Source organism: Ylistrum balloti, unplaced genomic scaffold, assembly GCF_031769215.1.
Source record: "Ylistrum balloti isolate Yb309-2 unplaced genomic scaffold, AGI_CSIRO_Ybal_v1 Utg370010, whole genome shotgun sequence".
Lineage (NCBI taxonomy): Eukaryota > Metazoa > Mollusca > Bivalvia > Pectinida > Pectinidae > Ylistrum > Ylistrum balloti.
The window spans coordinates 484,106-1,037,782 of record NW_026782083.1 but is presented as its reverse complement, the minus strand read 5'-3'; the positions used below and the strand labels follow the sequence as shown (position 1 = coordinate 1,037,782).

General features: G+C 35.3%; 21 protein-coding genes across 23 annotated transcripts; 10 read left to right on the top strand and 11 right to left on the bottom strand.

The window, feature by feature from the left end:
- Positions 1–17,354: 17,354 nt before the first annotated feature.
- On the bottom strand, positions 17,355–26,641 carry LOC132548455 (sulfotransferase 1B1-like). Its single transcript, XM_060212322.1, has 5 exons — positions 26,488–26,641; positions 20,924–21,274; positions 19,754–19,857; positions 17,890–18,073; positions 17,355–17,464 (listed from the first exon to the last, which is right to left on the bottom strand). The coding sequence occupies exons 1-5, from the start codon at positions 26,639–26,641 to the stop codon at positions 17,355–17,357; spliced, it is 903 nt and encodes a 300-aa protein (XP_060068305.1).
- Positions 26,642–28,785: 2,144 nt separating this feature from the next.
- Positions 28,786–36,160, bottom strand: LOC132548440 (sulfotransferase 1B1-like). The gene is made up of 6 exons (XM_060212305.1): positions 36,090–36,160; positions 33,057–33,219; positions 31,347–31,697; positions 30,657–30,760; positions 30,245–30,428; positions 28,786–29,661 (listed from the first exon to the last, which is right to left on the bottom strand). The coding sequence occupies exons 2-6, from the start codon at positions 33,208–33,210 to the stop codon at positions 29,537–29,539; spliced, it is 918 nt and encodes a 305-aa protein (XP_060068288.1). The 5' UTR covers positions 33,211–33,219; positions 36,090–36,160; the 3' UTR covers positions 28,786–29,536.
- Positions 36,161–43,336: 7,176 nt separating this feature from the next.
- Positions 43,337–48,816, bottom strand: LOC132548464 (sulfotransferase 1B1-like). Its single transcript, XM_060212336.1, has 5 exons — positions 48,663–48,816; positions 47,070–47,423; positions 45,219–45,322; positions 43,878–44,055; positions 43,337–43,446 (listed from the first exon to the last, which is right to left on the bottom strand). Exons 1-5 carry the CDS (start codon positions 48,814–48,816, stop codon positions 43,337–43,339), a joined length of 900 nt encoding a protein of 299 aa, XP_060068319.1.
- Positions 48,817–57,864: 9,048 nt separating this feature from the next.
- LOC132548430 (lysozyme-like) lies at positions 57,865–60,819 on the top strand. The gene is made up of 6 exons (XM_060212294.1): positions 57,865–57,988; positions 58,262–58,383; positions 58,613–58,715; positions 59,250–59,287; positions 60,008–60,119; positions 60,614–60,819. The coding sequence occupies exons 1-6, from the start codon at positions 57,865–57,867 to the stop codon at positions 60,817–60,819; spliced, it is 705 nt and encodes a 234-aa protein (XP_060068277.1).
- Positions 60,820–61,781: 962 nt separating this feature from the next.
- On the top strand, positions 61,782–65,688 carry LOC132548431 (lysozyme-like). Its single transcript, XM_060212295.1, has 6 exons — positions 61,782–61,896; positions 62,207–62,328; positions 62,812–62,908; positions 63,402–63,439; positions 63,913–64,024; positions 65,483–65,688. The coding sequence occupies exons 1-6, from the start codon at positions 61,782–61,784 to the stop codon at positions 65,686–65,688; spliced, it is 690 nt and encodes a 229-aa protein (XP_060068278.1).
- A 6,409-nt stretch (positions 65,689–72,097) lies between these two features.
- LOC132548411 (lysozyme-like) lies at positions 72,098–82,268 on the top strand. Its single transcript, XM_060212275.1, has 6 exons — positions 72,098–72,224; positions 75,406–75,527; positions 78,385–78,499; positions 80,180–80,217; positions 81,634–81,745; positions 82,063–82,268. The coding sequence occupies exons 1-6, from the start codon at positions 72,098–72,100 to the stop codon at positions 82,266–82,268; spliced, it is 720 nt and encodes a 239-aa protein (XP_060068258.1).
- A 27,092-nt stretch (positions 82,269–109,360) lies between these two features.
- On the bottom strand, positions 109,361–110,494 carry LOC132548409 (probable G-protein coupled receptor 19). The gene has a single exon (XM_060212274.1). The coding sequence runs from the start codon at positions 110,492–110,494 to the stop codon at positions 109,361–109,363; it is 1,134 nt and encodes a 377-aa protein (XP_060068257.1).
- Positions 110,495–155,281: 44,787 nt separating this feature from the next.
- On the top strand, positions 155,282–171,785 carry LOC132548408 (uncharacterized). The gene is made up of 16 exons (XM_060212273.1): positions 155,282–155,544; positions 158,107–158,174; positions 159,363–159,458; positions 159,785–159,922; positions 160,674–160,736; positions 161,036–161,183; positions 162,043–162,184; positions 163,533–163,716; positions 167,374–167,536; positions 168,292–168,359; positions 168,661–168,753; positions 169,026–169,148; positions 169,505–169,567; positions 169,676–169,826; positions 170,247–170,388; positions 170,954–171,785. The coding sequence occupies exons 1-16, from the start codon at positions 155,364–155,366 to the stop codon at positions 171,150–171,152; spliced, it is 2,022 nt and encodes a 673-aa protein (XP_060068256.1). The 5' UTR covers positions 155,282–155,363; the 3' UTR covers positions 171,153–171,785.
- Positions 171,786–172,577: 792 nt separating this feature from the next.
- On the top strand, positions 172,578–174,575 carry LOC132548435 (uncharacterized). The gene has a single exon (XM_060212301.1). The coding sequence runs from the start codon at positions 172,584–172,586 to the stop codon at positions 173,481–173,483; it is 900 nt and encodes a 299-aa protein (XP_060068284.1). The 5' UTR covers positions 172,578–172,583; the 3' UTR covers positions 173,484–174,575.
- A 76,711-nt stretch (positions 174,576–251,286) lies between these two features.
- On the top strand, positions 251,287–259,977 carry LOC132548450 (nucleolar protein dao-5-like). The gene is made up of 2 exons (XM_060212315.1): positions 251,287–255,158; positions 259,897–259,977. The coding sequence occupies exons 1-2, from the start codon at positions 251,287–251,289 to the stop codon at positions 259,931–259,933; spliced, it is 3,909 nt and encodes a 1,302-aa protein (XP_060068298.1). The 3' UTR covers positions 259,934–259,977.
- Positions 259,978–266,611: 6,634 nt separating this feature from the next.
- On the bottom strand, positions 266,612–277,487 carry LOC132548383 (nucleoporin NUP35-like). The gene is made up of 11 exons (XM_060212248.1): positions 277,445–277,487; positions 275,884–276,023; positions 275,465–275,562; positions 274,834–274,954; positions 274,319–274,379; positions 273,962–274,064; positions 272,912–272,965; positions 272,448–272,517; positions 271,123–271,251; positions 269,383–269,541; positions 266,612–269,152 (listed from the first exon to the last, which is right to left on the bottom strand). The coding sequence occupies exons 1-11, from the start codon at positions 277,470–277,472 to the stop codon at positions 269,075–269,077; spliced, it is 1,041 nt and encodes a 346-aa protein (XP_060068231.1). The 5' UTR covers positions 277,473–277,487; the 3' UTR covers positions 266,612–269,074.
- A 7,680-nt stretch (positions 277,488–285,167) lies between these two features.
- On the bottom strand, positions 285,168–286,964 carry LOC132548407 (mucin-2-like). The gene has a single exon (XM_060212272.1). The coding sequence runs from the start codon at positions 286,962–286,964 to the stop codon at positions 285,168–285,170; it is 1,797 nt and encodes a 598-aa protein (XP_060068255.1).
- A 2,155-nt stretch (positions 286,965–289,119) lies between these two features.
- Positions 289,120–384,839, top strand: LOC132548392 (rho family-interacting cell polarization regulator 2-like). 3 transcript variants are annotated; one of them, XM_060212254.1, is made up of 24 exons: positions 289,120–289,978; positions 290,521–290,929; positions 319,602–319,664; positions 354,894–355,260; positions 363,438–363,513; positions 367,060–367,083; positions 371,799–371,852; positions 372,856–372,904; positions 374,912–375,006; positions 375,234–375,297; positions 375,624–375,793; positions 376,095–376,240; positions 376,600–376,708; positions 376,992–377,534; positions 377,781–377,899; positions 378,044–378,254; positions 378,535–378,664; positions 379,154–379,312; positions 379,506–379,655; positions 379,932–380,081; positions 380,266–380,312; positions 380,639–380,722; positions 381,228–381,321; positions 381,445–384,839. In XM_060212254.1, exons 2-24 carry the CDS (start codon positions 290,833–290,835, stop codon positions 381,519–381,521), a joined length of 3,078 nt encoding a protein of 1,025 aa, XP_060068237.1. In that variant the 5' UTR covers positions 289,120–289,978; positions 290,521–290,832; the 3' UTR covers positions 381,522–384,839. The 3 variants fall into 3 exon arrangements, with proteins under 3 accessions (XP_060068237.1, XP_060068238.1, XP_060068240.1); XM_060212255.1 differs by lacking the exons at positions 289,120–289,978; positions 290,521–290,929; positions 319,602–319,664 and adding an exon at positions 337,707–337,957; XM_060212257.1 differs by lacking the exons at positions 289,120–289,978; positions 290,521–290,929; positions 319,602–319,664 and adding an exon at positions 350,939–351,019.
- A 5,860-nt stretch (positions 384,840–390,699) lies between these two features.
- On the bottom strand, positions 390,700–410,374 carry LOC132548406 (excitatory amino acid transporter-like). The gene is made up of 12 exons (XM_060212271.1): positions 410,280–410,374; positions 398,148–398,347; positions 397,731–397,805; positions 397,327–397,449; positions 396,949–397,039; positions 396,333–396,375; positions 396,022–396,133; positions 395,240–395,366; positions 394,746–394,979; positions 393,600–393,794; positions 392,381–392,515; positions 390,700–390,874 (listed from the first exon to the last, which is right to left on the bottom strand). Exons 1-12 carry the CDS (start codon positions 410,372–410,374, stop codon positions 390,787–390,789), a joined length of 1,518 nt encoding a protein of 505 aa, XP_060068254.1. The 3' UTR covers positions 390,700–390,786.
- A 3,475-nt stretch (positions 410,375–413,849) lies between these two features.
- Positions 413,850–433,595, bottom strand: LOC132548405 (excitatory amino acid transporter-like). The gene is made up of 12 exons (XM_060212270.1): positions 433,534–433,595; positions 430,387–430,586; positions 425,460–425,534; positions 425,101–425,223; positions 424,559–424,649; positions 424,340–424,382; positions 423,789–423,900; positions 422,426–422,552; positions 421,555–421,788; positions 420,794–420,988; positions 420,710–420,748; positions 413,850–413,985 (listed from the first exon to the last, which is right to left on the bottom strand). The coding sequence occupies exons 1-12, from the start codon at positions 433,593–433,595 to the stop codon at positions 413,850–413,852; spliced, it is 1,437 nt and encodes a 478-aa protein (XP_060068253.1).
- Positions 433,596–436,229: 2,634 nt separating this feature from the next.
- LOC132548362 (CCR4-NOT transcription complex subunit 11-like) lies at positions 436,230–451,769 on the bottom strand. The gene is made up of 12 exons (XM_060212222.1): positions 451,708–451,769; positions 450,822–450,927; positions 449,862–449,996; positions 449,260–449,376; positions 447,309–447,362; positions 445,814–445,929; positions 443,999–444,152; positions 442,379–442,585; positions 441,754–441,833; positions 441,041–441,110; positions 440,096–440,251; positions 436,230–438,563 (listed from the first exon to the last, which is right to left on the bottom strand). Exons 1-12 carry the CDS (start codon positions 451,743–451,745, stop codon positions 438,432–438,434), a joined length of 1,365 nt encoding a protein of 454 aa, XP_060068205.1. The 5' UTR covers positions 451,746–451,769; the 3' UTR covers positions 436,230–438,431.
- A 215-nt stretch (positions 451,770–451,984) lies between these two features.
- LOC132548387 (resistance to inhibitors of cholinesterase protein 3-like) lies at positions 451,985–456,962 on the top strand. Its single transcript, XM_060212251.1, has 6 exons — positions 451,985–452,157; positions 453,558–453,634; positions 453,944–454,087; positions 454,514–454,742; positions 454,945–455,093; positions 455,438–456,962. Exons 1-6 carry the CDS (start codon positions 451,992–451,994, stop codon positions 455,747–455,749), a joined length of 1,077 nt encoding a protein of 358 aa, XP_060068234.1. The 5' UTR covers positions 451,985–451,991; the 3' UTR covers positions 455,750–456,962.
- Positions 456,963–462,941: 5,979 nt separating this feature from the next.
- Positions 462,942–484,200, bottom strand: LOC132548377 (mucin-2-like). Its single transcript, XM_060212239.1, has 16 exons — positions 483,804–484,200; positions 483,157–483,325; positions 482,703–482,773; positions 482,365–482,576; positions 481,839–481,999; positions 481,030–481,138; positions 480,703–480,748; positions 479,713–479,804; positions 478,845–479,042; positions 478,120–478,251; positions 475,494–476,750; positions 475,119–475,235; positions 474,732–474,902; positions 473,774–473,948; positions 473,029–473,643; positions 462,942–471,670 (listed from the first exon to the last, which is right to left on the bottom strand). The coding sequence occupies exons 1-16, from the start codon at positions 484,198–484,200 to the stop codon at positions 466,797–466,799; spliced, it is 8,796 nt and encodes a 2,931-aa protein (XP_060068222.1). The 3' UTR covers positions 462,942–466,796.
- Positions 484,201–484,968: 768 nt separating this feature from the next.
- LOC132548347 (transmembrane emp24 domain-containing protein 1-like) lies at positions 484,969–495,046 on the top strand. The gene is made up of 4 exons (XM_060212202.1): positions 484,969–485,124; positions 486,777–486,874; positions 488,113–488,302; positions 489,304–495,046. The coding sequence occupies exons 1-4, from the start codon at positions 484,969–484,971 to the stop codon at positions 489,538–489,540; spliced, it is 681 nt and encodes a 226-aa protein (XP_060068185.1). The 3' UTR covers positions 489,541–495,046.
- Positions 495,047–497,966: 2,920 nt separating this feature from the next.
- On the top strand, positions 497,967–520,448 carry LOC132548404 (ATP-binding cassette sub-family C member 5-like). Its single transcript, XM_060212269.1, has 26 exons — positions 497,967–498,052; positions 500,073–500,237; positions 501,813–501,918; positions 503,221–503,394; positions 504,280–504,342; positions 505,143–505,227; positions 505,743–505,891; positions 506,107–506,214; positions 506,976–507,135; positions 508,463–508,530; positions 509,135–509,206; positions 509,599–509,723; positions 509,859–509,931; positions 510,952–511,155; positions 511,728–511,869; positions 512,258–512,388; positions 513,564–513,779; positions 514,147–514,276; positions 514,690–514,972; positions 515,262–515,448; positions 515,685–515,771; positions 516,777–516,960; positions 517,240–517,399; positions 518,800–518,878; positions 519,029–519,142; positions 520,185–520,448. Exons 1-26 carry the CDS (start codon positions 497,967–497,969, stop codon positions 520,446–520,448), a joined length of 3,615 nt encoding a protein of 1,204 aa, XP_060068252.1.
- Positions 520,449–527,988: 7,540 nt separating this feature from the next.
- Positions 527,989–547,262, bottom strand: LOC132548453 (uncharacterized). Its single transcript, XM_060212320.1, has 4 exons — positions 547,084–547,262; positions 537,913–538,029; positions 531,532–531,658; positions 527,989–528,278 (listed from the first exon to the last, which is right to left on the bottom strand). Exons 1-3 carry the CDS (start codon positions 547,176–547,178, stop codon positions 531,541–531,543), a joined length of 330 nt encoding a protein of 109 aa, XP_060068303.1. The 5' UTR covers positions 547,179–547,262; the 3' UTR covers positions 527,989–528,278; positions 531,532–531,540.
- Between the last annotated feature and the right edge of the window lie 6,415 nt (positions 547,263–553,677).

The window sequence follows — 553,677 nt, the reverse complement described above, 5'->3', positions numbered from 1 at the left end:
GTCAGTATATCCTTGCTACACACATTGATATCCTTGTAGAGATTCCTTGGATGGTGTTAAACCTTTGACAGACCTAGACTTTTGGTCATCTGCAAAGTTATACACTTTACGTCATAAATCACATCGACATCAGATATGAAGTCACTACTAAGAAACATAAAGGACTGAGTGAGTGTCCCGTATTTAAATACACGGCCAACTGTGCGCTGATAACATGTCACCGTTCACACTACCACTGTAATGTGTGACGGGACGTTGCTTTTTTATCGGGTAGGCAGGTCTCCACTCAATGACCTCTGGTCAAAATGTGACAGTAAATGTGTACGTGCCTCACACATAATTCCACACACGCGTTCCTCGTCCAGAAGGTTGTTAACACTTGTACAGAATAAACAGGGCACAAACACTAGGCCACACACGTGTTATACCAACAACTCCTTATCAGCGAATATGTATGCGATTACGTCATATTCAGGGTATAACACTCGTCCTAACACAGGGATTTGAAGGGCTGAAGGGACTCCCGAAAGTTTTTGTAACCTAAATAATGTTTTGTGCGTGTGTGTTTGTGTGTAAAAATGTCAGTGTGCGTTGTAAATAACCTCTATTGTATCATCTGCTGTAAAAAACATATGGTTACAATCAATAGACAGTTAACCAAACTTTCCTGGCCTTTAAACATAAAGTAAGCACTATTAGGAAACCTTTATCGTGTCACTGACATTTTGTTTGTCTTTGTAAATACACTACTATGTCGGTTTGTTTTAAACTATCTTCTTCATGGTGGACTTATAATACCTTTAAGAATTCTTATATATGTTGATTTGTCTCTGCTTTGTTACCGTCTTCTAACCTTGAAAACAATAAACAGTTTTTAATTTCCTATTGCAGATATCACTAACGCCGACTTTTAAAAAATAGTTTCATTGATAACTGTACACATCAGTCTGTTTCGATACCCTAATAACACAACTGCACGAACGCCGTTTTAATGCATTGAATTAATTTTTCATGTTATGAAAACAACTACAATTTCAAATGACCTCCTAAATCAGTTACGACAACATTTGACGATTTATAGACCTGTCAGTGATATCTGGACGATTTCACATTTCCTTTATGTGGGATCCCATTCCTAAACCATTTGGTAAGCTCATCAAATTCTCAGTAACTATTAAAATTTGTTTCTCTCACTGGAATCTAAAAAGATAATATTGAGTGATAAACATCTTAAATATATCAAGAGAGATTCAATAAAATACTGTTAACAGTGTAATTCAAACGCAAATCCGATGACGCTAGATGTACAAGACCAGGTGTTCTGGAAGGTCTTCTAATTCATCGAAGACATTAGTAATACACTTTGTTATACTTAGTTATATTTTGTTATACATAGTTATATTTTGTTATACATGGTTCTTTTTTGTTTTACTTAGTTAAACTTAGTTATATTTTGTTATACTTAGTTATACTTAGTTATAATTTGTTATACTTAGTTATATTTTGTTATACTTAGTTATACTTAGTTATAATTTGTTATACTTAGTTATATTTTGTTATACATAGTTATATTTTGTTATACATGGTTCTTTTTTGTTTTACTTAGTTAAACTTAGTTATATTTTGTTATACTTAGTTATACTTAGTTATAATTTGTTATACTTAGTTATATTTTGTTATACTTAGTTATACTTAGTTATAATTTGTTATACTTAGTTATATTTTGTTATACATGGTTATATTTTGTTATACTTAGTTATATTTTGTTATACTTAGTTATAATTTGTTAAACTTAGTTATGTTTTGTTATACTTAGTTATAATTTGTTAAACTTAGTTATATTTTGTTATACTTAGTTATAATTTGTTAAACTTAGTTATGTTTTGTTATACTTAGTTATACTTAGTTATAATTTGTTAAACTTAGTTATATTTTGTTACACTTAGTTATATTTTGTTATACTTAGTTATACTTAGTTATATTTTGTTATACTTACTTATACTTAGTAATATTTTGTTTTACTTACTTATATTTTGTTATACTTAGTTATACTTAGTTATAATTTGTTAAACTTAGTTATAATTTGTTATTAGTTATATTTTGTTATAATTAGTTATATTTTGTTATACTTAGTTATACTTAGTTATATTTTGTTATAATTAGTTATATTTTGTTATACTTAGTTATACTTAGTTATATTTTGTTATAATTAGTTATATTTTGTTATACTTACTTATACTTAGTAATATTTTGTTTTATACTTATATTTTGTTATATTTTGTTATGATTTGTTAAACTTATTATAATTTGTTAAACTTAGTTATATTTTGTTATAATTAGTTATATTTTGTTATACTTAGTTATACTTAGTTATATTTTGTTATACTTAGTTATATTTTGTTATACTTAGTTATACTTAGTTATATTTTGTTATACTTAGTTCTATTTTGTTATAATTAGTTATATTTTGTTATACTTAGTTATATTTTGTTATAATTAGTTATATTTTGTTATACTTAGTTATACTTAGTTATATTTTGTTATACTTAGTTATACTTAGTTATACTTAGTTATATTTTGTTATACTTAGTTATATTTTGTTTTAATTCATATGTATGATTATGTTGAAATCCATTTCCAGTTGATGGACGCGATTTTACAATACCTAGAACCTTCATGAAAAGCTCCCACAGTTTAAAATTCTGGTTATGCTTAAATCGCGAGTTTCTATGGGCTATAGTTTTAAGTTATAAGTAGGAATAGGACTAGAGCCAGCTGGCGGTGGGGTAGATTTAGGCTGTCTACACGAGTTGGTGCAGCGTTTGTTTGTAGTTAAACAGTTTGGATGTCATGGACTTGAGGTAACGTTAGGAAATAACAGGGATATTTCTAGTGGGATGTTAGACTGAAAAAACTTGTGGTGTAAAACATTGTTGATGTTAGAAACATTCACTCACTTACTTGCAGACTCAACTTTCATAAATTTGTCAGTTGATGGAGGATAGTGAACATATTACGGACATGTTTGAAAAGCGTAATTTATGCCGCATTAATCAATATATGACTAAAGTTCCCGAGCCACTTTTTAAAGGTCACGAGAAGCAGTATTAACTGAATCCACTTGAAGTTTCCGCTGCAAGGAAAGAGGAAGTTAATGATAATACAAGCCACCTCCAACCAGTTTCATATGTTACCATGTTAACTGGTAATATAATCAGGCAAACAGTACTTACATTTACAGATAATCCCTGTATTAAAACCGAGACATATTTCGTCGAATTGTGCTGATAAGCGAAGGGAGGAAGGGAGTGATTTAGTCTCCCAAAATAAAACCAAATATCCTTTTCTCAGTTTTTGTGGAAATGCATGTGGTTATCATTGCATAAAATGATGTCAAGTTTTCAAAGTTTCAGCAACACCTGCCAATGGTAGCCACAGAAAATTCCCATCAGAATATTTAAGTTTTCTTTGACAGTCTGATGACCAAAAGATGAAGATTTACACGGGCACTACTGAAGTAGTACAAGGAGAATACGACCAATTTTTCTGGGAGCGTCTTTTGCCCATCATTGACGACAATCCCTATGTAAATTTTGGTCAGTCCAAGTTATCATTGTACGAAATGTTGGACCATATATATATATATATATATAGATTGTGGTGAATAATCCGTGCCCAGCAAATATAGAAAAATATTAAAGGACTGGAAAACACTTAGGTATAGGTAAATCATCTGAAGTCGAAATGAAAGCACTTAAGTTTTTAAACTTGTCGTGTTTTCCAGTCTTTTAACTTATATAAGTTTTTCACCCACTGTTTTTGAGACGCCGGCTATCGGTGACCACAGAAAATTCATATATATATAATATAGTTGACTGTTTCAATTAAACAACTATATCTAAAACATCCTCACGGTGACTGTTTGGGTAATTACAAGTATAATATAATCATCCTTACATATAAGGGTCTCTGTATTCCAAATTAATGTTAGCTGGTAACACGAGTAGGAAAGCGACACTTAGATAGATGGAATTTTGTGTGATGATCCCTGTATCATAATCTGATTAAAATACATATCTTAGTTTACCACTCCAATACTTTTCCTGAATGAACGGAAAGCGTTGGAGTTGTAGATAAAGACTTATATTTTAATGAGATTGCCTGTATCACAACTGCGACACATTTCGTCGAATTCCGCTGATATGAAAGGAGAGGAATTTTCCTGGGAAATTCCCTGTTTAATCAGCCAAACAGTAAAAAGTTCTTATTTTTTTTTATCTCAATATACATGTTTATCATGGACTGAAATGGTGGAGATTGTTACTTTTCTGTCAGAATTCACAACCGACAGACATATCAGACTGGCTCCGGAATTTCTAATCTCTCTTTTTTTCTTTTGTTAATCTGGTATATCAAGTTTTATAAGAGACATACTAATTACATAAATTCCTTTTAACAGTAGGAGAAATAAAACCAACCTCTCGTACCATATAACTCCATATCAAATCATAGTAATGTTCTGAACAATACACCAGTGGTAGATATATCATTTAAAACAATAGGTGGGAAGTCTGACATATATTCTTTTTCAGACTCGAAATTAAAATATCCAGCACATTCCACGTGATTCTTTTGCCTTGTCCTGACTGGTCAGAGCCTGTATTCCCTTGGCAATGCCATGTTCCCGAACGGGTATGCTATTGAGCATCAAACACGCCAAGCTTCTTGTCGCACAAAGAAATGAAATGTTTCGCTATGAAATCATTATGGTGACTGTAAAACTTGATCATGTGTCAATTACCGACATCTTGCACGAAAACCGTCATATCGGAAACAAGTAATTGAATATCGATACAAATGCGACATGTAAAATATATCTTAAAGTGAAATTGAAGAACGTCGCAAGGTGTTTTGATATGTTTTAATAATTTCTTCGATAAATTCAGCTCGTATGAAAACAAATAAAAGTCAGCACAGATAGAGGCACAATGTGTTATACAGGTATGCCGATAGTCTGTTGGAAGATATTGTCAGCAAATTCGACGGAGATAGGGTCGTTCAGAAATCAATATACTTTTTTTTTTTTAAAATTTAACGTATTTTACATGGTGTATGCCCAAGTATAGTGTACATTTGTACTATCTTATAACCAGAGAATGAAGGTATTCCTATAGTTGGAAATCGATAAAGTGTAATTTTAAGCATGTGAACGAGTTTGACCCTATTGTAGTAAGAAGAAAATTTCGAATGTATGTTGGTGATAGTGAAGAGAACAGATTAACATCAGGCGAACCAGAGTCAAAGAAAAAGGAGATTCAAGATATTTTTTGCTAGGTGTGGAGATAGAAGATAAACTACTTGTTAGTAAAACTAATAACCTTAGGTTATGGTATTTTCTTGTTGTGAGCAATATTATGGCTTTTCCGGACGAACAAGAAGAGATGAGATTAGTTATGTATAAAGATGTAGTAAGAATAATTCAAGATCAGGTCATTTTGCTGGACCACCGTGGATTAACCCCGATTTACATGGGGAGTATCTTCGACAAACTCAGATACGCTAACTCTTCCGGAACACCTATTTTTATTCTCCTTGTATTTTCATTTGCTCATTCTTTTGTTTATGTTTTGCTTTATTTTATTGTAATAGTGTTTGGACTGTGAGTTTGATGACATGTTGGTCTTTTCTGTGTTGATTTATGTTAAATACTGCAATGAGCGAAATCAATCGAAATGCCGCAAAATTAACAAAGACACTGCAATTTTGTTAATCCTAATTACATTTCACACAATCTTATCTCGGAACTGACAACTTTTATGGAGAATGAATAGTGTTATGCGAGTAGCCTCCCTTCAACCAGCGTATGTATCAACTGTTGGATTAAGTGCAGAAGCAGCAGTAACATAATTTACAGCGCGCGTGATTAACGACACCTTTATAAATTTCAGTTTCGGAAGTTGTATCATTTTAACTGACCCTGTAGGACATTGTGTCACCTTGTATCATTTTAACTGACCCTGTAGGAACTGACCCTGTAGGACATCGTGTCACCTTGTATCATTTTAACTGACCCTGTAGGACATCGTGTCACCTTGTATCATTTTAACTGACCCTGTAGGACATCGTGTCACCTTGTATCATTTTAACTGACCCTGTAGGACATTGTGTCACATTGTATCATTTTTACTGACCCTGTAGGACATTGTGTCACCTTGTATCATTTTTACTGACCCTGTAGGACATTGTGTCACCTTGTATCATTTTTACTGACACTGTAGGACATTGTGACACCTTGTATCATTTTAACTGACCCTGTAGGACATTGTGTCCCCTTGTATCATTTTAACTAACCCTGTAGGACATTGTGTCACCTTGTATCATTTTTACTGACCCTGTAGGACATTGTGTCACCTTGTATCATTTTAACTGACCCTGTAGGACATTGTGTCACCTTGTATCATTTTAACTGACCCTGTAGGACATTGTGTCACCTTGTATCATTTTAACTGACCCTGTAGGACATTGTGTCACCTTGTATCATTTTAACTGACCCTGTAGGACATTGTGTCACCTTGTATCATTTTTACTGACCCTGTAGGACATTGTGTCACCTTGTATCATTTTTACTGACCCTGTAGGACATTGTGTCACCTTGTATCATTTTTACTGACACTGTAGGACATTGCGACACATTGTATCATTTTTAACTGACCCTGTAGGACATTGTGTCACCTTGTATCATTTTAAATGACCCTGTAGGACATTGTGTCACCTTGTATCATTTTAACTGACCCTGTAGGACATTGTGTCACCTTGTATCATTTTAACTGACCCTGTAGGACATTGTGACACCTTGTATCATTTTAACTGACCCTGTAGGACAATGTGTCACCTTGTATCACTTCAGCTGACCCTGTAGGACAATGTGTCACCTTGTATCACTTCAGCTGACCCTGTAGGACATTGTGCCACCATATAACATTGTTGAAGCTGTTGTTTGTATGCACACCTTCCAGCTACCTTCATCGTCACTAAACAACAACAAATGTAGTTTCTAAAACTCGATTTGCCGTCTACTGACTTCATCCGGATATAGCGTGATTGAATTTTGTTTCTTTTTATCAAGGCGAAGCTAATCGGTAATTTAACCACATCCGAATAATAACCGTCAAATGTAGATTTTTTTGTTATATTCATTTGGGAAATAAACGTGAAGGGTTCGTCGAATACAGATTAACATAACAATTATCCGTTCTGCGTTTAAGATTTTTAATCTCGGAATGTGAGATCAATGTGAATGTGCAACAGAATGAGTACATTTTAACCATTAGACAAGGAACCTACGTGACAGAACACAATATTTAGATGCGTGGAGTATTAAAATGATTGATACTGTTTAGCAGTATGAAGCTCGGGTTGTCATGACTGTCAGTTTCACCAAAGTTGAGGAGAGTAAATACTCCAGCTGGCTTAGATTACCAGAAACATTTATCGGGTCAGTATTGCTTTCATTCATATCTGATTCGTTACAGAAATTATCTCCTTGAAATCGATAAATATCTTATTAGTAGTAGCAGCTATCTACTTAGTTTTAGAAATGATCTCCTTGGTTATAGTAAAAGTGGCCTTAGTAGTAGACTCTATCTACTTAGTTTTAGAAATGATCTCCTTGGTGATAGTAAAAGTGGCATCAGATGTAGCCGCTATCTACTTAGTTTTAGAAATGATCTCCTTGGTGATAGTAAAAGTGGCCTTAGTTGTAGACTCTATCTACTTAGTTTTAGAAATGATCTCCTTGGTGATAGTAAAAGTGGCATCAATTGTAGACTCTATCTACTTAGTTACAAAAAGTGGCTCCTTTGTAACAGCAAATGTATCTTTCTCCTTAGTTACAGAAATGATCTCCTTAGTGACAGCAAATGTGTCCTTAGTTATAGTAGCTATCTCCTAAGTTACAAGGGTTAGCTTCTTTGTAGCAGATGGCTCTTGAGTTACAGTAACAATCTTCTTAGTGACAGCAGATGTGTTCCTAGTTGTAGAAACTTACTTCTTAGTTACAGAAATTATCTCCTTGGTGATACTAAATGTGTACTTAGTTGTAGTAGCTATCTCCCAAGTTACAAAAATTATATCCTTATTAACACTAGGTGTCTTTGATATCAGTAAATATGATCTGAGTTACAGGAATTATCTCTGTACTTTCTTGGTTACAATCATCGTTCTAACCACGGACAATGCCATCGGTTTTGTTTGTATATTTGAGTAAAAGTGAACTAGACAAGTTTATCCGACAACTTGAGCCAACAACTTGAGTAAAGAGCAACTTGTTGTTTCGTTGTTAAAATTTTCTGAAATATTTGTTCATTAGAATCCTTTAATGCCTGCATTAATTAAGTTTAAATTCATTTCAGCAAATTAATTATATCTGGCTTTTATTCGGTAATATATACAAGGTATTATGGCTACTCTGGCAAAAGTAGAAAAAAATAACAAACAAAAAAACAAAAAGAAAAAAAAGAAAAAAAGGAATAATAATAATAAAAAAAAAACAAAAACAAAAACACAAGGGTGTGCAATTGTTGAACTTGATCATGTAGCGTTTCTAACTTATAAATTGAGTCACTACATCATCACATCAAATGAACATTATACCGCATGCTCCCATGGGAAGCTCTCAAATAGTGTGTTGCTTACATCTATAGAAAAGCAGGGAATAAGCAGTGTTACACCATTTGATAATCTGGAAGCAGTGCCACAATGGAGAAACAGAAAGTAAGGTTTGAACAAAGACGAAATATATAGTATTGACAGATTTTTAATTTTCAGTTATGTTTATATTCAGGAAAAAACATGAAATGAAAATTTAAAAAACCTGAACTGTCTTTTATTCTGGTGAGGGGGAGCGATGATACGAATATCTCCATTAAACAAGCGTCCAATGAACTGTGCTTGTGTCGATTGTATTTGATCACATGTTGATTAACACGAGTAATGATAATAGACAAATTCCCTTTCAAAGAGCAGGTGAGTGCAGAACATGGACGTTATCCCCAATAATCAATACAATCAATTAATGGACATTGACGTTTGTTATTTAAATGTATAAAGGTCCGTATTATCTGCAATAATCAGGGTTTGACATTGAGCCTACACAGTGGGTACGTAATCTGATGGGGGCGTACTTGCTGTGTAATATCGGATCTGTTAGGGATATTGCGCAGATATTCCATGTTTAGCTTATTTTCAAGAAAGGAGATTCTGTTGATGTCTGGTGTGTTGCAACCTAAAGAAAATAGATAAAAATAAATAAATAAATCAAAATTTGACGTGGAGTTTCATTTGTCAGGTTGATGACCTCTTGCAGACATTAGTTGAAGTAAAATATCAGCGCTATTGATTCCATTAAAACATGATGATTTACCGAACCACGCGGAGAATCTCCTGTCTGGGTTCTCCCAATAAAAATTAAACCAATCGATTCTAATAAAGGAGAATCTCCGGGCAAGACAGACTACAGAATTTTATAAATCACAAAACAAAATCCATACATTAAGTGTCATAAAATCTGTAATTAGTGCAGAATGTTTCTGGTTCTGAAGCACAGACACAAGACAGGAAAAGTGGCATAATTCCCTAACCACACTGAATACGCCCATGTAAAAGGCACGGAGAATTCGACTCTCTTATAATCAATTCACTTTGTTTCTTCTGAATATAGTTTTGTGGTAAAAGAATATTGCATTTGTGTCCAATAATTTTGAAACGGTCAAGTTCGTCCAATATTTTGATATAACTGTCGCTGATGAGCGATATGACATTTTACTTAAATACATAACTTACAGTCTTCATACTCCGGTTTCACGAACGGTGAACCTTAAGGAGCACCTAAAACCGGAATTTTCCTTAATTTTAAAGAAATTTCTCTTCACTTAGAATATGAGTTTTACAATTCACAAATTCTTTTCAAAAAAATTAAGAAATCGCTTTATATTTAAGGCCATTTCATCAGTAAATGATGTATATTTTTCTAAATTCATAGGATAAACATGTCAGTTATAATGTATATTTCAGGTGGCAGAAAATATAACATTGAGTGGGAGTTTATCTTTAAGAGCAGCTCTTTGATGACTGGAAGATACTTTGAGGATGAGTGTACCACAATATTGCACAAAGAAGACTATTGTATCTCAATGAATTTGGCATGTAATTTATTTCTGAATCCAAAACAGGGGATCTTACAAGTGTCGGTGTACTTTAGAATTAATTAAACAAGTTTGATTATTGTATATGCCATAAGCCTTTATATTAGTGACATTATCCATATTACATGTATACAAGTGTAACATTCTGTTTATCATAAAACCTATGTTTCTGAAACAATCAACGAAAACTTAACTTAATTTTCAAAAGAATAATAAAGACATGTCTTTTTACAGCCGAGACAATCATGTGACGTCATAACGATGGTATTAAGTTGTGATGTCCTTATAAGTTCATTAAACAGGTGCCTTGTATGACGCATAATTCGGAACATTCTTTTCAGGTTGGTGATATCAAATAGAACACATTAGAGAAAAAAGTACGCAAGCTGGTAACAATGTACTGTAGTCAATTCGGTTACGCTTTGTCTAATACTTGATCAATTGTGTAGTTTTAGTCTCCATAATCTTTTTACCATCTCGTCACACTACCTTTGCGTACATAGAATTAAAGTACATTGTACATCCGAAAAAAGTTGGTCGATTCCTTACCATCTCGTACATACGTCAATGCTAGTACACTCCACACTGATCATTTGACCGATGAAGGTAACCATAAAGTCATCTGAACATCACACTCAAATTTCCTACTGGTTGTGTTATAAAAACACGCCTGTATTCTGTTGACATTGTCGATGACACAACAGGGCAGATTTGTAATGAAATTTATCATGACGTCCTCCATTCCCGGATAAAGTTAGAACGACCGGATTGACATGTGATATAACTGTTTATAATGGTGGCTGATTAGTGCCATTTTCGCTTTTACGCTTATTTCTTACAGCACGAAAAAGCGAAAAAACGAAAAAGTGCGGACGAAAATGTGAAAAAGCGACATCGCTAAAACTTTGCTTTTTCGCGTTACATTTCGGCGCTTTTTCGCTTTTTGCGTGGTGCTTTTTCGCTTTTTCGCCTTCCGTTTTGACGCACATGGATGACGCCATTATGTAACTTATCAGCTATTAACCAAAGCAGACTAGTGAGGGTCAGGTAAGACAGGCAACGAAACTTTCCTGGTTTTTCCCACAGACTTCTTATCGGATCTTGTTTTTCCCTCTAAACCTCCCCCCACCCCATGGTTGTTGAACGGGGGAACCTAAGGGGTGAGATTTCTGTGTATATTTTAGAATTGACAAGACAGTGATAATTTATTATAACTACGTAACCCTAATTTATTGTGTAACCGCCAAAGTCAGGTCGGGTATGCTTCGTAAAGCCTAATTTCTTCAATCAACACAGGTGTCTTTAAATTAATAGTTGGATTTGCGATGATTGTTAATTATGTCCTGTTCGGATGATGGAATTGATCTTCAACATAACAGTATTGGACGTTATTTTGGTTTTATAACGTTCACCGTTTTCTGTTGACCTTTATTCTCGTCACAGACGAAGTGATAAAGTGATTACCTTACTACAAATGTTGACTGATACCTGATAACCACCTATTTATGCCATAGACTGGCTCGAGAACCGTATTGTAATCATCACACTATAGAAAGTAACGCTGTGAGTGCACATGTACTGAGAATGGCGTTAATCATACAATATCGATTGATCTTTATGTTGATAGTTTGTGGTTGATACATGTTCTCTAGCCTGAATCAGATGTCAATACCTCAGTGAACTGATACCACAGTAAATCATTATTGCATGTCCAACATTTCTAGGATAATTAGAGAAATATACAAAATCACTATTAAACAGCTTCTTTAACGACCTCCGATTGCTTTGTAAGTTGACGACATTGTTTCTCGTTAATGTGAGAACGAGATGAATATGTATTTAACAAAATAGCGAAGAAGACACTAAGCGACTTGTTGAAAATACACTTGGCACTCAAATTCTAGATGTAGGTTGATGAAAAGCATGGGCAAGACTTAAGCGTGCCATCATGGTCTAATGATGGAAGATTCTGTTTCTCTTTGCGGTATGCAGGTAGATGCTTTTATGTTCATCAATATAGTAGGTCTGTAGTAGGCCTATTTTTATCTTGTTTTCTTGTTACATTATCGATTTATCATTGACCAAGTCTCACATGACAGTGGACGGTGTCGGCGATAAACCTGAAGACACTTACCCTTTCGGGGTCTGACTTTCATGTTATTTTTCAAGGGTTTCCATCTGAATATGTCTTTCTGTCATATTTTACCTCCGTTTCATCGAAATTTTGATAAAATATCGGTATTTTCTTTTAGATTGTTTTACGCTGAACGTTTTGATATTTACTTAAATTTGAATTTATTTTTTGACAGTTGAAATTTTCACTGGTTAACCAAATTTTGACTAAAAATGATGGACAACAATGTGGTACACAAACTAGAATTTTACAACTGGTACATTATGCAGTCTAGAAGCAGTACCACAGTGTTTCCATAGTTACAATGTGATGGGGTTACCAAGGATACTTAACATGGCATTATATCAATAAAGCCATCACATCAGGTTAACAATACTTTACAGTCAAATTGAACCATTTTAGTAGTAAATTGGAATTTGTACTCTATCCAAACATAAAAAATATATATATACAAAGATGACAATAGAAAAGATCATGTTGACAATTTGTATATTTCTTTAAAAACAATTACCACTGAAATTTACGTGGATAAATGTATAATGAAGGTAACGGAAGATATGTAAACTACTTCCATTGTAAACTAGGAGAAGTAACTTCATACGAAAAATGTTACACCTGTACCGAATCAATCAGTAATGTCTTCAGTCCGTGAACATAGGCAAAATATAGATGTATCGACGACAGTACTACTGTCTTACACAGCCTTCTTTATCACTATGACGTCATCAAGTGACGTCATTTATGACGATGTAAGAATATATATATATACATATACAAAAACATCACCAGATAATGAAAACGTTTATGTTTTATACTTTTTTTTTATCTATTTATCAACAAAATCGCGGTCAAAGAAAAACTGTCAATTTAACAAGATGATTCGCACTCTGCCAAGACAACACATCAGTCCTGGCCTTTTTGTTCATTCTGAAGATAGTTAACATTGAAATATCAATTGTGGAGCGCTTTTAATTTAACTTACCAATATTTCACAAATAAAAGCATTGTGATTGGAACAATCTTCTTCATAGAAATTTCTGTTTCTTTTCACTGTTAAACAATTCTTAGATGTCCCCCCTTTAGGGGAATGTTTAAACATCGACATTTTAACCATGGATCCGTCGCTATGTTTCCAAACCCCTTCATTTATGACATCACTTCCGTCAATGAAATAAGCAATGTCTCTATCTTTGTTGTTTCCTTTTCGACGATTTAAAAACTTAATCTTGTCCTTCGACCTGATGATCATTAGTCCAGCTCCATCAACGACGCATCGAGCTTTTGCCTCGTCATACGTTTTAGTGATGTCTTCATACACCTTATAACATACTGATGACTCAGCTGTGTACGTACCTTTACATCCGGGAGTTTTAGTTGCTGATAGCTCCAAAGCGGAACGTGAAACTCGGTCCTCTGACGTAGACAAATTTGAATCCTCGTCTGTCGTTTCACGTGAACTGGACTGTCGGTCAGGAGGTGCTGGCGTGGTAGTTTCTTCCTGTTTTGTTGCTTTCTCTTCTTCCTCACCTGTTGAAGCGCCCTCTGTTTTATCAGAATATTCTCTGGGTTCTGATTCCGTGTCTGTACTTGATTCTGATGTTATTTGTGATGTCGTTACGTCTGTGAGTTTAGCAGCAGAATGACATGAAAAAGATATAGACGTCCATGTTCCGTCTGGTTTACAGGTTATATTGGAGTTTCCAGTTCCGACGAAACCATCATCGCATACATACGAAAACCGGGAATTAACCACTGTTGACGTGGTTGGTGTCTTAGCTGACGTAATTCTAGGCGGATCTTGACATTCTGATGTCATACAAATTGACAAGCCATTCGACCGTCGGACACATTTCTTTCCATTTGGACACGTGTGCAGATCACATGTTCCCATAAGTCTACCTAACGTTGAAGGACTCCATGTTTCCGGTTGGCTTACTAAATCCTCCTTGTTTGTCGACGAAATTTTTGCAGTCTTATTTTCACCCAGGTGACATTTCCGAGAGCTCCATCCCATTATTTTGCATTTCGTTCTTAATTTACATTCTCGCATGCATTGTAGAACACCAAATGGCTCGAAAGTATAAAACACGTCCGTGACTAGGATGAATCCCCTTGTAAAAGATAAATCGTTCATGTTCAGGAAAACGCTTTGCGACAATGAAGACGCAGACATACCGAAAACGGCGCAAAAAGTCATAATCTGTACGGTAAAATTTGCCATATTAGCTTAGGTTAATATAGTCAACCCTACACCATGACTTCTAGACTTTATGCGTCTCAAACACAAATGAGCAGACGTATTTTCATATACTTTCACGGAACGGTAGTCGCATCATGTCTTGAATGGTAACAAGGAATATTTCATTCCATTTTGAGTTCTCAGGCGATAACGAATGTATCAATAACACAATTTTACGAAGTGTTAAACATCTCTGCCAACCATACAAATGACATTCAGGTAACGGCATATTCTAAAATGTGATCAATATCACGTGATCTGTAATTAATTACATTCTGTAGTACCGGAAAGAAATGCAACGGAATACACACCCCCTCCACACGCAACTGGTATTAACAAATTTTAATTCATTATCTGCCTTTGTATATCTAATTCTTAATTTGTATTGAAAAATGTGTGTCCTTTGTAAATTTACCTTAATCTTTCGACTGCGTCAGTTACAAGCTGGTGGTCTTAAATGATAAACGAATTAAAATTCAATTTTATAAAAATAACGGTATCGATTTTATTAGAATGAAAAGCAGAATCTTAATAGAACACAACTGTTTTTTGGTACAAAACTCACAAGTAAAAAACGCTATTACGTACAAACTCATTAGTATTAGATACAGTATATATCAAAGGTCATCCAACAGCTGTTAGTGACGTCAGAGGTGTAAGATACGGAACCGAGCGAGGACTGTCAGAATCGGCCATGGCTTTCGGTTTAGAGGTGCATTAATATCAGTTTTGCTTTCCTTCAATACTGAATTATTTTCAAAGAACTTTCAGTACGTGATCTATTCTAAACACTGTCACTATCCAGATGTTTGATTATGTGCCATGCAGGTTACCACAAAACATGATTTGATCAAAATCGGCTTAGTAGTTACTGACTATTACCGATTTTCAGGAAGCTGATGGACGGCAGACGCCAAGTTATGCCGTAAACCGACCTGTCCTTTTGACCAAGTGAGCTAATATAAAAACATTAGAATATATAGATTTCTACTTTAGGTAAACACGCGTGTTTTGTTGTGCCTGTTCTTATAGGTAAGTTGGTAGAGAATGGTGCACACTTATTGCTATAGTCTTGTGACTTTAGAGGGCTGGTTAGCAAGAAAGTATTCGACCTTTGTCGAAGTGGTGTGCATTTTTATATCGATGGCCTCAATTGGGGGGAAAAGCAAAAAAAAACAAAACAAAACAAAACAAAACAAAAACAAAAACAAAAATCAAAAGATTAGCTAACATAATTTTCCAATTTCCGTTTGTAGTTAAGATTTGACATTGAGGATATGTTTTGTCAAATATCTGATGTTGTTCTTTTTAAAAGTTTGAGTTGATAGGAAAATAATCATTCTAAACTCGATATTAAGAAAACGATACTTTATAAATGCTGAGCAAAATTTTAACATCTCTTGTTAGTGTTGTGTTTTATCTGTCTTTCTCTTTGCTTGTTAAAATCGAATGTTAAACTCAATTACCATTTTTCATGTATCGTTTTCACCAGTCTTTTGTACATTTTCAGTCTTTAAATGATAACAAAACTTTCTATGATATTTTCCGCAAAAAAAAAAAAAAAAAAACAAAACAACAACAACAAAATACAAATAACAATTTTTGAGAAACGAAAACATAATCCAAAATACTGGAGTAGATGACAGAACCAATCATCGACATTTCTGCATAGTTACTCCTACCAAATGTACAACGCACCGACTGGAATATCGAGTGCCTTTACATTCATTCAAATAACGCAGTTTTTTAGGACCTTTGTGATATAGAAAACATGAAAGAATAAACGATTACTAAAATGTACACCAGAATGTCATTAGAGATATAAACAGACACAGAATGATCAAGTTTTATAAAACAGAAATCCCTCCGTCGATCAGTACACTTTTATTGCTAATCAATAGAATTTTATCAGGTTAAAATATATACACTTCGAAAATATAAGGTAAATGCAGGTACACACAAATCTGATGGATCTTAATTATTCAACTGTGTTAGGCCAAGAACAAAGGACATATACATGTGCTTTGGACACACCTTACAGAACATATTCGAACAGCTTGCCTGACTGGAGCAATTAAATACTTTAATCATAATAAAGTGCATTAACACTGTTCAAACCCCAATTAGAATCAACTTGTGAGATATCTAACAGACACCGAGTCACTTTTGTGTTTCGGTTGAATGTGTAATTCTTACTTTTTACTAGACAATAAAGTGACGGTGAAAATACGATAGTTTTATTTGCTTTTCTCCTGCTCATGTCACGTGAATATTTGCATATCCATAGACATAGAGATGTACATCCATAGACTTGTATATTTATTAATATACATTAACCTCACTTATAAATTTATATGCTAAACTCCTTTCAGACAACATGATCATGTATCACCGGATGGGAGCTCGGGAGGGAGAAAGGGGATGGGGAGAGGGGGTGGGTGGGGCCGGGTTGGGGGAGGAGGGCGGGGGGGGGGGGGCGGGGGCTATTGTAGAAGGAAACAGGAGTACCTAGGGAAAAATCTACATGGTCATGACAGTGATCCTCATGTCCTTCACGTCAGGGAATCGAACCTCGGACGTCGGTGAAAAGTAAATGTGTTACTACTACCACTGCCCCACCCAACCACACAGAAACATTAACATATTAGATAATAACAACAACACACGGTCTCGTTTTACTGAATTTTATTAAAATGTTTTCATATTTTATTCTCCTTGATTGCTGAGGGATGATAATGATAATTTAAAAATCAATGTCCTTTACTGAAAGATCTTCAAGTCACTGATAGGTAAATTTTAATTTCGAGTCTTTCATTTCTGTCTCAATAAGCAAGTCAAAAGCTTCATTCTGTGCCACCGTAAACCAGTTTTTCCAGTCTCCTATTTGTCCTGAAATAACAACATATGATCAGAAATTATTAAAAGGAGAAATAAAAGTTTTATGTTAACCTATTTTTAGGATTGAACCAGCCTATTTTGGTACAATACAATATACTGTGTATACCACAAGGAGATAAAGATAATCAAGTCTAGATTAGTCGAACTGCCGCACTTTCATTTGACAAGATATAAATAGTTTATTCGCGATAGTTTCCAATAAAATACACGGATGATATGTTACCATACGATATATTTCTGTTGTATGTGTCACAATCACACATCTGATGACTACCATCTTTAGTCCGTGACCGCCATTGATCGATCATACTTAAATTTAATGTTATAACACACGTGATTGTCCTTACGTTTATGTTATAGATAAGAACAATCTAAGATTGATGACGGAAGAATTTAATGAAATTGTTTACACACACCTTTGCGATATATGAAGTTTTTTCCTGTGACCGACATTTTTTTAACAGCAGCATTATCTCGGTTTGCTTCACCAACTGTTGACATCTTATCAAACGAACATTTGTCATTGATATCCTCCAGTAGTTCATCTGATGCCTCCACGCAAAGGAACGCCGCCAGGGATTTCAGGATGGGCAAGGGTTCCTAAATACAGGAATACAGGTACAACAAAGGGATTACAATCATAAAAAAAAACTGACACGTATCCTGATAAAATACCTTAGATAATAAACACGTCTGCAGAGAGTATGTTAATGTTAATAGCATATAGCTATATATTGGTGTGTCAAAGATTTCGAGATTTTCATTTAAAACGAGAATATATAAGAGAATGTCTGATTTTGCAGCCAGGTGTAACACAACTGCCTTTCTTCTGGACATCCAGATATTTGATTTCCTTAACAGACTTGAACAAATATGGCGTCACCTGCCCCGACGTCCTGGGTTCCCCTGGCACTACTGTTTCTTTCCGCAGTGACACCCCTCATGTTAAGTAAAGACCAGCTGACGTTATTTTTTTCACAATTAATGTAAATGTAAGCAGTATGTGTTTAAAGTACATCCTTACTTCAACAATTAAATGTCACTTACCAATCCTTGAATTTACCTACCCAAATGTTGTGCTGATAATGACACCCCTACTGTGAAATATCTCACAGTCATCTTCAAGCTCTTCCATAAACATACACGTCTGTGTTTCTATATTAAATCAATACACTCCTGTTTGAGTCGTGACAAGTCTCACGTTTCCACAAACCTATTCATTTACAATTATTCTACTTCAGAAATATAAGATGTCATCCGCCCCCATACTCATACCTATACATAGAGTCCTAGTCACCTATTTCATTCCCCCTCCCCCATACTCATACATTGAGTTGAAGTCACCTATTTCATCCCCCATACTCATACATTGAGTTGAAGTCACCTATTTCATCCCCCATACTCATACATTGAGTTGAAGTTACCTATTTCATCCCCCATACTCATACATTGAGTTGAAGTCACCTATTTCATCCCATCATACTCATACATTGAGTTGAAGTCATCTATTTCATCCATCATACTCATACATTGAGTTGAAGTCACCTATTTCATCCCCCATACTCATACATTGAGTTGAAGTCACCTATTTCATCCCCCATACTCATACATTGAGTTGAAGTCACCTATTTCATCCCCCATACTCATACATTGAGTTGAAGTCACCTATTTCATCCCCCATACTCATACATTGAGTTGAAGTCACCTATTTCATCCCCCATACTCATACATTGAGTTGAAGTTACCTATTTCATCCCCCATACTCATACATTGAGTTGAAGTCACCTATTTCATCCCCCATACTCATACATTGAGTTGAAGTCACCTATTTCATCCCCCATACTCATACATTGAGTTGAAGTCACCTATTTCATCCCCCATACTCATACATTGAGTTGAAGTCACCTATTTCATCCCCCATACTCATACATTGAGTTGAAGTTACCTATTTCATCCCCCATACTCATACATTGTGTTGAAGTCATCTATTTCATCCCCCATACTCATACATTGAGTTGAAGTCACCTATTTCATCCCCCATACTCATACATTGAGTTGAAGTTATCTATTTCATCCCATCATACTCATACATTGAGTCTAAGTCATCTATTTCATCCCCCATACTCATACATTGAGTTGAAGTCACCTATTTCATCCCCCATACTCATACATTGAGTTGAAGTCATCTATTTCATCCCATCATACTCATACATTGAGTCTAAGTCATCTATTTCATCCCCCATACTCATACATTGAGTCTAAGTTTCAAGCGTTACTTACCCGTTTCAGTTGTTCATAATGCAGGGTAAATACATCAGATAACTCGCCGTTCTCCTTGGCCTTTTCGAAGGTCTTTTCATACTTGAACCAACCTCCGTAGAGTTCTGAAACAGGAAGCGTTCTAATTTACGAGGACTGATCGATAAATTGTGAGCCATGTTTGGAAGAAGTTAAGCAGGGATGTCCTTTTTCAGCTCTACTATTCCCTGACTATTTAAGGCTGTGTACCTGAAGACTGATGTCATTTGGTCAGTTTATGTCGTAGAATTAGCACTCTGGAGTAAACAAGGAAAGTGATTTTTGCAAAACAGGAAAATTTGGTGAGAGAGCAGTGATTCGATATTAGCAAAAGAAATGTTTAGAACCTAAGGATATTGATACTGATATGGTAGCAACACTAGGGAATGATGCCCCTTCATATGCTACAGTAAAAAGGTGGGTGGCGGAATTTAAGCGTGGCATGCAGAGACTAGGGGATGACGCCCGTCTTGGAAGGTCTGTCACTGTTACAACCCCAGAAATGACCAATAAAGGTCATGATATTGTAATGGCTGACGGGCGAGTTGCACAGAGATTTATAGCCAGTGCAGTTGGGATTTCACAAGAAAGGGTGCATTCCATTCTTGCAATGAGAAAGTTCTCAGCCCATTGGGTACCAAAACTTCAGACAGTTGACCATAATCACACCGGGCGGATTTTGGTGCGTGCGAAACTGAACATTTCAGAGGCAGATCCTGCACGCACCCTGGAACCCCCCTCCCCGACCATCAGCTAGAAAGGTTAAGGCAAAGACAGTTCCATCAGCTGGGAATGTTATGCCCTCGTTTTTTCTGAGGTGCTGATGGTATTCTGATGGTGGATTATCTGCAAAAGGGGCCATCAATCATTGACACATATCATGCATCACTTCTTATGCAGTTAAAAGAAAATATTAAACTCAAGCGCCGTGAAGATATGTTATACAATATGTTCACAAGTTCATATTTTGCTATTTTTCATCGAATTAGAGTTTGAACTAGGAGTCTGTTGACATTTCCATATGTGTTTGGAAACATTGTCTTTTCATAGTCTTTATGAACACATATAGATACAAGCGTTAGTATACAAGTAGGTGGTAATTAATGAATGGAATGGAACAGGATTAGTACTATAACTATGTAGACTACTGACCTTCTCCCCGACAGTAGTGTTGTACAAACAGGTTCCAGCTGATGGGGTAGTCGGTAGGTAGCTCCAACGTCTCTCCGTTCTTCACATTACACAAATGGTTATAAAACGACACGGTTACATCTTTAGGGTTTCGAATGACGTGTACAATCTTGTATCCATTTTTAATATGTTTCTCCGGTAGATCTGCCAAGGGAAGATGCGAGTTGATGATCCGGGTAGATTTTTCCGGGGCGTTGTCAAGGCCTTCAAAGCTACCAATTCCTTCCAACATTACTGTATTTTTGGAAACGTTACCATACTCAGCACTACCTTTGATAAGCATGTTGACAACTTCATTAACCCAGTGTGTTCCTACGGATATATTACAAGAAATAATGTATACATGTAGCTATTGTAACGTGTCTTTACCAGCGCAAATAACGCTACATAATGGTTTGTATTTCATTTGCTATCATCTCATTTCAGAATATCTTATTGTCAAGATCTCGCTGACAAAAGGATTTGGGCAATAGGCAATCTATGGAAGCCCTCTACTTAGCTCTGTATTATGTTTCATATACATATGTAAATCCCTTAAACAGTGTGTGTATGACTTTGCCTCATTAATTCAAGGTCGTGTGTGTAGCGTTATGATAACTCAAGCCTTTTTTTTCTGAAGGCATATTGCATTCTTAACGAAAACCTTTCTCGTGTTGTAACAAAGCATAAGAAACAATTAATTTGCTGATATAGATCTTATCAACAAAGAAAGTATTTTTCCATACCGGAATTCTTTTCTTGTCCTTTTTTTCTCTCCATGCACAATCAGTTTATTTTACATCAAAATTAAAAGTACAATGTATTTGTTTTTAATTTCGGACAGAAAAAAATTAGATATCGAAAAACAAATCTTATTCATTATAATTTTACCCCTTTCACTTAAAAAGAATGCGTGTGTAGCCTGTGTCTGATTCTGTCGCCCCCTCGTCCCTATTAAGCCCTGGCCCTCTGCGGCGTATCCAAATCGCTTCCTTAACATCATCTGAAAATGTTTTTGGAATTTTCTCAGTCAATGATATGATTTTGCTGTTTGGAATGATCTGTGAGTGTAGATTTATTGATCTGTGACTGTGAATGACTTCGCTTTGATCTTGACATTGTTTTGTTTAGATTTGAAGTAGAAAGGGTTACCTTTCAGTCCATAGGATCGTCGTAATATACATCGCATTACGATGAGTATTCCGTTTTATCTAATCGACTAAGCATTGCTGTGTAAGATTAGAACAACTGTCAAGTGACTGATATTACATTTTTTTGTCGTGAAATCATGTATATCTAGGAATACATAAGGTAAGATAAGATATTAGTTATCATTTCAGTGTTAATTCTATATACGGTTATACCATTGTACTGGCTTCTTATCCCGTGTTTATTTCACCACACAGACAACATCACAGTTATATATATGTCATATCTCGTGTTTATTTCACCACATAGACAACATCACAGTTATATATATGTCATATCTCGTGTTTATTTCACCACATAGACAACATCACAGTTATATATGTGTCATATCTCGTGTTTATTTCACCACATAGACAACATCACAGTTATATATATGTGTCATTTCTCGTGTTCATTTCACCACATAGATAACAGATCATAGACACTGAATATATTTCTACAACATTTCAGATTAGATATTCGCAAGAACATTTTTCCTTACGCCGAATGTAAACACATTTAAAAAATAGACTGGATAATTATTAGCAAAATCAGGAACTCTTTTATAATTATAGATCAGATACATTGACAAGCAACGTCGCATTCACTTTCATTAGTTATATAGGTACACGGTTATATAGGTACACGGTAATATAGGTACCCGGTTATATAGGTACACAGTTATATAAGTACACGGTTATATAGGTACACGGTTATATAGGTACACAGTTATATAGGTACACGGTTATATAGGTACACGGTTATATAGGTACACGGCTATATAGGTACACGGCTATATAGGTACACGGTTATATAGGTACACGGTTATATAGGTACACGGCTATATAGGTACACGGTTATATAGGTACACGGCTATATAGGTACACGGCTATATAGGTACACGGTTATATAGGTACACGGCTATATAGGTACACGGTTATATAGGTACACAGTTATATAGGTACACGGTTATATAGGTATAAGGTTATGTACACTGTTAAATAGGTACACAGTTATATAAGTACACGGTTATATAAGTACACGGTTATATATGTACACGGTTATATAGGTACACGGTTATATAGGTATAAGGTTATGTACACTGTTATATAGGTACACAGTTATATAAGTACACGGTTATATAAGTACACGGTTATATCAGTACACGGTTATATAGGTATACGGTTATATAGGTATAAGGTTATGTACACAGTTATATAAGTACACGGTTATATAAGTACACGGTTATATCAGTACACGGTTATATAGGTATACGGTTATATAGGTTATATAAGTACACTGTTATATAGGTACACAGTTATATAGGTACACGGTTATATAGGTATAAGGTTATGTACACGGTTATATAGGTACACAGTTATATAGGTACACTGTTATATAAGTACACAGTTATATCAGTACACGGTTATATAGGTATACGGTTATATAGGTTATATAAGTACACTGTTATATAGGTACACGGTTATATAGGTACACGGTTATATAGGTACACGGTTATATATGTACACGGTTATATCAGTACACGGTTATATATGTACACGGTTATATAGGTACACGGTTATATAGGTATAAGGTTATGTACACAGTTATATAAGTACACGGTTATATAAGTACACGGTTATATCAGTACACGGTTATATAGGTATACGGTTATATAGGTTATATAAGTACACTGTTATATAAGTACACAGTTATATAGTACACGGTTACATAAGTACACGGTTATATAGGTTATATAGGTTCACGGTTATATAGGTACACGGTTATATAGGTACACGGTTTTATAAGTACACGGTTATATAAGTAAACGGTTATATAAGTACACGGTTATATAAGTACACGGTTATATAGGTACACGGTTATATAGGTACACGGTTATATCAGTACACGGGTATATCAGTACACGGTTATAGAGGTACACGGTTATATAGGTACACGGTTATATAAGTACACGGTTATATAAGTACACGGTTATATAAGTACACGGTTATATCAGCACACGGTTATATCAGTACACGGTTATAGAGGTACACGGTTATATAAGTACAAGTTATATCAGTACACGGTTATATCAGTACACGGTTATATAAGTACACGGTTATATAGGTACACGGTTATATCAGTACAAGTTATATCAGTACACGGTTATATCAGTACACGGTTATATAAGTACACGGTTATATAGGTACACGGTTATATAGGTACACGGTTATATAGGTACACGGTTATATAAGTACACGGTTATATAAGTACACGGTTATATCAGTACACGGTTATATAAGTACACGGGTATATAAGTACACGGTTATATAAGTACACGGTTATATCAGTACACGGTTATATCAGTACACGATTATATAAGTACACGGTTATATCAGTACACGGTTATATCAGTACACGGTTATATCAGTACACGTTTATATCAGTACACGGTTATATCAGTACACGGTTATATAAGTACACGGTTGTATAGGTACATAATTATATAGGTACACTGTTATATAGGTACACAGTTATATAGGTTATACAGGTATACGGTTATATAGGTACACGGTTATATCAGTACACGGTTATATCAGTACACGGTTATATCAGTACACGGTTATATAGGTACACGGTTATATAGGTACACAGTTATATAGGTTATATAGGTATACGGTTATATAAGTACACGGTTATATAGGTACACGGTTATATCAGTACACGGTTTTATAGGTACACAGTTATATCAGTACACGGTTATATAGGTACACGGTTATATCAGTACACGGTTATATCAGTACACGGTTATATAAGTACACGGTTATATCAGTACACGGTTATATAAGTACACTGTTATATAGGTACACGGTTATATCAGTACACGGTTATATCAGTACACGGTTATAGAGGTACACGGTTATATAAGTACACGATTATATAAGTACACGATTATATAAGTACACGGTTATATCAGTACACGGTTATATAGGTTATATAGGTACACGGTTATATAGGTACACGGTTATATCAGTACACGGTTATATCAGTACACGGTTATATAGGTACACGGTTATATCAGTACACGGTTATATCAGTACACGGTTATATAAGTACACGTTTATATCAGTACACGATTATATAAGTACACGGTTATATCAGTACACGGTTATATCAGTACACGGGTATATCAGTACACGGTTATATCAGTACACGGTTATATAAGTACACGGTTATATCAGTACACGGTTATATCAGTACACGGGTATATCAGTACACAGTTATATCAGTACACGGTTATATAAGTACACGGTTATATAAGTACACAGTTATATAGGTACACGGTACACAGTTATATCAGTACACAGTTATATAAGTACACGGTTATATAGGTACACGGTTATAGAGGTACACGGTACACAGTAACAGAATGTCCAGTATCACTCTGATAATAATAACAACAGCATGGTTTCCAAAATGATCATCTTATTATATTTAATAAAGATAAGTCGAGGCCAACAAAATAGAGTTTTAGAAATTGTATGTTAAAGATATATCCTTTCTGAATAGTTCAAATTATTACCATTTAACTGTGTTTGTTTACTTAGATATAGATGAACTGGAGTTATCTCCCTTCTATTACGTCAAATTTAAAATTTACTGATCAAAATAAACACATTTTTAACAAGACCCATCCACCCCTTCCCTCTTTTCCCCGAAGCAAGATACTGTCCCTGTTTCCTTGTTTTATTTATAACGCCAGTTCCTGTCAATCCCTTAAAAGGAAGAGACGATCTATAAAACGATTTTAACTAGGAGACATGTTGTTCAGCAATGTTACTGAGTGCGGATTATGACCTCAGCTGATTCCATGGTAACGCGGTGGCGACAAGCGGCATCATAACCACTTAGGTATTTTACTATTGTTTCCAGGGTAATTCACATTACTTATTTGGTGACTTTCAATTATTTACTATATATATATCAACTATTAGATTTGACCTTGAAAATTGATGTTGATGCTGTTTGTGTTGATTTCGAGCGTGTTACGCAGTATAGAGATTGATTGATGTATCAGCCATGAAGCAGCGACACACAATTACACTGTAAAGTAAAATATTTAACGGCGTCTGTCGTGACCACAAAAATGGCCCACAATTAATGGAATTGGAAATCTAATACATTGTATTTCGTCATATGTTCTATGATAAATGTTGCATGTATACTCATCGTAAGTATATTGTTGTCAGTTGATGTCGTATGAAGAAATGTTTGATACAAATTGCTATTTCTTTCATTAAGAGAGATGTTTTATCGAATTGTAATATTAAGTCAATGTTTGATAAAACTGACTTTACCTGATTTTGGGAACGTGCAAATGAGTATATCCGATTCCCGCGATTCGAAGTTTTTGATTTTGTCAAGCTGTTCCGATAGACCACATGTCAGGGAAGGAAATGGCGGGAGAACATAGTCCTTGTAACGAGGGAATCGTTCTGGTATGTAGGGCATCTCTAACGTCTGTAGCAAAAAACATTTTCTTTTAATCCATAGTTGATACAAGGGGAAATGAGTTGAAAGACGCCAGCAAACTGCATCCAGTAACTTATGAACAAACTAAAAATTGTTTTGTTTCAAATTTACGGTTCAAGGATCTTGTAATTTCGACATTTCTCAACTTTCTCTGAAATGTTGTAGAACAAAATAATTGAAACGGATAATACATGAATACTTATTCAATTGTAACCGGGTCATTATTTAGAACATAGAATCGCATGCGGTGACGCTAGTGATCAACCAAAGACAAATAAATCAAATATGGCTGAAACTGTCAAGGAGTCATTTTTATATTTATTTTCCTTGTCAGATATTTTGCAAGACTGTTTTACTGTGTAGGTAATGATAGATGGGTAATTTTTCAGTGATATCTTAACTTGCATAAAATAAGGGCATTAACTTGAAAACTCACTTTCAATATAGAAGCATATTAAATGCCGATGAAAAGCACGTGTATATTCTGAATAATAAAAGTATTCACAGGAATTAGACGCGTGACATGCTGCAGGGTTACGAATAAAGATTCATGAAATAAAACATTAGTCTTACCTTTATCTGGTAAAGTTCGGATCAGCATTATGATAAGTTGTTTTATGATGACAGTTATATAACGACTAGAAGTGTGATAAATTAGGACGGTGTGTTAACACTGTCCTACAATGTAACCGCAGATGTACTACGGAGACACCAGCACGTCGTAGCTAAAATGACGTAATTCTTGTACGTTTTATTGCGCTAACCTATTCACAAGTCAATCATTCGGGTAACAGAGGAATGATTGACATTTTCGTAGTGTTAATTCTTACTTTAATCACAGGCCCCCTAAAAACATGTAAAATGCAAATGATGTAATGTGTATCGATATAAGTGTGTGCATCGGTCAACTTTCTCACCATGTTGAGAAATAAAAGTCAAGCGTTTTGACGTACTATAAGGGGCACAACACCCAATATAAATAAATTACATCGTTTATGTGAGGACGAGAGTCTCTCCCACAAGTAGCACTCCTTACTGTTGTAATACTAAGCCTGATTACTTTGTAAGCACTTGGTAGATATGCTACATTTGCCGTTTTCTCTTGCTAAACTAAGCGACAGCGTCTAGTCGTATGGAACCACTGGCGTTTAACAAACCGTCGGTATGTTCGTGTAGTGTTGTAGTAAAACATTGAATTGGTATGATCGGGTTATTTAGAAATATTTGATTTCTGCATTATCAGCTTAACTTCATCTTTAAGTTAAACAATACCTTCCCAAAGAAAGTTAGCAATGGGTCTCATCCTCTACTTTTGACGTGAAATCCTCCATTTCCTTCCCACAATTTTTGAGCCGAAGAGAAGTTGATTTTTGTGTTGAATGATTTTATCATCGTTGTCGTAGCGCTAGGTGGTCCTAGATTTTATTCGCGTAAGCTTGCAGTCTTAGGCGATCCCCAAAACATACACACATAAACAAAAAGAGGGATACAGATTAATTGAGAATGTGAGAACTTTTAATGGTCGTCATTATGATGTTTTTGTCAACTTTTTTCGTGTCCGATAAGAAAGTCATCAACAACGAAACCGTCACGCGCATAGAAAACTTCATGCCACACAATACATATTCACAATTAGATCATTATGACACGACCATTAAACTTCTCCATAATCTTCATCATCCTGCATCTCTCAATTTGTCAGTTGTCGTCACTTTTGCAAGAAAAGCTTATATTGGGAACAAACCCTTGCGTATCCAATCAACTACAGCATGTAAATGTCTTTTGTTGTGAAAGCAGGAATATTGCTATTTAGAAATTCCTGCTAGGGAACGACATCTTCAAGTCTTTCATACAATTCGGTGTAAAAGTGTTCCTATTTGTTTCTTCGAAAGAAAGGACCACGGTATGCAACTGATGTAGCGGACTCCAAGCTTCCTTCATTTCTGGTTCTGTTGAGTTTACCACCGGGTTGGTATTTGGTGCAGGGTGTGCTAATTAACAACATGGACAAATGAATATTCCTATAAAAGACTGGATTCGAAAGAGAGGATATTCAAGTTTGGCCAAAAACTCTTTTGAGTTCATCAAAATCAACACACAAGTAATGCCATTTGTGGAGAAAATTTAATGTAATGTCCAGTTCACACACTATTCTGACTAATGGAGAATGACTTAATGATATGCCTTTTGTCTATGAGGAGATTCAGGTAACGTGTCCTCACGTCATTTTAATGATATTATTATATTCTGGCTAATGGAGAATGACTTAATGATATACCTCTTAGCTATGAATAGACTCAGGAAAACGTGTCCACACGCCATTTTAATATGATTATATTCTGACTACTAGAAAATGAGTTAGTTATATGCCTTTTATCTATGAATAGACTCGGAAAACGTCATTTTAATAATATTATTCACCATCTGATTATTTAACACGAACATGATTAATGTTGTATGTTTAAATAATCATTTTCATATGTTTGAAAAATGTTTCGATTACATTTGATTTTCCCCAATTGCCTCCCGTATTTCCCCGCTTAGGCCCTTAGAATTACTGAACAATCACTGTCCGCAAGAAAGAAAAAGCTGAATGATGCAGTTTTGATATTTTTCGCGATATTGTATGTTATGCTGTATGGAAAAGCGACGCTAGCCTATTCTATTTGTCTTTTTTTAATGTTTTTAAACAATATTTCATCTTCTTGATGAAGATTTTCCCCCTGTCTTTGAAGGTTACTACATTTTACTAATGAAGACTGATAATTAAAAAATAATAAAAAAAAAAATCCGGAAAGAACTCTCAAAGGTATTCCACCAATGGATTGGTACTACGAACTTATTGGAACAGCTATCTGTCTAAATCATATTTTATCAGTCTTTCACGATATATTCGTATCTAAATTTCAATTTTGAGTCTTTCATATTAGTTTCTATAAGCCTGTCAAAAGCTTCATTCTGTGCCACTGTAAACCAGTTTTTCCAATCTCCTACTTGTCCTGAAAAGACATAAATAAATAAATAAATAAATAAATAAATAAAAATAAATAATTTTTTTTTAAAAAATCAATAAAATGACAAAATAGAGGAAAATGACAGTTTGAGTTAATTTAACTAAAATTTCACGTAGTCTCAGACAACGTATATATTTCCACACAAATGCATCGTCAACCACTGGCGATTACCAATTAACACCTTCTGGTTTGATATCGTATGACTAGTCACACCACATTGTATTCCGAAAGCTGAAGTACGTTTGTGTTTGAACAACACTCCCGAATCCTGTATGTAGAATGTCGGATGACGAGTGATTCTGTATCTTGTTATGCTGTATGTTGCACAGATAGTTTTGGAATGTCAGGTGTTAATTCTACTTGTTAAACAAGGATATGACAACTTAGATATGTCTCTATAAACTAACATTAAACAATAACATTGATGTTAGCGTCTGAACCTTCTAATGTCGTAACCATATTATCATCTCTTGCTATGTATATATTTAACTTTTAATAATAGATGCGTTTTAAGCAAAGCAGAGACAAAAGTCCAGAGCATTTACAAATTGAATATGATTTCTCAAACCTTTCCGGAAGATGAAATTTTTTCCTGTAACCGACATCGCTTTGATAACAGAATCGTCTTTCTCTGAAGCACCGACTGTTGACATTTTATCAAACGAGCATCGTTCGTTGATGTCCTCCAGCAGTTCATCTGTGGCCTTCACACCAAGGAAATTGGCCAGGGCTCTTAGTACGGGTAATGGATCCTACAAATTATATTAAGTCATCTTTATGAAGTAGTTATACTATAAAGGAGTGCATAGGGTTAGATTAAATGTAATCAAATTTACATTACAAGAGACCCACAGTATAAATCACATTCTAAAATAACGTTTATGTCACATGTCTTTATTGAATTAACGTCACGCTCTAATCATCGCCTGAGCTGTGACGAACGACACATTCGATTCCGTAGTTATGATAAAAAATCTTACCTGTTTCAGTTGTTCATAATGGGCTGTGAATACATTAGATAATTCACCGGTTTCCTTTGCTTTCTCGAAACCTTTTTCATAGTTGAACCAACCCCCGTAAAATTCTAAAAAAGACAAGGATAAAGCCAGTGGCTATTTGGCCTACTTCTATTATTACTACTCTGCTATTTGTCTTTTGTTCCAAGCATCTAGTGATTGTAGATGACATTATTGCAAAAAATCAATGAAACAGATCTTTTGATTAAATAGAAATGTGATTTTCGTTGTCTGTGTCATACACCATCCCTCTCCTCTGACCACTTCCAGTGTATAAGACTATTATGTAACAAGTGTCCTAGTTTTATTGAATTGGAGTCCGAGAGAGAACTTCTAACCCAGTAGCTTTTTAAGCATGGAATCATCCTGAACCTTGACTTTCCTTTCACAGAAGATAAATGTTATCTTAAAGGGTTGTACAAAAAGACACTAGAGTGAAAAACACCATTCAATACATTTAGATATAGTATACTTAAATTGAAACTGCATCATACAGCGGTTTCGTCCTTATAGAATTTGTTGGTGATGCCAAGGATTTAAAGTGTTGAAACTTTCCAGGGGATTGTGGGAAATAAAGCTTGGTCAATATAAATGTCTATCAATCATCAAAACACAAAAGAGGACAAAACTTGATTAAATACACAGGTTCCTCACCTTCTCCTCGGCAGTAATGTTCTATATATAGAGGCCAACTGGCTGGGTAGTCTTTCGGTGCTTGCATTGTCGTGAAGTCCTTTATATTAGTCAGGTGGTTGTAAAACGACACAGCAACATCTTTAGGATTACGAAGAAAATGGACAACTTTGTATCCATTCTGTATATGCTTCGATGGGAGGTCCGCAAACGGCAAATGAGAGTTTATGATTCGTGTAGTACTTTCTGGAACATCATGGAGAGCTCCAAAACTAGGAAGGGCTTCCAACATAGCGGTATTTTTATACACTTCGCTATATTCTGACCGACCTTTACTGATCATACTGACGATTTCATTGATCCAGTTTGTCCCTAAAAAGAAACATAAAAACATTTTGGAGAGATTAATGAATAATAAGAAGCTATATTTTTATCATATATAGCAACGTTGTGAGTCTGTCACATTCTCACATTACATTCCTATAAGTTCAATGCGGTCGTCGTGGTAAACTGTGTATCATTCCATTGTGTTCTATAGCCGATCAATGACAATACATCTTCGGTGAAAAATATTTCTGGATAAAATTATGTCATGAACTGTTATAAAAGTGCTTCTAAATTCGAAGTGTTCACATTTTAAAGATAAATCATTTGTCAATATTTCACTTGAGATAATTATGGATGACGGATGCATGTATATTTTAGATGCCTGCAAATGCAAGAGGTCGGCGATAGCTGGCAGACAAACCACTGAGTGACCACTAGAACAACCAAAGTGACCTCTAGAGACCAGTATTGTGACCACCTGAGATGACTGTACTGATCAAAAGAGATCTCTCTATTGACCTATAGATTCACCACAAGATGACAAATAAACTGACCTCATATTAAGCACTAGACCGATAAAGAAATACCTCTATATTGATCAATAGAGTTCTCTGTGTTAACCTCTAGGTTCAGCGCTAGATAACCGCTATATTGACCCCAATATTAGCCACTAGAACTATATCTAGATACCACTAAATTAACCCCAATATTAACCACTAGAATGATATCTAGATACCACTAAATTAACCCCAATATTGACCACTAGAACGATATCTAGATACCACTGTATTGACTCCAATATTAACCACTAGAACGATATCTAGATACCACTAAATTAACCCCAATATTAACCACTAGAACGATATCTAGATACCACTATATTGACCTAAATATTAACCACTAGAACGATATCTAGATACCACTAAATTAACTCCAATATTAACCACTAGAACGATATCTAGATACCACTAAATTAACCCCAATATTAACCACTAGAACTATATCTAGATACCACTATATTGACCCCAATATTAACCACTAGAACGATATCTAGATATCACTATATTGACCTAAATATTGACCACTAGAACGATATCTAGATACCACTATTTTGACCCCAATATTAACCACTAGAACGATATCTAGATACCACTATATTGACCTAAATATTAACCACAAGTAAATTACCACAATATTGACCACTTTATTGACCAGTGTATTGATCACTGGAAGACAATCAAATAATCAAAATTAACGAGTTTATTATTGATATAAATGAACTTGTAACGATTTATTAATACGTTTATTTTACTTTAGAAGTTAACATTTCATGAATTAGTAAAGATGACCCACATAAGGTGGGCGATTCATCGTAAGATAAGGAATAGCAAACAATGTGAGTACCTGACTTTGGAAAAGTACAGATGAAAATATCTGAATCTCGCGATTCGAAGTCCTTAATTTTGTCTAAATGTCCAGAAATGTTGCCTTTCAGTGGTGGAAATGGTGGGAGAGCATAATCCTTGTATCTTGGGAATCTTTCCGGGATGTACGACATTTTAAACGCCTAGAAGAAAAAAGACATTGTTAAACTGCCGTGGTAATATGAACTTTTTTTGTTACACCTCTGCAGATGCAAGTAGATGGACTAATTTCCACGTATTATTTTTTCCATTTCAATTCAGGTATATTGATTAGATCTTGTCCTTAAACATGGACGTGTAATGATATAGATACGTCTCTGCTTTAGATAATAATAAGTTGACTATGTCTTTCGTATATACTCACCATGATTGGGAACCAGGGACACAACAAACTCGTTTTTATTAGCCGCATACCTTATTCATTTCTTACAACGAAACCAACAGGGACATTTTCCACCAAGTATGATAATTCCGATTTCCTTTTGTAAATTTTCCATTTATATGTAGAAACATCCCTTCTTCATTAACCTATGTTTTTAACATATCAGTCTTGATTCGGTACTGAAGTGACTGTTCCTAATATAACTACTTCCGTGACAGTTAATAGATACACTCACATCATAAATTTCTAAGCCATAACTATACTACCTTAAAATAAAAATTAAAATGTTTCCCGTCCCTTTGTACTAACACATTGTGTTATAAAAATGTTTCCCGTCCCTTTGTACTAACACAGTGTGTAATATAAAAAATGTTTCCCGTCCCTTTGTACTAACACATTGTGTTATAAAAAATGTTTCCCGTCCCTTTGTACTAACACAGTGTGTAATATAAAAAATGTTTCGTACTAACACAGGGTGTAATATAAAAAATGTTTCCCTTTGTACTAACACATGTGTGTTATAACACAAAATGTTTCTTGTCCCTTTGTAAGAACACAGTACGTAATATAAAAAATGTTTCCCGTCCCTTTGTACTAACACATTGTGTTATAAAAAATGTTTCTTGTCCCTTTGTACTAACACAGTACGTAATATATAAAATGTTTCCCGTCCCTTTGTACTAACACAGGGTGTAATATAAAAAATGTTTCCCGTCCCTTTGTACTAACACAGGGTGTAATATAAAAAATGTTTCCCGTCCCTTTGTACTAACACATTGTGTTATAAAAAAATGTTTCTTGTCCCTTTGTACTAACACAGTACGTAATATAAAAAATGTTTCCCGTCCCTTTGTACTAACACATTGTGTTATAAAAAATGTTTCCTGTCCCTTTGTACTAACACAGTACGTAATATATAAAATGTTTCCCGTCCCTTTGTAAGAACACAGGGTGTAATATAAAAAAATGTTTCCCGTCCCTTTGTACTAACACAGTACGTAATATATAAAATGTTTCCCGTCCCTTTGTACTAACACATTGTGTTATAAAAAATGTTTCTTGTCCCTTTGTACTAACACAGTACGTAATATATAAAATGTTTCCCGTCCCTTTGTACGAACACATTGTGTTATAAAAAATGTTTCTTGTCCCTTTGTACTAACACAGTACGTAATATATAAAATGTTTCCCGTCCCTTTGTAAGAACACAGGGTGTAATATAAAAAAATGTTTCCCGTCCCTTTGTACTAACACAGTACGTAATATATAAAATGTTTCCCGTCTCTCTGTACGAACACAGGGTGTAATATAAAAAAATGTTTCCCGTCCCTTTGTACTAACACAGTACGTAATATATAAAATGTTTCCCGTCCCTTTGTACGAACACAGGGTGTAATATAAAAAAATGTTTCCCGTCCCTTTGTACTAACACAGTACGTAATATATAAAATGTTTCCCGTCCCTTTGTACGAACACAGGGTGTAATATAAAAAAATGTTTCCCGTCCCTTTGTACTAACACAGTGTGTCATATAAAAATGTTTCCCGTCCCTTTGTACTAACACAGTACGTAATATATAAAATGTTTCCCGTCCCTTTGTACTAACACAGTACGTAATATATAAAATGTTTCCCGTCCCTTTGTACTAACACAGGGTGTAATATAAAAAATGTTTCCCGTCCCTTTGTACTAACAGTGTGTAATATAAAATGTTTCCCGTCCCTTTGTACTAACACAGGGTGTAATATAAAAAATGTTTCCCGTCCCTTTGTACTAACAGTTTGTAATATATAAAATGTTTCCCGTCCCTTTGTACTAACACAGTGTGTTATATAAAATGTTTCCCGTCCCTTTGTACTAACAGTGTGTAATATATAAAATGTTTCCCGTCCCTTTGTACTAACACAGTGTGTTATATAAAATGTTTCCCGTCCCTTTGTACTAACACAGGGTGTAATATATAAAATGTTTCCCGTCCCTTTGTACTAACACATTATGTGATAGATATCTCCAGTTCCACGCGTAAAAGTACTACAAACACGGACAAGCGTACATTGTATGTTGCGGGATAAATATAACGAAGTGAAACAGTAAGGATTTAACTTCACAATTTATTGTTATAAATAAATATTTAAAATACGGTGACAAATTAAAACATTTAAGATGTGAAAGCACATGAACGACATACATATAAACATTACAGGCACAACTACGTTGGATCGCTGATGATAAATATGAACCGATCTTAGTTAAACGAAATGAAAGTAGGAAATGTACATGTTCCATGTGTTCTTCTAGCGGACGTTACCATGGTTCTGGCCACTTCCATGAGCCATCTTCAAAAATAATCATTGTACAAAGATATTCATGCAAGTGGCGGCATAACCCTGAAAAGGTAAGGCTATGCAATAAACACTAAGCTGACAGAGATTGAAACTCAATCGCACTGTTCAGCTTGGTGAGAAAGAATTCACATGGGCAGCTACTACTACTATCTACACGGGGGCCGAGATTCATTTACAACCTGAAAGACGATGAAGGCATAGTTGACCTGTAAAAACGACACTCAATTCACTTACCGGCGTTGGTATGCAATGGGTTAGATCTCTTAACGAGTAAGAATATACTCACGTCTGTTATTACGCCAGGATCATATACGGTGTGAATTGTGAAATCAATACACGTAGTGATTGACCAAGTAAATGTGAGTTTGAGATACAGTTACAGGCGATGTGCTGGCAGCCCGTGAAGATCGTCTACCGCGGTAACTTTGCAGTGTATGGGCCTGATGGATTATGTGCTACGTCACCTTGTGCGTTACCAATCGGGAACCCCCGGCACTTTCCGCAAGCGAGAAAGTATTGTGTGTGGTACTCGATATTCATCGTTAGGCATTGTAGCTTTATGTATGGTGCCACGCTTAAACAGAATGTGTTACATACGTCTCTGGTTTTATCCCGGACGTTTATCAAGTAACAAAAAAAAAAAAAAAATTTAGATAGTTTTTATGAGCAAGTTACAGACGATGTTTTATATCTAAAGAATTCATGGAAATTTTTTTATCTAAAATGTTGTGTCGTATTGGTATTATGATAAATGGAAACATGATCTCTCTTCTAAAGTCGAATAAAAATGGTACCACTGGGTCCTAATCCAACCCTGAGCCTGTGTGCTAAAATATCTCAATATACCTAGAAATTAGCAGGTCTTATGTTATTATCAGTGATAAATTAAGTTGAACAGGTCACATTTAGACTTCGTGAGAAAACTGCAATTGATATTGTTCGCATCATGCGATGTTTTTCGTGATAAGGTGGTAAATCATGTAAATGTCAGAGACTAAACTTTTGATTTCTTGAGGATATCCACCAAACGGATTTTCTGTTGGGAAGTCGTGCGGGCGTCAAGGTGGCTGATGACGAGAGGGAGAGTTTGATGCTGGTTGTTGCAGAGGGAGTTGATTTGCTGTTCTCTGACATGAACTCAAGGCTTTGAATTGAAGGTGACCAGACATAATTTGACTGTTCTGATCGATTTTCAAGTTGGACCTTGTAAATTTCGTGTCTATTGTTTAGTGTTATTTTGAAATCCCTATACAGAGGAAGTAAAGAGTCTGTCTGTCTGTCTGTCTGTCTGTCTGTCTGTCTGTCTGTCTTATGCAGTACAAATGTCTTATGTCTGACGAATCTCATAGCATGAATTGCGTCAAAACATACCTCTTGTTCTGTATAATTTAAGTTCTCTGATTACGTGTTCAACATTTACTGTGAACATACTAAGTAATCTGTTGAATTTCCTTGAAGATTGCTGAAGGTGAACTGGTTTCCGGTTTATGTCTGGTCTAATATATGGTGTTAAAAGAGGATAATGATATGAACAAATCTTATCTCCATGTATTACACATTCGTCTTGAATCGGAAGCTGTTCTCCTGGACCAATATTTGGAATAAAATAAAATATTTGGGCAAGATTTGGACGAGCGGACCATGGACAAAAGGCGTCATTTCATGATGATGGGCTAAGAATACCGTAATATTACGTCATCGAAAGATTTTTTGTGATGATGTTTTTTGTGATGACTCTATGGTGTTTCCGTACTTAGCTTGGGTCAACTCGCGCACCTGTATATTATTGAATATGGAGAAAAGTATGTACTTTGTATATCATATTACACTGATGTACCTGTCTGTTCATTATATGTAGTATTTATAACATACAGATATACGTAGAAAAGCCATGCTATACTATAATTAATAGATATCGATTAATTCGTGATTTCCAATAGCAGATGTGTGTAGACCGCTTGCTTTCAATTTCACACGTATGAACGTACGAGGGATAATCACGTGATATTATGATTCACTTAGATGAATAAGTCATCTATATCCGAACACGTACTGTTTTATATAGCATACATGTACCCGGTATTTTTATTGTTCAAAGTCATTCAAACATGAGAAGCGTAAGACAACCCAAACAAAAAGGAAAAAAAATCCTGAAATATCGCCGCTGTTATCTCTCGTCAGGGAGAACCAGGAAAAACACAACAGGTTCATCACTCAAAAAATCCTAAATCTGTTCACAGCATCAGGCGTTGCTAGGAGTAGTAGCGACAGTGATTAAAATATTCAATAGATAAAACGCTGTGTTCTTATCTTATACAAAGGTGAATGGAAGTGGCTTAACCCGGTCACAATTAACTTTTAATTTTCATATAGTGAAAATGCAACTAAATGTAGACGATTTTCTGAAGATTTCAGCCTTTCGATTGATCGCTTTCTTTTTGGCAAAATTATTATGTCTACGAAAAAAATTAAGTCTATAAAGTATTTTTAGTGGAAAATAATTGAAAATAAAACAATTATAATAATATAAAAAAAAGAAATCAATTTTTGCTTTTAGAATTAAAAAAAAAGACGAGAAAAATATTCATACAATATGATTATATTTTTATCTAACGGAAAGATTTCAGCATAAGCTTTCTTGTATTCTCACTTAACATATAGTCATTTACAACAAAAATAAAAATTTCAGACAAAACTTCAGAGAAATACCTTTCATCTACGTTTTAAAGTCTACACATGAAACTGTTCCGGAGTTTATATCGTCATCCACAAATGAGTCAATTCTTGTTTATTACTATATGTCGTAGATGTAGCAAGTTTAACATGACACATATGCTAAGCCATGTATGTATACAGGTAATATCAGCTGTTTAAGAGCCAGCACGAGCTATACACTCCTGTGTCAAATGCCCGAAACACGAGGCGGAAGTGACATAATAACAAAACAGGAACTAAAACTTGTGTATTACGAAGGGTCGAATGTCCTTATATGGAAATGTGTAGATTAGCATCTGAACAAAAGCATTAATCGATTAACGAAAACTTTGAAGAACACATTTGCCCAACAAGACTTTTTACAAGGTCAGAATTTAGATGATCGATCGACAAAGTTGAAGAGATGCAGATATGTAAGATGTTATATCTGTCTTTTTCCTGATACCACCCCAGTAAAGTGTATAGTACACGTTCGTGTTCGTGTACGTAGTACATCTACGAGTAGAACTGGAGATGTCTGTTGTGCTCGGATCGACTCGCTGCTATCATTTTCCATAGAAATGTAACGAATATATAAAATACTTGCTTTCCCTTGAATAGCGTACACATATATTGTAGTCGTAGGAAACTATACCCTTAGTTAGCACGTGAACGTAATAAATGGTATTTATTTTCATCCATACCCGCAAAACATGTGTGATATGAATCGGGGAACCGTTAGATATCATTTATGTGTACGAAATCCCCTATTGATCGGCTTTAATCTAGATAGAAAGGTGAAGATTTAGGTCAGTAAAGAAAGTAAACACACGTGTACGATTCCCTATGTCATGTCTTACCTTACCTTCTAGTTCAAAATAATTTACCGTTTAAAATGGCGGTGACTTGAATTTCAGATACAATAAGATATTTTAATTAATTAAAAACTGAATGTACAATAAATGGTTTTGTGTTGGTTAACGATAACGATGAAGTACACAACTCTTATCACAGTGTGAGGTCAGTATATAGGATGTAGGGCGGCTATACCGAAAACTTCCAGTATTTAGACTTACGGATAAGACTATTCAGGGCTTGGTAATGGAGAGTGCTTCATATTTTTTTATTTTACAAATGATCATCCTAAACTCATTTGAATTCGTTATTAAGGTTTCAATTTCATAATTTTACCACACTCTATTAAACAATTCGATAACTTAACGAAAAGCTAATTCCGGTTACTCGATCGTTGTGGCTTTTTGTGTTTACGATGCAAATAGAAATAAAAAGTTCTGATCGTTAACAGCCTTGGAAATTATTTAGTATAAAAATTAGACATTAATTTTACCTTGCACGGAAAAGACGTCCTCACCGCGGTACAGATGGCCGTTACGTCACACCAGAGTGCCGATGATCACACCGGTTTAATATCGAGAACGCGAGCACCGAGTACCTTTAACTTGTCGTACAGACAAATTGATTACCTTACAGGCATGCCTCCTTGCATCATACCTACGCTTAGAAGGAGAGGTATAGGGCATTTATTCGAAGCGATTAAACATGACTCAACAGGAACAAAGCGCGGAGTTTTAATCTCATGATATGGTAATCGGTTAAAAATGAAATTAAGTGATAATTTCGAGCCTGTTTCAAACAGATTTAGTAAAAATGATTGATGTGTTGATACGTATGTTAACAATAACCCGTCAAAAAATATAGAAGATTGTACAAAAGACCCAGAATTTAATAACACCTTTTATTACACACTTTAAAGTTAGATACGGTAGAGCCAAACGCTGAACTGAACTTCATCATTCAGCTGTTTCGTCTCTCTAGGACTAGTCAGGGATGCTAAGGGCCCGTGACACTATTCGAATGAATTAAAATGCGGCATGTAGGTCTGTGCAAACTCCCCAAGGACTAAAAGTCCACCAGCAGTGTCTACCATCTGTTTTCTCGAAGATTGTACTAAAGACACACAATGGACGAACAATTGACCAATCAGAACAAAAGCACATCTGATTTTCTGTGTATAATCTCTTCGTCCGTCTTCTGGGTTAAGGACATCGTTCGGCATTCTGATTGGTTAGAATACGTCATGATATACAAAAACAGTCGTTTAAAATATGTCCAAATAGATAAAACACACCATCTCTTATTTGTATGAACAACGTTAGGACTTGGAAACGATACCGATACACTCCTTTAAATTTTGTGTCTACGTGCTAGTCGCAGTGTTATCGCCCCGAATTTGGCCCTCGACTTTAAAGGTACTGATCACAATTTAGTTCGTACACATTCAGCAATCTATTTCATAACAATCTCCCACAAGATCAACGTGCACCACTGTCGTCTTATTGCGCACTAATTTAATACAATCTTTCTCTTCTTTTCCCCAAATCATTAAAATCAATAAAATAAGATAAATGATGATGTAAAAGGAACTCTCATTTTTATTAACATTCTTCTAACTCCTTCATTTATCCCTTAAGTCTTATCATCACTGACGAGTTCTAAAGCTGTATGATACAGTTTAAAAACTGACTGCTGAATCTTATTCCGAATTGCATCAGGAGGTGCTAATTACGGGTGTGTCTTTTTTCACAGTCTTACTTCCTTTTGGATTGGGCCTGTGTTGATTAGTGAAGGAAACTTGATATATGTAAACAGACATATTTGTTGTATACCAATAAGCTCTTTTCATTGATGAAACGTCTTAATTGATAAGATACTGCTATCGACCGTGTCACATGCCTTTCTTGCCGTTTTCATGCCGTATTCCCTAGTTGCACATGTTCTTGAAAAATATCAACCTTGAAAAAGAAACCTTCGTTAAAATCGATTAAACTAGGACAAATACAAAGAATAAATATAAACGACACGTTTACATACATTATGTTATTTTAATTCAATGTGAAATCAATGAAACTAGGACAAAGTAAGAACAAAAGAATGGATTAGCAAGTACAGGTGTTCCAGAAGGGTAAGTGCTTTCTGCTTTATCGACGATACCTACCAATATAAATATTGACCAATCAAAGTAAGTAATTATAATATCACATTCAAATGAGAACGGAGTAAACAACAACGGAACCAAATGGCAAGCTAACGACATCAAACACTTCCAGTTTCATCTTAAGATGGACATGTTTGATAATTATGGTATTGATTCCAGCAGGCTTTGCTGCCAGTTGCAGAAGAAAGGTAGATTGGAACTCTTTCCTCCTTGTGTGTTAGGACGTTCGTCTTTGCCAGTGATATCTGTTTGTTGCAGATGCACCAGACGGCCGAACACCTTTCTAACACCCAGACGTTCAAAAAAGAAAAGTGCAAACTAGATTACCCTGATTCACGATCACGCTCCCAGTACAACCTATGAAAGTCCTGTAGCTGTGATAACCTTTATAACGTGTTAGCTTTCTCCCTCGACAGAAACGTTGGTGTCCTTGCTGTTGTTTTGAACTTCTTAGTGAATACATATTTTACTTCGTTATATACAGTTTTTGATGAATTTCTTTTCTCTTTTGCTCTCATCTCGAATGTTTTTTTTGTTATCTAAAACGGAACACGGCACAATATACAACAGGCACACAAGAGAATAGCATCCTTCTATATTCATTTAGAAGTACGCAATTTTGAAAGCCATAAATATATTGAATTTGAAAATGCGGCTTGGGTTCGTGACTATCCCTTCTGATATTTGACACTTCTTTCGACAGATTTTGAATTCATTGGTCGCTTGCAAGGTTTCAGCAATTAAGGCCCTGATCACCACTGACGAGTCCAAGGGGGACGAAAGCTATTTGATTCATTATATGGCTGTATGCTGAAACTGTTTCCAAATCTGTATTGATAACCATTAAATAAGAAATGGTCATTTTGGAACGTTAATACCTAGATGGGGAGGAACACAAGCCACCAACATTACGTAACACCGGCAATCTCAATGGATTGTACACATGACAAACAAGAGAAAAGATGCTCAAAATAAGGAATCGATCTCAATCAGTCTGTGGTATATCGCAGTGATAATAGTAGTATTTTGTTTACTTTTATTTGATTTAACTTGGTGTTTGTTGTCGGTTGTGATTATATTTTGTCTAAATTTCAGTGGTGCTGTGTCAGACAGTAGACATTATACATTACACTTATGACGATTTCAATATACACGCATTATGGCGATGTGGTGAACAGGTTTGTACAAAAGATATTTTCATATGTCTGCTGAAAAAGATGTTTCTAACGGTTTTACTGTTGCATGATTATCTCTTTTCTCCTTGATCCTACCTCCTCTACATCACGGACGATGCATTTTTGTCTGTCGTTCAATTTTACAGAAAATTCTTTATCGTCGATGAAAGTATAAATGCTTACTCGCCCAGTACACGAAGTCTTATAATCTATGTTCTGTTCTAATGTCGTTGTGTATGTCCACCTTTTGTTCTTATCTTAACCTCCCAGCTGCTTGTGGTATAGTTCTCACATATAACAACATAGATAACGAACTCAAGGTTGTGCTATTTCTGGATAAAACATCTTATCGTGTTCGTATCTACAACACATAAATCGTTTTTTAACAGAATCAGTGTTTGTCTCCGAGTGATCAGCAACGTTTCTGCCTTAGTGCATAACGAAACAGTAAAGGAAATCTTTATACAAACATTTCGATTAGGAAAGATAAAATATGCGTGGTATGGCCACTGTTAGTTTTGGCGATGTTGATCAAAACAGCAACGTGGTTTGCATTTTGGGAAAAGATTTCATCGTGTCATGTACATTTCCTTTCTTCATACCCTTTCTACTTCTACTGCAAGTCTTATTTTAACAATTTTCCACTTTTCATTCAAATGTGAATTTTAATTTTGAGTCTTTCATATTTGTTTCTATAAGACTGTCAAAAGCTTCATTCTGTGCAACTGTAAACCAGTTTTTCCAGTCACCTATTTGACCTGAAATATAAATAATCTTATGAATACAAAAAAGGTCATTCTTAAATTTGAATATTAGTTTTGTGGTATTAATAAGAGGTACAATCTGACATACACACATGGCTGTTTACTGAAAATGACTCTGTTTCGTTTTTCTGTACGATGATGAGATTAAAACACTGTTTAGGAGAGGACTTATATTGTAGGTATGTTGACCATTCATTACCGTGTTTGTGACAATAAAAACTTTTAAAAAGATGACTAATTAGAAATTGAAGCGAGAACGATTCTCGTCATACATTCATCATTCACCTTGAACCAGTATCATCAAAATTAAGAATGTTATTCAGTTGTAATTCATTCCCGGTATTACCTGCCAACATCTGTCATGTCGCAGAGAAACTTTTTAAAAATCCATTAAATGAAAAGAAACCATATATGTTAGCACAAACCTTTCCGAAACATGATGTTTCTCCCTGTGGCCGACTTTAAAGAATCATTTCCACGTCCTATGTCGCCAACTGTTGACATTTGCTCAAACGAACATTTATGATTAATATCATTCAGCAGTTCGTCTGAGGCCTCCACGCCGAGGAACTCGGCCAAGGCTTTTAGGACGGGGAAGGGATCCTATAGAATAGGAAAAAATATATATAGGGAAAATAGGATTCTTGTTTTCAAATATAAGAGAACATATCAGTGTATGAATATCATAACAGGCTCTGTAAAACAAAAGATCATGCAACAATACAGAGACGTGTATACTGCAGTTATGGGATGTTCTACTTGTATTTTATCATAGTTTATCTTACATGGTATTGCTGGTTACTCTGCAAACAGGACAGAAAAAATTAAAGTCCTATAGTGTCTCTAATCATCACACTTATCTCAGAGTTTATGTTTGATAAATCTCACACTTCGACCCATAAGTTATATCTAGTAGATATGTCACTTCTATCCATAATTCGTCTCTGATTAATATAACTCCATCATCCAAAGTTTATCTCAGATAAAAAAATCACAATCTTACCCATAGGTTACATCTGGTAAATATCACACTGACATCCATAGCTTATAACTGATACATATCACACTGCCATCCATAGCCTACAACTGATGAATATCACACTGCCATCCATAGCCTACAACTGATGAATATCACACTGCCATCCATAGCCTACAACTGATGAATATCACACTGCCATCCATAGCCTACAACTGATGAATATCACACTGCCATCCATAGCCTACAACTAATGAATATCACACTGCCATCCATCCATAGCCTACAACTGATGAATATCACACTGCCATCCATCCATAGCCTACAACTGATGAATATCACAATGCCATCCATAGCCTACAACTGATGAATATCACACTGCCATCCATAGCCTACAACTGATGAATATCACACTGCCATCCATAGCCTACAACTGATGAATATCACACTGCCATCCATAGCCTACAACTGATGAATATCACACTGCCATCCATAGCCTACAACTGATGAATATCACACTGCCATCCATAGCCTACAACTGATGAATATCACACTGCCATCCATAGCCTACAACTGATGAATATCACACTGCCATCCATAGCCTACAACTGATGAATATCACACTGCCATCCATAGCCTACAACTGATGAATATCACACTGCCATCCATAGCCTATAACTGATGAATATCACACTGCCATCCATAGCCTACAACTGATAAATATCACACTCCCTTTCCGCTCTTATTCCCGTGCTATTCTGTTTTTGCTCTTGTTTTCAATATAACATACCCTTTTCAGTTGCTCATAATGAGTAGTAAAGATATTTGTTACTTCACCGGTCTCTTTTGCCCTTTCCAATGCTGTTTCGTAGTTGAACCAACCATTGTAGAGTTCTGAAACGGGAAGTACTTTGTTGACTTCAACCATACGAATGGTTTCTTTTTGCTTATTTCTTAATTAATCTTCAAAATCAAGAAAGAAAATACCAACTTGTCAACAAAATTATAATCTAAACTCGAATTCAATAGGGCAAAATATGAACAAAATATATCTATACACGGAGAATCCCGAAAAAAGTACAAGGAAAATAAGACCAGATGTTCCGGAATAGAAAGCGTCGTACGCTTTGTCGATGACACCTTCTATCCAAATCAGAAATGTCAAATGTATAACTGAGAATTTTCATCAACTGCATCTTCTGAAACCCTGTGTTATGAGTTTATCTGCGCTGCTGACATCTTCCACAAAAGATATTATATTGCAACTGCAACATGACAACAACATAGATTGGAATGCAGGGATATTGCATTTATGATAGGGAAATTGAAATCCTCACGCTAATCATACTGATTGGTAACAAGCTATCCCTACAGAAAGCGGCTGACAGAGTAGAGTCCAGGTCAGGTAGGTATAAATGCTGAACGTACAAGGGTATTAGAATCGTTGAACGAGTTCTGGATTTATCTCTGTAAACCTCTCCAAAGGTTACATGGAAAGTTCGTTATAGATTTCATAATTCTTTTCTGTAATTGTTTGAAAGATTATGTTTATAACATAACCTTAATAGCCAGTAAAATATCACGTCACAATCATCGGGACCTTCATCAGGTAATCTGTGAAGCCTATCTCCGCTAGATACACGTGTGGTCCGAATAAAATGGGTGTTACAGTTGTTGCTGCAGTGAAACAGGGGTAGGTACGTGACATTATGCCATTTAGGAATATATTTCCATTAAAGTTTCATTCATATTCTAACTGGTAACAACATGATTGTACAACTGACATGTGGTACATGTACTTACTATTATTAATGCCTTGGAAGTTTTAACCCAGCATCAGTGATACATTTAAATCTAAAATTGATTAAAATTTACCCCTGTAAGCGGACATGTGTTACTGACTTAGGATCATTATCACAAGTCTACATGGAGATATGATAGTTACAAACAACTTACAAGTACCAGTTATAACTATTTCTTTATTCCTGTATGCATTTTCACCGCAATGGAAACTTAACTAATATTTCACTAGCAAAAATAACACCTTTGAAGAATTCCACCAATAAAAACAGAGAATAAATAACATCTTGTAAAATCGACCAATCAAAAAAGCAAATTTACAAAAAAAAAAAAAAAAAAAAAAAAATGAAACGTAACACACTGAATAGCATTTTCAGCATATTAATAATTGTGCTGCGTGCTCGTGCAATATACTACCATATTAACCGCTCTCGTACCACATACTAATTATTACTTGTCCTTTACATATGCTTCATAACCGACCAATCATTAGCAAAGCATTCATTTGAACTAAAATCAAATGTACGACAAACTATGGGCTTAGGAAAGACTGACGAAAGGAAAAAGGTCACTAAAAACAGATAAATCGGATTTTCAGGAAGTTAAATCTTGTTCAGTTGCCATGGAAACTACGGTCGAATAAGTACATGCATTTTGTCCTTAAAAGTGAAAACGAACCAACAGGAGTAATTAAAAAGTCGTTCTCTATAGCTGGATAAGCTATATAAAACATAACTCGCCATTCCAACATGTGTTAATACATGCATCGAACAATACTGAATAATAGATCATTAATTTAAATAAGCAGCAGTACTCGACGTTAGCCGTTGTTGGTACTAACCTTCATCACTCCGGCAGAAGTGTTCTATAAACATGGACCAACTCCCCGGGTATACCAATGCTTCCTCGTCTGATATTCTACGCGAAATTTGAAACAAATGATTGTAATAAGAAACAGCAACATCCTTTGGGTTACGAATCACATGAACAATCTTGTAACCATTTTTTATATGTTTCGATGGCAGTTCCTTCAAGGAAAGATGAGAGTTCAGGATTCGGACCGAACTTTCTGGGACATTTTGAAGGACTTCAAAATTAGGAATGGCTTCCAGCATTGCAGCTATTTTGTGCACATTGGCGTACTCGGCGCGACCCTTTACCATCATACTGATAATTTCATTGATCCAATGTGTTCCTGTAAGTACATCCAAGAATATAAGACACCATATATGGTGTTAATCTGTATTATCATTGTTAACAGTAATTCCAAATATAATGCTTCTTTTCGATAAATGCGATCGTATGCATTATATAAATCCATTTCATCTCAGAAAATTAAAAACAGACTTATAAATTGGTTTGGTATTCTTGATGTTTTGAAAACATCAAATAAATTGTTGTAAATTCATTGAGCGACCGTCAGTTTGTACTAATTTCAATAAAACAAAACATCCGTCACCGTTCGACAGGTGCAGATTTGCTGAGGCAGGTCAGATGACATGTTCTGAGTGCTAGTTTGTCTGTAAAACTGTTTGTCTTTTACAGTGCAACAATCTAACTTGTTCATACCGCTGGTCATCTCTGATTAAGCTATAAGCAATTGGGATTAGAGCGACAATACATAGGATGAGACAATTAGTTACTTGCTAAATATAAACTTATAAACCATTTTTTTCTGACATGTATTTAATCTGATGATACACAATTACATGTTCGATGAGGCAAATACTTAGCACTGAATAAAAAATGATTGATCAGCTGTGTCTCTCGTACAATCATTATGGTTTCCCTGGTGATGAACTTTACACGCGGACATAAATACTTGAGCTACGCGTTCTGACATTAAAATCCTTAAATGATTTTCATCCGACTATGGGTTGAGTACACCTACTGATCTACATTTAAAAAATATCTTTGACTTATTCAAATATCCCTGACTAACCTTTCAGATCATCACTGTTTCCGCACCTCTCATCAGATTCTCGATACTCCAGGGGTTACAATCATTTTCGCTCTCTGTACCCTGGGAACATGTCATGGCAAAATTGAAGTTTCCATGTGCGACACCGTTGTGGACAAGACGAAATGACTAGTTTGGTTCTTTGATGTACATTTAACGAATCTCGAGGTTGCAAAGCTGCAATGGCTTTGAAGATGGCTGTCGCTCCTTGTAATCTTCAAAAGAAGCTTATCAGCCGTGATTTGTCAGTTTTTTTTACCTTGAGCCAATCAAATAACTTCGCTTGTGGCGTCAATTTTGCCAATGTTCCAGGGATGCAAAGAGAGAAAGTGACAGTAATCCCTGGAATATCGAGGATGCTCTCATCACTGACCTCAATACGTTTAGCCCCAGGAATCACTAACGAGTTGTCATCTTATAAAGAAATTTGTATTATATATGTATATCAAGAAAATTTGGAAGACTTGACCTTACCCGATTTTGGATAAGTACAGATCAAAATATCGGAATCTCGTGATTCCAAAGTTCTGATGTTCTCGAGTTGTCCTGATAAGTCATTCCTTAGAGTGGCGAATGCTGACAGAACATAACCGTTGTATCGTGGAAAACGTGCTGGTATAAACGGCATCTTCAAAGTCTGTAACAACTATATCAAGAACTGCAATGAAGTATTAAAAAATCCGCACTTTTTTATGTACTTATATTGAGGTATGTAGTTTCCTGTAGTAAATATACATCAATGCACATTTGAAAACCCCAGAACGGGGTGCCTCTCGTGTGCTTTCGACAATGCCATGACAACAAAATAATTTCAAGAACAAAATATAATTTCACACCACATCTTCATGTCTTAACATCTTACATTGAGATCACGTAAATATAAACACTAAAGATATAAACAAAGTCACGTACACGGTGATTATTGTTGCAGGGTCATTTTTTAGGACACGTACACGGTGACCATTGTTGCAGGGTCATTTTTTAGGACACGTACACGGTGACCATTGTTGCAGGGTCATTTTTTAGGATCGATATGTACAATGCTATTATATACTCCAACATACTAACAATAAAGAAAGAACCGATTATAATAGACATTTTTAATATCTTTCATATGATGCTACTAATTTTTGTGTAAGGAAATGATACGTGACACATTGTGTGGACATTAACTTTTTACTTTCATAAATTCTTGGGAGAAAATAAACGCAAACCTTTACACTTATCATGCTGCAAAACATTATTCTTACCGTACACATTATATCTGGTCTGGGATGTGTCGATTGTTTTACTCCAGAGTTACGAAAGGTAACAGTGTAGTGTCTAGTCCGTCCTAATTCACGGTTTGTGTAGACATAATTATTACGATAATACCTCGTGAGATATTATTACTACGATAATTTGTTATCATTACATAATCATATGAACTTTAATACGTAACTCCGTTATCATTATCATTGCCTCAACAAAATCCTATTCACTCCTGCATTCGTGAATTATTTACTCTTAGCAAGGTATTAGATCTTAAGATTTCGACTGAGGGTATCCCGGTAACTCGGCCTAAATTAAAGAGAATTCTTACTAATGTTACATAAAGACTGACACACCACAACCAGGTGAACATTATCATAGACGCGAATCATCTGACTGCTTTTGGCCTTCTTTGATTTAAACATGCTGCAAATAATTATTCGCAAAGTAACCGAACAGTTTTCGAAAAAAAGTGTGCTTAGAAGAAATCACACTCGTCAGACAACCAACGTTATTTGGTTCGTTCCATTTTGTTGGGAATATTTTAGTTCCCTATGAATGAAGGGCATAAGACATCATTTCAGCATGTTAGACAAGACATCATTTCAGCATGTTAGACAAGACATCATTTCAGCATGTAAGACAAGACATCATTTCAGCATGTTTAAGACAAGAAATCATTTCAACATGATTAAGACAAGAAATCATTTCAGCATGTAAGACAAGACAACATTTCAGCATGTTAGACAAGACATCATTTCAGTGTTTAAGACAAGACATCATGTTTAAGACAAGAAATCATTTGAGTATGTTTAAGACAAGACATCATTTCAGCATGTTTAAGACAAGAAATCATTTCAGCATGTTTAAGACAAGACATCATTTCAACATGATTAAGACAAGACATCATTTCAGCATGTTAGAAAAGACAACATTTCAGCATGTAAGACAAGAAATCATTTCAGTGTTTAAGACAAGACATCATGTTTAAGACAAGAAATCATTTGAGTATGTTTAAGACAAGACATCATTTCAGCATGTTTAAGACAAGAAATCATTTGAGTATGTTTAAGACAAGACATCATTTCAGCATGTTTAAGACAAGAAATCATTTCAGCATGTTTAAGAGAAGACATCATTTCAACATGTTTAAGACAAGACATCATTTCAACATGATTAAGACAAGACATTATTTCAGCATGTTAGACAAGACAACATTTCAGCATGTTAGACAAGACAACATTTCAGCATGTAAGACAAGAAATCATTTCAGTGTTTAAGACAAGACATCATGTTTAAGACAAGAAATCATTTGAGTATGTTTAAGACAAGACATCATTTCAGCATGTTTAAGACAAGACATCATTTCAGCATGTTTAAGACAAGAAATCATTTGAGTATGTTTAAGACAAGACATCATTTCAGCATGTTTAAGACAAGAAATCATTTCAGCATGTTTAAGACAAGACATCATTTCAACATGTTTAAGACAAGACATCATTTCAACATGATTAAGACAAGACATTATTTCAGCATGTTTAACAAGACAACATTTCAGCATGTTAGACAAGACAACATTTCAGCATGTAAGACAAGAAATCATTTCAGTGTTTAAGACAAGACATCATGTTTAAGACAAGAAATCCTTTGAGTATGTTTAAGACAAGACATCATTTCAGCATGTTTAAGACAAGACATCATTTCAGCATGTTTAAGACAAGACATCATTTCAGTGTTTAAGACAAGACATCATTTCAACATGATTAAGACAAGACATTATTTCAGCATGTTAGACAAGACAACATTTCAGCATGTAAGACAAGAAATCATTTCAGTGTTTAAGACAAGACATCATGTTTAAGACAAGAAATCATTTGAGTATGTTTAAGACAAGACATCATTTCAGCATGTTTAAGACAAGACATCATTTCAGCATGTTTAAGACAAGAAATCATTTCAGCATGTTTAAGACAAGACATCATTTCAACATGTTTAAGACAAGACATCATTTCAGTGTTTAAGACAAGACATCATTTCAACATGATTAAGACAAGACATTATTTCAGCATGTTAGACAAGACAACATTTCAGCATGTTAGACAAGACATCATTTCAGTGTTTAAGACAAGACATCATTTCAGCATGTTTAAGACAAGAAATCATTTCAGCATTTTTAAGACTCATTTCAGCATGTTTAAGACAAGAAATCATTTCAGCATGTTGAAGACAAGACATAATTTCAACATGTTTAAGACAAGACATCATTTAAGTGTTTAAGACAAGACATTATTACAACATGATTAAGACAAGACATTATTTCAGCATGTTAGACAAGACAACATTTCAGCATGTTAGACAAGACATCATTTCAGTGTTTAAGACAAGACATCATTTCAGTGTTTAAGACGAGACATCATTTCAGTGTTTAAGACAAGACATCATTTCAGTGTTTAAGACAAGACATCATTTCAGTGTTTAAGACAAGACATCATTTCAGTGTTTAAGACAAGACATCATTTCAGTGTTTAAGACGAGACATCATTTCAGTGTTTAAGACGAGACATCATTTCAGTGTTTAAGACAAGACATCATTTCAGTGTTTAAGACAAGACATCATTTCAGTGTTTAAGACAAGACATCATTTCAGTGTTTAAGACAAGACATCATTTCAGCATGTTTAAGACAAGACATCATTTCAGTGTTTAAGACAAGACATCATTTCAACATGTTTAAGACAAGACATCATTTCAGTGTTTAAGACAAGACATCATTTCAGTGTTTAAGACAAGACATCATTTCAGTGTTTAAGACAAGACAACATTTCAGCATGTTTAAGACATCATTTTAGTGCGTTATACAAGACATTATTTTCGTATGTTAAACAGAACATCATTTAAGCGTGTCAGACAAAACATTATTTGAGATACAAAAATTCGTGTGTTAGACAAGGCATCATTCAGAGCATCAGACAGGACATCATATTAGTGATTTAGACAAGATATCGTTTCAGTGTGTCAGACAAGAAATCATTTCAATGTGCTAGATAACTCTTCATTTCTGTGTATTAGAAAGGACGTCATTTCAGTTCATTTAATAAGATATCATTTTTGTTTGTTAGGCAAGAAACCATTTCAGTATGTTAGACAAGACATCATTTCCGAGTATCAGACAAACATCAATTCCGTGTGTAAGACAGAGCATCATTTCTGTTTATTAGACAAACATCATTTTCGTGTATAAGACAAGATGTCATTTCGGTCTGTAAGGCAAGACATCATATTTGTGTGTCATACAAAGCATTGTTTCAGAGTATCAGACAAGACACCATTTCAGTATGTTAGACAAAACATTTTTGTTAGTTAGGCAAGACATCAATTCAATCTGTTAGACAAGACATCAAGGCAATAAAGTCCTAAACATATTGACCCCAGATTTTCAGACGTACCAGTGATTTTGAGATATTTGTTATTCCTAAATCCCATTCTCTACCTGATTTAAATCGCAAGAATGGGCCATATCACCTAGGAGAATCTTTCAAGTTAAATTTTTAATAGCCATACATTTTGGCCACATGTATCACTATTTCAATTTTACTTTTTTTCTTCTAAATATTACGATTTCAGTGTAAGATATTGACAACTGACCTCATTATAAAGGGATTTCAAGAGATAAAGGGATACAGAGGTGAAGGTTTGTTTGTCTCCTATAACCCATTCGGGGATATGGTGATATGAATAGTCTAATAGTATACTGGATGGTTCCGTTGTTTTTACCCTGTTCACCTTTTGACCAGAATTGATATCGTTGATAAAACAGCAATATCTGACCCTTTAGGACCACGTGGTCTTTTTCTCCTTTTTTCAATAGTCTCCCGTAAACATACCCTCATTTGGTCGATTTTTGACTTGAATGAAAATTTTGTAAACACCTCAGTATTTTTTTCTTGTTTTTAGTCTAAAAATAAGGATATAGCGAAGACATTGTAGTTTGAAATGACGGTAAAAATAATCACAAGCTGTGTGGATTTTTTAAAGGACCATTACATATTTACCGATCACTTTCAAATAACCAAGAGACCCTGAATTTGATTTTTTACCTACAAAATGTATAAAGAAACGAAAGGATTGGGCAATTTTGATTAACATATCAAAACTGCTTACAGGGATGCGGATACTTTTGTTTTCTTGTTTCACCTTTTTCTTGCTCATATTTTACGATATAAGTTGTGAGCTTGAGTGAGTTAAGCAGAGATGTCATTTTTTACCTCTACTATTCCCTACCTATTTAAGGTGTACCCGAAGACTGGTGTCATTTGGTCAGTTTATGTCGAAAAGGTAGCACTCTAAATTAAACAAGGCAAGTGACATTTGCAAAATGGACAAAATCGCTGAAAGAGCTGTGATTCAATATTTGCATAAGAAAGGGTAACACCTGATAATAACCATACTAATATTGTAGCGACACAAAGGAATATTGTCCCTTCATATACTAGCGTGAAAATATGGGTGGCGAAATTCAAGCTTGGCAGGCAGAGCCTTGGGGATGACGCCCGTCCTGGAAGGCCGGTCACTGTCGCAACCCCAGAAATGGTCAATAAAGTCCATGATATTGTTTTGGAAATTTCGTAGGAAGAGTACATTCCATTCTTACGGAAGATCTTGCAATGAGAAACCTCTCAGTCCGTTGGGTACCAAGACCTCTGACAGTTGATCAGAAGCACACCCAGCGGACTTTGTGACATGCTAATATGAACCTTTCAGAGGCAGACCTTGCTGACTTTCTGGAGGGGTTTGTGGATGCACCACTTCTTAGGCAGTTAAAAAAATACCAAACTCAAGCGCCGCTGAAATTTCAGTAAATGTGTGTTGTTTCAATAATGATGGTGGCTTTAATTAAATGAACATCCGCCTTATTCGTCTGATCTCGCTCCATCAGATTTTATCTATTTTCGAAATTGAAAAAAATAGGATTTTCTGAATGTTCAAGAAAACTCCGTCGTTATAAGCGGCATTGAGGCCTTTAAACATCGCTGGCAAAAGTGTATAGACACCGAAGAGGATTATGTCGGAAAATAATGCAAATGGTCCACCATAGTACAGTGCTTTATTGATGCTGGTTGATGAAGATTATGGTGAAGTGCTTATTGTTCCCTGATATACTATTTCCCCTTTTGGGAACGTGACATTACTTCCTTGGATTGACTAGGATTTACATAGCGGGTGTCGTCGATGATACAGACGACGTGTACATTTCCGTTGCTCTTGGTCTTATTCTTGTACTTTTTCACGAGTCTTCGTATACATTTTTCTTTTGTGCATATTGTGACCTAGTTTAGCCAAATCTGTCTTCTTTGTCACTTCCGTCCATCAAATATCAAAACATTTAAACGACAATGATTTTCGTTTGAAAGGATATGGAATATTTTTAAAAGAAGGGAGTCAGTCATTTTGAGATAGGATTGACAGCATTTGACGTGAAAGGACCTTACATTATATATGGAGTGTTAAAACGGAGAATCACGAATCAAAATCAAATGTTTGGAAGAAAGGGATTCAAAATACGTTATTTGAAATTTCTAAAATATATTCATTGATAGTGGTTACTTGGCTAGGGAAACCATCCAGAGCTTTAGTCTAGTAAGCTAAGAATCTTCATATGTGACATTTGTGAGATTTAACTTGACACATATTCTACCTTCGTTTTTATCACCCCTTTATCAATCCTTCATATTTTGTCAAATTGTCCTCTCTTTAAATTAGTAATATAGAAGAAAAAAAGATACAACGTATCGGTTTGAAACCCTACCAGTACATAATAAATAGTTGTGACAAATTATAGTTATATTAGCTTTAGTTCCTCATGCTCCAGAAATAAAGTTTGAATAACATGCCGGAAGGATAAAATGACAACACTAGCATGTTCCTACATACCATATAGCTCAGTGTTAAGTATCTCTTGTACATCCTTGTAAATGTTTGATTAGTGTACTGAACAAAGCTGCTAAAAATAAACAAAAAGTATTTTCCGGTTTTAAAACTAGTATATATGTTACATTGCAGTAAACTTGTCTTGGAATCTTGTAGATAGTTGTTCTTTTATATTTAGGACGTTACCTTATGGTGCTAACGTGGCAGCTAGTCAGAGTTTGGGACGATACCAACTACACACAGATAAATGTATCAGGAAACCAGGATAATTGTTTGGACTAAAATTAAAGTTGTTTAGTCAAGTAGATCCCAAAGTCAAAAGTGTGCCTTTTTTGATTATGTTAAGAGAAAATTGAGCAAATTATCAGGAAATTATGCTATCACATCTAGAACTATCTTTCTTTGAAAAGAGGAAATACCATACAGTCTGTTGGTGAAATGAAAAAAGGATACAGTGAAGAAAAAGAATTTTCTAAAGAGAAGTTTGATTGGCATTCATTAAACAATGAAATGATTATTCTAAATTTAACACAAATTTTGTTATTCTCATATTAAAATGAAAAAAAAAATGTTAAAAATGAAGTAAAATAATGACATTAACTGCATCATGCAACTGTTTCGGGAAATATTTTCATTACATGCTCTAGGATATTTAGTTGAGGTTTGGAAAAAAGCGCATTCAGAGGAAATTGATCAATAAAGGAAAAAGTAATATGAAATGTTAAAACATGGTTGTGACGTCATCCATTGCTATTTATGTTCTTAAACCGAGCATGTTTCATGTAACTGTCCTGTATGTTATCTTCACCTGACCAACTTATTGGACAGTCAAGACAGCTTAAGTGAAGACTGATCGTCCCTCTATTGTTCTAATCTGGATACAGAAAGTACAATATAAGGCAGGTATACTAATAGACAGTTATGTTTCAAAATAGTAATTTTATTTAAAACTTGACGTGGTTAAAACGAAAACATATTTAATGAATAAAATATATCTATTTCAAGGATAGAAAAGTGCGTAATGTCCCTGTCAGATGATACAATTACACCAGGCAAATATTATATGTCTATGAAGAAATTTACATCATTTAAAAGCTGACAGTTGCCATAATTGGTCTTGCTGGACAATGAAGGAATTCCCACCTATACATGATGCAATCTTTCCAGAGAAGAAATATTGTCTTATCATGCTTCGATATTACAATCATTTAGATCGCCTTTAATGATCAGGAAGCTACATTAACAACAAGCTGGCTCGTCTAATTGTTAAACCAAGCCTTGATCTTAACTAATTACAACCATTCTAAGTACTATCAAATCAGGGTTACAGTCTTCTTGTGATATTGTTTACTAAAGAAGTGGAATTAATAGTATGTGGATTTTGAATAGCTCTAAATGTTTGTCAAAAGTATTAACTACCATTCCTAGCACTATCAAATCTAACTGTTCCCCTCCGTTGGCTGAATTGTGTTTTGTTTTTATACTAGGCTGAATTTATCAAAGATGTCAAAAAAAGGTCGGAGGGACCTTGCAAAATCGTTTAATTTCATTTTCAATGATGTCTTGTCTTTGATGAGATATTTAAGGGCCTGCCTATCATCACAATTTTCGTGCAAGTAGTGAACTAACGAACACAGGCGTCTCTCTTCCTTCTGCAAACGTATTTCTTCCCTCTTCACAGCATAACATCTTCTCCCCTATATACAAGATCCGTCTACACATTAAAACGTCTATCTTTCCTCTACACAGTATAAAGTCTTCATTCTCTCTACACAGTATAATGTACTTTCCCTATTTACAGTATTACGTCTTTCGTCCGTCTACACAGTATAACGTCCATCTTTCTTTCAACACTTTAACGTCTTTCTTCCTTATTTACAGTATAACGACTCTTTTCTCTACACAGTAACTCATTTATATTCAAGCTGATAGTTTGTCCTTTTCTTCTTAAATAACATTTTAGTTCCTAATACATAAAATCCCTTACGGGGTAGGATTAAAATGGCAAACTGTAATGCTCCATTAGAAACCTTTTTTTAAAATTCGCCACTTAGCGGTGTAAGCAAGTTTCGAATTGAGTTTGCTTATGTTGTCCTATGCTCCCTTAAAGGCACACTGGTCCCAAATAGGTGTGTAAGTTAAGGAAGAAGGACTTAAATCACGAATCCTGTCCATATGATGTATAAGTATTGTTTCATTCAACATTGCTAGTCAATTAGTAAATTTATACTGGAAATCATAAAACTTATTGTGGACCATTTTTCTATTCATTCTTTGTCAGCTTCTAAGGTAGGTAACATCAGGACAACCCTCTATTGTATGAATGTTCGCTTGATAAAAACTGATAAAAATCTGTGTAATTCATGACATCCGTCACGATATTTCCGGCATATCTTAAAGATAGGGAATGTCAGAATAACATCTGCCTTATCTCGAGGCAAAGTCTCCTTGCACAATTGTATAGAACACCTTATTTCAGGAATCATTCAGAAACAAAAATGTGGTCGACCTTGCTCTGTTGTTTGATTCTGGCTGGGGCTGCCGCAGCAAGTATATCTGGCCACATTGACTCAGGAACCTGTGTTTGTCTCACAACGAGTGGTGTAAATGCTAGATCGGGAGGTGATTTTCTCGTTTCTTTACTTCCTTTATTAACGTACATCCATTCGGGTTTTGTTTTTCTATGTATCAAAACATTTTGCTGAAAATACATATAAGTATCCCTTATCATCAAAAAAATCTTCAATTGAATAATGTCCATTTACATGCAACCTGGATTTTACTTTTCGATTCAACCCCCCCCCCCAACCCACTCCCTCCATCCTCTCAATTTATCAGTTACTAATAGATAACTTCCTGACTTATAAATCGTTTTTTTTTTATTATTCCACACAGCTGGCCTTAGTCACTCAGTAGTTGCCTCTTTGAACTCTGGCGAGTGTTACAAGTTCAATGGTGGAATCCTGACACATGATGGGTATCATTGGTACGAACTCCAGAACGTGCACGGTCATCATGTAAGTACGAAAGACAAGGTCTCAGTATCTATCTATATATATGTTTTTTCTTGATTTGAATATGGGACCCGGGTTTCATCATTTTAACTTTATCATAATGGAAACAGCTTGAAAACAGACTGTCAGCCAAAAAATCATTATCTTAACTTCAAATAGTTCTTAAGCTGCATTATCTTCGATGGTTATCCCAATCGATGTGTGTTTACACATAATACATTCTTTCCAACAGAGGGCATGGGTTGCAGGGAATTTTCTAAGAACTTCATCGTCTTCACACTGTAGTGGTAGTTCTGGTAGCACTGGAGGATCATCGCATGGTACCTTCTCTTCAGGTCAGGTTTTGAGTACTTCATATCTGTCATAGAAAAACCTTAAAATGGGGAAGGTTTATGGTCACCATAGTGAACTCATTAAGAAAAATTATATGTTTGATATAAAGCTGGTTGTGTTTGATGCTCTTTATTTTGCCTGTTGGTTATGTTGTTGTATTCTTTGTTCTCAGTAGAGAACGTGACATTATTTCATTGCAATGACCAAGGTTTACATGGCAGGTGTCGATGAAGCAGGCGATGCTTACACTTCCGGAACACCTGGTCGTCCTCGTACTTTTTCAGGAGTATCCGTATAATATTTCATATTTTGTTCTAGTTTTATGGAATTTGAATTTTGATTATGGTATTGATGATGAAATGTCGGTATTTTCTTGATTTTTGCTTTTGAGTGACACAATGCATTGTAAAAGTATGATCATCACGGATACAACATATTGGCTATCAGAAATGATGCTAAATAGCAAATATTCAATAAGAACGTACCATACCGCGTATTGGTGATGATAATGAAATGCTATAATTTGGTATTTGCAGGAGTTGTATCACAGCATTGTCTTAACTGCATCTGTAAGGTAAGTAGTTATTAACCAATCATTCATTTAACAGATAACCAAGACATTAAAAATACCATAAAGGTTGGGAGATTCATTACAAGTACGAGGTTCAAAAGCATTGGTCACATGGCCTTAAGCTGTAATGTGTAGATCATTCCTTTAATGTGTAAATCTGTGTGGTATGGTAAAATTCTTTCATTGTCTAAATCTGTGTGGTATGGTAACATTCCTTCATTGTCTAAATATGTGTGATATGATCACATTCCTTTGCGGTCTAGTTCCATGTGACATTGTTACCTACCTTCAATGTTTATCTCTGTGTGACATAGAAACATACCTTTAATGTCTAGTTCTGTGCGTTCCGAAAAACAAAAAACAAAACAAAAACAAAAAGAAAAAATCAAGTTGTATTCATCCTTTTTCTGATATGAGCATCTCCTTTTTCAGTCTAGGATGGAGGCGAGGGTTCCCTTTTAACAGTGGATTTTCACAAAAACAACTAATGAAGTTACGTTTAAAATTCAATGTCGTCATGTTAAGAATGTCACAAATATTAAACATTTGAAGGTAATATCATGATGCTGCATTGATGTAACATGTAGCAGGGTAGGGATGGAAAAATCACTCACCTTCAGGTGTTTAATGGTCTTAAATCTTTTTCACCATGAGTAAAGAATTAACATTGTCACATTAACCGATATTGATAACTGAGTATAGCAATATCAATAAACGTTTTAGCACGAGTCTGGATGCAGACCTTTAGGATGTGCTTGGGATGTCAACTCTAACTCATGTGGATATTTCCAACTGAAGGATATATACTGGCAGGACTGTGGACGGCCCGGAGGCTGTAGGTTTTTTTTTTTTTTTTTTTTAAATAATTGAGTTTAATACTTGGCACTTAAATGTGTCAGCTTAATAACGTCATCAGACGAATTAATTTATGTCCGAATACAGCAGCATTCATGAGATTCTTGCTTGAATTGTTCTTGCTGATTTAGTAATGATTTCATTAACCTGATCTGACATAATTTACCTCTTTCGTAAAAATTCGCACCTTTTCAAAAATGTATATGACTTCTTCTCCTTTTAAAGTTTCTTGGTTATTAATTTGAATACTGTATTTCTGAATCTACGAACACAAATTACATTTATCAGACTATAAACACTAAAATGTTAACGTATCAATGTGTTTGTCCATTGCATCATACTTCACTATTTCATTTTTGCTCAAGCCATATTTCGGATGATCAATGTAGAATACTTCTGACACGTTTGCGTTTGATCAAATTGTGTTGTGTATCTGTGAATTGTAAAAAATATTTGAACCATTTTAATTTGTAGCTCTTGCTGCCTGCGCCGCTGATTTGCAATGCTCCTCAGAGTGTGTCCAGAATTATATGTCCCGGTATATAAGTCATTCCGGATGTGCTCATAACTGTGAAAGCTATGCACGGATCCACAATGGCGGACCTACTGGATGTAAACATAGCTACACTCTTGGCTATTGGAGAGCTATTGAAGCCCTGGGATGTTCAGCAAATAGCTAATTATTTCTGGACTGTCAAAAGTTCACAATAAAGTCTGAAGTTTAACTCAGCCTCTGTTTGATATTTGTTCGTATAAACGGGGAAATATCAAAGATGCAATGCTTCCTGATATAGAGACTTAACATGGAATGGTAAAACATCAAAATATCGTGTATTTCGTCAACATGAATACGCCTGCAGTATTGCAAAATGACACCATACAATATACACACATAATACAATATAAATTGGCCCGTGCATACTTTTAAACATACTTATGGAAACGAATAATGCAAATGCAAAACATGTTCAAACTTTATTGATATTCCTTTAATGTTTATATCTCGTGGTTTCAGAAGAACAAATGAATAGCATCAAGGGTGTAGAGACTTGCAATATTTGCGATGATTCACGATTATGAAGTCAATTACATCTACCCTATCGCTGGAACAAGGAACAAATCAAAGGAATCATCGTGATGAAAGTTATACCAAATATCGCGTTCAGTGTCTACTTTCTTCTCAAATACAGAGGGTATACATGTTGTATGGTCATTTTCAAATAACAAAAATACTTGTGATAATGATAATGTTTTATACTCATCACATTGACTAGACCACTATATATGTTTAGATTTGTTATATACACATCAGATCGACAAGACTATCATCTCCATTCCGTGTCAAATTAACTTGTTTTTTCACAGTTTCGAACTTTGTTTTGCAAGTATCAACGATTGCCTTTAGGTTGTATTTACATTTAAGTATCGGCATTATTTCTCTTATTGTCACAATCACTCAAATGCCTTTATCCCATATATGATCGATAAAATATGTAAACTTTTTAACAGGTCATGGTTACATGCACAATCATATCTACAAGATAATATATTAACGTGCCTTATCATACAGTAAAGTCATTCTGTTCTATATAAGCGCAACTCAAATTTCAGATAAACTTGGTCAAACGGATAAGAAATAGAAATGTGGTTAACCTTACTAAGTTGTTTGACCCTTGCTGGGGTGGCCTCATCAAGTATTTCTGGCCATATTGACTGTGTTTGTCTTAAAGCCAACGATGTCCACGCAAGAACAGGAGGTAACAGTATAAAATTGTAAATTGTATTCCCTTTCCCATATAAGATTGTTCATTGTGTTTCCTACAGAAGCATACTACCATTGCAGTGGACAAACAAATCAGCACACGCTGTACATTAAATAACGATAGACTCGTTTCTGATTCTTCATTATTTTCTCATCAGATTTCCTTCTAGATTTATATGTTTGACACCAAAGTATGTTTTCCTAAGCAAACATTTTCAGTGTTGTGGTTACTCTTTACATTACCTCATATAAACTATCGTTTCTCAGAATTGCGCGTGTAGGCTAAAATCTGCTCTGCTTCACAGCTGGCCTTAGTCACTCCATTGTGGCTACTTTGAACTCTGACGAATGCTACAACTTCAATGGTAAAATCCTGACAAAGGATGGGTACCACTGGTACGAACTCGATAACGTGCACGGCCATTACGTGAGTATGCATTTGAGAGTATTCTATGTTAACGATACCCAGCTGAACAACACAGCTCAGTTCCAATCTAACAATAAGATACAACAAAGCCAAACAATGGTACTATACCACTGTTTTATCCTTATTGGATCCGTCATTAACGCTTGGGATGAAAAATATTGAGAGCTGAGAAGTTACTTATGGAAATCCAATGAGTTGAAATAAATATAAAATATATATATAGACAGGTGCACTTTCCCATACTTCAATAATATGTCTGCAGATACATTGAATTTGGTTTGGACATCAGTTGAGAGTAATACTAATGTCTTTACGGTGAGGTCTTAAATTTACTATATATTTTCTTACAATTATCAAGCTTTCTGAAGCTACTATTTGATACTTCGAATTATTTTGTCATTCATAGTGTCTAATGATTACTGTACTTATCATGCAGTTATCTATCTTCTTTGTGATGAACAATATCACTTTTGGTTTCCACAGAATGTTTGGGTTGCTGGGACCTACCTCAGGGTATTTCCCTCGTCCTACTGTAGCGGTAATAGTACTGGAAGAACTACACGAGAAACGTACGCTACAGGTCAGGTTTGAGTGAAGTATATTTTGAATCAACACTTTTATTTCGTTAATGTTCCAAAAGAGACGTGTTTAAGAACCATTTCAAGATTTCGATGTTTTCCGAAACAACTGTCCAATTTGATGGCTTTATTCATTCAAAAGTTACCCTACATATAAAGCGCCCTATGTATTCAATAATTACCCAACACCTATAGCGCCTGGTGCAGTCAATGTTTACCCTACACCTATAGCGCCTTATGTATTCAATAGTTACCCTACACCTTTATCGCCTTATGTATTCAATTATTACCCTACCCTATAGCGCCTTATGTATTCAATAATTACCCTATACCTATAGCGCCCTATGTATTCAATAATTATCCTACACCTATAGCGCCCTATGTATCTAATAATTGCCCTACACCTATAGCGCCTTATGTATTCAATAGTTACCCTACAAATACATGTATAACGCCTTCTATAGCTACCCTATGATGCTTTTCTTCTATTTTTAGGCCTAGTATCACAACATTGTCTGGATTGTATTTGTCAGGTAAGAAGATATTTGATATGTATTTAAAGGGATATTGGTGTTGGCATTAAAATATCTCTCCTGTGGTCAGTTTGGACAGACAAATTTGGTGGGAATACTCCCATCTAAGCCATGTAAATGTAGCGCATCGGGAAGTAGGTAGGTTGTTTTCTAACGGTCCTACTGGGGTTATTTTTTATTTTATTTTCTGAAAAATTTTACATCAAGATGGATAAAACACAAAAGTCATACTCACTCACTCAGACCTTTCAGTTAAGCAGTGTAACGACTGTATTGTTCCACCAGGACTCATGTGTCTTGCTAGAATCCAGCGAAGTTGAAATCGTGAAGGTGACATAGACGAAATTATATGGTTAAAAATTGAAAATTGAATTACAGATCTTGAATTTACTTTGGTTTAACTTAAGCACGAGTCTATAATTTACCGATATTGTTTGTGTAACTGTATATAAGCGTTTTAGTAAATGTTACAGCACGAGTCTGGGTGCAGACCTCTAGGATGTGCTTGGGATGAGAACTCGGACTCATGCGGCTATTTCCAGCTCAAGGACGTCTACTGGCAGGACTGTGGGAAACCAGGGGGATGTAAGTTATACGATAGATTCCAGAGAAGTACCTGCCATGAAATAAGTTATTTATATAACAAAGTCATTTACTGACGATTTTTTTCTACCGCAACTTTATTTTTTTAACACAAAATAAATTCTTAAAGTTTACGTACTGTTTTTGAAGAGATTAATATATGTAAATATAAAACATATATATACATATAGTTTTACTCCGACAAACAACTGCAGTTGCGTATTTATCAAAAGGGATTTAACGAAAGATCATTATCAATCATACAGGTTAAAAGATACATTGCGTCTTACAGCCCACATCAGTACATGTATAGTTTCTTTATATATATCTGTCGCTTGCAGCCGACTTGTATTATATAATTAGTTTAGTCCTTGTGGCAAGTGTGTCAATACAAAACATGCAATGCAATACAAGTGAAATTACACTAATGTGACAGTGACGTAGAGGTTACAAATTGGACACATGTGGACAAGACAATACGTCTTACACATCCGCACGAATACATGTTAAGTGTAATTGGTTTTCAATAAACTTTCAATAAAATTTTCTAAAATAATACAAATAACGAATCATTTGTTTGTAAAACAAAAAGTACATGTTGTCAGCATACACAATGATGCATATATATTGGTCAATAAAACGATATCAGTGTGGAAAGCTTATATCAAATGATATTGATTATCGATTACATCAAAACGACATAGAAATGGACTGGTCAAGGATTGCGTAAAATACGTAAAACGATATAGGTGTTGACTGGTGAGTGAAACGTAAACCAATACATGTGTGACATTCAGTTGTATGCAGTACAGACTGTCGTCTTTAGTTTGCTCGAGTCGAATGACTTCAACAAAAGAGGCACGATTCTGATGTAGGTTACAACTCACAATAGTTTCATGTGTTAGCATGCGTCTTATCATAAACTAACTTAGCATAACCTTGACATGCCATAAATTACATTTTCATTCATTTTCGTATGGGGCTACATTTTCGTGTGAGTGTGGTTTTTTTTTTACCTATTTCATAGAAACCTGATTCCGTGGATCGATATCACTGGATATATCAATTTATTCTAATAGCAGCATGGTTAAGAATGTACCTGCAATTGTTCTAAAATTATGAAAAGAAATTTATGAAAATTACGAAATTCATTGCAGTTTAGAGCTAGCGAACCTTCCCATCTACATTATGATTTTTCTTGTATCACTGACGACACCTAGAAAGATGAAACAGCTGTATGATACAGTTTAATCCATTGTTTGGTTGCAAACTCTTAATCTATAATAAAAGGTGTTATTGTGTCTTCTGTACAATCTTCAACAGTTTGTTGACATATGACTACAAGAAAAATCAACAGCCAAAATAATTCATTATGCATCTGTTCTACACATATATTCACTAGTAAAACGTGGACATGAAGACCTGTTTGAATGATATCTATCAATTCCTCTCTACTTGTAGCTCTTGCTGGCTGCGCTGCTGACCTGAACTGTTCATCAACGTGTGTCCAGAAGTACATGACACGATATATAAGATATTCCGGATGTGCCCATAACTGTGAGAGTTATGCTCGGATCCATAATGGCGGACCACGAGGATGTAAACATAGCAACACTCTTCGCTACTGGAGTGATGTGGAAAAGTTGGGATGTTCTGCCGATAGCTAAATACATCTTAATATTTCTGAAGTCCAAAAAACTCTTTCTTTATCCTTATCTAATTCCCATTAATTCTTAAATTACGGAAATAATTTACTTAAACAACCGAAATAACTATTACATATTAAAATACAATCTATAATATGCTTCAGAGTTAAGCTTTAAGTTGTTTAATTGTTTAAAGCTAATCTATCAGGCAATGTTTATTTCATTTACATACATGAGTATGTGTGTGGTTTAAATATTTCTTAAATTTAACTGAGTGTGTTAATAGGATATATACAGAAAGAAACAACATGAGGCGGAAATAGAAAAGTATTAAAATAAAACATTATGCTGTAAAACGAATATTGCACCCGTCATCTTAGAATAGTAAGATATTAATGACATGTACTTGATAATAAAAGCAATAACAAATGAGCATCGTTCATATTCTGTTAAAGATATATGTCCCTCTAATGTAGATAATACATAATTTATTAAAATGTCTTCGAGCAAGGAATCACAGGCATAGAATTAAGTGGGTCGTCATCTCATGGAAAAAAAATGAAGGGCTGGGAAAGTTGTGCCCTGCTTGTGGCAAAAAATGGGACAAACCCCAGTCTAGTGTCCATTCTTTTTTGAAGGTGGGTTCCTATATTAGAATTAACTGAATATATTTTTTAGTAGTTTATGTATACCACTTTTGCAGCCAATCAATTTTGACAACAACAAAAATGGTCGGTTTAAGATCAGTATATGACAGCTTAACTCCTGTCCCAGTAACCCAGAGAACTTTATTCGGCTTTGTCTGGAAGTGTCTGATTGCGGATACATTTTAAAGTCATGTTAGAGTAAAATCTTTTTGGAGACAGACTAGCACAATGTTGCATTTAGGACACGATTCTTCAATATTTTAGCAATCAGTGGGACGACAAATGCAGGAAATAAAGTTTTCTATCACATCCCGCCATGTTGGATAGAGTTTGTAAATGTGAGATGGCTATGTAATTCTAATCTTGCATAGGTTTCCACGTGCGCGGATTAATCTGCGTTCATGGGAGACAACTCTTACAGTAACGTCGACTTTGTTTACATTGATTTGTGTCAACAGTCATTTGCTATCGTCACGTCAACAAAATCAGAACATTCAGGCAAGGTAAAAACCTACCCAAAATCTCCAGAGAGATATCTCGTGGCTGTACCGCCACTATGAAGACTTTTGTAACATGAACGAAACAGTGTATTTGGCGTTAGCTGCAAGCTTAACTGTTAAGTATGTGCCCCTGTGGGAAAATGTAAGTCCGATAATATAATGAAAACGATGGCGTAAAAGGCAAACCTACGAACGATTGACCAATAAATGGCTCTTAGAATGACAGACCCTCGTGTATTTGATCAAAAACCATGCACTAAACAACGTAAGGACACTAAATAAAAGTGTGTAATGTCAAATATAGTGTGAAACAAAAAAAAAACAAACAAAACAAAAAAAAACCCACTTATTTGGTGAAATATTCCTGTCCTACATAAACGAATTTGAAATAGCCCTCTTCTGGTGTAGTAGTTAGAAGCGGGACAGTGGTACAGCGTAGAAATTTTGTTAGACACTATGTTTAAAAAAATAAATATCTAGATGTTATGATGACATTGTCACTCACATGTTAAATATCAAGTGTGTTTTTCGGTGAAAATATCGTATAATATGTACTATAAAACTGTTCGATAAATGTGCCATCCTTCGGTCTGCTACCTTGTCTGTGTGGAAAAGGACTCATAAGAAGTTCAATGCCTTGAGGGAGTTATCCTTAAGAATGACAGTTATGAATAAACACATTCTACTTGTTATATCAGTAACCACACATAATGAGATTGGGGTCATCTTGTTTTTAATCTCTTGCAAAAGAACATGTACACAATTGGTTTTGAGAACTTGAAAACGTAAGACTTCATGAAACTTGATATAGTAGCGTTTTCGAGGCAAATCATTTTATTCCTCGTTTAAATGCGTAATGGCACCAAATTTGCGTTTAGACAGATGTTGGTACTCATCACAATGTTCAGGTTCAGTATCTGTAATGGAATTTATAGGACCCTATCATATTCGACTAGTCCTGCTAAATCTATGGTTCAAACATTTTCTACCGCGTAGAAATACTCCAACACGAACACTACGAACGGATTTGGTTTATTCAGAACCGTTAATGTCAGCTGAAAACAGTATGTTGTATAAGTATGCTCTATCAACGTCAGGTTTTAAGAATTAACTTGAAAATACTTCTAAAACATAAGGAAATATGCTAACTACTTTTCCATTCACTAGCCATTTTCGCATCTGATTACCTGAAAATTACCTTAAACTTCTCCACAGCAAAGGAATCATAAATAATTGGCGAAGACGACCGCATAGAGGGTCTTGTCAGGAGATTCACCATGGGATCAGAGGGTGCATTTCTAATTTTAAATTGCCTTTTTCTCTAAGTGAAAGGCCATTATTTTTATTATTATCAAATGTGATAAACATATTCTCAGGTGAGAGTAGACAAGAAGATGTACTGCATGACACATAAGAGGTAAAATAACATCTTTCAAAACAAAAGGATGCTACAATGACACAGCAGTGAATGACGCATCCCAAATCAAAAAGACGGTTTAAAGTCACACCAGTAAATGACACATCCTAAAGAAAAAAGACGGTATTAAGTCACACCAGTAATTGACACATCCCAAATGAAAAAAGACGGTATAAATTCACACCAGTAAATGACACATCCAAAATTAAAAAGACGGTATAAAGTCACACCAGTAAATGACACATCCAAAATTAAAAAGACGGTATAAAGTCACACCAGTAAATGACACATCCAAAATTAAAAAGACGGTATAAAGTCACACCAGTAAATGACACATCCAAAATTAAAAAGACGGTATAAAGTCACACCAGTAAATGACACATCCCAAATAAAAAAGACGGTATAAAGTCACACCAGTAAATGACACATCCTGAATCAAAAAGACGGTATAAAGTCACACCAGTAAATGACACATCCCAAATCAAAAAGACGGTATAAATTCCCACCAGTAAATGACACATCCCGAATAAAAAAGACGGTAAAAGTCACACCAGTAAATGACACATCCAAAATTAAAAAGACGGTATAAAGTCACACCAGTAAATGACACATCCAAAATTAAAAAGACGGTATAAAGTCACACCAGTAAATGACACATCCCAAATCAAAAAGACGGTATAAAGTCACACCAGTAAATGACACATTCAAAATTAAAAAGACGGTATAAAGTCACACCAGTAAATGACACATCCCAAATGAAAAAAGACGGTATAAATTCACACCAGTAAATGACACATCCCTAATCAAAAAGACGGTATAAAGTCACACCAGTAAATGACACATCCCAAATAAAAAAGACGGTATTAAGTCACACCAGTAAATGACACATCCCAAATCAAAAATACGGTATTAAGTCACACCAGTAAATGACACATCCCGAATCAAAAAGACGGTATTAAGTCACACCAGTAATTGACACATCCCATATAAAATAGACGGTCTAAATTCACACCAGTAAATGACACATCCCAAATAAAAAAGACGGTATAAAGTCACACCAGTAAATGACACATCCCAAATCAAAAAGACGGTATAAACATCCCATATAAAATAGACGGTCACACCAGTAAATGACACATCCCGGTATTAAGTCACACCAGTATCAAAAAGACGGTATAAAGTCACACCAGTAAATGACACATCCCAAATCAAAAAGACGGTATAAATTCACACCAGTAAATGACACATCCCAAATCAAAAAGACGGTCTAAACGATGAACTAGTGGATTATATCTTACAGAGAATATTACAAATGTTTGTATATATTTCTATACGACATGATGGCACAGAAGACGCAATTGTGAAATACACCTCTAATATTATTTTAGTTTATGTAACCAAATAGTGAATTAATCATATAGCTTTATCGTCCTTCGATGATTCTACAGTCATGCTAGAAGCCTAATTCTACTTCATACAATTGTTCTTTTAGTATTTCACTGGTCAGTTACAACAGGAATTAAAATGTAAAATGATGAATTAAACTACGTCATGTAGCTTTGCCTTCTTCGTCAGTGATGCAAAGAACTTAACAGTGTAATTTTGTATCGTTAGAAAACAATTCAAAGCAAATTTTAAAATATAACATATTGGGAAGTTTTGAAACATAAAATACTTACATGTCAATAATCACAATTCACTCTCAAATCCATAAAACTAGGACAAACATGAAGAAAAGAAAGATTACCAGACTCTAGAAAAAGTACAAGGAGAAGAAGAGTAACCTTCTACTTCATCGATGACACCCACCATGATTCAATCCATGTAAATAATGTCACGTTCTCAAATAAGAACAAAGTAAACAACAACAGAACCAACAGGCAAACAACTAATGGAATGAGATAACTATAGCTACCATAAAACTTCTCTTCACTTTTCATCAACCTGCATGTTTTGAAACCATGTGTTCATGACTTCTTGCACGGAAATCGTGATAATGGAATCAGACACTTGAATATCGAATCAACTGTGACATGTAAACACCATAGGTTGGTTTCGATGTAGGAAAAGATCGAGATAAGCAGATGATGTAGAAGAGTTTGTTGTGTCTATGACTTCCAATTCTGGTGGATATATACTAAACAAAAAAAGAAAGGTAACACTACTTTATACTGTGATTAATTAATTAACCCCTTCATATCTCCTTACCAATCATGTACGAATAAAGTAATTGATCAATTCTGATAAAACTGCAGTCATGGTTCATTATAAAACTTTGCGTTCAGTTGATTTTATTCGACTGAAAAGGACTTTGGGGTCAATTTCAAAGGTAACACCATTAGTAACGGGTATGGCCACCGTTTGCGAAGTAAACAGCATTGCAGCGTCGTCGCATGGAACTCGTAAACCGGCGAATAATTCGAGGAGAGATGTTGTTCCATTCAGCGATCAAGGCTTGGGCCAGCTCCTGCAAGTTTGACGGCTGATTTTGACGTTCTCTCACGCGTCGCCCAAGAACGTCCCAGACATGTTCAATTGGTAACAAATCAGGTGATTTAGATGGCCAATCTAACACCTGTACGTTATTCTGCTGCCAGAAAGTTCTGCTGACGCGACTGGTGTGCGCTGGTGCGTTATCCTGTTGAATAAAGGCGCCAACGCCCTGGCGTCTTAAGAATGGCAGAACCACTGGTCTTAAAATTTCGTCCCGATATCGAATGCCGGTTAAATTGCCATTTAACACAACAAGCCTGGTACGAGTCCCCCACAAATACCACCCCAAACCATTACACTTCCGCCGTCAAAGCGGTCCCGTTCTGCGACGCAGCGGTTCGCAAAACGCTCCCCTCGTCGTCTCCACACTCTGCGCCTTCCGTCACCGTGTTGCAGACAAAACCTGGACTCATCTGAAAACAGAACATTGTTCCATTGTCGTAAGGCCCAACGACGGTGAATACGGGTCCAGTTACGCCTATTATTACGGTGACGTCGCAACAAATTGGGTCCAGTGTAGGGACGCCACGCTTTCAATTGGTAGGCCCTCAACCTGTTGCGGACTGTTTGGGGAGACACACGACGCCCAAACAATGTCCTGTGGTTACGAATCGATTGCGCAAGTGTATCAATCGTATACAACGGTCATCCCTGGCGGTCGTTTACGGGGTCGGCCGCTTCGGGGACGATCGGATGTTGACCCAGTTTGGTTTAAACGACTTACCAACTGGCAAATGCCGTGCAACTCGACGGCGAGACTCCCCAGCCTGGATCATGCCTACAGCCCTTTCTCTCTGTACTTGTGACAGCCGGGGCATAATGATAAAGTTGATAGATAGCAAGATTCGGTGATTTCTAAGTCCTAAGGATCTAAAGAACAGTTGTCAGTTTGAATGTTTATGAAATTCAAGCGAAGATACAAGTTAGTCGCAGAAAACATCGTGCAGCTCTTTCGCTAATACAGGCTTTCACGCTTGAATGATTTTGGTAACCCCGTTGGATTTTGTAATGTAAAACATTACCATTTTCTAATATTGCACAAACGTCATTTTGTTATCACTCATTTACAGGTATTCGCCAAGGAAACATGTTAACCTTTCTTTTTTTGTTGAGTTATATACGATGGACGGGGCCAATAAGTTGCAATTAAAAACCTAAAAAGAAAATAACATTCAGCCATGAACCATTCACAACTTGACAATCTCATTGGGCATTGAGACAAAATTTTTAAAATCAGAATTTTGAAAAGTTAGCTGGTGACTATATATTTGGTAAGATTACAAAGGCATTCGACTGTCAGATAAGGCAGTGACTCTATTTTCGGCTGTGGTGTCACTATTTGTGCTGTCATATCGCCGGCGTACAAGATCATTATGGACCTTGTAGCAATTGTTTTATGGACGATAATTTGTTTGATTACTCCGCAAGGGTCTTTTTCAGCAAGTGTATCAGGCTCATGTCTTTGTCTCAATTACGACGGTGTACACGCCAGAACCGGAGGTAAAGCTTTTTATATAAAATCATTCCATATTACGAAAGAAATCATTTATAGGAAGAATTATCACTTCAATGAAGTAAATTTTCCTGTTGCTAGACTTTTAATGCAATGTCGGATCAAACGACTCATAAGTGAATAGCATCCTTCTATATTCATTAAAATATGGAGAAAAGCCCACACCTATACAATATGTGTAAACGATAACAGATTGGTATCCATTAGCACCGATATCTGTTCCTGTCCACACATATTGTACAGATTGAGACTTGTTGATAAAGAACACCTTTGCTTTTATATATAAATTAGTCATGTAGCTTTTGGTTATAACAATAGGCTTTCCTTTTTAAAATCATACGGCAGCTCTACTTGTATGCATTCAATCAATTCTATGCTATTCATTTACACATAGATACATGCAACCTCGTGCTAGGTATGACACTTGATTTGTACCACCGTGCTGTTACCTTTTGCTGTGCTGTATTTATAAAGATAGTACTCCCTTTGTTGGTCCCAAGGGTACAGGACATTTCACTGGAATACTTAGTATTTCGGATTGTCCTCAGAGACGCTACTGACTTCACAATACGTGCTGATAGTATTTTGAACTAAAAAGATTAGGACTCTCAGTTACAATTATAGCTATGCAAAATTATTTAGGCAATCAAACACTCCGAAATGCAATGGAAATTATTGAAAAACAATATTCTAATTACTGAAAAGGAATATAATACAGGGGCTTTCAGAGCCTAAATTGTAAAAACTACAAACGAGTTTACAGTACTGAATGTGATTTCAGTTCATTTTAGAATACATTTTGTATTTTATTGTCTCGAAGTTGGTGACAAATGGAATTGGGCAACAGGCAGAGCCTATGAAAGCCCTCTCCATACAACTTAAACAAGTACACAGACACATCAATCAAAATTTAAGATATTAAATAATAATGATAGCATTCCAGGAATAAGAATTTTGGATATAGATTCAGATGAATAATTATCTAACAGAAATGTTAGGCAAGCATTACCATCATTTAAATTATAGTGTTAAAGAATAGTAGGATTAGATAGGTAACATAATTATATATAACAAGATGGAGTCAAAATTTGTCAATTGATCACACAGCACAGGCTGCAGGTTCAAACAGTCCATATACCCACAATCCTGAACCGAGTCCGTAAAAATTTACAGGCGGACCAATCTTAAGATAACAGATTCAAATTAAAAATAGAAAAAAAAATGTATATATAAGTATACTAAGGCTAAAACAGGCGACCGGTATCAGTTATGAATCTCTGAACCAAATCAAGAATAGATTTATTTATATTTGCATCAAGTGTATGAGATCCTTTAAGAAATGTATCAGTGGTAAGAGGTATAGAATCACTAAGAGTAGAAAGAGAATTAAGGAGGAGTTGTGTTTGGATAGTAAAGAACGGACAATGGATTAAAGAAGTGAGTAGGATCTTCAACTGGGTGGCCACAAGTACAGGCAGGGTTGTCTTTAAGGTGGGGATTACTTGCAGAGTTTCTTAGTTGATTATGTTTGCCTTTCTGTTACCGTAATATTTAAAAGTATCAGTGCATTGTAAAAGAGGATTGATAACAGGCTGTGATAAAAATGTTTTTTTTTTATTGCATAAATGGATGTCAATGAGGGAAACAGACAGGATGGGTCATTCCATTCAGTCATGAGTTTTGGAAAGAAACTAGTGCTATATTGACAAGTTCTTGCAAGGGGCACATCAAACAACCTATTGTGTCGAAGAGGATAATGAACAGTGTTATTGTTGATAAAAGGCTGGATAGAATCAGTTACATGAGGAGGGCATCTGTTATTTAAAATATCTAAAAAAATATGGATATTTTGATGTAGGTGTCTTCGTTTAGCTAATGGTATTAATCTAGACTCATTATAAAGGATAGCAGGATTAAGGTAATTACCTGGTTTCGAATAGTTTTAAATTTAATCCAGGAGGCTTGGGAATTCTGTTGTTTAGCTTTAGAATGCTGACGGTTTCTCTGTCTTAGTTTCAGTCTAATTTCATTAGTCATCCATATTTTGTCATTAGGTTATATAGTTACAGTCTTGTTTGGTACAAATTGGTCAATAGCAGCTAAAATTTTGTTACATAGAATATAATTCATTTCATCAATATCACCTACTAATTGAAGATTCCAGTCAATAGAACTAAGAAATTCATTTGCTCCGTCAAAATTAGTATTTTGGAAATATAAAAGGGTTTTTTTATAAGCAAGTTTCTTAAAAGACTCGAAGTTTAAGTCAGCAGTAATTGGGGAGTGATCACTACATGATGGGGGTAGCACAGATGTATTAGTAACAAAATTAACATTATTAGTAATATATATATTTGGTGTATACAAATATGTATATCACAAAGGCAGGTGAATGACGAATAGGCGAACAAAGGAAAATGGCCGGAGTTGTGGTCAGTGAGCACAATGGACAATATTCAAACGTCAAATAAAGTCACATCGGCATACAATTTTGACTTATTATTCCGTTTAATGTTTCACATGCTACTAATCTTGACAAGAACAGTCAGTTCACATCCTAGTTGATGGAAAATCCATATTAACACAGAAAATTTTGACCGACGGTCAGCTTGCTTGTTTAGTCCATACGAATGACGTCCAACTGAATATGATTTGCGTGGTCCAAAGTAAGTGGACAGTTGAGATGACGTATGGATGGCCATCATTCAGCAGTGGACCGTGGAGAGATGCAATGTTTGTGTCAACATTTCAACCTCCTGATCATTCTAAACTGTCGATTAGTGTCCGTATTTTGGAGAAAAATATACCACTCTACAAATGAAGCGGATATACAGTCACGTTTAAAAAAAAGTCGCAAAGACCTTGCAAATCGTTAACTGACCACTTCCATCGTATATAAGAATTGAAAATCAACTTATCTCGATTTTTTCCATCAACGAAATTAACAGACAACTTTCCACACCAGACTGTATGATAAGCAAGAATATTTTGATTTCCCTATTGTGAATTCATCAATTCTGTATAACAATTTTCCTGCATCCCAAATTCATGGTGTTTAATTGTCACAACAGATTCGATATTCAACATATTCATGTACCATTTCTATGTCATAAATCCCAATCGTTTATCATATGTTTTCATAAAAAAGTGTTTCTGTTCATTCAATAGCTGGACTGTCTCATTCCATTGTGGCTACGTTGAACCATGGTGAGTGTTATGTGCCCTCTGGTGATGTTCTAACACATGACGGGTATCACTGGCATGAGCTCAAGGACGTGCATGGTCATCATGTAAGTAATCAATTGTTATTACTCCAGTGTAAAAGAACACACAAAAAGGTACATTCTGATGTAAAAGGTATATATCGCGGGTACTACAACAAACGACTGGTAAACTGACATTACAAGGCACTATCGTAACTTAAGTACTTGATGTGATACAGAAACGTTTACAGAAAAACATTCATACATACACATGCATATACACGACTAAATTGCTCTCAGGACAAAAATGATAAAAGCCCCAAAATACGTTTTAAAAATAGAATAAAATATCCAATGTAATATAATTTAATAAAAAGAGAGAGAAAAATAAAGAATATGGTTGGAATACTTGGATTGATTTCTTTTATTTTTGAATATTTTATCAAAGTATACTGAGAGGAAAAAGAAACGCAATTAGCAGAAAATTAATATTGTAAATAAAATCCTTGACGTACACCCTTGAAACTTGACAGTGTGTGCATTTGAGTTAGGTCCCTATGGTACCGCATTAAAATCGCTGATGCATAACTAAACCGCGCACGCCGCTCGTACAAAAGAATAATGACAAAAGCACGATATCTCGAACCCAGTATAAAGGATTGGTTCAAAATCTGAGTGTGTGAATCTTCAGACATATCCGTCTTAATTTCCCACATTTTAAGCATAAACAGTTCACCGTAATGCCACGACTGTCTGAAATTGACAGGGGTCGTGCGATTGCACTTCTTATGCAAGGTACCCCGCAAAATCAGGTCGCTAATCAATTTGGAGTCCATCCATCGAACATTTGCCATCTCATCCAAAGGCTACATGCCACCGGAAGGGTTGCAGATCTTCCCCGAAGCGGTCGCCCTCGTGTAACAAAGTGTCGGCAGGGAAGGGCAATGCGACTTTCGCACCTACGCAATCGCTTTCAGATGGCCACGGAAACAGCAAGGAACACAATTGGGCGTCATCGTGTTCCAATTGATCGAAAGACAGTGCGTACTCGACTGCGTGCCTTCGGTCTAAGACCGCGGCGGCCATATGTTGGACCACAGCTTAATGCACGGTGACGTGCCAGACGAATGCAATGGCTGAACGCACATTCCGCAAGACGCTTCCCAATGCAACGCTGGAGAAGGGTCCTAATCTCAAATGAGTCCAGGTTTTCGCTTTACCGGGCAGACAGCCGACGTCGTGCCTATAGACTTACCCACGAGCGCTATGCAGATGCTTGCGTGATAGAGAATGACTGCTTTGGAGGAGGATCGGTCATGGCATGGGGAGGGATTGCGCATGGTATCAAGACTCCTCTGGTCGTTATTCAGGGAAATCTCACGGCCGTCCGCTATAGAGATCAAGTCTTAGCGCCGCATGTTGTTCCTCTAGTACAGCAGCGTCAATTGACGTTTGAGCAGGACAAAGCCCGGCCGCATGTAGCGAGGGTTTGCCGTGGTTATCTCGCAGCAAACAATGTCCCCACCCTAGACTGGCCCCCATACAGCCCTGACCTCTCCCCAATAGAACATTTATGGGGCGAGTGGAACAGAAGGATAAGACGTAGGCCGAATCCTCCAATCAACGTCGCTCAGTTGGCGTTGGCGCTGGATGAGGAATGGAATCATATACCAATGAGGAGGGTTAATACCGCGATCAATTCAATGCACAAAAGAGTTCATGCAGTTACTGTAGCTCGCGGGGGGCACACACGATATTGATGGGTCCAGAACGCACTTCAATTTGAGTAGGGTACTCTTGAATCAACGTCAAATTTGAAAGGTTTACTTAACGTACACGAATAAAATTCTCGTAGATGACAGAGTGGTCAACTATCTGCCAGTTACACCATAATTACATTCTAAAACCCTTTTCTATTTCCCGTAGTTGACCTGGAAATTCCTAATTGCGTTTCTTTTTCCTCTCAGTATAGCTATAATGTAATAACGAGATTTTACTATTCATGGTAACATCTTTGATTTGTTGCTTTAAAATGCATACTTATCACAACATTCATTTTTATTCAATAAGTTTCAGAATAGTTAAAAGTGCTTTAACGCTCTTTTAAAAAATCCAAACTTTGAATATTATGGGATTGATTCTTGGGTTTAGTACACCTCCCCATCTAGACTTTGACATTTATTTCAATCAATTTAGATTATCCTCTTTGGTTTCAACACTTACACCTGAGTACCGCTGAAAGTTTAAAATGCATTGCATTTTAATTCATTATCTGGCTATACTTATCTAACTCAAGTTTTATTCTGGTTGTATAGAAAAAAATTGTTAATTAGTTTTTGAAATCAAAATCTTACAAACGAATAAACACGTATACGATATTTATTGAAGCTTAAATTAGAAATAACACAGCTAAGACAAACTTAAACACGTTCCCTAGTAAATACGATTGCCACACCTTTGTACCACACCAACTAGTTATCACTTTCCCTTATATAGAAAAGCAAACGGAAACGGTTGGCAAAACAACACCAGAGGTAATTTACTTACCCCATAAAATTTGCAGCTAACTCTCTGTAAACCAAATATTATGTTTGTCAAACAAACAAGAACCAACAACATATAAGTGATGTCATATATTCGGAAAGTTAAGTACTAGAAATTAATGAGAGTCGATTTTATATAACGTGTCGAAAATAGAAAAAGAAAAACTCATACAATCAAAATTAAACAAAAACAATAAACAACAATGTAGCTAGAGAGAAAATATCTACCTGTTATTTTGAAGACGTTTCAAAAAGACAGAATCCTTCTGAAAATCACCAATGACACAAAAAATGGCGAGAAACGAAGCCGGAATCACTATTGCAACGCTTTTGTTCTATGACCGTTACATTGCTATCCGTCACTTTTGCTCTCTTGCTCTAGATACATTTGATATTAACAGAGAGTTTGGGTAGCCGGGGACTTTCTACAGTCATCGTCGGCATCACACTGTATCAGCAGTGCAGGGTCACACTTTAATTCCAGTAGTAGTGGGACACACCATACCTACACTACAGGTAAGGATTCAATTAACGACAGCTTTTCTTATACATAAAGGGAAGTAACTTCGTGCTTTAATGAATATATCTGAGTTATTTCCATATGACGTATCATTTGTGGATTTATTATTTTTCTGTGTCTTTAGTAATTAGTTAGAGGTCTTTGGTGGTAGATATTGCTTGTTAACATTAAGTCCTCCAAGTTTTCCTTAACCAGCTCTCTATGCTACAACACCTTCGAATGGTAGCACAATTCAGAATAAACGCACGTGTTTGAAGATCAAATGAAATAATATTGAAATTGACAATTATGGAATTAATTGAAGTTTCTTGTTCGTGTACCTCTAAATCTAATTCATGTATTTATTCACTATTATTTATAAATAGGGTTTTCCTCGCTACTTGATAATTAAGACATTTAGCATCACCATCGAGTTCGTAAAAGACACAACAGCTGTATAGTGCGTCTTTTCACAATATTATAACAGGCATAGGATTGGAAAACAAAAGATGAAATACTTACCTGATACATCTGATGAAAACTGAAGAATGTAGATGAGAATTACATATAAAATCTTCTAACAGTCTATAGGCTTACCTATATGAACTAACTGCGCCCCTCTGTTGGCTGACTTCTTTCTTTTCATACGAGGTTGAATTTATTGAAGAGCTTATCAAAACAGGTCACAAAGACCTTGCAATGTCGTTTGATTTCAGCTTCAGATATACTAATGAGACTTTGTCTTTAAATAACAATACATTTATGGACTACTTCCATTGTATATATCAACTAGAACTGGAAATCAAAGATACGACAGATTCTTCTAGATCAGCTGCTTATCACGATCTTTTCCTACAACGAAACCAACATGGACAGCTTTCCACTAACCTGTATAATAAGAGTGATGATTTCAACCCGCCTATTGTGAATTTTCCATCTGTGGATAGCATTATCCATACGTCTCCAACCTATTGTATTTCCATGTCACATTTGATTCGTTATTCAAGGACCTTTCCCCGTTATCAATTATTATCATAATTATCAATTTTCGTGCAAGAAGTCGTAAATTCACGGACAAACTCGTAACACGGAGGTTCAAAAGATGCAGTTTGATGGAAATTATGGGGAAGTTTTATGGTCGGCATAGCGATCGCATTAAACAGTTTCTTTGTGTGATATGAAGCTGGCGTATTTAAAGCTCGTCATATTGCCTGTTGGTTGAATTCCTTGTTCTCATTTGAGAACGTGACATTACTTACTTGTATTGACCAAGGTTTACTTGGCATGTGTCGTCGTTGAAGCAGAAGACGCTTACACTTCCGAAACACCAGGTCTTATTCTCCTTGTACTTTTTCAGCAGAAGAATTGAAGATAGAGTAAAAGCTCTTTAGAGTTCTTTAAAATCCTCATACTACTTATTTCACTTCTTGAGTTAAGAGTATCACAGTATTATGAAGGCAAACGACTGTCAGATAAGACAGTGACTCTATTCTCGGCTATGGTGTCTTCACTATATGTGCAGGTATATCGACGGCGAACAGGATCATTATTATTCATATTATGAAATTTTAAATATAGTATTGTTTTTTCTGATATTTGTACGCTGCTCATATAACTGTACTCTTAGTTTGATGAATTGTTTCTGAATTATGAATGCTTTGTGTGATTTATTATGATGGATTTTTACTTTTATCCAGGCATTGTATCACAACACTGCCTAGACTGCATTTGTCACGTAAGTCAGAGTAATCTTGGACTAATACTGTTATTAGTTTAAAATTGTTACTTGGTCACAATGTTGAGGGCGTTTAATTCAATTAAAATGTACTTATCTCAATATCTGTAATTCAATGTCTGATAATTCATCCATTACATTTAATATGACGATCATGTAATCTATATATACTGTATCAATATTTCAAAATGGGTGTGGTTAGAGGCCTGTATATATATGATACATCAATGTTCCATCACGTGTCTGCTTAGAGGCCTGTATATATCTGACACATCAATGTTCCATCGCGTGTCTGGTTAGAGGCCTGTATATATCTGACACATCAATGTTCCATCGCGTGTCTGGTTAGAGGCCTGTATATATCTGACACATCAATGTTCCATCGCGTGTCTGGTTAGAGGCCTGTATATATCTGACACATCAATGTTCCATCGCGTGTCTGGTTAGAGGCCTGTATATATCTGACACATCAATGTTCCATCACGTGTCTGGTTAGAGGCCTGTATATATCTGACACATCAATGTTCCATCACGTATATATCTGTCTGGTTAGAGGCCTGTATATATCTGACACATCAATGTTCCATCACGTGTCTGGTTAGAGGCCTGTATATATCTGACACATCAATGTTCCATCACGTGTCTGGTTAGAGGCCTGTATATATCTGACACATCAATGTTCCATCACGTGTCTGGTTAGAGGCCTGTATATATCTGACACATCAATGTTCCATCACGTGTCTGGTTAGAGGCCTGTATATATCATCAATGTTCATCAATGTTCCATCACGTGTCTGGTTAGAGGCCTGTATATATCTGACACATCAATGTTCCATCACGTGTCTGGTTAGAGGCCTGTATATATCTGACACATCAATGTTCCATCACGTGTCTAGTTAGAGGCCTGTATATATCTGACACATCAATGTTCCATCACGTGTCTGGTTAGAGGCCTCTACATATCTGATTCATCAATGTTCCATCACGTATCTGGTTAGGGGCCTGTACATATCTTATACATCAATGTTCCATCACGCGTCTGGTTAGAGGTCTCTACATATCTGATACATCAATGTTCCATCACGTGTCTGGTTAGAGGCCTCTACATATCTGATACATCAATGTTCCTTCACGTGTCTGGTTAGAGGCCTGTATATATCTGATACATCAATGTTCCATCACGTGTCTGGTTAGAGGTCTCTAAATATCTGATACATCAATGTTCCATCATGGGTCTGGTTAGAGATCTCTAAATATCTGATACAGCAATGTTCCATCATGGGTCTCGTTAGAGGTCTCTAAATATCTGATACATCAATGTTCCATCATGGGTCTGGTTAGAGGTCTCTAAATTTCTGATGCAGCAATGTTCCATCATGGTTCTGGTTAAAGGCCTGATATTTCATATATTTCTAGCAATCATCTGGATGCAAACCTGCTCGCTGCGAGTGGGAGGTTTTCGCCCCGGCATGTGGATATTTCCAGCTGATGGAAGGATACTGGAGGGACTGTGGGATGCCTGGAGGGTGTAAGTCGATCAGCAATATTTAAGTATATAATGTTCTAGGCTTCTCTAAACCAATTTACTGGCATTAGTCAGCAGACAATTCTACAGGTAGTTAATGTTTCAGGCTGATATGTTTATCTAGACTTCCTTAATTCTCATTTTCAGTAATACTGGCGAATGGTCCTTAAACTTGGGTAATTACAGATATCTTAGTGAGTACATGTATTTCGTAGGTATAAGAAAGTACATCACCGAGACTATCAATGATTCCTCACAACTGCGGCCTGTATTCTGTTAAAGGTTTTATGTAATACGATGTATATTTGAACCATTTCCAGCCCTGGATGCGTGTGCTTTCGACCTGAAATGTTCATCCAAATGTGTCCAGCAGTACATGTCTCGCTACATTTCACATAATGGCTGTCCTCACAATTGTGAGAGCTACGCCCGGATTCACGCCGGTGGTCCTGCCGGATGTACACACAGCTCTACGCTTCACTACTGGAGAGAAATTGAACAGTTGGGATGTTCGGCTTACAGCTGAATAACAATGTGAGATAACACCTTTGTCAATATCACGTGAGCTGCCATCCAAAAGAAAACTGACCAATAAAAATATATTATCGAGGAAAACAAGATCATTGATTATGTGGTTGGAATTAAACATGTCATCCGATCTCGATCGCATTTTTTTTCGTCGCAATTCTCCGTGTATTGAATACAGCAATCCGTACTGTTAAATCTGATCTAATCCAATTATAATCACCTGAAACTGATTTTCGATGTATTTCTATCAATCATGCAGTGAACGACAGTACTGAGTATTGATTTACAGAACAGTTGTAACAGATAACAGAGAGAATTATAACATTAGGCGTATTAAGTGTTTGTACACACTGGATCCGTTATATACAGGATCGTACATGATTTTATACCAGATGTATGGGACAAGTCATAGAATGTCTCTGGTAAGGAAAACTAAAAATTCATAACGTGTTTCAGAACATTGGTATGGAATACAGCTATATTAAAAAAAAATCTTTTCATCAAAAAACTAAGCTGAAAATTTAACATTTGTGAAAAATCTGACTGATCAGAATTAAAATTGGCGATACTCTTTCTCTATAGTTCATTTTGGTAACGTCACAATACACATTACGCCATAACGAAAACAAAAAGAATCTTAACCAATCACACCTCCGATTCACTAGTTCTTATAACGCGTCATCACAAAAATATCCGTATCTGGTGTTATAACTGGGTAGTTAATGGGGGTGTTCCCTGAACGCAAACATGTCCATGACAATAGGTAGAAACATCAAAGGGATGGTAATTATAGTCTGTTTCATATAGGTACTGCATTTACCTGAGATATTTTACCTGTGGATCTACCTGTAATTTTTTATTTTCGATTGCAAAGTTACATGAAGGATATCAGTTACAAATATTAAAAAATTAACATTAATAATAACTTCAAAGAAGAAACTTATTTACAGCACTAAAAGTTCAATTTAACGCTACACACAGCAGCATCTACATAATGTATACTGATATGCACTAAAGTCCATCATTTCATATAACTTCAAAGAAGAAACTTGTGGGTGGTTGTGTGGATGTCGTCCGACTCCTACTATGATGTTGTTGCGGGTATTTACAGTAGCAAGGCAGGTGCTGATAGTACATCTCCAGTAAGTTCTGAAAGGAATACAAACAGATTTCAATATTGATGACACAGGCGGGTTTACATATTCACAGATGTATGGCTTTAAAATGATATTACAGATGTATCATTATAAATCAACAATTAATTATTGATATTTTGTCTCTTAATACTTCAGTATTGCAGACAGAAAGTACATGTATACATACTCATGTCCTTCTAAAAATTGAATCAACTTCTTACTCTGTTAAATTGATAGATAATAAATCTATGCATAATCATTTACATAATCATCATTTACATAATCATTTACCTTTCTCCGCGAGAAGTCCTAATCCTGTATAAATGACCGTTATATGCTAAGTTGTAACCCCCTGTTCTATTCTGGATGAACTTAAAATCGAACTTAGCATTAGCCATGTTGGGGGGGGGGGGGGGGGTTTTTATTACATTATGTCTGTAATTACTCTGTTTTATTTCCTTTTTTGACTGAGTTAATGTGATATATAGAGGATAATCAATTTCTGTTTGTTTTAGTACATCTTTAATTGGGAAAAACCAGGACAAGATCTATTTAGCATAAGATAAAACTATGTTCAGAGAAGTTCGGGAAATAACGTTTTATGTGACATAATGACGTTCCACTTGACAGCAAAACGATGGCCTTTAAACCTGACCGTTGTACGCAATATTCAAATAAGAAGAAAGAATTTAATACAAAACTATTTAAAGATAATAAAACAGACAAATCTCAAAATGCACACGGAATTAAACCTTCACTGTTTATACGCCCGAAAGCTGACGAATACTAAATACAGTGAGTTTACGCCCGAAATCTGACGAATATCAATACAGTGAGTTTTACGCCCGAAAGTTGACGAATGTCAATACAGTGAGTTTACGCCCGAAAGTTGACGAATTTCAATACAGTGAGTTTACGCCCGAAAGTTGACGAATATCAAGACAATGAGTTTACGACCGAAAGTTGAAGAATATCAAGACAGTGAGTTTACGCCCGAAAGTTGACGAATATCAAGACAGTGAGTTTACGCCCGAAAGTTGACGAATATCAAGACAGTAAGTTTACGCCCGAAATCTGACGAATATCAAGACAGTGAGTTTACGCCCGAAATCTGACGAATATCAAGACAGTGAGTTTTACGCCCGAAAGTTGACGAATATCAATACAGTGAGTTTACGCCCGAAAGTTGACGGATATTAAATACAGTGAGTTTACGCCTGAAAGTTGACGGATATTAATACAGTGAGTTTACGCCCGAAAGTTGACGGATATTAAATACAGTGAGTTTACGCATGAAAGTTGACGGATATTAAATACAGTGAGTTTACGCCCGAAAGTTGACGAATATCAATACAGTGAGTTTACGCCCGAAAGTTGACGAATATCAATACAGTGAGTTTACGCCCGAAAGTTGACGGATATTAAATACAGTGAGTTTACGCCTGAAAGTTGACGGATATTAAATACAGTGAGTTTACGCCCGAAAGTTGACGAATATCAATACAGTGAGTTTACGCCCGAAAGTTGACGAATATTAATACAGTGAGTTTACGCCCGAAAGTTGGCGGATATTAAATACAGTGAGTTTACGCCTGAAAGTTGACGGATATTAAATACAGTGAGTTTACGCCCGAAAGTTGACGAATATCAATACAGTGAGTTTACGCCCGAAAGTTGACGAATATCAATACCGTGAGATATGATCAACTGAAAAGTTATTTCATCACCACTGATGTAACTAAGATTTCCTACAGGTTGTTTTGATTAAACCGACTCAGTATATAGAGGATATGGAATTTTTTATGCTTAAAGTAAAACAAAATTTCTTGTTATCAGTTTTTAAAAAGAAAAACAGATGGGAAAAAATATCACCCAAACACTGGATAAAGCAGCGATTAAAAATGTTTTGATATGTAAAATTAGAGAACACCAGGTTTGTGACCCGTTAGTATTTGACAGAAAACCAATTTTTCCAGTCTTGGCAACATTTGCACCCTAATATAACGAGATAGGGGGATATCAATGCAGTGACATGAAAGAACCAATGTGATTGGTCACATCATGAAAGTTATATCGTCACAGAGGAGTTATATAATAATTTCAACACTAGTGATTTCACTTATTAGCACTTCAATGTTGACGTGTTTTTTTTTCATCAATTTATCACAATCATTATTTCCTAATTTCAATTATATAATCATATATGTAATAGATACACTGTATGCTTGTAATGTTATTGGTTTCCATGTCAAGTTTTGTATAGTTCCTGGACTTCGCTTAAGATAAAAATGTTATAACTAATCTTTCATTGCACCTCCATCTGACCATTACAACATTTAACCCCGCTTATAAAACATGTACAAACGTGTATATTATCAAACAAACAAATCATTTACATGGAATTTAATTTGTGTAACATAAAAAAGGCAAAAAACAAATGTAACACATGCCTTATGAATTATTCAAATACATAAGTCTGTATCAAAATTACTTGCTATGTGTGTGTGTGTCATTTACACGGCACATCTGTCCCGAGAGCTGTTTCGTGCCTTATATAACGACAGTAGACTGTGCGGCAGGGCCGCGCTGGTATCAGGATGAGGAGTTCCTTCGCTGCAGTATTAGGCGTGGCATGTTTTATTTTCTCTATCAATGGTGAGTGTATCTATGGAAAACTTTTCTTTATCTCCCACTGTTAGAATTATATTGCAATATTTCAAAATTAGCGGATAGTTTAGAGATAGCTGACGTGTTGAGGGAAGCTATGTTTGAAAGCGAAAATGTGTAGTGGACATTTTATCGTAAGATTAAGAAAGAGTTCCATTATCAATTTTAAATGAAAGTATAGCTAGAGTGCAGTCACTCTTGTTAGAAGACCAAACCAACCGGATTAATCAAATGATTGAAAAGGTGATAAGTCTGGACATATGTTTATATTGTCAGTATTAGCCATTGTTGGATTCACAGTATGTTACAAGGCCAATATTTAAGGAACATACCGCAAATCACAAAGTATGTTACATTTGAAGCATCAGTACAGCACATTATGAGGGAAGTGTTAGGAACATCATAACTTACATCAACCAGCTTACCACAGTGAAATGATAATGTAGAGTTGGTCACTGCATTCTGATATGGTAACGTAACAGCAGTGGATTGATATTATAAACATTCCTGCCCGGTAAAGTCATATGGGACCTTCGTTGTATAATCATAGCGGAGTTATTAATTCATGTTATGAAATAAACATAAAGAACGGATTATTCTATTTGTATCGCCATGATTCTACCTTGTAACATAAAAGGCCTAGAGCATCCTGTCATCTTATATACAGCATATATCTTATTGTGTTATATAAAATACACTTAAAATTATCCTGTCCACTCCAACAGTCACGCAAGTGCAATTCATTCAAAATCTCATTTGCAATTATCATAATACAGCATTTGCATAATCCTGATTTCCTGAATGTAAACACAATATCCAGCGGCCGACATACATGTGAGTATGGTTAGTTTTTACTCTGATACTTGTCCAACTCGAATATTATCATTACCAGGATCAATGTTTGTATCGGATTGTATTTTCTGTTTACTTTTAAGATTTATGTTTTCCAAATTAAAAAAAAGTCACATGGACAAACATGGACGTGGAAAAAGACAACTTATTAACGTCTACCGCAAAAGCTTCGGACACCAACATCAGGAGTACCAACGGTGGCATGGAACTGATAAAATGTTATACCATACAACCCACTGAGATAAGATATCAACAAAATTAACATAAGCGGGACCAATGTAGGCATAGGAATCTACATCAGCCAATGTTGGCGTGGAATCACCACGTGAACCCATCCATGCAAACATCAAGGAGACTGAGATCGATGACGTCTTGGAAATGCAGCTTGTGTTAGTATAACTGTCTTAATCAGCATTCACACTGTAATAAATGGTTCAGCGATTGAAGAGAATCGACTTTTAAGAAGTATATCCGTTGGTGCCAATTGAAGGATAAGTTGCTGATTATTGACTAGACCGCCAGTACAGAACACAAGCACGTGAATAGCTTTTTATTCAATTTGCTTGTCTGTGATGTTTGCGACATAAAGTGTTGGATAAGTTATGAATCCGAAATCAACAAAACAGATTCCTTTCCATGTCGTTAGCCAACAATGTGACAGGAATAAGAAACGAAAACAAACTGGTTCTCCATGAATATATCATAACTTAAGATCCTAATGAGATTACAACAACGAAACGCCATGCATACTCACGAATACGTCAAAATCCTCACCCTCATTATACAGCCTAGTGGAGAGTTTTCCCTGTCAGCCATGTTGTAGATGCCGAAGAGTATGTTGTTTCCGTGAATTTATTGAGAACACAAGATAGACATTGTCAATAAATTTCCTGTTGACTGAAGACATCATCAGCATCTCGGAATGTGAAATTGAAGGACTGTTTCGAATAGAATATGAAACACAGGGTTTCGAAAGATTTAGATTGATGAAGGACATAAAGCTTTTTTAATTGTCGCCATCATGATCACATTGGGAAATATTCTTTTATCTTGTACGATATGAAATTGGATGTGTTTGATAGTATGTTGTAGACCAAGTGGTATCCTAAACCTGGTTCGCATATGAGAACGTGTCAATGTTTACTTGGATTTATTAAGATTTTTCACGGCATTGATAAAGCAGAAGCGCTTACCCTTTCGGAACATCTTGTCTGCTCCTTATTCTCTTTCAAGTGTTGTCACGTGAATCATTCTTTTGTTTATATATGACCTTCGTTTCACTGTTATACATAGTAAGTCCTGTTTCAGTACAATGTTTCATTACTTGAATCAACTTTATTTATTTATTCAGGATTCAAATATACCTTTAACAAAGGTAAAGGCAAACTAAAAAAGGGAAAATATTTAGATTTTAATCTTTTGGAATTGCCTCTTAGTTCCATATTTGTTACATTTAATATGATATGTATGTCCATGTTTGTATCATTGTGTATGTTACTGTTCTAGGACTTATATAGACGTTGCCTTTTTACAATCCTGTTGAAAAATGTAGAATAACAATTTTAATTGATGCAGGGTTTCATACATTTGTAATAACATATCTTGCATAAGTAATAGTCGTCTTGTCCTAAATGTTTTAAGCCATTGTATAATGATATCAAGTCCGTTCATCTGTCATGTTCACCTTAAATAATGATACTGAACAGGAGAATATAACTTTTATATGGAACATGGGTAGATTATTCTCTCTATGATTAAAAGGTAGTTTTACCTTGAATATAATCAATAAAAACGGGTTTCTTGAGTTTCAACCCAGAACATGTGACGTGGTTACACGTATTCTCGGTATACGTTGAAATTGTTTTCTGTTGCTTTATTCATATTTATGTTTATAACGAATAAATAAATATTATGTTTACAACAGGTAACCACTTGAAAAACCCTAATCGGTCACTCGTACTGACCAAGTCTTACCTCAACAGGGGATGCCCTGTATTGTCATGTGACAAGGCCACCTGGCGGATTCCCTCCCGATGTCGTGTTCCAAAGATATACAGATTCCGGGGCCGGCTGTGTCGGGGGTGCTATGTAAATTTATGCATAGGTTACATTTACAGAAAGTTCAAAAGGGGAAGGATAGCTGCTGGGTAGGTACTAAGCATGGCGTAAAGTTTGGTTAAGGACATATATAAAATATTAGTCTGAAGTTTTTTATCATTAATTTTAATTATATAATAAATCTGATAAAATAACACGCACACTGTAGTAATTTTGCGCTTCCCTGTCCTTTGTCTTTCACAAAATGAACATGGAAATGGGAAAATTAAGAGAAAACGCTTGATTTCAGTATCAATGAATATCATGTTGGTTTGTATAAAAAGTAGTGGTAGATTTCGTGACCAATGTATCTTCATAATTTGATAATCAATTCACAATCTCCGGTTGTGTTCATTGTGAGAGAGCGCAGTTCGTCATTAATCGCTTGTTTTGAGTCTAGTTGCCATAATTTCATGCCATATTTGTAGCTTCTGAAGCTCTGTTTATCATTATTATTATTTCTAGATTGTTGAACTGATAATAATATATAAAAATGCATCGATAAAGGTAGGTAATTGGTATCTATTTTGTGTTGTTTCAGATAAAAGAAATAAAGTAGAAGAGTTCTGGTGACCTAAGTTGTCAGCGTCATAGGGATGTTTGTCACAGCTATCTTTATCCAGTTTAGATACGCGATGAGCAAACGTACCTCATTCAGATTTATAACCATTGAGTTGTTTGGCTTCTACGAGAAAACTTATAAATGACATATATTTGTTTTTGTGATTGATTTCATTGTTCAGAAAGAGATATACTCATTCATTTTTCTTTTATTATAGTAATGAAAAACCATTTCCTACAAGAAATCATTCCGCTTAAATTTTGTAGAAAACAATAGTAAATAAACACATTTCATAGAATGAGTTCGTCATCTAAAGACTGAACAAGTCCACTTAAACGTCTCACTTTTAACAAAGGTGTTATGGTCTCTAGTATGATAGGCCAGCTTTACGTAAAGATGTAAATCTAGCTAGTTTGCAGGACAAATGAGGAAAATGGAATCACTCTCTGCATCACGTGCATTGACAATTAACAATTATATGGGTTAGATTTAATCAGTAATAAATAAAAACGGCCTTTTATTATTAAATTCATACAAAAATTAAGAAACCTTTTTGATCAAGGTTAACCGTACCTCCATTTCTGTGGTCAGTAAGCCACTCACTTGCTCTTAGTACATAGAGTTCAGCAAATAGTTAACAAATGATTATCTCCATTAACACTGATAAATTAATAAATGATATATAAGCAGAAGTGGTCTTGAAAAATTACCAACTCTGTAAAATTTTGGGACTCAACTTAGGTAAATCTATTCATAATAAGTGTCTATAAAGTATGTAATGATATATGTATAGCATTTGTATTGGATTTACTTCGATCTATTTGTCGTATTGTTAGTAGAGACACACCTTTCAGAGCAGAGGTGTATTATGTATTAAACTTAAGTGTTGTGTACGTTCATTTGAGCGCTTTATTGTGCATTATAGCTGATTTTAATTATGTGATACATCACTCAAAACAAATTACTAAATCTCGGGGCAATTTATGTTCATCTATCAGTCTTAGATAGACACAATCCAGTAAAAATGTGTGATGTAAAGGCGATGAAGGCAAAAAAAACTTAATGGAAATGCGAATAATTTATCTCTTGTACAATTTATTTCGTGAGTGCTTTTTAAGACGTTATTATTACCTCAAATGTCTACATGAGAACAGACTGTTAACTGAAATAGATTTAGTTTGTACCGACAGCAATATCATAGTGTTGGGCCTTCGGACAAATTTCTACATATAATATAATTGTAACAATTAACGTATTACTTCTGAATATTCACTCAGATTTTGTGATGTTTGTAGCCTCGCACGTCTTCTGAGTTCATTAAAAGCTGTCATATTTGATATATCATAGCACGTTTATTCTTTGGGTTTGAGAGTAAACTGGCAAGTGGTTGTGAGATTGCGGCCACAGAGGTCGTTGTCAGTGGATGGGGTTGTTATCTTTCTGTCAGTAAAAACCGTTTATCTGTAAATTATCACCATTATATGTGAAATATCTAGTTGAAGACCTCCTGGTGTATGATTGGAGTAAATACGATTTCCTTATTTGGTCATCTTTATATCATTAACTTTTTACTGTTATGTAAACTTTTTTTGACGTTATAACCATTTCAAGTTATTATGCATGACTTTTCCTAACAGCATATACGGCAATTCACATAACAAAGCTTAACATTAGTGAATTCAACTGTTATATTAAATATGTTTTGAAATGCTGATTGTGTTGACATTTTAGAGAATATATATATATACGCACATACAAAATCAATTTGATCGTAACTTACGAAGCCTGTTTTAACATGTGTGATATGAAGGGCAGTATTTGTACTGCGATGTGTCTGTGGTACATTGTATTAAATATGCCGTTGGCAATACATACATTTTGTAGTGTAATTTTCTATGTAAGTCTTCAATAATTAAGATGACTTTGAGATTATTACCTATCAGTGTCTAAATCTACGTGAAAATACACGTGATATATTTATATCGTTTTCGATTCATGTTTACTATCCGTGAAAAATTAACGCCATGGTTTAAACTGTTGTGAAAATCGATCACTTAAAGTGAAATTTACATTTTTTCAAGCTTGAAAGTAACACACCTGACAGGAATGGGATGGAGTAGGAGGGGTAGTAGGAGGTAGGTAGATGAAGAAGGTTGGGTAGGTGGTAGTAGGTGGGGTATATTGGGTGTGGGTAGAAGGGGTAGGTAGGTGTATTAGGAAGGGTATGTGGAGAAAGTAGGTGAGGTAGGTAGGTTGGGGCAGATGGAGTAGGTATTGCGGTAGGAAAGTGGGGGTACGTGAAGTAGGCAGAATAGGGGTATGTGAAGTAGGTATGTGAGGTAGGTAGGTTAGGGGTATGTGAAGTAGGTATGTGAGGTTGGTAGGTTGGGAGTATGTGAGGTAGGTATGTGAAGTAAGTATGTGAGGTAGGTAGGTTAGGAGTATGTGAAGTAGGTATGTGAGGTAGGTAGGTTGGGGGTATGTGAAGTAGGTATGTGAGGTAGGTAGGTTAGGAGTATGTGAAGTAGGTATGTGAGGTTGGTAGGTTGGGAGTATGTGAGGTAGGTATGTGAAGTAAGTATGTGAGGTAGGTAGGTTAGGAGTATGTGAAGTAGGTATGTGAGGTAGGTAGGTTGGGGGTATGTGAAGTAGGTATGTGAGGTAGGTAGGTTGGGAGTATGTGAAGTAGGTAGTATGTGAGGTAGGTAGGTTAGGTTAGAAGTATGTGGTAGGTGAAGTTGGTATGTGAGGTAGGTAGGTTGGGGGTATGTGAAGTAGGTATGTGAGGTAGGTAGGTTGGAGGTAGGTGAAGTAGGTATGTGAGGTAGGTAGGTTGGGGGTATGTGAAGTAGGTATGTGAGGTAGGTAGGTTGGGGGTAGGTGAAGTAGGTTTGTGAGGTAGGTAAGTTGGGGGTAAGTGAAGTAGGTATGTGAGGTAGGTAGGTTAGGAGTATGTGAAGTAGGTATGTGAGGTAGGTAGGTTGGGAGTATGTGAAGTAGGTATGTGAGGTAGGTAGGTTGGGAGTATGTGAAGTAGGTATGTGAGGTAGGTAGGTTGGAGGTAGGTGAAGTAGGTTTGTGAGGTAGGTAGGTTGGGGGTATGTGAAGTAGGTATGTGAGGTAGGTAGGTTGGGAGTATGTGAAGTATGGTATGTGAGGTATGGTAGGTAGGTTGGGGTTGGGAGTATGTGAAGTAAGTAGGTAGGTTGGGGGTATGTGAGGTAAGTAGGTATGTGGTAGGTAGGTAGGTGAAGTAGGTATGTGAGGTAGGTAGGTTGGGAGTATGTGAAGTAGGTATGTGAGGTAGGTAGGTTGGGAGTATGTGAAGTTGGTATGTGAGGTAGGTAGGTTGGGTTGGTATGTGAGGTAGGTAGGTTGGGAGTATGTGAAGTTGGTATGTGAGGTAGGTAGGTTGGGAGTATGTGAAGTAGGTATGTGAGGTAGGTAGGTTGGAGGTAGGTGAAGTAGGTTTTTGAGGTAGGTAGGTTGGGGGTAGGTGAAGTAGGTTTGTGAGGTAGGTAAGTTGGGGGTATGTGAAGTAGGTATGTGAGGTAGGTAGGTTGGGAGTATGTGAAGTAGGTATGTGAGGTAGGTAGGTTGGGAGTATGTGAAGTAGGTATGTGAGGTAGGTAGGTTGGGAGTATGTGAAGTAGGTATGTGAGGTAGGTAGGTTGGGGGTATGTGAAGTAGGTATGTGAGGTAGGTAGGTTGGGAGTATGTGAAGTAGGTATGTGAGGTAGGTAGGTTGGGAGTATGTGAAGTAGGTATGTGAGGTAGGTAGGTTGGGAGTATGTGAAGTAGGTATGTGAGGTAGGTAGGTTGGGGGTATGTGAAGTAGGTATGTGAGGTAGGTAGGTTGGGAGTATGTGAAGTAGGTATGTGAGGTAGGTAGGTTAGGGGTATGTAAAGTAGGTATGTGAGATAGGTAGGTTGGGACTATGTGAAGTAGGTATGTGAGGTAGGTAGGTTGGGACTATGTAAAGTAGGTATGTGAGGTAGGTAGGTTGGGGGTATGTGAAGTAGGTATGTGAAGTAGGTATGTGAGGTAGGTAGGTTGGGAGTATGTGAAGTAGGTATGTGAGGTAGGTAGGTTGGGGGTATGTGAAGTAGGTATGTGAGGTAGGTAGGTTGGGGGTATGTGAAGTAGGTATGTGAGGTAGGTAGGTTGGGAGTATGTGAAGTAGGTATGTGAGGTAGGTAGGTTGGGGGTATGTGAAGTAGGTATGTGAGGTAGGTTGGGGGTATGGAAGTAGGTATGTGAGGTAGGTAGGTATATGTGAAGTAGGTATGTGAGGTAGGTTGGTTGGTGTTATTTGATTTATGTATGTGAGGTAGGTAGGTTGGGAGTATGTGAAGTAGGTATGTGAGGTAGGTAGGTTGGGGGTATGTGATGTAGGTATGTAAGGTAGGTAGGTTGAGGGTATGTGAAGTAGGTATGTGAGAAAGGTAGGTTAGGGGTATGTGTAGGTATTGGAGAAGCAAGGAGATGCTGATGCTTTAAAAAATCTTGTTTCAAACACTTAGGCGATGGAACGCAAAATATGAAAGAAAGGAATGTATGCATACAGACTCTTGTACGAGTGAAATACGACCAAGCTTTCTTGCGTTTTCTACTTAATCAACAAAACTTCACGTTAGTGAAATCGGGCTCTCCCTGGTTGTTGCGGTGTAGTTTAAGATCGTGGTAATCTTAGTCCGTCTTATTTTCATTTCTTCCTATTCACGCTCGTTTCAAAGGTTCTGTTGGCTTGTCGACATTTTCATTATTATAATTTTTATTTGGTAGTACTGACTGAGAAAATCATGTTTAAAATATTTCAAAGGTTTGGATGTACAACATGACAAACAAGAAATACAACCTGATACGCATTTTTTGTAGTTTAGGAATGTGTTATTCATTTTTATATTTTTTTTATGAATTGTGAAGGACCTTAATACGTTTAATATACTGTGAAAAATAAAACAACGAAACATGTTCTTGTTTCATCTACTCTCATGCATAGTTTTCCACGAAGTGCAGGAGTGTCACGAAATTAAAAGTTTTTTTGTTGGTACATACTTTGGAGCATTTTCTTCAGGTTGGTAATACCAAGAAAACGTAACCTGTAGAATAGTTAAGCGTGACGTTTCGATGACTGTACCGTCACCGTTATCGAACTAATAGCCAGTGTGAAGCGTACTAGGACTGTGTGTATGTAGTGTACGAGATGGTATAGAATCGAGTCTTCTAGTAAATTGTCTTTTTAGTGAGTTCAATTGTGTGGACATTATATGAGGTCAGTTTTTGACATTCTGTACAGTTTCCTGTCCCGAATTTGAAAAATGAAGAAAATTCCTAATAATTTGATCGTTAGTGAATTATGTTTTTTCTGACAGCACAAAGTTTCTTCACGTCACGTAAGAAAACTTACTAGCTCGTATTTCACTGACTTAGTCCCTTAAAGCTTTGGAGGAACATGTCTGTCGATTTAAATATAATTAGGATAACCCTCGTGAAACATCAGACCAGGGGAAGACCAATCTCTTTACTCACTAGAGTAAATTACATCGTACAAAACATGTTTTTGAAACTTGAATCAAATCTTACTCATATAACTTGCTGTTATTTCCTTTCAATTATCACATATGTTGTACAAAACATGTTTTTGAAACTTGAATCAAATCTTACTCATATAACTTGCCGTTATTTCCTTTCAATTATCACATTCGTTGTACAAAACATGTTTTTGAAACTTGAATCAAATCTTACTCATATAACTTGCCGTTATTTCCTTTCAATTATCATATTCGTTGTCCAGAAGTTAGACTATACTTTCATATCCAAATGTGGCGAAGTATGATTAGAACGTTTCTTTGTTTAGCCGTTTCTGTTAAATATCACAGGAAAGCGTCATGGTATGTGAAAAATATCGACTGATAAACGCAACTTCTTTATTTGGTCATGGTTGTGTTTGTATCATTTCGCTTACCTTATTCTGTTGACATTTTATTGTTTTAAGTTCATGATTTTCCAAACATGGTTTTACCACACTACAAGGTCTATGCAGTTCTTTTTCCTTCCTTATGCAATATAAAATGTCTATCGGCAGTGTAGAACAAATGTAAATTAAGGCCTTTTGAAACAACGAAATTTCATTTTATCTTCAAGAACTCAAAAACTACAAATAAATTATGGTATACTTTGAAGGACTTTCTTCGACCTTCACCTTTATTATATATCCGATGAACTCCGCATGGACGAAGAAGTTACAAACGTTTTAATTGATACTAACACACTATTTATTCTCTGTCTCATTCCGTGTCCTTTTTGTACTTAAATGTTGCCATACCATAAATTGAAGGAACGCCTTTGTTCTCTGGTTAGGAGATCTTTCTTACACAGAAAGGTAAACGTCGGTACAAACATAGGTTGTAAACTGTACTTAAGTGTATTTTATTAAATAAACGTCCAAATAGTATGTAGATATATACATTATATATAGCAGAAGAAATTGTTAAAGTGATCGAATTTGGCAAGATCTCGGTCGAGTAAGATCTTCAGACAGGTGAGTGAAATATCTATCGAAACAAACCCGTCATTTCGCTGACTTGTTTTTACTTTAATAAAAGGCTGAATTTATCGATAATCTTATGAAAACTAGTCACTGAGATCTGTCGAGGTCCTTCAATATCAACTAAGGATTGAATCTTACTTATGTCGATTTCATGGAATGGTCCTTCAATATCAACTAAGGATTGAATCTTACTTATGTCGATTTCATGGGATGATGGATTGAGTTGGTCTTGAGACAAATCTAATGAACTGTCGAGGTCCTTCAATATCTGTTTCATATGAATTGTTGATGTTTCATCTTTCATTAATATGGAATTTACGATCATCGTTTATACTCTTCTGTTAACTAACATCATGGACACGACAGACTATTCTCCCTATTATAAATTTACGTTTCTGGAAAGCAACATCCAAACCCTACCATGTTTCCATTCGGTATATGTGTTTGTTCTCAATATCACGATTTTCAAGCAAAATGTCGGCAACTGACAGCTCACATCACTCAAACACAGGTTTGTAGAGATGTAGGTAAATGGCGACGTTTTACTGTCGTCCTAATGATTTCAGTGGAATATATTCCTTTCCCTTTTGCGATATGAAATTGAACGTGTTTAATGCTTGTTTGTATACCTAGTGTTTCCCTTGTTTATTGTGGTCTCATTTGGAGAACGTGACTTTGCGTACAAAGATTGACCAAGGTTTACATCGATCAACATATCTAACACCAGATCGGGTTTGAAGTCTTTGAATAACTGAAATAATGTGAATATACTAGAATTCCATAGACAGCTACGCTTAAACAAACTAATTCAGGCAAATGTCTATTTACTTGTCTGTCTTTTGTACATTCTTCGAATTTGCAGGTGGTAGACATCGCCGCTGGAATTTTAGTCCCCGAGGGCTACCGTAACCTCCACACCACGTTTTAAATCGGTCGAAAAGGGACACGGTTGAGAATACAAATAATTACTAGACGTTCTTTTGGAATTATTTAATAAATGAAAATTACGAAATTTATTAAGTTATGAGGCTGGTGCACCTCCCCAACCAATTTTTTTTAAAATCTTTTTATGATGCAGTTAATTTTTTTTTTTCACTACTGTACCTAACTTTATATCTTTTTTTTATTCTTATCGATGTAAATAATGTATATCCAATATCTTTCTAATATGACAATTATCCACGGGATTGACTGGCAATAAAGTAAGAAAACAATTCCACACAATGTTGAGAACTTTAGATGTACGTAAATGCTTGCACAGAAGATGAATTCTGCAGGTGAGTTAATTAAATAAACTTATTTTTTCATTAATAAATTGCAACAAAACGGTCCATCCTCTCTGTCGTCCCTATTCCACACATATGTCCATGTATAAAATAGTTTACAAGTAATATCGAAGACAACTTGATGACTTTTCTCTGTATAAGTTTATAGACGTATTTGTACAATGTGACTCAACAGGCAACATAATTAATGTCACGCGTGATATTGTAACACAAATTCAATAAAACTAGGGAAAGATTTATACGGAGACTCCTGAAAATGTACAAGGAGAATACGACCAGGTGTTCCGGAACCCGTCATGTAATCCTTGGTCAATCCCAGTAAGAAATGTCACGTTTTCAAAAGAAAAACAACAACGGAGACAACAGGCAAACTATCGAGCATCAAGCCTGTCCAGCTTCATATCTCTCAAAGAAATAAAATATTTCTGAATGAGAACCCAATGAAGACCGTAAAACCTCCCCATTATTTTCACCAATTTCATCAATTTTCATCCTTTGAATCCTTGTATTATATTTGTCCGTCAGTTATAAAATATTTATATTTCAGTATTATGTTATATGAATAACCATATAATTTTTTGTCGACCATCAGATTGTAGTTGTCCTCTGTAGCAGGCAATTGACTTAGAAAACAAAATTCTGTCAACGTATCAGTCTCCAATCTCGAAACACTTGTCTGAATACATACATATGTCAAAACCATATGATATCGTCTCGTGATAGGCACATAAGTTCGGTAAATAACAAATCAGCACATATATAGCGCGGACGAACAACGGCATGCATGTTAATGATGCGCTGTAGATTTATGTACCTGATATATTATTTATATATACTTCTTGAACACCAGAATTATCGTCATACGTGATCTCTAAAACTCTTTAGATTAATTTTGCATACCAAATAAGGACCTACATTAATGTATATAATATTTTTTGGTGTATGAGATAGGTAAACTCGTCACGAAGCTTTCATTTCATGAAACGTTTTTGCCGGTTTTTTGATAAATATGTAGACAGAATTTCATTTAGTACAACCAGTCAAAAGGTATATATAACGTATCGGTCGTAAGTGGTTCTCTCTTGATCTCGGTTTTTACGGCGTCGTAAAAGCTGTCGTCACACAAGAAAGATGACCACTGATGACGATCACTTAATCGTCATTTTAGTGTGCCACTGAAATATGAATTAGACATAGTAATACGAAACCCAACCCACATAGTAACTGAACGTAGACAATAGGCCAAACAGGTCTGGCCTTTATCATACTAAAATTAACACTCAGTACTGAACAGCAGATACCAGATTTCGTATTGTCTTAATGAGTCGGCAGAATGCATATCAGTTGTCGTCGATGAAGCAGAAGACGCTTACCCTTCAGGAACATCTTTCTTATTCCCTTGCACTTTTTCATGACTATCAGACCTTCACTTGATCTTAATTTGCCAAAGTTTCATCGAATTTGCATTTGAATTCATTTTAATATTATTTTTTCTGTACAAGTGTATTAAAAAACAAGAAAATATCAACATGTCAACATAATCAAAGACAATAAAACTAGGGCATGACACCTGTCATGTAAACCTTGGCCACGCTTTGACGGAAGTTAAATCTTCTAGTCATACCTTTATAAGTGTAACCGGTAATCGTACTATCTATTTCATTGTCATATATTTTTCTTTTACACTCCGATTATATGCTTTTTCGTTAGTTTCCTGATAAAAAAAACACCAAAATATAAACTGTTTTTCTATGGGACCCTACTGCTATCTTGTCTAATTTCAACTAGTTTTAAAAATCGTCGTTGTATATTTTATCAAAAGGAAACTAATTATATACATACGGTCCGCTTTAATCATCAAGTTGAGAACCATGCTATGACCAATACATCTTATTCGCAATAATAACAATAATAAACACAAATGTTGAACGATGTCGCTAATCAGCTGCAGTTTTTTGTTTAGATACTTGAAAATCTCGTTTTCACGAAACATCTTGCAGTAAGGTAAATTGCTTCAAGAGTGGACTGAGGTTGGAAACATATTGAATTTTTATAGACAAAAATTAGAATAATCCTTACTCAAAATATTACCACCTGTGTTTTCTTTATCCTGTTAAGTAGTTTTCATTTTCTATCACCTGTATTAATTTACCTCTTGTTTTGACCTTAGAACTAGACGTTCGTGAGGAGGTTGATGGGCTCTATACTTTGGTTCACACAATTGTTTATACAATGTTGACATTGACATGCAGCTTCGTCACACAGCGGTAGTGAGTCGGTTTGTTTGACTTAATTTTTGTTGTCCTGTCTAGACTCACATTTCACTGAGATGATTTCCGTGGACAGTGTGAAGGAGTGAAAGTGGCTTTGGTTAGGACGTGAAATCAAATTATTAAATAAATAGTAGAATCAAAGTTTAATATGATCGTAAAGTCGTTTTATCGCCTTGAAGAATTCGTTTAGATGACATGAAACCATTGTAGACATAATTAGCTATTTTTGTTGCCTAAGTAGCTATCCTTAATGAATAACCATAATATAATGGATGAGAAGCTGACCTTGGCTTAGATTGCAGGAATATACTTCATCATGGAAAGCTATCAACCATAGACCTTATCCACAACCCATCCGTCCGTCCGTCCGTCCGTTCATCCATTAATGACATCACCTATTACTTTAAATACCGGAAAGCTTAACGTTGAGAGATAATGTAACTTGCGTTTAATTGAACCGTGGCTTGTCAGGTAAAGAGCATCTTGCGAATATGATGTGACTCCAAAAAGGAATCTTTAATAGAATAGAAGAACTAAAATCGATTGACATGTAGACCGGTTTCTGCGTCGGTAAAGGTTTGTAAAGAAAGAAGTGATGTGTGTGTCGTTTGATGTACATCATCAACATGGAGAGTATTGATTTCATTCTGCCAGGAAATCTCCTCCGTTTTAAAAACTGTTCTCGCCATTCGATAATCAACAATGTCACTTTGAGAATATATGATATGCAAACGTTTTATACCTATACGGACGGAAGTAATTCTTTTTTGATAAACCATATAAACGAGATACTATACTGAACAGATTTTAATCAAGTGTAACGAGATACTGACAATGATAATGTACACGATATAGGTATGGACTGTTCAGGAACCAACCCCAGTCATCACGATTGTTGTAGATAAAAAACGATTTGAATGATATCTGCTCTGAATTTATACGATTTTCATCACTGATTTTAAAAAATCCTTGTAAGATTGTTTAAATATCTATAATTTAGATCTTCTTCGAAATACGTTTTTTTTTTTTTTTTTGTGTGTGTGTTTTTTTTTAGATAAGAATCAAGACACAATACACATCAAAACGATGAAGTGACTATTAATGAGTGGATAAATTACATAACAGTATAAGAAGTTTAAACTATGAAATTCGAAATACATTGATAAAACATTTTGTGTAAACCTGACGATCACCATGACTACAGTTTATCTAACGTTATAACAATGATGTAGGATATACTATCTCTGTTACAAAACCTGCAGGCAAAATAACTTTCTTTGGCATTCTATATCATCAATGGAAGTACAAACAGAATCTTAAATCGACTCAAATTCAACGAACATGTGCAAAATATCGGCAAAAGAAAGATATGCAGGGAGACCCTTGAAAGTGTGGACTGAGAATAAGACCAGGTGTTTCGGAAGAAGCGTCTTGATCGATAACCCATGACATGTGCATCATAGTCGACCAAATATATGTCAAGTAATGTCATGTTCCTTAATTAATAAACAACAACGGATCCATAAGATATTTACCTGTAAATAACGCTTCATTTCCAATCCATACTCATCTTGTGTATGCACCAGTGTATCCATGTACGACCTGTAGTTTATATATACACCAGTGTATCCATGTACGACTGTAGTTTCTATATACACCAGTGTATCCATGTACGACCTGTAGTTTATATATACACCGGTGTATCCATGTACGACCTGTAGTTTATATATACAACAATACACCAGTGTGTCCATGTACGACCTGTAGTTTATATATACACCAGTGTATCCATGTACGACCTGTAGTTTATATATACACAAGTGTATCCATGTACGACCTGTAGTTTATATATACAACAATACACCAGTGTATCCATGTACGACCTGTAGTTTATATATACACCAGTGTATCCATGTACGACCTGTAGTTTATATATACACCAGTGTATCTATGTACGACCTGTAGTTTATATATACAACAATACACCAGTGTATCCATGTACGACCTGTAGTTTATATATACACCAGTGTATCCATGTACGACCTGTAGTTTATATATACACCAGTGTATCCATGTACGACCTGTAGTTTATATATACACCAGTGTATCCATGTACTACCTGTAGTTTATATATACACCAGTGTATCTATGTACGACCTGTAGTTTATATATACACCAGTGTATCCATGTACGACCTGTAGTTTATATATACACCAGTGTGTCCATGTACGACCTGTAGTTTATATATACACCAGTGTATCCATGTACGACCTGTAGTTTATATATACAACAATACACCAGTGTATCCATGTACGACCTGTAGTTTATATATACACCAGTGTATCCATGTACGACCTGCAGTTTATATATACACCAGTGTATCCATGTACTACCTGTAGTTTATATATACACCAGTGTATCCATGTACGACCTGTAGTTTATATATACACCAGTGTATCCATGTACGACCTGTAGTTTATATATACAACAATGTATCCTTGTAAGACCTGTAGTTTATATATACACCAGTGTATCCATGTACGACCTGTAGTTTATATATACAACAATACACCAGTGTATCCATGTACGACCTGTAGTTTATATATACACCAGTGTATCCATGTACGACCTGTAGTTTATATATACACCAGTGTATCCATGTACGACCACCAGTGTATCCATGTACGACCTGTAGTATATATACACCAGTGTATCCATGTACGACCTGTAGTTTATATATACACCAGTGTATCCATGTACGACCTGTAGTTTATATATACACCAGTGTATCCATGTACGACCTGTAGTTTATATATACACCAGTGTATCCATGTACGACCTGTAGTTTATATATACACCAGTGTATCCATGTACGACCTGTAGTTTATATATACACCAGTGTATCCATGTACGACCTGTAGTTTATATATACAACAATACACCAGTGTATCCATGTACGACCTGTAGTTTATATATACACCGGTGTATCCATGTACGACCTGTAGTTTATATATACACCAGTGTATCCATGTACGACCTGTAGTTTATATATACACCAGTGTATCCATGTACGACCTGTAGTTTATATATACAACAATACACCAGTGTATCCATGTACGACCTGTAGTTTATATATACACCGGTGTATCCATGTACGACCTGTAGTTTATATATACACCAGTGTATCCATGTACGACCTGTAGTTTATATATACACCAGTGTATCCATGTACGACCTGTAGTTTATATATACAACAATACACCAGTGTATCCATGTACGACCTGTAGTTTATATATACACCAGTGTATCCATGTACGACTGTAGTTTATATATACACCAGTGTATCCATGTACGACCTGTAGTTTATATATACACCGGTGTATCCATGTACGACCTGTAGTTTATATATACACCAATGTATCCTTGTACGACCTGTAGTTTTTATATACAACAATACACCAGTGTATCCATGTACGACCTGTAGTTTATATATACACCGGTGTATCCATGTACGACCTGTAGTTTATATATACACCAGTGTATCCATGTACGACTGTAGTTTATATATACACCAGTGTATCCATGTACGACTGTAGTTTATATATACACCAGTACACCAGTGTATCCATGTACGACCTGTAGTTTATATATACAACAATACACCAGTGTATCCATGTACGACCTGTAGTTTATATATACACCAGTGTATCCATGTACGACCTGTAGTTTATATATACACCAGTGTATCCATGTACGACTGTAGTTTCTATATACACCAGTGTATCCATGTACGACCTGTAGTTTATATATACACCAGTGTATCCATGTACGACCTGTAGTTTATATATACACCAGTGTATCCATGTACGACCTGTAGTTTATATATACACCAGTGTATCCATGTACGACCTGTAGTTTATATATACAACAATACACCAGTGTATCCATGTACGACCTGTAGTTTATATATACACCAGTGTATCCATGTACGACCTGTAGTTTATATATACACCAGTGTATCCATGTACTAACTGTAGTTTATATATACAACAATACACCAGTGTATCTATGTACGACCTGTAGTTTATATATACACCAGTGTATCCATGTACGACCTGTAGTTTATATATACACCAATGTATCTATGTACGACCTGTAGTTTATATATACACCAGTGTATCCATGTACTACCTGTTGTTTATATATACACCAGTGTATCCATGTACGACCTGTAGTTTATATATACAACAATACACCAGTGTATCCATGTACGACCTGTTGTTTATATATACACCAGTGTATCCATGTACGACCTGTAGTTTATATATACAACAATACACCAGTGTATCCATGTACGACCTGTAGTTTATATATACAACAATACACCAGTGTATCCATGTACGACCTGTAGTTTATATATACAACAATACACCAGTGTGTCCATGTACGACCTGTAGTTTATATATACACCAGTGTATCCATGTACGACCTGTAGTTTATATATATAACAATACACCATTGTATCTATGTACGACCTGTAGTTTATATATACAACAATACACCAGTGTATACATGTTATACGTATTTTTTATCATTTTTTACTATCATACCATGTAATGATTTAAAACATCATATTAACATACCAAACATAACTGAGCATTTCAGATGGTGAGAAACTTATTGTTTGTTAAAGGAGCATATCAAAAACAACAACAAAAACAAAAAAACAAAAAAACATAAATTCTAAAAACGCATCAACACCAAAATGAGTAAAGCAGGAAAACATTATCATATTACTTTTAAGATATTAATTCATTGCAGAGAAACTGATGAAGAATTGCTAAATTCTGATTTGTTTTTATTAATTATGATATTGTACATGTAAAAATGTTGATTGATTTTATGACACGTGTTGAATTTCCGACGAGGAAAAAGACAACAGGCATTTGTTTAATATTTCTCCTTCAATACATGGAAAGTTGATTTTGTCACCATGCCTGTATTTTTGTGTTACTCTTGCCTATATTATCTGTTAATTACATACTACTTCAATAATCTGGTTGTGATATTAAGAATGTAAACTCTGCATCACGCTGGCGTGGGGATGTAGAAAGGCGTACCATATTGACAGAAAATTAATGCTACGTTCTATTGAGGCCTGCTGTATATAGACAGTTGTTCCATAAATGTCTGTCGTATGCCCGGCAGGTGGTACTCAACCTGAACGTATACCTATATTTACTCTCATAAGTTGAGGTCTTTATATAAACAGGAAACTGGACACTATAGAAAATACGTCGGAAGTATCGGGGATACAACAGTTTGTGAATGTTATAACGTAAAATTTGAAAAAATGGACGGAAATGCACACTTTAATATGACAGTGTCTTAACCAACACTTAGAAATGACAGTGTGTGAACCAACACTTTAATATGACAGTGTGTGAACCAACACTTCAATATGACAGTGTCTTAACCAACACTTCGATATGACAGTGTGTGTGAACCAACACTTAGAAATGACAGTGTGTGAACCAACACTTCAATATGACAGTGTGTGAACCAACACTTCAATATGACAGTGTGTGAACCAACACTTTAATATGAAAGTGTGTAAACCAACACTTCGATATGAAGGTATTTTAACCAACACTTTAATATGACAGTGTGTGAACCAACACTTCGATATGACAGTGTGTGAACCAACACTTTAATATGAAAGTATGTGAACCAATACTTCGATATGAACCAACACTTTAATATGACAGTGTGTGAACCAACACTTTAATATGACAGTGTGTGAACCAACACTTCGATATGAAAGTATGTGAACCAATACTTCGATATGACAGTGTGTGAACCAACACTTTAATATGACAGTGTGTGTGAACCAACACTTCGATATGAAAGTATGTGAACCAACACTTAGAAATGACAGTGTGTGAACCAACACTTCAATATGACAGTGTGTGAACCAACACTTTAATATGAAAGTATGTGAACCAATACTTCGATATGACAGTGTGTGAACCAACACTTTAATATGACAGTGTGTGAACCAACACTTCGATATGAAGGTATTTTAACCAACACTTTAATATGACAGTGTGTGAACCAACACTTTAATATGACAGTGTGTGAACCAACACTTCGATATGAAGGTATTTTAACCAACACTTTAATATGACAGTGTGTGAACCAACACTTCAATATGACAGTGTGTGTAAACACTTCAACACACTTCGATATGACAGTGTATTAAATATGTGTGTGAACCAACACTTTAATATGACAGTGTGTGAACCAACACTTTAATATGACAGTGTGTGAACCAACACTTCGATATGAAGGTATTTTAACCAACACTTTAATATGACAGTGTGTGAACCAACACTTTAATATGACAGTGTGTGTAAACCAACACTTCGATATGAAGGTATTTTAACCAACACTTTAATATGACAGTGTGTGAACCAACACTTTAATATGACAGTGTGTGTGAACTAACACTTCGATATGAAAGTATTTGAACCAACACTTTAATATGACAGTGTGTGTGAACTAACACTTCGATATGAAAGTATGTGAACCAATACTTCGTTATGACAGTGTGTGAACCAACACTTCAATATGACAGTGTGTGAACCAACACTTCAATATGACAGTATGTGAATGAACACTTCGATATGACAATGTGTGAACCAACACTTAAATATGACAGTGTGTGAACCAACACTTCAATATGACAGTGTGTGAACCAACACTTTAATATGACAGTGAGAGATATATCACACGGAGAGGCAATGTTCGAAATATCATAGCGAGGGCAGCGAGCGCTTTTTGGTATTGTGTGTGTGGTTATTCAATTCCAACAAACTGCCCATACGATCAACTTTAAACGGAAGTGTGGCTGGAACTTTATGACCCACAATACACTTACCGCAGCACGCAATGAAAACTGCCGACCCGTGGGATGGATAAACATGATTTTATATCGTTTTAAGCTCTCATGTGGAAATGAAATCATATTTAAAGTATTAAATAATTCAAATGGATTTAACAAAAATATACTTCAATGGTTTTAAACAAACGCATATAACGAATATCTCGTTGAAAAATTACAATTTTAACCATTCACGATATGAGCACGATTGTGCACCGATGTACATGATTTCCGGTTTAATCTTCGGGAACCTTTCCATAAGACATGGTTTCTAACACGGACGCAGCCGAAAGGTCCCGATTTGACGAAAAACCTGTCCTGTCTCCTAATTATATTAAGTATACAAGATGTGGATATTCTTTCGATAACTGTTTGAAATTAATTATTATCAAGTATTTGAATGTTTAGAAATTTTCCAGCAGACACTTAAAATGCACGATGATAAGATAACTATTTGTGGTGAGTGTTTTTTTTCCAGAAAAATGCATTTTATGTAATATATTGTGACTTTTGGATTTCATTTAAACATATATATTTATATTGATTTTCTGAATTACCATGTATAACAGAATAGTAGTAACAGTGTTTATAACTTTGCCCTCTTTCTGCTATCAAACACAAGTCAACATTGCTTAAAAAAACTGAGGTGTATAAAGCATTTTATGATTTGTTAATTAACAGAACGAAAAATTCAATAGCAAAGAGAAAAGAAAACGATGGTAGAGAACATTCTGATGTTAATAATGCAGACTTGTTAAACATATAACCACCGCCTTTACAAATCCGACTAAAACTATGTTGCCTTTCACCATATTTTGATTGCAAAAGTTTTTATAGCAAAGACGAATGATAGTCCTCTCAACAATATATGTGTCTCTGAAAGGGAAACTCTTGTACATTTATTTTTAAGACTTTTTTAAACAATGTTTATAGTCAAGATATGTTGTCAAAAACTTTATTAATACATTTACTGTTACCATTGAAACCGATGACCCTCATCACAAATTTCAGTTTTTCTGGGCCGACCCTCTGAAACCATTCAAGATAATTGCTCACAACTTTTTACACTTACTAGGCTATTAGTATCTTCTGCTATGGTGGAAGTTCACCATTTAAATACTTTTTCTGTTAACACGAAAACAGATTGGCCAAATTACAAACTCCAGGTAATTACCCATTACTCAAAACTTTGTATAGACATCAAACTAGTGCTCTAGCAGAAGTTCTTAATTTCAATACTTTGTATGGAATAATTTGAAATAACAAACAGAAATTAAACTTGTTGTAATATGAACATATATATGTGATTGTCTTTCTTTTAAACAGCTGGGCGCAGGGAAAACGCAGGGTCATTGGATGCGCCAGTCATTAGTCTTATGTGATGTCATGATATGGAAAATGGCTTTATGAATTTTTACTTTAGAATGGTCAAAACATACTTACTGGACTCATGTGATAAAAGTATCTCAAAGTTTGCATGTCATGTAAAATCTTATGAAACTCGTTTCAAACTTTCAATTTTTGACTCGTCGCATTTATAAAGTCTCTTATGAAATGAAAAATCATTTAAGCTCGTATGCTTACATCGGGATTTAACTGTCGAACCCGAAGTTATCCAAATACGTGTCATTCAATACGGAAATATAGATATCAACAATCGTCCAATAGTACTTATACAATAACAAAGAATATAACTCTAACATGTTGTGAACAGAGGAATTATCCCGATCTCTGTGGTAACCTTTACATATACAGAGATGGGTAACATTGGAAAAAAAAAAAACAAGATAAAACCACCATTATTAACATATCATAATCCAAATTCAAATTCACTTCAACTACGGCGAATTGTTAACAAAATAACGATTTGTACGGAGACTCTTGAAAAAGTGAGGAGAATAAGACCAGATGTTCCGGAAGAGTAAGCAGTCATCCGCTTCATCGACGAAATCCGCCATGTAAATCTTGGTAAATCATGAGAACGAGGTGTACAACAGCGGAATCAACAGACAAACTAACGAGCATCAAACACGTCCAGCTTCATATCGCATAAAGTAATATACTGTTTCTTAATTGTATTACCATGACGACCGTAATACTTTTTTAAGATTTTCATCAACCTGCATCTTTTGAAACCCTATATTTCAAGTTATTCCGTCAGTTGACGACTTCTCACACGAAAATAGTGATAATGGGAACATGCCCTTGAATATTGAATCAACTATGACATGTAAACATCATAGGTTAGTTATGCAGGGGAGTTGCTATTCATAAATGGAAATTCAAGTTAGGTAAAATGTAAACATCTGATGCCTTCAACAACATGTCTGTTTATATTGTTTTAAATTGTGTTGTATATAAGAAGTCGTCATAGAACAGTACAGCCACTCATTTAAACTAACAAACAGGTAACCGTTTACCATCCGGGGCAGTATTAGAAAAACAATTACAAAGGGAACGTGTTTGTGATCGATGTTATCTTTATATATATGTGTGTATCTTTTGAGGTAAGTTAATGAAATGCAATAAAGAGTACAAATTTTATCCAAATCATCATTTATGGCAAAAACGGCTTAGACAGGATTTGTACGTAAAAAGTACCAGAATGAACATGTATCAAAACATTAATACTTTTTATTTCACCTATGTTAATAAAGGACACAATTCAGTAGTGTCGCATCCTAACAGTTAAAAAATAAATGATAATAAGAAAAGTTAGATCAGAGATAGGTCGTAGGCATGCCGCTATGAATAGGCCAAATATTCTTGTCTTCCTGGATAGATCTGTCAAAGGCTTTAGTCGGAGAATTTCTGTCAGAACTACCTTTCATAACTCCTACATGATTTTTCTTACTTAATGCTGAGGCTGTCGTGATTACGTATGTGCTGCTACGATAACAACGAGAACTGGACATACAAAACACTTCCTTACAGCCACGCCGGAAGTTAGAGTTGTAGCACGTGTATATCAAAGGTTTGGCAACTGTTGCAAAGAGAAGTAAAATTAGACACACTATAAAAATAGTCGGATTCATTATTTCCGGTGAACGCATGGCAACCCATAACGTAAAGATAAAAGAAGGAAGAAATAGCACCATGGTAACGATTGTCATAAATATCAACATTTTCAGCATCTTCACTTTCGTTCTAGGCACGCTGTTCGTTGTTCTTTTGAACCGTAAGCAATATTCACCAGACCTCCATATAAATCGTACTAACCGCGAGTAAATGAATCCAATCATCATTACAGGAATCACATATTGTAGTATCACAAAACTTATACTGAACCCCGCGCCTACAGCATACTGCGGATTTACGTACGTCGGACAGACACTCTTTGACGTATTGGCGTTACTCATTATCACTACCTCATGATAGAAATAGAAGCTAAAGCTGGACAATAGACATGCCACTAGACAGGATATGATAATCATTCTCTTGGCGATTTCTCTGGTCACTTTAAAACTAAGAGGATAGATAATTGTATAGTATCGATCTATAGCGATAGACGCGAGAATATACAGGGTGACACTGGGGAAAACAGACTGTACAAACCGCACACATCTACACAAAAAGTCTCCGAAAAGCCATTCATTCATTATGATTCTTCCGCAAATCAACGGTATAACAACACATACGAAAACTAGGTCGGCGCATGCGCAAGTAATCACAAAGTAATTAGTGGTAGACTGCACACGCCGACTTCTGTAAATCACAATGCAGACTAGCAGATTCCCGATGATACTAAGGCACCATATTGTTCCTAAAATCATTATTTCTGGTACAATCTGGATAATAGGTCGGTCCTCTCCCAACCCAGCAGGCCTCAGAAATGACTGATTCGAAGCTGGCATATTTTCGATGATGGGCAGATGAGATCGTCTGTCACTTGTCACGTAGATATGCAGCTGTAAAACATTTGGAAAAGATTGATTAATTTGAAGTAAGAAAATACTGTTACCTTCATAAATGTTGCATGTAATGATGTTTTCGTAGTTACATCCGGGACATATTTGTTTACTTACGAAAATCAGTATTTCAAATAAGATATGTAAACATATAAATAAAGGACACACAGCGATTGGTTGAGGTATTTCGTATTTCTTTAACTCGAATGAAATTATTATTTTCAAAAGTTACGAAACATAACACAGGTTTTAATGTGTGACCTGTTTCTACAACATTAAAGAAGCGATTTTGAAGTTGAATTGACCTGTTCTGTACCCACTTCTGTTTTGCCTATGTCAACAATTGGAGCGTAATAATGTGAAATATGGCTATTTAAAAATTCAATAAGAAATAAATATATTATAACTCATCACAATCACTACAAGTTTATTTTGATATAATTTAATTTGTTATCTTCAAAGCAATTTTTAATTTTAAAAAAAGTAAAAAAAAAAAAAAAAATGAAAGAAAGAAAGGATAAAAATTCAATAAGAAAGAAAACAATCATCAATCGCTGATTGGGTATTCCATTTTCCAGGAGTTTGTCAAAGTTCATTCAGTCTTTAAGCCAATCAAAACACGCTAAAGTGACATGTTTACACAATTATAGAAATGATTCATCGATGCCCCGTGGAGTTGAATAACCCCACCTCTTGTGATAGAAGTGGATATGAAAACATTGAAACCATTTAAAACATTTGGTATTTTTTCAATCATTCAATGTTGACAGAAATAATGCGAAACCAGCAAAGTAAGTTTACAGTAAAGTTTTGCTAGATTTGCCCTTGTTTTTAGAAATCAACGAAAAACAAAAACAAACATGTGTTGGCGTTAAGTCCCGCTTAGGGCTATATTTTGTGTAAAGTCATAACTATACTGATATGAATCCCTCTGTTTAATCAAATTAATCTACCTTTTTATGTTTATGTTTACTTGCCTGAACGTATGACATTAGTCAGACGGTTTAATTTGATTGAACTCCGTGACTTCTTTTGTTTAAATATAGTACAGAAAAACTAGCTGGTCTATGTACCATTTCACCATCAGTATATACCACCGATTAGATGACTTTAAAGATGGCATTGAGTTATATGTCATACCTTTAGATAAGAATTAAATATTCCCGAAATTTCGTCATAATTTATCGGTCCATTATTTCTGTTTTCTATCAAAACATATTTATAAAGTTGCAAGGTTTTCCCTATTCACTTCCTTAAAATCAAAATTAACAAATTCGCGAGACTTCTTTCCTCTTTTTTTTTTCAATACAGTAAACATTATTTTACTCAAAGAATAATTGATACTTGAAATAGTCTTCCTCAATGGGCAATTTCATCACTTAACGTTCATGATTTTGAAAAACACCTAGACGATTTCTGGAAAGATCTTGAACTGAAGTACGATCATACAGCGTCTTCTATCTAGTCTAATTTTATGTTTATATTAATAATATATTGTATTGATGTGAATACAGAGGCAGAAATGCCTGCGTTCACTATTATCCTATTTAAAAAAAATGAAAACATTGTGATAAATAAAACATTCACAGGACTTCCGACATGATAACAAAGCTGTCATTCAGATTTATAATCGATGGAACAAGCTAAAATATGTACAATAGAACAATAAGGTAAGATTAGACCAATTGTTCCGGAAAGGGAAATCTGTGTAACATGGTAAAATAAGATCAAGTGTTCCGGAAAGGGGAATCTGTGTAACATGGTAAAATTAGACTGGTAAAATTAAGAGTTCAAAGAAATCTGTGTAACATGGTAAAATTAGACCAAGAGTTCCGGAAAGATAAATCTGTGTAACATGGTAAAATAAGATCAAGCGTTCCGGAAAGGTAAACCTGTATAACATGGTAAAATTAGACCAATAGTTCCGGAAAGGTAAATCTGTGTAACATGGTAAAATTAGACCAAGAGTTCTGGAAAGGTAAACCTGTGTAACATAGTAAAATTAGATCAAGTGTTCCGGGAAGGGAAATCTGTGTAACATGGTAAAATTAGATCAAGTGTTCCGGGAAGAGAAATCTGTGTAACATGGAAAATTAGACCAAGAGTTCCGGAAAGGGAAATCTGTGTAACATGGTAAAATTAGAACAAGTGTTCCGGAAAGGTAAATATGTGTAACATGGTAAAATTAGAACAAGTGTTCCGGAAAGGTAAATCTGTGTAACATGGTAAAATTAGATCAAGTGTTCAAGGTAGTGTAACTTGGAAAATTAGGGAAACCTGTGTAACATGGTAAAATTAGAACAAGTGTTCCGGAAAGGTAAATCTGTGTAACATGGTAAAATTAGATCAAGTGTTCCGGAAAGGTAAATCTGTATAACATGGTAAAATTAGACCAATAGTTCCGGAAAGGTAAATCTGTTTAAAATTGTAAAATTTCATCTTTGATAAAGATACAAATATGGAGTTTTTTAATCACACATACTTCAGAGATAGAATGTTTAGTCCTTAGTAAGCTATACTGTTGGTACCTATTTAACGTTTTCATTCCGTAAGAACATTGCCTACAAAATTTATTAGAAATTCCATTCATTTAATAAGGTCAACTACCTAGAATCACTATAAAAATTTTCAACCGAAGGAAGCTATCATTGGTCCAAAAATAGTATATTTAGATAAATAAAGATACATTGATTTTTTTCTCCACAAACTGATCAATTTATCGATCTCAATAAACTATTAATCAATAATATTGATATCATTTCGAATGATTGAAATAAATGAAACATTTGAAATTTCTCTTAACAGATTAAAACGTGCAGCCTGCTTCTGCAATAAATACGTCTAATACAGAATAAGCAGCCTACAGATAACGAAACTGTTAATGGCATATCTCTCTAGGAGGCTGCTCAAGCATGTTGTTAGTTATGCTGGGTATAAAAAAACACTGTCGTTACTAATTAGCATCCACCCCACAGACATCATTACCCATACAGACGAAGTTTGACCAATTAACGGGTCGTAACAAGGTCAAATATGGAACAGCTCAACGGTGTGTGAAAGGATGGGTTCAATCCGGTTTAATCTGCTGCCAGTTAATGATAAGATTGTTTTTGCAGGAAGGTATTCTTAGACCAACTGGGTGTTTATTGTTACTTGTTATAATGACGTCAATTTGATGTTAAATGGAGGTGTTCTTTTTAAATGTAGTTACAAATACACAACTGAAGTATTTTGTTTTCCATTTTCTACTTAATGATAATCCACTTAATGAAGAATCGGAATTGTAATTCCGAGATATACACTCACGACTTTAAAGTTAAGGGACAGGCATGCTGTAATTCCAGTACTTCATTAATAAAAAATGAATAGGTAATACATGGAATTGTTAATTATCGCTTATAGATATTCTTTTGTTTCATTTTGAAAACAAAACAAAAAACAAACAAAAAAACAAAACAACCCCCCCCCCAAAAAAACCGGAAAGACAAAAATAACACCCCCCCCCCACCAAACAAAAGATACCAGCATGAAAACCTATTTCTGTAAACATGTATCCATGATTTAAACACGTATCAATAGCACGTGGGTGGTTATAAAGCACACCGTAACATCAAGGATGGACCACTCACACCAGCAAACAAATGGGTTGTCAATGACAATTCAGTTCATTGAAATTGAAACGATGAATATCCTTACAGAACCCGTTATCGGTAGAACTGATTCGGGATAGTTTCCAACAGTGAAGAAGTCTTCACAAACTAACGTTTCCCATGTGGAGAGAACTGAGATTAATGTCCGGTATATTAACCATCATACGATCAATACATCAACGCCAGCTTTAACAAATGTAAAATTCAACCTATCTAACTTCACACTGGTAACTATCTGTTACATGGATACTTTCGTTGTGGTACGGGTGGGGTTGTTTTCGTCCATTATTATACAAATACACAACGCTTACGTGATTGCCTCGACGAAATTCCATTTTTGTTTCTGTTGAAAATATCAGACGCCATCTTAGAATAATTTTTCATTAGAAATAAAAAAAAATAGATATTAGTTGTTCAAAGTGTTTGAATTAGCAGAGTTGCATTTTTCACCCAGCCATGAATATATATATATAAACTCGTTTAGACCGTTGTTTAACTGAAAAAATAACCAAGCATTATCTGTGACGTAATGCCCAAAGCTTGATTACTTAGAACTAAAAATAATCTGATTTATTATAGAAATATCGATAGATATAATCTCTACCACAAACAGACCACACATGGGCTTCTACCACAAACAGACCACACATGGGCTTCTACCACAAACAGACCACACATGGGCTTCTACCACAAACAGACCACGCATGGGCTTCTACCACAAACAGACCACACATGGGCTTCTACCACAAACAGACCACACATGGGTTTCTACCACAAACAGACCACACACGGGCTTCTACCACCAACTACGCCACACATGGGCTTCTACCACAAACTACGCCACACATGGGCTTCTACCACAAACTACGCCACACATGGGCTTCTACCACAAACATACAACACATGGGCTTCTACCACAAACTACGCCACACATGGGCTTCTACCACAAACTACGCCACACATGGGCTTCTACCACAAACAGACCACACATGGGCTTCTACCAGAAACTACGCCACACATGGGCTTCTACCACAAACAGACCACACATGGGCTTCTACCACAAACAGACCACACATGGGCTTCTACCACAAACAGACCACACATGGGCTTCTACTACAAACAGACCACACATGGGCTTCTACCACAAACAGACCACACATGGGCTTCTACCACAAACAGACCACACACGGGCTTCTACCACAAACAGACCACACATGGGCTTCTACCACAAACAGACCACACACGGGCTTCTACCACAAACAGACCACACACGGGCTTCTACCACAAACAGACCACACATGGGCTTCTACCACAAACAGACCACACATGGGCTTCTACCACAAACAGACCACACATGGGCTTCTACCACAAACAGACCACACATGGGCTTCTACCACAAACAGACCACACATGGGCTTCTACCACAAACAGACCACACATGGGCTTCTACCACAAACAGACCACACATGGGCTTCTACCACAAACAGACCACACATGGGCTTCTACCACAAACAGACCACACATGGGCTTCTACCACAAACAGACCACACATGGGCTTCTACCACAAACAGACCACACATGGGCTTCTACCACAAACAGACCACACATGGGCTTCTACCACAAACAGACCACACACGGGCTTCTACCACAAACAGACCACACACGGGCTTCTACCACAAACAGACCACACACGGGCTTCTACCACAAACAGACCACACACGGGCTTCTACCACAAACAGACCACACACGGGCTTCTACCACAAACAGACCACACACGGGCTTCTACCACAAACAGACCACACATGGGCTTCTACCACAAACAGACCACACACGGGCTTCTACCACAAACAGATTACACATGGGCTTCTACCACAAACAGACCACACATGGGCTTCTACCACAAACAGACCACACATGGGCTTCTACCACAAACAGACCACATAGGGCTTCTACGACAAACAGACCACACATGGGCTTCTACCACAAACAGACCACACATGGGCTTCTACCACAAACAGACCACACATGGACTTCTACCACGAACAGACCACACATGAGCTTCTACCACAAACAGACCACACATGGGCTTCTGCCACAAACAGACCACACATGGGCTTCTACCACAAACAGACCACACACGGGCGTCTACCACAAACAGACCACACATGGGCTTCTACCACAAACAGACCACACATGGGCTTCTACCACAAACAGACCACACACGGGCTTCTACCACAAACAGACCACACATGGGCTTCTACCACAAACAGACCACACACGGGCTTCTACCACAAACAGACCACACATGGGCTTCTACCAGAAACTACGCCACACATGGGCTTCTACCACAAACAGACCACACATGGGCTTCTACCACAAACTACGCCACACATGGGCTTCTACCACAAACTACGCCACACATGGGCTTCTACCACAAACATACAACACATGGGCTTCTACCACAAACTACGCCACACATGGGCTTCTACCACAAACTACGCCACACATGGGCTTCTACCACAAACAGACCACACATGGGCTTCTACCACAAACTACGCCACACATGGGCTTCTACCACAAACTACGCCACACATGGGCTTCTACCACAAACTACGCCACACATGGGTTTCTACCACAAACTACGCCACACATGAGCTTCTACCACAAACTACACAACACATGGGCTTCTACCACAAACAGACCACACATGGGCTTCTACCACAAACTACGCCACACATGGGCTTCTACCACAAACTACGCCACACATGGGCTTCTACCACAAACTACGCCACACATGGGTTTCTACCACAAACTACGCCACACATGGGCTTCTACCACAAACTACACAACACACGGGCTTCTACCACAAACAGACCACACATGGGCTTGACCACAAACTACGCCACACGTGGGTTTCTTGCACGAAATAGACCACACATGGGCTTCTTGCACGAAATAGACCATATATGAGCTACTAGCATGAACTAGACTACACATGTCCTACTATCACGAACTAGACTACACATGGACTACTAGCCCAAACTAGACCACACATGGGTTACTATCACGAATTAGACCACACATTGGCTACTATCACGAACTAGACCACACATGGGCTACTATCACGAACTAGACTACACATGGGCCTTTACCACAAACTACACCACACATGGGCTTCTACCACAAACTACACCACACATGAGCTCCTTGCACGAAATAGACTACACATGGGTTACTAGCATGAACTAGACCACATATGGGTTACTATCGCGAACTAAACCACACATGGGCTACTATCGCGAACTAGACTACACATGGGTTACTATCACGAACTAGACCACACATGGACTACTAGCACGAACTAGACCACACATAAGCTACTAGCACGAACTAGACCACACATGGGTTACTAGCATGAACTAGACCACACATGGACTACTAGCACGAACTAGACTACACATGTGCTACTAGCATGAACTAGACCACATATGGACTACTAGCACGAACTAGACCACATATGGACTACTAGCACGAACTAGACCACACATAAGCTACTAGCACGAATTAGACCACACATGTGCTACTAGCACGAACTAGACCACACATGGGCTACTAGCACAAACTAGACCACACATGTGCTACTAGCACGAACTAGACCACACATGGGCTACTATCACGAACTAGACTACACATGGGCTACTATCACGAACTAGACTACACATGGGCTTCTACCACAAACTACACCACACATGAGCTCCTTGCACGAAATAGACCACACATGGGCTTCTTGCACGAAATAGACCATATATGAGCTACTAGCACGAATTAGACCACACATGGGTTACTAGCACGAACTAGACCACACATGGGTTACTAGCATGAACTAGACTACACATGTGCTACTAGCACGAAATAGACCACACATAAGCTACTAGCACGAATTAGACCACACATGGGTTACTAGCACGAACTAGACCACACATGGGTTACTGAGACTAGATTACTGCACGAACTAGACCACACATGGGCTACTATCACGAACTAGACCACACATGTGCTACTAGCACGAACTAGACCACACATGTGCTACTAGCACGAACTAGACCACACATGGGCTACTAGCACGAACTAGACCACACATGGGCTACTAGCACGAACTAGACCACACATGTGCTACTAGCACGAACTAGGCTACTAGCACGAACTAGACCACACATGGGCTAGACCACACATGGGTTACTATCAAACTAGACCACACATGTGCTACTAGCACAACTAGACCACACATAAGCTACTAGCACGAATTAGACCACACATGGGTTACTAGCACGAACTAGACCACACATGGGCTACTATCACGAACTAGACCACACATAAGCTACTAGCACGAACTAGACTACACATGTGCTACTAGCACGAACTAGACCATACATAAGCTACTAGCACGAACTAGACCACACATGGGTTACTAGCATGAACTAGACCACACATGGACTACTAGCACGAACTAGACCACACATGGGTTACTAGCACGAACTAGACCACACATGGACTACTAGCACGAACTAGACCACACATGGGCTACTATCACGAACTAGACCACACATGTGCTACTATCACGAACTAGACCACACATGGGCTACTATCACGAACTAGACTACACATGGGTTACTATCACGAACTAGACCACACATGGACTACTAGCACGAACTAGACCACACATAAGCTACTATCACGAAATAGACCACACATAAGCTACTATCACGAACTAGACCACACATGTGCTACTAGCACGAATTAGAATACACATGGACTACTATCACGAACTAGACCACACATGGGTTACTAGCACGAACTAGACCACACATGGGTTACTAGCACGAACTAGACCACACATAAGCTACTAGCACGAACTAGACCACACATAAGCTACTAGCACGAACTAGACCACACATGGGCTACTAGCACGAACTAGACCACACATGGGCTACTAGCACGAACTAGACCACACATGGGCTACTAGCACGAACTAGACCACACATGGGTTACTAGCACGAACTAGACCACACATGGACTACTAGCACGAACTAGACCACACATGGGCTACTAGCACGAACTAGACCACACATGGGCTACTAGCACGAACTAGACCACACATGGGCTACTAGCACGAACTAGACCACACATGGGCTACTATCACGAACTAGACCACACATGGGCTACTAGCACGAACTAGACCACACATGGGCTACTAGCACGAACTAGACCACACATGGGCTACTAGCACGAACTAGACCACACATGGGCTACTAGCACGAACTAGACCACACATGGACTACTAGCACGAACTAGACCACACATGGGCTACTAGCACGAACTAGACCACACATGGGCTACTATCACGAACTAGACCACACATGGACTACTAGCACGAACTAGACCACACATGGACTACTAGCACGAACTAGACCACACATGGACTACTAGCACGAACTAGACCACACATGGGCTACTAGCACGAACTAGACCACACATGGGATTTCACAACCTGCAAGTAGAATATAATAACAAGTATTTCTGTTATAAATCCCATAACAGCTAGCTGAAGTCATTCAGTAGAGTCCTTATTAGATCCACTGTGAAAAACATAATGAAACACAATAAAAACTCTGTAGCAACACAAGTCTAACTTAAAGTACCCATTCACGTCTCTCGCATGACGTTAAGTGAAGCATTAAATAATATTTGATCAAACTATAAAGACATTTTTTAAATTCAGCTGAAACACCTTGTGGCTTCAAAAGAAAATATAAACCTGGTTCACCAGAGGAGAGAGTCTGTGACCGACTTTGGAAGGAAAGATAAACCTTGTTTACTAGAGGGGAGACGCTATGAATGACTTTGAAAGAACATAAATATCTGGTTCACTCGGGGAGAGACTGTAATTTCCAAATGAAAAAATAAAGTGATTCACACGAGGAGAGACTCTATGAATTTGAAAGGAAAAAAAATAATCTTGTTCATCCGAGGATTGAATTTGTAAGGTAGAAAGAAAAAACCTGGTTCAACCCAGGAGAGACTGTGACTTCAGAATTTGGGGCTTGTGGACTTTAAGTCCCCGAGGTTTGCCGTAACCTGCTTGCCACGTTTTAATTCACTCGAATAGTGGCACGGGTCAGAAAATAAACACGTTCCTGACGCTTCTAAAATTATCTGGTGTATGAAAATTACGAAATTCAATTATAGGGCTGTTGCACCTCCCCGTCTAGGTTTTGACTTTTCTTTTGATCACTTTAAATTTACCTTAGTCCGCTCCTAAGCTTCAAACTTTTAGCATCACTGACGAGTACTGGAAGGATGAAACAGCTATATGATGCAGTTTAATTTCTTGTTTGGCTATATTGTATCTCACTCTATATAAACTGCTGACAGAGGACATTTGACACGATAGTATTACGCTCATCATCAAACATATATTTCTTAACAAAAAATATACTTATATCTATATCTTTATATACATTTTTCTTCAGATATATCGTAGCAACCTAATAAATTACCTCAGATTTTTTCTCTTCTGATTGATTGATTTTTTAAAATTAAAATCGATCTTCTGCAATATGTTTACAAACACGGTATGAACAGTAACATATTTAACCAAATACTTTGTACAAATCGTTAATCAAACTAGATAATCTAGTATCTTTACATTTTCTCTAAAGATTATATCTCTGTTTGGCTGACATTAATTTTTAAAAAATTAAATTCTCTGCCATTTCACTTGGGATTACAAATGACACAACCTTCATTACGTCTCATTTCAAAAAGCTTTTAACGCTGCCAAAAAGGAAATGACTCTGATCCCATGGTTTATTGCAATTAATTTCCTGTCTACAGGATTTTCAAAAAATATCAAAACAGGAAATTGTTCAAATCTTTCTGTGTATCCATCTATATACCTTTGAGTTGTCTAACAACCGAAAAACGCTTGATCAATTACACATGCTTACAAATTATACAAGAAAAAGAATGTTTATAAATTTCTTGATAGTTCAACAGAATGGGTACTGAATGAATGGATATTATTGAGCGAGATCGAAAATTGATAAATATTGACAAACAACTTTACAGTCATATAACTATTCACCACTTATATGTTTCATTATATAGAAACAAATTATTACGGTCGAAAGAAATAAGAACATTCACAAGAGATGAGTTTTCTTATTGTCGGGTAACGATTGTGTGTTTTTATTATTATTTTTTTAAAATATATCTACATTTACATGTTCTTAGTTCAAAGAAACTTTCAATAAGACCGTCACGATGCTAAATAAGTTTCTAAATACCAAGCTGTGATACAAAGGAAACACAATTTTTGGTGTTTAGATTGATACAATAATGAATCGATGTCAGTATCGTAGTCACACGTAGTACACACATGCTGTCAAATCAATGAAATATGAATCAAATATCGAGTATTCAGATCAAAAATAGATACAGTATATCGGTCATAATCTCTCATCTATTATGAACCAGGAGCGATCAGCTGTCCCACTGTCCACTGTAGGAAGCTTTGTAAATATATAATGATGATACGTACTATATAATAACACAGTACCGATTTACCGCTTCCAGGTATTGCGTTCTATAACAATATTTGATATAAATTACAAAAACAAGGAGCAATCTTAAACTTTGGTATGGTAATTTTTTTCCGTGGATTAGAATCTAATGTAAATGGACGAAATAAATCTGACAGTTAACAACAACAGGTGGGTTTATTTACACCACTTATAACGGCTCGCGAGTATACTTCGACTCGTTCATAGATATCCATTTATCATACCTGGTTAATTCCAGCCTCGTGTGTTCCCAATCGATTGCGGATCTCTGTCATTGGCCTGTTGAATCACTTACGATTGTACACTAATGACTGGTCGACTCTTGTCATGATTTTGTATCACATTTCTCCAAAACTTATTTTCTCATGTGGCAGCATAAGGACCTCATCATCTCCGACATATGCTTTAGATGTGAGCTTACGTAGTTCCAATGAACTACTGTACGGTATTGTATAGAACGGTTTTTACTTATCCATCAAGCGTCGACATCACGTGACAATTCACAACAGGATTTCAGACACACCGATTCTAGTGACGTCAAAGGTCTTGATGAAGGAAATCGATGTGTGTTAACAGCAAGTCCTGACAATATCGAGATGTGAACAATATTTATCTGTACTTTGTTAGTCTCAGGTCAATGACAAATGAGCAGCGACATCTTTTCTTCTGAGCTTGACAACGTTGTCAGTAATCAGCTTTGACTCTTTTGCAAATATTTTTTTATGAAGGTTATGTCAACTTGATACTGTAAAACGCGAAATTTATTCTTTCGAAGGAAGTTTATAAAACAGGCTTAGCAAAGTTGTGTTTTTAATATGCAAATGCAAACGAAAATACATTTCGGAAAATTTTGACAAACCTGAGAAAAAGTGTTCTTAAACAAGAAACCTATTCGACACGGCATTGATGTTAACATTGTATTACCGGTTGTATCAGTGTGGGCCTTTTTTTTCATTTCTTCTCGTTTAGAAATTTGACCGAAGCAGTTTTGATTCTGTCTCGCGTTAGAACGAACTAAGATTCATGATCTAATGTTCAGTCGATGCATGAACACCAACCAACTATCCTCTAAACGTAATTTTTGCAGTGTTATCCACAGGACTTTTGAATGTGCTATGTTAAATGTTTACTCCAAATCGGACTCAGCGCGGCGTTTGACACTTAGATAAGATATTTGTAATAGAATATCCTTATATTTTTGTAATACAATCATTCAGACGTAGTTGAATTGATATGTGGTTGAGTTGATTGAATATCAAAATAAGTTTAAGATACATTCTTTCTGTGCTTATATTACGATATTTCAATATGAAAATTAAATTTTTTCGTTGAAAAGGAGATTTTCGTGTCCTGCCACGGAAAATGTGATCAACAACGATCGAAAAACATTTTTTGGAATCGAAATGCACATTTTCTTCCTTCACTGTAATTTTTGGATAGTTAAAGGCGTGGTAAGGTCATCGCCCTGTCATCCTCAAATGTCGGCTTTATACGACAATGCCATAAAACAAATTGATATTAAGATTTCCGTATAGAGATAAGCATTGTAGGGGGATTTACATGTATTTTCTGTCCCTCTGTTGGAAGTTAAATAATGAGTTTCTCATATTACAACCAAAAAATTGAGTAATTTTTCGATGACAACACTGTCACCTTAATCAGACAAATGATGTGTAGCGTATTTCCGTTGATGTATTGATCATACGAGATGATTACAAATCCACACTTTTCGGCTGTAATAATCTCACGTGCATTAAGGTAGAAAATTAATAATATGACGAGATGGCGATAAGTTTATATTGGAACGGGTTTCATTGAGTGATATTCCGTGTGTGTATTAGGTGTTAACAATGTATCTTCTCCAGGAAAGTCGATTCGGCTAATTTCTAATAGATGAAAAACAACCAAGTTCATTATCCCTATTCTACAATCATTTAAGTCTTAATGATAGAAATCGCAATATCAAGATAATTTCCATTCATGCTGAAAAAATCACAAGAATTTTGTTTCTTACATTTAAACATATTTATTACACTTACAAAACACAAAATTAACCAATGAAACAACTTCAGAATTAAAACACACATAAAAAAATTTGGGTTAAAGGGCAAACTCAGTTCTCTTTGTTTAATAAAAAACATTATTTCTGTTCCTCTGTGGTAACCTTTTGTTAACTATTACACGGATATGTATCGAGTATGTGAATGTATATAAGGAAACTGGATACTTTATATATACTGTAAAATATATGTACTGTAGAGTAACAAAGATCATGTAGCTGTATGGAAATATAACTGAGAATCTCTACTTGGTGTAGGCAAGCAGATCTATACTCTCTATATGTACAGGTAACACACGCGTAGAATGTGTCAGGCATGACTACAAGAACTAGAAGAGATTTCTCAAGAATCTATTTTACCCTCAGGTCGATATAGTCTAGATGTAAACTACAAGAGTCGGAAGAGATTTGGCTGCATGTGTAGCCACAAGAGCCGGAAGAGAGGTAGCTGCATGTGTAGCCACAAGAGCTGGAAGAGAGGTAGCTGCATGTGTAGCCACAGGAGCCGGAAGAGAGGTAGCTGCATGTGTAGCCACAGGAGCTGGAAGAGAGGTAGCTGCATGTGTAGCCACAGGAGCCGGAAGAGAGGTAGCTGCATGTGTAGCCACAGGAGCCGGAAGAGAGGTAGCTGCATGTGTAGCCACAGGAGCCGGAAGAGAGGTAGCTGCATGTGTAGCCACAAGAGCTGGAAGAGAGGTGGCTGCATGTGTAGCCACAAGAGCTGGAAGAGAGGTGGCTGCATGTGTAGCCACAGAAGCCGGAAAAGAGGTAGCTGCATGTGTAGCCACAGGAGCCGGAAGAGAGGTAGCTGCATGTGTAGCCACAGGAGCCGGAAGAGAGGTAGTTGCATGTGTAGCCACAAGAGCTGGAAGAGAGGTGGCTGCATGTGTAGCCACAATAGCCGGAAGAGAGGTAGCTGCATGTGTAGCCACAAGAGCCGGAAGAGAGGTGGCTGCATGTGTAGCCACAAAAGCCGGAAGAGAGGTAGCTGCATGTGTAGCCACAGGAGCAGCAAGAGAGGTAGCTGCATGTGTAGCCACATGAGCCGGAAGAGAGGTGGCTGCATGTGTAGCCACAGGAGCAGGAAGAGAGTTAGCTGCATGTGTAGCCACAGGAGCAGGAAGAGAGGTAGCTGCATGTGTAGCCACAGGAGCAGGAAGAGAGGTAGCTGCATGTGTAGCCACAGGAGCAGGAAGAGAGGTAGCTGCATGTGTAGCCACAGGAGCCGGAAGAGAGGTAGCTGCATGTGTAGCCACAGGAGCAGGAAGAGAGGTGGCTGCATGTGTAGCCACAGGAGCAGGAAGAGAGGTAGCTGCATGTGTAGCCACAGGAGCCGGAAGAGAGTTAGCTGCGTGTGTAGCCACAGGAGCCGGAAGAGAAGGAATCACTTGGATGATAACAGTTAGTTCAAAATCATGTAATAAATTTTGGGGAATTACTTCTTTAGGTTGTTTGGTTCTGATTGAAGGTTTTTGTACTCTTAATTTCTGATTGCGTTGTTCATATCAGGATGTCAAACCCCTCTAACAATTCGTCACATAAGAATTTGTGTTACCTGGCTTGTTGGATATGTGTGCAGACTGTCCATTATTGTTGATTTTAAAGTTATCTGCTCCATGTCCGTTACCTTTACATAAGGAGCAAGCATGTGTAGAACAGTTAAGAGAGCTGCATGTGTAGCCACATGAGCAAGAGAGGTAGCACATCGTCATCTTAAGATATAGCAAATGCATGTATAGCCACAGGAGCCCGGGTAAGATTTTCCTGATGTGTAGCCACAGGAAGTTTAAATTGTAGCATCATGCCCCTTCCTTACCAGTTAACTTTCTGTCTCCCATATTTGTACATATCCATAGCACATCGTCATCTTAAATATAGCAAATGCTGTTATAAAGTCACTTATACTAAGAGACTTCTGAAGCCTAGAGAGGTCTGCATGTGTAGAGGTTAGAGGTTCTTCATGTGTTTCCAGTTTTAGCTGCATGTGTAGCGGAATGAAGAGATGTGCTAATGTTATCATGTAAGTGTGCATGTAATTTTATGTTAGTGTTGTAATTTTATGTAAGTGTTGTAATTTTATGTAAAAGTTGTAATTTTATGTTAGTGTTGTAATTTTATGTAAGTGTTGTAATTTTATGTTAGTGTTGTAATTTTATGTTAGTGTTGTAATTTTAGTGTAGTGTTGTAATTTTATGAGAGTGTTGTAATTTTATGTGTGTTGTAATTTTATGTTTAGTAAGTTTGTAATTTTATGTTAGTGTAATTTTATGTTGTAATTTTATGTTAGTGTTGTAATTTTATGTTAGTGTTGTAATTTTATGTAGTGTTGTAATTTTATGTTAGTGTTGTAATTGTTAGTTAGTTGTAATTTTATGTTAGTAGTTGTAATTTTATGTTAGTGTTGTAATTTTATGTAAGTGTTGTAATTTTATGTTAGTGTTGTAATTTTATGTAGTGTTGTGTTAGTGTTGTAATTTTATGTAAGTGTTGTAATTTTATGTTAGTGTTGTAATTTTATGTTAGTTTGTACTGTTGTAATTTTATGTTAGTTTGTACTGTTGTAATGTTATGTTAGTTTGTAATTTTATGTTGTTGTAATTTTATGTTAGTGTTGTAATTTTATGTTAGTGTTGTAATATGTAAGTTTTGTAATTTTATGTAGTGTTGTAATTTTATGTAAGTTTGTAATTTTATGTAAGTGTTGTAATTTTAGTGTTGTAATTTTATGTAGTGTTGTAATTTTATGTTAGTGTTGTAATTTTGTATGTAATTTTATGTGTTGTAATTTTATGTTAGTGTTGTAATTTTATGTGTTGTAATTTTATGTAAGTGTTGTAATTTTAATTTTATGTTGTTGTAATTTTATGTAAGTGTTGTAATTTTATGTAAGTGTTGTAATTTTATGTTAATTTTATGTTAGTGTTGTAATGTTATGTTAGTTTGTACTATTTTATGTAAGTGTTGTAATTTTATGTGTTGTAATTTTATGTTAGTGTTGTAATGTTATGTCAGTGTAAACTGTTGGAATGTTGTGTTAGTTTGTACTGTTATAATTTTATGTTAGTGTTATAATTTTATGTCAGTGTAAACTGTTGTAATGTTATGTTAGTTTGTACTGTTGTAATTTTATGTAAGTGTTGTAATTTTAATTTTATGTTGTAATTTTATGTTGTAATTTTATGTAGCCACAGGGAGCCAAAAGAGTTAGCGTGTGTAGCCACAGGAGCCAAAGAGAAGGAATAACTTGGATGATAACAGTTAGTGTTGTAATTTTATGTAAGTGTTGTAATTTTATGTTAGTGTTGTAATTTTATGTTACTGTTGTAATGTTATGTAAGTTTGTACTGTTGTAATTTTATGTAAGTGTTGTAGTGTTGTAATTTTATGTAAGTGTTGTAATTTTATGTAATTTTATGTGTTTGTAATTTTATGTTAGTGTTGTAATTTTATGTTAGTGTTGTAATTTTATGTAATTTTATGTTAGTGTTGTAATTTTATGTAAGTGTAATTTTATGTTAGTGTTGTAATTTTATGTAAGTGTTGTAATTTTATGTTAGTGTTGTAATTTTATGTTAGTTTGTTGTAATTTTATGTTAGTGTTGTAATTTTATGTTAGTGTTGTAATTTTGTTAGTGTTGTAATTTTATGTTAGTGTTGTAATTTTATGTTAGTGTGTACTGTTGTAATTTTATGTAAGTGTTGTAATTTTATGTTGTTGTAATTTTATGTTAGTGTTGTAATTTTATGTAAGTGTTGTAATTTTATGTTATTTTATGTGTGTTGTAATTTTATGTTAGTGTTGTAATTTTATGTTAGTGTTGTAATTTTATGTTAGTGTTGTAATTTTATGTAAATTTTATGTAAGTGTTGTAATTTTATGTTAGTGTTGTAATTTTATGTAAGTGTTGTAATTTTATGTTGTAATTTTATGTGTTGTAATTTTATGTAAGTGTTGTAATTTTATGTTAGTGTAATTTTATGTAAGTAATTTTATGTTAGTGTTGTAATTTTATGTGTAATTTTATGTTAGTGTTGTAATTTTATGTAGTGTTGTAATTTTATGTAGTGTTGTAATTTTATGTAAGTGTTGTAATTTTATGTGTGTTGTAATTTTATGTTAGTGTTGTAATTTTATGTTAGTTGTAATTTTATGTAAGTGTTGTAATTTTATGTGTTTGTAATTTTATGTTAGTGTTGTAATTTTATGTAAGTGTTGTAATTTTATGTTAGTGTTGGAATTTTATGTTAGTGTTGTAATGTTTTGTTAGTGTTGTAATTTTATGTAAGTGTTGTAATTTTATGTTAAGTGTTGTAATTTTATGTAAGTGTAATTTTGTAATTTTATGTTAGTGTTGTAATTTTATGTTAGTGTTGTAATTTTATGTAAGTGTTGTAATTTTATGTAAGTGTTGTAATTTTATGTCAGTGTTGGAATTTTATGTAAGTGTTGTAATTTTATGTTAGTGTTGTAATTTTATGTAAGTGTTGTAATTTTATGTTAGTGTTGTAATTTTATGTTAGTGTTGTAATTTTATGTAAGTGTTGTAATTTTATGTTAAATTTTATGTGTTTGTAATTTTATGTAGTGTTGTAATTTTATGTTAGTGTTGTAATTTTATGTTAGTGTTGTAATTTTATGTAAGTGTTGTAATTTTATGTTAGTTTGTACTGTTGTAATTTTATGTAGTGTTGTAATTTTATGTAAGTTATAATTTTATGTTACTGTTGTAATTTTATATTAGTGTTGTAATGTTATGTAAGTTTGTAGTGTTGTAATTTTATGTAAGTGTTGTAATTTTATGTTAGTGTTGTAATGTTATGTTAGTTTGTACTGTTGTAAGTGTTGTAATTTTATGTAAGTGTTGTAATTTTATGTTAGTGTTGTAATTTTATGTAAGTGTTGTAATTTTATGTTAGTGTTGTAATTTTATGTAAGTGTTGTAATTTTATGTTAGTGTTGTAATTTTATGTTAGTGTTGTAATTTTATGTGTTGTAATTTTATGTTAGTGTTGTAATTTTATGTTAGTGTGTACTGTTGTAATTTTATGTAAGTGTTGTAATTTTATATTAGTGTTGTAATTTTATGTTAGTGTTGTAATTTTATGTTAGTGTTGTAATTTTATGTAAGTGTTGTACTGTTAGTGTTGTAATTTTATGTTAGTGTTGTAATTTTATGTTAGTGTTGTAATTTTATGTAAGTGTTGTAATTTTATGTCAGTGTAAACTGTTGTAATGTTATGTTAGTTTGTACTGTTGTAATTTTATGTTAGTGTTGTAATTTTATGTAATTGTTGTAATTTTATGTAATTTTATGTGTTGTAATTTTATGTAAGTTATGTTGTAATTTTATGTTAATTTTATGTGTTGTAATTTTATGTGTTGTAATTTTATGTTAGTGTTGTAATTTTATGTTAGTGTTGTAATTTTATGTTAGTGTTGTAATTTTATGTTAGTGTAATTTGTTGTAATTTTATGTTAGTGTTGTAATTTTATGTAAGTGTACTGTAATTTTATGTAAGTGTTGTAATTTTATGTTAGTGTTGTAATTTTATGTTAGTGTTGTAATTTTATGTTAGTGTTGTAATTTTATGTTAGTGTACTGTTGTAATTTTATGTAAGTGTTGTAATTTTATGTTAGTGTTGTAATTTTATGTGTGTAATTTTATGTTAGTGTTGTAATTTTATGTAAGTGTTGTAATTTTATGTTAGTGTTGTTAGTGTTGTAATTTTATGTTAGTGTTGTAATTTTATGTTAGTGTTGTAAATTTTATGTTAGTGTTGTAATTTTATGTTAGTGTTGTAATTTTATGTTACTGTTGTAATGTTATGTAAGTTTGTACTGTTGTAATTTTATGTAAGTGTTGTAATTTTATGTTAGTGTTGTAATTTTATGTTACTGTTGTAATTTTATGTAAGTGTTGTAATTTTATGTTAGTGTTGTAATTTTTGTATGTTTGTAGTGTGTTGTAATTTTATGTGTTTGTAATGTTGTAATTTTATGTATGTAAGTGTTGTAATTTTATGTTAGTGTTGTAATTTTATGTAAGTGTTGTAATTTTATGTAAGTGTTGTAATTTTATGTAAGTTTGTAGTGTTGTAATTTTATGTTAGTGTTGTAATTTTATGTAAGTGTTGTAATTTTATGTTAGTGTTGTAATGTTATGTTAGTTTGTACTGTTGTAATTTTATGTAAGTGTTGTAATTTTATGTTAGTGTTGTAATTTTATGTTAGTGTTGTAATTTTATGTTAGTGTTGTAATTTTATGTTAGTGTTGTAATGGTATGTTAGTGTTGTAATTTTATGTAATTTTATGTTAGTTTGTAATTTTATGTTTATGTAGTGTTGTAATTTTATGTTAGTGTTGTAATTTTATGTTAGTGTTGTAATTTTATGTAAGTGTTGTAATTTTATGTAAGTGTTGTAATTTTATGTAAGTGTTGTAATTTTTGTTAGTGTAAGTGTTGTAATTTTATGTTAGTGTTGTAATTTTATGTAAGTGTTGTAATTTTATGTTAGTGTTGTAATGTTATGTAAGTTTGTACTGTTGTAATTTTATGTTAGTGTTGTAATTTTATGTAAGTGTTGTAATTTTATGTTAGTGTTGTAATTTTATGTTAGTGTTGTAATTTTATGTTACTGTTGTAATGTTATGTAAGTTTGTACTGTTGTAATTTTATGTAAGTGTTGTAATTTTATGTTAGTGTTGTAATGTTATGTTAGTTTGTACTGTTGTAATTTTATGTTAGTTTGTACTGTTGTAATTTTATGTAAGTGTTGTAATTTTATGTTAGTGTTGTAATTTTATGTAAGTGTTGTAATTTTATGTTAGTGTTGTAATGTTATGTAAGTTTGTAATTTTATGTAAGTGTTGTAATTTTATGTTAAGTGTTGTAATTTTATGTGTAGTGTTGTAATTTTATGTTAGTGTAAGTGTTGTAATGTTAGTGTAAGTGTTGTAATTTTATGTTAGTTTGTACTGTTGTAATTTTATGTTAGTGTTGTAATTTTATGTTAGTGTTGGAATTTTATGTTAGTGTTGGAATTTTATGTTAGTTTGTACTGTTGTAATTTTATGTAAGTGTTGTAATTTTATGTTATGTAAGTTAGTGTTGTAATTTTATGTAAGTTTGTACTGTTGTAATTTTATGTAAGTGTTGTAATTTTATGTTAGTGTTGTAATTTTATGTTAGTTTGTACTGTTGTAATTTTATGTAAGTGTTGTAATTTTATGTAAGTGTTGTAATTTTATGTAGTTTGTACTTGTTTTATGTAAGTAAATTTTATGTTAGTGTTGTAATTTTATGTTAGTGTTGTAATTTTATGTTAGTGTTGTAATTTTATGTTAGTGTTGTAATTTTATGTTTATGTAAGTGTAATTTTATGTTAATTTTATGTTAGTGTTGTAATTTTATGTTAGTGTTGTAATTTTATGTTAGTGTTGTAATTTTATGTTAGTGTTGTAATTTTATGTTAGTGTTGTAATTTTATGTAATTTTATGTTAGTGTTGTAATTTTATGTTAGTGTTGTAATTTTATGTTAGTGTTGTAATTTTATGTTAGTGTTGTAATTTTATGTTAGTGTTGTAATTTTATGTAGTGTTGTAATTTTATGTTAGTGTTGTAATTTTATGTTAGTGTTGTAATTTTATGTAGTGTTGTAATTTTATGTTAGTGTTGTAATTTTATGTTGTTGTAATTTTATGTAATTTTATGTAGTGTTGTAATTTTATGTTAGTGTTGTAATTTTATGTTAGTAAATTTTATGTTAGTGTTGTAATTTTATGTAAGTGTTGTAATTTTATGTTAGTGTTGTAATTTTATGTTATTGTTGTAATGTAATGTTAGTGTGTACTGTTGTAATTTTATGTTAGTGTTGTAATTTTATGTAATTTTAATGTTATTTATGTTATGTTGTAATTTTATGTTAGTGTTGTTGTAATTTTATGTAGTGTTGTAATTTTATGTTAGTGTTGTAATTTTATGTATGTTGTAATTTTATGTAAGTGTTGTAATTTATGTTAGTGTTGTAATTTTATGTTAGTTTGTAATTTTATGTTACAGTGTTGTTTTAATTTGTAATGTTATGTTAGTGTTGTAATATTATGTTAGTTTGTACTGTTGTAATGTTATGTTAGTGTTGTAATTTTATTTTAGTGTTGTAATTTTATGTAATAGTGTTGTAATTTTATGTTAGTGTTGTAATTTTATGTTAGTGTTGTAATTTTATGTAATGTTAGTTTGTACTGTTGTAATGTTATGTTGTAATTTTATGTTAGTGTAATTTTATGTTAGTGTTGTAATTTTATGTTAGTGTTGTAATTTTATGTTAGTTTGTACTGTTGTAATTTTATGTTAGTGTTGTTAGTGTTGTAATTTTATGTTGTACTGTTGTAATTTTATGTGTTTGTATTTGCGGGGACCAACATTACAATTTTCTTGTAAAAGAAACATGTATTGTTCTCCTCAACTCGAAATCAGAATTGAAATAGACATTTGTAGGAGCATTAGTAGGCCGCCATATGTTGACCAGGGTCAGTATGGTCAGATAAATTGCCATGTCATCATATTGACGATTCCTGATCATATACAGGGTGGGGTGTGTTATATCACTATTGTGAATGGTATGTTATTTTTGCATGCTAAACCGTGTGGTAATCCATAATAGTTCTAATCATATTGGTTTTCCATGCCGAAATAGACATTGTAGGAGCATTGCGGTAATTTCATTGACTAAGACAGAACTGTAGGGTAAGGTCATACACAGACTGAAATAGACATTGTAGGAGCATTGCGGGGACCGAGACTGAAACTGTAGGGTAAATCACGGGACTGAAATAGACATTGTAGGAGCATTGCGGGGACCGAGACTGAAACTGTAGGGTAAATCACGGGACTGAAATAGACATTGTAGGAGCATTACGGGGACTGAGACAGACGTTGTAGGATCATCTCAGGGACAATTTTAATAAACCGTTATGACGTTATGACGTCACAATGCTACAGAGGGCAGTTGTTGTATTTCGTGTTATTGCAGTGTAAGCTGATTATGCTGAAATAGCATTGGTGGTAGTAGTTGTTGTGTCTGTAATTAGTGTACCCTTGTTCTTGTGTACAAGTGTTACCTAACATTTACTATGCTCTTCTTTATACTTGACCTTTCTATGATCAAAGTTTTACCTAGTGTGATATCTTCCTGTTGGATGCTTCTCTCTTTCTGTACCATAGATTCGTATTGTTGACTTAAGTGTATAAGTTTATGTGCTTAGAGCTTATTTATATTTCCAATGTCACTGTTACTATTAATAGAAAATCATTGCCAGCGTTCAAGTGGTTTCATTCCTTGAGGGATTAACATCAAACTTCACACGATTAATGTGCATAAGTAACAACTGGACGAGTGAGACTTTCAGAAAATTGCTGTCTGTTCTTTAACGGCTTCATTCCATGAGGGTTCTCAAACTCCACTTTAAAAACACTAAAATATCTTTTGAAAGTTCGAGTTTCAGGGATAATAGGCGGAGCACAATGTCGCCATAAGTGATTATAGAAAATCGTGATAAGGGATCTTGAGGCTTCATCCTTTACAGGATGTTGGCAAAACCTCAAACACTTACAAATACCCATAACTCATTATTACATATCGGTTGTAAAATGGATTGCCAGATTGTTACACCTTACAAATCATTTATAGCTTCTTGGGACCGATAGGGAATCTGTATTACTTATGCAATAATCGGTAGGCTTGTTTTTTTTCTTGAATTTTTTTGAAATACAATAGGCATATTATCCAAAGTATAAATATCTATGTTTATGTATAATAAAAGTTGTTAGAACTTATAGTATTTGCTTTCTCTTTGAAGAGATGACATGCAGTATCCATCGACCTGGGTTAACTGTCCTCAGGATACAATGATACTTTTAAATGACCTTTTAAGTGACTTTCGGCAAAGTCATGACGTCAAACTAAAGTCAGAATTACAAGTCAGCTGCGGCAAAGTTAGGACGCCACTATACATTAACACATATACCAAGTAAGTGACCTCGGCACCTTACGTCACACGAAGAGTGTTTAGTCCAAACTAAGATGACAGCTTTACTTGACCTTGGGTAACATCTGCATCGAAACTGTTTCATAATTACCAGTACATTTGAACGTTATAACGCCATCACGAGAACATAACATTCTTTATGGAAGATGATATGGAGTTCAGAAAAGTAATGTTATATCAGCAAGGGTTTACCAAAAATGCGACAATCGGAAATGTGAGTACCTTGTAATGAGACCACTGTCAAATGATATCGATTGCGTCACATTTAGTCTGATAATCTCGTGAAGGAGGCGGTGTTTATAATGGGAGATTAGCTATAGAAATACTGAAGGTGTCGACAAGAGTACAAGATAGCTGTCAACTTCTTCGTTGTCTTATCGTTATTCTGACGCAAAATCGGAAACATTATGAACAAGGGAACTTGTTACAAACAGACCGTAGAAAACGTACAAAGGTAATTCGACAACGTGATCTGAAAAGATAAGTGTCGCCTGCTTCTAAAAAATCATGTAATATTTATTAGTCATATTAATATCATTCGTCATATTAGTCATCAAAAGTCATATGACAGGTGTGTGGTCTTGACCCGGCGTATAATTCATTACTTAACATAGAGGAAGACATGACCTTTAAATTTCTAATCCAGTGACATCAAATACGTGAATATCAGCTGTTTGTATTCAAATGCTTGATGCGCTTTAAAGTTACATAGCCTTGACCTAGTATATGTGTCCTTCACATGGTAGACATAACCCTTGGCTATATCATGCAAACGAGAAAAGGGTATTTCTAAATATAATGACATTATTGTGACAATCAGAGCATTGTTAAATAGAAGAAAAACACTGATTCAATAGATAAATCCTACGATAAAACTAACAAACCAAACATTTTTGCTTCGTGATCTTTTGTCTCTTAAAAGTAATATTCTTTGTATTATGGTTGTATTCAAGACACACAAGTCATCAGCATCCTTCCGTAGAAATCTAGAATACAACATCATACAGCTCTTTCGTCCCTTTCGAACTCGTCAGTATTTTTAAAAAATTAATTGAACTACATGATACAACTGTTTCTCCCCTCTAGAATTCGGCAGTGATGGTAGCGATATATTGTGCTGAAATCTAGAACACTCTGGAATTGTAACTAGACCGAAATCAATGTCGAGTAGTATAATATAGATTAGGAGAGCTATAACTCATCAAAGCTCCTAATTTTCAACACTGTACACGAGGAAACGCTTGTCAAGTGTTTGTCCTTAGATACATTCATGCATACATTTCACCTAAATACCAAACAATGGCTCTCGATATATATCTTCAGCTTCCTTGTTTACCGGGCGACAGTGAAGTTACAACGTTTACCGTGTATTTGTTAACAGGGGATTAAACTGTATATGACCTTCATGAATTTTCACTTAAATTATGCATTTTAGCGACAGCAGATATTGCTTCGAACTGACTGCGTGAAAGGACACTGACCCAACACGTATCTTTCTAAAGGTTTTCTCCATAGCTAACATTGTATATAAAGTAAGGGTTAGATTGGTATGATATATCTGTATTACGGAGAGAATTACAACCAAGGTCGCAATCGATCTAAGTATAGTTGTGTGCATGTTTGCTTTAACATTAAGACAAACTAATATAAATTATTGAGATGTGTCTACAATTACTTTGGCTCACTTAATGTACACATGATGCTAAGTTTTAAATCATTCCAATAAAGGCAAGGTTCACAATATACCCATGTACTTATGTAATAGATAAAAACGGAAAAATATGGAATGGTCTGGCTAGTGCACCTCTCCATCCAGATTTTGACTGTTCTTTAATTATTGATGAGTCCTAAATACACAAAACAAATGTATGATGTAGCATCATTGACGAGTCCTAAAAGACGAAACAGCTGTATGTTGTAGCATCACCGACTAGTCCTAGATGGACGAAACAGCTGTAGATGTAGCATCACTGACTAATCCTAGAAGGATGAAACAGCTGTATGATATAGCATCACCGACTAGTCCTAGAAGGATGAAACAGCTGTATGATGTAGCATCACTGACGAGTCCTAGAAAGATGAAACAGCTGTATGATGTAACTTCACTGACGAGTCCAAGAAGAACGAAACAGCTGTATGTTGTAACATCACTGACGAGTCCTAGAAAGACTAAACAGCTGAATGATGCAGCATCATTGACGTGTCCAAGAAGGACGAAATAGCTGTATGATGAACTTTCATTCATTGTTTGGCTGTACTGTACTCTGATATTCATTAAAAGGTGCTATTTACTTGCGTGTCTTCTGTACAATCTCCAAGGATACGGGTCCATTATCGTAGAATTTGTTTTTCTTTTTCTTTTAATTTTGTGATCACATAAGCTTATAAGCTGATAGTCATTACTTTGTTATTGGGAAATGGTCTTCGTTTAGATTAATTAAATATGAGGAAATGAATGAAATATGAAATGTAAATACCTGTTGATTTTAATCAAACTTTATCTTGTTAAATTCCCCTGATTACGAGTTCTGATATCTAATTGTACACAATGTTTCCGATATGCTAAGTATTGATATAGATTCCTTGTACTAAATTGTATTTGTGATGGACTCCAATCTCCATCCCGTTTCTCTGGTTTTATCTGTTTATTTATGTCCACCCTATTTGTTTACCTAATCAACGTCTTGGATTTCAGAATCTAATCTCTTCAAAAAGACGGAAGACATCCGGTTCATCCGGGTCAGATTTCGATCTTTAAGATTAATTATAGAGGCCAAGATAATTTCGCTGCGAACTTCTTCCTCTGTAATGTACCTATGTATCAGGTTGCCTTTTGTTTAATGAGTTTTATAAAGTATTTTGTCCTGTTGTGTTGACGTTTTAAAATTTAATTAAAACACTTTGTTTATCTACTTATTTACATTGTACCCATTGTTCGTTGATTAAAAGATGGTGACGAACAGTCGAGAAATGTTTTAAATAAGAACACAAGGAAAACAATATGTACATTTGATTCACGTTTTCTTAATTTCTAAGTTAACCGACATTACCAATAACACTACAGCATGTTGGTCTGAGACAAGACCTCTTTGATTTTGTTTGTCCGGTAGTAATCGGAAGATTTAAGGTAAATATATGATTTAGACCTCGTTTCTATTACTTGTCACAATCGAGACATATCTTTTATTCTCAGAATGAAATTTGGCTTTAGAAATTTCAGACAATATTCCTTTCTAAAACAACCCGAGTTGATCTTAACAATAATTATTTCTTCATCGACTTCTTATTTGTTATCTATCCAATATAATATCTAAGAACAAAACTATGTGTGTTTTTACTGAAATGTACACATTACATGTGAAATGAAAATAGACACAAGTAAAATCAAACCGGAGCTCACACACTTATCGTAATACTACCACAGATCTCGACACACATATGACATACTCGGAAGATCATTGAAGCATGGTATTTATTTAATGAATATTTAACAAAAAACAAATGTAAAGCGCGACTTATAACAAGACAAGATAAACTAGATTATACTGGATAATGATAACTATGTACTATAAATGTTTTATTAGGGGGATCTGTTTTTATTTGTATTTTTAACAAAAACGACAAAAGTAACATATTTTAAGATGAATAGAAATAAAATGGCATTTAACGCTGCTTTGAAAAGATACATCCCTGTTATTCTATGCTGTTGTTGTACCATGGCAACAACGTTTACAGTACAGAAGAAAATAATGATCAATTAGGTAAATCATAATAGATTAACAAGCTACAATAAATAATCTATTTAGCATTGGTAATATAGAGAGATGATATCCTAACAAGACTGTATTATTGTGTACGTGTAACAATACTGCTCTGATTAATTAGCGATTATATGTAACTAATCAAACATGTAGAACTAAACCTGGCCACTAGTAATGACAATGATTGTCAGCAGTATGATCATATAACTACTAAACTGACAATTATTTATTGTCAATGCAGCATCACCATTTAACAGATATACCAGTCATTGTTACGTGTTGTGCTGGATCGACACCGTTAGGTTCCGCCGACGTTACCAGTCACCACTAGTAAGCTATTTAACTTTCTTATCCATCAAATTACAATAATATCTCTTTCTGGTAGAAAGAGAAAACATTCTCGACTGTTTGATCTAACGTATTAGTCATATTTAAGGTTGAACTGTTGTAAATTTGAATTTTTTAATTGTGGTTATATTTTGGCATATATAAATATTATGTATTGTATATATTCGTATATATACACACAAATATATTGTTTATCAAACATGAAACATGTCCTACAAAAAAGCTTAAACAAATGATATTAGCTTAGTTTGAAAAAACTCGTTGGACTATACGAACGATATTATTTAGTATTACGCTTTCATCGATGTAACACAGATGATAATATGTATGTAAAATTCTAACGTCAAGCAGATGTTTTATGAAAGAATACACTTTTTAACTTAGTAACATTTGTGAATAATATATGACAAAATCATAAACAACAACAGTTTGTGGAATGTACTTCTTGTGTTACCTCCTACCTAATGCAGAAGTTGTACCAAAAGCATTGTGATATATCTCGTCATATTCCTCCTTCGATTGTTGTTTTCTGTTCATCGTTTGTATCTTCCGTCACTTCCGGTTTTCCATTTGTTTCATGCTTATTCCTCACCGAGTTTGATTTACACAATGTCTTCAGCATCGTGACTATATAGATCGATGCTGCCAGAGACTTACATCCCAGGGAAGCGGCGCACACATACAAAGACCAACTTGGTGTAAACACAATATTTATACTGGACTGGAAGGTGGCAAGGGAGACGCTGGACGAAACCACTGTTGAAAAATACAGAAACGTGTAGAAATATTTTTCATCGAATGGGACGAAGCCTATTTTCGTTTTAAGATGTGTTAGTTCAATATAAACTTTATCTTTATAGATAATGACACCTGTTATATGACAGAAATACATTTCCATTATCTCATATTTTACAATCGATGTTAAGTCTACTAGCTGTAAGAAAACTGTTATGAAAGCTTACAATGTTAACTACAGAGTTTTGATGATGTCATGTACAAGTCAATTAGAAACTTAAGTGATGAACATCATGGTAAATATTTGTTATACTCATCACTGCCATACTTAAGATAAATACGATTTCGACAAGAGTGCAATTGTCCAAAACTTAATGTATATTATTCTTATATCCAAATACTACATCTGTAACTTTTAAAAATTAATTGATACCTCCTAATACACGCGTATTTCAGGAGATTTAAGGATTTAAGGTATAACATATATATTATATATACTGCATTGCATAAAAATCACTATAGGTTCTTAGATTTGACTTATGAAACTTACATTCTATTTTTTTTTCAGTTATCATAGTCGTATAAATATTACCATCGTAACTCAAGCCAAAAGACTTGTCAACTGTGATGAATCAATTGGTGTTAAAACATATATGATCCTTGGTACCTGTTGGTCAAAAATTGATCTGCAACAACAGCACTTTATCATAGCTTAAGGAAAATTACTGTGAACGTTTATGTTTTTCGGATCGAAAAATAAAATAAACCAACATCGAATTTAGACATTGGTGTTCATCACACTCAATTCCATAAACAATCATTGGGTTAAAGTCAGTGAAAAAATAAAAGATATGATTTCAGTTGTTTTAATTTTGACCTTACCTGACAAAATTGAAAGGATGGTTGCGACCACAAGTATGAGAGTTTTGCTGGGGAACATTAGCAGATATAGACCCCCGGTCACAACTGCGAATGAAGTAAAGGCAGTGGACACAATCACGAACCCTTGGCTCACACCCAGCTGACCTGTAAACAATAGCATACTTGTATAAATTAGATTATTATCTTAATGGCCATTCAAAAAGGTTACACAGGGCAATTTAACCCATTCGTAATTGGGGACATTGAATTAAAGGTATCATATTTACATTTGTTAATGCTATATATAATCTCCACGATAATATATTGATATGTATAACGATGAGTAAATTACTTACACTGATGGCAAAAATTGTGTCAAATATAACTGTAGAATTTGTGACTCTTTACACATTCAGAAATTAACAAGAAGTTGTAACTATTTCACAGGACGACCTTTCTCGAAAACAAACCTTTATAATTTTTTACCATTTCCATTTGAAATAGAAAGGGAGGCGTCAAATTATCAAAACAGTTACCTGGTCAAATATAGTTACATATCGCAAAATATCCATATTATGATATTGACGTGTCAGCCCGGCTTTGGATGTATTGATATGGAATGTCAAACCTCCACTTTTTCTATTTTTATGATTTCATTTTTGTTGTTTTATTTTATCTTTGTATGCTGTTATTTAAGATTTTATAGCAAGTGGTGATTATGTTGGGGGAAAAACCCACACAAACTGATATCAAAATAAAAACAAGACAATATACACATGTCCATAAATCGGATTACATTTAACATACGTATCACAAGACATTGAAAAGAAGAAATTTTGCTCAAATAAAAATACAGAATAATATATAATCTAAAACGTCGCATTAGAAAAAAACCCCTATAATGATCCTAAATGGAATTTGTATTTCTTGTAAACACCAACAAGATAACTAGGCCTAGTGTATGGTAATTGTGCACCTCTCCATCTAGATTTTGACATATGTTCGATCATCTCTTCATCAGTCGCCTCTTAGGCTTCCAAATTTAGTCCATTAGCATCACTGCTGATCAATAGAAGTACGAAACAGCTGTATGGCGCAGTTTAAGATATAATTCAACACAACTGTATCTTATTCTAAATTTGTTTTTAAATATGTTATTAATATGTGTCCTTTGTACAATTTTTCAGGAAATCTTTATGATATTCACTCTACTAAAAGTTTATATCATTGACGTGATATATAGAATGATATTTCCATTATCTATAAAATCATTTTCTGTAATTGTGGAATTAAAAATAAGAATGCATGTTTATTTTGTAAAACAAACGACCTATTTGGGAATGAAAATTTTCATATTGGTAAATACATTTAATGTCTTCATATTTAAAGAATAACCTATTTTACATCAATAAGTGGTGAATTGGCTTACCTGCAGATACATGATCTCCTTCCTTAGTTGGATAACAACTATACGTATAGACCTCCTCCCGTACAAATCCGGACACACGAGAAGTGCACGTTGTCCACAGCCCAATAACAGTTGACGTTTTCCATGGAACACGAAGGATCTCCCCTGATCGGTCAATAGTAGCCCAGTGGTCAGTAATGTCTGCTATAGTAACGTTGACCAGAGACACCCCCGACAAAGCCACCGCCAGCAACACTACAAAGTTTAACTTCTTCATACTAACTCTTTTCAGCGCAACGCACACCAAAAGGTCTGTTCATTTTGAATTTATACTCCGTCGGAAACAAGCAGGTTATTAATTGGACAAAGTCTCTGTCAACATTTTGTAATTAGATAAATCTTGTAAATGTGAATTTACAATTTCAAACAAAAAATGATCACAATGAATTCCATGTATAGGATATGATCTGACCCCCGGTCTAATTAAAGTGGAGTGATTATTTTATCATGAGAAATGTCACGTTGATGATAGTCGTTTCCGACATGACAGAAGTTCTCAATCATATGACAATGATATTAATACTACCGTAAACGATATAGCAGCCCGAATGTCAGATAAGTGTCTCTGATACTGTTGTCGACTCGCCCTAGTCAGATCAGACATGTTAATAGGATTAGAACTTCCTATAACTATTTAAAATAATTCACATTGGGTAGAACTGGTCTATATCCCATTGTAGTAACCAATCTGTCCGTAAATCTCTCCAGCAGGATATACGTGTCCTCAACGCTCTATTAGGTCGTAATTACTTTAGCAACACCCTTGTAAACGTTAAGCGCACCCTGGACGCCATTAATCAACCTCTATATTGATACTGATTACTTATGTCCTTATATGTAACAGGAATGGAGAGTGATCTCACGGTCACCCGAGCAAATCGTGTAATAGGTCCGATCACAAAGTCCGTCCCTCTAGCATTGATGAATGACCATCGAACACGCACACAAGTCGAAAGTAGGAGGGGTCTAGTTTCTTATTCGTCCAGATGGAAGTTGTATATTGTAATTATGAAATAATTATCACGATTTTTACTGGGTTTGTTTCGAGTGCAAATTTAAGCAGTTAGCAGGTAACACAGAATGCTTACCAAACCAATTTTATCTAGAGGGTGTAAGTAGTGATGTGATTATTCAGTTGATGATAACGTGTTTGTTTTGAGTAACCCAACACAATCTATGTAAAATTCATAGCGTATCATATAATTCTTTTTGGGACGTATATAACTGAAGATTTGGAATACTACTTTACATAAATAATTACCAATAGATTAAGTAAGGACGTGACATCGATAGGGAACCAATGCTAATCTTCCAGAACTCTTCAGAAATCTTGATTTTATCTGCTCATACATTTCAGTGGTCTCCATGGGGATATGTTTTTCGTTTTCTTTTCTATAATCATCAATCTGAGGTGGAATTAGGGCTTAAATGGGTATATTATTGTAGGTTTTGAATAGAAAATGGATCAAAGACATTTTTTTGAAATAAGGAAGATAACCTTCGAAGTTAAAAATATCCCTTATATCTCTTATTGTTCCCCAAGAATATGATATGTATATACTGTTTGTTAGCTGATATTTCACACACTAGAATAATCTCGTCGGTGTCACAACTATATAGATTATTGGCTTCTTTTAGCGTGTTCCCATATGTAATGAGCTCTTCGTGTGGCTGAGATGAACTCTGTAAAGAGTATTGTTTCAGTAATTAGTAATATATTAATTCGTTTATTTATACATCTTGTAGGACATACACACTGACTCTAGCTACTCGGAAGAATAATGTAAACAAGCAATCTTACAAATACAAACAACAACAACAAAAAAAAGAACATTGCTTCCAAACGCAGCGGGCTTGTTTTTCATGATTTTACTGAAGTAGTATTTCGTAGTTGCAGTATCTTTTTACAGTTTATTTCAAATCCTGTAGTTTCGTAATTACCACTATTTATCAATTTCTATATTCATCCCTATTCCCAGACAACAAGATAAAGGTGTCCTATCTAGCCCTGGATATTGTCATAATTTCGCAATGTTTGTTCGGTCTTGCATTCTCATGTTTTGGTATTCAATTACTTTTGACTCCCTGATAGCTTTTTTAATCCTTTGCTTCTGTCTTCTCTGATAGCTTTGTTAATCCTTTACTTCTGTCTTTCCTGATATCTTTGTTAATCCTTTGCTTCTGTCTTCCCTGATAGTTTTGTTAATCCTTTACTTCTGTCTTTCCTGATATCTTTGTTAATCCTTTAACTTTGACTTCCCTGATATCTTTGTTATTCCTTTACATCAGTCCACCATGATAGTTTTGTTAATCCTTTACTTTTGACTTCCCTGATAATTTTGTTAATCCTTTAACTTTGACTTCCCTGATAGTTTTGTTAATCCTTTACTTCTGTCTTCCCTGATAGTTTTGTTAACCTTTACTTCTGTCTTTCCTGATATCTTTGTTAATCCTTTGCTTCTGTCTTCCCTGATAGTTTTGTCAATCCTTTACTTCCCTCTTTCCTGATATCTTTGTTAATCCTTTAACTTTGACTTCCCTGATATCTTTGTTAATCCTTTACTTTTGACTTCCCTGATATTTTGTTAATCCTTTAACTTTAAATTCCCTGATAGCTTTGTTAATCCTTTGCTTCTGTCTTCCCTGATAGTTTTGTTAATCCTTTAACTTTGACTTCCCTGATATCTTTGTTAATCCTTTGCTTCTGTCTTCCCTGATAGTTTTGTTAATCCTTTACTTTTGGCTTCCCTGATAGTTTTGTTAATCCTTTACTTTTGGCTTCCCTGATAGTTTTGTTAATCCTTTACTTTTGACTTCCCTGATAGTTTTGCTAATCCTTTACTTTTGGCTTCCCTGATAGTTTTGTTAATCCTTTACTTTTGACTTCGCTGATAGTTTTGCTAATCCTTTACTTTTGGCTTCCCTGATAGTTTTGTTAATCCTTTACTTTTGACTTCCCTGATAGTTTTGTTAATCCTTTACTTTTGGCTTCCCTGATAGTTTTGTTAATCCTTTACTTTTGACTTCCCTGATAGTTTTGTTAATCCTTTACTTTTGGCTTCCCTGATAGTTTTGTTAATCCTTTACTTTTGACTTCCCTGATAGTTTTGCTAATCCTTTACTTTTGGCTTCCCTGATAGTTTTGTTAATCCTTTACTTTTGACTTCCCTGATAGTTTTGCTAATCCTTTACTTTTGGCTTCCCTGATAGTTTTGTTAATCCTTTACTTTTGACTTCCCTGATAGTTTTGTTAATCCTTTACTTTTGGCTTCCCTGATAGTTTTGTTAATCCTTTACTTTTGACTTCCCTGATAGTTTTGTTAATCCTTTACTTTTGCTTACCGACACAAGCACCAAGGGAAAATAAATGAAAATGAGATACATTTCGTTTCAATTGAAAGAATAGTTACTGAATTATAGCCTTTAAATTCTGATTGAAATGCTTCAGAATATCAATGTATAGAGAAAATATTAGGGCAGTTGTTTGGAAAAACTTTTTTGGGGCGAAAAATTCTTGTCAACTAAATTATTTAAACTGAATTAATATCAATGGCCAAAGAATAAGTAATAATATAACAATAAAATCATTAATCAAAATGGAATTCGATCAACTGATCTTTTTCTTTTTTAATAAATGTTTGCATGTTAAATGTAATATATAGAGTGAATTTGATATTTGTATTAACTATGTATCATTCTATTCATTGTAGATGGATTCGATTGTAAAGAAACTTTGTAGCAATACATGTGTCAATACTGGTATCAAATATCTGGGTAGATTTATACCAGGTGTAAAGAGAAGGGAACTCTCATTATATAAGGAAGCCTTTAATCAGGGGTCGCGTGTCTCGACCCTACAACAAATGGATCGGCACACGCGAGTTATCCAAGAGGAACACTATGACTGTAAGCAACGAAGTTTAAAATCTAAATATCACCCCATCAGGCTAGGTCACCTTGTTGTGACACAGAATCTCGGCCATAGTAGCTACAGCAGATAACATACAGTAGATAAGAAATGATAGGTCCGATATAACCGCGATAAATGTAATAGATTTGAAAATAATAAAAAATTAATGTTTGTACTGTTCACCATCGTCCGAATACAGATATCGGCGTATAGTGTTACCTAAATATCAACACGTCATTGTTAGTTTCTACTATCAGAGACAATGTTGCCATTTGAAGCAGTCATGTTTAACTTGAACACACTTCGTCACAGAGAACCATTGTTGTTGTTCTTGGGAAACATTGCCGTCTTAAAAACACATTAATCTAAAATTTGGTTTATGAAACATTCATTTTACTTGTTTACATAGCAGAAAATAGTCCCTTCCTATGTTTCCACCTATCAGTTGTATCAAAAAGATTATCATTTACCTTACAGATAGAAATTGTAAACAAATGAATGAACTTAAATATACATTAACAGAGGGTATTGCGTACAATATGTCGGTGTTAAGATGATGATTCTATTACATAAAAATAAAAGTAATGTACTTTAAACAGAGAAAAAAAAACATTTTTCCTGGATTTACACCAAATATTATGCTGGAAGTTCATTTCAAAATACGGCATATTGATTTCGATAACTGATCTATGAAAGCATTAAATATTACCAACAATCTGATACAATGTTTTGTCATAAGTTATTATTTTATTATAAATTTTGGCACAGTTCTATAAGTTGAATACAGTAATGAGCAAATAAAAATTGATTGACAATAATTGACACATCAGATGAAATAATTGATTTTAAACGATGAACTTTTAGTAAATATTAAAGTTAATGGCGGAATTTTGAACATTGTTAACGTTTCGCCTTAAATTATTGCTTGTCTGTACAGTTTATATTTAGACACGGTTTAGAATATGTAATTGTTGTAAATAGTTACACTATTCAATATAAGTATTTTGAATATTGACACGGTTCAGTGCGTGCAATTCGTATAAATATTGACAGAGTTCGGGATATGCAATTCATATCAATAGCGACATGGGCCAGTGTATGTAATGTCAATTGTGGCACAATTCAATATATATTTTAAATAACTAGTTACATGGGTCAGTGTATTTAATTTGAATAGTGGGACAATTCAATATATATTATTTAAATAAATAGTGGCATGGGTCAGTGTATTTAATTTATATAGTGGCACATATCAATATATATTATTTAAAGAAATAGTTACATGGGTCAGTGAATTTAATTTGGATAGTGACACAATTCAATATATATTATTTAAAAAAAATAGTGACATGGGTCAGTGTATTTGTTTTGAATAGTGGCACAATTCAATATATTTTATTTTTAAAAATATTGACATTGGTCAGTGTATCTAATTTGAATAGTGACACAATTCAATATATGTTATTAAAAAATAGTGACTTGGTTCAGTATATGAAATTACATAAACAGAGACACTCTTAAATTAATGTATTTCATATAAATAGTGACGCAGTGCAGCAAATGAAATTAAGATAAACAGTGACACATTACTGTATATGTATAAATAGTGACACGGGTTAGTTTATGTGTATGCATTGAAAGCTCTCTTAATTTAGTAAATGAATGTATCTTCCCACCGATATTTTGTTTTTTTTTGTAAATCAAATCTGATTTTTTGTAATTACTTTCTTGGTTTCAAATCGTTCACATCACTGTATGATGCTGTTTATTTCATAATACAGATGGATCTACGTTATCTAACTCTGCAATTGCTTTGAAAAGTATTTATTACATAGGTGTCTTAAGATAATCTGTTCTTACCCTGCTCATCACTTCTTTTAATAAGATACACTATTTTCATCTCATGTGTGACATTCTTAACAGACTCATGAGTAAAACAAACAAAAAAGTGTAAACAGATGCATCATGTGTTGTATCGGAGATTTTATATTTGGGCATAAAAGGACACAAGTATTATAAATACAAAACCTCGCCTTAATAAATATTAATATTGGACATTCAGAAAAAGCAAGAATATACCAACAAGTCAACATAATCATAATCCAAACTCAAATTCAATAACGATAGAAGAAAAAATGCACAAAAGAAAGATTGACAAGGACACATAGATAAAAGGACAAGGAAAATAAGACTAAGTTTTCCGGTAGTGTAATCGTTTTCCGCTTCGTCGGCGACTACCGCAATGTTAATTTTGGTTGATCCAAATAAGAAATGTCACATATTCAAATAAGAACAAGGTATATAACAACGGAAACAACAGGCAAAACAACGAGTGTCAAGAGTCATATTCCACAAAAACAAAAAACAAAACAAAAACAAAAACAAACAAAAAACAAAAATAGAATGTATCTCAATTTGACCACTTTGACGACTTTTGAAATACATTGTTACGAGCTCGTCCGTCAGTTGACAACTTTTTGCACCAAAATCATGATATTTAAACAAGTCGAATTAACTACGACACGTTAACACCATAGGTTGGGGACACAAGTTTGTTGCCATCCAGAAATGGAATCTACAATAGGGAAAAATGAAATCATTACACTTATCATACAGCTTGGTGTAAAACTGTTTACAGTTTGCTGGAATTTTACCCTTGTTGGTTTCGGTGTAGAAAAGGACCAAGATAATTCCGTTATGTAGAAGAGAATTTCTAGTTATTTAAAACAAGAAATCAATATATCTGAAAGACATTAATCATATTTGATTAACAGACTTGTCTTAATATACAGTGATATAAGACTATATGATATTTGTAATATTTAGATACAGAATCTCGTCTTAATAAACAGAGACATTAGGTATTAGTGATGCATACGTCTACAGAAATAATTGATTGTATATAGCAGGTCACAGGTGGCCTACTAAGCGACAGTGTATGGTGGAAGTACGCATGGAGCGACGGTTGACATTTCTTTTGATTGATTTTAAATATCTTCAGTTGCCTCCTGGGCACTCAGATATACGTCCTTATCATCACTGAGGGATCCTAGAAAGACGCAACAGCTGTATGGTGACGTTTATTTCATTAATAGGCTCTTACGTGTTTTGTAACGTGTGTGTTGCTTATATAAATCTTTGAGATTGCAGGTGGTAGTCTGCTTCTTAATGTTAACACGATTTATATAGCAAGGTTAACGATCGTGCCTTTGGATTAAGGCATCCAATATTTTGGTCCTTGTCTGCAGATATTATCACATTTCCTGTAGACAAAAACTAAACATAACTGAGGGAACTTGACCTACATATTACCCAATCTTTCCAAAAGGGAAAAAAAGTGTGTGGATTTTTAAGGAACTTCACATGTCTTTCCCCCAATCTTCAACAGTCTCTTTTAGAAAGCATTTCTTCTTAAAGGGCAATTAATTTTTCCACAACCATACCTCGTTCTAGACTGAGGGAGGGAAAATTGAACAGCGGTTCGAATAGAAAGATGTGAATTATACTGAAGCGTATTTCGTGAACGTTAATTCCAATTCTAAGAAGAAATACATAGAGGGTATTCGCATACCTATGGGAACTAACTGTGCCCCTCTGTTGGCTGACTTGTTCCTTTTCATACGAGGCCAGATTTATCTATGTACCTAACAAAACAGCTCATTAGAACTTCCGAGGTCTATCAATGTCAGTTCCATATATGGTGCTGAAATTTTCTTTTTGAATAACAAGAGATTTATTGGCCATGTTCATCGTATATACGAACCAGGATTAGAAATGAGGGCCACGGCAGACTCTTCTTTACCTCAATCTTTTTCTACAACAACATCAATAGGGACAGATTTCTACTAAGCATGATAATTTCAGTTTGTCTATCATGATTTTTCAATTTCTGGATAGCAAAAGTCCTGCATTTCAACATTGATGTTAACATGTCGCAATTGATTCGATATTATATGGCTTGTTCCCAATATCACGATTTTCATGCTAGTTTTTTTATGATAATGTCACTTACTGGAAACATTGATATGTTTCACGAGTGTACAGCAGGTGTGGGCAGCACGTGCGTGCAGCATGTGTGGGAAGCACGTGCGTGCCGCATGTGTGAGAAGCACGTGTGGCCAGCATTAGTGAAATATATTAAGAGTTCCACTCACGAATTTGTTTTGGACACTTTTAATTAATAATGCCAGTTTGAACATTTCTAATCAAAGTCTTGATTAGGATTATTGAACTGAAGTACACCTACCATGATCTGTTCTGATACAAAGAAGAAATAATACTGTGTGACGTTTCGATGACTGTACTGTCGTATTCAGAAAAAAAGATCAGCACAAAAATTTTAGTTTACAAGATGATAATGAATCTTCCACACCTACTTAGGTGGTCGCAATGTATTATCTAAGCGGAATTTCATCGTAGATCATAGGTAAAAATCGCATCACAAATATGATATATGATAGAAGTACATACTAATGCAGCTGTACTTTATACCGTTAGATACTGTTTCAATATAGAGGGTATTAAGTATATTTGTTATGTCTTCAAAAGCATATAAATCGTCAGTATACTAATAAATTATCAAACTATGGCAATATATATATAAAGATTTGCACGGATATTCACCAAAAAGTTCTTAAATATTAAGACCAAGTATTCCTGAAGGGTAAGCGTCTTATACTTCATCGACGATGTCTTGGCCAATCCAAGTACATATAATAACGTTTCTTTAAATGATAACAAGGTATACAAAAACGGAACCAACAGACAAACTAACGAGCATCAAACACGTCCAGCTTTATTTCGCACAAAGAAATGAATTATTTCTCAATGAGATCACGATGACGACCGTAAAATTTTCCCATGTTTTTCATAAATTTGAATCATTTGAAACCCGGTGTTATTTATGAGTTGACGACGATTTGCATGAAAATCGTAATATTTGAACAGGTCCTTGAATATCGAATCATCTGCGACATGTAAACAACACAGCTTGTGGCTGCAGCGGTGTTGTTTATCTCGTTTTTCATTAAGGTGATGGACTTTTTATGCCTTCGCGAAAGTATTTCCAAAGCAATAGAATGTATGCGTCCCATCTTCACTGTTACAATCAAACGGGTGTACATTGCTCAATACAAACAGGAAGGTTCCCATTGTTCGTTACTATTGGTGTCTCCAAAATGGAAAGACTACAACCATTAATATGTACAGAGTAAACGTAGAAGTTCATTGTTCTATGATTAAATAACAGTTGTTGTTGTTGTGACTTATATTGATTTATCAAAATGTGTAATTTTGCTCAGTACTTTTTTCATATATAGATAAATATATCAGCAGGAATAACACAAGGGGTATACTCTGAAAAAATTAAACATGGACGAACTGTCAGAAGTTCTATAAGCTTCTATTTCCTCTGTGGCATTAACAGCTGATGTCAATTTAACGTTTAGGCTTGACGTACCCTGCTTCGGATAAATGTGAGCCCTTTACCACACTGACGAGTTCTAGTTCTGTATGATGCAGATTCATTCATTATTTGGCTAAGCTGTAAATTGTCATGTATTAACAGATGTTATTCTTTTATGTGCTTTTTTACCATTATCTTTATTCCCCCGATGACAGAGCAATATTTGGGATATTTTTGCAGCTAAATCCTTACTCAAACATTTCATATCTCAAAGCTTAAGTCTGTTTTGTATAGAATTTGAAGAAGAAAATTATATTTTTTGTCCAGAGAGTTTTTAGTATTAACAGAGACATGACCGCTTACCATCACTTTGATTCTCTTCAAAATAAATCTGTTATAGAGTCGTTTTATTGACATACCATGTGTCTAGGTTGTCTCCAAGAACCTGAATACATAATAACGAATGCTTTCAGATCTGATGTTATTTCCTCTCCTCCCTCGGCTAAACAATATTTTACGATGAAAGGACCGATACAGCATTGCACAGTTAGCATTGCATAACGATATTTCCAATTGTTGAGTTTCGCTACAAATCACATTGCACATGGTGAGGTTTTCACTCGTTATGCATGTATGTTGAATATGGGACTAACCACAGATGAGTGATTGTTTAAACTGTTCAATATTTATTACTTGTAATTTCAAAACATATTTGTAAAAATTCTATTCATTTTTAATTTTCATGTTCCTTGTCCACGACAGATGGCCAGACAAATAAGAACCCACCCTTGCTTGTTCATTGATGCTGCTTTTGTGTTGGTCATGGGAAAGGGCACTTTGGGAAGATGGAAATGAGATTGAACAAGGAACCTGTCATAAACAATATCAAAAACACACGAAACATACGAATCAATCGTTCCTTGACACAATGTATAAGGCCCAAAACATGTCTGTGAAACCAAGTTTTCTTCTCTTTTTTATTGAAATCTTACTTGCACCATAATGGACATTGTGACTTTCTATTACATTTTCTTCATAAATCTTCATAAAAATTCACTAATTGAATATTTCAAATGATTGTCCTTTCGTTTACGTGTGAGATTGACTGTTTTGAGGCGCCACCAAGTGGTAATTGTTGTAAACAGTGGTAATTCTGAACTGCAATAAGCCAATAAACAGGTCAAACGGCCTCTACACTTGTTTCATAAACTGAACTGTTGTTGACACCAATGTTGTATGTGTGACAAATAAGAGGATTAACGATGATCGCATATAATGTTTTTGCAAGGTATGTAGTCGTTTCTAATAATGATAAAAAAGGATGAACGACCTATTGGCATACAAAACTTCATTTAAGCTTTTCGCTTTTTTGTATGCAATCGCTTAAAACTTTAACTTTTTGGAAAAATATATTCATTCCTCAATAAAACTTTGATATGTCAGCTGTATAGGCTACAAGCTCAAAAATCTAAAATAAAAAATCAATTCAATTCATATTCTGTTTCAATTAAAAGCAAAGAATACTATAATAAATATCATATTTCAAGAAGTACTGTTATCTGTATTTTTTACTCTAGTTTTTCAGTTTTTGGGCATCCTTCTATCCATTCGTCGTAAATATCTCAAAGAGTGTGTACAAAATGTCTAATAAACTCAAACACCGATTTAGATTTGTGTACCTTCATTTTATCATAAGACATGCTAACCCTACCGAGTCGATGATCATACATAAATTATCAATGATTTACCAAGGATATTAACATAGCTGTGTATGTGGGATGTATGTAGTAATGTAGAAGAAATAGTATCGACTTTTCATGTACTCACATGTGAAAAACAGCAAGGAAATATCGACATATCTAAGGAATCTTTGTTAAAAGTCGATTATCGATTAGACAAGACAAAATACGATCACAAGAAAAGTTTACAAGGACCTTTGAGGAAAATGTAGAATCCCGAGCATTGAACACATCTAATTCAATTTCAATCAATATAAAATAGTTCCCATAATGACGTGAAAATAACGTGGCAACGAGCATCTAACCCACGTCTCGATACCTTGTGATGTTATTTCATCTGTCAATCCTCGACATTTGCCAAGTCGTCATGATGTTTGTAACAGATCAAATCGAATCAATTGCGATATGCATGTTCTTTCAAGAAATCAAAGGTTAACAATAGAGCAAGCAAAGTCATCACGACTATTAAACAGTTTGGAGGAAAGCTGGCCTTGTTGATTTCATTATGAGAAAAGATCATGGTAAGAGGCTGGTTTCTGACTCTGATTTGTATATCCGGTGAATATGGTCAATAGTTTTACTAGTTTTTAAAGGCAAGATATCATCAAGATATCAAAAACGGAAATTTCAATACATGTACTTAGTTAAGTGTTTGTTATATGATTTGACAAACTCTTCAATAAAGTCAGTCTTACATGAAAACACGAGCCATCCTAGAGAAAGGCACAGTCTGCCAACAAGTGTAGGTCAATGACTGGTGAAGAGCTTACCACTAACACCCAACCGCAATCAAGATGTTGGCCTTAGCAACCCCAACCAAAGGCCTCCCAGTAAGCCATTATCGTCATTGAAGTGTGTAACGTTATCATTTTGTTTGCTTATCAACACATGACTATAAGACGCCATCGTTATTTTTTACTTACCGTATTTTTGGCTATGGTAAATTATGTATTTCGACTAACGGTCTTTTATAACGTTATTGAGTTTTCAGCCAAACCCTAGAGTGAATATATCTTTTTTACAGCGTTATATGACTTGTTTGGCGTGTGTGGCGTCTTTTGCGTGTATTATTGGTATTTTGTACGTTTTTTTACCACAAAATATTACTTTTTTTGCTTACAAAAAGCATAAAGTTACATTTTTCACGTATAAATATGCAATGATGACAAAAAATAAAACTTTAGCTGCTGTTTGATGGTGTTGTTTGCTGCTGTTTTGCTGTCGCTTGCTGTTGTTTGTTGCTTTGTGCTGCTTGTTGCTGTTGTTTCCTGTTGTTTTAGTGCTGTTTGATGAAGTTTTGCAATTGTTGTTTGCTGTTGTTTGGTGCTGTTTTTATCGTGTTGTTTGCTGTTGTTTGCTGCTGTTTTGATGCTGTTTTTTTGCTGCTGTTTGCTGTTCGTTGCTGTTTGCTGTTGTTTACCGCTGGTATTTGCATGCAAAAACTGAATTTTTGGTGTTTCTAATGTCAAAATTTTAGCATTGTATAATTTTACTTACAAAATATTACTGTTTCACATTTTATACTGACAAAAACATATTTTTTTTTAAAATGTACACAGAAAAATATATACATCTTACATATCTTATTTGCAATCTTTACGTTAAAAAACATCTGTGGACTCAAAATGTTTAAATGTTTAATTTTAAACTTTTCTAGTATTCAGTGATATTTTAATGATGGGTACGGCTCCCACGATTTGTTTACAATTATTGGGAATATTAAGGAAAGAAAAGAAATAAATTAGCATTAGTTCAGTAGTTAGGCAGGCCAAAGAAGTTCGATTCCAGGATAGATGCCAACGATGTATCCCCGAAAAACAATATCCTTTCGAAATCAGCGAAATAAGAGACTTTCCAACATACATATGTTTCCACTTCTCTAGGTGCATTTTCACCTATACGTCCGGAATTCCATTTCCCGAACAGACATAAAAAGATATGATTTGGCTAGTCTAGATCACCTACCCGACCACGTGGGTTTACTGTTGCGTCTTCTGCTCCTCTCATAGTAAGACAACCCCGCCTCCCTGTGCACTTTAATATAGGCCAACACAAGTTATAATTATAAACTAGTAGCTTGTTTCACATTTGTTGTAAAATACGCAGAGTTGATAATTTAGAGGAGGTTTTTTTTTTGTTCTTTACTAACCAAAATTTACATACAATGTTTATATATCTATTTCCTACGATATAAAATGATCGGAATAGTACAGTACATATTATTTTCAGTGCAATATAACCATGGAATAGATACTACTTTAACATTAGCATTTGATAATATATCTAGACCAATGATGATTTGATCAAAGGCGTAGATGTTATACAATAGAAATAGTGTACATTTCAAAGGAAGCTGGTCTCGCTATATCTGCACCCCTGGAACATTTTATAGCAAAATTGAAGGCAGAAACGAAGTTATTTGATTGGTCAAGATTAATGTTCATGAAAAACAACTGACCATTCACAGACCGATACGTCCTTTTGATGATTACAAAAGAGCGACACATACACAACTACAAAGCCAGTGCAGCGTACGTTTAAGAGACCTCGAGATTCGTTTGATATACATCAAAGAATCAAACTTTTCGTTTTATCCACAAAATGGTGCACATAGAACCTTCAGTTTTACTATGAAATGCAGAGAGTAACCGTAACCCCTGGAGCATAGAAGATGCCAGTCCATGAGATACGTCAAGAGAACCTTTTTTTTTCTAAATTAATTCATGGCTTTAGTTCATGGCTCACTGAACTTGTATAATCTATATCGAGGATGGTTTCGACAAAATGACTTAATTCCTCACTCTAACAATTCTCAAACAGCAAGAAAAGAACGGGTATAAACGGAAATAGGTCAGAGTCAAGTTCACCCGCGAAAAAATAAGACTTTTCGTTTTTGTATACAGTGTTCCTTAATATGAGTGGTAAATTAAGTTATTATTTGCTTTGATTTCATTTTGCAGTTTCAATCTCTTTTCCCCACAGCAAAAGCCTCCGTTGATTGTGCTATGTGTACCCACGAAATCCGTGACATACTAAAATTAATTATATACTTACTTTCGCTTTCACTTTCAGAATCTATTTCCGGTTGCACATTTACGCAACTGCGGTAAGGGTGACGGGTGATTATTCGGATTTGCATGCGGTACAGTCTGCAGTTTGTGTATTTTGTTGTCAAAACATTTAAAACCATAGAAAGTGGACAGTGTGATGCCTATTGGAGCTATTTCAAAGTCAACCAGATTGATATTTGAACAGGGCAAACGATTGCTCCTGCCGAGTAGTCTCCCTTCGTGTTCCCGTTCAAGCATGGCCAGCTGCAATCCTGTCACGGAGTTGTCAGCAAGACAGATCCTAAATGATGTTGATAATTTCGTCTTTGACTGCGATGGTAAGACACTTATTCATCCATCCGTTATTTTAATATCCATTGTGAAAAAGATGCCGTTGAATTCGTTAAACGGGCGTTTTAGTGAGTCAAATATCTCATTGATAACGTGAAGATCCGGGATCCTCCCACAGATTATTCTCTACTATATGCTGCATTTCGTAAATGCCCGATAACAAACGTTAAAATTCACGATATGACCCTTCGAAGGCATACATGGCATGACAATTCGGGATCCAACAGTCTGCAGGCACATCTTTGTCCAGGGGCAAGGATATATTGTTTGTCCCAAAACTGCAGTCACTCCATTATAATTCTTGTTTCAGTTGAATAAGGCTTAGCACATTTGTTTGTTTGCTTGTTTCACTGATATATAGTATTTATAAATTCATTGTTTTGGCTAGAATGTAATGTATAATAACTTCTACACATTGAAGCTTTTAGGATCCAACGGTGTACTTATCCACATACATCATTGAATATTACATAAATCTGTATGTACTTAAATGTATGCTTAAAGAGTGAGTTTCTGGTACAGGTCCTAGTGGTCTTCTGTCAGATTGAAGGTTCATTCTCAAATTTCTTTTGTTCACATCACTTCTTAATGGGGGCTTTGAGATTGTACAATACATCTTAGATTTCCTGGTACCTATCTAGTCTAATCATAAATGTGTTTTTTGTTTGTGCATTGACAACACTCCCTCATAAGTTATACAAGCAAATGTATCAGTAATAAACATCAGCTAATTTTGCACACCAAGTAAATTTTAAAGTATTTGAAGCTATAAAAATCAAAATATACTTAGTTTAGGCCTTTTTATAACTTTAGCCATTACCGATCGTCAACCTATTTATGCTGTGTAACGGTTATTGCCAAGGATTACAAAGAACATTTACACATTATATGTAACATACATTTTCCAAGGCATAGGCAAGAATTGGAAGTTGTCTAGAACAGATCACTGACCAATAATCTATTATCAGTTTTTGTGATTGGTTTTTTCTTCCAAATTCCCACTAAAAGTAAATTGATTCTTAGTTATTGGGACTATGAACTATGAATTGATAATTTACGTACATGTATATATTAAGGAATGATTTCAAATATACTTTGTTTGCTTCACTCAATAAGCAATAAATATCTCTTTCTGAAGTTATAAAGTACAGGGACGTAGCTACCAGGGATGTATAATTAGATGACATTTTTTCACTGGCGTGAAATAAGGAATCGTTTCAGTGTAGACTTTGAGCAACCAAATTTACAATAAAATTTTTCTACTTCTGAGATAAAAGGCTTAAGTATTTAGTGTTGTATATACCTACGGTATTTTACAAAATCCTAACAATATTTTTAAGCTTTTAATTCTGGTCAGGATACACGAATTGTGTAAAGGGAGGTAACTCCTACTCATATTGTGTCCATATTGTCATTGCAGGTGCATATGTAATATAGCCTTGTAATGACAGTCCACGCTGGCTGTATTGTGACTTAATTTCTCAATAAAAAATAAGTCAGAAAGATTAACATTCAGTTTACATCACCCACATTGAAGACATGTACAGAACATTTGCCATAAACATTTAAAGAATTATACATTTTTGGAATTGTACGTATATATATGTACATGTATATGTGTATGTTGCTCAGACCAGAGACCAATTTTCAGTTCCTGTCAGTCTCCACCTGCTTTGGACATTTTGACCCATTCTGTCCAGAAATTAAATACAGATTTACAAATTAACCTGACTTCCAAATATTGGTTGACTTTTGTCAAAACTTGGTATCTCCACAGCCTAATGACCTGGCATGATCATACTTGGTCCCTTAAGTTATTTGGGAACTGGATTTTAATAAAGTGTTTCAAAAAGTCATTTATCCGTGACTTAAATTCAACTCAGTCTAAGAAGTATAAGTAATTAATGGATTTAACAAAATCTTATTTGGAAGACACATTGATTTATATATTAAATGATTGGATGTTCTTTCCTCTAATATGTATTTATTTTCATTCTGGGTTTCCCAAGGGTTTGGTCCTTGGACCATTTTTTCTGTTTCAATGCTACAGTTATGAACATTTTTTAAAGGTTTCTTGAAAATCTTTTCGAATGGAATGCCCTCCCATCCTAATCTGGCCTTTAGTACTACCTTTTCTTCTTCTAAATATTTCCTGAGTCCCTACCCCTATACATTTACTTTTTCTTTCTCAGCATACATGTATGCAACAATCTCCAAACCTATCAATATATTTTCATTGTTCTTTTCAAGTTGGCAAATATTTAGAACTGTTTAAATATTGTATCAAACATATTACACAATACTGTCAGTTGTTTCAGAGGGGATGATAATTTGCTATTTTTTGTACAAGTACATTAAAATTACAACGAAATTTTAATATGTTACATAATGAGATATGCGTATGAAATATTCTTTGCACCCATGTTACCAAATTTAGATTTGATAAGTATATCAATCACAACAGTCTCAAAAGTAACTAGATTTGTTACACATATATTTTGATTGTGTAAAACTAAACTGTATATAGTGTGCAATTTGATACTTTTCAGGTGTCCTATGGGATGGTTTAACTGCTATTGACGGCAGCTCAGAAACATTAAAACGTCTGAAGAATCTGGTAAGAAGTATATTATAATGCAGTGCATGAGATGACTGTCATTGGAAATAAAAATGTACAGTGTACATATGTATATTGAGCATAGTACTGGTAGTGTAACCCAGGAAAATACTAGCTGCAATATACCTCTCGGCTAGAGAGAACTTCTCTTCAGCTCGATCAGTTGAGTGTCAGTCTAGTACACCGGAGGTCCCAGGTTTGAATCCTAGTGGAGACATTCAAATAAATAATGACCTCTGTTACATTGGTGCCCATGTAGGAATTCGAGGAGAATACTTATCGTTACTTTTGCAAGAATCGCTGTAACCCCCAGAAACTTGAGGAAAAGTTATTTCTTGGAGAGAGGAGTATGTAACCCTGGTAAATACTAGCCACAATACACCACTCAGCTAGAGAAAACTTCTCTTGAGTTCAGATTAGTAAGCTAGAGGTCCTAGGTTCAAATCCTATCGGAGGCATTGAAATAAACAATGACTTCTTTTACACTAGGATTGCATAGTTTTTGTACACATTGATTATAAAATTATCTTTTACCTGTATGGATATGATATTTCTACATCAGTCTGATCATCAACACATTTTAAGCTGATCTTAACAAATTTAATACACTGTAAAAGAACATCTAGCTCCGCAAATGTCTTTTTTTTCTGTCATTGCTTGGAATCAAACTAAAAGAGGATCTAATCTGATCTAGGCTCTTTCTCCACCAACATACATATACAAGCACGGTAATACCCAGTACTAATGTCAATTGTGGCTAATAAATCGGTTGATTCAATTGTCTAATTAATTTAAATTCTTCATTGGTCACTCTAGAATAAAGATGCACAAAGATTAATATTTCATTGCAAGGACTTATCTGTGCATGGCATTTACAATAAAAAATGTCTACTTATTTCCTTGATCAGTAATTTGTCTTCGGGTTCAGATGTTTTAGTCATTCTAATTGACATTTTGTCATAGTGATTGTACATCTGAAAGTTCAGCCTTTTCACTGCCTGTGGTGTACAATTTAGAAAGTTTCTTTCATTCTATCAATTAGATTCTATGTAAGAATTAAATAATCTGTTCTTGGTTTTTACTAATAGAATACACGTACATAAAAATATGATTAACCTCATATAAAATATTAACACCTTTTTCTTTTACAGAAAATACCAAAATGTTGTCATAATTTTCTGTTCCCAGGGTAAAAAAGTCTACTACATTACCAACAACAGTACTAATACCAGGAAGAAATACAAGGAGAAGTGTGAGAAATTGATGGGTATCCCTGTTACAGAGGTAGGTGTGTCTGTTAGGGGAAATTTATACAGTGCTTAACTTTCTCATTTCTTGAATCTGTTTCATTTATTGATAGTACTCCCAGTGATCAGCCAGCATTTATTGATCTGGTACAGTAGATTTACTTATTTTGTTTTAGGATGTGTCGCTCACAACAACATTATTAAAAAAGTTACTGGCGTAATGTAGGGAATTTTCTTCAGTTTCTGAAGGAGTATGTTATACCTGTCAAATGTGAAAATCTATCTAGGAACAAATAAATAAATGATATAGTATAAACAATATAGTATAAACAATATAGTATAAACAATAAAATTGATTTACAGGATGAAGTTCTGTGTACAGCTTATGCTGCAGCTCTGTATCTCCATAACAAGAAACACAAAGGCAAGGTGTATGTGGTGGGAAATAGGGCCATGGGGGAAGAACTTGACCAGGTCGGCATCAACCACACAGGAATAGGCGTAAGTAGTGGTCAGCATCAACCACACAGGAATAGGAGTAAGTAGTGGTCAGTGTCTACCACACAGAAATAGGCGTAAGTAGTGGTCAGTGTCTACCACACAGGAATAGGATCTGTCCAGTTGTCTACCTGATAATCAGTCTGCCATTCCTGCATCTGTCCATTTGTCCAACTGATTATCAGTCTGCCATTCCTGCATCTGTCCATTTGTCCAACTGATAATCAGTCTGCCATTCCTGCATCTGTCCATTTGTCCAACTGATAATCAGTCTGCCATTCCTGCATCTGTCCATTTGTCCAACTGATAATTAGTCTGCCATTCCTGCATCTGTCCATTTGTCCAACTGATAATTAGTCTGCCATTCCTGCATCTGTCCATTTGTCCAACTGATTGTCATTCTGCCATCCTTGCATTACATCTGTCCATTTGTTCATGTGATAAATATTAAGACTTTTATATGAAACCTTTCTTTATAATACTGAGATCAATATTATAATACTGAGATCAATGTTATAATACTGAAATCAATGTTATAATACTGAAAACATTGTTATAATACTGATATAAATGTTATAATACTGATAACAATGTTATAATACTGTGAACATTGCTATAATTTTCTGTAACTCTACAAAAATACATTTTCAGAGTTCAGAGATGCAGTTTTTAGTTGGGGACAGGAAAATACCATCCTTAGGTTTACAAATATATACCGTATGTATTATACTTACCAGAATGTGTTTTTGTTTAGCCGGATGTTGTAGGAGATAAGTCCATGTTAACAGATTTCGCAAAGACAGAACTTGACCCTGAGGTATGTAAATTGTATGCCTATCTTCAAAAAATCATGCCTGATATCCATTACAATACTGTTAATGAATTAAAATGGATTACCGCAGGTATATTGTTAAAAGAAACATGTAAATTTTATATAAACAATACTTGTTTGCTATTTGTAGTAACAATATTGCTTAGCAATTTTTAGTAACAATATTTATAAGCTTTTTGTGACAATATTCTTCATATCATATCTAAGAAAATTAAGCTTTACTTAGATAATAAGGAGGGAGTGTGTCATGTAAAATTTTTTATCAATTTTGATCTTTGTTCCAGGTAAATTGTGTACTGGTTGGATTTGACCCTGACCTCAGTCTCAACAAAATGGTCAAAGGAGCATCATATGCCAGGCAGGAAGGCTCACTGTTCCTAGCCACTAACGAGGACTCACATCTACCCCTCAGGTCTAATGTGACTATCCCAGGTAACCAGCTCTTCACAATAATAGTTTGGTTAAGGGATTGTTTGTAACAAACCAACCAGAAACATGAATTTCCCATGGAAGTGGAAGTGAACTGTAGTTTTGTCTCTAAGACAAAAGCCTGTGCAAATACCCTCAATTACTTATTAGGTCACATAACATATTGTTTGTTACTGGTTCTTATTCTCATTCTAATGATTTTGTGTCTGGGCAATAACTTTTGAACATTGAAAAGACTTCTTAAATAAAGTTGCTGTACACATTTATCACCTACAACTGATGTACTGTGCACTGCCATTAGGTCATTATGAACTTGACCTAAAGATCAGAGCTCGAGGCCATAATATTTATTCAAACCATGACCCAACTTGAGATAAATCAAAACTTATGTTCATCAAAATGTACAAATAGTGATGAATATACGATATTTTGCTTGGTCTTAGTAATGTTTTTTAAAAACCTTTAACCGAATCTGATGGAGAACCAGACTGTAATCATATGTGCAATAACTATAATATTTAGTAAATATACTTGTCTATACCATACCTACCAAAACTTACCAACATTGTTAACAGTAACACAGTGACAAATGAAATTCATGATGAAGAACAGTATATATTTGTTCGAAAAGGGAAACTGATGTTTTTGTTCACTGAATCAAATGCCTAGTTTTCAATAGTTTTTAGATTTTCTAATTGTAGTTAAGAGTTTTCAGAGTAATGCTCATTTTTTCCGTAGATCTTATTATAAAAAAAGTGACTTTGTGTCATAAATTGTATATGTTGTGTGATGTATTGTCAGTTTCCAGATGAAGTACATGCACCTTATCACATCTTTTATTGTACATTTATCTCCTAAAAAGGTACAGGAAGTATAGTTGCTGCGGTGAAGGTGCCAGCCCGCAGAGAACCTATTGTTATAGGCAAGCCCAACCCCACAATATTTAATGTACTGAAAGAAGCTCACGGTCTCGACCCTAGTAGAACCATGATGGTGGGAGACAGGTAGGTTTGCAGAAACTGCGATGAATGTCTTTAATATCCATATTTTATAATTCATTCCATTAATGTATATGTCTATACCATAGGTGATTTCTTGTTTAAGATGACTGTTACTGCAATGTTATTTTTTAATATTATTTAACTTTATTCAAAACAAAAGGATAGATGCTGAATTGAAATATTTAAAGATAAGCAACTCAAAATATTTAAGATTTTGTAGAGATATCTGAGTGTTGTTTTATTTCAACTTTCAGTCACTTTTTCCATGTCAGTGCTTGTTTTGTTTCCTCATGTCTATATACAACACAGACATTGTCCTAGCTAAGAATGTGAACTCATGTCATCTCCCCTTGTCTATATACAGGTGTAACACAGGCATTGCCCTAGCTAAGAATGTGAACTCATGTCATCTCCCCTTGTCTATATACAGGTGTAACACAGGCATTGCCCTAGCTAAGAATTGTGGACTCCATGCATCTCCCATTGTCTATATACAGGTGCACTGTGAACTCATGTCATCTCCCTTTGTCTATATACAGGTGTAACACAGGCATTGCCCTAGCTAAGAACTGTGGACTCCATGCATCTCCCCTTGTCTATATACAGGTGTACTCAGGCTGTCCAGCATTGCTAAAATTTCTAAAAAGTCCTAATTTTTTTCAGTTTTGCTAAAATTCCTAAAAAACTGAAAAATTCAAAGGGAATTCCTAAAAAAAGCCCTAATTTTTCACTTCAGTTCCTACTATTTTTTATATTTCTTACAATTTACTGAAAATGTTTTCATTAAATTCATACTTAAAATGTATTTTAATGTAGTCTGTAGTTCTAATTCAGGGTAGACAATGAAAGGCAGTTGACCAGTGGATCTATGTACCCAGATTGTTATTGGTTGTGACTGAGTGACAGAGGTGTGATTCTTAAGGTCACAGCCAACAGCAGCTGGGACACTGAAACCCTGGAAAACACCTTTCCTGCAATTAAGGCATTGTATGTTAGTTTCTATTTTGTCAAATTTGCAAAGGTAAGTCAGTTTAATGCTTTCATACTCCCTATTCTTGTTACAAAATTCCTAATTTTAGCCCTAAATTTGCCCTAAAATTTTGTAATTTAAGCCCTAAATTTAGCCCTAATTTTTTGTCAAGAAGTGCTGGACAGCCTGTGTACTGTGAACTCCATGCATCTCCCCTTGTCTATATACAGGTGTAACACTGACATTGTCCTAGCTAAGAATTGTGGACACCATGCTTCTCCCCTTGTCTATATACAGGTGTACTGTGAACTCCATTCATCTCCCCTTGTCTATATACAGGTGTTCTGTGAACTCCATGCATCTCCCCTTGTCTATATACAGGTGTAACACAGACATTGCCCTAGCTAAGAATTGTGGACTCCATTCTTTGCTGGTCCTGTCAGGGGTTATGAAACAGGAAGACGTGGACAGAGATAAAATATCTGCTGACCCAGAGATCACACGGAATCTTCCAGACCATGTCGCAAATTGTCTTGGGGACTTTGGAAAACACATTCCAGAATCACTTTGATGTTCGTAGAGAATTAGAAATCCTTTTATTTATTTAGTATGTTAGATATAATCATAATGATGAGTTTCCTGTACCTTTCTGTGGTAATATTTGTTCCTTCCTGGATGCAATATGTTCAACAGTCTGTACATGGACAACCACATGTCATTGTTTTTATTTTGTGAAAATATATTAGGAAAATAAAACATGGGAAAAACCACATTACTATTATGCAAATTTTCGTCACTTTTATATTCTAAGTATCTGGTGTTGACAAATTTAAAAGATAAAAAAAAGAAAAAAAAACATACACCCTTTCCAGGGCATAACATATACACCAGTCCAACGACAGAACAGTATACAAACAACCAGAGACAGAACAGTATACACACGTCCAAGGACAGAACAGTATACACACGTCCAGAGACAGAACAGTATATGTCCAGGGACAAAACAGTATACACACGTCCAGGGACAGAACAGTATACACACGTCCAGGGACAGAACATTATACACACGTCCAGAGACAGAACAGTATATGTCCAGGGACAAAACAGTATACACACGTCCAGGGACAGAACAGTATACACACGTCCAGAGACAGAACAGTATACATACGTCCAGGGACAGAACAGTATACACACGTCCAGGGACATAACATATACACACGTCCAGGGACAGAACAGTATACACACGTCCAGGGACAGAACATTATACACACGTCCAGAGACAGAACAGTGTACACACGTCCAGGTACAGAACAGTATACACACGTCCAGGGACAGAACAGTATACACACGTCCAGGGACATAACATATACACCCTTTCTAGAAACAGAACATTACTCCTGTCAAGGGAACAGAAAATTACACACCTGTCCCGGGAACAGAACATTACACACTTGGCCAGAAACAGAACATTACACACCTGTCCCAGGAACTGAACATTACACACCTGTCCCAGAAACAGAACATTACACACTTGGCCCAGAAACAGAACATTACACACCTGTCCCAGGAACTGAACATTACACACCTGTCCCAGGAACAGAATATTACACACCTGTCCTAGGAACAGAACATTACACACCTGTCCCAGGATAAGAACATTATACATATGTCTCAGGAACAGAACATTACACACCTGTCTCAGGAACACAACATTACATACCTGTTCCGGGAACAGAATATTACACACTTGTCCCAGGAACAGAACATTACACACCTGTCCCGGGAACAGAACATTACACACCTGTCCCGGGAACAGAACATTACACACCTGTCCCAGGATAAGAACATTATACACCTGTCCCAGGAACAGAACATTACACACCTGTCCCAAGAAGAGAACAATATACTGACGGTCCGGTACAGAGCAATATGTGCCCAACCAATGCCAAAAATAATTCATTATTGTATCAAAGATATGCAGATATTGAAATTAACGAATGCCTGTCTAAATGGCACATGATGATAAAGTCTACCATGTTAAAAGAAATCGAGAGAAAACAATGAGATGATTTTATGTCGAGCTGAAGATTCCGGAGAGAACACAGGGCAATACCTTCAGTATCTTTTGAAAACTTCATCGAATCAAAATTTTGCAAAAGAAGACATTTATTATGATGATGCAATCGGAATTCAGTCAACTTCGAAATACTGTAGAGAGCCAAATAATGGATAAAGCGGCATCATACCGCAGTTTTGTCTTCATAGTACTCTCAGTGATGGTGAGGGCCTGAAGTTTGAAACCGAATGGGAGACTCAGAAAAATTAAAACTGTTCGAAAGAAATATCGAAATCTAGATCTAGAGGTGCACTAGCCTCATAATTAAATACATTTCGTAATTTGTATGTATTGATAATTTCAGAAGAACGTCAGTTATACAGTTTAAATGATATTAACACCTTATATGCAGATGCACCAGCAGTGTATAGCAGGTTTTAGAACCAAGCTGTATGAAGATAATCAACACGAGGAATATAACAGGTGTAACCCGGGTAAAATAGTAGCCGCAATATACCACTCGGTTAGAGAGAACTTCTCTTTAGATCGATTGGCCAGAGGTCCCGGGTTCGATTCCTAACGGAGGCATTGAAATAAATAATGACCTCTGTTACATTTGCCATGTAGGGACCAAGGAATATTACTTAGCCATGCCCCACCAGCATCACTATAACTCCTAGAAACTCGAGGACAAGTTATTTCCTAGAGGGGGAGTATGTAATCCTGGTAAAATACTAGCCGCAATATACCACTCGGCTAGAGAGAACTTCTCTGGAGTTCGATTGGTTGAGGGTCAGCCGTGTAAGCCAGGGGTCCCGGGTTCGATTTCTAGTGGAGGCATTGCAATAAATAATGACCTCTGTTACACAGGGACCGTAATTCTTTTTTTAAAAAAGGTTGAATATGACTTCCATACAAGAAAAGCAAAACTTAACATTATCATTGCAAACCATATCACGTTTTCAAGAAAACTGGTTAACTGAGGGGCGAGATCTCGGGACAAGATTAAAATCCAGAAAAAGGCAATATCTCTTTCAAAAATTATTGAATCAAGCTGATGTTCATGTCATGGTAATACAACTTACCAAGTTTCAACTTATATCATTTGCAAATGTTGGAATTCTCTGTAAAACCGTTCAGATAAATGTAATTTCTATTGAAATAAGAGTATAGATGGTTTGTATGATGAAATGTATCACAGACAAACCACGAGGACTGGCAACTTTGGTCCCTAGCATCAATAACGAGTCATAGAGCGGCGGAACAGCTGTATGATGAAATGTATTACAGACAAATCACGAGAAGGACTGACAACTTTGGTCGCTAACATCAATAACGAGACCTAGAAGGGTGGAACAGCTGTATGATATATTTTAATTCATCACTGGTATCTAGTCCATACTGTGACGAGTCATTGAAGATTGTGCGAAAGGCACACAAGTGAATAGCGCCTTTAAATACTTATTTAGAATTAAACACAGTAGAGCCAAACAATTTAATATTCCTTCTAGGACTCGTCGATGATAAGGGCCTACGTTTTAAAACCTGGGCGGCGACTGAGAGGAGAACCCAAAATGATAAGGGGAACATATGAAAAAAATCTAGATCGGGATATACACATTTCCCATATTTCTACTAATTTCGTATTTTTCATATACGTAACAGATGTATGATTCAATTTTCATATGCATCAATTGGTTTATACGATATGTATTGCTACATTGTGCGCCTTTTCTACAATTTGAAATGTGTTATAAAGATAAAGTGATGAGAACTCAAATATATTTCTGCTTGTTGCACTACACAAAACATGTGACAAGTTTATCAAAGTTAACTTTGGTTAGAGTCAAACTTTATGGTACAATTATACAACGTGTTTATGATCGACATGTCAACAAGGATTTGTAGCTTTCAGTATTGCTTAAAACAGAAACATGGTATCTTACTCAAATAAACTAGAATTTACATACAACATTATTGACAGATGATAAACTTTTATTGTAGTGCATGGTGAGGTGAATTATTCCAATTTTCTCGTTCACTGGTAGGTTTAATAGTGATGCACACTACCATCATGGGCATCCAAATCGTCACTGATGTAAGTTTATATATAGCACGCTACATGTATAGTGCCGTGAACAGTAACACCACAATTGTACGATACAGAGTCTGCCCCGTGAGAGTTTTTGCATGCTAAGGTCGTACCACAACAAATCCAGCGCAGTAAGAACAGACGACATTCTTGAAAGTATGGCGTGTACAAAAATGGATGTAAAAGTCGCCGAAGAAATCATGGAATCAACGGACAACTTCGTATTTGACTGTTTTGGTGAGTTAAACATGTAATGTAAACAAACAGATCACTCAAACGAATATTCCAAAACAATGGTACCCGGCTCCAATAGCTATCGCGATCATTCACACTGTGGAACATAGATCGCTAAATACGACTGTCTGCAAAACGACATTATCTTGTTCGCACATATCATAGTCTATATGTTTAAGTCCATGCGGGTACATTTTCAACCATTGATAAATAATTTCGTGATGACAGACTTGCACATCTTTAATTTTCACGTATACATGTACATGCATAATCGGAATGAACTTACATAGTTTGATGGCTTGAAGCACATATACTCTTTATAATTTACGTGCCCCTTGTGGTGAGGCCGCAATCTATTCATTCCCACGTTCGCGTTGATACACTCGCACTCTCGCGTATACCGGCCACGTTTTGTTTTATCTTAACTCGAAATTTCGAGTTAGTTATCCGAAATTTCGAGTTAGTAATCCGAAATTTTGAGTTAGTAAGTCGAAATTTCTGATTACTAACTCGAAATTTCGAGTTGCTATCTCTATATTTCGAGCTGCTATCTCAAAATTTTGCGTTGCTATCTCGAAATTTTGCGTTGCTATCTCGAAATTTCGTGTCAATATCTCAAAATTTCGGATTACTAACTCGAAATTTCGAGATAAAATAAAACACAACGTTGCCGGAATACGCTTCCGTAGTAATTCATCTTATTGTGTCATTCCTAAGTGTATCGATTATTTGAATACGAGAATTTGGTTTCTGTACAGGTGTGTTGTGGAAAGGAGAAGCGGCGGTCCCGGGTAGCGTGGAGACTATAGCTCTGCTGAAATCACGGGTTTGTCACTGTATATTATAACAAAAGTCAAACCAACACACATCACTCGCCCATACCTTCACATATGTTTATTTTATTCATTTAAATAGATGTTACATAATCTTTTAGTGTGTTATGCGTATTGTACGACTGACTTAATAAAGCCCTGTATAGTATGTATCCAGTTCGACTAACGTGCAATGTGACGGTTGTACACATTACATAATACATGGATTTATTGTGATGTTTGTTGATATTCAATGGTTTGATATTAATGTTAGCATTTACCGCTTCTGTTGATTCTATTGATCATGATTTACAGGGAAAGAAAGTTTTCTACCTAACAAACAACAGTAACGATACAAGACAGTATTACGTCAACACGTGTCATCGCTACGGATTTAATGCTAATGAGGTAGGTCGGTGAAAATTGACGTCATCAACACGTGTCATTGCTACAGATTTAACACTATTGATATAAGTCGGTGAAAATGACGTTATATAACCAGTCATATAGATAATTAGCATACGATATGCCGCCGTCAAGCCACTCGGTACCTTAATATTTCTTTCTGTGCTGAATTTCCACTCTTTGTGTCTATTCTGGCACCCTGGCTGTTGCGAGGACGTTTAACTTCATAGAATGGCAATGTAACATTCGACAGATGAGTTTGTTTGTATACATAGGACGAGGTCTTGTGCACAGCTTACCTACACAGTCGGAAGTTTACAGACAAAGTATACGTCATTGGAAATCCAGGTATGGCGGAGGAGCTAGACAGGTTTGGAATACGACATACCGGTCTTGGGGTAAGTGATTTATCTTCAAAGTGGAATCGTTGACTGTCGGTTTTCTTAGTATCCAAATTGAGCCTTTTTTCTATAGCTAGAATTTTATCACAGAATAACATTTTTTTATTACACACATGTAATATGACTTAGCGGACATCTGATTGGTTGAGAGTTCCCATAGGTTCCACTGTGACGTCAAAGCTTCATGTCGTCATTCGTGGCAAAACTGACATTTAACCAAAAGTATTTAGTTTATAACCTATATCACGTGCACATGTCCTATCACTACTAATGAAATATCATTTAGAGACCGAAACAAAATTTGAAGTTTGATTTCAATTTTACACTCAGTAATTTATCTTTCACTGTTACAGCCCGATATTGTAGGAGACCAACGGAGGCTAGAAGACTTCATTCCTACAGAACTGGATCCAGAGGTGAGCGAAGAATGATATGTGAAAGTTATTCGTAAGATACTGAATATATAGGAAAGAATAAAAATATCTTTGTGAGGTAGATAAAATACAATGAGTTGTAATGTTTAGATTGGGTGTGTACTTGTGGGATTCGATCCAAACATCAGTTTCACAAAGATGGTGAAGGGAGCGTCTTATGCCAGACGCCCAGACGTCCTGTTCCTTGCCACAAACGAAGACACACACCTACCACTGGACACTGAGGACGTCGTTGTACCAGGTACGTCATACTAACCTCTCTAATGTTTCTACCTTGATGACGTCATTGTGCCATCATAAGTCAAATAAGGTACGTTACAGACACAAACGACCGTAAATTTATATTTTTTAAAATTTTGTTACGAGAAGACAGTTCAGAACGATTTCATATTTTAGTGTGATTCTAGATTTGTTGTTTACACGTGGTAATGAAAGGATTGAAGATCAAAGCGAACACCCGGTATCTTTACCCTTTGAATTTCTGCTGATGACAGATGCCTCATAACGACACAGTATGAATTCGATTAAAAGTTCGATCCGATTAGACTTCAGTTCATAAGTTCACTCTGAGCTAAAACAATGTAAAAATAATCGATTTGAGAATATAAATCCTGTGTAAAATAGCTTTCTTTGACTTGTGTTGTGTATCTTTTATTGCCAGGAACTGGATGTATTGTAGCGTCTATCAAAGTTCCCGCCAGGAGAGACCCTATTGTCATTGGAAAACCGGAAGCCGCTATCTTCAATGTCCTTAAGGAAGCTCACAACTTAGACCCAGCCAGAACCATGATGGTTGGAGATACGTACGTGTGCATTCGCACTCGATTTAAATTTTAATTTAATCCCAAAAAGTGTTCAACTGGTAGATAGTGATGTGCCTCATTTTCGGAATAGGAAGCATTGTCTACAATACGTCCCATTCAGTATGTTCATATTCATTTTTGTTGCTTGATACAGATTTGAATAGAAGTCCGTAATAGAAGCCTCGTTTTCTATTTTTATTAGCGAATTTGCTTGTATTTGATGTAACTTAATGCCATCAAGGTGGAGATTCGGTGAGGGCGGGGGTGAGGGTGAGGGTTGGAGTGAGGGTGAGGGTGAATATGGGAGCCACTATTCTCAAACAGTTGACTGAATTACTTACATGTTTTTCTTTGTTGCTTTCCCACTTTTATGTCGCTAAAATATTCCACTTTGTATGGTCCAGGACGATTCCTGAAATACATTTAGTGTATTTTTCAGAAGTGTTTATCAGTTGTTTTTAAGGTTTGATAGAATTGTTGGCTTACAGTGTTATATTTTTATTTAAATCCATATTTGAACAAACTTAATTAATACCCTGTGATATGGCTGTTCTATCTTTTCCAGCCCCAGTACTGACATCTTGTTGGCAAAGAACTCGGGCTTGAAGTCCTTGCTGGTTCTCTCAGGGATCACCACACAAACAGACATGGAGGCCCTGGTGACGTCATCCGATCCCGTGACGAGGAGGCTTATTCCGGACTTCTACGCTGAGAACCTTGGTGCACTGGGGCAATGTATACAACAGCTGGGAGAGGAAAACTAACTATCTGGCATGACATACAAATATTATGACGTCAGAATAAATTACAGTCCTCCTGGCCTATGTGTGCTGGACTAAGGTTTGAAGGACACTACCAATGAAATCTTTATGAATAAATGATCTCAGATTTACACGACTACCACAAACTAAATGTTATATAATGTTGAACACTTACAATATTATTGGCTAGACAATGTTCAACTCTAGATTGCAGGTGGAAGACATTGTGGATGGACTTTTTATCCCTTGGGATTGCCAACCTGCTTGCCACGTTTTGGTTCATACTCATGTACTTACATTGTTTTGAAACTATCATAGGAAATAACCAGTTTTTATTGATAGGCTTGATGCACGCGCCCATCTAGATTTTCACATTTCTTTCATCACTTTAGATTTTCCTTAGTCGCCTCCTAGGTTTGAAACCAGGTCCGGAGCATCGCAAGGACAAAACAGATGTATGATGCAGTTTAATTCATCTTTTGGCTCTCCTGTATCTAACTCAATGGTGCTTTTCACTTGTGTGTCTTTTGTATAGTATTTCGCTGGTGAACGTCCTGAATGTGACTGTAACAACAAAGGACGTCTTGTGTAAAGCGTTGCAATTGCCTACAAAGAAATACAATGTTGATACAGTTAGCTATGTTGTTTGTTTTTGTTTTACTTTTTGTGGCATGACAATGTCCTCACAACAGCTTGCTATGAAGAGAGTTGGCCAGGAAGACGCCATGGACGGCAAATTGTTTAAGGAACGAATGTTCAGAGTATAGCAGTAGGAGGGATTTGCCCAAAATACTTTGTTCTGTACGAGTCCACACGAGTCGCCTCTGAAGGGGACGCATTATATCAGGTCCTGTTATCTGTTGATGGTACAAAACGTTGCAAAAGTGTGATGAGATTTGGGAAGTGACCGGTCAAGGTTAAAGATTGCAATATTATGGACGTTTTGAAACATAGAATTTATATAACAGATACCTCTCGAACCTTTCAATATATTTAGTTCATATTCAGCTATCATCATTGTTTATAGGCAAGAAATCATACTGTTGTTGTCCTAAGACCCCTCTTTCAGATAAATCTACCACAAACGTTTTAGATCGTATTCGTCCTTCAGACTAATTATTGTTTGACAGAACCTATTTGTAAATACTAACATTTTCATGAATTACGAAAATGAATGGGATGTTTATTAGGATATGTTCATGTACACACAGTTTACTGGTAGTGTACTGTCCAGTTCATATGAAGTCATCCTTTAGTGATCATTTCCGGTCGTCTCCATCTCTATATATAAACTGAAGCTCGCGTACGTCCTGTATCGGTACAACATCGGAAGCACCACTCTGTGACCTTCATTGTATGTACCACGTGACTCATTAATACACACTGATGTTTTCTTAATATTAATATGAAAACGTGAGGGGAGAGTTTTTCGAAATGTCGGAGTTAGAATTAGGTGAGAAGGGCGTCGAGAGTGTATCAGAGGCCGATGTAGAGAGAGCGTTAGAACAGTTAACAGTGACCCAGACAGATGGCTCTCAAAAGGTGGACGTATGGACAGGTGTGTTGTCAGTAATTAAGTCAGTCCAGAGGAGTTCTCTAGGATCAGGGAAGACATATCTATCAGCCGGAGTGTTCACGGACGACCAATTGTTACTCCTTACTGATCACAACAACCGGAGGCTTGTCTTGGTCGACGAAACCTACACCTTTGTGGAAGAATTCAAATTGGACGGAAAACCTACCGACATCACTCGTGGAAACGAACCTGGCCAGTTTTTTGTGGCTTTGCGAGATGACGGAATACTCAGGTGTACATTTAATAATGGTCAGATTACTATGTTAAGTCGAATGACCAGTCCAACAGGAGCATGGGGCATTGCTTTCCTTGACAGCACACGTGTAGTAGGTACTGAGAAGTGTATTTGTGTACTTGGTGCAGATGGCCAGGACATCCGTTCAATGAGCAAGAGCGGTAGCGACACGTATGTTGCTTTGTCGAAAAAGGAGAATTCTCTTTACCATAAAGATGGGAATACCATTATTGGCCGACACATGAACGGGGTTGAAACCTTCCGATACGCGGACTCCACTTTAGTATATCCAATTGGCCTCGATCTGGATCAGGATGGAAACGTGTATGTGTGTGGACGTAATTCGAAAAACATCCACCTGGTGTCCAAGGACGGGTTCAGGGACAGAGTACTCTTGGCCAAACTTGTCAGTATCACCAATCCTTACGCCATTGTGGTCAATTCTACCAGACAAGAGATCGTGGTCACATCTAGCCAGGAAGACACGGCTTTCGAAGTGTACAGGTTTTGTGACAATAAATGATTCAGCAACAGCTTAAGTCGCTTTTGTTCCACCATTATCATCAACTCAGGTTTCTATTAACGATTTTAACATGCACATACAATTTACCCTAACTGTGCATGTCTGTTCCATATTTGTAATTATTGACTCTTGGTCATTCATATATCTATATCTGTCGGTGGTCAGGATGACAGTACGCTGTGTCTCGTCGTTAACTTAGGTAAATGCCAAGTTCTTTATTGACTGCAGCGTTTTAATGCTAAGAAGCAGCTTTATTTTGGGATGCCAGCGAGCGGTAAACATCTGAATGCATCGCTTGTTTCAACGCCATCTTTTGGAAACAGTTAAGCCGTTACTAACGAACGAGGTAACTTTAGAAACGGTTATATAAATTTACAAAGAGGGAGAACTACGGCATAGATCACAGAACCAGTATTGTCTTATGTATAATGGATTTTTTCTCCGTCTATCGAATAGTATTTTGGTATCGCAAAATGAAACCATTTAAGGTTCATAAGGATTTCCTTTCTTAATATTTTTTCCAAGATTCTTTTTCAATACAACCATAATATAAATATCGTCACATGAAAACGATACATATGACAAGGCACAATAATATACATGTATGTGGTTATGAGAAAAACACAAAATAAGTAATCATAATATTCTTATGTAGTTTTACTGGTAACCTGCCAAGATAAGACGCCATTATATCGCTTAGTTCAAATTTGAAGATACAAATCACATTTGTACGATACAAAGCCCAACAGTGTCGTTTTCTTTAAATATGTGTCTTCTGCTTTAAACTTGTAAATTTATTTTGAAATTTGAATTTAAACTGAAGACTGACCCTTGTTGATAGTTCTTTGTCAGTGAACCACTTCTGTATGTTCCGATTCTGTAGCCATCACAACGACAGATAGTACTTTCTCGCTGATGGGAAGGCTAAGGCATTTTTCTCGCTCGCTTTAATTATAACCAATAAAATATCACTTGGTAATTTCTCGTGCTCTGATTATCGATATTATAGTTAGTAAATAGTTGCCAAAATAAGTAAACTTTGAAGTCAGCCTGACAGTAATATTTAATCAAAATAAAGTAATATTTGTGTCATTTGATACCAAATTTCTAAAGTATTATATTATATTATTAGAATGATTAAAAACATGTAAACATCTTTTCTGTGTTGCTGTCATGTTTAAATATTAATGTCTTGTTAAAATGCGAATTATGCAAATTCATCAATGTTCTAAATTTATACAAATGCAGTAAACACTTAAAAATATCACTGTTCCCGAGAAGTGAGGAGAATAGTCCTGTATTGTGTAAACAATGTTGTTTCAGAGTGACTATAAATTAATCCCGAATCATATAAGTCAATTAATATTAATATCTTGTGGTGATTTATCGATATATAATATTTTATTCCAAACACTTTTCCAAAATACAGACACAGATACATAAAATTCGCTGATGTATTTGGTCCATACTACAATGTAACTTTACTCCATGAGGATTTGAGCTAAACACAAAACGTTTTCAGATCAGCTTCTCAACATCCGTTGAGTTACTGAACCTTAAAATTTAGAGGACCAAGCTCATTTATGTATAGACTTTTGAACCAGACACTTACATCAGTATCTACATAAATCTTTGAACCAGAGACGTACACTTGTATCAGAATAAATCTTCGAACCAGAGAAGTATCTTAATATCTCAAAACTCAGTGTTATTGAGTTTTAGTCACTATCTTAATATCTCCATACTCTGTGTTATTGAGTTTTAGTCGCCATCGTAATATCTCAAAACTCTGTGTTATTGAGTTTAAGCCATCTTTTAATATCTCAAAACTCTGTGTTATTGAGTTTTAGTCATTATCTTAATATCTTCATACTCTGTGTTATTGAGTTTAAGCCATCTTTTCATATCTCAAAACTCTGAGTTATTGAGTTTAAGCCATCTTTTAATATCTCAAAACTCTGTGTTATTGAGTTTTAGTCACTATCTTAATATCTCCATACTCTGTGTTATTGAGTTTAAGCCATCTTTTCATATCTCAAAACTCTGAGTTATTGAGTTTAAGCCATCTTTTAATATCTCAAAACTCTGTGTTATTGAGTTTTAGTCACTATCTTAATATCTCCATACTCTGTGTTATTGAGTTTTAGTCATCATCTTAATATATCAAAACTCAGTGTTATTGAGTTTTAGTCACTATCTTAATATCTCCATACTCTGTGTTATTGAGTTTAAGCCATCTTTTCATATCTCAAAACTCTGAGTTATTGAGTTTAAGCCATCTTTTAATATCTCAAAACTCTGTGTTATTGAGTTTTAGTCACTATCTTAATATCTCCATACTCTGTGTTATTGAGTTTAAGCCATCTTTTCATATCTCAAAACTCTGAGTTATTGAGTTTAAGCCATCTTTTAATATCTCAAAACTCTGTGTTATTGAGTTTTAGTCACTATCTTAATATCTCCATACTCTGTGTTATTGAATTTAAGTCATCATCTTGATACATCAAAACTCAGTGTTATTGAGTTTTAGTCACTATCTTAATATCTCCATACTCTGTGTTATTGAGTTTTAGTCGCCATCGTAATATCTCAAAAATCTTGTGTTATTGAGTTTAAGCCATCTTTTAATATCTCAAAACTCTGTGTTATTGAGTTTAAGCCATCTTTTAATATCTCAAAACTCTGTGTTATTGAGTTTAAGCCATCTTTTAATATCTCAAAACTGTGTTATTGAGTTTAAGCCATCTTTTAATATCTCAAAACTCTGTGTTATTGAGTTTAAGCCATCTTTTAATATCTCAAAACTCTGTGTTATTGAGTTTAAGCCATCTTTTAATATCTCAAAACTCTGTGTTATTGAGTTTAAGCCATCTTTTAATATCTCAAAACTCTGTGTTATTGAGTTTAAGCCATCTTTTAATATCTCAAAACTCTGTGTTATTGACTGTTTTACTCGTCATATTATTATCTCAAAACTCTGTGTTATTGAGTTTTAGTCGCCGTCTTATCATTTCAAACCCCTATGACATTGTTGAGTTTCCACGTCAGTGGTTGACTATTTTTGTTATATGGAAAGAGAGCAATGGCAACACTGTTGTTGATAGCACTCATGGATGTTGTATATACATCAAATAAAGAGATTAAGGGGATCGATCTTTGACGAACAAGCGAAATTTAAATCGTGTTTGTCATCTCAAACATCAGATATTAGTAGCTTTATGTAGAAGTTGACAAGAAAAATTGAATTAATTTTCAATATATTTTCGTGATAATTACAAGGTGAAAGTTTATATATTTAGTATCCCAAAGCTGAACCAGAATGATAAACTCTACAACAGCAGCTCGTTACGGGATCACGAGTTAGCTCCCTTGAACCACTCCGAGCAGTGCCATGCTCTTTTAATTTATGTGGACAACCCGATTCGTCCGCACTTTGGAAAGAAACATTTCTTGCATAAATAGGAACGGACTTGCAAATATTAATGCAGGGCTCGAAAAAGTCTGGCTCGTCAGACGAAATAAAAAAAAAATCCGTAAGTCCGCTTTTATTTCATAACTGAACTACCCTGGACTAGGGGCCTCCCTTCCTGGAAAAACGTACTGCTCAAACCGATAAATGACTAACATTCAACGACTTGTCTCTGGCACGTGCTTTCAGACAGAAACTCCACTGCACAAATTTATAAGTAAGAAACGGTAGGTAGTATAGCAACCTCAAATTGTAATGATTGTTGATGCTACATGTTATTATCAAAACTGCACGAAGTTCATGCATTCAAGTCGCTTGTATGGTTACAAACTAGTGAAGAATTAGGGACAAATGGGGGGAAAACGGAGAAAAAAAAAGAGAAAAAAAAAGAGAAAAGAAACATCAAAGAAACCGATTCAGAAGTTGTGAATGTCGCTGATTTTCATACTGAAACTGTCACAGGTATTTGTTCGAGATAACAAAATTATCAATTGGTCCCGAATTTGACGTTCATTACCGCCAGACGATATGAAAATCGACGGAACGTCATAATGATTCTGACACTATATATCAAGGTGACATATTTCCCCTGTTCCTTTGCAATACTGTCGATAGTTTTATCATCAAGGTCACTGTCAAAAGTCGCAACGTAATTGTCCACGTTACTCTCTGGTGAATATCTTGTTGTCGACAAGGTTTGACATGGGAACATCGGGGGATGATGACAAGGAAGGGTGAAGAGAGGGAGACATTTTTATGTCTGTACAATGTATTAAGGGAAGAGGAGGGGAGGAAATATAAAGGTGTTCATACTCAGGGGAATAATGAAAAAGAGGGTCAAACATGTCAAAAAATAGAGTTTTGTATGGACGTGGGATTGGCTTGGAAAAGTAATGGACATGTGGGATTGTGGCTTAGAAAAATAATGGACATGTGGGATTGTGGCTTGGAAAAGTAATGGACATGTGGGATTGTGGCTTGGAAAGTAATAAACATGTGGGATTGTGGCAGGACATGTGGGATTGTGGCTTGGAAAAGTAATGGACATGTGGGATTGTGGCTTGGAAAAGTAATGGACATGTGGGATTGTGGCTTGGAAAAGTAATGGACATGTGGGATTGTGGCTTGGAAAAGTAATGGACATGTGAGATTGTGGCTTGGAAAAGTAATGGACATGTGGGATGGTGGCTTGGAAAAGTAATGGACATGTGGGATTGTGGCTCAGAAAAGTAATGGACATGTGGCATTGTGGCAAGGAAAAAGTAAGGAGAAAGGTGGCATGGAGATTAAACATTGATGGTGGCATAGAAGTGTGAAAAGAGAGGTGGCATTAAAAAATGCATTAAAGGGTAGGGGCTTGGAAGTGTGAGAGGAAAGGTAGCATGAACATGTTAAGGGACGCTGGGATAGGAGGAAAGGAAGATTATTGGATTTACAAGGATAAAGTGTCTGGGAAAGGAAAGTATGGAAAAAGAACATGGAGGGCATATCAATGTTATATGGAAGGTGGCATGGAAATTTAAGGAGATGGTGGCATTTATAATAATTGGACATGGAAATGTAAACTGGGGATAGCATGGACTTGTAATGTGGAAACAGATTTGTATGGATATGTACAATGTAAGGAGTGGGGGAAGGGTGGGGGGAGATAATCAAGTGTAGCCATGTAAAGAGATAAGGTGGCATGGGCATGTTAGAAAGACATGACAAGGAAATACAAGATGGTGGCATGGATATGCTAGGAAGGAAGAAGAAGCAAGGAATGGAAAGGGAGGATGATATGGGCATTTCAGAGGAAGGATGGTGGCATGGATAAATTTAATGTGAGGACATCCATATAATGGGAAAACGAATGGGTCACAGATTGACAAATCTTAAATGATGGAATTTTTATATAAAATGATACCAATGTTCACATCTTCATAAATTTTACTTTCTGTTCAGAACTTAAGAAACTTTTTCAAAGCTGTTTATTTCATTATCATAGAATCATGCAGCTACAATCATGAGTGTGTTTACTTATAAGCTAGACTGCTGATCATCGTGGGCTTTAACTTGGACAATGTAATAATGCAGAGTGAATTTCTGCTTAAAGTATGTCAATCTTTCAAGTTTTTATGTGTTACTTATTTTAAACATTTATATGTTTACAACATATATGATGCATATATTTGCACAATATTGAAATATAAGATAAATTTTATGTCCCTTCCAAGGCTTTTGCATATAATTTGCATGAATACTTGAATGAATTCTATTGAGATGTGCATTTAGTCAAACCATATTGGATGTTGAATAAGATTAATTTATACATTAACAATTTGCAATTTGTGTGATAAGAAAGATAAAATTTAGATTTGTTTGGTATTACTCTAGAAAGAAAATATGTCTTTTGTTCAGTATTTTAAGACAGGTTGTTATGGGAGGATAGTTGCATAAATTTTACTGTTTCATAAAGGTTTTCTGGTAAGTGGGTCCTGAAGGAATTGAGACATGAAATGATACAAGATATCAGCAGATCTGAAGAATTAACACCTAATAAAGGTAAGATGTTCTTATAAAGTGATGTTTGCTTTTATTTACTTAAACTTCTGTGTTATAAATTTTGATAAATTCAAGTGGTAATTTTTTTTCTGTTTGTTCATTTTGTTTTCCTTTATTGACCATTTTAATGAAAATGTGTTGAGAAGAATGTTGTGGCAGCTTGGCCGACTTGAACCAGGTCATGAACCCAGCAGTGATTGACCACGACTTGATGTTTCACTATTGAGACTGGTTTCTTGTGAACATTGACCCCTTTCCTTTTATTATCATAATTTTGGATTATTGGAACAAACTTACAAAGAAAAGAATATGGCCGTAACACAGCTTTAGTATTCTTATTGTAATATCTATTGTAAACTTTTTTGTCGTCTGGTTTGATGTGTTATGTTTGTGATGGTTATTGACTTCACCATGTTGACAACGTCATTACCTACACAGGTGGTGCTTCCTGTTTATAATCTGTACAACTGAGAAAGTCCAAGCTAACCTTTTTTATTGTATCTCTCACTCGGAGGGGTATTATAACAGGAACTGTGTGTGTATTTGGGAAAATACATTTGTGAAATTTGATGGCCGAAGAGGTAGATGACCGCATTAGTCAATATAATGACTGTCGATAAGATACTGGGTTTTATTGCCATTTCTTGTGAGACAAAAATCTATACAATTTAATTGGAGCAAATCAAATGTTGACACAGGATAAACTTGCTGAACTTCATTGATGAGTAAAATAAAAAAAAATTGACAGCCAATGAGGAAATTTAATGATGGTTTCCACAGGTATTGATGCGTAATGAAATGTTTGAAGTAAGACTGAATGACAGAATGAAGGCATTTTGATACCCAGCTAAGTTTAAGTACTATATCCTGTTGCTGAGTTAAGGGTATATGCTACCTTACCTATTAACTTGTGACTTTTAGTTGGGCTCTGGGATTTCCAGTTGTCCGCTCTGTTGAGCTGAAGGTGAAATCCATCTAACTTGAAGTTAGAAGAAGGCGGTCACATTATTTACTGCTATGTCACTGTATGTCACATACATACATCATCTTTGGTTTATTGTGAGGGTGGCAACCTTAAAAATGGTGTATAGAACAGAAAATTTCTTTTTGTAAAACCCCTTTTACAGTTATTGATATATTTCAGACTATGGTAAGATTATCACAATTTTCTTGCTGGCTGCAATAAAAATCATTTACACATGCTTGGAAGAAAACATTTTCTGAAAGAAATATACTACTGTGGTTACTCAACTTTAGTTTAAGCCATTTATATGAAATTTTAATATGCAAATTCGACATTGATCACCTACAGATATAGCCAACCTTATGAATTACACAGATTTCCTGTTTTTACAGGTTCCGTATTACAGCCTAGTTACAATACTTGTGATGACTTGCACTGCTTACGATGTTGTATCCAGTTAGATGAAATATTCTGTCACGATGGCCTTTATGTACTGTAGGTATTAACACATTCTCCAGGTGATTTAGACCCCTTATCTACTTTATGAGTGATCCTGATCAATACTTTAAACCACTTGTGTAAGTTTCATTGTTTTGGTGGCCCGTTAACCTCTCCATCACCCCAAGTTATTGATAATGGTCACATTTAATCATATTGGGCAGCTGAATATGAAACTTTAAAAAGGCTCTATGACTTGTGTATTGACAATTTACTTTATTGAAGAACAAGTCTTTCTATAACTTTTCTTGCCGTGTGCCAATTTATTTACAGCCCTTCAGGATTCTATAATGCCTCCTGTTATTTAATTTTCCTACATGTTTTTGCTCACTTTGATAAAATGAGGACCAATCACATAGTAAAATCATGCACCAATCAGTCTTTGTAACTTACTTATAGGATGAGCTTTGTAACCACATCTTAACGCAGTTTTTCTCAGAATCTGTTTGAAAATTTGGTATAAAAGATAATAATGCTATGCTGTGATTTATATATCTTAAACACAAATCTTGAAAGGAAACTTAAAGTATGACATTAGCCCTCCACCTCTGGGTCGCAGGTTCTAGGCCTACATGGGGCAGTCACCAGATACTGGCCACAGGTCAGTGGTATTTTTTACAGGAACTCCGGCTTTCCTCCACCAGCCAAATCTGGCACGTCCTTAAATGACCCTGACTGTTCATAGGATGTAAAGCACCAATAAACCTAAATTATGACACAATGATTTAAAGGAAAAATCTATTTCTTTGGATTAAAATAGAGATATTTTTTCATGGATATGTAATGTCATAATATGTTTGTGATAAATATGGATGATTGAAGCAAAATAAATTTCACCTTCCTTATTATGAAGACATACTTTTTATTGACAGGAAAATTAAATGGGGCTTTAGTCAAGTTTTGGCTCTTTGAAGTGAAAGTTTTAAAATAGTTTTATTTTTAAAGTAAAACTATTCATCCACAATATTTAGGTTGGAGATTATTTTAGAAGGCTTTGTCATTCAATGTGAATATTATTTTGAAGAGGCCCAACTTTGTTCAATAATCTTTACGAGAAATAAATTAGTACCATTAAGCTAAAAAATTATAGAAAAAAAGAAATCTTACCAAACGAATATGTACATATGCAGTGTAAAATGTTTGATGTAAAGTAGTTTATCTAAAATCTACACTTGTACCTTGCTGATTCTGTGTTATTCTAAATATAATCTGGATCATTTCTGTGATTAGAAACTTCACTTCCTAGAGTCTAGTCAGTACAGATTGCAGGAGATTTACATGGTAATACATTTAAATACCTTCCATATTTATCTGGTTTTAAACTCAGACCTGATAAAATTCGGAACATATTTATTGATGTTCATTAGTTCAAGTTGATAAGTCCACCCCCTGACTTAGGTTCAGAAATGCTAAAGTGGCCTCCTGGACTGTGGCAGGATATAGTTTTGAATTTATAGAAGATTTGGGTTTTAAAAAATAAGTATGAGATGATGAAGTGGAAAATGTGAGTTAGGATCATTATAATGAATGATCTATTGATGATTAAGGTATTGTGTAGTTTACTGATTCTGCTTAGATACATATTTCTGTAGCTATCCACAAACTTTGATGTTAAAAGATAAATGGAATGATAAAGTATAGATGAAAGATTAAGATTATTATACAACTGAAAGTTTATTAGCCTATTTTTAACATGATGTTAAAAAAAATTTAACAGGAAATGCATTTTGAAATATATTTAGTCAGGAAAAAACATTTGGGGAACACTCGAGATGTTAGCAAAACTCAAGATCGTAAGAATACGTTCAAGATCATGAGGATCCATTCAAAATATAGGGAAATACCCACGATCTGGGGAAACATTCAACATCAGGGGAAATGAACAAGATTGTGGAGAATTACTCAAGACCATGTAGAAACACTCAAGATCATGGAGAAAACCTTGGGATCAGGGGAAAACACAATATCATGGCCTTGGGAAAACATTCAAGGTCATTTGGAAGTACTCAAGATCATGATGGGGAAAAAGAAACTTGCAAAATGCCATGTTGTTTTGAATTCTAATGTAGACACTTTCTTTTTTGTGAAGTCAAATTTTGTTTATTGAAAATAACATTCATATTTTAGAAAACTATAGACATTAAGGAGAATATGATAATGAATAAGGAAGTTTCAGCACCACCTTGAATACCTTCATGTGTTATTGACCTGATGGTACCATATCTGGTCATAGCTATGCTTAGCTTTGTTTACCTGTTTTTTTTAGAAGGATATTGCTATTACTGTGTGTACTTGTGGTAGATAATATCATTCAAGTTCATTCAAGATTTGTCCCTGTGATAAACATGTATACTGACGCAGGTCAGGTTTCTGATCGTATGAAACAGAATTCACACGGATTTAGTCAAAGCTGGTATAGTATCTATAACTACAATACACATTTCACAATACAGAGAGGTTTAAAGCCATGGATTCCCATCTACATTAAACAGTATGTATTTATTACTGATCCCACAAACCTATACAACATGGTGACGGTTGCTGATCTGAGTTAAATCAGAACAAGTGGTGGTAAGCTACAGTTATAGAATAAATGATGTTGAATTATTTCGCGAAGTGGGTTTAGTCATAAAAAGTAGAGCAATACTGACTGACTTACTCAAAACAGAATGAGCTGTGCTTACACATTATAAGTATAAGCATGCAGTACTTACTTGCCCAACACAAAATGAGCTGTACTTAAACACTCTAAGTGTGAGCAATACTGACTTACTCAACACAGAATGAGCTGTGCTTACACACTCTTAAGTGTGAGCAATACTGACTTACTCAACACAGAATGAGCTGTGCTTACACACTCTTAAGTGTGAGCAATACTGACTTACTCAACACAGAATGAGCTGTGCTTACACACTCTTAAGTGTGAGCAATACTGACTTACTCAACACAGAATGAGCTGTGCTTACACACTCTAAGTGTGAGCAATACTGACATAATCAACACAGAATGAGCTGTGCTTACACACTCTAAGAGTGAGCAATACTGACTTACTCAACACAGAATGAGCTGTGCTTACACACTCTAAGTGTGAGCAATACTGACTTACTCAACACAGAATGAGCTGTGCTTACACACTCTAAGTGTGAGCAATACTGACTTACCCAACACAGAATGAGCTGTGCTTACACACTCTAAGTGTGAGCAATACTGACCTACTCAACACAGAATGAGCTGTGCTTACACACTCTTAACGTAAGCAATTCAGACTTACTTAACACAGAATGAGCTGTGCTTACACACTCAGAGTGTGAGCAATACTGACTGACTTACCCAACACAGAATGAGCTGTGCTTACACACTCAGAGTGTGAGCAATACTGACTGACTTACCCAACACAGAATGAGCAGTTCTTATATATGCTCAAAGCATTAGCAATAAAGATGTATGCAAAGTAAACTTTGCAAGGCTAATTTGCACAATAAAGTTTGAACTTTAGAAAGGAATGCTGGCAGTTACTCTGTACAGAAAAAGTATTATGATACTTATAAGTTTTGTTACATTAGAAGAAGTAAATTTGCTCTAATAAAGAACAGAAAACCATGGTAGGAATATTTCGCTGGAGAAAACTCATTTAGCAGAAATGCCTAGGTTTGATGGAATTATCCTTATTAGTATATTTCTGCAGTGTAAATGAACAGTGTTTGTTACCTACACAGTTTCACTGACATTCTGGCAGCTAATTCTGTAAGGATTTTGATATGTTTTTAAGAAATGTATATATTTCATGTTGATGAAAAGTTAATACTGCTGAAAATTGGAAATTCAGCTTGTTACGATAACAGTATAGAACCATCATTATAGGATGTTTTATCATATAATTAACATTTTAGAATGGTAGTGAATTAAGAGATAGCATTTCGAGGAATTAACATCAAAACTTTTTTATGTTGAGATAGCACTATACAGCTTCACTAATATAAGGACATTTTGGTAGTTTACATATTTCATTTTCACCGAGATATTCATTACTGTTCTGGTTCGAGGATATATAATTTATGTTTGAACTTTTCAATTAAGCCTTATAAAATCTTTACTGTAAAGGACCATAAACATTGTGCATTCAAAGTTTTGCACATTATCACTTTCTAGTAAATTAACACAATGATAAATTTATGTATCATACCTAACTGCTGTAGAAGATTCACAGAGAATCTGCAATCAGCACATTCATATTTCAGTAGTTTCATCACAAGAATGGCTGAAAAAATATTACGGCTAAAATATGTTCTTTTGCAGTATTGGAATTTTATAACACATGATACTTTAGTAAGTAATATATTTCAGATTCTAGAATATATAATTTTTATGTGGAATTAAGTACTATGAAGTCTAAACTTAATTGAGTTGAATTAATTTCCATAATTAGCCATAGTTGTTTGAAATTCTAGTTTTTTACTACATCTGAATTATTCACCAGGTATCTGACGAACTTCACACATGCATGATAGCATGGATTTAAAGACAGAAATAGTTGTATCAGAAGAGACATTTGAAACTTTTCCAAGTTATAAATATGCTGACCCAACAAAATAGAGGAAACACCTTCATTGTCAACAGTCCAGGAGGAGTTGTAAAACACAAGTAGTCTGATGCCCTGGCAGGTGTTGTGTACATATAACATACATATATCAGACAATGTCTCTTCAAGGGTTTTCGTATATGGAAACACTGGTACACTTATCTACATATGAAATAGGAGTGAAATGAGAACAGAACATATATTACCCCCTCTCAGTTACCTCCAGCAGAGCTGAAGACAATAGCCAAACATGTTGAATATAGGGTCCTGCTCATATTGTTAACCTTGTTTTTGTCTCCATCTAAACACAAAAGAGAAATTGTGGACAAAATCTTGTCAAAAAATTCCAAAATTTATAAAATAAAAGGATACATATTGAAGTTATCACCTTTAAATAAGTTGTTATCAGGTATGGATCTCTAGGCAATATACTGTCTTCATAATATAAATCACTTTGATTTTGATTTATCATACATGCCACAGAAAATTGTGTTCCACATTTTAAAGCATTTCAACATTTCTTATTAAGAGCAATTGGTATGTTAGAGTGATAAAATTTCCAGGCTCAATTCTTGATGTGTGAATTAAAAAGAAAGTGTATTCCTAGTCTGTATAGAATTGAGTATGACAGTAGATTACATACACTCATGTAAACATAGCCCTGATATGGAGTATGATTTGTATTGAAGATTTTCTGTGTTATCTCCTTGTACCTGTGTGATGACAGAACACTACTTCACTAAACAGTGTGTTTATCTCCCACTCTAAGAAGAGTAAACATTGACCTGAGGTAGCTGTCTGTTTGACTGATTTACATCCAATCCTTGATCCAAGCTCCTGTGAACCCTTGTTATGTCAGTAAAGTGATTAACACTTGAAAACATTTTAAAGAAATGCTATTTAAGTTCTTCAAAGCTTCTGTACTAGAGGATATTGTTATCCATTGAGCTCAAAGTAGCCCCTTGTTGTGTTATATGTTACTAATTTACCGATCCATTGAGCTCAAAGTAGCCCCTTGTGTTATATGTTACTAATTCACAGATCCATTGAGCTCAAAGTAGCCCCTTGTTGTGTTATATGTTACTAATTCACAGATCCATTGAGCTCAAAGTAACCCCTTGTGTTATGTGTTACTAATTCATAGATCCACTGAGCTCAAAGTAGCCCCTTGTTGTGTTATGTGTTACTAATTCACAGATCCATTGAGCTCAAAGTAACCCCTTGTGTTATGTGTTACTAATTCATAGATCCATTTAGTTCAAAGTAGCCCCTTGTGTTATATGTTACTAATTCACAGATCCACTGAGCTCAAAGTAGCCCCTTGTTGTGTTATATGTTACTAATTCACAGATCCACTGAGCTCAAAGTAGCACCTAGTTGTGTTATATGTTACTAATTCACAGATCCACTGAGCTCAAAGTAGCCCCTTGTTGTGTTATATGTTACTAATTCACAGATCCACTGAGCTCAAAGTAGCCCCTTGTTGTGTTATGTGTTACTAATTCACAGATCCACTGAGCTCAAAGTAGCCCCTTGTTGTGCTCATATAAAACTATTCACAGATCCACTGAGCTCAAAGTAGCCCCTTGTTGTGCTCATATAAAACTATTCACAGATTCACTGAGCACAAAGTAGCCCCTTGTTGTGTTATGTGCAACTTATCCACAGATCCACTGAGCCCTGGTTGACTTTACAAATACTTACAGAGCTCTGTGACAGTCACTACTGAAGCCTGTTGTTGAGGATGGGAATTGATATAGAAGTAGCTAGGTTCTTGTTCCTACATGACAGGCAGTAATTGATGTAGGGATCTCTGCTGAATGGGTTCCATGTTTCACATGATCTATTTTTGCCCTTAATTGACTTGGTTTTTTTTGGTTGTTTTTTTTTATCAAATGTTGCATTCATCCATATAATTAAACCTGTCTATAAAGGCCATTAAAGGGAATTACATAAGCAGGCGACCTTTATATAAAGGTGTTATTACTATGATTTTGTTTCATTGGGACCTAAAACTTATGTGGCCTTTACAGACAGGCATTTGTTAAAAGTGGATTTCAAGGCAGGTTGGACTGGATCTGGTTTAAAAGGTCTAGCACAGTACTCTCCTTCTTGATGATAAATGTGTTTTAATGACATATTTTAACAGGTTTAAAAGAAAAGCTAACAGTCAAATTTATTCTCTGAAGTGCCATGGAAGTACAATATTATTTTGAACAAGGAAAGGAATTTGTGATCTGAAATGTTTTGGCCAGGATTCAAATTTTGATTTAAAATAGGTGGGTAAACATCCTGATCAGCTATTACATAATGTTTACATTCTATATATAGATGTTATTTAACACTTAATCTGTTACGTAAATGTACAACCTAACATAATTTGGATATTCTTAAATCTGAACCTTATGTCAAACTTTTGTGTCACTCAGCAATAAATATTGATTTGTTAAATTGTCCTTTTATGTGTGATTTCTCAGCGCAACAGCATAAAAATTGTTTATAGTTAGGAGTGTTGTGTATTAGAACTTTATGAGAGTTTTCCGTATTTCATTTCACCTATAAATTTAACTTCCATCAGTCATGATTTGATTTCCTCGGGCAGTTGTTTTGTTATAAGCTATATATCTATGAAAATATCATGAAACCAGATTTTGATGGCAGATTTACCACTTTGACAAGGAGTCTTACTGTCTCGCTCACATTTAATACAGTAAACAGTTAATCTCACGGGATGTAGTTTGCTGTTTAATTTAACAAGAAGCCTGAATGACAGTAGTAAAATGCTGTGGTCATCTGAATTTGTCCCTGATACAAACTTTATGTGGACACTTAAATCTGAGCTAGGACTGTAATAGGGTCAGACTTCTTATTTCACTTTTTTCTGTAAAGGTGTAGTTTATCTGGTTTAAAATATTATAGTTTTACTAAAATCTTGAAAGGATGTATTTTTCATTGAAGTCATGACAATTGATAAAGGACTATGGTTTTCGTTATAAAGAGTACTGTGATAATTTCTATCTTTTACCATTTTATTCTTTAATAAATAAAAATTAGAAATAGGAAAAGGGCAAAACCCTACAAAAAAGCCTTTACAGTATTTTACACAACATGAACGAGTGCTGAAAAACAAACTATGTGACAAATAATATTACATTGCTGAATATCCATATTTATGGTCCACTTTATTTAAGTACAGAAGCACTGTAGATTGAAGATATGTGGTGCCAGATTTTGAAACCAATCCCAAATTTATGTTATCATTGATAGCCTTATCTGTTATGGTACTTTAACCAATATTCCTTAAAAAATCATACCAGGTACATTTATTGAACTTTTCCACTTCAAAAATGATTGGACATTTACCCAACACCAAGGACTTTTGTAAGTTTGATGTTGGGACTAGTGAACATTTTCAATATTTACTATGAAAATAATTCATTCACATAGTAGAATTGTGCTAAATCTGCCTACAGGTAAATACTTGAAATATGAAATGCCACACTCCTGTTAAATGATTGAATGGTGAAGAATAGATTTATGGGATAAAATTCTATATAACTAATATTTATTCTATGTATTAGTAGAAATATAAATCCCAAAGATAATTTGATACATTTTTTGTTTGATTTCAAGTAAAATGGTCAACAGTGGAGTTTCTTTGTAGATAAAATGTTGTGACATGACTGTCGCCAAAAAGTCACAGAAAATACACTTCTTATTTATAGATTAAACGTTCTAAAGAAATGGTAAACTATTTTGGATGTCTGATTTCTGTTGTTTAATGACTGATATGGATTCTTGTATCAGAGACATTTTTAATAGTACAATAATTAAATATTATTATTGCCTGTGGTAAATGGTCTCGGGTCAGTCATTACTGAAAAAGGACATAGAAATACACAAAGACAACATGAACACTGATAAAGGACAAAAAAATACACTTAGACAGCACAGACACTGAAAAAGGAAATTGTAATGCATAAAAGCAAGACAGAAAGAAAATAGGTCAAAGAAATACACACAGACAACACAGAAAGTGAAATAGGACAAAGTAAGACACAAAGGCAACAAAGAAAGTAAAATAGGACAAAGTAAGACAAAAAGACAACACAGGAAGTGAAATAGGACAAAGTAAGACACAAAGACAACACAGGAAGTGAAATAGGACAAAGTAAGACACAAAGACAACACAGGAAGTGAAATAGGACAAAGTAAGACTCAAAGACAACACAGGAAGTGAAATAGGACAGAGTAAGACACAAAGACAACACAGGAAGTGAAATATGACAAAGTAAGACACAAATGCAACAAAGAAAGTAAAATAGGACAAAGTAAGACAAAAAGACAACACAGGAAGTGAAATAGGACAAAGTAAGACACAAAGACAACACAGGAAGTGAAATAGGACAAAGTAAGACAAAAAGACAACACAGGAAGTGAAATAGGACAGAGTAAGACAAAAAGACAACACAGAAAGTGAAATAGGACAAAGTAAGACACAAAGGCAACAAAGAAAGTAAAATAGGACAAAGTAAGACAAAAAGACAACACAGGAAGTGAAATAGGACAAAGTAAGACACAAAGACAACACAGGAAGTGAAATAGGACAAAGTAAGACAAAAAGACAACACAGGAAGTGAAATAGGACAAAGTAAGACACAAAGACAACACAGGAAGTGAAATAGGACAGAGTAAGACAAAAAGACAACACAGGAAGTGAAATAGGACAAAGTAAGACACAAAGACAACACAGGAAGTGAAATAGGACAAAGTAAGACAAAAAGACAACACAGGAAGTGAAATAGGACAAAGTAAGACACAAAGACAACACAGGAAGTGAAATAGGACAAAGTAAGACTCAAAGACAACACAGGAAGTGAAATAGGACAAAGTAATACACAAAGACAACACAGGAAGTGAAATATTTAAAGAATTACAGATAGAAAACACAGACACTGATATAAGACAAAAAAATTAAGTATAATTGATGCCTTGGGAGCTGAATAACACACACACCTATCATGGTTGAAATTCTATTCAGTAATACCTCAGTGCTCAGAAAACTTGATAATGTGAAACTGTACGACCTATGTAATGTTGATTTCAAAAACTTCTGAGTGTGCTCTGCTTGTAACCTTGATCTGGTGAAAAAATGAGTTAAATATAGGCATATTTCATATCCAAAAGAGTTTGTTAAAGAAAATCAGTTCTGTTTTATCTGTGTCTGTTTACAATTTCATTCTAAGTATATAGACTCTTGCCCTACTATGACACAACAAAACCACGACACATTCACAGTGACATTTCTTCTGGTGGAATTCAAGACCAATGACCCGCAGGTTTTCCTCATCTCAGCAACATACAAATGGCGTGTATATATTCATTATGCATGGTTTTATTTCTATGTAATGTTGCTTGCTGTAAGCTTCCATGAACACAATATAAATCTTATATGACCAGATTGCAACATAACCAATGAGAATTTGATGACCTTGTTATGACCTTGAATTTCTTTCAGATTTTATTGTTTTTAAATAGGAATCTGACATGAGAGATTGGAAAATACCCTGATCTTATGATAATATAGAAGAAAGGCATCCTATAAAAAGACACCAGTCCATCTCATATACATGTTCCTATATTAGTTAACTGTATAAGATTGTTCTTCATTGTTTTCATTTTAACTCAGCACAGACTCACTCCAAAAAAAATCTCTCTTAATTCCTTTATAGGTTGATAATGGGTCCATATGCATATCAAATCTAAAAATCCTTTCTGATTGCCCACTGTGTATAAACGTTAGTTATTAGTTATTGCTGGCTCTACATGCCATTCTAGAATTTTAACTCAAACTCATGTTTAAATAACTTAACTTTCTTGTTAATTAAAGTCACATTTAAAGCATTTTAATACATATCTACATCAGTATTCAGTATGTCCCTAGTTAAAAGTATATTAATTCTTTTGAAGATTCTGTATCATGTGAATTTGTTACAGACTTGATATATTTTGTGAATTATTTGCTTTGATAAAACTAGTCATTTCACACTTGGTGCGTCACAAAAAGTCAATGCTGGAGTTACATAGCAGGCAGTATACAGAAGAGTGTTGTACAACTTATACAGGGTCAAACTGCAGACTTCTATACATTTCTGTATTGTAAGTCATCTCTGTAATTTTGAGCCACAAGCTAGCGAGAAAACAGAAGAAAACTTGTAAACAATAAAATGAATATTTTATAAGAATGCTTACTCATTATGTTTAATAAAAGAACAATACTGATTTTGAGCAATAGAATATTTGTCTGTTGGATTTATCACCAGTTCAACACACAATTTCATTCTGAGGTCGGGTCTCTTTGAAGAAGTTGGTGACTGCCCCACTGAAAACATATGGGAGGCCAATTGCATGCCATCCAGAGTAATTAGATAAAGTATCTAGCCCTGCAAGATAACAATGACAGGACAGATGAAACATTTCTCAGCTTCTGCAGAAACAGAAACCACTCTGGATATTGGGAACATCAAACTACACACATCTGATCTTTATTCTGGATGTCATAGGCCTATGCTGTATCAACCAAGCTAATGGGGCCCAGGAATTGGCATTAAAAATGCTTTCTGGACCATAACAAGAGATTTAAGACAGAAGGAATGAAATTATTGAAAAAAGCTAAAAGGCTATATTAATTTAAAATCTATGTTAGTAAATCAACAGACATTGGTATTAAATGTGATTATAATTAGCTGTCAATGAAATGTTAATTGTACTTAGAAGTTGAAGGAGAAAATGTATACATAGCATTGAACTAAGTGAGGAATTTACTTAAAAGTTAATAGAAATACAAAGAAATCTATCTAATATGATGTGATTTATTGCCTGAATATTTAAAAGTTTGTTATCTTTATTGTCAAACATCAAATTAAAAACTGAATGCTTGTAATTTAAAAGACAGTTTTCTAATTTCATGAGTTCAACATTTTTTAATTAATGATATGCCTTAATTAAATGAGAGGAATTTAAAGAATGGATCTTTTTTTCTTCAATTTTCTTAATGGTTGGAATTATGATCTATATTATCCTGTGTCATTTCTTGAGTTCCTAGATAATGTTTATAAAACATATTTGTCACACTCATGATTATCCACTTGACACAAAAGGATAAGCGCTGTGTTAACTCTGTAGAAAGATGGCAAACATAACTTCAGGTGAAGATCTGAGGTGTGTGGTTTGATGCCCACAATCTGTTTTAATTTTATCTTAAAGAAAGCTGAGAACCCGACTGGTCGGTGCTTAAGTAGTTGTGACCTTGCCATTTGGGCAAGTCACTTTACCCTATATGCTCTAGGTGGCAATGATGCAACGGAGACCTCTTGTATGTTGTTCAGTGAGGTTGCTACCAGGTACTACAAGCAGACCTTGCTTCAGAATGACTTATCTGTTCACGTGGTGATAAACCCAGCTAACAAGCAAAGTGTATGAATTGCAACGTAATTCTGCTAAGTGCTTTCATTCTTACCGTCTTTAGTTCAGAATATTGGTAAGTAAGAGTGTGTTCTGGTACAACATTGCAACATTGTCTAGTACCTATTAGACAAACTGGAAAAGGTCTGTACAATGTAATGAATATCCTCACTCATTGTAAATTAGTATAAATGTTAATATGACCTTGGCCTTGGCCATAAAACCCCATAGCACCAAGCGATCCAAGGAGTAATGTTTTCAGTTAAACTTTGTATCAAGTTTCATTAAATGATTTTAAAAGTACCAGATATTATTAATGAATCGCAGATCTGTAAAGTGTCTTCTTAAAAAAAAAAGGAAAGATTTATCTCGGTATGATCATTATTAATTTAAAGCTTTTATTTTATTTGTGGGGAATTTATATAAAAAAATTAAGTTTATGTTTGTGATATCAAAATGATTAATATTCATGAAAACTCATTAGCACCGTTATATTGTAGTATTTGCATTTTCATTTTGCTGAAACCAGTCTATTTTACAGGATATCTTTCAAAGTGTGAGGGTGCTAACCACTTAGCCACCTGACATTTCTGTTCTGCAGTAATAGCCGTCCCCAAATCATTATGGCTGATGGGATATTTGTAAAGGCAATATTAGACTTTCAGGCTGTTTTTTATACGGTATTACGTCAGTAATTTGCATACACTTTAATTGATTTCTCTTTGATTGAAAAATAAAGACTATTCAGTTTGAATTATTCTGCAAAACATTCTTCAACACATTCCTCTATTGTAAACATGTTTGTCATGCAATTGTTGGTCAAAACCAATAAAAACAGGACAAATCCTTCAACAATGGCTCTGTATTTTTGTTGCCTTGCTTTAATCAGACAAATGCCATTAGCCTGTCAATGACAGATTTACATAATGATATAAGCTGTTTGTGAGGCATTCAGGGAGATTTTCTCGGTATTGTGATCTTGTGTTAATGCATGCGATCTCAGCAATCTTTACAAGAAGGTGTGTATTGAATTTCTGTAGGTATTAAACTGGGTGGTAAAAGGGAAAGCGATATGTCGTAAAATTGTCATTTTGGGACGAAGCATTGATGATATTGATCATGCGTCATATGCATGGTCGCTTTGGGGTCAATGGATTTTAAAGGGTCCAGGCAATTAGGCAATAAGTGCATTTAGTGCAGCAATATCATTGTTAGATAAGAAAATCAATGCCTACAGTATCAGATAGACTCCTTATTGACAGTGTCACTATACAGGGCTCTCACACCCCATTTTGGGACTGGGGCCCGGGGCCCTTAGAATTGGGAAAAATAATGGTGTTTTCCTTGCAATTGGGAAAACTTGGGGTCTAAATTGGGAAAAAAAGATATTATTTTGCATTGGGAATGGGGCTGAATATCGGCCCCAAATCTGGCAGATTGAGAGCCCTGCTATATACCCTGTATAACAACCTTAATTCTTCCATTCCTATCTAATTACTAGTCCAAGTGTGAATTTTTAGGTTAGCTGAGACAAAGTCTCATTAGTGACCTATTGCAATTGCCTTTGGTCCTGTGTCGTGTGTCATGTGTTTTCTGTTGTAACCAATTTACATTTTCGCTTCTTAATAACCAAATGGTCCAAGGTCATGATAGTGGGCCAGTAGCATGCTTGGATGAAGGACTATCATCTTTGTTCAAATAAATGACCTTAAACTTCATTCAAGGTCACAGAGGTCAAATGTATTCAAAATCTTTAAACAACTTCTGAATAACAAAATGACCCACGATGATGACATTGGGCCACCAAATAGCATGCTGGGATGATAACTTACAATGTTTGTTCAAATGAATGACCTTGACCTTCATTCACAGGGTCACAGAGGTCACATCTGCTAAACTGCAACAACAGACAGTGTTATCAGTTCCATTTAGTTGAAAATTAAACCTTCAAACTCAGAAACGATAAAAACTTTGCAAGTATGCATATATCAGTTCTGTACTGCTGGGACTGATGGATAGGTTCTAAAACTGTCCCAAGACCTGAAGGTCTCAGGTGATCGTTAAGTCCCAAAGGCCTCTTGTTTTGTTTTAAAAGAGTATTTGATACGTAATGTTTTTATCAAAGGTATAATATTATCAGTAATGAAGCTGATTCATATTGCACTGGTATCAAGTAATGATGAATATAGAGTTGCAAACTAAACAATATCTCTTAAGCCAGGAAAAAGAAACCCTGTTATATTGTTTGTTTATCATCTATTTCATTCATTTTATTTTCATTTATGACCTGCCCTTGTTTTTCCCAGAAAACAAATTTGCATTATTTTGGTAAGATTTGAGGATGTTCAGCCTTCAAAGTCATATTTAATTTTGAGTGAAATCTTATTATTTGTTGTCTTTTTCTGACAAAGTAAGTAGCGCACAGGGTATCTTATTCCTAAGGAAGGTTAAAACAACAAACTCTGAAAATGAAATCACAAGTGTCTTTATAAAAGAAAATGGAAAATCAACTTGATGGTTAGATGAAAGTATGCTCCTTCAATAGCCTTAAGGGTCAGTTAGAGATAGCCTTTTAGCAGCAGGTTACAGTTTTACTGAACAACATACAGGAGGCCCATCAATACCATCTAGAGCCATGAGGGTAAAGTGCCTTGCTCAAGACCACAAGCAAGACAGCTCAGGACTTTCCCTTTTTCAGCATCCTAAGGCCCATCAATACCATCTAGAGCCATGAGGGTAAAGTGTCTTGCTCAAGACCACAAGCAAGACAGCTCAGGACTTTCCCTTTTTCAGCATCCTAAGGTCCATCAATACCATCTAGAGCCATGAGGATAAAGTGCCTTGCTCAAGACCACAAGCAAGACAGCTCAGGACTTTCCCTTTTTCAGCATCCTAAGGCCCATCAATACCATCTAGAGCCATGAGGATAAAGTGCCTTGCTCAAGACCACAAGCAAGACAGCTCAGGACTTTCCCTTTTTCAGCATCCTAAGGCCCATCAATACCATCTAGAGCCATGAGGATAAAGTGCCTTGCTCAAGACCACAAGCAAGACAGCTCAGGACTTTCCCTTTTTCAGCATCCTAAGGCCCATCAATACCATCTAGAGCCATGAGGATAAAGTGCCTTGCTCAAGACCACAAGCAAGACAGCTCAGGACTTTCCCTTTTTCAGCATCCTAAGGCCCATCAATACCATCTAGAGCCATGAGGATAAAGTGCCTTGCTCAAGACCACAAGCAAGACAGCTCCGGACTTTCTGTTTTTCAGCATCCTAAGGCCCATCGATACCATCTAGAGCCGTTTCCCTTTTTCAGCATCCTAAGGCCCATCCTAAGGCCCATCGATACCATCTAGAGCCATGAGGATAAAGTGCCTTGCTCAAGACCACAAGCAAGACAGCTCAGGACTTTCCGTTTTTCAGAATCCTAAGGCCCATCAATACCATCTAGAGCTATTAGGGTAAAGTGTCTTCCTCAAGACCACAAGCAAGACAGCTCAGGACTTTCCCTTTTTCAGCATCCTAAGGCCCATCAATACCATCTAGAGCCATGAGGATAAAGTGCCTTGCTCAAGACCACAAGCAAGACAGCTCAGGACTTTCCCTTTTTCAGCATCCTAAGGCCCATCGATACCATCTAGAGCCATGAGGATAAAGTGCCTTGCTCAAGACCACAAGCAAGACAGCTCCGGACTTTCTGTTTTTCAGCATCCTAAGGCCCATCGATACCATCTAGAGCCATGAGGATAAAGTGCCTTGCTCAAGACCACAAGCAAGACAGCTCAGGACTTTCCATTTTTCAGCATCCTAAGGCCCATCAATACCATCTAGAGCCATTAGTGTAAAGTGCCTTGCTCAAGACCACAAGCAAGACAGCTCAGTACTTTCCATTTTTTAGCATCCTAAGGCCCATCAATACCATCTAGAGCCATTAGTGTAAAGTGCCTTGCTCAAGACCACAAGCAAGACAGCTCAGGACTTTCCATTTTTTAGCATCCTAAGGCCCATCAATACCATCTAGAGCCATTAGTGTAAAGTGCCTTGCTCAAGACCACAAGCAAGACAGCTCAGGACTTTCCATTTTTTAGCATCCATAGAAACACTAATTGTTCTGGTTAGGTATCACTGAACCACACACCTTGTATCTTTCCAAGTTGTTGCTGGTTAATGCTTTTTCAACTGACCTGGAAAGAAATTGAATTTCTTGATTTGATTAAATAACCAGGGTGTAGTTTTGAATGATTAAATAATCATGTTTTTGATAACATAGGGTAGATATTAATCGCATTCAGTTGATTCTGTGTTCCTGCCTGGTGGTAATTACTGACCATGAACAGTTTCCTTAATCACACAGCTTTTTCTAAAAGGTAAGAAAATGATATATGTTTAATAAAGTAACAACAAGATATAATTTTCTCCAAGGTAACAATGTTCTTGACAAGGGATTGGCTTATTTATCAGTGATTAATGTGTTTTGTAAAGTAATATATGATATTATTATATGCATTTTAAACTCCACTGCTTGGATAAATACATCGTTTGATTACAGGTGTAAGAACTCATTGTGAAACTGCTCTTTCATGACTTGGTGGAAAAGTCTAGATAACACTGGTAAATATTTTACTTTGCAATAAAACTATATATACCTGTAATAAAAACAGATGTTTGATATATGACTGCTTACAATACATATACACATTGTAAACATTTACTTGGGCAACAAACAAGTTACCTACAAGGTAATTAAGGCCCATACACATGCTGATATGTATGCAAGGTCTTTCTGAAGTAGCAATAGCTTGATAAAAGATTTTTTAGATATATACCTGTTGATGTAATCATAAGTATATATTTAGCATGTAAGTGTGCATTCAGTTGATATAAAGAACTCCCTCTATTGTACACATCATCCATCAGATGATCGGGTTTTTATCTGTCTGAACCACTCTGAGTCTCAACCTGTTAGGATTTATTCCCCTTAATATAGGGTATTTATGTCACTCAGACAATGACCTCTATAGCGATCACTTACAAAATGAAAAATTAAGAATCTAAAGTTTTATTTCTTGTGTTCTTATGATCATGTACAAAATAAGTGTTCTCAGCTTTTCACTTTCTATATCAATCCTGTAACAAGTCACCTAATATCTGGTCACTTATCCCTTCAAAATCAAGGGAGACCGGGTATGTAATAAAGGGTTATCCCAGTAAAAAACCTTATAATCAATTGTATTGTATAGTTACCACATCTGTATTATTATCATTATATCAGATTCAAAAATTGTCTTTAAATTTTTAGTTACTGATCAAATGTCATGAAATATCAAGTGATTCTGGTATTTTCATGATATTAAATATCAGGTGGACGTGACGAAATCAGGTGAGTCGGCAACACGGAAGTCAGGGGGTGGATTTACGACAGGAAAGTGAATCTTTCAGCAATAAATTATAGTTTTACAGAACAGCATGAGATATGGATGGGCTTGTTGTCAGACATAAACATATTAAAAAATAAATATGTTAATTAAGCTTCAGTCAGGTGTCCTTGGAGACGAAGGCCACATTTGTAAAAAGCTCGTTCATATACAGATCTTTATTGGTTACCGTGGTATTGTGGCATTAATACCTGTAATATATATATATAGATATACTAACGGAAAAAAGAAACTGTGCACCGGAGAAAGGTTTATAAAATCTATAATTCTTATAATATTAGGTTAAAAGTTTGCATGTTGCTTTATTGATTTCATTACAACAAAATCAATATAGATTTTCAAATTGATTTGAGTAACAATTCATTTCACAGGGGTTCAAATCCTTATGGGGTCAAAACCGAGTTCTCAATGTCAATATCGAGTGTGTCCACCATTTGCGTCAATGCAAGCTTGGCAACGACGTCTCATGGAGCGAACTAATGTGCCGAAGAAGTGCTGGGGAATATTGTTCCACACTCTGATCAAGTCTTGGTCGAGTTGATTTAACGTCATTGGCTGATTAAGCAGCTGACGTAGACGACGTTCCATCTCGTCCCACACATGCTCGATTGGTGCCAAATCTGGCGAGACGGCTGGCCATGGAAGAACATTGATGTTCTGTCGGTTTGAGTAGTCGGTAACAACACGAGCAACATGCGGATGGGCATTGTCTTGCTGTAACGTCACTTGACGTTGTTGGGCACGTATGAAGGGCACAACATGTTGTCGAATGATAGCATCTCTGTATTGAATCCCGATCAAATTACCTTGGACTAACACAAGATGGGTAGCATCTCTGTAACACTGCCACCACCAAAAGAACGTTGTTCTACGACACAGGCATCTTGGAATCGTTCTCCAACACGGCGATACACTCTGTTACAGCCGTCACTGCTGTCTAAGTGAAATCTCGACTCGTCCGTGAATAAAATACCCGTCCATTCACGTTGGGTGTATCGGATATGCCTACGGCACCATGCTAATCTTGCTTGGCGATGACGTTGCTGCAATACAGGACATATGGCGGGGCGTCGCGGCCGGATTCCGTGTTCTCTCAATCGGTTACGGACGGTTCTTGGGTGGATATTTCTTAGTCCAGGAATGTTCCTAAACGTTAAACTGGCCGTTTGGAAACGATTCCTTAGATGCGTTAACCGTATGTAATTATCCTGTTGATGTGACGTTACACGCGGACGTCCTGAATGCGGTCTATCCCGAGTGGTTCCATATTGTCGATAACGTCTTGCTAAAGACTGTATGGTATTCCTATAGACATTGAAACGCTGTGCGATGTCATTTTGGGTCATTCCTGCCTCAAGCAGCCGATTATCCGCAAACGCTCATTTTCCGTCAACCGTGGCATTATCAGAAATCGCCTTTTCTTGAAACTAGGATGTTTTTTGGTTCATATGGTACCCACAGAGGGATATTGACACAAAAATAATGATAGGTATTCACTGACACGTGTACTGCCTTCCAATTAGGTGTTGATCATATTGCCCGGGTAGGTCGCAAAATGCACGTGCGGTAGGTGACCTAATCACGTGATAGCATGTGGTATGACACGATAAATATGCCCATGTAATTTTATTGAGAAACGTTCGGTAGTTTCCGAGATAATTAAATTTTAGTGATGCACAGTTTCTTTTTTCCGTTAGTATATATATATGTGGTTGTGTGTGTGTGATACAGGGGATAATGCCACACTTGGTGTTATCATGTTAACTATTCTGTTGCCTGTGATCCGAATCGTGATCATTTTATATCCTGAACCACTGAGTTCCAGGTATAATGTAAATCAAGAAACTGGACAAATTGATGTACGTGGGTTGTCACATCCCTGGACTTTTTCTCATGAAAACTATTTTATGGTTTATGTTTTGTTGTTGTTAAGTGTTATATTTTCTGAAGTCAATTTGTTGATGTTTTTGTTCACCCCTTCACCTGACGTTAACCCTAGTCCACAACACATGGCTGTCAATCTCCAGTCAGACCGCATAATATTGGTCAGTCTTTGTATCCCCAACATTTCATGCTCCTGTGATCATAACATGTAGTGTTATGAATACATGTGGTAGTTTTCATATTGAGATATATTAAAATTAAGTTAATGTATTTATTTTTGAAGTTTGAAGTATTAACTAAAGTTCTCATTTGGAGACAAAAATGTGTTGGTTCTCTTTGGCTGTCTAAAGGATGAAGCTGCTAGCTATAGGAGTCTGTAAATTAAGATCAACTTCCAAACAAGTTAAAATCATATTTAGAGGGGAAAACTCTTATTCTACAAATAGACAGTTTTAGATCATTGACTAATTGTAAAAGCAAATCAATTCAGTTTTCATATTATATGTTGGGTCGCCTTAAATCAGTATGTGATACCTCAATTTATGTCAGCTGGTGCTCTCAATGTGACAGCAAGACATGAAAGAAAAGTTGAATGGCGGAGATTGTATTCACCTGGTTTATTCATGAATAAGTAGATAATGACTTGCACCTGTGATTTCAACACTGAACACTGTTGATTAGGGCTAGTGTGAAGACAAGTGCCTGTGTAAGTAAGATAAATAAGGGATAATTGGATAGGTCGGTGAACGACAGTGGGACGTGTCTGATGTCAAAGAAAACAAACAAGAAGATGCAAAAACATTAATAAAACAGAAGGTTAATAAAAGTCAGTAAATGAGATGAAAACAACTTTTGAAGAGAATACTTTCAAGTTTTGTTTTCTAAATCGTTGGTCGGACGTGTTAACTGAATATTTTGAGATAAATTTCTTGGCTCCCGGAGATCAATTTTGGGTATGCAAGTAGAAGTGTTGTTTTTACCATTTTCAGCTCCAAAAAGTACCTTAAGTAGGTGTGAACATTACACATGTTTTTACGCTATGTTACACAAGAGATTTTCAATTGTTTATGGCCATACATGATTTAATGTTGTGATACTTCTTTTTGCTCCAAGTGAAGATAGTGACCTGTTTCATTCAATGAAGATGTAGGTTCATCTTTAAACTAAATATAAATTTGATTTGTTTGAAAACATTCTATAAAACTGCTTTGTTGTCATTGTAAGAAATAATCGTCTCTGCTGCATCTCTACATCAGACAATAAAGAAGTGCTGTACATTTATATATATCTATTTTGCTTAACACCTACTGCATAGGGGTATGATTGGTAGGCCAATCATACATCATTGGTTGTCTATTCTGACAGGTGCCCTTTTATTATGGTAAGCTATCAGACTTCATTCATTCAGGTTTTGGATTCATGATCCAAATATTTGTTATCTTCACTGAACTGAATTAGAAAATAAAAAAAGAATAATTTTCTGTAAAGAAAACATTATCAAAATATTAATCGATTAAAGATGAAGTCTTCTTTACTTGTAAAGAAAGATAAAATGTCAGACAAGATAACTATATAAATAATTACGTAGGTAGAGGTGTTGAGAGTCCTGGAGGTTACCTAACTGAGCTTTGTACCCTTTGCTCAGGTGATGTTGAAATCAGGGAATGATGTAATTAACCTCTGACTGGGGGAGATAGGGTGACACACAAAAACTCGCTTTCAAACACATCGTTCATTCTAATGTCAGTCTCAACTGTGAATGTGAATTTGAAAGTTTGATCAGAACACCCTGGATTAGATACAACTTTTGTGACAGTAGGCCATATCTGAATGATAAAAAGATGAAAAAGATATTCTGAAAGGCTTCTTCCCTGTATTTGTATACTTTATTTAATCACAATAAGCTATAGGGCCATTGAAATAGCGTTTCTCTGAAGGAAGGAATTGCAGGGCCATGACATCATATTTGCTATCCTTTCTTCAGAACTAAAAATGACTGACTTTAAGTGCAAAAAAAAAACCAAAAAAAAAAAACTATGCAATTTCAAGCTCATTCTGTCATTGATAAAGACATGTTCATCATCATCTTTAGCTTTTTGTGTTGTTGAAATGAAATCCACATTTTTATGATTTAAAATGTAAATGAATTATCATGGTGATATTGGCTTATCATGTTTGTTAGCATGTTTACAATTATAAGGATGAGATGTAGCTATATTTAACTGCTATTACTTTTATTTATGTTGTCAGTCAGGTTTTAGTAATGTTTGTCGTTACGCACCAAAGATGTGAAAATGTAATTCCTTTTAATTGATACAACTTGATGCTACTTTCACTTTACATGCCCTTAATGTGATATTAACTTTCACTTGCTCATTGGACCCTGTAACGAATTTTACTGAACCTGTTTGTTTACAAGAATGTATTCACCTTTCTTACCTAGCGGACTTGCACGTGCCCTTCTGTGATTGTCTAGACATCACTGTAATGACCCTGCTGACACAATGACTGCTTTGATAGTAAACTTTCACTTTCCTCTATTCAGGTCTTCCTAGGACAACAATATCACTAATAAATAATTCAGGTATGAATTCTTCATGCAAAATGTTCTTTGTTGAAGCAGTGTGAACTTTTCCTGTGGCCTTTAGGATGTGTAATTTATTGAAAAACCTGCTTGTATCATCTATGTTAGAAGTCAAAAATGACTTAGTTTGCTTCTTTTTACACTTTTTGTCCGACACTTTTTTCAAAGTAGCTTGTTTTGTTTTGGCTTTTATTGTTATGTTTTGAAGTCCATTGTTAATTACCCTTTTTTTATTTCTAGCCTGCCGAGCGTATTACATTTACCTCAATTGGCTCTCTCAAAGATAAAGAGTCTAACAATACAGTAATTTCACAGATGTGCAAAGGGAGACTCACTGCCAAACATTGAGGTCAAGTCATTGCTCATTTTCTAAAGGTGGGATAGGCTGGATATACACTGAAGCCATAGTGATAGGTATGAAATATGGAACACTTTCCACTGACATGCCATTGTAAAATTATTCAAAGTAAGAAGAGAACAGGACAAGGTTCATTACCAACTGATATCGTCAGCCAAGTTCTCCCCTCATTGTGCATTTCAAAACTGACCAGAAACATCCTCAAGATGATGTGCCGATTCTGACTGGCCAAGTCACTGTTCATCTTAGTATGGCCTCCATCTCCTGTCTTTTCCATAACCAGCAAAACTCTTTTTCTGCCCTCTATGTCTTTGTCCTTGACCCCTTGCATCTCTCTGAAGAGATTGTGCTGGAAATCTCTGACATCCTCTGTGAGGAAAACCCATACCTTCTGTTCTGATGCTCCAGCCTCTCTAGCCATTCTATCCAACCTCCATTGTAATGCCTCCTCGAATTGTTCCACCCAAAGCACCCTCTCCTTAAACGGTGACAGTTTTTTTCCTTTCTACTATGAAATGAGAATATTCAGGTGTAGGTTGGTGTGGATGGTTTCTAGGGAGACCCTTTTTCTGTCTTGCCAACCCTAATTTTTTAGTTTAGTGAGCACTTACTGGGTTCCTTGCATCTGCTCCTCTCCTCTAAATACAAAATTGGTGGATAGTTGACAACAAAAGCAAGGTTATTCTCCACATGTTCTTCCCCAGAGCAAGAATGATATTTCAGGCAGAGAGAATGTGGAGGAAGGTGCTTCGTTTATTACATAAAGGGAATTTTGTTTGTTCTGTCAATTCCCATCATCATGATTATTTGGTGATAGAAGCAGGTCATACACTGACCCTAGGAGGAACTGGATTTTATATGGTTTTGAGTTTGGAGATGTCACATTAGTCTTCTGTCTTAAGTTTCCCACCTTGGCAGTGAGCCCACCACTTTTGCCTTCCTGTTTACATCCCTTTTTCTGATATCATCTTGAACTATCTACCTCTTTCCAGTTTTGTAAGGGCCATCCTTAAGCACCTTTATTCCTTCTGCCAGCAGGCTGATATCTTGTCTTTCTTCTCTGTGACTTGCTCAACAGTTGTCAAAGGACCTTAAGTTACTTCTTACAGACCTTGTATGGAATACCACTGGGTCCTGTTCTTGGTGCTGCGTTGCCTTTCCACCAAATCCTTGATATCTTTCCATGCTGGCTGTATCCAATGGAAATGTTTGTATCTCTGCTGATGGCATTAAAGTGCACTCTCTTAGTGATTTGTGTCTTTCTACATCAGAATATATTTCCTCTAGAAAGCTCAGTCTTATCTTTAATAGTTGTCTTCTTTCCTTATCTTTCTCCTCAGTGGAGTGATAATGAGAATTTGTGAAGGTCCCCTATGAATGCAGCTCTTTTCCTTGCACTTTATCATCTTTCTTGTGCTTATCATTTTTCGGGAGGACATGAGAAGGACATGAGTTGGTCTAGAGGCCATCGTGAAGTTTCTGTAATCCTTTTCTCCCTAATAAGGTAATCTTTTTTAACCCATTCTTTTGATCTTTCAGTTCACTGTGCAGCGGCTTATAATCTCCTGTTCTCTCTTGTTTTGTACATAATGTTTGCCTGAGGTATTTTGCATTTGTCTGTTCCTAATTTCTTTTATATTCCATTGTCTAGCAACTATTGTCAAGGATTTATATTTCCATAACCTCCTCCTTGCAGATTTCTCTTTAATATGTTATACACAATACCATTGTCCACTTGTTTCCAGTCAGCCAGTATCCTGTCAACCATTTTGCGTAACACCACTCCTTTTCTCTGTTGTAGGTCCTTTTCTTGCCTCACCTTGGTTGTCTTCATTCCCTGATGAACTGGCTGTGTCTGGCTGCGATAACACAACAGCATGGGGAGATCCTCAATGCTGTTGTATCTCCTGGCTGGGAATTTGGCACTTGGTTGTAACTGGTGGATCTGCTAACATCGAAAAAATGAAGATTTTTGTAGATTTTCTAGCAATAATAACTGATCTGTCTCTCCCCTCTTGCCTACACCTATTGTTACCATGTTATCTAACCTGTTGAGGCTTTTATCCTCCACCACTCTCTGGAGACTGTGTGAGTTGTTCTCTCTCAGTTTACTTAGTTACACTGTTGCATGTGGTTTGGAGGTCAGATTGATATAATTTATATTCACAACTGCAGGTTTATTAAGACAGGTTAGATTGATATATATTTACAACTATAGGTTTGTTGAGGTCAGAGTGATATATTTTTACAACTATAGGTTTGTTGAGGTCAGATTGATATAATTTTACAACTGTAGGTTTGTTGAGGTCAGATTGATATAATTTTACAACTGTAGGTTTGTTGAGGTCAGATTGATATATTTTTACAACTGTAGGTTTGTTGAGGTCAGATTGATATATATTTACAACTGTAGGTTTGTTGAGGTCAGATTGATATATATTTACAACTGTAGGTTTGTTGAGGTCAGATTGATATATTTTTACAACTATAGGTTTGTTGAGGTGAGATGGATATAATTTTGCAACTTTAGGTTTGTTGAGGTCAGATTGATATATTTTTACACCTGTAGGTTTGTTGATGTCAGATTGATATATTTTTACACCTGTAGGTTTGTTGAGGTCAGATCGATATATTTTTACACCTGTAGGTTTGTTGAGGTCAGATCGATATATTTTTACACCTGTAGGTTTGTTGAGGTCAGATTGATATATTTTTTACACCTGTAGGTTTGTTGAGGTCAGATTGATATATTTTTACACCTGTAGGTTTGTTGAGGTCAGATTGATATATTTTTACACCTGTAGGTTTGTTGAGGTCAGATTGATATATTTTTACACCTGTAGGTTTGTTGAGGTCAGAGTGATATATTTTTACAACTATAGGTTTGTTTAGGTGAGATGGATATATATTTACAACTATAGGTTTGTTGAGGTGAGATGGATATATATTTACAACTGTAGGTTTGTTGAGGTCAGATTGATATATATTTACAACTGTAGGTTTGTTGAGATCAGATTGATATATATTTACAACTGTAGGTTTGTTGAGGTCAGATTGATATATTTTTACACCTGTAGGTTTGTTGAGGTCAGATTGATATATTTTTACAACTATAGGTTTGTTGAGGTGAGATGGATATATTTTTACAACTATAGGTTTGTTGAGGTGAGATGGATATATATTTACAACTGTAGGTTTGTTGAGGTGAGATGGATATATTTTTTACACCTGTAGGTTTGTTGAGGTCAGATTGATATATTTTTACAACTATAGGTTTGTTGAGGTGAGATGGATATATTTTTACACCTGTAGGTTTGTTGAGGTCAGATTGGTATATTTTTACACCTGTAGGTTTGTTGAGGTCAGATTGATATATATTTACAACTGTAGGTTTGTTGAGGTCAGATTGATATATTTTTACACCTGTAGGTTTGTTGAGGTCAGATTGATATATTTTTACACCTGTAGGTTTGTTGAGGTCAGATAGATATATTTTTACACCTGTAGGTTTGTTGAGGTCAGATTGATATATTTTTACAACTATAGGTTTGTTGAGGTGAGATGGATATATATTTACAACTGTAGGTTTGTTGAGGTGAGATGGATATATATTTACAACTGTAGGTTTGTTGAGGTCAGATTGATATATTTTTACACCTGTAGGTTTGTTGAGGTCAGATTGATATTTTGAGTATTTATTTGGCTTTTAGCACTCTTGTTTCTTTCAGTGGCAGCAATTCTAGTTTTTCACTAATTACAGGTTAACTCTTTAACTTTTGAGCAAGCAAGGCCAGGTGACTTCAACATATTCCAGGATGTTTGTTGGCTATCAACTTCACCTGCAAAATTCAGGTGAATTGTCAAAGTGATACTGGACAGTAAGTATAAACAATTTATAATGTGTTTAATTCTATTGTTATAGAGCCTCATAATATATCTAAAGTATATTACCGCAAATAAGCCGCCCCCCCCCCCCACCCACCCACCCAGTTCAAAAAAGAGGGGAGGGGGCTTATTTGCGGGCAATCCCCCTGTTCACAAGATGTACGTGTGTCCGCCATCTTGGATTTTTCGTCATAAGGAACGATTACTTGGCCAATCTGTCATCAGATATAACCCAAAGACGAAAATAGGATCATTAATTTTATTGACAATATAACGAAATATATTTTACTGAGATCATCGTAACACGTGCATATCTTTCTACCAATGTCACAGCAATACAGTTCGTTGTGACTTGCATGAGAGCACTAAACACATTATAATGTCTATTACAAGAACCAACACAGTAGTCTACAGAATATAAAAGCCATACATTTGTTGTCCTTATCACGACCAGCCATGTATTGCTGCTCAGAGAAGGATTGGATAATGAATACCTCACCTGATTTCAGTTTCAAGGTCATTATAAATAACAGAGGTCAGATTAGTTCAAATTTAATGTAGTTTTAGGCATGTTGATTTGTTATTGATACGGAATTAAACGTCATACAATGCCACATGTCTATCAGTTTACAATGAAACCTCGACAGACTTCAACACATGAAACCTTTACACAATTTGCTTTCCATATTTTATTACAGTTTCTTCAGACATATCCATAAATGTATCATCAACATGGTGATTGTGTCCTTTTAAAGATTTAAGTGCATATGTAAATGATACAGATGACTAAATTCTTGGTGTTTGTTTGTGAAACTCCTACTTTCCAGGTCGTTATTTATGTGTTTTATTTTGTCTGTACACCTACTAGAATTCTATCTGTTCTGAGATAAATTAAATCATGGGCTGTGAAGGGGCTAAATGTTTATCAGGATAAAGATGGATGGAGCATTTCATCCAAATTGTATTATTGAGTCACTGGACCGTGACATCCTCATGTTGCCTATGGGGAATCATTTAAAAATCACTACCTGAAACTGGTTGTTTTCAGTCACGAATTTATACAGCTGTAAAAATATCAATTTTATGACCTCACCTATATGAAATTGTTGTGAAAGTCAAGTCAGAATATAGTGTGTTAATTCAGTTGTTAAATCTCACTTTTTATCGTTGAAAGTTAATGACCAAAATACAGTTGAACTTCTCTTTCAGAGGTCAAAGAGTGTATTCTGGCTACATGGTAGAGATTCATATTCCCAAATGAGACCATGATGTATAATGGTCGAGGATGGAGTCGTTGAGGATCAAGTTCAGATGATGATTAACTACTGGGCAATATGACAAATAACATGTTTCACGGATGTAGCTTCCACTTGTGATGGTACATGTAGTTGATTCACACATGTACAAAATGGTTCTTGCCAGCTGGCTGAGCTGCAAATTCACTGCAGCATCAACCGTGACAGAGCAGTAAGAAAAAAATCATTAATGATCAGGGTTTATTTTTAACATTTTTATTGTTATGTTTATCTTCAAATGTTCCCAACTAGAAAGTACAAAACACTCAACAGAAACAATGCAAAAAGATGCATAATTGAATTTTGTCAAATGGACTATATTTCTTATTGTGTTGTTTGAACATTCACCACTTCAAGCTTATTACTGCTGAAAGCTGTCCTTTCTTTACCAATTTTCCCCTCAGAATTGTTACGAAGAATACATCATAATATTTCAAAATACAACAGAGAGTAAGATAAGTAATAAAAATATAAGTTAAATGGATGACAGTAATTTTTTTTCAACTTTTATGGTGCTATGAAGGTTCAGTGATGCATCCATAGTTAAAAAAAAAAGTTACTTTCAACCCAAATATGTCAGCTGTCAACATCTGGGATCAAACCTATCTGATGCCAAATATATTTTCTGCCCAAAGTGTCACCATTTCAATAAATTTACCTGCTAAAAGATTTGAATTTCAATTTTCTCATCTAAATTGAATGTCGACCTCTTTACGCCAGTCACAAATTTTGGTAGGTATAATGGTATGACATTTTGACTGTAGGTATTACGGTATGACATTTTGACTGTAGGTATTACAGTATGACATTTTGACTGTAGGTATTACGGTATGACATTTTGACTGTAGGTATTACGGTATGACATTTTGACTGTAGGTATTATAGTATGACATTTTGACTAGGTATTATGGTATGACATTTTGACTGTAGGTATTATGGTATGACATTTTGACTGTAGGTATTACAGTATGACATTTTGACTGTAGGTATTATGGTATGACATTTTGACTGTAGGTATTATGGTATGACATTTTGACTAGGTATTATGGTATGACATTTTGACTAGGTAAAATGGTATGACATTTTGACTGTAGGTATTATGGTATGACATTTTGACTAGGTATTATGGTATGACATTTTGACTGTAGGTATTACAGTATGACATTTTGACTGTAGGTATTATGGTATGACATTTTGACTGTAGGTATTATGGTATGACATTTTGACTAGGTATTATGGTATGACATTTTGACTAGGTAAAATGGTATGACATTTTGACTGTAGGTATTATGGTATGACATTTTGACTAGGTATTATGGTATGACATTTTGACTGTAGGTATTATGGTATGACATTTTGACTGTAGGTATTACAGTATGACATTTTGACTGTAGGTATTATGGTATGACATTTTGACTGTAGGTATTATGGTATGACATTTTGACTGTAGGTATTATGGTATGACATTTTGACTGTAGGTATTATGGTATGACATTTTGACTAGGTATTATGGTATGACATTTTGACTGTAGGTATTATGGTATGACATTTTGACTGTAGGTATTACAGTATGACATTTTGACTGTAGGTATTACGGTATGACATTTTGACTGTAGGTATTACGGTATGACATTTTGACTGTAGGTATTATAGTATGACATTTTGACTAGGTATTATGGTATGATATTTTTACTAGGTATTATGGTATGACATTTTGACTGTAGGTATTATGGTATGACATTTTGACTGTAGGTATTATGGTATGACATTTTGACTGTAGGTATTATGGTATGACATTTTGACTAGGTATTATGGTATGACATTTTGACTAGGTAAAATGGTATGACATTTTGACTGTAGGTATTATGGTATGACATTTTGACTAGGTATTATGGTATGACATTTTGACTGTAGGTATTATAGTATGACATTTTGACTGTAGGTATTATGGTATGACATTTTGACTGTAGGTATTACGGTATGACATTTTGACTTTAGGTATTACGGTATGACATTTTGACTGTAGGTATAATGGTATGACATTTTGACTGTAGGTATTATGGTATGACATTTTGTCTGTAGGTATTATAGTATAACATTTTGACTGTAGGTATTATGGTATAACATTTTGACTGTAGGTATTATGGTATGACATTTTGACTAGGTATTATGGTATGACATTTTGACTGTAGGTATTACGGTATGACATTTTGACTGTAGGTATTACAGTATGACATTTTGACTGTAGGTATTATAGTATGACATTTTGACTGTAGGTATTATAGTATGACATTTTGACTAGGTATTATGGTATGACATTTTGACTAGGTATTATGGTATGACATTTTGACTGTAGGTATTATGGTATGACATTTTGACTAGGTATTATGGTATGACATTTTGACTAGGTAAAATGGTATGACATTTTGACTGTAGGTATTACAATATGATTAACTGTTCATCTGTTATAAACTTTTGCTTGTGTTTGAAAATCTCCAGTTATCAACCAACCATATTCTAACTTGGTAACTTTCATCACTATGACACGAAGTTCTGAACAGCAATCTGATTCAACGGTATTTTATAGAGTTACTGCCCCTTGTTGTTTTCATAAAGTTATTCTTGTCTCCTTAGGTCATCTGTATTAAATTTTATCTGACTTCTGATCTTTTCTAAATGATGGTTTTAAAAATCTAAACTTCTCCAGAGATCTCCTCTTTTAGTTTCCAACTGACTTCTTTTATACTTTGTAGGCTTTATAACTATAAAGTGAAATTGCGGTTTTCTTGATCAGCATTCTGATTTTACGATTTTTAGAAGCGTTAATGCCCTTTTTTCAGTAATTTAATTTTGTGTAAATATCTTTTCTTTCAGATTTGATCAAACTGTGAAACTTGGCAGGGTTTTTTTTATTCATATAGAAATTTAAAGAATAGTTCTTACTCTTGACATTTGTAATTGGCTCAATGTTACCAGTTTCGCTGTTGTATTCATAACAATTAATTATTTTTGGCACAGGAGTAACATAGATGGTGTTGGTTGATCATTAATGGTTTTGTTTAGAATCAACTATAAATCTGAAGTGACTGATGACATATGTGAAGTTTTTTTTTCATTTGTGAGATGTTAGCCAATAATGATAGAAAAATCCTTTTCAGAGTTTAGTGGAAAGGGAACGTCTGATTTCTATTTGATATACAGATTCAGTGTTGCTATGTAGAGTGTTACTTTTGTTTGTCAGTCAGCCTATTATTCATAATCGGCCAAATATACTTTTTCAGCTTTGAGTAATGAAAATTACTCAAGGGATGAAGAAACACAGGGTAAACTTTGAAGATGATTCCAGGCAAGACGACAAGTATGATTTTTAATATTTTTAAGTACGAATGAAGATTAATCCATACAAACTAATTGCAAAATCAACGATTTGCATCAATGAAGTAATTTTATCCTCCTCATTTGGTTGTTGGTCCGTTCTTCCATGAGGGCTGCTCTCAGTTGGGCCAGAGTAACAAAGGGAGGCTTGCATCGTCAAACCTGTCTATTCTGCTGGTCCCACAAATGCTCAATAGGGGATAGGTCGGGGCTGTATGGCAGCTAGTCCTGTAGGTGGATATTGTTGTTAGTGAAAAAGTCGTGACAGATCCTCACTTCATGGGGCTGAGCATTATCCTGCTGGAATGTGAGGTTTTGCTGCAATAATGGGACAACAAGGGGTCGGAGGATCACATCTCTATACCTAGTGACAGTTGTATTACCCACTACTGCAACGAGTGGTGATTTATCTCCATGTGAGATTCCTCCCCACACCATAACCAATCCATCCCCAAACATATCCGTCTCTACTAAGCAGCAGTCGGCTAAACGTTCTCCATGACGTCGATATACATTACGTTGAACGTCTGCTCGAAACAGGGTGAACTGGGACTCATCAGTAAACAAGACCCAACTCCACTGCCTCCATGGTAATATTCTGGGTGCATGTGCCACCACTGAAGCCACACGACACTGGCAACGAGCAACAAGGAGCATATAAGGAGCAGACCTACAAATGGGTGACATGCCCGCAGTTGTTTCCTTACAGTTTTGCATGGATAGAACGGTTATTAATACCTAAGGTATAAAGGGCAGATTCAGTGGCAGTAAGGTGTCGATTGCTCAAATGCGCAAGACAAATAAACCTGTCCTGACGTTGTGACGTCACGCGCGAACACCCTGACCTGGATCTCTCAGCAACCCATCCAGTTTCCATAAGACGTTTAACAAGAGGTTCTATAGTGCATATAACGACACCGAAATGCTTGGCAACCTGTATTTGCCTTTGACCTTGCATAATCATTGCATTGGCCTGACCCCTCTGAACTTGTTAGTCATGCCATCGTTTAATGCTATCAGAAATTAATAAAAATTTTGGAAATTGATGACTTCCTAATGGTATGATGAGCAGTGTAACTCAATGTCACAACACTGCTGTGCGACAGATTTTCCCATTTTATGCTTTCCCTGGAAGACATCGTTACGCAATACAATAATGCTAAATTCGATAAAGAACCACATGCTCTGTGACCTAGAGAGTTACTTGACTGATTTTCATTGTTTTTGAACAATGGGTTCACAAGATATTGCAAATAATGCCACCCTGCATCCCTTCAGTTTATCAACACATTGTTTTGTCACTTAAATATTTTTTATTAATGTTAAATGTGATGATTTATTTAAACATAACACATGGCATTTGTTTTGACATAAATAACAAAAATGTACCTTCACATTCTAATTTTTAAAACCATATACTGTAGATATTTGCTTAAAAATCATTAATGGTTTGGTTAAAAATCAACAATAAATCTAAAGTGACTGACAGAATAATTATCCCAGTAATCGTTGTGACTCATATTAAAGAACCTTGTACTTGATGATACAGGTAGATAAATGTCAATAAACCTTCTAAATAAAAATATTTCAAGAAATAATCTTTATTTGGAATAATGATTCACCTTTTGTCACAGCCTCATTATACTTCAGTGAATGATACCGGATTTTTTGGCGACATTTGTCGTAAGACTCTTGTACCACTGGTATGTCTGGCAAAGTGACATTCATACATTGAGTAGTATATCTGGACTAGTCCTGTCTTTGGGTTATCAGGCAGCTGAGGTATAAAAGAGGTCAGCTTGATATTTTGAATCCTGTTCTAGATACTGAAATTTTGACCCACTGTCATCAGAAAGTACCAGGTAGACAACTTATATTACCAATTTTGGTTTCTTGTCTATCTTTACGTTGTCTGTCTTTAAGACATTTTTGTTATCATCATTTCTTGAGGAAGTTAATTTGATCTTTCTGGGAACTATTTAAAATTTCTTAAATGTATTATATTTCCAGTTTATTTCATTTTGAGAATTCTTTGAAATAAAAAAGGTTATAACTCTCAGTTAAGTCCATTGTTTCATTTTTAGCTTGCATAATTAGTCCAAATGACATTAATATCCTTCATGAGTTTGTCAACTTTTTATCAAAAATTGTTACTTGTTATAACGACTAAACAGTGGATCCCCATGCCAATGGACCTTAGGGGCCCAATAAGGAAACTGCAAATTCTTTAAAATCCTTCTTCGGAAGGAATGTTAGGTTAGTGTCCCAATTTGATCTGATGCATCTTTGGATGAAGAGAAATCAATTTTGTATAAACAATGGGTCTTGGCCCTGGTTAGGTGGAAGCGGCCAGACCAATTGGGAAAATAGACCGCATTCTTTCTAATCCTTCTGCTTTTTGAAGAATGCCAGGATTCTGTCCCAATTTTGTCTGATTTTGTATAAATGGTTGTTAATTCCTCCAGGGTGGAAAGTGCTGGGACCAATAGTGGATATATAACAAATTCTAGGAAGTCCTTCTGCTTTAAAAATGACAGTATGCTTGAAAGCTTTTTCTTTAGTTTGGATAAAGCTAAATCATGTAAGCGATACAGGACATATCGGCCTCTTGTTTCAAACTTTTGGCATATGTTTAAATTATCTTTTCATTTCTGATAGAGAATACATCCTACTGTAATCAGACAACATTTGGTATCTGACTAAATATGCAAGGTGGTGAAGATCTTTGAGGTCAAAGACATTGCAAATAAGAGGTGCTGCAATAGCAATCAAAGATATCTAAGACAGCTCAGCTTATTGGAGTTCTGTTTTAAGTTTGGACAATCCACATTCAATTTTTCTTTTTTTTCCTGGATTGTCAAGCAAGAAATTACTTAAGGAATAAATGAAAAGTAATGGATATTTACAAATCAAGTTTTCTGAAAGAGTGACAATTAAACTCTATTCCATCTTAAGAACATATGTAAATCCTTTGTGACTGAGATGTAAGCAATTGTTTGTGGTCTTAATGTAGAAGAGGATAAATCATGGTAGGGCAATCTAATACAGGTGCAATATCGGGGCATCAAATTTTATCTTCTCTGAAAATTAGGAAATGCATTGTTGACTGTGCATATACTTACACTATGATTTAAATAGGGATTGCTTCTTCTTAATTAAAACTGAATATGAAAAACACCTGTCTTGATGTTCAAAAAGATCATCTATAGGTTATTAAAAAAGATGTTGAATTACAGAAGTTGTAACTGAAGAAAGGTCATCAATTATCACATAATTAGTTCTTAAAATCATTTTGATGAATAATTAATGAAAAGTTCGTTGTGAATGTTTCACCTGAATGTTGATACCTGGGGTTGTTTTTGTCAACAACAGATCACGTCTGGTTGTTGATGAATGTGTTGAGGGCTGTAATGGCTTGGGGATAAGTTAGACCTAGATGTTCACATCAACACGTAACATAAACATCTAAAGTCACGTAAAGCATGTGTAGATATGAGTGGAGTAGACATTTTACAATTTCTCTTCCCAAAAGATGGACATATTTTGACCAATGCTATAAATAATGGCTGACAAGTTTGATGGTATATTTTATTGTACTTACCCATATATAAATCGCACAGGTATTTACTATGTATATTTACATCTATAGTGAACATTGACTTTTACTAACTCCTTGGATATTTATTGAAAGATAGGAAAATCTGTTTATATGAGATGGTCTCTGAAGCATGCTGGCCCAGAGCTTATTTTCAAAATTCCCATTAACAATTCAGCATATGAATGGTTTTACAGCTTGTGCTATGGGAAATCACTTATATATAGTGTGGGATTTATTTTTGTGTCTATTTGTAAGTAAGGAGTGTCAATTGTGAATTCAAATCCCTGACAATTATTTGTATAGAAATAGTTCTGAATGTCATCTATGTTGATTTGGTTACCAATGTTGGAGTCTTGGAGAGTCTGAATGTCATCCATAATGATTTGGTTACCAATATTAGAGTCTTGGAGAGTGAATGTCATCCATGTTGATTTGGTTACCAATGTCAGAGTCTTGAAGAGACTGAATGTCATCCATGTTGATTTGGTTACCAATATCAGAGTATTGGAGAGTCTGAATGTCAACCATACTGATTTGGTTACCAATGTCAGAGTCTTGAAGAGTCTGAATGTCATCCATGTTGATTTGGTTACCAATATCAGAGTCTTGGAGAGTGAATGTCATCCATGTTGATTTGGTTACCAATAACAGAGTCTTGGAGAGTCTAAATGTCAACCATGTTGATTTGGTTACCAATATCAGAGTCTTGGAGAGTGAATGTCATCCATTTTGATTTGGTTACCAATGTCAGAGTCTTGGAGAGTGAATGTCATCCATGTTGATTTGGTTACTACTATCAGATTCTTGGAGAGTCTAAATGTCAACCATAATGATTTGGTTACCAATATCAGAGTCTTGGAGAGTCTAAATGTCATCCATGTTGATTTATTTACCAATATCAGATTCTTGAAGAGTCTGAATGTCAACCATGTTGATTTGGTTACCAATGTTGGAGTCTTGAAGAGTCTAAATGTCATCCATAATGATTTGTTTACCAATATCAGATTCTGGAAGAGTCTGAATGTCATCGATGTTGATTCGGTTACCAATGTCAGAGTCTTGGAGAGTCTGAATGTCATCCATGTTGATTTGGTTACCAATGTCAGAGTCTTGGAGAGTGAATGTCATCCATGTTGATTTGGTTACCAATAACAGAGTCTTGGAGAGTCTAAATGTCAACCATGTTGATTTGGTTACCAATATCAGAGTCTTGGAGAGTGAATGTCATCCATAATGATTTGGTTACCAATGTCAGAGTCTTGGAGAGTGAATGTCATCCATGTTGATTTGGTTACTACTATCAGATTCTTGGAGAGTCTGAATGTCAACCATAATGATTTGGTTACCAATATCAGAGTCTTGGAGAGTCTAAATGTCATCCATGTTGATTTATTTACCAATATCAGATTCTTGAAGAGTCTGAATGTCAACCATGTTGATTTGGTTACCAATGTTGGAGTCTTGAAGAGTCTAAATGTCATCCATAATAATTTGTTTACCAATATCAGATTCTGGAAGAGTCTGAATGTCATCGATGTTGATTCGGTTACCAATGTCAGAGTCTTGGAGAGTCTGAATGTCATCCATGTTGATTTGGTTACCAATGTCAGAGTCTTGGAGAGTGAATGTCATCCATGTTGATTTGGTTACCAATAACAGAGTCTTGGAGAGTCTAAATGTCAACCATGTTGATTTGGTTACCAATGTCAGAGTCTTGGAGAGTGAATGTCATCCATGTTGATTTGGTTACCAATATCAGATTCTTGGAGAGTCTGAATGTCATCCATAATGATTTGGTTACCAATATCAGAGTCTTGGAGAGTGAATGTCATCCATGTTGATTTGGTTACCAATATCAGAGTCTTGGAGAGTCTGAATGTCATCCATAATGATTTGGTTACCAATGTCAGAGTCTTGGAGAGTCTGAATGTCATCCATAATGATTTGGTTACCAATATCAGAGTCTTGGAGAGTGAATGTCATCCATGTTGATTTGGTTACCAATGTCAGAGTCTTGGAGAGTCTGAATGTCATCCATGTTGATTTGGTTACCAATGTCAGAGTCTTGGAGAGTGAATGTCATCCATGTTGATTTGGTTACCAATAACAGAGTCTTGGAGAGTCTGAATGTCATCCATGTTGATTTGGTTACCAATGTCAGAGTCTTGGAGAGTGAATGTCATCCATGTTGATTTGGTTACCAATGTCAGAGTCTTGGAGAGTCTAAATGTCATCCATGTTGATTTGGTTACCAATATCAGATTCTTGGAGAGTCTAAATGTCATCCATGTTCATTTATTTACCAATATCAGAGTCTTGGAGAGTGAATGTCATCCATGTTGATTTGGTTACCAATGTCAGAGTCTTGGAGAGTCTGAATGTCATCCATGTTGATTTATTTACCAATATCAGATTCTTGGAGAGTCTGAATGTCATCCATAATGATTTGGTTACCAATATCAGAGTCTTGGAGAGTCTAAATGTCATCCATGTTGATTTGGTTACTACTATCAGATTCTTGGAGAGTCTGAATGTCAACCATAATGATTTGGTTACCAATATCAGAGTCTTGGAGAGTCTAAATGTCATCCATGTTGATTTGGTTACTACTATCAGATTCTTGGAGAGTCTGAATGTCAACCATAATGATTTGGTTACCAATATCAGAGTCTTGGAGAGTGAATGTCATCCATGTTGATTTGGTTACCAATGTCAGAGTCTTGGAGAGTCTAAATGTCATCCATGTTGATTTATTTACCAATATCAGATTCTTCAAGAGTCCAGGTTTCTAAATGCTCCTTATTTGCAAATTTAGAATTATTTCTAGATCAGAGTTCGCGTTAACAGTGATGTACACATTTCTATTGCGAATACTATATACATACAAAATGAATTATGAGTTAAGCTAACTTTTATTTCTGTACTGCAAACATACAGTCAAAACTTATTATATTGAAATTCAAGGGACAGCGGAAAATATTTCGATTTATCCGAGTTTCGACTAAAACAATGTGTCCAAAAAGCGTTGATGATAACAGTTTCCTGACGATGATTATGGTTGAACAAAGTGCAGGCTGCGATAGCACAGTACATTGTGGTACAAACAGTGTCATTTAATCTGTTATTTGAAATGGCAGTAAATAAACAGAAACAAAAAAAAATTCTACTTTCTCCTTTTATTGTTTATTCACCCAAACAACAAAAACAATGGCAAATTGTGCTCACGTCGTTCCATCCAGCACACGTGTTTACTACCCTTACTGATTAAGCCCATATAGATCATTTATTTCACAGAATGACAATAAAATAAAATTTGAAATTTGCTTTTGATACACTACAAGAAATGATGTGTGAAACTCCATATCATATGCATATGACTTTATGATGAAGAATTAATCATATGAAAAACGTGGCTCTAGAAAGTTTTTACCTGTCATAGAAAACATTCAACAAGCACTAGACTAAGCAAATCATGCACAGATATAGACTATCAATTAAAAAAACTTTCAGCACTTTATTGTCCAAACACTAAATCTAGGGAAGTGCTCGATCACAGTCCTTAGTAAACAAGCTCAAAACTTAGTTTCTCTCGAAACAAGCTCAAAAATCAGTTTCTCTCGGAATTGTGGGAATCAGATTTCGTCAAAAAGATTGTACTAATTTTATGGTTTCATTTTTATCGTTCCCCAAGATGCACGCAACCAAGCTAAATGTTTTCATGTCTTGTGTAAATGCGCTACTTTTTTAACGTATAGGTAAGTCACTGCTACAGGATGTTGACACTAATTAAGAAGTCAACTTCTAATTGAATAATTAAATTTATAATTGAGGGCCAGAGACAGTGTTGTGTGTGTGATGGACCGATACACCATAATTAGCCTTGTGTTATGACTTTCTACCCTGTGTATGTATTGACAGATTTCCATTAGATGCATCCTCTTCACAGACCTTTAGCCTGTACTAACATCTGATAGTTTTCTGTGCTAAGTTGTTAAATCAAGTTTAATTGTTTTGTATCATTTTGATGCAACTTTGCATGTCTGATTTAATGACTCACTTTGAACAGGTTTGAATATGGATATGACCATTGTCGATGCAAATCTATTTCTAATTAATACTTTCCCCTCTTGGGTTTTTTAAGGCCACCATCTGATGATGGTGGGCTGTTATAATCACCCTACGTCCATGGTCCATTGTCTGTCCGTCCGTCTGTAAACAATTTTTGTTATTGCTATTTCTTGAGAAGTGCTGAATGGAGATCTCTCAAATTTCATATGTATGTTTCCCTTGGTCCCTAGTTGCACTACGTTGATGTGCCCATTTGATTTTGGGACTGATTAGGAAAACAAAATGGCTGACAGGTGACCATCTTGGATTTTGACTTTCAATGTTTGTTATTGCTTTTTCTTGAGACCTACTGCATAGATCTTCCTCAAATTTCATGTGTAGGTTCCTCTTGGTTCCTTATTGTGTCTGGTTTAGTTTTTGAACTGATCAGAAAGAACAAATAGTGCTCATTTTGGATTTAGCATTTAAATATTATTATCACTATTTCTGCAAAGGATTAAAGTTAAAATTTGTTATCATTAAGAGCAAAAACAGAGAAGAAAAGATCTGACTTTCAAAGAACAAATTAAGATCAAACAATGATGGGCGCCAAGATCCCTCTGTGATATTTTCCTTTTTTTACCTGTTGCTTATCATTTGAAATTCTGGTCTGTTCTATCTGTTTGATACAGTAAGTCTATTTTAGAGCGAGATGATGATGTGTAAGGTCTTTGACATGTTACCAGTTCTACACACTTAGTACCTGCAATAACACAATAAATTATCATTCAGGTGATCAATGTGATGGCTGAGCTCCAAAAGCTCTCCATCCTACTCAGGGTGTCAAGGTCAAATTAAGGACATCATGTGTTGTTTGTTGTGTGCAGTTCTTTGAAAGGACTGCAGAGCTAAGATGAGTCATTGCATTTCTACCTGTGATATCCTAATGGAATCTTCCTATCATTAAATAGGGTGTACCATTACAGTATTATAGGTTTCAACAATATCATTAACTTTGACTGATTGATAACCTGACATTTGTTCCACTATATCTCAAATTTGTAATCCAGCGAAGAAGATGCTTCTAAAATATTGATGTACAATTGTAGGATTTCCGAAGCTACATACATATAATACCCCTTTCCCATTGTCTTTCCCTTGTTTATCCTTGTATTTTCCTGTCATTGGCTCAATCATCTTCCTGTCTATCCTATCAACACACTACTCAGCTTAAAAGAACTTCTCGTTAGCTTGATTTGTGTTTAATAAAATGACCTCTATTACACTTGCATTTCTACTCCTACACACCATGTAGTAGAGGTGAACCTAAATCTATGATATTCCTCTTTTTGGCCTTCCATCATTCCTTCTCCAAACACAATCATATTTCCTCTTTGTTATTCCCCCTATTATTCTAACAACCTAACAGAAAGAAAACCTAATACTGTTTTTGCTGAACATCAGGTGAATGTCGACACCCATGATTTTCTTTTAAGTCCTTAGATTTTTTAATTCTTGTCTTTCATTCTTGTCACTCTGAAATACAAGCTTCCATTTCAGGTTTAGAATGAATTTGTTTTCAAATTGTGATATCTCAAGTGTTCTGACAGTCGTTTAGCTTGTGTAGTATAGATTAGTTTGTCCCTTTCTCTATCAGTGTTTGACATGTAAACATGATGTCATCTTGTATGACCCCAAGGAAAACCCTGCCCTTGGTCATTCTGAACTTGTAACTTATCATCACATCATTACATTATCTTGACATAAGTGTTGAAATCATCTATCTGATCGGTAATGACATTCTTGACAGATCAGACTTGTGTCCAGTAAAATTACACAGATCACAATCAGATGAGCAAACATTCATATTTTGTAAAATGAAAACATGAAATGAATTAAAATTTCAGGAAAGTATACATTTATGGCTAAAAAAGACTTCAGATGAAGATTAAATGGAAGTATTCGATTTGCTAAGTGAAACATTAAAACATATTTGTCATGGAATATGACATTTGAAGGTCGTTAAAAGCATTAACAGATATCATCAGTAAAATTAATTGATTTTAAAATCAATGGTTATAAAATTTGGAGTTCACCAGCCAATTCGGCATGTGAGTTTTTTGCTGATGATAATATGGTGCCCGCCATTCGTTCCTAAGGCTGAAGTGAAGTTTTTCATTTAAACAACTTCTCAATAATAAATTGGGCCAGAAGCATGCTATAGCACAGATGACTTTCTAGTGTCTATCAAATGAATGACCTGATCCACTTTCAAGGTCAGATATTTCATTTTTCCCAATATGTCAAGAGTGATAATGTCCCCAATTCTCGAAAATCAAGTGGTCAAGAGATTAAATATTTGTCCAATAGCATTGCTGAGATGAATGGCTGCTAGGTTTGACTACCAGGTACATAAAATCTCCCAGCAAAATCTGCTCTTCATACGCTGCAGAACCGTTGAATGATACAGGTGATCAGGACCTCTTGTATCATGCATATTTTTTCTATTGTTTCATGTACATGGCAGTGATATAAAACCAATGACTTATGAGATTTTATCAGATTTACATCAGATCACCATCATCAAAGATCAGACCACCTGAATGTGGAACAGCTACAGATTATCAGATCCTTTACTGTATACGGTAGCAAACTGGTCCAGTTAAACGAAGATTCATGGTCGTCATGGTACGATGCCTAGCAGTGAAAATCTACAGCATTCTACAGTTTTTAGTGATATCAATCAATCAGAATAGATCATAAAAATACACCTATCAAAATAAATCCAGCCTTCTGTATTTACTTGTCAAATAATATACCTGTGTGTATCACAGGTAAATCTACATTCACTGATTAAATACACTCCTTAATATCAAGGTCAAACATTGTATTCCCACTTTCTCCAAATTTGTTTAAATGTATGCTGCTTGCATTCCTCACGACTAATTGTATATAAGTGAGATTGTAAAGAAGTGTACCTTTTGTAAAATTTCTGGTCTATACACCTAGTACTAACTACAACACATGGCGAGAGGTAAATATATATATAGGAACTGGTTCTTCTAGCTATTGTATGAGGATTAAGACTCCCGCTTACCATGGCCATATTGACATACTGGGTAATTCCAGGCGCTCGGTTAAGACTCGCCTTTTGTTCCGCGTCCATTCAAGTTGTGGTTCCACTCCACTGACCACAACTTACACAGGTAGTCAGAAGCACTACCTACCTGTACACAGGTAATACCTACTTAGTCACAGGTAGATCATAGTGGGACCAGTGATATGTTGGTGCACGGGACGTTTTTCTGTCACCTGTCAAATGTTTTTCGGTTTTGATAGTTTTGGGGAAAGCTGAAGATTCTAAAAAGACATCAAGTGTATTCTATACAAAGGGAGAATTCTGCTGGATACTTTTTTTCTTCTGTGTGTCTTAAAAAAGTCTGATTTCTTTAAAGACAAAGATTGTTGAGAGAAAAAGCCGGTTTCTGGAGTAAAAGTGGCCTTGATGATACATACACATATGTTATAGACTGGATGTAAATAGTAAAACAGGTAAGACACAGAGTGATTCTTTTACAGGTGTGACTTATTGACTTAATAGGTATCAGTATAAAGTGGGTTTGGTTTATTCTTTTTTGTAAACATACATGTTGTACCTGGAATTAAATGTCTGAATACATTGTAATCGAGAGGTGTCTAAAACAGACATCTGAAACATCTGGTTCACACCCAATGTATATATTCTGTATAAGAAAAATTGTTATAGATACTGTACATTGTCAGTGTAGTAAGGATATATCAAATATCGTTGGTTAGAAGACATTTACCACCTAAGATATAAACACATTAATTACATTTAGGCTGTCATAGGGACAATGACGTTTGTCAATCAATGAATTTATTTAGGATGTGATCTATTTGTAACTTAAAGAATCCATTCTGTCAGAGACATTGGTCAGTTAATGAATTTATTAAGGATGTGATCTATTTGTAACTTAAAGAATCCATTCTGTCAGAGACATTGGTCAGTTAATGAATATATTTAGGATATCTATTTGTTACCTAAAGTGTTCATTTTGTCATTGCATTTGAGACCGCTCTTTTAAACTGATTACCAGACACAAAAAGGACATTTGATTTGTTGTCTTTTTCATTCCAAAACTTTAAGACAGTTTTATTCGTTAGATTATATATACCTTTACCTATAATGTTTGATATCAATGATATTTTAAAGTTTTGGAATAAGTGGTTACCTGCACCGTGGGCTATATTTAGACATATATGACAACATTTAAATTGATAAGATCAGGCATACACAGGTTTTCCAAAATGAGAGGATTTTCAAAAATAGGAAAGATAAAATTTGTAATGACTAATTGATAGATATATATCTAAGTTATCTCATGGACACAGCCGTTGGTTATCTTGGAGGCTAATCATGTTTTCCTGTATGCTGAACAAGTTGTCTCAAAAGGACACAACTAAACTATCTTGTAGGCTTACCAAGTTATCTTGAAGGCCTTACCAAGTTATCTTGTAGGCTTACCAAGTTATCTTGAAGGTCTTACCAAGTTATCTTGTAGGCTTACCAAGTTATCTTGAAGGCTTACCAAGTTATCTTGTAGGCTGACCAAGTTATCTTGTAGGCTTATCAAGTTATCTTGTAGGCTGACCAAGTTAGTTGTAGTACAAGTAGACTTATTAACTTCAGGTTTACAGATGTAATGATTTTCACTGACATCCTTGTTATTGAAGAAACCCAGTTTTCACAAGCAGCCATTTATTTACTTCTGGGTATTTAATTACAGAAGGCCAATGTTTGATAGACTGTAGAAAATTGGTACCATACTCTCTATAATTAACCATGAGAGGCTGTCAAGTTTGAACCTAAAAGCCATGAAGGTTAAAATAAAAATATCATGTGATTTATACAACTTCTCTAATGCATGGGGTTAATTTTTTGTTGAACAACATTCAGCACTTTTACAACAACCATGTTTGTTGATCCAATATAATACATTGATACTTAATCTTGAGTTCCTCACAACACTGCGAGATTTACAGGAAAGGACATCAAAGTCTCTTAGGGAGTAAACACAATGATACCTTTATACTGAAGAAAGGAATGGGTAAATGGTTGACCCTTAGGGGGTCAGTAGTCTGTTGATATCAATGTGATTGTCCAACAGGTGTGATATATATTTTTGTTGTTACATAACTCCCTTGAGTCACGAGGCCTGTATACAATATCCCTAGTTAGTAAGTGGTGTTCTCTATTTACCTGATTGTTAAACCTGGCTCAATCAGGTGTTGAATTAGCCAGACACAGTAGAAGGTCATGTGACCTGACCCTTGGGGTCATCTATGTAAACTGACCTGGTCGGGTAGCACAGACCTGAAGGTGGACTGTATATAGGTAGCTTAAGGGAGCGACCAGCGTAAGTGTTGGATTTCTATCTTCAGAATGCTAGATATCCCTAGAGATAGGGATAATCTGGATGAATAATCTTATTCTGTGGAATGTTGTACCCTTGTGTGACATAGTGGAATATTCACTGCCCATTCTAGAACTTGTGTAAGTTTGTGTGCTTGTTACAGTAGCTGGCTTCTGTATCCTATTATGGTCTCTCATACAATTCATTGGACATGCTAGAAAATGAAGATATACAATGTACTTGTATGGACTTAAATAGCTTCAGGTTATTATTGTAGGAAATCCATCTTTTGTATACCCTCTTCATATTAAGGATGAGATGTACATTTGCCCAAAAAGGATTCTTTTTCATAAGTGCACTTTTATACCCTCACCCAATTTTTCATTAAGGATGAAATATCAGTGTCTAAAAGGGGTTCTTTTTTAAGGGCACAGCAGCGAAAGCTGAACACACAGAATAAGTATATCTAAGGTAAAATTTCTCTTACTTCTGTTGTCTAAGACATAATTGACATTTTTGAGGGTAGTAAGGGAGGGATGGGTAGAAAAGGAATTCTTACCAAACAGGAATATTCTACAGTTCATGTTCATAAGATATATTGTACACGTATACAAATAGCTACTTATTAATTCCCCAGTGAAACAGCTCCAGGTGGTTAGGTTTGTATGAACCAGGTACTGATGGATGTCAAGCTTAGATTAATCATTATGTAGCTTTCAAGGACAATTTAAACATAGGATTATTTAATATGACAAGTATCTGTGCGTTCTATTTCTCTAATTAATTTTCATAAATTGAAGAAGGCACTAATTTATAAAGGTGACAAGCCAGTTGTGGCCTATGAACTGACGGTAATTAATTTATAGATACATGAATGTCATTGAGTTACAGTGATCTGTGATTGATGGTGACCTATATAGTCAATAATATGCTTCATTGATTACCGAGGTTGACCTTGTGTCGCATAAGCTAACTCCGGACCATAAGATCTCCGTAAAGTTAAGTCAGTGTTCCACGTAGAAATTTATCAGTTTTGTTCTGTTTATCTTACATGTTCATATTGCGATGTTTTATGGTTCTGTAGGATTTCTGATGTTGTTCCAACGTGTTAAGGGCATCCATTAGCAATTTCATGAGTATATTTCATAATATACTTATTTTGCATTAAAATTTTTTTGTGATGAATTGTATTTATGAAAAAAAGAAGGCAAGGAAATATGTAGCTTGTGAATCATAAAGTGACATCTCATATTTATGACCAAGTTGATGTGTCACAACATTGGTTTTGTGTTTTGCCTACAAGGTGATTTTAAATACCCCTAATGGTTAAGTAATATGGAGTCTATTTAGCACCTTAGAAAAATTGCACATTATGCATATTTGTCTAAGATTTATCTTTGTGAAATCTTTTTTCAAAACTAATGACAAACCATTGCTTTATTTCCATAATTGTTGACTGTTATGCTGCTTGAAGGTCAAGGAATTGTTATTCTTCAATCTACCTGTAAACAGGAGTCCTTATGAGGTACTCAAGTTTCCTTGTAGCTGATACCATATCTTTACAAACTGAAAAGCTGTATCAACTTGCTCTACTTAGTCATTATATATACCATGATGTGTGCCAACAAACTAGGACTTGCTTCAGTTGAAACCTTGACTACACAAATTTTTTGTTAGGGTCAGGAGTGGACTTGCCTAATGCTAAGATATTTTGGGTTACTTAGTGATCGGGAACAATGGAGAGATCAAGTCCAAGGAGATTCAAGGTCACTTGGGCAGTCAGGAGTGAAGAAGAATCCAAGGTGTGACTAAATCTGGATCAGCAATGAAATTCAAGAATCAGGATTGTTTGTGTGTTTTTTGATGATACGGAGTGGAATTTGAGTCTGGGGAGGTTTTGTGTTTCTTGACGATACAGAGTGGAATTTGAGTCTCGGGAGGTTTTGTGTTTTTTGATGATACGGAGTGGAATTTGAGTCTGGGCAGGTTTTGTGTTTTTTGATGATACGGAGTGGAATTTGAGTTTTGGGAGGTTTTGTGTTACATTGATGATGAGGAGTAGAGGTCGAGTTTCAGACGTTTCAGTGTAACCTGGATGATCAAAGTGGAGATGGAATCCAAGGGGTTTCTGTGTTACTTTGGTGATCAGGCTCAATGATAAGTCCTAGGGGTTTCTGTGTTACTTTGGTGATCAGGCTCAATGATAAGTCCTAGGGGTTTCTGTGTTACTTTGGTGATCAGACTCGATGATGAGTCCTAGGGGTTTCTGTGTTACTTTAGTGATCAGGCTCAATGATAAGTCCTAGGGGTTTCTGTGTTACTTTGGTGATCAGGCTCGATGATGAGTCCTAGGGGTTTCTGTGTTACTTTGGTGATCAGAAGTTGGGGTCGAGTTTCAGGATTTTCTGGGTTACGTTGATTGTCTGGAGTGAAGGTTTTTATCAAACAAGGATTTCATGTTTACTTGTATGACTTGTCAATGTCAATAACTATACATAGTGACATGAGTTATGTGTAATCCTTGTTTAAATCAGGTAAATTTTACTGATTGACATACAACTTGTGTACCTATTTACATGACATTGTGGGTCACACAATTCACATCAGAATTAGACAACAGGAGGTTTATATGAATCCTCTGTATATATCTGACCAACAAGGTGTCATAACCAGGAAAAATTAGATACAGAATTAAGCAACTACTTTTGTGCATATTTGTAACACATTTTGACAAATTTGTTACTATGTAGTATTTCTACCTGGCTATCAGTATTACAACATTATCACTGATCCATTGACTCTTTGTTAGATACAAGTGTGATATTGAAAATTAGAAAATTGGTCTCAATGGATTAGGTTACTGTATTCTCATGGAAGGTATAATTATATGGAGATCCTACTCTTGTATGTAAAACACCTACATACATTATAAACCATCCCTGACAACGACTGTTTTCTGATAATTACCACAAATTGAAAATTTTAAACACTTGATTTGTGGCAACTGTTTGCTTATATTTGTTTTTGTGTTCATGCTTTAGATATTGGCTAGTGTTACCTGTACTGTATTTAGGCAGTATAATTGTTATAGCTATGAATGACAGCAAGTGATAGATGACCGTGGAGGTTCACTCCGACTCTTTATAGTACTATCGTACTTTAACAGTCTTGACCAATTATTCCTAAAGACTAACAGATCACTCAATAGGAATACAAAAATAAGTACAAATTATGGTCTTAACAAGAAACTTGATAGTGTGTTGACTTGTGTTTTTCCCTGACGTTTTGGTGCCTATTTTTTGCCATAGTATCAACCAATGAAAGTCGTCTTGAATGAACGAAGGCTTGGTCGCAGTTGTTTTTTCTGTCAATGAGGAGTCCTATTCATTATACAAACTTAGGTTACTTTGATAGATCTGGAAAGTGTATTTTTGTCAGTTCCATATCCCAAGCAGCGACCAGAAATATCTTAACAGGCCTTGAATGTTGAGCTACTCATTGTTCAATTATTCTTCCTCAGTCTAGAACCTGTTTAAAAACTGCTTTATACAAAAAAATTTCAGTTTCAATTTAAAACATGTGACATTGTTTTAGTATTAAACTACAAACAGTATTGTTTTGGTGTCATGATATCGAAATGAGGTGTGGGAGGTGTAATTTGTCTACAATTAATGTCTTGTAGGTAGTAGAATATTTTTAATTGATTTAATTTCTAGAAAGAAATTGAAAAAGTAAAGAATAGTTTAACCTTTGCATACATTCCAATGCCCTTCAAACCCTTAGAGTTTTGGGCTTGTAGTCCTTCACTGGCCTTCCAGAGTATAACAGGCACCTTCAGAAGTTGACTCCTTAGAACATTTTAAACAACAGAAGAGATGTGAGCTTTAAAACCTTCAGGACTATCAGGTTGATGTGACCATGAAGATTTCTGACTGTCGGTAATCAGGATTATTTCATTATAGTTTGGTTTCTCCTTAAAGACGATTAACATTCAGAAAGTTTGACCTTATAGTGCTCTGTGATTTTATGTGGCCTGCAATATTTATTGCAGTTAAAACAGATATTGCAGCTGGACGTTTATGACTTTTAGCATAGCGTTTTAGGTAAATTATTGCCTTTTAGGGTGATCCATTGTTGAAGAGAAAGTGACTTCCAGAAAGTTGGACAAGGTGATTTAAATAAGACACATATTGTAGTCATAAGTTGTTGACTTGGTGCCTGCTGTTAGAGTTTGCTGTACCACAAATAAACTATCTAAAGAGGAACTTTCTGTACAAAAGTCTCTGTATATTTTATGAAAACATAAATATAGCTTTGCAGTGTATTTGTATACCTACAACACTGCAATATTGATCCCTTGCTGTTTGATGTGTCATTTCTTAATTCAGGATCACATTTGAAGTCCTCCCAATTGAATCTATAACTGGGAGGGTCTGTTCTTACAGATCAATACTGCATAGAGTAAAGGCTTGAATACTCCCACAAGCTTTTGTCCATCTTAGGTCTATCTCTGGTAGTGAAATACTGGCCTGTAGACAAGAGCATGTCTTCTTTGTTCTTCAGCTCTCTCCATGTCAATGTGACTAATGAGTAAATTCTTAAACAAAGTGACATTGTATATTTTGTTTAAAGTTTAGATACCAAGGTAAATCAAATATGTAAAGGCATTTATTACAGGAAATACGGTACTTATGTTCGTTTGTTGTGCCACAACCTGATACGCATAATGGTAGGATTATACAGAATTGCAAAATCTATTGTAGGGAACACAACTTCATCCAAAAAAACCTGTCGTAGCAACACATTTTATGGATTTTTGCATTAAAATCACTGGAGACAGCTTGAAATTCAACTGAGCATAAAAAGTAAATCTACGTTTATTTGAACGTCAGACACAAGTGAACCACATAGATTGAAAGGAGGGGGTAATCTTAAATTTTGTGATGAACTATGGTTAATGTTAATTTTTGTAATAAAGCTAATGTTTTGATTGCTGTGTCTGTCCCGTTTCCTTGCCATCCTCTTGTTTTGTTTTTGCAGTTCTTCATCACAGCATTTCCAGCTCTTTGAAATGTACATGGTGTCTCATTTTATAGTGATCAGTTGTCATATGGTTTATCGTTTTACATACAGACAGTGCTTGCATGCATTCAGTTCTTTTTTTTTAAGTTTGAAGAAATAGTGCTTATTACCAAATATCTGACAGCACTATTGGTAATGAAATTAACACTGAGAGAATTAAAAATATTTATACATATCTATGCATACTGTGAAAAGTAGTTTGAAGCCCTCAGTCAGAAAACAGACCATGAGAAGTGATGTTCCCGATTACAATCGAATGGTGTCCCCAAATTTCCCAGGCTTCATCTGATCTCCAGGATACCTGGGGTTAGACGAGGTGTGTGATCATACAGACAGATTTCTGTACTTTACTGTACCTGGTGGCCTGTTTACCTAGCAATGTGACTATCTGGTGGAACTTCCTGGATAGTAGCTACCTTAAAACTCGTCAACAGGTCACCATCAACAGGCATCAACAGGTAAACTAATGAACATGCATCCAATTATCAGTAAACAATCTTCAGTTTTAACCTCTAGGGGTACATGTGAATTAATATATTTACATTCAAGTCCTCGTTGTTAGGATTCCAGACACAATTAATAATGGAAATCTAATAAGCTTATTGTAAGCATTTAAAGAACCAAGAATATACCAGATAAAACCATCTTTGATCAGAGAATGACCTTGAAGTGTCATTTGTTTGTAGTTGTTTGTTGTTGTTGTTGTTGTTACTGTTCTTCTTGAAAGTCTTCAGGCACAGCAAACCTGACCTCATTGACTTTTATCACCATTATATATAATTGTGTGGAGACACATTACAACATTACAATAAGGAATCTTCTGTTTTTCTTACTTGACATGGAATGTTGCTGTGATATTTCCCCCGTTTATGTTGGACTAATTTAGAACAATTTGCTGTAATCAGAAATGACTCATTTTGTAAGTGTATAGGTAAAAATATGTTGTCTGTGTGTATTTTTGTAAAGTTTAAAGATACGTTTTGATGAAAATTTCTAGTCAGTTCAAGACAAAGACACAGCAAAATATTTCAAATATTTCTTGAGAATGAATTATTACAGTTAGTTGAGATTCAGCATTAATAATATGCTAATGATTATCTTGTCTGTTATATTTCAAACTTCATTGGCAGTAATTTTTAGCATTCATTCTCTAAATTTACCTTGAAGAACATTCATAAGCCACAGAAGCTCCATGTTGAGATACGCTAAACATTGTTTGTTTCTTAAATTCCACGGTATTGAATTTATTGGAATTTATTCCCATGCAGTATTTTTAAGGCACTCAATTCTATCAAACTTTTAAAAGTATTTTTACTTATACATATAAATTTTTAAGGCCATGAACAATTTGACATTACCCATTAAATGTGTAAAAAAATTCCCAGGTAATAAACGGTGGAAAAGTTGATGAATACACATTCAGCCACCCATCCAATTTGTGTTCCACTCCACTGAACCCTGCCTTAAGACCTATATCATCATACACATGTACATCATTCTGTCATGGTCCAATCAGCAACATCTCAACAGGATACAAATTATTTCAGGAAATAAGTAGTAGTTGTGAATTTTTACCCTAAGTTAGTTAAAGTTGTAAACTTTATCTATATAACTTGTTTATGTCCAAAACTTTTAAGATTGAACTCATACAAAAGATTTCAAATGCAGAATACATAGATGTTAAAGTTTTTGTTGTATGGCAAGAACACTTCTGCTTGTTTATAAGTTCCAGCAAACTTTAAAATGGAATGATGCTGTCCTATTGTAATACTCCGAACAATCCTTAATGTAGACGAATGTTTCATTGTGATACTTCATAAACAAACCTTGATAAAGAACAATGTTTCATTGGATACTTCAGCCTCCCAACAAACCCTGATAAAGAACAATGTTTCATTGGTTACTTCAGCCTCCCAACAAACCTTGATATAGAACAAAGTTGTTTTATTGGTTACTTCAGCCTCCCAACAAACCTTGATATAGAACAAAGTTGTTTTATTGGATACTTCAGCCTCCCAACAAACCTTGATATAGAACAAAGTTGTTTTATTGGATACTTCAGCCTCCCAACAAACCTTGATATAGAACAAAGTTGTTTTATTGGATACTTCAGCCTCCCAACAAACCTTGATATAGAACAAAGTTGTTTTATTGGTTACTTCAGCCTCCCAACAAACCTTGATATAGAACAAAGTTGTTTTATTGGATACTTCAGCCTCCCAACAAACCTTGATATAGAACAAAGTTGTTTTATTGGTTACTTCAGCCTCCCAACAAACCTTGATATAGAACAAAGTTGTTTTATTGGTTACTTCAGCCTCCCAACAAACCTTGATATAGAACAAAGTTGTTTTATTGGATACTTCAGCCTCCCAACAAACCTTGATGTAGAGCAATGCTATCCTTTTGTGATACATGTGCTAGCAGTTAGCTAGTAGGACAATTCAAGTCTGATATACAGTTTCATTAGTTTTTTATTTTTAACATTGGAAAGGTTTTTTTCCCTGAAGATTCAAGGTTATGTGGTCACTGTTTGTTTACTAAATCGTAGTTAAACTTTCTAGTTTGTGTGACACAAACAAATACATAGGTGATACCCATACCATTTTGTGTAGGCAAGCTATAATAAGGGATGAAATCATACCAGCAAATCTACCGTGTCAAGTGTATATATATAAATGAGTACAATTGTGTGCCTTCCATGTAATTGTTTAGTCGTGACCAAAAGTTCTTCTGCAACTCAAATACCTTCCTGGATTGGCTGTAAGGTCCACAGGTGTGGCTAATTTGATCTGAAAATTTCCACATTAGAATGTTTTTAAATAAACACTGAGAATATGAAAATACTATTATGGTTTAGAAAGATAATCTTTATAGATATCAAAGATTCAGCTGAAGAGCCATAAATTGGGTATTTTATGTAATTCCTGTATAAATTCATGTTGACTATAGACTAATACATGGTAGACAAGGCAGATATATTATTCCTGAAGACTGGGTAACAGAATCAGCTCATTTGACTTAGAAGAGTAGAATAATACAGAAAGTTTTGAATTATCACAAAGTTTGTATTCAAGATTGCTTATTTATGATAATGATGTTTACTCTAAGGCTAGGGTTTCGGTATAGAGTTGGCAAGCAAGGCGTCAATTGTTACTTATCTACTACTTCATTAAATCAACCTCTCTGAACCTGTCAGATAATTAAATCTTAACTTAGGCCTATGAACTCAGGGTTTGATCTTTAATTCACTGATGGATTGTTGTGACTATCAGTAAGAGATTGATGTAAACATGAAGTTACGTTTGTCAGAATTATGGGTGTCGTGACATTGACTAGTCAACGTGTATAACCATTCTGATAAACTTATCAATGTAGACCTGTATCTACCCAAAGAAAGTGTCAGAAAAAAAACAACAAAAAATGATTATCAGAAGTTTTCTGTGACCAAGAGAACCTTCCAAGGGTACTTCAATGTTATATATTATATTCAGCTTGATATCAGTTAACTTTTCTTGTATAACCTTATATTTAGTTTAATCAGTCTTAGCCTATGGTTGTCATTGATTATGAAAATTTAAAGTTTATTGCATGCAGAGACAACATTTCACATGGTGGTGTTGTGCCTCTGCTTTGGAAAAAATACATCTAACTTCTGATGTATCAAATTTATTGGCAAGTTAAAATTCAAAAGTAAATTTTCAAATAAATCAAATGCATTGAAGTTCATAGCTTGATACACTAAGGAACCAACCACTGATTTACTATCAATCATTATTGATTCATTGTTTTCATCTGTATCGTGTTTTGTTTTTGTTTGTAAAGTGATATGATGTAACATCTATTATATCATATTCTTGATCTAATTTATAGGATAGATATTGATTTCAATCAACTGTTTTCTTTGGCAAATGAAAAATAAATAAATATAGACATATACAAAACCAGATAAACAGTGTAGATATATACAGCTACGCTAACATGACACTGGTCATGTGTAGGTTTTGTTTGAAATGTTGGCCAGCCGTCAGAAAAAACTTTGAATCTCTAGGGTGGAGTTTTCTTTTAATTGTCTAGTTTGTATGAACAGGGTGGAGCTATTACAGTTGAATGTGTATAATTTCTATTGTAGGAAAACATGTCCTTTTTGTCTAGTGTGACTCATATGAATGTGTTAAAACATTTATTGAATATAGATCAGTCACCCATATGTGTACTACTTAAGCTGTGGTGTTACACAATTAGTCAGTGTAATTGGTTGCCAGTGTTAGTAGTGGACACAAGTTTCGACAGTGACAATGAGGTCGTGACAGGAGGAGCCCACACACAACACGTTGGCTTCACGGTACAATGACTTCCAGTGATTCCGGGTACCAAGCCCCGCTGACACTGGTCGCAGTGTTTTGGTCATTTCTCTCTGGATGATCACTTGGTATTATCCTTCAGTTTTACAATAAACACAGTTTTAGACATTAACTCAGTGATGTGTGCCCGAGTTTATCCATGACTAAATCTGACCAATAGATGAAGCTTGAACCAACTGAAACACCCTAGTGTCCATGTCCTTTGGTCACTTTATAAGATTTTGTCCCATGGATTGTCTGGCATTATCAGCACGGATATTGATATTTCTCTATACTACATCAAGGTACGGCCATCCTGGATCAGGTCTAAAGCATCAACAACTTGTCCTACCGGAAGGAGAAAATTCACATTTGAAAATTTCCAAAAACATTTACATTGTCCGTGAGGGTATGTTTATCAAGTTTTTGTGACAGATGATAGACTAAAAACATTGATAATATAAATCATTGAACTTTCTGAAAAAATGTTTATTTAGAAAGAAATGATATATATGTTCTTTATTGATCAGAGCTGTGTGTTAGCCTGTGCAATGGTGATGATGATTTTCAGGTAAAGGCCACGGCCATGTCCATACCAGATGGCCACCTGCTGATTATTCAGTAGGGTCAGGGGTCGATGATAACTTTACATTTTACAAAATGATAATATATCCAGACGAAGGGTTTCCAAATCTGTATTGTACTAGAACAACAGATGGACAGAAAACCTATGTAGCTGAAAAAAACAGTAGATAGAGGGGGACGTACCTGAGAAATGACTGACCATTCACAAAGCGTTTGCTCCGAGGTTTAAAGGAAATTAAAGAATTGACTGATTGATCAGTGTCCAGTGAAGGTTTTAATTTACAGATAAAATAAATAAGTTGTCTTGGTAGGTATGCTGTATGAATAGTAGGGATTTCAGTCGGAAAGACAACCTAATAGTTTTTGGGCTGTGATGGACAGCCATTCAAGGCCTTTGATTGGTATGTTGTTGTCCAGACGAGGGCTACAGAAGTACCTATATTGTAGATACAGCAGTGTATTGATAAAAATCTCAAGTTGTTCTTCGTTTGTCATTCCAGATCAACCAGTCGACAGAATTGTGCAGGACAACCTTGCCGCAATGTTGACATTCTTCTTTGATCATCGTTAACCTGTTGAACAGGTGCTTGGAATATATCATACACAGGTAAGCTGAGAGAGAAAGGACAGAATGTTTTCTGCTACAGGTCCAAACCTGATCATAACTGGAAAGACCTTTCCTTTGTTAAGATGTGTGTTTGGTCACAGGTTTGTATGTGAACTGACATTTAAAGACTTTGTTTTTCTTGAGAACCTTTGAATTTCACAATACCTTTTGGCCCAGCAGATTATCTACTAATGGCACTTTTTGTTCTACTTAATATTTAGTCAATCAAAATTATGTCTTTAGAATATTGAAAATGAATTCACATAGTTAGGGATGTCTTCAACTGAAGAAATTCTCATTCAAATTATTGTTTTTAAATGATAACTGGCATAAAATACGTGAAATCAAATTAGTAAAATGGAGATATTTTTCTGAGACAGAGTATAGAGTGATAAATGATATGAGTGTGTTTGCTGTTTAATTTGTATATGTTACCATTAAAATCTTCAGACAGAAAGGAAACACTGTACAACATTTTGTGATCCAATGCACAGAAATTGACCACTGCACTATTGTAAAGTCTTATGAATAACTGTAGCTGAACAATATCTTTAGGAATAAATCATACCATTTTATTAAAATGACTTTAAATTCTGGTAAACAACCTTGAATTTAAGTTTGTATCTCATATTATGATAATTACTATGACTAGCACTTAAAATCCTGTCGACTTGCTCAATTATCTGATCTAGAAATTTACATGCAGAGCAAATTTCCATTATTTTCTTTTTAATACAGGGCCAAGGTATACTCTGAGGTATATGCTTTTGAGAATATGATTTAAGTATTTTTCAATTATGACATTCCAGTATATTATTGGTTTCCTTAAGTCATTCTAGAATTAGTACTGTATTAATGAATGGATACACAGGAAATATTATTCATGCCAGGCTATGTTGACGGTAACTATAATTTAGACAGCTTTACTTGACATTAGGTGACATGTGAATGTTAAGGAAAGGATCCCTCCGATATTGACACACATTTGTGGACCAAGCCTTGGTGAATATACTTATTTCAGAGTTCTTTCAGAGGAGAGTTCTGAAAATTCTAAATTGATCCTCAAATCCTCACATATTGATTTTACTTGGGGGCCAAACTGCTGCCTGATCTGGATGGCTTATACGTTTTGTGGACATTGATCAGTTGTGACAGCCCCTGGTGAGAAAAGTTTTATGCATCAGCAAACAATGTCTGTTGCAAATGGCCTGAGGTTTAAAGTTTCTGATCCCAGCAAACTTTTTGGGAATTGATAAACATAAAATAAATGTTTAAGGTAATTTTAGACAAGCTTTGTTGTTCTGAGCTGCGAGATTTTTTCGTTGAAAATCCTACAATATGAAATGTAAGAAGGGCTTATAACTCTAATGTTACAGTCCTTTAAGACTTTGACAATGGATATTTCTAAAGTGTGTCTAGAGCTCCAGGAGGACAGTTGGTGATAATCAGTTTACTATTGGTGGCAATATACCTAACTGATCAATGAAATTACGCTGATAAGGTGAGGTGGTGCTGTACCTTATGACCTTATGGTCAGATTTTTATCAACTGATATCAATATTTGAAAATTCTATCAATTAAGAAATGAAATATGAATTCCAAATATTTAATAGTTACCAATTGTGCCCTTCAAAACTTCCTGCTCTATTTCCAGGGTTAAAATATCCTAATTTAATGCTGTCCCATTGACAGGTCAGAGGATAGGTCCGAAGTGAAGAAAATTAAGGTCAAAGGTGATTATTGTAGGTCAGAGGTTAAGGAAATTTAAAGTCAAAGGTGATTATTGTAGGTCAGAGGTTAAGGAAATTTAAAGTCAAAGGTAGGAGATGTTCATTATAGGTCAGAGGAAAAGGGAATGATTAATAAGGCCAATTCTCAGGGGCGATCATTTAAGGTAATATTTAATGCTGTCCCATTGAAAGGTCAGAGGATATGTCCGAAGTGAAGAAAATTAAGGTCAAAGGTGATCATTGTAGGTCAGAGGTGAAAGTCAAAGGTCAGAGATGTTCATTATAGGTCAGAGGAAAAGGGAATGATTAATAAGACCAATTCTCAGGGGCGATCATTTAAGGTCAAATTTCAGGTGTAAATGTCAAGGTCTACCATCAGAATGTGTTGGCTTAGATTTCAAAGTTGGTTGAATGTCTTTGAAAATAAGTGGATAGGTACAGTAGTTTGTATCGGATAAGAGTGTTGTTGTAGAAAAACCTAATTTTATCATCATGATACAGGAAACAGTTTTACAGTTTTTATATACCTGCACATTTTTATATATATGGATATTTGTTTTAATTGCCAAAGAAATCCAAATCTTTTGACTTATGAGGTAACATGTCATTTAATATTTCAAATAAAGCAACAAAAACTTCATTTTCAAAACCACAATACATGTTTTTTACTTCAAAATAGAATCACATGGTAGAGTACATTTGAGGATTTCACACTGAAGAGGAGACATGGAGATGGTTGTTTAACAAGCGTAATGAGCTATATCTATCAGTAATATGAACTGTATTTCTCCCACGAATGGTCACACCAGCTGGACGCATTTCCGCAATAGTCAACCTAACAGCTCACATCAGAAATTCTAATCATCTCCAACTATATATTTTATGTTTAGTTACCTACACATTTGTTCAGCAACAACACAACCAAGGATGTTCATTTTTCTTTTTTCCACGATAATCAATTACATCTGTATTTTAGTTAATAAGTACTTAGAAGTTACATGTACTTCTGATAGGTGTAAGCTACACAGACTTTGAAGTATTTAAGATATTAATTATGATAACCTACCGACCTGTCAACGAACTAGGATTTTGTCAGCTGTGGAGATTATGAACCCTCAGATCATTTTATGAGGTCGTTCTACCATGATTTGCATGAAGGCCAATAGTGATGGTATCGCATTTTAGTCAGATTGCCTACAGCAGATAGATGTGCTTGAGTAACTGGTCCTTTCCTGTATAGTGTAAACTATGTAAGATATTGTAAGTACAGTATGGTATACAAACCATGTATGTATATACTGCCGAAATATCTCATTGTCTTGTTGCTATATTAGTTGTCTGTTATTTTGGAACTATTTCATTTCATAAACACAGTGCTTACGTAAGGAAATAGTCCCAATGTGTTGGTTTAAGCTGGGACTGTTCTAGTCATAACGATAGATAATTGTAGTCATAATATAGAGTTGTAAACAAACAAAATCAGAAGCAGTTTGACAAATTAATGTCATCTACCAATTAGTAAAAACATAGAGCTTTATGACAATTAGTCATGTGACATTTGCTTAGCAGCTGTGTAACAGTTACCCAGTAGCTGTGTGTGACAGTCATGTGACCATGAAATAGTATCTCAGCAGCTGTGTGTGAGAGGTAGTCATGTGACAGTCACCCATTAGCTGTATGTGACAGATGGTCATGTGACAGTCACCCAGTAGCTGTATGTGACAGATAGTCATGTGACAGTCACCCAGTAGCTGTATGTGACAGATAGTCTTGTAAATGGTACTTAGTAGCTGTGTGTAACAGTCATATAACAGTCAATAAGCAGTTGTTTGTGACAGATAGTCATGTGACTATGTGACAGTAACTCAGCAGCTAAGTGTGACATGTGAATCATGTGACAGTCACTTAGCAGCTGGCCCAGGTACAACAGATGATAGATATGTGACAGCTAATTATCCCATAATTATAACGACTTACCCAGCACCTCCTTTGTATCATTATATAGTTAGATCTGTGATCTTATCCAGGTCATTCATGTTTCTTATTAATATTGACATGTCAGTTTTTATTCAATAATGTCTAAAATTTCTGTTGATTGACAATTTAAATATTGAGTAAAGTGACCTTAATGCAGACATGAATACTTGATCATTTTATTTCAACTTTAATTGATTTTTCCATATTTGGGCATACAAAACAAATGAGTAGTGTTACCTTGTGATTATACCTGGTGGTATCTGTTAGTCAATTACAGGTATGTTGTTACGACTCAGTGGTGTTTTACTCAGGTGTTTTAAATGTCATATATAAGCTTTATAATAATACTTTGGTATACAACATGAACAACGTTATTCTGTTGAAAGTACAGCTGACTTTGACAATGGGAATGAATTCTACGGAACAGTTGTTTTCATAAGTTTCCTTTCTCTACTTTTAGTTCTCATGAGTTTATTTCCCCTGAAGCAAAATTTCATAATTATCATGTTCTCAACATTTTTGACATTCCAAACACGTTAAACTGTGAAGGAAAATGTTGTGTATGATAAAAAGTACAACAGAATTAAGTACTTTACTCATCATGGACTACATGCATTTTTGTTTTATTTTGAATGGGGTCTCGGTTGCTCATTCAGTACAGCATACACAACCTCAGGTGGAGATCGGAGTGTCTGGTTAGATGCTCTGTAAAAGTGTCTGTTTCATTTCCTCAGGAACAGTCTGCCTCAAAATGCCTTCAACCTTTTACATGGCTCAAACCCCAGCACAAATCAAGGCAAAAATGCATGAACAGCCAAGGTCATTTTGTAGTAGTGAGAAGCTAGCTCATTGAACAACATTTTGGAAGCTCATTGCATGTCATCCAGAGCAATTCTGGTAATTTGTCATAGTCAAGGACACAAAAATGACAATGGAGACTGGTCAATTTCTCACATTCCTCAGAAATACCAATTGCCATGGTAGGGAATACCGAACCAAGGACTTGGAACTTTCACCTCAGGTTATCTAGGCCAACACTCTACTGACTGAGTCTTTGCAACCCCTTAATGTAGTTTCTGTATGATGCCATATATACTAATGGACATTTCTTTTAATGAGAAAATGTGGACACTGGACTGTATCAAGTTATTGTCTGATATTAGTATACAAATTTGATAAACCTCTTACCCCAACTCCAGAGTTTAGCAAAATTATCATTCCTGACATACACAATGGGCCTGTATATATATATATCTTATATGTAAAACCAAGCCCTTTATGTAGTATATCAAGAGCATAAATATACATGGGATTGTTCTATTTCTGTTGTAACAAAAGTCTATCTTGTATCAGATATTTGATATGGTTTGAATGGAAAACACCTTTAGCTGTGAAGTTTGTAGCAGTGCTTGTTAAAATTAAATTTAACAGAAATGAAGGAAAAAACAGATAGGTATAGGAATGTATGTAAGAATATACTTATTCATTGTGAAAGAACAGGTGGCCGATTAAAGAAACAATATCAACGTGAGTCATGTAAGTGTTAGTTCAGATCCTGACCAAGGGCACTGAGACAATATCATGTTAGGGCTGATCATTCAGGAAGTTATGACAACTTGTGTAAAAATACTCTTTGGTTAAATAATACTTTCATTGGCCAAAAACGATGGTTCGACATTTAAATTAGTTTTGAACGGTAAGTAAAGATGCCCATGTCTTTGCATTCGGCGTATCCATAAGATTTCAGATATTGTGGTGTTGTCTGTAAAATTCAATTCTGATATAATATATGCCTTGGGTTGTGTTGAATATCAACAAGAACGTCTGTAGAGTTTAAGGGTAACCTATATTGTAGATAATGTCACTAAATAACACACACTGATAGGACAGTGATTATGTAAATTCTACTTTGAAGAAATTCCTTTTGTACAGGATCAACAATGACTAAGTTCTGGGTCATGGCCAGCTTCCAACATCTATATCTGTATAGATATTGTTATGTAATGTAGAATATGTTTCTCTATTGAAGGTTCACTAGAATACTTTCTAGAATGTCTTTTCTTTTGATAGTAAATTCTTATTTCTTGTTTCAAGTTGCTTTGAATTTCTGCAGTATGGAGCCGATGTAAACAGTTTTTTATACATTGTATCGTGGTTGTGTTTGGATCAAGTCAGCTTTATCTTATGACTAAAGTATTCGTGAATATACTATAGTTACGTTGAGATCTGATGTCCTCTGTTGTAATATGATATTGTAACATTGGTGATGTCATTTAAAACCTACTGATGACACTTACTTCTGGAACTCAAAATATCATGCTTTTTCTACCTTAATTATTCAGTGGTATTCAAGTCATATCAGACTTTTAGCATTTTAATTGTTTTGTATGCTATTTAATTTATGGAGTAACAGAAACCTCTTTACTACTGACATACACAATTCAATTATGGATCAGATTTTTTTGTAACATTATTTGATATATGAATTTAAATCTGGCATGTTTTTTATGGAATTTTATCAAATATTCTGATCGGGAAGAAGTTCATAATTCATTAAAATATTGATGCTGATCGAGGTTCTTCTCATATATTTTGAAATGTGTTAAAAACTGAAATTTTTTAATAAATGATAGGTGATATTGATATTCCAACAATATTTTGAATGTTAATTTAAAAAAATTTTTTAATAGGTCAATTCTTATTTTCTCAAAATGCTTAGAAAAAAATTTTTGGAGATAATAAATGTACTTTTGAGATCAAATTTAGTTCCTACTTCATGTGTTCCAAGGGTCATACTCCAAATTGCTAGACACACGTTTTATTTATTCTTCAACATTTGAATAAATATTTACTGTCATTTAAAACATATCTTTCTCAAACATGAGGACTAAAACCATTAAATAAGGAACTATTTGTTAAGTTCTTTTAAGAAATTCTCTATGAAAATCAAGGTTTGAGGTTAAACGTGTGATGTTACAGATATCACTAGTGTATGGTTGGTCTGAAGATGTTAGCTTTACGTACTGAATTTCACATTGTTTGAATTTTAAGTATTGCGAAGGACAGCTAGAGTTACAGAACGGCTGCGTATGGACTTTAAAAATTAGGAAGCCAAACATGAATTAATATGCTGGTCGAGCAAGTTCTTTACACATGACTCTAAACAAATATACAGATTCAGGACAGTCAGGAAAATTAACATTGTTCTTCTAAGTGGTATTTTTAAACATTCTTATAAATGGCTGTTTGTGTTTACAGTTCAAACGGATTAAAAATCACTGAAAAACAGTTTTAACAGGAGTAATTGCAAGCTGGGTAAGGAACAAGTTTACATGGCAATTTTTGAAGTTTTATCAGCTTATAAAACTTGTGATAAATGATAATCTTGTGTATGACCTTCAGGACGTGATAGGCTTGGTCATTTTAACTGTAACATCTGCTCTCTTAGTGGTCATAAAGTTTATCTTCTTCCAGGTATGTTTTTAGGTCATCAAGTGGTCAGTTTGTTTCATTATTACTGTGACAATGGTTAGTTTAATCTTTTCAAATGCGGAAGTCATTTGAGTGCGTAATATTGGTGTCATTCTATGATAAGTTGAGTCCTTTATTTTTTGCTTTCATAAGTTCATTTGTGCCGGTAATCTGTCACCTGATGGTTAGTGTGATTTGTTGGATGTGTATCAGAGCAGCCTTAATCGGTCAGTTTGGTCTGTAATACAGACGATGTCCTGTGGTCATCATGCTTTACAGCTCCAGTAATGGTTTGTCCTTAGACCAGGGTATAAGTATGGCCACATGTCCTGACCGATTGACCTCTATTGTAAAATGACAGTAACTAGACATGTAGTATTGATGTAGGGAGTAGGTTTGTGTATGGAAATGTCTACAGTATGGATGTACTGGACAGTCCTTTTTTGACAAAGATAATTTATGTATTTGGGGTAATGGTCAAGGATATTATGGCCTACTGACATTTGTCTGGAGTGCTGTTGACCATAGTTGACCATGTCATAGGTGAGATTTTTTTTTATCTGTCTCAAATGGCAGCTGTACAAAAGTTATGACAATTTCTCAGGTATTGTTAAAAGATTGTTAAGGTGAGAAATCTGACAGGGTAACCTAGTTAGAAAAGAGCTAGAGTGTTTATATATCATCTCGTTGTGAGGAATTCAAAAAATAGTTACTGCTTGAACATTCTATATTACTTGACTGATGATATGTTAAAATATATAAGAAAAGAAAAATATAAGGTTCTCCTGATCTGTCATCAGTAAGACTTCAAAACAGTTGTCTGGTTAGAGTATGACCCTCCACATGGTATTCAGTGGGGCAGTCACCAAATACTACTGGGAAAACAAGGTGGCCCATCTCAAAACACGACCATGGCTGTTACATGTGTTGATAAATCCCTCAGAATAAAACAATGAAACAAGTGTTCCAAGCAGGCATGTTACCTGTGTATGGTAGTGACAGGTATTTCAAATAGATGATGAAAAAAGATTTGCTGGAATATGTAGAGATGAAGGACTTACACACATGTTTCTTTTACATTGAATTTAAACATGGTATGTTTATGGCCAATAAAGAATCATGACTGTATGATTTAGCTGCACTGTTTGGAGACAGGTTATTATACCTTGATCTCATATCCTTTCCCCCCTCCTTCCAATCATCTCCCCACCCCTCTCCTTATCATCTCCCTTGCTTATCCCTTCCCCATACCCATCCTTTCCTTTTCATATCCTCCCCCCTTTTTTCCCCTTCATCCCATCCCCATCCTGTCCCCCTTAACCTCTCCCCATCCTCTGCCCCTTAACTCTCCCCATCCCCATCCTCTCCCCCTTAACCTTTTCCAATCCCCATCTTCTTTCCCTTAACCTCTCCCCACCCCCATCCTTTACCCCTTAACCTCTCCACATCCCTATCCTCTCCCCCTAACCTCTCCCCAGCTCCATCATCTCCCACTTAACCTCTCCCCATCTCCATCCTCTCCCACTTAACCTCTCCCCATCTCCATCCTCTCCCTCTTAACCTCTCCCATCTCCATCCTCTCCCACTTAACCTCTCCCCATCCCCATCCTCTCCCCATCCCCATTCTCTCCCCCATAACCTCTCCCCATCCTCTCCCCCTTAACCTCTCCCCATCTCCATCATCTCCCACTTAACCTCTCCCCATCTCCATCCTCTCCCCCTTAACCTCTCCCCATCTCCATCCTCTCTCCCTTAACCTCTCCCCATTACCATCCTCTCCCCATCCCCATCCTTTCCCCCTTAACCTCTCCCCATCCCCATCCTCTCCCCCTAACCTCTCCCCAGCTCCATCATCTCCCACTTAACCTCTCCCCATCTCCATCCTCTCCCACTTAACCTCTCCCCATCTCCATCCTCTCCCTCTTAACCTCTCCCATCTCCATCCTCTCCCACTTAACCTCTCCCCATCCCCATCCCCATCCTCTCCCCATCCCCATTCTCTCCCCCATAACCTCTCCCCATCCTCTCCCCCTTAACCTCTCCCCATCTCCATCATCTCCCACTTAACCTCTCCCCATCTCCATCCTCTCCCCATCCCCATCATCTCCCAATAACATGTGTTTCCTTTGATCTGTTTACTGATGGAGCACATTAAGAATTTCTAGTGTTTATTTGTTTAGTATTATTCCAATCTACTTTAATCTTTATTGTAAAAGATGAAAACAGATTGTTTTATACTTCATCTGTAGTTTTTTTAGAAGCATGTCTCTTGAAATTTGAAACTAGACATATCCTTAGAAAGGTATTATTTGATGGGCTTGTTTACGACATTAATTGCCATGATATAAATACATTAACATTGTTTTTCTATTCACTCCATTTCCCTAATTGTAAAAAATTATGTTAAACAAATGTTTATCATAAACCACAGAAATCTGAGCTACTCCACCATTCATCAATATTAGGTTTTTGTGACATTCGTCTTATGGATAACGATGTCTGAACACGCTTTACCTGTGTTTCCCTTTGTAGTTAGTGGAAGATAGATGATGGAGTCCCCGAGTTTGAGGGCGGTCATGATCGTGAAATATCAACTCTTCCGTAACAAGTGATTATCTGTCATCATCCTTTCCTTTGAGATCTGGGTGTGACCACACACTTATATAATTTCATCTATATAATGACCAAAGAGTTTCAGATGAAAAAGCAATTTTCAGGTCAAATTTGTGGTGTCTATGCTGCTAGCTGGAATTAATTACTTTCAGATGTGATACTTCTAAAGCGGATATTACATGATCATAGAAATCATGTATGAATGAGTTAAATTTTGTCAGTTTTTATTTAGGGTAAGAAGGATAGCTTATGTATGGTAAATCTTCCACTCCCTTGTTGCATGACTTCATATTGTTAGGGATGAGCTGTAATCAGCTCTACTGTAAACCTCAAAAGAAGGCGAACATTGTACTAAGGTGGCCATTACATTCCTGGTTACAAACACTCAGTAGGTATGCATGAATCTTTCTAGTTTTGTATACAAACATGTACAACCATATAAATCTGCCTTGTTTTTTGGTTAGGTAGCCGTTTGATGCCTCACCCTGTCATGTTATACAGCCCCTTGGAGGCACAACTATACATGTTGAGCTGACTGTTTTAGTTTACCTTTGATGTGAAGGCTATGATGACAACATGATCTTATGATAGGTTAATGTGCATCACTCTCACCTGTCCAGTGTGTCCACTTCATGCTCAGCAGACTGCCCTGCATGACTAACAAACCATCCATCATCATACGTCCTAATTAATTAGGTCTTGTTGGTAACATCTGGCGATACAGAGGCATATATTGTTTAACAAAAAAATCATTACTGGTCAAGATAATATTCTCAGTGTTTTTCGTATTTATTTGTTGATGTCTGCTCCTGGTGGTAAAAAAAAGTTAAGTTTTCAGAGAGGTTGAATTTATTGGTTTTGGTGATTGAGATGATTGACTTATTGTGGTTGAAATAGAAATTTATTTCGGTTGTATTAGTTAAGATTCAAAATATTTGAATTATTTATGAAAAATGTTATATAATGTAAATATTGACATTGTGACAAAATGTTCATAGATTTTTCTTATATTGAGACAATCTGTCATCAAATAAGAGAATATCTGACAACACTAAAGCCCATACGCATTGTTATTTACTGATATCAGATTAGATTAAGAAATGTTTTATTTTCCTGAATTATTGGATAATTTGGACCTCCACTGGTATCTGTCCGTGCAAATACCTCTGTGTTTTAATGACAACACAAAAATCTGGAGTGCTTCCAGTAGATCTGTTTCTTTGTCTATTGTTACTTACGTTATGATAATACACCTGATTTGGGCTATAAGCTTTTAGTAGACAGGCAACAAGTATATATCTTTTTTAATGGAATAACTGTCAGCTGATAGATGCATGTATTTGCTTAAAGGGAGCCATGAATATCGCACAATACAATCTCCAATTTTACAAGTGTGTTGTAAAATAGTTCAGTATTGAAAAAAAAAGATAAAAAAATTCTGGAAGCGTTTCTGACATGACTTAAATGGTCCGTATATGACCATAAAAATGACATTTAAGCAAGTTTGAGTTTAAGAAGATTTATCTTCACACTACAAAACTTAAGGAAAGTAAACCATCTGATGTGAACGTTTTGTGTAGTTCTGCAGTATACATGAAATAGTTATTTTCCCTAAAGACATCTGATGTAAGTCGCTAAAACCTAAACTTTCTGTCTCTCTGACTTTTATCATTGTGTTAATTAAAGATTCTTTTCCACTGAAGCAGGAGCATATACATGTATGTTATTTTCTGATTTAGACAGACATAATTCCATCCACATTCCCATGATTCTGTTTGTCATTCTCTGGTATTTCATGTTGCTTTTGATAACTGTTCCTCAAGTTTTAATCTGATAGTTTAGGTTTGCAAATTCAAGTCTTTCTATGGAAATACCTGCTGATTGTATGTTCTGATGTCTTCATGTTAAAGAGTAAATGTTACCAAGTTAGATAATTATTGTTAGTTTTGATTTAAAGCTTACTGTACTTATAGGTGTAGTGAATAGAGAAGTCTTCTCTATTAAGGGTTATGTTACCATGATGAAGTTATACCGCCCCTGTTTAGAAAGTTAGTGGGCCAGTGGAAGAACTGAGTGTTAAAATAGAACTCAAATAACCCCATCCTGTGTACAAATAAAAAATAAGGTATGTAATTTTGTTTTGACACGTCAAATTTTTTTTTAGTTGAGATTTTTCTTGTTTAAAAGCAATTGAAAATGCCAGAAATAGAAAGAAGAGATAAGCTGTGATTCAGGTATCGCCTCATGAAAACTTGATAATTGATTGTTTGTTTTCATGCAATGAAATTTGTTAATGCCGTACTTGTCAGCCACTTTAAATAGGTAAAAAAATGGTTTAAAACTCGGGGCTAAACTTCAGCATTTGTCCTCCTAGGACAAACTCTGGTGTTAAATTACTTGTAAAACTCTGAATTTGACAAGTCAGTAGTTACTGTTAAAATTTTAAAGCTGTAAATCAGAATTCTGAAATAGTTCTATCACATGATTTCTATCATAAGACTTGTAGAGTTGTGTCACTACCAGGTGTGATAACGAGATGTCAGTGCATACAAATCAAAGTAAGCTCTTTAAACAAAAAAGTAATTCTTCTTGTGTGATATTTGGGTATTTTCTCTAGCTGAGGACACTATCTTTACATTTCAATGTCAATGCACTCAGCTTTCAAACAACATTGGAACCTCATTTGTCATAACATTCAGGTACCAAATTCGAAGACAATTCGTGATTTAAGCACAGGAACAATAAGCAATTTTCAACAGTCAAGGAATATATATCTTATTCAGGGTGAGAAAATTATTCTGCTTAAGTAATCTAATAGATATTATGCCATCCATGTGGTAATTTGATAAAAAACAGACCTATATGCATTTGATTTCAAGAACTTTGACTTTACAGTACACTAAATCAAATCTGAAATTGACATATTGCAAAATGAAATCTTGATTGAAGGGAAAAAAAATGAAGCAGTTGATTTGTACAAAGATATAGGTGCTGACATTTTCACCAGAATGATCTCAGATCGCCGAGACTCAACCTAATACTGTTTCAAGAGGCCATTGATAAATGTGAAAACACACTACTATACACCCATTTATCAATAACAGTCTGTATATAGATTTTATTGAAAATTTCTGTTAACCTTCTATTCTGAATGGAATCCTTTGTACAAAGAATTATTTAATAATTTACCAGGGTTTAAATGACGTCTGTGTGGAGATAATTGTATTTGGATAAAAAAAAATGGGAGAGGGTGGGGGTTGAAATTTGACTTTAGTACACTGAGCCACAGATCTGAATTGCAGTGCTGTCAAACCTATCCTCAATCAGTTGATGTTTCTGTAGTAATTTGGATTTTTCAATATTATTATGAAGGCATCAAGTCGGCTAATGACAAAATGAAACAGCACACCTCGGTTTGTTAATCATGAAAACCTGTTGAGCCGCAGCTTCTTTATGTAGAGTTGGAGATCTCAGTTTTGGTGATTTGGTTTTATTCTGTTTTCTCCTAATGCTAGACTGGCCTATCCACCTGACAATGGTAGGATCTGTAAAATTCCTTCTATAGATTGCATTTAAATATTTTGTATTATTGGGATGTAATTGAGATAGAAACAGGATGTTTTTGTACAACCTTAGCATATAAACTAATGTAAGGTCTAAGGGAGATGAGATATAACAACATTTAATGGGTGTTGTGGAGAATGGGTACGGACACTAATCTTTGTAAATCAGATCTTTCAGATGTTTGATGTGATAGGAAATAATGAGAAGCTTTCAAAACCTAAAGCTGATACTGATGAATTAAGGTATGGTAGACTACCAGGCACTTCAGTCACCACACAGGGACAAAGTATTCATGTTTGCCCTGTCACAGAGGTTTCAGCTCAGGAACAACTTCATTTGACTAAAGTTAGCCTATATGTGTCAGAACACTGAAATTGAATAACATCATATCAGATTCACCACTTCAGACCATTAGTATTTAGTCTTGACAATTAGATAGCCTGTGTTCAATCTGTCATAATAATAAGGAACAGGCAAATACAATTTTAATGAAACTACTCTCAAATTTATAACGTAACTTCATTTAAAAAGAAATAACACATTGCTGTTTCTTTACTCGAGAGGTGGTGCAATTCCTCTGAGCATACACTCAAACACTATCCTCAATGTCTAGACATGAAGATCTTGATTGAGCTTTTCTATTGAAGTTACGATTTCTATAGCTACTGACAGTTTCATGTATAATGAAAATTTCAGAACAGGTTGTTATTAGTATTGGAAATTGGATAAAAAAAAATAATTGTGATGCTGAAGAGTTTAACAACTGGGACTGAATGACTGAACATGCAATTAAAATTGATGAATTATTATTATTTGCATTCATAAACAGATATTACAGGTAAAAGTTTAAGATATTTAGGCATTTTAATTACATATTAAAGTGTGATACTTACTATGAATGTGTATAAATACAAATACTTTTTATTTATGTAACTTTAGCTTTCTCATTATTATCTACATTCATATTGCTAAGAATTTTTGTTTTTTTGTTGAAATTTGTATGACAAAACAAAATAATTGCTATTTTAAAATGATACATATAGAACTGAATTTAGGGAGGGAATCCATCTTTCTAGAAGGAAGAAATAGTGCTCCATTAATTGCTGATTTCACAATGACTGTTTTTAATTTTCACTGGAGCTCAATGTAGAAATTCATTTTGTAGGTAATTCATATTTATTTTGAGTATGAAAATTGACTCTTGTTGATATGTGAGTATTCTGACAGTTGTGATTGGTGACATTCATCTGTGATTTTACTTTTCTCACAGCTATTTACATGATGAATAGACAGTTTCACTTCAGACACCTGGGATCCTCCTAAAAAGGTTGGATTGACATGCACACTGACATGCCTTTGTTTTTGGACTCAATTCATGTAGATTTCTTTGTTAAATTTGGCGTGACAGAGTTAAAATTGACATAAATACTTGAACTGAGGAAACAAGGTTTGAGGGTCTCCATCTTTCCCATGGTCACACTGAATACTGTTTGTTGTTATCTTTACTGTCTAATTTTATCTTTGTCTTTCATTGTACTCAAATCTTTTTTTATTTTTTCAATTTTTTTATGCATTTGTATTCAGTCAATGTTTAAACCTCAGATTTCAAGTGATTGTAAATCTCTCAACTTTACTGAATTCTTACACAAATGTATTTTAAAAAAGAAAACTGAAATAAAACATGCATAAAGATTAGTATCTATGCTGTATCTGACTTAGCCTTCCTTGTCTTCCCCTTTAAAACACATTTGCGAGGGATATTAATTTGGGATCGTTCCGTCTGTGCATCCGTCTTAGGGCTTTCCGGGCGATAACTTCAAAACTGTTTAACTCATTTTATTTTTGGTGCTACCATGGAAACATTGTCAAAAATATAAATTAGGGTTAATTTCCTTTTAAGGGCTTCAACTTAAAAACTGTTCCACTGAACTCCACAAAAGTCTTTGTATATAATAAGTTAGTGCCCTATTTGTGCCTTTCGCTATTGACAACATTTAATTTCTTCATATTTTTTCCGTTGCCATGGAAGCATAGTCAAAAAACACAAAATTAGTGTAAACTTTCCTTTTTAGGCTTCAACTTCAAAACCATTAAAAATAATAAATAGAAATTAAACTTGTAATATGAACATACATGTGATTGTGTGTCTTTCAGTGGGGCGTGGGGGATAATGTCACGCTTTGTGTTGTTTTATTTTGTCAGAACATCAGGACAATTAATCACAACATAATTGTGAGTATAGATATATCACAAAATATCGTTAATTCTTACTTAGATTGATTACACACCTATGTGGCAGCTTATCTTGTACATTAATGTAGTAGAAAAATAACATTGATTATGTCTGTATTGTGATCTTATCAAAAATGATAAGTATTTAATATTTGTTTGTATATGTTTCAGACTTGAGGTGCTAAGATGGGCCAACAACAGTCTCAGACGGCTAGTAGGGAGCCAGTGGTGCGGAGGCCTCCTACGAGACCTTCAGCTCCACCTAGTGCTCGACCTATCAGTGACCTTGGTCCCAAAGGACCCAGTTACAACAACCCTGTCAACAAGGTGCTTCCAGCAGTTTTACCCACAAAGCATCAGCTACGCCCAGTATCTCAGGAAATGAGTAAAATCATTCCCAACTACAAAGATATCTACGCATATGATGTCAACAATGATGATAATGATGACAGTGATAGCCTGGAAACTCATCACGAGATAGAAAATGGACTAAGTAATGGGAAAATACCACACAGTAATGGCAGTATTCCTAATGGAAAAGTGGCACATTCTGAAACAGGAAGTGTGGCTAGTGACAGTAGTTCATCTGGGCGAACACCAAGTGTGTCGTTTGACCCATCAAGGAAGTACAAAGTTCATCGGCGTCAACAGTCTGCTACCTCTAGTCTTTACAGCAGAGAGAACACGATTGAAGAAGACCCAAAGGAAAGCTTAGAATTGCGTGGCAAGTTGGATTCTATGTCTACATCCTGTCCTCAGGTGTCTATTCCAGTCAGGAGTACGTTTGAGATGGACTCATCGTTAAACATGACCTACGCTCAGTTGGCAGAGGCCAGGCGCAATAAGACTCTCTCAATGATAGAACAGAAGACTGGTCGAAGGATAGAGGATCTCAGTAATGATCTGTCTGAGCACACCAGTCGACCTGTTACAAATCTAGTTCGGTCCAATTCTACGAAGTCCACAAAGAGTATGGATGCTCTGGATGGACGAAAGAAAAAGCAACGAGCACCAGCTCCTCCTGTCAATCGCCCTCCTGCCCCTCCTGCTCCTCCTGTTCCTGTAACGTCAAAATCTGCTCCTTCAACTCCCCGAGGACCCATCCGATCAATGTCCCAACAGGCACCACAGCGACCGGTACATCCCCCTCCCATTCACAAACGTGGTTATTCAGCACATTATGAACCTCCAGTGGACTATGATATGGAAGATGTGTCCATTCCTCCTCCCCCACCTCCTCTTCAGGGTATTCTCAAAACCAGCAAGTCATACTCAAAGTCGAAGTCAAACGGTGTTGAGTATGCAGATGAGGTTCACAATGATGGTGTAGAGTACAATGATAAACAAATAAAGGAGAGAAAGCCGCCATCTCGAACAAACAGTCAAAGAGTTCCCCCAATTGTGGCCCCAATAAGACAGGAGGACCCTCTGCTGCTGGAGATTCAGAGACTGGCAGAGAAGAAAGCCGCAAGACGACAAATATCAGAGGAACAAGAAAAAGAAAAGCAACGGGAAGCTGAAGAACAAGAAAAGAAGAGGTTGGCAGAGGAAGAGATAATGAAGCAGAAAGCTTCAGAGAAGAAAGAGATCACAGAAGAGAAGGAAAAATTACCCGAGGAGAAATTGACTGGTGCTACCGATTCCAAAAACATTAAACCTCCTCTGCAGAAGCAAGATGCTGTTGAGGAGGTGTCAAAGGTTCCTCCTCCTCCTCCCTCAGTAGTTAGTTCTTCACCTTCCAAACAAGGGACATCCACATTGGAAAGGAAGCCATCCACAACGTCATCTTCAAGTTCTGCGGACAGTGCAATGCGACGCCTGAGCTCCCTGCTACAACATGACATTAAGATTGCTGCACAGGCAAAGGCAACTAAAATTGTCAAGAAATCTACAAAAGTGAAAGAAAAGCCAAAAGATCCTTCAGAGGTGTTCAGAGAGCAGCTAGCTAAGGCTGCCTCTGACCGAGAACAGAGGAGCAAGACAGAGATGAGTATTGATGAATTGATGAAGAAAAAGCGGGAGGAAGAAAACAATGTGCCAGTAACAGGTAGAGTAGTGGAGAAAGAAAATACCACTGAAATATCTGACAAACCAGCGGCAAAGAAAGCAGACGCCAGTCGTGTAGAAAAACCAAAGGAGGTCATCACACTTGACTTGAATACAAATGAGTACCCCAAGAAAAGATTTGAGAAAAAGTCCAAGAAAAAGCAAAGCAAAGCTGCTGAAAATACTGGTTCTCTTCCGAATAATTCCAAACAGCGTCTCCAAGAATCTGAATCTGGGGAAGAGAAGGAAGGGGAGATAAATGATGTTCGAAACTCTAGTATATACACTCGGGAAGACTGGACACCGGAAGATGATTTAGATTCAGATGACAACTTGTCTGATAAGGATCAGATGGTGACATCACGTGGTCAGGTTCAGGGCTTTAAGTCAACTATAGTACCAAACAAGGTCAATGACCTCAAATATAAAGAAAAGAAGGGCAAGAGTAAAGAAAATAAATACACAAAGCGAAACTCAGATATGGGGACTGATGAAAGGAGGAAGTACGATAGTATCAAGAGATTCAAAAAAACAGTTCATAAAAGTGTCAGGAATGCATTCGGATCCATCAGCAAAGCAGGGGGCAAGATTCTTAATAGGCAAAAATCTGAAGATTTGGAGGTCGTCAATGAACCACCACCTCCACCAAACTGGAAACTCAGGAGTTCTGTATCAGCTCCTCAAGCCATGAATCAGAACTTTGAGTCAGAGCAGGCATTGAAATACATGGTACCTCATGGCTTCAGTGATCATAACTCTGATTCCTCGGATGAGGACTATGGAAAGATGCATGTAAATTTCGGTCCTGAGGATGATGAAACAGATGAAGATGAGGATAGTGAAAAGGAAGAGATCCATCAAATGAAGCGAGCTGGTGTTGCTTATATTGGTAAGAAAGGTCAGATTGTCGTCCTTCCAGAATATGAGAATGTGCCAACTGGAAAGGATAGGAAGAATGCTGTTGAATTTGAAGGTCATGCACCCAAGATTTACCAGAAAAAGAAGAAGTTCACATTTGATGACACAGTGCGTAAAAAGGAACGGTTAAAGAGGGAGGAGATCTTGAATGAGGAGGTGAAAAGGGAGGAGGAAAAGAGAGAGGAAGAAAGACTCAAGGGAGAAGCAAAGGAGAAGGAAATGGAAAGAGTACGTGAAATGGAGGCTCGAGAACGACTCCAAAGGCTTGAGACACAAGCTCAAATACAGCAACAGTTATTACAACAACAACAAATGGGGATCCTTTCTGCCCCACCTCTTCCCCCTCCAGCCGGCTTCCAGCAGGGATACAACGCTTCTGTGGACTATTCCCAGCTCTTGTCCCAGACAAACCTCCCACAGTCAGGCTACAACATGCCATTCGGCTCGCAGCCAGTGTTCTCTGCCCCTATGTATTCAGGTGTGCCTAACATGTCCCTGGAAGACTTTTCGCAGTACATGAGAATGATGAGCATGCAGGGGTCTGCACCAAACCCACAGCAACAGTACGCCTTCATGTTAAATAGTGTTAATCTGACTAATCAGAATGGATTTGATAGAATGCAGGGTGGTGGTCTTCTTCATATGCTTGGTCATCAGGACAGTGCCAAATATTTCAAAACATCTTCTCAGGAATACTTAGATAGTGACAGAAATCAGGTGTTCAATAACTGGATGGGACCAACCAAACAGCCTGCCTCTAAGGCTACTGTTGTACCCACCCCACAAATAGTGCAATCCTCTGGCGACGGGACAGTCAGTGCAAATTCTGTGACAGTCAGTGGGCCGCGAGTGTCCACACACAGTGGTGGTCAGATTAGAACAAACATTATGGTGAATGATGATGAATCAGATATGTCTGACGGTCTGTCACCACAGAATGCTGCCTTGGCCTCGGCAGGTGTCACAACAACCAATGTTATCCCCAGAATTATCAATGGTTTTGATGAGGATGGGGGCCATCGGACTAAGATCTCTGTTAGTGGATCCCAAAAGCAACGAGGTGTTAACAGACAAACAAGCTTTTCCTCTGTCAGGTATGCGTGACATCCTTGTGTACACTACATCTCCCTAAAACAGAATATGATATCTACAAATATCTTAACATGTAACACAATTACAGGTACAAAAAAACATAAATAAACCAGGTCTTCTCCCAGAACATGTAATACCATCTGAAGATATATCGTATTCTCATAATACACTTTTGAAAAGTTTCACATTTCTTGAAGTCAATTCCTTCAAAATTATTATCATTCCACAACAAAGACTGTACGATTCAGCCTGAAAAGATGACATTAATCTTTTGAGTTTCACCGGAAACCAAGAGAACATTGTGTTATTTATATACAGTGTGAGATTCGGGTCATTTCCTCCCTTGTATGGTGTGATTGTTGAAATGTTAGGAATTACAAACAGATGTCCTTATGATCAGAAAAACAAAGACTTTTTCACAACAGACAGATAGTAGCTTGATCTTCAGAGAAGAAGTTTTTTGTGTACTATGAGTATGACCTTGAAACCATAACATTATCCTATGACTCTGCACCATTTATTAGGGGCGTGTGAAAAAGTTTTAACAGTAAACAGTATATACATATACAGTAATGTAATAAGATTGGAAACACTTCTGATAAGTAAAGCATAAGCTGACAATATAGTTACTGACGATACGCAAGTGATAATATATAGAAAATTGTTAAAAAAACACACAAGAAAAAGTTATCATTTTGCATAACGTTTTCGCAGCTTAGCTGCTCCTCAGTGCAATCAATACATATATAAATATATATATAACTAAAACGGTCCTTATCACAGTCCTGAGAGTAAATTATTATACATAGGGCTTCAACATTTGTCCAGACATTTAAGTGTGGAATAAAAAAACAAGGCTGTGTAAAATAAAAAACGACTACTGACCATTGTCCAAACCAGTAAGTATAAGATTGAAAGAACCTGACCATTGTCCAAACCAGGAAGTGTAAGATTGACAAGACTACTGACCATTGTCCTAACCAGTAAGTGTGAGATTGACAAGACTACTGACCATTGTCCTAACCCAGTAAGTGTAAGATTGACAAGACTACTGACCATTGTCCTAACCCAGAAAGTGTAAGATTGACAAGACTACTGACCATTGTCCTAACCAGTAAGTGTAAGTTTGACAAGACTGCTGACCATTGTCCTAACCCAGTAAGTGTAAGATTGACAAGACTACTGACCATTGTCCTAACCAGTATGTGTAAGTTTGACAAGACTACTGACCATTGTCCTAACCCAGTAAGTGTAAGATTGACGAGACTACTGACCATTGTCCTAACCCAGTAAGTGTAATATTGACAATATTGACCATTGTCCTAACCCAGTAAGTGTAAGATTGACAAGACTACTGACCATTGTCCTAACCAGTAAGTGTAAGTTTGACAAGACTACTGACCATTGTCCTAACCCAGTAAGTGTAAGATTGACAAGACTACTGACCATTGTCCTAACCCAGTAAGTGTAAGATTGACAAGACTACTGACCATTGTCCTAACCCAGTAAGTGTAAGATTGACAAGACTACTGACCATTGTCCTAACCCAGTAAGTGTAAGATTGACAAGACTACTGACCATTGTCCTAACCAGTAAGTGTAAGATTGACAAGACTACTGACTATTGTCCTAGCCACTAAGTGTGAGATTGACGAGACTACTGACCATTGTCCAAACCTATAAGTGTGAGATTGACGAGACTACTGACCATTGTCCTAACCCAGTAAGTGTAAGATTGACAAGACTACTGACCATTGTCCTAACCAGGAAGTGTAAGATTGACAAGACTACTGACCATTGTCCAAACCAGTAAGTGTGACATTGACAAGACTACTGACCATTGTCCTAACCAGTAAGTGTAAGATTGACAAGACTACTGACCATTGTCCAAACCAGTAAGTGTGAGATTGACAAGACTACTGGCCATTGTCCTAACCAGGAAGTGTAACATTGACAAGACTACTGACCATTGTCCAAACCAGTAAGTGTGACATTGACAAGACTACTGGCCATTGTCCTAACCAGGAAGTGTAACATTGACAAGACTACTGACCATTGTCCAAACCAGTAAGTGTAACATTGACAAGACTACTGACCATTGTCCTAACCAGTAAGTGTAAGATTGACAAGACTACTGACCATTGTCCTAACCTGGATATATGTGTAATATCCAACATACAGTATAAAACAGGATTAAGATGGCCAAATGAACGCCAAACAAAAAGTAGATAGAAGAACAGTAAATATCGACCTTGTTTTCAGTTAGAGTCTACCTACTATTTTACTTATATAGAAATTAGATTGTCTGAAGCTTCCCCTCAAACAAATCAAATAGCTTTAATTTTTTTTTTTTTTTTTTATAAAACATGTATGCATAACTTTCACACAATAAGGTGTATTGCTTGTCAGCTACCTCAGAATGCTTTGAGTTTAGGACAGAAGAGCAGGTTTAAATAGCAAGCGTTAGGTTTAAATGGACACTCCATTTACTTTACAAAATTACATATTAATCTCCATGTTAGTATTTACCTCACGACATCCTTCCTGATCAGACGTACTGATAGTTTTGTTGAGTCTGAAATTTGAACCTTGTCAAAAAGAGGGAATGGCAAAAACTGAAATACACACTAGAGCATTAAGTTAATTGTGTATTGTCGGGGTGAAAGGGTAAAGGGTGCTTTTAAATTCTGTACCTGGTGAAATACAATCATTTTGGTTGGCAGCTGTCCGGGATTATTAGGATTGGTCAGCTTGACCAATAAACAGTCTGAAAAATCGGTCCATACTTAATAGATTCTACTTGATTTCAGATATTTCATCAACAGTTGTCAGATTTAAGTACAACTGCTTGGCATGGATATAATTAATTGATAGATATATATTTTTGATATATGGTTAATACAGTGTGCCAAATAAGTTATATTTTTTTTTTTTTTTGAAAGAAGAAACAAATGCAAATTATTCAAATAGAGAATTTAATGTTTGGGAAAATAAAAGAAATTATAACCCTAAGGTGCTTTGAGGAATTAATGTATACCATATTCACATTGCCCTAGAGTTATAGTATGAACTACTTTTCATCTGTGGGTGTCTGGCACACATTTCCCAAAAGTTATTATACCTTAAAGTTGATAAATATATGTACGTCAGCATTAACCCCTATTTACCTCCTGGCAGGGATATGTACTTACGTCAAACATTCAATGACTTTGTTCACTTCCGTTTCCACATCCATTGACTTGTTAGCATAATGATAGTCTACAAAGAATGCTTTTATCAATTAGAAGTCATTGGAACTATTATTACATATGATTTCAATAAGAAATAGTCATGTAACTACTAGGTAGGTTTATTGTAAGCCAGTTGTAAACTCTGAATATATTTGTGGCTGATTTCTGTCTTCTTTTCATGGTTTTTGAAAAGTATGGGGTGTTTATACCTACAAATAAGTAATTGAATGTACAGTTTGAACTCAGTTTTATTGTTCACATAAGACTGTAAAGATAATAATCTTAGCAGCAAGCTCAATTTCCAAATTTAATATAAAATTTTACACATTCTCAATATATATTTTTTCGTTGTTGTCAGGAGTAGCATTATAGAACAGAGTGTAAAATTGCACCTGATAAAATTCCTGGGTAAAACCTGTCTACAAAAGCTTTCCTAGCTGCAGTGATCTAATACATTATCAAGTGTCATTTAAAAAGAAACTTAATATTTATTTTTATACATACAATTTGCCACACTGAATACGGTAATGTATTTTTGCAAATTCCTAATTCAATGCATCTATAAATACAACATATGTTTATTTATGTGGTTCAGGAAAACTTGTTAGTCTACCTGTGTGTGACCATATATCTTTCTATAATTGTTGTATAGAATCCAATAGAGTGATATCAGAAGCTGTTTGGTGTTCTGTGAGATACTGTTTCAGCTACTCCTAAATACTTTGGCCCGTCTCCTAGCTCACACCGACTCCCTACTAGTTCTCAGTAAGGTCTCCTTACAGCGACTCCCTACTTGTTTTGAATAAGATCTTCCTACACTAACTCGCTATTGGTATTTCAGATTGAGTAATATCCACGCCCGTCACATGTCAACAAAGCAGATGTCTGAGATATTTTGAAAAGAGTTTTTTTTTTGTCAAAGTGTTGTACAAGATAATTTTCAATTGATATTGAAGTTTTTCAACCGTCCAAAAACTAGTTTATCTTCCTGGATATGGTATGAGTTATAATATGTCCTATGGTCTTGTATTTAATAGATTGTTCACAAATCACTCAGGTGTGGTGTGGTTAATTTTAACCCTTCCTATAAATCATATTTACTAAACGTGTCAATAGACTTTAAGAAATAAAAAAAAAAAAGAGGAAAAACTAAATATTTAGGAGTAAAAAAAAAAATATTCTGTTCTGTAAGTATCAAATTTTATTAGTAACTTTTATTTTACTGCAAAAGAAATAGCTGTTTTTATGTTGTAACAAAGATCCTTTGTCTAATTCTAAGCCTTACTATCTATTCTATAATTGAAATTTTCTTTATAAATGTTTGGTTAGTGTCAGTTAAAATTTCACTGTAAATTTGCATATACAATTTACACTGTAACAGATGTTTATTAATAGAAATTCTAGGTTACAGAAAATGGGTAGCAAATATGTGAAATATTGAATGCTGTACTAGACAATTTTTTATGTGCTTCATTTCACATTTCCCTTCATCTTTGTTTCATTTCTTGTAGTTCTCATCCAGGCAGTGAGACAAGTGCGGAGAGGTGATCAATATCTTTATTATATCCACTGTACATAGACTGACCATTCACGACCCTCCCAAGCTCGAAGTGACCAGGGGTGGTCAGTGCCTGTGGAAAACCCTAGTGGTCAGCAGAATGACCTGCTAGTGTTTAAAAACAGACCTAGTCACAAACTGACCACGACGCATTATTCAGAGGGCCACAAAATGTTGACCTGTTCAGGGGAAATAACTCCAAGTAATAGACCAAAAATACCCCACGGAGGATTCTAACAGTAAGGATCCACAACATACAAGTCATTGAGTAATGTCCATGTACTGAAATCAGAAATGATTTTATGAAATACATAAAAGTGTCAGGACATGGATAAGTTCTAGACCTTTGGAGCGGTTAGGGATGCTGTTCAAGGCGGGGAGATTTCAAATCATTCCGCATGTTTAGTGTTACAGAATGGAAACATTAAAAATACCATGTATTGTATGGACCGCTTGTGTAGTGTTGATTCTGGTGTAAAGCTGATGTTTACAGAACTAGAAGGAAGTGCATCGGTGATGTTTGAAATAATTTCAAAGATTTGAAGTGTTGAGGATGTTTCGAGTCAAGAAAAATGTTGACATCCACTTGGCTGTGTTCATAAGTGTTTTCACAGAAATGTACTTAATGTAAGGAATGAAATACCTGTTTTCAGTGGAGCAGAGAGAATTTAACTTTTGAGTGCAAGAGACAAATATTTTTTGAGTGATGTAAAACACTCACCCTGTCTATAAGTTTACTTACTAGTGGCAAGATTTTGTTTTGTTTTTTGTTTCTGTTTTTCCTTAAATAGTGGAAGTTGAACTTGTATGTAAGAGAGATGGTTGATATTCTGGAAGGCTATTGTTATGAAATGGACAGTAAAATCACAGCTGTATGTGGTGTAAGAGATTACAGACAATACATTACAAATGAATGAAGTTCAAAAATAGTACAGTTATTATTTTTGGGACAAAAACTTCGAGTTTAACAAAGATCTATCATTTCAATTCTCATATTGCATTGAATATTTGGTTTCACACAGGAAGTTTGGTGGGAAAAAAAACTTCTGTTAAGCTGTTTAGAAGTGCTGTATTTATGCCACATAATGTCAAAACGTTAATATCATCATGGTCAGATGTGTATATAACAATCAGTTTTGTATGCCAGCAAACATTTTGTGTAAATACGTCGTAAATAGCCTTTATTCATTGATTATTTACAAATGTGCAGCCTCATATTTTTTGTTTACTTGCAAGAGTACTGTTAATGAAAAGTTGTAAAAATATAATTATGATAAATACTCGAAATATACAGGTGATAAGAGGTCACTGGAATAGATAGTGGAATTGTATGGTCATTTATAGAGAAAATCAGATGTTCAATGTATAACTTCATTACTCACCCTCAGTGATGAGTACGAATGATAATTCATTTCATCACAATGTTGCAATATCATTTAATTTGTATTGCTCATAATTTATCACACGTTTATTTAGACTAGATTTATGATTTATCATCATAACAAGTAATTATTTTTTTACATGAATTATTTAACTCTATCATATTCAGTATAGTTAGTGACAGACTAGGTAAAGCCTTGTCAATATTATGAACTTTTTGACAATGGCAACATGGTTTTTTTGTGGTCTTTATTGGAATTTCAAATTCATTGTTCTTAAATTTTCGAAACATTACTTTCATTCTATAGATACCATTTATAATGTTCCCACTAGCCTCAATATGGTTGTGAGAATTTTAGAGAGTTTTCAACACTGGAAGAAGCAGATACATTAACTATTTTTCATTAAGATATTAACACGTTCATCATTTCTTGTAAATAAATACAACTTTTGAAAATGAAATACACCTTAAAATGAAAAACTAGATTTTGCCAAGAAAAAAAGGACATTTCTTAGGAGGAATATTTAACTGAATTTATTTTATCAAAGAAATCGGAATTGATGAAAGTTACTTAATATGTCTGTTTTTTTGCTTATCTGTCAGAAAAACATTAATTTCTGTTACAGTGAGGTAATCTGACCTACTTGTTCTCTATGGTATCTATTGAATTCTAAGAACTTGAATATTTTGATATTTTTGTGTATGTTGTTGGGGATATTACAATATACATCCCACAAAAAGTCCATGTCTAGAATTACAAACAAATAACTTTTTATTGTCCTGCAAATAAGCCCACCCCCTGACTTTAAGTTACCCTTTATTAGCCCCTTATTGCAGGATGCAGTAGTAATTAAGACCAAAGAGTTTAAACTAATAATAACAGTGGTAAATCCTATCGTACAGACTGGTACAGATAACAGTCTATCATTAACAAATATTTTGGGCAGAAAATGGTTTTTATCTCTTAAATTTTTATGGCACATCAAGTAAGTCCCATCAAGTTCTTGCCTAACTGGTCAAAAACTAGGAAATCTACAAAAATTTCCATGTACCAGCTTGGTGACCTAAATTAACTTAAATCTTTCGTAAGGGAAAAACCTTTAGTCATCATACATATAGATACTACCTGAGCTTTGTTGAAAATTAATGCCAATATATTATTTTCAAACATGAAAATCAGGTTTTAAAACTAAATGGCCTTCTGGTGTTTTTGTTTACATTGTAATTGTTCTTTGAAGTGTTTATTTACAATGTAAATCTACCAAGTATGTGATGTACATTTTATGGTCCACAATTACAACATAATTGCATCACAAAGCTTCCACTTTTGTATATTTTCCCTAAATTTACTTAAACATAATGTGAATTTTGTTGTATAAAAAAGACATAATCTCAAATTATGAAAATCTGTGATATATATTCTGTGCAAATGATATTAATTGTTGATATACCAGTCTAGCTAGCTATTGACCAGTTATGGTTTAAGTGGGTGTGTCATGTTCAATAGTGGGAGGTGAGTTTTAGATAGGAATCTATGGGTTAGGAAAATATCTCTGCTAAATGGTGTTGTAAGATTTTACATCTGCGCAATATTTAGTGAGAACTTCCAAATATTCTTTAAAGTGATAAGATCTGAAAATGAGATGAAATATGCAGACAACTTCTTGAAAATGTGTCACAGAGTGTTTTGATCATTGTATTCCTTTAGTATCAGAAACTTTAACAAAAAAAAAAACAAAAATGTTTACCAAGATTTGGAATGTATTTGGTTGATCTAATGTTATAGCATTGACAACACTGTGAGATTTTCCCTCGTACACCAGAAGCTGCACTTACATATAAAGTTGATTGTTCAGTTAATATTACTGAGGTAAAACAACTTTCAGATATCGAAGAATGCTGTTGGATTCTAGAAGGAGATTTCACAAACAACTTTAAAGCAATGAAGGGAATCTTTCTGAAGTTTCATTAACATCAGGTCTATCTAGTTCAATATGAAACATATCCAACATATTCAAAAGAGTATCAACACAAAATGTCAGTTAAGAAAATCAAAATCCAAAATTGCTGAAATCTGACTGAAGCTGATATAAATCTGCTTTTTACATTTACTTGGCATGTTAATCTGAAACATATTTACATGTACTTGTTTCTGTTGGTGTGAAGTAGATTGATTTGAACAAAGAGCACCAAGTACTTAATAGATTAATCAGACTTCATCTTACCATTGGGCTTCCTTTAAATCATGATGACATTGAAAAGTGGACTTGTAATTGTAAAAATTGATCATAAAACTAGGAAAAAGGACCTATAGATTCTATGAATCTTCATGTAGATGTGCAAAATTCTGTGAAGTATATATTTACATAGCATCCATCAACATTCCTCATACTGATGGAAAATTCCTTCCTACCCTGTCATAACACACATTATTTTTTATTCAGTTTATGTTGACATTATATATTTGTTCCTACGATATATAAAAATAATTTGTATTTATATAAAACAATACTTAATGTTACTCTCTTTGTTTGTTGTTATTTTAATAATTCTACAACATTGTTTTATGTTTAACATGGTACTACATTGTTTTACCAGGTATTACATTGTTTAACCTGGTAATACTATGTTTTACCAGGTATTACATTGTTTAACCTGGTATTACAATGTTTTACCAGGTATTACATTGTTTAACCTGGTATTACAATGTTTTACCATATATTACATTGTTTAACCTGGTATTACAATGTTTTACCAGGTATTACATTGTTTAACCTGGTATTACAATGTTTTACCAGGTATTACATTGTTTAACCTGGTATTACAATGTTTTACCAGGTATTACATTGTTTAACCTGGTATTACAATGTTTTACCAGGTATTACATTGCTTAACCTGGTATTACAATGTTTTACCAAGTATTGTATTGTTTACTGTGATGAGTTTTTCGGATTTGTATTACAATGCATCCCTTCCCTTCCATAACCATGTACCAAAGAGATAGATTGGTCAAAATAGTTTACAGACAACTCAAGTTCTCTATATGTAGATATGAATACATTGAAGTGAAACTGAAGGTCTGATATAGACAGGTTGACCAATGATACAGGTTAATTCTACAAAGCAATAACCTGCCTGGAGGGTCTGTTTTATGTGTGTCAACATGTGTGGTCGTTCCAACATCATAATCCGCTGAGGCTAATTAACCTGATGATTCATGGATTATGAAGTTCATATCTACGCAAAAGATTGATCACATGATACAAACATACACACAGGAAAAAATATGGAACCATATAAATGTGCCTGAATCTTAATGTGAGCCTCGACCTATATAGGACATACTAAGTTTTTATGTGTATTGTCACAATCTTCAAAGGCATAAACCATGAAAGCTTTTCACATTATTGAGTGATTCATGGATGTCGCAGTGGTCTCTTTGTGCCCCACCGCAGGGGGACTAAGTACTCCTGAGGATTAAAGGACGAATTCTCGTCTGTAAACTTATCTATATTAATGGTACAGCAGTAGAGATACTTTACATACAAAACCATTCATATACACACTATATCTACCTATTTTTAATGACATTTGACACTTTACTTAGATAGTTTGTTGCTCATCTGAAACTGGGGTGCTGACAAACAACGTACACTATTCATCGCCTTAAAATGGATTAGGGAATAGTTATGCAAGAAGGGAGATAACTTTCACTACTAGTGCAAAATACACAAATTAGAAAAATTAATTGGAAAAAGAGATAATACTATAAATACATACAGATAATAATAATAATAAAAATAATAAAAAAAAATCAAAACACCTATAAAGTTACTGAAATCTTCAGAAAATCAACTGCATTTTACAAATTGAGAAGTTCATTTCAAAGGAACAAATCACAATTCCTGAAGGTTTGTTATTGGAAAACATCTGTGGTTATATTTCTTTCTTGTCTAATTTAAGACTTCACCTAATATGGAGAAATGTTTATAACCGAAGGCAGTGGGTCACTGTATGTAGAAGGAGTATTGATTAGTGAAGCATGGTAGAGTTTGAATATGTTCCAGCTTGGTGGATTAGTGGAGTCTTCATATATCCAGGTCACACTAACAGTCCCAAAGTACAAGTCTGTATAGTAAGGCTAGTTGTACACAGTGACACATAGCTGATACTATAGATAGATAATTATGGTATTCAGTGTGTATGATCACTTATCTGATAGTTCCTGACGTAATAAGGAATTCCAAACTATGACACAAGCCCCTTTCCATGTATTTCTAAAGACAAATCTAAAACCTCATTTAAACCACACTGAAGTCAACTACTTGAACATTGGATACTTGGAGTAATCTACTAGATACAGCAAATGAGATAATCGTAAAAATATACGTTTAAAATGACGTAATTTTTCAGAACTGTGCCTTCACTTGAGAGTCAAGGTCATTAGTCTAAATTACAACTCTATAAAGCCAACAAGACAATGGCACTATCATAGGATCTCTATGGTTCTATTTCATTTTGATAATGTATTTTACAATTGTGAAACATATGTAATTTATGATAATTACACGTCAGCCAAGACAAAAGAACACAAGGGGTGTTACTGTGGAAGGAAACCAAAGTACTCATTGAAAATCCATGAGGTTGGGCCCATAACTTCTTATGTTCAATTTCCAAGGTGAAAGTGACTTGCCATTGTGCCAGCAAACCACACTAGTTCATCACAGCATATTCTATTGTCAACATCAAGGACAACTGCCAGTCAATTGTCTTGCTTTGTCGCAATGTCTCAAATTAAAACTGTTTAATTTGCGACTTTTGAAAAGTCGGTTGACTTAACGTATACAACCAAAGACAAGGGGGAATTTGTATGTGAAAATAATAATTATTAAGGCTTTAGGGTTGCCTGATAGCTGATGGAAGATCTTTTCTTCTTCCAATCAATTTCATGACAAATAACAGTAAGAGATCAAGGGAAACACAGTGATGATTTGTGAGAAATTGATTCAGCGGTTCTCGATAATTAACTTAAATGTACTTAATTTAGCCGAAGTAAATTTTAGAGTACAATAATTGTTCTATAAATATCATACCGAAGCTGAAATCAAAGCAGTCATAATTAAGTAAAAATCTTTCAGTGTGAGATAAATTACAGCTTAGATATTTAAGTTTACAGGATACCAAGAATAGCTTAAAATCTAAAGGTAGTTAAAAAGAGTCTACCAATTGATGATGGTTTACTAAAAATAAGACTTCCTGTTAATAATAAAACCTTTATTTCATGTATATATACAAATACAATTTATACACAATACCTTTTTTTAACAAATCATGTAAAATAATTTCAAAGTATAGGTCTATGAGGTATAGACAGTACAGTATAATGACATTATATATACCAGTTGTCCTCATTGTTCAATAAGATTGTGTTAATGAATTCGTTTTAAATGTTACAAGCACAAACTTGAATATTATGCTTCGTCTAATTTCTTATCGAATGACTATTAAAGTTGAACAAATGTAACATATAGTTGATGAACCAGCAACGTTGAAACAGGTATATTCATCTCAGGTGATTTTTAGAGCGAAATTATAAACATGCAATGAAATAATTATGCATGTGACCTAGATATCAATTAGCCAATCATAGTTCCTGCAGACAGACTTTATATATAGTTCCTTACTATCATGTCTAGTATTATCTAGGATTCTGAAAAGAGAACCTAATCCTGAACTAGAAAAGGTCAAGGATCTCCTTTTACTAGTAAATGTTGATTATCTTATAAAACTTGGAAATCCAGATAGTACATATGTTACACACAGCTTAACCTTGACCTTGTTAATTACTTTATAATATGGTTCTATTGCAAATTTTTGCCAAACACATGGAAAATCCTCATTTGCTACAAAACACATTTAACTAATTAAGTAGTTTTAGACGTACAGTTGTGTATATATTCATATGATAGTTATCATTTTGTTCAATTTTACATGGCTCAAATTTCTATTGCGTAAAAAAATTAGTTTGAAATCAATCTTCCTTAAATCTAGAATACTTTGTGTTGGCATTTTATAAATAAAAACATTCTTGTACAATAATTATTCATTAGTTTTCAACAGCAGACATGGATAACAATGAACTACAATCAATTATGTCTGTAAAGTAGAAACACAAGTTCACTAAATCAGGTACAACCAGGATCTGACCTAAAACTTCCATAGATATTTAATATAAGCTTTTCAATCTTCTTAAAAATGTTAGATGTATCTCAGGCATGATTTAACACATAATCCCAGTATATAAATCTTCCAAACACACTATCACAGAAACATAGATACATTTAATCTTACTTATCAACACACAGCATTTTATAAATATGAATGATGTAAAAACAGACATCTCAACATAACATCTACACATTTCTTCCTCTCCAACTTTCCACATGTTTCCTGATACCCTGGTAAATATATCACTATTACCAAGTACAAGGTCTCGGTGAAATTTCTAGTGATCTTTTCCTGGCTTAGTAACCATAACTACAGTGTTTTAGACCTTGCCAAAAAGTCTTAAAAGTAATTAATTTTAGCTATTGCAAACAATACAAATGTCTGACAAGGATTTTCTAAGATTACTAGTAATAATGGCAAATAACCCTGAAATACAACCACATCCAGGATATTGAAGTTCTTTAAACAAATACACAGTTCGGTCCAAATCCCCATAGAATGATGCTGTACAAGTGCTGACAAATATTTTCTAGAAACAGTAACACTGACCTTGACCCTATAACCCTTAAATAGAAACTATCTTTATTGTGTTCTGTGTAAGTGTGTGGTGTTAGGATATACATTCCAAAAGGTAAGGAGCTGACTGGTATTTCATCCCTATATCCTCACCAAACTGCCGAGGATCATCAAGCCTGCTCAGTGTACCTTAAACGTCATGCTCATCCCAATGCCAACCACATCTGAATTCCAGCTTGATCAATTTCGTGAAATTCTGGCAAAAAATTATTCTGAGCTTGTCCATGTATAGAATTACTTGGGCAAAGAACTTCTCTGTACACAGATGCTTCTCAGTTCTCCTTGTGAGAAATGTTATTGTGCCTGAACTTTGTCAACAGTTTGTGAACAGAGCTACTGGGCTTGAAGTTCTTAGTACTGTATGAGAACAGAGCTACTGGGCTTGAGGTTCTCAGTTCTGTATGAGAACAGAGCTACTGGGCTTGAGGTTCTCAGTTCTGTATGAGAACAGAGCTACTGGGCTTGAGGTTCTCAGTTCTGTTTGTGAACAGAGCAACTGGGCTTGAGGTTCTCAGCTCTGTTTGTGAACAGAGCTACTGGGTTTGAAGTTCTCAGTACTGTATGAGAACAGAGCTACTGGGTCTGAGATTCTCAGCTCTGTTTGTGAACAGAGCTACTGGGTCTGAGATTCTCAGCTCTGTTTGTGAACAGAGCTACTGGGCTTGAGTTTAAGTTGCCAGCTCTACCTTTATGCAGAACAAAAACAACATGAAGTGACTAGTCATCTCACTGTAACAACCTAGTTACTGGGACTTTTAAAGACAACTTAATTAAGCCTTGGAATCTAAGTTTAGTCGGTATCAAGTCACTGATCCAGCATCATCTCACTGTGGCTTTCTTTTCAACAGACCAGACAATCATTGTCAAAATATCACCGTTCTCACATATAGATTAGTAATAAGTCTGTAAAACTTCTGTAAATCAATCTCTAAAATCACAGCATGGGTCACCATCCAAACATATATTCCATCGCTTTGGAAACAAATGTATTGTTCTTCTGTGGAGCTTGACCATTCATCACCACCTAAACCAGAGAGAGGACTAGATGTAAGAAGCAGTAATGTTAATGTAATGAAAACTGCATAATTTTTTTTTTAAATCAATCTTTTAAATAGTTTATTTCAATAAGTTACAAAAAGGAAGTTCAAGAGATGGGGAGATAACATCAAAATACTATCCCAATCATTTATTTTAATTTACTATACTTTGCTAGATTTGATTAAATGTTTGAATTATTGGCTAATGAGCACTCACCTCATTTTCACTGCGAGCTGTTCTGTAAGCAGCAGTGAGGGGCCTGATGGGGGTATTGCGGCTGTTACCTCCAGGGGTGTGGAACGTAGTGTTGCCTCCTGGAGTACCGAGGACAGGATGGATCAGACTTGTATTCTCCTTCTCTTCTTCCATGACACTCTGGGAGGAGATTTAATCACCATAACAGCATGTAGTGTAAATTATACACATTGACAATATATAGTTATACATGATGTTACAACGTATAAATAAGACGGATGGACCACATACTGATAAACAAGGGACAGATGGACCACATACTGATAAACAAGGGACGGAGTGACTACATACTGATAAACAAGGGACGGATGGATCACATACTGATAAACAAGGGAAGGATGGACCACATACTGATAAACAAGGGACAGATGGACAACATACTGATAAACAAGGGACAGATGGACAACATACTGATAAACAAGGGACAGATGGACAACATACTGATAAACAAGGGACAGATGGACCACATACTGATAAACAAGGGACGGATGGACAACATACTGATAAACAAGGGACAGATGGACCACATACTGATAAACAAGGGATGGATGGACAACATACTGATAAACAAGGGACAGATGGATCACATACTGATAAACAAGGGACAGATGGACCACATACTGATAAACAAGGGACGGAGTGACTACATACTGATAAACAAGGGACGGATGGACAACATACTGATAAACAAGGGACAGATGGACCACATACTGATAAACAAGGGACAGATGGACAACATACTGATAAACAAGGGACAGATGGACCACATACTGATAAACAAGGGACAGATGGACCACATACTGATAAACAAGGGACGGAGTGACTACATACTGATAAACAAGGGACGGATGGACAACACACTGATAAACAAGGGACAGATGGACAACATACTGATAAACAAGGGACAGATGGACAACATACTGATAAACAAGGGACAGATGGACCACATACTGATAAACAAGTGACAGATGGACCACATACTGATAAACAAGGGACAGATGGACAACATACTGATAAACAAGGGACAGATGGACCACATACTGATAAACAAGGGACGGAGTGAGTACATACTGATAAAAAAGGGACAGGGATCACATACTGATAAAAAAGGGACAGGGATCACATACTGATAAAAAAGGGACAGGGATCACATACTGATAAAAAAGGGACAGGGATCACATACTGATAAAAAAGGGACAGGGATCACATACTGATAAAAAAGGGACATGGGTTAACATACTGATAAACAAGGGACAGATAGATCACAAACTGATAAAAAAGGGACAGGGATCACATACTGATAAACAAGGGACGGAGTGACTACATACTGATAAACAAGAATGAAAGCATTGTATGATATACTGCATCATAGTTAAATAGATAGAAAAGAATCAAACCACAATGTGACAAGTTTAAAATTCTGTAATTCTACATGTACAACAGACACAATTTAATCATTCTAATTGTATAATCACAATCCTCCAACAGAATTATGAAGATGGCTTTTCAATAAATATATATAAAATATTCTTAAATAGATAATATACTCATAATCTAAGATACAAATTTTTATTCCAAAAAACATGGCTGTTGGAGAATGAAATTTGGAAAATAATTTTTCCATGAAGATCCAAAAAGTAATTGACCAATAAAGCTAGAAAATATCCTGTCTGGAATACAAATTACCAAATAAGTATCTACCTTTTCTATACATGGTGTAGCACCCACCATCATACATCCTCCAAACACCTTTCCATTCTTACTCAGTGCCTTCTTGGCCTGTAGTTTGGACTGGTAATGTAGGTGCATCCAATTACCCTCTGATGCCACCTGAAATGTTTCATAAGTTGTTATCATTTAAAATCTTAAAAATCCTTCCTATCAATTACCCATGTCAATGACACTGATCTGTTCATAGATATCCGATAAGTTTTCATCCTACTATCAAATTAGTATAAATTATTATATATTTATATCATTTTCTTTAATCTTCTTTCAACTGGATCCTCTGGATACAGTTTGTAAAATATATCTATTTAAAAGTTTTACTGACCGGGAGAAAATATCCCCGCACTTTGTGTCAAGATTACAAAGTTTTCCATCTTAATATTAGATCTCGAAGAAAAATTGATTTTTGGGTTAACAAAGGCATTCCTCCCTCTTTCGTTTCTCAGTTTTATAACAGTTGTTGAAGCCACTTCATAGTTAATTATCATTGAGCATATCCATAGGATCAGAAGGATACAGAACTACAAGATAATTGGTAATTTTAGTATCTAATTAGTAATCAGATGACACCATCTCAGAACTACATTAATGGCATTTGTTGATCAGGGGATATTGTAAGTACAAACATCTGACCTCTCACCTTTTCATATTAGGGTACAGACATGTTAAGTGTCTATTTGATTATATTACCTACAATAAAACATGGAAGCTGTTGTAACTTACTAGCTTGACCAAATTTTCACTAGAAATGAGAAAGGAAATATTGTTCTTACTCCCAAGACCCAACACATCCTAAAACTTATATACTTACCATCTAAATAAGTCCATGGACTCAACACATCCTCAAACTCACTTACTTAACCTCCAATAAGTCCATGAACCCAATACAACCTAAAACTCATGTACTTGCCCTCCAATAAAGTCCATGGACTAAACACATCCTAAAACTCACTTACTTGCCCTCCAATAAGTCCATGAACCCAACATATCCTAAAACTCACTTACTTACCCTCCAGTAAGTCCATGAACCCAACACATCCTAAAACTCACTTACTTACCATCCAATAAGTCCATGGACTCAACATGTTCTCAAACTCACTTGCTCTCCAATAATGTAATGGACCAACATCACCCATTCACCTGTTAAGGGGCAGGCTTACTAGCAATAACACAGAACAAACATTTGTAATTCTATAGAGAGGCAATAGATATGAGTGGGATTATGACCCAATATGGGGTTATTGTCAGATATGTACAAATGTCAGGTTAGAGTACGAAGGGAGATAACTGCTACTTACCACATGTTTTAAAATGTTGCCATATTGGGAGAACTGTTGAAGGATGTAGGAAGCTGCAGCTGGTGGAAACCTTTAAAGTGAACAAAGTTATCATATATTAAATAATGTCAGTAACAACAAGTCACCTTTGTGTAATATCCATTGAACACAGCAAATGACAAACACACTGTTATGCTAGATTAGTGCATCAACATCTATAGCATGAAAAATGCTGAAATAAGATCACCAATTATGTAGGTTTACAGATATCAGTCAGAAATATAATAGTCAAGCTTAATGAATGAATGAATTTCTTCTGTAATATAGACAAGTGTGATTATATAACTCAATTTTATTTTGTAAAGCGCTCAGTTTGATTTCATTTTTAAAACATTTTACGCAGAAAGAAATTAGGTTTCCCCCCCAAAATTTCCATAAATTTCAAGATTGGTACAGCACAAAAGATATGGAATCTCAATACTTACCCGAACACTGTCACCCACGTCTCATCTAAAATGTCATCTGATGTTAATGATTCCCTAGACAACATGACATAAAAACATCCATTATTTTCCTTACAGACAACATGACATAAAAACATCCATCATTTTCCTTACAGACAACATGACATAAAAACATCCATTATTTTCCTTACAGACAACATGACATAAAAACATCCATCATTTTCCTTACAGACAACATGACATAAAAACATCCATCATTTTCCTTACAGACAACATGACATAAAAACATCCATTATTTTCCTTACAGACAACATGACATAAAAACATCCATTATTTTCCTTACAGACAACATGACATAAAAACATCCATTATTTTCATTTCCAACATTATCAAAGTCAAGTTTCTTAGCTGACAGCATGAACTGTAGGGAAAAGTAACCTAATTATAGATTTTATAGCACAAAGTTCCATGTATAACCACCATAATAACTGAATAAGTGAAACTAGAAAGAGTGCAGCATTTGTTTGGTTTTTTAATGTGCTGTGAAAATCTATTGAAATCTATTGAAAGCACTTGTTTTGATGAACACAATAAGATGGACTTAGAGAGAATGGCAAGATCATGTCCATGAAATGTGTCACAAGTACATATCAAGCTCATTAGTACTAGACAACCTATATTACATGGTTTCAAATTTAGGTCAAGGTTTCATACATACTTTAGTAATCTCTCCCAATACATGTAGAGGAAGTTTAACACAGTTGCCATAGGTTATCACTCACTCCTGTGTGTCACGATAACTAACCCCATTTGTAACACCATACTACTTGCACTCATTTTAGATGGAATATGAGTCTCCCATTTGTAATAAATTACCCATATATTGTTGGTAAGTCCCTCGTTCATACTGAACACTTGTATAAGTTCTCCATGTGCTGGGGTAAAGATCTGCAGGCATTGATACTGAGGTTTGTTTGTGAGACAACACCTAGCAGAAGGAAGGGACACGCAAATACAAAAACTATAACTAAGTAAAAGACAAAAGGATCTAAATTTGTGTACCACACCTACCCTTGTGTGTAGAACGGGTCCAGCTGTGCGGGTGAGATAGGAATTCTACTTCCACCTGCCATCTGTTCCTGGACCAAACTCTCCGACAAAGTCTGTGACAATCCTGTCAATATTTCATAATCATCCCATATTAGGTAAGGCCTACTCCATTAAGAAATATATTTAGCAGGAGCACTTTAAATATTGGATCTTTTCCCTTCTTTCCTCTTATAAGTATATAAAATCTGAAATTCCCTTAAAGAATAGCAATAATACTCTTTAATAATCAAATCCAAGATAGTCCCCTCTTGACCATTAAATTTTTGGTTGTCTACTGGAAATGCAAACAACAGAATTTTGAACACCAATAAACGTTACCTGTTGTAGGTGGTGCTGGTGTACTAGTCATAGATCCAGGAGTGTGCATTGATCTAGACACCTGTTGAAAAAACCATTGTGCATTCAGAAAATGTATTTAACTTGTTGTATCAATATGCCTTCAACTCAAAGTATGCATCTCTGCATATCTTGCCGAGGCAAAAATTTGTATCTATAGAAATTTCCCACATAAAGATTTTCAAAATGAACAACTAAAAACTAACTTTCGTAATCAGTAAAACCTAATTGGAGTATCATCCTTTTAGATTTGGGATAATGTTTTATAATTATAGCCATGCCACTGTCCTTGTTAAATGTGTAAAATACGCAAAGACTTTATTGCCTATAGCAAATAAATGAGTCAACATATGTATCTTTAAAGGCAAGTCTATATTTAACCTTTAATAACAAAATTGTATTGAACCTTAATTTCAGGGAAAAGATTATATCAAACCTTAACTTCGAAAGCATCATTATCAAAATTTTATAATAAGGACAAGATATTACTAAAATACCTGATGAACATTGGGTGTTCCAAAAGCTGTTGGTGTGGTTCCTACTGGGCTTGCATGACCCATTAAGCTTTTAGTGGGTGGGGCACCTACTTTCTCTTTTGGTCTAAGTACCTCTCCTCGACTGAAATGAATTACCCCATTTTTATTGTTAATGAAGATTTGTCCTAAACACATGATACTGTAAATGATGGTCAATGAATACTAAATGTTAGCAACAATCATTAAAGTTGACAAGTTTACAAACATTAACCCACTTGGTATTCAGTTACTAATGATCATTTATTACCTGAAAATTCAGAAAAAGATTCTCAACTCTTTGATCTTTACTAGCTTGGTACTAAATTGATTTCATTAAAACAAGCTAATTTTTTAAAGAAAGTTTTTTGTCTAATGCAGCCCACGGCCAAAACAATTTTTTTCACATAAGATTGAAAGCAACCATGAACAATGTAAGTACAAATCTCTTGATAAACACCTGTAATGTATATCAAATACCCACATCTCTCAAAAAGGATCACACATCAGTGTATACTACAGTAACAGGTTCCAAAATGCTGTCATTGTTTGCCTGATATGTTTGTCTAGATGTTTACCTGTGTCATCATTAACAACTAAAATTACACACACAAACCTCATTCCTGAGGTGTTGAAACTGTTGGCCATGAGACCAGCTCTGGATGCTGACTTTGGTGGACTGGGACTAGCAGCTGACCAAATTCTAGGTCCAGGCTACAAATATAATACAAGTTCCAGATATCAAATACACATCCAATAAAAACTCAATGTCCTCTACATACTCTGGTTTATAAATTCTCTAAAATCAATCAAATCCATTTAAGATTAAATTTCATTGAAAAAAAAAATAAACAAAATGAAACAAAACAAAATTTAGAAATACTACAATAAATACATCCATATGTTAATCATTTTTTATGTGTGCTCCTGACAAACTTTCAAAATTATATCACAGAAAAAATAACCATTTGAATCTTTAAGTTATTTTAAAGTTAAGTTTGCAATATTATCTAGAATTATCCTGTTGATAGTTACCGATACAGAATGAGGTGTCTGGTCCCCTAGGAGAAAGCTAGGTAAGAATTGAGACTGATGGCCCCCTGTGGGACTGGTCGGACTTCCTGGTGATCCCATCATCATTGGCTCCATACTAAATGAGTTGAACCCTCCAGTCCCTGTAATCATTATATAGAAGCAATATAATATCAATAGTAGTGTTTCCACATCCCTCCAATGTACCATTGCCAAGAACGTCATGGAAGATGATAAATCTATATCAATATGTAGAATTTCTATTCAATGGTGAAAGAAATGAGGATGGATGGGAAGTTTATTTTGCTTTTAGAATACTTCATACACATGAAGAAAACATCATGTTGCAAGTCTCAGCTCTGATATATGTTGTGGCAGAACTAGGTGCAATATTTGGAGTTATTTATGAGCTGAATGGTTCATTAAAACAGGTTCATGGAAAAAAATGGAAATGATGGTACAGTGATCAATCTAGATGGGAATCAAAAATCCTGTACTCATAGCATGTCCATGAGACTCATAGAATTTGTGGAAATACTTAAATAAATCAATATTGCTAAACCTGAACAGCTGTATCTATATATGATAAACTTCCAAAGCTATGAGTTTATACAGAACGAGTGGTCATCCATGAACATTTTAGCTGTAGCATTATTATGTCAGTGCATTCACTAATTAAATGATTGAACCCTGGCCACCTGTAATGGATCCCAGAGTAATTTGCCTTTGCCAGACATCAAACCAGCAACCTTTGACTTACTGGTCCACCGATCTACCAGTTGAGCTAATTGGAAAAGCTAGAAAGTGACAATGTCTTTAGATTCATGTACATATGAAAATAGAAGCTCTCATTTGTGGAGTGGTGTAATAAAACTAAAAATACTTAGTTTAGAAGTGTTCCTAGTTTTATCATATTTCTATGCATGTACTGAACACTGCAAATTCTAACTTTCTAGTATGTTTTACTTTACTCGCGTATACATATTTATATAGAATTGTAGTTTATACACGATATGTATCTGCAATGGGAAATCCATCAAATCCAGCCATTGCTTTGTTTACACTCTGGTTGTGCTATACTCTGTAGTAATCTATATACTCCATATTATCCGAACATAGAACAAGGCTATGTAGGATTTTATCTCATACGTTCCCATATATTGTCTTTTTTTCTCAGCACTTCTTGCCAACGAATTAACGAACAGGATCATTATGACATTATTAAACAAATTATAACGTATTCGTATTGGGGTGTGCTCTGGAACCACATCAGACATACATCTCAAAGTAACTCGTTAAGTCGAATATCATCTCTTAGTCTGACGATGGGGTAATAAACCAAATCATATAATTGCGAGCTTTCTTCTCCTGTGATACACGTTTCTGCGACATCGTTCACCACAGAGATCGAGGGAAACCGGTAAAAATCGAATTTAAAAAGAAACTGACCATGTATAGACCTCACACACCTTCTTCAGCACAGGTAGTTTGTTTATAATTGTCACAAAACATTTCGAAAAAACTGATTGACCTTATCTTACTATTGTTATCTGACTGATATTACCGTGTACTTCAACACTCGGGGAATGCATTCCTGTCCGTTGTATCAAGGACTGGTTTCGTGGAAGTCTATTTCAAATTTTCCGACATGTGCGCTAAAATGAGAACGGAAGTAAATTTAATATTGCGCGCGCCGTTTTTATTTCGGAGTACATCGAAACTAGTCGCCTGTACTATAATGAAGTCCATAACACTCCGAATAGTAGAAATATTTGATAGCGGGGAATATTGAAGGTGTGAAGACTGTCCATGCTCGCGCGCCAAAGATTATTGCTTTCTTTCCATACGTATAAGTCTGTGGTTGCATGTAACAGAGACGTATCAACGCACTCCATTGTACGTACGTCTGAAAACTATAACTGACTGGAATAAACTCCTGACATATCTAGTATTTCTATACTCTTTGTATCTTTAAATGTAATCTTACTTCTCTTTCCAAAAACCAGAATCCTCTCCTTCTTACCACGCAATGTTGTGCGGTATTGACGATAATGGGATAACTCTTCTCTCTGCTGTGATTTCACATATCCTGACAACAAAATTAAAGCATTTCTTAGTCGTCTAGAATAGTGCAGTATTATTTATTTATTTTTTAACCAAAAATGCTCTGTTTCAACAGACGTGTATGTGTCTCTGGTTCAACTAAAACATTTGCTTGCTAACATTGTTTTTATTTTTACTCTGCAAGGTGTTGTTGTTATTTTTCATTACAACTGCATTTTTGTTTTGAGAAATCGGTTGGATTTAAACTTATTTTAATTAGCATGATGTAACCACATGTTTTATAACGTATCTAATTAATTACAGTGGTGTTCAAAGCTATAAAGAACATGTAGTATATCATGATGTAACCATATGTTTTATAACGTATCTAATTAATTACGGTGGTGTTCAGAGCTATAAAGAACATGTAGTATATCATGATGTAAGCATATATTTTAAAACGTATCTAATTAATTACAGTGGTGTTCAAAGCTATAAACAACATGTAGTATATCATGGGTGTTTAATGACATACAGTAGCTTCTACTTGTGAGAGGGCTTATCAGCAGGCATGGACTTATTACAGTAAATGACATACAGAAGCTTCTACTTGTGAGTGGGGTTATTAGCAGGCATGGGCTTATGACAGTAAATGGCATGCAAAAGTTTCTGCTCGTGAGTGAGCATATCAACAGGCATGGGCTTATTGTTAGAGGTGTGTAGTAAAAATTTGAGCTGAAAGAAATGATGAAATATCTTATGAAGCTAACTTTTCTGGATATCTAAGAGAAGAGAAATCCTGGAGAGAGATGTAAATGTGATACATCTCACCAGGACATAGATGAATAATCTATCAACCAGGAAATTTACAGGGCAGACAAGATGAGATGACCAGAAACATGCCGAGGTTAAAGTTCAACCAAAAAACCTGACATCCTAACATCCACAAAACACTTCCTGTTTACCTGGACAGGTCAGTCTATAGTTCCCTTACCGTAGAAATCACAAGAACTGACCATTGTTTATTTACAGTACATTCAGAAGCATTATTCATTATTTGGCATAGTAATCACACAAAAAGTATTAAATATCTTGTTTTTCATTAAAAATTTGAAAACGGGGAGAAACATTATGAGTGTCTTGCAAAGTTTTGTTAAGTTTTTATCACTACATCCTGTAGAGAGCATAAACATTCCCTTGTGTCCTTGATAAGTAAATAGCTTTGTACATTCAATATGATGATTACACTTCCCTCCAACAGGGTTAGCCATTTGCTGAACCTGTGATGTCTGACCAGCCAGTATTATACATATATGTATGTAGCATTATCATTGAATCGAACTAATCTTATAGTACTGAAATCTTCATAGATTAAGATGTTCTTTTTGATAACGGGTTAGGTATAATACCAACGAAAGGATAGGGAGATAATGAAATCAAGCATTGCACATTGATTTATTTAATTTTTAATAATTAAGCTGAAGGGATTGATAAACAACTATCACTTAATTTGTGATTTATGGGAATAACTCTGCTAATCTGACTATACTGTTAATTAACTAAACACTATTAGTTATACCTAGGTAATGTATAAAATAATAATTGACATTTAAGAATCAATCATTTATTTGAGTTAACACAATTAAATATAGAACTACTTTAATTTTGCTTACCATGTACAATTTTTGGTTAATTGTTACAGGCAATGTTTTAGGCTATAGTTGATAATATTCTAATTGTAAAAAAATTTGGTTTTTAAAAATGTATTCTTTTCTTACTTTCAAATGAGACAGCAACAAGTATGGAATCCAGATTTCACCATGGCAGCAGATGAAAATACAAGCCAGCTCAGCTGTAGTCCAGAAAGGCACTTTGAGTCTGGAAATTTAATAAGGTGAATATTCAGCATACAGTATTCTGATCAATAAATATTTCACAAATGATAGAAAGAATCACAATAAGACAATCATATTAAAGGAAATTGTGTTTTTCTCAGGATTGACTATTGTGTTTATCTCATTTCAGCGTCATGTTTATTTCCTGTAATATGATATACTACTAAGCTGACTAAACATGTAAAGTTACCAGGTCCGGAAGAAGTTCTTCTCCAGGCTTCACACCACAACAGTCTCCCTGTCGCTTTGTTTTTGTGACGGAGTGAAAAACCTGAAGTTTCAGCATTTGAAAAGTACTGGTGAGTGTATATTTACTTATGATTTCATTGTATTTGATTCGTTTATCAAATTATTATATTACTGTTACAGGAATCATTTATACAGGACATTCAACAATTATTTTTTGTGAGAATGAGAGTGACGGCAATGAATGGAAAAACCACATCCACACTGCAATGAATTGGACATTCCATTACTCGAGCAGTCAGTTTCCACTGTTGCCTCTCCAGTAAGTTATGAGTTCAGTTATAATTTTGGGCACGTTGGCTTCTTTAGTGTAAATACACTGAGTTATTTATGGATATTCTGTGACATCACCATACTTTTCATCATATATTCCTTCCAGTATGAATGTTGTTGCCATACTTCTTGTTTACTTATCCCTATCAATTAAGTGTCTTTTGATGGCTGATGTGTCTTCGGAAAGAGAAAGGTTCATGTAAATCCATTTCAGAGAAAGAAGAGAGTATGGAAAGCAATTCAAACAATATCAAAGCTCAAAAAAGTTCTGTTAAATATTTAAAAATCCTCCCATACTTGTAATAACCCAGATTTAACTGGTACTTTTTTTTTGTTTCATGAAATTGATTCAAATTTTATTTTGTTTTATTGTATCATCAAATCAGTTTTCTAATTGATATAGATCTTACTTACAATCTACACTAGTAATAGGAAATCAGTTCAATTAGTTATCAGTTAAAATCAGATCGATTTTACAATGAAGTTAATGAATTATATAATGGCTGACTGTTTCATAGAAAGTGAATGTATTCTCCCATGTTGTATTTTTTTTTTTTTTTTGTAACTTTAACCTAAAATACCTCATTTAGAATTTGCAGAATTGTCATGAAAAGAATATAATTTACAATTGGCACCTTTATTATGCATAATATAAGTTTGGTTTTCACTAAAACATAAGAAGGTATGGATAATGGATTATGAAAAATTACAATCGATCGTCGTATGGGATGATCTTAAATAATAAGATAATTGATTAAATCCAATCCTCATTCCAGCACTAATCTACACCTTCTTAATTGGCAATTTTTGAAGGTTTTCTTAACATGTAAAAGTGGTTTGGTCCGTAAATATTATATATGTTATTAATGAAAGTTGTAAATGTCGAGTATCAACAGACGGAATTCTGGAGATTTCTGGTAATCGTGAACTTTAAAACTCTCATCAATTTCCTTGTCACAGATTGTAATGGGACAGAGTTATCAGGAGATAAGGATGATGTCGTTCCTCAGCTGTGGTTGCCACTGTTATCTTATCTTTTAGTGTTGATATGCCAGTAATTAAAATGTTGACCAAATTTACCTGGATACTTTATATTTGTATAATAATTCAAATACCATTTGTCAGGTAAAACATAATACTCACCTGAACCCTTGGCAACATGCATCTACTACTGACTACTGTGAAGTTATAAATTTGTGGGGTTGATTGATATGTCATAACTCCTAACATCCTCTACCATTATGAATTAGTGCCATGACCCTGGCTGTAAATGGGAGGATAACAACAATAAACTAACCTAACCAGTCTTGGCAGGGGAAATAACTCTTCCAATCTTATTACTGTGTTACTGATGTAATTAAATCTTCACTATAGTTGGGGTTGGTTTGCGTCTCAAAACAATTTCAGATAACTTCTGATTTAGATTTTGTTTTATCTTCAGCCAGCACATTTACTTTCATAATGTAATATTTCCAAATCTTACATGAGAGATCTCAGTTTGAAACTGATGGTATCAAGAAAATGTATGACAACGTTAAAGATTTTCCAAGAAACACATGTGAGATTTAGTCTGATACTTGTTTTTACAACTTTTAATCTTCATATTTATTGACTTTCATAATGTTTTTTCTTGCTAATCAGCTTAAAGAATGAGAGGGAAAAATTAGATGTTCTTGGATGATTTAAAGTGAAACACTCTATTATATAATGGATTTGTGTAAGGATGTTAGCCAGTAGACAAATTATTCATCTTTGTACTCCAACAGCTCTTACAGTTTATGTCAGTTGATTTTATACTAACGCTCTACTCCTTGTCGGACTTGTACAGATATTTTCTTGCATATTTTACTTCCACAGTCCCTTCCCATTTTCTCTTTTGGTCATTGATTACAAACAACTAATTGTAATCTGCTTTTGATTAGCAGATAGAATCAGTAAGACAGTAAGATCAATGTCAGGTCACTGGTTTTTCTTCATCATGAGATAAATAGATAAAATCTAAATACTTCCTTAAACAACTTCAGAACAAATCAGCTTTTAATCTGATTAAACAAAGAAGGGTTTTCTTCATTTTAAATCTTTTCCTTTGTCATTCTTACAGATTGTTTTTCACTAGACAGATAAACAGACAGGTATTGCCTATTTCAGCAGAGAGATGGGCGACACAGATATGTTAGTTTTATCTCTTCCTGTACGTACATTCCCGCACAAAGCCATGAAAAGATAACTCTAATCTGAACAAATATGCCTGTGTGATGTCATCAACAGGTAAATAAATAAAAGTCTACACTGTAGATAATAACTTACATGTAACACCTATCTATAAACATAAGTACTAAGATGGAATTTCAAATATTCAAAGTACCTGGGGTTTTATTACAGTGATTATTGTTACATGCATTATGTGAAGGAGGCTATGAAAAATGTACCAGGCAAAAGTGACTTTGCATTGGTAACTTTGAAATATGGTGATTTTACATTGTGAAATAAATCTTGTTGTAAATCATAGTGTTTATAGTTGTTGTTGCTTGTTTATGACCTGCAATTTATATCAGTACACATTTATCTTCATGAGATTGGATATGGTTTCATTTTCAGGATCACATGACTTGAATATATGTTAGTAAATATATTAATCAGTTCTATTTTTGGGGAATTTTGTTTGGAATATGTATCTTAAAATACTAACTAAAGTAAGTGACATCAAAAGAAATGTACTTGATATGATTACAAAGTCTCAGTTTTACATATGAAAGAAGGTATGTTTATGAAACACTTCACCTCTGGTTGCAACAAAATTAAAATCACATGGTTAAACATTTTTGTACCACAATAAAGGTCTTATCACAAGGAACACACATGCCAAATATGAAAGCCATACCTCTTATGATGCAATAGTTATGGCAAATGTTAAATTTTTAAAATGTAGGTCGTAGGTCAAAGGTCATGGTCAGTGTCACATGGTAACAGAATTTGGTATTACCAAAAAGGTCTTGTCACAAGGAACACACATGCCAAATATGAAAGCCCTACCTGTTACAGTGCAGTAGTTATGGGCAAAGTTATAGCTGACATACAAACAAACAAACAAACAGTGCAAAAACAATGTTCCCAATCTTTTGATCCGGGGGCATAAAAATGATGATTTAACTGTAGCGGAAATGACAACTTGATTGGTGCCCATGTGTACATCTTATATAAATAGCATGTGTTACCGTGAAACATCGTCAGACACTTGCCTAAAATACACTAAAGGTATATTGTTTATATTTTCATAATTCATCCCAATGTACCAAGTGTCATAGTCATATTTGTTAAATAGGTTGCCTTACAGAACAATACATTTTCCTTGATTGCTGACAGTACATGTGTACATATTGTGTATCACACTTGAGAGCAGCTATTATTGATACCGGGTTCTCACACCCCATTTCGGGTCTGGGGCCCAGGCCCCTTAGAATTGGGAAAAATAGCGGCGTTTTCCTTGGAATTGGGAAAACTTGGGGTCTAAATTAGGAAAAAAAGATACTATTTTGCATTGGGAATGAGGCCGAATATCAGCCCCAAATCTGGCAGATCGAGAGCCCTGTGATATTATTGATTTAATAGTGAACAAAATTAATTACAAGAAAGAGTTCATCCCCATATCATTTTATTATAGATTAATTAACACATATACATATGTTTCTTGTTTTATATTCCTTATCATGTACTGTAATATTATGCATTTGTCTCTTAGTTAATTCAATTAAAAGAGTTTTTTAAGAAAGGTTGTTTAATCAAGAGCAGATAATCTAGGTTTATTGGGGATTAGAAAACAAGCTCAAACTAGCCTATATTAATTACAAACTCTAACTCTTCATTTATTCGTTGTATATCTTAGCGTCCAGTTAATAATTATTTTCATATTCATGTCTCACTAGGATAGAAAGATCAAAAGATATTGTATCTATCTATAAGATATCCACCCAGAACATGCCTCAACAGCCTAAAAATAATACACAGGTATGATAGGTCAGGGATGTAAGCATGAATCTGACAGTGCATTCAAAAAATAAAAAAATTTGAATGAAACAATTGAAAAAGTTTTCTTAACAAAAAATGGCATTTTAATCTATTATTTCTTCTCATCTGATGTAAACTTTCCTTTATCTTTGCCGTTGCATGAACAACATATTTAGTGTGAAAAACATCATTAGTGTACACATTATGATCAGCAGCATGTGATTTCTCCCATGATGCAATAACTGAAACATGATTCAAGTTATGAAATAATCTAGACCTTGGCCTTCTTATTAGCCAATCAAAGGACAGGAAACAACATTAGAAATTTATTTTGATACAAAATTGTGTTTTCTTCAGAAACTTTTTAATCAAGTATTAGAATTCAAAACTGATATTTTCATAGCTTGTTTATTTACGAACTCACAAATATGTACTCTATCAATGTGTTTGGCCTTCTCAGTTATTTCACTAAATTGATTTCATTTCTTCTCTGAGCAGACGATAGTATCCACCAACAGCCTTTGTTATTGTCAAAAGTACATTAGTCACTCTTCAGATTGGCACTGTTTGTAGACCTACCAAAAAGGGCTTCTGTGTGTGTGGTTTCAAGAGGATGATATGGGCGATATAAAGATTTGGTGGCACCATAACAAAATTTGAAATATTGCAGAAATATCGTAGATGACACAGGTTTTTATCATACAATACTATATTGAATTACCCTAAAGAAAACATGGATAAGGTAAAGTTAAATTGCATGAGGGGCTTTGATATTGAGAACAGTTATGAACAGTCCAGGATAGGGTGGTATTAGGTGTTATAGCATTAATAATTGGTCATAAACAGTCTATGGCTATGACGCAAGAGTGGTATGAGTGCTGTAGTACTGAACAACTCCTTGGCTAGGATGGTTTTGGGTGCTGTAGGTTTTGGGTTCTGTAGGTATTGGGTGCTGAAGATATTGGGTTCTGTAGGTATTGGGTTCTGTAGGTATTGGGTGCTGTAGGTATTGTGTTCTGTAGGTATTGGGTTCTGTAGGTATTGGGTGCTGTAGGTATTGGGTTCTGTAGGTATTGGGTTCTGTAGGTATTGGGTTCTGTAGGTATTGTGTGCTGTAGGTATTGTGTGCTGTAGGTATTCTGCAGGTATTGGGTTCTGTATGTATTGGGTTCTGTAGGTATTGTGTGCTGTAGGTATTGGGTTCTGTAGGTATTGTGTGCTGTAGGTATTGTGTGCTGTAGGTATTGGGTGTATGTATTGTGTGCTGTAGGTATTGTAGGTTTGTGGTAGGTAGGTATTGTGTGTAGGTATTGTGTGCTGTAGGTATTGTGTGCTGTAGGTATTGTGTTCTGTAGGTATTGTGTTCTGTAGGTATTGGGTTCTGTAGGTATTGTGTTCTGTAGGTATTGTGTGCTGTAGGTATTGGGTACTGTAGGTATTGTGTGCTGTAGGTGGGTTCTGTAGGTATTGTGTGCTGTAGGTATTGTGTGCTGTAGGTATTGGGTGCTGTAGGTATTGTGTGCTGTAGGTATTGGGTTCTGTAGGTATTGTGTGCTGTAGGTATTGGGTGCTGTAGGTATTGGGTTCTGTAGGTATTGTGTGCTGTGTGCTGTAGGTATTGTGTGCTGTAGGTATTGGGTTCTGTAGGTATTGGGTTCTGTAGGTATTGGGTTCTGTAGGTATTGTGTGCTGTAGGTATTGTGTGCTGTAGGTATTGGGTTCTGTAGGTATTGGGTGCTGTAGGTATTGGGTGCTGTAGGTATTGGGTGCTGTAGGTATTGGGTGCTGTAGGTATTGGGTTCTGTAGGTATTGTGTGCTGTAGGTATTGGGTTCTGTAGGTATTGTGTGCTGTAGGTATTGTGTGCTGTAGGTATTGGGTGCTGTAGGTATTGTGTGCTGTAGGTATTGGGTGCTGTAGGTATTGGGTTCTGTAGGTATTGTGTGCTGTAGGTATTGTGTGCTGTAGGTATTGGGTTCTGTAGGTATTGGGTTCTGTAGGTATTGGGTGTAGGTATTGTGTGCTGTAGGTATTGGGTGCTGTAGGTATTGGGTGTGCTGTAGGTATTGTGTGCTTTAGGTATTCTGTAGGTATTGTGTGCTGTAGGTATTGTGTGCTGTAGGTATTGGGTTCTGTAGGTATTGGGTTCTGTAGGTATTGTGTGCTGTAGGTATTGTGTGCTGTAGGTATTGGGTTCTGTAGGTATTGTGTGCTGTAGGTATTGGGTGCTGTAGGTATTGTGTGCTGTAGGTATTGGGTTCTGTAGGTATTGTGTGCTGTAGGTATTGGGTTCTGTAGGTATTGGGTTCTGTAGGTATTGGGTTCTGTAGGTATTGTGTGCTGTGTGCTGTTGGTATTTGGTTCTGTAGGTATTGGGTACTGTAGGCATTGGGTTCTGTAGAGCTAACAAGTCTTTGGCTATGATGGTATTGGATGCTGTAGATGTTGGGTAGTGTAGGTAATGGGTTCTGTAGGTATTGGGTGCTGTAGGTATTGGGTGCTTTGTGCTGTTGGTATTTGGTGCTGTATGTATTGGGTTCTGTTGTGCTAATAACTGGTTGGAACAGTCCTTGGATATGATGCTATAATAGGCTGGGTTGATAGTACCATTCACAGGGGTCATAATGGTCAGTGACTGGTTTAAGTATTAAATTACTACCCTGTGGGCATACATAATTGTCATTTGATAATGGTCAGCATGTAAAATATTCCTTTTGAATTGTTTGTCAATATCCTCTGTGACCATATTTAGGTGTGTCAAATTACCTCAGTGAATCCTGCAGCTTATCATTGCTCATGTCCCACCTTCATTCCACACTGGTGTAGTGTTTGATGGATGTCTGATGGCATTTGTCCTAGGAGTGATTTATCGTGTAATTACAGTTCTAAACCACACTAAGGACCAGTGCATCACCACTATAATGTGTACAGTTGGCTGTAATTAAGTAATTGTAATCTTATCTTCAAGGTCAGTTCAGTAAAATAAATACCAAGTTAATAGATGTATTGGTTTAAAAGCAAAGTTTTCTAGTAATGCTAGTGGTAGTTTTCCACTTATTTTTTTTGTTTTTTTTTAAATATTAGCATTAAAATATTCTTTATGAAACAATTTGAATTTTTTTTAAACTGAACATACTAAAAGACATAAAATGTTTGTGTTTATTTTGATATAGACTGGATTTATAGCCCTTCCTGTATAACCGAGAACACAATTTCAAAAATTACATAACAGCAAAACAAAAATCTAAATTGTCTACAAGGAAGGATTGAATGTCTTTAAACATGATGGTACGTCTATAACAAGTGAGCTATTTACTGAAGTGTTCTCACTACAGATTCCTCAACCACAGCAATGTGTATCAACTCCTGGTAAAATCTTACTGGGATCTGTCTGGAGAATTTAGAGCCTAGAAATGGGATACTTTAAGAATCTGTGATAAGGGTTTTTCACTTTGCCAAGGTCATTTTTGTTTTCTGAAAGTAATTAATATTTGAATTCAAAAAGATGATAATTTGACGGGATAATTGTAAGGTACGCTTAGTTTTTATCTGTTTTCATATCGGAGTTTTATGCTAATTTTCTGTGTGATTGTTTTTGTAGTTATATAAAATCTTGTGAAATATTTGTTTGATTCAGTATGTGTTATATACAGGTAACCAAGATAAAAACAACATTGAGATAACAGTTCTGGATTTTATACATCTTGAAATATATTTTAGGAGGTATGCAGGGATGTGTTGAGCAGATCTAGGGGATGACAAGGATTGGTGGTATTGAAAGTGTTTTTTACAATTGCAGATTGCAGAGTAGGTTTTCCTTGGCCAAAATCACATATCCTATCTAAGAAAATAGATAAAAACCTGTCAAAACATCCTCCTCCTACATTAGAAAGACTAGAGGGCTGTAGTTTGTATATCACAGTCTTGGCGGAGAGCTAGTTTGTAATTTTACAAGGAACACTTTGTCTGACATTAAGGAAACAAAAATCAGGATGAACATGTTGATTTGATAGAACATTAGACATATCTATATTTTTACCATTGGCTCCAGTTTTGAATTGCTACTCTATGAGCAGAGAGTTCCAAATTTTAACTTTCAGAATTGAAGAGCATGCTGTTATGAAGTTGTTTTAAGACAGTACATTATAGAGGTGTTAGATATTTTGATAGACTGTAAGATGGAATAGTAGCTATAATATGGAGGCCTGTGATATTTAGATTACTAATGCATAAAAGACCGCCAGTGAATCAAGTTACTAAATGATATATTTTCTCAATTTTGAAGTTGTATTTTCTACATTTTTTTCTTTCATTATTCATCAGTTATCATTTGACATTTTTCTATATACATGAATGGAATGAGATATTCTATTAATATATTTTGTTGGATTCTAAAAACTAAGGATTCTTGTTTCAGTTTACTGTTACAATCTTCACAGGTCTTTGCAATGATGTTAAGAACGTGTTTTAACATAGTTTCCCCCTTTTGTTATGTAAGTTCCTCTGTGATATGTATCGAGACACTCATATGATAGTAATAAGGAAAAGAAAAAAAAATATTCTCTGACAAGTTTACTTTTACATCATTTATTGGCAGATCAGATAACTATTTTATCTAATATTAGATGGTAAATACAAAGCTATCTGGGCCCACTATCGACTCAGGGACGTCTGCCAAGATGGAGGTACCTTGAGTGATGATTTCTTTGGAAAAAAGAGACATCAGCGAATGGCGATCAAGCAGGCAGGGATACTTCCCAGCCACTGTATCTCAGGGACTCCCAGACAATGCTGCACCTCTCCAGTACTGAGAGGTGTATCTATAAGCATGTGGCAGGAATGATCATAATCATGATGTAGCCAGTTATGTCTGTGTAGGTGGGGAAAGACATTACTGGGAAGAAGAGACTCCGAGGGCAGAGTCTTGAGGGCAGAGTCTCGATAATGTTTCAACAATAGTGCAATTACAGACTGATCTAGGTCCTTTCTGAAACCTGGTCGTATAATGTGATAGAACTCTCCCTCTTGCTCAATCTGTACAGGTATACATACCTGCGGATATTGTACAGATGGAAATCATTACTGGAAGCATACTGTGTTAAGAGTACATGTGTCAAAATTGTGTCGTTTTTTTGCCAACAAATGCTCACTAGCACTGGAGCAGTGATACATTAGGTCTGCTATATATACCCAAGGAATCGGCACTCTGCACCGTTTTAACAAACTTATTGGTTACTTCTCAAATCTCTGTGCACATTTCACCAATACGGGAACCGTAAATCAGTTTTGATGTGACATCGCTCTACAGATACTGGTGGTACATGGGAGAAAGCAACATTAGTATTGCATAATGGGAATTCCCCAGGATTTTGTACTAATGAATTTCAAAATTTATCATAATATAGCAAGTTTTACATCATTCTGAGTTAAGGTGGTTTCTTTAATGGAATAATAGTAATGCATTACAGTAATTGACAATGTGATGAAATGATGGTGTATTGTCAAGTTTCCATCAGCGATTTACACTGGAAGTGTTTTTATGTTTGTCTAACATCACTGAGTGCAGAAATCTGTACAACTCATTTTCTTCATGTGTCTGACGTAACTGGAATAATACCAGAACAGATTGGTGAACAGGTGATGTAGAGTGAGCTATTGTATTTAATGAACACATATGGTCTAAACAGGATTTTATTGTGCGACTCCACCAATTATGACAAAATCTTTAGACATTTTTTATTTGTGTCAATATTTGCTGGAATTTTAAGTTGAGAAGCTGCGACTGTGGAAATCTGATTTTTATTGTCAGCTGGGCTGTGCCAGAGGTAGTGTTGGGATACGTTGTCATGTCTACTGTACATTAGATATTGAGAGCCATTCTCACATATATGTTGCGTAGGATCTGCTCCAAGCGATATGGAATTTGTATAATGCAGAAGAATGAGTAAACAGTATGATACTCCATCAGTATCTGGGTTACTGTCATTGTAATGATATATATCAGATTTATCACTGTTATCTTTTTGTACAGCCCAGTACCCTCATATAGATACTGTATATAGATATCTTATCAGCCAACTATTGTCACACTATTGTTTCACTTTCCTCAATTTCAGCTGATGTGATTTAAAACATTTAGGGTATATAGAGAAGTGCTTGAAATAATGACTTTGTTACAGAAAAGGGAATTACTCTCCAATGACCTATACTAGTTGGGGACCTTGAGGAACCATGCTATCTGTGGCACAAGTAGTGACTAGTGTGGTTTACTTGTACTTTGAAGAAATTACCTGTGATTCCGTTCCTAATACAACTTCGATTACTTGGCTCAACGAGATACACACCTGATTTAACCAGTCAGATACCTGATACAAAGTTGGATACTTTGTAGGAAAATGTGTTACTGACTCAATGTGTTGGATGTATTACCACTAATTTGTATTTTGATTGGTAACTAAATGTTCTGAAGGAAAGAAAATCATCGCAGAAAAATGTCGAAAAAACTAAAGCAGTTGTCAAACCATTGGAAGGAATGTGTTCCTACAGAGTACACTGTTACCCCTGTTGTGGAAATCCTCGGCCCCAGAGGTAGGACATCTTATCTCTTCTTACACCCTATAACTGTAATATTTTATAATTGTATGAATAATACAAATGACTACATTATTTACACCTGTTTAATTGGTTTTTGTTATATTACATTGATTAAATATTTTCAATGGAGATATTATTCCTGGTTTCAATAGTTGACCAGCTGAGTAGTTTTATTAGAGTCCTGTCAAATCATAATCTTTTGTGGGAGTTTCATTTTCGAGGATTTTACATGTTTCACCAAATGAATTGTTTCAAATAAAACACAAAATTTGATGATTTCACAGTTTCTCATTAAACTCACATCGAAGGACAGAAGTTGTTGGTTCAAATCTGTTATCTTACCCATTACATTTGTGATTTCATGTTGTATTAACTAGCAAAAGAAGTAGCTTGAACCCTTGGTAAAGTGATACCTTAATACAGAATGCAGTATCTAACATCTTTGAAAGAAGCTTTGACCATACATTATTAACACTTTAGAGGTTTGGATGTAGGGGTGAGGGTTTTGATCCTGTGTACAGTCCAATAGATTACAGCACTGTAATTTGTGTCATTATACTCTTATAAAGTCAACTGTAACTTATTGTACAAACACTGAATATGGGTATATTTTTATAAACTTCATTACTGAGAGACATATTTACACTACATCATAGGACCAAGAGTGACCCAGTCTCTAGAATAATTACATCAGGTCTAAAATTGAGTGTTATAAGTGTAATCCACGGGAAGGGGAGATAAACAAGTAGAAAAATAGGGCTGGTAGCCAGTCTAAGTAGAACCAATAGTTCAAAAGAATTTCTGACCTAAGATTTTTTCTCCTCAATATTAATGTTAATAATGGAGTATGACATCTCAGAACGTAGAACAAATGATGAATTAGAACACTAGGTCAAAGAGTTGTTCCAGAATCTAAATTTATGTCCTACGCTATCAATTGACCTTTAATACAAACTCAAACTGATTGATAAAGATATCACACATATACAGGTGTGGCCACTGATGTAATTATCACACATACACAAATGTGGCCAGTTGTGTAGAGATCACACATATACAAGTGTGGCCACTGATGTAGAGATCACAAATATACAAGTGTGGCCAGTTGTGTAGAGATCACACATATACAAGTGTGGCCACAGATGTAATTATCACACATACACAAATGTGGCCAGTTGTGTAGAGATCACACATATACAAGTGTGGCCACTGATGTAGAGATCACAAATATACAAGTGTGGCCAGTTGTGTAGAGATCACACATATACAAGTGTGGCCAGTGATGTAGAAATCACACATACACAAGTGTGGCCACTGATGTAGAGATCACATATATACAAGTGTGGCCAGTGATGTAGAGATCACACATAAACAAGTGTGGCCACTGATGTAGAGATCACACATATACAAGAGTGGTCACTGATGTAGAGATCACACATATACAAATGTGGCCAGTGATGTAGAGATCACACATATACAAGTGTGGCCAGTGATGTAGAGATCACACATATACAAGTGTGGCCAGTGATGTAGAGATCACACATATACAAATGTGGCCAGTGATGTAGAGATCACACATATACAAGTGTGGCCAGTGATGTAGAGATCACACATATACAAATGTGGCCAGTGGCCACTGATTTAGAGATCACACATATACAAATGTGGCCAGTGATGTAGAGATCACACATATACAAGTGTGGCCACTGATTTAGAGATCACACATATACAAATGTGGCCAGTGATTTAGAGATCACACATATACAAGTGTGGCCACTGATGTAGAGATCACACATACACAAGTGTGGCCACTGATGTAGAGATCACACATATACAAATGTGGCCAGTGATGTAGAGATCACACATACACAAGTGTGGCCATAGATGAAGAGATCACACATACACAAGTGTGGCCACTGATGTAGAGATCACACATATACAAATGTGGCCAGTGATGTAGAGATCACACATATACAAATGTGGCCAGTGATGTAGAGATCACACATATACAAATGTGGCCAGTGATGTAGAGATCACACATATACAAGTGTGGCCAGTGATGTAGAGATCACACATATACAAGTGTGGCCACTGATGTAGAGATCACACATATACAAATGTGGCCAGTGATGTAGAGATCACACATATACAAGTGTGGCCAGTGATGTAGAGATCACACATATACAAGTGTGGCCAGTGATGTAGAGATCACACATATACAAGTGTGGCCAGTGATGTAGAGATCACACATACACAAGTGTGGCCATAGATGAAGAGATCACACATACACAAGTGTGGCCACTGATGTAGAGATCACATATATACAAATGTGGCCAATGATGTAGAGATCACACATATACAAATGTGGCCAGTGATGTAGAGATCACACATATACAAATGTGGCCAGTGATGTAGAGATCACACATATACAAGTGTGGCCAGTGATGTAGAGATCACACATATACAAATGTGGCCAGTGATGTAGAGATCACACATATACAAGTGTGGCCAGTGATGTAGAGATCACACATATACAAGTGTGGCCACTGATGTAGAGATCACACATATACAAATGTGGCCAGTGATTTAGAGATCACACATATACAAGTGTGGCCACTGATGTAGAGATCACACATATACAAGTGTGGCCAGTGATGTAGAGATCACACATATACAAGTGTGGCCAGTGATGTAGATATCACACATATACAAGTGTGGCCACTGATGTAGAGATCACACATACACAAGTGTGGCCATAGATGAAGAGATCACACATACACAAGTGTGGCCACTGATGTAGAGATCACACATATACAAGTGTGGCCACTGATGTAGAGATCACACATATACAAATGTGGCCAATGATGTAGAGATCACACATATACAAATGTGGCCACTGATGTAGAGATCACACATATACAAATGTGGCCAGTGATGTAGAGATCACACATATACAAATGTGGCCAGTGATGTAGAGATCACACATATACAAGTGTGCCAGTGATGTAGAGATCACACATATACAAGTGTGCCAGTGATGTAGAGATCACACATATACAAATGTGGCCAATGGCCATTAAAGAGGCGTGTGTAAAAGTGTTGAAGTTTTTAAAGAATATTCCATTGCTGTAATCACTTTTCATTTTCATCACAAATTAAATTTCCATGGCTTTATAACTTTTTTTTTAATTTGATGTTTGCTTTGTTCGCTAGAAATTGGGTTTCTGCCTACAATTTCATGGTGAGAGTGTTTTTTGGTGCCTAATTACTGAAAGGCTGTGGAAAATCAATGAGGAAGCTTAACTTTGTGCCATCTCCAGTCGACAATCAATGAAATTACCATACATGGTAGAACATTCTACTTACAAAGTCACACTTTTTTCAGAAATGAATTGAAATTGTCATCTTAGATCAAATCAAAATGCCTGAAGGTGGATAATGAGCATACGGCCATCCCATCTGTTTTGTGTAGAAGGGTGATGATGGTACAGGGAAGTAATTTAATCACAATTTACAAATTAATACTGATTTCTGGTGTCTACTTACACTTCAGTGATACTACCATAGCAAATTAATAAAACAACAATCTTGTGGTCTGAATTTTTCACAGTTTTTACTCTGAATAACTCTATGGCATTACTGTACAGCTACACATGAATGTGTTTCAGTAGAAATGTGATGGCAACACACTGAGCTGTCATAATGTGACTATGATGTAAATATGATATGAAATGTGATGTGAATGTGATAGGAGTGTGGTGTGAATAAGATAGGAGTATGATGTGAATAAGATAGGAATGTGATGTGAATAAGATTTGAAAGAGATGTGAATAAAATTGGAATGTGATGTGAATAAGATTGATATGAGATGTGAATAGGATTGATATGAGATGTGAATAAGATTGATATGAGATGTGAATAAGCTTTGAATGTGATGTGAATAAGATTGGAATGTGATGTGAATAGGGTTGGAATGTGATGTGAATAAGATAGGAATGTGATGTGAATAAGATTGATATGAGATGTGAATAAGATTGGAATGTGATGTGAATAAGATTGGAATGTGATGTGAATAGGATTGGAATGTGATGTGCATCAGTTGAGTTTTATGGTTATAGTGGACCATTTCTGAAAACTCTGCTGAACAAACATGTTTTGTTGCAATCTTATACCTAAATGCAGCCATTTGATGATACTGTTGTTTTGATAATTTTCATTTCAAATTCCTTCTATCTGCACATAGACATTATACTTCTAGCTACATAGAAAAGACATTTTGTTTTAGTTATCATCATGCACTTGGCAGAATCTCAGTGAAAGTGGTTAAAAAGTGAAAAGAAGATTTGAGAATATTTTCTGCACATATGAATGTACAAACCTGTCTGTTGGTCCCTAAAGATAAGTCTGTTTTACTGTTATTTACTCCTGATTGTTATACTCTCTATATATATCTATATCTTATATTGTTAAAATAGGCTCATTACACTCCCTGGAAGCTTGTCTTTATTCCTGTGATGCCTAGAGACCAGAAACTCTCCACAGGCATTGGTATTTTTATGTATCAGTCAGATTCTTACAATCATTATTGATATAACTTCACACTGTTATACTGTCAGTGGTCAAATTACAGATGTCACAGTAATAGCTATGGTCTCATTTGATCATATTCAAAACAGGATTCAGTCAATAATTTTTAAATTGCATTGGTATCATTGCCTTCTGACATTTAGGTTTACTGCGTACCTGTCAGACTATCACCACATCTTGTGATGAACATCTGTTACCATAAAGTGTTGCAATTAATTTTGATGTGAATATCTTTCTGGAATATCTATCTGAGGTCTCTCTTCTGTTCTAAAAATAATTACATATAAAACTTAATGTAGTGTTTATCTAAGCATGTTAGTTATTCCACACTCATCTTTTATTAAATGGAAGTATCATTATTCTTTTAGACGTACCCAACTCTATTCTTTGAGATTTCATTGCTAACACATTTTTTATAGTGTTGTTGCTAAGACAAAGTTCCTCAAGTTTTCTGTTACTCTGTCACTATCAAACTGTTCTTGGATTTTCATGACCCTTGTTTTTTTAGTTTTCTATCACTAAATCGCTGTTCTTTGAGATTTCTTTTGCTAAAACATTGTTCTTTGAAGTTTCTGTCGCCAAGACACTGTTCTTTGAAATTTTTGTAACTAAGACATTGTTCTTTGAGATTTTTGTAACTAAGACATTGTTCTTTGAGATTTCAGTTGCTAAGAGATTGTTCTTTAAGGTTATCTGTTGATAAGACATTTTTTCTTTGAGATATATCACCAAGACACTGTTCTTTGTGGTTTTTGTAACTAAGACATTGTTCTTTGAGATTTTTGTAACTAAGACATTGTTCTTAGAGATTTCAGTTGCTAAGACATTGTTCTTTTAGGTTTTCTGTTGATAAGACATTTTTTCTTCGAGATATATCACCAAGACAATGTTCTTTGAGGTTTTTTGTAACTAAGACATTGTTCTTTGAGATTTCAGTTGCTAAGACATTGTTCTTTGAGGTTTTTTGTAACTAAGACATTGTTCTTTGAGATTTCAGTTGCTAAGACATTGTTCTTTGAGGTTTTTTGTTGCTAAGACATTGTTCTTTGAGAAATCTGAAACTTAGGCATTTTTGCTCTTTTGCTAAAACATTGTTCTTTGAAGTTTCTGTCGTCAAGACACTGTTCTTTGAGGTTTTTGTAACTAAGACATTGTTTTTTGAGATTTTTGTAACTAAGACATTGTTCTTTGGGATTTTTGTAACTAAGATATTGTTCATTGGGATTTTTGTAACTAAGACATTGTTCTTTGAGATTTTTGTAACTAAGACATTGTTCTTTGAGATATATCACCAAGACAATGTTCTTTGAGGTTTTTGTAACTAAGACATTGTTCTTTGAGATTTCAGTTGCTAAGACATGGTTCTTTGAGATTTCTGTTGCTAAGACATTGTTCTTTGAGGTTTTTGTAACTAAGACATTGTTCTTTGAGATTTCTGTTGCTAAGATATTGTTCTTTGAGGTTTTCTGTTGCTAAGACATGGTTCTTTGAGATTTCTGTTGCTAAGATATTGTTCTTTTGGCTTTTCTATTGCTTAGGTTTTTTGTATTATAATTTGTTACCAGGGTTATTTTGTTTGTAAATAAGTTTTGTCAGGTTACATTGTTGAGGTAATGGAGTGTTTCTCTTTGCATCACCTTACAAACTGGTTATGATGTTACAGTGGTGATACTAACATTGTCCTGTCGAAGTCATATATAAGAAACTGACAGGATATTTCCCTAATGATGTTGAGAATGCACTTAACAAGGTATGGATATCTCTCTAAGGGATCACACAAATACACGGGAGCTGTGTTCATGAAGATACTGTAATACCAAACTGTACATCAGGGAGACAGCAGGAATGGTACTGGAACAGCTGGTCCAGGGATTACACTACATCACTACAATAGTAAGACAGTTAATGTCTCTGATCTCACCAGCTAAGAAACAAAAGGTGCTACAAAGATGTGACCTATATCTATAATTGTCGCTGTCCCTGAGATTGGGAGTGTTAAACATAAAACTCTGTTTATCTGACAATAAGCTCTAGACAGGTAATCAGATCACTCATATGAATGGTTTTTCAAATAACAAACTAAGGAATTTTTTGCCCTTAAATAAACACAGCCCTTGACCTGGACAGAATTTTCATGTTCATCTCTGGGTTTATTTTAGGAGGTGTACGTATATTATCATGTCAGCTTTAATAATTTGTCCGGATGTACGTATGGCCATTTCGATGAATATATGTACTGAAATACTTTTGTAATAGTTTTTACAAAAATCCAATACAAAAGGTGAGAAAATAGGAGTCCAGGTTATGTAACATTTATATATCCCCTTACCTACAAATGATAGTATTACTTCTTACCCACCATCTCCATTAGAACTTCTCATGATAACTTCTCTGATAATACTGAAAGGTTTGGTCTTGTGTCTTAGTGTATGTTTGTTTAGGGTTTTACCTCTGACAGAAGCTATAGTCATCTAAAGATGTAAGTAAATATACCTATGTAGATCCTATAATCTAGCAGATATAGCAGCTCACAGACTTTGAAGACACAGGAAGATCTTCTTCATCTCAGTCACGGGCCTCTTGGCCACAAGAGAATTGGCAGTAGTAAGGAAGAGGTGATGAGTTCAGGGACATTAGAATCACACACACATTTCTTATTTTCTGTTTGAATACCTGTTGTTTAATAGTTGGGAGAAGTAGCTGGAGAATCACCAGGGGGCAGCACTATCTGTGCTAAAGGTGCTCTGATGCCTCACATCTTCAGATCAATTTGTCTTACTTACAACCACTTGTTGCTCCCTGCCTCAGCTGTATGTTTTCACAGCTTAGAGTAACACCCTGGACTTTATCTAGGTTACTGAAACTTACAAGGTGTCATGTTTATATAATTTATCACATTTAGTGATTAATAAGTTGTAAGATTGAAATTTATGACAAAAAATGTATATAACTATGAGAGAAATGAAAATCTGGTACTTATAATTGATTTATCCATCCATTCAGTCTGATGATTCTGTGGTGTCTATTAAAGAGGAGAGATACCCTGAACAATAGGTCTATGTAATGGGGACTGGGAGGGGGGCTGCCAGGATGCCAGGAGTAACCGGCTAACTGGTATATATATTCCAGAAGAGACCCAACATTAATACATTAATATCTACCCTGTACAGTATACTGACCAAAGGTCAAGCAAGGTTAATTATTTGGAGGGGTCACTTATACTGACCAGTAGTCAAGCTGACTAAGCTATGTACATTACTTTGGGGAGGAGGAGGAGGTGGGGAGACTAATCCCCACTACTCACCACTTGTTCTGACATGGGGGTCTTTCTGACAGTGAGTGAATGTGTATGAGTACATGTGTTCTGGACAAACAGGTGGTAATGGTTTGTTTGTTGATGCAGTGGTAAGTGGGAAGTGATAATATGGACCAGATCTAAGTATGTTCCTGGAGTATCATTCTGATCATCTCCTAATCCTGTGACCTCTATATCATCTCCTTTACTTCTGACCCACTAGAATATCATATCACTGATTATGGACAGAACTAACCCATGCATGGGACATTACATACAGATCTATATGTGATTGATGTTTTTTTCTTTCGTTTAACCCTTTTCAACAGCCAGAGTAATATTTTGTGGGTTAGCAGCTGGTGGTTACATCACTGAACAACGTATGGGAGACCCACTGTATACTTTTCAAAGTAATTGGGGTAAATGTGTCTTGCCAATGGACTAAGCCAGCTAAAGCACAAACAAACAAGCTAAGTAGGCATCACCACATACCTCTGTCTTCACCTGAGGTTTCGGTGAGTGAGTTTTGCTGGTCAGGACAAACTCATTTGTTAATGAGGTTAAGAACTTTAATTTTGTGCTGGTTTTGAATTAGCACTGATCAGTATGACATATTGTAGCACTTGTAACAATTATTTAATTGGTTGATGTCAAACAGGATTTTAGCATACTTAACAGGTTCAGAAACTGAATGGAAGGAAACATCTGTAATTTGTGTTACCTCTTTTGAAAGCACAGGAACATCAAGATTGAATAAAAAAACTTTCCAATTCCATGGAAAGAAAATTAGAAGTTTTCTTTATTTGCAATTTTTTATGACGAACTTGGGCCCAGGGATGGGTTGATAATAACAGGAAAGGTCATTAGTACCCCATACGGTGTTAGTGAGGAGGTAAGTCAGATCAGTGCTTCCTATCACCACTGAATGAGAGAAGAAAATTTCCCAAATTGATGCTATTAAAGACTCATGTCCCTAGTTTTCAAGCTTTCTCCCATATAAATACATTAGGGGTAGAGAATATCCCCAGTTATAAAACACAAGGGGGAACAATTCTCTAAAGATTCTACCATGGAAAATTAAAGTGAGCAATATCTATCGTCACTTATATATAGCAATGTGGTTCCTCTGGCCACTGCTTATATTTGGCCGAGTGACTTCGGACAATTTATTCCCAGCATGCAAGGTATTCTGACTTTTAATTGAATGCTTTCATTTCAAAAAATTGGACAAGACTTTGCCAATAGATACACATGAAAGGTTGGTAGTGATACACCTATTCCTGTGGGTTTCTAAGGAATTACAGATCCTAAAATGTATCATCTAAAACCATGTGTTTTCTTGCTGATTGATAGATGAAGGAAATATTGTTAAATAATTGCTGTATTAATTAGTGAAATGAATTGTTTTGAAAAAAACTAAAGAATTGGTTTATGAAAATTTTGTGTATATCAGCTGATCCTCAGGTTCAGTCTAGTCAGCTTACTGGCCAATTAAAGCGAAATTTGAAATCCTGATGTTTTGGGATAAAAATCCTTTAAAAAATTGGAATTTTATTATTACTGTTTGCAAATGGTAATTCTGAGTCAGTCTTCATATAATGAAAAACTGTAATTTTGTAAATGGTTGGAAGCAAATATTGTGAGCTTGACCATTAAGGAATGTGTACTGGTCAGTTTGAAAGGTTTGTAAACCTTGGATCTATTCAAGTGTTACTTCCATTGAAATCACAATTTCTGTGTCAATTGTAAATTAGTTGTTGATTTTACGGATACAGAACAATAATACAACGGTAAAGAGGCTCACACATATAGGTTTGTGATTGTTGACGTTACACCACCATTAAGATCGATTTGTGGTGTTTGACCGTCAGGTGACCACAAAGGACAAGTATTTGGTGTTAGGGTAAGCTTTTTAAAGCCTGCAAATCATTTCTAGTGATTGGGGTAATCAATAACTAATTCGTTGTTGACAAAGAAGATTTCTTAAGGCAATATAACAGATTTAGAACATGTATAGAGATGTAAGTGGTGTGTTCAAAACCAACGCTGCAACAACATTGTAAGAGAATTTGTAGCTTGATTTGCAAATGAGAATTTAAAAACAGTTTCACAATTAGCTTAAAAGTATTTCTTTTTTTGTACTTGACAATTATAATCTTAGGATTTATTTCTCCTAAATTCCTCCTTGGATTTGGTAAGAAAATTGGCACTGTGGAGGGTACCATCTTCATTTTCAACATTTTGTAATTGATTGCCTTTCTAGTCTTTGGATGTTCCTGAGTTTGTACTGAAATTGTTAAAAAGTTGGAATTCATGGAAGAATGTTCAATGATTAAGATAATGTGAGTGGCATATGAATTAAAATACACAGTTATTGCCCTTTGTTAAAAATTTGTGTCCAATAAAGTTGCTTTGGGGAGCATATCTATCCACTGATATTGTTATCTTTAGGAGTTTTACTTCAGCATTCATTGAATAGCACCAACAGATCACAAACACATACACACAAAAGAGGAAAACATCACACATTCATTTTTTATAATTAGTGGAAAGGATTTATCCAAAAATGTATAAGAATAACTGAAATTTGACATCATCTCTATAATGCAAGCTTCAACATATTTAGAAGTTATTTTATACATATTATTTTTTTCCACATGTAAGTCACCAATTAGGTGGAATTTACCTGACACTAATTGACAAGGTTAAACACCTACAAAGGATGTTATGATGAGATAAGAAGTTCGGGCACCAGAAGAAAAAAACCAAGGCTATGAAAATATTTTTTGGAGAAGATGAGGCACCAGGCGACATGAATATCACAAGGATGGTAGGGGGTATGGAGGCAACAGAAGTAAAAAGGTCTGAGCTACCAACATTTACCATCTGTAACAGAATGTTGATATTTTCTGCAGCCCTATGACCAAAATAAACACAAGAAAGCAGGAATTTGTTTCAATCTGTTTTGCTTTGAAATCTTAAAACCATTTTTAACATACTGTAACCTTACTTCCCAAGCTATAACATTTTATAAGGAAGAAGATTGTCATTGGTCTGACTTTGTAGGGGCACAAAAATACAAAAGATTAATGCTGCTAAATACATGCTGGGGAATTTTACGTAGCAAAATATCTGTAACACAAGCCATTATGTCTAGGTAAGGTTAAAAAAAGATCAGGTCTTCTTTACTGTTTTTCTTTTGATTTCTTTCTCTAGCATAATCATTTGAAGAGGTAAACCATTTTGTAATCACTGAAATTTGAACCGTATGATGTAATTGGTGTGACCTTGATGACTCCATGAAGGTTACGTGTTTTTGGGTGGATTGTATTCAGTTTCTGTTACAGTGCATTATTGTATTTTTAGAATCTGCTGTAGCTCATTTGGTTAGAGATTTGGCCTTTGTAATCACAGGTGAAGATCTGAGATGTGTAGTTTGATGCTCCCTATGGGAGCAATTTGTGTTCTTTGGGAAGCTAAAATACTAACCAATCTATACTGATGTGGTTGTGTCCCTGGACGAGACATTTACCCTGTTGCTTTGGATGACATATGACGGTCCTCTTGTGTATTGTTCAGTGAGTGAACCACCAGCTCCTACAAGGAGACGATGCCCCGAAATGATTCTGGCTGTTCACGGGCAATAAACCCAGCAAATATACCAACCTTATTTTACAGCAGTTGAATGTCTATTGTGTTGTATAAATTGTCAAGCAAAAACCAAATATTCTATAATGTTTAGTGTTACAATGTTTGATAATAAATCTTATTACACTCAGGAAGTTGTCACTGAATGGTATCGTAATGGAGGTGGGGACACAGAATAATAGATTTTTTCCGTCCCATACACTTAACATTATTGAGACAAATACACCTCTTTGAAACATCTCGTGTAAATCTAACGTAGATGTTGATAAAAGTCAGGTAGGCTTACAATATAAGCTGTACCTTGTTGCTGACAGGTGATGAGGACATTACCTGTAAATACCTGAGGTTTATTGTCATATAATTGAAGATAATAAAACAACAATAAAATGTGGTAGAAATAAGACCAAAAAGAAAATAAACTCTTTAAATCCTTGACTGACTGCCTGATTGATTTATTGTAGATATTTTCATACATTTATAGGTGAAAAAATATTGTTGTGTGTCAGGTCACTAGTTAACCAGCTGAGTTGACAAACTATTTATCAATTTTTTTTTGTTCCTTTTATTTTAACTGAGATTTATGAAACACTGAGTCATAAAGACACTTTATTTTAGGAATATCGACTGAATTACAGGTACACTGTAGATTACAGCTTGTTATGATATTAATCATAAGATTATAGATATGAATAATACTGTAGTAATGAGAACAGAGTGATGATCAATATTCGGTATGATGTACTTTGGAGGTAAACTGATTAGCTTTGATCAATACACATATATTTAGCCAAGTTTTGTGTGACTCTGAGTCAATGCCTGTACGCCATCTGTTGATTTGCTCATACTGTTAACTTAGATTTTCACAACAGAGACAGATTGTGCCTCTATTGATAACACATAAACTACTGGTATAAAGGAGAAAATTAACATATTGTGATATCATCAAGTGAGAAAAGTAGAAAAAGAATGTTGCAGTCTTGATGTATAATCAATAACTTTGTGATATCTTTGACGGAGGCTGCTAAGGACCCTGTAGGTAAAGGTGCATTGGGGATACCCACAGGTAAAGGTGTATTGGGAATAACTCCAGGGTCTGTGTTACGGTCTGTGGGACAGTCTCTGTGGGACAGTCTTTGTGACGGTCTGTGGGACAGTCTGTGAGACAGTCTGTGGGACAGTCTATGTGACTGTTTGTGTGACGGTCTGTGGGACAGTCTTTGTGACGGTCTGTGAGACAGTCTGCGTGACGGTCTGTGGGAGTCTGTGGGACAGTCTGTGTGACGGTCTGTGGGAGTCTGTGGGACAGTCTGTGTGAAATGCAACAATTTGAAAAATGGAGTGAAGATATGAGGTTCATATGAAATTGATTTTTGAAACTGAAAGGAGACATAATTGTATCCGTGAAATAGTGGCCTTTTTCTCGTGTTGGTACAATTTTGTTGAAAACTCCAACAACATTTGGAACTTCATGTGCCAGTCATTGTTAGTTTAGTTGTGTTCAGTGGATGTACATAGCTGGATACTCTGTGTAGGTGTTAAGGTAGACTTTTGGTGCATTTAAAGCATACCTCTTTTGTGGTGGTAACATTTTGATGTGAATTATAGTAATCCATGTAGAATTGATTTCCTTTATAACATTGGAAAGACATGCATTTATATGAATGACACCAGCTGTGAGAATCTATCTGAGAAGCAGTGGAATTTAGAAGAATTGCACAAATAATCCTAATTTCATGTAGAGCTTGGTTGAGGAATGTAAATATAAATTTTTATGGTGCATACGATTATCAGAGCATTCTAGTGAAGTCACAAAAATATTTACTGCATATACTCAGGACTTGATGTACACTCAAGTTGTAATATTGAAGTTACACACCTGACTATAAATTACATGTTAATTTACAATCATATAAGAAAGATGCACATGAACATTTAATGCTTCAAGTGTAACGGTCGTAAGTCTGTCATCTTTGTTTGAACATGAAGACGTTATCTTTGAGTAACCATTACTTAAGGGCCCTGTCTACATATTTGTATTAACCTATATACCTTTACTGTCATCCACGTTAACCTATCCAGGTACCCGGCTAAATTGTCAATTGTCAAGGTTTAATTACCCTAACAAATAGCCAGGGGTCTGTACAGTGGTCAGTATAGGCCAGTGTGGTCATTTTCACGGAAGACTTACTCCATTAATGAAAGTGAGATCAGTTTGAAAGTGATTACTTTATGGCTATCATATTTAATTGAATTTCTGGGTCATTAGGGCCATTCTGTCCATCAGTGAAGTTGTTCTGGTACATGTCATCGCTTTGAAGGTAGATAGGTGTGGCAGACAAATTCTCTCTAGTTTTAATTAAATGAAATGACTGCATCGGAAAATTGACTGTTATGATGTGTAGGTTGGATTTTAGCCTCTAACGTAGTGATTCACTCCTGCTGAAATCTTACCATTGAGCTGAGAAAGTGGAAACAGACTGGCCATTAATATACTACTATCATATTCATGTCTACCCTGCAAATGTGAAAGGTGAGGTCAGGAAATTTAATTGTTTAAAGCCCAGCCAAGTCTATCACAAAAGCTGGACAACTTGCATTGATGGAAAACAGTATTCGAGGACATGGTTATCAATTACAGACTAAATACACATCAATATTAAAGTCAACCAGTCGGAACTGTTTGCTTTGTTGTGGGACGCGCCTTATCAGTGTGGCTAGGGATGCTGTGGAAGTGTATACAGGGAAAGCCTTCAAGAATGTACATTTAAATCTTAAAGTGCTCCCCGATAAGTTTTAACTTCTGACAGGCTGTAACAATGTCTCTCTGTGTGAAGAAGGACAGCACTAACACTGTGTACAGAAGATAGATGTTTTCTTTAAACTCTTCTTCATATTTTTAACTTGATCTGTATTTGATACTTGACTTTACCTTTAGTAAACAAGGATTTGTTGTTTCCAAGGCGATACAAGGATTTACCTGCACAATACAAGATTTGGATATAACTATAACAAATGTGTTAACGTGTTCAGTAATCAAACAGAAAGAAATATGATGGACACTAACTACAGAATAAATGTGTTCAAAGGAATACGGAGATCAGTGACCTTCAACCTAGGTCAGAATGTGAGAGGTAAGATTATAACTGTATCTCTGTAATTCTCATCTTGTAGCCTTTGTGTTACACCAACCATTCAGGTATTCTTTGTTTATGCTCCATTTCGACAAAATGGGTTGATCGGTGTTACACTGCTAACAGAAAGTTGATATGTACTCTGATGACTTGTAACAGGAATGGTTTTCCAAAACCTTTACCATATTCCACTAGTGATAAGATCCCAGTCATACATGTACTTATTGTTGTACCGTAAAATTGTGATCAGATGCTATTTCATTGTTATAGTATTGATAATAATGAGTTTGTGACTGAAAAAAAGATTTGGTCTCTGAGCTTATTAAGGAGGAGAACATTTTACTTCAATCCTTATATTCAGGACATTAAGTCAAAGTCATGATGTCGGCTTATTACAGGACATTAAGTCAAAGTCAGGATGTCGGCTTATTACAGGATATTAAGTCAAAGGCAGGATGTCGGCTTATTACAGGACATTAAGTCAAAGTCAGGATGTCAGCTTATTACAGGACATTAAGTCAAAGTCAGGATGTCGGCTTATTACAGGACATTAAGTCAAAGTCAGGATGTCGGCTTATTACAGGACATTAAGTCAAAGTCAGGATGTCGGCTTATTACAGGACATTAAGTCAAAGGCAGGATGTCGGCTTATTACAGGACATTAAGTCAAAGTCAGGAAATGGGCTTATGACAGAACATTAACTCAGTCAGGTGGTTGAATTATCAAAGAACACTACAACTTTGGTGAAGGGGTGGGCTTATTACAAGACAATCAAGCAACAAGTTTTTTATTTCACTGAACTAAGCATTTTATCTAAGGTTGAACTTACTATTTGGCATGAGTCCAAAAGAACCACTCATAAAACATATTTGACAAATTTCTGAGGAGCCTGCATTTTGGAAATCTTTGGAAAAGAAATATATTAAGTCTTGTTAATTGACTGGAGAGACCATATATCTATAATCGCAGTCTTCAGAATACATGTACTAGGTATACAAAGTCTGTTGATACAACTGTTACAAAAAGATAAGAACTTTCCTGGGATAATTACAGAAGACAAGACACAATCATATGTTTATGTTGTTATGTAACTTCAGGTATAAAATATTCATAGCCACTAATGGAGTGTAGTTCATTCACCAGGCTTTAGTTTCTTTCATCAGGATGTTTATAAACATGATCAGTAGATTGAAGAAATAAGGACAGAATGTGTGATGTTGTGTGTATGTCCTTTAGGGTTTGTAGTTGGACTTGGAAAATTGACAGAATTTTGGATACTTAGTAACACTTAAATTATATCATTAAGGGTAGTTTGATGACTCAACTTTTAGTCAAACCTAGATTTTTCTCTCACTTCTTCCTGAGTAACCTCCCCTTACTTTTTCCAATGAAGTTATGCAGGGAAGATACTATAATAGAGCCAGGCCTTGTTCTAGATCTAGTACGGAGGTTGAACTTTTTTTCTTCAAACTTTATAAGTTCCTCATTTTCTTCCTATAAATTTTGTGCAAAATCTTGTTTCTTGAATATCAATGCAGCATGTACACAATATCCACACCCTACGTATATGATCCTGACCATTAAAAGGCTGTGTGTCATTGATAACATTTCCTATTGATAACCTGTCAGACACTTCAGTGGTTTTTATCCCGTCATGCTATGAGATGGAGATTCTTTGAAGATTCAAATTGATTTTCTGTAAGTAGTGACTTTGAAGTCCTCATCATAAAACTGTTCAAGATATGCAGCTATTGTATGTTCAAGCTTCCATGGAAAGACCAAACATTAATTCTAGATTTTTTTTTTGATATTCAACAAAAATCTCTGAACTGACTATTGTAGTATTATAAATGATAAAACAAACCATACCTACCCAACAATAAGTCGATATTTGATAATAAGCCCATTCATGTTCAAATATAGCCGTTCAGTGGCATTACAAACAAAAATTATTTCATGGTCTTAATAAGTCCACCCACATCTATAGGTGTTAAATTGTTTTACCTGCAAAGGCTGTTTCATTGTCCTTTAATAATTTAGCCCATTCATATATATAGCTATTCAATAGCTAGCTTTACTAATAACTGCTGTTTCATTGTCCTGTAATAAGCCCACCCATATCTATAGCTGTTCAGTTGCTTTACCAATGAATACCTGGTTTAGTTATCCTGTAATAAGCCCACCAATATCTGTTGCTGTTAGTACCAACAAATGTTATTTTACCGTCCTGTTATAATTAGCCCATACCTAATTTTTAGTCAGAGCAAATGTTAGGCCCTTGAAATGATTTCTGGACAATTAAAAATTCACCTTTTTACCTTAATATATTAACCAGTGCTCTCTAATCAATGCTTGTTAAAAATTACCAACATGGCACAGTTAAAACTGTTCCTTTGCAAAAGAGAGTTTCTGAAAAGTGGTCCAGTAAGTTTTCAATGGATAGTTCTAAGTAGTGGTTCTGTTTGCAAAAGAAAGTTTTGAAGTGGTCCTTTGCCAAGCTAAACTAAAACAACAAACACTGTTACATGGAATTTGTCATTCTGGTAGAAATTAGCTGTAATTCTATATCACACAACCAGCCCTGGCTCCCACTGGCACATTCCAGGACAGTGTCCTCCTCTATGTTGACACAATAAATGTGGTATCTTTGTTGACGTCCGGGACATGAAACATGACTGTGTAACTGTTGCTTACTTCAAATAAATAAAAAGTATTCAGACTGAATTTTTCTGTTGGGATATACTATTGATGTCCAGTTTATTGCTTTTTAGACTTTGCATGTAAAATGTCTCTGATTTGAAAACAGCATTATTTAATTTTACAATAGTATCATCCGGACTCAATATCAGCCTTTAATTGAAATCTTCCTGAATATCAACTGGTGGACTTGAAAAATATGTTGATCTGTTTGCTGTGTCTAAAAGAGTAGTGTTATGTTAATTATCCCAACAAATTGGTCATCTTTAGATCATTTGGTTTTTATTCTGTGTATCCTAAACAGATGGCTTTGGGGAGGTCAGTATAAATCTGACATGGCTGAATATCCTAGATCAAGGTCAACATTTTATCAAGAAAGTCTGAATAGTGTGACATTGTTATACTGGACTGAAGAGCTATTAAGTTTGTTCAAATTAATGACCCCATTTGTAGGTCATAGGCAATGTTGGAAGAATACTTCAGCATTCTACATCTTATGAAGGCTTTGTAGGAGGATTTATTCAAACTTGGTAGCCTTTCATCATAGCATGCTAAATATCATAACTGTGGGACTGTTGGTAATTGAGAAGAAATTGTTGAAAAAATTTAATTAATTTGACCCTGATTCTATGGATTTACCTTAATCAGTTTGAAATTCATGTTTGACAAACCGCAGAATAAAGATAAGAGACCATGAGTGGCCTTGTATTTTCCTGAAATAAAGTGACTGATACTTGAATTATTTTTCTGTAAAATTGATCAAAATATGGCAAGAATCAGTGGTTTGTTACATTAAGGATTGTTAATTCATGAATGACTGAAGCAGTAGCAGATATGTATGTAAGATGTATATTACTCTCACTAAGTGACAGGTTTTATGTGAATGAACACTTTCAACTTGATTTTAAGCTTGTCACTTCAAACGAATAATTGGTTTAAATTGTTGAATGTAAAGTTTTTAATTATGCTAATTTGAAATGATCACAATAAATGTTTTATCTCAATAGCTCATTATGACCTGTTTGATCAGTCGTATGTTGACTTATATAAGAATAGTATTGTATAATTTCCATTAAAAGCCTTCCTGATTTACTCTGTGTTTTTTGTACCATCAGTATTCACCCGTGTAATTGGAACCTAACTCTGCGTGAGAAAAGTCAGTATTGATACTGTTCCAGCCAAAAAAAATAGGAATTCTAGATTGTCCTATCTTTACAAACATCATTGTTATCATCAAGTGATTTTCTAGATAACACATCCTGAAAAATTTGAGATGATATCTAACAGATATATTAGCAAATAATGTCTAGATTTTTCCCATCAAACTTCTTATATGTGTTTATTCCTGTCAAAGAAAAGAACGTTTCTTACGTCAGTAGATTTATTAATCAGCTTACAGATATTCTATAATTAGGCCAAGATAAACCATATAATTACAGGTAATGGAAAGTTCCACATATCCTTACTATGATCCATTGTAGTCTGCTGTAGGTCAGACTGGTTACTGTTGTACCAGTCTAATTGAAAGCAAACCTTCTAGAGCTCCAGTAATGAATTAAGAGGTTGTTGTTTCAATCAGTGAAGTTGTATTACAATGTTATGGGGGTATACTTGTGTTAAAAAGATTCTCCAGCATTGTGTTAATAGGTAAACAGATAATTTTGGGAATCACCAGTCTGTGGGATTACAATCTGTTGGCTGGCATCTTTAACAGTCGTTGTCTACACTCATTTTAATGTTAATGTCTGTTATTTTCTTAGGCATGGAAACTTTTAATTACAGTAACTTCTACCTGGAGTGTACAATTGTTTTATAATTGTTAAGGGTAGACTGTTACTGTTGGGAAAATAATGAAGAACATATGTTTGGAATGTTGGATTAATGATTCTAGACATATGTGCATTTACCAATTGAAGTAGAATCAGTTGGTGGTTATAGAATCAGAATTTAAACCTATTTCAGGAAAAAAAAGGTTCTCGGTGATGAACAATTACACATTTTGTATGTTAGTAAATGAGATGCTTTATGTCCAATGGAGTGAAAAGTCAGAGTAAGCAACATGAAGCTATACTGTGTGATGATTGCTTCTAAACCACACTTCAGACAATTTAAATTTTGTAAACAGACTTTGCTCAGAAAGATTTCAAAATACTTTCGAAGATTTCAAAATGATACTTAGTTGTTGATAACTGTAGCAAACATGGCAGAAACTAAAATGTGTACATTTTTTTACATGCTATGCTAAGTGTGGTTATCATCATGGCTCCTGTATACATTTTCCTGTACAACTGTCTGATTTCTAGATAACAGTTCATGCACAAACTCATATCTTAGACAACACTTACAAGGTACTCTGATATTACGTAAACAGTAACTCACATATTCCTCACATGAAATCACACTTATTTGATTGACCCAAATCAGTTGTTACAGACAAGTATTCACTAGTTTCACAGATGGCATTAATCTTTTTCTTTGTTAACACATACTGAAATGCTTAGGGTGAGAACAGGTTCTTTTTCTGGATGGCATGACTATGCTTTCAAAGGTAAGATATGACACAAAATTATGGCCCTAGTAAAAAATGCCATAGTCATCAAATTATTGTACAGTGATAAATCAATAGAAATTAGTATTTATTGATCTACTGTCCTGTATTCCCTGACTTTTCTTAAATTCATCTTTCAATTTTCTGGTAGATATCCAAATATTTTCCTATCGAGATGATATTGGAGAACAATTAAGGTTATGTTTTATGATTTTTTTGCCTCTTGCCTAACAAATTTAAGGCAAAAGAGAGAGAATAAAAAGATTTTGTAAACTTTTGTGACAAGCTGTTAAGATATTGTGATACTTAGGACAGGGCAACAATTGTTCAAGCTGACAGCTGGGTAAATACTGGAAAGCATGTCAGATCAAGAGTTCAAGGTCAAATATATGTTACAGGGTAGAAATGAGGAAGAAGTAAAGCCATATGAATGCATTATGCTAAACCTGCTGATTATTGTTATCACACTTCACAGAATGGTAAGGCTCTACAGAAATGTATTAATGAAAGAGGTGGAGTGTTTCTGGCACATGTTCAAGGTCAAATGATCAATGTCACATATACATGTATCTTTCCTTTCGTTGTCTGGATTTAGTTACATTGCCCTTCACAAAACCTTCATTAAGACACCAAAGGATGGAGTTCCATATGTCCAACACCCGAAGCTCATAAGTATTGTTATCAAACATATTGTTGCAAGTAAAAAATTGTCTGTAAGCTCTTTAAAGTCATATGTATGGATAACATTTCACGAAGATGTCATTTTGTTTTTCATTTGGGTCATTACTTGCAAAACTAATTACACAATTCAACATGGAGACATGAATATCCTATGGATTCTCTAATGAACATGTGCTCCAATAGTCATTTATCTGATGAAGTGTATTGTCATCAAAATGTCGTTTAACTTGTGTGAAATGAAACATTATCTAAATATTATGATTTCCATCTTTAGAGATAATTTAGAAATAAGGTTTGATTAAATTCATATCCTCTATGAAATTTCAAACTTTATTTCCCCCATGTGATTAAAAGATAGAGGGGATGAAGCGATTTAATATCTCTGGCAAGATGAGTCTGACACTTATGGGGCACATGAGGTCAAGGTCACAACTAATATTTTTAATAAATCTTTGTCCATGATGCAAAGTTTTCATTACTCAAGGAATTTTGATAAAACATAACACACCAATAGAAAAGATATTTGAAATTTGATTAAAATCCTTGTGGAATGAAGCCGACTAGGAGTACTAATGAGCATTTTCTGAAAATAATGATATAAACTTAACTTAGACCTTGCAAAGCTAAACCTCTTGTCTAAGATATAATAATCCTATTGCACGACAGTCGATATTAGAACTGTGAGGGGATTACCGGGTAGTATAAATATATCAGTTTGTTGTCCAGATGGATGGAGAGTAGATTTTCAAGTCTTGCTGTGGGAGGAAACTTGAATACCCAGGGAAAACCCATACAGTATGTGAAAAGAGAATATTTTTGTATTCAGCCTATGTACACCCAACCATCACTGATTATGACTTCATGGTCAAGATTGTTCACAACATGTGTGGAAACAACTACATTAGAAACTAAGATTGATTTGGGTGGCAATTTGCTTGGTTTCTCTCGTCCTGAACAGCCAGGGTCATTTTGAGGTGGGGGTCATAGGAGCTGGTGATTGCCTCACTGAACAACATATGAGAGGCCTGTCGAATGTCATCTAGAACAATTAGCATAAAGTGTCGTCAAAGGACGTGACCACGTCTCGACTGATCTGTTTCTCAGCTCCCTGAGAAACACAAACAGCCACAGGTAGGGAGTGTAAAATCAAGCACCCGGGATCTTTAATTGAAGGTTATTTAGAAAATTTATGGTCTACAGACTGAGATATCACAGCCAGTTGTCATTAATTAATATATACCAGGTAGTGTAATTACCAATTGTTGTCATCCTTGCTCTTTGGTCCAATATATTCATGGAAAAGAAAATAAGCTTGTCTTTAGTTTTGAGATGTTACATAGGCCTAGGAAAGGTTTTTGATATGGTTCACAACTTTACATGAATTTCCTTGTGATAAAACTTGTGTTTGTTATGCCTAACAGGGGATATTGCCCCTGTTCTGATGTGAACAGTGCATTCACCATCAACACATTACTGTAATTCATGGCTAGTTTTCTGATCTTGTTTTTCAGGTAAAACCAGATTAATGTTGAATTGTACTGAAATACATGATGTTCACAATAGCATTGTAAACAACAGTTAATTCGTCATGTACAGGAGAGAAATTGTTGTCAGTTTTATTGTTGTTTATAGGTATAATTCATCAGAGTAATAAACATATATAAAAGGTATCATATCTAATGTGTCTCTTACAGTGTGTGGCCGGAATCTATTCTTAGGGGACTCTCATAGCTTTTAGTGTGTTTTTTATTCCCACCAAGATAAACATTTTTATTTATGACAACAACAGATTTAGCCACCAGGTACAGGCCACTAGGGATCAACTGTTTAAACCTTAATAGTACAAACTGATGACTGGTCAGATAAAAAAAAATCCCAATAAATTAAACCATTTGTGATCATGTTTGTGTTGGAGTGTAGGTGACTCCATCACCACAATTCCGGGACAAATTCTGGCCCATTCATTGCTTCACAGTCGAACATGCTGTTATTAAAGTTTATCCTTCATCTTGTCAATTAAGATTAATTTTTTTCCCTTTTGGTTAATTTTTTTGTTCAGTCTGAAGTCTGTAGTTGTCTATTTAACTTTACAGGATACAACATATACAGTGGCCTGTAATAAGATTTGAACCTGACTGTTGTGGTCAATATCCAATAAGAATTCATTCTGCTCCAGAGTGTGGCCTTCTTGTGGCATTCCTTGGTATTAGAAGTGTCCCAACCTTATTTTCACATATCTTTTCAATCTTGATAACATCCTGTACAGTCCAATTTAAATGTTAATCTTATAGCGATAGGACTACATGGAAGTAGAAATTAAATGCAGGAGTTAAAAGAGATATTTAAGAATGACTAAGAATTAAAGTAAAAGTTACGTTTAAAGTATATTGAGTTATCAGTTAATGGGAGAAGATGATGTATGTAAGATTTAACAGTAAACTGATATCAGAGATGAAGTGAAAGGACTGAATGGAAGATCAAATTGACATTCGTTTTGTACCGAGTATAATCACTACTTCATCGCTAGCTGATGTCACCATGATACCTACAATCTCTAAAGTGATAAAACGCTCAAATATGTATATCTTACATTTACACCTGCTGACAGTACCAGACAAAAAGATCAAACAGATATTTGATGCTGATCATAATTGGGATTGTGGGAAAAGGGAGTAAATGCTAGCAATAACCAGCCACCAACATATGGGAAACTGTAACAAATACACTTATACACCTGGTAAACAACAAACAAACAAATATGTATAGTTAACAAACATTACCATTAGCTTACCCCGCCTTTTTAATGGGAAAGCGGGATTGGTGCATTTAATTCAAAGTTTGTGAAATGTGTTTCAATCTTTTAACTCATTACTAATTCAACATCTCTATTTCTGTTACGAAGTTTGATGTTTCAACATTTTTCACACGGATACTTTTCCTTCTACGTAGATTTATGAAGCACACCACCCTGGTGTTAGTGTACAGCTGATTATGTAAAACATATTATGTACTTGACACATTATTACAGAAAGGTAAACCTGGTAGAGGACATCTGAAACAATGATGCTTACATATCTGACGTGTAACAAGTGATTATGTAAATAAGGCTGAGTTATGTAGTATCACATACATGTGACAATTTTATACTGCATACTTGTGGTCAGATTTTACCTGAATAAAAAATCCAAATAGACAATATCTTGTGTTTAAGCCTGAGCACATTTAACATCCCCAATAACTTGTATGATCATGCCTGTAGTCTCCAGTTTGTTAGGATGAAGATCACGAGGTCCCCTGTCTTGTATGTTGATGTGTATAGCCTCCAGTTTGATAGAATGAAGAGGTCCCTGTCTTGTATGATCATACATGTAGCCTCCAGATTGATAGAATGAAGATGTCCCCTAACTTGTATGATGATGTCTGTAGTCTCCAGTTTGATAGAATGAAGAGGTCCCTGTCTTGTATGATAATGTCTGTAGCCTGCAGTCTGATAGAATGAAGATGTCCCCTGTCTTGTATGATCATGTCTGTAGTCTCCAGTTTGATAGAATGAAGATGTCCCCTAACTTGTATGATATTGTCTGTAGCCTCCAGTCTGATAGAATGAAGAGGTCCCTGTCTTGTATGATGATGTCTGTAGTCTCCAGTTTGATAGAATGAAGAGGTCCCCTAGCTTGTATGACAATGTCTGTAGCCTCCAGTTTGATAGAATGAAGAGGTCCCCTGTCTTGTATGATAATGTCTGTAGCCTCCAGTTTGATAGAATGAAGAGGTCCCCTAACTTGTATGATGATGTCTGTAGTCTCCAGTTTGATAGAATGAAGAGGTCCCCTAGCTTGTACGACAATGTCTGTAGCCTCCAGTCTGATAGAATGAAGAGGTCCCCTGTCTTGTATGATAATGTCTGTAGTCTCCAATTTGATAGAATGAAGAGGTCCCTGTCTTGTATGATGATGTCTGTAGTCTCCAGTTTGATAGAATGAAGAGGTCCCCTGTCTTGTATGATAATGTGTGTAGCCTCCAGTCTGATAGAATAAATAGGTCCCCTGTCTTGTATGACAATGTCTGTAGCCTCCAGTCTCATAGAATGAAGAGGTCCCCTGTCTTGTATGACAATGTCTGTAGCCTCCAGTTTGATAGAATGAAGAGGTCCCTGTCTTGTATGATAATACCTGTAGACTCCAGTTTGATAGAATGAAGAGGTCCCCTGTCTTGTATGATCATGTCTGTAGCCTCCAGTTTGATAGAATGAAGAGGTCCCCTAGCTTGTATGATAATGTCTGTAGCCTCAGTTTGATAGAATGAAGAGGTCCCCTGTCTTGTATGATGATGTCTGTAGTCTCCAATTTGATAGAATGAAGATGTCCCCTAGCTTGTATGATGATGTCTGTAGTCTTCAGTTTGATAGAATAAAGAGGTCCCCTAGCTTGTATGACAATGTCTGTAGCCTCCAGTTTGATAGAATGAAGAGGTCCCCGGTATTGTATGATAATGTCTGTAGCCTCCAGTCTGATAGAATGAAGAGGTCCCCTAGCTTGTATGACAATGTCTGTAGCCTCCAGTTTGATAGAATGAAGAGGTCCCCTGTCTTGTATGACAATGTCTGTAGCCTCCAGTTTGATAGATGTGTGTAAGTTTGATAGAATGTCCCCTGTCTTGTATGATGATGTCTGTAGCCTCCAGTTTGATAGAATGAAGAGGTCCCCTGTCTTGTATGATGATGTCTGTAGCCTCCAGTTTGATAGAATGAAGAGGTCCCCTGTCTTGTATGATGATGTCTGTAGCCTCCAGTTTGATAGAATGAAGAGGTCCCCTGTCTTGTATGATCATGTCTGTAGCCTCCAGTTTGATAGAATGAAGAGGTCCCTGTCTTGTATGATAATACCTGTAGCCTCCAGTTTGATAGAATGAAGATGTCCCCTAGCTTGTATGATAATGTGTGTAGCCTCCAGTTTGATAGAATGAAGAGGTCCCCTGTCTTGTATGACAATGTCTGTAGCCTCCAGTCTGATAGAATGAAGAGGTCCCCTGTCTTGTATGATCATGTCTGTAGCCTCCAGTTTGATAGAATGAAGAGGTCCCCGAGCTTGTATGATCATGTCTGTAGCCTCAGTTTGATAGAATGAAGAGGTCCCCTGTCTTGTATGATGATGTCTGTAGTCTCCAATTTGATAGAATGAAGATGTCCCCTAGCTTGTATGATGATGTCTGTAGTCTCCAGTTTGATAGAATAAAGAGGTCCCCGGTATTGTATGATAATGTCTGTAGCCTCCAGTTTGATAGAATGAAGAGGTCCCCTAGCTTGTATGATAATGTCTTTGTATGATAATGTCTGTAGCCTCCAGTCTGATAGAATGAAGAGGTCCCCTGTCTTGTATGACAATGTCTGTAGCCTCCAGTCTGATAGAATGAAGAGGTCCCCTAGCTTGTATGATAATGTCTGTAGCCTCCAGTTTGATAGAATGAAGAGGTCCCCAGTCTTGTATGTTCATGTGTGTAGCCTCCAGTTTGATAGAATGAAGATGTCCCCTGTCTTGTATGATGATGTCTGTAGCCTCCAGTTTGATAGAATGAAGAGGTCCCCTGTCTTGTATGATAATGTCTTTAGCCTCCAGTCTGATAGAATAAAGAGGTCCCTGTCTTGTATGATAATACCTGTAGCCTCCAGTTTGATAGAATGAAGATGTCCCCTAGCTTGTATGATAATGTGTGTAGCCTCCAGTTTGATAGAATGAAGAGGTCCCCTGTCTTGTATGACAATGTCTGTAGCCTCCAGTCTGATAGAATGAAGAGGTCCCCTGTCTTGTATGATCATGTCTGTAGCCTCCAGTTTGATAGAATGAAGAGGTCCCCGAGCTTGTATGATCATGTCTGTAGCCTCAGTTTGATAGAATGAAGAGGTCCCCTGTCTTGTATGATGATGTCTGTAGTCTCCAGTTTGATAGAATAAAGAGGTCCCCGGTATTGTATGATAATGTCTGTAGCCTCCAGTTTGATAGAATGAAGAGGTCCCCTAGCTTGTATGATAATGTCTGTAGCCTCCAGTTTGATAGAATGAAGAGGTCCCCTAGCTTGTATGATAATGTGTGTAGCCTCCAGTTTGATAGAATGAAGAGGTCCCCTGTCTTGTATGACAATGTCTGTAGCCTCCAGTTTGATAGAATGAAGATGTCCCCTGTCTTGTATGACAATGTCTGTAGCCTCCAGTTTGATAGAATGAAGAGGTCCCCGGTCTTGTATGTTGATGTGTGTAGCCTCCAGTTTGATAGAATGAAGATGTCCCCTGTCTTGTATGATGATGTCTGTAGCCTCCAGTTTGATAGAATGAAGAGGTCCCCTGTCTTGTATGATAATGTCTTTAGCCTCCAGTCTGATAGAATAAAGAGGTCCCTGTCTGGTATGATCATGTCTGTAGCCTCCAGTTTGATAGAATGAAGAGGTCCCCTGTCTTGTATGATAATGTCTTTAGCCTCCAGTCTGACAGAATAAAGAGGTCCCTGTCTTGTATGATCATGTCTGTAGCCTCCAGTTTGATAGAATGAAGAGGTCCCTGTCTTGTATGATAATGTCTGTAGCCTCCAGTGTGATAGAATGAAGAGGTCCCCTGTCTTGTATGATAATGTCTGTAGTCTCCAGTTTGTTAGGTTGAAGTGGTCCCTGTCTTGTATGATGATGTCTGTAGCCTCCAGTTTGATAGAATGAAGAGGTCCCTGTCTTGTATGATAGTGTCTGTAGTCTCCAGTTTGTTAAGATGAAGATCACGAGGTCCCCTGTCTTGTATGATAATGCCTGTAGTCTCCAGTTTGTTAAGATGAAGATCACGAGGTCCCCTGTCTTGTATGATAATGTTTGATAGATCATGTATGATTTCAGTGTATTGTACATAACTTAAACCTTTGGATTCTGACAAGATGGACATCTTTATCATTTATTCTGAATATTTCATTCCATGAAAAGGAAAGAAAAAAAATGACATGTCATCATAATCTTATTTCAAATTCAATGAAATTAGGGGAGAATATGAACAAAAGAAAGACTCCTGAGTCTTTAATAAATACAAGAACAATAAGACCAGACATTCCAGAAGAGTAAGCATCTACTGCTTCATCTGCAACTTGCAGTGTACATCTGCATTTTGCTATCCACCTGATGTTATGACTTTACATAAATAAAATCAAAAATAAGAAAAGAAACTTAATGTGATAGTTAGCTCTTGGTATCATTTTAAAGCACATTAAACATTTTGTTTTAGTGATCAAGAAAACGATCATTTTATTTTCAAAAAGCCTTAATTTACCTCGGATTTATCTACCTTAGTCTTAACTTTTCCTAATGAATATGCCAACCAACACATTTCATATCTCTTTCTATCTTGCTGTTTGGGGAATGTGCTATGGATAGTTTGAACAAATTGAAAGCTTATTGAAGCTGTTGTTGCAGTACCAGTTACAATATTTATTTGGGTATTTTATAGGCTCAAGTACTTACATGTCGTTTTCCAGGGTTCAAGATACAAATACAAGTAGTATCTACTAGGTCTCTGAGATGACAGTCTGTTTAACAACTGCAGCTTTCACTCAGATCTTTATAGGTGTTTATGTATGTCATTTCCTGGTAATAGATACAACTAAATACTTGGATGTGATCACAGTATTGCTCTGCACTATAAGGTTAGGGTAAATGATTGAAGATTTTTACAGGGCTTTCAGTTTTGAATCTGTTTATTGGTACATAATTCAGTATGTGATTCCCCCTCCCCCCTCCCCTTCCCTACAATTGATAATACACATACTTAAATATAAAGCAGAAATTAAGATATATACATGTACAGGTAAATTTGCTGTAATTAATTTTGATGAAACTATTTTAATGTCATTATCATTCAGTTTGATATGCGAGACAAACAATATTGTGATAAATTCTGATCTTTTGTAGTCTAACAGATATTCTTGTAGCTTTGTAACTCTGTGAAGATTCCATGTCTGTTTCATTGTCACACCAAAACTAGAATACTGAGACTATCACTGATTGAATGTTGATTCACTGTGAATTCTGATCATGGTCTGTTTTTCCTTTAGGTCCGAGGGTCACTCGCCATGCCAGCTTTCTCCATCTGGGCCATGGTTACAGACAGAAAAAAGGTAGGTCATGTTGGATACATGTTGTACATAATCATCTATATTTGTGACCTTTCCATGGAGTGAAGACATGATCGCAGTTTTACCCTGTATTTATTGAAGATAATGAAATAAAAGATGGGAAAAGCGTTGTATTATAGAAAATACAATTGCGAAACAAGCTACCAGCTTATACTGTATTATCAGAATACATTATATGAGGAAGATCACAAGATTATTCAAGTTAGCATAATGCAATCTGTTGGAATATTTTCAGTTCAGATTAATTGCTCTTGATGTCAGAGTGATTTATTTCAGTCACATTTGTTGAATTGCAAGTATTGCCCAATTCAGTGCATGTTTTGTTTCATGGTCTGCTTGACTCTGCAGTTCATTTGCATATATGATTAACATAAGATGTTGACCTTTGTTATTCAACTTTCTGGTGGTGATCAACATTGTTGTACCTTAGAGGATGGTACACATGTGGCAAAACGAAGGAGATAAATCTAGGATACCGTACATAATGACACATATTTGTCACACATATGACTTTTTATATCCGTGTTGAGTAGAGATATGGAAATATTTCCTACAAGTTTATGTATATTACACACATTCGTTACTGGTCAGTGTTTTAACTGTTAGGACAGTTGTGTCGGTGTGATATACAAATTGTATCAGGTATTTTACCTGTTTGTTCATACCTGTACTCATGTGCCTGTGCATTGCAAGGACACTTATATAATAAGGTCTTTAGCTGAGGGAAAACATTTAATGATTAATAATGGAACTGAGAGTGAAAATTCCATATTTTGGTACCACTTGACTGAATTGATAAATGAAATATGATGTGTTACATTTACAAGCGTGTTCATAAGTAACATATTCTAAACCAAAATTAAATATGCCAAAAGCCAAATTAAGATGAATCAGTTATATTTATTTTTTTTGTCTGTTATTCCCTTAAAATCATATCTAAAACTTAGTATATATAAATACTTCAATAATGGTCACTACAGTAGTTCACTGACCTTTCAGTTGTATGAAGTGACCTCTGCTAATTGATAGTTTGACCCCTACACAGCCAACCTGCTGCCATACCAGTCACTTGCCATCCATCATCAACTTGTCTTCCTGTGTTTGAACTTCTGAAACAGTTCACTGCTTTCTGCACTAACAGGAAAATTAAGATAAATTAAAAAGTACTTCATCAGAGCTCATAAACTTCTACTGCCAGTTCTTAAAGATTTTCAAAGGTTGGTGTGTTATAGGAGATGATGCTAAAAATAGTATTGCATGCAGTTGAGTATCATGTATAGAATATCTTAAATGAGTTTTCATTTCATATGACATTTCACGAAACAAATCTCTGAAGGGTTTTTTTGAGGGGGCCTTAAAGGCAAGCAAAAATTTTAAGATTCCTGCAAGACTTGTGTAATAAAAGTTACATTTTCACACATAGTGACGCCCCAGGGTATAGCATTTAGTGACATGTACACAAAAATATTACGTGGAGAAGTCACAGGATAACAGACAAATTTTGTGATAGAGATATTTATGGACATTGCAAGACAACTGACGTAGAAAGAAAAAATTTGATTTGTGTCGTGTCAGGACCTTTAACTCACGATCTACAACTCCAAGCCAAGAGCCTAACCATTACACCATCACAACATCTCAGAAATATCTTATACATGATACAAACACCTGGATCGCAATGTATTTATGGATCCAAATTGTATTCATAATATAACATATATGACACCCAATAAATAATGCACATATTGCATATAGAAGTATGTTTATAATTTGATTGGACAATCAAATGTGATGTTGCATCTAGAACAGCTATTTTACATACCTAATAAATCATATGTTTCAAACCAAAGCTGAATATAGATTTTATCGTCTGTACTGGTTGTATATTTAGAATCCTAGATACTGGTAATGACATGTCACCTTTTTGGAATGCTGATAATTAAAATATCTTCTAGAAATGTATAACAAAAGTTCTAGATACTATAGGTTTGTTTTCATAGAAAAGTTTTGTAGCAGTGTTCAAGATACCGTAATTTTGCTTTCATAGAAAAGTATTGCAAGAGTTCAAGAGACCATAGATTTGTTTTAATAGAAAAGTATTACCTATTCGTAGAAAAGTGTTACAAGAGTTCTAGAGACCATAGTTTTGTTTTTATAGAAAAGTATTGTAAGAGTTCTGGAGACTTTCCCTGACCATCTTTCCTTGTTTTGTTGCGTTACAGATCCTCAGTAGTAGATTATATATTCAGGATGTTGATTAAGGTGTAATTCTAACTGTTATTGGGTGTAACCTTGACTGTCATTTACCTATACTGTTTATCTACATAGTGAGCTGTCATCTTGTCGGCTCTGGTCTTATAGAGCAGGTTATTGGGTGTTTACTGATGAGTGAGATTAAAAACATTGATTTAGGCTTTGGACAAATATGTTGTCAAATATACAAAATTATTAGGATAAACAGTTACAAGGTTTTTTAAGATGTTAGAGAGAGAGAGAAGATTTTCATCATTAGATAAAAGGATGAGAAGTTTAAAATGTCATATTGAGGAGCCAGTATTTCAAATGATTTGTTTGATGACCTAAGTTCCAGAAGTGTAAGTGACCTTCATTCATGTGAGGTCATCGCATTAACACAACAAATTCTCTTGTGATGTAAAATTATATGTCTCTCTCTGAGATTCATTTCTCCCTGAAGACAGATATTGTTGAACTGAATGCTAGTGTAAACACAGGCTTTGTATCTGAGTAAAAGAAAAACATATAGATAGACAAGCAGTTAACTAGCCACTGGCACCAATGTGATACTTTGCATATCATATGATGAAGATACCTTCAGGATACCAGCATATCCATTGTATATTTAGATGTGATATTCAACAACTCAATCTTTATGATCACACACTTCAGACCACTTGCTGTGAAAAGAATGTGTCATGACAGACTATCTGTCCTTTAAGGCTGTTTGTAAGGAAAAACTACCTTTTATAAGAGACCACTTGTTTCGAAAGGCCACTTAATTGCCATAAAGAACTTTCGACAGATAATTTGTCTTGTATCTTTCATTAAAATATGTAATCATGTTAGAAAATTGTCATAAGAAACATCAAATCTGTTTAAACAGAAATAATGTATATTTTATTAGACACCTTAAGAGAATTCATGGCTAAATAAAGACTACTGCATAGTATGTAACAGACCAATTGGCTTCAGAGAATACATAGCTACCAGTTACTAAAAGCTACTGTATAGACCAGTTGCTATAAGAGAATGCCTGTCTGAATAGATTTGCAATTAGAGCCTGGATTGTCCCAGTCATTAAATCAGAATACTCCAGGGACACCTGTCTTGAGAGACCACCTGTCTTGAGAGACCACCTGTCTTGAAAGACCACTTGTGGTTTGAGACTTAACGAAATAATTCCCTACACAATACAAGTGACCATGTGTCATGAATCTAAAAGACAGGTCAGAATAACAGGTTAGCTAAATATTATGTTTAGCACTGAATTCCTGGTGGAAAGTTCTGACAACTTACAAGGGTCATTGACAAGTTATTTGACAAGGCTGAGTGGTGAAGTGCCCTGTAGGTAGACTCGGCTCACCTGCCATGCATGTAGTTCTCTGATAAACAATATCTCCTAAAAGAAAAATAATTGTTTATAGAGCTATCATTTCTTCAAATTATGAAATTCAGCAATTTATTTAGGTTCCAGTTGATAAGGACAACTAAATGTTAAATTTTACGATGTTTTAAATGTTTTAAACTTTAATTCATCAAAATACTAAAATTTTTACACTTCTCTTTAATTAGTAACAGCATTTGTGGGTATTTCTTCATATTTTTGATTTGACATGGATTTTTATTTGGATTCAAGATATGACATTTAACTGTAATGTTATATTATATGACTTTAGAGCCTGGCATATGTAGCATTGTCCTTTCACAGTAGTAAGATAAACTACCCTCAGCTGACCACGAATCACCTTTGACCCAAGTGTATCTATATGGTGCAAGACACTGATGTATATAAATGTCACATAGATCCCTATTAGGGATTAAGAATTATGACAGGTATATTTTGCGGATCAAGTTGGCTAACTAAGGATGACCACATCAAGGAGCGCACCAGGTGCAGTGGTCAGTTATGAATGCATTAAGTCAAACCTGACCAGGAGACCATAGTTATCCTGACAGGTTGTACTTAATTTGGAGACTCCTTGACTCGCTAATGTTGATGGTCACTAGTTAAGACTTGTGCACTGTAAATAGAAATTCTAAACTTATGGGTATAAAAGGAGTCATGTCGTTGTGATTTAAGTTTTAAACGATTTTGTCAGGAGGTCTGGACTTCCTTTCATTTCGTCACATTTTCTTTCCTAAAGTTTACTGGACAGTGTTCAACTTTCACGTGTACTTTTTACTCCTGGAACATTAATATTACCGGTCAAAATTACCTGTTCTCAGACATAATAACCGTGAAACTTTGGATTTGTGAACAAGGATATTGGAAATATCTGTTCTCAGACATAATAACCGTGAAACTTTGGATTTGTGAACAAGGATATTGGCAATACCTGTTCTCAGACACAATAACCGTGAAACTTTGGATTATTTGTCTCTCTTGTGAGTGTTAAACTTTGAATTTTAAGTATTTACAGGATTCAGAAAAGTACACCATGGATATTTGACAGACAAATAGACTGCATCCAAAGTTCTTTGTAAATTGAAGATAACTTTGACCCAAGGATCAGACATCTCGGGCATGAATCAACCACATCCTGGCTTCTCTGTGGTCGAGATGTAGTTTCTATTTTTTTATTTTGTTTTTCCCATACTTATTTGTAATTCGACAAGAAAAATCTTGAGGTTAGGAACCTTTTTATCCTGATTAGAGAAATACAAGACGTTCTACATCTCTTCTGATGGTGCTACATGTTCATTTGAGATATATGAAGACTGTTGAATGATAATAGTGTACTCCAGGAGATTACAGGAAACAACACAGGACACTGAGGAGATTTATCTTCCATTTCTTGGATCTTTTACAGAAAATAACAGAAGGGAAAATTCAGAGTTCAACAAGGTAACTATTCCCTGAGTGAAGTTTTTAAACTGAAAATTATTAATTGTTCAAATACACAGGAGCGTATATACAGAAGGATTTCCAGAAACTATCAAGGACTTTCTTATTGAACTTTTTATACCCAGCCAAATGTACGAGGAAGTGGGTTTTTTGCTCTGTCCATTTGTAGGAATCTTAAGAGTGCATCTCTGACAAAATACTTTACAAACTGTCTGTCTGTTCATCTTGGTCAGGCTGTCAGTGTCTGTCTTCTCTCTATCATCCAAGTCAACATTTGTATTTCACTGGAGACACACAGACAGATATTTCAGGCTTTATGGCGTATGAAGAAATGACACATGTAGAGACAAGGAAATTTTCAACAAAAACATAATCTGATTCTTTGTTGCTGCAGTATAAAAAATTGCTAATCATAAATGTCAGTTTAACAAGTATGGAATCATTATTCTCTGATGTAAATATTTATGATGTGAAATAACCTTAATATATCTATACGTACCTCTTCAGAAACCATCACAGATATACATTATCATTAAGATTTAAAACAAAGGAATTAGTTATGTAGATAAATAAAAACGTGCAGTTTATGATTTGAAAAATGTGATGTCAACAGCCATCTTCCATCTGATGCTCTTTCTTCATCTAACCATTGTGGCATCACTATAGATCTCCAATTGTTCAATCTAACCATTGTGGCATCACTATAGATCTCCAATTGTTCAATCTAGCCATTGTGGCAACACTGAGGATCTCCAATTGTTCAATCCAACTATTGTGGCAACACTGAGGATCTCCAATTGTTCAGTCCAACTATTGTGGCATCACTATAGATCTCCAATTATTCAATCTAACCATTGTGGAATCACTATAGATCTCCAATTATTCAAACTAACCATTGTGGCATCACTATAGATCTCCAATTATTCAATCTAACCATTGTGGCATCACTATAGATCTCCAATTAATCAATCTAGCCATTGTGGCAACACTGAGGATCTCCAATTGTTCAATCCAACTATTGTGGCAAAACTTAGGATCTCCAATTATTCAATCTAGCCATTGTGGCATCACTGAGGATCTCCAATTATTCAATCTAGCCATTGTGGCAAAACGTAGGATCTCCAATTATTCAATCAGATCATCGTGACATCACTGAGGATCTCCAATTATTCCAATCTAACCATTGTGGCAACAATAAAGATCTCCAATTATTCAATCTAGCCATTGTGGCAACACTGAGGATCTCCTATTATTCAATCTTACCATTGTGACATCACTGAGGATCTTCAATTATTCAATCTTACCATTGTGACATCACTGAGGATCTTCAATTATTCAATCTTACCATTGTGACATCACTGAGGATCTTCAATTATTCAATCTAACCATTGTGGCAACAATAAAGATCTCAAATTATTCAGTCTAGCCATTGTGGCATCACTGAGGATCTCCAATTATTCCAATCTAACCATTGTGGCAACAATAAGGACCTCCAATTATTCCAATCTAACCATTGTGGCAACACTATAGATCTCCATTTATTCAATCTGTTCATTGTGGTAACACTGAGGATCTCCAATTATTCAATCTAACCTTTGTGGCATCATTGAAGATCTCCAATTATTCAATCTAACCAGTGTGGCATCACTGAGGATCTCCAATTATTCAATCTGATCATTATTGCATCAATGTAGATCTTCAATTGATCCTGGTGGCATCACTAAAGATATTCAATTCGTCATCAGACACATCCATCTGATCCTGGTTGCATCACTAAGGATCTTCAATTACTCATCTGACCCTCCTGGCATCACTAAAGGTCTTCAATTCATCATCAGACACAGTTATCATTAAGATCTCAAATTTTCCATCTGATCCTGGTGGCATCACTAAGGATTTCAAAACCATCAATCTGACATCATAACAATATAACCCAATCCAAATTTTAAAGCTTTTAGAAGCAATTTTAGTAAATTTGTTATTGCAGTGGGTTGAAGGGGGCAGTTTCATGGCTTAAAGACTGACAATTAAGGTTCTGACTGTTGAGCAATACTGTTGGAGGACAGTAATCTAAGGAGACTGTGATGTTTTACCTGTAACTTTTTACTTAAGTTTAAGACAATGGTGTATAGGTATAAATGGTCGTCCAGGTATGCTGGCTGATTTATGGAAAACAACAATAGCTTTATTATAATAAAAACATTACTGTAAGTAGATTCATGTATGTCAGATTGCCTGGGGCTAGATATGCACTGGAATCTAGGAGATCAGCACACTATTTACATATTCATTAAAGGATTATAATTCTATGCAAATTGAATTGATGGTTTTGAAAAACACCTGAGGAAAGGAGTATGATAAGATTGGATGTTTGTAGGTATGTGATGAAGTAGCTAGCAGTTCAACAGGTTTCTTCTACCATTATCGAGGATTTAGGCATTCTCACCCAACGGAAAAAGCCGTAAAACCGGAATTGTTAATTAATTTCAGATGATGCTAGGACTGTGCCAGTGGCCTTTTAATTGATGTTGATTTCCACCTGATTTTTTTAAGGATTGCCGACATCACTGTATCTCAGGCCCTTTGACACAGTGCTATCAGGAAACATTACATGTTTTAAGGTCTTTGAAGAGCCCTGCAACATCCACTTCGAGTGGCTTGTAGTCTATTTTGGTATTAGCTCACCAGGAAGTCCTATATCCGATGCTGATTGTTTTCCTACGTAGTTAAAAAAAAATTGTACCAAGAAAGGACATTTGGATTACTGTTGAACCCACCATGAATGATTAGTGATTTATAACAAACTATAAGGACATCTTATCCAGTTACTTTGCTTGCCAAATTCTGTTGGAATATTTTTTTAGTGTGGGTAGGAGTTAAATCTATTGGAAAGCTGACAGCCTAATCAGGGTCATAACTGGCAGGTTTACAGTGTTTTTTTCTTTTCATGTGACCCCCACCCAGCTGATTTCTATAAGTGACTTCACCCACTTTTGGACACCAGACAGGTACAAGGGATGTATGGTGCTAGGTAATTGTGTTGCCGTTATAGATCTGTTTATACCTGAGGAACATCCACCAGCTGGGATGGGGTTATTTTTTATGGAATATCAGCTGTGATTTTGGCATGATGTCTAATATCAGATGTAATCATTGACTAGGCTATCTCAAGTATCAGCCACGACCCCTTACTCTGTTGTAAATGGCTGCTTCAGTTTATGGTTTCGTGTATTATCTTTAGACATAAGTGACAGTGATTTACATATTTTATAGTGAAATATTATGTTAGAAGGAACGCTGACAATAGGGGATTATCACTGGAGTAGCATGCCAAGGTAACAATCAGGAGTATTACGTGTGTTATACTGAATTATAGAAATGTTTATTATTTGAAAACAATTTCAATCCAGCAATAAGGTTTCTGAATGACAAGGCATGGACACGACATTAGGACACTTCTGGGATCTTTAAAAACTGTTGGATACCTGTAGTGTCTCCCTGAAATCTTAAACAATAGTGTCAAGATGCTGGGTCGACAGATGAGTCTAGAACTTGAAGACTACAATGGTAACCGCCCATTGTGGTTGGAACTGGAAGAACGGATCGGAGCAGAAGGTTCAGTGACGGTCAAATTACGGCGTATGATACACCGAAAATTATCACAGTCGCAGGCAGATCTACCAATCTACAATAGCAAGTGTGAGTATATCCTGTCACCAAGAAATAGATGTTACCTTCAGTGGCATTAAGTATACATGTTTGGTGACTGCTCTCTTATAATATACTCATGTGGAAAAACATATTCTGTGAGATATCTATAAATTAATTTTGTTGTTAAAAAGTCTAAGCAATCTTCTAGACTTCCTATGCTCAGAAACCAACCTAACCCTTTTCTGCAGTAATTTAATCCACAAGTGTTTTGTACTTCAGGGAGTTCTGAGTCAGGAGAATCTGTTTTCAGATTACAGTCTACGAAGGGTGTGGTCTGTTTGTATCACTATCATTAAGTTTTCATTGGCTTCAGAAATGTATTCTATTTCTGAACTCTAGTGATCTCAAATTTCACCCATGACGTTGGGTTCAGTTCATGAGCTCGAATAATCATTCTTAGGATTTTTTTTTTCTAGAAAATGTTTGATCTCCAATGAAGTGAAGGACCAGGACACATATTGGCACCTTTGCTTTTTTATTCACTTGTGCATATATTATGTGTCTATATAAATGCATAACTTCACTGATCACTTCAGCACTCTCAGCTTGTCAGTACCCAAAAGTTGGAAAAAGTGGCCTTGACTTTAAAGGGTCTAAGCCAAGCCACAAACACATAAATGATTCCCTTTACTTCAAGGTCATAGGAATTGGTGTTAAAGGTCAAGGGATGTTTGTCCTCACAATGAAGTTGATTTTGGCGGGTATACTGGTATCAATGTATATGTCAGGCTACCAGCCATCTTTAACTGCAATATCTTTTGGGGAGTAGAGCTGTGTACTAGTATGAAATTTGATGTACATCATGAGTATCTAAGGTAATTACATGTTTCATTTCAATGCTGTTCTTTTGAGTTATGTCCCCTTATGATAACCCAATACATGTAAGAAGTTTGTCCAGGGTAAAGCTGTGTCTTCTCTCGACCAATTCTCACATGATCAGCATTCAAGGTACTTATGTGCAACAGAATACCTACAAAGTTCTGCTGGTACTTAAATACAATTATTATACAATATTTCTCTACGGAGTTCTGTCAGTACTTGTGTACAATAATTATTTTTGGTGTTCTGCCAGTGCTGATGCACAATAATTATCTTTGGAGTTCTGTCCCTTTATTATTGTGTAGAAGCATATACCTCTAATTCATTATGTGTGTTGAGTACCTGAGATACTATGTACACACAGTAGGAAGACATGATCATGTAAAGCGATCAAATCGTCATTATAGATAAATATACTCTGTTGTCGTTGATACCTTTACACAGGATAATGTCACAGTATGGTAATTATATTTCTATATGCTGTTTTACAAAGTACATAAACTTAAAACCAGCTTTAACAAGCTATTCACCACCATGCCCAGATCAAACAGTATGTGTGTCAAGATATTCATCTACACGCACTGAATTGTAAGGGTGGCAAAATATTTAGGCAAAAAAGTTACCTATACTTTACCAAAGTTAATTATAAAAATCAGATAGATATGGGACACTCAATAAATGGTTGTTGTATATTTAATTTTTTTCACTTCAGATATGTACTTTTTCTAAAAGTTTCAAATAACATCAGCTTAGATAGCCATACTTTTTTGTGTGTTCTAATTTCGCTGTTCACTTTATCATCCAATCAAAATGCATTTAGAGTTTCGTACATGTATGGTTTATTTGGTTTTTTTTACAAAACAGATGTAAAGACCAACTGAGTTGATTAACACCCAAATATTGTGGTAGAAATTCAACATTTTTTTACCTCTGTTCTTTACTTGGACTTTACAAAGTATACGTAGTGCAGTCAAACCTGTCTATAAAGGTCTCTCTAGGACAGAATACAATGGGTTGACTTTTACCTGACTATGACTATGCATTATTGACAAGTATTTGTTCCATACAATTGACCTTTATACACAGATATTTTTATATACAGTTGGCTTTTATACACAGATATTTATTATATACAGTTGGCCTTTATACACAGGTTATTGTTATAAACAGTTGGCTTTTATACACAGATATTTATTATATACAGTTGGCCTTTATAGACAAGTGTTCATTAAAAACAGGTGGCCAACTGACTATGTAGATTACTGAAAATGACAGTACATATATTATCAGATGCCAATACCTATTTTTTAGAAAGAGAGAGTTATGCCCCTTTATTTGAAAAATGAACAAAATTTTGTGTGAAGTGTCACAATAGTATTGCATTACTTCCATCTTTTAAAGAATTATTCTCCACAAAGTTGTTGTGCAGCCTCATTAGTCAATAGCTTAATTATTTGTTATCTACAAAATCTAATTTTAAGGCACATTTAACATGGATTTTAATCCAAATGTGGATTCATATTGACAGCCTATTTTGTTGTACCAACTGAGTGTTTTAGAGGTAATGAATTATTGGATAATTGATATTAGACTAACTAAGTTGTCAACATTGTACAACAACTACAAGCTCTGAAAAGATACCCAGTGCCTATATGCTGAGAGCCTAATGAAAAAAATTATACAGATTATTAAGAAATTAATGATGTGTTTTGAAGGTTTGATATTCAGCTAGATCTGCCTCATCACCATGGTGTTATTGTAAGCAGGTTTAGCGGAGGTAATTTAGGCTCCATTTAACCTGCTTTGTTTCTGATAAGATGTAATTAGCCTTTAAGTGGCTCCACCATTGCCTTGGATATCTTCCATGTAGTCAGGTTACACAGTTTACATATAGTTACAACATCAGAGGCCTTTTATGTGTATACCCCACCTGTATGTGTTAGATTGTCAATGAACCAGACAAAACACAAACTTTACACCATGATGCTTCACTGCTACTGAGCCACTTACTATCTCTTGTACCATATATAACCTATGGTAACAACCACAGTCGCCTGGCTGTACCATATATACCCTACAGTAACAGCCACAGTGTCCTGGCTGTACCATATATACTGTACAGTAACAGCCACAGTGTCCTGGCTGTACCGTATATGCCCTACAGTAACAGCCACAATGTCCTGACTGTACCGTGTATACCCTACAGTGACAGCTATAGTCTCCAGGCTGTACCATATATACCCTACAGTAACACCCACAATGTCCTGGCTGTACGGTATATACCCTACAGTAACAACCATAGTCTCCTGGCTGTACGGTATATACCCTACTGTAACAACCATAGTCTCCTGGCTGTACTGTATATACCCTACAGTAACAACCACAGTATCCTGGTTGTACCGTATGTACCCTACAGTAACAGCGACAATGTCCTAGCTGTAACATATATACCCTACAATAACAGCCACAATATTCTGACTGTACCATATATATCCTACAGTAATAACCACAGTGTCCTGGCTGTACCATATATACCCTACAATAACAACCATAGTCCCTGACTGTACCATATATACCCTACAATAACAACCATAGTACCTGACTGTACCATATATACCCTACAATAACAACCATAGTCCCTGACTGTACCTTATGTACCCTACTTTAACACCCAAAGTCTCCTGACTGTACCGTATATACCCTACTTTAACACCCAAAGTCTCCTGACTGTACCGTATATACCCTACTTTAACACCCAAAGTCTCCTGACTGTACCGTATATACCCTACAATAACACCCAAAGTCTCCTGACTGTACCATATATACCCTACAATAACAGCCACAGTGTCCTGGCTGTACCGTATATACCCTACAATAATATCCATATAGTCCCCTGCTACATTCGAAAGTGACAACCACTGATTTTTGTACTATATAAACCTGACTATGATTTTTTGACCAGTGAGATTATATTATGTAATCTAGTTTAATATCATGGATATATTCATAGACTTGAAGGAATCATATTCATTAGTTAAACACTTGAAGGAGTTTTATGCTAATTTCATACTTGCTTTGCCTTGTCACCAAACAATAAATGTATACCTTTGTAACCAAGAAATTACATTCTACATTATAATCTGTTTGCATGGCTACACTAAGTAATATCTGGTGCACAATTTAATTAACTCCAGTGGAGCTCCTTTACATCTTGTTACTATTAATACCAGCAATGTTGGATAAATGATGTTTGATATTTTTCAAAAATGAAAATTAACGTTATAAAATGGTATATGAAAGATGTTGAGTTTCTATGAACCTATTGTATGTGGCACTTGAGATTTTCCCTTCACACACTTGAACACTGACCATAAATTGATAGAAGCCAGGAAAATCTTTTTTTTTCTCCTATGGCTAGGAGTCCTGAAAAAGTTTTTGGTCCAGAAGCTAGAAATCTAGATTTTTTTTGTCCAAAAGCTGTCAATCTGGAAAACTTTCAGGAGTTAGGAATCTGGATAATTCTTTCAGGTCCAGAAGCTGTGAATCTGGAAAACTTCTTGATCGAGAAGCTAGGAATCTGCAAGGCAATCTGTTTAGTCCAGAGAATTTGTCAGATTATTTTTTTATTTGTTTGTCATGGATTTCCTGTTAGTAAGTCAATTAGACAGTTTCCTGTATGTGTGAAGGAATTTGTCCCAGACTGACCTAATTCAATGATGTGAATTATTGATATAGTATGTAGTCAGTGGAGGTTGTCAGAATCACTGATAACTGATATCATACAGTAGTGTTCAATATGTATATGCATTATATTTCATAGTAATTGGTTTTTATACGTAACTATGGTTACTTAACTAATGCAACTCCACTTGTCCTGCGAATGTGCTCAGCACACTACTGTTTATAAGTAAAATACTACAGGCAGTTCTAGTTGTTTGTTAAAGGTCACAGGCAGTTTTGCATTTTTGTCCAAGTTTGCAGGCATGCAGTTTTCTACTTGTTTGAATTAGGCCAGTGGTAGTCCTGCTTATTTTCCTGAAGTTACAGGCAGTATTGTCTGTAATCCATGGTCACAGGTAGTGGTGTTTCCTTACTGATGGTTACAGACAATTCTGCTAGTTAGTCAAATGTCACAACCAACAGTTCTGCTTGTTTCCCCAAAGTAGAAGAAATTCTGCTTGTTTTCTTTGAGGTTACAAGCACTTCTGCTGGTTTGTTAAGGCAGAGGATGATAATCAATTAGCCTTCCTCCTTGTTTGCTGCACATGATTATGGGAATCCTGTTGGGTGTATTATATAACCAGCGTGTAGAGGATGAGATAAAAGGCAGGAGGTCCCTGTAAGATTTCGTGGTGTGGCGATATAATGTATTGGTTTAAGTGGTGTGGCATATAGAGACAGGCAACATATTTCCAAACTTGCAGATTTTATATTTTTTCTGATGAAGACTGAAAAAAAAACTGTTACATTATACTTAAGATTTTCTACATGACCACAGTTTAATAATTTAAAACACACCAATAGCATTAGCTTTGGTTCCAGTCAGCTGAACTGACTCGCCATACCTCCTTAATTGAACTCTTGGTGACCTTGTGAGAAGAAACCATGAAAATTCAAGATGATGCATGCCTGATGTGTCATTTTAACAATAATTCTGTGTCAAGACAGATCAGTGCTTGACATAAGTTAATTATCGAGAAGTATTGTAAGGGAAATAACTCTTACAGAACTCCTTCAAATATTATTTCTTCTACACATCACTGGTTGTGTCTAGATAATTTTTATTTAAGTGCTATATATATAGAATAGGTCTGTTTATTTGAAAAAAACAAAAAAAAACTAAACTGAAATTGAAAAAAAAAATTATTTCCCATTCTAAACAGGATAACATGTGTTTTAGTTGTTGTGGATTATGTGTTTATCTGCTTAGTGTAACTTAACTCCAATTACTAGTGTTCTGTCATGAAACAATATCTTGAACCTAGCTGACATTGACCAACAAGTATTAGTACAGATGTAATGACTAATGTTGGCACCAGTTCTGACTGTTTTACCCTCCACATGACTACAGACCCATATTTTTCAAATTGTTTGTAGGTTAGGAATGTGTTTTGTTATATGGTAACCACATCTGTTTGAAGCATTAGAAGTTATAATAACATTTACAGTACTTTTGATATCAAATATTCTGATATGATTTGTTCATATGTTGTATAACTTACGAATATTTAGGGGGGAAATATAATTGTGTTTATTTTTAATGGTATTATGGTCAGGTCTCTTATTGGCTTTAAATCCAGAATGAAAATAAAATATTTTGAATAAGCTGATAATACTGTATAGAATGGAATGTGATGAACATGTATATACTACACATGGTGGGGGACTGTGTTGGTAACTTACCATAAATATGGCCATTATGACCTCAGATTTATTTTAAAAACCTCATTACATTTCTTCTAAAAGTTAATACTCTTATGTAGAGTCTTGTTACAGTCAGACATCTGAAAGCACACTACTGGCAGTTATATTGTTTTGTAAATAGCAAAAATTTCTTAAAACAATCCACTTACTTGTTTTACAAAAGGAATGATATCATCACATATATAAAGTTAGCTTGGAATGAGCTAAACTACAGCCAAAATGCTACATTGTATTTGTATTTGATAATGAAAGTTCAGTAATAGGAACTTAATATTGTATACAAATTTGTAGCATATACAGCACATAACATAACAAAGTGCTTCTTTACCTTAAATGGACTTCTTTCATAGCTTACTTTTCAAGCAAAAGATTTTCAAAATATATTTCATCTATTGTTATCATACACAATTTAAATCTAATAACAACATGATTGATTGTAGAGATTTTTTAAAGAGGTAAACAAGCTTGATTATTCATATTCAACATATATACTGTTTCAGAAAGAGCATATTTTCTTTGTGAACAAAACTACTGTATCTGATAACAATGCCTTTAAAATCATTACATTATTTCTATTCTGAACTTACTAAATAATGAATCTTTTCATTAATAATTACACTAGAATTAAAATCACATCAAGATTAATGATAATGCATTTCATTAATGTTTGGCAACTTGAATAATGGACATTAATATTTGGAATTAGGTGAAAGGAAACCACTTTTAATTAACCAAATGTCCATCACTATGGGTTACCCAGAACCAATTATGTCCCAAAAGCTTTGTCACTGACAAAACAGTGTTTGTTAATTGTCTTCAATTTGGCTTTGCTATAATCATCTCCCCTTGTTGCTCAGAATATTGTGCAGATAACCTTAACCAATAGTCTGTGTAACAAATTAGGTCTTCCGAGATAAAAATAAAAACTTGGCTTTCAGAAATGCAACAGGAAGACATGTATGACTAAATATTTTCTTTTCCCAGTATTGTACTTTAGTTGTCCTTAAGTCAATTAATAATGAATTTACATTCTGTCCAATAGGTCATGTTATATATGTAAATATACTTATCAATTGAGAATGAAATCTAAGATTGTGCAGTTATTTTCAAAAGTAGATATATCAACCTGATAAGAAAAGATGTACTGATCAGAGTAGCTTGTTTTGTTGCCACCCTTAACTGTCTCCTTCATATCAGCCTAGATGGCCTAAAGTAATAACCTTCTGTCTCCATATCAGCCTAGATGGCCTACAGTAATAACCTTCTGTCTCCAGTGAACTATTGGCCTACAGTAATAACCCTCTGTCTTTAGTGGACTAGTGGCCTACAGTAATAACCCTTTGTCTTCAGTGGACTAGTGGCCTACAGTAATAACCCTCTGTCTCCAGTGGACTAGTGGCCTACAGTATTAACCCTCTTGTCGCCAGTGGATTAGTGTCCTTCAGTAATAACCCTCTGTCTTCAGTGGACTAGTGGCCTACAGTAATAACCCTCTGTCTTCAGTGGACTAGTGGCCTACAGTAATAACCTTCTGTCTCCAATGGACTAGTGGCCTATAGTAATAAACATCTCTCTCCAGTGGACTACGGGTTTACAGGATCTACAGCAGTACCCGTTTTAATCTCCTTTAATAACCCTCACTATTGCTAGTTAACTAGTTGGCCAACATTAATAACCCTCTCCATCTCCAGTGGATTCAAGGGCCTAGTGTAACAACCTTTTCTATCTCCTGTGGATTACAGGGCCTACTGTAATAACCCTCTCTATTTCTTTTGGATAAATGGGTTTAATGTAATAACCCTGTCCATCTCTAGTGGATAAGAGGACTTACTGAAATTTATGGATCAACTCAAATAATCTTCTGTGAGTTAGAAGGCTGACAGCAATATTCTCTCTCTCCATGTGGACTAAAGGGCCTACAGTAATATTATCTCTCTCTCTCTCTCTCTCTCTCTCTCTCTCTCTCTCTCTCTCTCTCTCTCTCTCTCTCTCTCTCTCTCTCTCTCTCTCTCAGAGAGAGTGGACTATATGCCTAAAGTAGTATTTCTTTCCCACTACTCTAGTGGGCATGTAGTGATATTCTCTGTCTCAAAGTGAATTTGAAAGCCTACAATAATATTCTCTTGCTCCCTCCCAGTGGACTAGAGGGCCTACAGTAATATTCTCTCACTCTCTTCCATTGGACTAGAGAGCCTACAGTAATATTCTCTCGCTCCCTCCCAGTGGACTAGAGGGCCTACAGTAATATTCTCTCACTCTCTTCCATTGGACTAGAAGGCCTACAGTAATATTCTCTCGCTCCCTCCCAGTGGACTAGAGGGCCTACAGTAATATTCTCTCGCTCCCTTCCAGTGGACTAGAGGGCCCACAGTAATATTCTCTCGCTCCCTCCCAGTGGACTAGAGGGCCTACAGTAATATTCTCTCACTCCCTTCCCGTGGACTAGAGGGCCTACAGTAATATTCTCTCGCTCCCTCCCAGTGGACTAGAGGGCCTACAGTAATATTCTCTCACTCCCTCTCAGTGGACTAGAGAGCCTACAGTAATATTCTCTCACTCCCTCCCAGTGGACTAGAGGGCCTAAAGTAATATTCTCTCACTCCCTCCCAGTGGATTTGAGAGCCTACAGTAATATTGTCTCACTCCCTCCCAGTGGACTAGAAGGTTTGAGTGTATGAGGACCTTACTACATCTCTCTCCCACTCTAGTTGACCAGAAAGCTTAGATTATGCCTACTATATATACACTGGTGTATGAAGTTTAGTCTCCCTGACTCCACTCCAATATACAGCTCTATACTAAAACCAATCCGCTTTTGAGGTCAAAGTTATTAAAGCTTTACCAACATTTTCAAACATCATAAAAAGGAAGTGATTCTAATTTGATAGGATCTTATCAAAAGTGGCTGTGCCTGATTACGTGAGGAGAGTGTTGTACACTGAGTCGGTCTGCAGCTGTAGACTGTTACATACACAGTACAGCAGTACAGCTGGCGAGTTATCACCCAGTCCTGTGTCCAACATCAAGTGGGACTTTTTCGACCTGTTTGACCTTAAGTTTGTGGCGTGTGACCTTGTGTCCATCTGTATATATCTGTTCAGTGTCCAGTATCAGCTGACCATGTGACCAGGGGATTTGTGTTATAGAGACCTTCAACATTAATGTTACTACAATATTTCAGTGCTTCTTCAGTGACTTGGTGATTGGATGTTTACCAGAGGATCTGTTTCATGATGAGGTAATGTTTAGTTGTAAACTGTGATCTACTGCTTCCTGATGCATGTTTTACACATCTTTGTTAATACAAAAATTTTAATGAATAATTTCAGCTATTCAAATATTGATGTAATACTTCACATCTTACTAGTCTCAATGTCCAACTAATATGATTAGCTATTGCAGTTACTAGTTCAGCTGTTACACTTACAGGTTCATTTGTTACAGTTACTGTTTCAGCTGTTACAGTTACTAGTTCAGTTATTATAGTTACTAGTTCAGTTGTTACAGTTACTAGTTTAGCTGTTTCACTTACAGGTTCAGTTATTACAGTTACTGGTTCAGCTTTTACAGTTACAAATATTGCTGTTACAGTTCTAGTTCAGTTGTTATAGTTACTGGTCCAGCTGTTACAGTTAGTGGTTCAGTTGGGACAGTTACTGGTTCAGCTTTTACAGTTACTAGTTCAGCTGTTACAGCTACTGGTTCAGCTGTTATAGTTATTAGTTCAGCTGTTGCAGTTACTGGTTCAGCTGTTATAGTTATTAGTTCAGCTGTTACAGTTACTAGTTTAGTTGGGACAGTTAAAAGTCAATCTGTTACAGGTGATCACTCAACTTGTACAAGTTTCTAGTTCTGCTGGTACAAGTTTCTAGTTCTGCTGGTACAAGTTGCTAGTTCAGCTGGTACAAGTTTCTAGTTCTGCTGGTACAAGTTTCTAGTTCTGCTGGTACAAGTTGCTAGTTCAGCTGATTCAAATTTCTAGTTCTGCTGGTACAAGTTCTGCTAGTTTCTAGTCTGCTGGTAGTTGCTGATTCAAATTTCTAGTTCTGCTGGTACAAGTTTCTAGTTCTGCTGGTACAAGTTTCTAGTCTGCTGGTACAAGTTTCTAGTTCTGCTGGTACAAGTTTCTAGTTCTGCTGGTACAAGTTTCTAGTTCTGCTGGTACAAGTTTCTAGTTCTGCTGGTACAAGTTTCTAGTTCTGCTGGTACAAGTTTCTAGTTCTGCTGGTACAAGTTTCTAGTTCTGCTGGTACAAGTTTCTAGTTCTGCTGGTACAAGTTTCTAGTTCAGCTGATTCAAATTTCTAGTTCTGCTGGTACAAGTTTCTAGTTCTGCCGGTACAAGTTGCTAGTTCAGCTGATACAAGTTTCTAGTTCTGCTGGTACAAGTTTCTAGTTCTGCCGGTACAAGTTGCTAGTTCTGCCGGTAGAAGTTGCTAGTTAAGCTGATACAAGTTTCTAGTTCTGCTGGTACAAGTTGCTAGTTCAGCTGGTACAGTAACAAGTTTGGTTTTTCAGATCTAGATGTTATGCTTCTGTGCAGCATCAGAACAAAAACTTTGACATGCCGGCTACATAATATTCCTTCCCACTGATTATATATGAAGAGATGTACTTGAAGGAAGGAGGGGGATGCAGAGAAAACAAACAAGTATTACTCAACAATGTTAGATATGTCTCGGTACAGTCAGTGTAATGTAAAAGCATATGTTGTAGTCAGGTAGGCTACATTTTAATGTTTATCTCTTTAATTGTAGATAATAATTGATCTATTTATAGATGACATCAGATAGTACTTTAGATATTGTGAAATTATGTTTATCAAATTGTTAGTTATATATCTGTTTCTGAAATCAATCAGTAAATAATCCTTTTGTTTAAATTGTTAAAATTTGATACAGATGAACTGGTCAACTTATGTTCTTAAAAAAGTTAAGAATTTCTGTGATTACTCTCTCTCACAAATTACCATACACAATATGCAGGTCATCCCTACATGCCCCCTACTCCCACCTCCTCCCCACTCCTCCCCCACTTCCTCATTTGCTTTTCTAAGGTCATTCACCACCCTTCAAGCTCATCTCCACAGGCCCTTTATCCTCCCTTATCCCACCCAACCACAAAGAAACTTCCTAAAGACCCACTAGACCCTAATATCTTTATATTCATTTTTATACTTGAACCTTCATTTCTCATTGGAGTATATTTTTAGTATATGTAAGTTGAATTTCTGTACTGGAGGGAGTGATGTTGAGCTAAGTTACACACTAGTAGTAGAGTTTGTAAAGGAGGGAATGAATGAAAGCCTGACAGATTTACAGACTTGCTGGCCGTTCACTTCCCCAGCTGGTCCATATACCAGCATCTGTAATTCATCACCATGTCAACTAGTGATTGTTTCTCAAAAACCATGACGATGGATGACCTTGCATTCAAGGTCATGAGTAAAAAATATTAAGTGTATCGCTTAAAATTTCCACATGCTGGCTGTCGAAATTACTGTTTCCAAAAAGTCAAGAGAAAAAACGCGGGTTAGAAATGCCACAACAAATAGAAGTAAGAAATAGGAAATTGCCTTAGAATTAGATTAAATGACACAGAAAAACCTTGTCCTTACTGTACTGTAGGTTTGATCATTCATCAGCTATTTTACAAAGCGACATTTACATGTTTGAAATTACTTGCCATATTTATCAAGCAAAAAGCCCATGCCTGGTAAAAAACCATCTCTAATGTATCGTTCTTATTTAACTATTTTATTGTCCACTGATGAGCCTATTCCTGATTTGACTCGTCAATTTTTCTGTTGGTGACCGCGGACATATTCTAGGATAACCATGATGCATGTGGATTTCTTTACAATTTACAGTTTGAATGATGTTATTTATCAATCTATATATATAGATATATAGAGTATGCCAATAAATTGACATTTCTACATGATAACCTGAACTGATAATAGATATTGTATCTACATTGATTGTCTCATGATTGTTGGTCCTGAACTTTGAACCTAAATCAAATGTTACAGAATGATAACCTTATGATAAAGGGGTATTGTCATCTGATGTTTAATTTAGGTACAAGTGGAAAGTAAACATTCAGTCTATACACTGTGCATTAATACTGAGGCAGGTTATGATGAATACAGTAAAAATATGAAAATTCAGATTATTTTACGTCAGAAAGAAGTTAAACAAGCTTATTTTCAGGACAGACTTATTTTTGAGGTCAACTTTTTTTTCTAGCTTTTGCAGTATCAAGGCATTTGTTTTCAAAATTTTCTATGATGGTAATTTAGAAGTCATTGACAACAGAGAAAATGTTTTCCTAATTCCAGGAAAGTAATCTAGACAAAATGAGAACAATGAAGTGTTGAGAGAAATGTACCACCTTTTGATTTAGAGTATATTGAAAAATAAATATTGTGCTTTTAAGTAAACTTTTGTTTAAATTACATATATCACTTTTGATTGACAATGTGAAAATGCCATCATAATATATTCTCACAAGAAACAGGGGTTCAGACTTGATTGACACTGTATATTTTGGTACACAGGATGTTTGTAATTACAAATAAACAAATAACTGATCTCAAACACAATGAATTCCATGAACAAAAGAGAAATATCCACTCTGAAGCAGATTTTGAATCTTAATGAAATAATTAATGAATTTAAGCATGAAATAAAAGTTTTATTTTATACTTAATGTATCTCCTATATAGAAGAGTTCTACACTGAACACGAGTTGTATGTAACTGTGAGCTTTTATTATGAAAATTACGGCACAAACTTTCAGCAAAAACCTGTACCACCTTAACATTTATAATATCATACTGACACAGACTTTCAGCAAAAACCTGTACCACCATAACATTTATAATATCATACTGACACAGACTTTCAGCAAAAACCTGTACCACCATAACATTTATAATATCATACTGACACAGACTTTCAGCAAAAACCTGTACCACCATAACATTTATAATATCATACTGACACAGACTTTCAGCAAAAACCTGTACCACCATAACATTTATAATATCATACTGACACAGGCTTTCATCAAAAACCTGTACCACCATAACATTAATATTATTACACTGTCACAGACTTTCAACAAAAACTTGACAACATAATAGTCTTCAGATTTGTTATAAAGACAGAAGTTTGTTTGACCTTAGCTGAAAAAGAGCCAAAAGTAAGTCACTTAAATAGCAATGTTTCCATTTAGAAATAAACCAGAATTATATTTCTGATGCATTCACTTTTGTATGTTCTCTACATGGCCCATTAAAGTTGAGGTTGTTTTATATATAATTCATGGCTTCAAGAAGTAATGATGGTTAAATGGCTGGGATATTTTTGTAGTTGTCATGGTAACACCAGAAAAATGTCCGCTAACTATCTAAAACGTGAAAATTGATTTAGGCTTTGGTGCAACATGGACCTTGTGATATTTCAACACAAACTTCCTCCAGCTCTGTCGGTCAATTTGATTGGACCCATATGTGTTTTTCTCCATGAAAACTCCACCCTGTCTTTTGAAGAATTTAAGCAAGGCTGACAAGTATACAAGTGTTTTTTGGTTGTAGCTTTAGTTTCCAAAACATTCAATTTTGCTGATATGTACAAAGATTTATCAAAGCAACAGAAAATATGTACAGAGGTATTGTCCAATGCTTTTGTATAATTTTCTCTATGTTTACTACGTAATAAACTCTTCAGTTATCAATAAAACAATTAAGCTAAGAGATTTTTTTATTAAGATTTGTACTCTGTCTCCAGTTTTTATCATTAACTGTTTAAGACTTTTTTTTTTTTTCAAATAAAAGTTTTTATGGTTATGGGATAAAAAATGAAAGTATCTCTTTGTTGCAGTGTTTTTTTGTCAATATTAATACTCTTTAAACATACCTACATATATATATGATGAATATCTACAATATAATTGTCTATAGTAAGTGATGACAACCATTATTTTCTCTGTGTGGAGATGTTTACATGTATCTGATATATGAAGTAACCTTGGAATGTGCATCAGTATATATGGAGGAAATTGAGCTTGTCATCTGTCACTGGGCCAAGATTACTAAGGTAAAACTTGATGATGGGAACATATACAGGATATTTATATTAATCACTCCCAATTAGCCATGTGTTAGCTGTAGGCTATACATCAGGTTTATACACAACTCCAGCTAGAAATATTATAGTGTTTCATATTTTAGATATGTTTTACATACAATAATTAACTTACGGATTGATTAATTATTTTAATCAATTTATTGATTATTGATTAGCGTATTACTTTCTGACGGGGAACATTTATGTTGGTTTTTCAAGCAACAATAGGTTTCAAGGATTTTATACTTAAATAGGAATAATAAAATATAAATCTTCAACTGTATCTGCCTCTGTAAAGTCTCTAAAATTGTTATTTGTTTTATTTTGTGGGAACTCATCTTAATCCACAAATTTATCAATCCGCAAACTGTTACAGTTAGTAAACGTACATTTTTACAGCTATATTTATCCATGAGATCATATGTCCATGAAATAGTGATTTTTTTTGAAAGACCACAAAAATTGATCACCATGAATTTACAATTTTGCAGTACCTTTAATTAATTTACATAAAATGGAAAACTTCAGTTACGTATTGACGATATTAACAAGGGAAGTAACTCTAGTTAAATTCTACCTACGTAGGTATAGATAGTTCTTTGTATTGTGTAAGTGTCACCATTACAGTAGAAGTCTTACACACGAAGAGATATTAATCAGATGATCAATGTAACTTCCTCTCTAATTAAAGCTGTCTGCCATATATATCTTAACAATTAGTCCAGGGAGCAAAACAATGAACACATTGTCTCTGTTTCAAACGTTCAGCTTTACCGGTCAATGAAAAAACGTTTGTTTGTAATTCTACAGAACAACAATGGGGTGGGCTTATTACCAGACATGAGATTATTGGCAGATAGATATCGTACGCACATTACAGAAATTGCAACTTGTATTCAAAGAACAACCACGCTTTGCTTGTTCCTTAAGAAAATAATTGCATTGAAATTTACTTGACTGCTTTCAGCTTTGCTTTCCAGTCTAAAAATGGTTTACTGGTATGTGAAATGCACTGTTTTATCTATTCTTAGATTGAGGAAGAATCAGAATTCTATCCAATTCTGCAGAAAATAAAAAAAAACAGCTTGGCTGCTGTTGTATGTCAGATTAGCACATCTCTCAGACTACAGGTGGTGTTATAGTGGTATATATAACCCTGTCTGTATGGGTTTTTTATTTAACATTTTGTTGATACAATGGTTCATGCAGCAAAAATTTGTACTCAGCAATCTGCCTTTTTGGCAATCTGATTGTAGGTGTGTCTGTATAGAACAGATTGGTTCCCTGGTGTTCCATTGTTTGTATAAATAAAGAATAGGTAGCAATGCGTGCACAAAGTACTTGCACATGGTCAGTATTAGTAATGTTGTTTTGGATGTTTTTAATGTGACTTTTCAGTGAGATTGCACTACATATAAAGAATATTCATTATATTGATGAGGTAGCACTAGGAGCAATTCAAGGTCTCATTGAAGACACTATAAATAAACTTCAGTGGTTATCTTAATTTTGCACTTTAAGCACTAATACTGTTCTTAAAAAATTGCACTGCAAGGGTAAATGCAGTTTCTTTATGTCGTTGAAAATAGCAATTATTTGATTTATTTGTTCCAGTTAGATGTTACGCTAAAACTGGATTGTGTCAAAATAGCTAAAACTGGATTGTGTCAAAATAGCTACTGTATGTTGACTGTACTGTATCGCAGCCTAAAATGCTTCCTATAAAACAATCAATTAAGAAAGTTTGATACAAAGGGCTATTGTTATCTGTGCATGTTATGGTACTATGACATGTGTGATGCATCTTTAAGTTTTAGGATGCCAGTATTAAGGACATCACATACATGATTCACCACACTTCAATCCTGCATTTCACTGATATATGTACAAGTTTTCACACAAATATTAAGTACACTGACATGATTGTGAATCTTCCGGAAACTTTAAATTTGATATTTGAATCGCCTGATTGGGCAGGATGAGCAAGGGAGAGGTACATTTTAGCTCCAGTTACTGTCATTTTAAAAATATATTCTTCATTTCTGTAAAAATGATATTAAAGTGATTAAAGTCAGCTGTTTCTTCTGTACATATAGGTGATAGGTGTCCTACAAAGGGTTTCTCACATCACACTACTTTCATCTTATACAACTTACAATGAGGTAATATAGAGAATTATGATAAGTGATTGTGGTTGTGAGTAATTAAAAAAGTCAATGATTGTTGATGCTCAAATTCCTGTGGGATTTTGTGACAGTGAGATTGACAAAGATGTCTATGAAGAAATTGTAGGGTGGTTACCAACTACATTCTCAGATACCCATTTTGTGGTCATAAAATCCCCAAATGGTGTTTCTCAGAAAATGAAGCCCATATTAATCCACCAATCAACATTGGTAGTGGTTTTATAAGACAACAATAAAGTATATCACTACACTGTAAGAAGTGTATATCTATACGATGAGTCAGAGATACTTGGACTTTTTACACGATCTGTAAGTAACTTTTTCGCTGTGTCAAGGAGGCATTGAAAACGCAAATAATAATCATTGTGACGTAAAAGTAGTCCTGAATTTGTAGTGTCCACAATGTTAAAAATAGGGAAAAAAATAACATGAATTCAAGTCCTGGTGATCAATGTGATGGACTTACGAGAACATTCATGAGTAAATTACTAAGAAACTGATAAACTCCAGTGGCTTCAAGAAAATCTGGATTGTAATTCAGGAAAACAGAAACTGTTTTCTAAAAATATGAACAAATGAAAGGCAACTTTATACTAAATAGACTGTCAGTTATAGAGCAAAATAGAAAATCATTCAGACACAGGTACTCAGCAAGGTATCTGTCTTTATTGTAGATTTTGTTGATTTTCTCTAGAGTAAATATAAAAAATGTAAGTTGTTGAATCTGAAGTATGGGTGATTTTCAAGAATGAGAGCAAGCTAGAGAATTCTTATAATACTGTTAGATAAGAAATGAATTACAGTTAAGTAAGGAGAGTCTTGACCCGAATCCCTGTCTGAGTTTAATACAAGTCCATTAATATCTAGTTTTCCAACAATAAGTCCCTGCCTGGTAATATAAACACCCAAAGGCATCACTGTTTGATGAAATCATTACACCATGCTACTGCATTGTTCTATAATTGTTGCCCCAGACCTGGAGTAAGACTGAGTTTTGCACCTGATAAACATGGCACCGTGATATTTAGTGTGTCAGAAGTTAGGTACATCTGTACTCTTAACAACTTTATATTGTGAACTGCTTTCTTAATAATTTAGTCAGAATAAAAATGTTGTGTGTTTTTATAACCAATATTAATGTCTGTATATAAACATATCAGATGGCCTTATAGTGTGGAAATAATGATGTAAATAGTGAAAAAAAAATGGCAGGTAACCTGGTCACAGACTGTTCAGTCCAACACCTCCATATTTATATTCCTTATCTATGTCAGTCAAGGTGAGACTTGTTTTTAAATATTTTGGTATCAATACCTAGTTGGCACACATTTAGGAACAACAGGTGCTTGTTTTGGAGTGAAGCTAGTATGATATGTTGCTATCCTTACCCAGGGTAAGATATACTATATCAGTAAAACTACAGGAACGTACATGATATTTCAGATATTCATGCCTACAATATAGGTTGATCAATTTTAAATGCAATCCTCTATTGTACCATTCATACAGTTTTATTGATAATTTCTTCAGATGTAAATTATGTAATTTGAGATAAAAGATAATAAAAATTCAATATTTCATCGTGTTTATATGATAAATAGGTGATTCATGTATTATGCAATATGAAACTCCATGAGAAGCATCAAACAGAAGCCTTTCATTTTAATTCTGTAAAGTTTGAAGTATCACTTTACCATCATTTTAATTCTGTAAAGTTTGAAGTATCACTTTACCATCATTTTAATTCTGTAAAGTTTGAAGTATCACTTTACCATCATTTTAATTCTGTAAAGTTTGAAGTATCACTTTACCATCATTTTAATTCTGTAAAGTTTGAAGTATCACTTTACCATCATTTTAATTCTAAAGTTTCACTTTACCATCATTTTAATATGAAAATAATAATGTATTTACTTTACCATCATTTTAATTCTGTAAAGTTTGAAGTATCACTTTACCATCATTTTAATTCTGTAAAGTTTGAAGTATCACTTTACCATCATTTTAATTCTGTAAAGTTTGAAGTATCACTTTACCATCATTTTAATATGAAAATAATAATGTGTTTTATTTAGTATTAATGTTTATACATAGTGCCATGGGGTAGCTCATCATGTATAAGTATGACCAGTTTCATACAAATCATTATTCTGATGATACATAGTGCAGTTTTATTAATGTTTATACATAGTGCCAGGGGTATATGTAGTTTAGTATTAATGTTTATACATAGTGCCATGGGTTTATAGCTGCCAGGGGTATCATGTATAAGTATGACATAGTATTAATGTTTATACATAGTGCCATGGGTAGCTCATCATGTATAAGTATGACATAGTATTAATGTTTATACATAGTGCCATGGGTAGCTCATCATGTATAAGTATGACATAGTATTAATGTTTATACATAGTGCCATGGGTAGCTCATCATGTATAAGTATGACATAGTATTAATGTTTATACATAGTGCCATGGGTAGCTCATGTATAAGTATGACATAGTATTAATGTTTATACATAGTGCCAGGGGTAGCTCATCATGTATAAGTATGACATAGTATTAATGTTTATACATAGTGCCATGGGTAGCTCATCATGTATAAGTATGACATAGTATTAATGTTTATACATAGCGCCATGGGTAGCTCAATATTCACCAATTCCATGGTTAATATCCCCGACATTTTAACAGAGAATGACACAATTCATGACACAGGATGTTATAAAAATCATTTTCCAATATATCTCTGATGTTCCTTTATGATAAAACATACCGGTAAATGTCAAGGTCAGATATGTGACAGTCAGTCAGTAATAATAACTCCCCCCCCCCCCCTTTCTCTCCCCTGCCACCCCACCTACCTCCGATTACATATACCTGTGTTTGTGACTTTTGTGACTACATGTTTTTACCATTAAGGTGACAGTTACAAGTAAATATGTGTTATGTAGTATTGAAGGATCAGAGTTACATGTAGCTTATATAATGTAAAAGTACAGCAACTTTGGACATGAACTGGCTGATCAATTACATCTAAAAACTGAGAAATAATGAGATATGTTTTCAGATGATACACATTTTCATGAACCCTGTCGCCCATATTTCATTTTTTCCCCTGCTCTTCGAATACACTAAGAACTATATTTTTATTTTTCCACTTACATACATGTTATTTTCAAAAAAAAAAAAAACCAGAGCTATACATGAACCTCATAATGTGTATACTTGCCCAAAGTGGCACAGATACTTTTTCTTTAATGTTGAAGTTTGTTATGACGAGGCTAGTATTTTAATTAATAATATCAGAGTTAATGTGTCACGGAATACTTGAGAGTGAAGATTTTCGCACTCTACCAAAACAAGGGCAAGTCACCACCCACTTACCGAGAAACCCCTCCCAATGAAATATATGACATCATATTAACATGACTAGAAATATTTCCTCTCACAACAAACCACTACAGGTCTATAAGTATATTATTTTCCATTTCAAGTGAAACATACATATAGTTACAAGCACCGAATATTAAATAGTAATTTTAACTATTGACACTTAACTCTAAATAATGACTTGAGCTGAGATTTCAAGTGGTGGCAGATGATAATCAGGGGCCAAAATACCTATTGTAATTTCCCATATGAAATTTTATTATTTCATAATTATATCAAAGTAAAGATATTGATTAATTTGTATCTGTATTATGTTACTTTTGATACAATTGATTTTTATTTGTATTATGATATAAAACTGATCTTGGTATGATTACACCTATCTGTTTTTATTGTATGAAAACAAATGAATTAAAGTTAGAAACTTTTTATGCTGAAGAATGTATTTATGCCAATAAAATTTGGAATTAAAGTATGAACAGTTACAGGCCAAATGGACCTTTTGTTTAGATTAACCCCACCCTCCCCTCATTATTTAATCCAAGATACCTTATATAACACCATTAACTATTAATTTGGTACAGTTTGATATACAGATAATGAGTCTACTTGGATCTTGATCGAGGTAACTTTCTCAGTATACGTTTAAGAGGCTTACAGGAGATACCGTTGTGTACAATATGTGTCATATTTCCTCAGAGCCGGGGACACACCTTTACCAGTGGTAAACAATAGACCTATCTATAAACTAAGGGAATCAATAGGTTGTAATTGTCTTTAGGTTTATCTCAAATGTTTACAGATCACTGTTTACACATCAGGTTTCTGCCCATCTGTAAACGGTGATACGGTCAGTATTGGGTCAGTCCACATGTACTTGGTCTTAATATGCACTATTTCATTGTTTCTGATTCAGGTTCTTCATTGTGATAAAATGATATGATAAGATGATAGTGTAAAAGTATTAAAGTAAATGGCAGACTACATGGTACCCTCAGGTCCCATTAACACATGATAGACTACAGGAAAAGTCAGACTACAGGAAAAGTCAGACTACATGGTACCTTCAGGTCCTATTAACACATGATAGAAATGTAAGATATGGAGTTTAAGTGTATTTCTAACTCCTAATTTTTCACAGCAGTGATATAACACTATGTACGTAGCTATATATGAAACTATGGGTTTCTTCACATTACATAAATAGGACTCCTTTGTATTTCCTTTTGTACCAGGGAAAGATATATTCCTGTCGAGCACCTGACAGGAATTGAACCGTGGTCTCTTGTGTTACAATGTGATGCTCTACCAGTTGAAGACAAAGAAGTGACAGAGACAGCATTAAGCAATACTTGATACATGTAAAATTGTGACTTTCTTAAATGTAAGTGAAAATTTACAGAAAAAAAATTAAATTCTTTTGTTTTTTATCAAAAGTCAGTTTTGTGAGTCTAAGCACCTGTAAATGTTAGGAATAAGGGGATGAACAAAAAACCTTAAGCCGTTCTTCTAGCCAAAGATTTGATAGATCATGTTACACAGGGTCATACCAGGCAGAAGATGAATAACACTGCCTTGTTTTAATACCTGTACAACGCTGTACCACAATCTGTACTATGTGCTCATGGCTTAACTATTTCATATAGATAAATCCATATAGAAGTCACAATTAAAAAATTATTAATTCGAAATGAATACAAAGCAAGTTGAATTGATTTAGAAAATTATATCTTGTACAGCTAATATCTATTTGATATACACATGGCTTTTGATGTATCTGAAATATGACATTGATAAAAGCAAATCTGCATCAGGAAATAATTACGTGTCATATGTGGAAATATCTTCAAGGAAATTTAAATTGTTGAATAAATTTGATTATCATATACTCATATATTATACTAAGTTCATGTATGCATACATAAAAAGGCAGGACGTGAACGTAAAGCGTGTGACTGTAAGAGCAGGACAGAGCAGTAGTAACAGGATCAATATTAGAGGTGAGATCACCAGTGTTTCTGTCTACAGTGATGATCCAGGGTGGCCAGCATGTAAACAATGTATTACCAAAACAAGCAGATTTACATATAAATCTAACGCTGAAGGTTAATCTCCGGTGAGGACTGTTCATGATGTGGAGCTCTGGGATTGGATTTTAAATTTGGTGACTGTAGTGATCCAGCGTGTTTTAATGTAGGTCTATGTGTTGTTGTATTTACGTGATGTAGTACCTGTGATCAGAGAACAAGCACCTGCTGAAACCAACACAAACACATGGAGGACCATTCAGTGGTAGGTGTTGTGTGATGTATAGCTACTCCGCTGGTATTTACTACACATATGAATGTGCACACAACATGTGTGTGATGTACGCTGTTGTAGTCTGATGGTATTTTCTCTGTACTTGCCGGTTTTCACCATGCGATTGGTATATAAGCTTCCTTTATCAATCAGTTTTATTACACAACTGTTAATCATTGGGTGGGGCTAGACAACACCACGGAAGGGAATGGTCGACACATTTTATCGTGTATTGAGTATTTGTTCATAGAGATGACTAACCGTTATCTGCTGATGATCAATTTCACAAGGTAGGGATTTTGTAAACACTCGATACAATACCACGCATGTCAGTTATGTACAGATGAATTTGAGGTATTTAAATGTGGTGTAGATATTTCCTGTGATTTCTGTGAAGGATTATACTGTTGAACCATTTCATCCTGTCTTCCATGTTGTCTATTCTCACCTGTGGTAAGTTGTATATATTACATGTACTGTTACAGGTAATCAACTATTACAAGTCATATTGTACTTTCACTAGATAACACAAGTCTGTTGATAATTTTTATGTTTGTGTTTACTTCAGATTTATTCATTAAGACATTGTCTCATGATTATATCTACTGTTGTCTGATAATGTGAGATTGTCATGTTAGTATATATACTAGTTCTAGTCCACACAGTATAACCCTAGGGTCAGTTTGATAGTCTCTTAGTGTTAAACTCATACACCACAGTTATACACCACAATTACCTCCATGTAATGTAAATTTCATTATATACCAGTACATGTAATGGTAGTTTCTGTAATCAGATTTAAGAAATTGATCAAAAATTGTTAGCAATGCCTCAAGTTATGTCTCTCTCATGAAACAAAAATCTATTATTATCAGAAACAAAGGCAAACAATTCAGTCTTGAAGTTTTCTGTGACCCGATGTGAAGTCAAATTATTCAGCATATTTGATATCACTAATGTCTTTATATCTATAAGATTTGTCCTCAATATGATATTGTAATAATATGTCCACTCATAACCTAGATTTTATGTTAAACAGGTGATGCATTGAATACCTAGCGTTTTACCTAATATGACAAGGATATATTCTCACGGTGTTAGTCATATGAATCATTAAGATATATGTTTTAATAGCCACCGGCCTGTACAGTGTACAATCTTTAGTGTTAGAAGATGTTGATGGTGTCCTCGCCATTTATCATGCTTGGTCTCTTTACACAGGGTCAGGTGTTAGGGACCTTGGCCTTGGTATCATCTCTCTCACCTAAATCCTTATAAGTTGTAAATTATCTCTATAAACCAGATAGATTGATACTAAATACTAGGATCCTGTTTCTCTGATAATTTGATAGTGAAGTTTAAAGGGGTTTGACTCCATTTACTGAAAATCTCAGAAAAATTTGAAGAATTCACCACCCTTTTTGATTTTAAAGGTAAATTCTGTCCGCCCTCTAAAAACCAAGAGATCTTCCCGATGATATTCCTGACCCAGATCTGGTGATGTATGTGATTCTTCAGATATTGTCACTATAATTATTTTACTGTACTTCTACACCCTGAGGGTATCAAGGTTGAATATAACAATGGCTTTCAGATTGTGTAGACATTCGGTAAATAAAATTGTTTTGATGGTATGGAGATTTTTTCTCTGGCACATTGAATCAAGAGGGATGTTGCATTTACTTGAGACTGTAAAAGTGGTATTTACAAGGAGAAAATATACATGCACTGGTTTGATATTCTGGGTAACGGATCCCAAAAATGATCTAATGGGATGCTGTCTATTTGTATTATTGATAATTTGTGTTTATGTTGTTAATTTCCATGATATATACTGGTACATACAATGTTTATATCATGTTTATGCTAATGGAGATGTACCAGGTACCTAGTCAGTGTTTACAGTGTCATTAAGTGTCTTTAGAGTTTCCGTTAGGCTAGACAAAATAATGTATTTGTTCAGGTTTACTAGAAATACCAAGGTGGATTCACAGCATCTGTTTTCATGATTAATCAAATAAAGAATGATTACACTTTGTCATTGGAGCTGAAATCTGGGCTGTGCATACCTGAAAATAAGGTGAAAATCTTCATGCTGAGAAATAAGATTGGCAACAAAGTGAGAGAGACTTCCTCTGAGTCACACCCATCCAAACATCCCCACTCCCTACCTCTAAAACTCTTTCAACTCTTAATATGATCCAAAAGCAAGTTATTTGCAATCTTCTTTGGTATGTAAAGATCTGCCTATCGTATAATAAAGAAAAGCAATGCTGTGTGAATTATTATTGTACAATATTTTAGAATACTTTTGTTTAAGTTATATAGCACCAGTGTAACCCACACACAACCTGCCTTCTCCCTATCTCTCACTCCCCACCCCCTGAAATTTCCAGTTGGATAGATTTCCCTAAGGTCACTGACCCCAAAGGTTTTAGAGTTGCCATAGAAACAGATATATCTACATTTTGTATAACCAGATTCTATTCTGAACTGTCCTGAAGACTAAGTGACCCTAGCTAAGGTCAATTGACAAGGTCAAGCATCCATCAGGTATGTTTTTATGTCTGGTCTAGCATTACAGTAATGCTAACAAAACAGAAGTCTGATAAACATGACAGGTAGACAGCTTTACTGCCAGCAAATTAGATTATAACTATATCTCTAGGTTGTAAAAACTCTACATCTGACAATGACAGTTTTCTAATTCACTTTGCCTGTTGGAAGCTGCTAAGTGGTGGTGAATGTGAATTTGGCTTTGATAACCTTAGAAGAATCCGTGTTTTCTAGGAATCTGCATAGTCTCTTTCCACTACAAAAGTCCTTTCCTTGTGTGGAATTTGTTAAAATATTTACAGAGAACAAAGTAAGGAAGTTCATAGTATCCTGGATAGTAAGATTTGTCATGTTTCCAGAAACATGGTGAAATTATGGATAAATATAGTAAGATTTGTCATGTTTCCAGAAACACGGTAAAATTATGGATTAATCAGTGGCATTGCGTATTACATATGCCAAAAAATGGCTTGTGGCATGTCTTGTTTCCATGGTTACCACAGACTTGAAAGATATTATTGATGTTTACACAAGTACATGCTGCATTGCCCATATTGGTCAGAACAGAATTGAAATTTGAATTCACTGAACTACAGAAGTTAGCCAATATCTGTCTGAATCAGGTGTGTATTACACACAGACTTAGGGGTATCTACCTGTATCAGGTGTGTAACACAGAGGTTGAGGAGTATCTACCTGTATCAGGTGTGTAACACAGAGGTTGAGGAGTATCTACCTGTATCAGGTGTGTAACACAGGGGTTAAGGGGTATCTACCTGTATCAGGTGTGTAACACAGAGGTTGAGGAGTATCTACCTGTATCAGGTGTGTAACACAGATGTTAAGGGGTATCTACCTGTATCAGGTGTGTAACACAGAGGTTGAGGAGTATCTACCTGTATCAGGTGTGTAACACAGAGGTTGAGGAGTATCTACCTGTATCAGGTGTGTAACACAGAGGTTAAGGGGTATCTACCTGTATCTGTGTGTAACACAGAGGTTGAGGAGTATCTACCTGTATCAGGTGTGTAACACAGAGGTTGAGGAGTATCTACCTGTATCTGTGTGTAACACAGAGGTTGAGGAGTATCTACCTGTATCTGTGTGTAACACAGGGGTTAAGGGGTATCTACCTGTATCAGGTGTGTAACACAGGGGTTGAGGAGTATCTACCTGTATCTGTGTGTAACACAGGGGTTGAGGAGTATCTACCTGTATCTGTGTGTAACACAGAGGTTGAGGGGTATCTACCTGTATCAGGTGTGTAACACAGAGGTTGAGGAGTATCTACCTGTATCTGTGTGTAACACAGAGGTTGAGGAGTATCTACCTGTATCTGTGTGTAACACAGAGGTTGAGGAGTATCTACCTGTATCTGTGTGTAACACAGGGGTTAAGGGGTATCTACCTGTATCAGGTGTGTAACACAGGGGTTAAGGAGTATCTACCTGTATCAGGTGTGTAACACAGGGGTTAAGGGGTATCTACCTGTATCAGGTGTGTAACACAGGGGTTCAGAGTATTAAGTTTCCATTTTACGTTTATTTGTTCTTTATCTACACTTTTTCACTGGTTACATTTAATCATTAATTTTACTGTCTGTTGTAGATCCCTTCTCCATGACCAGGAAGGACCCTTATCAAACAGAAAATCATGTCCTCTTGGAGAACATTAACAATAATTTCCAGATCCCAAGGGGTCCAACCGTAGAGTTACCTCCCTCTAGTAAGGGAGCCAGTGTATATCGGAGCCAATCCTTTGGTGGAATGTCGACACGCTCAGCCCCGGCCTTGGGCTCTCCTTCTGGCTCCACCCCAGTCCTTGGTGAGACATTACGAGGGCGGGGATGGGCCAAGTCCCCACAAGCTTCAAGGACAAGCCTAGGGGGCAGCTCAAGAAAGTCCCCAAAAGTTCCAAAGGTCCCACGTCCAAATCGGGCATTCCTGATGTTTGACAGCGTAAGGAGAGGAGTAAGGTAAATATCTCAATACACAGTCAATTTCACATGTCTACCAATAATGTTAATTTCTCAGTTTTCATTACTCAGGAATTCAAACATTATCCACGTAATCTTCTGTTGGGAAGGAAGGAGTCTGTCCAAGAATTCACCCTCATATGTAAACCGATGTCTTTTTCTGATGTGAATATTAGGTACTTATTGGTCGTAATCATCAGATGTTAAACAGAAAAGTTTTGGCAGGATATTTTGATAGCATTTTTTGTAGCATTAAAGTGGAGTTAGAATTGAAAATGTCTGATCTATTATTTTAATATCTACAGACATAATTTGATATATAAAAGGAAAGATATAAATAGCTTCACCCAATCATTAATTTCAATAAGTATATCCATGTTTGGAGTGGCAGGTTGGCTTCTGTTACTTTTATCACCCTCCCTGGGCTACAGACACTTGATGTGTATTATAATTGAAGAATATCTGCTGGAACATGATAGCAGTTATTGCTGACTGGCCTGTTGCTATGGCTTTCTACTAGCTTTCTGACATTTGTAGAACTTTGATGGTTAAAGACAGATTCAGTCCAAAAACATGGACATATTGATTTCTGGAATCAGGCATTCAGTAAGCAAAAAAAAATCTTTTAGATAATAATGGTCATGGTAGAGAGGGAGAAAAAAAAACAAAGCAAATAAAAAAATAAATAAATAAGAGTTTAACCGGATATGGATTGTAAGATAAAACAAAAAAATGTTTTTCAGGTCTAAGTGAAATTTTTTCTTTAACTTTGTTTCCACCAGTAAATCATCAAAAATACCATTGATTTGGGGATGATCACAACCCCACCCTGAAGTATCATAACATTTTTCTTAAATACAATTTATTTCACATATATCAATACTTAGTTTACACTAATAATTATTTGCAATCTCATTAAAAATGCAGTTTTAAGGGGCATCTGATAAAAATCTCACAAATACATTAATTAAATGCTATGATTGTACAAGATACACAAGTGATTAGAACCTATTCATACAAATTTTAAGATTTACAGACAGTAGAGCCTAACAATGATTTAAACGGCATCATACAACTGTTTCGTCCTTTTAAGACTCATCAGTGATGCTAAACATAGGAGGCAGATGAGGAAAATCCAAAAAGAAAAGTCAAACCTTAGATGGGGAGGAACACCAGCCCCATAATTCAATCAATTTTAGAATTTCCATATATCTGATAATTTAATTAATTAATGGCATCTGTTTGCTTGGTGACTGCCACTTCAAAAACCTCAAGTATTTCTAAAACGTAAAGAATCAAGTAAAATAGTAAAACTATTGAATTACAGATACTTATAACAAGATTTATCTAGAAGTAAATGTCCCATAATATTTTGTCACGTATTTGACTGATAAACAACCCATGTAGATATCATATATAGTCAACTCATCCTTGTCTACTTATGAATCAGAAACCCCTGTAAACAAAATTTCATACTGACTCAGGCCTGAGGTCATTGTGATTAGTGGTCAAAAGTGACCATAAAGTAGGTCACCTATTGACCATGACAACAAATGTCCTATTGGACTGTTAGATAAATACTGGTAAGTCTTATATAGACTTAACTTAACCAAGTGAAACAGTGTACTGTTGATTGAGTCCTTTACCTTTGATATTGATCATGAAGGATTTTGAGAAGAGTTACTGGAATTTTATTTATAATTATAAATATTCTTTTCTGTAAAACAAGGAATAATCATAGATCAGTGAGATTATGTTACAAGCATAGAGGAGAGGTTCTGATGAGTAGAGGAGAGGTTCTGATGAGTAGAGGAGAGGTTCTGAGGAAAGGTTCTGTTGAGTAGAGGAGAGGTTCTGATGAGTAGAGGAGAGGTTCTGAGGAAAGGTTCTGTTGAGTAGAGGAGAGGTTCTGATGAGTAGAGGAGAGGTTCTGAGGAAAGGTTCTGTTGAGTAGAGGAGAGGTTCTGATGAGTAGAGGAGAGGTTGTGACGAGTAGAGGAGAGGTTCTGATGAGTAGAGGAGAGGTTCTGATGAGTAGAGGAGAGGTTCTGAGGAAAGGTTCTGTTGAGTAGAGGAGAGGTTCTGATGAGTAGAGGAGAGGTTCTGTTGAGTAGAGGAGAGGTTGGAGAGGTTCTGATGAGTAGAGGAGAGGTTCTGACGAGTAGAGGAGAGGTTCTGATGAGTAGAGGAGAGGTTCTGACGAGTAGAGGAGAGGTTCTGACGAGTAGAGGAGAGGTTGGAGAGGTTCTGATGAGTAGAGGAGAGGTTCTGATGAGTAGAGGAGAGGTTCTGAGGAAAGGTTCTGTTGAGTAGAGGAGAGGTTCTGAGGAGTAGAGGAGAGGTTCTGATGAGTAGAGGAGAGGTTCTGATGAGTAGAGGAGAGGTTCTGTTGAGTAGAGGAGAGGTTCTGATGAGTAGAGGAGAGGTTCTGATGAGTAGAGGAGAGGTTCTGATGAGTAGAGGAGAGGTTCTGAGGAAAGGTTCTGTTGAGTAGAGGAGAGGTTCTGATGAGTAGAGAAGAGGTTCTGTTGAGTAGAGGAGAGGTTCTGACGAGTAGAGGAGAGGTTCTGACGAGTAGAGGAGAGGTTCTGACGAGTAGAGGAGAGGTTCTGATGAGTAGAGGAGAAGTTCTGAGGAGAGGTTCTGATGAGTAGAGGAGAGGTTCTGTTGAGTAGAGGAGAGGTTCTGACTAGTAGAAGAGAGGTTCTTACAAGACTAAATGAAGATAAGGAATTGCTACACTGTGAACCACATGTGTTGTTTTGGAATTGGTTACTTGTGTTTCTTAAAAATTTGATAAGAATTTCTGAAATCAGTTTTGAAATTCAGCATCAATTACACATTACATTGTTTTAGGAGTTGTATAAAACAAATTTTAGATGAAATGTATTTATAAACACTATGTAAATGTATACACGTGAAGTTTTACATCACCTATTTGACAGCATGGCAATTTTAACTATAATAGATATAGAATTATACATTGACATTCAGACTACTGTACTGTACAGGATGCACTGTCAAGGGCAGGTAGACTTGCTAAAGTCAATGAATTAGTTTACTGCTAGCAGACAGAAACATTTAGTTTACTCCTACAACATAGAGTTGTGTGTGTTTTCCATTGCGTGATCAGTTTATACCATCCTGTCCTGTACAGATAAAACACCTCTTCTTTCTACAGAATGGACAATTAATTATTAACCAACTGTTTGGCTGAGCTGTACACCTCAAAGAAATTCTCATTCTTACATGTAATGTCCACACTGTAAAACCTGCAGCCTCCACTGTAAATAGCAATGTACTACCTCTATATTAGTAACAAAAAAGTGTTGTAATTGTTAAAGTACAGCTCAAAACATTTATCTAGATGAGATTTTAGACCAGAATCAGTTTCTAGGTTAATTTTGTATGTTATGTTTATACTTTATATAAACAACATCAAGAAAATACCATATTTATTATAAAATATGAACAGAATCAAGAAAATATCATACATATTATTTTATATAAACAGAATCATAATCTAAAATTGAATTTGATAAAACTAGGACAGATTATTAACAAAAGATATATTTGTACACAAAAAGACAAGGAGAATAAGACCAGGTGTTGGGAAAGAGTAAGCATCTTCTGCTTCATCAACAATACCTGCCATGTGAACCTTTTCCAATCCATGTGCGTAATGTCAGGTTCTCAAATGAGAACAATGGAAACAACAGGCAAACTAAAAAGCATCAAACAAGTCTAGTTTCTATATTGCACATGCAGGATTATTTATGTAAATCTTTGTTTCATGAAAGTGTAATAGGATCAGCAGAAGATAGGAAGTGTTTGAAGCCAATGAAGAAATGCTATTTGACTACTTTGGTGAGAAATATTACAGGGAAACCCAGTCTGTTTTCCAAGTGCTATGAATTTTTGATTTCATCAAATATTTCCTCGTAACATTATATTGAGAGATACTGCAATTGTTACATATCGGTTATGTGATGGTATTGTATTACTATCACTGGTTGTTTTGGTCAGGTTGAAACTTACAAGGTCACTTGATGACCTCTGCTTATCAACCACCAACTAGAAATCATTGATCAGTATAAATGAAATATTCAAAGTATATTTTTGTTCTTATACTGGCTCTGATGTTTCAGGTTTCCAAATTGATGAGGAAAATATTGATAGAACCTTTGTTATTATTTTTATAAAAAGGTCTGTGTATCATCATGGGACTATAGGGTTGTATTTATGAACAGCCAACCACAAGGACATTAGAAGGTCAAATTTGAGACTAAAATGTCAGACAGCAAATTACAATTCCTCTGTCAATTGACAACTGCTAGTTTTTACTCCTAAATCGAAATGATAAGGCCCACGTTTGTCTTCCTGTCCAGGATGAAAACTGCAAATACGAGACGGTGTGATTTACACTTCAGACCGTCCGAGGAAGATGTCTACCATACAAGTAAATTATTGCGGTGTCATCCTTTTGTCACCAACACAAACTTGTCTTTAAGGTGCAGTTTACACCTGTTTGTCTACATGAGCTCTACCTACGGTATCCTTTATCTCCGATTTCTTTTCTATTTTATAGTGATAACTATGGGAAGAAAAGTAGGCCCTTGGCTTGTTAGGATTAGACACCTACGGGTACTGTACATCATTGTATATCACCTCCAATAGTTTATGTATGCAGGTACTTATAGGATGGCAGATGCTTCACTTGTCAGGTTTTCATATTATCCATATAAGGAGACGAAAGAATTACTATACAGAACTTGCCTTGAGATTGAAGCATAAACTGTAAACCACAGTCTTATTTTGTTGTAGAGCTTGGAATGTTCTGAAATCAAATGTTTATGTAATTTATGGTAGAAAAAATACTTGTCTTAACATATGGCATAGATTGGTTATCAGACTCTGTTTTTTTTTTTTAATTGCTCAGCTAAATTCTTCCATTATCTCTCCCAAGTTTGAAACTAGAATCAGACATATCTGAGAGACCAAATTATATAAAACTAAATATCATTTTTGTAATTTTGACATATGATATATGTTGATAAACTAATTTTGATATATGATAAACTTACAGGCCCGTAACACCAAAATATGTTAAAGGATATACCAGCTATGATTAATCAATAGAGACATTTTACTGTAAACCTGATACACATGGTATGATCAAAGAGTCTGGAATTTCTAAAACTGATTTAAAATAAAACTTGTATAGGATATTCATTTCATCTTATCGTTTGATCATTCAATATATTTTATTAGCTACAAAAGTGAACAGCTCAAAAATTCAATCAGAGTGTTGAGGAGTTCTTTCAAAACACTAAATTCTGTTTAGTGTCCGAACATGTTTTCTATTAACAGTAGAATATCTGGCCATTGTATCATATACCATTAATAGATATTATCTAAGTGAATTAGAACTAATGGAATTGGTGTATAATTTATTTATAGCTTGATTTTCTGATCACATCAAGAAGATTAAATGAATTTAAAACTGACAACCATTGATTTCTTGTCAGACATGAGGGTCAACTAAATTAAACATGGCAGGTGTAATTTATGATTTTAAGGTGAAATTGGGGACTGATCTGTTTATTTCAAGTCATTAGAATATGTAGATTTTAAACAAAATGAGATTGGTTAGCCTTGACCAGTAGATGTCTCCATCAGAAACCTTTTAATAAGTTTTCTGATTGAAGTCAGTGTTTACCGTAAATGCTTAACACTCCTTCCAGTCTAATTATTGGGTTTTCTGATGGATGACAATATCAATGATAAACAGTTCACACAGCCAACTGTAAAAATAAAATACACATATAAAGATGGTATTCTCTATATATACATACAATAATTGTAGCTACCTGTTGAGGATACCATTTTGTGTTCTATATATACTACCTGTTGTGAATACCATTTTGTGTCCCTAGTGACAATAATTGTAGCTGGCTGTTGAGGATACCATTTTGTGTTCCTAGTGACAATAATTGTAGCTACCTGTTGTGAATACCATTTTGTGTCCCTAGTGACAATAATTGTAGCTGGCTGTTGTGGATACCATTTTGTGTCCCTAGTGACAATAATTGTAGCTACCTGTTGTGGATACCATTTTGTGTCCCTAGTGACAATAATTGTAGCTGGCTGTTGTGGATACCATTTTGTGTCCCTAGTGACATTTGGTATTTCTAAAGGACATAACATTTCCAGTAAAAGTAAGTGTATTTGTAGTACAGGGTTTTTGGATTGATCAAACGTGTATGGTTAATATATCTGAAGCGTATATATGGTACAGAGCTTTCATATTGCTAAAACATTTACGGTAAATAATCTAGGGTTTTCTGACTGATATGATATTTACAGTAAATAGTACTTGGTTTTCTGACTGATATGATATTTACAGTAAATAGTACTGGGTTTTCTGACTGATATGATATTTACAGTAAATAGTACTTGGTTTTCTGACTGATATGATATTTACAGTAAATAGTACTGGGTTTTCTGACTGATATGATATTTACAGTAAATAGTACTGGGTTTTCTGACTGATATGATATTTACGGTAAATAGTACTTGGTTTTCTGACTGATATGATATTTACGGTAAATAGTACTGGGTTTTCTAACTGATATGATATTTACGGTAAATAGTACTGGGTTTTCTAACTGATATGATATTTACGGTAAATAGTACTGGGTTTTCTAACTGATATGATATTTACAGTAAATAGTACTTGGTTTTCTGACTGATATAATATTTATGGCAAACAGTATTTGGGGTTCTGACTGGTATAATATTTATGGCAAATAGTACAGGGTTTTCTGACTGATATGATATATACGGTAAATAGTACTGGGTTTTCTGACTGATATGATATATACGGTAAATAGTGTACATCCTATAAAACATGTCTTACTTGTGAGTCATGAGTAAACAGCGAGGTTAGAACGTGTCTAACAGGACAATGGTGTAATGTCCAGACATCACGTATTAACGTTAATAGTCATCCCTGATAACAGAGAATATTTAATATTAAAGCCAACTGTCAAATGGCCTTTAAAAAATTAATAAATCACAATGATAAAGCATATGTGTTGGTCTCATGATAGAAGTTTCTTCGTTTTGTTGATAATTCTTTTTGTGTTAAGATTTAAAAAATTTGGAGGAAAAAATACCCATCAATTTGGAGCAATAAAATTAAGCATCTGCTGTTATGACTCCCCTGTACTAGACAACTGTCAATTATAGATACCATGTAGGTAATAGACAATTCATTTATCTACAAAATACATCACTGTTCGATGAAATCATGAAACAAAGCTCTTTCATTGACCTGTAATAAGCCCACCCCTAATGTGGAGACATGCCTGATAAGCCCATTTTATATAATATCTCAGTTCAATCAAATCATAAAATAAAGCTATTTCATTGTCCTGTAATAAGCCCACCCCTAATGTGGAGACATGCCTGATAAGCCCATTTTATATAATATCTCAGTTCAATCAAATCATAAAATAAAGCTATTTCATTGTCCTGTAATAAGCCCACCCTTTGAGATTGCAAAGAAAGTGATGTATTAGGCTTATTGTAGAATAAGTATGCCATATGTTGTTAGTGTTATGACTTTTATATGTGGTAGTTACATCTTATTTGTGATATGAATACTGTATCTTCTTTCTATAGTAATTCATTTACGTATAACATAATTTGTTATATTCTTCACGACAATGGTGTCATTTTTAAACTTTTGCAATTGAAATGTTAATCTGTAAAATTTATCAATTGAGAATTCAAAGTTTATTACTTGACCTTAATTCACCAAAAACTGTGCACTTTGATCGCAAAATAGCAGTCATGATAAGTGACACATTAATTTATGGTATCTTTGCGACTGAGTCTGAAGGGATTCCCAATGGCACATGTACTGCTAACTAACTTTGCTTTACATTATATACGTAAGGAGGAATGTTTTTAATTGTTAAATGAAATTTTAAACTCGTATAACATTATTTAGATGAAAAAATATCTTTCCTATTCTGTCATGTTTAAGTATTACGGGTCAAGTTCTGAAAAAAGTCAATGAAAATAAACAAACAAAAAGTACTTTTTGATTGATAGTAAGATTTCTTTAAGAAAAAACTTAACCATAATTGATGAAATTTTGTGTTTTCCAGAGAATTCATTGAAGCAACAAGAGATGACATTGATCAGTTACATTCCAGGGGGTTGGACTCGACGTCTACTGCACAGGTATGACAGAAACCTTTCTCTGTACCTCTGAAACAAGCATGTCAATATATACCCTTAAGTTATGATAGAACATCTCTGTACAGTTGCTGTTTAATATATGTTTCCGCAACACACATGATTCTCAGTACAAATATATATACATCCAAATGTATTCTAGATAAGAGACCTCCAAGGAAATCAAATCAAGATAGTTTTATTGGTTGTGGGAGTTCTACTGTGTAACAATAGCTAAAGGGTGTTTTGTCATTGTTATGTGGACTGATCCTTGTTGGTGTCCTTTAAAATAAATCACTAACAGAGATACAAGTACATAGGCATCACACTGCTTTTATCATAGAGTTAAAACAAGGCAAATCCCATGTGGTCTAGGAGAAAAAGTTAGGAACTAAGAAGAGTATTGCATAATTGTAACTGCAATGGAATTGATGAGCTGCTGTCTGGGGTTTCATAATACGAAATAGACTTGGGGGAGAATAGAGAATTATACAGCATCTACTGTCAGCTACAGCTGAATCTAGTGCAAGATTTAATGATACAATGTTATTCTGGCACCATATTCTTTAGAATATGGTGCCAGAATAACAGCAGAGATTTCCAGATATTTGGTGGTGTGATACCTAACAATTAACCAAGTTTATAATTATCACCTAAATTAAATGAATTGGTTGAATTTTGAACTTTTAAGATGAAAATCCCCGAAGGGATTTGTCTGTCCATCATAATGTTGTCCGGAGCATAACACAAAAACTATATGAGGTAGATAGTGATCACAACAAGGAGGAGTGATATGCACCAGAACCACAATTCCCTTTTGCATAATTAAGGAGTTATTGCCCTTTCTTATTTTTCATACTTTTGTCTGGAGCATTACACTAAAACTATAAAAGGTATGAACAAGAAACTTCCTAGGTAGATAGGTCTCAACAAGTAGGATGGCAGTGCACAAGAATCATAACTCTTTTATTGCCCTTTGTTATTTTTCATACTTAAATTTTGTCCCAATCGGAGAGCGTAACCCATCTCTGATGGCTCTTGTATCAAGTTACACTACTCCATGTATACAATTTACATATATACACACATATGTGTGATATATGATTGTGAGGATAAAATATGACATCATTTTGAACATACAGATGTTCCATTTTATTTTAAGTTTGAAATTTAATCATGGCAGATTTAAAAACACTTAACAATAGTTGAAAAATTTAGATGTTCTAATTGAACTAAAATTACATGATGGGATTCATATAGTTGTATCACCTTACATTTGACATTTCGGGACGTAAGAGTGAACAAAAGTGTTCACTACTACAGCCTTTGGCTTATTTTTGGACATGGCCGACTGTGAGAGGAAGCAGTGTTGACAGTGTTAAGCCAGGAGATTACTGGTGTCGGTAGATTTACTGGGATAGACACAGATAGACATCACACAGTGATGAATGGTGCAATTGTAACTGTCAAGACAAGATTGAATCTGGGCGATAATTGAGTAAAGCTATTGCATTCCCCATACCAGACATGTATACTTTGTACTCTATGGTACATACAATTAAGCCAATTGTTTACATTTTTGAAGCTGTACTTTTCTTTTCAAACGGGGCAGAGTTTATTAAAGATTCTGACTAATTTGTTTGATTTATCATTCCATTCACTCATTTTCCCAATATAACCTACCAACTTTGAAAGTCTGTTGTGGCCAAGTCATTTCCCTAGGTACATCATACACCACTACAAAAAGATCTCCTAAAAAATTGATTTTTGTAGCTCCATGGATTCCAGTGGAAAGAGGTCTTGTTGTTTGTGGTAAACTGATTCGTTCAGTAAACAGGGCCAGTTACCAAGTCTATAAAAGAATTTCAGCTAATTACAGTCCCGCAGTTCTACTTTTCAATTGAGCTTCACACCGTTACCATTCCCTAGTGTTGCACAGTAATTATCTCCCCTGTTGGTGATACCGTTGCCAGTATCGATTTCCAGTTATGTGCAGATTCACTTTTGAAAGATATCAGTGTGTCAATACAACAAAATGTCTTTAAATTAAGAAAATAAACATCTCTGGTGCATTTTTTGAAATATGTTTTTTTGTTGCTGTTGTTTTTTGTTTGGCCTGTCCATTGATCCTTAAAATGTCGCTAATGCCTTTCACATACTCCAAAGATCAATGGTACAGTTTGACCTAATTCTGCTGTTGGCATGGAAACAATTATCCAATATGTATGTAGGTAGGGTTTTTTTTTTTTAAACAATGCCCGGAGTCTCTCTTTCAACTAAGTTCATTTTAATTTATTCTTTATGTCCTTTTCCACATGTTTCTGGAGCACATCTTGGCAATTCATGACAAATAGGTAAAATACATTCATGTAGGTATCCATGATGTCTGTTTTAACCATTCATTTACTATATATTGAGAGTCAGCTGTGGATTGGTAAGTTTTCTATAAATTCATGTATTTATCCTACAACAGGATGAGAGACTAACAAATTACATCCAATTCGCAGACTTAGGGTGGGCTTATTACAGAACAATGAAATAGCATATGTTGGTAATACCACTGAAGTACAGTATAGGTGAATTGGCAAGATTTATTTGTATGGTAAATAAGGAAAGGACCTGATTTAAACACTGTGTACTGTTGTTACTGGAAATTTACTTATATATATCAGAATAAAGATGTACAGAGAGATCTTAAAATGTGAATTTGTTTATATATTGAGGACCTGCTTTTATTACCAACCGATCTGTCTGAATTATGAGGCTGTAATTAAAACATGTATTTGTCTGTCAATCAATTTTCTTTGATGTTAAAGTTATGATAAAAACATCCTGACCCAGACTTGTCGAGAAACATTATATATGTCCTTGAGCCATGATATTGAATGAATGATTAACACCGACATGAAACCTTATCTTGATTATGTTTAGCTAAAAAAATCAAATAACACACATGGAGTGATTGACACACATTAATGGAATAGGTTTGGTTTCATTTGAATTCCTGAATATCATTAGCATCTGAAATGTGTTTTCAATTTTAAATTAATTCCAAGCTCTATTGTTTCAAGCTTCATTTTTACTCTAATTGTGAATAAATTGAAGTGCCTGATTTAAATAGGAATTCATTTTACATCAACGAATAACACGTCTTTGTGTTTTGCTCATGTCATGCTTTCATTGCAGGAGCATACAACACTGTCATCCGTAATTTATTGAAACAAGTAGATGGTTTGTGTGGTGATTACACACATTCCTTTAACTGAGAGTCTGAGGTGGTTTGATTCCTTCATTATAATTGTCATACCTAAGGGAGGACAACTCTGTCATCTAGATGTATATATATTGTATATATATATATTATCATTGCCTTTGATCGTTGAGACTTCGGATGTGTTTGACCCCTTCTAGTGCAAATCATAAGTAAAATTGGATAAAAAAATAAAAACAAAACTTTGGTAATGTGTTGCTAATTTCTTGAAGTTGTATCTATTTAGTACGATGTTAATGACTCGTTATCTTACAACCTATTCTGTGCTTTCCTATATCCAGGGCCGATTACATGAAACAGACAAGGTAACTGCAATGTTTAAAATGAAATATTGATGCATGATCTGTGAACCTTGATTCTGTTTTCCATCCACAATTTGCTAACAGTGTTAATTAGCCATTATTGCCTTTCAGTTAATTTCTTTTGTAACATCATATTTCTTTTCCATGCTGCTGTCTCTTGACTTCGCATGTTTTGAAATGTTAAAACTCTTTAGATTGGTTGTTTGTGTCTTTGACTGGGAGTGGTCACGTTACTTAAATCAGTCATGCATATTTTTGGTAGGTATTTCAATTATGTGAATTAAAATTCTAAATTTCAAAATAAAAGTCAAAAGACTTTGTGCTGCCTAAATATTTCAGAAAGATTATGAGTAGTGTGCACTTGGTTTGCTGTGATGTTGTATGTAAATTCCTCTATTAGTCATTAACAAAGAGGTCTGTTGTTGTAGGGATGACTAAGAAATTTTGAAGTTTTGAATTATCATCAATAATTCATTACCTGGTTACTATAGCAACACTTATCGGTAAAAGCTGAAATTTGTCATCACCTGGGATTACCATGTTGCATGTGTGATTGAAATGCTCTTAACAAAATTTTAAAATGCATGTTTATAAACCATTTAACCCCAGATTCTAACCAGCATTGTATGATATTATGTTTTAATGGTTCAAACACACATTACCATTATTGATTTGCATGATCGTGAGTCCTCAATATGTTGGGTTTTTATTTAAAGAGAGAAAACTACAATGTTGCCATTTCAGTTTTTTAACATTTAAGCTTTTGAGATCTTAGATAAAATACACTTGTACACAATGGAATTATCATTTGACATAATAACAATTGTCCTAAGAAACCTCTTTACTGCCTGCACTTGTAGAGTGAACACTGCATCAGTCATAGCAATAGGCTGTCTAGCAGGATCACAAATAATGCCAAGTTTTTTTTCTTCCATCTTTAAAGTATCATATTGTATAAAAAAATGATCTGAATCAAAACAAAACAAAAACTTGAAAATAAACACAATGTCAAAATCTCTGAGATCTTGGCCTATTAATCAGAAATGCCAGGATTCTGTGTAAACTACACAAGGTACTGATGTCAACAGAAAACTTATCTTAAATCTCAGTTTTTATATTCATTGTATTAAAATCAGTGGTGCCACAGTATGATTTAGGCATCTTCAGAAGACTCTGTAGCACCATCTGATAGGTTCAGAGGAGCATTCATTGTAAAAATGCTGCATCATTATAGCATTGACTAGCCCTCTAATTGGAGGGCATTGATTTAGAATCAACAGCTGGCAAGCAATGATAAAAATCAATATCATTGTCAATTTCAAGGTGGCTTGCACCAGATAAATGTCACTTTGTGTTGAAGTATGAAGTTTTTGCTTCATATGTACTTGTAAATGGCTGTTGCAATGTATCATTTTGTAATGAAATTATACCTGGTAATCCAAGAAGATATTAGGACACAGCATAGCATGAATACAAAAAAAAATTATCATGAAAAAATTGATTAATTAAAGATGGGCAACAGTGCCTGAAGAAAAATTGTCTTATAAGTCATCCCTACAGACAATTTCTGATAATTATTGGAACTATTACTACAGAGCCAGGCAGACACATGGGAAGTTGTCCTGTTGTGATGTATTAGAGAGCCAGGCAGACACATGAGAAGTTGTCCTGTTGTGATGTAGTAGAGAGCCAGGCAGACACATGGGAAGTTGTCCTGTTGTGATGTAGTAGAGAGCCAGGCAGACACATGGGAAGTTGTCCTGTTGTGAGGTAGTAGAGAGTCAGGCAGACACATGGGAAGTTGTCCTGTTGTGATGTAGTAGAGAGCCAGGCAGACACGTGGGAAGTTGTCATGTTGTAATGTAGTAGAGAGTCAGGCAGACACTTGGGAAGTTGTCCTTTTGTGTTGTAGGAAAGAGCCAGGCAGACACATGGGAAGTTGTCCTGTTGTGATGTTGTAGAGTTAGGCAGACACATGGGAAGTTGTCCAGTTGTGATGTAGTAGAGAGCCAGGCAGACACATGGGAAGTTGTCCTGTTGTGATGTATTAGAGAGCCAGGCAGACACATGGGAAGTTGTCCTGTTGTGGTGTAGTAGAGGGATAGGCAGACACATGGGAAGTTGTCCTGTTGTGATGTAGTAGAGAGTCAGGCAGACACATGGGAAGTTGTCCTGTTGTGGTGTAGTAGAGAGTCAGGCAGACACATGTGGAAGTTGTCCTGTTGTGATGTAGTAGAGAGTCAGGCAGACACATGGGAAGTTGTCCTGTTGTAGTGTAGTAGAGAGTCAGGCAGACACATGTGGAAGTTGTCCTGTTGTGGTGTAGTAGAGAGTCAGGCAGACACATGTGGAAGTTGTCCTGTTGTGGTGTAGTAGAGAGTCAGGCAGACACATGTGGAAGTTGTCCTGTTGTGATGTAGTAGAGAGTCAGGCAGACACATGGGAAGTTGTCTTGTTTTGATGTTACATCAATAATGTCCTGATGTAAAATCACAAGTTTGTAGAGATTTCCAATACTGATTTACACTTTCAGTATTTATTCATCTATTGAATGCTAGGAACAGGTCATGGACATGTTGTCACTAGATCCAGTTTGACTGTAAATAAACAAGCCTGATAGCCCATTCTATTGTTTCATATTATGTACCTAAGAACTTTGGTTATAATGGACCATTATGCTGGTAAATGTTTTCAGGGTTTTTTTTGTTATCATCAAGTAATCCATATGACAATTTCATCCAAGAGCTGAAATGTGTTAATACCATTGCACTCATGCACTGTCCATTAGATGAGGGATGGGCAAGGGTGTTGTGTACATTGGGATATCACCCAATATAAATAAAGCCAGCGTATACATGTCAATGTTTTACAAGCTAATTGTTATCCAGTCTGACCTTGAAACAGACTGTCGGCTGACTCCATGTTTTTAACTTAATCCAGTATTGCCCTTAGGATGTTGATGATAAATGGCATCCATATAGACATGGATTTCTTGTCTATAAATATATACAAACAACTTTACTTGATGAATATTGTAGGTGTACATCTCTGTTTATGTCCAATAAATCCCTTTGATTCTTTCAATATGGTAAAAATAAGTTACTTTTTCCCTACATTTTGAACATGTCAGGATTAACATGTGGACATAAGTTATCAAAACTAATTCATGTTTACAAATTTAATATTACATAGAAATATTTGATGAATTAATTGTTATTTTAAACATTTTATTATTGTATGCTATTTTAAAAACCTCTAAGGTTTATCAGGTATACTTTTTTTTAAAGCCAAAGTAGGACCAACATTTCCATTTCATCAACCTTATATGTTAGAAATTGATCTCTTTATCTGAGGGGCTGGGACTGTTGTCCATTCTATAACAATGCGGTCAAGAGTCCCCCAGTTGTAAACATCACACTAAATCCCTACACTGATAACAGTGCAATGTATCTTGGACAAACAAGTATATTAACCTTTTTACTACCCCTTCAGGCTATGTGTTTGTTCTAACCTGACACATGAGGAAATATATGACTGGGAATCTTCAAAGCTCCCCGTAATGCTGTAGGTACTTGATATTGACCGACAGGGTGGGTCCTGGTGAATTATGGGTATTTATATTCACCATTGTTGGTCACCTGATCCAAGTTCCATCCAGAGTTTACAGGATGTGAACTTATTATGACATATATATCAATTCAGCTGGAGCTTTCTTATCATTTCAATGTCCAAGATCACTTTAAAAAGGCAAATATTGATTTCCTTTGAAGATGCTTTCCCTCGTTAAATATTGTTTTAAAGACACCCTGAATACAGTTGACCCAAATTATCATTTTCTCCAGTGATGCAAGTCATCTCTATTCTTTTGTTGAACCCATGCAAGCTGATATAAATTTGATGAGAGAAAAATAAGTTTACTAGGATTAGCACCAATTTGTTTTATGACCCAGATTTCTGTATATGATAAGTGTGGTGGAAATATCCATTTCTAAGGCTACTTTAATGTTGAAACACTGACATACTTTTCTAATCTTTAATCCATTTCGTCCTTAAGGTTTCTCATTAATAGTCTCTGCACTTGTAGTTTCAAAAGGCAGAGTTGCTGTCATCACCGTCAGTCATATAGAGGCAGCACATCCTCTTTATTACCAGAATTTCTGTGATCATCTCCTACAATAGCTCTATCTAACATGGCCGTTTTGATAATTATACAATATTTATGGTTCATCTGACTCACTGTAATGTCCTAGATGGCCTTTTAGCTGGGTCAGTCACACAATCACAAATAATTGATTTTGCATAACGATGTTAGTGAAGAGGCGGTATGACTATCATTTTTTGCATTAGATTTCATCCAAAAGAGAGTCACTGAGTACAACATGATAAAAAAAGTATTCCACAGTTCCTTAGTTTAAAAATATCAAGGTCAGGTTTTAAGATACAATGTATCTAATGCTATATTTAAAACTGGAGAATGTTTTCTTAAGACCTAAGACTGCATGCTGAACTAGGGTTTATGTGTTGTTATGGTAACCGTTCAGTTTTTTAATAAGATAATGAGAACAGATTAAGTAAAGCTCTTGTTTATAAAATTGATTTTCATATTTCTTCCCAACACAAGACTGACCACTTAAGTCCAAATAAACAAACCATTTGGGACATTTTATAATAGTGTGGACATTTCAGTTGATGATGCATGGTCTATGTTATATTTTCAGCAAATTAAAGCAGCTGAGCGTTACATGAAGAGACTAGAGTTCCATCTATCGAAGGTTTGTATTCCATACACATAAATCTATCATACATACAGATTCAATATTGTCTTATGTTCCTTCATGAAAGCTGATAATTAAACTAAAACCAAAATAAACGAGAACATATACTGTATCACATTAGGTGGCACCAACATAGATTGAGACTCATAATATCAGCTGAGAACTGACATTAATTTATAGAAATAAATTATGACTCAATGTCAATTATCATTCTTTGTAAGAAATGGTGTTCCAAATATGATCTTCAGAATTCCAACCTTTCTTTCAAGTTTCCCCATGACAAATTTATAATGCTTTACAAGTACTTAAAACGTATCACAGTAGCAATTCCTTGTGGCAATTCTTTAATGTTTCCAGAAAGAATAAATGTATTCAATACATCAGAACAAATGAGGTTTTGGTGTAACAGATGTTTGTGACTAGAATCACAACACAGCTAGTTTGACACTTGTTTAAATGTTGGCCTCAGGTTTACCATACTTGGATGGAATTACTGGGGTGAATGCCTTACATACTGACATGTACAATATTAGTATAACAGGAAATCAATAGACAGCACATGTAGATGATTTGTATATAGATATGTGTGTCTGTGATATGTCAGGTCACATGGGAAGTTGCTGTTGGGTACCCTAACTGATAACAATACACAATTTCTACACACTTTTTGTAAGATATTTTCATATTATCTAAATTTTTATTCACAATAGTTTAAATCAGTTTGATATTCATTATAACACTGCCTTTCAGCCTGACTATATGTCACATCCCCAAAAATCATCTTAAAGTGTTTTAGGATCCTACAATAAAGTACATGTATATAGTTTTTTTTTTTTTTTTTTTGGTTCAACATTACTTTCATATAATCAAGAAAGTACTGATCCTAGCCATTTCAAATTTGTGATCTTTATAGTTTAACTATAATTCAGATCTTACGAGTTCTTTTCATTCCATTGCAAGTACATCATGATAATTTAGGCGGTGTTGTCTGGTTTTACAGATTGAAGAGCTCCATGATTGCTATTTGGTTCAACAACAACTACGAGAAGGTATGTTGTCCCAGGAATATGAGTCATATGGCAATAGTATACAAACGTCAGTGATATGACAAGAAATACATTTCACAGATACCATCTTGCAGAACGACAAAAATCTGTTCGTTTATTCAATACGGTAAAGATAATGTGTTAAAAATTTGTAATAAGCCACAACGGCTTAAAACACTGGTAAGGCTGAGGAAACTTCAATAAGAGAGAGAAATAAAGGGCAAGCTAGGCTATTAAAGACAAATCTGGGGGCCTTAACTTGTATCAGGTCACATGATTAGGTTTTATAATTCATGATGTTGTAACCCAGAAAGTTCACAAGCTTTTTCGGCCGTCAGAGGTTCTATTGATATGGCACTGCTTGATTTAAAGGCAGAGTAATCTGACACAAGAAAACTGGAGCACATAGGAACGGGAAATCAAAGCAGAGTAACGATTGAGATACAAATGACTAATGCATGGTCATAATGTAGCAGCTGAATCGTTACTAGTGTGGGGCATTTAACAAACCAATATCTTCAAATTCATTACAGATTGTGGAACAAAATTATTGTCAAGTGCTTGTCTTAAACTGTCTAGAATTTGTAAAGGGAGGATGTATGTTAACTGAAGTGATTTTATCACAATTTCCAGCCGCACACAATACCTGCAGCCATACACATTCCTATGTGTGAATTGTGAGATCTGCTGATGATTTTAACACCAGTTGCATACATTTAATAGGTATTTGAATGTCATCTTCCGCAATAAATCTCCTTGTGCATTGAATTCAAACATAGAGAGGTGATATATGTAAATTATTGTAAAATGATACGTGTTTCGCAATTAATCTACATTTTGTATTTTATGGGGTGCCATTCACTGCAGTGTCTCATCTTGTCAAATTCTTGTATTCATCGAGGACATTTTAATACAATGACATTCAAGTATATATATATATCCCTGTCAGATATATATCTATAACTTCATAAATCTCGCAAGTGAAAATATAGAATAAGAAAAAAACAACAGTCAACTTTTGAGAATACAGGGCATGTGACTTTGTAACTTTCCTGCTATAATTCAAGGCATAAGTAATCATCAAAATACCAAGACTCCAATTAATCCACGAAATATAGAAATGTTCCTTAACTTCCTATTTTGTGAAAAGGAGGTCAGTTAATGTACTTCTCTAATGTTCGTATTTTAAACAAAATAAGAAAACGAATCTATGAACACTCATTGGGAATATTTTTTTTCATTATTAATGGATTCTTGAGAAAGGTGGTAGAGTATCTGTACACTCCCAGTGTGAATCCCCTGTACTACCCAGGTCCCCTGGAATCATTACTCAAATCCTGAAATATGTCTTCTCCAGTAGGAGTTAGTGATACATGAGAGAAATTCTATAAAACTATTTTACTACAGGAAGGCCTTTGTTATTCTATAGATTGATTTCTAGTTCAGGATATTATGTCATAAACCATTACATAAAATCTTTATTACCAGTATAGATAGATGGGTTTTGGAGACTTTTTGTTGCAATTTTAAGGCTGTTACAACAGTCGTATAGGAGTTCCGTTGAGGAAACACGCAAATCTGAATATTACATTCATCATAAAAATGAGGATTTGTGCCAATTTCACATTAAATTGTCTTTCTGAAAAAAAGAATTAGAATTAGAAGGTGTAAAATGTATTATTACCAAATTGTTGGGTTTTAAATGGGGAGTAGGTGGGGGTAGGGGTGGGGGGGGGGGGGGAAGAGGTGGAGAAGAGTTGAAAATCCAACATTATCTTTGTATCCTTTTGGGTATTTTATACATATAATCCAGAAGTATTCCCAAACAGTACTGATAACTGAGTTCTCAGGAGGAACTGGGAGGTTTACTGGAAGCAGGGGGTTCTTTTTTTTTTGTCTGTTTATCCATAGACAGAAAAATGTTCAACACTAATTTTGATTTTAAATAGTACCATTCTTGATCCAATCAAGCTCTACTTTCAGTAAACAATTAATGTCTTGTTGTTTCAGGGACAAAAACCATGCAGCGAGCATATATCCTTTCCCCGGCCAAACGACGTGAGGTACTGGCCAGTGTCAGATATGGCATGAAGGAGTGCTCACAGGTACGTGATTATAAACCAGGTACAGGTCAGTTGACGTAGAAATCATCATTTTGAATGTTGTTGATCATAGAAGCTTGACTCTAAGTTTCAGTGATAGCCTCTGCTCCAAACTGCTGATTCATTGAATTTGATTAGATATTTTTTTAAGTTTTTAGCTTAAAGGTGAAACTGAAATGTTATAATTAAATTCAAATTACTACTTTGACCTTTTGACCTCTGTCTTACAGACAATGTGTGCTATAGAAGCCCAGTTAGAGGCCATGCTGGGAACTTTTAACTGTAAATTAAAAGGTAAGAAGGAGACAGTTTTGTTATAATATATAATATATTATAATATAATGTTAAACTCCAGTACATAAAATTATCTAATGGAATCAGGTTTAATTGGAAATTATTCCATTTACTATAAGTGTACCAGTTCATGTAAGAATGACAGAATTATATCATTTAATCAAAAATCTAACAATACGATAAATTACCATGGAAACTCATTGATTTACTAGCTTCATTTCGGCTAGGGATGGAGAAACAAACATGGCATGGAAAGACTCTCCCATCAAAAATGAGTTATACTGTTAAGTTTCTGCTCCACATCATATTTGGTCTTTATTTTATAGGAATGGCAGGATTTGCACGACTTTGTCCAGGTGATGTATTTGAAATATCTTTAAAACATGGCACCCAAAAATGGAAGTCAAAAGGACGTGTAGAAAAGAATGGGGCTCAGAGGTGGGACAATGCAGAGTATACACTGAAAGCACTTGTGGGCGACATCATACATATTAAGGTAATTACCTACTTGTCAACAGGTCACGAAATTTTCTTGAAACACAGAGAAAATCCCATGAAGGATGGTCAGATATTTGTCTTTTGTGATAATCTCCACTATTATGTAGTAAAGTTTGTTAACAGTAAAATAAGTACTGAATTTTCAATTTTCAACTTTCTGCATTAGGAAAGAAGGGAGATAATCCATTTGTTTTAAAATTAGATTGAAGATATAACATTATTCACTTTTTGCTATCAAAGTCCTCAGGAAATATGAACTTCCCAAAATGTTTATAAGATCTTCGTTTGTATATAAACAGGGTGTGGAAGCTCGTAGTTTTAAGTCAGTGCTGCTGGGTCAGAAGAGCTGTGATACACGTGACCTTTTCTCCTCCAACCCTCAGCTGATGACAGTCAGCATAAACACCAATGGCTCCCTCAAACTAAGCATTGTCATCACATGGAAGTAAGTCAAACACCACTGTAGGCATTGGTTTTCCTAACTCAATGATTTTCTGTTGTCAAAAGGCAGTCCTCTTATTAAAGTATTTATGTTTGCAAAATTTATATATTTATTTTTTATGAGGGGAGATTGTTTTTTGTCTATATACATCTATCTTGTTACTCAGATTTTCATTTCCATTTTCCTCAGCTTTAAGGATCTTTTTCACAATTACACCAGTATCAAATAATTTGCCATGTGTTTTCAATCATTATCATAGACTATTACAATGAAGCAAATCGTTTTCACAAAATGTGTTAAAAAGATAAGAATATAATGTTGAGTGTGTGATTTATAACAAAATTCTTCTGATTTGTGTACAGCCCACTTGACGGTGTGGAGGAGAGTATGTCCTACTTTGAGGTTCCAGTACGACCAGCCAACACACCCCGGAGACGTCCTGTATCTGTATTAGCTCTCAATGGCGAGTTAGTAAGTAATGTTTGATGTGTTACTTATCAGTACATATTGAAATCCACTTCACATAGACTGATCTTCAGGATCTTAATTTTTAAAAGATTAAATAAAAAAACACACTTCACGACAGCTTTTCTGTTTAAATCAGAAGTCCTCTGTAATCTCTGAATTTTTAAAAGATTAGATAAAAAACATACTTTACATCAACTTTCCTGTTAAAATCTGATGTTCTCTGTAATCTCTTTAATTGCTATTCAGTTCTTAACAAACAAACAACAACAATTTTTTTATATTACAGAATGGAAGCTACATGAGTTTAGCAGAAAAACAGGAGCGACGCTTCTCAACACCTCTATCACTCACTAAGGATGACAATTTTCTATTCCGTTCTTCTGCGGCTAGTAGTGGAAGTGCCCAGTCCTCTCCGTACCCCTCTAGTGAGGGTCGGCTTCTACATAGAGACTCAGGGTTTTCCAGTGCGATTAACCTTCCCACATCCTCCCCTGTACAACCAAAGAAACCTCTCACCTCTCCTCCATCCCCACCTCTAGAGACCAGGTCCCGATCCCCACCCCTGGCCAGGGAGGGGCTCCTCACTCACCAGTCCCCAGTTCATCCTTCATCCCCAGTCCTCTCACACTCCACACTGCCATCTTCTGTGTTTAACCACCTTCACTTCCCTGTGGCATCCAGTCACAGTGGGACCCCTGTCAGGGAGGAACCACAGACAGTGGAAGATGCTCTCAATTCCCTGCAGACTGCCCTAGAGGATTTCCACGGACAGTACCGTGAACTGGAGCAACTGGAGGATGTGGTAGTTACTCTGGAACATGTACTCAGGGTAAGACTGTAACACTCTGGAAAGGTGGCAGGTTTCAGTAGTGTGTGAATATAACATGATTCTCGTTAGTAGATCTTGCATATTTCGAAGCCAGAAAGTTAATATACATGCAACAACATTTAGGTTAATTTCCTTTGTAATTGTTGTCTCTTTGGATAATTTATTATTATTTTAACAGTCTTTTTATAAAAGAGGGGTACATACCGATATCAGGTTACTTACATTACCAGTATTTTTTGTTTACAGAAGGAGTCTCGGTGTAGCTCACGCTCATCCAGTATCAGTATATCAATAGAGAGTGCTCTGGAAGCATTCGACTTCCTCAACACCGAGGAAACAACAGTAGAGGAAGCTGAACCTCAAGTGTAAGTATCAACTCGTCATTATTGCATTTGGAAACCCATTAGATTTCAAAATTTATTCTATATGTAAATAGATTTCTAATTTAAATTTCATTTCGTGAAACATTGTGTGCAATTGTATCTAATACCTTTCAAAATATACCTTAGAGACCAAGCGGCATTTGATAATATCATATCCAGTCCTGAATCAACCGCTAAGACAGCAGACTCTGGAATTGAATCATTGGCCAAGCGCCTGAGTGAGGATACACAGCTGGGGTCAAGTGAAGGATCTAGTCCTCTACCTCCCACTACAGGGAACGACCAAGTGGACCACGCCCTAATATACCACCTTGTGTACTGTGAACGCCTACTCGAGGTAGGACATCTCATGTTTAAAACTGTAATACTCAACATTTATTATTTATTAGAGATTTATATTTGCAGTGGTGTAATTATTACAATGAGTTTGTGAACTATACATCAAAATTCACACAGCAAAGAGTTGATAAAAATAGAATATTAGAGAGGCTCATTTTGGACATAAATAAGATTTGTTAATACCAAACAGGCTGGAATTGAGATGTGTCAGAAAATGGATCAATCTTATTTTTTCAATTTCATTCTCCAAAAGTAATTTATTATGTCTTTTATTGCAGAGCCTTGGTAACTTTGGTCCACTCAAATGTCGTGAAATCTATGCATTAGATAAGTTACAGAAACAGGCAGAGATCATTGGGCACCTGATAAAGGTTGCCAGTACAGATGCAGTGGTTGATCTACTGTCAGGTAGGTCACAACTGTTTCTATCTCTTGATACACCAGACTTCCTGATGCGGTTTGATTTATCACCATTATGGCCTCTCTGTCGTAATCTGAGATTGATTTACAATAAAACATCTAATACCATTTACAGAATTTAAAGTTTTAATTGAAATTTTAATTTTAAGTAACCATGTTATGAACACCATGGTATTCTTGTACAAATATACTATTTACATGCTTAAATTTGCCAAGTCTTATTGATAGCTGAATTTTTAAATTGGTGGTTTTCTTGCATTTCATATCCATTTCGGACCTTGGAATCTGACTTTTACTTCTCATTTTATCTGGCTGAATCATTTCTATCATTAAAAATGTAAAATAAAGACAACAGAAATGAGTCTTTTGGGGATGCAAGACTTTCACAGTATGTTAGAGTCTGGCGTAAAATAAGGTTCGCCTCCTTGTGTTTTGACATCCGTAGTATATGTAATATTTTGCATGTTCTTTGGACAGTGATGACGGAGTTGACAGACGACAAAAGTCTACGAGAATTCTGGGCACGGTGTACAGACCACAATGTTCTGTATGTACATCCTGAGAAATTAGTGACCTGTTTGGAGCAGAAATATGGCCCACAGCTTCAGTCGAAATACAACAAGGAACCTAAGAAAGGTAGTATTAATCGGAAGGCAATCATTTGTACATTGTATCAAGATTTCCAAACAAATACTTTAAGGATATGTTTATATTTCTTTAGGTATATGCATTCCATTACAGTGCTAATTGAACATATCATAAATTTTTGGACAGGTGATTGTTACATCTGTGATTGCACCTGTGATTGAAATGAATGATTTTCTTGCAGTATTAAGACACCTAGTGATGAGAATATTGGACGTACCTAATTACGACCCAGAAAAGATCAAATCGACATGTGTAGTCACCCTTCACCAGTTCATGCGCTACTTTAAGGATGAGGGAGGCTTTGCCAATGTGGATGGAGTGGCCTTGGATTGTAAGTTACTTACAAAGAAACTCTTGGTGAAGGTGAACATTTTTGGTAGTGATTATAAAACCTTTAAGATCTATGATCTATTATACACTGAATGGAAACTACTAGCCAAATTATTCATCAAAATTTGACGGATATTTAAGTGTTGAATTTGGTCGATAATTATAAGTACACCATATAGTAATATATGTTACAAATGTATCTGTTGCAGAAACATTTGAGGTCTGGTATTGATCACGAGATGTTTGTGATTTACTAGTTTTGTATTTCTGTCTACAGTACACATGATAGAACAGCTCTGCTCCACTAACCCTGATGCTGTGATTAAGACAATCCTTTCACTGCGAGATGAACTTCCCTCGTCACCATGTCTCAAGGTTATGGGTGCATTGCTGGTGTCCAAGAGCCAGGAGGTCCAGAAGTGTCTAGGTCAGTGATGCTCTTGATTCTGTGGTTTGATCTGTAATGAGCTCATAAGGATTTCTTGTTCTGTTCAAGAACAATGATTTGATTCTAACTTTCAATAATATTAATTGAACATGTATTCCTGCATAGATGATCAGACAGGATAGTTAGATCAAACATATTTTTAAAGACATTTTTTCTGTTTCAGCATCCTACCTGAACCTTATCAACATGAAGAGTGATGAGAGAACAAAGGTGGGTGGTGTTTGGCTACTCTTTACTGATCCAGTGTACGCACTTTTTAGGTGTACACAAAGGTGCTACCATTTGACAGCTTGATCCATTTGAAGGCAGCCTTTTATCTAATCATTTAAATATTGGTTTTAAGGATAAGTCATTTTTGGTGAAACTGCATCACCAACATTTGGCAGTATGATTCACAGAAAAAATATGATAATTTTCTGTAATTGTTTTTAATTATCAATTATTATTAATTGAAATGTTTGAAATAATGATAACTTTATGTTAAATGAAAGAATGTTTGTATTGTTTGTGTTAACCTGTTTTATATATCTGTGTAGGCCATTGTGGTGTTTGTGGAGGGTCTGGAGGATAAGACATCAGAGATCCGGGCAGGATCCTGTATAGCTCTCTCCTTGTTAGAGGTAAGATACTGTTGGTTGACACCTGTGATACTGTAGATACTTTAAGATACTGTCAGTTAACACCTGTGATACTGTAGATACTTTAAGATACTGTCAGTTAACACCTGTGATACTGAGATACCTTATTACACAGTTGATTGACACCTGTGATACTGACATACTTTAAGGTACTGTTGGTTGACACCTGTGATACTTTAGATACTTTAAGGTACGGCTGGTTGACACCTGTGATACTGTAGATACTTTAAGGTACTGCTGGTTGACACCTGTGATACTGAGATACCTTATTACTCGGTTGGTTGACACCTATGATACTGCAGATACTTTAAGGTACTGTTGGTTGACACCTGTGATACTGAGATACCTTAAAATACCGTTGGTTGACACCTTTGATACCAAGATACCTTATGATACGGTTGGCTGACACCAATGATACTGTAGTTTAATGTTGATGGTAATACTTAGAATTTTGAATGATAATCAACCTTTGACATTTTGTTTTCAGGCTTCAGAGGGAATAGACCAATTAGCTTACATCTGTCACACAGACACTTCTCAGTCAGTAAGAGTCAAGGCAAAGGAAGCACTTGTGTCTCTTGGTGAGTTATCTCCCCTGTCCCACATTTTCAGAATACACTTATTCTGTTCATTGTTTCCTGTCAACTGGATTAAATCAGACTTTATATTTTGTTTACATTGTATTATTTTGTTTTCCAATACAGGTGAGGAAGGACGGAGGGCCTATGATGAAGGTCAGCTGACCAGTCATGGATTTCAAGGTGTGCATGTCAGAAAGTGAGGGTTACCAACGAGTGCTGTGATAATGTTGATATCATTTGTCATAGTGTGCAAACAGTCACCAAGATCATAAATTGTGAGGACATAATGAGTACTCGTCTGACTGGAGAAATCATTGTGGTACTTGTCACTGGGACACCAGATACAAACCGCTAATGGAGCTTTCCTCTTACAGTGATATAACTATTGATCCATGTAGTGCTGAAATCTGTAAGGATTTCTTGTATACATTGTTCCTCTATTGCTTAAGTCAAAGGAGACTGATCTGCATTGGATTGCTAGTGCTGAAAATTGAAACAATGCAATTATATCTAGTGCTGTGATTCATAATGACAACAGATCTATGATGTGTGTGATCTATAGAATGTGTGGATATGATATTGCAGAAACTGGTCAGAATGGATGATCCACATTTAATGTGGGAGACACCATAACAGATTGTACTGACTGGCTGTATATGTGAAGCAGAAAAAGGTGGCTAGACATATGTAGGAACGATGATCATTATAGACACCAGGATGGAAAAGATGTGGTTATGTGCAATATATTGTTAGACTTGAATACAGGTGTTATTGGTCAGTATCTACAGATACTTATATTTCTCTGAAATAACCAGATCTGTGGTGTCTAAGGAAGAGAACTTACAAAGAAAGCAATGTTGACATACTCATTAACACTTCATCATGCTTTATATTGTGATGTTCATTTTTGTACAGTCAAAATAGTGCAATATACGAGACAGCAATTCTGAAAGGTGATGATATTATGGCGTTGGACAACTTTCAGAATACATCTGTCCTGAATACAAGACTTGGAAGTCATGAGAATGGTATTGTAATAAACTTTATCATGACTAATGTTATAACAATAGTGTAACAGCCTCACAAGCTGAAGCAGGTTGTTTACACAAGTTAACACATAATAGTTGCCAAACTAGAAGTGGAAAATTTCTAAAGTTTACCCGATTAGTCCAGACTTATGTTGAATAAGGAGGTGTTAGCAATATGTACATGTCACAAGTAAGCGAGATTATATGATGAAGTTTTTGTGTGGAGCTGTGATGTCTATCAACGATTCAGTGAATCCTAGGATGTGATGTGTCATCTTGGAAGACAAGCTTGTGTTGTATACATTTATATAGATATAAATATTTTTACCTGTGATGATAATGACAATGATTGGAAGGATTGTTCTATACAACTCTACAAATATTTCATGTGTGTCACTTTTGTGATGTTCCGATTTAGGGAAGGTAATCCTGATACAATGTTGGAGTTATCTCCCTTAGATCTATTGTTATAACAGATCATTCACCTGATTTCAGATTTGTGGTATGAATAGAGATGGACCTGCTAATATAACTAGACACCTGGAAAGGCTTAAAATCAAGCTTCATCAGATAGCTTAATGCTATCAGTATACTTGTCCTTATTTCGTGAAGGAAAAATCCTGGTTCATTTGCTCAAACCGATAAACAAAAAAGGCCGTGGTATTTGTTTTCATAATTTTCACATGCTAGATACATATTTGTGATTCAAAATATTGAACTTTTCTTCGTTTGTTTGGGTTTTTTCTTTTTTTTTCAAACTTAAAAGGAATATTTTATGATATTAAGTGATATGTTACCTAATGCACATGAAAAATACAAGAAATATAATCTCATTCCATTTAATTTGTTTAGCTGATCTGGATTATTATCTTTTTAATGATTAATTGACAAAAACAATTAGCACTATTGATAAAGACATATCAAAGAAACAAAGATAATTGGGGAGGAGGAGGAGGAAGAGGATTTTTATTTCAATCTACAGAAATAAGCAGGAATAATATCTAAATGGCCTGCTTTAAATATCCACAACAGTGTAGGAAATTGTTTCATCTTCTGGTAAATTTTTACATTGTAAAGAATTCTCCACAACATCATTTTAAACTTGATGTAGTCTATTAACTTATATATGTGAAATTGTCACAATATATTCATATACAACATAAAGTACTTGCCATAACGATGTATTTATTTAGTTTTAGCTATACAACTAATGTCTTCCTAAAGAATCAGCATTGAATAATTTCTGAGATAATTCTGCTTTGATGCAAATATCATGCCCTATAACTTTATAGACATCACTGTATTATACCTGTTTAAGGTGCATTGTTTTTATCCAAATCATTGTTCTGTGGGAAAATGTTTTCTTGCTAAGATATAATGTCAAAATTTGAAATGTTCCATGTAGTTATATTTGTATAGCAAAAGTCTTAGAGCAAAGTGTTAGGAAGTACACCTCTTAGTACTTCTGTATTTAAGAATAGACTTTTAAATTTTTTTAGTAATCCTGAATTATATTTGAATTCTTGCCTTTGCAGTTTATATATCAAACAAGTACAAAAAGAGAGAAAAAATAGTCTTTTAACCCCACGTTTTAATTGTTCTCAAAATTCAAGTTCAATTGACAGGACTTAAGGAGCAGTAGCTACATTTATGACATGTATTCTAGCCCCCTAGAGGTAAGCAATATGGGGTAGTGGCTTATGTATAAGGGTTCAGATGTACTTTACAACAGATTTTAATGTGGCTTTTTATAAGAGTCTTTACTATATATCTGTCTTGTTTGTTACATACATTCCTAACCTCGAAACATGACAAAATCTCCCTTATCTATATGTTTTCCTGTTCTGCAATCAGGTGTGGTCACCTGTCCAAAGCTTCCATTTCAATGTTCTTTGTGATGTTGGAAGAAATTTAGCACCCACACAATAAATAAGTTGGATTTTAGAATCAGAATTATGTTTTATAGTTCTTGGTATTTGATTATGACTTGAAAAAAATCAGATCAGCTTGAAGTTAACAAAATATATATATATATCTTGGCGTCATGAAAATTATGCCTTTAGAAGACTGATTCTTGTATCTGGATGTTTATAATATATAGATGGAAGTTTCAGATGATGGCTCAGAAACTGTTTACTTTTGTAATTTCCTGATTGCATTTCTTATCAAAATCCATGAAATAAAGACACATTTAACAGCATCATAAGGAAGGAACCAAAGAGAAAGGCATGATTTTCTGTGATACAGGAAATATGTCTGTATCTCGGTCTTATTTATAATTACCTGGAAACAAAGTTATTGTTAGCTTTGCCTTATTTTCTTACCTGTATATGGAATTACTTATGTGTGTAGGTGTCACTGTACTTGTGTAATGAAGTGTACATATAGGTACAGAGATCTAGTCACCATCTACCAATGATAATTACCCAGTTAGGGACATGTTCATACAAATAAATATTATTGACAATTAAACAAATATGAAAAAATATGCATTTTGTGTTGTATCTTAAGATGATTCATTGGTTGGTTGGTTGGTTAACAGGTTTTCTGACGCTGTGATGCCTCCTGTTGCCGGGTATCATCTCACCAACAGTGTTCTGGCAGTGTCAGTGTTCTGACAGTGTTCTGGCAACATGAGGACGATTCATTGGTTGGTTGGTTAACAAGGTTTCTGACTCCGTGATGCCTCCTGTTGCTGGGTATCATCTCACCAACAGTGTTCTGGCAGTGTTCTGACAGTGTTCTGGCGACGTGAGGATGGTTCATTTGAATTGTCTTTTCAAAGCTTTCCAATTAGACGTGTATGGAAATGATACGGACATGCCTTTTTATCTGACCCAAATGGTCAAGATGATTTAGAGCCATTATGCTTCCTCTGTCGTTGTAATAGACTTCTTCTTTAAAACCCCATTCCTCTTTCATACCTTGATGGATTTCACCCAACTTTGTATGGTCTGATGCACCATAGGTGAGGGTTATCATTTGTCAAATTCAAAATTTTGATTCGACACCTAAGGGTCCAGGGACAGGGCCCCAAAGGTAGAGGTGCTGAAATTAGCTTTAGATCTCTACTCCTCCTTCCTGCCTAGTTGATTTCAACAAGCTTTGGCCTGATTCATCAGTTAGAGTGAGCAATTATTTCTTCAATTGAAAAATTTGATTTAACCCCTAGGGACTGGGGGATAGGGCCCCAAAAGTGGAAATTCGGCAATATTTTGCTTCAAAATGCAACTCTATTGCCTTGGTAGATTTCAACCAAACTGGGTCTGAAATATTATGACAGGTTCGTTATCATTTCAAAGATTTAGAAAGTTGATTTGATTCTTAGTGACCTGTGGGCGATGAGGCCGGAAATGGGGAAGTTAGTCAATATTTATCTTCAAAATGCTACTCTTTGGTAATGCTTGATTAAATTTAAACCGTATTTTTGGTCTGAAACATCATTGAGCATGGAGAATCATTTCTTACATTCAGGAAGTTGATACGGCCCCTAGGGATTTATACCAAATGTGGTCTGAAATATCATGGTGGGATTTCATCAGATTTGTCAGACCATCATCTGCAAAAATTCTGTGGTTTGTCCATCCATGCAGCGATTATCGGATGACCTTAATAGCCTTGGCTCTCTTGTTTATAATGAATTTAAAATCTGGTTTACTACCGCTATTTATGCATACTTGTAATGTATTAAGAACACCCAAAGCATTTTAAACCTGTGATCCTGATATTGTTTCTTCTGTTCTGTTACTCCCATTCCACAAACATTTGAGAAACGCTCATTACGTATTTCTTTCAGGATTTTCTTTTCCGGAAGGAAGGCAAACGATAATTTTTTGGTCAAAAACTAAAATAAATCATCTGTCATGGAAGGGGCTGGGGGAGAGAGAAAGTGAAAGAAAAAAGGGGGCAACGATGAAATACGATGTCCATAAGTTCACGGTTATGACTTTAATTCACACTGACCATATGACAGCTTTGGAGCAAGACAATCTCTGCCCCATCTTTTAGCAGACCTGATTTTTCCCATGGGTTGTACTCATACTTGGGAACATAAGAGTTAAATTGCTAGATCTCAATTCAATTTTCAATTGTTTCGTTCATTGTAAACCAGAAATCAGGACATTGCGGGCCAACAGGAACAGCGCGAGAATAGATCCGAATGAGATCATTATAGCAACCATAAAACTTCTGTTTTCATCAAACTGCATTTATGTCAAAATGTGATATTGACAACAAATCCTTTAATACCAAATTAAATGTGACATGCAGACACGGTAAGCTGGGGGATCTGGGATGGCTATTACTACATCTGTTTGTAACAATGGGATATTCACTATAGGAAAATCCCTCTTTTTCAAATCTTCGTAAATGAGTTCCTGTAATGATTTTTGTTTTGTGTTTACACATTACTGTGTCTGAATTGATTTAAGAACACCATTTTTAATGGAGATATACTTCCCTTTTGCCGCTTGTTTTTCGAAGAGTGGTCTAACTGGCTGGACCATCAGGTTGTAATACCACATGAGATCATTATAACAGGTGATCTCAATTTCCATCTAGACGACCCAATAAACGCTGATTCTCGTCAGTTCTCTGAGCTACTAGATGCTTGTGGTGCAACATGTGACTAAAGTTACACATGTTCATGGCCATACACTCGATGTGGTTATCACAAGAGAAAATAGCGCGATCATTTATGGAGTACCATCTGTCGTAGACCCGTGCCTTAGTGATGTCAAGGGGAACCCATCTTGTGATCACCTTCCGATGCATACTACACTCAGTTGTGGTAAACCAGGTCGCATTAGAAAGGAGGTCAGTTTCCGGAGATATTGTGAAATTTCTGTACCAGATTTCATTAGAGACATTGAATCCTCTCACACACTACAGTCAACTGCTGGTGGGGTAGACGATCTTGTCGAAGCATTCAATTCTGGTATAAATGACCTGATAGACAAACATGCACCGCTGCAGACCAAGGTGATTACCAACAGACCAAATGCTCCCTGCTATACAGAGGAATTGCTCAAGGCAAAGCAGAAGCGAAGAAAAGCAGAGAGACAATGGCGCAGAATACTACTGTCAATCCACCAACAGATCTACAAGGATCAATGTTGGCTAGTCGGGTTGCTGCTTGTTCATGCAAAACAGAATTACTATTCAGATGAGATAGCAGAATGTGGTACCGACCATAAGCAACTTTTCAGGCTCAGCAAAATCTTATGGGCCAGAATGGCGATACAATCCTACCAAACTGTTCATCTACCAAGTTCAGTAATTCTTTCTTGAAAAAAAACAAGACTATCAGAACGAACATTGGTACTGTGAACAGTCTAGTCAACAGTGATAACCTTGTAATGACAGCTGAAACACCATCTGATGGCGAAGCATTGACACAGCTCACACTAACAACTGAGGACGAGGTGCGCAAGATTATTACCAACTCGCCATCTAAGCCCTGTGAGCTGGATCCGCTTCCCACAAGTCTACTAAAGCAATGTCTTGAAGCATTGCTTCCTTTGATTACCTCGATCATGAATAAATCATTGGCCGATTTAAAGGTACCATTGTGATTCAAATTTGCTAATGTCAAACCATTAATTAAGAGGTCTGGGCTGAAAAGGAGGAATTAAAAAACTACCGTCCCGTATCAAATCTTCCATTCTTATCAAAGATACTAGAGAAGATTATTTCCAAGCGTTTAGATTTGCATCTGCATGCAAACAGTTTGCACGATAACCTGCAATCAGCCTACCGCACAGGACACTCCACTGAAACAGCACTCATTCGCGCACACAGCGATATTGTTGCAGCCTTAGATAACGAGTGCAGAGCAGTGCTTGTTATGCTGGACCTATCCGCAGCATTTGACGTCATTGATCAGCCACATACTTTTTAACTGTCTGGAATACTCTTATGGAGTCAATGGGGCGCTTTACGATGGATTCAGTCCTATCTGAGTGACAGACGACAGTGTGTGGCCACAGGATCAGCCACATCCGATGATAAAATCCTTGGATTTGGTGTTCCACAAGGGTCGGTGCTTGGACCTCGCAAGTACTGTCTGTACTCGAAACCAATTGATGAGATCTGTCGTCGCCATAACCTGCTTTACCATTGCTATGTAGACGACATACAGATATATATTGTTATCAGACCTAAACATAACTGGGATACCATCGCGCATAACATGGGGGCCTGCCTGGTAGACATCAGTGCCTGGATGAACGCCAATATGCTAAAGCTTAGCCAGGATAAGACGGAATTCATTGTTTTCGCACCAAAGCATCAGCAGACACACGATATCCAGCTTAAAGTTGGTACAAAAGCCATAAAGGCAGCTCCAGTTGTTAAAAACCTGGGCGCACACTGCAACTTGACGCCTGCAGAAAGTCCAGAACACTGCTGCGCGTCTGGTTTCCAGTACTAGAAAACGTGAGCACATTGCACCCGTGCTACATTCCTTACATTGGTTACCTGTGCATTATAGGTCACAGTATACAAGATTATGATGCATACCTACAAAGCACTCGATGGAACAGCTTCCGGTTATCTGACAGAGCTCAACACTCCCTACCAGCCTTCACGTTCATTACGGTCAGAGGCTGAGTCCCTGCTATGTGTGCCTAAGTCGCGTACTGTGACTTATGGTGACCGATGTTTTGGGGAGGTTGCCGCCACACTGTGGAATAACCTACCATCACAAACCAGGAAATCAACAACACTCGCCACTTTCAAAAAGGGTGTTAAGACAAATCTGTTCAGGTGTGCTTTTTCTTAAACTAGTAATTTTTGCTACGTGAACATACATGTGGTGTTTTTCTGGTGATCATGCGGACACCATGATCAGCATATCATACATATATGTAGATTTAAAATGTATTATTGATACCATGACTGAAATTTTACATGCACTGTAAAGTACCTTAGAGTAACTTGTGAAATTATATAGGGCGCTATATAAGTGTGTATAATTATTTATTATTATTAAAGCACGGTTTATTCCATTCAAATCCAGTAGTCGACACAATGGTGAAGTGAACCTGTGATAGCATTAGTAACAACCCTTAACCGGCGAAACAGTATATTTCTGCCACAGTACAACAAATGCAGGAATTATTCAAACAGGATGAAACAATGAATGAAGTCTAAGAGAAAATCAAATGAACAGAAAGCAAAACACAACCGAAAAAACTTAAAATGGCTCCTGTGTAAATCCAGATTTCAAAAACACCAGTGTAATATAACTTGAAGATGTATGATGTGGTACCTCCCGATATGCACAAGAAGGGGAATCGCACTATTTTAGAGGGACCAAATTCACTCGGGGTGCAGTGGGTTTTACATAGGAAAAACTGACGCTACAGTGCGGGCCCGCGTAAGGATGGACAAACAACGTATTCAATTTCCAGAATACAGGAAAATAAAAGTTAACAACAATTTGGACATTATCGGAAAGAAAGCATTTAATTTTTTCCACTTTATAAACTATATTAAGAAAATCTCACTGAAAGTTCAAACCAATACTAAACAGTATCGCTTAAAAGAATATTTATTCGTTATTTCATTATGAAGTCACATAGTCGCCTTTGTTATGACGTCCTGGAATATTGGCAAGTAGCAATGCATCTTTACAATATATGAAATTAAAGTGTTAATGCTCAAATCTACTTGTTAGCCAAGTTTATTATTATCATTATTAATATGCATTAACCTTATCAAGGATACATTACAATTTCACATGTATTCCATATTGTTCAAAAAGGGGTAGAAAAAATATATATATCTTAGAATCTTTCTTTTCTTTGACAAACAACGTGCACCATTATATGTTGGAGCATAGTTTGTTTTTGCCATGTCTTGCATATCCCAACCCTATTAAATTCAATAATTGTTATATATCAATATACTTCGTGGTTTCGTGGTTTAAGATTAAGAAGCTGACTTTGATTGAAATGACGGTTGTCATGGTTACAAAGAATTATTTGTATTGTTCTATCCTCTTGTCAGTTATGATATTATTACTCTTGCGCTAATAACTCTCATTGTTATCTCGGAAATTCAATATAGCCATCCTTCCAATGATTTTATACTTACAACTGTCTAGGAATTCCAATAACGGGCTATAACACGTTCAAAAGCTGTCACAAAATATAATGAATACGTTTTTTCGTATAAAAATAATTATATTTTGAAAACAGTTTGAAGATAAAAACGAACTTAAATTTGAAAACGTCAATACAACTCCACTATATGATTGCTTGTTTTAAACCGTTCAAAATCAGAACCTTAAAATATAAAAGCTTCAAGCAATTGAAAATATAGAAAAAAACAGACATTTCCCCTGTGATATGATAATCTAGTCTTTTTAATTTCGTTTGTTACATTAATACAAAATATCAGTTAATATAAGATTATCCTTTCTGATCGGTTCACGTCACAGTAGCTGTGGAGAACACAGTTTGTCCACCACGATAGTACACGTTACCATATGCAACATATTACATGTCGCCCGCATCCGATCTCTGTGAAATAAAGGAATTTAAAATTAATAAATGCGATAACGGTTGTATATATTTTAGGCTGCCATCTTAATCATATATCAAAAGTGTAAAAGAAACTAATGAATGGCCGAAAAGGACATTATTGGACACAAATTTTTAACAGAATGCAATAATTCGGTAATGTAGGGGTTGCAGGTACTTAATGTGATACACTGCACATCCTATTAATATGACTTATGTATATACCCAGTTTCATTGTCCTCGCTTAAATAAAAGCAAAGTTATACTCTGGACACAAAAACTTAAAAAGGTGAAATGACTCTGTAATTAAGGGGTTGCATGCCCTGTATCCTATCTTAAACGCTTGCTGAATCATACTCCGGACACCAACATGAACAGCAAATTTGTAATTAATCGTTTGTGGGCCCAAATATTGATTCACTACATATTTTCTTTGTATGATTAATATAATCACAAAGGTTCATTATCCTAGTTTAAACGAAACAAGAAATTTTAACTCAGGGCAATAACTCTGTTACTAAGGAGTTGTAGGGTCTGAATTTTGTACACTGCACATCTTCTTAATATGATCAATGTGTTCAATACATCAGGTTTTATCCCAGTTTTGATAAAAGCAAAGTTATGTTTCAAACAAGAAAGTTTAAGCAATAGGAAATAACTCTCTAATAGAAAGGTTAAGGACTCTGAATTTGGTATAATGCGCATCGTACTCTATATATTCAATGTGTGTTTTTCTGTCAGGAGAGTTCTAATATAGGTATTGCCTGTTTTCTTATCCTATTTGTATTTGTGAACAATAAACTTGAAATAAATGTATACATCAAGGTACATTATCCCGGATTACATGCATACAATTGATAATTAATCTCTGGTCATGAACTTTTATCAAAGGGCAATATGGCCTAATATAAGATTCATAATCTTGTTGCCAGATCCATTTTCAATTTTATAATTTGTGTATGTGTATGTTGTAAATGAAAATCTGAAAATAAAATATTATTTAAACCAAAGGGCAATAACAATGTAATCAATGAGTTTTGGGCCTTTGAATTTGTACACGGCACCTCGCATTTTTATTACCAATGTTTAAACCGAATTTCATTATCCCTGCCTAACTGTAGGCAAAGGTATACTCTGGACATAGAAGGACGGGCGAAACGGCGAATATATCCACTCTCAAAAGTTTTAAAGGAGCATTAAATCCCTCACAAAAAGTATCGCGAAACATTTGATGTCATCCTGTTTTAAACAACCACTTCCCTTGGTTAATTATATGTTTACATAAATAAAATGGCATTTGGTTGTCACGTTAGTTTTCAGAAAGACTTCGCTTAATTTTTACATCAGAAAGGAGTGAAACAGTCCAGTGTAACTAATACCCCCACTGATGTGTGTTATACTTACGTGTACTATTGTAGTGTAACTACTACCCCCACTGATGTGTGTTATACTTACGTGTACTATTGTAGTGTAACTACTACCCCCACTGATGTGTGTTATACTTACGTGTACCATTCCAATGCCATCAATACTCCCACAGACGTTGTGTCAATGCTGAGTGAGGATAAGATTATGATGATTGTTACTATTGAAGCGCTTGGAATGGAAGGAATAGCCAGTGAACCTAGTGTTGTAAGGATCCTATAAGTATAAAAAAAATCATCATCATCATCATCATCATCATCATCATAATCATCATCATAATCATCATCACTAACATCTGAACAGTGAATGTAAGTTACTGATATTTATTTTAAACTGTCTTACTTCCTGAATAGACGCTTTTGTACATCATTAGGTGTACTGTTAGTCTCCGACGATTCCTTATAGAACAGATCCTGACTCGATTATAAAACGTAAAACAAGACTAGATGCTATGTGGCTCTTTAATTACGTGACATGTCATGTGACACATTCATGTTGGTATCAGGGCAAGTCGTGCGAAAAATATCATCCACAAACACTTACTGAACAAAGATAATCCAACTCTATGTGTAGGTGTATATTTACTGAACAAAGATAATCCAACTCTATGTGTAGGTGTATATTTACTGAACAAAGATAATCCAACTCTATGTGTAGGTGTATATTTACTGAACAAAGATAATCCAACTCTATGTGTAGGTGTATATTTACTGAACAAAGTTAATCCAACTCTATGTGTAGGTGTATATTTACTGAACAAAGATAATCCAACTCTATGTGTAGGTGTATATTTACTGAACAAAGATAATCCAACTCTATGTGTAGGTGTATATTTACTGAACAAAGATAATCCAACTCTATGTGTAGGTGTATATTTACTGAACAAAGATAATCCAACTCTATGTGTAGGTGTATATTTACTGAACAAAGATAATCCAACTCTATGTGTAGGTGTATATTTACTGAACAAAGATAATCCAACTCTATGTGTAGGTGTATATTTACTGAACAAAGATAATCCAACTCTATGTGTAGGTGTATATTTACTGAACAAAGATAAACCAACTCTATGTGTAGGTGTATATTTACTGAACAAAGATAATCCAACTCTATGTGTAGGTGTATATTGTTTTGCTATTAGCTGAGAATATTATTCTGAAGTAACAGAAAATATCTTCACTTTTTTGCACTAATTATTCAAAGTATGACTTACATAATGCAATTAGGGGGATAACCTATGTAATGAGAAATTCAACAATAGCAAAATAAACGAAAAAACAACTTGTCTACAATTAATTACCCAATCATTATGACTTCAGAAACGGAAGGATATTGCCCGTTCATAGAGATGATAAACAATGCAGAAAGACTGATGAAATAACTGCTTCCGGCTCTACACAGTGTGACGCTGAATGGAATGACAAAGCTGGACACTCGCTTGTCAACGTGATGGGCTTCCTCGCAGACTGTGATTATTTCAGGCATACCCACTAAACTAAATGGAAAGATTTCAACATAAATAATACTAATAATCAAAAAAAGTAACCTTAATGATCGAAATCCAAATGTAAATAAAATGTCGATTGGAATTTCAAATTGTTTATAACCTTAGAATAAAGAGGGAAAATATATTCTCTTTTGTATGGCAATCTATCACCATGCTGGTAAATTCAACAGGTCCTATATATTTGCTGAATGCAGTTAACAGATAATTCGATCAGATTTTTATCTGTTTAGAAAACAGTTGTGAGGTACATGGAGAGGCAGCCAGCAATTAGGATCTGAAAACGATCAAAGTCAGCCACGTACCGAAAGTTTAAATTGTGTAAGCAGTGGCATGATGCGAAATTTATTGTTTTTTATTATACAATATATGAGATAAAATAATTTCCCTATTACGTTTTCTTGGTTCAGTTAAGGCAACTGTCATCACTCACGAGTTCTAAATGTGATAGGTTGAGTGATGCAGTTTAATTCACTCTTTAGTCCTACTCTGTCATATTCTACATGTAATCAAAATTTTCAAGCTGTTGAAATTATGGCAAAACTACACAGAAGCTCCGACCAGGCATTCCGGAAGATTTTAAAGCAGGTTCTCCTTACTCGGTATAAGCTATGTTTCTGGTAATACCAGAGGACACTAACTTGTAAATTAAACTCACTTAAGACAATTACAGCTGTATTTTTAAAGCTCGGGTGATTAAATAGAGTAAAATGTTCACAACTTGATATTGATCTCATTAGCATAATATCAAATTCTCAAAACAAGAACAAAAAAGTCAAACAAAACATTCATTCATACTAAATGGTATTAAGCACATTAATATCGCCATCGGCCTTCCGTTGATTACCCTTACAAGTTAGGAGGACACAATACAACCATTCAAGACCGTGCTGTGCTCAGTAGGGACGTGAATGGAATCCCCCGTTCATTGTTCTTACTTACGAGCTGGAAGGACCGAATACTGTCATCCAGGTCCGTGCTGTACTCAGGAGGAATGTAAAAGGGTTCTTCCGTATTGCCAAGAAGTAGATGGAGGGTATGAGCAAGAGCTGTTGTATGAGGTTCCCTACTGTGAAAGTGATGAGGTACATGCCAAGGCTTCTAAACGTGTCCTCTAAGCTCTCCACCCGGAGTATAGATACACAAATCATACTGGCCACGCCCACAGGGGTTGACCTAGATCAAATAAACAATTCCTTGTACAAAAAGCGGACAAAACTGTGATGTATTCGTGGATATCAACCAGATGTATTTCTTTAATTTGCAACTGGTAATAATCCCCCCCCCCCCCCCCCGCCCAAAAAAAAAAAAACAAAACAAAAAAACAAAAAAATACAAAAACAAAAAAATGAAGTCAATGGAGGAAGATCAAATTTAACAGCATAAACAAGCTTCCTTACGTTTCTATCAAGAAAAAAAACCATAAAACTACTTACCAAACAAACCACCTCATGATTCGGTTGAAGATATTGGATGTGGCCTGGAAGAATGGAACAAAGTTAGTGGATGATTCCTTTACGGTGCTGGCGGCCAACCCAACCACAGCCGAGATCAGGATCACTCCTGGGGACCGAAACGATAAAACGTCATTATTATGATAAATCATATTGTAGATCAAGACCAATCGTTCCCAATCCTAAAATGTGAGATGATTAATAGACCGATACTCAAAGTCCTGCCTATAATAACAACAGCGTGAAAACTACACCTGATAAATCAGCAAAATAACAACTCACAGATCTTAAAAAAAAAAGAGAGAATAAGACCAGGCTTTTTGGAAGGGTAAATAATGTCATGTTCCCAAATAACGCAAGGTAACCAACAACGAAACCACTAGGCATACTAACGAACATCGAATAGGATTAACTAAATATCACACAAGCAAATACAATGAGACCTTGTCAATAATGACCATTAAAATTTCCCATAATCTTCATTCTGCATCTCTTGAAACCCTAGGTTTTTGAAACAAAATCACTAAGCATTAATATAAGCATAACAATTTCAATTTAAAATTATTTATACATTTTCCAATTCAGTCCAGCTGTTCATGCTTTCCTTACCTTTCTCTGTCACAGTTAATTCAATAATCTTTAGCATGTTCACAACATTACATTACCATACAAGGTTTGTAACAAGTGAACACGGTAACGTGACATATTAAAACCTGTATCGTTACATGTGTACGGATATGGTCCTAAGACAATTGACTACTTACCTAATACATTTGTGCTGTTGGCCACTCCCACATGACGAACAAAGACCTGTACTGTGACGTTTTTCCCGTTATTTTCCGCCACAGAGACTGTACTAGTGTATCGGGTCTGGGCCTTTATAACACAAAATCGTTAAGAACAAATTTAGAATATTAAAATTATCAGAGCGGATTTGATTCAAAGAGATGTCTGAAGTTAAAACAAATAAAAAACAACAATCAATCCCTACTGACTAAAAGTTGTGATGGGGGATATACTGGAATCAGTCTGGAGAAATACGCATGTCTTTAACAAGTTGAAGTAAAGTACTTACTTTTTGAAAGGTCGTAGTAATAATGTTATCCGGTATGATATTTCTGTAAAGAAATAAGCCCTTTTAATTATGTTGTTTTTAATGGAATGCTTCTAACAGCCGATTTCAAAATCATGACAGTTTATCGGCGACAAAAAACTGAGCAACAAGTAAGTGAATGTGGTTGATTGTAGTAATTTGAACGACAATCACAAATACAACTAGAAATTGTCATATTTTGGCCTGTATTTAAAGACAATGCCTGCAATACATTGGAACTCTGTATGAAATCTAAGTACAAAAGGAAGTTTTGCTTAAATCAATCAAAAACAAGTCTCTACAGGAGGTTGTTAACCAAGTCATGTAAAAATCATATGTGATTTTTCGACAAAGTTGAAAATCACGTTAGAATTTAGAGGACACATTGAACTATGGGAACTATGGGGACGTAAAACGTCAAAGACGTGACAGAAGCAATGTAGACACTAAAATGATCGGATTGACTTTTTACATTGAAATATGAAGAAAATTAAATGAAAAAGTTTAATAATGATTTTTGTTTTAATTTTTAGGTGTAAAAGCCCAATAATGTGACATTATGAGGAAGTGTCATATCACACCACTGTCGGCTGTGTACCGTAGTAAGTCGGCGAACATATCCTGTGTTTGTAGGTGTTGAGAATCTGGACTGGACCTACTCTGCACATTTGGGCTGATGGTGTCGCCACCTGACAAATTTAATATAACAATACTAAAATAAAAATACTTTAGGTAGAGACCTGTAGGATGAAGGGATATTGATCAAGCTTTATGATATACAATGATAAAATATGACACATTGATCATAACACAGACGAAGGAATAGCAGGGGATATGATTAAAACAAGGGATACAATGATGCCGAAATCAAAGGTATCGAAATTGAGAGCAGTCTCTGAACATCAGACAGAAAATGACTATAATCAGGATTGGTTTCAGTGATGGGATTGTAGTTGATTGTCCTATGACTACTTACCCAAACTTAAAGTGGAGAAGGCCAAGATTCCCATAATAGCACCAAACAAGTTGGCCATCACGATGAAAGTTATAGAGAGGATGCTGATTCGACCGTTGGATTTGGGATCAGATGTTGCTGTACCTGAAGGTAAACTAGTATATATATCATGTCTTAACCATATTTATAGAGAAAACTTCGATAATGAAAGCTTAACTGATCACACAAAGGATTTCACCACTAATTATTAAGTAGTGACGAAGCATTTTAATAACATTCGGATTCTCATTTCCTTGGTTATTCTCTTACTCAGACTTTATATTTATAGTGTATATTTTGTGTAATTTATGTTTGATAAGATGATGACATAACGATTTACAGGTATGCTTAATACAGGTATAACTTGTTACCACACAAAACTTTACCTGCTATAATGCTGCCTGCGATGAGAGGTATTATGGTCATTTTAAGCAAGTTCATGAACATTTCTCCTGGTAAACCTGCACGAATAGAGATAAATAATAACTGAATCCTTCTCGGATAGAACAATGTATCCGCATGAATTAAGCTATTTTGATTTTTGTTTTGTTTGGTAACTTAATAAATAACTTCTTTCGTCTTATTTTATGCACAATTCGTGAGAATATATCAATCTATCTGCATTACAAACGTAACGAATTCGTATGTACTTGTGTACTATATAGTGATATATCTGCTACAGCGATAGGACAGGTTATCAGACCTCTGTGTCTATTGAGCAATATATCTAAAATACACTTGTCACAGATTCACAGGTCCCTGTGTCATGTAATAATGTATCTGCAGTTCAACTGCCGATGTACCCAACCACATTAGAGCGTCGGCTGATAAGTCTGCTGATCTGAGTCCGAACCCAAGTCCGAACCCTGTGACAACACCAATAACCACCAGTATTAGTAAAGCATTTCTCCTCAGACAGGTGCGGTGTTCTCCTTCATCTTCATCGCCGTCGCCATGAATATGAATAGACAGGCTATCAGGGGCTCCTTCAGTCGAACACACTCTGCAATCAAAAGATTAGATGAAAGCTTGATTCTACTCTTTAATGCTTTGGTATTGGTGTGCGAATGTAAACATGTGAAAATGAATGGATGTGCTGTATACTTCTTTTTAAAATGTGTTTTAAATTGCCGTTATTGTCATGTTTTTCATATCATTGTACTGTATATGGTGCGAGCAATATTTTCTATAATGTTACTGTATGACTTATGGTATGACGTGGGTAATACTATATAACCTTTATTATGCCATTGAAGGAAATGCATGTAGCGAGTCCATATCTTAATGATAAATGATATTTCCCTACTTTTGTAAGATTTTTCAAGAGACCATTGGCATTGAGAACCACATGCGACCCATCTGTTGGTTGACTTGTTTTTTGTTATTGAAGAGCTTATCAAAACAGGTCACAAAGACCATGCAAAGTCGTTTAATTTCACCTTCAGATATATTGATGACGTTTTGTCTTTAAATAACAAAAAATTATTGATTACGTCCATCGTTGAAACTCGTTGTCTCGAAATCGCTTGAGTCGAAATTCTGTTTGAGACGAAATAATTTTCGAGTCCCGATTTTTTAACTTCTATATCTTTGTATCTGATGAAGGAGACCCTTTAGTTATTGACACGTCAAACTCAAATTCTCTACTGGTTTTGTTACCGTATGTTCTATCTTATTGACATTACTAACCAGAAGAACATTTTCGGAAATATCCGAGCTATGTATAGAAAATTTGTTGTCAGAGATGTGCGAAAGCTTGAGGGCCTTGAAAGGAAGTTAACGAGACAGAAAAATTATCTTGTGTTTGCTTAAATATAACACTTTCATATCTCCATATAAGATGTCGACCAATCCATCAAAAGGGAAACAATTTACGTTATTAACAACAACATTGGCGCCTTTTAAAAGCGAGAAAACGCTACTCACCGATAAGCTTACTAAGCGTTTAAGAACTGACATTTTCTGGGACATGAACACGCGTATAAAGTGCATTGGGGAAAAACCGTTCAACACGACCAAAAAGGGCGATATAACGAATTTGAAACGACTGACAGAGGAATTTATGAGTAATAGCAAAATAACAGACGGGAATTCGAATGAAAGCAATTGTGTGATTATATAGCTAATAAACAGCTTACAGATATTGACAAACCACTACTAGCTAATGGTTTGAATTATTCTATCGTCCTAACGAGACGCTATCCAAAATTATACTAATTATACCCCCGCAACGAAGTTAGGGGGTATACTGGAATCAGGTTATCCGTCCGTCCGTCTGTAGACACATTTTGTCCGGCTAACTCCTCCTAAACCTGTGAACCGATTTTGATGAAACTTTACAGGAATATTAAGGATCATGTGTAGATATGCATGCCCCTTTGTTTTTTTGAAAATTTTGGTTGCCATGGTAACTGGTCACTATAAACAAGTTTTCTAATAAATGTCCATAACTCCTCAGTTATTTGACCGATTGTATTCAAACTTAGTAAAAAGATGTAATTCAGTAAGGCCAATAATTGGACATATTAGACGCTTCCCAAACTGTTACCGCGGAAACACAATTCTGGCCTCTGAATGGTCAAAATTTAGATATTGTCCAATTTTGACCAAATTTGGTATATAGGGTTATTAGGGGATGCCAAACATTATAAAATAGGTTTCGTCGCCCTGACAAACATGAGTGTTTAGTGTAGATCAAGAACATAACGGGGGGGTATTGGTCAGCCATCTAGACGACAGTTTTAGTTTTTAATGGTTTACCTTAATTTTTCGTTTGCCGCTGATAAATTTCCAAATATTTATTTTATTTTGAAAAAGAGTGATCAAGAACTTCATCTGCGTGTGTTTTGTTGGACTTGAAGACGGAGTGTTGTTAATAGAACGGTAAATATGATATGTTGGCACTTCTGGTATCAAATTGGGTGCGTGTACCCAAATTTACACTCAACGAGAAAAAGGATAAAACAGACACTTCAATAGCTTATGTCGAAATACAGGATTTTTCAGCAAGAATTTATTTAGAACCATATAATATGGATTTCCTCATAATTTTACTGTAAATATGACAATGAAGATAGGCGCTGCCGTGCACAGTAATAGCTGTACGCCGCTCGACATTACGTCACATATTGTTCACGCATGTAAGTGTAAATATACATTTAAGTATAGCAAAACATCCTTGTATTATCTAATTATTTTAAATATAGAGTATGCTCTAATATATATTGAACGTGAATCCGGCATTGACATGGTCTGTGTTTTTTAAAATTCGTCAAAATAAAATTGAAAGCAACTTAACGTAACTAGTAAATCATACATATGTTGTAAATAACAATTTGTCAGTCTCAGATATGTAGGCATAGTAACCAGAAACTGATGTTGTACCTTTAACCAAAATTTCTTGTATATGGATTCAGTAATGTTATAGATATTTGAAAAAGATAATCCTTTTACAATTTTATTTTGATGTCTTTTAAGGTGCATGGATACCAATTTGCCAACCTCTTAGAACTAGGCATAGTGTACCAGATATATTGTGTTGACTACAATTTCATCCAGACATTCAAAATATTAAAAAATAAATGCATTTTTTTTTCATTAACCTTTATTTGCTATTCATTGAAGGACAAAGAAGTATGAGGCTTCAAACATTTAAACCTGATCAAAATTAATAATTACAAATCCAAATTGAGAAAAAATTATCAGAGAGAATAACAACTTAAGATTACATAGATATGTATTTCACTTTGGTGATTATAAGTGAGTTCTTGTAAATATTTAAATTCAAATCTATTTTGTAGGTCAAGTCATTTTCTGAGTATTCACCAGTTTGAAGGTTATCTGTGAATTTTCAAAGACATGTTTGATAGCATGCTTGATAGTCACATCAAACACTACCTTAAGAAAATTAGGTACAAACAGATATAGCTTTTTGTATAATTTTAGTTTTTCCACCAAGAGACTATTTGCTTCATAGCAGGTAAGGAAAAGCTTATTTACAATGTATGTAACATAAATCAAATATATTTTCAAATAACAAGATATCTGAATCACTCAATTGTGTTGTAGCTATACACATAAATTAAAGTTTGACATTGAATTGGTTTATAATTTATTTTAAGAATTACGAAATAATCGATCAAGACTCAGAGATGTATGTTAATAAATTCAAATCTTCCTTTCAGTTGTTAACTTCATTTAATGGGTATATACATTATTCAGATATAAAGTAACACGAAATAATTACATATTAATATTTCCATAAGTTACAACACTGCATAAACATTTCACGAGATTAAAAATATATAGTGATTTGATTTGAGAAAAAAAGACCAATAAAATCTCAAATTAGGAACAATTAAAATTTACAAAGATACTAAAATTGAATCATAATAAATGAAGAAGAGCATGCTGTATGTTTGAATTGTTATGGATCTGAATGAAAAAAAAATTTCCCCTTTTCAACCTGTATGGATTTTTTTTTCTGTACACATGCCATTAGGGAAGGTAGATGACTAAAAGACAGTTGGGTACAGTGGAATTAACTTCTGATTACATAAATAAATGGCTTCGTACAAACTGATCACATGTCTCACATCGACAGAAGCACAAAATGTTACATGAGCTTGAATTGATTGATTGTCACCACTTGGTCCAGGTTATCAATGCGGAGTGACAATATGTGGATATTAAAGTTTTGGATATATGTAAACAATCCTATTTATTCATATCAGAGACCTACACGTATAAATACCTTCCAAAATTAATGTATTATATGAAATGTTTCTATTTCACTCCCTTCTTATACCTATCTTATAACTGACAAAGTTGGTGTTCCCTGACACAAATACATGTTCATGTTTACGGTTGCTGCTTATTGTGATGTATTGAAAAGCCGTTCTAAATATATCAATCTGGTCACTATTATTATCAAGGGAAGATAAGAGGGAGATAATCAATTAGAGTCAAAAACAGGTATGGGTATAGTCTGTAATATGAAAGAATGCCTTATATTGAAAACTGATTCTTTTTCAATAATTACTGGTACACGTATCAATAAAGATGAAAGTTAATGGCTGCATTGTCTGACCAAGACATTGCACCTTTTTTCAGATTCAGGTTTACAATTTTACATTGGACATACAAACAAGTGTTTATTATCAGTTATGATTGATGTCCATCTTCTTAGGTTCAGCAATGCTTTAGCTCTTTCAGTAGGGATCACAACTTGGTGCAAAGCAGTGATATGAAAATAAACTTAATCTACTTAGGGCTAAGGTTTATTTTGTTGGGCTCATTAGAATCTAGTCTAAAAAAATTGTGGTCATTGTCAATACGAATAAAAAGCAAAAAGCAAACAACTAACAACATTATGTCAGAATCATTAGTATTTACAGACAATCAATGACTAGCAAAATCAGCTTTCATGGCACGAAGAGCATTTACGGAATTTCTTTCGAGCACCTTGCGGTTTTTAGTGGCGTCATGTGCGTAGCAGTGTAACCGTGATGGCGCACTATAGTCGTGGCTTGCATAGAAACTTTAATGCTTTGTACAAATAATCTTTGTTGAATACACACTTAGATGTTATTTCAACATAATCAATATGAATTCCCGCATATTTCATTCGCAAGGGTTGATGGACATTTTTTTCTGTGAAAGGCATCAATTCGGGTACGGTATTGATTTGGGAAGACAACATTGCAGTTGATGATTTTATTGTAGCCATAGGACGGACAGACTTTAGATTGATAAACTGATATCTCAGCATCTACAAACAGCAAAGGGAGAACGCATTGCATTTAAACAATTAAGCGAAGAAAAGATATATGATTTTAATAGCAGACAAGGGAAAGTCACTGTCGTCATGGACATGAAATATGGAATATGAAAACAAAGGTATGATCGAAGACAACAAGACATATAAAAAACCCTAACCACAAGTTTAAAAAAAAAAAAATAGATCACTGAATAGTCATATTGACATCTCTATCCCACAACAAGAACACACCTAAAATGTAAGGCACACCAAGGTCCACAGAGATGGGAACCAATTACAACCTACAGTGGACTATATGGTGTCAATGGTTACAATGTATCCAGGTCACCAGCAACCATTCTATAACCCCTGGTGGGGAAATCAGAATACCGTGTCAAAAACACGAAAGGCCTTGCAGAAAGCATGCCTGCTGTTTTCATCCAAAACGATCAAAATTCATTTCACCAACACACTCATTGACTTAGAGAAAGACCTGTAATGGCGAAATAAAAAAACCCATCAATCTCCTATTACAACAACATAAACCAACTGTTAGGATCGATCTTACACAGCCATGAGCAACCCAATGTCAACGATTGTGACCAACTTATTTACTGGACACTTGGGAATGAGGCTGTAGCCACTGCTGCTACCGTATAATTGCAAGCCTCTGAAAACGGTTTGTTGATGACATTGAAAAGAGTAACGAAAGGGTCAGAGAAGGATTTGACTGCGCATATAAATACCATAGACATTACCAACGGCATCAAGTTCACCTATGAAGAAGAAATCGATGCCATTATGACAATCCTTGACACCATCCAAGGAAAGAAAGGTGACGGTAGTATCAAAGTATTAGTGTATAGGAAATAGACGCACACGAACCAATATCCTAACTTCCGATGGCACCGCCCTCGCACCAGAAGTCGGGCGTTGTATGAACTTTGCGCGACAGATGTGAATCAGAACAGATCGAGAAGCAAGAATAACATCATATCCATAGATTAATGAAAACATGTACATATCCTGAACGGGCACTCCAGAAAATTAACAACGAATTTGGAGAGAGCAAAGAAATGGCCAAAAGACGAATATCCTGCCCGTTTCTCGATACGTCGCAGTTCTTACATTCGATTTTGTATACGCATTCTGCTGTTGCTTCCCGAGCAAACATACTTTTTAGACACCATCGACATCCAATTCAGTCGTTGACTTGACAGATAGCCAAATATCGATAGAGATCGAGGAGCGATCACGTGTAACAGGGTACGGTGGTATCGGCAAACACAGAGTCTTACATTAACAGCAATGGACTGCATCTACCGATTGATTAGCACTGTAATAAAATGAATGTATCTATAATCGGTGTGTTGATGCCTTCCACTAACTGTAGCAAAGACGATCACTGAAACAATCTCGAAGTTTGGAGATTCTTTACAACAAATACACAAATGACGTCATGGTATTTATGATCGGAGATTTTAACGCCCATGTAGTAAAATGTTCTGGACCTATAAAACAAGAAATTGCAAATGAGAAGGGAATAGCCCTGCAATCACTGATGCAATAGCGCCAACTTTGTTCTGTAAATAACCAAGCCTGGTATTCTGGGCAAGACTATTCATTTACTATGAAAAATGGGATTTTACAACTTTAATCGGTCACGTTTCCTTCCCAAAATGATAATGAAACGTACTTTCCTAATGATATCAGTTATCCCACACCCATGGCTCACTTTGACGAAGTTTTTAACAATCGTATTGAATCAGATCTTAGGTAGAAAATATACGCTCTCAGACCTACGGCAATGTCGAAACGACAAAAACAAAACAAAAACGTGGAGGCTTTTGCGTAACTCGTTACAAGTTTTGAAAGCCAGGGTACTGTATGGTTGGAAAATGTCGGAACCCTACTACACAAGAAGTCGGTGAAGGGCTTATTGAATAATACAAGTCGACCCAGGGAATGCTGATTGAAAACATACATATTTCTTGTATATCATTAGCTGATGATACACGTGTCTTTTCTGGAAGTTATACGGCGCGGCAACAGCTCCTTGATATTGCCTACAACTTGCCGTTTAGAAAGATACTGATCTTAAACTGTATCAAGAGTTTTACACTTTCGTCTGGACTATGGCTAATGTAAAATCTCGCTAAGGCAAGAATAAATTCAAACTGAGAGTTCTAAAATACTTACTGGCATTAGAATTGACGAAACCTAGCGACCTAGCGAAGTGTGAATCAGTTAATAAAAAACGAAAGAAACGGAACAGCTTCATCTCAATTCGAGTTCACAAAATGAAATGAATTCCGTGCCAGTGTGTCAGGATGTAAATGGATAGTTTTACTAATCCTTCTGTTTGGTCGTGAATTTTGGATTAACTTCTCCAACACTAAACTAAATAATATGGAAATATGGTAAAAAAAGCAGTGCGACAAATTAAAAATTTTGTATATATAATTTTGTTTTCTTTTCACTGTGACTTTAATTGCATTTTGTTTATTTTGAAATTAAGTTTAGTGTCATGATTATAACTACTGCAAGGAAGATTATACAGGTGACCAGAAAACTACAACAAAGCCACTGACTCATGTTTAAAAATCATTATAATCAAAAGTTGTATTAGTTACACAGTTAGGACATGTTAGTTTTAAATATTAATTTGGAATGACTTATTTTACACCATTAACTTGAGTAGAAGAAAGCTATGGTTTGATGATGCTTGGTCACATATTAACAATGTGTAAGACTAAGATAAATAACTGATACCTGCTTTGCGCACATCCATGATCAATCAACGCAAATGTTTTCTGTTGATAACATTTATTTATAGAACATAGACTTAAAATTTTAATATTGCAGTTACGTATTTTTGAATCAAAATTACGAGCTACATAAAAAATAACTAGCGTTAAAATCTAACCTTCTAGATTTTCAAGGAAGTTAATTTCTTAACTGAATCATTAGAGCTATGGGCTTCCTTGCCTTAAATCGGCCAGGAAAATTGAACATGAGAAGGCCGCCCAGAACACCAGTCTTTGGTAGTAGTACGGGGTTTACAAATTGATATACCATTGATTATGTATCATTCACTTTGTGGGTACTTACGCTTGAACATATTCTTCATCACAATATTTCCTTCGTTTTTGTCCTATCTGTGTGGCGTCATTCTAGTGTATTCACATAAACACATAGTGACGTCGCATGGCTCTGCAACCTCGCTAATAGTGAGTGCCAGGTGTTCAGAAGGAGACGTATACAGGTGTGTCTCGCCATTAGCCCGTACAATAGGAAATATACTTCTTACAGTTCACGTACATTTGTATTCAGATTATTTGATCTCATTTTTGATGTATTTTGCTGTATTCAATATCAGCAAGGAAGTGTAATTTCCAAGCTTGTTACTCGGAATTATATTATAAAGTATTTCATTGTTATATTAGTAAATAACTAGTTAAATTATATATAGTTGCCTAAATTGTATAATCTTAATTATATCTATGACAAGAATCGTTAGATAAGGTTAGTCTGGCATATTTGTCACTTTTATTGCTTTAATGCTAAATTATTGTCATGTTCGAGTTGTGTCCCTTGAATGTCCAGGCGATCGTTAGATGTGTACGGGTGATATAGTAAGTGAATATTGTATTCATTTGTTGTAGGGTTTTTTTAACAAGAATAAACAGTGAATGAACCAAAAATCATTTTAAAACTTTTTTTTTTTTGAATCAATTGAACCACCGGTAACAGTCAACTCATTCATTTGTCGCTCTTCGACAGGTTGAAACAAAAACAATTCTGCAGAGGCTCAATCTAATCCTATCCATACGTACTTTACCGTATTAGTATAGATGTTCACATCTTAATGTAAAAACCACAACATATCGTCATGGCATCAGGATGGTGATGATGACGGGGGAGGTGACATGGACTGCCAATGTTGGTGTCCGTCATGAATAGAATGGTGGAGGAGACACCCCTGTATTGTGCATGTTGAAATCAGGCCCTTGATACTAGAGTACAGTGGGAGAACTGTTGGCTGCTGCGCGGTGTTTGTGAGCGCAAATGCAAATATGTCGTGCTGGTCATTCACGGCATTCTGTTCTGTTTATTTGTGTATTTTATATTGAGCATTATCATAATACCAGCTTTCTCATTTAAATTCCAACACTGAACAAAGATAAGCAAAAATTTGTTCCTGGCTCGACTTCCTGCCTCGCGAAGTCTATATAAAAAATGATCACAAAAACTGTTCATCGATTCCAGTTAATGATCTGCTTCCTAATGTCTCCATCTATGTATTACTCCAGAGAAGACAATTCGGTTAGGTGCGTATATTTTACTATTTTACTGTGCCTGTTGAATAACCACTAAAGACGCTCATCCTGGTGAGAAAGGCAATCCATTGAGACAAACCGAAACCTTTAAAATACATCATGCTCTTTATTTTGTAAGTAGTTGGAAGCACTTTCAGTGAGATCTTTGAATTGGATATATCATCACAGTATTTTTTATGACATTGGACCAACCAAACTGCCTTCATAGAGTTCTCAAGACTGCTATGAAACATAACTGCCATAACATATACACTTCCACTTAAAAGAGATAACATGATTGGATTGATTATAACTATTAGAATTAATTTCTCTTTTCATGATTGATGTCTGTATTATTTTCCGATTTTACAAAGAGAAACTATCAGTCCTACTACAGTCACTAATCCTAATATGTTACTGGTTCAATATCATGACCCAGGGCGTCTTAGTTCTTCAGAATGATTAGAAAATTTATCGAATTATGGGGTTGGTGCATCTTCCTATCTAGATTTTCACATTTCTTTTGATCATTTATAGTTCACCTCATCTGAAGGACCGGCGAGCTTACAGAGCAGAGCAGATTTTGACCAAATGGTATGAAGTATCACTTGGGAAAGAAAGGAGTAATTTAATATTAATAGAATGTAGAAAAGATTTATATATATATTTCCCTATTGAGCCCCTCCTCCTTGTCCAAAGCAAATCAGATACACCGTTTATACAAACTTGATACCCCTTCATCTTAGGATCCGAAGAGCTCATCTTGGCAGATCTGGTGGTGAGCTTAAAATGTTCTATTTTCCCTACTGCCCCCCCCCCCCCCCTCTTATGTCGCAGGGGACTGGGACCTACCCTTTATTAGTTAGGGCTTATGTCCCTACTGTTTTGTCTCCTTATATATACTTTATAAAATACTGTTTATTGAAACTCTACAACAGACTGTTTATCTATAATGTACAACAAACCGCTTAGTCTTTGAGATCCCAGCCCGTGTTCATTTGTAAAATATGTAATTGTAATACTATGAATATTCAAATAAGCTTATCATACCTTTATATACCTTTCTTTTACCCAGTAGTAATGATAGAACATTTGTAACTCAATTTCAGTGATGCTTGATCATCTATGATTTTATTACCGCTCAAGTATGACAAAACAGTTAAATAATTTATACACATTAATACAATACAATAATAGTTAGATATGTAAAATTGCAAGAAAGTTACTATCAGTAAAATAAATCAAAACCGGTGATAGTGCAACCTCACTTCGATCATTAGACTTCTAAAATCATTTTGGAGATTTACTATTATAGATTAATCAGGGCCTTTTACCAACTGGTGAAAAGACATATTGCTATTGTTCTGTTTCTTAACATTATTATACTTATTCTTCTTCCATGATTTTGTGGCGTCGAAATTTTCGAATCGTTAAGAGATATGTTTATAGTCTTTTTAAAAGTCTCTTATTATTACTTTAGAAGATATGCTGTGCAAAGCAATCAGTCATTCAGGTCACAGCTGCCTCATTAGATATTTGTGGAATTAGTTGATAATCAAACTTAAGAGTGCATCTCTTTCTGTATGTTTACAATGCACTTTATACCGACGTGCAGTAGGCTATACTGGTATATAGGATATTAAATTAGTGTTTTCATTTTGTATGATATATCAAGGCTCGCAAAAATATATAATCTTCACTTCACCTAATTTCGCGTGGGTTCGGGTGTGTGTCTTACATTCCAAAGACGTGGCTGATTGCTACTTTGTTTGAAAAAGTTTTAAATTTCCATAATTTTGATTTTAAGATTAAATCTACCGAAAACTAAACTCTCGCGAGACTAGCGGCAAAGGTATGTACGAGGACAAATCTATACGGATTCCATCGTGATGGCCATTACAAAATAGGTGGAAAGTTTTGGATGACCATGAAAGGAAATACTAAGTGTAATTTCAAAGAGTTCATCAGCAAGAGTTTAATTCGATCAACAAAGCTGAAAGCTCATTTAAATTACAAATCATAAGTAGTATTTGTACCTGCCCCTCTGTCATTTTTAGCACAAACATCATCGCTTATATGTTTCGAGGAGAAAAATTTCGATAATTAATCATGATTGTAAATCCAGATTTCAACAACATTAGTGTAATATAATTTCAGTTCATAATGTATTGCCTACCGTTTTGTATTTGTGTCTGTGTGTACCACTGGCTGTCTCTTGACACATAATATGCACGTGTAAAAATATATTGAATTAACACAATCTGTAATTTTTTGTAATTCTTTTTATCATTTTTTTCCAAAGTATTTGATTTATAGAACCTATTGACGATACTAAGATATTCTCTATTTGATAACACACTGCTATTAAAAGTTATTAACAATAGTTCGTTGATATCACCATTATTGACATTGAATTGGAGGTTGCGTTTCGTTTGCGTGTCATTATTATGTATTTTGCATTTTACATTTTTCTCAGCTTTTTGCCTTATTCTTTGGTTTATATTATCAAAATCATTATGTACATGATGCTGATCTTGGCAATACTTAATAAATTGCTAATTAACGGAAACAGAGTTTAAATTTTTTGACCTAGCTTGAATAAATGTTAAAAATGTGTGTCTAGTTTTGTTACAACAGAACATATTGTATTTGTTAAATATAGCCAAGGGTCATGAGAAAGATTCCATATTATAATATTATTACTCTGGCTCATATTTCATTGTTATCTGGGAAATTCAATACAGCCATCCTTCCAATGATTTCAAGTTTATATTTTCAACTGTCTAGGAATTCCAGTGACAGGCTATAACACGTTCAAAAGCTGTCACAAAATATTAGGTAAAAGTGTAAAAGCTTACCCAGATATGTCGTGCAGTTCCATTTTGTCTGGTTGCTCTGTTGCACGAGACTGGCAATGTGCGAACGCACGCACATTCCACGTAATGTTGAACATGTGCCTGTCATTTAGCTATGTGGATGTAAGATTAAGATAGGATTATCACTAAAAATCAGCTGAACTTCTATCTGTACCAGCTATGTGATACCATTATTTCTACAGCCTATTTATATCTATTATCTATGTATCTATTTATATTTTGCGGTTCCTTTTGACGTAATATATGCAATGGTGACATATGTAGCGAGTGTCAGGATCCACTGGGGAAAAACGTTCCCACTACAGCTCCAGTCAGTTACTTTATAAAACATTTTCAAAATACAGTCTTATGTATATTGTTAGTTGTTGATTAGAATAATGTTATATTGAGTTTTTATTGTATCAATAATCATTGTTGTGTTGATCACGAAGTTAAAGATTCAATTAAAATCAAGACAGCACAGGAAATACATTACTCAGTATTCTGGTTGCAGTTATAATATGACAGAAAAAAATTAAATGACCAAAACAGACTAAAACTTCTGCCAAAATGTGTAATGGACAGTTAGTGACGCAATGCTATCACTGAAAGTATCAGTTTCTCTGTGATAATTTATGAAAAGAGAGTAAAAATCAATAAAAGGAGTAATATATCTATCCCTGATTAATTGCAGTTATTATTCCTGTTCATGTGAAATGGACTGGTAACCTTGTAAGTAGTACCATATGACAGGTTAATTTCCCCATAAATGAGCCAGTATCGATAAAGAAATTCCAACCTTTGGAATTAGCCAGTCAGCAATCCGTCACCTGGAGTGGAATGTCACCAAAACTCACGTCTACAGATAGGAATATAATTGATACATGACATGCAGACATTAATGGTCATCAAAAATGTAATGATCTGATAAGGGGAGACAACTCTTGTAAAAAAAATTGGCTTCTGAACAGCATACACAATAAGATATGCTACTTAAGTGTATATGTAGTTGTGAGCAAGTGCCCTGGCTTCTGATTTTCAATAATGATTACGGGAGCCTAAATGGACAATAAGATATTTTGTCAGTATTAAAAGTTGTATGTCGTCCGCGCTTTTGGAGCCAACGATCACTCCACAAGGAGTGTGCTGACATATAACTATCAAGAAAAAATAGAGATAGCCCAAATATACTTAACTGCAGGTATTAGGAAACATCAAAGAAAATACCGGTATGTCACCAAAATCTTGTTTCAAATCAAATTCGATGAGACTAGCGCAAAATGTGAACAACGGTGACTCCTAAAAATTACAAACAGAAAAAGACCAGATGTTCCGGAAGGTTTAAGAGTTTCTGATTCAACGGCGAAAATCGCCATGTAAATCTTTATAAAGGGACGTCTTGTCATATTATCAAATGAGATCAAGGTAAACAGCAACGGAACTTCCAAACACATTAACGAGGACCAAACACGTCCAATTTCATATCGCACAAGAAAGATTATTATGTACTGTTAAACTTCCCAATAATCTTCATAAGCCGGTATCTCTCGAAACCTTTGGATATCGAATCAACAACACAATCTAAACACAATAGACTGGCGATTCCAAATGCCGTTATCAAGATATGGATATCTAACAGTACGGATGATGAAATCGTCACGTTTATCATGCAGATTGGTGGTAAACTGTCCTTATTGGTATTGTTTTAGGACGGCACTGAGGTAAGCTGTATATGTCTTTCGTTAAAAATAACCTCTTATACGAAGTGATGCGACACTGATAAACGACAATATGAAGTAAGGGAGAAAAATATACTTCTATTAGGTATATCAGTCTTCGGAGGAACACAAGAGGACAAAATACTGCTTAACATAGATACGAAGTACGGGAGAAGAAATGACCGAAAGGTCAACAGATTAAGATCATTCAATTAGTACTTACCAGCTACCTACTCGCTAATGTCATTTTTAATGGTTCAAATTACGTGGATGAACCAAAAAGGGATTCACGTTTCACGGAAGTCATCAAATGATGTATTCTTTTCTCTATCTAGGTTATGTTTGAAGTATTTTTCTCGATTTCATGCCATAATCGAAAATTGCGATAGAAGAACCCAACAAAAATACCAACCTTTACAGAATAGCATCTAAACATCGGCGACCACACGGTTAAATATGACACAGGACAATTTATGTAAGTGAATGACACGAATGGCATACCCTTGAACTTTGGAAACAATGATAACGTAAGATAGCTTATGATATCTTTTGATAATGGGACGATGTCATGTTCAGTAATCACCAGCAAACAGGAGGTTCTCGTGATGAAAGATTCATTGACGGACGTCACTCATTACCAAATTTAGATGCTCCTACGTTTAAAAACAAACTATGACTCTATAAAGCAGTTCATACTTTGTTGGCAGAAATCTATGCACTATGCATCGTGTATAGGTAATACCTCCATTCTAATGCGCTACAGTAATATAAGACTATGGAGATAAACATGTAAGATGTCTAATGTTTCCAACTATTTTATGTTATCTCGCATATTCACGACTTTTCTCTGCGATGTATTCTTATGTTATTTAGTCAACATGTTCTTGCAACGATTGATTTTCGCGACAGTTTGATATCGAAAATAAATATGTTGTTTGAGAGTATGTTATATCTGATATATTATATAGAATCTCATGACTGTAGAAACTTTCATATAAACCAAAGTCATGTGACATTAGCAGGTCACCTGTACACCAAAGCACGGCACGCCATCTAGTCATTTTCATCATCGAAAATTTCTATCAAGGCCAATCCTCCGAACCAGCAAGTGGACATTTGGTTCTAGCTTTATGTACTTGTTCATGCGTAACACTATTGAGATGTTACGCCTAACAAAACCTCATATACATAGGTAGACACTGCCAAGCAATCTTAGCATAATAAAATAGATAATGCGAGAAAATTCAACAGGTCCTATATATTTGCTGAATGCTGCCAACAGATAATTCGATCAACTTTTTATCCGTTTAGAAAACAGTTGTGTGGTCAAAGGGGAGGTAACCAGAAATTAGCAGTTGAAAACTATCAAAGTCATTACGTGACAAGATAATCTCGTATAAGTAGTGGAAGTTGAGGCCACTGACATCACTCACAAGTTCTACACGTGATAGTTGAGTAATAGTTTCATTCATCGTTTGGCTGTATTATATCTTAGTCTAAACATGTATTTCAAGGTGCTATTCAGTTGCGTGTCTAATGGACATGCATATCGAAGTCAATACATAATGTGAATACATTTCTTCGAATAAAAATAATTCCATTTTGATAATAGATTTCTCATAAAACGATCTTAAATCTGAAAATGTCAATCACAGTTCTTAGATATAATTGCTTGCTTTAAACCGTACAAAAATAAAGCATTTAAAATTAAAAAAAAAAGCTTCAAAGCAATTGGAAATACAGAAAAAGGACATTTCCTCTGTAATATGATAATCCAGCCTTTTGATTTCGTTTGCTACATCAATACAAAATATCAGTAAATATATAAATATCATATGAATAAGTGCTTTTGTTATTATGCACGTCCTGTCTCATCAACATCATCCTTCCTGATCGATTTAAGCCCCCGTAGCTGTGGAGCACACAGTTTGTCCACCACGATAGTACACGTTACCATATGTAACATATTACATGACGTCCGCATCCGATCTCTGAGAAATAAACGAATTTTAAATTTAAAAAATGCGATAACGGTTGTATATACTTTAGGCTGATATCTTGATCCTATAATAAGAGTGTATGTGAAAGTGATGATTGGCCGAAAAGGACATTATTGGACACGAACTTTTAACGATAAGCACTAATTCTATAATGAAAGGGTTGAAGGTACTTAATTTGATACATTGCACATCCTCTTAGTATGACCAATGTATATACCTAGTTTCATTGCCCTAGCTTGAATAAAAGCAAAGTTATGTCCTGGACACAAAAGGTTAAAACAGGGGGCAATAATTCTGTAATCAAGGGGTTGCAGGCCCTGTGTTTGTTACACTACACATCCTCCCAGTTTTAATACAAGCAAAGTTACACTTCTGACAAGATTTTTTTTAAGCAAAACGCAATAACGCTATAAACGAGGGGTTAAGGACCCTGAATTTGGTATAATGCACATCTTCTTAGAATGATCAATAACTGACTAAGGGATATTAGTGATCAGAATCTGTGTTGGTGTTCTTGGATTTTTACTGTGCAACACTGAGGATCCTACTAATTACCTTAGGTGGTAAAAATTATGCTTCTAGCAGTTATCTCCCATATATTTATGGCTAGCGATGAATATTTAAATGTTGTGTAACAAACCCTATGTCTAAATTAAGTACTCTATATGTTCAATGTGTGTTTTTCTGTTAGGAGAGTTCTACTAAAGGCATTGCCTGTTGTTCAAGCCTCTTGCTTGTAAACAACTATTGTTTGTAAACAATGGAATCGTAATCAATGTATACATTCAGTTTCATTATCCTGGGTGAAATTAAACCAATTTATAATTAATCTCTGGACATGAAATTTCACCCAAGGACAGTAACTATGTAATTAATGAGGTTCTTGCCCTGAAATTTGTACACTGCACCTTACCTTTGTATAACCATTGTATACAACATGATCCTAGCTTTACTGTAGGCAAAGTTATTCTCTGGACATAAAAGGACGGGCGAGACGGCGACTGTATACTCTCCCAAAAGATCACTAAAATCTCCCATAAAAAGTATCGCGAAACACATCCTGTTTAAAACGACCGCTTCCCTAAGTTAATTATATCTTAACGTGAAGAAAATGAAATTTCGTTGTCATTACGTGCCACAAATATCGCCATTGATGTGAGTTATACTTCCGTATACCATTCCAGTGTCACTAGTACCCCCACTGATGTGTGTTATACTTACGTGTAACATTCCAGTGTAACTAGTACCCCCACTGATGTGTGTTATACTTACGTGTAACATTCCAGTGTACCTACTACCCCTACTGATGTGTGTTATACTTACGTGTAACATTCCAGTGTAACTACTACCTCCACTGATGTGTGTTATACTTACGTGTAACATTCCAGTGTAACTACTACCCCCACTGATGTGTGTTATACTTACGTGTAACATTCCAGTGTAACTATTGCCCCTACTGATGTGTGTTATACTTACGTGTAACATTCCAGTGTAACTACTACCCTCACTGATGTGTGTTATACTTACGTGTAACATTCCAGTGTAACTACTACCCCCACTGATGTATGTTATACTTACGTGTAACATTCCAGTGTAACTACTACCCCCACTGATGTGTGTTATACTTACGTGTAACATTCCAGTGTAACTAGTACCCCCACTGATGTACGTTATACTTACATCTAACATTCCAGTGTAACTACTACCTCCACTGATGTGTGTTATAATTACGTGTAACATTCCTGTGTAACTACTACCCCTACTGATGTGTGTTATAATTACGTGTAACATTCCTGTGTAACTACTACCCCTACTGATGTGTGTTATACTTACGTGTAACATTCCAGTGTAACTACTACCACCACTGATGTGTGTTATACTTACGTGTACTATTGTAGTGTAACTACTACCCCCACTGATGTGTGTTATACTTACGTGTACTATTGTAGTGTAACTACTACCCCCACTGATGTGTGTTATACTTACGTGTAACATTCCAGTGTCATTGTACCCCTACTGATGTGTGTTATACTTACGTGTAACGTTCCTGTGTAACTACTACCCCCACTGATGTGTGTTATACTTACGTGTAACATTCCAGTGTAACTACTACCCCCACTGATGTGTGTTATACTTACGTGTAACATTCCAGTGTAACTACTACCCCCACTGATGTGTGTTATACTTACGTGTGTTATACTTACGTGTAACTACTACCCCCACTGATGTGTGTTATACTTACGTGTACTATTGTAGTGTAACTACTACCCCCACTGATGTGTGTTATACTTACGTGTACTATTGTAGTGTAACTACTACCCCCACTGATGTGTGTTATACTTACGTGTAACATTCCAGTGTCATTGTACCCCCACTGATGTGTGTTATACTTACGTGTACTATTGTAGTGTAACTACTACCCCTACTGATGTGTGTTATACTTACGTGTACTATTGTAGTGTAACTACTACCCCCACTGATGTGTGTTATACTTACGTGTAACATTCCAGTGTATACTTACGTGTAACGTTCCTGTGTAACTACTACCCCTACTGATGTGTGTTATACTTACGTGTACTATTGTAGTGTAACTACTACCCCCACTGATGTGTGTTATACTTACGTGTACTATTGTAGTGTAACTACTACCCCCACTGATGTGTGTTATACTTACGTGTAACGTTCCTGTGTAACTACTACCCCCACTGATGTGTGTTATACTTACGTGTACTATTGTAGTGTAACTACTACCCCCACTGATGTGTGTTATACTTACGTGTACTATTGTAGTGTAACTACTGTGTTATACTTACGTGTACTATTGTAGTGTGTGTGTTATACTTACTGTACTGATGTGTGTTATACTTACGTGTAACGTTCCTGTGTAACTACTACCCCCACTGATGTGTGTTATACTTACGTGTAACATTCCAGTGTCATTGTACCCCCACTGATGTGTGTTATACTTACGTGTACTATTGTAGTGTAACTACTACCCCCACTGATGTGTGTTATACTTACGTGTAACAACTGTGTGTTATACTTACGTGTAACATTCCTGATGTGTGTTAACTACTACCCCTACTACTGATGTGTGTTATACTTACGTGTACGTGTAACTACTATTCCAGTGTAACTACTACCCCCACTGATGTGTGTTATACTTACTGTAACGTTCCAGTGTAACTATGTGTGTTATACTTACGTGTAACTGTAACTACTACCCCCACTGATGTGTGTTATACTTACGTGTACTATTGTAGTGTAACTACTACCCCCACTGATGTGTGTTATACTTACGTGTAACATTCCAGTGTCATTGTACCCCCACTGATGTGTGTTATACTTACGTGTAACGTTCCTGTGTAACTACTACCCCCACTGATGTGTGTTATACTTACGTGTAACATTCCAGTGTAACTACTACCCCCACTGATGTGTGTTATACTTACGTGTAACATTCCAGTGTAACTACTACCCCCACTGATGTGTGTTATACTTACGTGTAACATTCCAGTGTAACTACTACCCCCACTGATGTGTGTTATACTTACGTGTAACATTCCAGTGTAACTACTACCCCCACTGATGTGTGTTATACTTACGTGTAAAATTCCAGTGTAACTACTACCCCCACTGATGTGTGTTATACTTACGTGTAATATTGTAGTGTAACTACTACCCCCACTGATGTGTGTTATACTTACGTGTAACTTTGTAGTGTAACTACTACCCCCACTGATGTGTGTTATACTTACGTGTACTATTGTAGTGTAACTACTACCCCCACTGATGTGTGTTATACTTACGTGTACTATTGTAGTGTAACTAGTACCCCCACTGATGTATGTTATACTTACGTGTACTATTGTAGTGTAACTACTACCCCCACTGATGTGTGTTATACTTACGTGTAACATTCCAGTGTAACTACTACCCCCACTGATGTGTGTTATACTTACGTGTACTATTGTAGTGTAACTACTACCCCCACTGATGTGTGTTATACTTACGTGTAACATTCCAGTGTAACTACTACCCCCACTGATGTGTGTTATACTTACGTGTAACGTTCCTGTGTAACTACTACCCCCACTGATGTGTGTTATACTTACGTGTAACATTCCAGTGTAACTACTACCCCCACTGATGTGTGTTATACTTACGTGTAACGTTCCTGTGTAACTACTACCCCTACTGATGTGTGTTATACTTACGTGTACTATTGTAGTGTAACTACTACCCCCACTGATGTGTGTTATACTTACGTGTACTATTGTAGTGTAACTGATGTGTGTTATACTTACGTGTACTATTGTAGTGTAACTACTACCCCCACTGATGTGTGTTATACTTACCCCCACTGATGTGTGTTATACTTACGTGTGTGTGTGTTATACTTACGTGTAACTTCCTAGTGTAACTACTACCCCCACTGATGTGTGTTATACTTACGTGTACTATTGTAGTGTAACTACTACCCCCACTGATGTGTGTTATACTTACGTGTACTATTGTTCCAGTGTGTGTTATACTTACGTACCCCCACTGATGTGTGTTATACTTACGTGTACTATTGTAGTGTAACTACTACCCCCACTGATGTGTGTTATACTTACGTGTACTATTGTAGTGTAACTATTGTAGTGTAACATTCCAGTGTAACTACTACCCCCACTGATGTGTGTTATACTTACGTGTAACATTCCAGTGTAACTACTACCCCCACTGATGTGTGTTATACTTACGTGTACTATTGTAGTGTAACTACTACCCCCACTGATGTGTGTTATACTTACGTGTAACATTCCAGTGTAACTACTGTGTTACCCCTACTGATGTGTGTTATACTTACGTGTAACTATTGTGTTATACCGTGTGTAACTACTACCCCCACTGATGTGTGTTATACTTACGTGTAACATTCCAGTGTAACTACTACCCCCACTGATGTATGTTATACTTACGTGTAACATTCCAGTGTAACTACTACCCCCACTGATGTGTGTTATACTTACGTGTAACGTTCCTGTGTAACTACTACCCCTACTGATGTGTGTTATACTTACGTGTACTACAGTGTCCTACCCCCACTGTGTAACTACTACCCCCCCCCACTGATGTGTGTTATACTTACGTGTACTATTGTAGTGTAACTACTACCCCCACTGATGTGTGTTATACTTACGTGTACTATTGTAGTGTAACTACTACCCCCACTGATGTGTGTTATACTTACGTGTACTATTGTAGTGTAACTACTACCCCCACTGATGTGTGTTATACTTACGTGTAACATTCCAGTGTAACTATTGCCCCTACTGATGTGTGTTATACTTACGTGTAACATTCCATTGTGTGTGTGTTATAACTACTACCCCCCTACTGATGTGTGTTATACTTACGTGTGTAACTATTCCAGTGTAACTACTACCCCCACTGATGTGTGTTATACTTACGTGTTGTAGTGTAACTACTACCCCCACTGATGTGTGTTATACTTACGAGTACCCCCACTGATGTGTGTTATACTTACGTGTACTATTGTAGTGTAACTACTACCCCCACTGATGTGTGTTATACTTACGTGTACTATTGTAGTGTAACTACTACCCCCACTGATGTGTGTTATACTTACGTGTACTATTGTAGTGTAACTACTACCCCCACTGATGTATGTTATACTTACGTGTACTATTGTAGTGTAACTACTACCCCCACTGATGTGTGTTATACTTACGTGTACTATTGTAGTGTAACTACTACCCCCACTGATGTGTGTTATACTTACGTGTACTATTGTATTACCCCCACTGATGTGTGTTATACTTACGTGTAATTTTCCTGTGTAACTACTACCCCCACTGATGTGTGTTATACTTACGTGTACTTCCAGTGTAACTTGATGTGTGTTATACTTACGTGTACTATTGTAGTGTAACTACTACCCCCACTGATGTGTGTTATACTTACGTGTACTATTGTAGTGTAACTACTACCCCCACTGATGTGTGTTATACTTACGTGTACTATTGTAGTGTAACTACTACCCCCACTGATGTGTGTTATACTTACGTGTACTATTGTAGTGTAACTACTACCCCCACTGATGTGTGTTATACTTACGTGTACTATTGTAGTGTAACTACTACCCCCACTGATGTGTGTTATACTTACGTGTACTATTGTAGTGTAACTACTACCCCCACTGATGTGTGTTATACTTACGTGTACTATTGTAGTGTAACTACTACCCCCACTGATGTGTGTTATACTTACGTGTACTATTGTAGTGTAACTACTATGTGTGTTATACTTACGTGTACTATTGTAGTGTAACTACTACCCCCACTGATGTGTGTTATACTTACGTGTACTATTGTAGTGTAACTACTACCCCCACTGATGTGTGTTATACTTACGTGTACTATTGTAGTGTAACTACTACCCCCACTGATGTGTGTTATACTTACGTGTACTATTGTAGTGTAACTACTACCCCCACTGATGTGTGTTATACTTACGTGTACTATTGTAGTGTAACTACTACCCCTAACTACTACCCCCACTGATGTGTGTTATACTTACGTGTACTATTGTGTGTTATACTTACGTGTACTATTGTAGTGTAACTAATACCCCCACTGATGTGTGTTATACTTACGTGTAACATTCCAGTGTAACTACTACCCCCACTGATGTGTGTTATACTTACGTGTACCATTCCAATGCCATCAATACTCCCACAGACTGATGTGTGTCGAAATAAACGAAAAACAACTTGTCTACAATTAATTACCCAATCATTATGACTTCAGAGACGGAAGGATATTGCCCGTTCATAGAGATGATAAACAATGCAGAAAGGCTGATGAAATAACAGCTTCCGGCTCTACACAGTGTGACGCTGAATGGAATGGCAAAGCTGGACACTCGTTTGTCAACGTGATGGGTTTCCTCGCAGACTGTGATCATTTCAGGCATACCCACCATACTAAATGGAAAGAATTCAACTAAAATAATACTTATAATCAAATTGGTTACCTAAATGAACCAGGACCAATTGTAAACAAAATGTCGATTAGAATTTTAAACTGTTGATAATCTAAGCGTAAATGTATAAAGGAGGAGGTTATGTTCTCTTTTGTATGGCAAGCTATCACCATGCAGGTAAATTCAACAGGTTCCATATATCTGCTGTTAAATCTGTTATTTCCCTATTACATCTTCTTGATTCAGGCCACTGCCATCACTCACAAGTCCTAAATGTGATCATTGAGATGCAGTTAAATCCAATGTTTGACCCTACTGTATCATATTCTATTTCGATAAGAAAACTACACAGAAGCTCCGAATAGCATTCCGGAATATCTTTAAGCATGTTCTCCTCTCTCAATATATGCTACGTTTCTGGTAAAACCATGGCAACAGAAAGCCAGTCAGAGAACACTAACTTGTAAACTAAAATCACTTCAAAGAATTACAGCGGTATTTTGAAAGTTCGGGCGATTAGCTCAGTAGGAATGTGAATTGAATTTCCCGTTCATTATTCTTACTTACGAGCTAGGAGGACCGAATACTGCCATCCAGGGCCGTGCTGTACTCAGGAGGAATGTGAAAGGGTTCTTCCGTATTGCCAAGAAGTAGATGGAAGGTATGAGCAAGAGCTGTTGTATGAGGTTCCCAACTGTGAAAGTGATGAGGTACATGCCAAGGCTTCTAAACGTGTCCTCCAAGCTCTCCACCCGGAGTACAGATACACAAATCAGACTGGCCACGCCCACAGGGGTCGACCTAGATCAAATTGACATTTCCTTGTACAAAAGAGCCGAAGACGTTTCATTTTGATTTCTGTGAAAGCGACAATTCAGGATGATAATGACATACCGTTCTCGTCTTTATCACAAAAAATCATATCATCCGATTCATCTGTATTTTTGCATTTATATTGTTCATGTTCGGAGAGCGTGACATCCTCACAACATTTCTAAGGATGATGAAGACCTTGTCAGTATGTCAATCGATTGGTCGATTAAAAGTTACCGTGAGATAAATACAAGGAGATCAAATGTGATCGTAAACTTGTATGTTTTTTAAACTAGTCACTGTCGCAGACATCAGAAGGTTGACAAATTGTAATCTGGTGTAATCCTTTCAAATACGTTGTATACAGACGTAAAATATAGTATACGGTTCTAAAACATCGACTTTCCTCATAAAGCAGCAATAACACACTTAACTTTTGTTTTAAGGACAACACGGTGACGTTTTAGTGAAGATAAACCAGGATTATTCACACTGATATATGATAATATCAATAAAAAGTTATATATATATATAAGACTGATCACCTTGGAGGTTAATCCCATTTTACTACATACACACGTGTTATTACGATTCTTTCAAGGAAAAAAGTCATGAAACTGCTTACCAAACAAACCATCTCATGATTCGGATGAAGATATTGGATGTGGCCTGGAAGAATGGAACAAAGTTGGTGGATGATTCCTTTACGGTGCTGGCGGCCAACCCAACCACAGCCGAGATCAGGATCACTCCTGGGGACCGAAACGATAAAACGTCATTATTATATACATCATACACCTGGTGCAAGATACCTGAACAGCTGCAGTGTACAAGGTTCACATTGGGGTATTGGTAGATGGATGACCTCAAAGACAAATCTTTCTCAAACATAAAACGCCTGACGATTCATAGACCGATAACCACAACCGCCTGGTGTACAAAACATGTATCATTTTTCATAACATTTTTTCACAACAGTGCTTCACTTAATATATGTAGGGATGACCGTGCCGATCTGTGTGTACAAATTACCACACTTAGCTAATCAGTTTTGCCATTTAAATTATTCTTATTATAAGCTGATGGTAAGGAAACAGACACTCCTCCTTTATATTGGATCCTTAAACTTCATTCTATATAGACAAAATTTATATCGGGAAGTTTAACTAAATCTATATATTTCAACTGATTACTACTGTTCCTGGTATGATTAAATCAGGATTACAGTCCTATTGTGATACTGTAATCATTTGTGTCCTAAAATTCGAATTAATAGCATGTATTTTAAAGAATTCAAAAGAAATTTTTGACAATCTTGAACATCTGGTCTGTTAAAGTTTCCCTTCCACAGCAAATATACCAGAGTGTTTCTCTTTATATATTACATAAACCTAATCCCAACGTAAGGAACGCATTCATTTTCTGCTAATGCGAGTTTTCTTTACAAAGAGAGTGAAAGCCATCTCTAGTATACCGTCTGAAAATCAGCGAAAGAAAAAATCACAGGTCCCTGTGCATAGAAAATAAGACCAGGTTTTTCGGATTGGTACGTAATGTCAGGTTCCCAAATAAGGCAAGGGTAACAATAACGAAATAACTAGGCATACTAACGAATTCGAAAATGTTCAACTTCATATCGCGCAAGGAAATACAATAAACCATTGTCAATAAGGACCATTTAACTTCGCCATAAATTTCCTTCTGCATCTCTCGAAACAAAACAAAATTAATGAGATAAGCAAGATAATTTCAATTTACGTAATTTTCTAATTCAACCTTACCATTCATGTTTTCCTAATCTTTCCGTGTCACATTTTATTCAATATTCTTCATGTTTTTCACGATATTACAATTACCACGAGATGTCGATAGTCAAACGACAAACTTACCATACAAGGTTTGTAACTAAAGAACACTCTCACGTGATATATTAATATATGTACCGTTACATGTGTATGAATATGGCTCTAAGACAATTGACTACTTACCTAATACATTTGTGCTGTTGGCCACTCCCACATGGCGAACAAAGACCTGTACTGTGACGTTTGTCCCGTTATTTTCCGCCACAGAGACTGTACTAGTGTATCGGGTCTGGGCCTTTATAACACAAAGTCGTTAAGGTCAAATTTAGAATATTCTTTTTATCAGAGAGGATTTGATTCAAAGAGATGTATGAAGTTAAATCAAATTTCACACCTTTATAACAAATAAAAAAACAACAATCAATTCCTACTCAATAAAAATTGTTGTGGGGGATATACTGGAATCAGTCTGTCTGTCTGTCTGTCTGTTTGTAGAAAAAAGAATTGTCCGGACAACACCTGAACGTGTTAACTAATTTCTTCTTGTGTGTGATGGGATATGAATGGAATCCATTTTATTAATATTGGTCAGAAGAAGAATCTTGTAAGAATCAGATTTACATTTGATCGCATGAAGTTATGATAACCCATTTAAAGTGTGAGTTATCTGTGGTCTACATACCATGGTACAGAGAAAGACGTATGCCTTTAACAAGCTGAAGTAAAGTACTTACTTTTTGAAAGGTCGTAGTAATGATATTATCCGGTATAATATTTCTGTAAAGAAATAAATCGTTTATTTATGTTGATTGAAATGCTTCTAACAGCCGATGTCAAATCATGACAGCTTATCGGCGACAAACATTTGAACAACAAGTAAGCGAATATGTCTGAATAACAATTTATGTGGCATTATGAGGTATTATCATATCACATTACTGTCGATGGTGTACCGTAGTAAGTCGGCGAACATATCCTGTGTTTGTAGGTGTTGAGAATCTGGACTGGACCTACTGTGGACATTTGGGCTGGTAGTGTCGCCACCTGACAAGTTTAGCATAATAATATTAAGATAAAAATATTTCGGCAATCACTGTAGGTAGAGACAGGTAGCCACCTGGCCAATTAAAGAACATAATGATATTAAGATAAAAATGTTTCTGCAATCACTGTAGGTAGAGACAGGTAGCCACCTGACCAATTAAAGAACATAATGATATTAAGATGAAAATGTTTCGGCAATCACTGTAGGTAGAGACAGGTAGGATGAAGGGATATTGATCAAGCTTTATGATATACAATGGTAAAATTTGACACATTGATCATAACACAGACGAAGGAATAGCGGGGGATATGATTAAAACAAGGGATACAATGATGCCGAAATCAAAGGTATCGAAATTGAGAGCAGTCTCTGAACATCAGACAGATAATGACTATAATCAGGATTGGTTTCAGTGATGGGATTGTAGTTGATTGTCCTATGACTACTTACCCAAACTTAAAATGAAGTAGGCCAAGATTCCCATAATAGCACCAAACAAGTTGGCCATCACGATGAAAGTTATAGAGAGGATGCTGATTCGACCGTTAGATTTGGGATCAGATGTTGCTGTACCTGAAGGTAAACTAGTATACATATCATGTCTTAACCATATTTGTAGAGAAAACTTCGATCACGAAAGCTTAACTGATCACAAAGGATTTCACCATTAATATATCAGTAATGACGAAACATTATGATAATATTCTGATTTTCGTTTCCTTGGTTATTCTCTTATCGATAAGATGATGACATAACGATTAAGAGGTGTGCTTAATACAGGTATAACTTGTTACCACACAAAACTTTACCTGCTATAATGCTGCCTGCGATGAGAGGTATTATGGTCATTTTAAGCATGTTCATGAACATTTCTCCTGGTAAACCTGAATAAACAGAGTTCAATCATAACTTAATCCTTCTCATGTAGAACATCCAAAATGTATCGACAAGAATAAAACTATTTAGAATTTTTGGTTTGTTTGGTAACTTTCTAAAAGTACTTCTTTTGTCTTATTCTAAGATTATTCTAAGCACAATTCGTATACGAAAAACATATATCGGTATTCGATAGAATTCGGTTAGATATAGTAATGTATCTGCAATACATCAGTATAACAAGTTCTTAGGTCATGTGTCCTTCACAGTAATGTGTCTGCAATAAACTAGTGTATCAAGTTCTCAGGTCCCTGTGTTCTAAACATTAATGCCTCTACAATCCACCATTGTTACAAGCTCTCAGGTTCCTGTGTCTTACACAGTAATGTGTCTACAATGAACCAGTGTTACAAGCTTCTCAGGTATCTGTGTGTCTTACACAGTAATGTGTCTAACCAGTGTAACAAATTCTCGGGTCCCTGTACCCTACACACCAATGTGTTTACATGAACCAGTGTCAAGATCTGGTCCCTGTGTCCAACACAGTAATGTGTTTACAATGAACCAGTGTAACAAGATCTCAGGTCCCTGTCACCTACACTGTAATGTGTTTACAATGAACCAGTGTAACAAGATCTCAGGTTCCTGTGTCCAACACAGTAATGTGTTTACAATGAACCAGTGTAACAAGATCTCAGGTCCCTGTGTCCTACACAGTAATGTGTTTACAATGAACCAGTGTAACAATATCTCGGGTCCCTGTGTCCAACACAGTAATGTGTTTACAATGAACCAGTGTAACAAGATCTCAGGTCCCTGTGTCCAACACAGTAATGTGTTTACAATGAACCAGTTTTACAAATCCCCGGGTATCTGTACCCTACACACCAATGTGTACCATGATTTCGGGTCTTTGTGTCCAACACAGTAATGTGTTTACAATGAACCAGTGTAACAAGATCTCGGGTCCCTGTGTCCTACACAGTAATGTGTCTACATTGAACCAGTGTTACAAATTCTCGGGTATCTATACCCTACACTGTAATGTGTCTACAATGAACCAGTGTAACAAGATCTCAGGTCCCTGTGTCCAACACTGTAATGTGTTTACAATGAACCAGTGTAACAAGATCTCAGGTCCCTGTGTCCTACACAGTAATGTGTTTACAATGAACCAGTCTAACAAGATCTCAGGTCCCTGTGACCAACACAGTAATGTGTTTACAATGAACCAGTGTAACAAGATCTCAGGTACCTGTGTCCAACACAGTAATCTGTTTACAATGAACCAGTGTAACAAGATCTCAGGTCCCTGTGTCCAACACAGTAATGTGTTTACAATGAACCAGTGTAACAAGATCTCAGGTCCCTATCACCTATACTGTAATGTGTTTACAATGAACCAGTTTTACAAGATCTCAGGTCCCTGTGTCCTACACAGTAATGTGTCTACAATGAACCTATGTAACAAGATCTCAGGTCCCTGTGACCTACACTGTAATGTGTCTACAATGAACCAGTGTTACAAATTCTCGGGTATCTGTACCCTACACTGTAATGTGTTTACAATGAACCAGTGTAACAAGATCTCGGGTCCCTGTGTCCTACACTGTAATGTGTTTACAATGAACCAGTGTAACAAGATCTCAGGTCCCTGTGTCCAACACAGTAATGTGTTTACAATGAACCAGTGTAACAAGATCTCAGGTCCCTGTGTCCAACACAGTAATGTGTTTACAATGAACCAGTGTAACAAGATCTCAGGTCCCTGTGACCTACACTGTAATGTGTCTACATTGAACCAGTGTTACAAATTCTCGGGTATCTATACCCTACACTGTAATGTGTCTACAATGAACCAGTGTTACAAATTCTCGGGTATCTGTACCCTACACACCAATGTGTAACATGATTTCGGGTCTTTGTGTCCAACACAGTAATGTGTTTACAATGAACCAGTGTAACAAGATCTCAGGTCCCTGTGTCCAACACAGTAATGTGTTTACAATGAACCAGTGTAACAAGATCTCAGGTCCCTGTGTCCTACACTGTAATGTGTTTACAATGAACCAGTGTAACAAGATCTCAGGTCCCTGTGTCCTACACAGTAATGTGTTTACAATGAACCAGTGTAACAAGATCTCAGGTCCCTGTGACCTACACAGTAATGTGTTTACAATGAACCAGTGTAACAAGATCTCAGGTCCCTGAACCAGTGTAACAAGATCTCAGGTCCCTGTGACCTACACAGTAATGTGTTTACAATGAACCAGTGTAACAAGATCTCAGGTCCCTGTGTCCAACACAGTAATGTGTTTACAATGAACCAGTGTAACAAGATCTCAGGTCCCTGTGTCCTACACTGTAATGTGTTTACAATGAACCAGTGTAACAAGATCTCAGGTCCCTGTGTCCAACACTGTAATGTGTTTACAATGAACCAGTGTAACAAGATCTCAGGTCCCTGTGTCCTACACTGTAATGTGTTTACAATGAACCAGTGTAACAAGATCTCAGGTCCCTGTGTCCAACACAGTAATGTGTTTACAATGAACCAGTGTAACAAGATCTCAGGTCCCTGTGTCCTACACTGTAATGTGTTTACAATGAACCAGTGTAACAAGATCTCAGGTCCCTGTGTCCAACACAGTAATGTGTTTACAATGAACCAGTGTAACAAGATCTCAGGTCCCTGTGTCCTACACTGTAATGTGTTTACAATGAACCAGTGTAACAAGATCTCAGGTCCCTGTGACCTACACAGTAATGTGTTTGCAATGAACCAGTGTAACAAGATCTCAGGTCCCTGTGTCCAACACAGTAATGTGTTTACAATGAACCAGTGTAACAAGATCTCGGGTCCCTGTGTCCTACACTGTAATGTGTCTGCAATGAACCAGTGTAACAAGATCTCAGGTCCCTGTGTCCAACACAGTAATGTGTTTACAATGAACCTACACTGTAATGTGTTTACAATGACCAGTGTTACAAATTCTAGATCTCAGGTCCCTGTGTCCAACACAGTAATGTGTTTACAATGAACCAGTGTAACAAGATCTCAGGTCCCTGTGTCCTACACAGTAATGTGTTTACAATGAACCAGTGTAACAAGATCTCAGGTCCCTGTGACCTACACTGTAATGTGTTTACAATGAACCAGTGTAACAAGATCTCAGGTCTCTGTGACCTACACTGTAATGTGTCTACAATGAACCAGTGTAACAAGATATCAGGTCCCTGTGTCCAACACTGTAATGTGTTTACAATGAACCAGTGTAACAAGATCTCAGGTCCCTGTCACCTACACTGTAATGTGTTTACAATGAACCAGTGTAACAAGATCTCAGGTCGCTGTGTAATGTGTTTACACCAGTGTAACAAGTATCTCATGTAATGTGTTTACAATGACAAGATCCAGTGTACACAAATGTGTTTATCCAGTGTAACAAGATCTCAGGTCCCTGTCACCTACACTGTAATGTGTTTACAATGAACCAGTGTAACAAGATCTCAGGTCCCTGTGACCTACACTGTAATGTGTTTACAATGAACCAGTGTAACAAGATCTCAGGTTCCTGTGACCTACACTGTAATGTGTTTACAATGAACCAGTGTAACAAGATCTCAGGTCCCTGTGTCCTACACAGTAATGTGTTTACAATGAACCAGTGTAACAAGATCTCAGGTCCCTGAACCAGTGTAACAAGATCTCGGGTCCCTGTGTCCTACACTGTAATGTGTTTACAATGAACCAGTGTAACAAGATCTCAGGTCCCTGAACCAGTGTAACAAGATCTCAGGTCCCTGTGACCTACACTGTAATGTGTTTACAATGAACCAGTGTAACAAGATCTCAGGTCCCTGTGTCCTACACTGTAATGTGTCTACAATGAACTAGTGTAACAAGATCTCAGGTTCCTGTGTCCAACACAGTAATGTGTTTACAATGAACCAGTGTAACAAGATCTCAGGTCCCTGTGTCCTACACTGTAATGTGTTTACAATGAACCAGTGTAACAAGATCTCAGGTCCCTGTCACCTGCACTGTAATGTGTTTACAATGAACCAGTGTAACAAGATCTCAGGTCCCTGTGACCTACACTGTAATGTGTTTACAATGAACCAGTTTTACAAGATCTCAGGTCCCTGAACCAGTGTAACAAGATCTCAGGTCCCTGTGTCCTACACAGTAATGTGTTTACAATGAACCAGTGTAACAAGATCTCAGGTCCCTGTGTCCTACAATGAATCAATGTAAATCAATATAACATGTTCTCAGATCTCTGTGTCATACATAGCAATATGTCTAAAATACACCAGAGTAACAAGTTATCAGGTCTTTGTGTCCTACATATCAGTATATCTACAATATATCATTGTAAGTTCTTGGGTATCTGTGTCATACACCGCAATGTGTCTACAATACACCTTGTAACCATTTCTTAAGTCAGTGTATCATACAAAGTAATGTGTCTATAATACACCAGTGTATCATCGTTTCGAGTCTCTGTGTCCAACACAATAAACCTTTGTTCTCAGGTTCGTGTGTCCTACATATATCACTATATTTAGAATGCACCTGTGACGAATTCGCAGGTTCCTGTGTACTATATAGTATTATATCTACAATACACTTGTCTTCATGTCTCTATGTCCTATATAAAAACGTATCTACAATTCACACGAAACTGATTCACATGTACCTATGTACTATATAGTTATATATCTGCTATTGACATGGGACAAGTTCCCTGTGTCTATTGAGTGATATATTGAGTATATCTACAATACACTTGTCACATGTTCACAGGTCCCTGTGTCATGTAATAATGTATATATGTAGTTCAACTGCCGACGTACCAAGCCACATTAGAGCGTCGGCTGATAAGTCTGCTGATCTGAGTCCGAACCCAAGTCCGAACCCTGTGGCAACACCAATAACCACCAGTATTAGTAGAGCATTTCTCCTCAGACAGGTTCGGTGTTCTCCTTCATCTTCATCGTCGTCGTTGATACAAATAGACATGTTATCAGGGTTTCCTTCGGTGGTTGAAAAAACTCTGCAATCAAAAAGTTAGGTGAAACCTATTGATTTAATGAAACGTTTAAAATGTTCCGACAAGTTTCTATTTTTTTTTCACTAAACCAAACCGTGGTTGCAGCCCTTATTATTATAAATATAACCACAAAAAATCGATATACGGAATCAAAACTCAATTTATGGATAAGACATAGGTACAATAAAAGTCATGCAAAAGTACAAGGAAAATACTAACACATGTTCCTAAACGGTTAGCGTCCACCCTTCATTCAAGTAATGTCACGTTCTCAACTGAGAAACATGTCGATAATAATAGAATATTACGTTAAAATACACGGTCTGTATCAAAAGGATCAAGTTATGGATGCCTTATTTGCAGGCACGATAACATGTTACCTTGGGAAACGTAGAGTATAAAATCAGGATCAATATGGGATGTTGGCTTTGACAGATTCCTAGTGTAAAACATTACTAATGTTAATAGCTTCCACTAACTTATTTTCAAACACGAAATTACCTATGATGTTTACACACAATTTATTCAATATGATCAAGTGTACTCAATTCCATAATTTTAGCGCAAGATGTCGGTAACCGGAAAACGCACAACACTTGGTTTCGAGAGATGTAGATTGATGAAAGTTGATGACGTCATTAGGAAAAATATGCGGCCTCTAGAGATGGTCAAGCTATTGAAAACTGAAACATTTCATATGACCACGTGACTACTGATAAAATTCGGTTGTCGTCAGATCAACATAGATACATCTACCAAACTGTTTACATTACTACACTGAAAATACTTGGACTCTTTATTTGAAATGATCTCTTTCAGGCATAATGGAATTTTGCCCACGCACCAAATCAAATACAAAATGGTGGTTCTGTAGCACCTTGAATAACTAACCATGTTATAGAGTTAAAAAAATTCAAAAGGTCCATATGGCCTGTGTCATAACCATAGGCGTATGACAGGTTTCAGTTTTTCATCTGAAAAAGGATTAAAACCTCCGCGATATTCTGGTTGATTAACAAGTATCAGTTTGACTATATGGTGGTAAATATGTATCAAAATATTGCAAAATAAATGATATAGTTTCAAAGTGAAAACGTATAATTTTTTTTTTTTGACATTTTTAAAAAAAAAAAATTCAACTTGGACAATTTATCCAAAAACTAAAATATGTACTTCCAGTTTGAGTGCCCCAACATCTTTATATATTATTTTGCCCTTGATGTGAAGAATATTTGGTGAAAATTTCAGGAAAATCGAGATCCGTTAAATGTGTCATTTATACAGCCAAAAGATTAGTATTTCAGTTTTAGTCGATTTTGTTGGGGTTCGACAGGGGTCAATATTTCCTAAACAAAAATCTGTTTAAACGATGGTGTAAATAGACATAGGATGTCAGTTTTGAATAAGTAGATTATGCTGCATGTTTCCATGAAAAAATAAATATAGATATTGTTAACTGATAAAAATTAACAATCTCGAACTTGAAAAAAATATTCAGCAGTTTCTCAGATATGAAAAGTTTTCTTGAAAGAAAAAAAAAATTTCCGTTTTCAGTGCATTAAATATGAAGTTCCATATCTGAAGCGTATACAATGAAAATTGATAACAGTAAGCAAAATTCCATTGTTCCTGAAATAGAATTTTTTAAGTTAAACAATTCATATTTCATGCCAAGTGAAACAAAACATTGAAGAATTTGTATATTTGATATCATCACGCCACTATAGTCAAACAACATGTCCGTAGGCCTGTGTGTAGGTTGTGTTACAGCGCTACATAAAGCAGTGTCACTGTTCATGTAGCTTATGATAATGGTCATGGAGAGCGTCTGATCATGTTTCATTTTTACTTTATTTTGCAATTTTGAGACATAAATAGATTATTGTGTTTACTGAACCAATAGCTGTTTCATCCCAAATATTTGTTCTTTTCAAAGTGACCAGAAAACTACAACAAAGCCACTGTTCTCCTGTTTAAAATTCATTATAATCAAAAGTAGTATGAATTATGAAGACTAAATATTCATCGTATACAGGGACAGTAATTAGCTTGAAGCTTCGTCTGTCCTAAAGAAAATAAATTGACCTTGATTGATAGGAAATGTTTATTCTAAATATTAATGCAATTTGGAATGACTTATTTTACGCTATTAACTTTAAAACAAGAAAGCTGTGGTTGGATGTTGCTTGGTCACATATTAACAATGTGGAAGACTAAGATAAATAACTGATACCTGCTTTGCGCACATCCATGATCAATCAACGCATATGAGGAGAACATTCTTCATAGTGCATCAGCTTAAAAGTTTTAATGTTGCAGTTATTCAAAATGTGTTGTTAAATCAAATTACAAACTATATAAAATTAACTAGTGCTAAAATCTAACCTTCTAGATTTTCAGGGATTTAATTTCTGACCTGAATCATTAGAGCTATGAGCTTCCTTGCCATAAATCGGTCAGGAAAATTGAACATGTTTTTTCCTAGAGAAGTCTTTGGTAGTTGTACGGTGTTTACAAATCGACATACCATTTGTTACACCTCACAGAACTGTTTTTACTCAAACCATTTTTTAATATCGAGTATCAAAAATTGGAATCTTTTACCTCACGAACTTAAGGGGATCAATTGTTTTACTACTTTTAAAAGACTACTAGTCAAACTTTTACTTGATTTGTAGACAATTTTGCAAGATACTGCTGCTTTTACTATTTAGAGCAACCAAGTCTTTTATTTGTACACTGTATACTTTTCAATAATGTATGTAATCATGTAATTTTTATCAGGTATCCAACAGATGAAGTTTATTGTTTACTCATACATGTTGTTTTTACTAACCCATTGATATGTACTTTTACTAACAAGAGGACCATGTGTTAGATAAGCCTTTGGCTTAACATGTATTTATCCTCTAAAATAAAGATTTTTATTATTCACATGGTGGGTACTTACGCTTGAACATATTCTTCACCACAATATTTCCTTCCATTTTTGTCCATTCTGTACGACGTCATTCCTGTGTATCCAGGTATATATGTTAACACATAGCGACATCGGGTTTCACTCTGACCTCGCTAACACTGACAGTGTCAGGTGTTCTTACCGTAATGTAAAGAGGTGTGTCTCGCAATCAGCCCGTACAATATGAAATATACTTAATGCAGTTCACGTACGTTTATGTTATGATTCTTTCGAAATGACACGCATTAGAACATCGCAAGCCTACTCTTTCACGGGTCACACGTGCTTTACCATATTAGTATAGATGTTAACCCGTCAATGTAAAAACCACAACACAAATTGACCTTCCTTCTCTAGAGGGTCAGTTTTAGGTGGACCTGTAGTAGCCGGTGTTTTAAGCTAGTTCAGCAAGGGAATTTGTCCGCGGTGGTCACCTCACAACTTGGTTGCATTCTTATACTGGATACCGCTCATGTTATTGAGGAGGGCCATAGATGTACCTGAAAGCATCAAAGGTCCCGTTCTTCTTCACCTTCTGACAGACGTGTTAATTAAAATGGGATAAAGTGAAACATAGGATGGAAGTATTGATCTGCTCTGTCCAAGTTTTCTCGTTTAATGTGACATTGTCCTTTTTAGACCAATGACCCAAGACCTATACAGCAGTGACTTGGTTGAAGTATCAGTACTACTTAACGGTCGAAGCCAAGCCATGTCTCGGTTATAGCGAATGTTACAACAGATGCGATTTGGACATCCCAGGTACAGAGGATGTCTCCCTTGCTTTTCGCAATAGGTGTGAAGGCGAGCGGTCTTAGCCATGTTATATGCAAATCAATCCACTGATGGAACAGTTCTCATGAAGCCAGTCTCTGACACTGCATTTTATCCAGATGCGATTACAGGTTGCTCGTCCATTTGAGCTTGGCTGGCGCTGGACAACCATCATGTTTGGAGATATTGGAGTGATGACGTAGTGTCAGATTGGTCTATTGGTGATCGCTGTCTGATTACTGTAACATCTAGTCTATTGGTAATTAGTTTGGAGGTCGGTCATTTAAAATGAGTATTCTTTGACACGGCAAGGGGAGGTAGCAATGGACCGCCAATGTTGGTGTCCATCAGAGATAGAATGGTGGAAGAGACACCCCTGCCTTGTGCATGTTGAAGTCAGGATTTTGATACTAGAGAACAGTGGAAGACTTGTGGGCTGTGCGCAGTGTTTGTGAGTGTACATGCAAATATGTTGTGCTGCACTACACGCTATGATTGATTGATCGTAAGCAACGCTTGTCATTCAATGCATAACACTGTTCTGTTTATTAGTGTATTTTATATTGAGCATTATCATAATACCAGCTTTCTCATTTAAATTCCAACACTGAACAAAGATAAGCAAAAATTTGTTCCTGGCTCGCGAAGTCTATATAAAAAATGATCACAAAAACTGTTCATCGATTCCAGTTAATGGTCTGCTTCCTAATGTCTCCATCTATGTATTACTCCAGAGAAGACAATTCGGTTAGGTGCGTATATTTCATTATTTTACTGTGCCTGTTGAATAACGACGAAAAGCGCTCATCCTGGTGAGAAAGGCAATCCATTGAGACAAACCAAAACCCTTAAAATACATCATGCTCTTTATTTCACAATGAGTTGGAAGCACTTTCACGTGAGGTCTTTCACGTTGAATTGGATGCATCATCACAATATTTTTATGACCTAGGAACAACCAAACTGCATTCATAGAGTTGTCAAGATTGTAATAAAACATCATTGAATGTTTCCACTATTAATTAAGGTAGAATACAATTCTCTTTTCATAATTGGTTTCTGTATTATTTTCCGATTTTACAAAGAGAAACTATCAGACGTCCTGCAGTCACTAATACCAATATGTTACTGATTCAATATCATGGCCCAGGGCGTCTTGGTGAATGACCAGATATATAACAAAATTCGAACTTTATTGAATTATGGGGTTGGTGCATCTGCCTATCTAGATTTTAATATTTTTTTGATAGTTTACCTGATCTGAATGACCGGCCGGCGAGCTTATGCCATTGGAATAGTCATGAACGACAGAGCAGATTTTGACCAAATGGTCGGAAGCATCCTTTGGAAGAGAAGGAAATAATTTGATATTAAATGAATGTCTAGTTCCAAATTCTTTAAAACCGTTCCTCTTCTTGTCCCAATTTAATACCAAACATCCTTTGATGAAGGAATAATTTTGTACAAGAGGCTCACAAGGCCTGTATCACTGTTTTAATTCCTTGAAATTGCTTCATCTGAACTAAATGAAAAGCATATAAAAAGATTTACGTCTATTTCCCCTATTGGGCCCCTCCTCTCTATCCCGTGCAGATCAGATGCACTGTTTATACCTAATTTATTCCCCTTTACCAAAGAATCACAGAGTCCATGCATTCCTAAAGAAGAACATCTTTTTTTTTAAAAATGCTCTACTTCCCTTTTGGGCCCTGTCCCTGGAGGGGCCCAAAGATATTCCATTGATACTAACTTGATTAATCCACCGTTTATTAGCTCATCTGGTCCAAGGACTGGTGAGCTTATGTCATACTGTGTTGCCTGTTGTCCGTTTTTCCCACCATACAGTTGAAAATTTTACAAATCATACATTTCATATCATGAAATGATAAGACAAAATCTTTCTACACACAAAATAAATGTCAATATTTTTAATGTTTTGGAGATATATTCAATGGCAATGTAGTGTACATTTGATATCAACATTTGTAATATATCTAATTACATCAACACATTTGTTTGTCTGCTACATTGTATATTTGTCAATTCTGTTAAGGCTCGCTTCACAAAGTCAATTATAAAAATAACTGTTAACTCATAAGTCTGTGGTTAAAATTTGACAACCAACATGTACAAGTTACGGTAAACCTTTTCCATACATCATTTACATGTATGTTCGAGATGCTGCTCAGGTTTAATTTAATAACAAAACTGAAGTACATTGCAGCGTGGGAATCGGCATTTCCCTTAGGATCAAAAAGACTTTCTGATTTTTTAAAAAACCAGTTTATTTTCCCAAGTTATCCATAGCACTGTCGTAACATTTCCATTATTCTACCATACCGTTTGCATATCATTTTTGAACATTTTTGTACTGTTTGCATTTGAGATGGAACAGCAAACGTGTACAGGTCTGTAATTCAAGTATACTGCTTTCTACTTCTTTAACCTGCATTGTATTGAGTATAACAAAGACAGGGTCCTCAGCTCACTGGCCATTATCTGATCAACATAATGAAAACGTTTCATACCCTAAGTTTTCTCTGTATATGTGTGACATAGCCTTCAGACCAAAATATACAATGCAAGTAATGTACATATAATAAGAATAGTATTTTTAATTTATCGCCATCAGCTAATTTTAAATAATGCACCTGCATGCGTGATCTATCGAGATTTGGTCAGAGGTGAACACATTTGACAGATAGTGTATATTTTTACCAGAACACAAAATGCAGCTTGTGGTCAGTGTTGAATATAACTGTAGGATATTTTTGTATATTAATGCCTGATAACGGTAACTAAACTGTCCGTACTGTAAATATCAATGTAGATGCACCATATATGAGGTGTACCTGTGAGCTGTTGTCCTTGTTTACATACAGGTGTGCTATTGATGGCAAATGTTGAGTCTAATATCAAAATGCCTGAAGATAATATTTGATAAACAGTTGGTAATATATCAATCATAATAAGTAGGCTAGACTAGCATATACAGTTTTGAAATTCATGTACATGTATTCCTCACCTCGCTGGAATGTTCTCAATATAAAGGGTCCTTGACCCATGTTTTTAAGAAAATATTTTTAAAGTTTGATCTTAATTATAATGACATTTTATTGATAAAATGATGTAATATACCTAGTCATTATTACTGAAAAATTAGACTTAATTTAGGCATTTCAAGTGATTTTTGGGTACAATTTTGTCTTTTGTTGTCTGAACCCAGCACATACCCATCTGTATGATAATTCCCCTCTCATCAGCAATCTGGTTAATTATGCCAAATACTCCTCTGTGGAGAGAACCATATGATCACACTGCTATTGGTGATCTGTATTAGCGTACGTGTAAGATTTTCTTTGCAAAACTTTGATGTCAAGATTCTTTAAGGAACCTTAAAGTACGTTTTATGTTGAGGAAAATATTGACACTGAATATCTTCTGCAGGTTACTAGCTGTGGTAAGCATATCTTCCAAAGATACTTCGTAAATACGTAGTTGGACAGTGACCTGTGGTACTGCCTGACCATAGATATTGCTGAAGATCTGTTAATGAACTGTTGTATGATAATTTAGTGTGCATAGTATTGTGTAAATACTTGTTAAGTTTTGTAGTATTAAGTGTATACTGTAAATAGATTCTGTAAGTAATGTATCTCAGTGATTGTCTCCTTTCCTGTTTGTAAGACAATATGCTCGTTTCGTAACAATATGATATGGAGCTTGTTTCAGTCCAGCTTCAAAAGCTTTTGTCTGCAAAGTGGATTTTTCACAACTTCAGCTTCCAAATGTATAAGTTTATTCTGAAACAATGACTTGAACACTACTTTGGTCTATCTTTAAATGGTGTCATTTTTTTCTGTTAACTCATATACCATCAGTTCTTCAGCACACCCATCTTCCTCAGTACAAACACAACATACGAATGCTGACTATTCCTTCAGTTTCCCGCTGGCAGTGTATACTTAGGAATACAATGGCCAGACTTTTTCTCCATCTCTCACACAATTGTGTTCCTCAACAAACAAAGCATATCCAGGAATATTTGTGTGGATTGCAATTTCCTATGCAGTCTGTTTCAAGTTAGCACTTCAAATAACTCCACAAGACATTCACTATTTGATAGGAGCCTGTGGTAACTGTGAGGCGTCCACTGTGTCCAGAGACTTTAACAGTCTAAACAGTCCAGCTGCTTCACGAATTCTACTAAACTCTATACAAAATGCCTGCACTTCGATGAATATATCCTGAAAATTAAAACACTGAATGTTAAGATCCACTCTTAAATTAAAAATTAAAACAAGAGATCCCAGAGGGATCCTGGTGCACACTATTGTTTAATCTTTATTTGCTCTTTGAAAATCGGACCTTTTCCCTTTTTTTCTCTTCTCTGTTTTTGCTCTTAATGATAAGAAATTTGAACAATTCTTTGCACAAACAGCCAAAGATAATCTTCAACTGCAAAATCCAAAATGGTCGCCTGGAAGCCAATTTGTTTCCACAAATCAGTCCCAAGTAGAGACAAAAGGGAACATATGTATGAAATTTGAGTGAGATCCATTCAGTACTCCTTTAGAAATAGGGATAACAACCTATACTAGGCGAAATCCAAGATGGCTGCTTGTCTACCATTTTGTTTTTCTGATCAGTACCAAAATCAAACAGGCACAAACAGGGACCAAGAGGAACCTAGTCATTCAATTTGAGACAACAAACTTTCAAAGTCAAAATCCTAGACAGCAATTTTGTTTTTTTCTGAATAACCCAAAATCAAATGGGCACAACAAGGTACCATGGGGAACCTACATATGAAATTTAAGAAAGATCTATCCTGTACTTTCTCAAGGAATATTGATAACAAACTTGCAAAGTCAAAATCCAAGATTGCCACCTCTCCTCCATTTTGTTTCTCTGACCTGTCCCAAAATTAGACCGACACAACGAGAGACCAAGGGCAACTTTCATATGAAATTGGAGAGATATCCATAAACCACTTTTCAAAACATAGTGAAAAACAAACTTCACTGACAAAATCAAGGACGGCTGCCTGTCAGTCTTTTTGTTTTTCTGATCAGTCCCAAAATCAAATGAACACAACTAGGGATCAAGGGGAACCTACATATGAAATTGAAGAAAGATCCATCCAAGATCCACCCAAGAAATAGCAATAATAGAAATTGTTTTTGGATAGACGGATGACGGACGACTGGCCACAGATGTATGACAATTTGAATAGCCCACCACCTCATGATGTTGGGCTAATATTCAGATGCATAACACTTCAAATTTAGCGATATTTCAGAAATAACATACACACCATCAAATACTATTTCTTTTCAATGCATGCTGAATTAATGTCAACTTTAGAACCTGTCAATGATGTATAAAAAGTATCATTTTACAACTAAATATCTTGTTATTTGTGTTACAATGATGTTTACTCATTATATATTATATATGTGGAAACATTCACCCAGGGTTCTTTTCACCCTTCTCTTCACCCTAGGTTGAATTCATCTAAAGGCATAACAATATGAATTCAATCCTTAACTTAAAACTTCAGACAACATTTTTGCCTTGATGACGAAAAGAGGAAAGTTGAATTGAGGTGAAAGTTTCTCAATATACAGTGTAAAAGACTCTTTTTCAAGTACAATTTTAAATGTATTTGTGTGTCACTACACTGTCATTTGTGGATTCAATATAATAGATTGGTCTTGTGATAAAACCACAGAAACATAGAAATATAACTACGAGGATGGGAAGAGAGTTTCAATACCTTGACATCAATGATTTTGTTTCTGATGAGTGACTGTAAGAAGACACAGACAAGGCGGACAAGTCTATTCTGTAGGTACCGATCACGTATCGTCTCACACGTTGATATACAGTTAGAGATATATAGATGGATAAACTCAGATGGAAGCTCTACTGCCTACAACAAAAATGTTGTATACATGTATATATAATACAATATCATAACAAGAAGACAATGCTATCTCTATCTTATCTACAACAAGCCAAGTGTTGAGTATTGTGAATAGCACAATCATATTATTACACAATGGGCACTTCTGCACTCAAACAATGCAAAGCAAATATTTTTGATGTTGCAAAACAGGGGTGAAAAAACGAGGTCTATAAGACTGAACAGTCACCCGAGCTGAATGTTGTTTTTAGCAACCTGTAGGGATATGTTAACACTAACTTCCGCCAATATACAAACAGAAATGTGCTTTTTACGGGCTGGTTTCTTCATCAAATTCCAAAGTTATGAAGATCAAAATAAAACCTGTGATTTCTTAACAGGTGATTAACATGTATTGATAGTGTTTTAAAAGATTATAATTCTATGATAGAGCTCTGGGCCTTCCAGGTTATTGAGAAGAAGTCAAAAATGTAAATTGTTTATGATGGATGATGCATGACGACAGAAAAAATGCAATCGCAATAGGTCAACAGGTGACATAAAAATTTGCTTGTCGGCATTAAGTCTTTAGCTATATCATTCAATGCAGTGTTTACTGTTTACAAGATACAGAAAATACATGAACAAACTTAATCTCACAGGTCACAATCAGCATTAATTAAAAACTAAAATGAGAAATGAATATTCAGGCCTTGAGCAGAGAACTTATTTCAAAACAAGAACAGCTGAACAGATTGATGAAAATTGCTTTCAATTTCTACAACAATTAACTGTGGCATAGACAAATTGACTTACTGTAGTGAGTCGGTTGACAACCTCCATGGAATGAAGAGACATCTCCATATTCACCAGCACTGAGAAATACCTTAATGGCAAAATATGATACATGTTAACCACCTTCCTGATATATATCACTAATGAAACTGAAATTTTAAAATATTTGTATGACTTTCTACCCTGATATTCATATCTGTATCATTGCTTAACCTTGCAAGGTATTTGTCATCTCTGTATCAATGTTTAACATGAAATTTGATCCTAGTCAGATATCTACTAGCTCTGTATCAATGTTTAACATGACATTTGATCCTAGTCAGATATCTGCTAGCTCTGTATCAATGTTTAACATGACATTTGATCCTAGTCAGATATCTGCTAGCTCTGTATCAATGTTTAACATGACATTTGATCCTACATGACATTTGATCCTAGTCAGATACCTGCTAGCTCTGTATCAATGTTTAACATGACATTTGATCCTAGTCAGATACCTGCTAGCTCTGTATCAATGTTTAACATGATATTTGATCCTAGTCAGATACCTGCCATCTCTGTATCAATGTTTAACATGACATTTGATCCTAGTCAGATACCTGCTAGCTCTGTATCAATGTTTAACATGACATTTGATCCTAGTCAGATATCTGCTAGCTCTGTATCAATGTTTAACATGACATTTGATCCTAGTCAGATATCTGCTAGCTCTATCAAATCTTTTAGTGACTTACTCTGTTATTTGATTGGACTGCATCAGCCTTAATAAAACTTCTATAGCTACAAGGGGGTTCTTCTCCACCAAATCTGGCAGCTGTAAAACAAACAGAGGATAATTATACAACTATGTCACTACTATCTTTCAAAAACCATTTGTACTGATATTAGACAATTTTTAAAACTCTGACTCTAAATAGAACTCTTTTAATTTATTTGATTCAGTCAAACAAAAGGATCTTTGAATTTTTATTTTTTTACAGTCACAAATTCAGGATTACCATCATGAAATATGAAGGGTGCAAAAGATTGTGATTAACATGGAATCAAAACATGAATCACAGGAGGTTGGATGGTGCAGTGGTAATGTACCCGCCATTTACATAGCCGTCCGGGGTTTGATCCCCGGAATAGACAAGAAAAGATAAGGGGTCACATGCCCAACCATGTGGGTTTTCCCAGGTTACTCTGGATAATAAGACCCCTAGTGCATTTACATCCGGGCCATCAAGAGTGATTAGTATAAGTTGAAATAACTTGTTTTGCAATTGTTGTAATATAAATAAAGTTTATGTTATATATATATCAAAACAAAAACCATTCTTTTCTTGAAGAGATTTTCATATGGTCTAATATAGCTACCTTTGCAGGGGTAAGACCTATGTGATACACCAATTTAGGGTCTTTCTCCAGTTCCCCTAGGAGCTGCTGCTGTTGTGAAAGGACAAGAGGGCCCTTGAAAGCCTTGGACATCAGTCTCTTGACCTCAAAGCCAGCAGAACTGCTGACACACATTGTTGTATCCCAAGCGATGTTGTAGTCTCCCTCTACAGGATTTAACCAACACAACTGAAATAGATTTTACAGATATTACATCTTGTTTACATAGACAAAATGTTTATAAAACTTGTAACTATGACATTAAGATTTCAGAAAATGAAAAACAAGGATGTAGCATGGTTAGGTATATACTTCCTTCAGCTGGAGGTTCACATAACAAGAGGTCCATTGACCGTAACAGTCAGCTGACAATTAAGTCCTTAATATAACAGCTGTAGTAGTATTAGTCTGTAACAGCAACAGTTGTAGTGAGAGCAATTGTTAAATAATTGAAACAGTTCACAATATTTTATTTTTGCAGTGAAGGCAAACAAGGAAACAATACTACTACAAAATTTCAGCTCAAATCACACAAGTGCAACTTGATAAAAATTTTTAAAATATGTTTTTCAAGATACATTTGGTAAGGACCATTTCAATCAGCATTTCAGCTGAATCCCACTTGTGGCAGTTAAGAATGTTTAAAGTATAAGCAAGTGGAATGGTGCAAGACAAGATGAATCATCATGGCTATTATTAAAAAGTTACAAAACCGGTAAAAAATGAAATGTCATTAATAGCAAAAAGCACACCTAGGGCACTAACTTAATATATATAGAAAGTTTTGTTGAGATGAGTGGAACGGTTTTGAAGGTGTAGCCTGGAAAGAAAAGTAAACAATAATAAAGAGTTTTTTGGCTATGTTTCCATGGAAACACAAAAAATATTTCAAAAAATGAAATATCGTCAATAGCAAAAGGCACAACTAGGGCATTAACATAAAATATATAGCAAGTTTCACGAAGTTGAGTTGAACATTCTTGAAGTTTAAGTCCAGAAAAGCCCTCAGACATACAGACGGATGGATGGACGGACAGATGAACCATCATGGCTATTATTAAAAAGTTACAAAACCGGTGACAAATATTCCAGTGAAATTATTAAATATCTATGTTCATATCTATATTCCTGCCGTTTTAAATATTGAGACTCCTAAATAACTATGAAGAAAAGTGCTTACTGTTTGATGAAGTGATCATTTATCATTCATATTCATTTACATATTTCATTATGTAAATGAAATACCACATGCAATTTATTTTCCCTCCAATGCATATTTAAACTGAAAATGTTTTTTAATGGAAATCTTTATTTTCTTTAGATTTTTACCTAGATTATTCTGCTTATTCTAACTTTAACATAAAGTACAATAAAGCATACACTGATAAAGGAACCATGTAGGTTATTTTTGCTTGCGAATAAAACTGCTCATATATTGCTTGGTGATAACTTCATCCTCAAATATTAAAACTATATCAAATTTACACTTGAATACTTTTTTCTTATTGGTGACCGGTTGAAACAGGCAGAAGTCAAACTGACTTGAAAATTTTCTCCATTTACAAAATACACAATCTAAGATTTCAATAATGTTAGACTCACCTCATCTTCAGCCACATGTAGTGGTGGTGCCAGTCTGATGAACTCTGGCATCATACAGTTTTCAACAGGAGGCCGGAGACCAGTTAGTAAGGCTTCTATAGTTTGTCTCTGTACATCTGGATTGATAACACCAGGCTTTCCAAACTGGTCAAAACTGAAACCCAAAAAAATACTGTAATGCTGATGTCGTCATACCCCACCATCAACACCAGTCTTACCAAGTCAGTCAAAAAACTATAACAAAATACTGGCATACACTTACTGAATGTCCCACCATCAACACCAGTCTTACCAAGTCAGTCATACCATACCTCAACAAAATACTGGCATACACTTACTGAATGTCCCACCATCAACACCAGTCTTACCAAGTCAGTCAAAACTATAACTCAACAAAATACTGACATACACTTACTGAATGTCCCACCATCAACACCAATCTTACCAAGTCAGTCAAACCATACCTCAACAAAATACTGACATACACTTACTGAACATCCCACCATCAACACCTGGCTTACCCAACAGCTCAAAACTGGGCCTCAAAAAATACTGAAACAAATGGCTTCAAAGTTTGGCATTATCCCCCACACCCAGCTGTTGGTGTAAATCCCAAATATGATATATATATACCCGTATAACAATTTGTGACGTCACTTAATTATGTACCGCTACTATTACCTGACGATCTAAACACAGTGAAAGCACTAGTGCAAAGTGTAATGTCTCCTTTTGTCAATTATCAATTTAATTTCCTTACATCTCCTCAACTTCAACATTTTATATATATATGTATGAATTAAATTTCAACCTTAAAGTAAGAGTTTTGATGTTGATGTAGCTCCTGTGTGTTTGACTGCTGATATTTAAAAAGAGCTTGGTATTGTCCATGAACAATTTATGTAGAGCTCTTTAGCTCTGGAGCAATACAAGAAGTAACAAGAAATTGGAAAATTTGAAAGTAAATGAAAAAAGATAAATAACAAAATGTTTTCAATAAATAAAGGCACAACTAGGCACTAACCTAATATACGAAAAAAAAATTTGTGGAGTTGAGTGGAATGGTTTCAAAGTTGTTTCCCTGAAAGGAAAGTTAACACTAATATTGTGTTTTTTTATTATGCTTCTATGGTAACACAAAAAATATAAAAAAAATGAAATGTCTTCCTAGCAAAAAGCAAACCTAGGGCACTAACTTAATATATATAGAAAGTTTTGTTGAGATGAGTGGAACGGTTTTGAAGTTGTAGCCTCGAAGGGAAAGTAAACAATAATTTTGTGTTTTTCACTATTTTTCCATGGTAACACAAAAAATATGAAAAAAATGAAATGTTGACATCGCAAAAAGCACACCTAGGGCACTAACTTAATATATATAGAAAGTTTTGTTGAGATGTGTGGAACGGTTTTGAAGTTGTAGCCTCGAAAGGAAAGTAAACAATAATTTTGTGTTTTTCGCTATGTTTCCATGGTAACACAAAAAATATGGAAAAAATGAAATATTGACATCGCAAAAAGCACACCTAGGGCACTAACTTAATATATATAGCAAGTTTCATGAAGTTGAGTTGAATGATTTTGAAATTAAAAGTCCAGAAAAACCCTTGGACATACGAAAGGATGGATGGACGGACAGATGGAGTCCAAATTAATATCCCTTGCAAATGTGTTTCCCAGGGAATGATAATGATGTAGTTATAACTCACCATCCACATCAGGCTTACCAAACAGGTCAAAGTCAAAATAATAATTTGTCACAACAGGAGTTTTGTTCAAGGTACAGTATGACAAATACATCAGGTAAAAGTTCTTTACCTTGTTGGTTTATTGTCTGGATCAGGTACCACACATGGCATGGCTGATTTACTCTGGGCAGGCATCTCAGACTGTCGCTCAGCTAATGCCAACTGTAATCCACTTACATCAAAATTCTACAACAAAAACCTCAATCATAGGTGACAACATACTATGAGATGTTAACTGAAAAATCACTGAATCCTAATCATAAAACAAAAAATGTCACCCAATACGGAAAATAAGCAAAACACTTACAAAATACCAAATGAATAAAAATAGTAGTCAGAATGTGTTCAATTTGAACAAGAGGCCTAGTTACCTAGTACATAACATAAAAACTGTCACCCTATACTAATAATTCTAACATGTTATTTTCAATAGGAAATAAATAACGTTATGTACAAAAATGTAATTTTTCTAAAAAAAAAAATTTCCAAAAATAAACTACAGTTAAATTCCTCCCCAAGGAGAAATGTAAGACCCCTATTGGTAAAGCACCTTAAAACGCTTCCATCAACGAAGAGCATTTGATTCTACCATACCTGAGTGTTGAGAAGGTTTTTTAAATTTAAGTCTATTTGACCACTTTTGGCCCAGCCCATCAGCCCCTGGGGTTCAGTCAGGATCAGTATGTGCATACCATCAAGCTGTCATCCTTTGCTCAGAGTTCTAACCAAGTTTGAATTATTTCTAATGGAAATTAAACAAGTTAAGCTCAAAAAAGGATTTTTTTCCTATGTAATCTACAGTAAAATTTACCTCCTCACCATGGGGTAATCCGAGACCTTGGGGTTAATTTTGACCATTTTGGCACCGCCCCTCAGGCCCTTGTGGGGTGGGGACCATAAAATTCACTTTTTTTATTCGACTTAGCTTTCTGCAAAATTTCCTTGGAAATGGTTCAGGAATTTTTGAGAAGAAGTATAAAATGTTAAAAGTTTATGGATGCACATAAAGATTCCATCACTACATTTTATGATTGCTTTAAAAGGTAAATTCATGGAAGTAATTTCCTCATTTGAGAAGTATGTATATCAATTAGCCCCTCATTAATCATCATAAATGGTAACTTCATTGACAAGTCAGTGCTAACAATAGACTGGCTGTTAAGCCATTTGATTTAATCATAAATAGGTTCTGTTTTAGGCCATGTCTGGACAAAAGCTTTACACAACATACAGAAGATCAAGTGATAATCCATTAACAAAGGAAAATTGAAAACATACAGCAGATCTAGTGATAATCCTCCATTAAAGGAAATGTAACTAAATAAGAGGATAATAATATTGGTCTCGGACATCTGCAAATTTGGGGATGACATTGGCAACATACAACCATATTTTCATTGAACTTTGTGAATTTCTACTTGCAGTGAAGAAATATAAAGCATATTTTAAAAATCTATACCACTCATGATATCTTTCATGTAAAAATACATTTTCAATTGATATGGATGATCAAAAGAAATGTTTCCTCTTTTTCGTTATGGAAATAAAAGACTCAACATGTTTACCTGCATATTTAATACATCCATCTGTATAATATTTGTTGGAGTTTTCTTGAACATCTGAAATTAAAAAAGAAAGTGTTTTCTTTAGAATAAAGTATGCTGTTCACAATAAAGGACATGTCTACCTGCCATTAAATTTGTATTACTCTATAGCTTTCTCTAAGTCCAATGGGCTTACACATTACTTATTACTCAGAGACATGGGATGGGCTGATTACAAGGAGCTTACACATAACGTTTTACTCAGAGACAGGGGATGGGCTGATCACAAGGAACTTACACATTACTTATTACTCAGGGACAGGGGATGGGCTGATCACAAGGAGCTTACACATTACTTATTACTCAGGGACAGGGGATGGGCTGATTACAAGGAGCTTACACATTACTTATTACTCAGAGACAGGGGATGGGCTGATTACAAGGAGCTTACACATTACTTATTACTCAGAGGCAGGGGATGGGCTGATCACAAGGAGCTTACACATTACTTATTACTCAGAGACAGGGGATGGGCTGATCACAAGGAGCTTACACATTACTTATTACTCAGGGACAGTGGATGGGCTGATTACAAGGAGCTTACACATTACTTATTACTCAGAGACAGGGGATGGGCTGATCACAAGGAGCTTACACATTACTTATTACTCTCAGGGACAGGGGATGGGCTGATCACAAGGAGCTTACACATTACTTTTTATTCTGAGACAGGGGATGGGCTTATTACAAGGAGCTTACACATTACTTTTTATTCTGAGACAGGGGATGGGCTGATGACAGGAGGTCACACACACTTTTTACTCAAGAGACAGGGGATGGGTAGATTACAGGGAGCTTAAACATCACTTATTATTTGAGAGACAGGAGGTGATTACAGGACAATTAATTAATAGGTTTGTATTCTAACACTCAGCAATATATGTATATGAGTGAGTGTACTTCTAGTCTAATTGGCTTACAAAAGGGGGTGTGATTCTCCATACTGATCAAAACAGACTTCTGTTACATCAAAAACATGTGGTAAGTGTACAGTAATTTACAGGTTAGCATCAATGCTACTGTAACAGAGGTAATTTTTCATCTCAATGCCTCCGCCAGGAATTGAACCCGGGACCCCTGGCTTACTAGTCTGACGCTCAACCAATCGAGCTAAAGAGAAGTTCTCTCTAGCCGAGTGGTATATTGCGACTAGTATTTTACCAAGCTACATACTCCTCCTCCAGGAAATTACTCGTCCTCGAGTTTCGGGGGGTTACAGCCATGCTGATGGGGCATGGCTAAGTATTATTCCCAGGTCCCTATATGGGTGCCAATGTAACAGAGGTCATTTTTCATCTCAATGCCTCCGCCAGGAATTAAACCCGGGATCCCTGGCTTACTAGTCTGACGCTCAACCAATCGAGCTAAAGAGAAGTTCTCTCTAGCCGAGTGGTATATTGCCGCAAGTATTTTATCAGGGCTACACTACTTTCATAGAAAGTTAAACAACAACAAAGACAAAAGGCTGTTTCTCTGTGATAAAGGCACATGTGTTGTCTATTTAGATGTAACGCTGAAACTAAACTATAAATTGTTTTAAGACTGAAAAAAAATCATCATGATATGAAAAGTGTGATCATTATATTTGTAAGATACTGTATAAATGGACAATACCCTCTGTCATTATAGTAAGCATGAAATCAAATACCCAGTTAATATTCTATAGTAAATCTCAGGGAATGTATGCTATATATCTGTATATATGAGTACCATTGTTAGATGCACAAAATTCAATACCCATGAACAGCTGGCTAAAACAGAGACAACTTCGAAATATTTGCTCTATAATACTAATGAACTGGTTCAAACCAAAACAATTATGAAATATTACCTCTATGAAATCACATCAACTATACAGCAATATGGACTAAACTATCTATTTTCACAAAATAATTCATCTTGGTATACAAACCTCTTTAGTAGGACTGGAGATGAGCTGTGACAAGAAATATCGTTCTGATGGTGAAATAGCTGGGATAGCCCAGTGCAGGTCAAACTGTCCAGCGTCTTGATTCTCTGTGGGTGGGTTCTAAAGATGCAATAAATGTTCTACAGATAGGCCAACATAAAGAGAATTGATTGGTTGTCTATATCAGGTCATAAAAACATCACTTGGCTAGTATTTGTTAGAATGTACAATAAACATTTTAAAAATTCTATTTTACCAGTCTATTATAATAAGAAGTCTGAAGTAATTTTGTAGTAATTGGACCATCTTCTTTGTAACAGGTTGAAAAAACTTCATTCTTTTTTGTCTCTACCAAATAAATATGCTAAACCTACACCTAAAATCTACATATAAACAAACTAATTTTATGTAAACAGAATCCATTAGTATCCTGACATATTATTTATATATTATTTTATATTTTTGCTATCTTGTCTATACATTTGATTTTTGATAATGTCTTTTTTCATCTTCATTCTCTCTGAAAACAACAACAGACTGACAGTACCTTGCCAAAATATTGGTTCTTAAACACAAATAGACAACTTATTTGCTAGTTTCCATACCAGTAAGTGGACGAACACAGTTGCAAATGGATTGACAGCTATAGGTTCAGTTCTGTACATCTCGTAGAGCAGAAATATAGCAGCCAGCTTTTGTGTTGGGTGAGGGAGCAAGTCTCTGTTTTGTAATAACAGCACCTAAAACAGTCAACATTTTTACCTATAATTGAAGACAAAAAATCCTTACATTATTGTACATCCCCCTCCTATATTTGCTCTATTTAAATCATAAAGACAGGTCCTGAAGAGATGTTTTTGTATGAACAGTTCGTTTAACTTTTTATCTTCTATTTCCAGAATGCTACAAAACTGGCCAAATAATGACCAGTAAAGTAGGAGGTTGAGCCAAGATAAGATAGTGAAAGGATGGAAGGATTGTGAAACTGCTATATTTCCCATCCCCCTCTGTATGGTTCCTGGTAGAGGACTAATAAACTATATATAAACTTATCAAAGATTTAATTACAATATAATATATACAATATAGCAGGGTTTTCCATAATTTTGTTAGTAGTAGGCTGTGTAGTGAAAGTAGGAGGCTGGCCTGCCGTGTATGTGTGGTCATGTACGAAACATTATTACGAAACTGGATTGGTGTAGGCGGCCAAATGATCAAAGTAGCTGGTCAAATTGGCCGGCGACCGGCTCTTATGGAAAACCCTGAATATAGCTATAACATAGCCAACAATAGGCATAAACATGAAAAGAAATTGATGTTAAAAATCCTTTTTTCTTGTATCAAATTATTTATTGAACATTTTTTTTCGAATGAACACAAGGCCTAATCCTAGTCTAATAGTGCTTCCCATATTTGCAATGAACTGATTTCCATAGCTAAAAATTTCAACCATATATCCAACACAGCTTTTTCCAAACTGATTTTGAGAGCTATAATACCTATTGGCAACACATTTTAAAAGTACTGGTACGGACGTGAACTGTTATTTTATCAAGCAAGATTACCAAAGCTGATCCAACTTTGAAATGGTCCTGTTTGGTGAAGTAGTGATGGAAGCTTGATGCCAAAGCCTCAAATGACTGTGTCTGGGTTGCATCCTCAGATAATACACTGGAAAAGACAATTCATAACAAAATATAACATGGGGCAGCAGATAGTCTTCTTAATAAAATCATGTAGTTGATAAAACATTATGTATATGCATGCTAGCTGGTGAGTACTGACAATGTAAAACTTGAAAATACAGGTCGCCTTACCAGTCTTGGCTTGTGGGATATTCCCTTTAGTTAAGTAGTAGAGTGTTTGACTAGAAAGTGATGGGTCATTAATTGAAACCCCTAGGAAGGACAGGTTGCTTTTTTATTACTCTTTCCTATTACAGATCAAGTGTCATGACTAGGATTGTGATAATCTCTGAGGGTGAAGACTTTTGAAGGATTGAGAATTGTAGAACGTTAGAGTACAGGTCAGCTAATTAGCTTCAGCTAGTGGGAATTTCCCTCTATTGGCTTTAGTCAGTTATTAAAATGACCACCTAGAGAATAGTGTTGCTTTTTTCAACTCCAGAAGGGGCAAGGTATTTAACAATACATTTCCCTACTAATTTGGTTCCATTAACCACTTCAAGGGTAGAATCTAGAGGAGACGAGATGCTTCCCTGGATATATCGAACCTGAGTAATTGTCATCTTTCGGATTGAAGACTTGTGAAGGAGATCGTGTGAAAGTAGAGAGAACAGGTCACCTTACTGGCCTCGCCTAATCATAATTCCCATTTATCAATCAGTATTGTGTCAAAATAAAGACTGAAGGGCATCCTTGATACGTCAGGCATAACAATCACTTTCTTTCTCCACAATGACCTGATATGTGCATGAAAACTGTATTATACCTTAGCAGAGAAGCAAGTTCCTTCAAAGTAAGCGCCATCTTGAATTTGATCTCTCGCCAAATCTCGTTGCTTAAATTCTGTTCTCCTGTAAATTAATGCATGAGATGTGTATCTTTACTGAAGGTTTGATGATTCATCTACATAATCATGTATTTTTTATGGACTGTCTATTTCATTGAAGCATGTATTGGAATTTTTGTTAACTTTTTCAGAAATTCAACTCTCGCTTAAAACGAGATTTGACACTGTTGACATTCTGAACGACGAGAAGCTGCAGCTGCAGAATGATGAATCCTGACGGCCAAACAGGCGGAACGCCAAATGTTCGGTTGATTATATCCGTCATTATAATTGTGGGATGTTTTACTGTGATATATCCTCGCTTTTTTCACCCATTAGTGTTGAAGGCGTTTGGGATGGCACCAGAACCACCAGTCAAACATCAGCCAGGTTCGTTTGTGTACACAGTGCACTTGGTGCTAATTAGTACAGCGAGATTTGTCTGAAAATATGCTTATTTAGATAGTTTAATAATTTTGCAATACAAGGTTACCCAATATACTTTTTCATACTGTTTTCTTTGATATAAATAGCATATATATATCCCTGATAAACATATATTTACCTGTTATCGGTTTGCAAAGACGAAGGGAGGGAACTCTCTGCTGTCATAAAAAATGAATTGTTTATTTTGATTTAAACATATTTTTATTATATTAAATAAATGCAGTGGGGATCTTGCACAAGTTTGCCAACTTTGTTAATATTTTTATAGAAAGATAGGTATGGTAAAGTTGGGGTGTAAAGAAATAAGAAAATGTATGTAAAGGGGAAAAGTGGAGGTCTCATTCTTGTTCACTTTTAAAGAATACAGAATTTGTGAATAGTTCAATAAATAATGTTACTGGTTTAGGAAGTTAATCTTTCGCGACACATCAGGCACAAGTGAACTTTCCTCTATTCTGCTCTTAAAAGGGTATGAATCATGCCGTGTTTATAAATCTGTTAGTTGAATTCAAGTACTGATTTCTTTTTTGTACCAAATTTTCGTCAGCTTTACTGTGTTGTTGTCTCACATATGATAGTTACCATGTTTTTTTACAATCTATTGTAAAGTTTTATATAAAAATTTCACTTCTGATATGAGATAAATTTCATTGTCAAAATATTCTTAGTTTGAATGTAAGAATGTGTATTCTGGTATGAAGGAAGTTTTAGCACATCCTAATCAAGTAAAAGCAGGATACAGTGTGCACAATAGCGATGTTTGTGGTACGTTCATACAAGGGAGGTAACTCTAATCTTATTCACCCAGCTGGTTGATTTCTTGACTTTTTCTCCATTGAAGTACTTCTTCCAGTTTTCAGATTATCCAAAGATGAAGGGTAATACATATTGAAAAGAAGATAATTTGGTCCAATGGCTGTTCAGTTCCAATAGTCTTATCTTTGAAGAGCTCCACTAGGGCATAGTTGCACAAGAGCTCAGTTTCATTAAAAGGAATGAAATGGTCATTTAGAAAAGGGGCATTTTGTTATAAATGTTTGTTTAGTTTTGAAATTGCCCTTCATTCATAGTTGATTGTACATGTATGTTCAAATCCTGTTGTCAATCTTACTTAGAGGTATATATTGAGCTTACAGTGATCATTCTCAAATTTCTGCAGCCTGATGATGATGTTAAGGAATGAAGTGGTAGTCACTGGAGTTTTTATTTGGCTAGACAGTTTGCTGGAATTTTTAATTTGTACTTCTGACAGATTTACACTGTTCACAGTGTCTTTGTATGCTCTGAAAGTACAATCTTTAAGGAAAAGATATGATATTAACCTGAAAATAACTTTAACCCAGATTTCCCACCTCACAGAGGAGTTGGTGGCCATGGTCCTGGTAGACCCAGTCCTGATGACATCAAACAACACATGCGGGTAAGTAACCATTCTAACAGCATTGGACAAGTACATAGTAATATAATGGGTAGAGATAACAGGTCACATAAATACTAGTCAGGACTGGTGTTAATGTGCCTTGAAGTAGAGGTCACTAGTATATGCCCCAGTGACAGCTTCCTATTACATTCCTATGATTTCTTCATTATTTCAAGTACTTGATTGTCATTGGAATGCAATCTTAAAAAACACAATTACATTTGTATTTCTAAATATTCCATAGGAAACAGAAATGAAATCTGCCACCAAAAACTCATGAATTTCTGCATGTGCATTTTGTTTTGATAGCCTGGTCCTCATCCTGGCATGAGAGCCTCAGCAGAAATGAACAAACAGAAACAATCTAGTGGTGGACGGGGAGGCATAATGGGAATGGTTCTGCCAATGTATGCAGTGGGAATCGTAGTCTACCTAATCTATACTCTCTTCAAGGTAAGTTATTGTACATATTAACTCTCAGTTATAGTGATTACTTATTAAACATTGGTATGCATTAGCACTGTCTCTTTTAGAAAAGTTGCAATTTTGTATCATTAAAGTTGGTTAGTGGCACATGTGTGTACTGTATCCATTATCAATTCACCTGTGTAAGGTCTTAATTTCAAGGTGGATTATGTAATAAATGTATTATACAGCTCTTAAAGTTCAATACTCTGACCTGTTTAGGTCACATAACTTGAGAGATTGCTTGAAATGCTTTAATTATGGTATGTTAATGGATAGGCTGGTTGGAAAGTCCTCTTCTTCCACATGAATTAAAGATTTGTGTGTACATTATGTATATATATATCTAGACAAAAAATAATAATGTTGGTATCCCATATGTGTGTTGTCATTCTTATCACATTTAAACACCAGGTTTTTAATAAGCAAGGGAAGGGAGACATTCGCCGTCGACAACTGGAAGAACAACAGAGACGAGGCCTTGCATACAGGGGTGGTGTTGGAGGCCAATATAGGGATGGGGTTGGTACCTACCCAGGGAGTGAGCCAACAGCACCCCTGACTGACATGTATGGAGAAACACCTGAGGAAAAACTGGCAAACATTGAGGATGTACTAAATAAAGCAGAAGACAAAAATATTAGTAAGTCAGCAATAAGCATGGTTTTGTTTACTACATATATTTTCAATGACTTTTGGGTATATATTAAACACAGTCAAGTGCAATTCATATTATACAGTCATACCAATGCCTAATAAAAAATGAGAGCTTGGATCCAGAGAAAGCAGTCACATGTTATTGAGTTAACTTCCTGCTGAGTTGAATGTTTATCTTTTGTAATCAGGTGAGGTACAGATGCAAGATTTGCAACGTCGTCTACAGGAGACAGAGGCACAGATGGCAAATATACTCAAGGCCATGAATGCTGTGTCAAACAAAGTTGTAGAATCTGCAGCTGAGGATGATAGTGAGCCACATTTGGTAAAAGATAAGGTAAGTGTAGTCACATGACACAGCAAGCTGTGTGGTAGTAATTTTATTGATTATGGTCATTATGAAACAACAGCATTAAAATGGTCTTTTTAGGGATGACTCGTAACATATTGTAATTTTGATAAAATTACTTTACCTGATTATATAAATGTAGTTAAAACCACAAATTAATTTTTGAAGTACTTGTTTTGCACTTTTCTTTTATCATCAAAATGAATAAATTAGATTTTAGAAGCATTTTATTGAATTTTTTTTAAAAATATTGGTTTTAACTAGTTTTATATTGGTATCCTCTCTTTCTTATTTTAGATTCAATTAAATTCTATTACGTTATCTAATCTTAGGAAAAGGACAACAAATCCAATGACTCGAGTCCAGACATTAGTAGCTATGAAGTGATTGACAAATCAAAGGGAGAGAAATCCAAGAGCTCCTCCCCAGAGGTCGAAACATTGACTGCAGGAAAGGAAGTCAATGATGAGGAGAAAGCAAAAACAGATGGAAATGAAGAGAAATCCGAAGGTAAGAGTGAAGAAAAGAAAGAAGAAGATGAAACAGAAATAGAGGAAGTGTTGTTGGAAGATAAGAAGGATGAAGAGGATGAAGATGGAGAGTCAAGTGTGAGGAAAAGGAAGACCCATCCTGTATCCAACTGAAATATCAGTTATTGTCCTCAGTCTTATTCTATATGTTTTTACACAGAAAGTATGCAGAATGTTCAGTACTAGATGTACTGTGTATTGATAATAGAATATATTCTTGTACATTATGAAAATGTTCGGTAAATAACATATTGTTTGATCATTTATTACAAATGAAATCTATTGAAAACAAACTGAATTGAAATAAATTCATGTGACCCCATAAAATATATTAGATAACTTACTTTTTGAATCAGAATTTAAAACTCGTGTAACTACATTGATTAGATGTACTAGTGAAAATATTTTACCAGCTGATTGTCCTGCCTGTAAAATGTGATGTTTCTTCATGTTTGAATAGAAGAATTATACAATGTCCAGCAGATTTCTCCTTACTTTTTTTTATGAATGAAGAAAAAATATACACTACACATTTTAGGAGTCTGCAAGATTTTTAATCAAAATATCAGTTATTGATTCAAATGGAAAACTAGTCAGTTTATAGCCTTATAGTTATAAACAGTCCCCATTATCTCCTGGATTTTGTCCATTTTAGTAAAAATATCTTATTTATTATCTGCCATATTGGGAGACTGGGTAACATTCTACAAACAGAAAATTGATATATTGAATATGTATTGGTTATGCAAGAATTCTCTTTATAACCAATTAAATAATGACTCTTTCATGAATTGTCACAAAAAAACAAATAAAAACATCATAAGTACCAACATGACATTTATAATACATGACATTATTATAGCAACATGTTTGTTATTTAAACATGGCATTTATAACATCAACATTAAATTTATCATTTCACAACATTGATAATATCAACATGATGTTTACAATACCGACATGGCATTATGATTTGTGATATCAACATGTTTATAATATCAACATGTCATTAATAATGTAAGCATGAAATTAAAATATCAACTTAACCTTTATAATATCAACATGATTTATGATACCATCATGACATTTTTGATATCCTCTTGACTTATATAACATTACTGTGGCATATGTAACATCAACATGATGTTTATATATATCAGCATGATGTTGATAATATAAACACGATCTTTTTGATATCAACAAGATGTCTATAATATCAGGATGATTTTTATAATATCAACATGACATTTATAATATCAACATGAAACTTATAATATCAACATGACACTTATAATATGACATTTATAATATCAACATGACATTTATAATATCAACATGACACTTATAATATGACATTTATAATATCAACATGACATTTATAATATCAACATGACATTTATAATACATGTATGAGTTAGTTATGTTGATTTTATCAGATCTGATACTCTTTGAAACTGCTTTGTTGTTAACTTTATTTAGATTAAAAATCTACTTATTATTTAATCTAGAAATCCTGAAAACGACTCCTATTTAAATATTTATAACTATTTATTGTGAAATACATTGTTTCATATTTTGAGTTTGTTTAATATGCTGTCACTTATTGGCAGCCATACTGCTCTACTGAAAACCCTTGTAAACTCATTATTTTTATTAACGAGGGTTTGTTTTGTCCATCAGTGTTTGATGTTGAAGGATATTGAAATTATAAGATCTCATCAATTGGTTGTTTTTTGTTAGGAGTTTGACCTATGGTTGTCAAAATTGGTGTACAACATCAAGATTTTAAAAGATGTTTTAATGATATGTTGTAGAAAGACTCCTCTATGTTTTAATACCACTACCAAAAAATCTCTAAACATTTTTAGCTCACCTGGCCCAAAGGGCCAAGTGAGGTTATGCCATAGCGTGGCGTCCGTCATCTGTCTGTCCATCCTGTGTCTGTCAACTTTTCATTTAAACAACTTTTTCTGAAATAGCGGGAGGCGTAGTTATATTTGGCTGGAAGGTTCCTTTGATGAAGCTCAACAAAGTTTGCAAAAAGAAATGACCTTGACCCATATTCAAGGTCACAGAGGTCAAATGTGTTAAAACTTTTAAGCAACTTCTTCTAAAATACCGGGAGGCCTAGAATCATTGTATATGGCTGGAGGTTCCTTTGATGAAACCTAAGTTTGCGAAAAGAAATTACCTTAAACCATATTCAAGGTCACAGAGGTCAAATGTGTTAAAACCTTTAAACGATTTCTTCCAAAATACCGGAAGGCCTAGAATCATTATATCTGGCTGGAAGGTTCCTTTGATGAAGCCCAACAAAGTTTGTGAAAAAAATAACCTTGACCCATATTCAAGGTCACAGAGGTCAAATGTGTTAAACGTGGAACATATGCACAGATATAGTACTGTTGGTCATAAAGATCCAGGTGAGCGACACAGACCCTCTGGGCCTCTTGTATTGACATCATATGTGTGGGTTATATTTTTCATTTTCTCTTTTGAATATCAGTTATTTCACTCATTAAGATGACAATGTCCCAGTAAAGAACAACATTGTTTTAGGATGACAAGGACCATTTAAGGTATTTCAACACTGTTATGCAAATTGTTGTATTCTGAACACTGACCTGTGATATTTTCTGTTCTATGTTAGTGATGTTTGATATTAACTTTCTTTATGCCCTCATTGTTTTCAATGGGTTTATTGCAATATTTGCCTTGTGCAGAAAATGGCATAATACTATTTATATTGCTGAGGAATTTCATGAGTTGAATCTACTGATGAAGGAACAGATGCATACATCTATAAACATTATTCATAAAGTTTTAGATGTTCCTGTTCAGCAATTACATTTGTGAATAGTGAAGTGTCAACAAAATTTCGAAAAATAAAACCCTCATGACAATAAATTATTTAACATTTTGCTCTGTCTTCAAAGTAAGCTTGAATATTAGTGACATGTTTGATTATATTTTATTGTGTTATGCTTGTACTGATTTTTTTGTATAGTTTTTCCTAACTTTCCAGTTCTGGTAAATGAGTTGTACTGTTGGCCACTGTGAAAATGGTGAAAATACCCTTGACAGAAAATCAGTAATCAAACGTTTCATGTTGAAGATTACCAAAGATGAATGTAAAAAAATACTGATATTCAAAGTAAAATTTGGTTGTATATGTTCTTTAAGAAACTGATGATGACAGTATATGCTAAAAATATATTTACAGTATTCAGATAATTGGGGATATAAGGTAGTATTATGAATTATTTCATTGGAAAACTATAAATATTGTTATTCCAGCAGTTTCATTTGATAGAAGTTTTGTTTGTTCGACATAGTAGCAGTAAAGCCTGATTTGAAGTATGTTTGTGGCAGATACCCTAAAATAGTATTTAGTTTATGGAATGTACTGAATACAAAACAAGGACATAGTTGCTGAAAACAGTGTTTTGTATGTTGAACTACTTCCATTGTCGTGTCATTTGTGAACAGTTTTATTTGATAAATTCTTCCATTGTTTGTACACTGTTCTATTCCATCATACTCTTATATACAGAACAATTGTTGTGCTTGGTACAAGTCATTTGTTGTATAAAACTGTTTTTCGTAGAAAGAAAATAAGATCAATATATACTTGTGTTATGTTAGGTTTCACAATCAAAAAATCATTGAATGGTTCTCAGTTACTTAGCAGTGTATATTTTTGTTGTACACAAATAAATTGTTTACCTACATTGTCACATTGTCTTCTGTGTAGTTTACATTGACCTAGTTTTCGGTAATGGTCTGTATGTTGATGTATATTTTTTACCAACTGTAGGTCACAGGCATACAATGCTGTGTTTTTATCTTTAAATAGAATCTCAGTAAATATATGTATAGCATTATAATGAAGCTTAGATTGATGTTGGAAACTGAATCTCAAAATTTACATGAATTTACTCACAAAAACGGAACAAGAATAAACGTTTTATGTCATTTGTTTTAACAAATATTGGAAATGATTTTATTTTTCAATCATTTTTATTATCCTGTGGATTATGATCACTTATTGTGTACAGGTAACGTTACATGTACAGATAACATAACATGTACAGGTAACGTTACCTGTACAGGTAACATAATAACATGTACAGGTAACATAACATCATGTACAGGTAACATAACATGTACAGGTAACATTACGTGTACAGGTAACATTATGTAAACCTGAAGAAAAAATATTGTCTGTGTATTTAAAGTATTTGGAATTTGTTAACCACACTTCTGAGAGGCACATACTCCAAAGGTCCCACAGTTATCATGAACCACAATTTCATGGCCACTTAGTGTAGTAAAGCAAATTGTCAACCTACATATGTACAAGGTCCAACAATGTGACATTGTTTGTATGTACTTGGATATTCAGGTTGATTAGCAACGAGTCAATTTCAGCTTCTATGCTTAATATTTTGTTGTTGGAGACACAATTTAAAAAATACTATCTCAAAATTATGATGTAGAATAATTTGAACAGTGTATTTCACGAAATGGCATTGTTGTTTTCCAATGTATTGAAATGTATGAAATATCAGTCCATAGGAGAATGCCATCTAAGACAAGAAAGTTGTTGATAATGTGTTTACTTTGTACTAATAATCATAAGATGTAAATATTTCAGTGAGGTTTACACATTGACTGCTATTAGAAGCATTATATTCAGGCATTGATTCTTTGGAATAACAAAAAATATGTTCACAAAATTAATTTAGTAGTGTAGTATTTAGCTTTTGATATTGTCTTTTATTTTGTTTTAAATTTGCATGATGTGACATTATTTTGAAATAAATCTTATTTACATACTTTAACAAGTAGATAAAGGATGGAGTATCAATGCCAGGGATTCTGTGACTATGTAGATTTTTTTAGTTGACATGTTTCGGATGGCTAGGCCAACTGTCATCAGAACTCCATTATCCACCTTTGGATTCCTCTATCGATACATCTACCAACCAGCACCACCCACAGAACGTTGGACTCCTCCACCTCTTTGTGTTATCCTTCCAATTTATGTACTTTGTTTTATGTCTTTCGGTTGTATTGGGTAGGTCAATAAAGCTGTGTTGACATTATAAGTGTAGTCTTTTGACTTCTCCATTGGCATGCTTATCATGCAGGTTTCCTTCTGTTGGTTTAAGGTTGATGTATATAGGAATTTTCTGTGACCTACATGATGTTTTACATCTGTCTTTGGATTTTACTTTGAATCATTTATTCTGAAGAACCACAGAACTTATTTTTATTTGCCCCCTGCTGGTGAAACTGGAAAGAACTAAAGTGTGTCTCTCCGTCTGTCCGCCAGGATGCAGGGGTCCAGATAACTTGAGAAAAGATAGATGGATTTTAATGAAATTTCATTTAACTTAAGGTTGTGAGGTAATACAGAGTGGGATTTAGTTTGAGGTTGAATGGTCAACTTAAAAAATTACTGTTGCTAAAAATAGATATATTTATTTGTAAAATTGTAGTTTCCAGATGATAACTTCAATAAGGATTGATGGATTTACTTGAAACTTGTAAGGTTATGAGGTAATAGAGAGTGGAATTATGTTTGAGGTCAAAATGTCAACTAGGAAGGTCACTGTTATTGAAAATAGACATTTTTTGTCATGTTTTTGCTTCCAGACTTCCAGTTCATCGCTATCAAGGTCCATGTTGTTTAAAAAAAATTTTAATTAACAGCAGGGGACAAGTGTTGCATGGGTGCAACACTAGCTGTAAGTTTGTTTTGTAAGCATATTTCTGTGACAGACTACCATATGGCTTACTGTCAAGGTCACATACCTCAACTTTGGTACTTCCAGAGAAGCAAAGGCCCAGCTGTAGTGCCAAGGTATCAGACTTGATCTGTCGAGAGGTTTTTAGAATTAAGAGTTAAAAGTAAGTAGATACCTACATGTAATAGGTCCAGTTTTGTCGTATACACTGTACAGCTTAATGGATTTCAGGAATTTTTTTTCAAAATGAGTTCCAGAGTTCAATAGCCATTGTGATTTGTCTGTCGTTGTCCGCCATTTGTAAACTTTTGACATTTTAAATTTCAAAAGTTCAACCCGTGGGATTGAACCCCAACTTGCATGAAATGATCCTGAAATGGTCCTGACTAAGTGTTGTTATTTTTCGAGTATGTCTGAAATCCAAGATGGCAACCATGGCCAGCATCTTGAAAAACATGTTTTAAACTTCTTTTCCAGCTCCACCGGTGCCACTGAACTGAGCTAAAAATTGGTGGGAATGTTAAGGAAAAGTAGCCAACAAAGTGTTGTTAATTTTCAACTTTGTCAAAACTTTGACACAGCAGCTAGAGTGGCCATTTTGTTACATGACTGCGCAGCCATGGTTTTTAATTCACAACACCCGTTTCAAACTTAATTTCAAGTTTCACCAGTAGGATTGAGCTCCAACTTGTTTGAAATGATCCCGAGACATTCCTGACCAAGTGCTGTTATTTTTCAGGTTAGTCTGAAATCCAAGATGGCCGTCATCTTGAAAACATACTTTAAATCTCTTCTCCTGCTCTACTGGTGTCATTGAGCTAAAAATTTGTGGGAATGTTGAGAAAGAGTAGCCAACAGTGTTGTTACTTTTTGACCTCATCAAAACTTTTACATGGTGGCCAGGAAGGCCATTTTTGTTACATGATTGCACAATCATGGTTTTCCTGTGCAACACCTATTTCAAGTTTCACCATTGTGATTGAACTCCCACTGTCCAAAAAAAAACTTCTAAATAAGACTTCATCCAAAGTAGAAAAAATTACCGTTCTCCCTGATGAAAGTTTAAGTCAGATGACCCGTGGCCCATGGGCCTCTTGTTAAGATTTAAAGCAAGGATTTGTTTTAAGATTGGTTGGTTGTCTTATGGACAATCAGGGTTATTTTGAGGAAGGGTCCCAGTGAAGTACTTTTTTGAAACATAATGAGGAAGTTTCATGTGTCCCAGATTTACATACCACACTTGATGTTCATGCTGGCTGCCAAAGGCCATTTTCAAATTAGACACATCAATTAATTGTGCATGCCACATTTTAAGTTTGACCATAAACATCTTTATAAGATTGTATACAGCCATGAAATGGATTGAATAAGACATTTTGAATTCATTTCTCAAAAACCATATGCATGAATAGGATCGTCATAATTGTTGATAATGAAAATTCTGTTTAGTAAGGATACCAATATGTAGATCTGCACAAAACTGAATCCCTGTTAACTAGTCCAAACCAAGACGTGTCTATATATCACAACAATCAATATACAATCAACAAATCTTTCATAAGAAATGGAACAGTTTTTATTCCAAAAATTAAATAACCAATATTTACATTATAGTTATATAGCATTCAAGATCAACAACAATATTCTGTGAAGAAAATAGAGTTCATTATATACAGCACACACACACACTCTCTCAAATTCATTTTGTATTATTTATTATAAGTTGTGACTTGTTCATTATATTAATATCTGCCAGTTATACTGAAAGCTTAAAAGCATGATGAGATCTGTCCTAGAGTTCTGAATGACATTTTAGAATGAAATGATGATGCAATTGTATCTATGGAATATATGTTGGTGTGCACTGTATGTATGTCAGAAATTCAACTGTAGAAATGATACCACAGTATTTGAAATCAATGAATGTCAATATGAAGTGTAGGATTACCTGGTAATATTTTTTTCCATTTTTTTTGGAATGTTAAGTTTGAGGGGAATACCCAAGTAATCAGGAACCTTACTCACACATCATTTAAGCAACTTTTATATATACACTTACACAGAGGGAAAACCTGGCAATCTTTCAAAAAAAACTTTGAATATCAAAGAAAATTTTTTCAGCACAAAATAGTATAAGCCGAAAACATTCTAGATTTAACAATAAACTTTGTTGGTTTTGCTTTAGAAATTTTCTTTCAATATACAGAACCAATACTCCTATGCCCTATATTTCTGAATTACACTTCCGTCACTTGTGCAATGGAGCGTACACATCATACCTTGGTTATATTCTTATGTAACAGAACACTCAAAACAAATGTATCTTATACAAAATCTATATCTCAATACCATATATCTGCTGATCTGATTTCACCCAATTACCACAACACACATTAAATATCTGATACACCAGCCATTATATACCTGATTACCAGGTATCTATCGATTTCTATCAATATGTCTGATACCCTGATGTCTTAGATCCAATGCCAGATAGTACATACATTTATCTGAAATAAAAAGAACACTGAAGGATTACTCTAAATTCATGTATGCAAAATATTAGATTAATTGGCAATTCAAATACATGTATCACACTGCAACACAAATAGCAACCCTGATGGAATGATGATTCTAAGTGATAGAATGATAAGGCTATAATACATAACAACATAAACTCTTCATGGCAAACATACCCAGAAACTCAGTACAGCAATTAAAGTTCCTCTTTTGTCATCACATTTACAAACATACCCAGAAACACAGTACAGTAATTAAAGTACCTCTTTTGTCATCACATTTACAAACATACCCAGAAACACAGTACAGTAATTAAAGTACCTCTTTTGTCATCACACTTACAAACATACCCAGAAACACAGTACAGTAATTAAAGTTCCTCTTTTGTCATCACATTTACAAACATACCCAGAAACACAGTACAGTAATTAAAGTCATTTCTGACCTCATTTGTCATCACATTTACAGAATCTTGCATAGCACACATGGACAAATAAAGCCACGAACTGACAGGATAAAATCCCTCAGTGACACAGCTAGATTTTCTACTGTTCATATTTGGTGTTTGAAAAAGCAATGACATGTCTTCCTTCCCTTGACATACAGAAAAGTAATAAATTTGCATGTGCAATTACAATAAAAATGAATATTAAAAAATGTTATTGTTTATGTAACTGTAAAAATATGTGAAAATTCTGAATTGCACAGTAACATGCTTGAGATTAGACAGCTGTGAATTAAATCTATTCATTATACAGTTTGTGTCCGGGCCCACCAATATGCAGGTCAAACTCTTTATGATAGAATTATATGCAATTTTACTGAAAAAGGTCTCTGTATATTATTTCTGAAAGTTTCAAAATGAAACATGTACACAGCACTACATTTATGTATTCTGTGATCGTATTGCGTTGAGAAGGAGGATAACTCTTAATAAGAATAATAATTCGTAACATAGCATTCTCTTTAAAATAAATGACTTATGATATTAATCAGAAACAGAAATGAATACCTAAAGCAAAAACTATGTTGCTTTATATTTTGATCAATTCTTCAAGTATTAACAAAACAAGCGGCTGTTAAAACAATATTATTTCTTGTTAAAACAACATCAATGATATTGACAATTATAAAAAAATTCTGAAGGCTTAGCTTTTTAACACTAAAAACCATCACCATTTTTAGCCCTGTTATCTTACCAAAAGATACAAAAATTACTGTGGTTTTATCAGAAACAACAATTCAAAAAAAGAAAAATTCCCTTTTTTTGACGATAACATTCCAGTGTTATTTTTCCATTTCATGGTAACCTTTTCCCACTTTCATATTGTTGATATATTTTCTGCAAATATTCTTTATAGGCGAAAATATTCAGCTGGATCATAAAATTGTCAACTAATTAGTAGGATAAATGCAGGACACATATAAACGGACAGTGCACAAGGAAATGACAGGTGCTCCATATTGTAGCAGCAATGTTGTAACAAAAGCACACCCATACACAGGACAAAGACAAGAATTTGCACCAAAATTGATGTAAATCTAGTACACAAAAATATCTTCAACATAACAAACATCAAGATCTAACTGAAAAATTTAAGCTTACATCTTTACATTGACCAAACTTCCAAGTGAACATGTTTGCTTTTTTATTTTAAATCCATCAATTCACAGAATTCTCAGCTTAATTGAGACTTTTAAGAATTTTGTTTGAAACTTAGCAAAATAAAGACACATTCAATGGTTTAAATATCAAACTAACAAGGCATTCTTACTCTATATCAATTTGACAATATTTAGGTTGCTATTTTACTTATTTTGAATAAATTAATTTTATACATAATATTAAACTTTCTATAAATTATAAATCTGAAATTTTTATCAAATGTACATGTTTCATTCAATAAATACTTTCAATATAATTTACTATTTCCTAATTATACACGATAAATAATTATAACATCCTATTTTAGTTGAAATAATATCAAAATGATCTAAATTAAATTGCATTATGAATAATTTTGAACAAGAAGTCATCTGCTGAACACTTCAGGGTCTTGTAATAAGTTCCTGGACTATTTCCATATTTTATGGTTAAAAAGAACACGTTCATATCCATCAAAAATCTTTTCATTATCATGTACAGAATGAAAATTTAGGTCGTTCTTAATCTAAAACTTCAATTTTTGCATGCAAAAACAGCTGCAATGAATAAAAAAAACTTAGACAAAGTGATGCGAAACATATCCATGTATCTGATCAAATATTACATATACATTAAGAGACTGAAATAAACCCTGTCAAATAATGTTTATTTTCCCCAGTAGTTAATACTCTCTATGATTTAAATAAAACCTTCACAAAGATTGTATTACACATCTTCAAAGTGAATCATGATTTCACACTTACACTCATCAATCAAGTGGACTTGCTAAAAACTCTTGTTGTGAAATTAATTACAATGCATTTCCAATCTGAAGTAAATCATAAAGTTAGAGTGTTATAGTTTTTTGTAATATGATTTTCAAAATATAAATCAATGCTTTGATGCACTGAAACTTCTCCATAAATTTCCTGTAACTGTTGTTTTATAAGTTTCCATTCATGAGCCAGTTAACTTGTTATTCTTGTTTTGTCCCTGTATTGAACACAAAGAAATATATCTAAAAAATAGCCTGAATTCATGATCATTCACATGTTTGTGAATGCTCTTAATAACTCATCAATTCACATCATACAACTCTACAATTCAAATATATTACGTTGATGTTACATATGTAGGGGCTTCAACAATCTCAAAATTAACATACATTTGTATTATCTGATCATATATAAATATCATATTAAGACATGTATACAATATCAAAGGTGGTAAAGAATAAACAGTTTTATCTGTTAAACGCGAGATTGGCTAGCGAGAGTAGATTGAGAGCCGCCTCTTCTTTCTCTGCCCCTTTAGGGGTTTCTGTGGTTTCAGATTGCTCCTTTGAAGGATTGTCCCAGCTCATTTCTACCTTGGGCATAACATTTTCCGATATATGTTGATTATCCTCTACACCATTAGTAACAGTGGAACCTCCTGGCAGGTGGTTAATGTCCATATTTGTTTGACTTGCACTAATCTTGTCTACAATATTATGAGATCTGAAAGGTGTAACATTATTGTTCAGAACCTCAGCCTTCGACTGTACTTCAGTGCTGTTTTGGGTTGGATTTTCTAACTGAACTGGTTTTATATCTATGGATGACACTGAACCTGTGTTTGTTCCTTGTTGAAGCAGAGCAGTCTGTGGTGGTTTTTGGGACTTTAATAACTCAGCAACATTCTGAGTCTTTAAAACTTTCACATTATCCATGGTTGAAGAAGCATTCTGCTGACCATGCTGTGGAAAAATGATTTGGGTTTTTTTGCCAGGCATCACAATGTACCCCTGGCCAGAACCAATGAGACTACTGACTTGATAGCCTAATTGTGTTTTGTCATCATTTTGTACCTGAAAAGTCTTCAGATTTGTAGTTTCAGCCACATTGTTGACAGCTCTAGCTGTATCTCCTACAGTGGGGTGACCAGATAATCTCACAGTAACATCCTGCACATTGCTTTGCTGTTGGCCAAGGAGCTGGCTGATCTTAAGATTGGAAGAAGAAGCTATTTGGTTGAGATTTCCAAATCCAACATGATCTTTAGCTAGGATTGTCTTTCCTTTTGCCAAGGCAGGAGATACACTGTGATGAGACAACATACTAGAAGTTACATTCACTGTCAAGTTTTTATGAGCTTGTGGGGCATTAATAACAGATTGATGAGACACAACATTTTGGTTCACAATTGAGGGCGACATCACTCCTGGGGTACTTTTTGTTGATACACCACAAACTGTTGGAGAAATGTTGATAGCTGACCCACTTTGAAGCATCTGACCTGCTGAAGAGCACTCCTTCAGAGATTGGTGGGTGAGGATACTGCTAGGGCTAGGAATAGCACTAGTTACAGAATTGGATTTGGCTATGCTAGAAGTCAAAGTTCCAGTAGCAATTAAGGACTGGGTACCATTCACAAGTTTTGAGGGGACTACATACGAGTACCTCACCAAATTAGGGGTTGATACGACTGTCACTGGAGGATTGTTAGTACCCGAGACTGCCTGACCTAGCGATGATGTAGATGGTGATACTATCTTGGTCTGGGGCAGGAGCACCTTTAGTACACCATTGTCAACAGTAACTGGCACGCCTTGAGGGGTGACCAGCTGACCACCAATATTGTATAGGAAGAGTTTTTGAGATCCACCTGCTTGAGAAGTGTTGGTGGCTTTGGCAGGTGACAACAGTGGTCCTGGACTGGGACTGTTGAGGACATCTGGAAGAGTCACAACCACTGACTGTTGAGGTGGCGTTGGTAGGCGAAGTTGTGATCCTGCTGTATTAAACCTAACAACATTTGCCTGTTGTACTGAACCAATGGTAGTTGTGTTAGTCTTTGCAATGCTTAACTTCTGGTTGAGGAGATTGGTGGGGAGGACTGGTTTTTCTGTGACTTGCGACACACTTGCAGGAACAACAGACCCCACTACTGGTGTCTGTAAAAGAGTCTTTGATGCAACTGCTAAACCAGGCTTCACCTTTGCTGTTTGAAGATCAAAGTTCAGTTTAACCTTTGAGGGTTGTGTGGCACCGTGGTCCTGGGTTGACTTAGCAGAGGATACAATGGGTACTTTGATCTGCTGGGTCTGTTGTAGAACAGGAGAGTTGAGTCTCAGGGTGAGCTGTTTCGGCTGCTGGGTGCCTGTTCCAATGCTGGCACCTTGCAGACGCTTCTGTGGTGACAAAAGCAACATTGTTTGGCTTCCCTGGAGATTCTGCTGACCAGGGGGTCTAATCACTGCTTGACCTTTCACCCCTGGTGAGGCAGGAACCTGAAGTACCATTTGATTAGGAATCTGATTGACGAGAGCTGACGATGACTGTCCCGATAGCTGAAGTTGTGCAGCAGCAAGTTGTTTAATAAGGTCTGAGGATGACCCTTGTCCTATGTTACCCAGCACTACTGGAGCCTGGTTTGCCACAGGACTAGTAAGCTGCTGACCAACCATCTGAGTGCTGTTGCCTGATAAACACAACTGCTGACCAATCACTGGAGGTGATGTACTCTGAACATTCAACTGCTGACTTGGAAGTCTGAGAACTGAACCTGTACTTCCAGTCACCTTGACCCCTGGCTGTCCAAGTAACTGATAATTTCCTGCAACTGCGGTTTGTTGACTAATGACCCCAGTCTTGTTGAGGGGACTGGCTATTTGCCCTAAAACTGTTGCAAAATTGCCCATGTTTCCAACTGGGTTAGCAAGGTGACTAAGAAGGGGAGATGTAAGCTGAAGTGGTGACTGGGGAACTGTCCCTGGGGCGGGGGCAACCATCTGGCTAGTCTGACCTGTAGATGATGCTACAGAACTCATCCCAGAAGCTGCTATTGTCACTATAGGGAAGATACGTCCGAGTGTATTACTGGAGCTAACTAAGGAAGCACTGGTTATAGCTGTTGGAACAGATGAGGACACAATTGTAGACAAATTAATAGAATTGTTGCCCAAAATTGTCATGTTATTTCCACCTTCTTGCAGTTTAAGCTGACCCCCAACATTAACTAAGTTCATCCCTTGAATCAGACCCGGCATCAGAAGGCCTTGACCTTGGCCCTGGAGTTTTGAGATTCCCCCGAGGTCTAGCAGAGTCGATGCCCCACCTCCCACAGCCTGAATACGCACCTTTTGTGTGTCTAAAACTGAGCTGGATGACTTGTCAGAACTGACAGATGGTTTCACACTAATTGATGAGACAACACTGGTTGACATTGAAGGAATGGTATTGACTATCGAGCTGAAAGTGCTGGTCATTATAGTATTGCTTCCTACAGTCTTTACGAGTCCAGTAATGAGATTTCCTGCTTGGTTCTGTCCTCCAACTGCCTGTAATGATTTGGCCAGTGTCCCATAAGTTGAGTTGGCTGCTAAGGACCCAGAGTTACTGTGTATAGTGTTTTGTATCACCTTGCCACTATCCTGCAGTGCTTTTTTAATGTTTTGCTTTTGTGTGTTGGTACTGTGAGAAACAATCATCTGTTGATTTCCAGACACTAATGATGTGACATTTCCTCCCTGAATTCCAAGCTGAACAGGCATACTGACAATGCTTTGACTTCCAAGTGCCCCTGGTGAGATGGTTTGGTAACCGATGACACCTGAATTGAGATTTTGATTGTTGATATTCACCGATGTGCCCCCCTGGTTGATTACAGTACCTGAAGTCACAGTTTGGTTGTTGAGAGCTACTGATATCGGAGATTGTGTTTTGAGTATACCCTGAGCAAGTGCTTGATTGTTTATTGAACCAATGTTTAGAGTGCTGGCTTGCTGTTGTTGTAGAGCAGCTTGAGGTATGATCAACCCTTGAGGGGTCAGATATCCTTGCATTACTCCTGGTTGTTGTAAACCCTGAGGCAGCACTTTAAGAGAAATGTTTTTCTTATCTTGTGACTGTTGTTGTTGTGCTGCTGCAAGGACCATGTTTCCGAGTCCACTGCTTTTGTTAAGAGTAGTCAACATGACTGGGCTATTTCCAGTTTGAAGTTGTGTAAGCAAAGACTGGTTTGGAACATTTGACTGACTTTGGCCCAGTGATGGTGAAGTGACATTTACTGAGGAATTACTTGACAATGATGCAGGTTCCAGTCTAGGCGCTGTAGGTATAGGACCTTTCATGCTCTGAATTGTTTTAGTGACATTGTAGCGGGGTTGAATAGCTGGCATTGCTGATGGAGCTGGGACTTTGATGTTAACTGTGGGGAGAGATGTTGGAACATCTGTCACCACGGCCTGAACTGCAGAATCTAAAACTGCCTTGCTGGGGATCTTTAAAGTCTTTATACCAGTGGATGTGGGATGTAACAAGACAGTAGGTGTTGATGATGTAATTTCACATGTTTTTTTAACAATTACTGGTTTAGCGGGTTCTCCTGGTGTTTTTTCTGCATCCTTTCGTGCCTCCAGTAAAGTTTTCACCGTAACATTATTTGCATACTTGTAAGGTTGTCTGTTCGGAGAAGTGGATGAGATGTTTGTAGGAGAAAGAGAACTACTACTGGGTGTCATAGGGGGCAATGACACTGCACCACTTCCTAAACTAGCATTTTCTACACTAACACTATTGTCCATCTTTGTGTTTTGTACCACTTCATTGGATGCCACAGACATCACAGCACATCCAGTTGATGCATTGGTGGCACTGTGAAGGTGCCCAAGTGAAGAATTTACAGAAGGCACGCTCAAATGTATATTAACAGCAGTGTTCATCTGGGGAATTACTTTCTTGATCATAGAACCTGGTGTTGCAGTCACAGCAGATGATACTTGATGACTGATTGGAAGTCTCAACATGGTCTTGGGCACAACAGCCTTGGGAAGTGTCTGTTCTGTTACAGGCACAACAGTCTTCTTAACAGATGTTTTCTGAGCAGTCTGAATCTGTAGTCCAGCAATGGTGGGGCTCTGACTAGAAGAGGTGGGGCCCTGGGGGTTGACTGTGGTGAGCAGGACCATGCCGGACTGGTTAGGGCCTGGTGGGATCTTGAGTGCATTGGATTTAATGAGTTGTTGTAAGACAGAAGGAGGTAAAGTGTTGATGTTGGCTGCATAGTACTGTATCTTGCCACCAGTAGAGGGTATGTTTGGAAGCTGAGGGTCTACAGCACCACTCATCGACAGACCTGTAAATGGAATTCATCAGAATAAATGATAATATCTATGGTATATGTATGTATAAATTTTATTTAACTGTCAAACATAAAAACCAAATTGTATTTCACAATGTTAAACCCAACACCAGTTCAATAATAAATAATATAACTTATCAGAATTGATTCAAATTCTCATTTTTACTTCAATATGTCAGCTTTGACTTTCATGAAATAAAATGGAATACCGACAATTGTCCCAATTATATGTCTGACTTTTTAAACCCTTTGACCTTGACCTTTTCTGAGGCACTTCCTAAAATGATTTCGGTCCACTTGATTTCATAAGGTCATAAGCTGCTTTCCAATTGAAGAGATTCCTGTCAGATCTAGGCTTCCATCGTTATTTGATCTTAATTTGTTCTTTTTTATGTCTTTCCTCCTATCTTTAAGAAATTTGTAACTTCCTCTCAAAAAAACAAAAAATGATAACAAAATTTCGACAAAAGAGTCGAAATAAAAGATTTGACTTTTCTGATCAGTGCCATAATCAAGCGGACACATCTACGGACCCATGAGAACCAGTTAACTCTTTGTAACAAAATTTCAGGAAGTCTGGCTTTCTGTTTTTCTGAGCATTCTCCAGAAATCTGACAGACAGACAGATACTGTGGTTACTTTAAGGAACCCACATTTTGATGCAAACCCTTAACTCATCAAAAACACAAAATCTTGTAACAAAAAAAGTGGGGTTAAGATCAGCTAAAAACCTGTTTTATATATCAAACTGATGTGAGTACAAATTAAAAGTCAAAAACCAAGTTGACTAATTGCTCAATTCTCAAAATTTAATGATTCCCCACCCTCCTAATAAATTGACCCGAGTAATCTAAATTGTTTTAATGGTCCTGATTGTGGCTTACAAACACAAAGATCGAATATATACCAAATTTGGTTGCTTTTTGATCTGAATGTTACAATAAAAAGCTGGTAGAATACAAAAAAAAATCCCTAGAAAATAATCAAATGAAAAAAAAACTGAAGAACACCTTGCTTATTAGAAATGTAGATAATCTGAATTTTTTTTTGAATATTCCAATTCTCATAATACAAAAAACAATGATTTCACCCATAACTTGGGCAGATGTATTTCAATTCTACATCCTTGTTCTGACACATCTGAGAAGCAAACCTTATGATCTAACTTTACACCAAATCTGGTTGCTAAAGCATTGAGATTTTCTAAGTAATTCGGCTTAAAACTTAATGTCAACAGAAAATTGACAACACAGTCTTCATACTTGTTTCAATAGAAGGGACAAAACAAAATGACAGATTGAAGACATTGAGTAACGATGAAGATCAAGTGTTTGGAGAATCATTCTATTTACCTGGCGAGACAAGTTTGGTGATGTGGGGTCTGACAGTGGTTTGTTTATTGGCTGGCTGGAAAAGAACAGTTCTCTGCGGGGTGGATGATGTTGCTCCAGGGCTAGGATGGCTGGATGCAGACAGACTGACATGGGGGTTAGGATGGTGTGATGTTGACAGCAGTTGTTGTATGACTGGATGAGAGGCCTGCTTGGAAGAGAGAGTATGTTGTGACAGGCCTTGCAGCAATCTGGCATGAGAAATTCCTTGGGCGAATGATTGTTGTAACTGGGCAGGTTTTTGTAATAATGACAATGCTTGGGGTTGAAGTATCTTGTCCCCTGACAAAAGTTTCACATTTGAAGGCAGAAGGCTGTGATTTCCAGAACTAGTTTGCAACAGGATCTGACTTGCAGAACTGCCATCCAGAGAACTAATACCACTAGAGGACAACATCTTCCCTGTAGGACGCTGCAAAATGTTTGGCACATGTGGTACAGTTGTTGGCAAAGAAACATTGACTAGCTTGCGTTTCTTAGGTGTTCCAGAATCTTCAGAGTTGTTTGGAATGATACGTCTCTTTCTGATGCGCCCCCTAGAACTCACGTCAATATCATCACAGTCTTCCATGGTTTCTGTAAAAAGAATTTGTCAAGCTTAATGTATCATTTTTTTTTTTACATAACTACAGATATCATCATTTATTACAACAGTACAAAAACACATACGATACTATCATTTTACAAGGAACTTGAGCATCCTTACCACTTTGAGACACCGAAAGGTTATTTGTGGAAGCAGCTACAGCAGTAGTTACTGCATGAATGACCACATCCCTCTCTTCATCCTCAACCACATCTTCATCCCCACTCCCATTAAAATCGGAATTTTCCCCATCCTCAGATCCAGATGATTCAGAATGCTCAGACTCCCATTTCTCCTGAAATTCAGCAAATCTGTCATAACTCTGTGACAATGTAACACCAACAATACTTAAATGAGCATTCAATGGACATCAACAACACTTTAAGGCAGAACTTACTGCTGGAATACCAAGGTGTGAATAGTAGCTTAATCTGTACACGAGTTCCATCAAGTATCTTGTATTTATTATAATATTGAGAAGGGCACAGTGTTCACAGCAAACGGTGACATCAAAGAAAATATGGTGGTTCATGTTTAAGAAATTAAACACCCTGATGTAAATGTGGAAATTCTACAATGTATGAGACATGACAAAATCAAAGGACATTACATATAGACACGGATATAGGTACTGCATACCATAAGTGTTGATTTTGCAATTTCGGATAGATATTTAGGTACCAATTAGAGATAAGAGTATGTTTCAACAGAACAGGGGAATGTCTACCTGCCCATTTCTTCATATATTTCTGAATTCATCAGATCATATCTTGGTCAGTTCCAGGCCAATCTTGTTCATTAAGCACTTATTGGAGATGAACATTTCTCTTACAGGTAGTGTATAATCATGTTACCAATATTGATGGCCCCTTAATGTAAAAATACACAATTTTAAAAAATGTTTCAGTTTTCCCTTGTTAGGAGCTACAACCCTTGTCACTATATATTACCTATATAGTCTGTGGGTTGGGAATTTGTACAAAGTCCCAGTAGTTTGAACATCCTGATGTAGTTTCCCAATATAAGCTATGTTCCATAAAAGGAAAATCAATATAGACAATGTGTAGTGTATTTATACCTCCTGCTGTGGTTCCTCAACATACGATGTCTGCTCCTTATGCATCTTGATTCTGGCCTTTCTTGTTGCCTGGATAAGCTTTTGTTCCCATGGTTCTAGCTCCTTCAATAGGAACAAGAGCCTCCCATGGAGGTCTACTACACAACGCTTGCGAGGAGGTGGCTTTATCACCTGATAAAAAAACCAATGACAGATGACAGAAATGTATTTTTGAATACTTTTCTGTTTGCAATACCAACAAAACACTGAAAACAAGAAACGATTTTAGACTATATGTATGCAAGAGTCGGAAAAAATGAAAATCAATTAAAAAACATGGTTGTAATTGTATGTATTTTATTGGTATCTAACCTATTATTGGCAAGTGTTGGTTCATACAAATTTTACCTTTTGTTTCTTTCCTTTTCCGATGACGATTGGTTCCTGCTCAGCAAAAGATTCCACCAGTTGTTTCAAATCTTCAACACATTCCACAATCAGTTTAAATGGACCTATCTCTGGTAACTGAAAACCATAAGATTGGGTTCAAGGAATGAATGAACTGCTCCAACTAATCATAGTCAGAATCTTATTCTGTCCGACGAAAAATATACACATGAATGTTAGTCTATAAATGCACTTAATTTTAAGTATTGTGTACCATACAGGTACTTCAAAACAGCAACAAAATTTCCCTTAATATAAACACCATTAAAAATAGCAATTGATACATTCAAATAGAGATATATTGTAGATACTAAGTAACAAAATTATTTTATTTACCACTTCCTCTTCCTGTTCAATTTCTTCTTCCTCCTTCTTTACCTCTTGTTTAACCTCTATGCTGTCTGTTGCTTCATCCTTTACCTTGTCTAAATCTGCATGACAGCCCTGTCCATAATCATGGTCAAGGAATTTCCCCATCCCACTCTGCCCCGAGTAGTCATGGTCAAGCACCTGCCCTAACACATTTTCAACATCTTTTTCTCTTTTTTCTACTTTTACATTAGTGTCTATTTTATCACAGCTAGAAGTCAAGGTTTCAATATCACTACTGCTAGTATCCGCTTGTTTCAGGTTTTTTCCAAATGAATGTGGGCTTTGGATTCCTACCCTGCTCAACTTAAAGTCTGACATACCTTCAGGTCGAATAGATGTTTGAGTATTTGATTCATATTTTATGTCAATGGATGTATTACCCTTAGAAAACTCTGGTTCCAAATTGTCTTGTGTGTTATCACTACTTGTGGACTGTTCTGTTAACACTGCACTGGTGGGATGAACTTTACTGAGTTGACTAGTACTGATGCCATCAAATGGCGATTCTGTATTATGAGAAATGCTATCACAAAAAGGAGACTGTTTTTCGTCTGTTGTTTCTCTATCTTGTGGATGGTCTCCCTTGGCATCCATCTCGATACAAGTATCCTGGAATTCTGTTTCACTTACATCCATTGGTTCATATCCACGCATGTCATTTCCTTTTTTCATGCTAATTGTATGTGACAATTGTGAATCTGTATCACTCTCACATACTTCTGTCTCAGTCCTGTCTGATGCAGTTTTATCCTCCATTTTGATATCGTTATCTTTACAAGCACCATTACTATCCTCCAAACTATCTAGTGTGTTACTCGTCTCAGACATAGTTTCATCTTTGACTTCAGAGATTTCATCTCTATCCATGGAACTTTCATCTAGAGACTGTTCAGATACATTGAAGTCACGTAACAAGCCATTCCGCACAAGTCTGCGAGTACGAGACCGCTTGCAAGCACCATCTCCGTCAACTGATGAAGTATCGCTACAGTTATCACTCTCCATCAGTCGGTGTAGTGGTTTGTTTGGAGGTTCATTTTTTCTCTCTCTAGGTGTATCTTCACATATTCCACTATCATTAAGATTTAAGTCACTCTGATCTCCAAAACTTGTTCTGGTATTAGCATCAGATCCATCACTTTCATCCCCACCATCATCATCTGATGAAGACGAGGATGAAGATGATGAATAACTTGGAACCGGCAACACAGTTTTAATTTTCTGAAATATCAATAGAAACAAATTGTTAATTTCAAGTACAAATGACTATGATTGTGTAATGAAACTCATTTTCCAACTATTTTCATGATAATCCAAGTATGGATATGCTTTACCCGTATTTTTAATACCACACTAGGATTTTGTTCAAGTAACTTAACCATGAGTAGGAAAAGAAAAAAATGTAAAGCAAATTAAATTGATTGATAAGTTGTGAGTCTCACATTTAAGGGTTTGTCTTTTGACAGAAATATTGCAATAATTTTCAACATAATCCCCTTCAGTGTCATACACTTTTGCCAGTTCTGGGGCTTCAAAGCCACTTTTAAATAAGTCCTTTACTTGACTGTTCACAAAGTCCCCTACTGCAGGTATGACCTCATTATCCGACTAAAAGTTGGTACCGTAAATAGCCTTTTTCAAAGTAGGAAATCGATAAAGTCTGATGGAGAGAGATCAGGCGAATAAGGCAGATGCTCATTAATGGCAGCCATGGAAATGACAGACCTTTGAACAGTAGCATAGTCCTGGTAGAACAACACACCTTTACGGAATTTTCTGTGACAGTTGATCTTAATATTTTCTCTTTACTGCCTAAGGAGCGATGCATACTTTTTGCCACTGATTATCCCTTTTGCAGATAATCTATTATTAGCATACCATCAGAATTCCAGAAAACAGAGGCCATAACCTTTCCAGCTGATGGAACAGAATTTGCCTTCTTTGGAAGGATTAAACCATTGTTTGGACTGTTTTTTGACCTCTAGAGGTGAAATTATAGACTAATGTTTTATCCAGTCACAAACCTCTGTAGAAAGTTAACAGGATCTGCCTCTAAAAGGTTCAGTTTAGCACGCATTAAAGTCTTCCTCTGTGTGCTTCTCCTCAACTATCAGATGTTTTGGTACTCAACAGGCTGAGAGCTATATCATTGCAAAATCTTCTGTAAGAATGGAATGAAGTCTTTCCTGTGAAATTCCAACTGTACTGGCTTTATATCACTCTCTAACTTGCCTGTCAGCCATTAAAATATCATGGACTTTATTGATCATTTCTGGGGTTGCAACAGTGACAGGCCTTCCAGGAGGGGCGTCATGCCCAAGGCTCTGCCTGCCACGCTTAAAGTCTGCCACCTACCTTTTCCCTGTAGCATATGAAGGGGCATCATTCCCTAGTGTTGCTACCCTATCAATATATATATCTTTAGGTGCTAGACATTTCTTATGTAAATCTTGAATCATTGCTCTTTCAACAACTTTGTCCATTTAGTAATAGCAAGGAAATAGCAGAGCTGAAAAAGGACATCCCTGCTTAACAATTTTTGATACAAGGCTCACAACTTATCAATCACCCTTTGTAATCCAAGTTTTACCTGTCTAAGTCGACTTGGCCTATTTGTTGGAGGAGCAGGAAGTTCCGGCTTTACCCTCTTTTTCTTCTTTTTCTTTGGGCGTTGTGACTGATCCATTTCAGCATTTGTTTCCATAAGCTCCATTTCCTTTTCCTATAATTGAGGATATAAAATTTCAAATCTAAAGGTTAACCTCTATATCAAATGTTTTTAAAACATGCAGATAAAATCTTGCCAGGAAATAGTGAAAGATGGACATAGGCCAAAATTTTAAGTAACTTAATGCTTCTTTAGAAGGGATGAAGGCACATCTGAATAAGAGAGCTGAGTGAAGTTGAAAAAATAACAGTGAGCTCATGTAAAATTATTCACAGTAAGAAGGGTTGAAATAAATAAAAGGTTTTATTTTGAATGTTAGTCCAAAGAAGGATCATTAAAAACTAGCCACATGTAATCTTCCCTAAGCTTAACCCTTTTAGCGCCAATTATCTCTTACAATGTACAGCTCAGCGCCAAATACTTTCCGGAAAATATCCGAAAACAATGGCAGCATTACTGAAACAAGCATATCTTGGCTAATAATAAAGATATTAACTTTGTCTACCAAAGTCGCCTACGGCGGCCTGTCTGCATATCGACTTTAGTCGCCTACGGCGCAGAAAGGGTTAACAAAACATGTTATTGGATAGCATGTAGTCAAGCTGATCTACATATACAAAATGTCAAAATGGGACAACGGTTCAAACCTTTTGTTTTGGTGTGTCTATAAATACTGGAAGTTTTGGTTCAGGGATTTTTTCTTGCTTGTAGATCCTAAGATCTGCCCCACAGAATTGAGGAAAGTGGAGGTAACGTGTTCCATGAGCATCTACTCCTAGTAGGTAATCATGCTGTTCTTCAATGGGTTGAGACTCAATAGCATCCCTTATGGATTCTTGATGCTCCTAGATAAAGATAAAACAATTAAGAATATAATGTGTTACACTCCTAATTGTTAATTTCAAAGTTCAAATATAAATTTCTACTTGTATCATTCAAACTGAAACAAAATATATTATACTTAAAATATACTGATAGTTCTTTCAATACACCTCACTAACAAAAAATAAATAAAAATAAAAACATGATTCAAAATATAAATACACAATACTAAAAAAGAAAATAAATTATCTATTTGTAGGTAAAAGGATTTACACAATGTAGTATGACCAGTTGCCATTATTTTATCTGGCCTAGTGGATCATTTTATACCTGATGTTCTATTCATTGATACTAAAATCATAACAAATTTATACTTGTAGGGTTATGCTGTATATTATTCACATGCAATTATCAATTTTGAGAGACAAATTTATTTTGTGCAATAGTATACAGTTTCAAATATTCTTGATATGCCAATCCATTGGCTTATTTCTGGTAAAAAAAACTATGCAGTGTGATTAAACAACAAATGGTCCAATTATCTAGATATGTACTTAGATTGTAGAATCTTACAAAACTTACTCATGTATGCAAGAATCTTCCAACTTCTACATGTATAATGAATCTTTTGTAAAAACAGTTGTGTAAAACACCCCCTTTCCCACTGTATATGTGTATCATAATATTCCTTACCAAACAGTAGTCACACAAGGACTTCACAATCCAAACTCTTCGGTAGGGACATAGTTTATGGAATTTACGTCGCTCCATTGGATTTCGTTTGCCTGTCAACAAAAGATTCTACTGGTATTATTATGCCAAAACAGAAAAGAAATGAAAACCCTTTATGCTTAGTACAAGTTAAACATTTCTTCATTACAAAACTACAGAAAAAATACATTTCACTGAACAAGATCAGTTCAATACATTAACATTTTATAGTAAGGAAGAGAACATTATTAACATTGCCATACATATAAATATAACTTTTTAAAGAAGCAGTTTTATCTGTTCGACCAATTCATAAAATTGTGGTCATTGTTATAAAAACTTGGAATACATTTCAGCACAGAGCAATTCTTTTTGCCATTAAACATGTCCACATCAGGTAAACAAAGACTTAACAAGAAAATGTTGAAGTTTTGATAGTCTGTCTTTTCAAAAAGAACGTTGCACAATAAATAGAATACATCATCGGTGCCTTCAAATATAAGCTGCATTCTGGTTCAGAACACATCCCATATTTCAAGACACTGACCATGATTTCTCTTTGTATTAACAAACATAAATCATACATTACTGATAGTCACATTTCCTGTCTTTAGTTACTTATAAAGAATAGAGCTTCCAGACAAAAAGAAATAACAGATGTAATGCCAATCAGAAAAGATATAACAAACTTTATCGTGACATGACATACTGTAAAATTTCAAGGTAAACTTCCTGTGGGCTATAATTGCTTTTGCTTAGGGCTATTTCAAACTCTAAATTGCAAAAGTAGGAACCTGCACAGACTATCTTAGCTGCTAGAATGCTTCAAAACAACCAATAATTACCCAAGTTCTTACTACTAAGATATAGAAGTTCACAGAAATGTCATCAAACTCATTATGACTTCCTTAAAAGAACTTGAATGTATTGCTGGGTAATATAGGTTGTACAACAGAACAAACTACTACTTACCAACTATGTCAAAGAAATTGCCATCAATTCCTAGTTTGACTGCAGCCTTTAAAATAAACCAAAATATTTGAATGAATTTTTGAAAAGCAATACATTGCCTTAAATTTAAGGCAACAAGACTTAGTATGTATTCTTAACTACATTTTGTTTCCCATTCATGTTACTACAGACTAATAAAATTTTGATCACTCTTCATTTCAAAGTGAAATGGCATATGGATGTCATGCTGGATACATTTCATTTGTTATAATAATTCAAAAAACTTTCTCTACTGCTGTCAATATTACACAAAATTAAATATTCTGTGTACAATATATAAGTACATACCTTTTGTACATCCTCGTGGCCATCTACAAATATTTTGTACCACTGCCTCAGTTTAACTCTTAATTTTTCATCCCAAATACTGTACGGCATCAAAGTCTTCTTGTCAATCCTGATAGAAATCATTTTGTGATTTGAAAATGTTAATAACATTGATATAGGTTACATGTATGAGCTCAACACTCATACATTACAGTAACATCTACTATACAGTGCTATATTTCTATAACTGTGTGACTTTCTAATTTCAAACCAACTTGCTTCATCAAATCAATAAAGAATATTAACCAATGAACCAAATCAAAGAACGGCTTCTATAACTTTGATCTCTGACCCAGTGATCTTAAATTCTGGTGACACATATTTGGTTAAATTCAAAATAATTTTGCTGCATAACATTATAACAAGACTTTTACCAGAATAACAAATATTGACATTGGTAACCTCAAATTTTGACCTGATTCTGCCCAACAGCTTTAATGATCTGTACAGGAAGAGAATACTTTCTCTTCTATCAATAGGGTCCACCAGTATGCTTACACATCAAATCTTAATATGATACTACCTTTATGCTTTAACAATAAATAATTCATTTGTTCCAATGAAAGTTTTGGATGCTGCAATTCATTGAGACGAAATAACTAGAATGAAGAGCCATATTGATTTGTATTCAATAGTGTTGCCAGACAGATTAAAGACTCTAAAACTAAATTGTTATGAAGGAGCTATGATGGCAAAAAAAACCACCAAAACTTCACTAAGTAAATGGAGTTTAAACTACTTGTACAATGAGGTAATCAAAGGATAAAAACCTCAATCTCTGGAATGGAGTACTAAGTAGAGCCGTCATCACTTTCTGCATTACTACACTCTCTCTAGGCATGTAAAAACACCGCTCCAACTCGAACTGGGGGATTTCTCCGATATTCAGTGCATCCTGACACAGGAATAAGAAATGGCCAATTTGTGGCAGCTGTAAAAATAAACAAAAACCAAGCAAATTACTGTAAGCAATCCATAAAAACAATCACTGAAATTTCTATATACAAAATGAGTAGAGTTTTAATACCAGCACCATATAATGACTTTCAAAAACACTGGCTTCTTACATGTCCAATAATATTCACTGCATGACTATGAATGAGAGTTTACTGATTGCATTTGTTTTAATTGGAATGAAGTCATTTTCTTGTAACTTAAGCAGAAAAGCAGGACTGAAAATGAAATTCAGTCAAATTTTGTTATCTCCCTTCAAATCTAAATTCCTTATTCGTTTTTATGAAAAAGAGGAACAAACTGAACTTCTCATCAAAGCTACAATGTAACATCTATACAAACCTCCCACATGGCTCTCATATAGTCTCCTTTGCCATCTAAGATATTCACTTCCCAGTCCAAGACTTCCTGGAGCTGTGCCTCTTGTACTGCCTTCCTGTCCGTAATCTGCTGTTTACGTTGTTCCCGATCACGACGTAGCTCCTCCTCTCTCAGTTGACTCAACAGGGCAGAGGAATCATGAGGAATTATTGTCCTGGTTCGTCTACGTAAACCTGTAAGTAAAAAAAATCATTTCTATGATAAACTACTGAAAATTCTGTTAACATAGACATACATTTTAAAAAGATTTTTTTTTCAAAAAAAAAAGTCCTTCAGAAAATGATAAATTATGGACATACCTGAAAAAGAAATGTTGTCATCACCATTTTGACCTGATGTTGCAGCAATTGATGTCTTCTCTCGTAACTCTCTGCAAGAAAAAAAAAAGAAAATGAAGTACATGGCAATGCTCAAAGTCTGGTTTAAACATGACAATCTAGGAAGGATGTTTGTGGTCCTGGTAGATCCATGCATAGCCAAAAAATTATGAAATAGTATACAAATTTATTTCAAATACTTTCTTTCTGCCGAGACGCTTCATTATAGCTGTTAGTGGAAAATCATACTTTGATGGTCAAAAAGAAAGAGGTTTAAGAGCATGATGTATGCATCTATTTCTATTTACCTTTGCACCATGATTTATCTACTCTTAAGTACATCATTATCACTCTTTTTTTATTTTAAATGTGCTACCTTTCCACAGTAAAGTGACATATATTTCATTTAAATAAGAATTTGTTTTCAATTTTTTACCTCGAAAGAAGAGCAAGTTTTTGTTCCATCATTGTTTCCAGCTTCTGTCCTCTCTTGGAAACATAGTGGTCAGGTCCATTGTAGCGGTAACAATTTTCCAACATCAGACGGAAATCTGACACAAACTCTGTTATTGTTCCATAAAGACGTTCTTCAAACTTATCTAGCACTGAAACATATTCAATGTACAAATGTAGCTTACAAGTCACTGTGCATTATATCCTTCACAGTGGTGTATATGGTTATAGTATTTCAAAATTAATATCAAAACCTTTCTTTCCTATATGCTGGATAAACAATTCTAACAAAAAAATATCACCATCAATGTCATATTCAGTTTTATAAAATGTGCTGTCTAATGTCAATATTTTTCCACAACAGGTCTGAAATTGTCTTCCTTTCTGTGTGAAATCAAACCAGTAACACAGATCATACAATTGGGAATTTCACTAAATAAATCAAACATGGTGATTGTATAACTGCATACACATGATGGTGAAAATCATGTCAAAACAGATGTTACTTTTAATGTATAGAAAAGATATACTTGAGACTTAATACTGACTAAAAAACATTTAAGTCCACTCTATAAAATGAAATGAAAAGCTATGAAACAAACAAGAAATGGGTATATGAGAATGACATACTTTTCCCCAACCAAACAGGCCTCTTGATTCGTTCGTAATAATCCGCAGTTTCGGGATGACTATCGTCGACTGCTTCCAAAAAGTGCCAGTTCACAGATTTGTTACTATCTGCCATTAGTTCTTTCAAAATTCTATAGCCTTGTTGGAGTTCGGGACTAAGTGCTGTTCTGGTATCGACTTCCTCATCATTGCTGTTAATTTCTGTAGATACTTCATCATATTCCTCTTCTGTAACGGGTACCGGCGAAGGTAATCCTAAATCAGCTGATGAGGTAATCTCCACTTTTTCTGTCATGTTCCCGTCATCTGTTCTGGTTTCGTCCACACTCAAATCAAAGGATACGTTCATAGATGGAACATTTCCGGAAAATTCCCCTAAATTTCCGAGGTCTTCCATTCTATGCTATCAAACTTGAACCATTAACATCAGGAACAATGTCATTATTTTCTAAAGTTTTGCAGTTTTCTGCAAAAGATTGGAAAACGTCATTCAAGTAAATTTCTCCCAATAAACAAAAGCAAATAACATTTGTCTTCTTTATCCTAATTTCAAGAAATAAAATGAGTACATTGATATCATCACTAAAATACCATGCAATGATGTCCCCCCTATCCATCTTCAAAACATAGTAGGACGTCTTCATCCAAATAAAAATTTGGAATTATCACACCTGCATAATTGGCCATTTGGGATACATCGCTGGCTTGACCTTATCACAAGGTTTTGGACATCGGTAATATTCATACACACAATAATATTCTTTTCTAACCTTACGTTATCATGGAGTATTTGGTATATTATTGGGTTTATTACAAACAGTATTCTGATATCAGTCTCGGTGAAAGATTTGCCCATTATAATATAATATTTAACTAAAATAGCTTGAACTATATTATGTACTATTTCCATGCGCACACCGATATGCAAAATAGGAGCAAATAGTTCCAAAGGTTTTGAAGCGTTGTCGAGTGGACGACCCAATTAATATCGTTTATTGTCTTTTAACATGATTATATGCAGCAGCAAAGCATTACTTTGCAGAAAAATACATGATATCAAAAGATATTTGCTAATACCCGTTGAAAAAAGTTCGAGTAGTTCTGCAGTGAATAAAACGTCATTTCCTTTAAATTTACTTCCGGTATTGACTAGTGCTGTGCCGAAATGGCTACTTTCATATACATTTTAGTTTCAGCTATGTTCCTTGTCTCTACAGTTAATCCTTTCGAAATTGATCTGACTGTGGAGATAAATGCAGGTGCTCAAGACTGTTTCTACCAGAACGTAAAAAAACCTGTCGGGATCGAAATAGAATATCAGGTAAAATTGCATGGCAAAGGAGGCCAAGGTTTCTGAAAAAGTTGCAACATTTCATGAACGTGTGCAGCCAATCGGATGCTGACAAGTTCCTTTTTTTTACTAAAAGTAAATTGCCATCGTTTTAACTCTCCGTGTGTATTGGAATTTACGATAATGTCACAATAAGCAAGTTTTGATATTCTTACTGTGATGGAAATCATTAAGAATTGCATTTTGAGGAAAACCATCTCTACTTTGAGAGGGGAGGAGTCAAGTATCTGTTTATTTACATTGGCAACCACGCCCACCGTGCTCATGACACGTTTTTTTTTTCCACGATGTGGATATGAATTTTGAAAACACAACAAACACAGACTGTATCTTTGCTAGGGAATGTTGACATACTGTACATTTTGCATTACAGTTTACACTATACTTGCTCTACGTGTACCATATAAATACGAAAATAATAAAGCATGCATTTTTTTCTATATGCACGGACCAGTTGTAACATAAATATTCTTTTGTAACAATGTTTTTTGCAGGCATAAATCCTTTGGGTCCGAGGGGCACTGGGTTCCTGTAAAACAAATTACCATTTCAGTATCCATTTTTATTTAGTTTTACATAGGATGACATGTGCTATTTTTCACTTCACCTAGAAATGCTGTACATGTTCATATTCCAGGATTTTCCTCGGTAATGTTATCAACACTATATCAATGGTAATGTTATAAATAAAAAGATTTATCAAATGGCCAATCATTTTTCTTATATCACACACATTATTACATTTTTTTCTAAGTAATTTTTGCATAGGTACTTATAAATTCAAAATGTATATACTGAAACAATCACGTAGTAAATTTCTTCCTGTTGTATTTATTTTTTGAGGAGGATGACCACAAGTTTAGGTAACTGACAAAAATATGTCCTGTTCATTGTATGAAGTTTTTTTTTCTGCATTTCAAGGATCTTTTATAACAATATTGTAAAGGAGATAACATATAGCCTGTTATATTATATATATTTGTCATGTAAAAATAAGTAGGCAATACCAACTTGTATTGCCATATTCATTTGGTATGAAAATTCCTCTCACCATTTCATTCCATGATCTTAACTGTGAAGGAAATGGAACACATGATTAAAGTTAATACAGGTGTCAGCAATGTCATCAACAATCAAAGCAAGATGTAGCATTAATATCATTTCAGCATAGAATGGTAACTCCATGTTTATTGACACTGACATCTGAAATGCCCTGTTTGATCACATTACGGTCAGTGAAATTTTGGCTGTTTTAAAGCCGAAAACACACCAATGTCTTGAGCCAGAAAGTGTGATACGTGTAAACATTATTTCCTGACTTCAAATAATCATTTATTCAGAAAATGATAAATATACTTAGAATATTTTCCCAAATTTAGTAAATTAAGTAAATATTACTGTGTATTCCAATATCTGGAGACATAGACCACTGTAAAATACTTGCAGAAAATTAAAAAAAAAAAAATGCGTTAACAGGATTTAGAAGATGGTTTGTTGAAAAATGGGGAATCAAATTATGTGTTATAAATCTAGTTTTACTATAATGATGCACCGTATTGATTTAATGCACATTTTTTTTTTTTACAGTTTACTTATCAGATAAGCATTCTTTGCCTTTGCAGGTCATAGATGGTGGTGATCTGGATGTCACCTTTTCTGTGCAGGCCCCTAATGGTCGTGTGTTGTTGTCTGATGTACAGAAGTCGGATGCTGTTCACAAGTAATATACTTGTTTTAATATACCTCTAGTAATACTGAGTTGTCTTTTTTTCTTCCGAATTTGTTAAGGTCCAACAAAAAAAAAAAAAAAACATACTTGTTATCTTACTATGCTTATGTCCATTGCTGTTCAGCAGAGTAGTCAACAATTATTATTGTATTGTCCTCGTCCTGACAAAGGGCACAATTTTTCACAATTTTATGTTTTCTGCTAATATGATGTATCAGTAACTGTGTGTTCTGAATATGCATATTGTGTGGGGTACAACTAGACTGATTGAATTGTGTTGTCACAGGTGACCTCTTGACAGTATTCTACCACTGGGAAAATAACAAACAGAATAGTCAATAGTTTCTGTTGTCCTGTCATTGATGCAGTCTGTAGTGATTGGTTGTTGCACTTGTGTTTGCAGAGGTATTGTAAACACATGATGAAAAAAATATGCAACATGCACATGTTCAATAGTTTACAGAAGTGACCTGACAAAAACATGTATAAATTTACAAATTGAAGTATTGAAGTTTGTCATTTTAAAAAACGAACTCAATGAAAATGGTAATGAAGTGCAAACTGTTGTTGGATAGGGGGTATTTTTTTCAAATAAAGACAGTTATTCTGTATGAAATATACCTTAGATAGCACATTGTCTTCCCTTAAAAATAGATACATTATACTCATCTAATTTTATAATAAATAATTAAAGCAGCTTAAAAGTTACTTTTAGGCTTTTTATAGAAAATTCTAAAGCAATATGTGTATCCTTTCAAGAACATGTTATGTATGTATTAAATAATTACTTGGTAGCTATTTGGAAAATAGACTTGGTTACCTCTCATTCGAGTTATTGAACTTTTTAAATTACAAAACTAAAATCTTGAAAAAACTGACAATGATAATATCAATATTTAGATCAAATAGTTTCTATATATTGGTATGTGGTCCTATACCTGTCAGATGTGTGTTGATTCTGTCAGCATGAAGTTAACTCATTTTACATGTCTTAATTTTTATATTAATACAAAAAGTGCAAAAAAGGAAAGCATTCCATGACCTGTTATTTTACTTTCTATTCAGTCAGATTGTTCCTCACAAAATGTACGCCTTTCCTCCCAAGGGTTTTTATGGATCACTGTCATGTTGTTTATAAATATGATGAATGAAAATAATTTGAGTGTTATGTGTTATTACATATATTATTGTAATTCTATGTGTACTGTTGCAATTGTGTGGTTTTTCAGGGTTGAAGCAGAGGTTGCTGGAGATTACAAGATTTGTTTTGATAACACATTCAGTCATTTCAACCCAAAGGTTGTTTATTTTGAATTGGTGTCTGATGATGACGATGATGAAGATGATGACGACAAAGACTGGAATTTTGCTAAGGAAGAATTGTCAGGATTAATTGATATGACAATTCTAGATTTTAAGGTACAGATAATGTTCAGTCTTTTGAAATCATATAGTTAACTTTCATGTTTTAACTAACGTCAGACATTGGTATTTTGACTAGGGATGCTGGTACTCATGTCGTTGAATGCTGAAATTTTTACTGTGGATAATGGTAAATTGACAGAGGGTGCTGATATTTAGACTTGGGATGATGATAACCGACTGAGGGTGCCGAAATTTTTACTAGGTAGAATGGTAATTGACCGAGGGTGCTGATTTTTTCACATTGGATGATGGCCTTCTGACTGGGGGTGCTGAAATTTTGACTGGGGAGGATGATAACTGACTGACAGTGCTGATATTTTGACTTTGGAGGATGATAACTGACTGGGGATGCTGAAATTTTGACTTGGGGTGATGGTAAACTGACTGGGGGGTGCTGATATTTTGACTTGGGGTGATGGTAAACTGACTGGGGGTGTGTGGATATTTTGACTTGGGGTGATGGTAAACTGACTTGGGGAAGGCAATATTTTGACTGTTGAGGATGATAACTGACTGAGAGTGCTGATATTTTGTCTTATGGTGATGGTAAATTGATTGAGGGTGCTGATATTTTTTTGACTTGGGGTGATGGGTATTTATCTAACGGCTTTACATGTATGCTTGTTATGTGACTAGGATTGTTTGTTTCATAATAAAGGATGTGGGGTGTTAGTTTACAAGTTGATGATCATGCTACTTGTTTAACGGCATCAAAATTAAAAAATATATATATATAACTGCCTCATGATATCACATTATATTTAAAATTTTATCCTCTCCTTTATAATAGGACTTTTAATCGGAGTTTTTAATTAAGCTATATGTGCTGAGATCTACAGGTACTATCATATAGAAACCTTAGATTAAGTTACATCTGACTGATCAGAGACATCAACTGGAGGATGTGTTATATATTCAGGATTTCAGATTACTGTTATAGATGGATACACACTCCTTCCCAAATCAATGCTGATATTTGTGTATTCTTATTTCAGCGAAAGATAGAAACTATGAAGGACCATTTGGACAAATCTGCACAGATTCAACACTTTTTAAAAAATTATGAAGCAAGAGATCGAAATACAGCCGAGGCAAATTTCCAGCGAGTGAATTGGTTTTCTGGAGTTCAAGTATTTATAATGGTGTCTGTTGGTCTCACCCAAGTTCTTCTTATACGAGGCTTGTTTGATGACAAGAGTAGGGTACATAATGTAATGAAAGCCAGAACATAAACAAATATAGTTTGTGCTTTTATGGTTACATTGAATCTGTGAAGTAATGTGATTTTTTTTGTTCAAATTGAAACTAATTGTAAAATCAAAAACGTGATTATGATCAATATCACAAACATGTTTCTAGATAGATCAACGAAGAATTCCTCAAATTTTCAATTTAATTGACTAAAGGAAATATGATTTGTTAGAATTTTCCAATCAGAAGTATGAAAGTCTTTGCCTGTTTTTTCTAACTTTAACATTTGAATCAGTAAGACGTATTAAGTATCATGTGGTGAACATTCTGTTGGGTAAATTTTGGGTTCTTGGTTGAGGGTGTAGAATAGAGTTCTTAATTTTTTTTAATAGTTACAAGGCACGCGGGTTATTGGTTTTTGCTGACCTTTTTATATTTTTCCCCAATTATCGGGATTTGTTTATTTCTGCCAAAAACAATTTGTAAGTTTTAACTTCAAACAAAAATTGAGAGAAATTCAAATGAAAAGTAATACCTGTAATAGTACAACGTTTCAAATTCAGTATTTTTACAGCTAAAAGGGTGCTCTTTTTTAATAGTTTTCTTTTCCATAATAATATAACTTAATTATACTGGTTGTTTGTAAAAATCAAAACAAGAATCTTTGATTTAAAAAGGAAAATGAAAAAAACTTGATGTTTTAGCATTCTTTTTATGGTATGACAAATGTGAATTGAGTAGAGCTAGTCTGTACGGTATTTTATACAGTACTCAATAAAGCATTCAGTAGTTTAAGATAGATTTTCTTGCCAAGGTTCCTTCATCCAGTGATTTGTAGGACTCGGATATTTAACTTCTGGAGTCATGATTTCCTGTAGGACTCTTAAATTCCGAGAACCCAATATATCTCTTAGTATTGGGATTCAGCAAAATTTTGGGAAACGGTGCTGCGGACTTGCCCGAAAAATCCTACAAAAACTGCTCATCTTGTTTGAAAGTCTTCTGTTAATGATTAATAATTATATCCCTTACTATGACCTGGTCAATGATGAATGGATGATATATATTTTTATAGTGTGAGAGAGTGTTTGTGAGGACACAGAAGGAGTACATGGAAAGGTATTATTTTATTCAGCTTGGAACTGGTACACAGATTTTGAGTCAATGTACATTTGTAGTGTATTTATCCTGTCTTCATTTGAGGTCCTAAATTGTTAGTAGTTATTCTAGTATTCCACTTACAATTAAGCATGTGATGTGATTCTAGCATTATCCTCTTGTTATACCCAGAGTTTTTAGGTCATGTGACCTTTGGTCGTGCTTTGTGCGGTGTCTGCTGTAAACTTTTCATTGTATTAAATTTCTTCTCATGTTCCACCAATGGGATTCAGTTGAAACATGCAATGAACAAACTTAAGATGGTGCTGACCAGGTGTTCTTATTTTGATGGCAGGTTAATTGCTCCCACTACTGCTACAGCAGCTGTTCTACACTGTAAATCACTTAGATTTTGTGACAATTTTTTTCTTGAACTCACCTCTTCAGAAATGATAGCAGATACATGATTTTGTCAACACTGATCTAGAAATGAGTTGGAATTTGCAAAAGATGAGCTATTAAAGATATGGAATTTGGAAAGCTTTTATATCGATAACTGATAGGTTCATACTAGGTTCATACTAGCTACCATTTTGCTTGTGAGAGTCACATGACTATACCTGAAAATTGATTCAGTCATGTGATACATGCTGTCTTCATACTGAATAGTATATGCCTGAGTAAAGGCAAGTACACATATGACAGAAATGAAGGTGAAAGCACCATATGCTTTTATATTTGGGGAGTGACGTAAAGAGTCTTCAAGAAAAGATGACATGACTTTAGATGTGTTTGAGCAGTGTTTAACATTTGGCTTTTTAAATGTGTTAACATTAATTATACAGCAGTTGTCCCTGCAGTTATGTCTTGGATGAATTTCTTTACATTCATTTTGTAATGAAATCATTTTGCATGTAATAAACAGTTTTGTGAATATTTAAGCACCTTTCTACCACAAAAATAGCATCATGGAGTAAGGTTTATATCTGTTATGGCACACATGCTCGACCTACCTCTGACCTAAAGTTGTACATCAGGTTGATGACACTTTGTGATATTCTATAAGATATATGAATTCACAGAAAATGTGTGTAAAAGCAAGATGATTATGAAGAAAGAACAAGGATGCCATCAAGAGTTGTTATTCTTGTACAAATACAAAAAAATGTAATTGCAAGGAATTGGAATTGATTCTTTTTGCATATTGATGTGAAAATAAATCCCACACAAAAAATAAGTGACTTACAGCATATGTCTTTGAAGTCCGATGACCGTCACGGCTCATGCACAGTTTGTTGCACTTCCTTCGATTTCTGATCAGTTTAGCTCAGAATTGGTTTTAAACTTAGGTTTTGTTTCAGTATATGTAAACTTCAGTAGCATGACTCAATTCAAGCTTGATAAAAAAAAAAAAAAAACTGATAAGTAATGTGATGGAGTATTGAACACCACATCATTCAGATTAACTGATGGTCTTTGTGATTTGAAGTTTACAAAATACTCATAGTGTATAAACATTGGTTTAAATATGAGATTATGAACAATTTGTGTATAAGAGCTGTCAAAGCAAGGGATGTAATTTTTGTAATATATTGAAACTATGAAATGTATAAGTGACTTTTTAACTTTATTTAAATTCAATTTCAATTCAAAATCATTACAAGATTCCAAAGTACATAGTACAAAAAGCACATCCTGTTAGATTTGATGTTTTGTGATGTTTTTGAAGGTATGCACTTGATCATATGGATGGTAATTCAGTTGCCTTGACCTGTCCTTGACAGTTTCGGAACAATGTAGAAAGCTTCTTTATACAAGCCATTTCTCTTGATTTTTTTCACCTTTATCTTTTAATCATTTGTCTGTGATCAAAGAATTGTGGACTTGAACAACTTTATTATTAATAATTTTTTTACATGTAACAAGAATGTCAGAATAGGTTTAAAAGAGAACTTGTAAGCTTTCATAGACAGTGTATTGTCACTATCTTCACCAACGATTTAGTGTGCTTTAGTTGGTTGCCTGAAATCCATAACATTTTTGTATGTTAGTGTAATTACACATTTTGTATCTATGCAAGTTTTTCTGTTGCAGTAATTGTTTACCTTAAATTGCTCCTTTTTGCAGGGTTGGGAGATTTCTGATTTGCTGTGATCACGTGTCCAGTCCTGTTTACACGAGCCATAATTTTCAAGTCCTAGTTATCCGGTGTTGTCCCTGTTATTCCAGAGTCCTCGTTATTCAGTGGTATCCCAGTACCTAATACTTTTGTTTATGTTTTTTTAATGAATTGATATCAGAAGGCATTTTTCCCCCATCATTTTTTTATTTCCAGTTTTAAGGATGTACAGACAGCTGTGCCCTTTGTACTGATAATAGGCATAATTTAGAAAATATTGAGTAAATATCCCAGTTTAATATCAGAGTACTATTATTTGTGACAAAAACTCACACCAAGTCACACTTTTGATCTTAGGAATGTCACCAACGTACAAATCACTGATTTTGTATGTCCTTCTGATGTAGTATACTTTCTAGAGACAATGTAAAATATTCAAGCCCACGCCAACTATCTATTGTAGAAAGTTTTCTGTAAAAACGCATTTGAATTGACAGTTTCCATTAAATTTAAATGTGTCTGGTGTGTGTAAATGATTAATTTCAATGTAACAGGTATCCTGTAAATACACCAAAGTATCTGATTGACTGTGTATGTCGTAACATAGAACTTTGGAGCACATCAATAATAAAAAAACCTTATGTTTAATCAGAACAGTCACATACAGCGGTATATCTATATATCACACAGGATTGACAGTTGTTTTTCTTAGGAGATTTTATGAAAAAAGTTTTAAAATTAAAATTAAAATTTTCCAGACAAGTTTCATAAAATTTCCTGAAATGAAAATAGATTTGAGATACTTTCTATCACATTTTGACAGGTTTTTGAGTGAGAATAGGAAGTTTTGAGAACTCAGTGTGTTAAAAGGTTTGTTTCTCAGAAGCTGAGAAAGGACTGGTTGCTGTATTCTTGGGCAAAACATTTTACACTGATTGCTCTGGATGACATGCTGCTTATTTCCAGTGTGTTGTTTAGTGAGATAGCCACCAGCTACAGGAAGACACCACCTTGAAAAGACCTGGGCTGTTGATGGGTTGAAACCAAACAAAGTTGAAATGGGGAGGACAAAATCAAACAGAGTCAGCCATTTTGTTGTGCCATTTTAAAATCATGACATAATTTTATTGTCCATATTATGACGTAATAATCAATTTCTGATTGGCAAGGAAAAACAGCCCAGGGTATAATAAACATATGATATATGCAAATACATTACATGGGGGAATCCCTATATAACAGGTGAAGTATGTGATAAATTTGTTTATCATTCTTATCCATGATTTTACAGACTGATTCATCTTGTGGCCAGTTTGTCAAAAAGTAGATCTCATATACATTATCCCTCTGTTTAATATTACTGTCATCATTTGCTTAATGTGATATAGATTGTAATGCCTTGTAAATGTAATGGATGATAAATCTAAACAAGGAAACTACAGAGAAACTGCAACCACCATTTCAAACATCTACTTCTTTCAAGGGATGACAAAAGACTGTAACAGGCTATCTATTTGATGAGATGCGTTGTTAAAACTGTATATAGTAATGAAATTTCTCCCATTGACATCCATGCTTTACCACTTAAAACCTCATTAATGACACAAAGCACTGTATTGTATAACGATTGCTGGGTTTTGAAAACTAGATCAGTTTCTATAGGATTAGAAATTAAGACTTTTTGTTAAATTTTGGAGACAATTCTTGTTTGAAATGGCAGAATTTTTCTTCAATCTCAAGATGTTACCTCTGTTATCTATTCTTCATTTTTTTTTAATGTACATGGTAAAACAAAAAATATTCTTACTGTATACAAATAATCCAAATCCAAGGACAGCTGAATTCTGTTGATCTCCATGTCCAGACTCATAAACTAGTTCTGGACAAAGCTCAAATTTTAAGAGCCTTCATTTGCCATAGATATACTATCTCCTTTAATGTATGATTTAAAGAGGAAGCTGTCATGACACAGAGGCCTGGTATACATACATTCAATTCAAATGCATTATGTTTATAAAAAAATCCCACTAGAATCCAAAAAGATACTTCATTATGACATACTGGCATAAAAGTGCATATTTATCATCACTAGAGGTTCAAAACTGTTATAGACTTAATGACATGCTCTAATATTATTTATGTTTGAAAGGTTGATTAAGAATGAATTGCGACTGTTCAAGCTTGAGTGATTGGGAATATTTTTGTGTGATTTCATGACCTATTTTTGTCCTGTCAGAACTTATATATGCAATTATAACTATGCCTTTGTTAGAACCAGTTGTTGATCAATTATATCAGATGAATGAACAATAAAATTTGTGAACAAATTATTTCCTAGTCTTTGTACTTTGTTATAATATCTGTTGACTCACATAGTCCAAAGGACTACTGAGCATATGCTGTGGTGCTGTCATAAGTCTGTCACTCCTGATTATTTCAAAAATACACATCCTGAATTGCTGCATGTATTTTGACTCTATTTGATGTCAATAAACCTTTGGTGGTGGGAATTAAATATTGTATAATTTAAGATCTAACCTCAAGGAATGAAGTGGTTGCACCCATTATTTGAATTTGCTTTCCACCAATTTTAAGAATCAATTTTAAACTGATAAACTCAAAGGCAAATTAAATGACATTGATGAAACTTTGTAGGAATGATCAAGTAGGCTAGATGGTTTTGTACAAATGGTGTTTATTTCATGTTCATCAAAAGTACAATACAGACCCAAAAGTATTTATTGTCAAATGAGTCATAACTTGAGACTAAACATTTAAATTGGAATTGATTTCTTGTCAGTACATATATACGAACACATTGTTAAGGTGGAGAGTTGGATGAAATTTGGGATCATTTTAATTTCAATTCATTGTAATTTTTGTCTATTAAACTATATATATATATATAGGCTACAGGTAAGATTTGTTGTAACTGGCCTTACCTAAGGGAATTGTGTTGATAAAGATTGTGGCATTGAAATATTTTGCCGTGAGGGGTCCCATATAGAGAAAATTCATCTCTATTTATAACTTATTCTATATAAGCCTAGTATCTTTTAAGATAAGAAAATAAAAACCAGTGTCCTGTACTGTCAGCTTAAGTGGAAGTACTGAAATTGGAAATATAATTAACAACATAATCAACCAATCAATATCATTAGCATAAAGTATTGAAATTGATGACATATTTTAAATGTGACCTTTGGTGACCTATTTATTGACAGTGGGTATAACTTTATACAATGTAATAAGATGTGCAGGTGAACACTATATCATATTGATTGATACTGAGGACTTATTTAACCTGTGACCTTTGGTGAGCAATATGTTGACTTTTGGCATATGTCATGGTTTGATAGAAATTGAGGATCAGTGTGATTTTAACCTACGGACCTTCGTCGTGTAATTGAAAAGTATGCCTCATTGATAAGCATGGATGATCAATGTACCAGTGACCTTTGCTGACTTTGATGATGTTATTTAAAACTCCCTGTACAAGTTGTTAGTTGACGTAATTCTGTTTTTTTTTTTTTTCTTGTTCTTCTCTGGAGATGTATTGAAATCACGAAGTCTGACCATCCCGACAATTATCTTCATTTCCTTCCTGATTTGATTATCCTCCATCATAATCGTCTGCCAACCCCTTCTCGTATTCTTTTGTTTTATCCCCAGTTATAACAGGTCGATCGTCTCTTTTTTTGATAACTCCTGATAGTCCTAACTTGTCACGACTTTGCTATAAGATATACGGAAATGAATAGACTGATATTGACAAGAATTTGTGGTCTGTTTGACATGTGACCTTTCGTGACCTATGTATTGGTTACAATGTACAATGCTGTATTTAACGTGTGACCTTCAATGACATAATAGTTGTGAGGTTTCCCTGGTAATGATCCTAACCAAGACTAGTAGGATGATTAAGGAGGTATTAACATATATAAACAATAGGCAGTAAAGAAACATTACTCTACCCAAGAATAGTTGAAATATTCATAAAGTTGATCGAAGGAAATTTCAAATAATTATGTTTAGAATGGCTGCTTTAGGCATAGATCACTAATTACTTTGTCAGTCAAGTGAGCTTTAAGGGTTATAGGTCTCTGGTTTTAAACTTCTTCTCCACCCGTGAAATTCGCCTCATAGTTGCCTGAAATGATCCCAAGATAGCATAATCTAAGTGCTTATTTTTTGGGTCGGTCCGAAATCCAATATGGCCTCAGTGACCGCCATTTTGAATAATAAGGAAGAATCAAACTTTTTCTCTGCAGGTTCAAATGATGCAATTTAGCTGATAATTCACGGGAATCGTAAGAAATGGAAGAGAACAGAATGCTATTTTGCGGCCTTGTCAAACCTTTGACATTTCAGCCATGGCGGCCATTTTTCTACATGAACAGGCATTTATAGCTTCCCAGAACAACATCAAGTTACATCAGTTGGATTCATCTCAAACTTACCTGAAATATTATATGTTCTCAATTAGCGCATTAGTCTTAATTAGTCACTTTATACGTGCAATGTCAACAGTCAATTTCATATTGAGGCGAGCGTCTCCTTGTCAGTAGTTTGTAGCCATTTAATTGTAGTTATTAACGACATTTCATTATTTCTGCGATAGAACGACCTTTACTTCTCATAAAGAACAAAAAAAATAAATAAATAAATAATAAAAAAACCAAAAAAAAAACTATCGTCTTTGTTTACGTAATGTTGTTATATCGGTCTGTCGTTACGAAAAAGAGATTCGGACCATCAAATCAAATTAACATATACAAATCCTTTACTAATAGATTAGCATGTTGTCTAATCAAAGAGCCAATTAAATGGAGAGTTATATCGCGAACCTTTCACGTAATTATGCGGGGTTTTTTTTTCGCCTAGGAAAGTGAGCCCAGCTGGCTTTTGTTAACTGAAAAAAAGTATTAATAAATAATATGTTTGTTCTGTGGTGCCATTTGAACTTATTAATATCATAACATAAAATGAATAAAATGCACTCTTGATCTGATTGGAATACTTAAAATATGCTCATTCAAGCAGCTGTCAGGGTAATTAATTTTCTAAATATCTACTAACAAACAAACATCAAAGATAAACATCCGTGTTTATCTTTTTACGATCTATGAACGAAACACATGTTTATATCTGTTAATGGTCAATGATTCACAGGTGTAAAGTGAATTGATAACTGTAATACTTTGACAACAATGTACCATTTGAGCCGGGGTGATGATAAAGTGAACAGCTATGGATTGTATCTGGAGAATTCTAGACAAGTTCATTGACGAAAAGAAAGCTGCGGAAAAACTGAAGCTCTTGGACCGGAAGCAAATGTAATGTATATAGTTATTTAATATTACGTTCGTGTAGACATACAAATATATATACATATATATATATGATCAATGAAGTAATAACGACAGTACGGACAGCTGAATTGTTAAATGTTTTGAGGCAATCTGCCCCTGTATCAAGACACAAATATTACAATCGTGAACAGTAGTGTAAATCTAGGTGTCTCGATAAGGCCTGTATAAGGAACAAAAAAATATCTCAAGTTGTGGTATGAAAGATGGTGATTTAAATATCAAAAAATGTTTAAAAGGTATAGATATATATTTGTGTTAGCACGGTAACCCAGCTCAGAGACTGCCGCTTGTTATTTGTTGTACATATCTTATAAACAAAAACCAACAGGGAAAAGAAATGTTGTCAAATGGTCATTTATTAAATGACAGGAACATTTCAAATACAACCATAATATCAATCACTGTTGTTATATAATATATAGATCTGAATGACATTAACTTCAGTCTATACGTACAACAAAAAGATGGGGTACAAATTATCGGCATACAAACATAAGTTTGAATTTAAAAAAAAAAAACAAAAAAAAACATGGATATACAAGCTGGCTCAAGACAAAATGTGGGAGTGTGGTATGGGTGGGACTTCGAAAGATAACGTAATCACAGCAGCAGAAAAATTATGAGGAGTGATGAAGATATGACGCGGTCAAAATCACGAAGAGGTGCGCGCCTCGCTGATTGGTCAATCCAGGCCCTGACCGCCTAGCATCACGGCTACTGCCGCTGGTCACGTGAACAGCCCCTCTGACTGGTCAAGCTAAAACCGTTACCGCATGGCGAGTTGCCCTACACGGCCCTCTTAGCTAACACGTGCGCACACATAACATCCAAATAACAAGAGATACAAACTACATAGGGTAACAGATGGTCACCAGGTGGTCAGAGTTCAAGATCTTATTCCAAATAACAAAATCATGCAAGAGCCAACTTACATAACATTATAATGTGAAGAACATCTGTAGGATTATGACAATTATACATATATATATATACTTGAATATATAAAGTAACCATCTAACACAAATGTATTTATTTCATGAAATAAATTATATATATATATAACCGTAGTAACTATAATCAAATGTAATAAACAAGGAAATTAGGATATTGATCACCCTTGTTGCCAAGCATTGAATGTTACTGTGGGAAGTCAGCGGGATACCCGAGGGAAACTTATGTTGTCAAACAGGTAATTCAATACCGCCCACAGAGAAAAGTAAATGCGTTTACCACTGCGCCTCGACTGTCCAAATATCAATGGATATTGTCAAAGAAAAACTCCATAGATATTGTTAAAGAAGAACTCAATAGCTATTGTCAAAGTCAACTAGGACATAGATAAAGACAACAAGGAATTCAATGGACTTCTGACTTCTGGAAATTCAATTGGTGTATCAGATTAGAACTCAATAGATTCAGAAAAAGCGATATATTAAACTATACAGCGTAGAGGTTAGAATAAGTATGATACAGACAACGGGTTAATAAGTCCTTATTCTAAACCATTATAACTTAAAGTTAAAGAATCTCAGCGAGTGCTGATATTACAGACTAACCCTTTTCTATTCATCACTTGAGAGGGCGCTAAGCTAAAAGGCCGAAGGCAGGCCTTCCCACAGAAGACGTCGTGAAGGAAACGGTCTTTTGCGATCATTATTCGTCCTTTCACAGGGACGTTGTTCACCTTTTTTCAGGAAAAGTTTTTTTCTGTTCTTTTGGATTATGTTGAGTATAACGATACCAAGGTAGCATTGATTTATTATTGCTAAGAATGACGAAGGATTGGTGAAAAAAGCTCTTTCACTAGCTACATTACTCTCAGTCATTGCTGTATTCAATTAATATACATAAATAGAGTCATATACTATTGTAGTAGTGAATTAATTATTATTGTATTTAACGTTAACAAAAATGAATGCACTCAGTTAGGTGGATTTGTTAGAATACAAATCCTTCAATACTAACGTTGGAATCAATTTTTCAGCAATGAACCGATTCCAATTGATAACATTGGGATCTGGTCCTACGTAACCATTGGATGGCTTTCTCCGCTTATAATGAAGCTCTTCAGAGACCGAAACAGAGAAATAAGAGAGGACGATGTATGGAGATGTTCAGAAATGGAGGCATGTGACATCAATACAGAAAGGTAAATACTGTTAACATGTAGAAAAAAAAGTTATTATAACACAAGCATTAGGAATTTGGAGTGTGACGTTTCGTTGACAACACGGTCATCTTCATCAGACAAATTACTAGCACTGACTACTGTACGAAATGCTAAAAGTTGGTCGATTTCTTACCATCTCTCACACTACTTACGTCGGTGCTAGTACGCTGTTCAATTGTCTGATGAAGGTAATCGTGTAGTCATCGAAACGTCACACTCTGATCTTCTACTGGTTGTGTTTTAAGAACTTCTATTCTACGGACATTACCAACCTGAAGAAAAGTCTTCACTAAGAGAACGTTAGAATAATATGATCATCACCTGCAACCTTTATCCCTCAACAACGATAGTATACGCTATTTACAACATAACACTTGTCTTTCTACACCTCCATCTAATACACCAGAACATATACATACCGAAAGTGATTTGTCGGACTCAGAAAAGTTAATATGATAACCTCTATTTTTCTCCTTGTTACGATTGCATGTCCGACCTAAACCACAAATTAAATACATATCAAATTACTTTTATTTTAACTCAGTAATATTCCATTAGAGATATCAATTTGGTTTGATTGGTCGTCGTTCAGGATAGTGTTGTAACAGTTTATCTAAGCCTAGTTGATTTACCGTATGTATCTCTCGACAGATTGGAAGCATTGTGGATTGACGAACTACAGACCCATGGCTGCCAAAACTGTTCTGTCTTAAGGCTTTGGCTGAAATTTATTTGGGTTCGGCTACTGGTCGTCTTCATAGTTCTCTGTTTTAATGCTGTTATAACCTTTCTGTTTTCGGTTAGTATCATAGACTTTCCTGTTAGTATCATATGCTGTAGTATTTGTTTGTAATTTCCAAATCAACATATTGATTTGACTCTGAAACAAGTTTTACAACTGCAAAGATTAGAAATCTTTTAACGATGCTTTTTCATATCAGATTCATGTCACACAAAATTATCTTACAACGTTTACAACTAGAAAACATTTGAGTTGTATCATTTCCTATAATTAATTTCCGATATTACCCATCTATTAACTTTGCAGATATGACAAGAACTTATTCTCAAAGATCTATTACAAGCAGACCTGATGCGTTGAGGTTGTTTTTTGTCTTACATTTATGTTCTTCTGCCTTCCAGGGTTATATGATTGATGTGATAACACGATATTTAGAAGGTCCAGAGACATCCGTATCTTACGCAGTTGTATTGATAATATCCAGCCTCCTTGGCCAGCTTCTGAGGATATACTCTTTTACATTTCTCCATTTTTATGGCATTCAAACAGGTAAATCATACTGAAAGTAGATTCTTTTGCGTTAAACTATTTCACTTTCTGCAAATCATTTGCGTTTTTTTTAGAAATATAGAAATCAATAAATTCATATTCAGAAAAAAGAAAATCAGATGTTTTTGGAGATACGCCATGTTTTTGATATCTATTTAAAGACTGAACGAGAGACACATATTTCAATAGAATTTTAGAAGTAACTACAGTATAGATAAGTAGTTAATTAAATATTACATTTGTGATACAGATCTTTGCTTTAGAAGTTTTCCTTTTCCTCTAGGAACAAGATTTCGATCTGGAATACTAGGAATAACATACAAGAAACTCCTAAAACTCAAGAATGTTAACGGAAAGACTGCTTCGGAAGTAAGATTTTACTCAGAAAATATAATAAATTTCAATATTATTGATTTAAATATCGTTTAAACATCTCAAAAGTGTATTTATATGATAAAAATTGGGGTAAATTTGGTTATATCCCGCTTTTGCCTCGACATCTTTCAGATTTTTTCTGCAATAAATGTATTGACCACGTTCATCGTATATATACAGCGAAATCGGAAATGAAGAAAAGGCCACGACAATCTCTTCTACATCGGCCGCTTACCTACAACGAATCTAAAATTGTCAGCTTTCCACTAAGCTGTATGATAAGCGAGATGATATATAGCCACACCACAGTTTTCCCAACTTATGGTGTCCACATGGTGCAGTAGATTTGCTATTCAAGTGTTTTTTCCCTCACGGTTTTTGTTCAAGATGTTGGCGACAAACTCACAACACATGTTCGTCAATGAAGATTACCAAGTATTATGAATACTCTAATTCATTGTGGGATATGAAGGTGGACGTGTTTGATGCTCTTTGTATTCGTTGATCGTGATGATTTTTTTCTTTGTTGATCTAGGTGTGTTTCAGTTTCGTAAATAAAACACAATTGCAGAACTACAACACTCAATGCTAAAACCCTACCGACAATTGCTGAGTCAACCAAGCGAAAGATAGGTGGGACTTCAATGTCCAGGGACATAGATATCTAGCATATGCTAAAAAAAACCCAAAATCGTAATAATTTCATTTTCCAAACTTCAAATAACTAAAATGAGGGCAAATATGAACAAAAGAAATAATCATATGGAGGTTTCCGACAAAGCACAGGGAAAATAAGTCCAGGTGTTGAAAGAGGGAGTGGCTTGTAATTTCTTCTTAATATTATTTCCGGTTTACATCGGTGAAATAAGTTTTTGGATTCCCTAAAGAAGGGCTATATAGACCTAGTCAAGGGAAACCAGGGACTTTCCTTTAATTCACTATTCTGTATGGTAATCGTAGATTTAAAGTTGATCATATTATTGTAGCCTTTCGTTCGTAACGTCAAGGTGCGTTGTGTACAAAACATATTTATGAACTTTGGTTTCATCACTTGTGACTTGTATCATACAACAGAAGGTGTAATTTAAGTGTGCTTGTTTACTTCTATGCTGAATTAGTCGCCCCCTTAAACAACGATGCTGCTGTACTTAAACTTGTGTAGTCATTTCCTTTTCTTTAACGACCATCAAACCGCCATCGACTTCTATTTTCATGGTTACTGTAAAACATAACGGAACAAAATAAAGTGTTGAAGTTATCGCCTTTTATTAATAGAAAACATTTTGTCTGCTTTAGGTCATTACAATATTCGGATCGGACGCCTTAAGAGTGCTGCTCAACACAGAGATGTTCGTCTACATTTTATCCGTTCCCATCTACATGATAATCGGAACAACCTACCTTTACCATCTTATTGGGATTTGGTGTTTTACAGCATTTGTATCATTTCTTGTGATGTATGCCTTACAGGTAAGGCCGTAATTAATGCCCCTGACAAGTTTTCTACCTTATTAATTTTCTAAGAGGCTGTTTCCATAACTAGTTCGACATCCAGTTTAGCATGTTATTTCTTCGACACGATTAAATGATTATTTCACTTCATTTTTCTTGGCACAATACTTAGAACGTAAGTAGAATGTAAAAAGTCCACAATTGATACGTATGAACAAAGTAAGTGACAGGACTGTATGAAATAAAAAGATGTAAGAGTAACGTTGGTGTTGATCAATATGATCTAATCTTGTATGATGTTTTTGAAATAGAATCTCATATGAAGCGGACATGAGTGTGAGAGTATAAGATAATAAACATCGACATTCAAAATCAATATTTGTATCTTGTATTGTCAAACGATATTCTAAACGTAGAAGCTCAGCTAACTTTCAATACTGGATGTACATCAGAAGATCAGAAATACGTTTTTATACTTTATATTCTTATAAGTAACCATGGAACTTCTTCTCGTATTACTTCGCGCATGAAGTTGTATTACCAAGGAGCAAGTTGGTGTGTTTATAAGTACGGCCAATATTACACATACAGAAATGTCAAATAATTTAGATACTCTTGCAGACTTTTTTAAAACACAAAACATTACTAGAATATCTAAACTGGCAACATCTTTCTCTATATTTATTTCTTTTATGACGTCAGACGGAAACAAAGTGAAGCTTTAGAAATAGAGTTTCTTACATGTATTTTATGTAATGTCACTGAGATCAGTATATTTCTGTGATAAGCGATTATAATGTTCTATCTGAGACATAAGATGTATCCATTGCAAAATGGCAAATCAGTTTCCACTTGAAATTACAATATACAATGGTTTAATCATTGATGATCTATTTTTTCTAGGCCTGTCTAATTGAAGTTATTGCTTGTCTCAGACGACGGACATTAGGTTGGACGGATTTGAGGGTAAGAACGTCATAGGTTTAATGGCTGTATCAGAAATACGTTTTTATACTTTATATTCTAATAAGTGACCATGGAAGTTCCTCTCGTATTACTTCGCGCATGAAGTTGTATTACCAAGGCGCAAGTTGGTGTGTTTATAAGGACGGCTAATATTACACAGACAGAAATGTCAAATAATTTAGATACTCTTGCAGACTTTTACAAAACACAAAACATTATTAGAATATCTAAACTATCAAAAGATTGTTTTGACATTTGGTATGCCACTGGTTACTGTTAAGTCACAATCGGAATGTATGTTTGTATGTTCGATTTATCAATTTCTTATAAATTCTAACGATATTAGATACAAAACGGGAAACGCATTTCTGTTTTTGTGTTTGTGCAAGTAGACAAATACAGTCAAAGTGGAAAGATACACCCAAATGTTAACTACTTATTCGGACGTCTTTGGACAAGATGTTATGATATAACAAAAAGGACTAATCTGACCGTAAGATCTTCAACAAACTGTATATAGGATTACACATAGAAAACTTTGCTTCTCTTTTAACTAAATTTATCGAAACGCTTATAAATTATGTCAAATAACAAAGAATTTATTGACCATGTCTATCGTGGCGGGTGTCTTCGATGATGTAGAAGACGCCTATCCTATTGGTCTTATTCCCATTGTACTTTTTCAAATATTTTTGTCATACTTCACTTTGGTTTCACCGAGTTAACATTTCGGTATTTTCCAATAACATTACGCAGCTGCAAAACAAAAGATTAAGGGATAATGTATTTACTTTTGACAGATACAAAAGACATATGAAGTTCTTGCTAACATGAAGTTGATAAAAATGTATGCTTGGGAGGAACCGTTTCACAATTCTATAAAAGGTACGTACATACATATTAGATATTTCTATATAATTCTATATAATTTGATGTAAGATTAATGGGCTTTGTGACACTTTTGTAATAAACTTTTTATGACGTAACTTTTGCGAGAATTCATGAAAACAACACATCTACAATATAGGGAATATATTATCAATGTCTTAAAATATAATCTGTACTTTGGCGAGGATGGAGAAGGACACAAGTGGCAAGTCTTTGGCGAATCATTCTGTCCCGAGTCAAAGTTGTTCAGCCTTTGTTAACCTGATGTTAAATCGAACCAGATGATTAAAAAAAGTGTTAGATTTTTTTAATGCTAATTTAATTTGTAACATTCATTTTAATGGATTAAAAGTTAGCGATATTTCTCTATAGACCGAAAAGTGTAGCGTCTGAACGATGTCTTTCCGCCTGTCCGCTTTTGATCTTTCAATGTAGAGTATAGCCCTAATGTTAATAAGAATTACCCTTCAATATTTTGTTTGTTTGTTCTTTTGTTTCTTTTTTTGTTACAGATATACGAGAGACGGAAAGTAAGCCACTAATGAAATCTTCGATATTACATAGCATTACCGGTGCTGTTATTCCGCTCACACCATCACTTGCCACGGTAGTAACTATAGCCTCCTATGTCTACGCAGGGAACGGACTGACAGCATCAACGGTAATCTATCATTCTGCTGTTTGTCAGACTGTATACAAAATATGCTGAATATTTAGTCTAAATTTGTGTCATACCCACTGGATTTATTTACCTATAATGTCGAATTAATTTGTCATGAAAAATGATATTCAAGATATTTTGAATCAAGATAAATCAGCTTACATACTTGACGAAGGTTGTAGATATTTTAAATCTGTGCTGTCCTTTTCTTTCAGGGCTTTTCAATTGTTGCTACCCTTACTTTCATGCGGAATATAGTATCCTTTGTTCCATACGCTTCTCGAATATTTGGAGAAACACTGATCAGTTTTGAAAGAATAAAGGTAAGTAATGAAACAACAGGAAATAAACCCTGCGAACTCTCTTCCCATTCAGAAAGCATGCTTCCTTTCTCATATATTGAACATTTTATTGGTCATAGAAAATGCTATTATCTATTTTGTGACTTTGATATTTTACTGCGATCAAGTATCACGTAAACAAGAAAATCATGTGCTGTAAAGAAAAACAGACATTTAATTTTGCTGACATAGCTAGTTTCAAATTCTTTATATCTGATTTCGGCTAACTGAATACCAACCTCTATCCTTCTATGTTTGCTGGTTAATCACTTGAATAAATCTTATTTGCCAAACAGTAAAATATATTACAGAATTGCTATGAGTCTGCGAGAGTTATCGCCCTTAGCAAACATTTTGTAGTTAATTTACAATCATTACCTGATTTTCATTATCGGAAAAAACCAAAATACACTAGAATAGTCCAGTGTCTCAAATATTGCTGACCAGTACATTTTAACGATGATATTTTTGGTGAATGAATTAATGACAGTCATCAATACTGGAAGAATACTGACACCTGATCGTACTCTTACTACATTATAATAGAAAAGTTTTTTCGAAGGATTGTGTTTTCGTTATTTTAGAAGAATAAAATCTAGAAAGAAATTGACAACTGAAATAAAATAAATAGCGAAACCTTTAATCCATCTCATGAATCCCCATGAAAATCTATCCTTTTCAAGATTTATGTAAAACTCAAAAAATGAGAAATATTCCGCTCATTACGATTTTTTCCGTCACAGCGTTTTATGTTGGAAGAAGAATTCAACCCACCAAGGCGAGATGTCTTAGAATCGAACAATGCTGTTGAGCTCCGTGATACGGTATTTATGTGGGGAAATGATAACAACAATGACCCCAATATAAACAACGATCACCGAATGTCAGAACAGAACATCAAAGGTAAAGGCATTTAGTTCATGTTTTTTATTTTCTTCAGGAATTGCAGGATATTGTCCAAATAAAGAGAAATCAGGTATGTATTTAAACGGTTGGTTTTGGTGCCCTTGAAAAGGAGGGGCGGGACCCAATAGGGGAATTAGTCAAAATTCTTTAAGATTCTCTTCCTCCTGTAGACATGATTGGATTTTGCCCAAATTTGGTCTTGGGGGAGGGAGAGGTAAGGCCACAAAGGCTAAGTATAGCAGGAAGGACAGAGCTCGATAGGATAAACGGAGCAAATTCTTTAAACGACTATCCTTCTGTAGGAATGGTTGAATTTTGCACATTTAATCCGAAGCATTCTTTGTTGAAGGGAAATCAGTTTTGTATTAGTACTTGGTCTCGGCTCTTTGGACGGTAGTTACAGGGCCCAATAGGGAAAATAGAGCAAATTTGATAATATCCTACTCCTTCTGTAGGAATGATTGGATTTTAACTAGATTTGGTTTGCAGCATCCTTGGTTAAAGATGATAAAGATGAATCGGTTTGCATAGACGGTAGGTCTCAGCCCCTACGGCGGGAGGGGCGGGGCCCAATAGGGGGATTAGATCAAATTCTTACTCTTTCTTTTTTGTATGAATGATTGGATTTTGCCGAACTTTTGTCTGAAGGATGCTTGGATGAAGTGGACTCAATTTGGTATAAAAATGAGTCTCTGCTCCGTTTGGCGGAGCCCAAGAGGTGAAATAAAGCAAATTGTTAAATCTTAATCCTATTACAGGAATGATTGGATTTTGCCCGAATTTGTTCAGTGTCCTTGGGTGAAGGGAATCCGGAGTATATTAACGGTGGATATATCAAAATTTGTAGATTCTTTGATCTGTGTGTCAGGATTTGGTCTGATGCATCCTAGAGTGAAGCTTTTAAATCGTTTTCATTAAGTTTTGTTGAAGCAAATTCAACTAAATTCTTGTACGCATTATCTCGTAGATCCCTGGAATTATGCTTATCTTCCAGTTTAAATGGTCAAAAACATTTAAATTTACTCAGTTCAGAAGTAGCATTAGGTAAAAAGTGTTTGACAGGAAATATTTAAACATCCAATGCTTTGTTACGTCATAGTATTATGTACATAGATATAATACATGGAGTTTTCTGCAGCTTTTATATCTTAATTTTTCATAAAACGTATGTAATAAAGTTAAAATGAATTGCAAGTTACCTGATATGTAGCACACCAAATAGAAATTTATGAAGTACGGTCACTGGTGTCACCATTTTATCATATCAAATCGTATGAATTTTAAGATCGATATAAAAGTTATCATTTCTTTTATTTTTATGCAGATATCAATGGACGCGAAACGATGACGACGTCGCTAGTGCTACGTAACATCAACCTAACACTCGCCAGGGTAAGGTTGTAAGACTGGGAATACAGTTGATAATTCTTAAATACACGAGAGATTTTTTTTTCAGAAATTCAACGATGTCCATTAATGTAGGTCAACACTGTTTATCAATCCTTAAGAACACGAATTCTTTTAGCAGGATCTCTTTGTCTCTACTTGTGTTGATGTAGTTACGTTTGTTCATTACCGTAGCTGTTGGGCGGATGTACATCCCCTACTGTTTATCTGACCTGTTTCTCTTCATGTACCATACATAGCCAGTTCATAGAATAAAACAAATTTGTGAGATTGTTTTATCTATTGCCCTGACCAGTCAATATCCCTTTGAGGCGGAATCTCCTTGTATTAGCTGGTGGCTATCTCCCTGAATAACATATGGGAGGCCCGTCACATGCTATCGAGAGAAATAATTGTAAAGTGTTTTGTCCTTTAAATCAACAACGGTCACACAGACAATACAAACCGAAATGAGTAGGGATTGTTGAACCATGTACCTCGGACCAACATCTGAGGTTAAATAGGCCAACACGGCTTGATGTATTTTGTAATTAATATCGATTTCTATTTGTTTTAAAACCAGTATTGTTATCTATTCTTTTACATAAAGGGGAAGCATATAGGAATTTGTGGTACGGTCGGCTGTGGGAAGTCCTCTTTGTTACAAGCAATGATAGGACGGGTAAGTTATGATGATGACAAGCAACCATTCTTTTACTTAACCTTTGGCTGTATGCTTTAAATGAACTTTTATTCTGCTATGTTAAGGTTTGGATTAGTGATTTGCCTTTGTCGGACACTGTAAAGGCACATAATGACGAGAGATCGAAGTATGTTTCGTTCCTGTATGTCAGTGGTGCTACACAGAAATCCATCAACTAATTTTATGCATTTTAATTAATTAATTTATTTATTTTCTTTTGCAAAAATACGTTTTAAAGAGGATGTATACATACATATACCGCCCTATTTCCTACCTTCTAACGTTTGTGCGTTTAAATTTATTGATTCAAGCCTCAATTAAAACGTTTTAAAGATTAAGGGATTTTAGCCACTTCATATTTCTGACAACAGATGCCCCTGATCACAGGTCACCTTGCTGTCGGTGGTACAGTTGCATATGCGGCACAACAAGCCTGGATATTTAACGCCACGCTGAGGGAAAACATCTTATTTGGAAGAGCCTATCAACAGGAATGGTAAGTTGTTTTCTCACGATCAAATTGGGATGGTTCTCTTGTATTGTATTTAGGCAGAAAGTCATTGAAGCAGACAATACAGACTTGTGATGACATAGATGTAACTTGTTTTTGTTTTTGTTTTTTTCTCTACAGGTACACAACTGTTTTACAAGCCTGTTGTTTGTCTCCAGATATCAGTATATTGCCAAATGGTGACATGACTGAGGTAATAACATTCAAATTTATTCTTAGATTAAAAAATAAAAACAATTCCGTACCCAATAATCTGTACATATTTGTAAAAAATATATAGAGAAATGTGATTGTTTATTAGAAATGAAAGAATGGAAAAAAAAAAAAAAAAAAAAAAATTGACTAATAGGTATGTCTTGTATGATACCGTTAACTTTTTTGAAATTTTTATTGTTCTGATAATTTTCACAGAAAATCGACACTGAGGTTCTTTTTATTTTAAAGACGTTTCAGGATGTATATTTGTCGCGATTCTATTTAATTCTTTACGTGAGAAATAGAATACCTTTTAAAATGAATGTCATTAAGATATATATATTTGAATACGTAACCCAACAGTTAAGATGTCCAGAAATATCGTGGATGATGAGTACATCTATGGATAACAGATGATAATAATTTTTTTTATGGTGAAGAGAAACTGATTTTGTAAAAACGTCCTTTGATGAAGTCAGAAAAGAATAAAGAAGATAAATATGAAAATAATGAGAGCATATATTTGAATTTTAATTGTTATTAAACTGATTGGGAAAGAGATTTATGCATTGCTAAATGTGTCTGGATCGCCGGTTTTGTATATATATACCTTGTTTGAATGACGGATTGAAAATTTAAAATAAAATTGAATAATAATAATTGTAAAATAATTATGAATGTATGTGTAGTTACTATAAAAAGTAATCAAAAAAATTAACCAGTTAAATGCTTCAAAAAAATATTAATTTGAATATGGTCAAATAGGCCCCAAATTCGTCAACTCGCCTACAGAAAACTCGTCCACAAAATTAGAATTTCTAATACCGTGTCAGTGTTAATAATTGGCGCCAATTTTAAATAGGAAGGAAAGCAGAATTAGGAACTAAATAAAAAGTGCATTGAATTTATATAAAACTCTCAAAGTGTGAAAGGACGGATATTTGTAACTAGAAATCATACTACCTATTGATTTGATTGGTGTTTGTGAGTGATCTACTGATTATTGATATTATTTCAGATTGGTGACCGAGGACTAAACCTAAGTGGTGGTCAAAAACAGCGCGTGAGCCTGGCACGTGCTGTGTACAGTAAAAGAGATATCTATATCCTAGACGATCCTTTTTCGGCCGTTGATGTCCACGTCGGACAGCATTTGTTCCACAGATGCATCAACGACGTTTTGAAGAATAAAACAGTTGTTTTAGTGACTCACCAGCTCCAGGTTAACTTAATGTTTAATTTCACCTGGAAATAGTACTAGTATGCAAAATCATTTATGGAATTATAGGACCAGTGAAACGCCCACCCATCCCACATCATGTAGATTTCTTTAAGTCAATGCTTTTTATTTTCCTTCTGGGTTTCGAAATCAAGACCCTTAGCACATTTACTTTAGTAACTGTTGATGTAGTTTAATCATTTGGCTGTATCTCATTATTAATTTGTATTGAAATGTATTATTCAATTATATTATTACCATAGATATACGATAATAGTCGTAGTGTTCCTTGTTATAAATATACATTAAACATATTACATATAAAATTGAGTGTAGTTATTAAGAATTATGTTTATATCAGGTTATATTGTCACTCTATTGGGATTTACATATCTATGATTAATTCTATATAACTATATTGCTATCACTAGGGATGATATTGCCAGTGAATCATCTCTAAAGCTGTGAAACATTTTTTTTACTGTTTAAACGTTTTACATTTACGAATCTCCATCTCCATACCGTCCGTGAGACGTGGTGACTTGATACTGAGTGTGTGTTATGTTATTTTGTAGTATTTAAAACACTGTGACGAAATTTACGTTATGGATGAAGGTGAAATAGCTGAACATGGAACCCATGATTCGTTGTTGTATCGGTCTGGACATTACAAAAAGTTGTTGGAACAGTTCAATATGACCCATACAAATAGTACAGGTACTGTGGGGGTGGTTTTGCTCATATATCGTGTTACAGTCAAAAAGTCCAGTTTTGACCGGACCTCATTATCATATCGATAAATTATATTGATACATTATTTCAATTTTATTTGATTCCACTACAGTTATGTTTATTTTTATGCCTAGACATTTTTTTACCTTTTTAAATTTAGGATGGACAAGGAGAACTTGTTCAGACTTAACCAGTTGACTTGTAAAATATCTGTATCATGAATCTTTCAAAACGGAAAATAATTCTACTGCGAGAAAAAAGCCCAGCGTAAAATTTTGTGTCATTTTGAATACGTTTGTATAATTCTATCTTTAGCTAACTAAAGCTATTAGAATAAGGACAGATATTTGATATATAAATAAATATATTGCAGATGATAAAACTCAAGCAGAAGATGACATGGATTCGAAATTAAGAACAGGGAACGCCAATCGGCAACAGTATTCCGGAACAGACAACTCTGAGGTCAACAACGGAAAAGGTTACAATTCTGTGCCAATTGTCGTCTGCTATTAACAGAACAGATTTATGTTGTTTATATTTACACTTGGTCAAGGTTAAAGGGTCAAATGTCACCGTCAACCAATTTTTGACTAAAAGGCTTGTGTACCTAATATCTCATAAACATCCAATTCCCATTCACAATGTAATGTCATCCAAGTTCTACAACTGATTAATTTTGACGGTAATTAGTTCATTTTTAAGTGTCAGAGGCTACACTTAACCCAATTTGGAAATGCAAAAATAGGAAATGTGAGTATATCCTAAAATATGTAAGTTATATTGCTACGCTCGCTCCAAACGACTTTGCCATACTTCATATCATATCGTATATATATATATATGTGTGTGTGGCTTTTAGTGTCAGACTGTATTCTGGCTATACAATAAATTGATATGCTTCCTTGGTTAAAAAAAGAATAGAATATTGATCATAATCACAACAGTTTCTTATTTTCTCCGATTCATTAAAAAAAACTTGCCCAGAAAGAGTAAAAGTTCGTTTATGCTCGATTGTATGGATGATGTATAGGTGTCTACCGCCTGAGAAACTCTATATTTGGTGTTGTATACCGCCATATTCAAGTATCCCTGCCGCCAGATGCGCTTCTAAAAGTCGATGGGTTATTCCTATATATTCTGGTATCCTACCGCCAGAGGGACTTCTAAAATATTCTGGTATTCTACCGCCAGAGGTCCTTTTCATGCTGATGGGTTATTTCGTCATATTCTGGTATTTTACGGTCAGAGGGGCTTCTAAAAGTTTATAGGTTATTTCGTCATATTCAGGTATCCTTACCGACAGAGAGACTTCAGAGAGTGGTAACATCAGTACAGATACATGTATGAGTTATGTAAACGCCGCTGGAGGTAAAATAGTGACTGTTGGTGTGTTGCTGCTTTACTTATGCTCCATTTCTTCAATATCGTTTAGTGAGTGGTGGCTAGGACTATGGATTGATCAGACGGTAAGTCTATTGAAATGTTGAAAGCATAGTTGTCAATAATGATATTAAAAAGAATATTAAGATGCATTGCATTTTTAAGATCACTTTTTGAGAAGTTTTATAATTTATTACTTTTATAATGTTGTCAAGCATCATCACGATAATCATTATATAACTAGTATGATACATCATTCAATAAAGAAGATTTCGTTGAATTGATAATATTTACAGACTATTTCTGGACAAATGGAAATTCCCCCCGAATCTAATGAAACGAGATTTTCTGTTGATGAGAATGCCACCACCTTCTCATTACCGACAATTATTAATTCTACACGGGTAAGAGAAGATAAATCAGACTACACAGACTGGTATTTGACTGTTTATATCTATGCAGCTGCAGGAGTGACTGGAATGGCTGTATTGAAAGGAATTGTCATTGGAATGGTAAGATAATAAAAATAATTTAAAAGGTTAAATAGATAAATGTACAAGTGTACTGATTTGTCTCCGTTCAGTTTAACAATTTCTCCTGTTCCTGTCTGGCTAGGATGGATCAGTTACATCACATTCAATACACAATTTAATGTCATTTCCAACTTCCTTTGAACAATACCCCAATTTAGTATTTCAATTGGATTTCTATGTACAAGAACATATATCAAGATTATGATAACGTGTGCAACATATATATTCATTATGCCTAAATTTCTTGATCTATCTTATAAAATCATGACCAAATATGGGATAGGGTGTCTATTTATCAAGAAATAAATTGAATTAACATATCAACTAAATCTACAATGTTTTACAGGTGGTAATAAATGCATCTGTGAATCTTCACAACAAAGCCATTAAGAGAGTGATGGGTACTCCAATGCGGTACTTTGACGCGAATCCACCAGGTAGAATCCTGAACAGATTCTCGCGAGACATTGAGGAAGGCAAGTATATTTAACCGATTGAGATTCAAATTTAAAGTAAAAATGATTACAGGAGACACGGAATTTTGTAATAGACGAATAAAACTATAAATAGATCTCAACAAGCTACAGGTAATTTTTATCCTTTAAAGTAATACAGAAATTGTATTAACATCTACATGAATTTGGCGCGTGGATATTTATCTTTTTTCTATCTTTTTTTATTACGTTTGACGAATCTTTAATCCTTTAAATATATCAAGAAATTTGTTTTTCAATTTTTGAAAAACGTATCAAAACTTGTTCTTTATTCTCCAAAAGCAATAATTCATTAAGATTAAATAAGAACAAAATTCTGCGATGCAATCAAGTTGTAAATGTGTATGGGACAAACAGTGTATACTACTGTTTATGTGTTTCTTGTTCTGTTACAGCTGATGTGTTTATACCATATATGATGGATCATCTCCTTCAGATAACAATCATCGTTATTACCTCCCTTGCCACCATTGCCTATAATTTCCCTTGGATTCTCTTACCGATTATTCCAGTTGTTTTTTGCGTTTACATCATACAGACCATATCATCTGTGGCAATCCGAAATTTCAAGCGTCTGGAAAATGTGGTTAGGTCACCTCTCCTAAGCCATGTGACCACATCATGCATTGGACTTAGTACCATTGTTGCTTACTCCGAAGAAAACGACTTCATTAATGGGTGAGTGAAAGGTGATTTTTTGCATTACTTGATATGAAGATTGCAACTAAATACATCCTCAATATTTCTTCCTGCTTAAGCACTAATTAGTTGTATTCATTGTACTGCATTAAATAAAAGGAACATGCGTAAACCATACTGAGGTCATATAACTGTAATATCAGAATTTCCACTCTCGTATATAAGATATGATAACAAGGACGAATAATTACGTTGTTAGCAAAACAATGAAGAGCTGTAGTGATATTAAATGGAGAAAATGATACCATGGCAGATAACTGTGTTTCAGGTGTAAGCAATACTCGGACAGGACTACAGTTGGGATATTTCTGTATGAAACCTGCCTTAAGTGGATAGGCCAGCAGATGAACATGTGCGGTTTGGTTTTGTCACTTACAACAACCATTGTTGTTTTGTTCACTAAGGACGCCATATCGCCAGCTTTTGCAGCTATGTCCCTAACGATGGCTATCAATGTAAGTGTAGCTTGAGATATAGAGATATATCACTTTGATTAACTGTCTACAAAATTCACTACAATAAAATACAGATAAAGATCAACATAGACTTTTAGTAATTTAAACCGCTACATATGGACATTTAGTCTCCTGTTAGAATCTAACTTGAGTTTGCTTCTTATATTTACCTAAACCTACTGCTCTACTATAAATGCATTTCACTCTAAGATATTCATATGGACGACTTATTCCAGGTAGCATCTTTGACACAGTTCTTATCTCATGCTCTAAATGACGTGGACGCCAGGTTTACATCGATAGAAAGAATCCACGAGTACGAGGTAAATAGAAATGACGATAAGATTATTTCTATATTTTCGATAATCATTATAATAATTATTGTGATTAAGTTATTTTTACTTATGGTTCGGTCCATCCCTTCCTCTTTCTGCAAGTCTTATAACAGGTAAATAGATCCCCTATTACACGGCCGTCATAACGATCACGTTGGGGAATTTTGTAGCATTTTGAAACATGACATTACTTACTTGGATTGATCAAGGTTTACAGGGTGTGTATCACAGGTAAAGTAGTATAAACCTTCTTCTGGAACAACAGGATTTATCATACTTGTACTTTTTAGGAGATTCCGTGTAAATATGTCTTTTGTTCATATTATGATATAGTTTTACCGAATTTGAGTTTGAATCATGTTGACATGTCGGTATTTTCTTTGCTGCGTCAACAAAAAGCATAGCTGTACATAATTAGGCCACTAGGATAAAAGGAAAATACTATCACCCTCTTGTTGCTGAGATGGGGGATTTCTACCCCGGGGAAAAGATTATTACGTTGCAAACACTCGGCAAGCCTCGTTTTGCTAACCCCTATCTGACCATCTATAAATTTCACTCTGGAAGGGGAAAGGTTGCTCTATGACGATACTCACAACAGGGTAATGCCATAATTCCATGTTGCGCAACCATGTCGCAATTCCGGTTAGAAATATCATTGTACATGGAATAGAGATTTCCTTGTCTCCTCTTAGGATTAAAACGAAGAATTCATATCGATCATGCCACTACAACGATGCGAGGCAGTTGGGGCAACGGAACTACATACTTTAGTTAGAAGGACAGTTGGTTGAAAAGAAAATGTCCAAACGGCAGGTTTGTTTTTGCCAAAATCCACAAATCTCGCCTACAAACAGTATGCAAAAATGTTGTTAGTTTTACCATTTTCATTCGAAATTTTACTCCGCAATATATATATAGATATTTGTTTAAGTACTGTGTCATGATTCTTCCACATATACATATCCAGTTTGTTGGTCTTCTGTTTTGAAGAACCTTGAAATCGAAAAGGAAACCGGAAATTTACAAGTAGATAAAACATGGCCAAGTCAGGGACGAATCACATTTTCAAATGTGGAGATGAAATATCGCGAGGACATGGATCCCACTCTTAAAAATATCAGCTTCGATATTATTCCCAAACAAAAGGTCGGCATTGTTGGCCGGACAGGAGCGGGTAAGCTTTAAATCAATTTGTGAATGTTGCGGTGAAAGCAACGTATTTAAAGATCAGCACATACGACTTTTGTTTTAGATAATTTCTGATAAATTGTATTGACGTTTCCATGTGTCTTTATATATTTCATATTTAAAATCTCTTCTCTATACCTAAATAAGACGACTTTTACAACTCGTTATGTAAATGATATAATTAGTGTTCCTTTGCCTGATACCGGGTTATGAATGTATTATATGATATGTACTTGTGACTGTTTTGATATTGTTATATATGTAGGAAAGTCGTCATTGACAGCTGCGCTGTTTAGACTGACTGATCTATCGGGAGGTCACGTGTTCATCGATGACGTAGAAATTTGCTCTTTATCTCGGAAATTGCTGCGTTCAAATTTATCATCAATTCCACAAGACCCCGTCCTATTTGCCGGTACAATAAGGTTAGTTTATTGAAAATAAATAATTATTTTTTCATTTTGCTGTGACTGATTTTGACGTGGTAGAATTTCAGTTTGTATAAGAACGTCTTTTAAGTATTAAAGATTTTTTTCTTTTCTCTCCTATTTTTCTTTTTCTTTAATTTCCTGTTTCTTTTTCGATTCACGAGTGTGATGTTTATTTGAACGTTTAACGAATATTTTTCATGTTTGACGTTTAGGTACTGATTTCATCTAAGTTATTTCAATAATCCAGACATAAAAATGACGTCAAGTCAAAGACATCCTATGAAGTATAAATACTAGTACAGTTTCACACGTCCAAAGAACGATTCTTTTTTCAAAGCATTTTTTGTGTTTTATATAATAATTTTAATCTTTTTCTTTTCACATAAACATTGAGATATTGTCCACTTAACCTGGACATTGATTGATTTGAGTTTGATCCTTTCAATGGCAATTTTTAAAGGGACGTGAAAAAACAAGTTAATATTTGTTAATGTTTTATCCTTATTATATGTATTGATAATTACATACGATTTATTACTGCTCCTATAGAATCAGGGATCTATTTGGTAGACATAGATGAAATCAATATATTTTGCTTCCTCAATGCAACATTTTGTGTTTATACGAGGCTGAATTAATTGATAACCTTAGTTAAACATGTCATAAAAACCTACTGATCTTTATATTGGTCTTTAATTAACAACAGATTTATTGATCACGTCCGTCGTATATACTCACCAGTATGGAAAATCAAGGAGGCAACAGACTCTTCATCAACCAACTTTTTTCCTAATAATTTCAATTTACCTGTTGCGATTTTTCCATTTCTGAATAGTAGCATGCCTACATCCCCAAAATATGGTGTTCGCAGTGGAATCAATATTCAAGGATCTGTTCAAATTACTACTAGTTTGCAAATAATACGTAATACGAGGCTTCAAAGGATGCAGCTTGATTAAAGTCATGGGAATTCCGCATAGTGATCTCATTGAGAAATATTCTACCTTTACTTGCGATATTAAGTTGACTGTATTTTGTGCTTGTAACTTTGCCTGTTGGTGAATACATTATACTCATTTGAGAACATGATATTACTTAATTGGATTGACCAACATTTACATGGAGGTCGTTATCGATGAAACAGAAACCGCTTACTTCATCGGAACACATGGTCTTATTCGTGTCAATTTTTCTTTAGTTACTATTAGTTACTATACATAAGTTACTGACATTTCGTTGTTGTCGTTATATTTCTTTTTTTTTTTTTTTTTTTTCCTTTTATGTCTGCAGATGACTTTTCTTCCATTGCGCCTGATCTTTGTTGCCAGTGTACACAAATATGGCGTTGTATTTGATATAAATATTACATTTAAAGATTGTTTTTATCAACACAGATATAACCTTGACCCCTTCGACAAATATACGGACGATCAGGTATGGGCAGCTCTGGAACAAGTCCATATGAAGGAAAAGGTAAGTTTCAAGACTGTTTGTTTCAATTAAGATATATACTAACTTGTCTTAAATAATTCTGGATATTTCAATTCAATAGTTTTTTTCAATACAAGACATCTAAGTAGTCGACATGTAAATATTTTTTTTTACGCAAGCTTTTTTTTTTAGATGAACCTCCTTGAGCAGACTCTTGACTTCTATGTTGAGGAAAGTGGAGAAAACTTTTCAGTCGGTGAACGACAACTAATATGTTTGGCACGTGCAATTCTACGTCAAAATAAGGTACAATTTCATTTACGATATCAATATTGAGAAAAAGTCCACTCATTCTTCCATTGCAAAATCGCAAACTCGTTATTATTTAAGTTTCCAACTCTTCCCATGTTTTTATCCTACATTGTAACCATGTAGACAATGATAATTAACGAACAGACAGTATTAGAACTACGAATGAAGGATGACGGTTTGATGGTATGTCCAAATTTATCCCCCAGAGGCTGATGGGCGTGAAACGCGTTTGCAGGGGATATCAATTTGGGCTTTGTGATTGCGAACGTCCGTCCGTGGGGTTTTCCGGGCTACAACTTCAAAACCTTTCCAACTCAACATAACTTTCTGTATATATAAAGTTAGTGCCTTGGTTCTGCTGCTTGCTATTGACAACATTTCATTTTTTTAAAACATATTTTCTGTTCCCATGGAAACATAGTTTAAAAAACCCCACAAAATTAGTGTTAATTCTCCTTCCTGGGCTACAACTTCGAAAGCATTCCACTTAACTCCACAAAACTTTGCGTATATATTAGGTTAGTGCCCCAGTTATTTTTTTTCTGTTACCAAACAAATATCCCTCATCACAAATTTCAGTTTTCTTGGACAAGTGTTCATGATGGTTGCTCAATTATTTTACACTTATTAAGCCAGTAGTATCTTTTGCTATGGAGAAGTTCTCCATTTAAATACTTTTTTTGTTACTGTGGAAATAAATCGGCCAAAATCACAAAGTGCAGTTTTTTTCAGACCAGTTCTGTTAAATATAAAATAATTACGCGGTTCTTAAAACTTTGTATAAGCACCAAGAAAGTTCTCTAATAGAAGTTATCCATTTTAATTCTTTGCATGAAACAAAAATAATAATAATAAATAAAAAATTAATTTGCTGTAATATTAAGTTATATACATATATGATTGTGTGCTTTCCTCTTAAACAGTGGGGCGCAGGGGATAATGTCACGCTTTGCCTTATTTTGTTGTTAATTCATTGTTGATATATGTATTTTATTTGGTATATAGATTCCAATTTCCTGTGCTTGTCTTGCTTCAGATTCTGGTCCTGGACGAAGCCACAGCGTCCATCGACACGTCAACAGATGCCATGATTCAAAAGACCATCCGGGATAGTTTCTCCGACTGTACTGTCCTAACAATCGCTCACAGACTCAACACCGTCTTACACTGTGACGTCATACTCGTCATGGACGCTGGACGAGTGATAGAAATAGGCAGCCCACAGACTTTACTAAAGAGTCCATCTTCTCATTTCAATTACATGATACGCTCTCAAACCGCGCTTCCGACAGACGCTTGAATTCATAAATCAAACATTACAGATTTTGTATATAGTTTATCAAATATCTTAACATTAATTGTTTTGTTTTCTTTCGAGGCCGTGTTACTGACTCTAGCAACGCACCCTCTGTGAAGGTGGTTGGTGGATTTGTAGTGTTTAAGTGCGTGAGTGTGTAGGGAGATTGTACACAAAAGACACACAAGTGAATTGTGCATTTCATTACAAATTTAGAATAAGTTTTCAGTCCGTTGGATGAACAGGTTTTCACTGGGTGTCACATAACTCTCCCATATATCAATTTAAAGTAATGTGGAGATAATTGAGGTGCTGAGAATGAACATCAAGTTGTGAGTCCGCAATATTTATTTATTGTTTAGATATTGAGATTGTAAGGCGTAGTTTGTCATTAAAAAACTGCCATATTAGCGTCTTAAATGGTAATTAATATATCCTCTTCAAATATCGGATTTACACGTCAAAAGAAAACTGAATGTTATTATGTATATTTGCGAATCATACTGTTAGCATATCAAATTTTGATTCATAAACATCCTTCATAATCGTGTCGTCACTGAGTACTGCAGATAAAAAAATGTTTAAAAGCTTCTTGTATTCAGAGTTAGTTCCCTTTCCCTGTTACAGAAATTCGTACCTGATTGTTTTTCAGTTCATAAAGATATATATCCCATTACAATATATGAGTACTAACTACAATGTATGAGTACTAACTATAATATATCAGTACTAACTATCAGTACTAACTACAATGTGTCAGTACTAACTACAATGTATCAGTACTAACTACAATGTGTCAGTACTAACTACAATGTGTCAGTACTAACTACAATATATCAGTACTAACTACAATGTATCAGTACTGACTACAATGTATCAGTACTAACTACAATGTGTCAGTACTAACTACAATGTATCGGTACTAACTACAATGTATCAGTATTAACTACAATATATCAGTACTAACTACAATGTATGAGTACTAACTACAATATATCAGTACCGACTACAATGCATCAGTACTGACTGCAATGTATCAGTACTAACTATAATGTATCAGTTCTAACTATAATGTATCAGTACCGACTACAATGTATCAGTACTGACTGCAATGTATCAGTGTGTCAGTACCGACTTTAATTTATCAGTACTAAGTGCAATGTATCAGTACCGACTACAATGTATCAGTATTAACTACAATGTGTCAGTACCGACTATAATTTATCAGTACTGACTACAATGAATCAGTAATGACTATCAGTACTAACTACAATGTGTCAGTTCCGACTACAGTACTGACTACAATGTATCAGTATTAACTACAATGTATCAGTACTAACTACAATGTATCAGTATTAACTACAATGTATCAGTACCGACTACAATGTATCAGTACTAACTACAATGTATCAGTATTAACTACAATATATCAGTACTAACTACAATGTATGAGTACTAACTACAATGTATGAGTACTAACTACAATATATCAGTATTAACTACAATGTATCAGTATTAACTACAATATATCAGTACTAACTACAATGTATCAGTACTAACTACAATGTATCGGTACTAACTACAATGTATCAGTACTAACTACAATGTATCAGTACTAACTACAATGTATCAGTATTAACTACAATGTATCAGTACTGACTACAATGTATCAGTATCAGTATCAGTAAACTACAATGTATCAGTACTAACTATCAGTACTAACTACAATATATCAGTACTAACTACAATGTATCAGTACCGACTACAATGTATCAGTACTAACTACAATGTATCAGTACTGACTACAATGTATCAGTACCGACTACAATGCAACTAACTATGATATATGAGTACTGACTACAATGTATCAGTACTAACTACAATGTATCAGTATTAACTACAATGTATCAGTACCGACTACAATGTATCAGTACTAACTACAATGTATCAGTACCGACTACAATGCAACTAACTATGATATATAAGTACTGACTACAATGTATGAGTACTGACTACAATGTATTAGTACCGACTTCAATGTGTCAGTACTAACTACAATGTATCGGTACTAACTACAATGTATCAGTATTAACTACAATATATCAGTACTAACTACAATGTATGAGTACTAACTACAATATATCAGTACCGACTACAATGCATCAGTACTGACTGCAATGTATCAGTACTAACTATAATGTATCAGTTCTAACTATAATGTATCAGTACCGACTACAATGTATCAGTACTGACTGCAATGTATCAGTGTGTCAGTACCGACTTTAATTTATCAGTACTAAGTGCAATGTATCAGTACCGACTACAATGTATCAGTATTAACTACAATGTGTCAGTACCGACTATAATTTATCAGTACTGACTACAATGAATCAGTAATGACTATCAGTACTAACTACAATGTGTCAGTACCGACTACAGTACTGACTACAATGTATCAGTATTAACTACAATGTATCAGTACTAACTACAATGTATCAGTATTAACTACAATGTATCAGTACCGACTACAATGTATCAGTACTAACTACAATGTATCAGTATTAACTACAATATATCAGTACTAACTACAATGTATGAGTACTAACTACAATGTATGAGTACTAACTACAATATATCAGTATTAACTACAATGTATCAGTATTAACTACAATATATCAGTACTAACTACAATGTATCAGTACTAACTACAATGTATCAGTATTAACTACAATGTATCAGTACTAACTACAATGTATCAGTATTAACTACAATGTATCAGTACTGACTACAATGTATCAGTACTGACTACAATGTATCAGTACTAACTACAATGTATCAGTACTAACTATCAGTACTAACTACAATATATCAGTATTAACTACAATGTATCAGTACCGACTACAATGTATTAGTACTAACTACAATGTATCAGTACTGACTACAATGTATCAGTACCGACTACAATGCAACTAACTATGATATATGAGTACTGACTACAATGTATCAGTACTAACTACAATGTATCAGTACCGACTACAATGTATCAGTACTAACTACAATGTATCAGTACCGACTACAATGCAACTAACTATGATATATAAGTACTGACTACAATGTATGAGTACTGACTACAATGTATTAGTACCGACTACAATGTATCAGTACTGACTACAATGTATTAGTTCTAACTACAATGTATCAGTATTGACTACAATGTATCAGTTCTGACTACAGTGTATCAGTACTAACTACAATGTATCAGTATTAACTACAATGTATCATATCAGTACTAACTACAATGTATCAGTACTGACTACAATGTGTCAGTATTAACTACAATGTATCAGTACTAACTACAATGTATCAGTATTAACTACAATGTATCAGTACTAACTACAATATATCAGTACTAACTACAATGTATCAGTACTAACTACAATGTATTGGTATTAACTACAATGTATCAGTATTAACTACAATATATCAGTACTGACTACAATGTGTCAGTACTGCAATGTATCAGTGCTAACTACAATGTATCACCACAAATAAATCTTTATTGTTATCCGAGTATGAAATATTTGAACCTGTCAAATTAAGTTTGTCTCTATTCAACTGATTGATTTCCTTTGATATATTGATGTTTAATCAATTGATTTTATCTGTAATAAATTAGATTAACAACAACCTTTATCTGCTGACTAGAAAGGATTAATGTAAATCTCCGGGTTACCATATCTATTTCTTTGAAGATGGTCTTTGGGCCGCTCGTAGCGTCAATTAACCAGTAAACCCCACAGTGACTGGTTCGAATCCAGCTGTTTTAGATGTCATATTTGATCAATATTTGGGTGAAATCTACTCATTATTCCTAGTGATAATTGGATCACTATTGTTGTCAACTGTGGAAAAATGATTCCGTGTCGCCTCCGCAGCTCAGACCTAGTCCAGTCCTAGTGACTATATTAATAAAGCATCAATGTGTCTGAACGGCTAAATATAATTACTGTGTCATGTTTGACCATCTACTTAAATGATACAGAGAATACCGGTAGCATGTCTGACGATTCTGTGAATACTGGTGTCATGTCTGTCCATTTAGTTATGTGATAAAGATAATACTGGTGTCATGTCTGACAATCTAGTGAATACTGGTGTCATGTCTGACCATCTAGTGAATACTGGTGTCATGTCTGACCATTTAGTGAATACTGGTGTCGTGTCTGACAATCTAGTTATGAGATACACAGAATACTGGTGTCATGTCTGACCATTTAGTTATGTGATAAAGAGAATACCGGTAGCATGTCTGACCATCTAGTGAATACTGGTGTCGTGTCTGACAATCTAGTTATGAGATACACAGAATACTGGTGTCATGTCTGACCATTTAGTTATGTGATAAAGAGAATACCGGTAGCATGTCTGACCATTTAGTGAATACTGGTGTCATATCCTACCAGTTAGCGAATAGCGGTGTCATGTCTGACCATCTAGTTATATGATACAGAGAATAATGGTGTCGTGTCGGACCATTTAGTGAATACTGGTGTCATGTCTGACAATCTAGTTATGTGATACACAGAATACTTGATAAACTCGACGATTCTTAGAACAAAGAAAACACTAAAATGGCTATAACAATTTGCAGATCCGAACTACTGAAATGACCAGGTTGCTTGAGTTGATGACATGCAAAGTACGACCACTCCCATTTCGGTTTTGAATTTCCCGTATTCTATATCCTGTAACTAATGATTCCCTATCAAAGTTCTCGACCTATATCTATATTCTGTATCCTGTTACTAATGAATCCCTAGAGATCTCGACCTATAGCTATATTCTGTATCATGTAACTAATGAATCCCTATAACAGTTCTCGACCTATAGCTATATTCTGTATCATGTAACTAATGAATCCCTATAACAGTTCTCGGCCTATAGCTATATTCTGTATCCTGTAAATAATGAATCCCTATAACAGTTCTCGGCCTATAGCTATATTCTGTACCCTGTAACTAATGAATCCCTATAACAGTTCTCGACCTATAGCTATATTCTGTATCCTGTAACTAATGAATCCCTAGAGATCTCGACCTATAGCCATATTCTGTATCATGAACTATAGCTACCTATAGCTATATTCTGTATCCTGTAACTAATAAATCCCTATAACAGTTCTCGACCTATAGCTATATTCTGTACCCTTTAACTAATGAATCCCTATAACAGTTCTCGACCTATAGCTATATTCTGTATCCTGTAAATAATGAATCCCTATAACAGTTCTCGACCTATATCTATATTCTGTATCCTGTAACTAATGAATCCCTAGAGATCTCGACCTATAGCTATATTCTGTATCCTGTAACTAATGAATCCCTATAACAGTAATGAATCTAATGAATCCCTAGAGATCTCGACCTATAGCTATATTCTGTATCATGTAACTAATGAATCCCTAGAGATCTCGACCTATAGCTATATTCTGTATCATGTAACTAATGAATCCCTAGAGATCTCGACCTATAGTTTTATTCTTAATCCTGTTACTAATGAATCCCTATAACAGTTCTCGACCTATATCTATATTCTGTATCCTGTAACTAATGAATCCCTAGAGATCTCGACCTATAGCTATATTCTGTATCATGTAACTAATGAATCCCTATAACAGTTCTCGACCTATATCTATATTCTGTATCATGTAACTAATGAATCCCTAGAGATCTCGACCTATAGCTATATTCTGTATCCTGTACATAATGAATCCCTATAACAGTTCTCGACCTATAGCTATATTCTGTACCCTTTAACTAATGAATCCCTATAACAGTTCTCGACCTATATCTATATTCTGTACCCTTTAACTAATGAATCCCTATAACAGTTCTCGACCTATAGCTATATTGTTAACATCTAATGTCATTTCTGACAATACTTGGTTTTAAGTGCGCTGTCCTAACTTCAGCACGATATCTATTCACCAAAGTCACGAAAATAGAAGCGTTTGAATTTTGGCCTCAGTGTTACAATGGGCAAAGATATTGAGATTTGGCTGTTGGTGACTTTGTAAGCTAATATTTTTAACCAAATGTTTGGCTGTTGGTGACTTTGTAAGCTAATATTTTTAACCATATGTATGACCAACTTAGAAATCACAATATTTAGGTCTAGCCACAGGCGGGTTTTGATTAGTTTAGTAAAGACATTAAAGCTGTAATAGCAGGAGAAAATCACGTGTTATAACCACACTTCTGCCCTGAGTGCAAGCCTTTCGACTTATTACGGATATTCTGTTTTCCGTTAATGTCATTGTTTTAACCACAGATCATAACAGCTGTGGTCAGGTCTGTTAGTAAGTAGCCCTAGACTGACCACTGTAAAGTCATTACTACTGACCAGACAAGGTTTATTTATTTTCCGCAATTAGTTCTCTCTCACTTCCTCACAATAAGATAAGGGACATTGTCCCTAGCGGTGTCCTTCACTCCGGAAATCCTTCTTAACTGATCGTGGAGCTGGTTTAGTGGATTATATTTACAAATACGTACATAATTGATGAAGAGCTAGGATATCAAGCTCCTTTCTTCTGCTAATTCCCTATGACTATTTTATCTTCTAGATGAAGTGAAATGTTACAGTATTTAGGCACGGTTTCCTTGATTAATCATTGGAAACGAGCAACCGAAACCTCTTCTTAGAAGATGAAAATGATAGTTTCCAGCGTCATTCATTTCATTTTGAAATTCTTCTTTTGTGTAATAATTGTAGCGTTTAACTATTTTGACTGTTTAACCGTCGTGGAATTGGAGATTCCTAAACTTATGTGACGGAAAGATTCGAAGCATTTTAAATGCCGTAATTTCGGATATTTTTGTGGTTTAAGTTCTAATCAAAGTTTTTTAAAGGTGTAGTTTTCTTCAGTAGGTCAGTTATTTTTCCTTGCGGACTGCTTAAGCGACTAACAGAAAAAATAGACTGCATCTGTAAATGTTTATACCAGTGCAAAGGTTGTCGCTACCCAAGAACGTTTATACCTGTGCAAAAGGGTGCCTGTTCCCAATAACGTTTATACCAGTGCAAAAGGTTGCCGGTACCCAAGAATGTTTATACCTGTAGAAAAAGTTTGCCGATACATATGAATGGTTATACATGTAAAAAAAAAAAAGGTTGCCGACACGTATGAAAGGTCATACATGTAAAAAAGGTTGGTATTGGAAAATGGAACTCAACGTGAAGTCTGATTCACCCAAAGGCCCAATGCTCCTTCCAATAATAGTTCATTACAATAGGATGAGGGTTTAGTTAGCTTTTTGTTGTTGTAAAAATAGTCCTAGAAAATGTCAAGTTCTAGGTCGATAATTGAATCTAATTATCAAGATGGAAGCATTCCTATCAGATCATTCTAGTATTCTGGTTTCCTTTAAACTAGTCAGAACTTTCAACAATGACGGGCGTAACTGCCAGCCCTTGATGGAGTGATCTTGTCTATTGAGAAATACACAACACCACACAAAATCAAACAGGTGAAGACATTTATTTTAAGGGGGAGAGCTTTCTATGTAGTTCTTAACTTATTTATTGTTCGACAGTTTTATATCCGAGATTTTTTAAAAGCATTTCCTTGATGGATTAATACTTTATCCTTCATTATCTTTAAATTTTATTGTTACGTAAATAAAGATTTCACACAGGAAAATTTGACGAATTCCAAATGGTTGTCACTCCTGCCCTGTATATAGTCTTCAATTCTGCATCTCCAAATAAGGGCACTTTTGTAGAACGGCCCTTAATGAACGGTCCACTTACTGAACCATAAACAGCAACTACCTACAAAATAAAATATCTTATAAAATACTGCCGATACCATCGGGAAATCCAGGTCAAAATTCTGTTCTTAAAGTAGAAAATCAGGTAAAGGCACAGACCAAAGTCACGTTTATAGGATGTCATTCAGATAGTTTCACAGACCATAGTATAATGTTCATAGGGTAACATTGAGATAGTTTTACAGACCAAAGTATAATGTTTATAGGGTAACATTGAGATAGTTTTACAGACCATAGTATAATGTTTATAGGGTACCATTCAGATAGTTCACAGACCAAAGTATAATGTTTATAGGGTAACATTGAGATAGTTTTACAGACCAAAGTATAATGTTTATAGGGTAACATTGAGATAGTTTTACAGACCAAAGTATAATGTTTATAGGGTAACATTGAGATAGTTTTACAGACCAAAGTATAATGTTTATAGGGTAACATTGAGATATTTTTACAGACCAAAGTATAATGTTTATAGGGTAACATTGAGATAGTTTTACAGACCAAAGTATAATGTTTATAGGGTAACATTGAGATATTTTTACAGACCAAAGTATAATGTTTATAGGGTAACATTGAGATAGTTTTACAGACCAAAGTATAATGTTTATAGGGTAACATTCAGATAGTTTTACACACCATAGTATATTATTTATAGGGTAACATACAGATGGCTTCGTGATGTGGTAATTTCTTCGGGTTCAGGTTTGCTTTTAGTTTTGATATCTGATTTCTACATATATCTATATAAATGTGTTATGTAACATAGACGTTTATACACTGAAGTTTACACCAGAACATAAAAGTAAAGACACTCTCCCATCTGATGCATGAGTGCATCGATAGGCGCTAAGCAGACTTGTATCCATTGGTCGTATTTCTGTCCTGAATTCTAGACTAAATTATGATTGGTTTTCCTCTCCATGGAATACAATGCCATGTTTCATGTAATTGTGTTGTGTCTACTATCATATATCTCATGTTTTATGCTGATTGGTGACGTTAACCTTGAGCTGTGTAACGAAGGACGACACTGTACAGGGACCTGGTCACGATAATTAACCTGCACGTGATTGAAGGGAAGGGAGGTGTGGGGGTGGAGTGGGGGTGGGGGTCAGTATCCAATCTCTCATTTACTTAATGCATACATCCCATCTATCACACATGACCTTCTCACCTAACTTACACAATTCTTTCTTCTACCTTACACAGCCCGATAATCTAACTTACTCGAACCTCTCGTCTAACTTACACAACCCCTTCATCTACCTTACACAACCCCTTCATATAACTTACACAACCCCTTCATCTAACTTACACAACCCCTTCATCTATCTTACACAACCCCTTCATCTACCTTACACAACCCCTTCATCTAATTTACACAACCCCTTCATCTAACTTACGCAACCCCTTCATCTAACTTACACAACCCCTTCACCTAACTTACGCAACCCCTTCATCTAACTTACACAACCCCTTCATCTAACTTACACAACCCTTTCATCTAACTTACACAACTCTCTCGTCTATCTTACGCAGCCTGCTCGTCTATCTTACGCAGCCTGCTCGCCTAACTTACTCGACCTACTCCCCTAACACTGCCATCTCCTCTAACAAGACCGTCTCCTTCAACACAACAAAATTCTCTAACACAACCACATTCTCTAACACGAACATCTCGTCTAACACGACCGTCTCCTTTAACAAGACCACATTCTCTAACACAACCATCTCGTCTAACACGACCATTTCCTTTAACAAGACCACATTCTCTAACACGACCATCTCGTCTTACACGACCATTTCCTTTAACAAGACCACATTCTCTAACACGACCATCTCGTCTAACACGACCATCTCGTCTTACACGACCATTTCCATTAACAAGACCACATTCTCAACACGACCATCTCGTCTAACACAACCATCTCGTCTAACACGACCATTTCCTTTAACAAGACCAAACTCTCTAACACGACCATATACTCTTACAGGACCCGATTTCTGGTCAGCTTTGGGAGCGTATACGCAATGCGAAACAGAACAGAGAGTGGCGACCTCCCGAAACAGTTAGGAGCTCTGCTCAAAATAACATGAAGTTGTAAATGTGGTGTTTTGATATCTTTCCTTTGGTGTTTTTTAACACTCAATACTGCGAATTTAGAATGATCACAAATGGAATTGTAAAATTTATTTCCAAGTGGAATAGAACTTGGTGTGACTTAAGCTGTATTTAATACTCAGGCTATCGCCTTCTTACCAACGATAGCGGCTATTATCTCTGTCTCTCTGGGGTTACATCAACAATTAATTATAGCCTTTTTAATGGCACTTAGTTCCAATTACATGTACCTAACGGAAACAAGTCATAATTTGTGTAACACCGTTCGTTACGTTTTCCATAGAGCAATTTAAATGATTCTCAACAAAGCCCATTTGACTTCATAAATATTTGTGAAATATCAATTTGAATATCAAAACATTACAAAAACTCTGATTGAGATATTTTAGCACAACTGCTAGCTATAATGAAATGTAAGATATTTCAGTAAGTGGTTAAGTCGACGCATGAAAGATTTTATTGTTTGTGTAACTGTGACTGTTATTTTAGTGTGAAGGTCTGTGTATTCATTTCGGGGTAATTTCCTGAGTAATTTTCATTACAGAGTGTAACTGTCCGTTTTGCTTTATGTATTTTATGTACGATAAATAACCATATTGCTGATGCTGGTTTATACCATGAGTATAACGGAACTACATCACTTCTTTGTTATTATCTGAACGTATATAGAAGAATCTATTAATAGTCGGGTAACTACATAGTTAACATCCTTATATCATATTAAAAAAAACACAGAAGAAGAAAAAATCTTACATACATCGTTTGCAATATCGAAGAAGAAGACAGTATATTCTTGCGCAAGCCTATTATAGCAAGAGGCCTACTTTGAGCATCAATTGTAGTTACATTTGACGTACAATAGAAGGGGAGAACTCACTTTGATAAATTGTAATGCGCATGCGTAGTATGTAGGTCGTCATTATTTGGGACCGATATACAGAATAAGCCACTTTATACCGCTTTGTTTAGATATCTTGTCTTTTTTATTCGGTTAAGATGGGATTTTTATTCAGTCTTTTTAAGATCAGAATTTATTCAGTCTTTTTCAGATCAAATTTTTTTTCGGTCATGTTGAGGTCTAATATTTATTCAGCTTTTTTAAGATCAGGAGATATCACATTGGCATATTTACCTTTCCACTCTATTTCCTCCTCGTTTGAGCGCCACCTGTTAATAACATTGTGATCATCTTTGCTCTCGTTTCGTCATCTATTGGCCCCTGATACGACGGTAATGTTCTTCCGTCCCTCTTTTTGCCACTAAATCAAGAATAAACGCAAAAGCATGTATTCTTTGTATATTACCAATCATTGCAAGCATCAGATATCAAACTGATATTTGTCAGAAGTTAAATTGTAGAGTTTATAAAGTGACTCAAGTAACTTGGATAACGTTAAAACCTATGTTTCCTGTAGTATCTTAAATATTTCTTATTGTGTAGAAACCTTAGTAGTGTGCTGATGTTTCATGTATCTGTACTTCTGTAGATACAGTAGTGTGCTGATGTGTCACGTATCTGTACTTCTGCAGATACAGTAGCGTGCTGATGTGTCACGTATCTGTACTCCTGTAGATACAGTAGTGTGCTGATGTGTCACGTATCTGTACTCCTGTAGATACAGTAGTGTGCTGATGTTTCACGTATCTGTACTTCTGTAGATACAGTAGTGTGCTGATGTGTCACGTATCTGTACTCCTGTAGATAAAGTAGCGTGCTGTACTCCTGTAGATACAGTAGTGTGCTGATGTTTCACGTATCTGTACTTCTGTAGATACAGTAGTGTGCTGATGTGTCACGTATCTGTACTCCTGTAGATAAAGTAGCGTGCTGATGTGTCACGTATCTGTACTTCTGTAGATACAGTAGTGTGCTGATGTGTCACGTATCTGTACTCCTGTAGATAAAGTAGCGTGCTGATGTGTCACGTATCTGTACTTCTGTAGATAAATTATTGTGTTGATGTCTCACGTACCCTTATTTTTGAAAACTTTCTGTAGAGAGAGAGAGAGAGAGAGAGAGAGAGAGAGAGAGAGAGAGAGAGAGAGAGAGAGAGAGAGAGAGAGAGAGAGAGAGAGAGAGAGAGAGAGAGAGAGAGAGAGAGAGAGAGAGAGAGAGAGAGAGAGAGAGAGAGAGAGAGAGAGAGAGAGAGAGAGAGAGAGAGAGAGAGAGAGAGAGAGAGAGAGAGAGAGAGAGAGAGAGCTTACTTTAAATATTCCAGAATTTTATTTGCGTTTAAGACCTGTTAGTACGGTTACACAGTGACTGGCTATCGCCGACATCAACTTAAGGTAATGGACAATCTGCACGAGACCATTATGGATAATTATGATTAATATCTTTTTATTATCATGTCTCCTTTATAAGACAAAAGAGGAATCTAACAATGATCAGCTGCATTTCTTCCTTGATAAAAAAAACTTTCGTTTGAGAAAATATCTGCCATTTTATGATTTCTTCTAAGTTGAGTTGTTAATCAATATTTCATCATTTGACTAATGTTTGAAGAGGTAAGAAAATAAAAAACACCACATCGGCCATCAAAGTTCAATTAATTAATGTATAGCTGTCATTTGTGTTAATGCGATAGTCGCATCAGTTGTTTACATAGAAATAAACGAATAACTTCTGGTTGACATGATGAGTGACCAATGTAACTTATTTAGGCGAGCTTCAATAATGACGTATTTGTACTTAAATTGATGTGTATTGTACCTAGCCATGCGCGTGAATTGCCCTCCAGTTCCATGTGACCGTAACAGATGGATAATGATATGATTCATGCGCCTCCGTTATTCCATCAATGTCATAGTGGATCCGTAATCCGCATTTATTGTATCACAAATCGTCCACTGATATCTATCTTCCTTTAAGACATGTATCGCAACTTTTAGCTTGTTATCTGTTGTCAATTAAACGGTTTGGTAATTGGGACTATATATAGCAAGCAGTCAACCTGGACATCAGGTCGCAACGATGGCAACCGGAAAACCATTTGCATCACGGTCACCTCGCACCCCACCTACTTCCGCTTGAAACACGTCATCGAATCCGCCCGACCGATCACCATGTGGTGTAGAGTTACACAGCGTGTCAACAAAACACATTTGTTGCAATTTCACCAACTCGGTTTTGATCATATTCATTATTTAACGAATGACTAGAAAGAGTCGGTAGGATGTGTCTGTTCAATGACGAACATACTTGTAAATTTCTAACTCGAAATGACCATTGTATGGCATCTAGCTTGTAAGTAGGGTTACGAGAGTAAAACAAGCACACCAACACACATGCATTTGTTAGGTTAAGTATGGAATATGAAGTCATCTAATTCACAAAGAAGCAAACACAATGACATGAAATTAGTTTGATTCATGAGTGCCTAAGTACCCGGAAATGCAAACACGGTCATCGTGATCGATGGCTCAGTATGAGCTGTGACAACTCTAAATGGATTGTAATGTTTCCTGTCAGGTTTGTATTTCAAGTAGAAGCGAAAACAGGTATAAAAAGTGTGCGAGCATGGTAATATGTTAACTGTAATGGACAATGTACGAGCCTGTTGACTGGTTAACAGGAAAGAACAATTTACAGCGCTGGTGATTGGTGAACAGGGAAGAACAATATACAGCGCTGGTGATTGGTTAACAATAAAGAACAATATACAGCGCTGCTGATTGGTTAACAATAAAGAACACGATACAGCGCTGTTGATTGGTTAACACGAAAGAACAATATACAGCGCTGGTGATTGGTTAACAAAAATTAACAATATACAGCGCTGGTGATTGGTTAACAAAAAATAACAATATACAGCGCTGGTGATTGGTTAACAAAAAATAACAATATACAGCGCTGGTGATTGGTTAACAAAAAATAACAATATACAGCGCTGGTGATTGGTTAACAAAAATTAACAATATACAGCGCTGGTGATTAGTTAACAAAAAATAACAATATACAGCGTTGGTGATTGGTTAACAAAAAATAACAATATACAGCGCTGGTGATTGGTTAACAAAAAATAACAATATACAGCGTTGGTGATTGGTTAACATATATGAGAGACGTACTTGCCTGGAGATTGGTTAACCAAATAAGAGAGAGGTACGGGGCTGATGATCAGTTAACAGAGAAAAACAATACACGAACCTTCTAAAATGGTTAACAAAAATAAGCGGTGTGCGGACCTGGTGACCGGTTATCAGAAATAATCGTTGTACGAGCCTGTTACCGTAATCAGTAAACAAATATGGACGATATACGACCATTTTGATTGGTTAATCAGATTGAGCTTCGGATATTATCGGTTAACAGAGATGAACGATGTAAAAAGCTTGCCAATGTAAGAGGAAGGAAGATTGTACAAAAAACACACAAATGAATAGCACATATTAACGCAAATTAACAGTTAGATACAGCAGAGTCATAAATTCCATTATACAGCTGCTTTGTCCTTCTAGAAATTGTCAGTAAAACTAAGGGCCTAAATTTTGAAACCTAGGAGAGGTGACTGTGGAAAACCGCCAGAAAAGTCAAAACCAAGATGGGAATGTCCAAAAAAACCCCGTAATTAACTAGAAAGACGTACCGGGCGGTAATTAGTAAACGGGAATGGGCGACGAACAAACTGGGTGATTGGTTAAGAAAGACGAATGATGTACATACTGTGTAATTTATCACAGAAATAAGGTCTTTGTAATTGCTTGATGGAAAGGAGAGAACAAGAACATCATTGAGTCACAACGTAAAACAAATATTTTACATTATTTTAATCAACCAGTGAATAAGAAAAACTTATTAAAATTTGAAATCAGTTCGGTGTTGTACTTTTGTTAACTCAAGTACCATCTCAAGAACAGTCTTTTGGAGAATATTACTTCTTCCAATGCTTCTTCTCCCAAATGACTTAAAGGAATTGTCCATGTTCGGAAATGAGAGTCATTCCCGAGGCTTGTTTAATCTGATAGAACAATACAGAAAGACGCCAATGACTGCGCACGTTTGAAAGAAACGAATTGAATTTCATTTTTGTTTTCTAATCGATATGACAAGTTGATAGGATATCCAATATATCTGGTAATATCGTACGTGAGAAAATATTGACTCGGCGTGTCTTTCTATGGTGTTGTGCCTAGGGTTGGCATGGGGCAGGGTTCCTATTTGTCCAGAAATGGCCATTGTTGGCCGAGCTTTCTCAACCGGAAACCGCGGGCCTGCTAGAATTAACTTCACGAGGCCCTTTATTGTGCATCTCTTAGCTCCTTTGGAACTAATAACTTCGAGAAACATGACCCCAAATATTTGTATTGTGATTGTATTAGAAAGGAGTACTCAAGTATACCGGAATCTAGGCCGGTGAGGTAGAGACCACGAGCTTTGAAATGTGCACTACACTATAGAAACAATATGTTACCGGAATGCGTTATCGAGTAATATAAAAATAGATGTCTAATATAGTAGCCTTTAATGGCTTATCAATGGTTTAATATTTACCGTCATCACTGTTAAAGCCAATAGCGTATGCTTATAGAAAAATGTCAATTTCATGCGTTGTCAATGTTACTGTCCCCTTACAAGTCTGAATAGTAACCAAAGACTGTAGCTTAATCACGTTACGTAACAACCGCCATCACAACAAAGGTTAGTGACATGGACAGTTGCGGCCAGTCAATTATTGCATATGATTACTGAGAGTAATGACAATAACCCGTGGTATAATCAGTTATAGTATTCAGTATATTATTGATGATTCGAAGGTGATGTTCAGCAATATTGGTGTCACAATGGCCATTAGTAAAGGCCCCCCATTTTACGTATCTTGACCTTTAGACGGCCTGGTGGTCATCTGAACGGTTATCTAGCCTGCAGTGTCCCCTCCCCCACACGTCACTAACGTACTTACAGTAATTATACAGCACCCTTTGAACTTAAGTCAATGACCCGTGGTGTTCCATTATCTAAAACGTGTCAATTAACTGCTAATTTTCGCGCGAGATCAACGCACCAATTAAGAATTAGGTATGCCATTATCACCCCTGCCTCTAGAATAGTGTTAAATACGCCGTAACCATCGATTACATCCGTTCTGATCGTCCCGTGAAACTGTCCAATCAAACATCAAACCAGGATTTAAGCATTTCCGACAGCTGTAAGCCTGATTGACGAATAAAGATTCTGGAATTGCAGTCACATGACACATTTGACTTTTAATTCTGGTACAGTTACCCAGCGGACATGTTTAAACTAAATCGGGTGTAGGCGTATACGAGTATATCTGGGAGATAGAACTCAGGTCAGTACTAAAGTCATGTAAGTGGACATTTCCGCGGCCCACAAAGTACAAGTCCTCAGATCAAATCAATGGAAGTAATAATTGTTGAGAACAAACCAAATTTCTTAACTTGTCGAGAGACGGAGCTGATTTCTTAACCTATGAGACACTTGTCGAGAGACGGAGCTGATTTCTTAGCCTGCGAGACACTTGTTGAGAGACGGAGCTGATTTCTTGGCCTGCGAGACACTTGTTGAGAGACGGAGCTGATTTCTTAGCCTGCGAGACACTTGTTGAGAGACGGAGCTGATTTCTTAGCCTGAGAGACACTTGTTAAGAGACGGAACTGATTTCTTGGCCTGCGAGACACTTGTTGAGAGACGGAGCTGATTCCTTGACCTATGAGACACTTGTTGAGAGACGGAGCTGATTTCTTAGCCTGCGAGACACTTGTTGAGAGACGGAGCTGATTTCTTGGCCTGCGAGACACTTGTTGAGAGACGGAGCTGATTTCTTAGCCTGCGAGACACTTGTTGAGAGACGGAGCTGATTTCTTAGCCTGAGAGACACTTGTTAAGAGACGGAACTGATTTCTTGGCCTGCGAGACACTTGTTGAGAGACGGAGCTGATTCCTTGACCTATGAGACACTTGTTGAGAGACGGAGCTGATTTCTTAGCCTGTGAGACACTTGTCGAGCAACGGATCTGATTTCTTTACCTATGTATTACGAAAAAAATTGATAAACTGACCTGATTTCCTGGCCAATGAGAAACTTGTAGAGACGCATAACTGATTTCCTGACCAACGGAAAACTTGTAGAGACACATACCTGATTTCCTGACCAACGAGAAACTTGTAGAGACACAGACCTGATTTCCTGACCAATGTGAAACTTGTAGAGACACAGACCTGATTTCCTGACCAATGAGAAATTTGTAGAGATACAGACCTGATTTCCAGACGAACGATAAACTTTTAGAGACACAGACCTGATTTCCTGACCAATGTGAAACTTGTAGAGACACAGACCTGATTTCCTGACCAATGAGAAACTTATAGACACAGACCTGATTTACTGACCAATGAGAAACTTGTAGAGACACAGACCTGGTTTCCCATGAAAAACATGTAGTGAGACAGACCTGATTTCGCCATCTATAAAGTGTTTTGACGAGTAAGTTACCTTGGTACTATATCTATCAGAAGTTCATCATATCAATTTAATGAAAAGTTTCTCACCTTTGTACGACATCTATAAGTCCACATCCTACTATAGTACAGCCCATTGGTCTCCTCTCTAACGCCAACCGCGCTAAGTATTCTGCTGTTTTCACATCTCCTGCTTGGCGTCGTAATCTTGAAAGAGAAATACAAAAATAAAACAGGCATTCATAAATATCACCATACCTGGTTTAATATGCCGAGTTCAACACATTTGCCTGTTCAATCGCCAGATAACTGTTTCGTTAATTTGTTTTGCTGACACGGATTCAACAAGATTGTATATTGGCGAGTAGACGGATACCATGTTGACAAGGTGGTATAACAGATTATATATTGTCGACATACAAAACTTTAAAGTCGGTAGTCGCATGCATAATTTTACCGCCATACTAAGTCATAAAAGTTAACTAGTTATTACAACTAAGTGTTTTAGTATCAAGAAATATCCAGTTTATGAAAATTGTACTTATCGTTTTCTACTACCACCTTCTGCAATTAACTTCATATCTATATAAAATAACACTATTTTGATACCACATTACTTAATGGTAATAACTGAGTCATCGTAGTAAGCAGAATGTAAAGTGGGGTCCTTAGGAATAGCTTAGTTTTACGCTGCATTTTTAGTAACCGAGCAAGGTCACATGATCATTATTTGTTAGAGGAAATATCGCCGAGCCGAGTGTTCACGTTTAATCTACTGCGGAGAATGTTATTTTCTTTGATTAGAACAATTACAGCCGAACTGGTATGAGATTTCTTCTGAGAAGGTGGGGTGGATTTGACAGACTCTCAAACCAAAACCCGAGCAGTGTTCAATGCAGATGTAAAATAATGAAGATTGATAGTGAAAAAGATTACTGATTACTGTTTAATTTTTAAAATTGAAATACTCTGGTCTGTTTTAAAGTCCAAATAAGGACTAGTATGATATTATGATCATTGTGATATATGATTCTCGGTGAAGTTTGTACTTAGGGGATGACTTGATGTCCCATCATAATTTATTGAAACGAGTGATAACATACCAAGACCACTTGGTCGAGATAATACAGATACTACAGTATTTAGCTGGAGTTTACAGATACCACAGTATATAGCTGGAATTTACAGATACCACAGTCTATAACTGGAGTTTACAGATACCACAGTCTATAGCTGGAGTTTACAGATGCCACAGTATATAGCTGGAGATTACAGATACCACAGTCTATAGCTGGAGTTTACAGATACCACAGTCTATAGCTGGAGTTTACAGATGCCACAGTATATAGCTGGAGTTTACAGATACCACAGTCTATAGCTGGAGTTTACAGATACTAAAGTCTATAGCTGGAGTTTACAGATACCACAGTCTATAGCTGGAGTTTACAGATACTACAGTATATAGCTGGAGTTTACAGATACTACAGTATATAGCTGGAGTTTACAGATACCACAGTCTATAGCTGGAGTTTACAGATACTACAGTCTATAGCTGGAATTTACAGATACCACAGTCTATAGCTGGAGTTTACAGATACTACAGTATATGGCTGGAGTTTACAGACACCACAGTATATAGCTGGAATTTACAGATACCACAGTATATAGCTGGAGTTTACAGATACCACAGTCTACAGCTGGAGTTTACAGATACCACAGTCTATAGCCGGAGTTTACAGATACCACAGTCTATAGCTGGAGTTTACAGATACTACAGTCTATAGCTGGAGTTTACAGATACTACAGTATATAGCTGGAATTTACAGATACCACAGTATATAGCCGGAGTTTACAGATACCACAGTCTATAGCCGGAGTTTACAGATACCACAGTCTATAGCCGGAGTTTACAGATACCACAGTCTATAGCTGGAGTTTACAGATACCACAGTCTATAACTGGAGTTTACAGATACTACAGTATATAGCTGGAATTTACAGATACCACAGTCTATAGCTGGAGTTTACAGATACTACAGTCTATAGCTGGAGTTTACAGATACTAAAGTCTATAGCCGGAGTTTACAGATACCACAGTCTATAGCCGGAGTTTACAGATACCACAGTCTATAGCTGGAATTTACAGATACCACAGTCTATAGCCGGAGTTTACAGATACCACAGTCTATAGCTGGAGTTTACAGATACTACAGTATATAGCTGGAGTTTACAGATACCACAGTCTATAGCTGGAGTTTACAGATACCACAGTCTATAGCTGGAGTTTACAGATACCACAGTCTATAGCTGGAGTTTACAGATACCACAGTCTATAGCCAGTGTTTTCAGATACCACAGTCTATAGCTGGAGTTTACAGATACCACAGTCTATAGCTGGAGTTTACAGATACTACAGTATATAGCCGGAGTTTACAGATACCACAGTCTATAGCTGGAGTTTACAGATACCACAGTCTACAGCTGGAGTTTACAGATACCACAGTCTAAAGCTGGAGTTTACAGATACCACAATCTAAAGCTGGAGTTTACAGATACCAGTCTATAGCTAGAGTTTACAGATACCACAGTCTATAGCTCGAGTTTACAGATACCACAGTCTATAGCTGGAGTTTACAGATACCACAGTCTACAGCTGGAGTTTACAGATACCACAGTCTAAAGCTGGAGTTTACAGATACCACAGTCTAAAGCTGGAGTTTACAGATACCAGTCTATAGCTAGAGTTTACAGATACCACAGTCTATAGCTCGAGTTTACAGATACTACAGTCTATAGCCGGAGTTTACAGATACTACAGTCTATAGCTGGAGTTTACAGATACCACAGTCTACAGCTGGAGTTTACAGGTACCATAGTCTATAGCTGGAGTTTACAGATAACACAGTCTATAACTGGAGTTTACAGATACCACAGTCTATAGCTCGAGTTTACAGATACTACAGTCTATAACTGGAGTTTACAGATACCACAGTCTATAGCTCGAGTTTACAGATACCACAATCTATAGCTCGAGTTTACAGATACCATAGTCTATAGCTGGAATTTACAGATACCACAGTCTATAGCTGGAGTTTTGATACTATTGTACTTATCTTACAACATATATTTCCCAACCTTAAACCGGGAATCGAAGACTAGCGAGATTTTGTAAGTGCAGTAGATGTAATGAAGAATTCAGAGTGAGTTGCACATTGGACAAGATCATCGTTTCAGCTGTTTTGCTAATATTTGTTACACTTAAAAGTCATGAAGACATAGACAGATTGGTTTGTTTGTGTAATGCTGTTTTAACTGGCATACAATGCTCTTTTACAGTAATCAGTGTAAATAAATACACGAAATTATGAAATGACATTTATATGACATTTTCTCTAATGCTTTTAGGGAACGTCATTAGTAAAAACCCGGCAATGCAGTTTTCCCGATTGCTAGTTAACAAGTGTAAAATCGTTTAATGACAAAAGGTTGTGATTTCACAGCAGTATGTTTGAAACAAGAACAAGCAAGGCTAAATAAAGTCTATGGACCTTGATACTGTTAAGGTTACACGAGTAGTCGTTTTTGCAACATATACCACAAGTTTTATAGATGAATGTCCGATGGTTGTCCTTGGTCGCTAGACTTGTATATGGCAACTCGGATAGTGGATACCGCTGCGGAAACCAATATCCGTTTCCATATTGTACCTACTTCATTCCTCAACCTGATAGTTACAGTGAAGTACGAGAGCATTAATTTCGCCTTAATGGATCAGAAACTGTATCACTTCACAGATTACAAACGTCTTGGAGACCCATATATTATCCTTCACTCGATCTCGATTCTTCATTCATGTTTTCATCCTGGGCTGTCTCAATGGATTTCCCCACCATATCTTTAAACCACGACCTGTTATATGTCTCACAGATTCCTCACTCTGCCCTTACTGCCTTCACTTATCGTTCTGTTTTCTCTTCCATACCCTCCCCGGTTCTACATGGTAATTATGACTATATAAACCTCTGTAGTGGTATATCATAGATACATCAACATATGGAAAACAATAACGCCTGGTTAAAATCACTCTCCAGCCGGCGAGAATTCCGGCCCGACCCCCGGGGCCTGTCAGTCTAGCTTATACATATATATTGATCTCTCGTGTTTTGTGGTATGGATCTATATGACTATATATACGACTTTGTAACTGACACGTGTTGGTCCATTAGGTGACTGTGCTAATGAAAGCCTATTAACTTGAGGCTCACGAGAACGTTTTATCTCCTAGATTCCATCTCTCATTAAATACTTCCATTTTAAGTGTATCCTATTTTGTGATGGGCCACTTCATCACTGGTTTATGTATCTGAATTTATTACATAGATATGGCTATTTTTTATATCATACAAACTACCAATAGTAGGATTATATTGCCCTGATATGGCACTGTGGTAATTTGAATCTGGTTTACAAAACCATATCATATTTTCACCAAATGTCTTGGGAACATACTGTAGAATCATTGATGATTTGTCTGATAAATCGACATGTTGTGTATCGGTCAAATAATGCAATAAGATAGATGTGTTTTTTATAAGAAACATGTACGCAAAGTTATGAACATCTACAGACCATTGCTGTTTTGTCTCTTAAGTATATATGCATAAAAATACGAACATTACAAAATTCCATGAAACTTGCCCGAATGGTGAAATAAAAAAAATGCTAAGGAGACGCCTGAAAAAGTACGTATGACAAGACCAGGTACTCAACGTATAAAGGATTACAGTTAAGTATAAATTTATACAACTAATTCAAGTTTTGTAAATATTATCAATATGTGGCTGCAAATATCTGCCATTTTTGATTTGCATATTTTGTTATGTAAAAGACAGTTACCATGTGTCGCAAATAAAGATATGTGCCGTTTATAATGTCGCTGTTTTGTTTCTGTGTAGACCAGTTACCACGTGTCTCATATAAAGATATGTGCCGTGTGTCGCTGTTTTGTTTCTGTGTAGACCAGTTACCACGGGTCTCAGATAAAGATATGTGCCGTTTTTAATGTCGTTGTTTTGTTTCCGTGTAGGACAGTTAACACATGTCTCAGATAAAGACATGTACCGTGTGTCGCTGTTTTGTTTCTGTGTAGACCAGTTACCACGGGTCTCAGATAAAGATATGTGCCGTTTTTAATGTCGTTGTTTTGTTTCCGTGTAGGACAGTTAACACGTCTCAGATAAAGACATGTACCGTGTGTCGCTGTTTTGTTTCTGTGTAGACCAGTTACCACGTGTCTCAGATAAAGATATGTGCCGTTTTTAATGTCGTTGTTTAGTTTCCGTGTAGGACAGTTAACACATGTCTCAGATAAAGACATGTACCGTGTGTCGCTGTTTTGTTTCCGTGTAGGCAGTTGAAATATGTCTCAGATATCACTATCTACACTATTTGTAGGCCGCCGTTATTTTCTGTATTGGCTGTTCGTTATATTTAATTGGTTCTTGATTGGAAATGAAATAGCTTGTATCTTGTTTATTAGACGGGAACCTCGTTTGACCCCGATGTGAAGTAGTCTGACCATCGTGTTCTCTCTGGCATCTACGAATGTATGAAACCGAACCAGATTTCTTGGTAACATGGTTGGTTTCGCGGTATTTGTTTGATCAATAGGACACACAGCTCACGTGTCACATTGAAAGTTTTATCTTTTAATCAGGCATTAAACACAAATAGAATAATTTAATGTAATAATTATGACAACCGTAAAATTCCCTTTAAATCTTCATCATTCTAAGCCCTCCACGTCCTGTATTGTAAGTTGCCGGCATTTTGCACAAAATCGTAATATTGAGAATACGTCCCAGAATATCGATGTAACTGCGATATGTTAACACCATATGTTGTGGATGCAACGCTGTTGCAATCCGGAAATGAAAATTTCATAATAGAGAAAGAAAACGGCACACTGTAAAGTTTTTTTCCTGCCTACTCTATATGATTAATTCGCCATATGAAATTTCTCTTTTACATGCCAACATATAGGTATCGACCGAATTTCTACTGTAAAGAACAGTTTTGACATCAATGTAACGAGCAATATTTTCTTAAACTATTCATAATCTTGGAGCGATGCACACCTCAATACAGCAGGAGAATGAAATGGTGAGAATAATTTAATCTCTGTTTGACGAGATTTCCGTCGAATGTGATAGTAAGATCTACAAACACAGTGCTGGTATATAAGATAACTGCTGGGCTTCTCTTGCCTGACCTGGTTTTGCTTTTATAGCGCGAATGGGGATTATTTGATTGTTTTATCATGAAATAATCTTTTTCCTTGTACAATAAGAAGTCGGGCCTTGTAGTACCTATGGTGACTCCGTTGTTGTTAACTTGTTCTCATTTGAGAACATGTCGTTACTTACTTCAGCTGACAAACATTTCAAAGATATTGCCGAATTTTTCACTTAAAGATATATTGTCTTGTCTTATTCCTAGGTAGTAACATACCTGCTTTTCCAGCTTACGACGACGTTTACATGTTGTTGGTTCTTCTACAAGGAAGATTGATAGTCGTCATTATGATCGCTTTAGGAATTATTCTGTTTCCTCGTGAGTTGTATTATGAAGTTAAATGCGGTTGATGCGCTGTTGGAATGGCTTATTTAATTTCAACAATGCTTCGTAAAAAAAATGTTGGTCTTTTACTAATACTGCATTAAAACATGACTAAATACTGACATGATGATGCCACACAAGAAGAAATTAAATTGATTATTTTCCGAAATAAACAGAAGTTTGATTTTAGTGTAATTCAAAGCTCTGCCTTTAAAACGTGTTTGTTTAAGAGGGAAATATGTGAAAATAGTACAGATTCAATACCTTAGATTTTTTTAATTTGAAATTTTGATTTCTTATCTTGTTTGTTCAAGCGTTTTGGCTTTACATTATTATTTTACACTCCAGGCAACATGACTTTTATTGCGTTCTAGATTACAAGTAGGAAATCATTCAGATTTATAATCAGAGGTACCAAGGTTAAGAATCTTGCTATCACCTAACATATACAGTACCGCAATAGGGATGAAAATGCAACAGCTTCGGGAGGCATTTTCAAAATTATCAACCGAATACAGTCGAGTTCAGGAACATTTCACTTTCCATCTACACATGAAGCAGGAAAAAAATTCCTTAACTGGACTATTAATCTTAAACTATATCCTGAAGCGTGTTTCTTTTCAGTTGTTCGATTTATCATTGCAAATCCAGTCTCAAATATTGTTATTTTATCAAAATAATCATCGTTACCTTTTCTATAAGCCGGACAGTAGATATCCAACTTCCCTTTTCAACATCTAGTAATAAATACAGTTTGTATTTATATTAACTTCGTGATAAGGTCATTTAGGAATTAACTTAGTAGGAAACAACTGAATACGAATTCTTAAAACGGTTTCTTTATCGTTATCATGGGTCGAAATAGGTGTTTAACAGAGAAGCACAACTGTAAGTACTCGGTGAATACAATGTCCTACGATTTTGTTAACGACATCTGCACCAATGTCAGGAAATGATGATTTAAGTGTGCTGTAGATGTCTACTGGTAGTATGGTAAGCGTAGGTGTAATAAGACAGTCATAAGGAATGTTATATACAATAAGTTCCTGTTCTATAATACAGGTTGTCGTCACAATTATTTCAGACACTTACGACAATGATGGCAGGATATCTCGCTTGAAAAACAGTCTGAGTACTCAATTAATTTTTCATAGCTAGGAGAGCTTGAAATGAAAACGACATATTCGATTATTTAAATTGATAACCAAATTACAGTAAGTATAGACCTAACAACATGTTACAGACATTTTTTTTCTAAAAGGAAATTATCATCGCCAACGATCTAACGAAGGTTTGGTCAAGATCCGCTTAATGGGACATTTAGGTTCATATATATCCTTGAAATTGAAACGATATAAGCGTGTCTTTGATTTAAATTGATAACCATTTGGAATCTTACATTATTCATTCTCCTGTTTAGATAAATCACTTTAAACCTGCCATACAGGGATGGCTCCATTAAGGTTATGAGGCATGTCGTTAGTTATTGAAACTTTGACGTATGTTATATAAGAAACTATATATATGTATCTGTGTAGAAAAGCGTTACTACTGCGAATTTATTCAATTTCGTTGATATCTTAATAAAAAATGGAAGGAAAAATTATGTACATCTCGTTGCTACTACAAACTGGCAAGTAGATAGATATGTTGCAATGGTGACAGGCAAATGGATAAAGAATGGAGAATTTCAAAATGTTATATTGAATCGATTTGGGATAAGCCGACATATTGCTTTGCGTACAAATGACTAAATGGATACAGCAGAGAGCCAGAAAGTAGATTGCAAATGGATTGTCAAGGAATGATAATTTATATCTAACTATTGCACAAGTTAGGTAGTTACCCCAGTGGATTGTACAAAAGACACGAGTGAATAGGCTCTTTCAGTACAAAATTAGATAAAGTTGGGCCAAAAATTAATTAAGTTGTATCATACAAGGGTTTCGTCCTTCTACGACACGTAAATGATGCTGAAGGTTTAACATGTTGAAAAGCAGGAACCTGCTTTTTTTAAAGAAAAACGGCCAAACCCGGAAGTGTAGTAACCCATTAATATGATAGATTTCATAATTTTCGATATTGCATTATTTCAGAAGCTTAACCATGCCAACATTTAAATAAAGTGTAGCGTGGAGGTTATGACAAATCTCGGGAACACTGGTAATTAACATCATTCAAATACAAGTTTAGAAAAGAAAAAAAACCATTAAGATCTAGTACAGTCAATAAACGCGTTACAACATTAGTGTTCCTGCAAATAGCATTATCACAAATTATAAAATGTAAACTTTAAATTGAAAAAAAATAAGAAACCAAATGTCGAACTCTACAAAACCAGTATAACACACAGAGGAACTGACATACTTACAGCATATCGTATCATTCCCATTTAAATCGATTTCAGCACATTTACTAACGATCACATCGAGAATAAATCTAACCGGTTTGTATCGTCGTCATATAAAAAACAACTTTTCAAAATTAATTTCATAACCTTGACACCGATATCGGTTGGTTGTCTATTCAGTGTTATAGATCAAGTAATCAGATCTATTAAAAACTAGAAAGTTTCAAAGAAAAAAAGCAGAATTTTCAACATATGTCAAAGATTTTGACAGGACAATAAATACGATACACTCACCTTTTGAGTTTTCCTTCCACAGAACGACCGCACGCTAAACAGCCAAATAAAGCACACACCAGAATGACTTTAGCGACAGTTTTTGTGTATACCATGTTTGTATGAAAAGTCTGCTAAAAGCGATGTAATATGTTATTCGAATATGTGATGAATCCTTGTAAGGCTAAATCTATTGTCCGGAATAACAAGCGATAAGTCGTGAAAGGAGGAGGTTCACGTGCTGTTATCAGTTTGCTTTACCGTAGTCCGTAGCTGCGGATACTTAAATACCCAGAGTTTTGATGACAGTCTGTTCGACGTCACGGTCAAGCGACAGAGCGGCTAAGCCTTTCCAATTAAATGGGTAGGTCGTAAACTTGGAGGGGGGTAGCAGGAACACTTATTACGTAGGACAAAACATGTAATATTCAATTAATGAAATAAAATTTCATCCGGACTACAAGTAAGATCAATTCTGTCAACGAGGCAATGAATCCCAGCTCCGCGCGCGCTTCCTTCCTGTCTATTGATAATACGGAGTGCCGCTCCGAGTTTACATCTCGGGTATGGCGGGAGTTTTCCATTTGCGCGTGCGCAGTGATATAGAAGCGTCCCATTAACAGTAATTAATACCGGCCGGTATCAAGTGATGAAAAATACCAGGATCTGATTAATCTTACACGGATCCGTGGACATTCGTCATTACTGGACATTCGTCATTACTGGACATTCATGAATATTCACATTGTCGATTACGTAGAGATTGTGTATCGGCACTCGTTAATCTTGCTGGACAAACCTTTGTCAGGGAAGGGAATCGTGATGACAAGGGACGGTTTACGATATCTAAACAAATATGAATAACTGGATTGTATTTGTGATATTTCATCTCACCGGACCAGATCATTGCCATAACATACTTCCTCGCCAATTCTTATAGAAACATTCTTGTTGTCATTACGGCTATACTTGAATATTCATACCTTCGAAGAACAGTAAACAGATACGCACGTTCTATTTCGTACCGTATCTAAATAATGATATGTTTGACATTCAAAAGGATTTGCATTTTCAATGTCCTAGACAAGACTTTTTTATCTAAAACAAAAACTTACCAAATAATAAAGAACATGAATGACTTTAAGGAAGATATAATTTAAAATAAATTGTCATAATGTTATTGTCGAACTTCTATTTTCAGTCTGTTGTTCACCTTAAGGGTTGAACACAAGTTTAGTTAAAATCTTCTGTTCGCATGCATGCCTATGAATACAGTGCCTGGGAATATAGTAACTAGGCGCTAACAAAAAACAACGAAGTGAAGACAATGGTAAACGTTTAATGTTGTGTTCCCAGTTCGAGCTGTTCTATGTTCCCCAGTATCACTATTACATTTAGAGTAGGACTTATATATTATTTGTGTGGGTAAACGTGTGAGCTTGTCGTCATCAGTAACGATCATATGAAGACGTCGTCCATGATAAATGAGATTCCTCAAAGGTAATTTGTAGTGCCATCACACTGAAATGATATATTCTAGACATGGTAAAATAACACTTTATATTGTACACACAACGGATTAGAATTCTTGTTTATGGCTTGAGCAGTCGCTAAATAATCTGGTTGTTTTCTTAATTGTTTGCCACCAAGCTATGTGATAAACGTGATGATTTCAATTTCCTTATTGTGAATTCTCCATTTCTGGAGAGCAATATACCTGTATCACCACCCTATGTCACAGTTGATTCGATATTAAAAGTCATGTTTCCATTATCACGATCTTCGTGCAAGAAGACGTCAACTGACGGACAAACTCGTAACACAGGGTTTCAAAAGATGCAGGTCGATGAAAATATTGTTTTATGGTCGCCAGTGTGATCTCATTGAGAAACATGATATTTCTTTGTGCGACATGAAGCTGGACGTGTTTGATGCTCATTAGCTTGTCTGTTGGTTCCGTAGTTATATACCTTGTTCTCATTTGAGAACGTGACATTACTTACTTTCATTGACCAAGGTTTACACGGCGGGTGTCGTCGATGAAGCAGAAGACGTTTACTCTCCTGGGACACGTGGTCTTATTCTCCTTGTACTATTTCAGGAGTCTTTGTGTAAATCTCTCTGTGGTTTATATTTTGCAGTCGTTTTATGGAATTTGAGTTTGGGTTATGTTGACATGTTTTCCTGGTGGTTTTTTATCACACAATTATGAAATGAAAAGTGCCGTGCAGAATTCTCGAATAACAACAAATACGTTGAAGCATATTCGATAATTTTCATACATAAACTTTCAAGTAATAATGTAATTGTGATGTACATAATGTACACAATGATATCAAAACATAAACAATAATACAACTGTCTTGATTTAAAACGGGACCGAAATATGTATCGATACAAAATCACTAACATATACCTGTATTGAAGAAAACATTGACACATGTTCTCCTTTTTTTCAAAACATGAAAAAAGAATTAAAAACGTTTTTGTCTGATAAGCAACTTTTTTATCTTCCGAATGCTATTGCTATGACTATCCTAAAGACAAGTATACAGTAAAGGTTTTTAATTCAGTCATAAGTAGTTTTTTTATGGTATCTAACTAGGTGACTTGTGGACTTTTTGGAAGATGACGACAGATTATATCTCTTAGTCTCGACTTTATATCCTAATCAACAGTTTAGATACAAAATACCGAGTGTTAGAGATCATAAACGGGGTTATTGCGCCATATGCTGTGATTTTGATGGTTGATACAGTGTTAGCTGTCTACATCGACTTTCTTTATATATTGTTGTGTTTTTGTCTCGCTATGGTACAAGGTCAATACAGATTGATAGTAAGTTCATCAAGTTTATCAGAAACATACAATATACATCGCATAATCATTGCTGAAACATGTCCCTGAAATGGACAGAGAAAAACACGTGCATCAAAAGTATAAACTATATATAAAGCGGGATTCATCATAATCAACTATACGCGTATAAAACAATCAATTCCTTTGTCTGTTAATCATAGTTTCTTATGGTATTGACCTGATTCACTAAACCGTTTTATTGACATGTTAAACCGTTAACTGTTTTCTATAGTGACATCGATATGTCGAACCGTTAACTGTTTTCTATAGTGACATCAATATGTCAAATAGTTAACTGTTTTCTATAGTGACACCGATATGACGAACCGTCAACTGTATTCTATAGTGACATGTCGAACCGTTTACTGTTTTCTATAGTAACATCGATATGTCGAATCGTTAATTGTTTTCTATAGGGACATGTCGAAAAGTTAACTGTTTTATATATTAACATCGATATGTCGAACAGTTAACAGTTTTCTATATTAACATCGATATGTCGAACCGTTAACTGTTTTCTATAGTGACATCGAAATGTCGAACCGTTAACTGTTTTCTATAGTGACATCGATATGTCGAACTGTTAAATGTTTTCTATGGTTACATCGAAATGTCGAACCGTTAACTGTTTTCTATAGTGGCATCTATTTGTCGAACCGTTAACTGTTTTCTATAGTAACATCAATATGTCAAACAGTAACTGTTTTCTATAGTAACATCAATATGTCAAACAGTAACTGTTTTCTATAGTGACACCGATATGACGAACCGTCAACTGTTTTCTATAGTGACATGCCGAACCGTTTACTGTTTTCTATAGTGACATTGATATGTCGAACCGTTTACTGTTTTCTATAGTGACACCGATATGACGAACCGTCAACTGTTTTCTATAGTGACATGCCGAACCGTTTACTGTTTTCTATAGTGACACCGATATGACGAACCGTCAACTGTTTTCTATAGTGACATGCCGAACCGTTTACTGTTTTCTATAGTGACATTGATATGTCGAACCGTTTACTGTTTTCTATAGTGACACCGATATGACGAACCGTCAACTGTTTTCTATAGTGACATGTCGAACAGTTAACAGTTTTCTATATTAACATCGATATGTCGAACCGTTAACTGTTTTCTATAGTGACATCGAAATGTCGAACCGTTAACTGTTTTCTATAGTGACATCAATATGTCGAACAGTTACTACCGATGAAGGGAAGGTGTGAACGTTTCAAGTACTGTAGTACTGAACAAAGTATTGATAGTATTGTACTGAAGTACTTCACCAATCGAATTCCTTAAATTTATGCAACAAGCTCTCTGATTGGCAGAGCCAAGTCTAGATCGATTGTGGGTGGAGCCAGGTGAAAAAATACTGTGCAGACATCGGCATTTTACAAACACTCGACTGTCGCGAGAGGTTAATTGGAAGAGTCCAAGTCACAGGTGGCTTCAGATCAGACCTAATTGGGTTGTCCCATTTGTTTCGTTCTACACCCAATGATACCTTGCTTTCCATCGATGGTACAACGAGAAAACGAAAGTTACTCAGTACTAAACTAATTTACATACAAAATATATATCAACAGGGTAGATCACTGGGACCGGAGAATTCATAACATCTTAACAGTGAATATAGTCATATAGTCATTCTGTAATAGTTTTATTTATTTTTTTTTTTTTGAAAGGGGGGGGGGGGGGGGGTTGGCTCAAAATATTTCGGTTTAAGCCCAAGCTCTATTATATGTAACAAAGAATTACGATTTACCTGGGACCTCCTGATATATGCCGATAATTCATACTGCATTAAAAAATAAAGGAATTCTGTGGTCCCATATATTTTTTATTTTATTTTTTATCTTTCCATCGAAAATTATACATATCCGCAACATGTGAAAAAACTTTGAAGTTGGTTGGGCGGAATATCTAGAGCATTTACTACTGCAAGTTCCAGAAATTCTGACACAAGTCGGATATTTGCCCGAAGCCTCTGTCTCATGACATTGAATACATATTCAGTTACGTTGTATTCCGGGGAATAAGGCGGCTGAAAAACCAGGGACACGCCATATTCTTTCAGCATATTTCTTAAAATGCGCTCTCCCTGTCTATGGTGATGGAATCCACAATTATCCATCACAACCACATCGCCTTGTACAAAAACAGGATTCCCCATATCGTTCGTATCGGACATAACTTCGTCGAAGAAAATTTTGCGTACTGTTGCCGTCGTCGGACATTTTTCCAGCGATTACTTAGTAATTGTTATGTAACTGATAGTGTACATTAACTCCGCCTACCGGAACAAATTGGGTGTCAGATCAACTATTCAGGTTGTCTAAACTCCGCCCCCGACCAATCACAGAGGTCGTTGTATACTTGACTCGATTATTTGAATACTTCAATACAATAGTATCAATACTTTGTTCAATACTATAATAAGTGTGTCGTTCACACCTTCCCTTCATCGGTAGTAATTGTTTTCTATAGTAACATCAATATGTCGAACAGTAAACTTTTTCTATAGTGACATCAATATATCGAACAGTTATCTGTTTTCTATAGTAACATCGATATGTCGAACCGTTAATGTTTTGAAAGTGACTTTAGGAGGTCAAATCAACTGTTGTTGTAAGGACATTCAAACTTCAAACGATTAACAGTTTTGGTAGCGTTACTTAGATAATGAACAGTTAACAGTGTTGTCACACAGGTTTCGTTAGTTTACCGGTGTGTTGACGATTCTCGTTGCTTTTCGTTTACTGTCTAAGTATATTGTAATGACGTCTGTTGTAAAATGTTTCGACATTCCGTTATTGATCCTCCTTTATCGTGTAATTAAATAACGATACATGTCTATTTCCGAAGTATGATAGGATGATTCTATTAATGTGTTTTCTCTTAAATAAAGGCAATATTTTGTGGTCTTCACATTGATTCACAAGGATCTCAAATCTATTATGCTAGTCATCAACGGTAGTAGTCTCTATAACAATAGCTGTGATCATTCATTATTATGATAATGATCCTGCATTGTGTTTCACCCACAATGTTATTATCGTATTGTAGATGTTTGAAAATTTGTCAAAATTAATCAACTTAAATTATGCAGACACAACAAGCATGACCATGGCCTTTATATCGTGTAACCTAATGAGACAGGCATGTCATGGACATGAAGGGGGATTGCATCAGTAAATGTCGCGTACATGTACGCTAGCCTGATTGGATATTGTCATGAAGAGATGTTCCGTGGAGACAAACCGCTGTAATGGATGATCCATCGGAACTCCTCGTCTGGAGAAGTTCGTGCGTAAACAGTGTCATCGATTCCTCGTCTAATCGGATGTCCTTGCACATAGCTGTAATTGCTGTTATTGTTGCCGAGTTGCTCATTGCCGGGAGGAAAAGTCACTGAAAGTTTTAGACAGATGTCGAAGGCTTCTTTACAAATTGTATTTGATTCTGAAATGTGATGTTGTTCCTTTTACACCAATTGATGAATTGTCAAATTGAGATCGCGCCTCCTCCTCTCTGCTTTTCATGACAATATTATTTCTAGAGTTTGTAATTGTTGTAGCAGTGTTTTAGCTCATAGTTATTTAGCTTTGATGAGGTCATGCGCTTCTCTGTCAAAGATATATGTTTAAGTCGATTACACCATACAATGATGCGAGGCTGACTGTCTTTGATAGACGGAATAATCGCCAAATTCTAACAAATCCCGTTTCTTGCACACCACAGTTAAATGAA

Excerpts from the sequence above, each read along its gene's own strand:
- LOC132548455 (XM_060212322.1), bottom strand. The coding sequence starts at position 26,641 with ATGCCCTACATACCAGAACGATTCCCTCGTTACAAGGACTATGTTCTC. Across the intron at positions 21,275-26,487 it reads TTGCACGTTCCCAAAATCAG|GAACACACTGGGTTAATGAA; the intron begins GTAAAGTCAGTT and ends ATATATCCGTAG. Across the intron at positions 17,465-17,889 it reads AAACTTCATATATCGCAAAG|GACAAATAGGAGACTGGAAA; the intron begins GTGTGTGTAAAC and ends TTGTTATTTCAG.
- LOC132548440 (XM_060212305.1), bottom strand. The coding sequence starts at position 33,210 with ATGTCGTACATCCCGGAAAGATTCCCAAGATACAAGGATTATGCTCTC. Across the intron at positions 31,698-33,056 it reads CTGTACTTTTCCAAAGTCAG|GGACAAACTGGATCAATGAA; the intron begins GTACTCACATTG and ends GTTTCTTTTTAG. Across the intron at positions 29,662-30,244 it reads AAATTTCATCTTCCGGAAAG|GACAAGTAGGAGATTGGAAA; the intron begins GTTTGAGAAATC and ends ATGTCTTTTCAG.
- LOC132548464 (XM_060212336.1), bottom strand. The coding sequence starts at position 48,816 with ATGCCGTTTATACCAGCACGTTTTCCACGATACAACGGTTATGTTCTG. Across the intron at positions 45,323-47,069 it reads CTTCTGCCGGAGTGATGAAG|AACTCTACAATGGTTGGTTC; the intron begins GTTAGTACCAAC and ends TTCCCGTTTCAG. Across the intron at positions 43,447-43,877 it reads AAACATCATGTTTCGGAAAG|GTCAAATAGGTGACTGGAAA; the intron begins GTTTGTGCTAAC and ends TTTATATTTCAG.
- LOC132548430 (XM_060212294.1), top strand. The coding sequence starts at position 57,865 with ATGTGGTCGACCTTGCTCTGTTGTTTGATTCTGGCTGGGGCTGCCGCA. Across the intron at positions 58,384-58,612 it reads AGAACGTGCACGGTCATCAT|AGGGCATGGGTTGCAGGGAA; the intron begins GTAAGTACGAAA and ends TCTTTCCAACAG. Across the intron at positions 59,288-60,007 it reads GTCTTAACTGCATCTGTAAG|CACGAGTCTGGATGCAGACC; the intron begins GTAAGTAGTTAT and ends TAAACGTTTTAG.
- LOC132548431 (XM_060212295.1), top strand. The coding sequence starts at position 61,782 with ATGTGGTTAACCTTACTAAGTTGTTTGACCCTTGCTGGGGTGGCCTCA. Across the intron at positions 61,897-62,206 it reads TGTCCACGCAAGAACAGGAG|CTGGCCTTAGTCACTCCATT; the intron begins GTAACAGTATAA and ends TCTGCTTCACAG. Across the intron at positions 63,440-63,912 it reads GTCTGGATTGTATTTGTCAG|CACGAGTCTGGGTGCAGACC; the intron begins GTAAGAAGATAT and ends TAAATGTTACAG.
- LOC132548411 (XM_060212275.1), top strand. The coding sequence starts at position 72,098 with ATGGACCTTGTAGCAATTGTTTTATGGACGATAATTTGTTTGATTACT. Across the intron at positions 72,225-75,405 it reads TGTACACGCCAGAACCGGAG|CTGGACTGTCTCATTCCATT; the intron begins GTAAAGCTTTTT and ends TTCATTCAATAG. Across the intron at positions 75,528-78,384 it reads AGGACGTGCATGGTCATCAT|AGAGTTTGGGTAGCCGGGGA; the intron begins GTAAGTAATCAA and ends TGATATTAACAG.
- LOC132548409 (XM_060212274.1), bottom strand. The coding sequence starts at position 110,494 with ATGCCAGCTTCGAATCAGTCATTTCTGAGGCCTGCTGGGTTGGGAGAG.
- LOC132548408 (XM_060212273.1), top strand. The coding sequence starts at position 155,364 with ATGCCTATTGGAGCTATTTCAAAGTCAACCAGATTGATATTTGAACAG. Across the intron at positions 169,149-169,504 it reads TACGACATACCGGTCTTGGG|CCCGATATTGTAGGAGACCA; the intron begins GTAAGTGATTTA and ends TCACTGTTACAG. Across the intron at positions 170,389-170,953 it reads ACCATGATGGTTGGAGATAC|CCCCAGTACTGACATCTTGT; the intron begins GTACGTGTGCAT and ends TATCTTTTCCAG.
- LOC132548435 (XM_060212301.1), top strand. The coding sequence starts at position 172,584 with ATGTCGGAGTTAGAATTAGGTGAGAAGGGCGTCGAGAGTGTATCAGAG.
- LOC132548450 (XM_060212315.1), top strand. The coding sequence starts at position 251,287 with ATGGGCCAACAACAGTCTCAGACGGCTAGTAGGGAGCCAGTGGTGCGG. Across the intron at positions 255,159-259,896 it reads ACAAGCTTTTCCTCTGTCAG|TTCTCATCCAGGCAGTGAGA; the intron begins GTATGCGTGACA and ends CATTTCTTGTAG.
- LOC132548383 (XM_060212248.1), bottom strand. The coding sequence starts at position 277,472 with ATGCATTCCCCGAGTGTTGAAGTACACG. Across the intron at positions 274,955-275,464 it reads TTCAACACCTCAGGAATGAG|TCGAGGAGAGGTACTTAGAC; the intron begins GTTTGTGTGTGT and ends AATTCATTTCAG. Across the intron at positions 271,252-272,447 it reads GCAACATTTTAAAACATGTG|GTGGCATCAGAGGGTAATTG; the intron begins GTAAGTAGCAGT and ends GAAACATTTCAG.
- LOC132548407 (XM_060212272.1), bottom strand. The coding sequence starts at position 286,964 with ATGACCCCTGTGAATGGTACTATCAACCCAGCCTATTATAGCATCATA.
- LOC132548392 (XM_060212254.1), top strand. The coding sequence starts at position 290,833 with ATGTCGAAAAAACTAAAGCAGTTGTCAAACCATTGGAAGGAATGTGTT. Across the intron at positions 379,656-379,931 it reads GGATGGAGTGGCCTTGGATT|TACACATGATAGAACAGCTC; the intron begins GTAAGTTACTTA and ends TTCTGTCTACAG. Across the intron at positions 380,313-380,638 it reads AGAGTGATGAGAGAACAAAG|GCCATTGTGGTGTTTGTGGA; the intron begins GTGGGTGGTGTT and ends ATATCTGTGTAG.
- LOC132548406 (XM_060212271.1), bottom strand. The coding sequence starts at position 410,374 with ATGTTCAACATTACGTGGAATGTGCGTGCGTTCGCACATTGCCAGTCT. Across the intron at positions 397,450-397,730 it reads CGCAGGCAGCATTATAGCAG|GTACAGCAACATCTGATCCC; the intron begins GTAAAGTTTTGT and ends GTTTACCTTCAG. Across the intron at positions 395,367-396,021 it reads CAACAGCACAAATGTATTAG|GAGTGATCCTGATCTCGGCT; the intron begins GTAAGTAGTCAA and ends TTCGGTCCCCAG.
- LOC132548405 (XM_060212270.1), bottom strand. The coding sequence starts at position 433,595 with ATGACGTCGTACAGAATGGACAAAAATGGAAGGAAATATTGTGGTGAA. Across the intron at positions 425,535-430,386 it reads CGACGCTCTAATGTGGCTTG|GTTTACCAGGAGAAATGTTC; the intron begins GTACGTCGGCAG and ends CTGTTTATTCAG. Across the intron at positions 420,989-421,554 it reads GTATTCGGTCCTCCTAGCTC|TATGGTGGGTATGCCTGAAA; the intron begins GTAAGTAAGAAT and ends CTTTCCATTTAG.
- LOC132548362 (XM_060212222.1), bottom strand. The coding sequence starts at position 451,745 with ATGGCGCTTACTTTGAAGGAACTTGCTTCTCTGCTAAG. Across the intron at positions 442,586-443,998 it reads TACATGTGGCTGAAGATGAG|TTGTGTTGGTTAAATCCTGT; the intron begins GTGAGTCTAACA and ends AATCTATTTCAG. Across the intron at positions 438,564-440,095 it reads ACAAAATCATTGATGTCAAG|GATATATTCATCGAAGTGCA; the intron begins GTATTGAAACTC and ends TTTAATTTTCAG.
- LOC132548387 (XM_060212251.1), top strand. The coding sequence starts at position 451,992 with ATGATGAATCCTGACGGCCAAACAGGCGGAACGCCAAATGTTCGGTTG. Across the intron at positions 452,158-453,557 it reads ACCAGTCAAACATCAGCCAG|ATTTCCCACCTCACAGAGGA; the intron begins GTTCGTTTGTGT and ends ACTTTAACCCAG. Across the intron at positions 454,088-454,513 it reads TAATCTATACTCTCTTCAAG|GTTTTTAATAAGCAAGGGAA; the intron begins GTAAGTTATTGT and ends TTTAAACACCAG.
- LOC132548377 (XM_060212239.1), bottom strand. The coding sequence starts at position 484,200 with ATGGAAGACCTCGGAAATTTAGGGGAATTTTCCGGAAATGTTCCATCT. Across the intron at positions 479,805-480,702 it reads CAATTTCTTTGACATAGTTG|GCAAACGAAATCCAATGGAG; the intron begins GTAAGTAGTAGT and ends TTTTGTTGACAG. Across the intron at positions 473,644-473,773 it reads CCTTTCGGTGTCTCAAAGTG|AAACCATGGAAGACTGTGAT; the intron begins GTAAGGATGCTC and ends TTCTTTTTACAG.
- LOC132548347 (XM_060212202.1), top strand. The coding sequence starts at position 484,969 with ATGGCTACTTTCATATACATTTTAGTTTCAGCTATGTTCCTTGTCTCT. Across the intron at positions 485,125-486,776 it reads GGATCGAAATAGAATATCAG|GTCATAGATGGTGGTGATCT; the intron begins GTAAAATTGCAT and ends TTGCCTTTGCAG. Across the intron at positions 486,875-488,112 it reads AAGTCGGATGCTGTTCACAA|GGTTGAAGCAGAGGTTGCTG; the intron begins GTAATATACTTG and ends GTGGTTTTTCAG.
- LOC132548404 (XM_060212269.1), top strand. The coding sequence starts at position 497,967 with ATGGATTGTATCTGGAGAATTCTAGACAAGTTCATTGACGAAAAGAAA. Across the intron at positions 509,724-509,858 it reads AGAGCCTATCAACAGGAATG|GTACACAACTGTTTTACAAG; the intron begins GTAAGTTGTTTT and ends TTTTCTCTACAG. Across the intron at positions 511,156-511,727 it reads TAGTGACTCACCAGCTCCAG|TATTTAAAACACTGTGACGA; the intron begins GTTAACTTAATG and ends GTTATTTTGTAG.
- LOC132548453 (XM_060212320.1), bottom strand. The coding sequence starts at position 547,178 with ATGGTATACACAAAAACTGTCGCTAAAGTCATTCTGGTGTGTGCTTTA. Across the intron at positions 538,030-547,083 it reads GTGGAAGGAAAACTCAAAAG|ATTACGACGCCAAGCAGGAG; the intron begins GTGAGTGTATCG and ends TTCTCTTTCAAG. Across the intron at positions 531,659-537,912 it reads CTTATAGATGTCGTACAAAG|TGGCAAAAAGAGGGACGGAA; the intron begins GTGAGAAACTTT and ends TTCTTGATTTAG.